This window comes from Homo sapiens, chromosome 10 (genome assembly GCF_000001405.40).
Source record: "Homo sapiens chromosome 10, GRCh38.p14 Primary Assembly".
Taxonomy (NCBI): Eukaryota; Metazoa; Chordata; class Mammalia; order Primates; family Hominidae; genus Homo; species Homo sapiens.
The window spans coordinates 9,421,718-9,998,433 of NC_000010.11; the positions used below are offsets into that span (position 1 = coordinate 9,421,718).

General features: G+C 36.0%; 3 long non-coding RNA genes and 1 pseudogene across 7 annotated transcripts, besides 3 other annotated features; all 4 read right to left on the reverse strand.

The window, feature by feature from the left end:
- Positions 1–21,563: 21,563 nt before the first annotated feature.
- On the reverse strand, positions 21,564–456,377 carry LINC02663 (long intergenic non-protein coding RNA 2663). 5 transcript variants are annotated; one of them, XR_930644.2, is made up of 10 exons: positions 456,031–456,377; positions 368,957–369,071; positions 364,455–364,548; positions 262,762–262,809; positions 195,255–195,364; positions 135,085–135,152; positions 111,342–111,482; positions 37,085–37,244; positions 34,705–34,815; positions 21,564–21,814 (listed from the first exon to the last, which is right to left on the reverse strand). It is a non-coding gene; the product is annotated as a long intergenic non-protein coding RNA 2663 (long non-coding RNA). The 5 variants fall into 5 exon arrangements; XR_930643.2 differs by lacking the exon at positions 135,085–135,152; XR_930645.3 differs by lacking the exons at positions 135,085–135,152; positions 456,031–456,377 and adding an exon at positions 441,925–442,144.
- Positions 114,203–114,272: an enhancer, noted in NCBI's record as "active region_2989". NCBI's record gives its function as "activates an Ori minimal core promoter by ATAC-STARR-seq in GM12878 lymphoblastoid cells {active_cell/tissue: GM12878}" and the evidence as "EXISTENCE:reporter gene assay evidence [ECO:0000049][PMID:35858748]".
- Positions 191,846–191,905: an enhancer, noted in NCBI's record as "active region_2990". NCBI's record gives its function as "activates an Ori minimal core promoter by ATAC-STARR-seq in GM12878 lymphoblastoid cells {active_cell/tissue: GM12878}" and the evidence as "EXISTENCE:reporter gene assay evidence [ECO:0000049][PMID:35858748]".
- On the reverse strand, positions 299,995–302,788 carry HSP90AB7P (heat shock protein 90 alpha family class B member 7, pseudogene; annotated as a pseudogene).
- On the reverse strand, positions 337,066–337,513 carry LOC124902542 (uncharacterized). Its single transcript, XR_007062366.1, has 2 exons — positions 337,362–337,513; positions 337,066–337,250 (listed from the first exon to the last, which is right to left on the reverse strand). It is a non-coding gene; the product is annotated as an uncharacterized LOC124902542 (long non-coding RNA).
- Positions 455,399–455,561: a silencer, noted in NCBI's record as "fragment chr10:9919079-9919241 (GRCh37/hg19 assembly coordinates)". NCBI's record gives its function as "represses an EF-1alpha promoter that drives an FKBP-Casp9 reporter gene in an ReSE screen in both phorbol 12-myristate 13-acetate-treated (for megakaryocytic differentiation) and untreated K562 erythroleukemia cells {active_cell/tissue: K562 | K562(+PMA)}" and the evidence as "EXISTENCE:reporter gene assay evidence [ECO:0000049][PMID:32094911]".
- A 48,631-nt stretch (positions 456,378–505,008) lies between the features above and the next one.
- LOC105376403 (uncharacterized) lies at positions 505,009–519,007 on the reverse strand. The gene is made up of 2 exons (XR_930647.1): positions 518,577–519,007; positions 505,009–505,801 (listed from the first exon to the last, which is right to left on the reverse strand). It is a non-coding gene; the product is annotated as an uncharacterized LOC105376403 (long non-coding RNA).
- Between the last annotated feature and the right edge of the window lie 57,709 nt (positions 519,008–576,716).

A 576,716-nucleotide genomic window follows, 5' to 3' on the forward strand; every position in this document is an offset into this window, starting at 1 on the left:
AAATGCAAAGGCAATGAATGAGATTAACAACACATTAAACAATGCAACAATGCAGGAGAAAAATTAATGTACTTCATGACAGCTTCACACAATTTTTAATACATTGCATTTTTGTTCCATTAACAATATTTTCTAATTTCTTTTATGACATCTTCTTTGACCCAGGGGTTATTTAATTTCCAAATGTTAGGACATTTTCTATCTGTTTTTCAATTACTAATATCTACTCTTATTTCCTTGTGGTCAAAAGATATACTTTGTCTTAAACGCTTTTTAATTTACTAAGACTTGCTCGATGGTCTAGAATACAGTTTAGATTAATGCATATTTCATGTGTAGTGGTAAAAATGTATACTCTGCTGTTTTAGGTAGAATGATTTGTAAATATCAATTAGGTCAAGTTGATTGAATATGTTACAGTTTATACAACTGCAATCTTTCTATCTCCTTATTCTATAAATTACTATAGAAGAGTGTTTAATTCTCCAACTACAATTGTGCATCTGTTTATTTTTCCTTTCTGGTGTGAGTTTTTGCTTCATTTATTTTGAAGCTCTCTTAATAGTTTAATAAATAATTAGGAATGTTCTTTTGATAAATTGATCAATTTGTCTAAATGTTCCATTGTATTCATAGTTATAGTCCTTGTTCATGCATATTACTTCTATCTCCTAAAGCCCCACACAATTTTATTAATTTTGCCTTAAAGATCTAATTATTTATTAAAGAGCTTCAAAAAATAAGAAAAATACATTTTACATTTTATAGTACATAAAACGTGTAAAATACATAAAATTTATGGTAAATAAATGTGTATAAAATACACATTTATAGAAGGTTGAGAGGACAGATAAATATCTGAGGAAATAAGAGCCAAACATTTTTCAAATATAATGAAAATTATAAACCTACAGACTTACCAGGCTCAATAAATCTTGAGCATAAGAAACTCCCCTAAATCATGACATGTCATAATCAAATACGAAAATACCAATGATAAAGAAAAAATCTTAAAAGCAGCCAAAAGAAATACACATATTGAGAGGAACTAAAATAAGAATGACAGCAGATTTCATGTCAAAATTTATTCAAAATAGGATATAATGAAATGGCTCCTTGAGTTATGAAAAATTGTCACTCTAGGTTTTCTTTAGTAAGAATATCTTTCAAAAATGAAAGACAAAAATGTTACCATACACATTAATAAGATAGGCTTCACAGATCTGCTATCACTTTTTTAAAATAAAAATATTATCAAATAAAAATAAAATATTATCAAATAGATATTTATAAATCTATCTATCAATAGATATACAGATAGATAGATAGATATAGATATGTGCCAAGACCAGCTTGGTCGGGGAGACCCTAACCCAGTGGCACTAGAGGAATTAAAGACACACACACAGAAATATAGAGGTGTGAAGTGGGAAATCAGGGGTCTCACAGCCTTCAGAGCTGAGAGCCTCAAACAGAGATTTACCCACATATTTATTAACAGCAAGCCAGTCATTAGCATTGTTTCTATAGATATTAGATTAACTAAAAGTATCCCTTATGGGAAACGAAGGGACGGGCCGAAATAAAGGGATGGGTTGGGCTAGTTATCTGCAGCAGGAGCATGTCCTTAAGGCACAGATCACTCATGCTATTGTTTGTGGTTTAAGAAAGCCTTTAAGTGGTTTTCCACCCTGGGTGGGCCAGGTGTTCCTTGCCCTCATTCCAGTAAACCCACAACCTTCCAGTGTGGGCGTTATGGCCGTCATGAACCTGTCACAGAGCTGCAGAGATTTTGTTTATGGCCAGTTTTGGGGCCAGTTTTTGGACAAATTTTGGGGGGCCTGTTCCCAACAGATATGAATCAGTTTTTTCCTGCAGCTGTTTAGTAAACAATTGTTCCATAGCATTAGCAATATACTTAATCCCTATTGGCAAGTACTAAGACAAGATTGAGGTCATAAAATATATACAAATATCTCACCTCTTCTGCAATTCCATCTTTGATTCTTTATATTGTTATTTAAATCCTTGTGCCTAGTTTCCTTAATTTCCTTTTTAGCAAAGGCATCACTACAATCACCTGCAGTTGCTGACTTCACCTTGATTTCCCTCTAAAGACTGTAAGCTTTGTGCCCCACTGTTTATCCACCTCCTTCACTGTGTTCTTCTGTCTGTGCCTCTTCAAAAGTTCAGGGATCTGGAGGACTACAATGATGGAGAAGACACTCTCTTTCTGCCTTCCAGCTACCTAGAACCCGATATTCCCTGTCAGAACTGCACTGAACCTGTTTCCACAACCTGAACAGATCTCTTCCCTAGGTTTGTCTGCTTGGGGTCAGAATACCTCAGTGTACACACTCCGAGGACCAAGAGATATTTAGAGTAAGGGTCTTTGTAGGAATGTGGAAATGACTCCATGAGTTGCAGGATGGAATGGTGGCTAGGATTCAGGTGGTCTGCATTGGCCATTAAATTCTGATAAGAAAGTCTGGGTATTATGTGGAATCCTGGCTTCCTGAATTCTTTGGAGGGAATATTTTTCAAGATAAGGGGATAATCCTTATTTCCATTAGTCTGATGTATAACTTTAAATACTTACACATACAGTTTGTGGGCCTCCATTTGTACGCTTGTTTTGAATGCCTCAAATGCTAGGGATAGGCCTGATGGAGAATGTGTCACATTCAGTCATCAGTAATGTTTAGCTTGGTGTTTATTGCACTATTAATGTTAAATATTTGCTGAATAAATGAAACAACTAATAAATAATATAGCTTTAAGACTGTCTCCCTGAAAGAGTTTGCAACCTAAGGAGAATGATAACATGTGGGTTGTGGAATTCAATTACAATGCATACTATAATACATGCTGTATGAAAGATGTTAAGTCCTTTCTGAAATTGAGGTCATTTAGCCAGTATTATCAGGATTCCCTTTTAATTATTTTTTAAAATATATTACTGAATATTTTATCTTTAAGTAGTGAAATCTTAAAAGTATTTTACATGGAAATTTAATTTAAATTCTAGGGAATTAGGTTTTACTGCCTTCTTAAATGCAGACTAACACTGTACACATATATTGTAACCTTTTCTTCAGAAATAGATTCCTCTTTAGTAACAGTCTTCATTGCTTTGTGAGTTGTATTTGGGTAATCTGAGCAGTTTTTGAGTTCTCCATAATTTACTTTGCTGACATAAATAATATCTTTTCTTGGATGCTGCTTCTAATTTTCTGTGACTGAGGAAGGCCAATAATAATTCTTCAACGATTAAAACAGAAAGGAGACAGTGGAGGAAACTTAGTCTAATCTCCCCAGCTTTTTAAAAAGCATCTGGGGACTAGCAGTGCTTGTGAATACCTACAGGTGTGTTTGTTTCCTGTTAGGATTCAGGCTCTCACCACAGATAGGGTTGGCAGAAAACTAAACCCTAGATGAATAGGATTTTGGCATATAACAGTGAAATTAATTTCAGGTAGGAAATGGATCTAAGTACTCTGCATTCTCACCCAAGAGCATCTAATATTTTAAATCAAAACCAAATCCAAAGTAAAAACAAAAACACAAAAAGCTAAGAATAATTCAGAGGTGTGTGTTTTAGAACATATCACATTCATGGAAACATTGAGTCACGGTAAGGCCAACAGATAAGAAGACGATTGCCATCAGAAGGTTTATTACTCACAGTTCCTAAGAGGAGAGAACATGCCACACCATGGGGGGCCACCTGGGGGAGCACCAGGGTGGGTCAGGAGGCAGAGGGAGCGGGGATGCTGCAGACAAGAACCTTTATTGTGTTTTCAGTGGGAAGAATCAGGTGAGGCAAGGTGAGCAGGTTCAGATTTGCTGGTTTGTTCTCCCAGGGTATAGGAGCAGTCCCTGGTTGTCTAGTGTCTGACCTGGAGGGAATAGAGCAAGGGATGGTGGTCTAGAGTGCAAGAGTCTAACAAAGGCAGTGGTTGGGGTATGGGCTCTGGTTGCTTGATATGTAAAGCACACCTGGGAGAAGGAGGCCACTTGTCCAGGGAGGGAGTTGCAGGGGGAGTGACAGGGGAGCAGTAGGACGAGGCAAAGTGGTATGGTTTGGTTCTGTGTTCCCACCTATGTCTCACCTTGAATTGTAATAATCCCCATGTGTCAAGGGCAGGGCCAGGTGGAGATAATTGAATCATGGTGGTGGTTTCCCCCATACTGTTCTTGTGGTAATGATTAAGTCTCATGAGATCTGATGGTTTTATAAGTAAGAGTCCCTCTGCACAAGCATTCTCTTGCCTGCCACCATGTAAAACGTGCCTTTGCTCCTCATTTGCTTTCTGCCATGATTGTGAGGCCTCCCCAGCCATGTGGAATGTCAGTGCGCTAAACTTCTTTCCTTTATAAATTACCCAGTCTTAGGTATATCTTTAATAACAGCATAAGAACACACTAATACACAAAGTGACACAGGTATACATTGTGGCATTGTCTGGAGCAAAATGTGTCCAGCACATGTAGGGCACATGTTGAAGCATCAAGTTTCCGGGAGCTAGAAACATGGTTAATACCGCATAGAAGAACATCTTGGGCTTGTGATGAGATTTGAAATGTGAAGGATGTGGAGGAAATGTTTTCATTGATCTATCTGGGATGACACCAAGAGCTTTTCCCACAGAGTTTACAACTAATTCAGAATCTGTCAGTTTAAGAGCAGAGTATTGAAATTTTTCTTTCTAAGATGTATTGTAGCTCATACACATCCAGGGTGAGTTGTCTTTTCTTAAATTTTTATCTTTCTTGCAAGTATGTTTTGTAGTTCTCACTATTTATCCCTACAATAACCAAATTAAAGACATTTTGATGTTACCTTCAAAATGTCTTTCTTTTGTTCTTAATCCTTGATAGATTTATTTAATAGACTCAAATAGCTAATTATTCATAATTCTATTTTATTTTTACCCTATACTTCCTTGTGCTTTGGTCAAGTGCAAATATAATATTCAATTTCCATTAGTATTTCGTTTTCAGATTGTCTTAGGGAATTTTGTAAGAAAAGATAGAAATCCCTAATTATTGAGACATCAGACATGCAACAATTTTAATGTATTATTTCATATTTGGACAAAAGGACTGTCTTTTATCTATGAAGGTATTAGATAATTTTGTAGTGTTCTCAAAATTTGAAAAATGATTATTTTAAAATTGTACTGTATTATTCTTTTATTTGTAAAAAGACAGAATTAAGATAAATTATACATTTTTGTGAGCAAGAAACCCTTATATGCAACAAAGAGGTGAATAGGTATATTCCTAAAATATACTTAGTAAAACCATGCTTATGATATCTGGAATATAGAAAACTTGAAAAGTCCACCTAATTATCTCAATAAAACATGTAAAATATTTAAATACCTAAATAAATGTTTTCCACAATTATGAGAGACTAATTTCAATTCATAATTTTATTATTAAATGTCTTTACAGAGTGTGCTAGACATCGGTGAATTTCAAAGAACAAAAATAACAAAAATCCAACAATATAATCAGGAACATTTCATAGATTTTACCCAATAAAATGTTTAAAAGTTAAAATGTTTTTATAACATTTTAATGTTTGAGATAGAGTTTCTATGTGGACAGAAATGAGCATCCTGAAAGAAAACAGAAATGTAGTACAGTTGTTTTTAAAAATGGCATCATTAGAGGGCACTATTGAATGCCTTGTAGGAATTGCAAACTTGAACATATAGCCAAGACCAAAAATTTTATGGCATAAAACTGTATCTTTAGCTATTCTTGATGACATAATATAAATAGATTTAGAAATTATAAACTTTTGTCATCAAACTAGAAAAGGAAAGAAGGAAGAGAGGGAAGGAGGGAAGGAGGAAAGTGTATGGGATGAATCACATTAACGTTAAAGTTGAGAAGCAGGAAAGGGAACAATAGAGGCCTTAATTTGAAAGCATAAAATTTAGGATTATCAAAATGCTGAAGGAACTGAACTAAAGCTAGAAGGAGAAAAAGCCAAAGGCACTTTATCTTTAATTTTAGATTATCAGTATTGTTTAAGTTAGATTTGGAATGTTTAAACCTTGATGAAACAACATCAAACGATCACATGAATGCCCAGATGCAGCATAGTCTTGTAAAGAAAACACCATAATATTCTTTAAAAAGTTTTGATTTACTTATTCAGTCAGGCAGCATTTATGTATTTACTTAGAACTACGCTGGGTACTGAGAAATTGTAAATTAAAGAGCTCTTGGTTCCAGTGTTTAAGACATATAGAGCCTTTTTGTTTGTTTGCTTGCTTTAGAGTATTAACTAAAACAACTATATAAAAGTATTATGATAGCCATTATAATTTTCTCTAGTGACTAAATACTTTGATAAAGAGTATAATCTTTAAAACTCTATAAGGTGATATTGTTAAGTAGAACTAGAAACTAGAAAGCTCCTGCAGGTATTTAGACAAATCACTACTTTATTTCTTCATACGAAAATCACGTAACTATAATCATTCATGGACATATTGAAAAAAATCTATAAAACAATGGAGATCATTAAGTACAGTTTTAGATAAAGCAAAAATGTGAATATTTCAGTATTTCTGTCACAGAGACATTCTGTACATGATACACCTTAAAAAATAACTTATGGACAAGTATTTCACTTCCTGATCTATCATGTATTTCTTGTGTAGGAATGGGCATAATTCTCAATATCCAAGTATTTTACATGCATATGCATTCTGATGTGCACTTTCCATGGATTGACGGTTTTTGTGTTTTGTTTTGCTTCCCCTACCCACCATCCTTTTGAGTTCTTCTGTTTTCATAAGTGTTAACTTTCTACTCCTCATTCTTTTATTTGCTTGGTTAGGTAAATTATTAAACTTTTGCCAGTGCCTAGTGAGGAGAATCTGTTGAACATATTTAGCTTAATTTTATCTATGGCAATAGCATAGATTTCATTTTTGCAGCTTAATAAATAATGTGAATTATAGGAATCTTCCTTTACACATACTGGATGCAACTACTGCTCTATAGGCACTTTTATGGGATCATTTGATTATGTCTCCTCAACAGGTCATGTTGCTATTCCAAAATTAAGTGGGGAGACTATGGGAGAGATTATGACGGAAGGTTCTTTTTTTCTTATGTTCAGAAAAATTGATTTTCCTTCTCTCTAACTGTATTTTTGTACCCATTAGTGATCCCCTCTTTATCACCCCCTTACCATCACCCTTCCCAGCCTCTGGCAACCATCATCCTACTCTCTATCTCCATCAGTTCAATTTTAATGATCTCATATTTGGTAGCACAATAGGGTGAATATACTTAACAATAATGTGTTGAAGATTTTAAAATAACTAAAAGAGTGAAATTTGAATGTTCAAAACACAAAGAAATGATAAGTGCTTGAGGTGAATATCTCAGCTACCCTGATTTGATCACTATACATGGTATGCTTGTATCAAAATATCACATATGCCCCATAAATATGCTAACTATTATGTATCCATAATAATAAAAAAAAAGAAATAAAACTTGATTTTCCAGTCAGATTGTTAGAAAGAACATAAATAGCCACAAAGTCTTTGTGGAAATAATGACAGCATATACCTGTACTGAAAATGTGTATTTTAAGAAAATACGCACATATTGGACTCAGGATAGACCTGCAGTGTAGTTTGGTGTATTAGTCTGTTCTCATGCTGCTAATAAAGCCATACCTGAGGCTGGGTAATTTATAAAGGAAAGAGGTTTAATGAACTCACAGTTCCATGTGGTTGAGGAGGCCTCACAATCATGGCAGAGGGCGAAGGAGGAGAAAAGTCACGTCTTACATGGTGGCAGGCATTAGATCGTGTGCAGGGGAACTGCCCTTTATAAAACCATCAGATCTTGTGTGATTTATTCACTATCATGAGAACAGTGTGGGGGAAACCATCCCCTTGATTCAATTATCTCCACCTGGCCCCACACTTGACATGTGGGGATTATTACAATTCAGGGTGAGATTTGGGTGGGGACACAGCTCTACCCTGAATTAACTGCATGGTCTAGAAACATTTGCTTGTGGTGCCCGAGACTGTTACATTATGGCATGATAGGATATGATCTCTGAGGCCCCTTGTAAACATTTTCTCTGCTTCCAAACACTTTTTGCACAATGGAAGATACAGTAGCCAAGATGTAAGAGCCCAGAAGGTCCATGTCTTAAATCAAGTAGCCACCATCAATTTAATTAACATTTATAAAGTGTTAATCATATGTCAGGAGTACTAACCTTTTACACTCACTGAGAGAATTGGGTAGAAAACTATTTCTGTGTGTGTGCGTGTGTGTGTGTGTATCTGAAAGTGTATAAATATAATTTTTAACTGATTTTCTTTTTGGATAGTAGGATTAAGGGTTATTTTTACTTTATTTGTACATTTTCTATATATTTTAGCTTCTCTACATTAAGCATATTTATCTTTATAATAAGAAAAACAACTTTTTAATATTTAAAAATAGACCATCAACGTAATTTCTTTCAGTAACATTAAGGTCATTAAAATAAAGTAAGTAAAGGACACACTGTCCAAAACAGAAATTTTGGTTTTGATTTAAAATTTTGGTTTCTATTAAGCCCTGAGATTTTAGGTCCAACTAATTTACGTGATTGGTATAACTGCTTTGGTAATGAGGGTTCTGGATTTTTAAGTTAAAGATGGTTCAAAGGTTAATTACTTCTTTATGTGTGTTGTCAATGGATAATTACTTTTCTTCTAAAGAAAGTCCTTAAGGCCAAAAGTCAGCCTTTATTTCTGCAGTGAATATGATTTTTTGTTATATAAGATCTGTAGAAAATAAGGTTAGTAAAGACTTATTTAATGAAGGTGTTTTTAAGCAAATGGATTACAGTTTCATTCACAGACAAGGCTACCTTGTTAGCATTTGATTAAATGCTTCAATAATCTTTCCATGGTAATGTTTTTCAAAGGAGGTAACTACTAATAGCAGCTGCACATTTATTGTTAATGTGTTGTTAAATTGATATAGAAAAGCAATATTGATGTAATAACTCTTATTCGTGCATTCTCTCTCAACAGTACATTTATAATAAATTAAGCTAGTTGACATTCAAAAAGCAAATAATCTAATATTAATTGTGAATTCTTTAATATGCCAAAACCAATTTTTGTTTAATTTTAAATAACATTTTCAATGTTTAATTCAAAATTACTTAAATTTTACCTTCCCACAAAAATGTTTATATTTATTCTCCTTATAAAAAATGTTAAATTCTCTAGTCTAGCTTTTTAAATGAGTACAATTAAAGCCTTCATCAGAAGAAATGAAATTTGCATAAACATACATGCCTTAATAGCCTTTAGTACTGAAACAGAAATTACTCTTTGTCTTGATGTACTGATAACTTGTAGCACAATTATTACATTGCTCTAATGTCCTTATAACTAGATGTTTGTTATTCATCTTTTGTTCAAGTTCATTTTGTTTGTGAACAATGCATTTTAGCACTATCCAATAATTTATTTCAAATTTGTGTTAATTATAGGAATTTAATTCTTACATACTTACTAATCTCCACAAAGTGGAACAGTAAATTTATTCAAATTAATGTGACTTAAAGTAAGCCTACTTAAATCTGCTAGAAACAAGTGTATAGATTTTTTTCAGTGTACATGCAATATTAACTTATTGATTTTATATAATCCTTATTGGATTCTATGTCCCTGGAATTGTGGTGAAGAAGAATAAGACATACTGAAAAGTACAGTGCTTGGTTATTTAAACAGAGAATCAATCTCTCTTTCTCTTTACATAGCCACAATTATAAAGAATTGCTTATTCTTGCTTATGAAAAAGCAATGAAGCTCACCATCCCTCTGACAAAATTGTCTCTGAAAATTAGTACCACGTATCCTTTAGTCATAGGAATAAGAGACACTGGACTATGAATTTTGTTTAAAAACAACCAATCTTCTATGCACCTCTTACTTAGTTTTACATAAATAACTCACTCAACCATTGAACTTGGTGGACTGTTACTAAGCAGAAAGTGTCAAGAACATATTGGAAATACACAGACAAGCAAATAGTGTCAGTCTTACACTTTATTTTTAAAATCTCCCACTTATCTCTAGACAATTGACAGAACAATTAAAACTTGTTATAAGGCCTCAAGATGTACGTATGCTTGTTCTTCTGATAGGATAAGAGTATCTGTGAGGTTACATTTTTCTCTGCAATAGGTCAAAACAATAACAATGACATAACACAGACAAAAATGTAAAGATACATTTACAGAAAAGGACACGTGTTTGCTTTGTTAAGAATTCAGGAATATGCTAAATTCTCATCAAAAGAAGCACTGATCTACATGAAGACAGTGTTTTTAGTGTGCGTCTTTGTATGAGAAAATGTGCAAGATATGGTAGGTGGAAGGATGTTCTACAAAACAACGTAGAATAAATCCACTCTGATTTTACAACAAACTTGTTACTTCTGCAGCTATTGACACTATCCCTTCTAAATGGTAGTGCAAATATAAAAATGAAAATTAGAAAAATCAAATAAGGGTCAAATTGTTTAATTATTTATCAGTGGGGCATGGAATTTCCTGACGGAACTTCCAGATTTTTGCAAATATTAAGAATTTCATTACACAAGTAAGATTTTTTGGGTTATAACCGCTGTAAAATATGTAGATGAAACTACCATATAAGCAGACATTTATGCTGTTTTCATTTTATCTACTATTATATATAATGCTACGATAAATATCTTTCTTTGTGCCTCCTTGCACACATGTATGAGTGTTTTTCTAGAATATATATCCTAAATTCCATCTTTAGGTCACAATATATATGTATTTGAAATTTTACATTATTCTGTCAAATTACCAATCAAAATAACCACAATTATTTCTTTTTACAGGCTGTCTATGAAAATTCTCATGTCCCTACTATCGTTACCAATACAAACTATTATTAGTAAGCTTTAAAATTTTGCTAATTTGATATGTGAAAAAAATGGTATATGATTTTGCTTTTCTCTTTTGATAATTCATAATTGTGACCTACTTTGAAAATGATGAGTATGTATTATTTTGGAATCATCAAAAATTATAATAATTAAATGACTGCCATTGACTGTGACAAATTAGGCAAATTTTATTTTTTTAATTCTAATAATGGTTTTACTATTTTAGATAACTTAATGGTTTAGTCTTTTATCTCATGAAATCAGATTCTTGACTATCTACAATGGTCTTTAAACGCATCCTGATTGAGCAAAATTAGATGTCTGACATTGACTTCTGGGTTTGGAGAATTGTTTCAGGATGCCTCAAAGCTCTTTAATATTTTAGAATTTCTCTATAAATTTATCAAAGGCCAGAGTTTAAAATAAACTAATAAACTAACTCATCTGTTTCCCCCAACAAAAAGGCAAACCGTAAATCTGAGATCTGTATATCAGAGTGCTTCAGTTGGCTTCAGAGTAGGTGTTCAGAGAAAATTTAGCATCACAACTTAGTCCAGATTCCATAGATTCAACCAGAGAAGTCGAATTGGTAGGATATATACATATCCTGATCAATATACACACACGCTCATGCACATATATATGTGTTTGTGCACATACACATATTAAGAGATTTATTACAAGAAACTGTCTTACACAGTTATTAGGAGCTGGATAAGCAAGACCAACTCCATAGAGATGGCCAGGAAGGAATGATCACTAGCAGCAGGAACTCCAGGGACATGAGTCAAAGAAAGCTGTTGTTCATAGACAAAATTTTTTCTTTCTCTTGAGTATTCCTAGCCTTGCTTTCAAGGCCTTCCAACTGATTAATTTAGGCCCAGTTTGACTTGTCAGCATATTCTTCTTTATACAAAACCAGCCAATTAGAAACTTTAATTACATTTGCAAATTCCCTTTTATTTCAGCACCTAAAGTTGGTTTGATTGTGGATCGTAGCCCAGCCAATTTGACACACCATGCCATGACCCCTTTCCTTTTGAACCTACAATTAACTTACAAATATGATTCTTTCTGGCTCAAACTGACCTATCCTTTAGGAACTATTGATTCTAAAATTCTATGGGTCAGTGGGACAGATAGTGGAGGGGAGGCCTTCATTCACCTTTCATTTAAACTGTGTTTCAAGGTCCTCATTAACATATTGAAAGTGAGTAATTATCCAGTTGATATTCTGCATGGAGAGTAAGAAGGCTCTAAGCACAATTATTTCAAAATTGAATATTATTAACTATTAACAGAGGTTGTTAATAAGCATATGAATTTGCAGGAAATTTTCCTTTCCGTACCAATGATAAGAATTCAATTTCTCAAGTAATATCTGAATGCTTTATGCTTTTTAATTGACAGATGGGAGAAATTTGGTGTATAAATCTGATGCGATTATGAAAGCTCATATTTGATATGGCATCAGATACATTTATTTTCCATATAAATGAGAAATTGCTATTTATATTTAGCAGTGGTTATGCTGGTTTTCCATCTTTGATCAGGAAGAAAGGGACCTATCATGGTCTAAGTTTTGTGACCTCATCAGGCAACTCTGGATGTTTAAAAACAACCTGATCCCTGAAGTCAGAGTGTGAGAGTTAGAGATGGGGGAAACATCTCATGGTGGATCTGACCATTTTGAATAATGTAATTTAGGTTTGGGGATTTTGCTCTTCCCCCCCAATTCCACACTCTTCTCAATTAGTGACTTTATAATTTGAAATCATTTTGAATTCACTGAGTACATCCATTCCCCACCACCTGCATTCTAGATAAATAGCCTCTGTGAAGATGATGATATGGTGTTATTGTAATAAATTTGAAATAGGCCTTGATGCAGAATTCTTCTTAGGGAAGGGGGGAAATAAACTATGACAAAATCCCAAATCACATATTGATTAGATATATTTTAAAATAAGTGACATATCGTCCTAATTCTCTAAAGCAGACCCTATCAGTTACTTCCAAATGATTTTGGAGGACTTTCCATTGTACCACATTGACTGTTCAATTAGATGCTTAACCACTGAATTAGAGGGTTTATTTTTTCTTTATAAACTTTAGCCCAGGGAACAAATACTTTTAAGGTCAAAATCATCGTGGCTATAATCATTTTGAAGCTTCAGTAGTTTCTGTGTTTGTATATAGGAAAGACCCAAAACAGTTAAAATATTGACTCTTCTTGTTGTCACCATTAGAGAAAGTTGTCCTTCCATGTATATGAGAGTGTGGGTTAAGTGCTTCATTTTTAATGAGTATGTCAATCCTTCTTTCAATTTGATTTTTGAAGTTTTTAGTTTTGCCGTTAATGGGAACATGGAGGGCCTGCAATTGATATACATACAGGCAATATAACTACCATTTGTATTCCTAATCAAATCTCCCTAAATGCTTGTTTTATGTGAAAAAAATTAATATTATTCCCTGAAAAGCAAACCAGCCATCCATTTTTTCTATATACTCTAGTGTAATCTGTGTTGCATTGACTCTTTTCTACACCACAATTCCAAGACCTGAATTCCTTGTGAAAGCTTCCTCTTGTGATTGGGGGAAAGGTTGGATCAGAAATAAAAAAATCAAGCATAGTCAACTATCTGATCAACATCCATGTAGCATCTGACACACATAGTCGTTCGGAAAGATGCCTAGCAGAAGAGAGACTGAAGTAGTAGGTATTTAGTAGATCTTCTGGCCGCCTGGGCAGATTCTTTGGATTTGCTTGTGTCCACAAAGCACCTCTCTCTCTCTACAGACACCAGGGCTTCCCAGTCACTATTACTGCCCCTGTAGCGTAGCACTGCTATGTTCTTCCCAGTTCTTTCATCTCTTCCCTGAGCTAAAGTCATGGGACTTCTCGGGTGCTAACATTGTGCCCTGATTTTTGCAACTAATGAAAATTATTTTTCTTCTTTATGTTACACTTTGCTACAGAGGTTCCAAAATGAGACTCTGCTCCAATGCATTACAGAATTATTCCTTATTACCTTTCCAATCTTCTCTCTAATCCTGTTTGCTACCAAGACATACAAGTTAAGAGAAGACGATTATTTCCACACCTCAAAAATGAGTATAGTGGTGGCTGGGGTGCACAATGGAAATATGTTCTATTCAGATTTCCCTCTCCCCATAGATAACTAAACTTTGGTCCGTAGACCAAAATTTTATGTTTTTTTTATGATTTTCCATTGTAAGAAGGTATAGTTTTAAAACTCTCTTTTTCATGCAAATAAGATTCCAGTGACCCTGCTCCCTTCATATTGTCAGATTTGTTTGACACTCACTCATGGACATAGTTTAGGTTCAAGCTATGTCCTAAACTATGCTTGATTTTATTCCTTGGTCAAGTGAGACCCCCAGAGAATTTACTTATTTGACCTTAGAAAATGAATGTTTCTCAATCATCAGCTCTTCTCCATGCATCCATCCACCTCATTTGTCCTTACAGAAAAATGGAACCTCAAAGTCAGAAATACAGAATTTGCTACTGTGCCTCTTTTAAAGTTGTGATTGAGATTTGTCTGACATCTCACTTATTATTTGCCCTCTTTAATAAAACCTGGTTATGCATGTAGGGCCATTTCTTTCTCTCATGCATCTGAATCAAAACAAACAGATAAATAAAACTTTACTTCTAAGAAAATTCAATTCTGTAACACTTACTGGAACAAATGACCTTTGTATCAGATTGGTGCAAAAGTAGTAGTGGTGTTTGCCTAAGAATTGATCATCTTCCTAAGAATTGATCATCTTCCTATCTTTGCTAGGAAAGTTGATATAGCATTTCTGGCTGATCTTTAGTTAATATGTAAAATCATTTTGCATAGTTTCTCTAAATTAACATACTAAATTCTACTGCCTCATGTTATTGTCTATGCCTATGCTCCACATCTTTTCTCTATCTTCTTTTCTCTTTTTATTCATTCCCATTGAATGTGTTGCATATATTTTTATAAATCATCTAAGATCATTTTGGAAAGTAGTGGAGTAGGATTAAATTTAATTTCATATACAAAATTACATAATGTTTTAATGTAAAGGGGACTAGACTGGCGAATCCCTGCAGCTTCATAGAAAGTGGATAGTGTGGTGACCTCAGATTCCTGCTAAAGACCTAGGGATCTTAGCAGAAGACATAACAATTTTATATCTGGAGTATGGGTCCAGGAATAAAATGTTATGCAGAAGAGTTAAAATGTATTTTATTTTCTGTGTTTGTTAGTGTTTTATTTTACACATAAAAGAGATTAACCATTGCTATTGAAGCAGCCTCGTTGTCTGAGGTATTGCCCAGAGCTCCTTGTCTCACAACCAAGAAAAATAAGGAGCGTGGACACTAAGGGTGAGGTTGGCGTGAAAGTTTCATAAGAGAAGGAGAAAAGTTCTCCACAGTGGAGAGGGGGACATGAAAGAGGATTTCCAACCATGAGGCTTAGTCCGGGGTTTTTATGGACTGGAAGGGGAGGAATGTGCTGACTGGTCTGCAGGCTGTTTTGGAGAAAGCAGCACTGAGAAAGAGGTATGATAGTGTAAAGAGCCAGTTGGAGGCGGAGGTGAAGGCTTGGCCTGGGATCAATCAGCAGCTGAAGAAAAAGCTTGGCTGGAACCTTCACTAGGGATGAATCAGGGGCTAAAGTGATGATTCACTCCATGTAAATGAAGACTTAGCCTGCAGCCAATTACAAAAAGGTAGACATATGTAAAACAGATGAAAAGTAAGAGACCAATAGGTGAAAAATAAGGAACTAAGGCATGCCAAGGAGAGATAAATGTGTCCAAAAAAGGGTGGAATTTGTTGATCAGGGTTCACAGAATAAGCATTTCCATTCAAGGACATGGGCTCTTTCTTATCTGGGACCTGCAGTTTGATTTTCAGGCTGTTCTTTGTTTGGAGGAGTTTTACCAATGATCCATCCCAACTGGCTTCCTGAGACTGGCTTCTTACTGTGTTCTCTCTTACTATGAACTCTTTTTTTCCAGAAAACATGTCTGTGTAAAGCTGGGTTTTTTAGTTTTTGTTTTGTTTGGTTGTGTTATTTTATATTTCAACTCAAACAATATATTGCAACAGATTAGATACAGGAATAGATTATCCTCTATTATGATATACATGAAAGATATTTGAAAAAACTGAAACAATTACAGTATTTATTAATATTTTCTGCTTAAAAAATTAAATTTTATAAAATACATTATGATAATTTACAATGGATTTATTATTATTGTACAAAGATAAAGATGTTTTAATTTTTTTGTTTTAATTTATAATGGAGTAAATATTGATAGACAAAGCTTCCATAAACAAAAGCTCCTTGGGTGTCTCAATATTTTTAAAGAGTATAAAAGGCCTTTCAGCAAAATGTAGGAACCGCTGTGTCATATATTATTGCTTTAAATGAGTCATTTATATATTCGTCCATTTGACATTTTAAAATTTTACCTGTGTACTCATCAACTACAGAGTTTGTGTCTCTTACATCTTAGTATCATACATAATGCCTATCATGGGGTATGTGTGTGTGTGTGTGTGTGTGTGTGTGTGTGTGTGTGTTTGTATTGTCATTGTATCAGGCATGTAAGTAGAAAATGTGTATTGAATTAAAATTATATCAAATTCATCCATACATCAAATATTAATTCAGTGCTCACAATGTGCTAGTTGATGTTCCAGGTATCCGACTTAAAGAAAAGAGATATAAAACTACTTAAAGAAAAGAGATATAAATTCTGGCATTAATGAAACATAATGTAGCAGCAATTTGGCCTTGTTTTCATTTTAAAAGGATTATGGACCTGAAGATACTTAAGAAAGTATCTTCAGAGGTATCTTCTCCATATCTTAAGAAAGCATTTAATAAGTGGAAAAGTTGTGAAATACAGAGAGAGAATTTGGTCCAATGGCTTTGTAATTGGTTAAATGAAGAGAGCTAGAAATTGATGAGTAGTCCATCTGCTTCACCCAGCATGAAGACATTTTAGAAGCAGATCTTGGGGCTCCTTCCTAAACTCATCTTATTTAACAATTATGATCATGTACAAGTCAGCAAAGAGCAGTGATTAATGAGGCTAGCCTCTGAAGAAAGGTATCCTGGGTGAAATTAAACTGTGCAACTTATAACCTTGGGCAAGTCACATTCCTTCTCTGTCCCTCAATTTCCTCATTTGTAATATGGGGTTAAGAATAGTATACACCTACCACAAAGGGTTGTTTTAAGGATTAAATGAATTATTATTTCTAGACATTACATAAGTGTATGTTCTACTAATTTACAGAAAGTAAATGGTTAGAAGCATATAAATATTTATTATTTATTTAGATATCTGGGAAATTATTATTTCTTAAAATGGCTGTATTAAAAGGATATGATAAGCCATTAAACCTGAAAAAAGTCTAGGTAATATAGGGGAAACAATATTGAGAGAAAGTCCTGTGCTGAAAGAAACTACTGCAATTATACTATGAGCTTTCTGCCAATTATTACAGGTAGTTTTCAAAATTTTAGATGACATAAAGCTAGGAGAGACAGCAAGTTGGGTAACAGAATCTAAAACAGTCTGTATAGTTTTGCATATTGGGTCAAATCTGGTAGGATTAAATTTAACATAGAAAAAAATGTAAGTCTTAAAACTTGGAATCCTAAAAGAAGCAATATATATTTCATAATGTAATTGATTGTAGGCTCTGTATAAGACAATTAATAAGTTACCAAAAAAAAAAAAAAACTTACAGGAATGTAGTGTCTTGATCAATTAAAATAATAGTACAACTTTACAGTGGTCAGTCAATCCCTATGCTAATTTCAGGAGACCATTGTACAAGTAGGGCAGAGTTCAGCAAAACAAGTATGAGACCGAGTTGATTTGAAACTCTTCCATTAGGAACTGAGGAGTAATAGAAATAGTAATTTACCTTAACTGCGTACCATTCAGTAATCTCAACATATCCACATGCTCTGACACTCAGCAGAGCACTCAGCTGCAATACTCAATTGGGTTGGAAGCCATAACCCCACATATCCCTGGCTTCTTCCTGACCTCTTCCCAATTCTATTTATTGGCTTAATCAAAGGCATTCCTAAGTCCCACCTTTTTCTTAATTATTTTTTGTTTACAGCATTTAGTTTCTGGGTTCTAATCATTCTGAGACTTTAACAGGATGTGTCCTCTGGAGCTCCTCCTTTCAACCAGGAGAAGTGGAATTTCATTCCTAGTGAACTCTAAAGTGTGACTCCATTTTCCCCAAGGTATAAATTTGGATAAGATAATAGTGGTAACCCCTGAAAGCAAACCTACAACTAAAGGTAGAAGAGTAATGGAGGAGGAAGAGTTTTGATTAAGAACAACTTCCTAAGATCTGAAAACACCTGAGATTAGAGTGAACCTTGTCGGAACAACTGACTTTCCCATTTCTACAGATATTTCAGAAGTTTGTTCTTTCACTTGTGGAATTCTTGAAGCAACAATTTAAAAATCATACAGTAAATTATACAGTCTTTTTTCTGAGCTATTTTCAAAACTTACGAATGTGTGATTTTACGGGAATTTTTAGAAAGAATTATATGCAACAGATCACGTTGGTTATAATTGTGAGGATCAGAAAATAGAGCTGAAGGTTTACATATAATACGACATGAATATGAGCTATATTTTGGTTGGTTAAGTAAAGTATGGAAAATTATCTTAACAATTCAAGGAAGAGACTGAGATTCACCCAGGTAACTGAAACAGTGCATTCTTTATATTAATGATCTAGATAAATGCTTCATTTTTCACTCATTTCTCTGTGTCAAAACATAACTTTATCTTTAACTTGGAATATTTTATATTTATTCATTTTGTTAGGTAGAAATTGATAACATAGTCTTCCAGAAGCAGGTTGTTAAAAGTAATGAAATTGCTTTTAATAAGACAATACATAAATTTAAAGTATCAAAGAGAAGTTAGTCTATTAATATATAAATATAATGTCATACAAAATTTTATTTTATGTATCATGACCATAAAATGAAATTTATTTTTTTCTCTTTTATCAGCTTAATTAAGAAGTCTCTAACCAAGCTAATATATTAAACAACATTAAGACTAAAATTAAGTAAAAATATTTGATGCCATATATGATTAAAACATGAATTATGCAGAACTACAAAATAAAAAAGCACTAGGAATGGGTTTCTTGAAGTATCTTTCATACCACCTGAAAAGGTTGGTTTTTCTAACATTAAATTTAGAAATGGATTGAACATGTTTTCATTTTATAATGTAATAGTTATTGAATTGTTAAAAAAGAAAAAAAAAAAAACAAAAAAAAACTTTTGGCCGGGTGCGGTAGCTCACACCTGTAATCTCAGCACTTTGGGAGGCTGAGGCAGGCAGATCACCAGGTCGAGAGATCAAGACCGTCCTGGCCAACATGGTGAAACCCCATCCCTACTAAAAATACAAAAATTAGCTAGGCATGGTGGCGGGCGCCTGTAGTCCCAGCTACTCAGGAGGCTGAGGCAGGAGAATCTCTTGAACCTGGGAGGCGGAGGTTGCAGTGAGCCGAGATCGCACCACTGCACTCCAGCCTGGCAAGAGAGTGAGTCTCTGTCACAAAAAAAACAAAAAAGCAAAAAAACTTTTGGCTAAAGTGTGTGAATGTTCACTTGCTCTCTCAGAAGTATAAAACAACAATTGATGCCAGGATATATTCTATGTGTCAGATTCATTCTGCTTTTAACGTTAGTATTGAGCTCACATAACATTATAATTTTTTTGGTATGTGCACATTTTAAGTCTTTAACTGTGATGACTTTAGAAGAAACATGAATAGAAGCCTTGCCTGTGACAGAGTCTAGAGAACAGCCATTATGTCTCTGTATACAGCATGCACACCTCTATTGAAAGCACTAGTATATGGCTAAACACTTTATTCTTCTCTGAATCTCCTCCTTGTTTGCAAAATAACAATCTGGCTATTATTAATCAATCTTTGTTGCTAATCAGATTTATATTTCAACCTATGCTATCAACCCTGTTCTGCCTAAAATGCAGCCCTACTCTTTTCTAGATACTGAAAGATAGTTTTTTCTTTGGTAGAGCTCAATAGCTTCAGTTCGTTTCTTCATTCAACATGTATCGACTGCCTACATTTTCTAATAAAGCCAAGCACTTTATTAGAAACTGAAGAGACTGTGATCACAGCAATGGCTAATTTTATATGTCAGCCTGACAGGGCTGTAGGGCCCAGGTTTGGTTCAGTATCATTATTATATATCATTATTCTGGGTGTTTCTGTGATGTTGGAGGAGATATGCATTTAAATCAGTAGACTTAGAGTAAAACACATTGCCCTCCATAATATGGATGGGCTTTTTCTAATCAGCTGAAGGCCTAACTAGAACAAAAGGCTGGTCTCCCCAAGGAAGAAGGAACCTTCCTACAGATGGCCATCAGACTTCATTCGCAACATTGGCTCTTCCTGGTTCTACAGCAGATGGCCTTTGGACTCAAACTGCAATTCTTTCTTTCTTATGTCTTCAGCCTGATGGCCTAACCTCATCAGATATTCGTCTTATAAGCTTGCACAAGTGTGTAAGCCAATCCCTTAAAATAAATCTGTTCATTTATATCTACAGGCACACACACACACACACAAACACACCCACACACAAAATTGGTTCCGTGTCTCTGGAGAACCCTGACTACTACAGGAACCAGAACATGGTCACATAACCCAAATCTTACTGGGTTGGAGAAGACTTCCTCAAGGGCACGGGCCTTGAAATGTGTTCCCAGACATTAAGGAGCTTACTAGTCAGCAGTAGTGACAAATACATTGGTCAATAAATGTAATGTAGAGTGGAAAAGTATAATAATGGATATATACATGTGGATAGAATGATGTATGAAAGTGTAGAAATCTACAGAGATTGGGAGTGATGTTGCTGAAGAGAAGCTGCTAAAGCTTTGTCTTAAAACCAAGTAAGACTTTAAGTCCATGGAGAAGCACTTAGTCCTTGTAAGAAAAGGTAGCATCCTAAAGCAGGGAAAACAGGATTGACAACACAGACTTGAAGATCAATTAATGATTGTTCTGCTAGAAAATTCAAGGTGGATGAGAAGCAAGTCATGAGTTAAAGGTAGTGGCCCATCAAGCCAGGAGCCCAGCTAAACAGCACACACTCTCTCAACCATACAATGTACCAGACAGGAAAACTCCATTTTAAAGCAATTGCCCTAGTATGCAATATTCCCTTCTTACTCAACTCTATTCTCATCACTTGAGGTCAGGGGTTCCAGACCAGCCTGGCCAACATGGAGAAACCCCATCTCTACTAAAAATTAGCTGGGCATGGTGGTGCAAGCCTGTAATCCCAGCTACATGAGAGGCAAAGGCAGGAGAATCGCTTAAACTCAGGAGGCAGAGGTTGCAATGAGCCGAGATTGCGCTACTGCACTCCAGCCTGGGTGAAAGAGCAAGACTCCAACTCAAAAATAAAATAAAATAAAATAAAATAAAATAAAATAAAAGGAATCTAGGCCCCTGCCTCCAGCTTCTTTATCATGGACACTCAGCTGTCTTTTCTCTGGTATTTGCCCATTCTTCATTACCCTCCACACATATCTTGACTGGTCCTAGTATGTCAAAGGCTATAGACAATCATGCATTGATTTTTATGTAGTCGACTTGCTTTTCTGGATACTGCTTATGTGTCGAGTCTTTTGTGATATAATTAAGAAGTTGCAGAGTAAACAAAGCAATGGTTCCCATCCTCCATGTCCATAACAGTATAGTGAATGTGAAAGCCTAAAAAAGAGACGAGGAAGCTTACAGTCATGATGATCAGAACTCGGTTTATTTCTATTTTGATCTATTATCAGAGATGATCTATAGACTAGAACTTTTTGCACTAATGGTAAAGCTAATTATATTCCACTAAATACAAGGAAATAATTCAGAATGAAATAATTAAAATCACTGCAACATAAAAATCAATAGCCTGCCAAACAGGGAAAAAATGCTGTTTAACAGAATTTCCATTTCTAAAGTAAATATTAGAGTTAGAGTCATAAGGTAAGATGATTTATTGTAAAATAACAGCAAGAATAAGTACACTTTGGAGCAATTCTGTAAGTAATGTCACAGAATCACCTTCATGAGCTAACTAATTAGCTCATTAAAGCATTCCATCTCACTGAGAAGCAGTTCTCCTTGAAGGCTGTCAGCTGTGTGATTGAGTGACATGCAAAATCTCTTGGCATTTTATGGATACGTGATCCTTGGCATTCAATAATAAAACTTCTCTTCTCTGTTTGTAGAAGAAGAGCATTCAATTTTCATGGAAATGTCAGATAGATTATATTGTTTTCTTCTATTTATTTTTATTGTTTTGGTCTGGGATATATTTGAAAGCCTGTCAATGGTGTCCTTTGCAGTTGCTTCAAGAGCCGTAAAACAATTGGTACAATTTGAAAATGCTGATTTATTGTTGATGCCAAAATATAGACATGTTTTTGAATAAGAAATCATGTGAGATTCATAAATTTCCAGTTGAAGATTAATCATTTCAACTTTTGAGTATTTTTCTTTTTATGTTAATTTCTCTAAACTTCTAATAAAATCTTAGAGGTAGATTCTTCATATATAGAAAAATGAAATAGGGTCTCTGAATACATTGTATAGCCTACATATTTGCATGTAATAGTTATTCCATAAATGCTTAATGAGAAATGGAAAAATTGTAGTAATTGCTTAATTAACATATTAATATTTTGAGAATTCCCTTTGCCTAAATTGCTGTCTGATGTCGTTCCAATAATTCTAAATGCATTCTCTGTGGAATTTTTTTTGAACTTCAAGCTCACTTTATTTCTACCTTATTTTCTCCAATATTGCACTATTTAACACTTGATCATGATTAATATTAACAAATATTTACCTATATGTCTTAATATTCATTTGAGTTCTAATATATGTAAGTGCAGCGAGGGTTAATATTACAGAAAGGAGGGAGGGAAGGTGAAAAAAAAGTAAAAGCAAAAAAAAAAAGAGTGAGAATGGTAAACATCTATTAAACTTCAGCTGAAATGAAAGGAGGCTCATCAATTATTTATCAAGTCATACATATATTCAACTGTAAATGTTTGTAAACCTACCAGATGCTAGAGTGTAGAGGAAGATACTGATGCATAAATACTATAGCAGGTGTTAGCAACATTTATAAGTATAGGATGCTATAGGAATATAGAGGAGAGTCACATAACCCAAGTCTATTGGGTTAAAGAAGACTTTCTCAAGGGCATGATGCCTTGAAATGTGTTAACCAGAGGAATATTCGTGAAGGGCTATGACAGAGATTGTTAATTGCATTCAACCTCTAGTTTCTCTTTTACATTTAGTAATGAACTCCTTGGCATTGCATCAACTTTATCAGGGCACATGGCCACCCAGATAAAGACTATGATTCCCAGCTAGAGGTTGCCTACATGGTTAAATGCAATATGAATAGAAATGATGTATTCACCATCTACGCCACTTCCTCAAACAGATGAAATGTGCATGTGATTGTGAACCAGCTTTGACTATAAGGTCAACCACATGTCCTAGGAAATGACAAAACAATAAACAAGGAATTCAAGAGGATCTGAAGGATAAGGTCTAAGTACAGGTGCTGTGGGAAAATAGAAGGAGACCATGGCCCAGTTTTGTTGGGGTATGGATTGCTTCTACATTCATCCATCAAGTTGTTCATAATATTTTCTTATTATCCTTTTAATGTCTGCAGGAACTGAGTGAAGTTCCTTCTTTAATTTCTGATATTGGTTATTTTTGTCTTCTATCTTCTCTATTGATCAGTCTGGCTACAAGCTTATCAATTTCATTTTTTAAAAATGAGATTTTGGTATGATTTATTAATTTTCTCTATTGTTTTTCTGTTTACAGTCATTGATTTCCATTTATCTTTATTTTCTTCCTTCTGCTCACTTTGGGCTTAATTTACTCTTCTTTCTCTATTATCTTAAGGGGTAAAATTAGATAACTGATTTGAAAACTTTTTTACTTAAAATGTAATCCTTTAATTCAATAAACTGCACTTTAGGGACACCTTTACTTTTGTCCCATAGATTTTGATAAGTTGAGATTCCATTTTTAAACAAAGTGTTTTCTAATGTTTTTGTGACTTCTTCTTCGACACATTTGTTATTTAGAAGTCCCTTGTTTGATTTATAAATATATGAAAAATTTTCCAAGGTCCTTCAATAACTAATTTCTAGTTTAAGTCCATTGTGATCAGAGAATATACTGTATAACTTTATTTCTTTTACATTAGCATGAGGATTATGTATTACAAGAATAGAGTGTAGCTTGGCAAGTGTTCTATGTATACTTAAAAACATATGTATTGTGCTGTTGTTGCATGGACTGTACCTTAAATATCAATAAGTAAAGATAGTTACTAGTGTTTTTCAGGTATTCTATATGCTTTTTGATCTTTTTTCTATTTTTTTAATGATTACAAGAAGAAAAGTGCTGAAATCCCCAACTATAATAATTACTCTATTTTTCTTTTCAGTTTTATCAGTTTTTAATTTAGGTATTTTAAAAGTTTGTAGTTTGGTGAATACACATTTAGGATTACGTCTTCTAGGTGAATTGATGCTTTATTTATCAAAAGATGTCCCTCTTTAGCCCCATTAATATCCCCTGTTTTAATGTATTTTGTCTGATATTAATTTAGCCATTCCAGGTATTTTACATTATTGTTTACATTATATATCTATTTAAATATTTTGTTTTTTTGTGTTATCTGTATCTTATATTTAATGTATGTTTCTTAAAGACAGCATAGAGTTTAGTCTTGCATTTCTGCCCCAAATCCAGTATGCCTGTTTTTTAATGAGGCTGTTTCAATTCTTTGTAGTTAATATAATTAGCAATATAATTGGATCTAAATCTACCATCTTGCTGCTTTCTATTTATTCCACCTGTTCTTTGTTCTTTTTCTCTCTGCCTATTTTTACAATATTACCTATTTTTTTAGTATTTTAATTCATCTTTATTGACTTAATTAGTTATAACTATAACCATAATTATTTTAGTAATTTATTTAGCATTTACAATATGTCTTTATCACAGTCTACTTATTATTAATAGTTATATCACTTAATGTCTCATATAGGAACCTTCCAAGGTGATCCTCCCAGTTCAGCCTTTCCATTCTTTGTATTACAATTTTTACACATTTTACTTTGATAAATATTTAGTGCTATTATAACTTGTTACTATTATGCCAAGTCAAGAGTCAGCTTGCTTATTTTCTGTAAAAGGCCAGATAGAAAAATATTTTTGGCTTTTTGAGCCATAATGTCTCTCTCACTACTCAACTTTTATGTTATGGGTGAACACAGCCACAGATAATAAGTGACTGGGTATGACTATATCCAAACAAACATTATTCATTAAAATAGTTAGGGGCTGCTTTACAGTCAGATGTAAGCAATCTTATTTATTGAAGCAAATCTGCTCTCCCCAAAATTTTCTCAAGTTTTCTTTTTTTTTGAAAAATATTTTTTGCCTTGATACTTGAAAGATACTTCTTCCCCACCGCCCAATATAGAATTATAAGCTGTCTGTTTTTTTTTTTCTTATTCAATAGTTTGAACTAGTTACTCATTTTTCTCTGGCTTGTGTATTTTCTAACAAGAGTATGGTATAATTCTTACATTTTTCTCTCTGTAAATAATTCTTCCTTCCTTCCTCCTCCTCTCTCTTCCTTTTTTTCCTTTCTGCCTGTCCCTTCCCCCTTCCCCTTCCTCTCTCTCCCTGTCTTTCTTTTCCTTTCAGTTCTTCAAGATTTTCTTTTTGTCTTTCAATTTTTAGGACTTTGGCAATAATATATATTTTTGTCTTTATCATGCTTTGGGCATTCTGAATTTTTTTAGATCCAGGAATTGAGGTATTTGCTTAATTTTGGAAAAATTTTGGCCATTATCTCTTCAATTGTTACTTCCATTATCCACCCACTCCCCAGCCTCTTCTTCTGCATCTATGATTATGTTCTCATTAGACCATTGGCTGTTGTCCCATCATTCTTGGTAGCTGTGGTTTTTTTCACCATATTTTTTGGTTTGTGTTTTTGTTTGACCTTTTTCTTCATGGTTTTGTCTAGCAGTATTGCTATATCTAAAGAAAAGCCTCTCAACTTTTCTGTCGTTTTTTTTTAAATCACCTGTTATTCCATTTGATACTTTCTTAGTTTTCATTTCTCTGCTGGAATTTCCTGCATTGTCCACCTTTTCCAACAGATATCATTTGCATGGTTGCCACTTTTCCTCTTTTTGTTCTACCAAAGGTAAAACCATTTTTGTGATCTGTTTATCCTGGAAGAGACTTGTTCCTTGTTGGAATTAATTTTTTCTGAATTACTTTAGACCTCAGCTAGCTTCAAGAAAAGTTATGATTTTGTAGATCACCTAGTTTTATTCTTGTAGTTAGTGTCAGAGTAATATTCTCTTGTATTTTTTCATATCCTATGTGGAGCCAAAGACCTTCTGAAGTGTTTGAATTATTTCTGAAGGATAGTCTTTCTTCCACATTTTATGTTCCTTCTTTTCAAAGAGCTTATTAAGATTTTTGTATCTCTTGGAATCTTTCTTGACTTTTGGTCTACTTTCTGTGAGATCTTCTTTAATTTGTCTTCTAACTATATTGCTGAATTATTTTTCAATTTCTGCAGTGTTATTTTAATTTTTAATGGCTTTACCCTGTTCTCTAAATTTTGTTTGTGTAGTTTACTTTTTTAGATGTTAATATTTTAATGTGATAAAACAATTTATTGTACTTATTTTGAAAATTTCCTCTGTGAATTGTCTTTGGTTTCTCTACATTCTCTTTTTATGCATGTTTTATTTTTTAAGTACTTTATCAAATTTACATTTCCATCTTTAAGAATGAGGCACTGAAATGCTGACAGAGAGCTCAGATGGTCAAGAACAGAAGGGGGTTGTGGGTGGTCTCACAGTTCATAATATAGCACTTCCACTTTCAACCATGGCTAGTGGTCAAAGTCCAGAGCCTCTGTTGTTAAACGGCTACATAGATTAAATATTTAGTCCTTTTTTGGGATGAACAGAATAGTGTTCTTGTTGACAGGGTAGGAAAAGAGATCTTACACACTAATTGTTTCTCCTAAAGTCTTCTAACTAATCCTTGCACTTTCAGCCCCAATCCACATTTTAGCCATCAATGGCAATTACATTCCAACTTGTGGGCCTCTGAGGTTCTTGGATACACATCAGCTTGCTTGATCTTTTGACTTAATCTCTTGGAGTCTGTTGTTGATTTCCCTTTCCTCACTCTTTCTAAGTCAGGTTCCAGTCATCCATTGAGTTCACAGTTTCCACCATCTTGTGGACATTTCTTGCTGTCATTTCTCATTCTCTTTGACTTTGTGGTTTAATGCATTTTTGAACGTTGTTTCACTGTGATAGAAGTGAATTTTTTGAGTGGAGGTAAAAGTATAGATGTTCAAAATGCAACGAAATTGGTCCTCCAGAGCTGGAATTCCAAAGCAAGGCAAGGGATCCCAGACTTTGTGTTCCTTCATCAGCTGGCCACTGCCCAAGTGTGGCCCTCTGGAAGAGGACACAACCTTGAATGAGGCAGTGCTCTAAGGCTGAGGGAGATTCCCAGTGAGCAGCATGCTAGGGCAGTCAATAGACCCTAATCCCCACAGGTGGGAGATAGGTGCATCATCCTCAAGAAAAATTGGGGTGTCATTGCTGATATCCATCACAGTGTTTATAGCTCCAGGCCCCGTGTCATCTGCATGTTTATTCTTACTCTTTTTCCATTGAAGATAGTACAAGAGGCCCCAATAAATCAAACAGTTTTTAATGCTTGCCAGAAAAGGAGACAGCTGCTTGCAAAATTCATGTATGCTTCCCTTTTAGGCTTAGATATACTGTATATACAACCAGTCCAACCACCAAAGATCAGCTTCCTTTGTCTTTGAACTGGGGCCAAAGAAGTTAAGAAGTTTCCCAATATAGGCCCTTTGTAGTCAGCCGCTTTCCCTAGAGCTTTGGCTGCAGGCAACTATTGGACTCCTTTATTCAATGTAATGTCATTTGCTTATTCCAGAATTTCAAATAAATGGAATCTTTCAATAATTCTTTATTTTGCTTGTTATCACTCAGCTTAATATTTTAAAGATTCATGCATGCTGTTGGGTATATGTGGAATTTATTTATTTTTTATTGCTGAAGAGGATTCTATTTTGTCGATATACTTGATATGGTTTGGCTGTGTCCCCACCCAAATCTCATCTTGAATTGTAGCTACCATAAATTTCTCATGTTATAGGAGGGACCTAGTGAGAGATAATTGAATCATGGGGGTGATTTTCCCCATACTGTTCTCATGGTAGTGAATAAGTGTCATGAGAGCTGATGGTTTTATAAAGGGAAACCCCTTTCATTTGGCTCTCACCCTTCCCTTGTATGCTGCTATGTGAGAAGTGCCTTTCACCTTCCACCATGATTGTGAGGCCTCCCCAGTCACATGGAACTGTGAAACCTCTTTCTTTTGTAAATTGCCCAGTCTTGGGTATGTCTTTATCAGCAGCATAAAAACGGATGAATACAATACTGCAACGTGCTTATCAATTGGGCTGAGGAAAAGCATTGAGTTCTTTCCAGTTTGGGGATGTTATGAATAAAGCTGTTATTACCAATGTTGCATGAGTTGTACATGGTCATTATTTACTACTCTTCTCAGTAAAATACCTTTGTGCTCCCTCACAGCCAGCTACTTTTTTTTTTTTTTTTTTTTTACCATCTCTTAAGAAATATCTAAGCATTTAGAAGAATGAGCTTTGCACTTCAGGCATGCACAGATGAGGGAAACATTTTACTGTAAGGATCTGGATGGTAAATATTTTAGGGGTTTCAGTCCACAGGGTATCAGTTGCAACAACTGAGCTCTGCTGTCACAGCACAAAAACAGGCACAGAAAATACATATACAACTGACTGTGTGGCTAGGGCCAAAAAAAAAGCTTATTTATATAAGCAGGAAATGGGCAGAATTTAATCCAGGAGCTACAGTTTGCTGTTCTTATTTAAAATTGCAAAATATTCCTTGACTTACAGTGCAATTATAATAGTGTTTTCATTTGTTAAGTATTCCCAGAATCATGAATTGGACAATAAATAGATGCTAGGAAATGAATGCTGGACACTACTGTGCAATGATAATTTCAGAGTGCAAAAATCCACTGTATCCATGCCAACTGAGAGAATGGGTTCCTCGAGTAAACATGTTTGTCTCCTCTCTTACCTAACTATGCCTCCTGTTCAAGTTGTTATTGTATACTGCAGCAGTGAAGGAATATTTCTAACTTTGACAAGGATACGACTCATGAACTTTTATGGCATTAAAACTCAGCTCCCTTCAATTTTAAGGACATAGCCCAAGAGATGTGGAGAAGCATTTCCCTGGGGTCTAAACATTGTTTTCTTCAAGAGCAGGTATTTGTGGTCACCTTTGTCCTCTGCCAGGACTGCTCAATGTGTGCCTAGAGACAGAGGAGGGCATGTCTTCTTTAATACATCTATTGTTTGGGTGTCTGTGTTATGCAGAGTTTTCTATAATGATGGGGCTCAGGGCAGAAGATTCCTGTTGCTTGGGTCTAAATGTAGTACTAATAAAATCAGAATCATCTTAAAGAACATAAATCAGGCCATTGTTCTTTGCTGCTGAATATCTCCCAGTAGATTTCCATTGCATTTAAAATGAAATCCACTCTCCTTTCCCTGGCACGCAGGCTAACCGTGTGCTGAAACTTGCTGGTTCTTGTAAATTAATCTGACCTCACTGTCTCCCAGCCCACCATCTTCTAGCCTGCTGGCTTTCCTCTTCTGTCTTGAAGAAATGGAGGAGGAAAAATAATCTTGGCTTTCTATGGGAGAAATATTTCTCCTCTTTTCATTTCTATATTTCAGGACATATGATAGTGTCTTGCAGACATAGGTTGTCAAATAGGTATTTTTAAGTGAAAGATATTTTACAAAAGCAAAGGAAGGAGGGAAGTTTTCCATGGTGATGATATAGTTTGAGCGTATTCTTGGTGGTGTGAAATTTATGTGAGGTTTTAAGGAATGACTTGCAAGGTTAAAATAATGAGATTTATAAGAAGGATATGTTATATTTTAAGGTAATTAGTGATGGTTTCATCAAAAAGATGGAAGAATCTATGATATTTACATGCTTGTGGATGTCTCAGAATTGTATGGTGTTTTGCAGTTTCCAAGTACTTTCACATATGAAATCTCATTTATGCGAGATCCCTGTTTTTCTAGCTTAATGCAGGCCAGGGATGCATAAAAACTTAATTAGAGACAGAAGGAAAATAATTTCTTTTTCCAAGGATCCATATGTGTGCAATGAAAGAACAAAAGGAAGTTTTGTTTTTAAGAATCATCCTAGACCTTGCATTTTTATTCATTTCTGACAATGGAAAAGTGGCTATAGCTGCCAACTCAACAGTCTTTCCAAGTAAGCCCTTGAGTAAGAAGCCAAATGTCTTGTCTGTGAAAAAAATATATATATATCAGCAGTTAGGCATCTGAATGCCACCTCCAGATAACAAGGAAATGAACATGTGTGCATTTGATTTAACACTTTAAAATGTGGTCTCTCACATTGCTCTCCCAAGACTCATCACCCTGTATTTTGAGAGTACCTCTGAGTACTAGGGTTCATGCCAATCTCACAACTAAATACATACAAGTGCACTTAATTGTGATTAAAAACAATCACTCAGTCCATGTAGATAACTAAAGTTTTTTTTTTCTTAGTAGTATATTTTCAATATTTCTAAACTGGCCAGGAGATCACTTTAAAATGAACCAGGCACAGCTTGCAAAATGCCATTACTACTCTCAGGACAAACTAATGAGCAAAGAAAATAGGAATTTCATTGGTTATGTGGGAAATCATTCTATACTATGCCAGGAAACATATTTATTTAGTATATGTACAGTGTATGAGCTTAATATAACCATTTGATTGAACAAACTATTTACCTAAGTCAACCTTACCATTTCCTCCCTCCACTTCTTAACAGTAGATTTCATCTAATCCTCATGCAAAAAAGTGGGTAATATCAACATTTATTAATAATTATTTTATTGGTTACAATGTTCTATACGTTCTTTGGTCTTTTGAAACTGTCTTTAGCTCTTACTCACTGTCATCCACAGGAATTGCACCACTAAGTTTTAGAAACTGTAGTTTTAACTGGAACATTTTTATTCCAACTTCCTATGGTCACCTGATAATATTAAAATTCTGTGACCTTAAAACTAGAAGGACTTCCAATAGCCATAATTAGATATTACATTAAATCATTATTAATCTCTGCATTCTCTATAAAATGTTTCATTTTCATACAATTGAAACATAGATTTTCCTTTCTGTAAATTACAGAATTTTCTACCTGTATCATGCACAGGTGATGCCTTATTATCTATGATCTATATCTGAGCATCTTTGTACCTGTCCCCCTTACACAGCTACACAAAATTGAAAACCTAGGCAACTTCTTATTAACTTTCTCCTCTGACCTGTTAACATCATCCCTTCTAATCTTAGCAGCACTGGTGGTGAATATGTTTTCATTCTTTCCTCCATTTTTACACAGTTTGTATGCAAATAATATTTATTATTAAATCAATAACTAACAATGTGTAACTACTTGTTGTGGGAAGTCAGGGACCCCTAACGGAGGGACCGGCTGAAGCCGTGGCAGAAGAATATAAATTGTGAAGATTTCATGGAAATGTATCAGTTCCCAAAATTAATACTTTTATAATTTCTTATGCCTGTCTTTACTGCAATCTCTGAATATAAATTGTGAAGATTTCATGGACAATTGTCACTTCCCTAATAATACTCTTATAATTTCTTATGTCTGTCTTTAATCTCTTAATCCCATTATCTTCATAAGCTGAGAATGTACGTCACCTCAGGAACACTATTGTACAAATTGATTGTAAAACATGTGTGTTTGAACAATATGAAATCAGTGCACCCTGAAAAAGAATAGAATAACAGCGATTTTCAGGGAACAAGGGAAGATAACCATAAGATCTGACTGCCTGTGGGGTCGGGCAGAATAGAGCCATATTTTTCTTCTTGCAGACAGCCTATAAATGGACATGTGAGTAGGAGAGATATCACTGAATTATTTTCCCAGCAAGGAATATGAATAATTAATACCCTAGGGAACTAATGCATTCCTAGGGGGAGGTCTATAAATGGCCGCTCTGGGAGTGTCTGCCTTATGTGATTGAGATAAGGACTGAAATATGCCCTGGTGTCCTGCAGTATCCTCAGGCTTACTAGGATTGAGATATTCCAGCCTGGTAAATTCTAGTCAGACCGGTTCTCTGCTCTTGAATCCTGTTTCCTGTTAAGATGTTTATCAAGACAATATGTGCACAGCAGCACATAGACCCTCATCAGTAATTCTAATTTTGGCTTTGCCTTGTGATCTTTATCACCCTTTGGAGCATGTGATCTTTGTGACTTGATCCCTGTTCATACAACCCCTCCCTTTTAAAATCCCTAATAAAAACTTGCTGGTTTTGTGGCTCAGGGTCATCATCACAGTCCTACCATTATGTGATGTCACCCCTGGAGGCCCAGCTGTAAAACTCCTCTCTTTGTACTCTTTCTGTTTATTTCTCAGGCTGGCCAACACTTATGGAAAATAGAAAGAATCTACATTGAAATATTGGGGGCTGGCTCCCCCGATAACTAGTGTCGGTTTTTCATATTCAATTCTAAGTTCTGAGAAGCAACGAACTACATCAATCTAATTATACCATGGTTGGCCCATTCTTACCACAGTTCTTGGTACGTACAAAGCAAGTTAGCTAAAAATATTGGTAACATTGTATTCTGGGAATCAATCTATGTATTTTGCCTCAGTTAATTCAGTTAATATTTAGAAAACACTTTTGAGACAGGCTTTTATTATCCTTATTTTATGACCTTAAAAGAATAAAGTGGGCCTGGTGCAGTGGCTCACGCCTATAATCCTAGCGCTTTGGGAGGCCAAGGTGGGTGGATCACCTGAGGTCAGGAGTTCGAGACCAGCCTGGTTAATATGGTGAAATCCCATCTCTACTAATAATACAAAAATTAGCCAGGCATGCTGTCAGGCACCTGTAATCCCATCTACTAGGCTGAGGCAGGAGAATTACTTAAACCTGGGAGGTGGAGTTTGTAGTGAGCTGAGATAGTGCCATTGCACTCCAGCCTGGGCGACAGAGAGAGACAGTCCCAAAAATAAAAAATAAAAAAATGTAGAAACTGAAGGAAAAATTAAGTAATTTGATCAAGACCTCAAAACTGTTTTGTGGAAGGTTCATGAGATATAATGTGTTCTTCATAAATACTGTAATGGACTAATAAATTGTGAAAAATTGCATAAGAAGGTGAAGATAGCTAATTTTGCAATAAATGTGTATAGCTTATAAGTATACATATGTATTCCTTGAACAATGAAGTCTTTCAAAATTAATAGATTACTTACGATGACAATTTGCTGTCTGTAGAATATTGATACGTTCTATTTAGTCTACAGGTAAGAATTTCACCTTCAACTCATCATCAAAATAGGTTAATATAAATAATATAAATTAAAAAACAAATGATTTTGCTCTCTGTATAAGAATCAGACTATGGCAGAGAGATAGTATTAACTGGTGACCCATAATTATAATTTGTACTTTGTAAAATTTTCCTGGAAATGGGAGAAAACTGATTGCCACCTCTAAAAATTCTCCTGCCCTATTATTGTGAATATTTGGAAGGCCTCTTTTTTCTTGGCTTTTTAGACACTCCAAGATCTAATTCAATTTCAAGATTCAATCCAAGATGTACAAAACAAAACAAAGAAATTCTGAATTTATATTGGAGCTATGAAATATTATGCAGAAGCCCTTGTTTCTGTACAGTGTAATAATCAATCAATTCCTTCCTAAAGCAGAGGCAACTAACTGCATTTTTCTTTGCAGAAATATGGCATCCTCAATCTGATATTAGAGATTCAGAAACTATAGTTCCATGAATTTGAGTGTCTCACCCAATGTCAATAACTCCTTAGATCAAGTCTGGATAACTAATGTCTTTCCCAATTGTATTTCATAATTTTATTGTCATTTTTTGTAGCTATTAATTTCAGTGATCCATCATTAATATAATTATATTTGAGAATGTAAAAATGTTATATCACTTTACCTGGAGAGCTCTTTAATTTCTTCCAGCTTAAATACTGCCAAAATAATAAATCGGGAATATGAAATACTATTTACTTAAATGGTCTCATGTATATTGTGCTGGGATACACAATATAAAAACATCGCTTGCAGCTGCCACTGAATACACAGGTGATCACATGAATTAGATCTTGGTAGAAACATTTGTTTGGAAGTGCTGTGTGTAGGAAGCTGAGAAGTCAAGGGGAAGAAAGTTCTGTTCTTTTTTGCTTTACTCCCAGACTGCTTCTGCCCTTAGCAGTGCCTCTGTTCATCAGCACCAGTGAGTTCACAAACCAGTTCTTTCAATAGAAAAATCATCAATCATAAAAACAAGCAAGAGCCCCTCAAATGCTTGTCACTGTCTTACCTTCTGCTATCGTGGGAGAGAACCGACTCCACTTAGAGATGCAATAATCAGCAACTTTCCTTTGTGGAGCAGATGGTGTTGACAGAGCTTGTTCACAATGGTTGGGTATCACTGCAAATTAAGAACAGAGTCCTTTCTATCTGTTATGCTGCTTTTTGTTTATTTGTTTGTTTGTTTTTTATTTTACCGTGAGTTCTCTATTATGTTGCAGGCATGAAACTGAACAGCAATTATAGTTCATTTGTGCTCACAGAATGCTATAATAGAATGCTAGTGTTCTAGATACGAAATTCCATGCTTTACAGAAAATAGACTTAAACTCTAGAATAGTGCCACTTTTTTACTGATTATATTCAAGGGCTCCGCTTTTCCAATAGGAGAGTTTTTTTTTCAGTTAACTGAGGCTTATTCTTTTAAAAATAATACTAAATCTACTCTTATTTTAAATAAAATATTCCTAAAGTATTACAACACTCCTGGAATTAACAAATGAAATGTATAATGTATTGTGAGTTGGGGTTTAAGTCATGAACAGGTAACATTTTACTAGTTTGAAAATCATGATGTCCTTTGGGGCTACACAGATGTATGAGCTGTTCCTGTCAATTCCTAATGTTCCTAGATTGGTATACATGTTTAGTTGTTTAATTTGCTTTTTTTTTAGTGTATCAATATGTAATTGACATACTACAAACTACATATATTTAAAGGGAACAATTCAATAAGTTTGACCCACCATATACTGTTGTGAAACCATCAGCATGATCATGAAAATGAAATCAATCACCCTGAACAGTTTCGTCATGCCCTCCTGCCTTTCTTTCTCAAACAACCACCCATCCCCAGACAACCAGTGATCCACTTTTCCCTACTATAGATGAGTTTGTAGTTCTTAAAAAAATATAGAAATTGAACCATGCAGCATGTATATGTTTTAGTCTGGCTTATTTAGCACAATTATTTCAAGATTCATCCACATTGTAGAGCATGTCTGCTATTTATGCATTTTAATTGCTGAGTATTCCATTGTATTAGCTTTGTGCAAAAATAATTGTGGTTTTTGATCATTTGTGTATGTCTTTTTGTGAACATAAGCTTTTATTTCTCTTGGGTAAATATGCAGAAATGGAATGAATATGATTGATATATTTGCGAGATATCATAAAACCATTTGATATTTTCTAAATATTTTTTCATATTCTACTTAATTTAGAGGCTGGCTACTAAAATTATTTGCTTTTACCATCATTGTATTTTGGCTTTAATATTTAAGTAGTGATTAGAATTTAAGTTGAACTGTAGGAATTTAAAATATTTGTAAATATCTCCTGCTATATTCAAGACAAATATGTGCAAAATTATCTTAATTTGTCAAAATTTTTATTTCAAATTACTTTGACTTAGAATCTACAAAATTTCCAATATATATTTTAAATACATTTTAAAATTTAAGGCATTTATTTTAGAATGATGAATTCAAAATCAACCTAGTTTAAATCTATAAACACATTTCATTTGAGAGAACTCAGTATGTGATCTTTAGGTGATGAAATTATAGATACCATTCTTACAATAGCTCTATGATTCTTTGTTTGCATAAAAGTAATTTCAAAAAGAAACTGACTCTAAGGGATATAAAGAAATACTAGTGAACTTTCCCCTAACAGTTCACAATCATTTTGAGGTATTGTTCTTAAATATATTAACAATAATTATTAGTTTGATCAAAAAATATCTCATAGTGGATCCACTGAGGATTCCTTAATATTCTTTACTTTTATGTAAAGCATTTGGCAAAATTTATTTGGATTATAATCAAGATTTAGAGTCTGAAGTTTTAAGCTGACAGAGACTCCAGAGTTCATTTAGTCTAGTCTCTTCATTTTACAAATGATTATGGTAAAGGGGCTCAAAATCAAATGATTAATTGGTAGCAGTTTGTTTTCACACATGGCACATGGTGTTTGGCATTGAAAACTTGTGTTCTGATCGCATATTCTCTTTGAACTCTGTTTTTCTCACATATAAAGTAGGTGATGGGGGGTATGTATGTTCATATCCCTTTTGGCTTTAAAATCTGTAAGACTCAAGAGAGTAAAGTACCTTATTATATTTTCTGGTCTTTGATGAATTTTCATATATGAGAATGATAATCCCTTTGTATAACTGTGAGATAACTTAATATTTTATAAATCCACCAGATATTTAATAGGTAGTTAAAATATGAAAGGCATTATGTTAGATACTAAGAACCATTTCACAGCATTCTGAAATCATATTGAATCAAATAACTTTTATAATATCATTAATATTATTTTTTTCAATTTAGCATCTGGACCTCTATCTGAATGAGCATTTACATAAAGCATGATATACAAACCTTAAAAATGTGGGGCTGCCCTTCTGAATCAACTGTGATATTTGTTCTTTCAGTTTCCCTGTTGCTCCTGTGGCTTTCCTTGAGTCATCTGCAGAGAATCTTTCCCTGGAATACATTGGATGCAGTTGTATCTTATGCATTGGTTTTATGACAAGGGGATCTGTGGTCAAAACAAGATAAGAAATTTCACCATGGAAAAGGAGGTGGGACAAGAGCTCTGTTCTCTTCATTGATTTCAAATCCTGTAAATATTTTATTAAATTATACCACTCTCAGGACAATCTTCGTATCTCACAGCTTTTGACAATGAGATAGATTTTTTAGCATGTATATTCTTTACATAATTCATTATATTTTGTAGGATTTTTAAGCCATGAAAGAAACTAAGTGAGTTAAAAATCTGTATGTAAAATAATTTTGCATAATATTCATTGGTGTGCAGAATCTCTGCTTTGGTGTTAAACCTACAACACCATTATAAAATAATACATCTTTTGAAACAGTCTCATCTAGCCTACTGAAGATAACTTTGCCTATAGAGTTGAAAAATTAATACATAAATGACCTTTAACACAAATAATGTTCAACTGATTCCACTTTCATGAACAATTCAGCTATTTATTCCACGGGACTTGTTCATGATTAAAGAAATTCAATTCTAATATCGGAACAGAAATCTTGTCACACAACTTCTACCCATTCTTTTCATGGGTTACACATATTCTCCCAAGTGATATCCTAATGGCACATGTAAAATATAGAAAACAGAGACTCTATAATTGTTATTGAGAGATGATTATTTAAATTTATGCCAAACATTTTAAATCTGAGAGTTACCAAGCCATTTATATTTTCATATGTTTCATCTGTATCTGAGATAACTCAAAACCAGTTATGAAAATATATGTCCTAAGGAACAGCCTCCAATAAGCATTTCTCTTCCACTCTGAGGTGATACAGAATGGTCCGAGAGAATGGTATTTTCCTTAAGAAAGAAATAGAAAAATGTTCTAACCATTAAGTGGTTTTTCATATTCTTTAATAACAAACAAAACAAAACAAATGATGCTCATTTTCGAAACAGAGTATAATACACATACAATAAGTCGAATAAAACTATAGCTACAGCTTAATGAATTATCCCAAAGTAGTCATTCATATAACCATCACCAAGATCAAGAAGAAAATACAGATTTTTGCCACCACTCCAAAGAATTCTTTCTATTGTCTCCTTCCCATCTCTATGCCCTGCTGTGAATAAAAGTAATCACTACCCTGGGTTAGCGCAGTGACACGGCTCATGCCTGTAATCCCAGCACTTTGGGAAGCTGAAGCAGGTGGATCACTTGAGGTCAGGAGTTTGAGACCACCCTGGGCAACATAGTGAAACCCCATCTCTACTAAAAATACAAAAATTTGCCGGGCATGGTGGCGGGCACCAGTAATCCTAGCTACTCAGGAGGCTGAGACAGGAGAATTACTTGAACCCAGGAGGCAGAGGTTACAGTGAGCCAAGATTGTGCAACTGCCCTCCAACCTAGGTGATGGAGCAAGACCCTGTCTCAAAAAAAATAAAGAAAAAAAAGTAACCACTAACCTGACTTTTATGGTAGCTACCTCATTGCTTTCTCTCTTCTCAAGGTTTTTAGTTTTACTATATACACATGTGTCTCTTCACACTACAATTTAATAATGTCTGTTTTATCTTTGTATAAATGGGACCATTCTGTGTATTATATTCTCTATTACTTCTTCCACTCAACATTATGTTTGTGGAACCAACCACATTTTTGGATGTAGCATATTTCATTCAGTCTTCAAATCTGTATATTATTATACTGCTGAATCAAGCATGATATATTTGACAGGGTACTAGGTTTGTTTCTCATTGTTAGCTGTTATGAGAGATGCATCATAAACATTCTTGTGTGTGTGCCCTTGGGGCACATGCCCATGTATTTCTTTTAGATATGACCCAGGAATAGAATTGATGATTATAAGCTAATGCAGATTTCATCATAGGTAGACAATGCCTAATCATTTTCCCAAGTTGATGCACATTAAGTATGCATGTTCTCATTTATGCACATTCTGGCTAAACACAACGCTTGTTTGTCTTATACTTAGACATCCTGTTGTGTATATAGTCATATATCATTCTGGAGTAAATTTGCAATTACATAATGCCTAATGAACATAAGCACCATTTTGTCTTTATTGGCCATTTTATTAGCCTCTTTTGCAAGGTATCCATTCTAATTTCAGTAAACTTCCTACGAGATTATTTTTCTGCATGTTATTGACTGGAAGCATCTCTTCATATTATGGACATGAGTATTTGTCAAGTATTTATAAGGCATATAAATAATTCCAGCAAAACTGTAACATGTTCTTAACATGTTCTTTTATTCCTTTAATAGTGTCTTACTAATTTTTAATTTCTCCAGATTTTCAATCTTTTCTTCTATGGTCAGTTCTTCTTGCATTCTATTTAATGTACCTTTCTACATCTCCTATGTTCTCTTCTAAAGTTCTGTTTTTATGCTTGCATGTCTAGATTTTTAACTCTAGAGTGAAAGTTCCTGTATGATGTGATACAGGAAATAATTTTGTTAATTTCTATTTGGGTGTCAATTTTCTATAGAATCACTGATTGAAAATACCACCCATTTTTGACTACTCTGCTTGGTGAATTTTGATTGTTTGTGAGTATGAGTTTTGGTGTCTTTATTCTTTCATTTTCAAATTTATATTTTATTCTTTATACCGTATCACAAACTCTCAATTAATATAGTATAGTTTTTTTAAAATCCTCATATTTTTTGTCTTAAATTCAAAAGTGTCTTGACCATTTTTGGCATGTTCTTCTTCTATATAAAGTTTAGATTGATCATGTCACTTTCCACAAAAACCTAATTGGAGTTTATTAAGATAACATTAAATAAATATGTAATTTGGAAATACTTAACTTTTTTTGAGACAGAATCTTGCCCTGTCACCCATGCTGAAGTATAGTGGAATGATCACCCAAGTACATTTTTTATAGAGACAGGGTCTCACATGTTGCTCAGGCTGGTCTTGAACTCATGGCCTCAAGTGATCCTCCCACCTCAGCCTCCCAAAGTGCTAGGATTACAGATGTGCACCACTGTGTCCAGCTAAATTGACATTTTATAATATTGAGTCTTCCAATCCACACACATGAAACATTCCTCTATTTTAATCTTTAATTTTTCTCAAAAAAGTTTTGTAATTATCTGCATAGATGTTTTGCCCATATTTGGTTACATTTATACATTGATATTTGACATTTCTGACTTAATTTTTAAATTTATTTCATTTTATTTTTACTCTGTTTTAACTGCTAATCTAGTAAATATGTAAAAATAGTGACCTTATATTCAGCGTAATTGCTACACTTATTAATTATAACTTATGTATTAATTTCTGAATTTTATGTTAATACAAAGATTTTTAATATTGCCTTCCTAATTCTTACAATTTGAATCAATGTCTAATAGCAGCGACTGAGACCTCTGGTTCAGTCTTGAGTAGCTGTAGTGTTAACGTTCTTTTTTGTCTTATTTTTTTTCTCAAAATGAGTTTTCAATATGTCCATCTCAATTATGCTGCTCGCAGAAAGCTTTTTACATTTAACTTTTATTAAGATTTATTAATAAAGTCCCACAGTTATCCTGGTTTGCAAAGAGTTTCTATTTTGATTGGATCTTGAATTTATCTTGGCCTCTATTGACTGGATCATATATTTTTATCACTTTTTCTGATGATGTAGTGGTTACTTCACCTGATTTTTTTTAAAAAATACTAAATCAAACATCTAAGGATTCCTCTAATAAAGTCTCTTTTGCTTAAATACACTAATATTTTTATAAATAAATAATTTATTTATTTTTAAATATTTTGTATTGGAGCTTTGCTTTTATTTTCATGAGGAGATTAGCCTGGGATTTTCCAGTTCATATGTCCTTTTCAGGCTTTGGTATTCCTGTTGTGTTGAATTCATAAATGAGTTGTGTGTGTGTGTATATATATATCTACCTACCTATTTATTTATCCATCCATCCATCTATCTATTTATATTTGGAGAGATGAGTGCAGTAGGCAGAATAATGGCTCCCTAATAGTGTCCATGCTCTAATCCTTGGAACCTCTGACTAATGTTACTTTGTAAGGAAAGGGTGACTTTGAAGATGTGATCAAGGTTGAGGACCATGAAATGAGAGAAGTCAGCCAAGATTATTCAGGTGAATTTAATATGACTACATAAATCCTCAAAAGTAAAGAACCTATACTAACCGCAAAGAGTAAGAAAGATGGGAGCACAGGTGGAAGGAGACACGTCTTTGCTGGTTTTAAAGATGGAAGAAAGTGACATCAGCCAGGCAATATGGGCAGGCTCTTACAGCTGAGAAGGGCAAGGAAGTATGTTCCTACCTAGGGCCTCAGGGAAGAAACTTAGCCCTGCTTGATTTTTAACTCATGAGGCATGCATCAGAATTCTGACCCACAGAACAGTAAGACAATACATTTATGCTGTTTAAAGACACTGAATTTGTGATAATTTTTATGGCAGCAATGGAAAACTAATACAATAGGCATTACTTTAAAAATATATATTAGCTAGGATTCACTAATGAGAATGGGTCTGAAATTTTCTTTGCAGAAAGTTCCATAATGATTTATTAAATTTACGTTATAGACACAGAATTCTTTAGATTTTCTGCTTCAATGGATGTGAATCTTGGAAATTTATATTTTTGTGATTCTTAGTGTATTTCATCCACATTTAAAAATTGATTGATACAAAGCTAATCGTAATGTATTCTTATGGTCTTCTACATTTCTATGGCATCTATTTATATCTTTACTTCATTGTTAATATTAAAGTCACTAAAGAAATTTCCAAAAATTTGTTTCACTTTTAATTTTTAAAATGATCCAAAACATATTTTAAAATTATTATTGTCAAGCTATAATTTATCTCAATGTTGGTAAGTATAACTTACCTACTTGCTATCTATCTGCTATAATACACATAATATGTTAATATAATAGCAAAGATTATGTGACTTCAACATTTTTAAACACAGTAACAAATTCTTAAAATATCTGATCTTCTCAATATAGACCAAAACACTATTTAATATTCACATATATTCATGGTAATGATCCTTAGCAAACAAGAACTAGAGGAAAAATGATTTGATCTGATGAGTGTACATAATTTGTAAAATGTTGAAAACATTCCTTTTAAGATTGAGAAGTAAACAAAGATATTCATGACCACCACTTTAATTCAATATTATACTGATGGTCCCAGCAAGAGAACTAACATAAGAAAATAAATAAATAAATAACATAGTAAGTGTAGTGAAATTAAAATGGGCATTATTCACAGATAATATAATTGTAAATATAAGACACTTCGAAATGACAAATAAATGTTGAGGAAATTTTGCAAGGTAGTTTGATACAGAAAAAAATCAATTTTAAAAAAACACTATATCAAATCAAATTAATTTTTAATAAAATTTAAGTGAAATTTGAAATATACCATTAAAACATTAACAAAAGGGGTTGGGGGAGAAAGGGACCAATAGGCAGAGCACAAAGGATTTTTTAGGGCAGTGGAACTAGTCTATATGACACTATGATGGGGTATACATGTAATGACATATTTGTCAAAACCCAGAGAATATACAATACCTAGAGTGAACCCTAATTTGAACCATGAACACTGGGTGATAATGATGTGTCAATGTACATTTATCAATTAAAACAAACGGGCCATTCTGCTGGGGGTATTTATAATGGAAGAGGCTATGCATGTGCTTAGGCAGCAAGGATATGGGAAATCTCTGTACCTCCATCTCAATTTTGCTGTAAAACTAGACCTGCTCTTAAAAATGAAAATATTAAAAATTAACATAAGTGCAAAATATCTACAAAGCAATTTAAAAAACATTATAATTTTTTTAAAAATCTAAATAAATAGAAAAATATATACTGTTTTCATGACTTTGAAGGCCTGGAATTGGTAAATAAGAATCAGACTAACATTGATATGTAATTTCAATATATTTCTATCATGTTTGGTCTATGTATATGTACAACAAATTTGAGTAGTGATGTAGAAAATATAATGAATAAAGAATCACTAAGCCATTCTTAAAGAAGACAACATGGGATATAGATATAAAGGCTTACCTAAAGCCATATAAAGATATTGCGGTTTTAATGCAAGGATAGAAAAATAGACAAATTTTTAAGGGGCTATTTACAGATGCATATATAAATGGATCATTGATTTATGAAGAAAAAGCACAGCAGATGTGAGGAAAGAATGGTTATTGCAGTAAATGGTGTTGCATGGCCATTTGGCAATCCATACAAGAACACTGTGAGAGAAAAAAATTCCTTTCGTTCATGCCATACACTAAGTCAATTTCAGATTAATTTTTCATTAAAGTGTGAAAGGTAATCATGAGCTTGAAAAGTTAATAAAAACAAAACTGAGGCCAGGCATGGTGGCTCATGCCTGTAATCCCAGCACTTTGGGAGGCTGAGGCGGGTGGATCACAAGGTCAGGAGATCAAGACCATCCTGGCTAACACGGTGAAAACCCGTCTCTACTAAAAATACAAAAAATTAGCCGGGTGTGGTGGCGGGCGCCTGTAGTCCCAGCTACTCGGGAGGCTGAGGCAGGAAAATGGTGTGAATCCGGGAAGTGGAGCTTGCAGTGAGCTGAGATCGCGCCACTGCACTCCAGGCTGGGCGACAGAGCGAGACTCCATCAATTAAAAAAAAAAAAAAAAGAAAGCAAAAGTGAGAGATGAAACATTATACTAGTATCAGACAAAGTAGACTTTAAGACAAAAAAGTGTCAATTCAGAAGTCATAAAATTATAAATATATATGCATGTAGCATTATATCCCCAAAATACATGAAGTAAAAACTGACAAATTTGATGGGAAAACTCATGCTGCTAAGGAAACATCTATAAAAACCCACATCTATCACTATACTTCAAGGTTAAAGACTAAAACATTTCCCCTAAGAAAGAACAAGATGAGAAAGAGGACAAGAGTGCCTGCTCTGACTACTTCTATTCAATATTGTACTGGAGGCTCTAGCAACTGGCAATTCAGCAAGAAAAAGAAATAAAGGGTACCCAGATTAGAAATGAAAAAGTTTACTTATCTCTATTTACAGATGACACAATTTTACATTCAGAAAGCCCTAAAGAATCCACATATAACAACTTAGAACTAAAAAACAAAGTTCAGCAAGGTTGCACAATACATGATTAAAAGGCAACTGTAAGCTATATTTCTCTATATTAGAATTCGCAATTATAAATTGAAGTTAATGAATTACTTTCATTTGCAATAGCATCAAAAAGAACTAAATACTTATGAATAACCTAACAAAATAATGCAAGACTTGTACTCCAAACATCTAAATGTTATAAAAAAAAAGATAACTGAAAGAAATTATAGGAGCCCATGATGGAATGGACTCCTATAATGGAGGGATGGATGGATGGAAAAAACATCCCATATTCATGAATTGAAAGATTTAATATTGTTAAGATGGTAATATTCCACAAATTGGTCTACAGATCATTTTCAATGTCACACTCACCAAAAATCTTAGCTACCCATTTTCTCACAAATTGACCAGCTGATCTAAAAACTTATATGAAGATTCAAGGAATCTAGAATAATCAAAAGAAACTCGATGTATAAGAATAGTCAGAAATTTCACACTTTATGATTTCAAAAGTTATAACAAAGAAGCAGTAATCAAGACAGTGTGGTACTGGCATAAGAATCAATATAAGAATCAATAAAATAGAATTGAGATTCCAGAAATAAACTCTTATATTTATTGCTAATTAATTTTTGACAAGTGTGCCAAAATAATCCAATAGGAAAATAAAAACCTTCTCAATAAATGATTATTAGACAATTGAATATTTATATGCAAAAGAATAAAGTTGGGCCCTTACCCACACCATATAGAACAATTAATTCAAAATGGATTAAAGACAATGTGAGAGCTAAAAATATAAAGTTTATAGAAGGAAATATAGGTCTAAGTCTTCATGACCTTGAATTAGGCAATTGTTTCTTTGACATGCAACAAAATAAAAAATAAATAAATTGTACTTCACAGATATTAAAAACTTCCATGTTTCAAAGACCACCATCAAGAAAAAGAAAAGAAAACCTACAGAAGAAAATATTTGTAAGTTACATATCTGAAAAAGTTTATATCCATAATATATAAAGAACTCTTATAGCTCAACAATAAAAGACAACCCAATAAAAATTGGCAAAGGATTTCAATTGATATTTCTCTATAGAAGATATGTAAATGGCAAATAAATACAAAAACAAATGTTACACATGATTAACACTAGGAACATGTAAATCCAAATCACAATGAGATACCACTTCACACCCATTAGAATGGCTCTAGTGAAAAATACAGACAACAACAAGTGTTGACAGATATATGGAGAAAATGGAACTCATATATTACTATGGGAATGAAAAATTGTGTGGCCCCTTGGGTAAATGGTTTTGCGGTTTCTCAAAAAGTTAAAACATAGCAGTACCACACGACACAGTATTTCACCTTCTATATATATCCCTGAGAGAAGTGATAATATTGGCCACACAAATGTTCTTAGCAGCATCATTCATAAATCCAAAGGTGAAAACAATCCAGATGCTCATCAATGGATAAATGGATAAATTAATAAACACAATTTGGCATATCCATAAAACTGAATATAATTCAACCACCAACAGAAATGAAGTAGTGATACATACTACAACATGGATGAAACTTGGAAACATTATGCTAAATGAAAGAATCAAAGCACAGAAATCCACATCTTGAATCCTTCCATTAATATTAGTTTCCCAGAATAGGCAAATCTATAGAGACAGAAAGTAGATAAGTGGTTTCCAGGGGTTGGGGTGGGGGTGGGAAGGAGGAAAGAAAGGAGAGTAACTGCTAATATGTATGAAATTTCTTTCTGAGGTGATGAAACATTCTAAAATAAGATAGTGGTAATGTTTTTAAAATCTTGTAAATATACTAAAACCAACTAAGTTTTACACTTTAAAAAATAAATTTTATGCTAAGTTAATTATATTTCAATTTTAAAATAAAAGTCTTTGGGATTTCACAGAGGGAAAGTTTTTGTTTGTTTATTAATAATGCATACAAAGCACTATTCAGACAGGTAAAGAACAGTGAAATGGACTAAATAAAGGTAAGAACGCCTGTTCATCAAACACTAAGTACACGTTCAGTGTGGTTAGCCTATTTATTTGAATTACAAATTAACTTAATATGTTCCAATTTTCTTTTATTTTAATATTCGGTTAAGCTATAAACTCATTGAGGTTGTTTATTTAATTTTGCTTTAGTTTTGCTTCCTCAAGTCTCTGTAAGAAATAATAATTGAAAGCTAAAATTTGTGAAATAATAATCATTTCATTAACAGTAGCTTATGTTTTTGAGCAATTCTTCTTTCCAAAGCTTTCTGAGCTTCTATGTCCATTTTAGACATGAGAGAAATGAAATCTAAAACTTAAAGTAGCTTTCCACATTCACAGAGTCTGTTAAGTGGCAGTCAAGATTTAAATCTCAGTTGTCTCATACTTCAGTCTGTTCTTTTAACTACTCTGCTAAAATTTGATGAGTTAGAATTGATTAGGATTCTGTACTCCTTATGGTAGAAAAATAAAATGAAAAAAGCTAAAATAGGAAAATTGATTTGTACCCTGATGGGATTTAATTTGACATGCTCTAAGCATTTGCATGATGGTAGACTTGACTGTTTATGTATATACATGTGTGAATGTGAATGGCTATAAATATAGAAGTAGAAGGCCTCTTTCTCCCTTTTGGTTTTGGTCATGTGGCTTTGCTCTAAAACCAGGTAAAACATTGGCAATATGCAGTATAGCTTAGTATTAGCAACTAGAAATCACTTGGTAAAAATGAGTGGATCAATGACAATATTCACACACTAAATATCTGTTTACAATTCACATGCAGTGTGTACTGACCACACATTGATTTTTCCTAATACATTTTGAACAAATATAAGTGAATTCCTATTTGAATATATACATATAAAATAAAATATGAAGGCCCTTGATAGCATACGAGGTGCAAATTTTTTTAAGTGGAGTATTTTATGTTTGAATATAGAACTAAAGTAGAAGTTTCAGGGTTAGTTTTTTAAAAAAGTAAAATTTTAACTGAAAGTCAGCCATTTTCTTTAAAAACATTTCAGTTTTTAAGAGATTCAATTGTTTTTGAATTAGCTGATGAAAAATGCCATGCAAATCGAAGTATCATTAGCACTGCAATTTTTGTTTACTCTCATTATTCTGCTTTAACTCTCATATTATATAATCCTGAATATGTTACTTAAATATAGGTGACCTTGTGGAAAATTCAGTATCAGGTTTTATATCAAGGGTTCAATGTTGTGGGTATTGCTTTTAGTAGAGAAATCAACTCCTGTGGAAAAATTTAAAAAAAAAAAAAAAAAGGATGAGTATTCTCAGTCATTCTTTGCCTTTCTCAAACTTCTTTCCCTAAGGCAAAGTGTGAACCACACTTTCAGCTCTAAGAGCTATTACTAATTCATAGTACTTCCATTTACTCTTTTAACCAAGGATTGATAGTAATGCTGCTAATGAAATGTCCTGACCAGCTGTGGCTCAATTACTTGACATCGCTTCTATTTACCTAGCCAGCTTCCGAAAGAACACCAAGAAATAGTCATCATTCCAGCAGTTACCCTTAGGACTCTATACTATATTTCTAAGTTAGGATGGCCAATGTGTCAGCATAGAGACCTGGTGATTTCATTTAATAAAGGAAATCAGCTTTAAATATGGGTGGACATTTTTTTCTGTTTGCACCAAGCTCTTAATGTTTCACAAGTGCTGTAGTGTGCTAGATACTTAATTATTCCAAATTTCAAGTTATTATCTATGAAGTATATAAGTCTGATTTATTATCTGCTTCCTACATTTTTATGAGGCTTGTTAGCAGAACTCCATTATATCTGACTGACTCCCTGATGTCAAGAAGCCATTCTTGTGAAAATATTTAACATAAAAATGAGCCAACAAATCATGGAAATGGCTCTGCTAAACAGGAAAAACAGGGTGAGATGTAAAATATTGTTTAGGACATAATTGCAAATATTATGTCAATTTTAAAGCAACTATGTAAACACCCTATAAAGGAGCTACTTATGATGAAAGCAATATTCTCCAGCTCCTTGGTATCTCATTTCCAGCTAATTTTTCCTTTCTTGGCTCCCACCAGCGTTTCGATGATGAGTTCATTGGATTAAGGACATTACATGGCCAGTTTAAGACCATGTGGTAATTCCAAAGAAAGATATGATATGACTCTGCCTAAAGTCCCCTTAAGCAAAAGAATTAAAGTCATGAAGAACGTCCCATCAACCACTTTTGATATAAGTTTCAACCATGGCTAGGTAAATGAGCATTCCTAGGATAAAAAGCCTTCAGAGTAGACTTCTTTATCATTTTTATTTTTCCTTTCATATTTCCTGAGATAATCCACCATTGTATTGCATAAGGTAGTGATAATAGTAATAATGATAGTACAATAAGAATAAGAGTAATGCTGACGTATTTTTTAAGATTCCAAAAGAATGGAGGAAATACATTCTGAATTAGCATAATATTCTTGCAGTTTTCTGAAAATGTATACATTAGAAAAGCAGTTTGGTGTCTCCTATGACTGTTTAACACAAACTTATCTATCCCTTTGTTTTTAATTAGCACGACTCATATTAGAGTCTTGGATAAGGGCCTAGATAATTTGTTCATAGTAGCTTTTAGGTTGCCATATGGGTAAAACTGAATAAGGGTGAAAATTCACAAGTGGATAATACAGGCAAACAGCTGCTCTCTTTCTCCACAACAGAATGGGGGCTATTTAAGGAGGGAATATTTTATGGTTAAAAAAAAAATCCTAGGGAAGGAAAAAAAATAAATTTTCTTGGACATTTAAATTTTAAATCTTCTTCAAAAAATATTTCTAGCTTAGTTTCAATGCACAAGTACTGCAAAATTCCCTTATTGAGAAAACCAAGTATGACCTTTTCAGAGCATCTACCTCTTTTTGTCTTCTCATAACACAATGCAAGAGCTTTAACTTTAATCCAATATTTGAGATACAATGAATGAGGGAACTAAAAGAGAAAACAGGGCACTGTATTTTAGGGTATGACTCACTTCTCAAATTTTCAAATATAGGTGTGAGTGTTTTTAAAAAAATTACCTCCTAGTTGAATGCAAATCTCAGAGAATGTACTATCACTCACCAACCACCGAGCTACAGATAGCAGGGCCACATGCAATCTCTTTTGAACTATTTTAAACTTAAAAGAAAGAATAAACCCTGTAGAATTATACCAGTGTTGACCTAGTTTTACATGCAGGCTATTCTATTTTGAAAATAGAAACTTTGATGTAAGAATGATAGTGTCATTCATACTATATACCTTCTGTGAGAGACCTTGGAGCAGAGGTTATGTGAAAGTTATGACCCAGTCATGGGCAAAACTAAAATGAAATGCATGTTAACTGTTAAAGCTAGGATTTAGCTGAACTTTCACTTGTGGGAAAAGCTTTTCAAATTGTCTGATGACAGGAATAGGGAACACAACCCCCTCTTCTTTTAATAGATACAGCATGGATGAAGCTAGGTTGCGTGTTCTCGAAGTGTTAGTAGATTCGTCAAGGGATGAACTTCTGACTTTGTGTCATTTAAGACAAAAAAATTATTTAAATAGATTTCTGTTCAATAAATATATTTCTTTGTTCATAAAATGTACATCATACATATTTTACTCACATTTAATTTTATCTTAGGGAAATATATATGTACCAATAATTTCCCCCAGATTACCAAACATTTTAATGCATGTAATAATGAACAACTAATAAAAAAAAGTCAATAGAAAATCAATGGTTAGTTATAAGGGATATAGTTTTAGACTGTAAAACATCAGATTGTTTTCAATGTGTAAAGCCAAGAGCTTAAATCTAGAATACATGTAGACAGATCACTTCCCAATTATTTGGGAGGGAGAAGGGTGGTGTGCTGAGAAATGCAAGGATAGACTGGATCTGTTAGTCTACGTTCCTTTAAGACACATTTTAACTTCACGAAATTAAAATGTGTGGTTATCTCTACATAAATTTCTCATCTTAGTGAGTTATGTTAATCAATGTTTTGAGAAAGCACTAATTACATAAAATAAACAACTATACTTTTTGTATCATTTGAAATTTAGTTACTACCCTGTTCACTGGGTACTTATTTTACATGACATTGTAGAATAGCATTGTGTACCCTACGGTTTTTCCTTCTAACATTTCTTTCCATCTCTTTCTTCCTTTGCAATAGGTTTCCAGATGCCATATGCTTAACTGATTGATCTTAATGTAGCCTGGTGATCACATTCTCTCTGGAGGTGATTGATTTACCATGGAATGTGGCCCTATCTGGCAATAAGTCATGAATGCTAAGAATGTGGCTGGTGCTGGAAAAGGTATCCTCACCAATTAAAAGAAAGAAGATAAGGCCTGTCTTTTTTTCTGCTCAGTATTAATATATCTGCATTTCCACCTAGAATTTTGGCAGCTATCTTTCAAACAGGAGGAAGTTAGCAAAAGGCAGTCAACAACACCGATCATGGACAATGTAAAATGAAAGAGATGTGGCTTCCTGTGATGGCACTGAACAATTGAATTAACCAGCCCTGTAGGCACTCTGCCTCAGCTCCTTTTAAGTATAAAAATAAGTCCTTCCACTATTGAAACAGTTTACATCTAGAATTTCTATTATTTCAAATTAAGGCATCATAAGTTATTAACAGTGATTTTAGCAGCCTAGCCATAAACACATTACAATGATTACTTCTGGATGATATCCAGATGGCAAATACACATATAAAAAGATACTCCATACCATATGTCATTAGGAAAATGCAAGTTTAAATAAGGAGACCCCAGTACACGCCCAACAGAATGGTCAAAATCCAGAACACTGACAACACCAACTGCTGGTGTGGATATGGAGCAACAGAAAATCTCATTCATTGCTGGTGGAAAGGCTAAATGATATTGCCACTTTGGAAGACAGGTCAGTGCTTTCCTATAAAACTAAACATATTTTGTCATACAGTTCAGCAACCATGCTCCTTGTAATTTACCCAAAAAGAGTTGAAAACTTTCATCTACACAAAAACCTGAAGACAGATATTTACAGCATCTTTCTTCATAATTGCCAAAACTTGGGAGCAACCCAGATGTTCTTTGGTTGGTGAATGGATAAATAAACTGTGGTCCACCCAGACAATGGATGGATCTCTCCCTTCAGCTGATAACGTTAATCCAATATTTGAGACATAATGAGTAAGAAAATAAAATGAGAAAATGGTGCACTATATATTTTAGGGTATAAGTTACACATCTTAAAATTTCAAACATAGATAGGAGAGCTTTAAAATTACTTCTAGATAGGAATGTAAATCTCAGAGAGTATACCAAAGAAATGGGCTATCAAGCCATCAGAAGACATGGAGAAAACTTAACAGAGCAATATGTATTCAATGGGTAAGATAATGTAACATGTATTCAATGGGTAAGATACTAAGCGAAAAAAAAGCCAGTTTGAAAAGACTGCACACTGTATGATTCCAACTGTATGATTTCATACTGTATGATTCCAACACTCTGGAAAGGCAAAACTATGGAGAGAGTAAAAAGATCAGTGGTTTCCAGGGGGTAGGGAAAGGACAGGATGAACAGTTGGAACAAAGGATGTTTAGGATCGTAAAACTAGTCTGTAAGACACTATAATGGTAGATACATATCATGATACATTTGGTCAAATTCATGGCATCTACACCAGCAATACTGAGTCCTAATGTAAACTATAGACTCTAGGTGAAAATGATGTGCCAATGCAGGTTTATCAGTTGTGCAAATGCGACACTCTGGTGAAGGATGTTGACAGTGGGACAGGCTGTGCATACATAGGGAAAGAAGCATAAGGGAAATCTCTGTAGCTTCTGCCCCATTTTTCTGTGAACTTCTCTAGAAATAAAGTTTATTAAAAGACGAATACAAACAGTCCTCCATTTTTATGGTTTATACATCTGTCAATTCAACGAACCATGATCGAAAATATTCCAGAAACAAAGAATTAACAGGTACGGACTTTTTTTTCTTGTCATTATTCCCTAAAAATACAGTATTACTATTTACATAGCATTTACCTTGTACTATAAGTAATCTAGAGATGATTTCCAATATATGCAAGGATGTGCATAGGATCTATGCAATACTACAATATTTTATATAAGAGATTTGAGTGTCTGTGGATTTTGGTATCTGTAGTCCTGGAACAAATCCCCTATGGACACCAAGGGATGGCTGTACTGTATAATTTCACTTATATGAGGTATTTATAGTAGTAACATTCATAGAGACAGAAAATAGTGCAAAAGTCACCAGGGGGTGAGGGGAGGGGAGAATTAGGAGTTTATTGTTAAATGGGAAAAGAGTTTCAGTTTTTCAAGATAAAACGAGATAGGGAAATGGTTGCACAATAATGTGAATATACTTAGCATTACTGAACTGTGCACCTAAAATGGTTAAGATAAATTTGATGTTATGTGTATTTTACTACAATTAGAAATTATATATATATATAATTGTATTTATTTACATATATTGTAATTATATATAATTGTGTATATATGTAATTTGAAACATTACTTCTGTTCAGTTTTCTTCTGCATTTTAGGGGTAAGTACTCTCAAGCATACTACTTGTAAAAGCTGTGATTTTTGAATGGTTATGCTGGTAAAATTCCAATTTTTCTTTTATGTTAATTTTTATCCATGCACCTGCAGGCAGGCATAACATGGCCCTATAAGTAAAATAGGCCAGTTCTTAAGTCAAGAGTTTCTTAGAAAATGACTAATATTGTAGATTTCAGATGACGTATTTCTGCATGTTGGAGAGAGATTCCCATGATACAGCATTGTAAAATTACTGACCCAAAAATAATAAAAATGCCTTATTTTATATAAGGTGTCACAACAGCATGGTACTTTCTAAAAGGCAGAATCATACCATATGAATCTTCCATGTCTCCAATGGGTGTTTAGGCAGTACACTACAATAAGATGATTGAGGAGCAACTACATATACTGTTTTGCAGAACCTAGGGAGGCCTAGAAATACCAGCAGACTGAGATTTGAGAAGGTTTCAAATTGCCTGTGGGTAACAAAAGGTGCCTCAAAAGAGGAGGAGAGAAATTTAGTCTTTCAGGGAACAAAGTGAAAACATTTGCTATCATAAAAAGAAGTTAATAGGATTAGATTTAATATTTCTTTAAATGTAAATTTCACTCAAATGGTTACTTTATCACCTAAGTGTATTTTAATATGTTAAGCCAATTACTTTTTCTGGGCATTCAAGAGACGGTTAAATGCCTTTAATCACAATATGTTGGAGACAATTAAATGATGGTATATTCCAGATAACTCAGCATGTGCTTGCACTCAGAATACGTAATTTAGAATATAAAACCAAAACAAACAAAAAAAGCCTGTTTTACTCATGGGAATTTGAATATATACCCTATATTTATAACCTTGTAGTATATATTTGGTTCCAGTTTGAGCTTGCAGGTTTAATGATGCCTTGTAAAAAATAAATAAATAAATAAAGAGAGAAAAGAAAAAAAAAAAAAAGGAATACATCCAAATAGGCTGAGTACAATGGTTTAGGAGAGATAATTGAAATATAATGCATTCTTACACCTATTTCAGCTTGCGCATTAGTTCTTGGTCTATATCTATCATTTCTCAATTTCTCTCTCTCTCTCTCTCTCTTTCGCTTTCTCTATCTGTCTCTCTTGGTTTCTCTCTTCTTTCCTTAAATTCCACCAAAAGAAGCAGTTATATTATAACGTTATTTTTCTCACGATGACATGGAAATTATTTTTCTGTGCTTATTTTGATAACAAGTCAAGATTTTTTATTCACAGATGTCAAAATATATAAAATACACATTGCACCATCTGGACAAGGCTGCACACTTGTAATACACTATTTTGGGAAATAGTATGTCAGTCCTCTACGTTCTAAAGTTTCCTCTGTTTAAAATAAACCCTTGCCTTTGAATTAAGTTATGATGAAAATCTAAAACACCTAGACATTCTCAAGGCCTAGGCCTAGGTAATTTAGCTAGCATGCCTAAGTCAAATCACTTCTACCTAGCATGTAAGATGTTATCATCTTACTTTAGGGTTTTGGCTTAAAAGGTTTTATTTCTACATCAAGCTCAATTGATTCTCTGTCCTAAATTTTTCTAAGGCAGATTGCATAGATTGCAATGATGTCAGTCAAAGCTGATTGGGGTTTTTCTCCTTTAAAAATACCTGGACAGGTTTTAATAGAATTTTTATGTAATGTACATCCTAACTAAACCTCTTGTAAAGCATCAAAAACAACTTGGAAATTGTAAGCTCTTTTATATGTCTGTTGAGCATCTATTATGTATCACTGCAAAGTTCCATGAATGAGAAATACTAAAATATGGGATATAATCTCTGATCTCAGGCTGGGGCATCAAACACACAGGTAAACAACTGATAAAATACAATATGGCCAGTCAGTAGAGCATGGGAGTTAAAAGTAATGTTTTGACCTTGGCAGTCTTGGATTTGAGTTGAAGTTCTGATACTTATCTAGTCACCTAACCTGAGTTTATTTACTTTTTTTTAAAAAAAGCGACAAATATTTGTTGTAATTAAGAAGATGATAGGTATAAAATACTTAACACAGTATCAGCCACAGTATAGAACTCTATGCCCACCTCGTTATTAATACTATAAGCAGTATTATGATAAAGGCATGCGCAAAAGGCTATGGGGGAAGAGAATAGGATGTTAATGTTTCCCAATTTGGAAATATTAAATTACTAGAACTTTGGATGCGAGCAGGGAAGACTCTTCAGAGGAGGTAAGAGTAAAACTTTTCAGGAAAGACTCTTCAGGGGAGGTAACAGTAAGACTTTTCAACACCCCTGTTGCTTTGCGACTTGAGCAGCTCTAGACATTGCTAATTGTTCTCATTTCTAAGTTACTGTTATATAACAAAATGTATATAACAATTATTATATAACAAAATGTATACAACAGTTTTTGTTATGTACAAAAAAAACCTCACAAGCCTAGAAGTAACCATTAATTGTCTTTACTGAGTTATGAATGAAAGTTTAACCCTTACTGGGTCTTGGAGTCGTTTTACTCCCAGAGGTTATTTCCATGCTATTTTATAAATATATATTTCCTAGTAACTAAATATGATTTTATACTTAGTTTAGAAAACTGTATTTAGAAGTGTACAAACTGGAAATAATTCTCTGGAATGTGATAGCCTTCAGCATCCCTTTCTCAGGCAAAGGCCTTTAAATACATTTCAAAGAACACAAAACTTACGTGGATTGGATAGATTTATGATTATGTGTAATCCTCCTCAGTGGAATTTCTGTGGCATTAACTTCTTTGATGTAACTATCATTTCCATCTCTATCTTTCTCTAAATATGACTGAATGTTTTAATGCAAGTTTAAAAGCTACATTTTTAGGATAGACTTCAAATGAGAGGTACAAAAAATTATATTAAAACAGATTATTTTTAGCAGAATAGAGATGTGATAAAAAGAATAATTGTCTTGAAAAGGGAAGTCTTTAAAAGCACACTTATTAGTTTCCTACTGTTCCTGTAACACATTACTGCAAATTTAGTGGTTTAAAACAAAAATAATGTATTTTCTCACATATCTGAAGGTCATAAGTCTAAAACCCGGATGTTGGTAGGTCTGCATTACTTCCGGGGGTCCTTGATTCTCAAGCTTCTAGAGGCTGACTGCATTTCTTTTTTTTTTTTTTGAGACGGAGTCTCGCTCTGTCGCCCAGGCTGGAGTGCAGTGGCGGGATCTCGGCTCACTGCAAGCTCCGCCTCCCGGGTTCACGCCATTCTCCTGCCTCAGCCTCCCAAGTAGCTGGGACTACAGGCGCCCGCCACTACGCCCGGCTAATTTTTTGTATTTTTAGTAGAGACGGGGTTTCACCGTTTTAGCCGGGATGGCCTCGATCTCCTGACCTCGTGATCTGCCCGCCTCGGCCTCCCAAAGTGCTGGGATTACAGGCGTGAGCCACCGCGCCCGGCCGACTGCATTTCTTAGGAGTCCTCGTCCTCCATCTTTAAAGCGAGCAGCAGCATCTTCTCTTTTCTCCTACCTCTGCTTAAGTCCTTACATCTCTCTCTCTTTGACGTTGACCTTCCTGCCACACTCTTATGAAGACCCTTGTGATTACAGCAGGCCCACTCAGATAATATAAGATTATCTTCCCATTTCAAGAACCTTAGTCACATTTGCAAAGTATAAGTTACAATATTCACATGTTCAGGGATTAGGATTTGGACATCTTTAGGGGACCATCATTCACCCAACCCCAAGGGGTTTGGAATTTGATGAATCAAGCCAACTGGCATGCTGCCTCCCTGAGGACCCTGGCAGGAAAGAGATGACCACTCACAAAGGGTTACTGAGGAAAACTCCAAAAAGGACTGTTTATAAAGTTGTAAGCAATGCATAGAGTAGGAATGTAGTAAGTCTAAAATTAGCAACAGCTAACCTTAAAGTACCAAGGCAGGTACCTGGTTTTAATATCTGGAGTCAATAGCTCTAGAAAGGGGTCCCCCTCAGGAAGTTGTAGTCATTACTAAAGAAACAGTTTCATAATCCAATTTTTTTTGAGTGTCTAATGCAAAGCATATGTATATAAGGGTGCTTGCACCAATACACATTGAAAAATATTTATTTTGTAAGTCAAGTATGAGTGCTCTATCTACACTATATTTCCTATACATATTTGCATATTTTATATATATAGAGAGAGAGTACATAGGCCTGCAGCAATTATTTACTTATTTATTGTCTAATTGATAATACCTTGTACATTGCTAACTGCAGCACCCTAGGGACTTAATATATTGCATTTTTATATTAGTGACTAAGAACAAGAACATTCAATACTAAGCTAGATCCAACAACAACAAAAAAAAGGTTAAAGATATTTGCATTTTCCAAATGGGGATATATAAAAGAGCCCATGAATATACTGCAGAGTTCAAAATAATTTCATAATATTTATCAGCTAAAATATATCTTGAACCAAGCCATTCTTCCCAGGGCAATCGTGAGAAAATTATTTTTTATTCATTTGAGAAAGTATTCTCAATAGGGCAAATGAAGAATGACATCTACCATTGACATCAAATGCTAAAGAAATGATCAGTAGAGAATTCTATAAAGACAGATCAGTTTCTCCTTTGAGTATATCCAACTGATTAAGCTTATAAATTCAAGTGAATATTACTTTTGTTTCTGGAATATATCTGAATTCCAAATTAAAAACTACATCTCAAAGGTAGTAGATATATATTAAATAACCTACTTTCCATCCAAAGACAGGATGGTACTCAACAAAATTTCATGTGTAATGGTACTCCAATTTTGTTCGATTCTTTTAAAGTATTCTTGGATCATTTTGTCACTGAAGATGTTTGCCAACAATAGAATATAGCAAAATCAGGAGACACTCAAAAGACAGTTATTAATCACTTAATACCAACAATAATGAGTTATAACACTTTTTGAATATTTGCATTTTACTACTGATGAGACATTTTACTGATGGTTTTTATGTAGGAAAGTAGTACACAGGAAGAACACAAGAATGAAAAGCCTATGTGTTTAGCTACAAAATGTGAATTGAGTGTCACAGTTCATTATCACATTGTCCTATTTGAATACAAAATGAAATTATCGCTCATATTTTCCCTCTTTACTAAAATTTCTAAACAAATTAAAAGTAGTTGTAATAAAATGGTATCATTTGATCATCCAAATATTTTTGTTAAAACAAATAATTAGAGAAGATAATTTAAAAATTATAAACTAAATAGAAACTATAAGACATCTATGTTATTTTTCTATATTCCATGCTGTCAATATTCATGTACTTTATATTTTCGTAATTGGAAACAATCTGATTTTAGCAGCAATACTTTATTCTCAAAGTGAAGTTTTATGTACACATATTTTTTATTAAGTAGCCTTAAATGCTAGCTAACAACTGTTCATAATTCTTATGGTACAAGGGAAGAATGGTAGAAAAACCACTCGTCCTTCTTTGTCAGTCATCTCTCCTTTGGTAGCTATATGTTTGGCCTTTGATATATAACTACAAAGTTTCTAACCTGTAAAGTTGAAAGAAAAATATTTTTCAAACTTATTATGAGGCTTATAAAAAAAGCAGATGCTGGGTGCAGTGGCTCACACCTGTAATCCCTACACTTTGGGAGGCTGAGGCAGGCGGATCACCTGAGGTAAGGAGTTTGAGACCAGCCTGGCCAACATGGAGAAACCTCGTCTCTACTAAAAATACAAAAATTAGCTGGGCTTGGTGGCATGTGCCTGTAATCCCTGCTACTTGAGGGGCTGAGGCAGGAGAATTGCTTGAACCCAGGAGGCAGAGGTTACAGTGAGCCGAGATCATGCCACTGCACTCCAGCCTGGGCGACAGAGTGAGACTCTGTCTCTAAACAAATAAATAATAAATAAAGCAGATAAAATGGCATGAGATTATCAAACATTACATGAATATTATTAAGACAGCGGTTTTGATACTATGATCAGAATGTCCCTAGATTTTCCATTAACAACTGAAGAACTACCTAAGGTTAAAGTGGGTGAGAAAGGGCAGATTTACTTGAACAGGTCAGCCATTATTTGTTTTGTATATTGGGCTGTTTTATAAAAAAGTGTTCAAAAACCCATTGATTTAAAATAATATCATTTTCTATTAGCAGGGCCTGGAATATGTTGATGAATTAATGCTATGAACTTGCAGTTTCTACAGTGATAACTTTTGTGATACATGTCTACGTTTCTATCGTGTAAAAGTCTAAACGTAGAATAGGGTCTTTTGCACATGGATGGTTCTACCCTGCTAATAATTCCAAGATGTCGGCTGTGGTTCATGTCATTCCCCACCATCAGAAGAGAAAAAGAAAAATCCAGGGCAAACACCTTTAAGAAGATGACTCTGGAATTGCACACATTATATTCACACATATTCCATTGGTCCAAACTTAGTCATATGACAGCACCTGGCTAAAAAGGGAGTCTGAGAAGTGTGGTTTGCACTAGTGGTGGCTATGTGCCTAGTTAAAACTCAAGGTTTCTTTTCTTAGAGAAAAACACAAGGCATTCATCTTCTTCAGGACACAAATTGGACTTACAAAGTTCTTTTTTTTTTCCCTGAGGAATCATGGCTCCTCTGTTGTATGCAAGAGGGTTGGGAAAAAGCATGGGGGTCATTAGAATAACTGCAGCTTGTGAGGGAATTCTACACCAAAGTTGATACAATTAAAGGTTGGGTATTAGAAAAAAAAAGAAATACGTATTTTTCCAATTGATAAGTAAAACAGTCTTGTTTTCATATGAACTGGAAATAAATCTGTGACTTGAATTTTGTCAAAATTGAAATATAAAATAGTTTAAGTATAATATTTTCTTTTCTGCAAAAAATAAAAATGAAACCAATATTACATTATTAATTAATATTACAAATTACAATGAAAAATGATAAATACTCATAATCTCATATTGTAGTTTGGTTTCAATTTACATAGCTGCAGGTAAGTATGCCATGGCAGTGCCTCAGGTAAAGATCGTAAAGCTTTTGAAAAACAATGTTAGTATGAGACATGGCACAGGAATACCTCATTTTATTGTGCTTTGCTTAGTTGAGCTTTACAGATATGGCATTTTTTACAAATAGAAGGTTTTTGATAACCATGCCTCAAGAAAGTCTGTCAGCACCATGCATTTAACAGTATTACTATTTTGTGTATCTGTGTCAAATATTCCAAACTTTTTCATTATTATTATATCTATTAAGGTAATTTTTGACAAGTGATCTTTGATGTAATTAGTGGAATTGTTTTGGGGCTTCATGAATGTGCCATATGAGACTGTGAACTTAATCCATGAATGTTGTGTGGGTTCTCACTGCTCCAATGACTGGATGCCCTCCATCTCTCTCCCTCTCCTGGGAACACCCTATTCTCTGAAACACAACCAGTTCATGACCCTGCAATGGTCTGTAAGTGTTCAAGTGAAAGGAAGAGTCGCACATTACTGACTTTAAATCCAAAGCCAGAAATGATTAAGCTCAATGAGGATGACATCTTGAAAGCTGAGACACACTGAAGGCTAGGCCTCTTGCTCCAGTTAGCCCCAAACAGTTACTGAAAAGAGGTCAGGAGGTCAAGATCACCCTGGCCAACATGGTGAAAGCCCATCTCTACTAAAAATACAAAAATTACCAGGGCGTGGTGGCGTGTACCTGTAATCCCAGCTACTCCAGAGGCTGAGGCACAAGAATTGCTTGAACCGGGAGGCAGAGGTTGTAGTAAGCTGAGACTGCCACTGCACTTCAGCCTGGGTGACAGAATGAGACCCCGCCTCAAAAAAAAAAAAAAGAAAAGTTCTTGGAGGAAATTAAATGTGCTACTCCAGTGAACATATGAATGGTTAAAAAACAAAAAGTAAAACAATCTTATTGTAGTTATAGAGAAAGTTTGAGTGGTCTAGATAGACAACCAAGCCAGCTGCAACAGTCCTTTAAGCCAAAGCTGAATTCATAGCAAAGCCTTCACTCAATTCTCTGAAGGCTGAGAGAGCTAAGGTAGCTGACAAAGAAAAGTGTGAAATGAGCAGTGCTTGGTTCGTGAGGTTGAGGGAAAGAAGCCATCTCTACAACATAAAAGTAGAAGTGAAGCAGCAAGCCCCGATGGAGAGGCTGCAGCAAATTATCCAGATGATCTAGCTAAGATAATTATTGTGGGTGGCTACAACCATACAACAGATTTTCAATGGAGACATAACAGCATTCTATTGGAAGAAGACGCCATCTAGGACTTTCACAGCTAGCAAGAAATTGATGCCTGTCTTCAAACTTTAATGGCTGACTCTCTCAATAAAGGGTCATACATTTGGCGACTTTAAAATGAAACCAATGCTCTTTTGTGATTCTGAAAATCCTAGGGCCCTTAAGAATTATGCTAAATATACTTTTCCTGTGCTCTATAAACAGAAAAACAAAGCATAAATTAAAACACATGTTTATAATATGGTTTACAAACCATTTTTAAGGCCACTGCTAAAATCTACTGCTCAGAAAAAAAAAAGCCTTCTTTTAAAATATACTGATCATTGGCTATGCACCTTGTCACTTAAGAGTTCCAATGGAAATGTATAAGAATATTAATGACATTTTCATGTCTGTTAAAACAATGTCCATTCTGCATCCCATGTATCAAGCAGTCATTTTGATTTTCAAGTCTTATTATTTAAGACATACATTTTGTAAGCCTACAGTACAGCTGCCATAGATAGTGATTCTCCTGATGCATGTGAGCAAAGTAAATCAAAAACATTCTGGAAAGGATTCGACACACTAGATGCCATTAAAAACATTAGTGATTCGTGAGAAGAGCTCAAAATATCAACATTAACAGGAGTTCGGAAGAAATGAATTCCAACCTTCATGTATGATTTTGAATGGTTCAAGATTTCAGTGGAAGACAGATTAGAGAAATGCAAGTCAAAACCACAATGAGATACCATCTCATGCCAGTCAGAATGGCAATTATTAAAAAGTCAAGAAACAACAGATGTTGGTGAGGTTGCAGAGAAATAGAAACACTTTTACACTGTTGATGGGAATGAAATTAGTTCAACCATTGTGGAAGATGGTGTGGCAATTCCTCAAAGATCTAGAACCAGAAATACCATTTGACTTGGCAATCCCATTACTGGGTATATGCCCAAAGGAATATAAATCATTCTATTACAAAGATATATGTGTGCATATGTTCATTACAGCACTATTCACAATAGCAAAAACATGGAATCAACCCAAATGCCCATCAACGATAGACTGGATAAAGAAAATGTGGTACATATATACCATGGAATACTATGCAGCCGTAAAAAGGAATGAGATCATGTCCTTTGCAAGGACATGGATGAAGCTGAAAGCCATTATCCTCAGCAAACTAATGCAGGAGCAGAAAACCAAACACTGCATGTTCTCACTTATAAGTGGAAGCTGAACAATGAGAACACATGGACACAGGGAGGGGAACAGCACACACTGGGGCCTGTTGGGGGCTGGGGTGGTGGGAGCGAGAGCATTAGGAAAAATAGCTAATGTGTGCTGGGCTTAATATCTAGGCGATGGGTTGATAGGTTGCAAATTACCATGGCATACCTTTATCTATGTAACAAACCTTCACATCCTGCATTTGTACCCCAGAACTTAAAATAAAAAAAAAATTAAAATTACAAAAAGATTTCAGTGGACAAGGTAATTGCAGATGTGGTAGAAATAGAAAGAGAACTAGAATTAGAAGTGGAGCCTGAATATGTGATTGAATTGCTGCAATCTTATAATCAAACTAGAATTAATGAGGAGCTGCTTCTTATGAATGAGCAAAGAATGTGATTTCTTGGTATGGCTTCTACTCCTGGTGAAGAGGCTGTGGACATTGTTGAAATGAAAATAATCAATTCAGAATATAATGCAAACTTAGTAGATAAAGCAGCATTAGGGTTTGAGAGGAGTGACTCCAATTTTGATATACATTTTATAGTGCTCAAAGAGCATCACGTACTACAAAGAAATCTTTAGTATAGGGAAGAGTCAATTGATGCAGGAAAATGTATTATTGTCTTATTTTAAGAAATTGCTGCAGTCACCAGAAGTTACCACCTTGATCACTCAGCCTCCATCAACATCAAGACAAGAACCTTCCCCAGCAAAAAAGACTACAACTCGCTAAAGGCTCAGATGATCATTAGCATTTTTTTAGCAATACAGTATTTCAAAAGTATGTATATTGTTTGTTAGACATAATGTTATTGCACACTTAATAGACTACAGTGTAATATAAACATATATTTTATATGCATTGGAAACCAAAAATTAGTGTTACTGGTTTTATTGCAATGTTCATTTTATTATGGTGGTCTGAAAATAAAGACACATTATCTCCGAGATGTGTCCGTATTAGTATTAGACATTACTGGAAAATGCCCAGTGGGTTAACACTCTAATGTTTCAGAAACTTGTTCAATGGGCTCTAATTCTTTTTTTTTATTATACTTTAAGTTTTAGGGTACATGTGCACAACGTGCAGGTTTGCTACATATATATACATGTGCCATGTTGGTGGGCTGCACCCATTAAGTCGTCATTTAACATTAGGTATATCTCCTAATGCTATCCCTCCCCCCTCCCCCCACCGCACCACAGGCCCTGGTGTGTGATGTTCCCCTTCCTGTGTCCATGTGTTCTCATTGTACAATTCCCACCTATGAGTGAGAACATGTGGTGTTTAGTTTTTTTGTCCTTGTGATACTTTGCTGAGAATGATGGTTTCCAGCTTCATCCATGTCCCTGCAAAGGACATGAACTCATCGTTTTTATGGCTGCATAGTATTCCATGGTGTATATGTGCCACATTTTCTTAATCCAGTCTATCATTGTTGGACATTTGGCTTGGTTCCAAGTCTTTGCTATTGTGAATAGTGCCGCAATAAACATATGTGTGCATGTGTCTTTATAGCAGCATGATTTATAATCCTTTGGGTATATACCCAGTAATGGGATGGTATTTCTAGTTCTAGATCCCTGAGGAATTGCCACACTGACTTCCACAATGGTTGAACTAGTTTACAGTCCCACCAACAGTGGAAAAGTGTTCCTATTTCTCCACATCCTCTCCAGCACCTGTTGTTTCCTGACTTTTTAACGATCGCCATTCTAACTGGTGTGAGATGGTATCTCATTGTGGTTTTGATTTGCATTTCTCTGATGGCCAATGATGATGAGCATTTTTTCATGTGTTTTTTGGCTGCATAAATGTCTTCTTTTCAGAAGTGTCTGTTCATATCCTTTGCCCACTTGTTGATGGGGTTGTTTGTTTTTTTCTTGTAAATTTGTTTGAGTTCATTGTAGATTCTGGATATCAGCCCTTTGTCAGATGAGTAGGTTGCGAAAATTTTCTCCCATGTTGTAGGTTTCCTGTTCACTCTGATCATAGTTTCTTTTGCTGTGCAGAAGCTCTTTAGTTTAATTAGATCCCATTTGTCAATTTTGGCTTTTGTTGCCACTGCTTTTGGTGTTTTAGACATGAAGTCCTTGCCCATGCCTATGTCCTGAATGGTAATGCCTAGGTTTTCTTCTAAGGTTTTTATGGTTTTAGGTCTAACATGTAAGTCTTTAATCCATCTTGAATTAATTTTTGTATAAGGTGTAAGGAAGGGATCCAGTTTCAGCTTTCTACATACGGCTAGCCAGTTTTCCCAGCACCATTTATTAAATAGGGAATCCTTTCCCCATTTCTTGTTTTTCTCAGGTTTGTCAAAGATCAGATAGTTGTAGATGTGTGGTATTATTTCTGAGGGCTCTGTTCTGTTCCATTGGTCTATATCTCTGTTTTGGTACCAGTACCATGCTGTTTTGATTACTGTAGCCTTGTAGTATAGTTTGAAGTCAGGTAGCGTGATGCCTCCAGCTTTGTTCTTTTGGCTGAAGATTGACTTGGCAATGCAGGCTGTTTTTGGGTTCCTTGTGAACTTTAAAGTAGCTTTTTCCAATTCTGTGAAGAAAGTCATTGGTAGCTTGATGGGGATGGCATTGAATCTGTAAATTACCTTGGGCAGTATGGCCATTTTCACGATATTGATTCTTGCTACCCATGAGCATAGAATGTTCTTCCATTTGTTTGTATCCTCTTTTATTTCATTGAGCAGTGGTTTGTAGTTCTCCTTGAAGAGGTCCTTCACATCCCTTGTAAGTTGGATTCCCAGGTATTTTATTCTCTTTGAAGCAATTGTGAACAGGAGTTCACTCATGATTTGGGTCCCTGTTTGAAAACCACATGATTATCTCAATAGATGCAGAAAAGGCCTTTGACCAAATTCAACAGCCCTTCATGCTAAAAACTCTCAATAAATTAGGTATCGATGGGACGTATCTCAAAATAATAAGAGCTATTTATGACAAACCCACAGCCAATATCATACGGAATGGGCAAAAACTGGAAGCATTCGCTTTGAAAACTGGCACAAGACAGGGGTGCCCTCTCTCACCACTCCTATTCAGCATAGTGTTGGAAGTTCTGGCCAGGGCAATCAGGCAGGAGAAAGAAATAAAGGGTATTCAATTAGGAAAAGAGGAAGTCAAATTGTCCCTGTTTGCAGATGACATGATTGTATATCTAGAAGTCCCCATCGTCTCAGCCCAAAATCTCCTTAAGCTGATAGGCAACTTCAGCAATGTCTCAGGATACAAAATAAATGTGCAAAAATCACAAGCATTCTTATACACCAATAACGAGCTCTAATTCTTAGGATTTGTTTTCTGGGCAGAAACTCCCAAAAAGCTTTAGTCTGTGTATTTTCTTGGTACACTAATATTCAAAATACACAAAATTGATAAAAACTAAATATCTTTAAATTTAGTGATCAGTTAATTTTTAAGTTTATTACCAATTTTTAATTCAATAAATTAAAAATTTATAAAATCCACATTTAAGCATTTAACCTATTAATTCCAACTGCTAAAATAGGTATTTTTCCCTTCTCAAGTAGTTTTAGGCTTATCAGACAAAGACTTCAAAGCAGCAATTACAAACATATTTAAAAATTATGTAAAGCAGGCCAAAAGACAAAGAAAAACAGAAAACCTCTAAAACTGAAGAGAAAAGCAACTCTTTACATATAGGTAAACTGCATTGTGAACACCATGTAGCTTCTCAGAGATACAATGGATGTTTGAAAGCAGTGGAGTATTATAGTCAAAGCATTGAAAGAAAACTACTTCAAGCAATAATTCTACACCCAACAAAACCATCTATCAAAAATGAAGGCAAAACAAAGACTTTCTAAGATGAACAAAGACTGATATTATTTGTTCTTAATCTGCCTTACTAGAAGTAGTAGGAAAAGTCCTTCTATATGAAAGAAAATAACATCAGTCAGTAATTCTAATTCAGTAAAAAGTACCAGAAAGGGTAATTATGCAGAAATTTTGAAAGACAGAATGAATATATATTTTTTCTTTTATCCTGACTGGTTTAAAAGACAATTGTATAAAGGAAGAATTATTATATAATACTATATTGTTGAGTTTATAATATACAGATATATATGAAACAGGAAAATTTTGAGAAAAAGAATAAGGTTAAATTGTATCAAAGTTTTTATGTTTTACTGGAACTAAGTTACTACTTATATATAACAGGATGATAAATTCAGTTGCTTATTATAATTACTAGAATAACCACTATGAAAATAACTCAAAATTGTCTAGTAAATAATCAGAAAGGAAAAAACATGGTACATTAAAAGAAGGCAGTAATGAAGGAAGAGAAAAGCAGAAAAAAATTTTTTTTTTTAGTTCAGGAGACATTTAGAAAGCAAATTGCAAAAGAGCAGATGTAAATCCACTCATATCAATTATTACATTTAATGGAAATGAATTAACCACTAAAAAACAGAGACAAGGCTACAGTAACCAAAACAGCATGGTATTGGTACCAAAACAGATATATAGACCAATGGAGCAGAACAGAGGCCTCAGAAATAATGCCACATATCTACAATCATCTGATCTTTGACAAACCTGACAAAAACAAGCAATGAGGAAAGGATTCGCTATTTAATAAATGGTGTTGGGAAAACTGGCTAGCCATATGCAGAAAACTAAAACTGGATTTTCGAAAAGTAAGGACAAAGGATTCAAAAAAGGATTTTTGAAAAGTAAGGACAAAGTTGAAGGATAAATATCATTTTTAAGACTCACTATAAAGCTATAATGCAAGAGTGATATAATAAAAAAGATACATATTGAAAAGTGAAACAGAAAGGAACGCCCAGAAATAAACTCCCAAGATACAGTCAACTGATTTTTGACAAAGGTAAAAAAAAAAATTCAATAATATTAGCATTGCTCAAATATTGGACATCCACGTAGAAACAAAAATAATAATATCACTGTTGTATACTTCACAATCATTACAAATTAAATCAAATGCATATCGTAGTCTTAAGTCTGAAATGTAAATAATAAAAGTTTTAGAATAAAACAGAAAAGAAAATTTGCCTAACTTTGGGCTAAGACTTATTAGATACAACCTAAAAGTACAATATCTTAAAAAATGGATAGAAGAAAATTTGTAAAATCAAAGACATTTGCTATCTAAAATACACTATCAAGGAAATGAAAAGACAAGTCACAGACTGGGAGAATATAAATGTACAAGTCACATTTCCTGCAAAGGTCTTGAATCCAGACTATAGAAATAATGCTTAAAGCTCAACAATAAGAAAATAATAACTATTGTGTACTGGGCTTAATACCTGGGTGATGAAATAATATGCACACCAAACTCCCATGACACGTGTGTACCTTTGTAACAAACCTTCTCATGTACCCAAACCTAAAAGTTAAAATAATAATAATAATAATTTTATAAAACACAAAATCAGTGAAACACAATAAAACAAAGAACAATAAAATAAGGTATGCCTGTTAAAAAAAGAAAGAAAAGAAATCAAATAGCCCTTAATTATAGGCAAAATATCTGAATAGACATTTAATGATATAATGTAAACAGATGTCAAATAAACACATTAAATATGCTCAATGCCATTTATTATTAGAGAAATGTAAATTATAATCACAATGACACATTGCTACATCAAAATTTAAATGTCTAAAATTCCAAAACACTGGCAATCCCAAATGCTGTTTAGGTAGTAGAATATTTGAAACTTTCATGCCTCCCTGGTGGAGATATGAAATAATATAGCTACTTTAGCAAACAATTTGGAAGTTTCTTATAAACACCTGCCATATGACTCAGCATCATGTTCCTAAGTATTAACCTTAGAGAATTGAAAATTCCTGTTCAAATGAAAATCTGTACACAAATATATTTAGCATTTTATTCATAATTGTCAACCATTACAAATAACCTAGATGTCATCTTCAACTGGAAAATAGAAAAACTACAGTAAATTCATACAATAGAATTCTATTCCATGATAAAAATGAACTATGGATTTAGGCAGCAACAATATGGATAAATTTTTAGTGTGTTTTGCTAAGTGAAAGAAGGTAGACTGAAATGGCTGCATAGTATCTAATTCCATATACAAGGAACTTTCAAAAAGGCAGAACTATAAGAAAATAATTGTTAAAGTGTTTAAGTGTTAGTTATATGGTATCTATCTATGTATCTATGTATCTGTCTACCTATTTTAGCAATGTAGAGTGAAATATAAAGTGTGATATCAGTAACAAAAAGGTTAAGAGGGGCAATATTAGAAGTATATTATTGTAAGATTCTTATACTCAGTAATATACTACATGACAGAAAACTGACAAAGTTGTGTACTATAAACCCTAAAGCAATCACTAAAATAACAAAGCACTAAAATACAGCTAAAAGCCAACTAAAGAAAATAATACATAACATTTGTTTAATTCAAAAGAAAGAAAAGGGTTTATAGAACACAAGTGGCAGATAGAAAACAGGAAAATAACAGATCTCAAGGTAATCAGGTAATTGCCAGAAAGCCTGTATGAGGATCTCCATAGAAAACAACTATTGAACTAGTTAAAATCACTGGACAAAGTTTTAAATTATCTGGAACCTGACCAAAGGGAATAAAGCAAATCAAGAAACATTTATTCAAGATAATCCTCTAAACCTTATTAAAGACGGTGGGGGGCTGTTGCATTTGAACTAAAGGCTTCCTCCATTCCTCCAACTCAGAGTTGCAGAAGTATATTCCAGAGGGACACAGTTCCAATCCCTCCTCCAGAGTCTGCTCTGTAATATAGTCTCTATGTATGGAAGTCAGGGGAGTTGGGGCTTCCAAACTTTCCTCGAGGTCTGAATTGTGTATGATGTATTCCAGTGGGACCAGAAGGCCTTTGGAACACATTGAGGAGGAATCCATGTTCAAGCACAAAGTCACAAACAACGAGGTCATAATGCAAGCAATCAGAGAATTCTAACAGCTCCAAGATTCTAGCAGAAGCAAACGAAGTGACAGAGTAACAAGAACACTGAACACAGAGATACATGGAAAGAGACAATTGAAGAGGACCTACTAAGTTCACACTCACCTCTAGTGTTCTGGAAGGCTGTGCACATGTGCTATACTGCAGTCACTTAAGAGCAACAAGAGAGGAAAAAAGAGAGGGTACCTGTGAGCTACTCATTCATAGCCAAACACAGGGAGGAACTGTAGACTCCATGAGATATAATGAAATATTTTTTCTTTACTATCAACCAATTTTTTAAAATAAAAGCATAACGCAATAACTTTAAAATGATATCATTGGGACTGTAACATATAGAAATATAATATATTGAACATGATAGCCAAAAGGAGGAGGAGAGTAATGAGAACATGGTGGGGCAAAAAGCCAATGCCATATGGAAAAAGATAATGAGAGCAGGAAATGGTAAATAAGAATATTGACATAAACATTATGTAAAATATTTTCTTCTTTCTTCTCTTAGCTTCTTTAAAAGCCATGAGATGATAAAAAGCAATAATTATAACACTACATCAGGATTGTAACATATATAGATATAATATATGTGCTAACAGTAGCACAAATATGGGTGGAGAGAATAGAACTATATTGGAGTAAAATTGTCACATTTCTCTAGAATAAAGGTCCCATAAATCTGAAGTAGATTCTTATGAGTTAATATGCATGTTGAAAACTCTACAGCTGTCACTAAAGCTAACTCAAAAAACAAAGTACGGTAGAAAATATCTACTTATTGCAAATGAGGGAAGTAAAGGCGCTACAGAGGAAAAAATGTGAATAAGACAGAAAACAAAGAGCAAAATGGCAGATATAAATACACCAATATTAATTATAACATGAAACATATAAGTAGATGAATAATCCAACAAAAGCCAGAGATCATCATACCAAAGTATAAAACAACACCAATAAGCTGTCTAAAAGGTAAACTCTTGAAATTTAAAGATTTAGGCCAGGCGCAATGGCTCATGCCTGTAATCCCAGCACTTTGGGATGCCAAGGCGGGCAGGTCTCCTGAGGTCAGGAGTTTGAGATCAGCCTGGCCAACATGGTGAAACTCCGTCTCTACTAAAAACATCAAAAAAAAAAAAAATTAGCCAGGCATGGCGGTGAGCACCTGTAATCCTAGCTACCTGGAAGGCTGAGGTGCGAGAATCACTTGAACCCAGGAGGCTGAAGTTGTAGTGAGCCGAGATTGCACCAGGGCACTCCAGGCTGGACAACAGAGCAAGACTCCATCTCAAACTAAAAAAAAAAAACCATTTAAATACGTTGAAAGTGAAAAGATGAGATGGAAGGATGTAAGCTTGATGCAAACAGAAAGCATAAGAGAGTGAGAGTAGCTACATTATTATCAGACAAAATAAGTTTTAAGACAGAAATGTTTCTAGAAACAAAGTGGGTCATTGTATAATTAAAGGATCAGTCCCTCTGAATAATATAACCATTGAAAACACGTATGTGATAAACAACATAGTCTCCAAAAAGATAGATCAAAATTGATAGTTGTTTTTAAAAAGGAGACTTTCAAAAATAACTGTTGGAGATTTCAGTAGCCTACTCTGAATGATGGAAAGACGTACTAGACTTAAGATAAACAAAGATATATAAGACTTGAACAACACTATAGACCTAAAACATACTTAAAGAACATTCCAACCAACACCATCAAATGCACATTCTTCTCAAGTGCACATGAAAGATTCCCCAGGTCCACCATGCCATAAAACTGAAATTGCACAAAATATATAATATTATCCTAGATAATATATTTTAAACAATTAAAACTAGAAATCGGCAAGCAAAGGGTTTGGGGGACATTTCCAAATACATGGAATTTGAAGAACATACTTCTAAATAGCCAAGGTGTCAAGAAAAAAATTACAGGAAATATTAGAAAATACTCTGGGGCCAGGTGCAGTGGCTCATGCCTGTAATCTCAGCAATTTGGGAAGCCAAGGTGGGCGGATCACTTGAGGTCAGGAGTTTCAGACCAGCCTGACCAACATGGTGAAACCCAGTCTCTAACAAAAATACAAAAATTAGCCAGGTGTGGTGGCACACACCTGTAATCCCAGCTACTTGGGAGGCTGAGGCAGGAGAATCGCTTGAACGAGGGAGGTGGAGACTGCAGTGAGCCAAGATCGCACCACTGCACTCCAGTCTGGGCAACAGAGCAAGACTCCTTTGGGATAAGTTAAAATAATGCATAACACCACAATTTATATGCATTTGAAAATTCTGTTGTTGGTTAGTTTCTTATAGTTGTCAATTAGTTTAAAATAGGTAACAACGTTGAAGTCTTCTATATCTGTGTCATTCTGTGTCTTCTGAGAATTATTTGTGAAGACAGAATTAATTGAATATTTATTGGGGAAAGTACATATAAAAGATAAAGGGGGAGGGACAGGAGAAGTTGAGGAGAGCTTTCAGAGGACAGTACAGCTCTCAGAATAAAGAGAGAGAGAAAAAAATAAAGAAGGGAGATTGGGTGGAGTGAGCCTCAGATCACCACACCGTTCTGAGAAAGCTCAGTCCAAGTTAATGGATAATTATTGAAAAGCGCTTGCCAATTAGAGACTTCCTCCGCTGGGCAAGAACAACCTTCTTTAGTACCCTGATCATGTCAGTCATTTACTACCGGCACCCTGGGAGAAGTGTGGCCATGACGCTAATCCAACAGTGGACCTGCAGAAGCAGCGGCTGGCGAGCATAAGTCAATGTTTTTCACACAGGTTCTCTTGAGTGGCACTCCATCTCCACTAGGATGCGATTACTGGTTTGTACTCTCCTTATTCTACCAGTTACTCAGAAAGAAGTGTTGAAACATACAGATAAAATTGCAGGGTTTTCAAAAATTTCTCCTATCGGGTTTGCTTCATATATTTTGAAGTTCTGTTATTGGGTGTACTTACAAGTGGAACTCGTATGTCTTCTTGATACATGGAAACACTTATAAGTTTGAAATGTCTTTCTTTATTCCTTGTCCTGCAGTTTTCTTTTCAGATATTAGTGCTTGATATCGTAGTGTTTACATGACATATCTGTTGCAATCCTTTTCTCCTTTATTCTATTTTATCTTTATATCTGTTTTTTTTTCCCCTAGGAGATGTATAATTTGGTCTTGCTTTATTATCCTGGTGGATAATTTCTGTCTTTTACTTGGGATGTTAGACAATTTCTATTCAAATCAATTATCAAAATGATTTGGCTTATGTCTACCATCTTGCTAATTATATTCCATTCATCCCATCTGTTCTTTATTTTTTTCACCTTTTCCTGCCTTCTTAGGGATTAATTATGTTATTCCATTTTACAACCACTATTGGCTTATTAGCTATACATCTAGGTTTATTATTTTATGGGATGCTCTCAGATACACAATATGCATTTTTTACATATTACAGCCTGCCTTCAATTGATATTATAATTTTTCACATGTAATATAAATATCTACAACTCTTTTCTTCATTTTCTTCCTCCAATCCTCTATGCTATTTTGGTCATTTATTTTATTTGTATGTCTATTTTAAGTTCATTATTTACTTTTGGTGTTTTGCATTAGAATGCTTATTAATTTTTAAAGAAAAATTTAAATCGCATTTCTGGTATCCATCATCCTTTTTGAAGTTCTAAGTTTCCACCTACCACCAGTTTCCTCTACTTTCAACAATTTCCATTTTAGTTTCTTATAATACATTAGTGTTGAACACAAATTATGTCAACTTTTGTTGATAAACATGTTGCATTTAGTCTTCAATTTTTAAATATATTTTCACTGCACTTACATTTTGAAGTTAACTTTTTAAAGAATTCTTGCCCTTTAAAGATTTAGTACAATTGTGCTGGCTTTCATTATTTCTATCAAAAAATCTTTGATTTACCTTATATGTTCTGTAATATAATGAGAGTTTTCCTCTAGGCTGTTTATAGGAAATTCTCTTAGTCACTATTGAGAGTTTATCTTGGGGTGTGTGTGTGTGTGTGTGTGCATGTATTTGCTTTGCTTTTCTGTGGGTGTTTCTGTTTGTTTTATTGTTGTGGTGGTGTATCTGTGTTGTGTCTGTGTGTGTGTGCATAAGTGCTTATTATGCCAGGAGTTTGTTGAACTTCTTAAACTGGTGAGCTTATATTTTTTATCAAATTTGATACATTTGTAGTCATTAATTTTTCAAATTTATTTTTCTCCTCTTGCACATCATTTTTCTCTTTTCTTGTACTTCAGTTACACATGTATACAACAAGTTGATACTCATTTTACTGAGGTTCTCTCTCTCTCTTTTTTTTTTCAGGTTTTCCCCCGCCATGCTTCATTGTCAATAGTTTCTGTTGGTGTTCTTCAGGTTCACTAATCTTCCTTCTAAATTATCTCGTCTTATATTAGCCTTATCCAGTGACCTTTCCAGTTTAGACATTGTGTTTTCTATCTCGAAAAGTTTTAAATTTTTTCATATCATGCGTTTCTTTCTTCTCATTTCCTCCAAATAACTGAACATAATATAATTACTGTTTTAACATTCTTTCATGCAAATTCTACCACTTCTGTTTCAAGGGACTGCGTTTCCATTTAGTGATTTTTCTCATGATTCTAGATCATATTTTTTCTCACCTTTTATCATGTCTAGTAATTTTTTTATTGGATGCTGTACATTGTAATTTTATGCTGTGGGGTCTTTGGATATTATTGTCAGCCTTATAGAATGTTTTCCTTTGTCTTGGTAAGTTCTTAAATAAATTGGAGCCCTGTTAGATCAATTTGAAACTTGCCTTCTATGCTTATTTTTGCAGGTCTACTGTGGTCTTTACTCTAGGGATAGTTCTGCCCTATTACTAAGAAATTGTTCTTTGTGGGATATCTACTGAATACTTTGAGCGAACAAAAAGAGCACTTCACTCTTGCTGGTGAGAAAACTAATGAGTCATAGCTTTGAGTTAGCTCTAGGGGACTTTCAGAAGTTCTGTCTTAAACCTCATGGAATTCTTTTTTAAACATCATGTATTTGTACATTTTTAATATTCTTTATACTTATGGAAACACCTAGTAGATTTATGAGATTCTTTTTCTGCATGATCTCTCCTCTACAGAATTTCACCTTGTACACTTCTGTCACTTCAGCATTCATGAATTCCAATTTCTGCGTCCTCAACGCAATGAAACTGCTGGGCCTTACATGGGACTGTCCATCCTTGTACTGTCGTTCATAATGTGCCTCCAGCAGAAGGGTGATTTTATGGCTTACCTTATTTGGTTCCCCTTTTTAAGGGATAATAATCTGTCCGGTCTATTTTTCAATGTCTGAAAAGGTTGTTTTATATAGTTGCTTGGGGTTTCTAGTTTTATAATGTGAGGGGCTAAAATTGGCCTCTGCTATTCTATCATGACTAGAAGAGAAATTCTGGTATTATTTTTAATAAGCAAATACTGGATTCAAATTAAATGTTCATGAATAGAGGACTGGTTTTAAATGACTGTGGTGCAGCCTACCTGTGAAATTACAGATATCACTTAAAAGAATACAATGGGGCATAAATGTATTTGTATTTTTTTCTACCCAATACATCTTCTTAAGTAAAAAAATCACTGTACATTAATATAACAGTAAAAATATTACTGCACATTAATACATAATACTATATAAACCACTATACATAGTTAACATATATTTAGATATATAAATATATGTATGTATATGTTTAACTACCTTTCTGAAAGAAGGTCCACAATTCCTGAGATGACTGTTGGGATTGGGTAAAAATGGCCTCGATGGTTATAAATAAGGAATTTCCAAGTTTTGTATTATATACATTGGTATTTTATAATATAAGCATTCCTATACTCCTTATAAAATGTAAAAAGTGAAGTAGATTATTTATTCGTTAGATTAACCTTGTTTGTGGATAAACTTAAGGACCATTTTGATATTATTACAATATGAAAGGTATGCCTGAAGCATAGTGCAATAATTATTTCTGTAGTTTATAATAGTACTGTATCATCATTATAGTACTAAAATCCCAAAATCTTAGCCATATACAAAACTTATTGTATATTTTTAAGATAACTTTTCATTAAATCTTGTTTCATTTTTCTTTTATTTCCGAATTGTTTTGTTTCCTAGCAGAGTACTACTCAGCATATATCAATGTTCACAAGTAATTGCTTCTGGGTGCTATAAACATTTCTATAGATTATGAATTTTTGAAGAAACATCTATGATTAAAGTTTATAACGGTACTTTAGTTCATTATCTTTAAGGCATTTACCATAAGTGTCTGATGGCACAGATAAAGGTGTCTACTTAGAGTTATTTCTGTTTTATGTATTAGGAATGTAAATCTGCAGAAGCCGAATGAGTTTCAAAGTATTATAACAAACTGTTGCATTTAAAGAGACATTTATGTTCTGGAGTGGAAAATGATTGCACTGATGTTTTTATCAAACACCCTGATAGTTTTATAAGGTAGTCTGACCAACCTATAAAGTACTGCCTTCAATCCATACAACTGATATTAGAGGGAGAATAGCCTCTTCTATATACTTAGCAATAAAAGGAAATGTTCAAGTTGTCTCTTTGTGAATTCTTCAATAACTTCAAACAATTCATGTGGTTTTATACAATCTTCCCAACCTTCCTATTTTTATTCTACAAAACTATGTTGTTGAAAATGCTTCAGGCAGAATATAGCCTAGAATATAACCCTTAGATAAAATGTATACATATACCTATGGTCACGTTCCTTGTAAAGAGAGCTATTTTACTCCATAAACCACCATTATAGAATATTATACCACTATAAGCAAAAACTCAAAATAATGAGAAGAGGTTAAAAATCTCTCTCTATTCATTCATTATTTTTTCATGCAGTTAAAAAAATGAAAAGACTCACTAAAAATTTACAAAGTATCATGCTAATAATTAGGTCCTGAGAGTACCAAGAGAGACATAAATATATAAACATGTAATTACAAGAGAATATTAAGTTATATAAAAATATACAGGAATGTAGAGAAGGGAAAAGTCACGTCTATCTAAATGAATCACAGGGACAAAATATACATGCCGAAGTGGGAACAATCAGTGGGAATGTGGCAGAACAAACTACATGTGGAAGAGAATGGTATTAGACACAACTAGGAAAAGAGTTGACTTTGTCTTGCATATGTGCAAATGATAATGATATACATCCACAAACATAAGTGCAACAGTTTAAGGAACTGTGGGACACCCTCTAAACCCATGCCAGCCTCTATCCTTACACATTCTTGCTGGGCTTTTTTCTCTGAGACAGGACAAAGAAAAGGACAGCCCTTGCAATAGTCATAGCCCAACACAGCTGCTTCCAGAAATCCCACTCATTCTTAATATCCAACTATACTTAGACTATTCTGATATTTGTTTGATATTCAATGATGAAAATAAACTCTTTCTCCACCGAGTTTGCACTTTATTTGTATCCATTACTTGGTAGGTAGCATATTCTGCTTTACATTACAATTATTTTCATTTCTATTTTATGTCTCATAAAAAAATACAGCTTTCCTCTTTCTTTCCTCTGTGATGGCTAAACCTGTCTTTTATGTAATATTAGTTTAAATATTTGTTTAATTTAATTTTATTCACTGACTCTTAGGATATAAGGTGATTTACTGCAATTCATTACAGACTTTCAATAAGTGAATTAAGGTAAGGATGGTTACATTAAACATCAAATAAGATAACGTACATTAGGTTACAAAATTAAAGCTCTAGATATTTTGGAAACATATCTACTACCTTTTTTTCCTTCAGAGTGAGCTCCTCCTCTATAATCCATATATATTCCTGGGTATCAGAAAATAATCTGTCATTTACCATGTTATTTTCTTAAATCATTGAATTACATGGGGACCTTTTGGAAGTCTTGTGTTTTTCTTTGATATCAATAGTCTACTATGATTTTTTTTTTATTAGCCGGATGTCAGTGAGTTAAGAGAAACATGATCAGTCCTGTCAGCAAGGAAGGAATATGATAAGTGTCTGCGGAGTTCTCATTCTAGAAATTCTCTGTCTCCACTGAAAACAATGGGGCTTCCCGAAATTTGACAAGACCCATTCTTCAAGTTATGAAAAAATAATCAAAAGATCAATGGGAGCACACCAGGCACCATTTTTCTGAATTGAATTGACATTTTACTGTCAATCAATCTTCTGCTTGGGGCACGAAGTTTCACCAAACTAGATAAACCACTGAGGCCCTCTTTGGAATCCATGTAGTACATGACGCTAGACTGATGAAGATGTGACTATAAGTTTCCAGAGATTACACTTATTTTCTAATGTTTCAAATACAAAATTTGACTGGGGTTTGCTATTCCCTGTATGAAATTGCTTTTTTGTCTGTCTACTTAGGGAGACTAATAGTGATGATGATATTCACATCAACAACAAAAACAAATCAAATTGTGTGTAAAATGCACACATCACTCTAAGTAAGATCCAAAACAAAAAAAAAAGTGCAAAATGAGATGTTGCATTAGCACGAGGTCAATGAAATAACCGCGGAGAGTCCGTGAGAAACATCAGCAGCCAATGGCCAATTCTATTTGAAGCTGCTTTATTGGTTGGGTACAGTGGCTCACACCTGCAATCCCAGCAATTTGGGAAGCCAAGGCAGGAGGATCGCTTGAGTCCAAGAGTTCAAGGTTGCAGTGAGCCGTGATTACGCCACTGCACTCCAGCCAGGGAGACACAGCGAGACCTTGTCTCAAAACAAGCGAACAAACAAAACCCAAACAAATAAGCAAAAAAAGAAGTTGCTTAATTGTAAGCCAAATTATAACAGAATTTCTCTGTTTATAACCTTAAAAAAAGGTGGGGAGAAATGTATAAATCACTGAAGAATAAATTTATTTCTCATAGCAAATACAGTTTATACTTCTCAATATTCATTATTAATTGTTCTCATTCTATCCCTGGAGATATAGCCTACTTTACCAAAAATCTAAGCTTATAGTTTTTTTAAAAAAATACAGTGAAATATATTATTGTAATTTTGGAAGAACTAAACACTTTTATGGTTTAAAATCCTATTCAGCTTTGATTATTATGATTACATTCTCTTCCACCATCAATTCTTTTGATATCTCAATTCTGAGGGCTATTTGGGTCATGTGTTAATATTCTTATATGCCTCCATAGCTCTTAGCATTGGATACTTATAAGTTATATAATAAAAGCTTCTTGATTACATCCAAAATATTAGTCCACTTGATGTTGTGGTGTAGGATAGAGTGAAAATAAACCATATCTGTGAGACATGAAAACAAAGTTCTTGCTCCACGTCATCTATCCATGGCTGTCTATGAGATCTTGAGAAAATTATTTTGTCTTCCCAGTCAAAGAAATGAATGAGAGAGCAGGGGGAGATTTCAAGGTATCTTTTATCTCTAAAATGTTATATTTCTTATCCTTCGATAATATCCAGATTTCTTAAAGACCTTAAAAATGTAGAAAGTTATTTATTGTCATGAAAACATTACTGACTTCTCTTGAGCTTCACGTACTATTGCAAAATCTGGATATCTGGATCCATCTCCAAGCCTTATAAAACAGAAACAGTAGATATCAGAGCAGGTATAGAACAATGATTTGTTAGGGTAAAGCTTCAAACCATGATATTATAGACATTCAGGAAATTTAGGCAGTGTGTGTGTGTGTGTGTGTCTGTGTGTCTGTGTGTCTGTGTTTAAAATGCATGGAGGTGCCATGTAGTAGCAACTGTGCATTCTGGGAGCTTTTTGGGTGGGCAGTAAAAGGGTTGATTGGGCTCCTCTTGTCACTCTTTTCAGAAGTTATTCTAAACTGTAACTTATTTTTAAATTACAACTTCTCCAACTCAGAATACCATATGCTGGGTTCCGGGATTTCTTTCTTCCTTTGTTCTATTTTCTTCTCTTGACAGCCTATTTTCTGTTTCTCTCCAAGGACTTATCCAGATTTGCTCCTTGTTTAAAAATTTTATTGCTTATTTTATATTCATTCAATTATTATATTTTTCTTAAAACTTAACACCAAAGAATGTTTAATCTTTGTTTCCTCCACCCCTCTGGTAGCACACCAAACCTGTGGCAGAGTTGAGTGAGAATTGTGTTATTGTTTTGATTTGGCCACATCTCTCTTTTGGATCAAGTTATAATTTCCCACTTTTTTACTTTGGAAAAAAAATCAAGTTCCCAAGAACAATTCTATGAGAGGAAAAATAAAAGCTTTCCTCAGCAAAACTTATAAGAAGAAAAAAAGATCCTTCAGATTTATCTAAAGAGAATATGTATCTATCCATATGTGACCAAGGTATATGAAAGTGTGTGTGTGTGTGTGCTTTGGCTGCAATACTCACACACATTTGTATGAATTCACTCTTCATGGTTTTTTCATGGAACAAGAGTTTAGAATGAAGGTTATAACATACATAGAAAGCAATAAAAGCAACAAAATTTTCTTCTATCATAAGCTTACAAGCTTGTAGAGTGGTCAAGATAAATATATGTGAAATGTTAAATAACTAGGTCATCGTTCTCAAATACATGGATTGGACATTCAGAGCAATCCAATTTTCTTATTCACTATGAAATATTTTTCTATGTAAAGAAATGTAAAGATATATCACTAGGTTAATAACTGCATAGTCTTCCATCATATGTGTGTATATATATATAATCATTTTAGCTTTTTGTTGCACATGAGCAATTGTAAAATACAGCTATGCATGACATAATGATGCTTCAATCAACAAAGTATGCGTAAAATTATAACACTATATTTTTCTGCACTTTTTCTATGTTTAGGTATGTATAGGTATACCAACACTTATCATTCCATTACAATGCCTGCAGTATTCAATACAGTCATGCTGAAGGTTTGTAGTCTGGAACTATAGGCTCTATCATGTAGCCTAGGTGTGTAATAGGCTCTGCTATCTAGGTTTGTGTAAGGAAACTGTGATGTTTGCACAATGATGAAATCATCTAACAATGCATTTCTCAGACTATGTCCCGCTGTTAAGCGACATATGACTGTATTTGCAATTACTAACAGCTCTGCAATTAACCTACATATACTAGAATCAGTGGCAGCAGGAACTATAGCAGACATTATCAGTGCTTTATCCGTATTCCTTGGAGACACACCATGTCTGGTCAGTCCAGCCAAACTTCCAACTGCCAACACTTGTGATTCTTTGCCTAAAAGTTCTCTCAGGCTTCGGGAGCCTGCTCTAAGTGTGCATTGAGCATTCTGGAAGTTCCAGGGCATATCATCCCTCCGAGTGATGACAGGTTTCATAGATGATAGCACTCCAGTCCTTCATGCCTTATATGAGTCAGTCAATCTGAAGCCAATATACTGCATATGACCAAGAATTCTGCAATGGGAATAAACTCCAGTTGTCCATAGTGGTAAATTGCTTGGTAACTTTATATATATATTTTTATTTTTATTATTGTTATTACCTTTTTAGAGGCAGGGTCTCCCTTTGTCACCCAGGCTGGAGAGCAATAGTGAAATCATAGCTCACTGCAACCTTAAACTCTTGGGCTCAAGCAATCTCCCCACCTGAACCTCCCCACTAGCTGGGGACCACTGATGTTCACCACCATGCCTGGCTAATTAAAAAAAAAAAAATTTAGAGATGGGATCTTGCCATGTTGCCCAGGCTGGTCTCAAACTTCTGGCCTCAAGTGATTCTCCCACCTTAGCCTCACAAAGTGCTAGGATTACAGGAGGTGTGAGCCACCACACCTGGCCTACTTGTTAACTTTTGTTTTTTGCTTTTTTGAGATAGAGTTTCACTCTTGTCGTCCAGGCTGGAGTGCAATGGTGGGATCTCTGCTCACCGAAACCTCTGCCTCCCGAGTTCAAGCAATTCTCCTGTCTCAGCCTCCCAAGTAGCTGGGATTACAGGCATGCGCCACCATGCCCAGTTAATTTTATATTTTTAGTAGAGACAGGATTTCACCATGTTGGTCAGGCTGGTCTCAAACTCCCGACCTCAGGTGATTCACACACCTTGGCCTCCCAAAGGGCTCGGATTACAGGCGTGAGCCACAGTAACTTGAACTTGGTAACTTTATTGGCCTCCTTTTCAATCTCACTTTACTTCGCTATCAATGGCTTTTTTTTTTTTTCTGGGATCACTTTACTAATGAACTATTTTAATTGTGTCTTGCCATCTACTTTTAATGGAATCCAGAAATGTCTATCATTGTAAACTCAGGCTAAATGTATGGACATCACGTCTTGTGTCATGTGTCTCTGACACAGACAGGCCACAGGGACACCTAATTACAAGAAGGAACTCCAAAAATTATTTTTGCAAACCTATCTTTTATCCCACAATTCTTTTTCTTAGTGTTACTTTTTTTTTTCTTTCTTGGAATCAATAGCAAAAATGCAGGATGGAAGAATGTTAGAGTTTTCAAGTCAATACTAGTTTCTAAACAGCATCAATTTGGATTATGTTTTCACTGTCAGCCTCAAATCTGAGAGGGAAGACCAGAAGCATGAGATAAATACACCACTCATCCCCTCATTTTATCACCTTTTCTTTAATTTTTTTAAAGAATTTTCTTCCCTTTCCGTTTTTTTTTTTTTGCTTATTCAAAAGTGCCTGTGCTTTCAGGAGCATCTCAAACAGCAATATTCCGTAGAAATATAATGTGAGCTACATATGGGATTTAAAATTTTCTAGCAGCTGCATTTTAAAAATAAAAAGGTAAAATTAATATTAACGTGTTTAATTTAACCCAACATAATCAAAGATTGTCATATTAACACACAATGTAAATATAGGTATTTACATTCTTTTTGATGTCATTCAAGCCTGCTGTTCATTTTTCACTTATAGTGCATCTCAATTTGGATTAGCTGTGGGTCAGATGCTTCATAGCTACTGTAGCTAATTGCTGCCCTATTGGACAGCACGGCTCTAGAACACTTCTGCGAAACTACCAGAACCTTCTTCATTATCTCTTACTGTGCTTATTTTTTTTCTAAGCATGTATTGTCTCCCAAGAGAATGATAGCAGCAATAAATATGATACCTCTCTATAGGAGGCTTATGAAGAATGCTCACATAAATTACCTAGGAGAGGTACCAGGCTTCACTCTCCTATTTTATTCTCCACTGAGCTGTACAATTAGTGGGTGTTCAAGAAACACTTGATGAAAAAATTAAGTGATGCATTTCAGCAGACAGACTGGTATGCATGGAGACGAGTGAGATGATCTAAACATGCCTTGCTGACAATAAGATAATAGCCCGCCTGAATAGGGCTGTAGAAAAGCACTTTTGATTTAACTAAAGGAATAAAGAGAAAAATAACTTATTTTTGTCTAGTGGTTTGCATTTCCTGTGCAGGATATATAGCTATAGATATAGATATAGATACAGATACAGATACAGATACAGATACAGATACAGATACAGATATAGATATAGACAGATATCAGAAACATAAAGAACACACCTGAATGTGGATTTCCATGAATGTCGGGGATTCACTGGGGGATCTCTTTGTATTTTCATATATTTTCCTTTGGACCAAGGAAAGGTAGATTATGAGGCTGAATGGGGGTTTTTATTGACATGGTGCCCTCTCCTATGACTCTGGATATGTGTATATATATATCCGTATATATACACACACACATACATATATATTTGGTGACACATATATATGTATACATATGCGTGTACACACACACATATATGTGTATATATGCGTATATACACACGCGTATATGTGTATATATGCGTATATACACACGCGTATATGTGTATATATGCGTATATACACACGAGTATATGTGTATATATGTATAGACAGAGAGAGAGAAGTTAAGAGCAATATATGTTTTTCTACATTCATAATTAAGGACACTGACTGAGTTTCAGGGAGTTAAAATGACTTATTCAAGATCCCAGAGCTGGTCAACAGTGGAGGCAAAACTAAGATCTGACTTCTGCCCTATTCTGCCCACCCTCTTGCACCCCTGTTTTAAAAACAAATAGTACATCACCATTACGCCTTTTTAAGGATGTTTCATATGGCCAGCAATTTAAAGTACATGGGTCATATTTTTTAATAGAGCAAAGTGAATGACATCAAGAATACACACAAACTCTCCATATATTTCCAATCAGTGGATCTAAGACCTATAAAATTGTTCTTTTTTGTATTAGTCTGAAACGTATGGAAAGGAAATTCTTTAGGGAAACATTAACATCCTTTGCTTCTATCATCTAGCACTTCCTCTAGAATTAAGCAAACAACAACACAAACACACTGGCGTGCGCGCGCACACACACACACACACACCACAAACAAAACCAATACATTGTCTGGCCTTACTTACTCATCTTAGTTAAAGAGCAGTGCTTGCTTAATTGCTATTCTGAAGCAAAAAATGTGGACGTTTCTGGTACTGTGATTACTTCAGCTGTAGTTCAAGAAGCACTGAAATTGTTACCCTGAATCTTCACGTCCACATTTTTGCATGTTGTAATTTTAGAGCCACTCAAATTCTCTAATGATCTGATAATGTAGTGTAGTTCACATGTAAATATCAGGTTGCCAGAGCAGAAACTCTACTGTTGAAAAATTATATACCAACAGAACAATTATAACATTTCTATGGAAGAAAGGCCCACATTTTATTTCTAAATTACCCTTGCAACATTTCTTAAATATTACTTGTTAAGTAAGCAATGCACATTATGATAACACACATGCATATATTCAAATAAACATTTACCAGTGGCATATCTCTGAACAAAAGTAAACCTTCAACAATTTGTTGTTGTCAAAGTTTGCTTCCTTATAATCTGGCATTAATTGAATCATGAATCTTTTAATGTACAAGCTGCTATAATTCATTGGTATCGGATTCATTTAAAATTGTCTTGCAAAAAAAGGAAGGAAATAAATTAGCAATAAATATAATCTATGTCTGTGTTCACTAATCAACTGCTATGGCTAGGTGTGAACTTTTACATAAGTTATTTCCTCCTAATTAGAAAAGGAGAGTGGAGAGAGAGAGAGAGAGAGAGAGAGAGAGAGAGAATTAGGAAGAAAAATAATTTCTAACATATAATTTGTCTATTGAAAAGCTGGTAACAGAGTACAAGTATAGCTTACTTTATTTTTATAGGATAATACCAGTAATGATATTCTTTACCTTTTATTTTATTTTTCTTGTCTCCCTCCTACTGTGGTATGTTTAGTTAGAAAATAAATTGGTTTAAAACTTCTGAACTTTGCATTAGAGTTATACTGAAGGCAACAACTCCAATGGGCAAACAGACGTGACTGTGCTTTGCCATTATCCTGTCATCAAAAAATAAAAACTCCACTCCTTTTTATTCATCATTCAGTCATGACAATGGGATTGTGGGAACGAGGCAGCTCCATTTACTGATCTTGCATGTAGCTGCTGCTGTCGTTGCAAACAAGGGAGAAGAGCGTGCTGATAAAGCCCTGCTGTTGTCTATGGGTAACATTCTTGTTCTACAGATGCCATAATGATGGTAGGATGTTCTTTATTTTAGTGGAATTAAATAACACTTTCTATGTCAAAGGGAAAAGGTGAAGTCATCCATGGGGTGAATCACCAAAATCCTAGAAAGAAGCGTGCCTCTCAGAGGAGAGGTGGCTTGCGGTGTGGGAATTGTCCTTAATTGACCTAGGCCGGGCGCGGTGGCTCATGCCTGTAATCCCAGCACTTTGGGAGGCAGAGGCAGGCAGATCATGAGGTCAGGAGTTCGAGACCAGCTTGACCAACATGGTGAAACCCCATCTCTACTAAAAATACAAAAAAATTAGTCAGGTGTGGTGGCGCACGCCTGTAACCCCAGCTACTCGGGAGGCTGAGGCAGGAGAATAACTTGAACCCAGGAGGTGGAGGTTACAGTGAGCTGAAATTGCACCACTGCCCTCCAGGATGGGCGACAGAGTGAGACTCCATCTCAAAAACAACAACAACAACAACAAAAAACAGTGACCTAAACATGAATGGAGTAATTCACAATTATTTTATTTTACAAATATTTACAAAGATATAGTGTGACAAGTAGTTCGTACTTGAACCTGGGCCTTAAAGAAAGCTGTTTTGGGGGCCAGTTGGGGTTTGTGATTTCAATCACAGCAGAAAAGCTCAGAGGAAGCAAACTGAAGGGAAAGGAATTCTGGGTCATGTGGCCCTGCCCCCCTGCCAGCCTGCAGTGTCCTCGCTCCCCTGCCAGCCTGCAGTGTCCTTGCCCCCTGCCAGCCTGCAATGTCCTCTTTATGCTAAACTCTTAGAGGCTTTGGCTGTGTTGCTGTTTTATAGGTAAGGCATATCTCTCATAAAAATAAATGGCAGACTGAAGGGACTGTTGGTGTTCATTTGAAAAGAACACAATATACTACCAAGTATTCTTGGGATAAGTGTAACTTCCCTGTGTTCATGATGTAATCTTCTAGAAAATTAGTTATCACGTGGTATTTGGTTTTCTGTCACTGCATTAGTTTGCTAAGGACAGTGGCCTCCAGCTCCATCCATGTCCCTGCAAAGGACACGTTCTCATTCCTTTTTATGGCTGCATAGTATTCCATGGTGTATATGCAACCACATTTTCTTTATCCAGTCTATCACCGGTGGGCATTTAGGTTGATTCCCTGTCTTTGCTATTGTGCATAGTGCTGCAGTGATCATATGCATGCATGTGTCTTTGTAATAGAATGATTTCTATTCCTTTGGGTATATACCCAGTAATGGGATTGCTGGGTCAAATGGTATTTCTTTCTTTAGGTCTCTGAAGAATCTCCACTCTTATAACTGGGAGGTAAATGATGAGAACACAGGGACACATAGAAGGGAACAACACACACTGGGGCCTATTGGAGGTTGGAGGCTGAGAGGAGGGAGAGGATCAGAAAAAATAACTAATGGGTACTAGGCTTAATACCTGGGTGATAAAATAATCTGTAAAACCAATACCCATGACACAGGTTTGCCTATGTAACAAACCTTCACCTGCACCCCTGAACTTAAAATAATGTTTTAAAAATTAGTGGTCATTAAAACAACTCTATATGTTGCTATAGAAATTCTCAGAAAAGAAACATTTAACCTTTGCATTTATTTTTGAGGAGTGGAGCAATGTATGCCTTCTCCCTATCTGATTATTTCCTCTTGGACGTATTTCTCATGATAGCTATAGAGCCAAACTAGCAGACGGATTTTCTTTAGAAAGGTTCCTATATGACAATCCCCTGTTCTGTGAAGCATTATCATTTCCACTTCCTACATAGCCTCCCAGTTGGGTTTGTTTTTATTCAGAGGCACCCGATCAGCTTTCTAGAGGTAGCATGTAAGTGATTTGGAATGTTTCTACCCTCATGTTTGTCCCTAAACTGACGGATTTCCCTCCTTTGGTTAATGGAAAATGGATCCAGAGTTCATGAGCTAATTTGAATTTTTCCTTTTTCCTTTCACATCCATGTTTTAAGTCTGTGGAGGAACTGAAGGCTCATGGCCAAATGTCAGCACTATTTCAGTGAATAAGAGTGTTTAGTGAAACTATTCCAAACAGCCTATTTCTTTGCCAACCCAATAAAGCATCAAAAAGGCCTCTGGTAGCTATAGCAACATAACCACAAGCTGCTCAATTTTCAACACTATTTTTTATATCCCATTCCCCCTCCATTTTGCAGAAAATCAGAAGCTAATGGGACGCAGCTGCCTTCACTTTGGTTTGCTTAGAAAGCTAAATTTAAATTGTGTCTTGCTTTATTCATTTAATTAATAGTGCATCAGGTTTCAACATACAAGCACAATGTATCTGAAGCCCTAAGATTCATGGAAAACACGCAACAGAAGAATTTTACTATAAGACATGCAGGCAAAAGATATCCAACTAGCACTTTGAATTAGTTCATTAAAAATCACTCACAAATAAAACACCTTAATGTATAACAGATGACGTGGCATTAGTTGAATAGTGATTAAGATCTAACTAGGCAGCAGTTAACAAGAGAAAATCACATTGATAAAACAGGTAGTTGGGCATGAAGATACTGAAATCAGCTGTCTGGTCTCATATTATAATTTGCTAACTGTAACTATTGTTCCTTATGTCAAAGTAACAGGTTAAATAGTGTTATATCTATCTATCTGTCTATCTATTATCTATCTATATCTATCTATCTATCTATCAAATCTCTCTGTATAGTAGCATTCCTCTTTAACTCTCAAATTCAGTGTGAAAGATCCATTTACTTTAGGAACCACTTTAGTACAGAAAATCTATAGAGTTCATAAATTCAAGATTTGGAGTTTTGAATATCTATTGCTTTTGATTTATGTGGCATTTATTATTAGCTGTATTTATCATCATCAAAAGGACTGTATCTAAGACACCTAACTCTGGCAAGAACTGTGCACCAAGTAAAAACTCATTTTCTCTAATCATACAATCATTCTTTTATGTTTCGTTTGCTCATCTACCTACTCAAATAGTTATTGAGCAGTTATTAGGTGTGCAGCTAGATATTGCAGATATGGGCATGCCATAAAATACAAGTTCTATATGTAGACATGTAAAAATAATTGAATAGAGTTTGATAGGTGTTACAAAATATGTTATGCAAAGTATATAATGCAGATGGACCATATTTTGAGAATACATATTTTGCGAATTATAGGGAAGGAAATGAGCAACTTCCCCTGTGAAGGAAAGGGCAGATGAGGAGACGTACTTTAGAGGTATTGATGTTGAAACTGCACCTGAAGCAAGAGTAACAGCTCTTTGGTTGTGCAGCAGTTGCAAAGTGACAGTGGCATAAAACATGTTAAAAGTGAGAAATTGCAGATTGTGTCTTTGGGGTTGTCCTAAACCCCCATTAATGTCAAAGGATGCCCTATTGTCTGAAAATCTGAAAGGGGTTTTGATCTGAAGAAATTTCCAGGAATTGGGTGCACATCTGTTCAGCAATCCTAATTTGAAAAAGAAACTAATAATTATGATGCATCCTGCATGTATCAGAACAACGCTAAACCCTTTAACAATAACTATGCCTTATCTCAACAGCATTATTTTTAGCTTCATTTGACTTGTAAGGAAGCTGAGATTCCTTACCTCAAACAAAAGGTTAGGGAAATTGTTCAAACTTTGCAAGGGGCAGAGACAGTGTTTACAATTGTTCAAACTTTGCAAGGGGCAGAGACAGGCATGTCTACCTGTCTTCAAAATGAATGCTCTCCAAACAATCATTCCAATGAAGCGGTGTCATTGCCTGGGACAAATACTTGAGGCTCGTTGTCTTATGCCAAGGAAATCGAGGATGCAGACACAAAAGAAGTGAGTTTTGGTGTGGAGGTTTAATAGGTGAGCGAAAAGCAAAAAGCTCTCTCTGCTACAGAGAGGGAGGGGATTCACATAGGGTCTTCTGGTTCCGTGGTGAAATGCACGGGGAGTTTTATAGACCAGCTTGAGGAGATGGTATCTGATTTACTTAGAGCCTAAAAGATTGGTCAGACCAGGTGTCATTTACGTAGCACACAAAGAGGCTGGCCATCTCACCCTAATCTTTTATCATGCAGATAGAGTCTCTACCTGGCCATTGTCATGGTGCCTGCCTTTTTATTGCACACATAGTGACAAAAAAAAGGGAAGAGGGAACCTCCATGTTGAATATACCTGGCTTCCAGGTGTCCCTTTTCTATTGTCACAGCTCTGGCATTTGCCTATGCAAGCTTCCAGCTTGCTTACCTATGTCTGCAGCTCAATTTTACAGCCTGCTATCTGTTAGAAAGGAAATGATTTGGGGGCTGCTTTTTATTAAAAAGAAACCTTATCGAGGACTCTCTTACCCTCACTATCAACCTAAATAATTTCTTTTTTAGCTCCTGTATCAACAAAGCCAATGTCCTAAAGATCAGAGCTTTAGACACAAAGGAAGGCCAATGAATAAGAAGAAATCAGTGGGAAAGGGATTAAGAATAGCAGTCCCACCTTGATGGCACTCTCAGGCAAGAGGCCCTCTCTTTCTGATGCTGTCAGGTAAGAAATATACAGAAAGGCCGTGAGACAAAGACCTCTCTATTGACAGGCTATTTGATAAGCTCAGGCTTAAAAAAAAAAATGTGTTTTTCTTTGTGGTTTTAACCTTGACCAAGTTAACCGATTCATTATATGTGGGTCCTGCAATGCACTGTGCCTTTGAACCCACTTCCGTTCAACATTCTAGTAACATTGTGGCAAAGGAACTGGTCCCCTAGCTCCTGTACCATCCTGTAATCATGGCTATTTTGGAACCATAGGGGCAGAAAGGAGGTGAGCCCTTTCCTCCTCATCATAAGAGTCACAGATGATACCCCTATAACAAAAACAGGTTAACAAGAGAAAAGCATAACAAATGTATTTGATCATAATTTTATGTGACATGAGAGCCTTTGGAATGAAGAGAACCAAGGATATAGACAAAACTGTCAATTTGTATGTTTAGGTTCAGTGAAGAAAGGACATCCATATCCATGTAGAAATGTGATTGAACTAAAGGGGTATGGATGATCTAATGCAGTAGACGGAAGGGAGTAACCCAGCAGGGACTGCCTGTCTAGATTCTTCTTGGCCTCTCTGAGCAGCATTCCTTCCTCCTGGGTATGGGGCAGGATCCCTCTGGAATAAGTCAAATAATTTCTTTATGGCCAGCTCTTAGGTAGAAATGCAGGGAAAGGTTCAAGTAATATTTCTGGGTTTTGTGGCTGGCTTCGGGAAGGAGGAATTCCAGTTACTACTAATATGATCCACCTTGGGGAAGAGAGATTCTAGTTTCTAGGGCATACAGGGAGTTTCAATATGATTTTCAGAACTTGGACACTTAGAGGAACATTTATACAAGCCCACTTGGTTTTAATCTTGAATCTGAAGTGGTGGATTAAGACACAGGAAGATTGCAAGGTTCAGACATCAGGCAGCCATTGCATGGAGTCTAGAAGAAGACAGATGTTGGAATCCAGGAACGTTTCCTGCCTGAGAGCCTGGAAAGGGGTCCTCTAATGTAGCCACCATTTGCAGGTATGAAAGGCAAGCAGCTGATTTGTATCAGTCAACAAGCAGAGGGGCCATAGCATGAGTTTGGGTTTTATGGATGGGATACCTGTTCTCAGAGGCAAAACAGAGAAAGAGCTAAGGACAACAAGACTGAGTTATTAGAAGGCCACCCCTAGCAGTATTGGCATAGTAAGCCAGTTTCCGAGATAGGCACTCAGGCTTCGGATAACAGAATAGGAATACAGTTAAGTGGCTTGAGGTAATGGGTGAAAATTAAGGTCTTATGAACAACAATTATGGTCTTAGGAAGAGACCAGATTCCAGGTGTGTAAGGCTCTGTATAAGCTGGCTCTAAGTCCAGGAATGCCTGCTAACAGTATGTGGTAGCAAGATACTTCAGAATACCATATATGTTTCTTTTTTCTGGCTACTGGGAGAACTGGCTTCCACTCAAGCCTCCTCGGTGGTATAGATAGCAGTGAGCCAAGTGTTCTGAGGTTCCTTTTACTTGGTAGATCCCTAACTCCGTGTAGAATCAGTTGATGACTGAAATTCAGGACTGGCTTCGTATAGGACTAAGAAAGCAGGGCCAGGCATGGTGGCTCATGCCTGTAATCCCAGCACATTGGAGGCCAAGGCAGGCGGATCACCTGAGGTCAGGAGTTCGAGATCAGCCTGGCCAACCTGGTAAAACCCGATCTCTATTAAAAATACAAAAATTAGCCAGCATGGTGGTGCGTGCCTGTAGTCCCACCTACTCAGGAGGCTGAGACATGAGAGTCACTTGAACCCAGGAGGAGGAGGTTGCAGTGAGATGAGATTGTGCCACTGCACTCCAGCCTGGGCGACAGAGCAAGACTCCATCTCAAAAAACAGAACAAAACAAAACAAAAAAAGAAAACAGTGGTGTGGGGCATGTCCACTGACTTAGATCTTTCTTCTGATCCATATCCTGAAAGCACTTAGTTGCTGGGTTAAGGATCAATTAAGTGAGGAGCCCTCACCCTGCCTGCCATGTCATTCTCACGGATGCTTGATCTTCATCGGGGCTTTGATATGAGGTCACTGGTAAGAAAACCAGTGCTACCTATATATTTCCTGCCTCAAGACAAAACTAGTCCTAGATTCTGGAAATTAGAAGGGCGGATCCAGTAGGTCTAATTTTCAAAGGTAAGAGGAATGCAGCAGTATGACACCAAACAGATTATAAAACCTTCATCAGGACAAAATAAATGCTTCTGACATTTTTATCGTGTTTTCTTCTCCAAGGTTATGACATCCTATGCTGCTGGGATTTTGTTTTGTTGGATCTTGTGTTTTTCTTTGTATTTTTCCCTTTGGTTTGAATGTTCATTGAAAATAAAACTTGCAACATTTTCAGCTCCATAAACCTTCCTTCTTAGATGTGTGTCTGGGAATAAAATGATTTATCTAAAGTTATTTGATTCTTTGGTCACACACATTGGCAACTTCCCATCAAGTAGTTTATATGTTGTTATGTGAAACAGAAGAGGCCCCGTGATACTCATATTTAGATACCTTTCAGCATTTGAAATTGATTTTGTCATGACTAAAATAATCTAATTATTTTGAGTGTCTTAAAAATAGAGTGCAGATTCGTGTATGATGCATATTTCAAAAATGATATTTGATGTCTTTTCTATCCTTTTTTTGAAAGGAGCATAGAGAGACTGGGGCATAGGGTCATTCAAATGGACTGATACCAGAAAAGGGGGAAAGATGTGGTTTCTTCAAGGAAGTGACTCCTCAGAGCATCCAGAAGAGAAAGACGAGAGAAGAAGGTCAGAATCAAAGAAATCAAATCTGTTATTAGGTCCAGCAGAAGAGCTCCTGACAACAGAATCTGATACCAAAAGATGAGAAACTGGGTTAATGGTGACCAGAGCAAGAAGCAAGAAACAGAAACAAGAATGAAATAAGAGTGTCCAGCATTCTCAGAGATTCCCTTTCATAGGTGAAACTTGCTTGGTGCTTGTATGCCTAATTTTAAAGCCAGGGAAGCCAGTTTTCTCACATTTATAATGTAAATGTGATAGTATTTTTGCCTTGTGATTAGATTTCAGGTAAGCATGAAAACGTAGTCATGAATTAGTGTCTTTCTTTTCTCCTTCCTAATAACATGACTTTCTCACTATTTGTTTTACTGAATTAAGTTTTCTAAACTTAGCAAAACCAAGAAACTTCTAGTTCAGATTTCACTTACATTTTCTTTTAATACAACCATCAGAGCAATTTCCAAGAAGCATAATCTGACTTAATGATATTATAATAGTTAGCAAAATATCTAGATATTAGGCACAGAAAACAGGCTCATTGAATAAACAAATGAACTTGCAACTATATCAGGTTTTAAGTGACTTAAACGGTAGTCAGAGATTTGGCTTCATTAGGCAGATACAGTGTTTATGTGCTACATAGCTCTTGCTTTTATTTGTAAGTCTGTTGAATCAACAAATGTGCTGAAGAAGAGAATAAATATATTGAAATAAATTAATGACTAGGGTCAAACCATTCCATCATTCAAAAGCACACAAAACTAAAATAGATGCAACACCTATTAGGTGCCCACTGTGTGTCAGTTTATGCCTGAATATGTGTGTTAACACTTATATCTCACAACCCTGAGGTAATTGTTATGATATTATTTTCATGTTATGGATGAGGAAATTAAAATGGTGACACAGAGCAGTGAGGCCACCTGCCTTACCAACTAGCACGTGGCAGGAGCAGGTTAGAGTTCCCGTTCCCACGTCTCCTCCCCTCTGTGATGCTGCAGATGTGGGCTGCCCCTGTCCGGAGTCTGTTTCAACCCAGAGCCGAACAGAAGCCAATCCCAGTGCCAGGATGCAGACCTCCAAAATGGCTTCCAGCTCTAGAAACACTAACGAACCATATAGAATTTGCTGAAGATTTAGAAGGCAAGGTGGAGGCGAGGCTTTGTTTTTTTATTTTTATTTTTTCCCTCACAGCAAATTACCTTGCAAACCTCCTTGGATGCCTTTCTTCATCCAAGGATCTGGCCACGTTGCTGAACTGATTGGAGCAAGAAGCTGAGTCATGGTTTTCCCTTCCCCTTTTGAGTTCCTGCCTCACGTCACTGACAAGTGCAGCTCCCAGATCCAATCCCGCTCCAAGCTCTCCCAATTTACCATTTTCTCACATGGGGGCATTGCACTCTATCCCAACTCCTCCAATCTTGCTTGGGCCCTCAAAATGGGCCTTTAGTTACTGGAAGCCACTGTCCTCTAAGGATGGTAATATGTTATTTTAAAGAAGAAAGAAGGAAGGAAGAGAGGGAGGGAGGGAGGGAGGAAAGAGGGAAGGAAGGAAGGAAGGAAGGAAGGAAGGAAGGAAGGAAGGAAGGGGAGTGGACGGGAGGGGAGGGGAGAGGGGAGGGAGGGAGGGAAGGAAGGGAGGAGGAAAGAAAGAAGGGAGGAGGAAAGAAAGGAAGGAGAAGGAGGAAAGGAAGAAATGAAGCAAGGAAGAAAGGAAGGTGAAAGCGAAAGAAAGGAAAGAGAGAAAGAAAAAGAGAGAGAATGAAAGAGGTTTTTTTTTTCTGATACTAATAAGTACTACTTATGCCAAATCAAACAATGCATAAAGGCCCTAAATTATTTCATATAAATTTGGGGGCTGGGGAGGTGATTGTAAAGAAACGAACACAAGGCATATTTTCTGCATTGTTAAAGTGAATGCCATTGGAAAGGCAGATATAAACCCCTTTTAAAAAGCGCTGAAGGAAGAAATTTCCCTGACACACCAGCAGGCCTCTGTGAGCTCATAGGGTTCTTCCTTAATTGGCTCGGCCAAGAAGCCACTTGCAAATGCAGAGCAGGGTCAGACAGACTCACGTTGGACCTTAGTCATTTTGCAGTGACTTGATCAGGGAAGGAAATCCTAGCATAACTAGCTCATTTCTGAGAGAGACACAGTGGTCCTAACTCCTTAAATGATTTTTGGAGCGTTCAGCAAGGCAAACAGGACGTAGGATTACACATTTCTAAACAGTCATCCTATTTGCTGTCACTGTGTGATGGCAGGACATCAAGCTGAATTTACTTTGGCTCAACCAAAGTATCAAAGGATTCCAGAGGAGGAGGCCAAGTAGGCCATGGCAATGGCTTCATTAGCAAGTTTAGGTAGCTGCTCATGTGTGATTGAATCCTGTCTCAGGATAGATATAGATTAAATATGAAATCAGGTCTACAGGCTTAGGTTAAAGCCAGCACCCTCGGAGTAACTACATGGGATATCAGAAGGGGGCAAAGCCAATGCCCATTTCTATACACAAAGCTGTTATAAGAAGGGAGACGGGGTCTGTTGAGACATTGCCTTACCTGCTATTTCAGTCAAGTCCTGCAAGGAGGCAGTGACCACAAAGTCATTTGTACAGGAGAGGTTTGACATGAAGAACTGTTAACTATTTAGAGGAATTACCAAATGGAAATAACAGAGAATGCCTAAGACTAGCCTACAGTTGAGAGAGAATGCCTGTTAAGGACTGAATTGTGTCTTCCCAGTAGGCATATGTTGAAGCCCCAGCCCCCTCAACGTGACTGTATTTGGAGACAGGACCTCTATGGAGGCCAGTAAGTTTACTTTTTATTTTATTATTATTTTATTTATTTCATTTTGCTGAGACAGAGTTTTGCTCTGTCGCCCAGGCTGGAATGCAATGGGGCGATCTCGCCTCACTGCAACCTCCCCCTCCTGGGTTCAAGTGATTCTCCTGCCTCAGTCTCCCAAGTAGCTGGGATGACAGGTGCCTGCCACCATGCCTGGCTAATTTTTTTTTTATTTTTAGTAGGCACGGGGTTTCACCACGTTGGCCAGGCTGGTCTCGAACTTCTGACCTCAGGTGATCCACCCACCTCAGCCTCCCAAAGTGCTGGGATTACAGGTGTAAGCCACTGTGCCCAGCCGAGGCCAGGAAGTTTCAATGGATTCATAAGGGAAGGGCCTTAATCCAGTATGACTGGTGTGCTATCCTTATAGGAAGAGGAGCTTAGGACACAGAACACATGCACAGGAGGAAGGCCCTGGGAGAACACAGAGAGAAGGAAGTCATCTGCAAGTCAGGGAGAAAGCTGTTCTCAGAAACTAAGTTTACTGGCACCTTGTTCATGGGCTTTTGGCCTCCAGAACCACGAGAAAATAAATGTATGTTGTTGAAGCCACCTTGTCTGTGGAATTTTGCTATGGCAGCTCAAGCCAACTAAGAGAGTTTCCATGGAAAGAATAAACAGGAAAAGCGAGCATCCCCCACCCCCATGACTGGGAACGCCCAGGAGAGAAGGTGTGCGGCCCACTGAACATGAAGGAGTTTGCTGGGTTGTTCTGGGTCACAGCTGGTACTTATTTGATGGCCAAGGCTGGTGGTGGTCAGAGAACAGCCAGTAACATTCACCAGGGGCCACTGGGAAGGGCGAATTACTGTTGCAATTCTTGGGAAATTGGCTGGGTCATCTGTACAACTTACTGGGAAGGCACCATGGGCATCCCCTGGGAAACCACCAATAGGGGCATCTGTGGAACGTGTGAAGCCACTAACAGTTCCACTGAAGCCACTAACAACAGTTCCACTGAAGTCACTAACAACAGTTCCACTGAAGCCACTAACAGTTCCACTGATGCCAAACGCAGAGAGCTCCACAGGCATCCTGTGCACCAGCTCAGCACCACAGAGCAAGGAGAAAGAAAAGCACGGGTAAACCAGAAGCCCCTTTCTCCTCAGTATCCTTCCAACACCCTCCATGGCATCCTGCCAGCTGTCAAGGGAGAAAGCTTCTGATATTGCCAGCAGACAATCAAGGGTGGATGAGGAGCCAAGGAGCAATACACTGATAACAGGCACACCTTCTGTAAATCTCATGAAAAGATCATTTTCTTACTTACATTCAGGTAGCATGTTCCAGATTCTGGACAGATTATTTTCATCATACACATAGATGCACCTGTTCCTTCAATGGACTGCCCTGACCCAGTGGGTGTGTCAGAATGTAAGCTCCACCATTCCCCAAATTAAGTAGATGATCTTCAGCTCTGCCCACAGCTATGCAGGAGGCTCCACACTAGATAATCCCAGGGGTATTTATTCTGTCTCTCAAGCTTCTGGAAAATTTTCTCAGCCTTGATCTACCCTCTACTCCACTAGAGATTTAATCTGGAAATTTATAACTGAAATATTTTCATAGTTTTTCAAGGCCCTAACATCGTTTTATATACATACATGTGTGCATGTGCATGCACACACACATACACCACTTTTAAATTTAGCTTCTCCTTTCCTGCTCAATAATCCAAATGATTTGGGACATAAGAAAAGCTCCAGCACAAAGCACCTCTGCTTTGTTTTTAATTTTAATTTTTATTTCAATAGTTTTTGGAATACAAGTGCTTTTTGGTTTCAGGGATAAGTTCTTCAGTGGGGATGTCTGAGATTTTAGTGCACTGGTCACCCGAGCAGTGTACATTATGCCCAATATGTAGTCTTTTATCCCTCATTCCCCTCCACATCTTCCCCCCAGAATCTCCAAAGTCCATTATATCATTCTTACGCTTTTTCATCCTCATAGCTTAGCTTCCACTTATAAGTCAAAACATATGATGTTTGCTTTTCCATTCGTGAGTTACTTCACTTAGAATAATACCTCCAGCTCCATCCAAGTTGCTGCAAAAGACATTATTTCATTCCTTTTTTTGGCTGAGTAGTATTCCATGGCATATATATTCCACATTTTCTTTAACCATTCATTGGTTGAAGGGCACTAAGGTTGGTTCCATATTTTTGCAATCTATAATGCCTGTTTAAATTTTCTTCCTTGGTGATTGTTCATAGGTATCGGTCACCAACCCATCTCAAGTTCTATCATTGCTGAAAGTCTGTCTTCGTAGATAACCTTCAGTTTATCTACCAGGTTATATATATTGGGGGCCTCAGAATGACATGTATCTCTTCTTTGACAATATCACTTAAGGCCATCCTTTCTTTCCAAACTTTTGATGACTATGTCAGAAATAAAATATTCTTAATAGTCATCTTACTCATAAAAGGAAGAAACCTTGGTTCCCATCACCATAAATGTCTCTTACCTCTTTGCCAGCATTCATGAAATGTAAACATAATTGATGTTTTTTTTTTTTTTTTTTGAGACGGAGTCTCGCTCTGTCGCCCAGGCCGGACTGCGGACTGCAGTGGCGCAATCTCGGCTCACTGCAAGCTCCGCTTCCCGGGTTCACGCCATTCTCCTGCCTCAGCCTCCCGAGTAGCTGGGACTACAGGCGCCCGCCACCGCGCCGGGCTAATTTTTTGTATTTTTAGTAGAGACGGGGTTTCACCTTGTTAGCCAGGATGGTCTCGATCTCCTGACCTCATGATCCACCCGCCTCGGCCTCCCAAAGTGCTGGGATTACAGGCGTGAGCCACCGCGCCCGGCCATAATTGATGTTTTAAGTTAATTATGTTAATTAACATGTTGTGAATGCAACTTTCCTTTTATATTTTTGTGGTTAATTTAGTCTTTGGTGGTTAAAAACACAGGCAAAACAGATAGATGGAACACATTAAATCATCCAGGCTGGAGTAAAGATGGCCGAATAGGAACAGCTCCAGTCTATAGCTACCAGCATGAGTGACGCAGAAGATGGGTGATTTCTACATTTCCACCTGAGGTACCAGGTTCATCTCACTAGGGAGTGCCAGACAGTGGGCGCAGGACAGTGGGTGCAGCACACCGTGCACAAGCCGAAGCAGGGCGAGGCATTGCCTCATTCAGGAAGCGCAAGGGGTCAGGGAGTTCCCTTTCCTAGTCAAAGAAAGGGGTGACAGACGGCACCTGGAAAATCGGGTCACTCCCACCCTAATACTGCGCTTTTCCGATGGGCTTAAAAAATGGCGCACCAGGAGATTATATCCCGCACGTGGCTCACAGGGTCCTACGCCAACGGAGTCTCGCTGATTGCTAGCACAGCAGTCTGAGATCAAACTGCAAGGCGGCAGCGAGGCTGGGGGAGGGGTGCCTGCCATTGCCCAGACTTGCTTAGGTAAAAAAAAGCAGCCAGGAAGCTTGAACTGGGTGGAGCCCACCACAGCTCAAGGAGGCCTGCCTGCCTCTGTAGGCTCCACCTCTGGGAGGAGGGCACAGACAAACAAAAAGACAGCAGTAACCTCTGCAGACTTAAATGTCCCTGTCTGACAGCTTTGAAGAGAGCAGTGGTTCTCCCAGCACACAGCTGGAGATCTGAGAACGGGCAGACTGCCTCCTCAAGTGGGTCCCTGACCCCTGACCCCCGAGCAGCCTAACTGGGAGGCACCCCCCAGTAGGGGCAAATTGACACCTCACACGGCCGGGTACTCCTCTGAGACAAAACTTCCAGAGGAACGATCAGACAGCAGCATTCGCGGTTCACGAAAATCTGCTCTTCTGCAGCCACCGCTGCTGGTACCCAGGCAAACAGGCTCTGGAGTGGACCTCTAGCAAACTCCAACAGACCTGCAGCTGACGGTCCTGTCTGTTAGAAGGAAAACTAACAAACAGAAAGGCCATCCACACCAAAAACCCATCTGTACATCACCATCATCAAAGACCAAAAGTAGATAAAACCACAAAGATGGGGAAAAAACACAGCAGAAAAACTGGAAACTCTAAAAAGCAGAGCACTTCTCCTCCTCCAAAGGAACGCAGCTCCTCACCAGCAACGAAACAAAGCTGGACAGAGAATGACTTTGACGAGTTGAGAGAAGAAGGTTTCAGACGATCAAACTACTCCGAGCTACAGGAGGAAATTCAAACCAAAGGCAAAGAAGTTGAAAACTTTGAAAAAAATTTAGACAAATGTACAACTCGAATAACCAATACAGAGAAGTGCTTAAAGGAGCTGATGGAGCTGAAAGCCAAGGCTCGAGAACTACGTGAAGAATGCAGAAGCGTCAGGAGCCGATGTGATCAACTGGAAGAAAGGGTATCAGTGATGGAAGATGAAATGAATGAAATGAAGCCAGAAGGGAAGTTTAGAGAAAAAAGAATAAAAAGAAAGGAACAAAGTCTCCAAGAAATATGGGACTATGTGAAAAGACCAAATCTACGTCTGATTGGTGTACCTGAAAGTGACGGGGAGAATGGAACCAAGTTGGAAAACACTCTGCAGGATATTATCCAGGAGAACTTCCCCAATCTAGCAAGGCAGGCCAACATTCAGATTCAGGAAATACAGAGAACGCCACAAAGATATTCCTCGAGAAGAGCAACTCCAACACACATAATTGTCAGATTCACCAAAGTTGAAATGAAGGAAAAAATGTTAAGGGCAGCCAGAGAGAAAGGTCGGGTTACTCACAAAGGGAAGCCCATCAGACTAACAGCTGATCTCTCGGCAGAAATTCTACAAGCCAGAAGAGAGTGGAGTCCAATATTCAACATTCTTAAAGAAAAGAATTTTCAACCCAGAATTTCATATCCAGCCAAACTAAGCTTCATAAGTGAAGGAGAAATAAAATACTTTACAGACAAGCAAATGCTGAGAGATTTTGTCACCACCAGGCCTGCCCTAAAAGAGCTCCTGCAGGAAGCACTAAACATGGAAAGGAACAACCGGTACCAGCCACTGCAAAATCATGACAAATGGTAAAGACCATTGAGGCTTGGAAGAAACTGCATCAACTAACGAGCAAAATAACCAGCTAACATCATAATGACAGGATCAAATTCACACATAACAATATTAATTTTAAATGTAAATGGACTAAATGCTCCAATTAAAAGACACAGACTGGCAAATTGGATAAAGAGTCAAGACCCATCAGTGTGCTGTATTCAGGAAACCCATCTCACGTGCAGAGACACAAATAGGCTCAAAATAAAAGGATGGAGGAAGATCTACCAAGCAAATGGAAAACAAAAAAAGGCAGGAGTTGCAATCCTAGTCTCTGATAAAACAGACTTTAAACCAACAAAGATCAAAAGAGACAAAGAAGGCCATTACATAATGGTAAAGGGATCAATTCAACAAGAAGAGCTAACTATCCTAAATATATATGCACCCAATACATGAGCACCCAGATTCATAAAGCAAGTCCTGAGTGACCTACCGAGAGACTTCGACTCCCACACAATAATAATGGGAGACTTTAACACCCCACTGTCAACATTAGACAGATCAACGAGACAGAAAGGTAACAAGAATACCCAGGAATTGAACTCAGCTCTGCACCAAGCGGACCTAATAGACATCTACAGAACTCTCCACTCCAAATCAACAGAATATACATTTTTTTCAGCACCACACCACACCTATTCCAAAATTGACCACATAGTTGGAAGTAAAGCTCTCCTCAGCAAATGTAAAAACTCAGAAATTCCAACAAACTGTCTCTCAGAACACAGTGCAATCAAACTACAACTCAGGATGAAGAAACTCACTCAAAACCGCTCAATTACATGGAAACTGAACAACCTGCTCCTGAATGACTACTGGGTACATAACGAAATGAAGGCAGAAATAAAGATGTTCTTTGAAATCAATGAGAACAAAGACGCAACACACCAGAATCTCTGGGACACATTCAAAGCAGTGTGTAGAGGGAAATTTATAGCACTAAATGCCCACAAGAGAAAGCAGGAAAGATCCAAAATTGACACCCTAACATCACAATTAAAAGAACTAGAAAAGCAATAGCAAACACATTCAAAAGCTAGCAGAAGGCAAGAAATAACTAAAATCAGAGCAGAACTGAAGGAAATAGAGATACAAAAAACCCTTCAAAAAATTAATGAATCCAGGAGCTGGTTTTTTGAAAGGATCAACAAAATTGATAGACTGCTAGCAAGACTAATGAAGAAAAGAGAGAAGAATCAAATAGACGCAATAAAAAATGATAAAGGGGATATCACCACCGATCCCACAGAAATACAAACTACCATCAGAGAATACTACAAACACCTCTACGCAAATAAACTAGAAAATCTAGAAGAAATGGATAAATTCCTGGACACATACACTCTCCCAAGACTAAACCAGGAAGAAGTTGAATCTCTGAATAGACCAATAACAGGAGCTGAAATTGTGGCAATAATCAATAGCTACCAACCAAAAAGAGTACAGAACCAGATGGATTCACAGCTGAATTCTACCAGAGGTACAAGGAGGAACTGGTACCATTCCTTCTGAAACTATTCCAATCAACAGAAAAAGAGGGAATCTTCCCTAACTCATTTTATGAGGCCAGCATCATCCTGATACCAAAGCCTTGTAGAGACACAACCAAAAAAGAGAATTTTAGACCAATAACCCTGATGAACATTGATGCAAAAATCCTCAATAAAATACTGGCAAACTGAATCCAGCAGCACATCAAAAAGCTTATCCACCATGATCAAGTGGGCTTCATCCCTGGGATGCAAGGCTGGTTCAATATACGCAAATCAATAAACGTAATCCAGCATATAAACAGAGCCAAAGACAAAAACCACATGATTATCTCAATAGATGCAGAAAAGGCCTTTGACAAAATTCAACAACCCTTCATGCTAAAAACTCTCAATAAATTAGGTATTGATGGGACGTATCTCAAAATAATAAGAGCTATCTATGACAAACCCACAGCCAATATCATGCTGAATGGACAAAAACTGGAAGCATTCCCTTTGAAAACTGGCACAAGACAGGGATGCCCTCTCTCACCACTCCTATTCAACATAGTGTTGGAAGTTCTGGCCAGGGAAATTAGGCAGGAGAAGGAAATAAAGGGCATTCAATTAGGAAAAGAGGAAGTCAAATTGTCCCTGTTTGCAGGTGACATGACTGTATATCTAGAAAACCCCATTGTCTCAGCCCAAAATCTCCTTAAGCTGATAAGCAACTTCAGCAAAGTCTCAGGATACAAAATCAATGTACAAAAATCACAAGCATTCTTATACACCAATAACAGACAAATAGAGAGCCAAATCATGAGTGAACTCCCATTCACAATTGCTTCAAAGAGAATAAAATACCTAGGAATCCAACTTACAAGGGACGTGAAGGACCTCTTCAAGGAGAACTACAAACCACTGCTCAATGAAATAAAAGAGGATACAAACAAATGGAAGAACATTCCATGCTCATGGGTAGGAGGAATCAATATTGTGAAAATGGCCATACTGCCCAAGGTAATTTATAGATTCAATGCCATCCCCATCAAGCTACCAATGACTTTTTTCACAGAATTGGAAAAAACTACTTTAAAGTTCATATGGCGCCAAGAAAAGAGCCCGCATCGCCAAGTCAATCCTAAGCCAAAAGAACAAAGCTGGAGGCATCACGCTACCTGACTTCAAACTATACTACAAGGCTACAGTAACCAAAACAGCATGGTACTGGTACCAAAACAGAGATATAGATCAATGAAACAGAACAGAGCCCTCAGAAATAACACCTCATATCTACAACTATCTGATCTTTGACAAACCTGAGAAAAACAAGAAATGGGGAAAGGATTCCCTGTTTAATAAATGGTGCTGGGAAAACTGGCTAGCCATATGTAGAAAGCTGAAACTGGATCCCTTCCTTACACCTTATACAAAAATTAATTCAAGATGTATTAAAGACTTAAACGTTAGACCTAAAATCATAAAAACCCTAGAAGAAAACCTAGGCATTACCATTCAGGACATAGGCATGGGCAAGGACTTCATGTCTAAAACACCAAAAGCAATGGCAACAAAAGCCAAAATTGACAAATGGGATCTAATTAAACTAAACAGTTTCTGCACAGCAAAAGAAACTACTATCAGAGTGAACAGGCAACCTACAAAATGGGAGAAAATTTTCGCAACCTACTCATCTGACAAAGGGCTAATATCCAGAATCTACAATGAACTCAAACAAATTTACAAGAAAAAAACAAACAACCCCATCAAAAAGTGGGCGAAGGACATGAACAGACACTTCTCAAAAGAAGGCATTTATGCAGCCAAAAAACACATGAAAAAATGCTCACCATCACTGGCCATCAGACAAATGCAAATCAAAACCACAATGAGATACCATCTCACACCAGTTAGAATGGCAATCATTAAAAAGTCAGGAAACAACAGGTGCTGGAGAGGATGTGGAGAAATAGGAACACTTTTACACTGTTGGTGGGACTGTAAACTAGTTCAACCATTGTGGAAGTCAGTGTGGCTTTTCCTCAGGGATCTGGAACTAGAAATACCATTTGACCCAGCCATCCCATTACTGGGTATATACCCAAAGGACTATAAATCATGGTGCTACAAAGACATATTCACACGTATGTTTATTGCGGCACTATTCACAATAGCAAAGACTTGGAACCAACCCAAATGTCCAACAATGATAGACTGGATTAAGAAAATGTGGCACATATACACCGTGGAATACTATGCAGCCATAAAAAATGATGAGTTCATGTCCTTTGTAGGGACATGGATGAAATTGGAAATCATCATTCTCAGTAAACTATCGCAAGAACAAAAAACCAAACACCGCATATTCTCACTCATAGGTGGGAATTGAACAATGAGATCACATGGACACAGGAAGGGGAACATCACACTCTGGGGACTGTTGTCGGGTTGGGGGAGTGGGGAGGGATAGCTTTAGGAGATATACCTAATGCTTAATGACGAGTTAATGGGTGCAGCACACCAGCATGGCACATGTATACATAGGTAACAAACCTGCACATTGTGCACATGTACCCTAAAACTTAAGGTATAATAATAATAAAATAAAATTACAAAAAAGAAAAAAGCCCTTTTATTAAAAGAAGGTATTTGACAATCAAAAAAAGATAAAATAAAATAAAATAAAAAATCATCCAAAGCATCCATTTCCTCTTATTAGCTAATGGCTTGCAGAAAAAAATAAGAGATTAATTTTTGAAGGGCATTTTTCAAGGGTGTCTTGGATCCTTTCATGGACATTTTATGGTTTTGTTTTATGGTTAAAGATGTAATACACTTGCGGTTAAAATTTCGAATATTTTTTTGTACGAAGTTTCTCCAAATGCTTGCATTTTGCCCTAAAGACTCAGCATGAAACAATGTCTGTTGTTGAAACTCCTTTGAATGTCTGAAAAACACCATTAGCATTGGCTCTCATCTACTCATCAAGCAGATGTGGATGCACACTGCACTCTCTTTGAGCTAGGTTCTTCCAAGGTCTTGTTAAAGCTGCATGAGGGCCATCTGAAGCCCAAAGGGGAAAAAGCCTGATGTGAAGCTTGGTACCATCTATAAATGGACAGAAAACAGAAGGTTTTGAAATTGCGCTAAAGAACAGGTTTATAAGTGAGGATGCTATTGCACTACTGCTGAGAAAGGAACATTTACCAGGTTGCCTTTGATGAGACCAGGATATTTGTAAAGCCACTTTTACTGCAAAAGCACCTGACCCAATAAAGAACTACAGTTCATAGTAAATACTCAGCCCCCATTCTGAGAGTGTCAGCATTTCTGTTGACTTAAAAATACACTTACCCTATGACCCATGACGCCTAGCTGGTAGCAGAAATCTACACAGTAAAGGCAGCATCCAAGGCAACAGTAATTGTAAAATATCATCTCTTGAACTCTCAAATAAAGTAGAAGACAAGAATACTTGTTCTGTTCAAATTAATGCTCTTGCTCTGGACTTTCTATTAAGGCTAAGCCTCTGAGCAGTGCTCTGCTATGTGTTTTGAACCTTGTTTTCCATTAGCAGCCATAAAAATAATTATTTAGAAACATCAAATATTTGCAATGCCTTGATCTGTCAAGCAACAGCATGAAATGTATCAATGGCTGTTGAATCTTTTCGAAGCACTTGGACAGAAGGTTGTTTTCCACTCTTGCTGTGTGTGTGTTAAATATAAATGAATTGTGGTTTATTTTCATTCATGCTGTTTATTTACATACATGTGCCCCATGCCAGCTACCTGATCAAGTGCTCCTGTATGAACCTGGATTCAGAGTCTACAAGTAAGGCTGGTCAGTATTAGGAAAACTGTCAAGTCAGTCATTCCAGTGTGAATGATACCTTTCTGAAATCCAGGTGTTTGCAGATAGTTAGCCAAGCTCTTCTGCTAGTTGATTTACTTTTTCCTGATACCCATAGATTTAGCAAAAATGTTTTTGCTGCAGTTAGGAAATGTTTACCCATATACTTGTGTCATCAAATTATGTAAATTTGAAACTTTGAAAAAATATCTTTGAAAGCATCATTAATTTCCTAGCTTGAGTGTAAGAGGAGATCTAGACCATTCTGAATGATTCTGGTTCAATAATGTAGAATGTTTATTTTTGCGTTGAGTTGGAGTTTAAAGAGTTATTTATTATTTATTTATTTATTTATTTTTTGAGATGGAATCGCACTCTGTCACCCAGGCTGGAGTGCAGTGGTGCAATCTCTGCTCACTGCAACCTTCACCTCCCAGGTTCAAGCAATTCTCCTGCCTCAGCCTCCTGAGTAGCTAGGATTACAGGTGTGTACAGCTAATTTTTTGTATTTTTTAATAGAGATGGGGTTTCACCATGTTAGCCAGGATGGTCTTGATCTCCTGACCTTGTGATCCACCTGTCTTGCCCTCCCAAAGTGCTGGGATTACAGGCGTGAGCCACCGCGCCCAGTCTATAGAGTTATTTTACTTTTCATATGTAATATACTGTTGAGAGTTCAAACATGAAGTTTAAATGGCACAGACTGATCAGTGTTACATAATAGAGTCCCCACTGCCTATTCTGTATGGTACAGATAGAAATAATTTCATATGTTTGGTGCAAAAAATGACAGTGAGGAAAAGTTATGTATCTTTGAAAAAATATTTTATCTGTATGGAATAGAGTCAATTTGAGTAAGAAAAAAATGATACGTCAAAGCACAAACACCTTTAGAAATTAATGATTTATGGATCTGGAAAAGACACAGCTAAAATTTCCCCTCTGTCATAAAGATTATGTTTATTACCAGGTGTAAATGATTTCTTTCTATTTTTGAGGTTCTGACATTTTTGATACATCTTATATTATAGCTGTTTATGAATGTCTGCTTATTTTGATGAGGCCTTTTTAAAGTATTAAGTTTCACTTATTCAGCCATTCAGCACATAATTTTTGAATGCCAACTTTATACACAGTGCTAGACATATGGCGGAAAATAAAGACGGTTAATTATGGCTCCTGCCCTTAGTACCTGTTTAAATCATTTTTTGGAGAGTACTTTTTGTTTACTCCCCTGAAAACGTAGCATAAATAGATACTGATAAACTCCAAAGGATAAAAATAATAAATGGACACACCTATTTTTATATAAATATTACTGTCTTAGTCCATTTGGGTTCCTATAACAAAATGCCCGAAACTGGGCAATGAATAAAGAACATAAATGTATTTCTTCACAGTTCGATAAACTGGAAATCCAAAATGAGGATGCCAGCAGGCTTAGTGTCTTGCGGGGGGGCTGCTCTCTGCTTCCAAGGTGGCACCTAGAAAGCCACCTTGGAAGGTGTCCTCCTAAGTTGGAAAGGACAGAGGGCAAATGGTGTCTTCCTAAGTTGGAAGGGACAGACAGCAAAAGGGGCTGAACTCACTCCTGCAAGTCCTTTCAAAAGGGCACTAATCCCACCTCTACTCACCTCCTAAAGGCCCCACCTCATAAAACTGTTGCGCTGGGGATTAAATTTCAACATGAATTTTGGAGGACGCACAAGCATTCAAGCCATAGCTATTACTCTCTGCATACCTCTCTCCACTCACCTCACCACTCCTGAGAAGTCTAGGGTTAGGGCCAGCACCTGTCCCATAAAGGTGCCCAGGTCTTCTCCCGAATCTGTTCTTATTACCCAACCTCTTTGACATTCGCATCATATTTGGGCATTTGATATTTGCTTTTATTATATTTATTGTGGGTGGCTGTTCACAAAGTAATTCTCTCTTTATTCTAATTTAATTCTACAAGTTCTCTTCATTGCATTATTAGAGATTCAGTTAAGATACACTTTCTCTGCCAGTTCATCTTGGTACCTAAACAGGTAGAGCAAACTACAGGTCATTCGGTTGGAAGAGAATGTATTAACCTGTGAACTTGAATAGCTTTTGTTTTTCTTACTGGGAAGGAAAGTCAAATATCCTTCATTATTATGTTCCATCTGCACCCATCTCTCTGCTTTGTTCCCAACAAAATTTGAAATTTTGACTTTATGTTCTAATTTACATTTCATAGTTCCAGAATTTTCTATATTTCTAACTTACTATATGTTTCTTACACTTTTCTTCAAATAAGTTTCAAAATGAGAAACTGATTGTGTAAATCTGCACTATTTGCATGTTATTTAACCACTGTGCCTCAGCTCTAACCATCTCTAATAGGAAATTATTTTGCATTCCTCTTTTATGGGGCAGTTTGTTTGTTTAAAGTTAATAAATTTAAAATTCTTAAAATATTATCTGATACATTCTAAGCATTTAAAATGTTAGTTACACTTTATTATCGTTACTAATTTTTAATTAAATACCCCTTTAAGGGATAAAACAACTCAAAAAGTAAAAGAAAATAACCCCACTAAAAACTGGGCAAAGGACATGAATGGATATTTATCAAAAGAAGAAATATAAGTGGCCAAAAAACACATGAAAAATGCACAGTATCAGTAATAATCAGACAAATGCAAATTAAAAGCACAATGAGATACTATCTCACATCAGTTAGAATGACTGTTATTAAAAAGTCAAAAGACAACAGATGTTGGTGGGGATGCGGAGAAAAGGGAAGGCTTACACATTGTTGTTGGGAATTTAAATTAGTTCAACCTCTATGGAAGACACTATGGAGATCTCTCAAAGGATAAAAAATAGAATTGCCATTTGACTCAGCAATTCCACGACTGGGTATTTACCCAAAGGAAAATAAATCACTATATAAAAAAGATGCCTGTTCTCATATGTTCATTGCATTACTGTTCACAATAGCAAAGTCATGGAACCAACCTAAGTGTCCATCAATAGTTGACTGGATAAAGAAACTGTGGTCTATATAAACCAAATAATACTATTCAGCCATGAAAAAGAATGAAGTCATGTCCTTTGCAGCATCATGAATGAAGCTGGAGGCCATTATTCTAAGTGAACTAACTCTGAAACAGAGAATTAAATAAGCAATGTTCTCACTTATAAGTGGGAGCTAAACAATGGATACAAAGAGACATAAAAATGGAAATAATAGACACTGGGGACTCCAAGAGAGTTAGGAAGTGGGTGAGGATTGAAAAATTACATATGGGATGCAATGTTCACAATTTGGGTAATAGGTATACTAGAAGCCCAATTCCAACCAGTACACAATATACCCACATAAGAAACATCCACCTGTACTCTCTGAATCCAAAATAAAATAAAATTGAAGAAAACATAAAACAGGATAATAAGTTTGTTAAATTGAAAAAAATACTAGTTCATAAATTAATAAGTTTAATAATGGTCTTTTCATTACTATTATATACTTTCTCTATTTTTACCTTATAAGTATAATGCTTTATTGATTCTTTCTCCAAATATTTATTTAACGGTTATTTTATACCAGTTACTTACTTTCTAGATGCTAGGTAAAAAGAAAAGAATAAATAAGGCCAGGTAAAATCGCTGGCTACGTGGAGCTTACATTCTTGATTTTGAATGATACAAGTATCTTTTTTCGGATAAAAAGAATGATTTTACTTGTTCAAAAATGATGTTTTAGCAAGAGCAAAGTAAATAACAAAAAACATGAAAGAAATACATTTTAAAGGTAAACAATGTCATCTGCCTTTTGGGTAAGACCCATGCAAACATGACCAGAGGTCACTCCCACTACGCATATTGCTTATTTTAAAAAAACAAACAAAAAACAAAAAACAAACAACAACAACAACAAAACAACCCTGGCTCATTTCACCTGCTGAATCTGTGGTTTTCAAACAGTTGTCTTACCAGCGACATCAACGTCATCTGGAAACTTGGTAGAAATGCAAATTCTAGGGCCCCACCACAGACCTGCTGAATTTGAAACACTGGTGATGGGACCCAGCAATCTGTGTTTACAAGAGCCCTTCAGGTGATTTGGATGAAGTAGCAGAAGGCACAGTCAGGGAAGTGAGGCAAGGTGGAGAAGCTCAGCTTACCAAAATGAAAATCAGCTGGCATGACTGATGCTCGCAATTACCATTTCTATATAGAGACGCAGTTTGCAAAGTCATACAATTTTATACTAGTCAATTTTTACAACAGTTGCTATGTTATTGTATTAGTCTGTTCTCACACTGCTATAAAGACATACTGGAGACTTGGTAATTTATAAAGGAAAGAGATTTAGTTGACTCACAGTTCCATATGGCGGGGGAGACCTCAGGAAACTTACAATCATGGTGGAGGGTGAGAGAGAAGCAAAGGCACGTCTTAATGGCAGCAGGTGAGAGAGAGTGTGAGAGAGCACAGGAAAAACTACCGTTTATTATATAAAACCATCGGATCTCATGAGAACTCACTCACTATCATGAGAACAGCATGGGGGAAACTGCCCCTATAATCCAATCACTTCCCACCAGGTTCCTCCCTTAACACCTGGGGATTACAATTCAAGATAAGATTTGGGTGGGGACTTAAGGCTAAACCATATCAGTTATGAAATATGTTTATTTTGAAGATGAGAAAAACTGAGAACTTTACATGTTAATTAAGTGGCAGAGTAAGGAAGGAACACAGGAATCCTGGCTGACTCTCACATTATTCTTTCCATTAAAACACATACTGTGGAAGGTTATTACCTATATGATCAAGCCTTCTAATGAGGTTTCCTTGCAAATCTCTAAGCTAACTGCAGTGGATTGAACATTTGTGTTTTCCCAAATTGATATGTTGAAATTCTAATACCCAAGGTGATGGTATTAAGAGGTGGAGCCTCTAAGAGGTCATTAAACCAGGCGGGTAGAATTCCCATGAATGGGATTAGTGCCCATATGGAAAGAACTCCAAGAGGTCTTACACCCTCTTTCTATCATGTGAGGATACAAGAAGACAGCCATCTGCAACCCAGAAGAAGGCCTTCATCACAGCCTGACCATGTGGGCAGCCTGATCTCAGACTTGCAGCCTCTAGAGCTGTGAGAAATAAGTTTCCGTTGTTTAGAAGCTACCCAGTTTACAGTACTTTGTTATATCAGCCAGAGCTAAGATACTAACTACAGTCTAAGCCCAAATATGATTTTCTTTTTTTTTCTCTTTGAAGAACTCTGAGATTCTAAAAAACAAACAAACAAACAAACAAACAAAAACCAAAAAAAACCAAGGAATTGAAAGTGAATCTAAAATTTAATTCAAAATATCACAGTAATGTGCAAAACATTTTCAAAAATCGCTGTGTCATGTTATAATTGGCATCACCCTTTCCTTAAGACAATTGTAACGTATAAGAAAAAAGTACATGGCATCCCCAGGAGGCTTATCTAGTAGATCAGGGCTCTTATTGGTACAACCCATGGAACATGGCATAAGCTTCATGGTTTTTTATGATCTAGGCTCAAAAGTCACATGAGGTCACTTCCGTCACATTCTATGGGTCACTTCTGGCATACTCTATTGGTTAAAACATTCCAAGCCTGTTTTGATTTAAAGGGAAAGAAAACTGTCTTTATGTCTTAATGGCAGGAGTACCAAAGCTTGTGTAGTGATGTCTTCACTGACCTCAAGCTGCCATAGTCCAACTTCTCAGCACAAATTATTTCCATTTCTCCCTTTTGCAAAACATACTTACTCCCCACTAAGATCCTCAAAGGTCTCATTCCATTCCAAGCTCAGGCCCAAGGTCCAAGATATTTTAATCTGCATCAGATCCAGGTGGGGCTCATCCCTTCTGGTTCAATTGCTCAGGTATGTCTTCTCTTGGTTTAAAGGCCTATTAACCAAAAAAACAAGTTATTTGCTTTCCATATACTCAACACAAAATGGAGGGCTAGGCAGGCTTTTGTACAACAGCAATACCTAATTCAATTCAAAGCGAGGAAACAGGCCATACATGGCAGTCCCTGGCCTGTAGCAATATTAAACCCAGCAGGACACTCATCAATTACCTCCGTTTAGGGCCCCATATTGCACCGAGGTTAGAACCCTGTGACTGCAGGGTCTGTATTCTAATCCTTTGTTTCACCTTCTGAGACATGCTTTCTCGTAAGAAATAACCCATGTTCACAGATGCAGTTTTTTCAGCCTGTCTCCTGCTCATAAAAATTTAGAGGTCTCAATATTCATTTCAGTTGGGCTATTCTCTGTCTCTTTTAATCTAACCTGGTAAAATTTCTAAAACTTTATAGGCTTCTTATGAAACAATTATCTACTCCATTAGAAGAAGCCACACCCACACATTTGTTTTGGGTATGTCCTTCTCTACCTTCACTATTTCTGATGCGTTTTAAGGACAATATCCTTCAGATTTTTAGAATCCCTATTGTTTACCGGTGAGGGCCTGCCCAGGCACAGCCATCATACATTTACAAGGCCCCTGGCTTCCTGAAAGTATCTTCATGCAACGGCCTTGGATCTTTGTAAAATCTGAATAAAGGCTTGTATAGTCATAGCCATGGATTAATTTTAATCTTTGCCCCAGACTGTTTCCAAGCTTTAAGTTCAGTTCGCTAACTGGAAAGACTGCCACGGACGCTTTACAATGTCCTGCAAATTCTATTAGAAAACTACAAAATGTGTTCTTTTCTTCGATGCTCTCCATTGGCACTGGTCATTGACAGTGAGCAGAAGCTAGATAGCATTTTCAGTATTCTGCCTGGAAGTCCCCTTAGCTAGACTCCAAGTCTATTCAGTACATTCAGTATTTTCCACATTACCAGAGGTGACAGTTTTAGTGTCTTGCTCAAAATTTCAGAGAAAGTAAATTTGCCCTGGAACTACAATGAAGATTACTCTGAGACCATCACCCCAGTGTCTGAGCCCCTCAGTGAACGCCAGCACTTGTTTTCTTGGCTATTTAATCAGGTGTCACTGTCAGGCGTCCTTAAAGATGGAAATTAGATAGTAGAGATTTAAGTAATCACTGCATTTCTAATTGGAATGAAGATGGTTTTTAACTTTTGCTTGAATCCAGAATCATAACATATATTGGCCCTTTTACTGGTTATCTGTGGTTAAGAAGGTATACCTCAGAATGGCTGTGGAATTTATCCTGCATGTGTATACCTTTGCACAAGCTGATTGTGGAACAGACCATTGCTCTTTGCCTTTGCTTTCCAGTTTAGTTACTTTGTTTTCTTTCTTTGTTTTCTTTTTTTTTTCTTTTTTTTTTTTTTTTGAGACAGAGTCTTGCTCTGTCATCCAGGCTGGAGTGTTGGCCAGGCTGGTCTCGATCTCCTGAGCTCAAGTGATCTGTCTGCCTCAGCAGTGGTGCCATCTCGGCTCAATGCAATCTGCGCCTCCCAGATTCAAGAGATTCTCATGCCTCAGCCTCCCAGGTAGCTGGGATTATAGGCACACACCAGCATGCCCAGCTAATTTTTCTATTTTTAGTAGATACAGGGTTTCACTATGTTGGCCAGGCTATTCTCAAAATCCTGAGCTCAAGGGATCCAGCTGCCTCAACCTTCCAAAGTGCTGGGATTACAGGCATGAGCCACTTCATCCAGCTCAGTTTAGTTTAAATTATAACTTAATTTTTTTTCTTTGCCTTGTGGTTTAGTTACAGTTATAACTACTATAGATTTAACGAACTTTTAATCTTTTTAAGGCATGCTGGAGTCTTATAAAAATACTTTTGGAAAAATTGCTTCTATATTTTAACTAACACAAACACCGTCGTGATATTCCTATAATCAGTCTCACATCACCTCCCTCAGGTTGTTGGCCTCATTTTAATTCTACTTTTAAACAAAAGGTATTTGATTTCTCTTCCTCTTGGCTACCCTTTGCATAACCCCTAATTTAAAACTGCCAGTTCCTTACATTCATCACTTAAAAAGAAATGCATTATCAGGTAAGAAACTCGCTCACTATAAAAGTGCAGAAACACTTTTTGCTTCATTTTTATTACTGTGGCATGTATGTCTGATTAGTGTCCAGTACTGGTTTTTATAAAGCTCCATGAGAAACAGCACATTTTAAAAAAATTATCCAAGATATTAAACAATATGGATAACACATTTCTTACTCTCCAAATGTAAGTGTGAATCTACTTTATCTGAAAGATGACAGACTATAATTTAGCAGGTTAGTAGGTGGTCATACAGTAGTAGCATGAATGGGGAGTCATTTTTAGGACACTCGTTTTTGCACAGAAACATGGTGCGGGCCTAGGACGAAATGCATACTTTGTAGGAAAATCAAGCATTGGAAAGTACAAATCTTTGTAGCAGCCTGTTAACCTGTTTGCTGACTTCATTCTTAAACCCTACCAATCCACTGATGTTGGTGTGATCCTTGTTATGCAAATCAGGTCATGTCATTTTCCTAGTAAAAATATGCTAATAGCTGCTCACTCTACTCAAGAGAAAGTCTTTAACTGCTTATTAGTACTCTTGAGATCTGTATCATCTACTGTCCATGCCCCTCTGCTGACACTTCTATTTTCAACTACCTGTTTTTACGCCCCACCACTTGTAACCCTGCCCATGAAAGCGAAAGTGACCTATTTTCAGTATTGTTCAAACAGCTGCATGTCTCCCTTTGGGCCTTTGCATATGCTATTCTTCTTGTCTGGATCCTTCCTCCAACCTACCCTACTTTCAATCATGTTCACGTAATTGGGAGGATTGCTTGAGCCCTGGAGGTAGAGGCGTTGGTGAGCTATGAATGCACCACTGCACTCCAGCCTGAGTGAGAGAGTGAGATACTGTCTCAAAAAAAAAAAAAAAAAAAAAAAAATCCTGTCATTACCTCACATCATATCTAAAACAACTCAAAATTGGTCAAAGATCTAAATGTAAATTTTCATGACCTTGAACCAGGCAATGATTTTTTAGCAATGAACATCAAAAGCACAAAAAACAATGAAAGAAAAATATTCAGGCATGACTTCATCAAAGTTTAAACTTTTTATCCTTCAAAAGACACAATCAGTAAAGTAAAAGGCCACACAGAATGGAACAAATGTACAAATCCTTTATTAGATAAGAGACTAGATTCCAGAACATATTGAGAACTTCTACAACTCAAGGATATAATTTACAAATAAAAATTTAAAAATGACCAAAGGACTTGAGTAGACATTTCTCCAAAGATGATATACAAGTAGCTAATACACAAAAGAAAAGATGATTAAAATTATGAGTTATTAGGAAATACACATCAAAACAGCATAATTGAAATTGTAAACCTGTGGAGAAACAGATCCCTTGATACCCGTCTTCCCAGCCCCTGTAAACCACCATTCTTTTCTCTGCTTCTATGAATTTGACAATTTTAAATACTTCATATAATCAAAGCATGCAATACAGTCCTTCTGTGATGGATTTATTTACTTAGGATAATGTCCTCCAGGTTGATCCATGTTGTAACAAATGGCAGTGTTTTCTTCTTTTCAAAGCATGAATACTATTCCATTACATGTCTGTATACATCATATTTTGTTTATTCATCTGTTAATGATATTTGGGTTGTTTCCATATTTTGGCTATTGTGAACAATGCTGCAATGAGCACAGAAGTACAGACATCTCTTGAAGATCCTAATGTTAATTCTTTGAATATATGCCCAGAGGTGGGATTCCCGGATCATATGGTAGTCCTGTTTTTAATTTTGAGGAACTTTCAGACTGTTTCCCATAATGGCTGAAACATTTTACATTCTTACCCACAGCATACAACAAGAGTTCCAATTTCTTGCTAATGCTTGTTATCTTTCAGTTTTCTTTTTCTTTTTTGATGACAGTCATCCTAACAGCTGTGAGGTAATACCTCATTTTTCATTCTTGTTTTAATTTACATTTCCATCATTATCAGTGATGTTAGCACTTTTCCATATGCCTGTTGGTCATTTGTGTATCTTCCTTGGAGAAATGTCCATTCAGGTCCTTTGCTGTTTTGTAATCGAATTAGTTTTGTATTCTTTTTTTTTTTTTCTAATGAGATTTAGGAGTTTCTTAAAAGAGTCGACTTAATGTTATGTGAATTATACTTCAATTGTTAAAAATTAAAAATTACTTCATAATCTTTTTTTTCTTATAAACAGGAGGTTGCTAGTGGGATTTAAAGGTCTCATGTAGAATAAATTTTAAAAATTAACTTCAGTAATAATGCTTTCCACTTTCTCTACTAAATTTACTTGACCCTTCTTTATTAAAAATTAAGTATTAAAAGTGTGTAGGGCCATAAGAAAAGAAAAATAGGAAGTGCCCTGAATAAAAGCACTCAGCTGAAGGGGCAACTGGGAGCTCAAACCCAAGCTACTGCCCATTTCCAAGCCACACACCCTTGAATTTGCCAAAAGTAAGAGGTGCTGCTTTATAATTTGCACAAAGGTGCTATGTGATCTAGCATTAAAATTGACATAAATCATGCAGGAGAAAGAGAGAAAGAGACAGATGCTGTTTTGATATCATTTTAATTTTCATTTTAATGCAAAGAGAAATATTATGTCAAACTTAATGGCAAATAAGAGCAGGAGACTCTCTAAATAATAATATGTATTCAGGAGTGGGCATTTCGATGGTAATAAATACGCCATAGTAAACTATGTGCATAGTGAGGGAGTTAAAGGAAGAGAAAGGCTTTTAACGAAAAAACAAGAAGGGTTACACAAGTGCTTCAAATCAATTATCCTTGGCTATAAATGTCAAGAACAAAGGTGACATCAGTCCAATGTTGGACAGGCAGTTCCTGGGCAGATGTCCTCATAGAATTATGCATATACACACACATATATGTACGTATGTATATATATGGACATATATGTATATATGTATACATATATACATAATGATATGTATATATGTATAATTCCTCATAGAATTATATATATATACACATAATACGTACATATGTATACATATATGTACATATATACACACACATCCTGTGCATGGTTGTGCATGGTTGTGGTTTCTGCAGAGTCTTCTGTGATAGTTCAAGTGTGAGAACCCACCCTTCATGGCCTTCCTCAGCTTCATTTGTTAGGGCTTCACACTAGTGACTCCATTTTGATTCTGACAACTTTTACATTTCCCCGTTTTGATCAAGTTCTTTCTCCAAAGCATTGTTGATCAATCAACTTTGAGTTAGCTTTTAATTGTCCCTTGTTACCAGGATGGACCTCTTTAAGTTTGTTGGCCAGTTCCACATGAGAGGAAGTAACTGGGAACTAGAAATGAGTGTCAAAACCCACTTATTACAGTTGAGCAAAAAGGAATATCTCCAGGAAGTGGCTCTTAGGCTAAGTGTACCTGGAGTCCCTTGTTATGTTCAATTTTTGTTTGTTCCATAGATACTGGCTATCACATCAAAGTGCTGGACCGGCCTTATTCTGTTAGGACTTCTACTTCTGCAGACGTACAAGGAAGAGGTTAAAAGTTTTGAAAAAGGAAATACAAAGTTAAATTAACAGTAATGTGTTTTTGAGTCATGAACCTAAGCTTAACTCCATACATTAAATGATCATGGGGAATTAGGTAAGACCTGTTGTAACCACGTGGCCTGTCTTCTTATTTTATGTATCTGGGTCTCAAATTCCCCAGAGGAATTTATCCAGGTACAGGATGTAGTGTTAGCAATAGCATAGATACTTTCTTATTTAACCAATACATAATATACAGAAATTATATCACTTAGTATCTCATGATTGGGTTGGATTAAAGCAAAGATTGTTCTAAAAAGGAACCAATAGTACCTCTGAAGAAAAAGATACGTTAGAGATGTTGCCAAAGTTATTCACCATGTAAGTAAAGTATTAAAGGATCCCCTAGGTCACGTAAAGATCTAGGTTTGGCATGATTCAACATTATGTCAAGATATCCTCAGAAGTTACTGATTATGAAATTTTAATTCCACCATTGTCTTTCCAAGTAAAAAATATAGGCATTAAGTGGGATAAGGGTAGAGTATTATAATATGAAGTCTTTTTTTCGTATCTTGGGAAAAGCTCTCTACAGTGTGAAAACGTCAGCTTCTTACCCTGACTTGCAGTTTGAATGTCTCTGGTAATAGCATCAGGCAATTTGGTGAACTTTCTGTGTGGCTCATGTATCAAGCATGACACTTGTGTCTTAAAATTCATCTAGTGTTACCTTAGAGGGCTTTAGGATCAGAGCAATTCTGCCTTTTAGTAGTTCCATGGAAGAAAGTTGGAATGGAGTTTCTCAGAAGAATTTAGGATCCAGTCCAGTCTACAGATTGATAACAGTAACTCAAAAGCAATGTAAAAGTCTACAATCCAATAGCAGGTGTACCATAGTGTTTCTTTAGTAACATAACTTTCTCTACACAGTCATCCCAATTTCTACCAAAGTTAACAGTAAGGCAAATTTGCTTGTAAAATAAGCTAAGTGTTATCAAATTTTGCCTGATCATTTATACAAGTGCAGAAAGAATAGTGATTTGACTACGTAGGAGTCTCAGGTTTAAAAACCTCTTGAGGCAGCAAAGCCAAACCAAGGCAGGCTTTAAATTTTGCCAGCAGGGCCTATGAGCAATTTAAATACGGCATTCCCATCAAAATCTAAGTGATACAGGAATGTTTTCAATTTTATCTTATTAAAAAAAAAGCAGACTCTTATCAAACTTATTCAAAAACTATATTGTCATAAATATAAGGATACTCATTGATAGTTTCCAAATTTTGAAGGGATTAAGTTGGGAGAAAAAGTAAATGTTTTTATGTTTGTTCACAAAAGCATACTTTCCCAAATTCTTGTAAACACTAGATAGTTTTTTTAATTTTATTTTTAATTTTACTTATTTAAGTCCTGGGATACATGTGCAGAATATGCAGGTTTGTTAAATAGGTATACAGGTGCCATGGTGGTTTGCTGCACCTATCAACCTGTCACCTAGGTTTTAAGCCCCACATGTATTAGGTATTTGTCCTAATGCTCTCCCTCCCCTTCCCCCCACCCCCAACAGGCCCCAGTGTGTGTTGTTTCCCTCCCTAAGTCCATGTGTTCTCATTGTTCAACTCCCACTTATGAGTGAGAACATATGGTGTTTGGTTTTCTGTTCCTGTGTTACTTTGTTGAGGATGATGGTTTCCAGTTTCATCCATGTTCCTGCAAAAGACATGAATTAATTCTTTTTATGGCTGCATAGTGTTCTATGGTATATATATGCTACATTTTCTTTATCCAGTATATCATTGATGGACATTTGGGTTGGTTCCAAGTCTTTGCTATTGTGAATAGTGCTGCAATAAACAGATGTGTGCATGTGTCTTTACAGCAGAGTGATTTATAATCCTTTGGGTATATACTCAGTGATGAGATTGCTGGGTCAAATGGTATTTCTGGTTCTATATCATTGAGGAATCACCACACTGTCTTTCACAATGGTTGAACTAATTTACACTGCCACCAACAGTGTAAAAGCATTCCTATTTCTCCACATCCTCTCCAGCATCTGTTGTTTCCTGACTTTCTAATAATCACCATTCTAACTGGAGTGATATGGTATCTCATTGTGGTTTTGATCTGCATTTCTCTAATGACCAATGGAACAGAACAGAGAACTCAGAAATAACACCACACATCTACAACCATCTGATCTTCAACAAACCTAACAAAAACAAGCAATGGGGAAAGGATTCCCTATTTAATAAATGGTGCTAGGAAAACTGGCTAGCCATATGCTGAAAACAGAAACTGGACCCCTTTCTTACAACTTATACAAAAATTAACTCAAGATGGATTAAAGACTTAAACGTAAAACCTAAAATCATAAAAACCCTAGAAGAAAACCTAGGCAATACCGTTCAGGACATAGGCGTGGGCAAAGACTTCATGACTAAAACACCAAGAGCAATAGCAACAAAAGCCAAAATTGACAAATGGGATCTAATTAAACTAAAGAGCTTCTGCACAGCAAAAGAAACTATCATCAGAGTGAACAGGCAACCTACAGAATGGGAGAAAATTTTTTCAATCTATCCATCTGACAAAGGTGTAATATCCGGAATCTACAAGGAACTTAAGCAAATTTACAAGAAAAAAAATAACCAATCAAAAAGTGGGTGAAGGATATGAACAGACACTTCTCAAAAGAAGACATTTATGTGGCCAACAAACATATGAAAAAAAGCTAATCACCACTGGTCATTAGAGAAATACGAGATTGTTTAAGAGAAACTTTTCTTAAATCTGAAAAACAAAAGCTTTAAGTAAAGAACCAACAATATTTCAAATTAAAACCATACAACCAATATTTTTATTAGTTATTCAATCTCATGTATTACATTTTCATTCTGCTTGATCTTGTTTAGTAGTTTCACAAATTCATCAGTAGCTTCATTAGCGTTCTGGAAAATTTTTATTTACTTCATCGATCTTAAAGTTATTAAAACCCTGTATTCAAGAGTACTTGTTAGACTTTTTCTCATGAATTTGATTACAGGTTTCTTTAGTGAGAAGTCAAAAGTGTTGATGACAAAGACTTATTAATAGAATAGCCATAGTTAAAATTCTGATGGACGTTCATTATAACTAGCAATTGACAAGGAAATTTGGTTATTTCCATGGCATACAATATTTTCATATGACCACCAAAATTATGACTAATGTTATTAGATTTCTTTGAAGTTATATAATTTTTAAAATACTTATTAATAGTATACCCAAGAATGTAACTGAAAGAAGATCCAGAATCACTTGTCATTTGACCACACTTCCCATACAGTTTAACACATCAAAGAAGCCTACTTATTTCATATCTCTATAAAATGAGAGGTACTTCCTTTGAAGTTCTCTGGACCCAACTAGAAAGTATCAAAGTTAATGCTGGTCGAAAAGACTTAATCTAGAACTTTAATACTAGAGAAGCTGCCACAGGTGTCAACAGTTTAAAACAACTGATTGAAACAGTATCACATGTCATTATGAAATAATTGTCATCACTTAATCAGAGTGATAATCAAAAGATTTCAAAAGCAATACAGAAAGTTACACAGAACATTTTTGAAACTCATTTTTCCTAAGTAATCAATAAAAACCAATAAATACAATTTGAAACACATGAAGTTACACTGATGAAACAGAACATATTTTTTCTTAAGCCAGTTACATAAAAGCTAAAGAAAAGCCCCTGCAGTGTGACTGCTTCTTCTTATGAAAAACGCACTGAGATAACTGGGAAGTTAAACCTGATGAAAATCTGCGTGAACTTAATCAGACATAGGAAGAGTGTATGTCCAAGGTTATGAGTATACACCACATAAAAGAGGAATGTGAACAAGAAAACTAGTAACTTGTGAAGCGGAATACGTGGCTCTTAGGAAAAGTACAGAAAGTTTTATGATTACATGGAACAATTCAGACATGTCAAGAAAAGCAAAGAGTACAGAATCAAGTGTACTGGAGAAATAAATATTCTCTACACTGTAAAGCTGCAGTTTAGAAGATGTTTGGAAATTTAAAGAAACAGATTCCAAAATTAATCAAAACCACTCACAAATTTTACTAAGATCAGATCAATACTTCAAGGAAATCTTCTTGTTCTAAGCTAAGGGGACAACATATTAGTTTTGTGTCAGTATATTTTTAATATTAAAGCTCAATGTTTAGAAAAATTTGTAATTCCCTTCTAATTATAGCCAACTTAATCACACACAAAATTTCTTTCAGAAATTCATTTTTCATAAACCTTTCGTGACTTACTTAGACCTTTAGTTTTGTCCTATACTGCTTCTTTTTTTGTTTTGTTTTGTTTTGTTTTTTTCAGACGGAGTCTTGCACTGCCGCCAGGCTGGAGTGCAGTGGTGCAATCTCGGCTCACTGCAATCACTGCCCCTAGGTTCAAGCAATTCTCCTGCCTCAGCCTCTCCAGTAGCTGGGATTACAGGCATGTGCCACCACCCTCAGCTAATTTTTGTATTTTTAGTAGAGACGGGGTTTCACCATGTTGGCCAGGATGGTCTGGATCTCCTGACCTCGTGATCCACCCACCTCGGTCTCCCAAAGTGCTGGGATTACAGGCGTGAGCCACTATGCCCTGCGTATACTTCCTTTTTCTTAAATAACCAGTCATTTTACGTGACGACAAAAAAATCTAGCAAATAAGATTATTTCTCATACAAAGGTATTCTCTTTTTTTGTTATACCTTTGTATACAGAATGAGATATATAGATATAAAAATTAGAATTTTTGACTCTTAGAAACCTTAATTTCTACTGAAAACTTTAGACATTTTAAATTGTCACATATCAGTATTCTGTAGATGAGAACAGTCTTATAATTTTTAGAGATATATTTCTGCATTCTATAATGTTTATATATATTCATGGACTCAAACACATTATCTTTCTATAAAAAATTAAGAAGCCAAGAAAAAATTTATATTTATTTTAAGCAATGTATGTTTTATTAGTTTATTTCATTTGTGAATAACTAATTTAATGAGTATCCATCATTAACATAACTTTAAGATTTCAAATGGCATTAAAAGTTTATTAATAAAAGTTTATCTTATTAACATTTACCTAGTTTATGTATTTAACAAAATTATACCTAGTTTAGTTATGAAAACTAAGATATTAAACAAAGCTAGTCATTATTTCAAGCTGTCTTTCGGTTAACCATTTTTAGAGCCTGTGAATATCAGGTATTCACTTAAGAAACAAAGTTAAACAGATGGGAATTTTGCTGATAACTCAGAAGACACAGCTGTTTTTAGTAAACCAACAATATAAATTTTTTTATAAAAGTGTTACACAAATATCATTTTGCTTTTAATAAAGCTGCATTTATAGTTTTATAATCTGTATGTCAAACTTTGACAGCTTAAAACATCAATCAGGGACAATTGTAATCATGGCTGACCAGTAAATCCAGGCAAAAATGTATGCTGACAATTCTGAGGGCATTTCTATTTTTATGTTATCAACAAATTTAAAACAAGCTAATTTATCAAAAATTAATTCACATAAACTAAAAGACATTTGGTGTAAGTACTAAATATTTTAACAATTAAATGTGTACCCATGTATTTAAGCCAATTTAAGTAGAATTTCTTAAGGGACCTCTGGTAAACTAAGTAGAGATTCTACCATGTAGACACAATGTACAACATATAGTCACATGCATAACAACACCTAAACACACACACACACACACACACACACACACACACACAGAGATAGCTTTTATTTTAAAGTTTTATCCAAAAGACATTAACAAATAGCAATATATATTTACCGGTTTATAAAATAACAGCTGAGTCCAAAAATTATATTTTTGACAAAATGAGACCTGTTCACACGGCTAATTTTATTTGCTCTGATAATAATCCTTTGAAGACTGTTGACCAAAATTTCAGGTAAATCAGTTTGATTGGAAAAACAAATTCTTTTCCTTTTTTTCCCCTTTTTTTCAGTTTTCAATTAGTTGAGGGGTTAAATTTTCAAATATTTACATTTTAGCTAGGACTGATTGAATTGCATAAAGAAACCAGTATCTCCAAGAAGGCTCAAATTTTTAGTAAGAAATCTTTCTTTTGTTTGCTAGTCCAGTTGTCTTAATTAGTCAGTGCAGGTGAGGAGGCATTTTAGAAAAGTGTTTTAAAGATTTTTTAAGGGTTTTTTTTTGGCTCCTGTATGGCAGACAAAGCAATTTTTTTTATGCCGGACAGAGTTATATTATTGTCTTGAGCTCAAGATTTTGACTTATTTGATCTGAAAGCCTAACTTTTATAAACATAGTAGTTATTTTCTTTTTAGAATATCAATCCTTCGGTTAACTGTTCTATCACCCTAAGCAGTTGGTAGTTAGGCAAACCTAAATTTACATTTCCAAAAGGGATGACTCAGGTGTTTAGGGTTTTGGTTGCCATGGAGCTGTTGTAATTTGTAAAGCCATTAATTTGAAAGCCCTTTAAGATATTTTTTTCCCCTATCTTGGCTGGAGTGATATAAGCAGTGAGTTTATCTTAATATCAGTAGAAAAGTCAGCAGATTCAAAGTAGGCAGGAAACAAATAGAGAGATAGAGGACTTCGAAGACTACATGTTAACCCTATAGTTGTAGTTTCTAATTCAAGTCAGAAAATCAAGCTTGAGGAGTTTGAATATTCCCCACGATGCTCTTTCATTTAAAAACATGCACAAGGAAAAGCCATGTCACTGGCTGGATTCCCAGAGGGCTTGACATGCTTCAGAATTTTGAGAGTCCCGGTCTATTTCTTGTTAATATCCCCAGAGCAAACAAAATCCTATAAATCTTGTCAGGGAATGTCAGGAGTTTGGAACAGCGTCTTAGACTGTGGTGACCCACCCTAGTGGGTTTTAATTAGCCATTCTGCACCCACAATTTAGAATGTTTATTTTTTGCTCTTGGAAGATTTTCATAAATGAGCAGGGAAAAAAAAAGTAAAAGACACGAATTATTTACAGGTATACATAATCAACTAAAAATAAAACCAAAATAAGTTTGCTCACAGAAATATTAAAACAGGTATGCAGACCAAACAAAAAAAATTAAATTACACATGCAGAAAGAGCTAAAAGTTAATTCACCGGAAAATACATGCCTCACAGACAGAATATAAATTCTGTAGAAGACACAGTACTCAAACCAAAAGGAAACTTTTTATACCAAAAAGCGTTGCTAATAAATACATAAACTAATGTTTATAGCCGCAAGAGGGATGCAAGGTCCTTTACTTAAGGCAATCTTATAACAGAAACAGATCCCAAATAAAGAGGCAAAATAGCTCACCAAAGGGAGGAGGAAGTCTGAGAATCTCAGAGGAGACTCATCAGAGAGAAAAGCTGAAGGGTGGAAGCAGAGCTCTTACAAGGACTCAATGTTTGTAGTACATTGGATTCCAAGGGTCACTAACATCCTAGGTGAGCTAGTTTGATCCCTCCTCTGAAAACTAAAATATATCAAACTTATAAATGAACAGAAAGAGAGACTCTCCAATAGAAAATGGTATTTATTCAGGAATGGGCATCACAATGGGAATACATGTGCCATAGTAAACTACGTGTGTATTCAGAAAAGTAAAGGAAAGTAAGAGGTGTCAAAGAAAAATGAGAAGAATTAATTGTTTTGAAACAATTATTCTTGGCTACAGGGATCAGTAATAAGGGTGGTGTCAACACAAGGTTGACCAGGCACTTGCTGGGCAGATGCCCTCACAGAAGTCACAGAAAAGTGTGTGTGTGCATTTGTGTGTGTGTGTGTGTGTGTGTGTGTGTGTGTATACACTTGTAATGTTGCAGTAGCCTTTGTGCAAGATGGCAATTTTCAGTCTTTTATAACGGTTCTTGTTATTAGGCATGCAAGCATAGACCCCTCCATTCATGACCTGCCTCAGCTCCATTTGTCAGGGATTGACACAGTAGTTCCAACTTGATTCTGACAACTTTCACAATTATAATTATGAAAATCTCAGAAAAGTGATTGTAAAAATACTTGAGCCAGGTATATGTACATCCTCTTAAAATGACTTATTTAGCACTAATAGAATTAATCACCTAATAGATCAGTAGCAACAACATCAAAAAAGAGAATCAAATAAATATATTCATAAATATCAAAGACAATCTGCTTTTGCGTGGCATATTTGCCACAACAGCCACTCTTGTATAAAACTTCATGGCAAATATATAGAAACATTCAATGTATAACAATGTATAAGTTATATGGACATGTGAAAGAAGGTGATAGGGCATTCCAGGAGCTAAAATATACTGCAAAATTTCAACTTAAAGTACAGTTTAGGTACAATATTTCATTAAATATGTCTGGCATTTTTACATAAGCTTTAGGCTAAGACCAACATTTTGCTACTTTAACTATACATAGTGACTTGCATCTTTACATAAATTGTGTTTAATAAACAGTAGTACTGTTACTGCAATTTTTTCATCTTCTGCACCTTATTTTTTAAACAAAATCAGGGCAAAATCTGAAAACAAATTATTCAACAATTTTGTCGTATGTCAGAAATTCACATAAAAAGATGTTAACTTAAAATCAAATTATTGGCTGCCTACCATTGGGGTAGACAAAAATGCCAACCATGACTTCTATAGAATCATCTTGGGTTATTAAAAATAATTCTAGGTGTCAATATATTATTTATAAAAGTGATTTTTTTCAACTGTTAAACCAAATATTACCTCTAAGTATTTTCTGATCAAGATAGAATGAAAAAAACTGCAATTTTGCATGGATACTTCTTAAGACAGTGAAGTAGGTACAAAATTTGTTTTACAATTATATACTGAGGAAAAATTAAGAGACCTATGGACTTCAAAATAGGTGATTTGATGTTGAAATTATGATGTAATATGCAGGGCAGAAAATTTAAAAGATGCATAAGGTTGTATTTTTTTAACTGAACATACCAAATATAAAAAGCCTTTTGAAAGTCTGTCATATATAGCTAGCAAAATCATGGCTACATATGGTGCCTGACAAACTTGCTGTAGGATATTTGCACAGAATATATGCTTCACAAAATGAAAGCACTGAATAGAAAAATCATTTTTGTAAAACACAGTTTTAGTTAATTATCAGCAAACTTAAGAGTTTCATACATTGTCACTTTCACCAGTCAATTTTGCATCAACAGGATATAATTGCTAAAAATCTATGTAAAAAAGTTTCCATGGTGTCCCCACATAACTCTAGAGCTGTCAGAGCATTTGATATTGAGTTGGGTGCTAACTGTAACGCAAGCCAAACACACAGTCTTGGCATGGTTGCTCTGGTTTCCATAGAGAACAAAAAAATACTGCTCTGGGAAAATATCTTCCCTGCTTTCCTTCAAATAGTATTGCCAAGCAAGGAATGTCACCAATCACCATTGTTTTGGCATTTAATAATAGTGACTAATACAATGAACGCTTTCTGAAACTAAGATGTTATTGGAAAAGAAATATATTTAGTACAGCAATATGAATAGCCTGTGGATACTCTTTCATCCTGTTTTCAGCATTTGAACACAGCCTTGTACCAGCAATGTGGACAGATATTCGAGTGTTTATTGAGGCTTGTGCTTAATGACTCAACAATCTAGAAACACAAATTCAGTGTTAGTGTACCTCTGGTCAAATGGCAGAAAACATTTCAATAATAACTAATGAAAAAAAACTCTTTAAGCTTTCACATGACTTGTATCAGAGGCAACTTAGAAGAATTGTTGAAAGTAACTGCCATAAAGAAATAATTCCATTAGAGATATAAGCATGAACAAAAACAGCACTACACTGATGTGTTACAATCAAACATGGAAACTTACTGGCACTCTTCCACAAGGCCTATAAATAATACTTTCCAAATGTTGTCCAATGCATACAGAACATAATTCTGCAGCATGTGTTTAGATAGTATCTGGAAAAATAATTTTTTTCTTCTAATAAGATAAGCAAAGACTACATTAAAATAAAAAAACACATTTCACTTTATTGTATTAATTCACAATTACTGTCACATGTATTTAATGTACCAATGTTCACTGTAAATCTTCTAGAAAAACATATAGTAAGTAGCACTTCCCAAGTATATTAACAATCAGTTTAGGAGACTAGTGTTCTACAAGCATATTTAAATATATGATGTTTTAATAAAACATCTATTTCTAAAAGTGATGAAAGTTTTATTTATTTTACAGAAGAATAAACCAACGCACAAAGACAATTATTCTATATATAAATGGAAAAGCTATGAAAATTTATTATAAACTTAAAATTTAAAGTTCTATCATCTTATAAGGAGTGAAAAATTCTCATTTGGGCATAGATATACACATCTTGAATATTACTAAATTTTAATTTTCCCTTTCCATAACCAAAAGAGAAAGAACTATGTGTAAGCAAGCAAATAAGAGCACTCAAGATGTAGACATAAAATCATAAAATCCGCAAATAAAAATGAGAAAAATCTACAAGAAAAGTATAAAGTGGAAACTTTAGCTGTCAAAAACAAATACTGTTAAGCAGAGTTTAACTACTTCTGATGTAATTTGAAGTCAATATGTTCTTTGGGATTTAAATTTGTTAGATAAGTTGAATGCCTTACGCAGGATTTCAGTGAATTCCCGAGGACTTAAAATTCCATGGTTATTTCTTGCTCTACTGCTTTGATACACCTTGCACCTATCTTCTGCCTGATGATTATGATTTGTACCACTTTCTGTGTTAATGTTGATGAGGAACATAGAGCATTTTGCTCAATAATGAAGAATTTGTTGCTCACACTAGACAACTGTATGTTTTATACAGTAGGTTTGAAGAGACAAAGAGAAGCTTCAGTATGATATCACTCAGCAAACCACTTACAATGGATTGTTAGGCATGTCCATTTTAAAGCTTCCTGGACCAGAACCACCACTACAAATATTCCATTTTTCTATCTCTGTGGGACATTTCTCCAACACATGTTTCATGTGACCTCATCCCCATTCAACTTTTCTGCTCAACTGTTAACTTCCAATGCAGAGTTGCTTCTTGAAAATCAAGAGCAGAGGGTCTGATTTATTAATGGGCTTTATTTTTTCAGAGCAGTTTCAGATTCACAGCAAAATTGAACAGAAGGCACAGATATTTTCCATATACCTCCTGCTCCAACACATGCATAGCCTTCTCCACTATTTACATCTCCCACCAGGTGGTACTTTTATTACAATTGGTAAAATCACATTAATATAATCATCTCAAATCCATAGTTTACATTAGGGCTTACTCATAGTGTTGTACATTCTGTGGGTTTGGACAAATATCATGACATGTATCTACCATTACAGTGGCATATGAAGTTGTTTCACTGCCTTAAAATATGTGCTCTTCCTATTTATCCTGCGCTCCCTGCCTAATCACGAGGGCCTCATTTTTATGAGTAGATGTATACTTAATATATGTTTCTAAATAAAGACAGTTTACCTCACATATGAATGCACTGGTAATATTACTAGAGTAAATTCTTAAGTAGATAACACTCTAAATATAACTATCATTAGATAAAACACTATATAAAACATATACCCATCGGGCTCCAAATATATAACAATCATATAGAAAATATAACTTAGAAGTCTTACAAATTTATATGTCTAGACAAGGTGGAATAACAAGGACCACACACCATCCTCCCACAAAACACAAGTAGAAACAGTAAAATAGATACAATGGCTTTCAGATATTGAACAACAAGCAGTGCAGGACTGTGATTTCTGAGAGAAAATAAACAAAGTAAAAAAAAGATCAGCGAACTTGAAGATTTTTAGGCTTAAACATTAAGCAAACAGATAAAAAGGCAAAGAAAAAAATTTCAGGGTAATATCAAACACTCTAACATATGTAAAAATAGATTCTCAGAAAGAGACAAGGGGGAGGGCACGAACAATTCTGAGGGAAAAATATGCAGAAATCTTCCAATATTGATGAAAATGACAAATTCATATTTCCAGGAACAACAAACACTAACATGTTATATACAACATACACAGATACAGACACAAACAGCATATACCAAAGCTCATCATAATTATTTTGCTTAAAGCCAGTAACTAAATGATAGCCTTGAACGTAATGAGAGCAAATAGTCACAATACGTACAGAGGGAAAATTGTAGGAAAAATTGTAAGCACAACTGCAGACTTCTAATCAAAAATTATGCATGCCAAAAGACAATGAATTCATAATTTTTAAGCACTAAAAGGAAAATAGACATATTGAGCTAGAATTCTTTATTTAGCAATAATTTACTTCTAAGCTGATGGTAAGGTTAAAAAAAAGACAACACAAAAGCTGAGAAAAGTTTGAGTAGCAAACCACAATGACTAGATATATTAATAGAATTTCTTCAAGTGTAAAGAAAATGATACCAGAAATAAACTTGAACCTAAACAAAGAGATAAAGAGAAGGAAAAATATATAATATATTTTTTGTTATATAAAATATAAAATATATTTTTCTTTTAAAAATTAAAAGCTAATTGACACTTCAAAGCAAATTATATGATATGTTTTGGCATGTAATATATACAGAAGTAAAATATATGACCAAAATAGTAGAAAGGGTCAGAGTGGAGTAATGAAAGTATTTTGTTACAGGTATTTTCTATTATACATAAAGTGAGATAATATTTAAAAGTCTAATGCTGTAAGTTGAAGCTGTCTAGCTAAATAACTAATATTAAACATGTAGCAGGATCATGAAACTACTTAGTTAATAAAAAAGAAGGCAGTAAAAGAGTAGAAAAACAGCAAAGAATAGATAGAAAAGTGGAAAAGAAATTGAAAAATGGTAAATTTAAATCTAATTATACTGTTTAAACATAAATTGCAAAAACAGTCTCATTAAGATGCAGAAATGGTCTGAATAAATTTTAAGAAATCAAGTCCCAACTAAATGCTTCCAACAAAAAACTCGGTTAGCTTAAAATTTAAATAAGCTAAAAGTGAAAGAGTGAGGTACATATACACATTAAGCCTAAGAAAGTTAGAATTGCTGGCCGGACATGGTGGCTCACACCTGTAATCCCAGCACTTTGGGAGGTCGAGGTGGGCGGATCACCTGAGTTCAGGAGTTCAAGACCAGCCTGGCCAACATGGTGAAACCCTGTCTCTACTAAAAATACAAAAAAAAAAAAAAATTAGCCAGGCGTGGTGGCAGGCACCTGTAATCCCAGGTACTTGGGAGGCTGAGGCAGGAGAATCACCTGAACCTGGGAGACAGACATTGCAGGGAGCCGAGATCACGCCATTGCACTCCAGCCTCAGCAACAAGAGCGAAACTCTGTTTCAAAAAAAAAAAAAAAAAGAAAACAAAGAAAAAGAAATACCAGAAAAGTAGATTTAAATGGAACAGTACTAGGATAAAGAGAGACATAAAAAATCAGTTCAGCAAGAACATATCACAATTGTAAACGTATATGCAACCAATAAGAGATCTTCAAAATAAATTAAAAACTGAAAAACCTGCAAGGAAATATAGGCAAATTCAAAATTACATGTACAATTTTAACACTGTCCAGTAATAGATAGAATAAGTAGACAAAAATAAATAAATAACAAGATTATGGAAGAATTGGAGAACACAAACAACTGGACTCCCTTGATATTTAGAGAAATACTTACCCAGCAGTAGTATAAAATATATTTTTATCTCAAGTGCACATGAAATGTTTACCGAGATAGAACATACAATTAGCATTGAAACACACATTAATATACGGTAAAAGATTAAATTCATACACATCAAAATCTGTCCAACAACATAATTCATTTAGAAATCGATACTAGAAAAATGGCTGGAAAGTGGCATATATTTGGAAGTTACAGACTACTTTTTAAAGTAGCATAGAGTCAAAAAAGAAATAACAAAAAATGAGAAAAAAATTCTAAATTAAGAAAAGTAAATATGAAAAACATCAAAATTTGTTGTATGTGGTTTCAGTTGTGCTTCTAAAAAATGTATAGCTTTAAATGCTTATCTAGACAGTCTCAAATAAATGCCCAAAGTCTTTACCTCAATAAACAAGAACAAAAGAAAAAATAAACCTAAATTAAATAGGAGGAAATTAAAAGCAGAAGCAATGAAATAGAAAACAAATAGAAAGGGGCTGGGTGCGGTGGCTCATGCCTGTAATCCCAGCACTTTGGGAGGCTGAGGCGGGCGGACTGCAAGGTCAGGAGATCGAGACCATCCTGGCTAACACGGTGAAACCCCGTCTCTACTAAAAAATACAAAAAATTAGCCGCGCGTGGTGGCAGTCGCCTGTAGTCCCAGCTACTTGGGAGGCTGAGGCAGGAGAATGGCGTGAACCCAAGAGGCAGAACTTGCAGTGAGCCGAGATCCTGCCACTGCACTCCAGCCTGGGCGACAGAGCCAGACTGCGTCTCAAAATAATGAAATGAAATGACATGACATGACATGACATGACATGACATGAAATGACATGAAATGACATGAAATGACATGAAATGAAATGAAATGAAATGAAATAAAATAAAATAAAATAAAATAAAATAAAATAAAAAATAGAAAGGAATATCAATGATACCTAAAGCTGGTTTATTGAAATAATCAGTAAATATGATAAACACGCAGTTAGAATTTTTAAAAATAGGGTGCAAATTACAAATATCAGGAAAAGGGGGCATTTTTACAGTTAATAAAGGAATATTAGAAAAAACTTTAAACCAGTATCTTCTGTAACAGGTGAAATGAGCAAATTTCCTTAAAGACAAAGTTTAATGTTTATGATTTGGATGACTCGATGTGGTTAATGTCTATTCTCTTCAACTGATATATAGATTCAACCCAATCCCAACCAAAATGACAGAGGGTTTTAATTTTTTAAATTAAAAAATTAATAATTTGGATAATATAATATAATCTGGACAATATAATAATCTGGATAATATAGTAATCTGGATAGCTGCATAGTTTTGAAAAAGAACAAAATGATAGGTCTCATGTTATCAAGCTAATATGATACAGGCAAAGGGACAGAGACACAGTTTGATAAAATGAAGTAGAAAGCCCAGAAATAGATCACACAAATGCACTCAGCTGATACTTGACAAAGCTGCAAAAGCACTTCAATGGTAAAAATACAGACTTCAACAACTATTGCTGGAACAATTAAACACTCATATTTAAAAATTGTCATTATTTTAATGCATAGATAACATGGTGCCACACTGGGGAAATCAAACATATCAGCTAAGCATAAGTAAAAGTAAAATTCATGGAAATATCCTAACATCCTACCTCCCATCACTTTTAACATTTTGATATATATTTCTCCAGATTTCCCGCAGGAAATATTGATTTATGGATGCATTTCTGTGTCTATAGATTTATCTGTGGGTATATGCATCTGTCTATTTATGGGTCTATATTTCTACCCATTCATCCACCCATTCTTTTCCCATTCATCCATCTATCATCCACCTAAGTATCTGTTAAAAGGAAAACTTTAGTGGAATTAAATGTAAGAGTTTAATTGAACAGAGTACAACTTGTGAATTGGGTGGCCTCCTGAGCCAGATTAGCCTCAGAGACTTCAGCACAGCATGTGGTGGAAGATTTATGGACAGAAAAACAAAAGTGATGTACAGAAAACGAAAGTGAGGCACAGAAACAACTGGATTGTTTGCAGCTTGGCTTTTGCCTCATTTGAAAAGAGCTTGAACAGCTGGCCACCTTTGATTGGCCAAAACTTGGTGACTGGCACAAGAATAGGCTACAGTCTGTTTACACCTCCATTTAGGTTACAGTTCACTATGTACAGAGAAATCTTTAGGCTGAACTTAAAATAGGTAAGGAGACAGCTTTAGGCTAAAGTTTATTGAATACGTCTATACACATTTTTATTGTATATTTACTATATAAAAATATTTCCAATATAGAAAGAATGTATCTCATTCCCTAAGAGTATCTCTTATTAACAGCAATATTTCTTTTCTTTTCTTTTCTTTTTTCTTTTCCTTTTCTTTTTAAGAGGGAGTCTCACTTTGTCACCCAGGCTGGAGTGCAATTGTGCGATCTTGGCTCACTGCAATCTCAGCCTCCAGGGTTCAAGCGATTCTCCTGCCTCAGCCTCCCGAAAAGCTGTGATTACAGGCATGCACCACCATGTCCGCTGATTTTTTTTCTTTTTTTTTTTGTATTTTTAGTAGAGACAGGGTTTCACCATGTTGGCCAGGCTTGTCTGGAACTCCTGACCTCAAGTGATCCACCTGCCTCGGCCTCCCAAAGTCCTGGGATTACAGGCCTGAGCCACCACACATGGCCCAGTGATACTTCTTTTTTAGAGTTTATATTATATTTTGAAAAACAGGTAGGTATACTTATATGCATGTATATCAAGTTGCAAGGCTGTAATATGTATATATTGAAAGTATATGTAATTTTATTTTTATATTTATAAAAGTGAAATGGCACTTCCCCTTTTTATTTTTCTCTAAGTTCTGACAATGGGTTGATCCCAATTTTCCTAAATGGTTTTTGCCTACTTGAAATCTATAGCATTAATTGATGATATTGCTTCTTTTTCCCTTAGAGCATGTGGTTTCACAGTGATTTTTGTGTGCTTTTTTTTTTTTCCGCACAAGAATTGCTTCTTCAGCTACATTGTAAGATTTTTGAGGACAGATAATTTTTATAGCCTAACAATTAGTAAAATACTTAGGAAAAATAATTGTAGGCTTTCAAGAATATTTATTTATTTTTGTTTATTTATTTATTTATTTTGAGAAATAAGTCTTGCTCTGTCACCCAGGCTGGAGTGCAGTGGCACAATCTCTGCTCACTGCAACCACCACCTCTCGGTTCAACTGTTTCTCCTCCCTCAGCCTCCTGAGTGGCTGGGATTACAGGCGCCCACCATGATGCTGGCTACTATTTTGTATTTTTAGTAGAGATGGGGTTTCACCATGTTGGCCAGGCTGGTCTCGAACTCCTGACCTCAGGGGATCCGCCTGCCTCGGCCTCCCAAAATGTTGGGATTACAGGTGTGAGCCACTGTACCCGGCCAAGAATATTTATTAATGGAAGTAAAAAAAAAAATTTTACATTTGGACTCATAAGAGTGTAAATACATTTTTCACAATTTAGTCATGAAGTCAGTGTGAACTAGAGGTGTGTTAAATGATAGGGTAGTTGGTGAATGGATGTATGACTGCTTGGGCTATCTTCCTGCTGTTTGTCCAGATTTCCAAATATACTTGCTTCAAATAAACTGAATGTTAGCTGGAGAAAATGGAAAATGTTTGCAAAAGTTTATACAGAGTTTAAGCACATAACATCAAGTCAACCAAAGTCAGTCATTTAACCTTTAGGAAATTTTTCCTTGTTCATCGGGTTAGCTTTTCCCAGCAAAGAGAATGTTTTACAAGAAATTATTTACCTTATCCCACAGAAAAATGAAATTAAGCAAACTCTGGAAGGAGACTGAAATAATGTGTATTTGTATTTTGGGGACATGCAGGGCGGTAGAATAAAATTCAGACAGTGCCTTCCTATTCTCTTCACTGCTTATTCCATTTCCACCTCTACAAAAACACGGTTTGTTTGTTTGTTTGTTTTGAGACACAGTCTCACTCTGTCACCCAGGCTGGAGTGCAGTGGCGCGATCTCGGCTCAGTGCAACCTCTGCCTCCCGGGTTCAAGCAAATCTCCTGCCTCAGCCTCCCTAGTAGCTGGGACTACAGGCGCCCACAACCACGCCTGGCTAATTTTTGTATTTTTAAGAAGAGACAGGGTTTCACCATGTTGGTCAGGCTGGTCTCAAACTCCTGACCTCGTGATCCGCCCGCCTCGGCCTCCCAAAGTGCTGGGATTACAGGTGTCAGCCACCGCACCTGGCCATGATTCTTTTTTAATGACACATGCATAATATGCTTACCATGAAAATTGTGTATAGTCCTTCCAATAAGGCTGTTGGGTATGGGTAAACTGCAAATTCAAGAGAAACTGGAAAGAAAAATGATTATAACATATTTATTGTAGGTGGCAAATTGTCCCATTTCAGTGGAGAGATCTCACTCCCCTACAGGGTTATTTAAATACAACCTCAAATTATAAAGATCCTTCAATTAATTATATTAATGTTCTATTCCTTAAAAACTGCCTGTTTGGAAACAGCAAAAAACCTCAAAAAAACAAACAAAAAACAATGAAAGAAAAAAATCATTTTGCGCTATTTGGGAGACTTAATATATTTTATTTTATCATCTCTATCTCTCATAATGATGTTATTTTTTGCAAACTAAACTAAAGAAACAGCCTGTAACACAAACAACTGTTTTAGTAGGAACATTTAATTGCCCTTCATTTTAGCAAATGTATTTTCAACAGTCTTGTGATTCAAAGATACAATTAGAATGTTTATCTTTATTTTTTTTTTCTTTTGGAAAAAGGTCATACTTCTGGCAGAGAGGAACTGTAATGACTTTTCTTTTTTTTTTCCTTCTGTATCTGTAGTATGTTTCATCTCCTACTGACATCTAATTGCAAATAAAATTCTCTTTGGGATGCATTACAGGCCAGAAAATTGGTTGGAATATGGATCTTCACTGGGATTTTGCTACATTAAAGAATAACCAATACTTTGTGTCTACATAAAAACACCTTCGGTATGAAAAATCTCATTGTAAAACACCACTTAAGAAAACAATACATGTTGTGGAAGGAATTTATGCAAGATGGTTAAGATGCTAATCTTTTAGCATCTCATTATTTTATTAATTTCTCATCTATGGTTTCTTTCATGAGATTTTTTTTTTCAAAGTAAAAAATGCAACAAATAAAAATGAGTTCCTACCTATATACTTACAGATTAAAAAGCTTCAGAAAAGAAGTAACATTCATACCACACAAAATAAATTTCTACACACAAATTGCATATAAATTGAAGAAGAAAACCAAAAATAATTTTTGGGAAGTTACTTCTAAACTACTTTTTACATTAGCAGCTGTTAGAAAAAAATCCTGATTGACTTTAAAGAAAACTACAAAGATTTTTTACAAAGAGAAAGGATTATAATAACCTCAGATTTTTGCAAAGGCATCAAGTCCAAGAATGTGAATTTATATCATGTTAAATCATTAAGCCAGTGGCTGAGAGGTTAAAGATATTTTTAGAAATACAAGGAAAAGATTTAACCTTTAACAGAATTTTTCAATAAAATAAGGTGAGTAATTAAAGAAAAAGAATGACAAGGGAAGCAGAACATATATATATATATATATATGTCATATCAAGCAATGCAGTATTTCAGATGGACAGATGAAGAAAGGAGCTTCAGAAGACAGGTTTTCAGAAGACAGTATTTAACTGAATATCAGGTAAACTGGAACATTTGGAGCAAAACAAACTTAACCTTATAAGTAGGTTGTAGCTAGTTCCATTTCAACAAAGGGGTAATGTTATGCTACTTAATAAATTGAGAACAAAGAAAAGAGCTAATATTACCATTTTGATTATATTGTACAATAAATCTGAAAAAAGTGAATACAATGTGTAAGTTTTAAAGGAAGAAACAAAATTATCATTCACATATGATATTATTGCCTATGTGAATATATAGCAGAATCATTTGGTAAAATTTTAGAATTAAGAAAAGAGCTTAAGAAGGTTGCTAGAAATATGATTAATATAAATATTAATTGCATTTCTATACAGCGTAACAAAGTATTAGAAGAAAATATTTTAGAAGTTTTTTATTTCATAAACCATATATTTGTGTGTAATTTGCAGTAGCAAATGTATGTTTGTTAAAATAAGTAGTCTTTCAAAATGTACATTATATGTAGTCAAACATAGGCTATATATGATGTATTATGTATTAGATATGTCATTTCATGTGTCATATTATATACAAGTGTCATATATATCCACAAAAAGATGGACAAGACTTATTTTGGTAAAATTTTAATAAATATCTTATTAAGATTAAGTATATTGACCTAAATAATGAAGAAATATGCCATATTCACAAGTATATTTTTAATATATCAATTCTTTACAAATTGAAAGAAGAGTCTATGCAACATTCACCCAGCTCTCAAATTTGAGTGGAGTCATTGTTGAACTTGTAAACTGATGTTTAAATGTATACAGAAGAACAACCATGAAGAAGCCAGGCACCTTTGAAGGGGGTAGACATCAAGAGTTATTTTAGCACAGGAATTAAAAAAAAAAAAAGAAAAAAAGACTAATGCAATAGAATGGAGAACTCACACTTAGATCTACACACATATGTAAGCAAATAAAAAATAATTGATAATTTAATAAATGGGACTGCAGCAATCAGTTTCTATTAAGGGAAGAATATGTAATTGAATTCTTACATTATAAAATGTTTCTAAATGGATGAAAAATTGAAGTATCAAAACCAAATTTAAAAACATTTGGAGAAAACACAGGTGAATATCTATTATGTGTCAGTAGGAAAGGATTTCTTAAACAGAACAAAAAAGTCCACGTTAAAAGAAATAAATGATAAATTTGATTCCATTAAAATTGAAGATACCTATTAAGCACAATAAATGATAAAGAACTTTTAAAAATTCACCTAAGGATATTTACTTAACATGTAAGTGATAAATAATTCGTATCTATAATATAAAGTATGCAATAATGAAGAATATAACATATATAATCTTAATATATAAATAAATTTATATATTCTATTCCCTCTATTTTCTCTTACAAAATATTGTTCATTGTTTTGAGACACTATTATCCACCTACTGCAATATCAAATTTGATGGTATTTTGGAAATCTCCATCACGCATTTTAGGATGCACCAATATAATATACCTTCTGTTACAGATCTCCAAAATCTTGCTATTTAATAGAAGCCTTGCCCAGAAGCCAGTTTCAGGCATTATGCACCTCTAACAAAGTAATTTCACTTAGATTCTGATCGCATGAACATAATAACTTCAAGACAATCAAGACAAGGTGCTGATCTTCTGTGGATGCCTCCCTGGGAGGTGAGTATTCTGAAGACTAAAGCCCACACTGGTGAAACTGATTTTGGTATGAGGTGAGGCAGGGCACACAGTGGATTCAGATCTTTAAAAGCAGACAGTGCAGAACTGGTATGACTTCAGTTTGGTAGAATTAGCTATCTAAATAAAATATTAATCTGAGTATATCTTTAAGGCAAGAAAAATTACATCACAATTGCATAAACTACACAGATCATTCCTCTGACTGGTTTGTCTGTTCGTTGTTTTGGTTTGTTTGGAATCAAGGATTCACTTTGACTGACAGTAAACTAAAAGGATAACCAGAATACTACCCCAAAAGTATCCTGAATGGGAAACAGGAATGTCCAGTAGAATTAATAATAAAAAACACCTATCATTATGAATTAGGCTCTCTGGATTCTCATTTCTCCACTAGTTACCTGTGATATTGGGAGGTCATTTGGGCAGCATTTAATTCGTAAATGAATGTCCATTGATCTTCCAAAAGTATTCTGAATTTTTATTTTTTATCGAATATAGCAAAATTTTGAAAAGAGACTGCAGCAAGATAAGAACCAAGCAGAAAGATGCAAACAGGAGGATACCGTAAAAACCTAGTTGAAAATGAGGGTAGAGATCAGGGCAAAGGCAACAGAGATAGTAAGAAATGGTCAGATTCAAGAGATTTTGGTCACAGTAGAGTTTTGTTGGAGTGAATGTGGCATACGAAAAGAAAGAGGAGTTTAAGGTAGCTTCAAATTATGGCCTGAGCACCTGGAAGGGATGGTGTTCTCATCAACTGAGGGGCAGCCTAGAGCAAGAGTGCTTGACAAGATCTGACTGTCTGCGTTAGAATCTTGGCTCTGAAATTGACTGGGATTTTGGACAAGTTAGTTAATTTTTGTGTATCTTGTTTCCCTTCTCTGTGAAAAGGAGTTGATTATATTATTACTGTATAAAGTTGTTTAATCCATAAATGAGAGAATTTATGTAAAGGATTTAGAACAGTGAGTGGTTCATAGTAAGCACTCAATAAACGATATTCTCTATGATTCTCCTGAAACTAGCCTGAGAACAAAGACCCTGCACAAGATCCCCTTGTAAACAAGGAGGCAGTGCTACCGTCAGAGAAGATGTCACAATCCATATGTTAAAGATCACTAAATTTTAGTAAAATCAAGCTGTTGACGTTTACTTCCTGCTTAATCAAATAGTTTGCTCAACCAACCTAGTAATTGGCTGCCATGAAATTTGCCTCCAAATGGACTGTGACTAATTGAAACAAAAATGGATGGTTCAGTAGCAAAGCTTAGTCTTAATCAGCGTGTCTAGTAGGATAACTCTGAGTTTTTATCCATGTGTTTGAAAACAAATTAAGTTGGAATGTTGTCAAGTCAGACAGAACTGGTTTCCATTTATGCTTCCATGCTTACTGACTGTATGACCTTCAGTTTCCTCAATTACAAATGAGGGTAACAGTGTAAATAATGTCATGGGATTATTTGGGGGATTAAATAAGACTGTAAACCCACTTAGCATAGTTCTATGGCTATCGTAGTTGTTCAGTAAATATTAATCGTTCTGATAGTGATGGTAAGAATTCTGATGCTGATAATTGAAAGCACGGTGAATAGTCATTCATGAACTGATAATCAAGAAAATTACAAGAAAGTCATTTTTATAACGTCTACTATTTACCTCTAGCAGCTTTTAAAAGTCTAATAAATGAAGCAAATTATCCATGAGTGTTTAATAGTGGAATGAGGTGCCACAACTCTCACATGGATAAAATATATTAGGTTTTTATTTGCTCCCCAAACAACATGCCTCCACTTTCCTTCCCTATTCTCTTTCCAAAAAGAATAACATATTCAGGTTTATGTGTATGTTAGCATCCTTTAGGACTCTTTAATCTCTTTTTGAAGCACTGTAGAAAGTAATGAGATCCCCAAAGAAAGCCTGAAGGGCCTCTAAATAACCAGAAAGGAATAGCTAATCTCTTACAGTCAAGCCTTGTAAAAAAGCAATTTGTTCATTAATGATAGAAATAAAGCATCTTCACTTGAGAATTAATCCTCATCTTCCATAAAACAAAATCACCTTCTGTATACATGTGAAGAGAAACAGACAGGACTGGAGTCAGTGGGGGTAAATCTTGCATAATACACTAGCCTTAATAGTGCTGCTAAAAAAAGAAAAAAGAAAAAAGAAAGACTGAAAATCTCATTAGCACCTTATCTCATGGAGCACTCAAAGGTAATCAGCAAAGGAGGGGGGTCTTGCAATGCAATTAGTGGCTGTTAAATTTAGAGAAAATTAGAGGGGCTATTCTCTACCCAGTTCCTAGTCAACGTTGAGTCACTGGGCTGAATTTTTTAAGGGCTGGTTCATTAAGAAACAATCACAGCAGGTGTAGTTTTCCATGTTAAGACAAGAGTCAGCATTCTTTATGCCTTCAGTCAACCCAGTGGGACATTAAGGCATGCTTCCCAGCACAGCACATTTATTTGAAATTTTTGTTTACCTCTGAACACCTGCAGGACTAGGTTCCTGACATATTAAATATGTGTATCACACTTTGTACTTGAATTATACTTTACACTTTTCTCACTTTAGATGCTGTATTTTTGCCACACATTACACTTATGAAGTGACATATAATCATTTCCTTGGGCTATTACTTACAGCACTCTAGTGGATGTATGTGAGTGCAGTATTACCTATTTTAAAGATGGAAACACTCACCTATCTGTCTGTCGATCTATCACCCATCTATGAGTTGATAAGTATCTTTTCAAAATTAAGTAGAACAATTTTATTTTCAAGACTCATTTGCTAAACCTATTGTATAAAGTTTTCTGAACTTACAAGGAGGCAAAGTTGTAAAATAAAGAAGATAATATATTAGGTGTGATTCCCTAAAAGCCTTTCATCTTTTTTCATTATCTCCCAGTCTCTTTATTTTAAGATACTATATATAAAGAAATTACTCACTCCCTCCCATTTTTGTCCTGAAATGTGGAGTCATGTAAACTAATTGCTTCAATCTGAAGACAAAACCTCAGTGATCTAAAACCTTGTATGTCTCTGGAATCATACAAGTCAAAATGTAACTACATATGTGTAAATGATTTGTAAACTGTAAATGAGAAACATAATTTTACATTTCATCTGTGGAGATTATTATTTATGACTAGCTATTTGGTTCCTAGAACAAAGTACAGCAGCTTTCCAGGTGTTTATTGGAAAGAAGTAAGGAGGTTCTTGGGAAGAGGCATAGACTATTTCAGATAATTAGCATAATTTGTTAAAACCATATTTGTTAATTCCGAGGATTAAAGCATGGGCTGGAAAAATACAATCGCAGTAACATCACAGTGACATCTGTACTAGTGAAGTTACAGAAAAAGGACTTTCTAGACTGAAGAGAACTAAGTTATACTGGGTCTTATAAAGTTTATAAAAATAACGCCCACTCAAAAAAAAAAGGAAATTGACCCTATAAAAAAATTACAAAACTTCTATAATTGATTAGATAGCTGCATAACAGTTGCAACTTTATATTATAAAAAAGTAATCACCTATGTTTTGAAGATTTAGGAGACACATATTGAATACATTTTCAAAGAACACAAACAAAACTAAAAATTCTTATAATAATGAGAAATAGACCCCGAAGATTTCTAGAGTAGCATGACATAAAGTGCTGTTAAATGGCAAACTGTCATTCCCAAAGGATTATCAAATATATGCTTCTGAGGCAACTGACTTTCCCATGTGGGGATAACAAAGGTAAGCTGGGGATAAAACATGGATGATAATGGAGTTAAGTCATCCCTTATACCATAGTAATATTTTAAAAAGCATTAAAACAAAAATATATCAATATTACAAGAAAATATCCACAGCTTGAAGTCTGTGCTCACAGGACATCTGAAACTCTAATAGATAACCTATGATCCTTCTGATTTGAGGAAAAGATGACAGACAGAATTGAAAGACACAATAGCCACTGGAGGGTAGGAGGAAGTAATGGCAGGGAAAGGCTAGAGATAGGGAACTCCAAATTCTGCATAGAAGTGTGCTCAAATCTATGGCTGGGCATGATTTCAGAATGTGCACTGAATGAATTCAAGGCAGCACAGGAAAAGACCAAACAACTTAACAAAAATTTGAGCTTATACCAAAAGAGAGAATTTGGAGTTTATTGCTGCATATGGTGTTAAGTAAAAATCTAATTTATTGTTTCTTTAATGACCATCCAGTTGCTTTCTGACCATGTACTAAAAATATTATGTTTACTTTTTTGACATGATATGCCACATAGATTATGTACTCTATGTACATCTATTTCTAGGGTTTCTATTCTATTCACTCGTAACCTGGCCACTTATGCTCTAGTTTTAATTATGAGACTTTACTGAATGGTTTGAAGGCTGATAAAGGGCTGTTGTCCTTTGGATTATTTCTCTTTCTCAGTGGTTTCCTTGTTCTTTTTGCAGATTTTTTTCCATATAAACTATGGTATCAGCATGTTTAGTTCCAAAGTAACAGGTTTGTTGGCATTTTTATTATGAAAGAAAGTGCTATATTAACTTAGGAAGAACTAACATTTTGAAGGTGTTGAGTCATGCTTGTTAGGATCAAGGGATGTCTATTCATTTGTTCAAATCTAACATTGTGTTGATCAGGAGTACTTTAAATTTTTCCTTATAAACACTTTGGACATTTCCTATTAACTTTATCCTTAAGTATTTGATTATCTTTGTTATTATAAATGGGGTTTTCTCTACCATTATGTCCAAAAACTAGTTATTGTTTATTACAAAAATGTATTGATTTCTATACATTATTTTTGTATCATGCTATATTCATTACTTATTTTGTTGGTTGAGTTAGTTCTAGCATTGTTTCCCTGTGGTTTTTCAGGTGTACTTGTACATCATCTGCAAGTATCTTTTTTCTTCTTCATTAACAATCATGACTCTAATTGTGGTCTCTTATTTAGTTCCACTGACTCATACCTCTAATAACTATGGAAATATTGGGCATCCCTTTCTCATTCCTTGTTTTAGAAGTACCTCTAGTTTCTTTTACTTTTGTTTCTGATGAAGTATAATGTTGGCTTTAGGACTAAGCATGTATATTGCATTGTGTTAAGAAAGCAGCCACGAATTCCTATATTCTTGAGTGCTTTTTTCCAGAATGAGAGTTATATTTTGCTAAAAGTATTTTCAGCATCTATGTAGATAGTTACAACTCGTTCCTTTAAAAAAATCTACTGAAACAATGTATCATAATAATGGATTTCCTGATAGCATACCAACTTTAAACCTTTAGAATAAATCCCACTTTCTCATAGTGTGTTATTAGTTTAATATAGTGGTGGATTTTGTTAATATTTTATTTAGTACATTTGCATCGATATTCAAAAATGAGATAAATCTATTGTTTTCTTTTTAATATTAGCCTTTTCAGATTTAGATAATAAGGTTATACTTGCTTCAAAAAATAAAATAGTAAAATTTTCTTTATTTTCAAAGCTCTGAAGTAATTTCAGGCTTATTGGGACATAGAAGATTGGAAAAACTTCTCTGTGAAACATCTGGGATTCATTTCATGTTAGGTTTCTCCAAAGATAAGAAACCAACAAGGTATGTGTGTGTGTTTTTATATATGAGTATAAATATATAAATAAATAGATGTATTTATATGTTTATAATGCATATAATATACATATAGAGTATATGTATACTTTACATACATATATAATTTTTATATGTACAGAAAGAGAGAAAAAGATAAAGGAAAAATTTATTACTTTAAATAATTGGCTTACACTAGCACGGAGATTGTCAAGTCTAAACATCTGCAGGGTAGACCAGCAGTCTGAATACCCAGGGAAGAGTTGATGTTGCAGTTCATCTGAATGACACCTGCCAGCAGAGTTCTCTCTTCCCAAGGGAGCTCAGTTTCTTTTCTGCTAAGGTGTTCAACTGATTGGATGAGATCTCCTCAATTTAGAAATGGGTCATCTGCTTTACTCCAAGTCTACTGTTTTAAATGTTAATCTTATCTAAAAAAACACATTCACAGAAATATATACCATAATGTATGACTAAATATCTGGATACCATGGTCTACCCAAGTTGATACACAAAATTAGGCATCACAGATTCTTTTTATAGAGTAGTTCCTTGGTTACTTGGAAATTGTGAGGTTCAAATACTCTATCTGTAGTTATGTCAATCTACATTTTAAAATGCAATTGTATAGAGGTTTGCAAAGTTTATTTTTTATTATAATTTGAACTTTTATTTTAGATTTGGGGGTACATGTGTAGGTTTGATATTGCGTGATGCTGAGGTTTTGGATGCGAATGATCCTATGACCAACTTAGTGAGTGCAGTACCCAACAGCTAGTTTTTCAAACTTTGGCCATCTCCCCAGTTAGTCGCCAATGTTTATTGATGCCATATTTATGTCTATAAATACCAGATATTGAGCCACCACTTATAAGTGAGAACACTTGGTATTTGGTTTTCTATTCTTGCATTAATTTGATTAAGATTATGGCCTCTAGCTGCATCCATGTTGCTGCTAAGGACATAATTTTATTCTTTTTTATGGCTGTGTAGTATTCTATCGTGTATATGTACCACATTTTCTTTACCCAATGCACTGTTGATGGCACCCTAGGTTGAATACATGTCTTTGCTATTGTGAATAGTGCTGCAATGAACACACACATGTATGTGTCTTTTTGGTACAGCAGTTTATTTTCTTTTGGATATATATGCAGTAATGGATTCACTGGGTTGAATCGTAGTTCTGTTTCAAGTTCTTTGAGAAATCTCCAAACTGCTTTCCACAGTGGATAAACTAATTTACATTCTCACCAGCAGTGTATGAGCGTTCCCTTTTTCCTGCAGTCTCGCCAGCATCTGTTGTTTTCAGAATTTTTAATAATAGCCATTCTGACTGGTGTGTGAGATGCTATCTCATTGTGGTGCTGATTTGCATTTCTCTAATGATTAGTGATGTTGAGCATTTTTTTTTATGTTTGTAGGCTGTTTGTATATTCTCTTTTGAGAAGTGTCTGTTCATGCCTTTTGCCTGCTTTTTAATATAGGTATTTGGTTTTTGTTTGTTGAATTAAGATTCTTGTAGATTCTCAATATTAGAGTGAAGAATCTGTAAGAAATTAGATATCGAATCTGTATCTTGCTTTGGGCAGTAGGGCCATTTTAATTATACTGATTCTTCCAATTCATGAGCATGTAATGTTTTTCTGTTTTTCCATGTGTCAACTATGATTTCTTTTAGCAGAGTTTTGTAGTTCTCCTTGCAGAGGTATTCAACTTCCTTGATTAGATGTATTCCTAGGTATTTCTTGGGCTACTTTAAATGGAACTGTGTTTTTGATTTGGCTCTCAGCTTTAACGGTGTTAACATATAGAAATTTTACTGATTTTTGTACATTGATTTTGTATCCTGAAACTTTACTGAAACTTTACTGAAGTCACTTGTCAGTTCCAGGAGGCTTCTGGTGGCATCTTTCTTGGCACAGAATGATAAAATCAGTGAAGAGAGATAGTTTGACTTCTTTTCTTTTTGGATGCCTTTTATTTCTTTCTCTTGCCTGATTGCTCTGGTAAGGGCCTCCAGTACTTTGCTGAACAGAAGCAGTAATAGGGGGTATCCTTGTCTTGTTCCAGTTCTCAAATGCAGCAAAAGCAGTATTAAGTAAAAGTTTATAGTGCTAAATGCCTACCTGAAAAAGTTAGAAACATCTCAAATTAACAACCTAACATCGCACCTAGAGGAACTAGTAAAACAAGGATGAACTAACCCCAAAACTAGCAGAAGAAAATAAATAACTAAAACCAGAGGGGAACTCTATAAATCTGAGACTAAAAACATTCATACAAAGAATCAACAAAACTAAAAGTTGGTTCTTTGAAAGGATAAATAAGTATCAATTAAACTACTCCCTACATTAACAAAGGAAAAAAGAGAGAAGATACAAGTAAGCACAATCAGAAAAGACAAAGGTGACATTATAACTAATCCCACAGAAATACAAAAGATTCTCAGAGACTATTATTATGGACACATCTATACACACAAACTAGAAAATGTAGAGGAAACAGAAGATAGATTCCTGGGAACACACAACCTCCTGAGATTGAAGCAGGAAGACACTGGGACCCTGAACAGACGAATCTTGAGTTCCAAAATTGAATCAGTAATAAAAAGAAAAGCCCCAGACCTGCTGGATTCACCAAATTCTACCAGAAGTGCAATGAGTAGCTAGTACCAATTCTACTGAAACTACAAAAAATTGAGGAGGTGGGTTCCTCCCTAGCTAATTTTACGAAGCCAGCATTGGCCTGAAACCAAAACCTGGCAAAGACACAACAGAGACAACAGCAGGGCAGTATCCCTAAGAAACACACGCACACAAATCCTCAATAAAATACCACCCAACCAAATTCAGCAGCATATAAAAAAGTTAATTCATCACAATCAATAGACTTCATTCCTAGGAGGTAAAGTTGGTTCAACATATGCAAATCAATAAATGGGATTCACGACATTAACAAAATTTACAGCAAAATCCATATGACTATCTCAATAGACATGGGAAGAACTCTTGATAAAATCCAGCATCCCTCATGATAAAAACATTCAACAAACTAGGCATTGAAGGAACATATCTCAAAGTAATAAGAGCATTCTGTGACAAACCCATAACCATCATCATATTGAACCAGCAAAAGCTAGAAGCATTTTCCTTGAGAACTGGAGCAAGAAAAAGATGCCCACTTTCACCACTCCTATGAAACATAGTACTGGAAGTCCTAGCCAGAGTAATCAGGCAAGAGAAAGAAATAAAAGGAATCCAAATAGGCAAAGAAGAAGTCAAATTATCTCTCTTTGCTGATAATATGATTTTATATCTAGAAAACCCTAAAGACTCAACAAGCGAGGCATCGAAGGATCATGCCACAAAGTAATAAGAGCCATCTATGACAAACCCACTGCCAACATTATGCTGAATGAACAAAAGCTGGAAGCGTTCCCTTGTTTGTTCTTCATAACGTATTTTAACTTCTATGTATGGCTTACTCAACAGTGGGCTTTTTCTATGTTCCTCCTTCCCTCTTTCTTTCCCCCATATTTTAGCTGCATCATATTTACATTGACTCACCATGTACTATTTATACATTAATTTTCCTCCATCATCTACCCTTTAATTTATCTTTAGGGCTATAATTACATATGTCCAAGTGTGCATCATAAATTCTTTTGCTTAAGAATTTCAAATGATCTCTTGTTTAGATAAAATCCACACTCAGATATTCCTCAAAAAAGGCATGTGGATAAGGAATCCCTAAGTTTTTGTATTTAAAACTGCTTTTCTATAACCTTGATATTTATCTGACAATTTAGCTAGAATTAAAATTCTTGGTCCACACTTCCTTTCATTGGGTTTTTGTTGTTGTTGTTAAATGCTACTCTACTGTTGCCTTTCTGTGCATATTATTTTTGAAAAGTCTGATTCCAGTATGTTTTCCTTTTTTTCTTTAGATACTATTTTGTTTTCTGTATTCTTTTAGAATTTAAGAGGTGTACTAGGCTATGTCTTGGATTTTATCATTGTGAATCAATTTTCTCAGGTACCAAATGGGTATTTTCAATATGTACATTCTTTATGTCTTCTTTTATACCTGGAAAGTATTATTTAATTATACAATTAAGTCTGTATCTTCTTCTTTAAATAATCTAATTACATGAATGTCATGAGTATTTTTTGGCCTAATTTTCATTTTAACCACTTTCTACCTATTTTTCTTATTTCTTTGTTTAATTTTCATGTTTGTAGTTATTTCACTATCTTATCAATATCTTTCTTATGGTTTTAAGTCTATTCTTTGCAAATCTTGTAATTTAGTCTTAGTTTTCTGAGATCATTTTGTCATATTCTTCCATTTCTTTTCTCTGTTTAATCTATAATATTTACTTCTTAGTTGTTAAAATATTTGATGCAAGGTGGTTTGCAGCATATCCAAATACCTTTTAAATTGCATTTAATTTAGAGTTTTGTCTTACAGCTTTTTCTGCATTATTTCGGCGTGGGGTTTGAAGGGAAATGGAGCAGCAGAGATGTGAGAAATCTTGTTTGCTAATTATTTTATGTTTACTTCGCATCAGATTATTATTTTTCTTTTGTTCATTTTCTAGATTTTGGGTGATTTATAAGATTCCTTGCTTATTGATTTCTTCTTCTTTTAGGAGTAAAGTCCAGTTTCCATTGTATTTTTATTATTTGGTGCTGGAACGAGGTGTTCAATGTCCACTGATATCTGGCTGTTCTTTGTTCTGGGTCTGTCTGGACCTACATTTTCCCCCTTGGCTCCATTCTCCTGCTTCACCGTACAGTTGGCAAAGGGGGCTTCCCCTTCGTAGGGGCTTTTGTCTTATAACTTCACATTTTCAAAAACAATCACATCAAATCACACATAATCAAAAGCCCTTCCCCTGTATCAGTGCTCTGATTTACAAGGACATATTTCCTAACAGGGTGGACTTCCCCTTTCTGCTGGTAATATTAGAGAAATTTGAGGCCAGATGCTAGCTGCCTGCTCTTCTCTTCCCTGTGGTTGTCCTTGGACAGCCTCTAGAGCCTTGCCATAAAGACTGGCAGGAAGTGTGTGAGCAGGTGCTTGCTGGGATTTTGTGATTTTTTTTAAATTTTTTATTAATAGTTATTTTGAACCTTTTTCATTTTCTGTCTGCTATTTATGCCAAGGGTACTGGTTTGGGGTAGAGTATCTATCCTTTTGTTAGTTTTGTTTTGGGTGTGTTTGGTGACACAGACAGGTAGCAGCCATTTTCTTCAGCTGTCCAGAGTCAGGAATATATGTGTAATAGCCTATTTTGTATTCTCTATAGACTTATTAATTGCAGTTTTGAGCCTATTTTTTTTTTGGTTGTGTGTGTGTGTGCATGTGTGTATGTTTGCTTCAAGGCTGACAATACAAACCTTTAACTTATCAGAGTTCATTTAGAGTCAGTACTGTTCCACTTCACATTTCATCCGTGATACCTTCTTCTTCCTACTTCACACTTTTTACAATACATTTGGCATTTCCCACTTCCAACTTTACATTCCATCACAAATATAATAAACAAACTATACCATGTTGACTTATCTCACCCCAGCATCATTGTTATTTTTATCATATATTTTATTTCTATGTATGTTATAAAATCCACTTTTCAATGTTATTACTTTGGCTTTCAATAGTCTGTTGTTTTTTAGAGAAACTTATAACTAGGAAAAATAATAACATATTTTCTTTTTATATTTACTTGTGCTCTTTGTGTTATCTAATGATACAACTTTCCATCTGTTATTATTTTCTTTCAGCCTGAAGAATATCTTTTAGCATTTCTTATAGTGTTTTTCTATTAGCTATTAATTTTCTCAGCATTTGCTCATTTCAAAATGTATTCTATTCATTCCTGTTTCCGAAAGTTATTATTGCTGACTATAGAATTGGGGACTTAAAATTTTCTTTTGTTTTATTTCATTTAGGCCTTTAACATTTCATTATGTTATCCTCTTTTCTCTATTGTCTACAATGAAAGGTCAGATATAATTTTTGACTTTGTTATCTCGTATGCACTCTGTCTTTATTCCTTTCCTGCTTTCAAGATTTTCTTTTTCTCTTTGGTTTCAGCAGGGTTTTGCACTGAAATTCTTCCACTAGGACTGGTCATAAACACCACACTGCATCTTTTCTCACCTATGTGGCTCTATGTGTATTTAAAGGGCTTTGACTTGCATGCATTTGAGTTTGTGCTTTGTTAGGAGATCTGTGAAAATCTCAAGCACTTCTTAAGCTTTTAGCCAGCTCAATCTCTGAATTCTGTCTCCCTGTGGAGCTTTGTGAGGGCTTGGATTTAGACTTTGATCGGGAAAATCTTGAGTTCAGTTTCTCATAGCAAGACCCTTACTCTTAAGGAAAGTCTTTCTGATGTCTCAGCTGGATGCCTACAGCGTGAAGGAGAGGTTAAGGTGGTCTCTTCACACTGGGTAGCCTGGAAATCCAAGGTCTCGGATAATCCTTGTCTTCTAGTGTCTCAATCCTATAACAGCTGGTTAGGCTTGGGTAATTTCACCTACATATGAGCAGCCTATCCGTCAGGCCAATGCTTAAGGTACCCCCTACAGGAGCTTTTGAGCACCCCAACCTATGCAGTTATGTCTGTCCCTCCATTCTGTGCCCCGCTCTGCAAAGTCCGACCACTTCAATTGCCCTAAATTCTGATCTCTGCCTCCTCAACATGTTTCAAACACTGTGCACTGCTTGGACTCCAGCTCGATGCCACAAAGTCAGGAAACTGTCCTAGGCAAAAAGCCAGGACAATTTGGAGACTCACCTTATGAGTTTTCTTTCCTTCAGGAATTACATTTCTACACTGTCAATTGTCTAGTCTCTGAAAACAATTGCTTTGTATTTCTCCAATTTTATGTTTGTTTACAATGGACAGGCTAGTGTGCTACCAGTTACTCTGCTATGACTGGTGGTAGAAGTCCCACATTTTACATTATATCAATGTATTTGCCAGGGTTCTCCAGAGAAACAGAACCAATAGGAGAGAGATATATATGGAAACGGATTTATTATGAGGAATTGGCTCATGCAGTTGTGGAGACTGAGAGGTGAGTCTGCTGCCTGCAAGCTGGAGACCCAGGAGAAAGCAGATGGTGTAGTTTCAGTCTGAGTCTGACGGCCCAGGAAACAGGAGCAATGATGTCCAAGGGCAGGGAGAGATGGATGTCCCAGCTCCAGAACAGACAGCAGATTCACCCTTCCTCTGCCCTTTTGTTCTATTTGGGCCTCTAGTGGATTACATGATGCCAGTTCCCACTGGGGAGGGTGATATTCTTTGCTGACTCTACTGATTCAAGTGCTAATCTCTTCTCAGAAACAAGCTTTCAGGGTCCTGCATGGTGGCTGATGTCTGTAATCATAGCACTTAGGGAGGCCAAGGTAGGCGGACCACTTGAGGTTGAAAGTTTGAGACCAGGCTGGCCAACATTGCAAAACCTGTCTCTACTTAAAATAAAAAAAAAATAATAAAAAAATTAGCCTGGGGTGAGGGGACACACCTGTAATCCTAGCTGCTCGGGAGGCTGAGGCAGGAGAATCCCTTGAACCTGGGAGGCAGAGGTTGCAGTGAGCTGAGATGGTGCCACTGCACTCCAGTCTGGGTGACAAAGTGAGGCTCCATCTCAAATACATAAATAAAAAAATAATAAAAGAAACACCCTCTCAGACACACCCAGAGATAATGCCTTCTTAGCTATTGGGGCATCCCTTAGCCAGTCAAGTTGGTGGACACAACTAACCAGTAAAATGGCCTACGTATTACATCAGTTTTGGAAACAGTGGTCTTTAGATCCATGGAACTTCTAAAGAACATTGTTAGCCAGAGTTTACAAGTCAAATATTATTTATGAATGCTAGCTGTATTTTATGTACTGTGCTAAGAATTAGAGATAAAGAGACAAAAGACGCAAAAACCAGGAATGGCTTATGATCTTATGTGGCTTATAGATATCCAGGGGTAATTGAAAATATATGGTTTAACATTTACAAGTGTGAAAACTGGAGGGAAGGAGGAACATATGACATTAAGGGAGGACATAATAAGAAGACCGAATTTATTTCTAGAGTGGTCAGCAATATTTGTGGAGGATACAAAAAAGTAGAAGATATAAGTAGGCGTCAGATGATCCAAGGCCAATTACACCATTGCTATCTCAAGTTTCATATTTTTCCACTCCCACCCCAGTTAGATTTCTTACTCCAAAGTGTTATTACGAGGATTAAATGTGTTTATTTAATGCCATATGGTGAACACTCAGTAAATCTGAGTTTTCCTCTTAATTCTTATTTTTAAAATATTGTTTCCTAGCAAAGGATCTGAAATCTTCCTTATTTTTTGAGGCTGTCTCATGCTAGAAGAGATGGCACCTTGTCAGGTATGAGCTTACCAGTCTGAAGCATGAGACACTTTCCATCTGCCTCTCTCTCTCTCTGATCTTCTGGAAATGTATTTATCCAAAGCAGAATGATGACATTTATTTCCTGATACATTGGCATGAATAAAATGCGGTTTCCACGAGTCAAATTTATTCCCCAGGAAGGTATATTTTTTTGTCTTTCACACACTCCATGGCTTCCCACCTAAGCTCCAATAGAACGAAAGCCTTCTTGTTTCCCTGCTTCCTGGGCCAACTTTTTCCAGACCATAATCCTCTTAATTCTTACATTTAACTTCAAATCTAGCCTCTATTTTTGGTAACAATCCTGATCCTGGTTAAAACTTATTTGTGTCTTTTAGATGAGCCCTGGTTTCTGTTAGTCTGTCCGTGATACTGGTTTATGGCTGATTTGCTGGGAAATGATGCCTGTCTTAGCAGATAGGTGTATCTGTCATTATTGCACTTTCTACCAAAGTGTGGACTTTGTCACACTGTATATATTTTTCACAAACCTGTTCTTCCCTAATGGGAGGACTCATTCTAAGATGAGACGCACCACACAGTAAGCTCCCTAGAATGAGAAGTAACAGGATTGATCCTATGTTCTAAGATTTTACGATTCCTTCAATTTCCTTTAATTCTAGAGCAGAAAGATTGTTTGAAGTACCTACCTCTTGGAGAACAATTTCTTTCCCCATACGCAAAAGTGGTAAGGAATGGCATGAAAAAGAGCCTGGTATTTATTTTTGCTTTAATGAAATTGCCAAATTTAACAGCATTATACATCAACTAGAATAAGCAGTCACTAGGTATCTATAATACTTTTCATACTGCTCAAAAAACAACAGTGGTTTCAGAGTTCGAGATTAGGGTTCCAGTCTAAAATTTGCAAGAAGTTATGCGGTTATTTTAGGTAAAACAAAAAAAAAACCCCAAAACTTTATCTCTTTGGATTTACTTTCATGTCTATAAATTTGAAGGAATAAGCTGAGAGGTCTGCTAAATCTAACACTGCCCAGAACTCCTTTAGAAAACCACAGTTCAAACAAGTTGAAGAAATAAAGAAAAATGTTCACTTAACTGCAAATAATAAACTGTCAACCAACTTTAGAAATGACTGAATCCCTTTCCTCATCTTACTCTCTCTTTCTTTCTCCCCTTCTTTAATGCACATCCTAGTCTGTGAGCTCTGCTTTTCAATATGCTGGTTTTTAAAGAGGGGCAACATTTTTCTATTTGATAACAAAGATGGTTTCATTGCCATTGGTTTCATTGGGTGGTTATAGATATCAATACCAGAAAAAAAATAGAACACACTTGTAATGGTAAATTTTATGTGTCAACATGGCTGAGCAACAATGTTCAGATATTTAGGCAAACATTATTCTAGATGTTTCTGTGAAGGTGGCTTTTTTGGATGAAATCAACATTCAAATTGGTGAACTTTGAATAAAGCATATTGTCCTTCATACTGTTGGAGGGCCTCATCCATTCATTTAAAAATCATGATAATAATAAAAAAAATGACTGTCCTGCCCTGAGCAAGAGGGAATTCTCAAGCAGACTGCCTTGGACTCCAGCTGGAACTCCTCTCTGAAACTCCACCCTGTGGGCCTTCCCCATTGGGTTTTAGGTTTCTACCCCTCCACAATCTGATGAATCAATTCCTTATAACAATTCTTTCTCTATATATAAGTAGGTATACACATCCTTTTGTGGGAAGTCAGGAAATTATTATGTATTCCCTGACTAATATAACTTTTTCCAAAGAGTCTGAGCAAATGGTTTCAGATTAATGATGACTGAGTTATCATAACTCTCTTGTTTCACAGCCTGAAAAAAGTGCTAGAGCCAGACAAGTAGAGGTCTCAAATTGACCATCACTAGGGCACCTATTATCCTTGATAACTGGGTAGGGATCAGCTGAATTGCAGGTACTGACAACATGGGTTCATCTAAAAGGTAATACATTCAGCCCTCCATATTCACGAGTTCCAAATCAATGGATTCAACCCACTGAAAATATTATAAATAAACGCATAACAACAATAGAACAATAAAAACTAATGCAAATACAAAACAATACAGTATAACAACTATGTAGAATTTACAATGTATTATTATAAGTAATCTAAATATGATTTAAAGTATACAGAAGGATATGCATAGGTTCTATGCAAGTACTATGCCATTTTACATAAAGAAAGTGTAAAAATTTTGGATTCCAAAATTCCATGTATTTTGGTATCTGCCAGGGATCCTGAAACCAATCCCCCATGGATACAAGGGGATGAATGTAAATACGGAGAGCAAATACCCACTATACTAAATTTACACTATTTTATGATTCTACTCCCTGATATTTTCCTTGTCTTATAAAACATATTTCTCTCTGCAATGATAAATGTAAGCAAAACTTTGCATCTAAAAATGCACATATTTGAATAATACAGTAGACAGAAATTCCATACCATGTTAGGATGTCTATGAACAGGAACACTTATCCAATCACGTGTTATAGAAACCAAGGAATAATAAATTTTATAAAGACTGAGTATGTATACAATGGAGGTGGAAACTGAATCAACAAAATGAGAAAAATTCCATTAAAAAATTATAGCAAGCATCAGTAAAACTGAGTGTTTTTCCTAGTTCTGATATATATGCTATAGCACCCTATGAAAGTCACTTTAATCATTTTTAGTGTCTTTATTTACAAATTAAGAAATACTATACTTACTCTTCCCACCTCTAGAGTTGTTACAGAGATTCAAGAATGCATGCGAAATCACTTTGACAACTATTAAATCCTATGCAAACATTAGCCTATATATATTTAAGAAAAAAGCTTTTACCTCCTGTATTACTATGAATCTAAGAAGACTCTCCTAAGGAAGGAGGTGAAGTTTTACAGCTGCAAATGATGAGCTAACTCATTGAGTCCAAGCTTATGTTGAAGGTCAAAGGCACTCCATAGTAGCACAGTTTTTCCTAAAATAATACTTGGGAATATCAATTAGCTGCCATGAAAATTTCCTCAAAGGGGTTGAAATGTGCCTACAAAAGACCTGGTAAATGAGTAATTGCATTTTGTTGCCATTACAAGTTATTGCACATGATAAAATCTTCTAAGTAGGTTTAACATTTCCAAATATTTCACTTAGGCACACACAGTATGTAGCAATTAGACAAGTAATTACTAGGATTTGGGAAAGGGACTCCATAGATGGGCAAATAAAGGAAAAAGTTGAATTCATTAAATTCAAGATGTAATATATAATATTCTCTAATAATAAATTATTCCTTCATATAATCCTTTATCTTTTAATGAATCACTCTTCCCTTGCTTACTCCTAAAGTTTTTCAAAGATGGTACTCACCAAAATACATTGTACTCCAACACATAGAACACAAAAAATAAATGCAATGTCCTTAATTTAACTAAAAATGCAACATACAAGCACTTTTGCTAATAATTACCTTATTTAACTAAATCATATGTGGTCATGTATCTTATATTTGGGAATTTAAAATATCAATATTGCTTTTGAGAAAAGAAAAGAAAAGTTAGCTAAAAAAAGAAAAAGAAATATGACTGAATAAAAATGTAGGCCTATAAAAAAGAAGTGAAAAGAAAAAAAGATGCATAACAAAACCATTTAAAGCTACATTTTAATGCTGTATATAAAGACATAAAAGTTGTAAATCTTTAAGTTATTCCATTTATTATATTTTGTTTTGTTTTTTAACCATCAGTATATACTACCTTGCCTCATCCTGAAGCAGCTTGAAAGTCATCCATCTTTGTCTTGTGGGATGAATGAATTTCAGTGAGTGGAAGAACCAACACTATTTTCAAATTTCATCTCAGCAAGTGTGAATATGCTGCAGCTGCATTTCCTTGTCATAATTAATTCCTGTTGGAAAACTTCATTACCAGGAGTTGGAAGGCTCATGTAGAAGGCTTGGCTTCCTGAGGCCAGATTTAGTCTGGAGCATGCACAGCTGTGAAATTCCAGGAAGTATGGAAGCTGTTCAGGAAATGATGGAGCAAACTTCTACAACACCAGAGAGAACAGTCTGGCAGTTCAACATAGGGGCTCGTAGTCTCCAAGCTGAGTTGTAAGCAGAACAGGAGGAAAAAAGTATATCTTTTTCTTTTGGCTTTGGCATTTCTTTGGATGCTCATTAACTCTCCTGTTTATGTCTTTGCCAGGTGGTAAGACCAGTACTACTTTGTTAGGTATGTGGATCTTGCAAATACCTCAAATGTTTTCCTCCATTCAGATTTCTAGCTGTATTTTTCTTTAATCAAACATAGGTGCTATTTTATAATAGTTTAGTTCATGATCCAAATGTACTTTGCTTTAGAAAGCAATGTGCTCTCAGAGGCAACATCCTAAAATTCCTAATCCTAAATGTCGATTTCATCTAATCAGAAATGAATATAAATCATAAAGGGATTCAATTAAAGAAACAATAAATAAAACTGTAGCATACCCATGGAAAATTGTAGTAATAATTTTTATTTCAAATATTCTTTACCCTGTTAAATAAAGGATGGGGTTTGGAAAGATGGCTATTGTAAGGGTCAACAGCTCTAGGTGGACAGGGCAAAGACATAACTCTTCATGCTCCATCTGGGTTGTGGTTTCTTTTAATGGCATGTCAGGTCACTTGGACTAAGACTCCAGCTCCAAACAATAAAACATTTTGTTCAAGCTCTTTTGAAAATTAACTAAATATCTATCTTATCCTTTCAGGCTGCTATGACAAAATAGCATAAACTGAATAGCTTATAAGCAACATAAATTCATTTCTCAAAGTTCTGGAGGCTGAGAAGTCCAAAATCAGTAAGCTGGCCGAGTCAGCACCTAGGAAAGTCCTACTTCCTCATATAGGTTGCCGTCTTGCTGGGTTCTCACATGGTAGAAGGAATGAGCTGGCTCTCTGTGTTCTCTTTTCTAAGGGCACTGCTATGGTCTCAATGATTGCCATTCATATGTGGAAATCCTAACCCCCAAAATTATGGTATTAGGAGGTGAGGCCTTTGGAAGTTAATTCGGTCATGAGAGATCCATCCTCACGGATGGGATTAATGACCTTATTAAAGAGCCCTGAGTAAATGTGTTCTCTTTTTCCACCACGTGAGAACACAGGTAGAAGGCTTCATCTTTGAGGCAAAATGTGAACTTTTATCAGATAGGAAATCTGCTGGCACCTGGATCTTGATCTTCCTGGCCTCTAGAACTGTAAGTAATAAATGTCTGTTGTTTATAAATACCCAGTCTAAGGTATTTATATATAACAGCTACAAGGGACTAAGGCAGTCATGAATCACCCCCCAAAGGCCCCATCTCTTAATACCATCAACTTGGCGGTTACGTTTCAACATATAAATTTTGTAGGAACACAAACATTGAGACCATAGCAATATCTAAATATTTATAAAAGTAAATTCCTTGGCCATTTTTTTGCATGAAATCTTGAAACCAAAAACATACAAGAATAATCAGATCACTGAATGTGCTGATGACCTGAGTGCTTTTCCAGTTCCTGACCTTGACATTTACACTTTAGTTTAATATTCACTGAGAAGAGAAAGGATTAACAACAGGTCTGTGACTCAACCCCTCTATGCTCCAGCATTCCCTAAGGAATGACTAACTTCAACGAGTCCTCCCCTAAGGATGTTCTTATATTTACCAGCAGAAAGATTTAAGGGAGGCATTATCTCTTAAAAAATGGTTTTTAGAAACACTCAGCCAATCTCTCCAAATTTCATTTTATAAATAAACTTTAAATTATGGGGCATTGGTGCTGCAGAATGAGTGTTAGTCACATAAATAGTGGTATCTTTGTAACTAATGGGAGATAAATTAAGAAGCCTTAAAAGGAAAAGAGCTTCCTTTGCGAACAATCTTTCACATGCGTTCTTGAAAACTTGTCTGTTAATCCAAAACTGAAATATGTTCTAGTGCAGGGAAAGGGGCTCCTAGAAATGTCAACAAAAAATAGGAAACAGATCAATAGAAATGGTAAATAAAAATATGAAAAAAGAGTTCCGTCTCATTGATAAGACACATAAATGTATTTAAAGATGTCGTGTACTCTACAGATGAGCAAATATTTCTTAAAAATGAGTGTCTGAGGTACATGTGTGGAAGAAAGGCAATTGTTTACGCAAATTCAGTGGAAATTTAACTTGATGAAAGCACTTTGGAAAAATGTTTAGAATCATCAAGTATGAATGAAGGTGTACCTGATTTATGACACAAGAATTCCAGTCACATGTACATAGTTTAGAACAATGCATTAACATATCACTAGGGCATATAGCATAATCCAGTCTGCCTACAATTGGCCCATTGGAGACACCTAAGTGTCCATAGCAATGTCTGGATAAATATGTGTGGGCCAGGTACAGTGGCTCATGCCTGTAATCTCAGTGTTTTGGGAGGCCGAAGTGGGCTGACTGCTTGAACTCAGGAATTTAAGACCAGCCTGGGCAACAAAGCGAGACTCCATCTCTACAAAAAAAATTAAAATTAGCCGGTCATATTGGTGAGCACCTGTGGTCCCAGCTTCTCAGAAGTCTGAGAGACTGGATTGCCTGAACCCAGGAGCTAGAGGCTGCAGTTAGCTATGATCACACCACTGTACTCCAGCCTGGGCGACACAGCAAGATCCCATCTCAGGAAAAAAAAAATGTCAAATAGTTGAACATAATTCAAAATAAAAATAAAAATTACAGTGACATATATTACCATAGATTACCTTACAAACAAAATTTAAATTAAAACCAATGTACAAAATAACATAGATATATATTCTAATTATGTAAAGTTCAAAAACAGGCAAAACTAAGCTATAATATTTAAAGAAGGTGACACAGTTGATAAAATAGGAATGAAAGGAAGGAAATTTGCAACATAAATGTCAGAAGACTGATTTCCTCAAGGAAGCAGAAAGTTGTGAGGGGTAAAAATGCATTGATGTTCTCTATCTCGCTTATTTCTTTATGCTTTTTTTCTATATGGTAATTACAGAGATTTTCCTGTAGTTCTTTGTATTAATTTTTTCTTATAAGTGTTATGTACATGTATGCTTTATACAGTATTTCAATGAAAAAAAAATAAAAACATGATTCCCACTTTTTAATTCCCTGAGAATATTGGTAAATATTTATTTTTAGATCCCACAGTTGATAAAACATAACACGGAAAACAGACAGATGTTCCCAAGCAGACCTAAAATGTTAGCCAAATATATTTATCAGAGACCAGCTATGTCCTTCCTTTAATTATCCTGGAATGGGAAATGAAGAAGAAGGGGGCAGAATTAAAATAAGGAATGAAAAGTGGATATAAGTTATTTCAGAGTTCATGTGTATGTGAGATGTATAATATACTCTGAGAAAATCGATTGACTTAGAATTTGAAAAATATAAAATATATGACATAATGCACATGAAAAAATGCACATGATAAATTGATAACACATAATGAATAAATTCCTTTGAAAGTATTAATCCATTTATGCTACACTATATTTTCTAGCAATACTTCCTGTTAATCTCAGATAAATGAAAACATAATAATATATAGCTATAAAATAGTGATCATCTCTATGTAAACAATACAAAATTAAAATTGTGTTAATTTTCTTGGGTTTTTAAAAGTTTTATCAGATACAATTTCTAAAATATGCAGTGCTATCTTGTTTATTCTGTAGTTCCCATTCATCATCAAATTATTTCATATTTATTTTTATCACAATGGTACTGTGATAAAACATTTGAAATTATATTCGTTTATATCTTGACTTCAATATTATAACTTCAATGTTATGACAAAGTTGAGACCCTTTGATTTTTTTTCTTTTGAGGTCTTAGACTTTTCTGAAAGAATCAGAAATATACTTGAGAGCTGAGGGAGATTATTTCAACTCAATAAAAGATAAATGTACCTATTTCACTGGGTTTACATAAAAAATAAAAGAAATAAGTGGGTCTGTTATAGAGTTTAATTTCTATAACTGAGAAGGAAACTGGAAGTTTATATAAGGGTCTTGCTGAGTGCAGTGTCTCATGCCTATAATCTCAGCAGTTTGGGAAGCCAATGTGGGTGGACTGCTTGAGTTCAGGAGTTTGAGAGCAGCCTAGGCATCATGGCGAAACCCCATCTCTACAAAAATACAAAAATTAGCCTGGCATGGAGGCACACGACTGTAGTCCCAGCTACCCAGGAGGCTGAGATGGGAGGATCACTTGAGCCTGGGAGGTGGAGGTTGCAGTGAACCGAGATTGCTCCATTGCACTCCAGCTTGGGTGATAGAGCCAGAATTTGTCTTAAGAAAAAAAAAAAAAAAAAGGACGAAAGAAAAATAAAGGAATATATAAGGGTCTTTTTGGTATTTTCTGCTTAGTGCTAGCTCCTTGGCTTTAGTTATTCTCAAACCCCAAATGTCAAATTGAATTACCATTAGGATTTCTCCAACTTGCAAGGTCTTGTCAAAGCTGCTCAGGAATCAGTTGTATGTAATCCAACTCACAGGGAAAGAATTTTGAATTTTGATTACAGCTATCAATGCGGTCCTATATTTCCCTTCTGTCTTATTGAAAGATTTTTCCTGACTTCTCCAAATACTGGGCATTTGATAGAGGGTTATTATCTGGAACTCCAAAAAAATTTTCCCTGGATACATCTTTGGGCTTAAACTTAATTTTTACTTTAGAATATTTTTATTTGGCATTGTCTCTACCTAGCTGAAGTGTTCTAAAGATCAATTTGTATTATTTCTCATATATTCGTAGGAAACACAAATTGTCATCTTTAAGTACTCACAGACACTAATATACTCCCATAAATATATTTTCTTAATATGACTAAACCCAAAATAGCTCACTACAACTATCATCAGTAATTAGGGGCTGTGGCTGGAATGTATAGATTTTACTCCAAAGCTACTCTATCTATTTAAAATTACCTAACACAGGTTGATATAATCAAAGAAATTTGTGAGCACAAACATATAGGTTTAGTCAATTCACATACTGCTATAGAATCCCCGTTTTAAAAATAACAGCAATACTAACTGGTGGGAGATGATATCTCATTGTGGTTTTGATTTGCATTTCTCTGATGGCCAGTGATGGTGAGCATTTTTTCATGTGTTTTTTGGCTGCATAAATGTCTTCTTTTGAGAAGTGTCTGTTCATGTCCTTTGCCCACTTTTTGATGGGGTTATTTGTTTTTTTCTTGTAAATTTGTTTGAGTTCATTGTAGATTCTGGATATTAGCCCTTTGTCAGATGAGTAGGTTGTGAAAATTTTCTCCCACTTTGTGGGTTGCCTGTTCACTCTGATGGTAGTTTCTTTTGCTGTGCAGAAGCTCTTTAGTTTAATGAGATCCCATTTGTCAATTTTGGCTTTTGTTGCCATTGCTTTTGGTGTTTTAGACATGAAGTCCTTGCGCATGCCTATGTCCTGAATGGTAATGCCTAGGTTTTCTTCTAGGGTTTTTATGGTTTTAGGTCTAACGTTCAAGTCTTTAATCCACCTTGAATTGATTTTTGTATAAGGTGTAAGGAAGGGATCCAGTTTCAGCTTTCTACATATGGCTAGCCAGTTTTCCCAGCACCATTTATTAAATAGGGAATCCTTTCCCCATTGCTTGTTTTTCTCAGGTTTGTCAAAGATCAGATAGTTGTAGATATGTGGCGTTATTTCCGAGGGCTCTGTTCTGTTCCATTGATCTATATCTCTGTTTTGGTACCAGTACCATGCTGTTTTGGTTACTGTAGCCTTGTAGTAAAGTTTGAAGTCAGGTAGTGTGATGCCTCCAGCTTTGTTCTTTTGGCTTAGGATTGACTTGGCGATGTGGGCTCTTTTTTGGTGCCATATGAACTTTAAAGTAGTTTTTTTTCCAATTCTGTGAAGAAAGGCATTGGTAGCTTGATGGGGATGGCATTGAATCTATAAATTACCTTGGGCAGTATGGCCATTTTCACGATATTGATTTTTCCTACCCATGAGCATGGAATGTTCTTCCATTGGTTTGTATCCTCTTTTATTTCATTGAGCAGTGGTTTGTAGTTCTCCTTGAAGAGGTCCTTCACGTCCCTTGTAAGTTGGATTCCTAGGTATTTTATTCTCTTTGAAGCAATTGTGAATGGGAGTTCACTCATGATTTGGCTCTCTGTTTGTCTGTTATTGGTGTATAAGAATGCTTGTGATTTTTGTACATTGATTTTGTATCCTGAGATTTTGCTGAAGTTGCTTATCAGCTTAAGGAGATTTTGGGCTGAGACAATGGGGTTTTCTAGATATACAATCATGTCGTCTGCAAACAGGGACAATTTGACTTCCTCTTTTCCTAATTGAATATCCTTTATTTCCTTCTCCTGCCTAATTTCCCTGGCCAGAACTTCCAACACTATGTTGAATAGGAGTGGTGAGAGAGGGCATACCTGTCTTGTGCCAGTTTTCAAAGGGAATGCTTCCAGTTTTTGTCCATTCAGTATGATATTGGCTGTGGGTTTGTCATAGATAGCTCTTATTATTTTGAGATACGTCCCATCAATACCTAATTTATTGAGAGTTTTTAGCATGAAGGGGTTGTTGAATTTTGTCAAAGGCCTTTTCTGCATCTATTGAGATAATCATGTGGTTTTTGTCTTTGGTTCTGTTTATATGCTGGATTACATTTATTGATTTGTGTATATTGAACCAGCCTTGCATCCCAGGGATGAAGCCCATTTGATCATGGTGGATAAGCTTTTTAGAATGGCAATCATTAAAAAGTCAGGAAACAACAGGTACTGGAGAGGATGTGGAGAAATAGGAACACTTTTACACTGTTGGTGGGACTGTATACTAGTTCAACCATTGTGGAAGTCAGTGTGGCGATTCCTCAGGGATCTAGAACTAGAAATACCATTTGACCCAGCAATCCCATTACTGGGTATATACCCAAAGGACTATAAATCATGCTGCTATAAAGACACATGCACACGTATGTTTATTGCGGCACTGTTCACAATAGCAAAGACTTGGAACCAACCCAAATGTCCAACAATGATAGACTGGATTAAAAAAATGTGCACATATACACCATGGAATACTATGCAGCCATAAAAAATGATGAGTTCATGTCCTTTGTAGGGACATGGATGAAATTGGAAATCATCATTCTCAGTAAACTATTGCAAGAACAAAAAACCAAACACCGCATATTCTCACTCATAGGTGGGAATTGAACAATGAGAACACATGGACACAGGAAGGGGAACATCACACTCTGGGGACTGTTGTGGGGTAGGGGGAGGGGGGAGGGATAGCACTGGGAGATATACCTAATGCTAGATGACGAGTTAGTGGGTGCAGAGCACCAGCATGGCACATGTATACATATGTAACTAACCTGCACATTGTGCACATGTACCCTAAAACTTAAAGTATAATAATAATAAAAAAAACAGCAATATACTTGGTATACCAACAGAACTTACATTTTTTCATTTTTGACTGCTGCATTGGTGCTCAAAGCTGGGTGGCATAGACATGGCTATCTATCTGGTAATATCACTTCTCACATATTTGGAGATATCTGAACAAGGAACGTCTAGACTTCATATCTCTAAATTTTTCATTCAAAATATTTCACGACTTTGGACAAAGAATTTTGATTACTTCATTTACACTTGAATATAAATGAGAATCAGGATTTTTTTCAATGAGAAGTTGATGAAGATGAGAGTATGAGAACTGCAGGTTCCAGCGACACTGTATTTTGCTGATACGCAAATGATAAAATAGTTCTTTTTTATTTCAGTTTGGCTAGCTTAAGTAGTCAAATTCTTACTAAGTATTCAATGATAACTTCTTCTTGCATCCTTTTTCTCAATAAAGTCAACATTTTTATTTATATACTATATAAAATATACTATATAAATATAATATACTATATAAAATATACTATATAAATATAATATACTATATAAAATATATAGTATATTACGGTTAATAAGTAAACCTCATCTCTTCAACTGAAAAACATGTGAAACGTTAATAAACTTTAAATTAGTCACTAAATTTCACTTCTGAAATAGCTGTTATCAGTTCCTACAATTATTCATGGTCTTATTGAGTCTCTGATAGGACCTGGGCCATACCATTTATTTTATATGGTGATATATTTCATATTTAATTAAACTAATTCTTGGGAATTGAATGACTTAAGATACACTGCACAATTTTACATTTGTCCCTTGGTGATAAGGCAATATTTTCCCAAGTTTTTTAAAGTTTTATTTGTAAAAACAAAGCACAAGAATTTCATATGGTTTTTCATACAAAGCTAAGAATTGGGCTAGTGGCAAGCTTTTTTTTCACTGCTACTTGAAAAACCCTTAAAATATTGAAATGTCTACAAAAGCAATAAAATGATCACAGGATTATATGGTGATATTTAATTTTTGTACAAGTTAAATATCACTGAGAATTAACTGTTAGAAGTTTATTCTGAAGTGACATTTTCCTGGAATACCAGACCTTTACAACATAATTAAAGGTTTTCTCATTGTAATAGTGCCATGTTGCTGATATGAAAGCTCTTTAAAATTGTGATTCTATTTTATGTTATTATACATATATAATAATATGTAAGCCATTTATTTTTGTTGTGTTCTTATGAAATCATTTTCCCATGAGTTTAGGTAGTAATATTGTCTTTCCTTGAATAGTATAAAAGAATTAGTAGGGGAAATGAGTGTTGGAAAGTATTTTGAGCAGCCAATCTGTATATTTGAAAATAAAAATGATCATTTCACTCATTCTTCAATGGGAAGTATAATCACTCACCATTACAGTATTTATAAGACAATATTTATCTCTACCGTAATAGGATGTATAGTATGAAAAAAAATAGTACTATTTTTCTCTTCTGTAGCAATAGCTTTGTTTCAACAGGCCTCCTCCTTCCCTAATTAGCTATTTCCACATATTTCTGTTGCCAGAAATTTCTTTATGAAGGTGTTAGTTTTGGATTAGTTGCAAGGTTTAAGACATGATAAAACGCCACAGAATTCATATCATGGTTGTAAAAGAAATACATCGAGACTCCAAAAGGAGAAGAAATTAGGATGAAGCAGGTGGATGCTTAAAATATGAGTTGCCTGAAAATGAGGTGTAGAAGAACAAAGAACACAAAGACCTACATCTCTCCTTTCACTATTTTAGATAATATCTGTAAATGTATTTTTCTATTTTTCCTTAGGTGTCATTATCAAGGAACAAAGAACTATGACTGGAAATGGATTTACTTCCCTCAGTATTATCACTGTTCATTGACACTGAGGCACATATTTATTTTTTCATTTAAAATTTCTGAAATAGGGATCTATTTTACATTTTATTATTATGTATTCTCAATATAATCTTACATTGGATGAATGTGATAAAAATGATAAATGTAATTCATTTTTCAGTGTCAAGCTAGTATAGTTTAGTTAAAATAGAAATAACTTTTAATCCAAGAGTATCTGCCAATACTGTACATTGAGCTTCCCGCTCAGCAAAGTAGAAAACAGAAGAATATATATAAACACCTCAAAGAGAAAGGTTAAAAAGAGTAAGATAGGATCATGAGATATTCCAAATGCAGCAAGGAGGTCTAACATATGTTTAATTGAAATCCTAGTAGGAGAAGAAAGAGAACAAGATTTATGAAATAGTTGACTAGAAGATGGCTAGCAATTTTCCAGAAATGATGAAAGACCCTAACTACAGATGAACAGGGTCCAATATATCTAAGACATGATGAATGAAAAAGATATCACCTAGAAAATCATATTAAAACACCAAAAACCCAGTGACAAACAGAAAATTGTAAAAGTCTTTGGAGAAACAGACATACTACTTTCTTTTTTAATTAATTAATTAATTTATTATGCTTTAAGTTCTGGGATACATGGGCAGAACGTGCAGGTTTGTTACATAGGTATACATGTGCCATGGTGGTTTGCTGCACCCATTAACCCATCATCTACACTAGGTATTTCTCCTAATGTTATCCCTCCCCTGGCCCCCCAACCCCTGACAGGCCACAAGGTGTGATGTTCCCCTCCCCGTGGCCAAGTGTTCTCATTGTTCAACTCCCACCTATGAGTGAGAATATGTGATGTTTGGTTTTCTATTCTTGTGTTAGTTTGCTGAGAATGATGGTTTCCAGCTTGATCCATGTCTCTGCAAAGGACATGAACTCATCCTTTTTTATGACTGCATAGTATTCCATGGTGTATATGTGCCATGTTTTCTTTATCCAGTCTATCATTGATGGGCATTTGGGTTGGTTCCAAGTCTTTGCTATTGTGAACAGTGCCGCAATAAACATATGTGCACATGTGTCTTTATAGTAGCATGATTTATAATCCTTTGGGTATATACCCAGTAATGGGATTGCTGGGTCAAATGGTATTTCTGGTTCTAGATCCTTGAGGAATTGCCACACTGTCTTCGACAATGGTTGAACTAATTTACACTCCTACCAATAGCCTAAAAGTATTCCTATTTCACCACATCCTCTCTAGCATCTGTTGTGTCCTGACTTTTTAATGATGGCCATTCTAACAGGCGTGAGATGGTATCTCATTGTGGTTTTGATTTGCATTTCTCTGATGACCAGTGATGATGAGCTTTTTTTCATATGTTTGTTGGCTGCATAAATGTCTTCTTTTGAGAAGTGCCTGTTCATATGCTTTGCCCAATTTTTGATGAGGTTGTTTAATTTTTTCTTGTAAATTTGTTTAAGTTCTTTGTAGATTCTCGATATTAGCCCTTAGTCAGATGGATAGATTGCAAAAATTGTATCCCATTCTGTAGGTTGCCTGTTCACTCTGAGATAGTTTCTTTTGCTGTGCAGAAGCTCTTTAGTTTAATTAGATCCATTTGTCAATTTTGGCTTTTGTTGCCATTACTTTTGGTGTTTTAGTCATGGAGTCTTTGCTCATGCCTATATCCTGAATGGTATTGCCTAGGTTTTCTTCTAGGGTCTTTTATGGTTTTAGGTTTCACATTTAAGTCTTTAATCCACTTTGATTTAATTTTTGTATAAGGTGTAAGGAAGGGCTCCAGTTTCAGTTTTCTGCATATGGCTAGCCAGTTTTCCCAACACCATTTATTAAATAGGGAAACCTTTCCCCATTGCTTGTTTTTGTCAGGTTTGTCAAAGATCAGATGGTTGTAGATGTGTGGTGTTATTTCTGAGGGCTCTGTTCTGTTCCATTGGTCTATATGCCTGTTTTGGTATCAGTACCATGCTGTTTTGGTTACTGTAGCCTTGTAGTAGTTTGAAGTCAGGTGGTGTGATGCCTCCAGCTTTGTTCTTTTTGCTTAGGATTGTCTTGGCTATACGGGCTCTTTTTTGGTTCCATATGAAATTTAAGGTAGTTTTTTTCTAATTTTGTGAAGAAAGTCAATTGTAGTTTGATTGGAATAGCATTGAATCTATAAATTACTTTGGGCAGTATGGCCATTTTCACAATATTGATTTTTCCTATCCATGAGCATGGAATGTTTTTCCATTTGTTTGTGTCCTCTCTTATTTCCTTGAGCAGTGATTTCTAGTTCTTATTTTAAAGTCCTGTCTGATAATCTCAGTGCTCAGATTTTTAGGAGTTAATTCATTTCCATTAAATGTAATAATTGATATGAGTGGATTTATATCTGCTCTTTGTTATTTTTTGTATTTTTAGTAGAGACCATGTTCAGCCATGTTGGCCATGCTGGTCTTGAACTCCTGACTTCAGGTGATCCACCTGCCTCAGCCTCCCAAAGTGCTGGGATTACAGGTGTGAGCCACTGCACCTACTGTATATGTGATATTCTAAATCCTTTGTTTTCACTTCAACTGTGTTCACAGGACTTTCACCAGGGGTAGGTTCTATGTCAGTAATTCTGTTTCCATTTATACAGTACAAACAGTAGATTAGCATAATTTTTAAGGGCCCTAGGATTTTCAGAATGGTAAATGAACACTGGCTTCCACCTAAGATAACAAGGGGCATTAACCCCTAATAAGACAGTCAGCCTGTCCTCTGAAGCATTTTAGCCAGGTATTGACTTCTCCTCTCTAGCTATGAAAGTCCTAGGTGGCACCTTTTTCCAATAGAAGGATGTTTCATCTACATTGAATATCTATTGTCAGTCCAGCCACCTTGTCTTAGCTAGATCTCCCAGATAGCTTGCTGCAGCTTCTGTGACAACACTTGCTCCTTCACCTTGCACTTTTATGTTATAGAGATGGCTTCTTTCCTTCATCCTCATGAATCAAACTTTGCCAGCTTCTAACTTACCTTCTCCAGCTTCCTCACCTCTCTCAGCCTTCATAGAATTGAAAAAAAGTCAGGACGTTGCTGTGGATTAGGCTTTGGTTTAAGGGAGTTCTGTGGCCGCTTTGTTCTTTTATCCAGACCACTCAAACTTTCTCCATGTCAGCAATAAGTCTGTTTTGCTCTCTTATCATTCATGTGTTCACAAGAACAGCACTTTTAATTTTCTTCAGAACTTGTTTTCATTCACAATTGGCTGTTGTCTGCAAGAAGCCTAGCTCTCGGCCTATCTCAGCTTTCAACGTGCCTTTCTTAGTGAGCTTAACCATTTCTAGTATTTGATTTAAAGTGAGAGACATGTGACTTTTCCTTTCCCTTTGACACTTCAAGACTGCTGTAGGGTTATTAATTTGCCTAATTTTAATATTGTTGTGTCTCAAGGAACAGGGAGGCCCCAGGAGAAAGAGAGAGAGAGAGAGAGAGATGGGGGAAAGGCTGATGGTGGAGCTATCAAAACACACACATTTATTGATTAAGTTCACTCTCTGTTATGGGCATTGTTTGTAGCACCCCAAAATAATGACAATAGTAACATCAAAGGTTGCTGATTACAGACCACCTTATTGGATATAAAATAATATCGAAAAAGTTTGAAATATGGTAAGAATTACCAAAATGGGACCAGCGATATGAAGTGAAAACATGCTGTTGAAAACATGGTGCTCACAGATGTGCTCAATGCAGGGTTCCTACAAATCTTCAGTTTGTAAAACATGCAACATCTATGAAGCACAACAAAGCAAAGTACAATAAAATGAGGTATGGCTGTATGTAGCTTACACGCACAGTAACAATGCATTTCTATTACTTTACTTCTAAAATAGACAGATTTACACACAGAGTCATTGGCACAGAGTCACTGGCACAGAGCCACTGTCAAAATGTTTATACCTCTTTTACAGAGAATTTATCAAATGGCAGAAAGAAAATCGGAGCTCCGAAAAATCCACCAAATGAACAGTCACACAAGTTGCCTGAGAAGAACATGCTCAGTTACTTTTTTGAAGTTTCATATCCCATAAATAATAACCCAGGAGGGTCAGATAGAGAGGATTAGGAATGTCATCTTAGTGAACAGTCATCCACATGAACACACAAAGCCAGTGGAAAGGGTGGTCCCCCTAATTAGCCTAATTAGGCTTAGGTATCCCCTCAAGCCTAATTTTCTGGGATAAACCCAATTTTATCATGACGTATATTAATATACTGTTGGGTTTTGTTAATTTACACATCTTTAGAATTTTTAAGTAGTCATATTTGAAGCTAACCTATATTTAGGTTATATTTAACCTATATTTTAATATTTACCTTATGTGGTTTTTTAATCTGTAAAAGTCTAATTCCCTTAGTTGGAAACACTTGTTCTCTTTTATTTTAAATTTTGAAAAATCTAAATACTATGAAGATATTATACTCTTTTGTTAACTATTATACTGCTCTACAAAATTATCTGGGCCTAAAATTTGTTTATGAGACACATTTTTATTTTTATTTTTATTCATTTTTCTTTAATCATTTCTAGTTTTTGATTTAAAGTGAGAGGCATGTGACTCTTCCTTTCCCTTGAACACACAGAGACTGTTGTAGGATTATTAATTTGGCTAATTTTAATATTATTGTGTCTCAGGGAATAGGGAGGCCCCAGGAGAGAGAGAGAGACAGAGAGAGAGAGACAGAGAGGATTGGGAAAGGCTGATGGTGAAGCTGTGAAAATACACACATTTATTAAGTTCACTGCCTGTTATGAGCATTGTTTGTGGTACCTCAAAATAATGACTACTCATTATAATCTATATAATGAGTTATATACATTTTCAATTATTGCTTATACAAATATTTTTATCCTTTCACCTAAGTTTCTAGAGAAGCTCTCACCTAAATATCCAGAGAAACAGACAAATCCAAAGTCACAGCTGAGATCTGCTTACCTGGGACAGATTTCATTGCACCCACGAATGGGTAGGAACACTAAGATGATAGTTTTGATGAATTACTGCAGGGCGACGGTTAACTGATAAGAAGGAGAAGCTCCTGGCAGGACAAGGTCATAGGAAGATTCCACACTTTCATAGGTTTTATTTTGAGAAACCCAACCAGGTTCTAATGGTAAAGATCCAAGAATGTTTATTTCATGGATCTTGCAGAAGAGGAGAAGAATAATCACTGTGGTTATGCCCCAGGCATTCTCCATAACAAAGACCTATTCTTCAGAGGAAAAGATATAGGAGAGCCTTATCCCAGTAAGTAAGGGTTAAGGGCTAACCCATTCCTGCCACAAAAGCTATAGCAATGAAATAACATTTGTGAATGTCATAACCAAGAGACAGACGGAATCATAGGAATACAGTATACTTTCCCTCCCTCACACCTGACCAACACATCACTAAGGCTTCAGTATGATCATAATGGATTACAGGTGAAAAAGCTGGAAGACAGTAACATAAAGACACAGAGGAAACTGAGGCCTCTGGCACCTAGAGCTCCACCAAACATCATACACAATCTAAATCCTAGAAATTAACATAAACTTTCACATTAAAGGACTGCTTACCTTCATTACAAAAACATGACACATCATGTCCAGTTTGTAACAAGAAATTACAGCACTTGCTAGAAACGAGAAGGAAAAATACAATCTAAATTAATAAAACAAACACCAGAATGAGACACAGGTAAGACACAGATATTGGAAATAGCAGAGAAGGAATTTAAAATAATTATGATTAATATAGTAAGGCTAACAGAAAAAGTAGACAACAAGGATGAACAATGGATAATGTGAATCGAGATAGAAACTTTAAGAATAAAAAGGAAATGCTAGAAATAAAAACACAGTGGTAGAAATGAAGACTGCCTTTGCTGTGCTCCTCTGCTGGTAGACTGTAGCTCCAGCAAACATACTAAAGGGGGAATCAATGACCTAAAATATATGCCAATAAACACTTCCCAAATTGAAATGCAACAGGATGAAAGAATTTTAAAAATCCAGGACACACCCAAGAACTGTGAAAAACTTCAGAATTTAAACATACGTGCACTGGAAATACCAGAGAAGAAATAGCGAGAAGAGGGCAGGAAGGAAGACTTAAAGTATTAACAGCCAACTATTTTCCAAAATTACAGACCCAAGGAACTCAGACAACATTAGGCACCAAGCAGAATTTAAAATAAATAACTAAAAAAACCTTCCCCCTCGCCCTGTTGTATTCAAACTACAGAAAACCAAAGACAAGGAGTAAATCTTAAAAGAAGCCCAGGGGAACATTATCTATAGAGGACAAAGAATATGTTGGACTTATTACCAGAAACCATGCAGTCAAGAAGAGAGCAAAGTGAAATATTAAATTGTTGTAAGAAAAAGAAAAGACAACAACATAGACTTCTGTATCCAGAAAATAATCATTTTTCAGAAGTCAAGGAATAATAAAGATATTATGTGACAAACAAAAAGTCAGGGGCTCTATTACCATCAGATCTTCCTTGAGGGAAATATTCAGATAATTATTTAATGGAGTTCTTCAAGCATTGAAAAATAATCAGAAAATAAGTCAGAAAATTAGTTTCTTAGTCCATTTCAGCTGCTATAACCAACTACCATAAGCTGTGTAGCTTACAAAAAACATTATTTCTCACACTTCTGAAGTCTGGGACATCCAAATTCAAGGTGCCCACCGATTTGGTGTCTGGTGAAAGCCTGCTTTCTATTTCATAGATGGCAATTTCTAGCTGTATCTTCACAAGGGGGAAGGAGGAAGGAGCCTCCTTGGCCTATTTTATAAGGGTAAAAACCCCATTCATGAGAGCGCTGCCGTCATGACCCGATTACCTTCCCAAAGTCCCCTCTGCCTAATACTATCACCTTGGAGGTTAGGATTTTAACATACAAATTTTGAGGGAACGTAAACATTTAGACCACACAGATTTATATAAATAAATAAATAGAAGACTGTTGGAGAAGAAATGAATGAGGAAAAAATAAAGTATTTTGTTTTCCTAAATCTTAATTCATCTGAACCCTTTTTTTAAAAAGTCATAATAACAACTATATATTGTGTGACTACTGCATCTGGAAAAGGGAAATTAGAGACAGCAATGTCATAATGGATGGGAATAACTGGGAATTCTCCATGAAAATGATGGAAACGTGAAACCTTATATCGTTACTTTAAAGTGGACTTAGATGACTTAACAATGTCTATTAGAACCTCATGGGCAAACACTAACAAATTTTTTAAAGGAACAATTGATATGCTATGAGAGGGGTTAAATTAGAGCATATGAGATATTCACTTAAAACCAGGGAAAGCAGAAAAGGAGGAAAAGAGAAAAACAGAGGACAAGTGTAATGATGTAACAAAAAGAAAACAGTTAAAGACATGAAAGATATTAAACCAAATATATCGATAAGAAGTTTTAATGTGAATGTTTAAATATACCAATTTAATGCCTGTAATCTCAGCACTTTGGGAGGCCAAGGCGGGTGGATCTCAAGGTCAGGAGACCGAGACCAGCCTGGCCAACATGGTGAAATCCCGTCTCTACTAAAAATACAAAAATTAGCTGGGTGTGGTGGCACGCGCCTGTAGTCCTAGCTGCTCGGGAGGCTGAGGCAGGAGAATCACTTGAACCTGGAAGGCAGAGGTTGCAGTGGGTTGAGATCGTGCTACTGAACTCCAGCCTGGTGACAGCGTGACTCCGTCTCAAAAAAAAAAAATATATATATATATATATCTTGGACTTGTGTGCTTACATTTCCCTAGAATGTGTCTTGTGCTAGCAATTATCTTTAGCACTCTGAACCCTTTCAATATGATGCTACTTATTTCTTTAGTTTCATATTTTTAAATATTTCTTATCTTCCCTTTTACTCTCTTTACTACTTCAAGCTCCCTGAATGAAACATTACTTTTACTTTACTTTATCATGTCTCTTAACTTGTCTCCCATTCTTTTTATCTTTTCATCTATTTCCGATGTCTTTTGTGAGAGTGTGTTTGATGTAGGTCACTACCTTATTTTTTGAGTATATGCACTCTTCTATTCAGTGCCTCCTATATGTTATTTATTTCATATATTTTGACATTTATACTTTTTATATCCATTTCACTTCTTTTTTCAGTTCAGTTCTGCTTAGTATTTGTAATAACTTTTATCTTTTTGATAAGATTTATCATGCTACTTTAGATTCTTTCTTTTTAAAAAATTTTTTGAGACAGCGTCTTGCTCTGTTGCCCAAGCTGGAGTGCAGTGGCACAATCATGGCTCACTGCAGCCTTGACCTCCTGAGTTCAAGCTATCCTTCCACCTCAGCTTCCTGAATAGCTGGAGCTACAGGTGTGGGCCACTATGCCTGGCTTGTTTTGTAACTTAAAGATGAGGTTCTCACTGCATTACCTAGGCAGGTGTTGAACTCCTGGCTTCAGGTCATCTTCCCACTAGGGCCTCCCAAAGTGTTGAGATTATAGGCATGAGCCATGGCACCCAGCTAGATTCCTGTTTTATTTTATGTATTCTGGTTACCCTGGCAGGGGCAACCCCACTTGTGATCTTTGCTTTATCGTGCATAAACCCTGCAGTTACACTGCACATTTTCTTTATAAACCTTTCTTCTCTTAGGCCCCCGAGCTGCCCTGGAAATCAATGTTTTCTCTTGGCTTTCAAGAATGGATGTGGTAGAAGGGAGTCTGACTCCAGGCTGAAAGAGTTAATTTCGGCCGGGCGCGGTGGCTCACGCCTGTAATCCCAGCACTTTGGGAGGCCGAGGCGGGCGGATCACAAGGTCAGGAGATCGAGACCATCCCGGCTAAAACGGTGAAACCCCGTCTCTACTAAAAATACAAAAAATTAGCCGGGCGTAGTGGCGGGCGCCTGTAGTCCCAGCTACTTGGGAGGCTGAGGCAGGAGAATGGCGTGAACCCGGGAGGCGGAGCTTGCAGTGAGCCGAGATCCCGCCACTGCACTCCAGCCTGGGCGACAGAGCGAGACTCCTTTTCAAAAAAAAAAAAAAAAAAAAAAAAAAAGAGTTAATTTCTATTCACCCACTCTTCAGGTTACCCCATCCTCTTTGATCAAAGAATGGCTTTTGGGACTCTTCCCAAGACACAAACGACTTTTTGATGTGGCTGTGAGACCTATTTTTGAAAAGAGCCTGCATGTCTGAAATGCCGAAGAAGGCAGGAGGGTACTGTCAGGGTCAGTCAATCCACCTGCCTGTGGCCATAAGCACTGCCCTCCTGCAGGCTGCGGATGGTGCGCCTCTGAGGTTGCTTTCATTTTTAGGTGGTGTTGTTGCCTCCCTTCTCCCTGGTGGCAAAGCAGCAGGCAATTATTTACTGAAGACAATGTGGAAGAGAGGCAGGGTATATACAGAATGTTCTTTCTCAGGCTATTTGGACCCAACCTGCTGACTCACAGTGTGTCACGTTTGTGTGTGTGTGTTAATCACTAAGCTTGGTGCCAGCTCTTCCACCCTTTATATACCACCCTTCTGTCTGAAACAGGAAGTCATCTTCCTATTTTTTTTTTTCTTTTGGTCCACCTGTTTATCACTCAAATCAATTTCTCTTCTTCCACCTGCTTAACTTTCTCTCAAATACATATTTTTAAATCACTGTTGGTGGATACAAGGATTATTGCAGCTGAGTGATTGGATGATCTTTTATTTTGCTCTTTCTTTTATGGACAGAAGCCAAACCACTGAAATGAATGATCAGAATAAAACTTAGAGCTTGTTACAATGTGCTTTGAAGAGCAAAGTCATGATAATTAGCTATCTGTGAGTCCTGAGAATTCTAGATTAATTGCAGGATTTTAAAACTTATTTTTAAGTTCCAACTGTCACTTTTATCAGTTCCAGCTATTTCAGTGGATACAGAGCTCACATTCAGATGGTGTGCTCATCAGCCTTCTATTGGTTTACATTAAATAGTTTGCTCTCACAGGCACCTCTCTTTAAAGCATTTTATAAATGCTAATTAATTGCCAGGCCCTCAGGAATTGTTCAACATCATCATTTTCATCATACACATTAGGAAACCAATATACAATGAGGTTCGAATGCTCAATGAAGACCTCATAGTAGTTGGTAGCAAAGGACAAAGTAGAAATCTCCCAGATTTTAATTTCTTAGCTCAAAATTTTAAAACCATTATCTAGTTCAGTAATTGAACAAGCATTGTGTGTCTTTTGTCACAGTATTCTTGGAAATTGGAGATGTTCATGCTTATTGACAGATATCTTGGCATCCTGGTTGCCACTGGGGTCTAACTAGGCTACCTAATCAAACACTTCATTTGAACGGAAATTCTCATATACAACAGCTGACTTGTTCTAAGGCTGGTCATCATGTTATTATCCTCCAGTTCCATCACCTTTGTCACCAGCCTTGCCTTTTATTGATTCTGAGACCAATTGCTATTCACATACATGACTGAAAGTCCTGTACCTGGGTGTAAGTATGACCTTTTTGGTAACCTGTGTATCTGAGCATGGTCTTAGGTCATGGAACAAACTGCTTCTGTCTGTTAGAGCCATTTGTCTAGTATCTCTAGGGGAAAGAAGAAGAACCATAGTTATTCTAAGCTAGGGCTGTGGAATATTCTGTTAAAGAAAAGCAAACACAATAAAAGTGCATTTCAGGGTTTTAGAACAATTTTTACTCAGAAATGATAGCATGAATATCATTTTAAAAAATCTTTCTCTGTCACTGTAACTGAAAACCTGCCTTAGTACTTTTATTTAACAACTTTTATATGTTTATTTTAGCAAGGAATTTTAAAAGAAACTAGCTATGTTTACTTTTGCTTTTGGCAATAGTTTCAAATGCTTTATTTTGTAAGGCCCTATTACCAATTCACACATTTCTGTAACTCATCATCATAACATTATTCCTAATAAAGCCAGAATAAATACTTATTAACACTCAAAGCAGTAATTGCTATAAATTTCACATGCATAATGGTTTTAGTCCACCAATGTAGGAAGATCGACTAATATAATAAGGAGAAAAGGGAGCAGAAAATTATAATGTGAAAATACTGAGAACAATAGATTAAAGGACACAGCACCAAATTAGGGGTGTTACAAATAGTCTCACAATGAAAGAATAAAGGATATTGTGATGTAAAATGTCTAGGAGAGAATGATGCATGGATACATTAGAAGCCCAGAAAGCTTTAAAAATACCAGGACTTGCTTTGTAAAATGTGTTAGCGTTTGTGTATGAATTGGTCTTCCAATGTTGTCTATTTCCTATAACAGAGTTTAGCAAACCTTAAATGATTGAGTTGAATAGGAAGAGACCGTTTGTGCCAAAAATGCTCATATACCTTCAAGACTCCAACTTATTTCATCATTCTGATGACAATCACATTATTATAACATTTTTTTCTTCCAGTATTCAATATAAATCAATGACACTTAGGACTAGTTATAGGGCTAAAGCAGTGGTTCTTTACCTTCACCTGTCCATTTCTCCATTACCCCATCAACAAGTACATCGACTGCACACCATGTAACGAGTGAGCTACTAAATCCCATGGAGAGAAAGAAAAATATGATCCCTTCACTGAAAATTTTTAAAGAGAAAAGACAAAATTTACATTAAAATAGCTAGTGATAAATACTGTTGACCCTTAAACAAAGCAGAGCTGAACTGCACGGATCCATTTCTGTGTGGATCTTCTTCCATCTCTGCCACCCCGGAGACAGCAAGACCAACCCTTCCTCTTCTTCCTCTTCCTCAGCCCACTCAATGTAAAAAAAGGATGAAGACCTTTAGAATGATCTGCTTCCACTTAATGAATAGTAAATATATTTTCCTTATAACTTTCTAAATAACATTTTCTTTAGTTTACGTTATTGTAACAGTACAGTATATAATACACGTAACATACAAAATATGTGTTAATCATATGTTTGTTATCTGTAAGGTCAATAGCAGGCTATTAGTAGTTACGTTTTTGAAAAGTCAAAAGTTACATGTGAATTTTCAGCTGTAAGGGGGCATTGGCACCTCTAATCCCTGCATTATTCAAGGGTCAATTGGACATCTTAAACTCTAAGATACTGATGAGACAAGAAAATAAAATTTGAGAATGAAAAATAATTCTAAACTCCTTTGTATTTTGAAATGTGATCTTACTTGGTAATAGGGTAATTGCAGGTGTAATTAGTTGAAGTGAGATTATGCTGGACTAAGGTAGACCTCTATTTCAATTTGCTGTCCTTATAAGAAGATGATCATGTGAAGACAAAACATTGGAATGAGGACTCTAGAAGCCAAGGAATGCCTGGGACTCACAGCTCTTAGGCAGAACCAACCCTGCTGAAAGGTTGATTTTGGGTTTCTAGCCTCCAGAGCTGTAAGACAGTAAATTTCTGTTGTCTTAAGCCACCCAGCTTGTGGTATTTTGTTAGGACAGCCCTCAGAAACTAATACAAAGAGTAAAACTATGTTTATTATTTATGAATAAAATCCTACAAAATCTACAAAAAAGGTTCTAGAAAACATTTAGACTAGTCAACTAGTAGAATACAATGTCAATAAATTGCATTTGTGTATACTTGCAATGAAAGATCAGAAACTGATGTTTAAAGATACCATTTACAATAGCATCCATAACTATTAAACACATAGAGATAAATTATCAAGCTATATATGTGATCTCTTCACTGACAACAAAACATTGCTGAGAGGTATTAATTAAATGATAAATTAATATAGAGATATGCCATGTTATGGATTGGGAGACCAAATATTAAAGCACCAAATCCATAGATTCAAAATCATCCCAATCAATTGCAATGAGCTTTTTTAAAAAAATAAATTGACAGCCTGATTCTAAACACATATTGAAAATTAAAAGACAGAAAAATATTTAAAAGAATGAAGAGGGAGGACTTAAACTATGTGATTTCAAGATTTTCTATAAAGTAACAATAAATACAACAGTGTGATATGAGAATAAGATAGATGAATAGATCAATGGAACAGAATAGAAAGTCCAGGAACAGACCCACCCATATATTTGATTTTCAACAAAAGTACCCAGGCAATTCAATGAGAAAAGAGTAATCCTTCAACAAATAATGCTGGGAAAACCGAATAATCATAGGCAGAAAAGTAATCAAGACTTATTACTTACCTAAAAACATATAATAATTATTTTCAAGATCCTATTTCTAAATATGAGAGCTAGAACTGTAAAACATCTAGAAAAATCATATGAGAAATTACTTGGAACATTGTATTAGGCATTGTACTTAGATGTATTTCTTTTAGAGAAAATGTGATAAAATTTACTTTATCAAATTTAAATTATTTTCTATTTTCAAAAGAAACTGCTAAGACAGTAAAAGACCCAAGCCATAGACAGAGAGAAATTATTCATGGAATATATACTGATAAAGAGACATGTTTCTAGATATATAACAGACTATTATATTTATGTATATTAATACTAGCATTGTCAAGAGACTTCAATAGACCCATCATCAAAGAAATAAATGAATGGCAAATATCATAGGGAAAACGTTCAACATCATTGGTCATAAGAAAAATGCAAATTTAAGCCACAGTGAGCCTCTACATACCTACTAGAACGACAAAAACTATAAAGGCTAACCACATCAAGCACTGGTGAGGACACAGTAGAGCTGTAACACTCAATCACTCCTAGGATGAACGCAAAATCATGCAACCACTTTGGAAGACAATTGGATGTTATCATAATGTTAAACATGCATTTATCATATGACACAGCCGCACAACTCCACAGATGAAAATGTTTATCTTTACAAAGACTCACACATGAATGTTCAATGGTACTTTGTAACAGCCTTAAACTAGAAAGTTTTCAAATGCCCACCAACTGAGGGGTGGCAAAAAAAAAAAAAAACATGGTATATGCATATAATGAAATATGAATATCCATGAAAAGGAAAGAACAACTCATCTACGCCACAATATAGATTAATCTTGAATATGCTAAGTAAAGAAGACGGTCATAAAACTCTACAAACTATTTGATTTCATTTAGATGAAATTCTTGAAAAGGCAAAACTGTAGTGAGTGACCACTGATCAGTGTTTGCTATGGTCTGGGAGTTGGGGGAGGTGATTGACAATAAAAGAGAGTTTGGGGGGGTGATATATACATTTTATATTGTGATTGTGCTGGGTGTTGGGAGAGTTTACAACTGTCAGAATTCATATGATGCACTTAAAATTAGTGAATTTTATAGCTCATAAATTAGACATTGATAGAACCCAGCAAAAAAAAAAAAAAAAAAAATAGAAAAGATTGTCCTTTACATTTTTGTTTTAAGTACATATTTATTTTTATAACATTTTATTTGGATTTTTATTTTTTCTTTAAGGTAGCCTCCTTATTGCATAAACATCTAGGCACAGAGCATTTGGTCAAATACCAAACAAAAAAGTGTATTGCTCTTATTAGAATCACATAGTATAGTAAATACCTATCATGTTACAGTATAAATACATTAAAATGTCAGGTAGTGATAAGTACTATAAAAAATAAAACTGTGTAAGATGATAGAGATTAGCCTCTCTGATCAGAGAAATCCTCTCTGAAAACCTATTTGTATAAAATCTTGAATGAATGGAGGGATAAGTTATGAGGCTACACAGGCTCTTGGACTAGCAAATGTGAAAGGTCTGTGTTAAGAAGTTGCTATGATCTGAATGTTTGTGTGCACCTAAAATTCATATGTTGAAATCAAATCACCAATGTCATGGTACTAGGAAGAGGGCCCTTTAAGAGGTAATTAGGTCATGAGGATGGAATCCTCATTAATGGACTAGTGCCCTTCTATGAAGAGGACACAGAGCTAGCTAATCCCTTCCCACCATGTGAGCACTCAGCAGGAAGTCATCATCTATGAACCAAGAAGCTGGCTTGCACCAGACACAGAATCTGCTGGTGCCTTGATCTTGGAATCCCCATCCTCTGGAACTGTAATAAATAAATTTATGTTGTTTATAAGCCATCCAGTTTATGCTGTTCTATTTAGCAGCCTAAACAGACTAAGGCAGATGTAGTTGACATGTTCAAGGGATATTAAAAAAGGTTGTATGGCTTGAGTAAAGTAAGGGAGGGCGGGTAGGGTTAAAACAAAAAGAACCTGGAGAGATGAGCAGGGATTATATTGCCTTAGTGAACTGGTTTTTTCTAAGTATGATGCGAAGCCATTGCATGTTTTGAAAAAAGAAGTAACAGGATCTACTTTAGCTGAGACCATATATGGAGTAAAAGATCTGCGAAAGCTAAGCACAGACATACAGAAGTCACTGAAGAGGCTACAGCACTAGTCAAAGGGAGAAATGATGTTGGTATTGCTAAAATGTTAGCAGTGGAGGTGGTGAGAAGTAGTAAGATTCAGGATCTATTTTGAAGGTAACACTAATAATTGCTGACGTACCAGATATGGTGGATTGTAAATCACAAAGAGACACCAAATATGGCTTCGTGATCTTTGACCCCAGAAGCAGACAGAAGCCAAGGGCATAGTTCATCAGCACATCTCTCCTTTTTCCTACATCTTCTAAGTCTCCTTCTCAAACATCTTTTCTCTTAGCCTAGTCCCAGGTTTTATATCCCTTCTATTCTAAAAGAAACGTCTTATAAGTGTGTGCCTGCCACAAAACTTGGCACTGTTCTCAATTTCACACGTAAATAAAACTTTCCCTTTTCCTTTTATTTAAACCACTCAGAAGAGTATTCTACATTCACGTGTTCCATGTTTGCTTGTTTTTCAATTTTCAAATTGAAGTGTACACTTCAATCCACTTATGTCTGATTCTACCTCTACTATTGCTGAATCACCCTAGCTAAATTGTTGGGAGGAAGTCCCAATAAATTTTAAGAGGCTTTTCAGTTTGAGTAGCAAAGTTTAGATAGGTTTTATTAAAAATAGCCCGGCCGGAAGTGGTGATTCACGGCTGTAATCCCAGCACTTTGGAAGGCCGAAGCGGGCAGATCACCCAAGGTAGGTGGATCACCCGAGGTCAGGATTTTGAGACCAGCCTGACCAACACGGAGAAACCCTGTCTCCACCAAAAATACAAAATTAGCCATGTGTAGTGGCGCACGCCTGTAACCACAGCTACTTGGGAGGCTGAGGCAGGAGAATCGCTTGAACCCGGGAGGCAGGGGTTGCGGTGAGCCGAAATTGCCCCATTGCACTACATACAGCCTGGGTAACAAAAGCGCAACTCCATCTCAAAAAAAAAAAAAAAAAAAAAAAAAAAAGCCCAAGAGAAGGAAAGTGCATACTCAACAAATTACATTAAGCTCCACTCAACTTCCTTCTCTTGTCTTCAACTTTTGATTCTTATGGTTTGTTTTGGTCTTATTTTCTGGACTTTGAATGTGGTGCTTCTACCGTTTAAGTGTAACATCTTGATTTCACTTGCACGTGTAATTGCATCTAAAAAAAATCCCGCTAGATCTCTCATTATAACCCTGACTTTGGTTTCACCCTTGCTGTGCCATGTGACTTGTGTGGGGGAAGGTGTAGGGGTGGGTCACAGCTCACAGTATTTGAGGAGATCACAGAAGCAAGTTTTCTGAAGAGATATATGAGGCTAACTTCTTTTCTCCTTCCCTATAACTCAGAAAGAATTGATTTCTCTTTCAGGTAAACAAAAGCTGAAGATACAGCTACGTAAATTGAGCCTCAACAGTTTTTAATGATGAGGTTCCACATTGTTGCTTCTAGCCAGGCATCAGACCTCTCATATCTACTACCAGTCCAAGCTATATGAATTAAGTGAATTGGAAGAAGTAACAATCATTTTCAATTCCAAGATAATTTCCCAGTCAGCATTTATTGATCAATAAATGTCATATTAAACTTTAATTCCTTTAGGGCAACTAATATAAGTTTTAACTATGTCATTTCTCTTTCACATTCATTTCAGTAGGCTTCTGAATATTTACTAAAGTTGATTATCATTCTTAACACAGTGTAAGCCACAGAAGGGAAAACAGAAAACGTAAGAGACTCCCCCTGCTTTACTGATATCCCCAAAGCCTTCCGTTTTTTGTCACGGTTTTCTGGAAAATTAAACTTTCAAAGTTTTACTTTGCTGGGGAAGTTTTTTGGTATCAGCAGCCCTTTTCATCTGTATAATTTTTTTCTGCTTATTTAAATTAAAAGCTTAAGGTGTTGGATTCGTTCAAATCTCCAGTTTGAACCCTTTCATATGTTTTATAGTCACAATTAAGTTTTAATTCATTGGTCTTAGGTCAAGGAGAATGAGAAAGACAAATGTATGACACTGAACTGTAATTCATTATGTAATTTAAAATACTGATACCATTCAGCAATTTTTTATATTCACTATTTAGGTTTGAAATTTTTGTTTTTGACAGTTGTGTTTCAGTTATCAGTGGGATATGCAAGTTGTCTCACATTGAAAATGGGTAATGATAGCTATACCAAGAAATATACAGCAAATGGTGACTGTAGCTGAGGATTTACAGGCAGGCTAAAAACAAGCCTGGATTCACAAGAGATAACGTCTGCAGATGAGTCTCCTTCCAACTCCTTATTCACTGAACACAAACTGAGTTCATTTAATACTTGCCTCTAGTTAATCTCTGCTACCAACGCTTTGAATAAAAGGCATCCTTTAGGTGTCTGGATGTTTGTTATTCGACATCTTAGTCATGCTAAAGGTGGAAATGGGCTCCCGATGACTGTGTATTGACTTTGTGGGTGTTTGCATTTGTGTGTGCATCATGTGTGTGCTTCATCCGGCCAAGGCTACCCCCTTGACCACTGGGGTGATTTATATATACCTTTTAAGAGACTGAAAAAAGTAGAAAATAACAAAAGTGTGATCAACTTGTTCTATCATAATTCAGTAACAACAATAGATAGCAAGATATGTTCATAATTATACTAATCTTCCCTGCCTTTCATGATTTCTCAGTCAGTGGCTTCCCTGGGTCATGGGACAGACTCTGGCCAATGGGATGAGTGGGCATGACATTTGCTACATCAAAGCAAAAGTTTTAAATGCTATTATTTAATCTGGAGGCTTATTCACTTCCGCTCTCAACTGTGAGAACAGCATGTTCCATGCAGTGGCAATTCCTCCTGCTTGGATTCTGAAATGCTAAAACATGTGGATCCCTGCCTGCAAACCCACAGGACCCAGGACAACTGCCCTCATAGAGCAGGAGCAAAAAATAAACATGTGTTAATTGTAAGCCCCTGAGAATTTGAGAATCATTTTCCTCTAGGTAGCCTAACCTAGAGGAAAACGACTACTAACAGAGTTGTCAGGGGAGCATAAGAGTCTCTAGACAGAGGAGCCTCTTGAGGAAATCCTGAGATTTAAGAAGGCATACATTTCTTTGGAATGTTATGTATGAAAGGAATGAAGAAGAGATAGGATTAATAAAAGAAGTAAAGAAATTTAGCATTTAGGTGTGCCTTGATTGTTTTATTTTTGTAACTAAGTTATTCTTTTATTTACGTTGGTGATAGCTCAAATATCAATTAATTTTCTAGAGTTCCCTACAACACTTGAATTACATATTCTCCTGTGGTTGAGATGATAATGCATTTTCACTTCCAAAAAGGTACTTTATCTGTTATATGTTAAACTTACATTCCTTAATTATACAATGTCACTTATTTTGTATTATGGAGAAGCAATGCTTTCAAATTCACACTGCCATGATGTTTTTCTAAACAGGACTTGCTTCTGTTCTGTTGTAATCTTAGATAAACAGATATAACTTAGAATAAGTAGAAAGTATACCTAACTTTGTTGCTTTCTTTTGAACTTTTTTGCTTTACCTATGTTACTGTTAGCTCAGGGGAAGAGGCAAATTCTCCAGTGGGAAAAAAAACTTAAAAAAGTTATTGATTTTTAACAAATAGAAAATATATATATTTGAAAGTTTTTAAAATACAGAATTGAATAGAGTTCAATGTAAGGAAACCTCCTCATATTTCCTTTATCCTTTCCAGTTCCCATTGCCTATGACTAACCATTGTGAATAATATTTGAAACAAGGTCATATTCCATACACTTTATTAAGACTATTTCTGGTTTTTTAACATTATGAATGTTGTTCAATGTTTCTACATACTACCCATTCCATTCTTTTATTCTACAACATGGATGATCAGTATCTTCTTTAAACATTTTCCAAATTTCAACAAGTTGAGCTGGTTCTTACAAATAAAGCTGTAATATGCATCTTGGTACATATTTTCTTGCATATTTATGAGATAGATTACTAAAAGTATACTTGAGTTAAAATGTATATACAGTCCTCCCAAATGGTTTATATAATATATAATTCTGTCATCACTGTTTGAGATTCTTTTACTCTATATCCTCACAAACACAAGCTTTTATAAATCTATAAAAATGTTATGCCAGTAGGTAAGCAATATGTAACATCTTATTTAGTTACTGTTCTTGGACTACTGCTGTGTCGTTCTGTTGATAAGATCTTTGTATTTCTTATTCTGTGTATTCTCTGTTCATATTTCTTGACCTCGCTGCTGAGATTTTGTTTGTTTATTTTTTAGAGACAGAGTCTTGCTATGTTGCCCAGGCTGGTCTTGAACTTCTGGCCTCAAGTGATCCTCCTGCCTCGGCCTTCTAAAGTGCTGGGATTACAGGCATGAGCCACTATGCCCAGCCTTTTGAGATTTTTGAATGTGGATTTTTTAATTTGTAAATCTCATTTTTATATTTGAGACAGCAGCCTTTTGAGTAACCATGACAATAGTCTTTTCCTCTAGTACAATTTTGTTTGAACAAAGTAATTTACAAAGATCATAGACCATATAGTTTACAAATAACATGTATGGTGTGTTTTCCCAATAACATTTGCACCACATTTAGGGGCCAACTTGAAAAGGAGACCATATCGCAGGAATGTTAAGAACCCTATCTTAGGAATCAGGCAAATGTATGACACATTTCAACTTTGACATACATTAGCTGTGTAACTTAAGTAAATTATCTAAACTTTCTGATGTTCAATTTACCAGTTTTTAAAATGGAAAGAATATCTCTTTAATTTAGGTTTTTGTGAAAAATATTTTAAGTAAGAAAATGAGGTGTTCTAATATGCATTCCATGTGGGTACAGATATTTGTTTCATAATACTCAACTTTCTATAATTTCTATCCCACTTAGGTACAATGCATATAGATAGACAGATAGATAGATAGATAGATAGATAGATAGATAGATAGATAGATACACATACACACACATATATATATAAAACTGCCACAAAAATCATTACACGTGTGTCTATGTATGTGTAGGTATATATGTATACACATACATATATACACATATGTATATACATACATAATTATATGTGTATATATACACGCATATATACATACATAATATACATATGCATATACATATACATATATATTTATATATAAATATAAGTTTAAATGTATACATTTCTGTGTAATCAAGTAATCTAGAACAAATTCCTTATCAGAGATCACATTGGAATCTTGATAAAACGGGACGGAATAGCTTGAAATTAACTTTAAGCTACAAATTAAAAAATATTTATATACAGTATAAAATAGTTTTACAAACTAGTTTGATCATGGTGCATAAACTTCCAAATTATTATAGCAAAAATTTAGTACACTTGCTTCAGCAAAATTTTAAAATATATTTTCCAGTGGGGAGATATTAATGTAACTTAGTAGCTTTTATCTAATATGCAAACCCTGTGGCTCTTTGGAATATTGTGTTAAGAATTCTGAAGTCCACAGAAAAGAGAGCAGGGAGTAAGTAATGATGCTGCAGGAAGTGTGGTTTGGCAGTCACTTTTTCACGCATTTGATACTACTGAACACAAAGAAAACAACTGTGAAATTTTATTTCACAGATCATTGTTTTAACTGTATTTTTTTCCCACACAAAATTGTAAGCCTTCCATAATTGCTTAGTTAGATTAGGGGTGGCCTCTGGGGTTGGTTGTTAGCTTTTTCCACTAACTGATACTTAGCTTTGTTTTAACAAAATGTCCTCCTCCTTAACTATGTTTCATTTCAAAAGTCAACCCAGCTTAATTTTATCCTACTAGTGAAATATTGACATAAATAGGGAATACACATAATTTCCAGGGAAAGGAAACTTGTCAAATATGTTAGTATATTATGTCTGCCTCCATGATCCCAGTTCTTTCTACTTAAGATAGTCATATGTGTAAAATGTAATTAAAATTGGAGTTAAGTGAATCAATCTTTTAAAAATGAACAAAAACAATAAAAGGCTAGTTTAAACAAAAAGTCACACCTCTGAAAATAGGGGCATCAAAAAATCTATATTCCTGGTGTTCTCTATATAATACTGAATTATTTAAGCTCTTTTCTAAGAGTGTATTCCAGAGGATGAAAAAGAAGTATCTGTGTTGTGGAACATAGAGGGAGCTGTTGGCAAAGGGATAGTAAAACAATCATAAAATATACAGTGAATTTTTTTATTAAAATAGATTTTTTTAAAACCTTACTTTCAAGGCATCAATTGATAGTTAAAATGTATAATAGAATTTGATTGAAGTTAATATTTTTGGAAGAAGATTGTGGTAGAAATTATCTTTAAAAAAAAAAAAAAGATTTTCATGAAAAACAGGCCTGTTACTATTCAGAACAAGAGTACCTTGGAGAGGATGGAGGCTAATGCATTACATTTTGTTATTTTCACTTTATATTGTGTCCACTAACATGACACTGGGATTTATTTAGAGTAGTATAACTTTGCTCTATTCCTTAGATTTAAGTTATTTGCCCACTGAGAAAAATGTAAGTTGTTCTAAGGCATTTAATGTTATAATATTTGAAAGTTACAAATTAATGGGTTAAGTGATATAATACAGGGACAACGTTTGGGAAGGCTGATATCATGGTGATTCATAGCAACATAATTGCCACAAAAATTATTGCACATATAAAACAAAAAAACATTTGGTTGATGACAAGTACTGAAGGCAAACAATATACTAAAGTAATTGAACATATAATCTGAATTTGCACCACTTGGTTACTGTGAATTAACCAACATCAACAGCAACATTTCCTAAGAATATACACCATCAATTAGCATTTGAATGTGAATGGAAAAACAGATTCACACGGTAGTAGAAATACAAAAGGAATACATTTTAAAATAGTTTTTAAACCACTGTTTACTAAAAGACCTATCCAAGGCACTCTGATAAATGTTTATTCAGTGCTTGTGACCAATGCAGCAAACTCATGTTAGGAGTATTGGTTTATCATGGCAGGTTGTCAACAGCTAGGATATCATTATAAATGATCTTGTCTTTTCTGTTATAATTCAACAGAACAACTAAGAAGTATAAATGAAACTGCTCGAGGAGATGGAATTCAAAAGCGGGTTTAGCCCTGGTTTTGAGACAGTACGAAAGTTTGAAGGCGCTATTATTTAATGCGTGTTTAGTTTACTTTGGCATTTAGTCCTCAGCATAACATACTCTGTTAGCTTCTCAACTGGAACAGCCCCTTGATGTGGGCCTTACCCCTTCACTCATTAATAGAAAGTGAGTCTCTTAAGCAGCAGCATTTTGTGACCTGTGTCCCCTCGGTCACCTCTAACAAAATGGTAGGAGGGTGGTTGTGCGTTCCTGGGAGATTTCTTGTCCTCATTTCCCAGTTTATTTTCAAATCCTGGTTCTAGAATTAACACATGATTATTACCATATTCTTACATGTATGATCAAAGGTGCAGGGATTTACATACCACAATACTAAGATTTTTATTGAATTCCTATGTGGTTGGAGAAAAAACTCATTGGCAGGTAATTTTTAAAATATTGCCTGATATTTGAAAGAATGCTATCAAATATGTTTCCAAGTTCATTTATTCTCTCTCTAATATGGCTCTACAAAACTTAAAAAAAAATTATATACAATTTTCTTCTCATCCTGTTGGAAAGCACTTAGATGCAAATGGTGAAGGTATCTAGAATGAAAACCATGTTTTTAATTGCCACTAAATTGCAGACACTCTGCTTGCTGTCATAGGAAATGGTTAAAACAATGAGAAATACATTTGTCAATAAAAGATCACTCTCATTTATTTTTGATGGAATGCAAAATGTTCTAACATTAAGGAGGGGGGCTTGGCACTATGTAACACAATTACATCTACATTTACCCTTTGAGTCAGCAATACAATTTACTTTGAAAATACACATTCACTAATACAAAACTATAGATGCACAAGGTTATTTATTGCAGCAGTTTTTTGAATAGCAGTATATAAAAAATTACCTCAGTGCTCAACCGTAAAAGATGGATTGAATAAATATTATAAATATATAGAGTAATAAGCAGCTTAAAGATTGAAGAATATCCTATGAACTGAACTGATAAGAATATAGTTTTAAAAAGCAAAGCAGCCTGAAAAACGTAGGTTTAAAAAAGAGAGAAAATAAGAACTTGACTTTTTTCTCAAAAAGAAACTTATGATATAAGCCAGTAACAATTGAAAATGGGTACGTGGGGAGTGGGGAAGCTGGCAATGGTGGAGATGAATGGATAGGAGAAAGTCTTCTCTAAGTAAACCAGTAAACCTGACTATGTTATATAATGTTGGCTTGTGAACTAGGTTGTAATTGTATACATTAAAAATAAAAGCAAAAGCAAAATAAACATGAAAATCCTAAATATGGATATAAACAAAAATGAAGGAAACTTGCTTTATATGAAATTGATAATATAATCCTTGGAAAACATATGTGATTTCTGAATATAGTGCTCCAATTGTACAAATTTAGAATTAGACATAGTCTAAAGAAAAACAAAACTGAATGAAATTTTGAATGTTACTTAATAGGTTTATTATGAATGGTAGTATTAACTTGCTGTAGTATTTATGTATGCTTTTGTATAAATTTTAGAATTGAGCACCTGTATAACTATATTTACTGTTTGGAGCCAGGATTTTTGCTGTGATTAAATTAGGAGTATGGAAATAATTGGGGAGAGGGGGAGAAAACTCTTTAGTACTAGATTGGATTTGGAGGTATCAGTTTAATCTTGTGATCTTATACAGTATTTCTTAGCTCTACTAAGTTAAGTTGTCTAGAAGCATAAGACTTCAATAACAGGCCGGGTGCGGTGGCTCACGCCTGTAATCCCAGCACTTTGGGAGGCCAAGGCAGGTGGATCATGGGGTCAGGAGATCGAGACCATCCTGGCTAACATGGTGAAACCCCATCTCTATTAAAAATACAAAAAATTAGCTGGGTGTGGTGGCGGGTGCCTGTAGTCCCAGATACTTGGGAGGCTGAGGCAGGAGAATGGCCAGAACCCGGGAGGCAGAGCTTGCAGTGAGCCGAGGTCGTGCCACTGCACTCCAGCCTGGGTGACAGAGTGAGACTCCGTCTCAAAAAAAAAAAAAGAAAAAAAAAGAAAAAAGAAAAAAAAAAAGACTTCAGTAACAATAGACACAATAATCATTGAGATCTTGATTTCTAAATAAATACAATTCTCTAGAAACTAGAGTGCCATGGACAAATGCCTAATACTAGGACTAGGTTAGAGAAAGTACAAGTTGAGCTTGAAACATCTTGTTGTACTATTAGGGAAAAGGAGGAGGAGGAGGAGGAAGAAGAAGAAGAAGAGGAGGAGGAAGAAGCAGAAGAGGAGGAGGAGGAAGAAGAAGAAGAGGAGGAGGAAGAAGCAGAAGAGGAGGAGGAAGAGGAGGAGGAAGAGGAGGAAGAAGAAGAGGAAGAGGAAGGAGAAGAAAGGGGAGAAAAAGAAAGTAAGTTAATTGGACATGTCAAAAGGAGATTTTCACTGGCCAAATGTAGACAATGAAAGCACTGAAAAAAAAATAACAGATTACAATAAACAAAATACAAAAGACTCCATGAGTCCCCAGAAATGCTCGAAACCATAAAGAAAAGGAAAAGAGCAAGGAAAAGGTAAAAAGAGAAAGCAAAATGGAGAGAGAGAGCAAAAAAACTACTAGCTAAAACATACAGAGTTAAATAAACCACCTTTTGCAACCACAAATATAGTAACTGATTATAGCAAGGTCTGTCAAAGATGTTGAACATTTTGAGTGAATGTTTCTTGGGGAACAGAATATTCACACCATCTCAAAGTATCACTCCATCAATGTCTTATAACGACAATGACAAAAGAGAACTCTTCATGTGAGAGTTCTGGCCATCACCATCTTAATAATTATCAGGACAAACTGATATGTCTTCTGATGTGAAACAATGGAAAATACACACAGTATCACCAATGTTGTAGTCGCCCCTAAAATGTTTAACCTAACCAATCATAAAGCAATCTACCAACCTGGATTATGAAATAGTGGAATAATGACTTCACAGATTCACAAATGCATTCATTTTACAGTTATGTGTTAAGTTTTCCCTATATACCCTGGTCTAGGTGTAGAGGTTTCAGAAATAGCACATGTCTTCTTAGAACTTATCACTTTACTTAAAATATTACTCAGGGTTACAGGTTGGTAGAAATATACTTTTTAAAATCATATAGTCAGAGAAGACTTTGCTGGTGAAATGATATTTGAGTAGAATTCAAAACGAAGTGTATGGAGCCATAGGCTCCAAGTTTGGCTTATTTGAGGAGCAGCAAATCAGTTAGCAGAAGACTTAAAAAGGAGAAAAGTCATAGAGAATAAATTGCCAGGAACCATTTCATGTAAAATAATCCATTTAAGTCATGGTAAGAAATTTAGATTTTATTCCAAAATTTGGATTTTATTCTAAGTATAAAAGAACATTATGGAAAGAAATGTGCCTCCCCACAAGAAATTCATATCATAGAAATAAAAATGATTTCTTGCTGTTTTTCAAATCGTATTTACTGAGAAGAGAATATAAGATGACGTTTATATATCTTAAAATATTTGTTTCATTATATTTATTCTAACTAGCTCAGGAATCAACTATTCAGCTCTCATGCAATTGGAGATTATTAGAGAACAATAAAAGGGTCTGGGAGACTTTTTACATGGGACCATTGTCTTGAAATACAACTAGATGGAAGGTAGGGTACATGAATATGTGAGTGCTTAATATAATATATTGTTTGTTACCGATCTCAAACTTCTGAGAGTTCCTCGTTGACTCATCTTGTCACTTACACTCATTGTTTCTGAAACTGTTAGAAATTTCAGCTGAGTCATTGTTTTCACTATCAGTCCAATTTTAAGAATTTTTTTTTAAATACAAATTATATCACAGTGGAGGAAGTGTATATGACAGCTTTGAATGAAATGTAATAAATAGCCACTCCACTTGCAGGAAGGAGGGTGGCAGGTCTTTCAAGGCCATATTTTACCAAGCATCTCATTTGCTAGTGCAGGCGATTTGGGAGATGCTGGCAGGGGAGGAATAGAAAAATCTCTGAAAATGCTTAATTTCATTTTCAATTTAAGTAGCCGGAGCCTACTCAAAGAAATAGTCCCTGGAGTGAAATTTTGCAGCTGAGAAATTCTTTCAAGTCTTTCCCATTCTGCTGCTAACGTTCCTTAAAGCAAGAAATAGGCCGTTTGGCTCCGTTCTTGTTTTAGTCGCATCTGAGAGAAGAAAATCCCTCTGATGCTCTGTCCTGTCTTTCCTAATATCTCTATCACAGTTTCTAAAGGTGCTTTCAAGACCAGATGGGCATGCTGGTCCATTTATGAGTTTTTCTCAGGGCTAATACTGCCCTCAGTCCTCCCGTGGCCTTTCCACTGAAGTCAGTGGGAACTACATGACTGGATCAAGGTGGGATATATGGCTCCATGCAAACACTGAAAATTTAAACTCTTTGAAAGAAAACAAGAAAAAGCCAGAGGGATGTGAAAAAAAAATGTGATGAAATGGCCTCAGACAAAAACTGGAAGCAAATCAGCAATACCACATACATTTGTTGGGATATCAGATTCTATTTTTGAAGAGATATTAAGAGCTAAGGTAATAAATGTAGTCACATTTGGAAATAAGAGTGTTATAAAGTCACAAATACCATTATGGACAAAATCAGAAGGTCCTTCAGGACATAAAACTTGAACGGATCTAACATTTAGATAAATGGTGATTTAGAGTGGTCAACATTGGACTTGTAGGATAGCGAGATATTATATTTTTAAAGCTCTCACCATTGCCTTCTCTTAGAGAATATAGTACATTTATACATATAGAGAGAACACAGTACAGAGAATATAGTACATTTGGAATTTTTTTCTGATCAGTTTGATAAATCAAATTCACAGTCCTGTGTCTTCCTTTTACCTTGTACAAGTGAATAAACTTTTTGAGCTAGTGAGTTACCTTCCTGAAAAGAGGGATAAGCATTTGCTGACTGGAAGGTATAATGTGAGTTTATCTTGATTGTTGTGATTGCTTTGGTAGCTTTCTGCAATTCTGGGGTGGAAGATATGTGTAAAGTACTCTTAATTATCTGGCTTGTATCTTTTCTAAATTAAGGTTGTTTCCACATTTATAAAGTATGAGTTCCACACAGAGTCTTAGAAGAGTAAAACCGCAATCATTTCAACAGTGCAAAGTTGTCAGGAAGAAAAATATGCTATAGAGTATGTCAACCATTATTGAATTTAGATTGTAGATGTACAATACTCTTAATTTTACTCTTCAGGACAAAGAGTTGATTACTAAGAAGGTAATAAACCAACAGGCAAACAAACATACTTAAAGATATCAAAAACCCAAACTTGCTGCTTTCAGCTCATTCTGTCATATAATTGAAGGGAAGTAGACAACATTTTCATGTAAGACTAGATAATAGGATGTTGGATTTTTTTCCCCATCACTGCTCCATCCAGTATAGAATTGTGTAGTTCATGCTCTCAGATTTTGTTCCCCTAACTAATTAATTCTTCATCAGATTCTCCTCGACTGAGAATACTACAGTCTCCAGTATCCCTGAGCCCTAGGGGGCATTAAAGTGACTCACAGACATAACCTCACCACCTGATCCACCCTTAACATTGCCCAAGGTAGTGTGGTTTTATAGCAATAAACAGGATTCCTCATCAAAAGCAGTTTCCCCACCACTGCATATTATGCCAGAAAATCGACATTATAATTCATTCCTTGCAGGCTGAGTTATTTCCTCTCTCCAAAGAATTCTCTAACAAAACGCAGACATGGCTGGGAGATTTATGCCTAAGGTTAATTTCTGAAAATCCACCAATAGTTTGGGAGATTGAGAGCAAGATCTGATAAGGATGGAACAAATAATAGGACTTGAGCCCATAAATGGGTTGCTAAGACTTAGGACAAAAGAGAGGGAAGTTGAAGGGAGAATGAGAAGATACCAGAGACATATTTAATCTACCTTATAAGACAAGACACTGTAGTGGAAAGAGGATGTAAACTAAAGAAGAAAACCCACATTTTGTTTCAAATAACTATATTAAAGCAGTATTTGTGAAAAGGCCTTCTTTCTCAGAAATCTCGTTCATGAGATTCTTGAAGAATCAGCTGGCACGCTGGCCTTTGATTTTAAGTTTTCATAATTGTGTGAAATAGATTTCTGTTATTTAAGCCACCATGTGAATATTTTTTTTTTCTGAGTAGTAAGTCTCAACTGTGGGCTTTAAATATTCAGTAACCCTTGCTATAAAAAAGATATGCCGTAATGCAGGCTTTGTTGTTCCATTTACAGAGCACAGGCAGCGTGGATTTGGCAAAATTCTTATGAGCTCTAGGAGTTTCAGAATGGTAAATAAGCATGGGCTTCAATTGAAAGTCACCAGCTGCAGGGGTTCCTAACAGGGGAGTCAGCCTGTCCCTTGTAGCTTTGAAGTCAGACATTGACTTCTTTCTAGCTATAAAAGTCCCAAGTGGCATCTTCTTCCAATACAAGGCCCTTTCACCTACATTGAAAATCTGTTGTTTAGAGTAGCCACCTTCATCAAAGATCTTAGCTTGATCTTCTGGATAGCTTGCTGCAGCGTCTCCATCAGCACTTGCTGCTTCATCTTGCCCTTTTATGTTACAGAGACAGCTTCTTTCCTTAAACCCCATGAACCAGCATCTGCTAGCTTCAAACTTTTCTCCTGCAGCTTTCTCACCTCTCTCACCCTTCACAGAATTAAAGAGAGTTAGAGTCTTGCTCTGGGTTAGGTTTTGGCTTAAAGGAAGGTTGAGGCTGGTTTGATCTTCTATCCAAAACTGTCTCTTTGCATTCACAACATGGCATAAAAGGCTTAGCTTTCTGCCTATCTCAGCTTTTGACATGACTTTCTCAAGAAAGTCATTTCTAGTTTTTGATTTGTAATGAGAGATATGCCACTCTTCCTTTCACTGAAATACTTAGGGGTCATTATAGGGTGATTAAATGGCCTAATTTCAAAACTGTCTCAGGTAATATGGAGGCCTGAGGGGACAGACAGAGTGGGAGAATGGCTGGCCGGTAGAGCAGTCAGAGCACAAACATTTAGTACATTCGCAGTCTTACATGGATATGGTTCATGACACTCCAAAACAACTACAATAGTAATATCAAAGGTCCTTGATCACAGAAATAATAATATAAAAATTATCATATAATAATATAACAATAATAATTTTGAAATATTGTGATACTTACCAAAATGTGACACAGAGACATGAAGTGAGTACCTGCTGTTGGAAAAATAACACCAACAGACTTCCTTGAGGGAGTTGTCACAAACCTTCAATTTGTAAAATCTGCAATATCTGCAAAGTAAAATAAAGCAAAGTGCTATAAAACGAGGTATGTGGGTATTGAAATTAAGCATAAGATTTTGTTAGGTAGAAACAATGTTGCGCCCTAATGAAAATAAAATGTTTTTGATTCCTCAGTGATCAGAGGGAAATATAGATCTACATAAAATTTGAACTCTTTCTATTAAGAGAAACTATAATCCAATATCCCTTATGAATATAGATGCAGAATACTCAACAAAATAATAGAACAACAATTCCAGCAATATATACAAAGGTCAATACACCATTATCAAATAGAATTTGTCCCTGGAATGTGAAGTTAGTTTAACATCTAAAAAGCAATCCATGTAATACGTCAATGTTAAATGGACTAAAGAACAAAAACCACATAATTATGTCAACATATGCATAAAACACATTTGAAAAAATCCAACACCCTTTCATGATAAAACTATGAACAAACAGGCAATAGAAGGAAACTTCTTGAGCCTGATATATGGCATGTAGGAAAAATTCACATGTAACACCATACTAAATGGGGTAACTGAGTTTCTCTTCCTCCAAGATAATAAACAAAAGCAGGATGTCTGTTTCACTTCTATTCAACATTTTTCTGGAGTCTATCCAGGGCATCATACAAGTTTTAAAAAAGAAAAATGTCCAGATTGAAAAGAAAGAAATAAAACTACCTCTACTTTCAGATGACATGATCTTGTACATAATAAAATGTAAGAAACCCTGTGGAAAACTATCAGAGTTATTAAGCAAGTTCAATAAGGTAGCTAGGCACATGTTCAATATTTTAAAAAAATAGACATATTTCTACATACTAGAAATGGACAATCCAAAAATGAACTTAAAAAATTTTAATTGTCAATATTATAAACACAAAATATTTATGAAGAAATTTAACAAACACGTGTAAGAGTTTTATAACAAAACTTACAATACATTATGGAAAGAAATTGAAGAAAACTTAAAAATGGACTGACATCTCATATTTATGGATCAGAAGATTTAATATTTCTAAAAAAGGGTGTACTCCACAAGTTGATCTATAGATCCAATATAATTATCAAAACCCAAGCTGCTTTTAAAAAATAGAATTTGGCAAGCAAATTCTAAAATGAATATGAAAATGCAAGGGAACAAGACTAACTGAGACAATCTTGGAAATCAGCAAAGCTAGATGATTTATACTTCCCAAGTTTAAAACTTCATACATATCCACAGTAATAAAAAAGGTGTGGTACTTACAAAAAGATAGACTTCTAATATAAATCAATGGAATAGAAATAAGATTCTAGAAATAAACTTTTAATTTATCATCAAATGACTTTTGGTAAGAATGCCAAGACAACTCCATTGGGAAAGTACTATCTATCAAACACATGGTGCTGTGACAAATGAATATCAAATGCAAAATAATGAAATTGGACCCTCCTGCATACCATATATAAAAATTAACTCAAAATAGATCATAGATCTACACATAAGAAGTAAAACTATAAAAATCTGATAAGAAAATGTGAAAGTAAATATTTTTGTCCTTGGAATAAGGAATATTTTCTTAGATATGATGCCAAAAGCACAAACAACAACAACAAATGAATACATTAGTATCCACTACATTGATGATCTACAATAATCAAAATTAGATGATCTACAATCATCAAAATTAGAAAACTTTGTACCCAAAGAATGTCATTAAGGGCCGGGCGCGGTGGCTCACGCCTGTAATCCCAGCACTTTGGGAGGCCGAGGCGGGTGGATCATGAGGTCAGGAGATCGAGACCATCCTGGCTAACAAGGTGAAACCCCGTCTCTACTAAAAATACAAAAAAAAATTAGCCGGGCGCGGTGGCGGGTGCCTGTAGTCCCAGCTACTCGGGAGGCTGAGGCAGGAGAATGGCGTGAACCCGGGAAGCGGAGCTTGCAGTGAGCCGAGATTGCGCCACTGCAGTCCGCAGTCCGGCCTGGGCGACAGAGTGAGACTCTGTCTCAAAAAAAAAAAAAAAAAAGAATGTCATTAAGAAAGCGAAAAGTTAACTCACCAAATAGGTAAAAATATTTGCAAATCATAGGTCTCATAAGAGATTCATACAGATTATGTAAAGATGTCTTAAATTCAATAGCAAAAGGTCACTCTGTTATACAATGACTAATTGATCTAAATAGATCTTCTTCCAAATAAGATATAAAAATTGTCAATAAACACATAGAAAGGTGCTCAGCCTCATTGGTCATTAGGAAAATGTATGCCAAAATCACAATAAGCTACTGCTTCATGCCTATTTTATTTTAAGATGGCTAAAATAAAAAAGATAGACAATAACAAATGTTGGCAAGGTTGTAAAGAAACTGGAACCCTGATATATTGTTAATGGGATTGTAAAATGGTACAACAGTTTTGGAAAACACAGTGGCAGTTCCTTCAAACGTTAAGCATAGAGTTACCTTATGAACCAGTTATTCCCTTCCTAGGTATATGTCCAAGAGAAGGAAATAAATACATATGTCTATATAACAATTTTAGGAATGTTCACAGCAGTGTCATTCACAAAAGTGAAAATATGGAAACAATTCAAATGCTTATCAACTGATAAACGATAAACAAAATGTGGTATATCCATACAATGGCATATTATTTGGCAATAAAAATCAGTGAAGTACTGATACAGTTTGGCTGTGTCCCCACCCAAATCTCACCTTGAATTGTAACAATTCCCATGTGTCAGGGGTTGGGCCAGGTAGAGATAATGGAATCATGATGGCAGTTTCCTCCATAGTGTTCTCATGGTAGTAAATAAGTCTCATGAGATCTGATGATTTTACAAAGTGAAGTTCCGCTGCACAAACTCTCTTGCCTGCCACCATGTAAGATGTGACTTTGCTCCTCTTTTGCCTTCTGCCATGATTGTGAGGCCTCCCCAGCCACGTGGGACTGTGAGTCAATTAAACCTCTTCCCTTTACAAATTACCCAGTCTTGGGTATGTCTATTAGCAGCCTGAGAACAGACTAATATACGTACTTATACATCAACATAAACAAACCTGAAGATATGCCAAGTGAAAGAAGACCACAGATTGTAAGATTCTATTTAGAGGAAATGTCTAGAATGGACAAATTCATGGAGATAGAAAACTAGATCAATGGTTTTTAGTACCTAAGGGGAGAAGGGAATGAACAGTGATTTTTAATGGGTATGAGGTTTCTTTAGGAAGAGATGAAAATATATTAAAATTAGATTGTGGAGATGATTGAACAACTCTGAATATACTAACAAAATGTTGAACTGTACACTTTGAAAGAGTGAATTTTATGGTATGAAAATTATACGTCAATACAGCTGTAATAAAAATTACCAAGAGACATTACTCCTGAAATAAAATGTCAGAAGTAGCAATTATTGCTAATGATTTTAGTCCTTATTTGGTGGTTTTGCAGCAAGCTCCTTCTTAAATAGCATTTCATTTAATCACAGCAACACCTTACAGACATGGGAACCCTTACAGGCTGAATTTCATCCACACCCTTCAAATTCATATGTTAAAGTCCTAATACCTAGTACCTCTGAATGTGACCAGATTTAGAGATAGGGTCATTAAAATGACAAAAACCACAATTACTTTTACACCAACCTAATGATGTAGGAGTTAAGAAGAATTTATTTAGGCAGATAGCAAGGGCATAGGAGTCCTCAGTAAGGTCTGCCGTTTAATGAAAAGCAGCCACCAAATCATTTTCTTTCCTAACGAAGAGCAGTCTGTAAAAGTGAGCTGCAGACACAGACAAGCAAGCTGGGAGCTTGCAGGGGTGAATGACAGCAGTTGTACCCACAGGAATATACTACATGGGACTAGGCATGTTCAAAATAGCTGCTCCATCTTCCCTTCTCTTTGCCAAATTGCGTGTAGAGTAAGGAGAAGAAAATATGGCGCTAGGCAGGCAAATACCCTATTTGCATAATAAGATTAGGGTGGGGTGACCAGCCTTCCCTGGTGGTATGTAAAAGTTACATCTGCTTGAACCAATCTGTGGACCCTATGTAAATCTGACACAGCCCCTTCAAGCCTGCCTATAAAGTCTAGCACGATCCACAAGAGGCCAGATTTTCCTTTTGGAAGCCTCTCTCTCTCTCTCTCTCTCTCTCTCTCTCTCTGTCTCTCTCTCTCTCTCTCGCAAGGGAGAGAGCTGTTCTCCTTTCTCTTTCTTTTGCCTATTAAACCTCCACTCCTAAACTCAGTCCTCCTCTTTGTCTGTCTCCTTAATCTTCTTGGCAAGAGACGACAGACCTTGGGTATTTACCCCAGACAACGAACGACACCGCTTCACTAACAGCATTATGATTCATAGCAGGATAAGAGAAAGAGCAAATACCAGTTTACGAGAAAAGAAGCTCAGATTTAAAGACTGCCTATGACAATAAACAACTTCCATGGCTATAAATGATGGGGAGAAAGATGACTAATTTTATATATTTCTTTTTAATCCTCCAACTTACTCTACCATAGACTGAGAATCTATGTCAAGACAGAGTCTGAGAGTTTAAGTCAAGTTACAAGACATTGAGCTTCTTACGATTGAGAGACTAAGTGTATTATTTGTCAGCAAAGACAAAGTGTGCAAGCAAATGCCAGATTTAGTTATATAGTCTGGAAAAGAATTTTGTTTTTTTTTTATGATTTGTGGGTGATCTTTGTGACCTGTGTGTATAGAAATTTTATAGTAGGTAATTCTCAAGTGTGATCCTGCAAAAGCTAACTTTATAAAGTCCTCAAAATATTCGTTCTGATTCTCTGCAGGAGAAAACATGGATCTTGAAGTTATCAAGGAGAATAAAACTTTGTCTTTTATATCTGCAAATTATTTGACTTTGAAACTCAGAATATACTGAAAATATATAAGAAAATGTTTATACTAAAAAGATAAATAGATGATAAATATCACTGATATATTATCATATAACCTATGTAATAAACTATATATTCTATATAATAAGGTATATTATACAGAATTTATAATTATGTAAGTAAATTATATGTAATATATAATTATAAGTAAGTTATACATAATTTATGTATATGTATAAAATTTGCTGATTGGAAAACCCTGTTGTGGGGGAAATTACTTGTTCCATTCCTGTCATTTATATATTTATATATTAGTTAAAGAGACAAGGAGGTTAGTATATATTTATTACGTTTTTAATAATTCCAATGCCTAATATGACATTTAATTCTAATAATAATACATATGTTACAATTAACCCCGTTTATAAATGGAGAAAATTGAGACTCATGAATATTAAGTGAATTGTCACATGGTACAGACATCAAGAGGTATGGGCTAAATTAAAACTCAGTCTTCTAATTCTTATGTCTATGTGTTTTTAAATATCTACTATATCACTTTCCAATTAAATATGCATAGCCTTGGAATATTCTAATAATAAATTTTAGGTGTGTCTACAATTGTCATGGTGACACAACTTTGTCAAGAGGACAGGGTGGCTCGAATTTCATCTCAGACTTTTCTCTGTTTGAAAGGAATGTTAGCACACAGCTCACAGGGTTTTTGAAGGCAAATATGGTGACACAGTGTGTGCCATCTGCTATGAACTCATCACAATTGAGTTTCTCTCTTCCCTTCCCCATAAGCTTTATATTCATCAACAGGAGTTGGTAGGTAGGAGGACTTTCTTCAGGATAAATTTAGGAATAAAAAATATCCAGTTAATTAGTGGGGTTTTGTTGTTTTTGTTTTTGTTGTTTCTTTTAAGACAGGGTCTCACTCTGTCACCCAGACTGGAGTACAGGGGCGCAATCATAGCTCACTGCAGCCTCAATCTTCTGGGCTCAATTCATCCTCCTGCCTCAGCCTCCCGAGTAGCTGGGACTACAGTCATGTACCACCACGCCTGGCTGATTTATTCATTTTGTGTAGAGATGAGGTCTTTCAATGTCATCCAGGCTGTTCTCTAACTCCTGGCCTGAAGCGATCCTCCCACCTGGGCCTCCCAAAGAGTTGCGATTACAGGTGTGCACCACCATGCCTGGCCCCAGTACATAGTTTCTAAAGAGAAAGATTTGGTTAGGTGGTCGGTAAGATCCTTTATGGATTAAATAACTATTCATTGTAAATGGTGGACTGTATTAGTCAGGGTTCTCCAGAGGGACAGAAATAATAGGATACATGTATATATGAAAGGGAGTTTATTAAGGAGAATTTATTACATAATCAATAGTGAAGTCCCATGATAGGCCGTCTGCAAGCTGAGAAAAACCGAAGCCAGTAGTGGCTTAGTCCACGTCCAGAAGCCTCAAAAGTAGGGAAGCCGACAGTGCAGCCTTCAGTCTGTGGCCAAAGGCCTGAGGGACCCTGGCACACCACTAGAGTAAGTCCTAGAGTTTAAAGGCCAAAGAATCTGGAGTCTGATGTTCAAGAGCAGGAAGCATCCAGTATAGGAGAAGATGAAAACTGGAAAACTCAGCAAGCCAGCTTCTTCTACCTTCTTCCACCCGCTTTTTCTAGTGGCGCTGGCAGCCCATTTGATGGTACCACCTACATTGAGGATGGGTCTTCCTCTTCCTGTCCACTGACTCAGATGTTAATTTCCTCTGACAATACCCTCACAAACACACCCAAAAACAATACTTTACATCCTTCAATCTAATCAAGTTGACACTCAATATTAACCATCTCATAGACATTCAATAAATATAAACTAATTTCATTGTGAAATTTGTGACTAATATCATAAACAGAGGCTAATCATTGAACGTTGTCCTCTGAGGGCAGTAAGTAAACCTATTATCCCCTTAGGGTCTAGCCAGAAAAACTAGAAACTTTCTTCCCCAAGGCAAGTCAAAGAAACCAGAACCCCTTTTCCCCAAAGCCAGCCATAAAACCTAAAAATATTACTCTTTCCCCACACCTTTCTGTATAAAAACTGGCCATAAAAACATTAGCTGATCAACCCTGTTTGACTATTGGTCATAAGATCCCCATTCCAAAGAGTGTCCTACTCCTACAAAATGAAAACAAATTCATACTCAAAGAGGCCCCCCAGAATACAGACAGACTAAAGTTGCTGGGTTTCCCTACTAAGTCTATCAACATTAGATTATACCCTCTTTATCCAATCATATCTCTACACAGCTACCCATATTTTCTTAAATCTAAGCATAGAAATAGACAATTTCCTCTGTATCTTTTGTCTTCATTTTGAAGGCTCCTGTGTCAAGTAAAACCATAATCAAATAAATGTATGTGCCTTTCTCCTATTCATCTGCCTCTCATGAGTGATTTTCAGGAAACCTTCAGAGAGTAAAGGGTAAGTTTTCCTTGGCCCCAACACAAGAAACGGTGGTGGAATATATCAATATCTATATGGAAAAACAAACAAATAGCTCAATCTTTATCTCATATCAGAAATTATTTTTAACTGGCTTAGAGCTCTAAACACAAGAGCCAAACCTATAAAACTTCTAGTTTAAAAACTAAAATAAAAAGTATAAACCATAAAAGAAAAATGAGTCATGTATCAGTAAAGAAAATCTGCTCTACAGAAAATGAAAATGCAGACTACAGAATGGAAGAACTTATCTGCAGAACATATTTATGATAAAAGACTATTTCCAAAATACTGGATATAAAGAATTTTTCACTCATGATAATTTGATTTAAAAAGCATAACATAAGATTTAAACTCTGACTTTACCACTTAGTAGGCATATAACCCGGAGGAACCTCCTGGACCCCTCAGTAAACTCTGAAAGATGTAAATAATAATAATAGAATCTAGTCATTGGATTGCTGTAGGTTAACACATACAAAGCATATATGCTGGGCATGTGTTAAGAAAATAAACACTATCTTTACATAAGAGGGGCTTCAGTATTTTCTGAAAGTTGTTGAGAAGAAAAAGTTTACATTGGCTTTAATACCAGGCATTAAATGTTTGAAGAGTTCTTGTGGGGAAGAGTCAATAGAATTGATATAAGTAGCATTGGTGGGCAAAACTAGTGGGAAATTAATGTGAAACATATTTTTGACTCAAGGTAAGTAGCACAATTTAGGACTAAGAGTTGCCCCTAATCAGAGTGGGTGGGCTTGTTAAGTGGTGAGCCACCTCTCCAGGAAGTTAGAGAATGGGGACATTCACACTGTGTTTAGCAGAGACCTGAGGACCCTGCACCTCTATGGAAGAGGTTGTGGGAAAGAGGAATTTTATGGTTGCTTTTCCCAGCCAGAGTAACTCAACTTTTTTTTCTATTTAGCATACTGTTTATAAGTAGAATTCTTTTTAAAGGAAGTGTCTGCTATTAAAATAAACATTTAAGCATCACTGCTACAGATGATATTACTGCACTCCAAGGAAGGTTAAACTAAATAACCTCTTAGATTACCTCCTAGTCTAAATTGCTGCATAGCTTGCCCCAGTTTTTCCCATAGGCAAGCATGCAACACAGTCAGCATAGAGTAAAAATATAGAGCTGAGAGAATGCACTTATTATGCAATATCTCTAAATGTGCCTTTCTTTAAGCTCACCTAGCACTTGTCAAGGAGAGGCAGTTTCTACCTTTTGCAGCTTTGAATTTCACCCTTACAGGAGATCCATATTGCTACATTTAGTCTTCCATTTTAGCTTTTGGAGACTTTATTCAATAACTCAACAGCTTATTGATGCACAGTTCTGTCATCTAAAAGCAAAAGTGAAAAACTCCAGGCAATTTTTCAAAGTGCTGCTCCATGTTAATGGGAGGATTTTGAAATGCCACAAGGGAAATCATTAGAAAGAAAAAGAAGGAACCAGATTAAGCCACCCTGGACACTTTTTACATTTTTAACAGAACCCTTTTAAAGTCTTTCCAAATTCTTAGAAAACAAGCACAATTATTTACAGACTCATTATCTTTAGTGCATTCATTTTTTCATGACTAAAGTACAATACGACTGCAGGGGTTTATGCACACACACTTTTACGGATTTGGAAAATGATATTGCAATCATGGATAATATAAAGTTTATAGTTGTATTTTTTTCTTTGATGACTCAATGGTTTATAAATGTGGATATTTAAGAAAAAAAAACACCACACCCCTCTAACCCATGATAAATGTGTTCCTATGTAAAAATAATACCTGCTTTGTGTTAATGTATATTATGGTAGAGTTTCTGAGACTACATAGTATTACAATAAGCTAAAAGTTTTTCCTCTGAACCACCCGACAATATGATTTTTGGATTTTAAGGATTGTATATACAAAGATTGCAGTTATCCAACCTTAGAGTATTTTAATAGCTTTGGAATAATTTTTCAAGCAGGTAACACTTTGTAACTCTAAATTTAGATTAAAATTATTTGTATGACAGGTTCATCATATTAAGCAACAATTCTCCAGATATTACAGGGCATTAAGAACTGATCAAAGCAGATAATTTGGCATAGTAAATCTTACTATTCCTTAACTTCAACCCATTTTATGGCAATCTGGTCCCAATATGAGCATGTCGAATAACCACAAATGAAGGCAAATATCACCTAACTTAGGAAAACATTTTTCCTCATTCTACTGCCTCCTGGTCAAGTTCCCTTATGTGGCTGACAATATTGGGTTAGTTTAAATTTCTTTCTAGTCAATGGCAGCTGCTAAAAATACAATCAATGACATATTTAATATCAAATCTTTAGCAAAGAGAATAACTACTTTTCCGCCATTAAGATTCTTCCTTACTGGTGATTCAATACAATTACAAATGGTGTGAAAAAGTACTAAAATTCCTAAGCCTTTAGCAGTCTCAGAGTAAATTTTTTTTTAAATTCACCATTCTGTGGATTATACATAGGTATATTCGAAATAGAGAATACTGTAGAACCATATCTCAGGTAATTGAGTGCTTAGACTTCATGAATTCCTTCAGTAGAATGCATCATTACTGTTTTTGAATACTGTATGTGTTATGCTAAAGCAATTCTTTCCACCTGGTTTGGTTTTAACTCCTTTGGATTTGAAATAATGAACTAGAGACCGGCATGACTGGTTTGAAACCTCCAAACACTTTGCACTTAGGCCCTAGGGAATACATTCTAGAACTTGAGGAATAAATTTACAATTAAGGAGATGGACGAAGTGAGGGAATGATACATGTAGGGTTGTATCAGCATTGGGGTTTTAGTTTCTTTTACTACATTTGCATGTTTTATAGATTTTTTATTGATATATTGATGCAAAACTATCTCAGAGTTTACTGGGTCTTAATCCCTGTGATGGACCCTAGAAGGGGGAAAACACATTAGTAAATTATGTCTGTGCTTTCATATATTATAGTATCACTTTGAGAAAAAGCATGTAATAGTATAGGATTATCTGTTTTGGATTCTTTGCCAAGCCTCTACTCCCCAGTACTTCAACTTCTTTGTTTTCTCTTTACATGTTCCTTTGAAATGAAGGAATTTTAAATCTGGGAAGTGCATTTGTAAATCAGTGGACTCCTCCACACACCATACATATGCTGAGGTCCTTTAATGCAACCAAGATTTACCAATCACTGATCTAGAAAGAGGAGGCTATAAAGATGAGCCAGTGAATGAATTATCTGGGACTCTAATTTCTTCCCACTTCTTGTCATAAATCATTCCATAGTTTGTTAGGATCTTTACCAGAGGTTGACTTGGAAGTGAAGAAACAACAACCAAACAAATAAATGAACAAAAATCATTGTTATTGTTACCCATACAATGGGTGGGTTCTGTTGCTTGGCGAGTATCAACCCAATAATCATAACTTAGGAGGATTTAGCAGGGGATTTTATTGTGACAGGTAAGGAGAACACCACAGATAGTTCCCAAACCCATGTCTCCCTCTGCTGGGAGCTGGGTCAAGCTTTATAAGCATAGGGTAATTAGGTGTGATTGGATTGGATCTTGCAATGACCTGATGTTGGGAGGAAGTATCCAACTGGACTCTGCCATGGCAGTGATGCCAGAGCTCAATCTGATTGGATATTGGATTCTACCATATGATCTCCCTTCTTAATTTAGTCCCTGCTCCTTGGTAGGGCACTGAAGTTCCCCTTGTGATTATACACCCAGTTCATTTGAGCATACTCAGGTTATCTGACCTGGGGGTCCATGACAACTAAAAAACAATGCACAACTTTGTTACATAAAAGCTGACCCAGATTGGTCTGGTGCTGTTACGTTATTTCACAGCAACTTGAGAAATAATGTAAATGACAATGACCAAAGTAGTTGAAACCAGAAGCCAAAATAAATGTTTGAGATTTCAACTATCATGGCTATTTCTATGCTTCAATCATACCTACCTTACCTATAAGAGCATTGTAGCACATATGAGCATGACTTATTTTCCCACTCCTGCACTATTGCATGTGACTTTCAAACTACAGAAGCACTAATGGCCTAGAGAATGATATTTTAGTGTTAGTGTGCACCTGTGCTAACAATTATTATCAAGTCCAATTGATAAAAAATACTCAGAACTGAAATGTCATCTGGACATCAGAAAAATAACTACAATGAAGTCAAAGATTTAATCAACTAAAATTCTTTCTAAATCATCTCCAGTGACTCATGGTTCCATCTGAATCTCCTATTCACATATTACCTACATCTTGGAGCTGTTATCTTCCCAGCTTCAGGGAGAAGCTCTCTTCTCTACTGCGGCTAAAGTCTCATTATCCTTAATACTAAAAGCAGAGAAAAGTAACCACCTTACACTTATTACTGATGCCATTAGTGTTATGGGAAGCTGGGTGGTTGTTACAATATTTTTCATCAGAGCTCATTTCTTTCTGTTCCCATCAAATATGCCTTTCTTAACCCAGAATAGCATAGTTCATTGAAGATAAAAACCATTAGGTACCTTTTACAATCTTCTCTACATTGTTTTCAAAATGCACTGGATTATTTGAAATGACTTGTCCAGTGTCAAACAAAAATAATTTGATCAAAGCTACCAAAGAGTTTTATTTCAGTGACTACATAAAAAACAATATATTCTATTCATATTTCTTCCTTTGAACAAAAGCTGGCTAATAAAACTCCTTGTTTATCATAGACATGGTACTTATTGGCAAAATAAGATTTTAGATAAAATGGGACAAAGAAATATTGGATGGCATGGGAGATGGGAGATTAGTAATAGTCCAGAAAAACATGATAAATTGACACCTAACTCTTAAAACATAACAGCCGACCTGATATTGGGATATCTTATTTGTCATGGGCCTGATAAGCCTTTCTTTTTTTCTTTTTTTTTTATCTTAACCATCCTGTGTTTAAATAAAACAGATCACTCTTATGGAAAGATGAGGTCTATTTTCTAGTCAGTGCAGTATAAAAAGGAGTTTCATGCAGTTTTTCATTTCATTCCCCTTCTGAGGTGAACTCAGTACAGGATATTTTCATGGGAATCAATCCAGTCTTTAATGACCATGACTATTGTTGATACAAACAGAAATGTATTTGTTCACAAAAAGGTTGGTTTCCATTAGCAGAACTAGGAAATAGAGAGTGTGTGTTGCATAAAGATCTTGCTTGCTCTAGCTGCAGGTTTTCTTTAGCTCTAGAGGTGCATCCTTTAATTTCCATTTTTCTATACAACAAAGTGTTGAATAATATGATTTACACATATTATTAAATTTAATATTGGATGTTTGTAATTGTTTTTAACTTATATAATAAAATCCTCACAAAAACCTTGTGGGCCTCCTAACAATCTCATTGGTTCACTTCACTGGACAAATGCCACATCCACAGATCTCTTCTAGGTAAGACTTCCCTACCTTGGGCTTCTACCAAGATTGCTGAGAGAAATTGCCTTTAATCTTCCTAGAGACACTGTTGTTTGAATGATAGCATCCCTCTACATCCCGCTGTTGTTTGAATGAGAGCAGACATAATATCTTTAAAGAGCCTTTTGTGTGACTGAATAGTACTCTGGAACACATAATTCACTTTCTCAGATCTTAACAAAATGTTTACAATCACACTCTTTGCTTTATCATTAGACTACATTTTTCTGGCAGTGCCCTAGCTTTGATCTTTAGTCAGAAGCCATTTCTTAATTTTAACTATCTGGATAGGCTGAACAGTTTTAAAACCAATGAGTCCACCTGGGATTCTTTCTATATAAAAGTCCTCTCAATTTATCTTTCTTCTCTCACATTTTACTATGAACAGCAAAAAGAACTCAGTTAGGGTGGGTGCAGTGGCTCATGCCTGTAATCCCAGCACTTTGAGAGGCCGAGAGGAGCAGATCACCTGAGGTCAGGAGTTCGAGACCAGCCTGGCCAACATGGGGAAACCCTGTCTCTACTAAAAATACAAAACTAGCTGGGTGCGGTGGTGGGTGCCTGTAATTCCAGCCACTCGGGAGGCTGAGGCAGGAGAATCACTTGAACCTGGGAGGCGGAGTTTGCAGTGAGCCAAGATCACGCCATTGCACTCCAACCTGGGCAAAAAGAGCGAAACTCTGTCTCAAAACAAACAAATAAACAAACAAACAAACGAACAAACAAAAAACCCAGTTAGCATCTTGAACATTTTACACTGAAATCATAGCTAGATCACCAGTTCATTAGGCACATATTCTGCTTTCCACATGATGGCCAACAACATTGTTCACAAGCTTTCTGCTACTATAGGAAAATAACCCCTTGCTGCTAATTTCCAATAAGATTTTTCTCTCTTCCCTTTAAACTCTCATCAATAACCTCACCAAAGTCCAATATTCTATAGTCTTTTCCAGATATTTAAAAGCTTTTACTAACATGCTCCTCAAAATTAATTGCCTGGATCCAAAGACCTTTCCATAGTTTAGAGTTTTATTATGGCAGCATCCACTTCCAAATATCAAAAACAAACAAACAAACCAAAAAAACCCCAGAAGCATTTATTTTTCTCACAGTTTCTGTGGGCTAGGAATCTTGATGTGTGTGCTTGGGTACCTCCAGCTTGAGTTCTCTAATGCCGCTATTGTTTATTTCTTAGCTGGGGCTATGGAGTCTTGCCTGGGGAGAATCCACCTCCAGGCTCACTCACATAATTGTTAAGAAAAAGAAACGATGTTCTTCTTGGTCTGTGGAACTAAGGGCATCTCTGATTTCTTGGCTACTGGCTGGAAGTCTCACTCAGTTCTTTACCAATTGGCCTCTTCACACAGCAGCTGGCTTCTCTCAGAATGAGCAATAGATAGTGAATATAAATGGATGGTGCCATGTTTTCCTTTTCTTTTTTTTCTGTCTTAGTTGTTGTTTGTTGTTGTTGTTGTTTGTTGTTGTTGTTGTTGTTGTTGATGGAGTCTTGCTCTGTTGCCAGGCTGGAATCCAGTGGCGCGATCTCGGCTCACTGCAACCTCTGCCTCCCAGGTGCAAACAATTCCCCTGCCTCAGCCTCTCAAGTAGGTGGGACTACAGTTGTGTGCCACCATGCCTGGCTAATTTTTTGTATTTTATTAGAGAAGGGGTTTCCCCATGTAGGCTTGGATGGTCTCGATCTCCTGACCTCATGATCCACCTGCCTTGGCCTCCCAAAGTGCTGGAATTATAGGCGTAAGCCACCCAGCACAGCTGCCATGTTATTTTTTTTTTTTTTAACCCAGTATCAGAAGTGCCATCCTATTGCTTATACCATGTTCTCTATTCTACATGCAAGTTGCTACATTAAGCACACACCGAAATGCATGGCATTATGCAAGAGCATGAATTCCAGGTCACAAGCTAAGTTGGGGCCATCTTGGAGGATGCTTTCCGCAATTATCATAGACTACTTTTGTCTGTTTCTGTTCCTGAATTCCATTTAAGTAAAAAAGCACATGTTCGTCATTATTTTGTGTCTGTTTTCTTTTTGTCAACATTAGTTTTTGTTTGTTTGTCTATTGTTTTTAGTTTATCCATGTCACTGTGTGCAATTGCTATTTACTATTTTTAACTGGTACCCAAACTTCCATTGTATTATTATAAAGAAGCTACTTATCCATTCTACCGTGAGTAGATATTTTAGAATTTTTTAAAAGTTTTCTTTCATTATAAATAATGTGAGAATGAATATTTTAGAATATGTTTATTTTAGAATGTGTTTAGAGGAAACAGACACTCATTTTTCTTGGGTAGATGCTTAGAATACAGAACTGGCATCGCATGTTTATTAGACAAGTTTATGTTCAGAATTATTAGGTACTGGCAAACAGATTTCTGAAATGCTTACACCAATTTGAAATTCCACCAAAATATGATATTTCCAGTTGGTCAATATTGTTGTCAGAATGTAATATATTGTTTTTCAAAATATAGCCTCTCCAATGGACATGTCTTCAGTCAACCAATTCATCCTGAGGCTTTATTAAATGCAGACAGGTAGGTGCTTGATTATGTAAATTGACAAAACATAAAAATATAAACAATTCATGGCTCATGAAGATTATATTCTTCTGGAGAAAGACAACACTTTTTTTAAATGAACAAAAACAAAAAAATAAATACTCATTGTCATATAATATGATAGGAGCAGATCAATGTTATGGAAGAGAAAGACTCGGGCAAATAAGAACAGGACTTCCAAAGAGGATGTGATTTTAACGCAGTGACATTTGAACAAAACTTGAAGATAGTTAGAATGAGTCAGGTGGACACTTGCAGGAACAAAGCTTTATGTGGGGGATGGTGCAGCCAGGGCAAATGCCCTAAGGCAGGAGCACACTTATCCTTCTTGAAGATGATCCGACAATCAGAGGGTACCCTGTAAGCACAGCAGAGTAGGCAGCGGAGGGAATAAGAGAGAGATTAGTGAAGTAATGAAGGGCAGGCACATCAGTTTGAGGACATTTCTTTTCCTCTGAATGAAATGGAGGTCATTTGATGATTGGAGCTAAGGAATTCACATAACCTCATTCACATGTAAAAGTCATACTCTATAAGTGATGTTGACAGAATTCACTTTATAGGCAATAACTTAAAGCCACAGTACTAGATGAGATAGGGTTAAGAAGATCATGTAAATGGGAAAGAACAGATGCGGGGGCATTACCACAGTCAGAAGTCTTTAGTGGAGGAGGAGTAGTAAGCATGTAAGTTTGCAAGATAAATCAATAAGAAGAAAAGAAATCCATGGAAGTGTAATTTCACTAAAGCCTAGAGAGGAAAATATGTCAATCACATATGGTCACCTTTGTCAAATACTGCTGAAAGAGAAATAGGATGAAGATTAAAATGAAATCTGTGTGTGTGTGTGTGGATGATTCAGGATACTGTAGATTTTGATAAGAGCCATTTCAATTAAACAGTGTGGTGAAAAACACTATTGAAGTCAACTGAAGAGGCAAGTGAAAGAAAACAGAGACTGAGGCATAGAGAATCATTTGAAGTGTGCTATTATGAAGAAGAGCGGGAAAACATCAATGTAAATCAAAGAGATAGAAGGACAAGGGTAGCTTAGTATTTTTTTAGGGTAGGTAATATTAAGAAATATTTGTACACCAATGGATTTAATCAAGTAAGAAAGAGAGAAATTAATAATACAGGAGAAAGAGGAAAATGTAAGGAAAAAGTCTGAAAAGATACACACATGCACAAAATTGAAATGAGTGGAGAGGAGAGCTGAAATTTAAACAAAAACATTTCTTTTACCATAGCATAAGTGAACACAAAGTGCACAGGTAGTATTGCACTTAGTCTGTAGTTGTTGGTATTTTCAGGTAAGATAATTCTTCTCTGCTGACTCTGTTTTCTCTAAGAAGTATGTAGAGAAGTCACTAGCTGTGAAGGATGGGGGATATAGTGTTTGCAAAGAGAGAAGTGTGAGATGGGCATCCTAGAGGGTGGAGAAGGGAACTTGCTAGTAATATAATTTTTTACGGTTGTGTGCCAAAGTGATATTTGTGTCAGAAAACTTGTCCACTTGAAATTTTTGTTCAGAGCTATTAACAATAGAAACAATATACTCTATAATATTTTTCTGCCATAGATTTCTGCTCATGCAAAGATAAGGTGCAGAGTTGAATTTAACCTGGGATAGAGTTTTGCCAGTGAATAAGAAGAGTGACACCAGTACGTTGAAGTGTTGTCGAAGGAGTGTTTTGAATGTTAAGTAATAGATTGTTGTCTATACAATAGAATGCAAGAAGAGTAATGGAGAGTGAAATAAATTTTTGTCTCCATGAAGATGGAGAAATGCTGGCGTGGGGGAAATGGAGTTAGTGAGCTAAAGGAAAGGAGATGGTAGATTGGGAGTGGATTATTTGAGACCATTGAATGGCTGAGTGGGGAATGGATGAAAAATCTAACATTGGACCCAAGGAGGGCAAGCAAATAGAAAACCAGAGTTTGGAGAGTTGATGACTTCATGAATTATGACAGGACTAATACTGGAAATAATGAGGTTATCAATTAATGAAGGAGTATTCCTGGAAAACTGATAGATGACAGCAACAATGAATGATAAGAAAAGTCAAGTCTGGCATTGGGGAAGTTAAAGGAGCTGGGTGTTTTAAAGAAGAAAAAGATCATTTGCAAGTGGCTTTGGGAAACCAAAAGGAAACATGTCTCATAGTGAAGTCCTGAGCCATGTGTCATGCTTGAGAAAACATGGGCAACGGCCAAGCAGGAGTGAACGTGGGGGAAAATGTTTAAAGAAGAGCTAATGAAGAATTAGGGATTTTCACAACACAGTGGAAGTCCTGAAATGGAGGTAAAGACGAGAAATTGAATCTGATTATAGAATATGCAGAAAAAATGTATGGGAATTAATTGTAATTTTCATGTGTTATCTGAGGGACCTGGACTCTGCCATTGATCAAGATTAGTAAGAATGAATACAATGATGGCAGAGGTCCTGGAAGCCCAAGCATCCAATAATTGAAAGCTACACATTGCCTGTCTCACCAGCAGCCAAGTACATGGTCACTCAGAGCACTGTACAACTGAAAGCATCTGAGAAGCTGCTTATGTCCCTGAGAGTATTAATTTATTTGGCTCATCCTGGGGTATCTTTGTCCCACCTATGACTATCATGGCTGTGATTGTCGTACCCCTTATCATAGATTTTTTTTTTGAGATGGAGTCTCACTCTGCTGCCCAGGCTGGAGTGCAGTCATGCCACCTTGGCTCACTGCAACCTCTGCCTCTTGGGTTCAAGCGATTCCCTTGCCTTAGCCTCCCAAGTAGTTGGAATTACAGGCATGCACCACCATGTCCCACTAATTTTTCTGTATTTTTAGTAGAGACATGCTTTCACTATGTTGGCCAGGCTGGTCTTGAACTACTGGGCTCCAGTGATCCGCCCGCCTCTGCCTCCCAAAGTGCTGGGATTACAGGCAGGAGCCACAGTGCCCGGCCAGATTTTTTTTTAATGCATTCCATTGTTTTGCTTGCTTGTTCTTCTTTTTTTGCCTTGTACTCTCTCCATTTCTAATTCTCTCTCCAGTGAATTTCTATCTAAGATCAAACCCAAACATCACCTCCTTGTATGACTGCTAACCAAGGCTTTCTTGGTGCTTATCCCTATTCTCAGAGTGAATTTTCCCATGTTCTGTAAGCGAAGCCTTTGTCCATTGTCCATATTACTTCTTCAACTTGTGTTGTGATTAGCTGCATATAAATGTTTATCACATTTATTATGACTTATTTTATTATTGCCTTGTTAAGCCTAGGCACTTAAACGGTACTTACATAGTACCTGTTTCATAAATTGTGTAAATGAATAAAGAATACAAGAAGTATCACTTAACTCTATAGTTTACAAAGTGCATACCACAATCTTCGTGACTCATTTTCTCCTTCTTCTCATTGCTTCTCTCCATCCCACTCATTCCTATGACTTAAGCTCCTGCAAAAGCAAAAAGTTCCTGGCACCCCTCCATATAAATATATCTTTAAATAATATAGATGTAGAATTCATTAGCTACTTGATTCTGAGTCTAACATAGATCTCTAAGTTTTCACAAATTTATTTTGTGTATCCATTGAATGCTGTAGAAGCAATAGTTTAGAATGGAATTAAGGTCTGGAGGAAAATAAATCAAAATATGGGCAAGAAATATAATTGGGAATACATGCTTCACTGGAAAGATACTGCAAATTTATTAATGTTTATTAAAAGTTTATCTACAGGCAAATCATCACTGTGACATCATTACACTTTAAAAGAGTTAATGGTTATGGACTAGTAAAAATGCAGTCTGAACAATTAAATTACAATGAAAATCTAATCTCAGACTTGCCTTTGTGACTCAAAATCTCCATATTTCCCCCCACTCGTTTTTTTCTGTACTCTTCCCAAGAGCAGAGGAAATAACTTACATTACTTGCAAGAGCTAAGCTTACATAACAAGATGCCTTATAGCCAAAAAGCCATCTGGTCAGCACCCTTCACAGTTAGTAATAATAACTGAATGGTCAGTGCCCAAAGATAAAGCAAAATTCAACATGAATACACTTACTCTGTGCAGGTGTTCAAGAAGAACATATGTCTATTGCACTGAGGAAATGCATTTAGAAGAAACTAGTTACGTACATTTAAAGAGAGGTGAAAATTACTTTAGAGAACCAACATTCTGTTCCATCTCCCTCTCACGTCTATGGTTTCCATATAAACTCTTCTGTGAGTTTATACTCTGTGGAATTCTGGCAGGCAGCAATCTCTCAAATTTTCTTTGTGAAAAGGTGTATAGCATAGGGAAGGAGAACAAGTAAAAACAACAGAATATGTTAATGAATTAACATATTGTTTTAAATTTCAAAGTATTAGCATTTTAAACTATGTTAAGTATATTTACAGAATGTGAACTATTAAAAGCCGATTATTTTTATTATGGTAATAAGGTGACCTTGCTGCCAAGAATCATCTATCTCTGATCTTGTAGTTTCCCCATCATATCTCCTCAACTCTCCCTATCAGCCATCATCATCATTCCGAACCCCACTGCCACATTTCTTTGCTTTCTTTTTTATGTAGTTGTATACATCTTCATGCTTTCCTACATGGTTTTGTTTTTAATTATTTTTAATTTTACACAGATTGTATTTGTTTGTATAAAATCTTTTAGATCCTATTTTTTTGTTAATATTATATTACTAAGATCTGTCCATTCTGGTTTTCATACTAGTATATGTGAACACACTACAGTTAATAAGCCCAATGTCTATTTTACAGATCTTGGGTTATTTATTTTTTTTCTTGCACAATAGCCCATGTTCAATATTTGTCAGTGTTTTTCCTGGATACATAAAAAGGGACTGAAATTAGTGGTGTCTAAAACACATGACTGCTCAACTAAATAAAAATGAAAGAAAGCTACAAAAGGACCAAAGGTGAAAACATCATTATCCAAATATTAAAATAACTACTACTGCATGCACCCAACTTCCATACAATTTCTGATTTAACAAGTAGCTTTCACTTCCTCTTCTAAAATTAAGATCTTGTTTAACTCCATGAAATATTTACTTGTCTAGAGGAAAAGGCAAAAATCTTTGAATCAGCTGAAGCTGGTTTAGAATCCTATTTTCTCATATGGGTAGAGTGATGGTCAGTCTTATTGGATAATGACTTGGCCTCTGGAGTCAGAATTGTTGGGTTTAAATCTCAATTTCAACATTTCCTAACTGGGGACTGTTAACAAGCGTCTTAACTGCTCTTAACACAGTTACTTTACCTGTGAAATGGAGATAGAAAATTGGGTTTGGTCCTCAAAAAAGAGTCACTACAATTTTTATTGGTAAAAAACAGTTTAATAGAAGGATTAGATAATGTAAAAATTAGACAAGGTTGGGTAGGGAAGATTTAGATAAGCAGGCAGTAGCTGGAGAACCAGAGAAACAGCCCCAAAGGACTTCAGCCTTATGAACAGAGCAGGTGAAAAAGTCAAAGCACACAAGAGTCTGAGATTCTGGAGCATCTGGCCCCAAGAAGTGTGAAGAGGGAGTTCACAGAAATCTGAGAACATGCAATGTCTGGCTGCCACAATTGCAAGATAGAAGTTCAGTAGGATTTGATATGCCAGAGCTTATAAAAATGTCTGAAACCAGACTGCGTTTGTCCACACTCTCTGCTAAGAATAATGGACTCTCTTCCTCTCCTCCTTCCAAGTCTTACTTTTCATGGGCTAACTCTAACTGAGAACCATTTAGAGACAAATATTCCGGGAAATACAGTTCTTGGCTTCTCTTCTATAATGCTAATAAGACCTCAGATGCAGAAGGCAATGTTGGTAAATCACAATTCATTACTTATAATATCTACCTTATAAAGCCAACAAGACTAAATAAAATAATTATATGATGGACTCAGAATAACAACTGGCTCAAATAATGTATTCAATGACATACCCATTAGGTCACAAACTCTATTATTTAGTTAAAGTTACTTTACATCTCTAAACTTTTTTTCTTTTGTCTTTCTCAATATACCATATGAATGGTGTGAAATTGTTATTTTTTGACAGGGAGTTCATGTCATGTTTATATTTTTGGACTTAGCTGGTATCTAGGACTTGACTGGTTACAGCAGGCACTTCACATGCTAGTTATCTTCCCTCTCTGAGTTAGCTTGTTTTCTGTTGCTATAACTGAATACCTGAGACTGGGTAATTTATAAAGAAAATAAATTTATTTTTTACAGTTCTGGAGGCTGGGAAGTCCAAAGTCGAGGGGCTACTTCTGAAGAGGATTGTTCTGCTGCTGGGAACTCCAGGCAGAGTCCTGAGGCAGCACAGGGCAGCACATGGTGAGGGGCCTGGAGTGCCAGCTCAGTCTCTCTTTCTCCTTCTACAAAGCCACTATGTCCCACCCTTGTGTCTTCATCTAATCCTAATCACCTCCCTATGACTCCCACCTCTCAAATACCATACACAGATTTCCTACTCTCCTAATACACTTACAATGGAGATGAAGTTTCAACTTGAGTTTTATCAGGGACAAACATTTACACCATAGCATCTCATTCCTCCAGGAACTATTTTCATTAATTAGCTACATGCATAAGCCATGGTACTGGGCAGGTGGGTATGAAAACAATATAAAACATAGTTATTACCATCCAAGAATTTACAACACAGAAAGGTTTTCTTTTTTTTTGGAAATGTGTTGTGCCTGTTACGCACCCAGTGCCATTCTGAGGAAAGCCAGCAGGTAATTAATTTAAGTGCCTCAGTTACAATACATTGTGTGATATGAAGAATACCATGTATATACAGGTCTGAATCTTAAATCTTCATTTTACAGAGAAACAAAAAGATGTCCAGAGAAGCAGTATACCATGGTGGTTCAAAGTTAAAACCTGGAGGCAGAATACTGAGGCAACATCCAGGTTTCTCACTTGTTAGTTACGTAATCATGGGTCATTTATTTATGCTACCTCTGACTCTGTGAGCTAAATGTATCAATAGCAACCACTCAGTAGCATTATAGTGCAAATTAAATTAAGTAATATATGTAAAAATCCTTAAAAAGCTCTGGCACATGATATTCTCCAAAAAGCTCTGTTATCGTTATTACTAATTTCCAGAATGAATGATTGGTACAAAAATAAGTAACCTTGTCACAGGTTACATAGACTATGCTACAAAATAGTTATATTCAATAAGGATGATCTATTTTGGAAGCTTTTAATGGTCATTTAGTCTGTCAAAGAATCCTGAATGTAAAGCAAAGAGAAAGATTTGAGCAGATGGTACAGTAAGATAAGTAACAAAAGTAAAGAGAAAGGGTAACAGAGACAAATAGATGAATGGCTGAGTTAGTAAAGTGAAATCATTCACCCTTCATGGTGGGAAGGGTGGCAGGATGGACAGCTCTGCAGAGCTTCTCTTGCATCACTGATCTTGCCACTGAGTGTTGAATGATAATGAACTCAACCAACAGTGAGGTCTAGCTGTGTAATTGATGAAATAATTTCCAATTGTTCCTTGCTCCTTATCATCTGTATGAGAATTTCCAATTATTAGTCATCAACTAAGTTCCTAACAACGTAATGTATATAAATGATATTAAAAGCAAAAAACACTGCACATTATATGAAGTACAATGAATAATAGAATAATATAGGAAAAGGGCAGATACAATATATGGAAATAGTTAGAATCGCAGATGCATATCATTATTATTCTTCTGCCAGTCCCTTCGTATCACCACCACTCCCTCAAAAATAGTTTCACCCAACATAGGTTCTGGGACTTTTCCAAGTGTAAAATTTGCCTGGTGGGTGCTATTTTCTGTGATAGTTGAATATGCTCAGGAAATGAACACTGTCACTAAATGTGCCACATGAAGGCAGAAGAAGAATGGACAAACAGAGCTTGAGAAAAAGAATGATGATATTTCATGTGTCCAGGACTTCTGTGATCTTATATTAATTACTGTTGAGCTGATATTAATTATTTGTCTTCATTATTTGTCTAGGCTCTCCATTCTTCAGATCTCAGTGATTATTACAAGATGTAATTGTAAATTATAATCAAGTAGACATAAACTATAATTATATAAATACAAACATAAAATAAACAAGTATTTCAGGGATAGCATCTATATTGGAAAAATAGTGAGGGAAGTGTGGAACTTGGATATCAGACTTAGAATATATTCTGAAGAGGAAACAAAGCCTGTCTTCTTAAACTGAGTTCTTTGAAAAACCAGAGATTTCATCAAGAGGAAAAAAATAACACACTAGAGCATAACATACAATTAATAAAGGTAATATTGTTTACAGCTTAAAGTATTTAGCATCCTTCAGGCAATAATGCACTCCTACAATTCATACATTAGATTTAAATTGCAGCCTAACCATTTAAGGTATATGGAGATTTACATAATTGCAAAGCTATGTTCAAATTATCTTTAAGAATATTTTGAGTTCTGAGAATTGTAAGTTCCTTCCTAACCGGCCACTTAATGCATTTTCTCTTCTCTGAGTGATTTTAAACGTCAAATTTAAGAAAGAATTATTTGCTTTTATGCTAGTATGCCATTTTTCCCATATATCTAATCAAAATCTCTCTTTAAGGCAAGTATATATAAAATGACATGTCACTATCTCCTCTGTGGTGATAAAGGAGAATTATTAGTACTTATGCAGAAGAAAATTAGAGTTAACCATTAACACAGCTGAGGTATGAGGAGTCAAGTTTCTGCTTTAATGCTTAATAGTTGTGTATGATATTACAGTGATAATTTATCAGAGATAACAAAGTTTTTTTTGTAACTATACCAGAATCAAGTGCCTTTTTCTATTGTTTATAAATTTTTTATACCACTTTAACCATTTTAAATACACAGTTTAGTGGCATTAACTATACTCACATTGTTGTGCAGTACTACCATCCTCCAGAACTTTTTCATATTCTCAAGCTGAAAGTCTCTACCTATTAATTAACTATGCATTCTACCCTCCCTCCAGCATTTCATTCATGAATAAAAACACAGAATATCTCATCATGTGCTTATTGACCATTTGTATATTTTCTTTGAAAAGATGCCTATGCAAGCTTGAGTGTTGTTTTAAGTGGAACATATATACAACTTTTGATTCCGAACCAAGTCTGTATATTTTATATAAGCAATAAGACTGTAATCATTTCAAAGAAACTTAAAGCTAATGAAACTATTTACCCAAAAGCTTAAGTATTTTTTTGTTTTTAAAAACTATACTTTTTTGGTTATTTTTATTTAAAATTACATTTGAAATAAAATATTTTGAAATAAAATTACATTTGAAATAAAATATTTTTAATTAAAGTTATTTTGATAAATATTTAGTGACATGGGAAAATAATCACTTATATTAATAAGAAAAGAACTCATATGTAACATATAAGATTCAAATTTTGTGAAAGAGCATTCAAAAAAATTATATGCTCTTAATGCACATAAATTAAAATTAAATCACAAAATAAATAACAAATCATTTTGAACTAAATAATAATGAAAATGGCAAGTGTTAAAATCATGCAATACAAATGAAGTTTAGGTAGAGGAAAATGTGTAGCTTTTACGGCATTTCTTCTGTAAAATAAAAATGAGCATTGTTTTACTTATCTCTTTTATTTATTAATTTCTACATAAGAAGCCACCTACAATTTAGTATCTTAGAAGTGTTTCAGCTTCATCTTAGGTTAGCTGGAAAGTGTTTCTATCTTTTCAACAGAAAGTGGTAGGTAATCTTCATAATCAATGCCTTTCCATCATAGAACTGCAATGCCAAAGCAACAAAATAATTCCCAATGTAACAAAAGATTCACCCTCAGTGACACACTGGATGCATGCACTTGCTTACCTGGGGCAGACACTGGACCCCAGAAAAGCTTGTGAGAAGAAATCAGTAAAATTTGAAAATTTGTAATGAATTGCTAAGGCCAAGGACCCACTTGAGTGTGGAACCTGGTGGAGTCAAAGACACTGGAGGAATGTGAACTCACAAATCATTCTACACAGAGCTCACAAGGCTTTCCTGAGAAAGACTGGCAGCAAGGTTGGCAAGGTTAGGGGAGGGGAGCAGCAGTAACTATAAGAAAGGCACAAAGCTCTGCTTGGGTCCAGATCCTCTCTCTCCCTTACACAGCAATGACTTCATCACCAGGAAAAGAGTAGCACCCTTTGCATCTGACAGAGCAATTTAAGACAGAACAAAACTCTAACATGGAAGGAGAAAGAAGACATCATTAGCCCAGACCATGAAAGATTCCCTTCCATTGAGCAAAGAAAAAGTTCAGTGGGAAGACTTTACCTCCAAGACCCAGGGACACAGCACCTATGAAGACTGAGGCTGAATCAGAAAAACAGAAAACCCTCCATCTCTACCATGAGGTTAGCAGGTTTTGAGTAGTAACTAACAACAGTATACTGTAGGGAGAGGATCAAGAAGATTGGTGGAGATCTTCTCTGAGGTGTAGAAATAAGAGGAAAACCTAACACAAGGGTGAAACAGATATTAAGAAAAGTCTTTTGTCAAAAGAGTCCCACCCTAAATGCAAGATAATGCTACAGGAACTGAGAATCATTGTTACCTATGGTGCAGGAGGGTAACTACACACAACAATCCCCAAACCCAGCTCAAAAACAGACCAAGTTAATTCAATAGCCCAAAAAAGGCCTATCAAAAATCAAAGCATGCTCAATCTCAGGTAGACATTATTTAAATCAGTCTCTACTGTCATATCCATCGTCAACAAAAAAAATTATGAGACCCACAATAAAGCAAGAAAAAATAAAAAAAAAAAACTTACGCTCAAGAGACAAAGTATTCAATGAAACTTGTTTTAGAGACGACTCAGATGTTGCAACTATCTGACAGGGATTTTTAAAATAGCTATGACTAAAATGCAAGAGTCTCTTGACTAAGAGGATAACAATACAGACGCACAGATGGAAAATTTCAGCAGAGAGATAGAAACGTAATTAAAAAATTCAATTGAAATGCTAAAATTAAAAACATGATTAAAAAATACATGTTTGATAAACTCCTGGACCCCTTAAGACAAGAATTAGTAAACTAAAATTAGGTCAATAGAAACCACCCACAAAAAAACAGAAAATAAAAGATTTCTGTAACTTTTTTAAAGAATAGAGCAAAAACAAGAGATGTGAACAACATCAAACCGTATAACATGTGCGTAACTGAAATCCCAAAGGAGAAGAGAGAATGGGACGAAAAAATTTGAAGGGATAGTGTCCAATAGTTTGTCAAAATTAATGAAAGATACTAAATCATATGTCAACAAAGTTCAGAGGACATGAGGCAGGCTAAGTAAAAACAAAGCACCCAAAACCCTTTTGACACACCATATTAAAAATGCTGATTATTAGAGAAAAAGTAAGTCTTGAGGTTAGCCAGACAAAAAAAGATACTTTATATATGAACAAAGGGAAGGTTTCAGCAGACTTATTATCAGCAACTATGCAAGTCATAAGACAATGGAGTAGTATCTTCAAAGCACACCCACATCCACATCCACACCCCCCTACACAAACACACGTGCACACACACACACACACACACACACCCCTAAAGTCTCTATGTGCAGATCCATAATCATCCAAAGAACAGAGAAAGCTCCATAAAGATTTTTGAGCCATTGTCTCAGCATAACTTTCTGCTCATCAATAATCTACCTAGAATATCATAGGCACTTTAGTATCCCTGATATCTGATTTCTCCATTCTCAACTAAGCAAGATGGTTAGGCTCTATCTGGGTTCTCTCGGCACTGCACTTCCAGAATAGACCTCAGGCAGAAAGATTTATGAAGCTGGAACTTCATTTGTCTCCCTTTTCTAAGATAGTAGTGCAGTCTAAAAGCCAATGTCTGAAAATGCTTGTTTTCTTTTTATTTTTTCCTAGGTTTCTACTTATTTACAGCAGGAGGGTAATTTCTTTTTTGTTTTGGGCTAGATTTAATTTCCTTTGATTTACTCACCCATGGCAGAGGGAGCTGTCTGTTGATCCTTTCACAATTTATCCTCATTATCAAAATTACTGTCATAATTTAAAATCAATTAAAATTAAAAATACACTGTTTTCTACTTTTATCTCATCTTTTTCTCTAATATACATGAGTAGTAGTATTGAAAATATGAGGTTTGGTTGCAAGCATGTGTAAGAAACTAATCTTTTTTGCTTCTCACAGTTAGGCAACCAAGGCTTCTCTACATAGGCAAAGAATGGTGATTTATTAGTCTCCAATATTTCAATGAGACAGAATATGACAATTATCTTTGGCTTTTCATTGTTCTGTGCATGTTTTACTCTAACCCTTTTTAATTTTTCTACCCTCATCACCTCATCCCATGTGGAGGACATCAGTCTCAGTCACTCATCCTGTAATCAGAGTTGTCCTCATAGACAAATTAATGAGAGGTTAAGTGGGATTTGGGAATTAATAGATCATAGCACACTGACCAGCTTGGGATATCTGGTAATCATTCAAAGGGAGATTTCTTATCAACTTATGTAATTATAGTATCTTCAATATTTAGAGATTCTAATGAGGCACTTAGGTTGATTTTTGATCGTATAACGGTTTGCAGTGGGAATAGCATACGATTGATGGCAGAGAGACATTGGTCCAACACCAGCTGACATTCCTTCATTCTTCAATTTTTTTTTTCATTTTTTACCAGACTATGCATGTTACATTAAAATCTCTGTCAATAAGCATCTTCATCTGATTGGAGTAATAATTCTATCATGACAATATATTCATATATTTATTTATTAGAAAAACACCTAATGTTTGGCCCATAATAGGCCAATAAATTAACTCAAGTCCTTTCACACCCTAAGCAGAAGGTTTATGTTGCCTTGATATAATTCATCCTTGGGATGAACTTTTGTTGAGCAAAAACTCATATATATTAAACAATAAGAAATTAAATAAAAATAACTACTAGGTAATCTAGTATGTCCAGCTGTATTGCGAGATTGTACACATGGCATGTTCTCTGTCCAGTTCGGATTTAAGTAACTCAGGTGAAGAAGCTCCCCATGGAGACCCATCCACAGTCTAACAGATCTCACTATTACGCAAGAGTTGCTAACATTCTGCCTTGGTTTCTCTTTGCTCTATTTTGTCTCATCACTCCTCATTAAAACAACAAGATACAAACTATAATAACAAGGAGAAGGCTGCCTGGTAGTTACTCACCTTACTATAGACATTTCCACATTGTCACTGGTTTCATTTTTATTTTGAACAAAACTTTAAAAGACCTTCAAATATTTCACCAATGGAAAATATAAAGGCTTCCAGTGGTTACTTGACCTCAAATTAATTTCTCTCTTCTTCTTTAATAAAACGAAAAGATTGTCTGAAGCATAACTCTTGGATGCTGACAAATATTATGAATGCTTAACTCAGATGCAGAAGCATTGATTTTCTTAGATCCAATAAAAGGTGATTCTTCATTTGTGATTTGGCAGATAATATACTGTAATTTTATAACCGCTCTGTGTGATCTACATCAGTCATACTATTCAGACTTATTTTGCCAAGCATTTACAAGGTGAAGGTCATTGCTGCCTCTAGGACACAAAGCCCTTGATTCATGGCTTAGAAACATCAAGGTTTTATTTATTGCAATTTATTGTTTGCTGCCTTTAGCCTATTCACAACAGCATCTTTAGTTTATTTTGAGGTTGGCATCTTGAATGATGGTTCTTATCAATAGACCAGCCTACTGTGAAATGTCACATGGAGCTATTGTCAGTTACCTAATTGCTTTAAACATATTTGCATATACACAACTTGATTTTCATCTCTTCTTGCAGAGGGATTATGCATTACAGAAAGAAGAAAAAGCAAAAAGAAAAAAAAAGGATTTGAAGGGTTTGTAACTCTGGTTTGCTTTTCATTAAGAATTCAATCTTTTCTCCATACAATGACTCCCATTGGAGCAATAAAAGGATTTACACCTTTAAGCCTTTTTGTAACACTTATTTTCCACAGCAGTAGTTCTATGCTTAATTGTCATGTACTTTAAGAACAACAAGCTTTCTCTATTATACGAGGCTGTATAATGCTAATTAGTTAATTTATGACAATAAGGTTTATAATGACATTTCAGTACCTTCCCTGTGCCAAGTGGCCAGTTAAAAGAATGGGTTATCAATTGATAACTAAATCATCAGTTGTTTTCAGCAAACCTTTTCCTCAAAGTTCACTTTCGAGATTACTTCTCAGAATGTCTTTCCCCAAAGTTCCACAGGGAATATTTCTGCAAGAAAGTCTTTCCCCAAAGTTCCACAGGGAACTTCCACTAATATTTAATCATTTCCTTTTCTGCTCAGGGTATATTTTGCTCTTGTTCCTGCAAGCTTTTTGAGAGCCAAAACTCTAATTCTGTGTTTCATCGATCTTCATATTCACAGCCTAAACACAACATCTACCACATGGCAGATGCTCAATAAAGTGAATGAACTTAAACTCCATATTAATAACACTAGCAAAATCCATATACCAAGAAAATCTCCAGGGAATTCAAATCATGTGGTTCCAATGAGACATTATTAAAATAAATACATTCCTTAATAAAACAAGAATTTCCATCATTCCAGGTTTCTTGCCTTTGTGTAATACCTTATGAAGTCTAAGATCAATCGTTTCCTTGTTTTTGCCCTCATATTTCAGGTTGCTCCATTTTCCTGCTCATTCTTGGATCTATTTTGTGAGGCTGGACTTATTGACTGGTTTGTTAATTTGTATGAATTTTAGCTTACTGATGTTTGGGATAAAGATTAATTCAGTATACATTTTAACTGTATTTTAAAATTCTAATGTCAGTGAGAGAGGTGAAGCATAATTGCTGCTAATATTGGACAGTATGACAAAAAAATAGCATAGAATTAAGCCATATACCATGTGTACTTAACTGAAATTGGATCCATGAATGGGTTTCAGATAATCCATAAATCGCTGAAATTGTGTTTAAAATTGGGTGGTATGGTTTTCAGCAGATTATCCAAAAATTTCAAGAACTACTGCCACAAATCAGATACTCATTGATATTTCCCTTATAAATTCCTCCACAGCTACCTGAGAACAATTTGATTATTTTCAATTTCCATATAATCTCTTGATTAGATCTGTTAAACAGAGGAGGCCAGGCAAAACATTTTTGTAGAAGTATTTGGTGTGCTGAATTTATTATAATCAAGTTAACAGATGCTTGGTCTGTCAGAAATGGGCTGGAATAGGAAAAGACCTATTATATAGATTTTTAAAAATAATACTTTTGTATATAGCATGAGAAAATGACAAGGGTGGCTATAGATACAGATACAGAGAAATATTCTGTTGTTTCCTGTGCCATTTGTAAAAAGACACACAGACACACAGACACACAGACACACACACACACACACACAGACACACACACACACACACACCCTGAAAATTGAAAATTTTGGCACCACTGTCTAAAGTCAATTGAGACTTTATATTCCAATAATCTAGATGTTTATTTCTATACCGATATTACACACTATCTTGAATGGTGTAGCTTTATAGCAAATCTTAAAATCCAACTTTTTTTTCTTTTGCAATATTATTTTGGATGATCTATATCCTCCACATTTTATATGCATATTAGATTCAGCATGATAATTTCCACAAAAAAAGCTGCTGACGTTTTGATCAAGGATTTATACATTGGATTTATATGTCTGTTTGGAGAGAATATTGTGAAAATATCATAGCCTGAAATGAGTGATCATAGTGTATCTCCAAATGTATTTAGAATCTTTGTAATATCTTACAACAATTCTTCAAAAATATTTTTTCTACAGGTCTTGCATCATATTTTGTTTTATGTTCACTGAAGTATTTTATGAAATTGAATGCTGTAAATAATGTTACATTTTAAAATATATTTCCAGTTATTTGTTGCTAATGTACAGAAAAAGAGTAAATTTTATATATTAATCTTGTCACCCTGTTAAATATTAGGTATAGAGTACATTTTGGGAGAAACCTTAAACATTTTTTGCAAACATTTTGCCTGTGAACAAAGACATGTTTACTTCTTTTTATCCAATATGCATTCTTATGATTTCCTTTTTTACTCTACTCTTCTTGTTAGGGCATCCAGTACCTAGTGAACAAAAGCTATGAGAGTGGACATCTGAGCCTTATGCCTGACCTTAAAAATGTTACTTGTCTTATTGTGCATTCCTTCAATCAGGTTTTAAAATTCCCATCTATTTCTAGTTTTCTGTAATTTTTATCATAAATAAATGCTGAATTTAGTCTGTTTATTTCCACCATAGAGATGATCACATGCCTTTTCTCCATTATGTTGTTAAAATGAAGAATTAATATATTGATTGATTTTCAAGTGTTAAACCAAATTTTTCATTGCTGTTGTAATCTCCACTTAAGTCTGTGATGTGGTTCAAGGCATGCTGCCCCCAAATATGGCACACTGGCATTTGAGAAAACAGCCAAAGCAGAAAAGTCTCTCTCACCTTCCCCTTACCCTTCTTTCTTAAAGCAGGTCATAAAACATAGAAAGAATTTTCTGACATTCTCTTGAAGTAGGTCGTAAGACCCTCATGGAGTGGTTTTCACTCTATATGCAGAAGAAAGGAACTCCTTATCTTTGAAGAGAATAATCTGAAGAAACAGACCTTGCCAAGTTCCCCCCAGTTTATCATCATAAATAAACTCTGTCCTCCCATCACCTTTCTCCATGACTTTCTACCCTTCATCTAACCTAAGCATAAAAATACACGAGTTTCACTGTTACTTGTGGTCTTCATTTCCTTATGGAGATTGCTCTGTCATGCAAAACTTCTATTAAATAAAATTATATACTTTTCTCCTGTTAACTTATCTTTGCTGTTGGTGCCTTACCCATGAAACTGGTGGTGGGTGAGAAATCTTTCCTGAATCATGATATATCAGCTTTTTTAGCATATGATTGATTACTATTTTCTCACATTTATTCAAAGAAATATACATCTTTGTTCACATGGAATATTGATCGGTAGGGCTTTTTAAAATTTTTCTATAATATCTGGTCTGGTACCATCTGAGGATACTGCTGATCTAATAAAATAAGTGCTCCCTCATCCTCTATTTTCCTTAAGTTTAAATTGAGTTCATAGTGTTTTTTCTTAACTGTTTGATATAATTTACCAGTAAAACCATCTATCTGGTCATGAAATTTCCTTTGTGAGCAGATTGTCAATTGCCAATACAATTTCTTTCCTACATATTTGACTATTCAGATTATCTGTTTCTTCAGTGAGTTTGTGTCTTTCAAGATATTTGTCCATTTTACTTATGTTTTAAATGGGTTGGCATAAAGTTGTTCATAAAATTTACTTTCCCTATTACCATACAATTTCCTACAGTAGCTGTCATGAGTCCCACTTTTATTACTTCTTAATTTATGTCTTTTATTCTGATCAATCTGACTAGAGTTTTACTAATTTCATTGATCTTTTTAAAGGCAAGCTTTTGATTCAGTCGCCTTTATTACTCATTTCTATTTCTTTGATTCCTACTTAATTTATTTTTTCTTTTTACAGTAGTTTAATTGTTCTTCTTTTCCCACCTTCTAACAATAATCACTGATTTAAACTTTTCTGATGTTTTTTAAATGAACTTTAAAAGTTAAAGATTTCTCTCTAATCAGTATTTTAACAAAATCCCATAAATTTGACAGGTTTTGCTTTTGTTTTCATTCAGTTCAAAATATTTTCTAGTTTTCCCTTTAACTCCTTCTTTAATCCATTAGTTATTTAGGAGTATGTTAGAAACATTTCTAATATCTTTATTATTCCATTTAAATTTATTTCTATTATGATATTAGAGCATAATATATATTATTTCAATAACTTCAAATGTATTGAGCTTTCTTCTATGGTAAAACTTATAGTCTAGCTTTGTGAATGTATCATTTATATTTATATTCTGTTTTGGTTAGGTGGAATCCTCTGTCAATGTCAGTTAGTTGGTGTGTTGTGTACTGGCTTTCATGTCTGCTGTATTATTACTGATTTCTATCTACTTTTCCTGTCACTTGCTGAGAGGGTAATATTAAAATTTCTAATACATATATATAACTATATATATCATACATATATGCTTTCTAATATATATATAGTAGAAATTTTGATATTCCCCTCTCAGCAAGTGACAGGAAAAGTAGATAGAAATCAGTAAGAATACAGCAGACATGAAAGCCAGTGTACAACACACCAACGAACTATATATAGTGTATGAAAACTATATATAATGTTCGATATGTAGTGTATATATATATATATACACACATACACTCTGTATATATATACATATATACATATGTGTGTGTATATATATATAGACTCTCATATCTATATATGTATATAGATATGAGAGAGAGAGAATCATTATTTTCTTTGTGAATAAATTTCATAAGAGATTAGTACTTATATCCTAAGGTTATGAGAGTTAGAAATAGGATAACGTATACAAAGCAATTTAAACACTGTCTGGTAACCCAGCACTAAAGGTAATAACGATAAATACCATCTTTATTATTTACATCACCTCTTTCTCAAGCTGCCCATTTACTCTAGAACATTACAAAATTAAAATCATGTATAATATTGGTTTGATAAGACATGTATACGGAAACAAAAATTTAACAATACCATTATTATTGCACAGAGACTTTTCAAGGAGCTGAGACTCAGACATTAAAAAAAGTTGAATTCAATAGAGTAAATACAGACTAGTATAAGATGAATTTTATGGCTGGGAACAAATAATACAAGTGAATCAAGATAGATTATGTAAATGCAATGACAGGAGGATATGTCATCATTTGCTCCAGCTAAACCCAAATAAATAAACACACACATAAATGCATAATAACTTCATGCATTTTATACAAGGACAGACACCAGGCAGCCAGAAATTTGTAAAGCCAGAATCCAAAAGATGAACACAATGTATGAAGTTATCTCTCTGTAAGTGTCTTTCAAAATTTTATACACAAGGAGCTCTCAGGATTTTTCTTGTTTTTACTGCTCTATGGTGCAGATGTTTCTACCATAGGCCTTAAAATCACTGATTACCACTTTAGAGAGCACCATTATCATAAAACCTCACTCAAAGTCGGATAGGGATGTTTTGCATATTGTCTAATCTCTTACGTGTCTCATACCACTCTAATTACTTGAATATTCTTGGCAAGAATATTCAACCTTCTACATCAGTAACTTCTCAACACTTTATAACATTTTTAACACTCTAGGAGATATTCCCACTACATTAAATTCTTCTTTTAACTAAACCAAGACTAATTAATTTTATGATATATTTTATAGTATATAACCACAAATAATTTGATGTAATTTTATGGTATATTACATAAGCATATATAGTAATTCTGGATTATCTAAGCTTTCCATTTATAATTATTCAGTGGCTGTTAAAAAGAAGAAAAGAGGCCAGGCGTGGTGGCTCGTGCCTGTAATCCCAGTACGTTGGGAGGCCAAGGCAGGTGGATCACGAGGTCAGGAATTCGAGACCAGCCTGACCATCATGGTGAAACACCGTCTCTACTAAAAATACAAAACTTGGCCAGATGTGGTGGTGTGTGCCTGTAATCTCAGCTACTCAGGAGGCTGAGGCAGGAGAATCACTTGAACCTGGGGGGGGGAGGTTGCAGTGAGCCAAGATCGCACCACTGCACTCTAGCCTGGGCGACAAAGCAAGACTCAGTCTCAAAAAAAAAAAAAAAAAGAGGAAAATAAATTATGCTATTTTTCAAGTCATTGAACATATATTTTATTATTTGCTTATCAGTGACATATACTTGATACTAAAAATGAAATGCAATAAGATTTGGCCATTTAGAATTCTACTTTTATCTTATCTGAGTGGCAGTATATTTTAAGTTACACCACAAGAGCTATTGTTTGATTACTCGATTATATTCTCTGCCTTCTTGGTCTGTTGATCATTTGTGTTACTAATTTAGTATGTGTGCTTTTGAGGAGATCCCTAGCTTTGAGCAGCTAAGTGTACTTGGTACTCTATGTGGAGAGTTCCTTTTTGCTAAACAAGCATATGAGACACCAACAAACAACAGGAAATTATTCCTGAGTTTATCTAGGAGAAAACCAAACATAATCTGAACAAAGGGAATATAGAAAATTCAGAGAAGTTAGTTTATACTTCAGCAAATGGCTTACATATCTGTATGACAGGAACATGCCTCTTTATCGATAAGATAAAATGACATATCATCTTAAAGAAACAAATGTAAAAGTCATTCCAAATTTTGTTATTTGTCATTCACCTAGTAGGAATAGATGGAATTGCTATTAAATTAGAGAAAGCACAGATTGGCCCTAATATTAAATGGTCTTAAAGTAAAAAGCTAAATGCATATTAAAATGAAAGATGGCAGAAGTGGAATTTACTTCTATAATGTAAAGAAAATGGAACAAACAAAAACAAAAGTTTCCACAAGTGGAAAAAAGGTAAAAGTAAAGTAAAAAGTGTAAGGATTTCTAAAGCAACATCAGTATAATCTAGACAGGTGGGATCCAGTCATGAGAATAAGAAACAAAAACACACCAACTAATTGGCGGGTAAGTAAATTTGCTTTTGTTCGTGATTTTTAGAAGAAATAATAAGAATGAATTAACAAAAGGATCTTGGGGGTTTTTTTGTTGTTTTTTGATACAGAGTCTCCCTCCTTCACCCAGCCTGGAGTTCAGTGATGCAGTCTCACTCCACTGCACCTTCCACCTCCTGGGTTCAAGAGATTCTTGTGCCTCAGCCTCCTGAGTAGCTGGAATAACAGACCTGTGACACTGTGCCTGGCTAAACTTTGTATTTTTAGTAGAGACAGGGTTTTGCCATATTGGCCAGGCTGGTCGCAAACTCCTGGCCTCAAGTGATCTGCCCACCTAGGCCTCCCAAAGTGCTGGGATTACAGGTGTGAGCCACCTTGCCTGGCCAGATCTTGGGTTTTTAAAGATCATGTAATCCAATTGTGTGCAAGAATAGCTATTGAAATCCTTGGGTTACATCTTTTTAGTGTTTGTGCGTATGTGTTCATACTATAACATTTTCTGTGAGCTTTGAGAACTCGGATGTGCTTTATATAGTTTGGCTGTGTCCCCACCCAAATCTCATCTGGATTTGTAGCTCCCATAATCCCCGCATGTCATGGGAGGGACCTGGTGGGTGGTATCTGAATCATAGGGGCAGCCTTTTTCCATGCTGTTGTTGTGTTCTCATGAAAATGATTAAGTCTCACGAGATCTGATGGTTTCATAAAGGGGAGTTCCCCTGCACACACTCTCTGGCCTGCCTCCATGTAAGATGTGCCTTTGCTCCTCCTTCGCCTTCCGCCATGATTGTGAGGCTTCTCCAGCCATGTGGAACTATGAGTCCATTAAACCTCTTTTTCTTTTTAAATTACCAGTCTCGGGTATTTCTTCATAGCAGTATAAAAATGGAGTAATACAGTACTTCTTAGAGGTCTACTGGCTCATCTCTTCTGAGAAGAATTTGATGAAGAATAGAGCCACTGAGCACAGACACAGAGCACCAAAGTTGTAAAGGTTCAAATGCAGTAGCTCAGTGGCAGTGGCAGGAGAATAACAAATTCCAGGGGAGTCCTGTGTGACATTTTTAGATTGCACAGATTTGTATTCAGAATGTTATATCTTGGTTATCATCCAGGTAAAGCCATTGTTTATAATAAAACAGGAAGACAAGGAACATCTGAGCCCTGAACTATGAACCTTACTCCTTATCAGTGGGGCAGGAGTCTAAGAAATCTGCTTCTGCAGCAATTGTAGATGGGATGGGCCATGCAGGTCTTCTGGCTTTGAAGGGACTGGGTTGCTACATAAGCTGCAAGAATATGATCACGGGTGTAAGGATCAAGGATAATGTCCTGCTGTTAAAACTGGATTAGACGGGGGAGATCTGGCTACCAACTGAAGGTCCAATATGTCATTTTGGGCCATAGTTTCTAGGTCAGGAAAAGTTCTAACATGCTGCTGCTGAATTCCCTTTGGTTAGCTACCTCTTCCACGTGACTAGAATTAGTTCTGAGAAGGAAGTACTGAGACGTACTAGGAAAGAAAATAATATAAATGAGCAGACCTGGCTGGGTAATTTTCTGTCCTGTGGGGTGTGGCAAACAAACTGCTAACAAGAGGTGAGAATACAGGGAATACATTACAGCATCACAGGACTTACTCCTCTCCTTTCCTTTTGTAGGTAGCCTTTACATTAAAAATGAAAGTGTGTTTAGAAGAACTCTGTATTAGGGTTCCCTAGAGGGACAGAACTAATAGGAGATATATATATTTATATAAATATACAGAAAATATATATTAAATATACATTTATTTATATATATAAATATGTATTAAATATACATTTATTTATATATAAATGTGTATTAAATATACATTTATTTATATATAAATGTGTATTAAATATGCATTTATTTATATATAAATGTGTATTAAATATGCATTTATTTATATATAAATGTATATTAAATATGCATTTATTTATATATAAATGTATATTAAATATGCATTTATTTAAATATATAAATATATATTAAATGTGCATTTATTTACCTATAAATATATATTAAATATGCATTTATTTATAACTATATATTAATATACATTTATTTATATGTAAATATATATTAAGTATACATTTATTTATATGTAAATATATATTAAGTATACATTTATTTATTTATATGTAAATATGTATTAAGTATACATTTATTTATATGTAAATATGTATTAAGTATACATTTATTTATATGTAAATATGTATTAAGTATACATTTATTTATATGTAAATATGTATTAAGCATACATTTATTTATATGTAAATATATATTAAGTATATTATGTATAAATATATATTTTTAAAAAACACATACATTTTAGCATATGGAACCAGAAGATTAAAAGTAATCCACATAAGAAATGCCATTTTTACCAGGTTTCACTATAGGTAAACATTTTCAGAGCCTATAATAATTGCCAGGTACCCCAAATTGCAAAACCACTAGAAAAATATCAGTTCATATTCTAGAATTCGCAATAGACTTAAAGGTCGGTAGGCCATTTTATCATCATAAAATTGAAGGAATTGTAAAATTAAACCAAACCAAAGCTACTGGGAAGTAACAGAATATTTTCAATGATAAAATGACGCAGTTTTATTGGACTGAAAAATAAAGAAAAATAGTAAGTATGTATGGGCTTTCCATTGGATATTTTCTCTTTGAAGAGTTAATAGAAAACTGGGCTAGAAAGGATTCATGACTTTCACCAGTATCCTTGGCCTTTCTTGATCCTCTACATTAGGACCATCAGGAAGTTATAGCAGAGTATTATAGGAGAATATTGAGCTATAACATTTAGTCACTGACAACCTGTGCCATAAAGTTTCCACCAGAGAAATGTGCTTAATGTGGCACGCAGGTGTCCTTGTTTGATGCTTAGTTCTTCTTCTAAAAGATGTCATCTTTCATCTTTTACTACTTTAGAGCAAACTTTCAGATACATTTGCATGCAATATATATAAACCAAAGGATCATATTTATATTAAATTATAGAAGTTTGAAATTTAATAAATTCAGCTCATTTTTTTTTTTTTCATTCTAGAGACCTGGTAGGCAGTAGCACTGGTCTCTTTCTTCTCTGGGGTACCTTTTGGATGCTTTTGAATAATATAATGTCCATTAGATCACTTACAATATGAATTACAAAACTTGGACTTGTTATACCTTTTGGGGGGAAGTTAAAACAATAAAGATGTTTCATTAAATCTTGTTAAACAATGATCTCACAGCCAACTCAATAGTTCTGGAGTGAAGAGAAAGGCATAGAAACCAAATTTTCTCCTTTTCCTCACTGCTCTTTAGGGTCACCCACCATGTCTGGGGTGTTCATGCAGTGATATGACTGATGGGCTCTCCTGAGATGGTATGTGCTGGAGTTAAGAAAGGTAATACTTATCTGATGATTAGACTCCTGTGAGCAAGCATTTCTCATTTATTGTGTAATTTTTAGAGATGAGATTCACAGCAAGGGGAGGAATAGACTAAGTCCCTAAATGTGATTTCAAGAGTCTGAGTGTGAACAAATGACAGAGCTGTGTAAAGCTACTGAGTTTTGCAAAGTCCTTTTCACAGGAAATTTTTGCAAGACATCTTTTTTTCCTCCTGCCACCACCCCCCTTTCCCATTAATGTGTGAATTTGTCAAAGTGAAATCTTACCCTTCTCTTTATGGAATATAGATAGATAGATAGATAGATAGATAGATAGATAGATAGATAGATAGATACTCTTCCTATGGTGAAATCTCTTTCTGTAGAGAAAATCCTTACTGATTGCTTTCTTTGCTCTCCAGGGATAAACATTCTCTCACGTAATTTAAGGTATTATTTTAAAATAGAGTGTTAAAATACCTCTCCCTCATTTTCATTTATCTTATTCAAGATATCAACCACTTCCTGACCCACTCCTGCCTTGCTTCTAAAAGGATCTGTCAGTGTTTGTGGAAATCTGCATTGTTACCTCATATAATGTTACATGTGCATGTGTGTCATCTCAAAAACACTTTTTTGGTAGTATTCATGTTATTTCCTATGTAGTCTCCTAGTGGCTTAAGCATACATTGCTGTTTCTATTTTATTAGTACTCCTATTCTTGAGTCCTTCTCATTGGAATATTCTATACTATAATTTACAGGATGATTCTCAGTTTCTTTTTTTTTCTTCTCTACTCTTTTTAGCCACTTAGTCCTTCTTCAGATAAAGGGACCAACAGTTGCTCACACTCGACTATTCATTTCTCTATTACTTTTTCCACTGTCTACCCTTTTTCTGTTTATTTTTTAAATTTCCTCCATGAACAATAAATCTTACACAAGTATTATCCTGTGTAAACTGTTTCCTATAAGAAATACTTTCTGCTAACTTTCTATAAATTCTAGAAGCTTATTTGGTCTGAGAACTCTCGTACTCTGATGACTTATTGACTCTGTTCCAAAACTAAATTTAAGTCCACGGCTGAACTAAGACTATTGCATTTAGCCTTAACAAGGTTGTAAGAAAGCAATTGCTCCTACTGTGCTGGAGTCAGAAGCCAGCCATACTGCATTGGACAAAGGGGTGAGTGAAGCTGAGCAAGTGGAAGCAGTTAAAAATAGTTTGGAAAGAGATATGGAGTAGGAGTGTGTGTGTGTTAAGAAAAAAATCTTTAAATCTTGTTGGAGAAAAATCAGTATAGAAGAAAAGATTAAAAATATAAAAGAGAGTTGGAGTTTTCCATTTCTGGCTCAGATGCAGAAAAATGAAAAAAAAATATTGCTCCCATTCTAACAAAAATAAAAAGTAGGATAAACTATAAAATCACAACTTTCAGACAGCTGAGGTCACAGGACAACTAAGTAGCTTGAAGCCCAAGGAAGAGGAGCTCCTCATTCCCCATGGATAAATAACATGTGCAGAATGTCTTAGCTGTAGAAAAACATGGGAAGACCATGTCATAGGCATGAGGGCCAGAACATAACATATGAATTCATAGCAAAATGATGAGTATCTGTTGACATGGGAAAATAGAACCCCCGGAAGTCTCAGGCACAAGGGGAACATGTACCCGCCTGCAGGCATATTTCCATGAACCCCCACCGGGTGCTCATGAGAAAGATTGGCAGAACAAAGATTGGAGAGAGGCTTTCTTGTTGGTATAAATATGGAAAAGGAGAAAGGCATAAACATCTACCCTCCTGCAGGGATTATTCTCTCAAAAAACTTAAGGCTCTGAGAGAAGAGCAGCAAACATAGCCTTGAGGTCCTAGCCATTTCTGAAGGAGCAACAGAATCTTCTGAAACTGGGAAAGATTCAAAGAGGCAGAAAAAAAGTGTGGGTACTAGGATCTTCTATGAACACTCTTAGAGGTCTCCTATCTCTGGATGAGAAGCAGGAAGAAACTTGGCACACAGAGAAAGAGGAGAAATGATGAGAAAAATTCACAGCATGGCACACACAGCTGGCCTGAGACTAAGTCTGGACCAGGGATGTGGAGAGCCCACCTTGTGCCATGCAACATCAACCTTGGAACACTGAATAATAAGCAACTGTGCTGTACTGTGGGGAGAAGAGCAAGAGCTTGCTCCCTTCTGTGGCACTGATGTAAGGGGTGGCTCAAACCTTAGAGCAGAGCACACTGGACACACCCTCAGCACTGCAGTCCCTCACCCAGTCTCAATCATTCTTGGAGTAATTTGAAACCAGCAGTGCAAAGAATGTGGCCATAGATCAATTCTAGATGAGGTGGATTTGATCCCCAACACTAACTGCCAATTGCAGGTGGAAGTACTTTTTACCTCAGTTTCCTTTGCTGTACATAAGATATTTGGCTTGAGTAAAGCATTATGAGACACTCAGCAGCACAGATACAAAATTTAGAAAAAAAGAAATTCATCATGACACATGGCAATATAGAGAATAGATTCACAGATCACCAAATGTTGAAACTATTAAATAGGAAATGTAAACAGATTAAAATGTTGAAGGCTCCATTTTAAAAGATGGAAAATGTGTACAAAAAGGGGAGGGATATCAGTAGAGAGATGGAAACTAAGAAAGGTTCCAATGAAGAAACAGTTTTCAGCAACCTAAATGAAATGAACAAATCCCTTGAAAGACACAAAATATCACATGAAAAGAAGTAGAACCTGGATAGTCCTATGTCTTTTAATGAAACTGAATTCCTTGTAAAAACCCTCTGACATATTCAGGTCCAGATGGCTTCTCTGACAAATTCTACCAAATATATAAATAAGAATTAATCCCGATTCTATACAAATTCCAACTACATAGAAGAAAGGAAGGAACCCTTTCTAACTCATTTTACAATGTTAAAGACAGTGGTTTCATTTTAGACAAATATTCATGAGTCTTAATTTGAAGAATTAAAAATGTCTTCAACATAGCAAAACAAGCCGGAAAAAAAATAGTCGTTTTGACAGGTATTATCATGGACATATTGTTATAAATTTCAGGGGTTAGTTTTATCAAACTCTATACAGTCAGTCAATGTCACGTGCTAAGAATAAGGTGAACACAGTAGTTTGAAAGAATACGGTCTTTCTAACCCAGTGGAGACAACGAGTTCCATAAACATGCCAGGATTCGTGGATAATGTTGAAGTGAAATTGGGTGGCTGTAAACCAATAATGCCGCTTCTCCTTTGCATTTTCACTGGTTCTCAGGTATTTTGTTTCTGCACTCAACCTCACATGCTTGTGGGCCAATTTGGACACAAATCTCCAGAGCAAGCCCAGGCACTCTCTCATTAATGACTTTAATCCGAACCCCAAAATATTTCATCAAAGCAAGTTCATGAACTTAAGGGGTTAGCTTTTTAGCAGCTGTTGAACCCTGGACAACATTCTTTCTTTTTTGAGCTTCCATTTCCTCATCCCTAACAGGGGAACAGTTTCTTCGTAAATGTTATGAGAAGGCCAGGGCACAATGGATCACACCTGTAATCTCAGTGCTTTGGGAGGTCGAGGTAGGGAGATTTCCAGACCATCCTGAGCAATGCGGAGAAACCCCGTCTCGAGAAAAAAATACAAAAAATTAGCCAGGCATGGTGGCATACACTTATAGTCCCAGCTACTTGGGATACTGAGGATGAAGGATCACTTGAGCCTGGGAGGTCTAAGCTGCAGTAAGCTGTGATCATATCACTACACCCAGCCTTGGGAGGCCGAGATGGGTGGATCACCTGAGGTCTGGAGTTTGAGACCAGCCTGACCAACATGGAGAAACCCCGTCTCTATCAAAAATACAAAATTAGGCAGGCGTGGTGGCGCATGCCTGTAATCACAGCCACTTGGGAGGCTGAGGCAGGAGAATCACTTGAACCAGGGAGGCGGAAGTTGTGGTGAGCCGAGATCGCGCCATCGCACTCCAGCCTGGGCAACAAGAGCTAAACTCCATCTCAAAAAATAAAATAAAATAAAATTAAATTAAATTAAATTAAATTAAAAAGTTATGAGAAGATGTCACACACACACACACACACACACACACACATATTTAGTCATGTGTCATTTAATGATGGGGTTTTGTTCTGAGAAATGCCTTGTGAGGCAATTTTGTCATTGGGCAAACACCATATAGTATACTCACACTAACCTAGATGGTAGAGCCTAATACACTCCTAGACTATATGGTAGAGCCTTGTGTACCTAGACTAGAAATGTGTACAGCATGTGACTCTGCTGAATGCTGTAGGCAACTGTAACATAATGGTATTTGTGTATCTAAACATAAAAAGGAACAGTAAAAACATGATATAAAAGATAAAAATTGTATACCTGTATAGGGCATTTACCGTGAATGGAGCATGTCAGATTAGAAGCTGCCCTGGAGGAGTCATATATGTGGTTCATTGTTGACCAGAGTGCCATTATGCCATGCATGACTACATATATACATGAATATATATATCTACACACACGTATACACAGGTGTGTGTGTGTGTGTGTGTGTGTGTGTAATCTCCCTCTCAACACTTCATTTAGCTCCATGCCTCTGTACAACTTGGGCTACACAGTACACAGAGACAAATGAGGCTTTGACAATCATGCATTTACAGAATCAATTTTCTCGTGTTTAAAAATATGAACAGACCGTATTTTTAAGATAGGTTTTAGATTACCAGAAAACTGAACAGAAAGTAAGTAGAGTTTCCCATATACCCTCTCATCCTGTTCCTACACACCTAGTATCTCCTATTTATTAATATCTTGCATTGGTGTGGTACGTTTGTTACAATTGATAAGCCAATACTGACACATTATTTTTAACTAAAGTTCATAGCTCTAATTAGCATTACCTCTTCATGTTGTACCATTCTATGGGCTTTGGCAAGTGCCCAATGTCATGTATTCGCCGTTATAATACCATACACAATACTTTCTAACCTTAAGAATCTTCCAGGTTCCACTTATTCATCCTCCCTGGCCCCTGCTGGAAGCCCTGACAGCCTCCAATCTTTTTACTGTCTATTCGAGTATAATTTTGCCTTTTCTGGAATGTCTTATGGTCGGAATCATGTAGTATGTAGTCTTTCCACATTGGCTTCTTTCATTTAGTGATATGCATTTCAGGTTCCTTTATGTCTTTCGTTGTGACTCGGTAGCTCATTTCCTTTTGTCACTGAAAGATATTTCATTCTACATATGCACTACAATTGGTTTATTCATTCACCTATTGAAAAATATCTTGGTTGCTTCCAAATTTGTAATAATGAAGAAACTCATAAGGTTTTTTTTCGATATAAGTTTTCAATTCATTTGGGTAATCACAAGGGAGTATGACTATAGCCTTGTATGGTAACATGACACTGAGCTTTGTATGAAGCTGCCCTACTGGCTTCCAAAGTGGCTGTTCCCTTTTGCATTCCCACCAGCAATAAATGGCAGTTCCCGTTGCTCTATATGGGTGCCAGCATTTTGTGTTTTAAGTATTTTGGATTTTAGCCTTTCCTGTGGGTGTGTAGTGGTATCTCATTGTTTTAATGTGCAATTCCATAATCACATACGATCTTGAACATCTTTTCATAGCATATTTGCTGTCTGTATATCTTTAAAAATTTCTTTTATCAGAATTTTATAGTTTTTTTCACATCAACTTGTATGTATTTTGTTATAGATACATACCTAAGTATTTTGATATTTTTCCAGAGATAATGTAAGTGGATTGTATTTTTAAAATTCCAACTATTCATCTCTAGTACATAGAAAATCAGTTGACTTTTGTGTGTTAACCTTGTATCCTGCAACCTCGCTATATTTGCTTATTAGTTACAGGAGTTTTATTTGTTGAGTCTTTGAGACATTCTACATAGAAAATCATGTCATGTCACTGGAGAATAAAGTTTTATTCTTTCTTTCCCAATCTGCATACATTTTATTTCCCTTTCTTGTCCTATTGCATTAGCTAGGATGCCTAGTAAGAAGTTATATTACCGTGGTGACAGGAGACATCATTTCCTTGCTCCTGATCTTAAGGGGAAATCTACTTTCTCACGATTCAGTATGCTGTTTGCTGTAGGTTTATGTAGATGTTCTTTATCAGGTTGAGCAAGTTCCTCTGTATTCCAAGTTTGCTGAAAGGTTTTATTATAAATTGGCATTGCATTTTGTCAATTTTTTTTGTATCTATCAATATGATCACTTCATTTTTCTTCTTTTGTTTTAGCCTGTTGATGTGATGGGTTACTTAATTGTGTTTTGAATGTTGAACCAGCCTTGCATACATTGGATAAATCACACTTGGTTGTGGTAATTAATTCCTTTTATAAATTGTTAGATAAAATCACTAATATTTTGTTGAAGATTTTTGCAGGTATATCTGTCAGAGATACTGGTCTTTCACTTCTTTTCCTTGTAATTTTTTTTTCTGATTTTGCTATTAAGGTAGTGCTATCACCATCAAATAAGTTAGAAAGTTTTCTTTGGTTTCTCTTTTTTGGAGATTACTGAGCATTGGTATTCTTTCTTTCTTATATATTCGGGAAAATTCAGTAGGGAAGCCATCTGGCCCTGATGTTTTCTTTGTTGGAAGACTATTTAATTATTCATCAGTTTCTTTGATAGATAAAGGCCGATTCAACTTATCTACTTCTACTTGTGTGAGTTTTAGTAGGTATTTCCTTTCAGGAAATTGGTCAGTTTCTTCTAAGGTATGAAATTTATGAGTACAAAGTTATTCATAATATTCCCTTACTATCATTTTAATATCTATGGAATCAATATTTACCATCTCTTTTTGATTGTGATGTTAGCAAGTTGTATTTTCTCTTTTGTTCTTGTTAGGCTGACTAGAAGTTTATTAATTTTTTGGTCTTTTCAAATAATTAGCTTTTGGTTTCGTCAATTTCTCTATTAATTTTCTGTTTTCGCTGCTATTGATTTCTGCTCTAATTTTTATTCATTTTGTTCTGCTTACTTTTGATTAAATTTGTTTTCTTCTTCTTCTAGTTGCCTAAATTAGAAGCTTATTTTATTGATTTTAGGTCTCTTTTATTTTCTAAAATATTCATTCAATGCTACAAATTTCCCTCTAATCACTGTTTTTGCTGCATCATACAAATTTTAATGACTTGCATTTTTGTATTTATTTAATCAAAATACGTTTAATTTTGATTGAATTTTTTGATTCATGTCTTATTAGAAGTATGTTGTTTAATCTCCATATATTTTAAAATTTACCAACTATCTCTCTGTTACTGGTTAATACTTTAATTCAGTGTGGTCCGTGAGAATACTTGGTATGATTTCAATTATTTTGAAATTTGTTAAGATATGCTTTATGGTTTAGAATGTGGACTAACTTGGTGAATGATCCATGTGATATTGAGAAGAAAATGGTTTGTGCTGCTGTTGAAAGAAATGTTCCATAAATGTCAATTAGATCCAAATGATTGATGGTACTATTCAGTTCAACCATATCCTTACTGGCTTTCTGCCTGCTGGGTATGTTATTTATTCATAGAGAGTTGTTGAGGTTTCCAACTGTAACTGTGGAATTGTCTACTCCATCTTGTAATTGCATCAGTTTTTGCCTTACATCTTCTGGCACTCTTGTTAGGCATACACAAATTAATTCTTGCTATGTATTCTTGGGAAACCAACCTTTGTCATTATGTAATGCAACTTTTTGTTCCTGATAATTTTTCTTGCTCTGAATTTGTTTAGTTTAAAATTAATACAGCTACTTTAGCTTTGTTTTGAGAAGTGTTAGCCTGGTATATCTTTCTATATCTTAATTTCCCTGTATCTTCATATTTGAAGTAGGTTTTTTGTAGACAACATAGAATTGAATCTTTTTTCTTTTTTGTTAATCCACTCAGTCTTTGACTCTTAATTTGATGCATCTAATCCGCTTGCACTTAAAGTTATTATTGATATAGTTAGATCAATATTTACCATATGTGTTACCGTTTTCTACTCACTGCCCTTGTTCTGTGTTCCCTTTTTTGTCTTCCAGTCTTTTTTTTGCCTTCTGTGGCTGTAAATAAGAATTTCCTATTATTCAATTTTTTCTCTTCTCTTAGCATATCAGTTATATTTCTTTTAAAAAACTTTTTAGAGGTTGTCCTAAAGTCTTCAATGTACATTTACAACTACTCTAAATCCACTTTCAAATAGCACTACACTGTTTTGTGAGTAGTGCAAGTGCCTCCTAACAGAGTATTCCCAATTATTTCCTCCTACTCCTCACTGTATTATGGTCCTTCATTTCACTGATCCACAAACTATAATGACCCAATACATTGTTATTACTTTGAAAAAAATTGTATCTGTTAGATCAATTAAGAATAGAAAAGTAGAGATTTTATTTTACCTTTATTCCTTCTCTAATGCTCTTTCTTTGTATAGATCCAAATTTTTGACCTATATAATTTCCCTTCTTTCTGAAGAACGCCTAATATTTCTTGCAAGGCAGGTGTACTCAATTCTTGTTTGAGAAAACATTTTTCTCTCCTTTGCTTGAGAAGGATAATTTTGCTGTATATAGAATGTTAGGTGGGTGATTTTTTCCTTGGAGTGTTTTAAGTATTTCATGACATTTTCTTCTTGGAAGGTTCTGTAGGGTTTCTTAAGAGAAGTCTATTGCAATTCTTATCCTTTGTGTTTTTATTCCCTCCGACGTCTTTCAAGATTGTTCTGCCTTTGATTTTCTGCAGTTTGCAGTTTAATATGTATATGGAATCAGTAGTTATGGTCTCTTTTTCATTCTGATATTAGCAATTTTAATTTCTGTATTTAAAAATCTAGGTGTAGATTTTTTGGTATTTATCCTGCTTAGTGTCTGAGTTTCCTGGATCTGTGGTTTGGTGTCTCATTAATTTAAGCAAATTATCAGCCATTATTATTTTAAATATTTTGTTTCTCCTTCTGATATTCCCATTAGAGGCAGACTACATCTTTTATGATGCCCCTCAGTTCTTGGATATTGTGTTCCATACTTTTTATTCTTTTACAGCTTTGCATTTCAGTTTGGGAAGTTTCTGTTGACATAACTATAAGCTCATTAAGTCTTTCCTTGGTCCTGCCGAATCTACTGATGAGCCCATTAAAGGCATGTTTTATTTTTGTTATAGTGTTTTTGATGTCTAGCATTTCCTTTTGATTCTTAGAGTTTCTGTCTCCTGGCTTAATTGCCCATCTGTTCCTGAATGTTTTTCCATTAGACTCCTTAGCATATTAATTATAGCTATTTTAAATGACCATTCCGATAATTCTGAAACCACTACCATATCTGAGTCTGGTTCTGATATTACTTTGATTTTTCAAACTATGTTTTTGCCTCTTCACATGTTTTTAAATTTCTTGTTGAAAGCCAGACATGATGTATCAGGTAAAAGAATAGGAGAAAAATAGGCCTTTCATTGGAGGTTTTATGTTTGTCTGGCTAGGGTTGATATGCTGCTTATTGTTTGCTGTAGTTGTATGTCAGAGGATAAAATTTCTTCTAATATCCTTGGTTTTGTCTCCTCTGTTATCTCTGGGTTTTCTTAGAGGCTCCTTCTTAAGTAGTGTCTGAGGCGTGCAGTTCTGTAAAGCCTTGTTATTATTCAGGAGCCCCGCTGATGTGGTGGGAAGGTGTGGGCAGTGGGAAGTGCTGTGTAATCCTATGATTAGAGCTCTGTCATTCAGGGTGGCTGTGCCCTTCTGGCTGTGACCTTCACAAGTGCTTCTCAGGTATTTCTTCTCTTAGGTGAAGCAGGAAGTCTAGTGTGAGCAGAAGTCGGGTACCTCAGTTTCCCCCTTATCTACAGTTTCTCTTTCTGCAGTTTCAGTTGCCCATGGTCAACTGAGGTCAGAAAACAGCTGTGTAGAGTACAATAAGATATTTTGAGACACAGAGAGAAAGACCATATTTCCATAACTTATACTAGAGTATACTGTTATAATTATATTTTGTTATTATTATTAATCTTCTACTGTCCTTGATTTATAAATTACACTTTATCATAGGTATGTATGATAGGAAAACACATAGTATATATAGGGTTTGATACTATCCCTGGTTTTAGGCATGTAGTAGGGGTCTTGGAAGCTATTCCCAGTGAATAAGGGGAACTATAGTATTTTTCTTCCCTCAGAGAAGCCAGGTTCTGGTAAAACCCAAATGAGCTAGGCTCTGGCATAATTGCTTCTTTTGAGGGCAGTCCTTTCTTAAGGAGAACAAAATGTTCCAGGCATATTTCAAAATAGTTTTTTCTCCTCTGACTGCCTGAAATAAAAGAGGATTTTTATTTGGTCTTCACCCTGAGAATCTGGTGGGGCTCTTGGTGGTAAAACTCAGGAAAGCATAAAGACACTCCTAAGATTGTCCTCTTCTTTGGAGGTTTTAACTCAAACCCATCGAGTCTCAGCCTCTGGTAATTTGTCAGTTACAGTCACAGTACTCCTGTCAGTTCAGCCGCTGGCTTCTGCTCCTTTTAAGCTGTGGCTCTTGAATTTCCCTGTCTTGCCACTTTTAGTGGCCGTAGTTTGCCATGGGATCTTAATTTCCTGATGGATCTAAGAAGAGTTGTTGATTTTCAGGATTTGATTGGTCTTTTTGGTGCTGTGAGAATGTGAGTGATGATTCAAAGCTCTTTACATGCTGCACCAGAAACTGGTGGTTGAGAACTGAAATTTTAGAGCTAAAGGGGAACAATAGATTATAACAATCTCATTTTAAGAATGAGAAAACTTGAATGCTGATTAGATAAATAACATTCCAAATCCTAACTTTAGTAAATTCCTATGATAATTTAATGTGATCAGTCCTCTCTCATTTCTAAATGGCTGCTGTACCAGCTCCTCCTTTATCTTCCCCACCAATCTTTAGGAATAAATTTTATTCAAAATGGCACAATGAGATATCAGTGTATTATAGATGCATGTAAAGTTGAGAGATTAATGAGAGATGCTCCATTTGAGGGTGGAAAAAAATGTTAAAATTTCAATTCTGATTTATTTCAATTTCATTTTCTTTATATTCTGAGTGTTCACTTTATTATATATGACTTGAAAATAAATAAACATGTACACGGGGGGCATACTTAGAAATATTTACTGGTGAGAAATGCAAAGCGAAGAATTTGGAAACCACTGTAAATGATTCTTAAGTTACTGCTAAGAGCAAAGAGCATCTGAATGTGTAATTATCAACACATCCCCAGGGATTCATGTGATTGCTTGCTCTCTCATTTAAATACATACATCTACAGACACAGTACTTGTGCAGATGTGAATTGAGTGCATCCTGTCCATTATCTCACATACTACCTCAAGGACTTTTTTTCGTGGTTATTCTCACTATATTGATACCTCTTATTTGCAAGTTCTTCTGTGTCTCAATATCTTAGAAAGGTGTCAATTCCTAAGAGTTTCACTGGCGTGATAACGAGATTGTATGCGAGATAGGGGAAGGGGGTAAGTAACAGCTCAAAAACTGTTTGGATTTATTTGAGTATAAATGCATTGTTTCATTTTTACTGAACTTTTTTCTTCATTTTCCTGCTAATATCCCAAAGGTGTCCTTGGTCCTATTTGTGATAATTTATTTAAAGTCTTCAGATTGCACAAATTGAAATGAAGTTAAAGATTAATAGAAAAACAAGGCATTGGTGTTTCTGACATAATGATAATAAATATTTTTGGCAGATTTTCTACTATGGATTCTCTTGTGTATTTGACCATGGGACGTTAAATGAATATTGCTAAAATGGCTGTACCTGCATAAGAATATATTTTAGAATGAATAAGGATCTTATAATTTATGTTACTCAATCTCTTCATTTTTAGGTAATAAACTTAGGTCCATAAAGGTTAAGTGATTGGCAAGGTTTAATTCCTAGGTAGTGGCAGAACCAGAAGATAACCTAGGTGTGATGATTAATTTTATGAGTCAACATGACTGGGCCATGAGTTGCCCAGATATTTCGGCACAGATTATTCTGGGTGCTTTTATGAGGGTGTCCGGATGACAGTAATGTTTAAATTGGCAGGCTGAGTAAAGCAGATTGCTCCCTCTAATGTAGGTGAGTCTCACCCATTAAGCAGAACATCTGAGTAAAACATAAAGGCTGACATCCCCAAAGAGGGGATTCTTCTTTTCTGATGGCCTTTAGAATGAGACGTTGGATCTTCCTGGGTCTCAAGCCTGCAGGCTTTGGATTGGAACTATACCACTGGTTCCTCTAGGTCTCCAGGTTGCTGACTTACCCTGAAGATCTTAGGTCTTATCAACTTCCATAATCACACAAGCCAATCTCTTAGAATAAATCTCCTTATATTATCCTATTGCTGCTGTTTCTCTGGCTATCCTTGACTAATATACTAGGTATTACACTACAGAAGGGACTATTTATCCTTTTCCACCCTGTGTTACTCTTTAAAATTTAGTATTGGCTATGTGAGAAGAGTCACACTGTGTATATACTCAAGAAACCACAAGTCCTGTAGGCCATGTGCCCTAGGGGTCCTATAGCAGGAATGGGAAGAGGTGAGGTAGTATGCTACAGGGAATAAGATTCATTTTACCTTTATGATTGGCCTGAAAGAAAATGCAGGGTCTTTCTTTAGCAAACTAAGCTCTCAACTGCATCCTAAATCTTCAGACTGCCTGTCAGGACTCTAGTCATTGTGTTAGTTCATATTCTCTGATTCATTCTGGGGATAGGAGAATGTGATGAGGACTTTATTCTCAATAAAATAGATCTTGGTTTGCCTTTGTAAACATTAATCACAATATTTGGATTCTATATTTCTGGGCATGTTTCATACTGTGCATAATATATACACACATATATAATATACCTTATAAAACACACACATAGCTATATATTTATACTTATATATAAAATATATAAAATACACATGTGTAATAAAGATTTCGGAAGGCTATATTTTACTGATTCCCTACACATATTTGAAGATAATATTTTCGAGACCTACGTGAGACTACAATAATAGTGTTTAATATAATACAAGTAAAATGATAGTATACATGTAAGAACATAATATCAATATCATCCATTTTATCCTCTTATAAAAATAGTACTTAACACTTATGACCAATTAAAAATTTAATTTTGTATATATTTTGAGGTCTATGTTTTGAAGGATGTATGAACACAAATTCAGATCTTTATATTAATAAGCTATGTTGCATTTAGATCTTTCTGTGTCCTTGATAGTAATTTTCTTTTTTTTTGAGACGGAGTCTTGCTCTGTTGCTCAGGCTGGAGTGCAATGACACACTCTTGGCTCACTACAACCTCCACCTCCCAGGCTCAAGAGATTCTCCTGCCTCAGCCTCCTGGGATTACAGACATGTGTCACCATGCCCAGCTAATTTTTGTATTTTTAGTAGTGATCAGGTTTCACCATGTTGCATGGGCTGGTCTTGAACTCCTGACCTCAGGTGATCCACCCTCCTTGGCCTCCCAGAGTGCTGGGATTACAGGCATGGGCCACCGTGCCTGGCCGACAGTAATTTTAAAATAAAAACTATTATAATACTGACAAGTGCATTCATCGCAATAAAATAAACTTTATTAATTAAAGATAATGATTATAGGCTGGGTACGGTGGCTCATGCCTGTAATTCCAGCATTTTGGGAGGCCAAAGTGAGCAGATCACTTGAGGTCAGGAGTTCAAGACTAGCCTGGACAAAATGGTAAAACTCCATCTCTACTAAAAATACAAAAATTAGATGGGTGTGGTGGTGCACACCTGTAATCCCAGCTACTCAGGAGGTTGAAGCAGGAGAATCCTTGAAACCTGGGAGGCAGAAGTTGCAGTGAGCTGAGATCACGCCACTGCACTCCACCCTGGGTGACAGAGTGAAACATGGTCTCAAAAAATAATAATAATAATAATAAATTAAAAAAACAAATATCATGATTGTAGGATAAACTGTTGTTAAGCACTTTATGATTTATTTCACAAGCAGCTATAAAAGGAACAATGGAGAGGATATCAGATTTCTCTACGCTATTGTATGACATGGGTCAAAGTATACTTTAGTTGCTTTCACATTAGAGATTTGGTAGTCCAAACTTCATTTCAATTACAAAGACATTAAAATGCACTCAAATCTATTTTGATCTTCATTTGTATTCAAATGTCCATTACAAAGACTGAGGTAGAGAACTGTGGTCAAGACATTTCAAACCAGAGTTCTGTAGGAAGAGTAGAGGTGGAGTTAATACATTAAGTCAAGAAATCTGATAGGTTAATGAGAAATAAAGTCTACCCATTTTCTGCATTAACAGAGGTAAACTGGAAAATTTGGCCTTTTCTTCATATTTAATTAGCAATCTCTTATGAATCTAATTCCTATTGCATTCCACAGCTAACCAAGTGGAGTGAATAAGAGTATCTGTGAATAAGCGTCAAATAAGCATCTAGTGGTGGGGGAGGCTGGGCGGGGGAGTAGGGTTTGAGAGCTGAGCTCTGGTGACGCAGCAGTTTACTCCTCAGCAGGGCAGAGTTTTGCTCAGGTTTAAGAGCCAGTTCAAAGTGTTATTAAAAAAAGGAATAAGGTATAGTTACCATAGCAACTGACACACCACATGACATTGATATTTTCCCTCCTGAGAAGAAAGCCCATTGTTAAAGCAACTGTCACACAAACAAAATTCTCCCTGATAAAGTTACTAAAGTTTTAAACTGCTTCCTCAAGGGGAAAAAATTGAATTTTAACAGATACATACATTTAAAATTATCAGGGGACCAACAAAAAAATTCAGAAATATTGTATTATTACATGCAAAATAATCCAAGCTTTTCTAATTGTCATACACATCATTAGGTGACCTCTCATGAAATGCAGTAATTTACTAGATGTTATGTATGCTTATGTCAGAGAAGAGTGGATAGATAACTCTTTCTCAATAAAGTAATCAAACTTCGGCCCATATTCTTCAACAGATGACTGACTGATTTACTTGAAAATCTTCAAATTATGTGACATTTAATTCTGCCTTGAAGACTTATTTATTTTCTTTCTAAATGCTTTTATGTTATGACCTTTGGGCATCTCGTTATTAGTGAAGTGTCTCATTTATCAAAACCTTCCTCAAGAAAATAGTTTTCAATTTGACTTGATAGAAGGATATCAATAATTCAAAATTGAATCAAAATCATTTATAAATCCTTGTGTTGACTTCCATTGCTCCAGGAATATTTTTCAAAATATTACGGCAATAATAGAAAATATCAGAAGAGATTGTTAGAGAAGAGATGAGAAGAAGACCACGGAATGGGAACCTTCAATATTAAGGTGGTCACAGATAAGCAAAGATGCCAGCCAAGAAGAGGCAGTGGGAACAACCAGGGAGATGGGAGAAAGACAAAATGAATAGCAGGCTTTTGGAATCCAAGTGAAGACTGTTCTTCAAAAGGTGAGTGGTTCACTGTGTCCTGTTCTGCTGAAAGGACTGAGCATTGTGCATTGCCATCAGCAAGAGAGAAGTCAACAGCCCCAGTGACTGACGAGGGCAAAATCCTGACTGTAGTTGTTAGTTTAAGAGAGAATGAGAGGGGAAAAAAATTGGAGAGCAATTGTGCAGACATTTTCAAGCTTTTCTGCAAAAGGATAAAAAATGGAACAGAGTTGGTGGATCCAAGAGAGGGCTTTTAAAAACTGAGAGACATAAAAGCATATTTTTATACTATAGGGAATGATTGATGGGATGGGGTGTAGTTACAAACTGAGCGACTAGTTTCAGAGAGATGATGAAAAATTCGTCTACGACGAAATGCCAAAAGGCAGAGAAAACGAATGCTGGAAGTGAGTGTATGTGCCAGTGGAAGTCCATGGGTCTATGGAAGTTTTTCTCCATTTGTTGTATTTTCTCCTTGAAATAAGAAATTAAGTTACTATCTAAAAGTGAGCTGTTGGGAGGATGCAATGGAGGTCTGGAATAGAGCAAGATGTGAAACTATTAAGGAAATTTAAAATTATTTCCAGGTAGCCTTAAGAACTCATGAAGGTATGTGTTGTGAATTTCAAACACACATGGTTTTGTGTGCATGTGTGTGTGTGTGTGCATTTTGCTCTAGTCATTTTCAGCTAAATGGTAGCAGGTGTGGAGTAGGCAAAGTTAGATTTAACAAAGGCTTTGATTTTTCTAGGTTAGTGCAATGAAGTTAGAGAAGGATGCAGAAGTCATTGAAATGAAGGAAGTAATTATAACGGTTAACTATGGAATCTAAGCTGTTTAAAGCGAGAGAAAACTCATCTTTCCCTTCTACAAAGTGAAGGACAGTGAAAGCTGGAAGGATCAATAGAATGAAGGTCCCAGTGAAGAAAACTTTACAATTTTGGGACCAGAGAGAATGAGCTGGAAACACAGAAAATCACAGAGTGAGACACACGGATCTGAGAATATGGAGGGATCGCAGTAAATGGTATGACATAAGATCTAGGTTAAAACCTGATACACTTTACTGAAGCATGGAATATGCTTACACAGAGTGTAACTAAATATTCAAAATGTTGCTAAATGATGCCAATGATTTTGTTTATTGTATTTTCTGATAGTTACTCATCAAACACTGGACATGACATATAGGAGAATTTGAATAGATATTGGTTGAATAAATGGATGAATGGGCAGGTGGATGGATGGATGACTGGATAAAAATGTTGCTGTACACCTAATTAACAGAAAAATGCATCATAAATTAAAATTCTACATCGCTGAATGATGCTAAGAATCCTTGTGTGGTGCATCTGACTTTGAAATATCATTAACATGCACCAATGGTACAAGAACTCATCCCATCCTGGATTTTTTCATCTCAACTTCTCTACTTGTGTGCACTACTGAGACATAAGTATCAGTATCTCCCTTCTCAGAAGCTCAGTTGATGGACTCTTAATTTTGTTTTGCTACAGAAATACTCTAGAGTCAGGACAGATGTAAGGTCAGATGTACTTAGGAGTAAATCTTAAGTCACAGATGAACACTAAGAATAAATAAATAACATTCAAATTTAGTCTATCATTTATGGAATCTAACAGCCAGTATCTCTTTCTGTAGTTGTTACCCAAACTAGAGAAAACAATAAAAAGAAAGTATAAAAGATAATTAATTTATCATCCATATACTAACAGTGTGTCTCAAAAATGAAAAGGATATTTTAGCAATTTGACCATGTAATGTGGTTAATACATATTGGAACAAGCCATAGTCAGTTCAAATGCAAGTGTGATGAGACAGTACAAAATAGGAAGAAAACTTAGTCTGTAGGATAAAAATGTCCTTATCAGGCTGTATGTCAAGTAGTGATGTAGCTTCTCCACCTCAACCCACCTCCAGTCTAATGGTATGTAAGGTAACTAGATCAAGCTTCTAGTTCCTCTAACCCAGTGGCATCCTTGCTCCATGGAGGCTACAATGATTACCAAGTCTATTCAGAACTTTAAGGGCCTAAGGAGGCAAAGGAAGCAAGTCCACTCACTGGCATTCTTATTTGGCCTAAATATTTGTCTTTTTTGGCTTGTTAGTTTATTGACTGAATGCAATCTTATCATCCTCAAATGTCTTCCAAACTTGAGCAATTCTTTGTATTCTCAAGTATATCAGGCATAGTTTAATGTTGCAGGCCTGATATAGAAAAAATATATTGTAAAGAAAATAATGAAATGATAGATTGTGAAATCAAAACAGAATAACTTGAGAAGCTCAAAATGGGCTCCTTTATAAATGGAATTTCTTTCCAAAACTTCTAGTTTCTCTGATACAATATTGTGACTGGTATGCACTGGTATAATGTACTTTGAATATATATTTAAAAATATTTTTGGATCCCTGAAAACTTTGCCATATTGTCTTCTAGCTGAAAAAGCTGCTGTGAAGAGGTCTGAGGTTTGAGGGACATTTGCCCTCTTGTAAATAGCTTAATGCCTGATTTTTTTTTCTGTAATATGCCATTTTAAGCAGCAAATGTAGAATCTTTACTTCAGAAAAATTATGTTCTCATATTCTACTTTGAACAGCATTTATTGTCATTTATTGGCTTCTCTACCTGAAAGACACCAATAATCCCTAATTATTTTCAATACCGAATAGCTTTAGATTTCATTAATATATTTATCCTTTCCCTTTACATTTTCTCAGCATTTTTTCCTATCATTTTAAGCAAAAACTATTAATGAGAACAATTTAACATTGTTCTCCAGAGAAATTATTTTGGTTCTTTATCTACATCATTAGATCAGTAATTTCTCTTTTTATATCATATATCCATTTTATTTTTTGAAATTTTGTTATTGAATTAATTTTTAGTAAGATGCTAAAGTAGGGAATAAAACAAATACAGAAAATTTCTTCCTGTTCATTGAGTTATGTTTTCCCTTAGGTAGGGCCCTTTGTCTATTATATATCTCCTCCTTCCCTCCCTCCCCTTTTCTTTCTTTCTCTTCTTCCTTCCTTTTCTCCTTCTCTCTCTGTTTTTATTTCTTACTGAATTCTTCCCTGTACTTTATTTATACAAAAACATAATTTATTTTCATCTTGCTCATGCTTGGGGATTTCTTTCCAAAACTTCTATTTGCTCTGATACAATACTGTGACATTTTAAATGTTAATATTTACAACTCTATCTGAGACTTGCTTGTTTTCCTCTCTGAGCGACAGCTTAACGGTAATTATTTGTGTTTTATCTACACAGCTCTTAGGAGAAGGCCCATATAATTGCTAAAGTGGTATAATTTTTGTTGCTGTTGTTGGAATATTTGCTTCTGTTCTTACTTGGTAAATAGTCAAATTTTCTTTACCAAGATTCACTTTACATAATTGGAGGGCATATATGATTTCATGGAGGGATATCTTCCAAGTTTCTGTTTCATTCGAAATGTGTTGGGCAGCCCTGAAATCCGTTGTGTGACAGAATTCCTGCTTTATTTTTCTTTTCTTCATTTATCCCAACCTTATTCCCAATACTCATTCCCTTACTACTCAGTTGAAAAAAGAAAAAGAAAGGATGCCGAGACAGTTTAAGTTGTTCCAAATTTGGAAATACTTTTATTTCTTCAAAATTTTTCCCAGGAAATATAAAAATGGTTCACAATCAATTCTTACCAGAATATTCCATTTCTTTCCTTGTTTTGTTTGTTTCTTAATTGGTTGGTTGATTTAATTGGCTTTTTGTATTTTTCTTGTTTGTTATTGTTGTTATTGTGATTTATCATGTTTTTCATTCGTCATTGTGGAAAAGAGGTTCTATGACACGGCTTCAGTCGGCCATTTTAACCTGAACATTTCTCTTTATCTCAGCTTGAAATGCACCTCAAAAAAGGAAACCTTATATTGCATAAACCCAGTAAAATTTCTTAGCCTACTCTTCAAGGCAAGCTGATATTTTATATGAAATATTTCAACAGGATTATAGCTAAGGGTGACTTTTTTATATAACAGTAAGCAAAGGAAATAACTTTTTCCATTATTTTTCTCTTGTGGTAATTTCAATATCTCATTTCATTGCATTATAGTTGCCCTTGCAGAGGAGTTTTTATTGTGTTTTGTTTAAATAAAAAAAATTACGTAACTCAGTTATCTCTTCAAGAGTGCAATTTTCAGGATTTGCTTTACAGCCTCACAGACTAATTTTTTTGTTTGATATTATTTTCATTCAAATCTAAGAAATGGGAATTAAAACTCAGACAGAGATATGAGGACTTCTAGATTTCTTCTGCACAAACCAATCAGAGAAAGTAAAACATAATTCTCCTTACTTTTAAAAGGATTTTTTAAAGTGGCCCCTATGTGCAAGGATTATTCTCCTTTCATTTTCCTGTTGAAATTTATTAAAACTATTTTGAACAAAGCTCTTGATATTTTACTATAGGACACATCCCTACATTAATTCTAAGGAAACAGGAAAAAGGCTCTAACAGCTGTTCCCCTTCTTTACCTCAATCTCAGCTCAGTAGGATATTCTGTTGCTTTTCTTTCTACAGTGCACATGATAAAGAGTTTCAGGGTGATTTTAGAAAACCTAACAGCATCTGGAGGTGTCAGTGTTCTTGGTAGCAATTTGGTTTGAAAGGGAATATATACTGAGATTTGAACCCACTCAAACTTCAGGTAATCCAAGGTTAGAATTAAGTACAATTTTGTTCAGTACAAAGCTCTGGGTAATGAGAGAACAGCAATTTACTTTTCCAATTCACTAAAAGAAATTTTCAAGAAACTTTAAAAGGAAGGGTCAGGTAAGCTTTTAAAACTCAAATGGTTAATCCAAAGTAACTCTTGAACTCTTCAGTTTAGCTAGACTGCAAAAACTGGACCACGTCCTTAAATATAGAAATAATAGACCAAAAGAAGTCAAGAAAAGAGCCTACTGGTCTCAAGGAGTAGACAACTGATGACAAAGTAAGAAAAAAGTTCACTACAGAAGATGTGAAATGGCTACCTTTATAAGGCATACTTAGAACTTTTCAGAATAAACGCTTTTAAAAATATTTTAAATAATTTAAAAAGTATATATCAGGCTGGGCACGGTGGCTCACACCTGTAATCCCTGCACTTTGGGAGGCCAAGGCGGGCGGATCACGAGGTCAGGAGATCGAGACCATCCTGGCTAACACGGTGAAACCCCGTCTCTACTAAAAATACAAAAAATTAGCCGGGCGTGGTGGTGGGTGCCTGTAGTGTCAGCTACTCGGGAGGCTGAGGCAGGAGACTGGTGTGAACCCGGGAGGCAGAGCTTGCATTGAGCTGAGATTGCATCACTGCACTTCAGCCTGGGAGACAGAGCGAGACTCCGTCTCAAAAAAAAAAAAAAAAAAGTATATATCAAATTTGTTTCTGATTCCAAGGAAAGGTTCTGAAAAAAATATTTGAAAACTCACAAATGGCCTGCCACAGGGAATAATTCCCACGGTATACGTGTCACTGAATTGGTCCCCATGATTGACCTGCCAGTTCCTGTAGCCACAAAACTCTGAACTTGTGGACAGATCTATGGCAAAGCAGTGATGTTTTTCTATCCTAGCGTCAATACATTTAGGTTAAATATCAAGCAACTGTGCATTTTTAATGGATTAAGTCATTCCTGAGGTTATGGTAAGCAATGCGTAAAAAAAGTAGTTATTTCATTATTCACAATTGGCAAATGATGAATACTTCAAAGGAAAGTTTAGTTGGAGTCATTGTATATATAGTATTGATTTTGAATAATAATTCCAAAGAGTGCAGATGACATGAAAATGTGCAAAGTATATCGCACAAGGCAAATGAGGAGAGAATGGATAAACGTGAAAATGAGAACAGGGAGCACTGATCCAAAAATTGCATTTGAAGTCTGTGTGATGTAAATAGCAAGGCTGCTGTCTTTACATGTTCTGCAGCAGAGAGATGTCACATCTAATTCCCTATTCAAAGTGGCTTCAGTTCACCCAGCAACATTATCAGTAATTACAAGGAGAAAGAATCACTCACATTATGAAAACCCAGGCTCTGGCAAAAAGGCCTCTGTTAGGATCCAACCTGGTTCGTCCTGATGAAGGACCTGTTCCAGAACAAGAAGGGCTCCTTGTGTTTGAATCAGGTCTTTCCTCTCTTGCTGCTATGCGATGGAGAGTGTTCTGCCTAATGCAAATTCACCAGGGTAGCCCAAGAATTAGCAAGAATTCTACATTTATATTGGAACAATCTCTCCAATTGTGCTTTTGAAAAAGCACTACTCATATAGATTCTTGTTGCTTCTAATTTATTCATTTCATTTCTTCAGATATTGTGGGTTAAAAATGTCCCAAATGAAACTGTTACTGACACGTAGATAATTTTTCACTTTGTTAAGCAGAATTCTGCTTTTTAGTGCCTGGTTATAGACTAAACACAACTCAATAGTAAGTGCAACTCAACAGATCCGCAGACCCAGTGGGTTTCCTATTACCCTTTGCTTTTCCAGTATGACAAAACCTCGAAGACTGTAGGTTATTTCACCAAGTTTCAAAATTGTGCAAATGCTGCTTCTAGTAACATTTCTCAAGCTCATTTTGCTGCCTTTTGTCTCCCCAAACAGAGCCTCAACTGCTGCACACATATCATAGCACACAAAACTCTTCTGTCTGTGCAATCAGTAGCAGATAGATACTCTAGACTTAGAAGTCTCCAAGAAAAAGACATGTCATTCACTTCTATGTCACCAGCTTCTGGATTAGGATCTGTGTTGCAGTAGGTATCCTCCCCATCCCCCAACACATACATACTCAACAGAAGAAAACAAAAACCCAAAACTAATAATGTATTGAATGAGTTAATGAAGACATGGAAGAGGAGGAAATGAGACTAATTCAGGAAGTCGGGAAAGACATTCTTGAGAGGGTGAAGCTTGAACTAAGATCTGAAAGAAAGTAGGATTTAACTGGGTGAAGGAAAATGAGGAAAAAAACAAAAGATTTTTCCTGTCCATTAAATTAAGACCCCAAAATCCTATTGACAACCTCATAGGGTTTAAGATAGAGCCACTCATAATAGTAGAATGAACTGGGTCATGGTGCCTCCATGCTAACCTGTGGCTGAGGCTACTGACCTTCAGCCCTCCATTCATGAGTACCGGGTCTCTCTTCTTACAACATCACTTTTGTATACTCAATTTCTGATACAGATAGGGTTCTTTCTTCTGCCCTGGAAAAGCCCTGTTGTAACACCACACTTGTCTCTGTGTTACTATCATGAAGTCCTGTTCCATCAAAGTTTCTTCAGCAATCTCAACTTGATTCCCTTTTGTTTTAACCATTTTCTTCATCTCGATGGTAGTTTCCTATGGATATATTCTGTTATTTGCAGGAAGAACTGCAGATATAACTAGGTACCTACTTCTATATATTTTCCCATTTTCAGTCATACAACTGATACAAGTGATATTCCATCACTCTTCTCTGATTACTGGTTTCTTCACTAAACTGTTTTCTGCATTTCCTGGTGAACAATTTTATTGCTCGAACAAAATGCAGAAATTTCTTTTTGTGAAGGCTTTGCCTGGCCTGTTTGGTGGGGCTTGGGTTATTTGATAGGCTGTGGATCCTGAACACATATTCTTCCTCCATGGGTAAGACCAGAGTTTGCAGGAACACCTTGCTTTTTCTGCCCTCTTGCTAAGAATAAGCTACCATTGCCTTTGAGCAGCCGCCATACACAATAACCATCACCAAAGACTGCAGGGCACCATACATTCACATCCACTCCTGGAGTTTTGGGAGGATGGAGGTTCTGCTAAAATGGCACACTCATGTGGAAATATAATCCCACAGATAAAGAATAAAAGAGGTAGAAGGAAGAACAGGTCAGCATGTTTCTTTGACTAGGGAAACTTAAATTCCTAACTTCAGAGACCAGGCTAGCCCAAGATTCATTTCTGGACCTCTTTTACAATGGAAATTCTTCATAACAAGAAAAACTAAAAATCCGATATTTACTATTCAAAAGTGGCCCCTTTTATATTTATTGTGATTATATTAATATTTATGTTTACTTCAATATATTCAATATATACACATGTATTAAGTGTTTAGAGTGTCGGGGTTAACACACATTTATAAAATGATACATTATCTGAATTCAGAGAATTTACAATCTACATAAGGAGATATAAATCAAATAATTGCACACACATATGAAATTTCAATATGTAATTATGACTGTGTATAAACAGTAGCTTGGTGAGAGAAGAGATAATGATTAACTCAGGAAGAGAGAAAGTAAGTCTTGAGAAAAGGAAGCTGGAACTGAGATCTGAAGGAAAATGAAAATTAACTAAGTGACAAGATATGTTTTGCAGTGTCACCACCCAATTCTCATCTTGAACTGTAGCTCCCACAATTCCCATGTGTAATGGAAGGGATCTGGTGGGAGGTAATTGAATCATGGATCTTTCCCATGCTGGTCTTGTGATAGTGAATAAGTCTCAAGATCTCTGATGGTTTTATAAAGAGGAGTTCCCCTGCACAAGTTCTCTCTCTTTGCCTGCCGCCATCCATGTACGACATGACTTGCTCCTCCTTGCCTTCCATCATGATTGTGAGGCCTGCCCAGCCATGTGGAAGTGTGAGTCCATTAATCCTCTTTCCTTTATAAATTACCTGGTCTTGGGTATGTCTTTATTAGTGGCATGAGAACAGACTAATACAGTAAATTGGTACTGGTAGAGTGGGTACCAATTTACTGCTGCTGTAAAGATACCCAAAAATGTGGAGGTGACTTTGGAACTGGGTAACAGGCAAAGGCTGGACCAGTTTGGACAGCTCAGGAGAATATAAGAAAATGTGGGAAAGTTTGGAACTTCCTAGAGACTTGTTGAATGGCTTTGACCAAAATGTTGATAATGATATGGACAATGAAATCCAGGCTGAGGTGGTCTCAGATAGAGATGAGCAACTTGTTGGTAACTGAAGTAAAGGTGACTGTTGCTGTGTTTTAGAAAGAGACTGGTGGCATTTTCCCCTGCCCTAGAAACCTGTGGAACTTTGAACTTGAGGGAAATGATTTAGGGTATCTGGTAGAAGAAATTTCTAAGCAAAAAAGCATTCAAAAATGATTTGGGTGCTGTTAAAAGCATTCAGTTTTAAAAGGGAAACAGAAAATAAAAGTTCAGAAATTTGCAGCCTGATGATGTGATAGAAAAAAAAAACAAAACACACACCTATTTTCCGAGAAGAATTCAAGCTGACTGCAGAAATTTGCATAAGGAGGAGCCAACTGTTAATCACCAAGACAAAGGAGAAAATGTCTCCAGGGCATGTCACAGGGCTTCACAGCAGCCCCTCCCATCACAGGCCAGGAGGCCTAGGAGAAATAAATGGTTTCACAGGCTGGGCCTAGGGCCCCCCTGCTCCGTACAGCCTGGGGACTTGGTGGCCTGCATCCCAGCCACTTCAGCCACAGCTAAAAAGAGCTAAGGTATAGCTCAGGCTGTTGCTTCAGAGGGTGTGAGCCCCAAGCCTTGGCAACTTCCACATAGTGTTGAGACTGCGGGTGCACAGAAGTCAAGAACTGAGGTTTGGGAACCTCTGCCTAGATTTCAGAGAATGTATGGAAATGCCTAGATGCTCAGGCAGAAGTTTGCTGTAGGGGTGGGGTCCTCATGGAGAACCTCTGCTAGGGCAGTACTGAAAGGAAATGTGGAGTTGGAGCCCCGGCACAGAGTCCCTACTAGGGCACCACCTAGTGGAGCTATGAGAAGAGGGCCTCCATCTTCCAAACCCCAGAATGGTAGATCCACCAACTGCTTCCACTGTGCACCTAGAAAAGCTGCAGACATTCAATGCCAGCCTGTGAAAGCAGCTGGGAGGGAGGCTATACCCTTCAAAACCACAGGGGTAGAGATGCCCAAGGCCATAGGAGCCCATCTCTTGCATCAGTGTGACCTGGATATGAAACATGGAGTCAAAGAATATCACTTTGGAGCTTTGAGATTTGACTGTCCCACTGGATTTCAGACTCTCATAGGACCTTCAGCCCCTTCATTTTGGCCAATTTCCCCTATTTGAAAAGGGTATATTTATCCAATGCCTGTACTTCCATTGTATCTAGGTAGTAACTAGCTTGATTTTGATTTTACAGGCTCATAGGTGGACATGACTTGCCTTGTCTCAGATGAAACTTTGGACTGTGGACTTTTGAGCTAATGTGGAAATTAGTTAAGACTTTGGGGGACTGTTGGGAAGGCATGATTGGTTTTGAAATGTGATGACATCAGATTTGGGAGGGACTGGGGCAGAATGGTATGGTTTGACTGTGTCCCTACCCAAATCTCATCTTTAATTGTACCTCCCACAATTCGCACATGTCAAGGGAGGGACCCAGTGGGAGGTAATTGAATCATGGAGGCGGGACTTTCCCATGCTCTTCTCATGAGAGTGAATAAGCCTCACAAGATCTGATGGTTGTAAAAAGAGGTGTTCCCCTGCGCAAGTTCTCTCTCTTTGCCTGCCACCATCCATGTAAGATATGACTTGCTCCTCCTTGCCTTCTGCCATGATTGTGAAGCCTCCCCAGCCATGTGGAACTGTGAGTCCATTAAACCTCTTTCCTTTATAAATTACACAGTCTTGGGTATGTCTTTATCAGCAGCATGAGAACAGCCTAATACATGACGGAAAGATGGAAGAGCATTCAAAGACAGTAGCATGTAGAAAAGCCCTTTGACATCACTGAAAATTGTAATGGAAGGCAGTAATTCCTGGAGAATAAACTGTCACATAAAACACAGTACTAAATAAAGCCACAGCAGAAATAGAAATATGCATGCAGGGCCTGGCTGTCCCTGTTTAGAAACTTTATCTTAATCCTACAATCACTGGAAGGACGTTAAAGGGATTTTAAGCCTGTGGTTTCCCTCATGGAAAGATACATTGGCTGCTCCCTGTAGAGTGAGTTAATACTTCCCTATATGGCAACATGGTGGACTAGATATTGTAAATATCCTCTGAAGTATGCATAACATTAAAACATAGCTAAATTTACAGAAAGAAATACAAACTCCAGGTTTTAAAAAAGTGACAAGGGGAAATGAAAATCAGTGTAACAAGCTCACACTGATGATCCACCTTCCTAGAAAGATTTACTGTTCTGTGTAACCTATAGGTTTAATTTTAATGACTTATTGGGAGAGAGAGATAGGAGAGTAATTCTCATGTCTTTGTATGATTCAAATAAGAAAATTAAAAGTAACTAGAAAATATGTAAAGAAATAATGAAATGCTCCTTATCAGGTTGTTCTAAACTTCAGATTTTTTTATCTTTTAGCTAACCTCTTACTAAAATCAAATGGTTAAGTTATATAAAATAAACACACACACACACACTCTGACACTCACATTCACTCACACACACACACAAATATATATTCCTTAGAAATTTACCAAGGATTCACATTGTGAGTGTGCAAGGTTCTGAAAAGAAAGGAGACTCTTTGATGGATGCCCAACATCCCAGGCTAATTCTTCCCTGAAGGCATTTGGTGATTCTTAAGCAGTGCCTAGGGAGCAGCTAAGCACCGTTTATGAGGCAGCATTTCTCACCTCCTCACACTAACTCCAGCTCCATCTTACAGAAGCTGTATTCCAGGAAAGAATGGCTCCCTTTCTTCTCTCAGCCTACACTCATAAGGTGAAGCTCTACCCCAGGAGTGGAAAGCAGAGAACGCTGGACCACAATTACCCTTGCCTCAGCTTACTTAAAGAATGGAGGCCCCACGTCATGAATGGTGAGCCATGAAGCCCAGAGGCTACAGCACCCTGCTTGTAAGGCACAGATGTCATTCTGAGAGAAGATATTATCTGAAATATCCAATTTTCAACAAAAATTATGAAACATGCAATGAAATGAAAAAGTGTAACTTACACAGTGAAATAAAGAATGATAAGCAATAGGAACGGCCTTTGAGCAGCTATTATAAATATGTTAAAAGAACTAAATAAGCCACATTTAAAGAAGTAAAGAAGATATAATGACAATGTCTCCTCAAATAAAGAATATTAATAAAGAGATAGTTTTCTTTTTAAAAAAAGGGAAATATATAGAACCTCAGAGAAGTATGAGACACCACTAAGTGCATATACATGTAATGGGAATACCAGAAGTACAGAAGTGAGAGAAAGTAGAACAAAAATTATTCAAATACATAACGGATAAGAAAATTAATATACAAATTATTTATTAAAATAATTAAATATTAATTAATTTTAAAATTATTAAAATAAATTTGTATATTAATTATGCATTATTTATTTATTGACTTAAGAAACTCAACTAATTAACTGTAAGCAGAATAAATCCAAAGATACTCACACACAGATATATCCTGATAAAAATGTTGAAGGCCAATGATAAGAAAATCTGAAAAAGAGCAGGAGAAAAATGACTTATGAAAAAGTCAATCCCAGTAAGATTGGTCAATTTCTTATAAGAAACTATGAAGGACAAAATGCAGTGGGATGATATCTTTAAAGGGCTTTAGGAAGAAGGAGTAGAGTGGGGAAGAATTGTCACCTCAGCCCAGAATCTCATATAGCAAATTCTCATTAAAAAGTGAAAAAATAACAGAGATTTCATTGCTATCAAACTAACTTTATAATAAATACTAAATGAAGTTCTTCAGGCTGAACAAGTGATCCTAGAAAGTAATTTGCCTTTGAGCAGCTATTATAAATATGTTAAATATTTAAATGTTAAATAAATATATATTTATACACACATACATGCACACATACACAGACATACACACACATACAGAGAGTGCTGGCAACAGTAATTGTGTAGGTAATTTAAAACACTGTTAGCTACATATTTCTTACCCTTTCTTCTCTTAACTGATTTAAAAAGCAATTATATAACATGATATGTATATCACTGTGCTGCTGGGCCTATAATCTATAGCTATTTAATACATTTGCCAATAACAGAACAAAGGAGTTGGGTACGAGCAAAGTTGTATTTGAGTAAAGAAATGACATGATATAACTAGAATTCACAGGAACAAATACACAGAACTGGTAACATTTTTCTAATATAAACTCTATAAATATATACTTTCTCTCCTTTCTTCTCTCAACATCTTTAAAAAACCTATAATTATCTAAAGTAAAACTACAATGATGTACTCTATTTATAATATATAGATGTAGCATGCATAAAAATAGCACAGAAAATGCTAAAAAAAAATAGAAATAACGCTCATAGGCCTCACTGGAATTAAGTTGGTGTAACTCTGAAGTAGATATTGATAAGAAACTAGAATAAGTCCTAAGAGAAGGAACCTTAGAAAAAGAAAACTTTAAAAAATATAGTGCACAAATTGTTTATAAATTAAAATGTTATTTACACTTAATGCAAAAAAACCAGTAATGCAGTCAGAGGAACATAAAAAGACATGTAATATGTAAAAAAAAAACAGAATAAAATGACAGATATAAATCCAAATCTATCAATAATAACACTATATTAGATTATAAGATTCTAGATTATGTAGATTAGATTATAATTATCTCTAAAATAGATAATTCTGTGAAAATGTCAACAAAATTCATAAAACTTTAGCTAGATTGTCCAATAAAGATGGATAAAAGGCTCAGCTACTAGAATTAGAGATGACAGAAAAAATGTAACTGCTGACCATGCAAAAATATAAATGATCATAGGAGAATACAATGGACATGAAATGAAATAAAAGATGAAAATTATAGAAATAAAAACTACTAACTCAAAATGAAATAGAAAATCTGAACACAAAGAAAGATTGAACAGTAATTTTTAAAACTTTCACAATGAAAAATTCAGGCCCAGATCACCTCACTGGTAAATTGTACAACATATTTAAAAAATAGATTCAGAGGTGACTGGGTGTGGTGGCTCATGCCAGTAATCCTCGCACTATGGAGGCTGAGGAGGGTGGATCGCTTGAGGTCCAGAGTTCAAGACCAGCTTGGCCAATACGGTGAAACCCCGTCTCTACTGAAAATACAAAAATTAGCTGGATGTGATGGCACATGCCTGTAATCCCAGCTACTTGGGAAGCTGAGGCATGAGAATCGCTTGAATCCAGGAGGTGGAGGCTACAGTCAGCAGACACTGAACCACTGCACTCCAGCCTGAGCAACAGAGCAAGACACTGTATTTAAAAAAACAAACAAACAAAAAAAACTCAAAAAATAGATTCGGGAGTACTGTGCAGTTTTTTTACATGGACATACTGCATAATCGTGGGGTTTGGGCTCCAACCCAAATACTGAACATCATATCCACGTTGTACCCAATAGGTAATTTTTCAACCCTTACCCCTCTTCTACTCTCTCCCTTTTCGGAGTCCCCAGTGTCTATTATTTTTCTCTGAATGTTCAAAATTTTATGAAATATTTAAGGAATAATTAATACCAATTCTTCAAAAACTCTTCTAAAAACTAGAAGAGGAAATACTTCCCAATTTATTCTATAAGGCCAGTACTTCCTGGCACCAAAACCAGTACACCCTTGTTTTTCCTTCTCCTTACAAGAAAAGGAAACCACAGAGCAGTATTTCATTTGAATATAGGTAGGAAAATCCTCAACAAGAGTCTAGTAAACTAAATGCAAAAATATATATAAGATGAATTACACATGATGAGCAACTGAGATTTCTTCCACGATCACAAGGTTGGTTTAATAACCAAAATCAATTAACATAATAAACCATATCAATAGAATTAGAGACAAAAACTACATGATTATCCATCTTGATATATGCAGAAAAAGCACCTTGAAAAATCCAATATCCTTATGATTAAAAATAATCTCAACAAATTAAATATAAAATGGATTTTTTTTTAAATTTTAAACTCCATCTACAACAAATCCACGTGGAACTTCATACTTGGTGGTGAAAGACTTAAGGCTTTGCCCCTAAATCAGGCACGAGACAAGGATGTATGCCCTTGTCATTTATTTTCAATATTTTACTGGAGGTATTAGCCAGGACTATTGGAAAAGAAAAATAAATAAAATTCACCCAACTTGGAAAAATTAAAACTAAAAGTATCTCCATTTGCAGAGAACATGATATTTTATACAGAAAATCTTAAGGAATCCACTACTATACACTAATATTATATGGTGATAATTTAGCAAGGTTGCAGGGCACAAGGCCAATATACAAAATAATCAAAAGTATTTCCATATACTAGCAATGAATAATCTGAAAATGATAGTAAGAAAATAATTTCATTTACAATAACATCAAAAACTTAAATATTTAGGAAAAGATGTAATAAAAGAAGCAGAAACTTGTACTCTGAAAACTATGAAACACCACAGAAAGAAATTAATGACATCCAGACAAACCTGAATATAAATAAAATGAATTATTTTATATGATATACTGAATACAATACACTGAATTGACACAAGAAAATAGATCTGTAATCGTTAAACTATTTGCATCTATAATTGAACATATTCCAATGACAAATGGTCTAGAAATTTTAAAGGTGAGTTCAGTTAAACATCTCAACATTAGAAAAAATATAAGGCCAATCTCATGAAAAATAAAAATGGGAGTCTTCCATAAAACATGTTGTGATACTAATATAGGTTTTATTCCATGAGCAGAAAGGAACATTTTAAGTCAATTTCAATTATGAGGTTAAATATTAATATCAATTGTAGCAAAACTAAAAATTAGCCAATACAAAGCAGTTAATATAGAGAAAACATGTAATTAAATCTGGTCTATCAAAGTGATTTATTAATTGGTTTCCATTGGAAAATATTTACATGTTATTCACCACCATATAAACACATAAAATAATGTTTAACCTCAAGAATAATTAGAGAATTTTAAGCCAGTGATACACCTTCATAAGCAAGAGTTAGTAAGACTGAAAACTAACAAATTTAAGTTATGAAAAAATGAGAACCCATATACTTACAGTGGAAGTATAAATTAGTACAACCTCAATAATCTTTTAGTTAAATATGGTTTAAAGATATGCATATTTTGTGGCCCAAGCAATTTTTCCCCTAAATCTATGCTACCAGAGAAACTCCTGCAAACCAATACTAGAGATGTGTTTAAGGGATGTTATTAGTAGCTTCAACTATAATAGCAAAAGAGTGAAACAAACTAGGTGTTCACCAACTAGGGGAATAAATTAATAAACTGTGATATATAGAAATACTTTAATAATGTACAGTAATCATTATAACATACAGCAATCACAAACTAGAAAGATACATGTTTTTCCAGTTACTATGGTTTCAGAACATATTTCTATAATACTTAGTGATGTAAAACAACCATTTATCATGCTCTTGGTTTTAATGTGTCAGAATTTAAACAAAGCATGGGGGATATGGTTGATCTCTTCTCTACTTCGTCTGATGCCTTAGTTGGAAGACTAGAGGGCTGGGGACCATTATCATCCACAGGCATGCTCACTTACAAGGCCACCAAGGCTGGCTGTCAGCTGATACCTCGGTTACTCTCCATTAGGCCTCTTCATGTAGTCTTGTCACACCACCTACTTTGGTTTCCTCATTTCGCAGTGGCTGGTTTCCCTTAAGCAACCATCCCAATATTGAGGGCAGAATGATTTACTTCAGAAATCACAAAGCATCATTTCTGCTGTACTCTTTTAGTAAGAGCAATCCAAAGTTCCCCACCCAGATTCAGGAGGAGGGGACCCCCAGACATCTCTCAAGAGGAGTATCAAAGTCACATGGTAAGAAGAGCACATAAGATGGAAAAGACAGTCACAGCCATTTAGGAAAACAAAATCTGCCAAACATCTTAATTGGCACAAAAACAATTTTGAGTGGAAAAAGTAATTTACAGCACAGTATAATTCCACTTATGTAGAGGGTTTAAATATATGCATATATACATATGTATGCATATATTTAAACATGCCCACATATATTTAAAGGAAAAAAGGAATGCAATAAAAATGATCAACAAGAAATCAAAGAAGATATTATCTTTGGGAATGTGGGAGGGAGAAATATGCAATTGCGAAGGAATATACAAGAAACCCATCATAATATGCAAATGTTTCATTTCTTAAGTTAGGTTTCATGGGCATTCATTATAGCATATTATTATATGTGGGGGATAAACTCCAAAGGAATTTGAATTTAGTTAGCTATGAGGTATTATGGAAAGGGAAATGCCAAGGATGCATTCTAGGCGTAGCACTTAGAGAGGTGATTACACAGTAATGTCCTGCACACACAAAAAAGATACAGATATTCAATTGGAGGAAAAGAAAAATGCCCATAGCAAATATTGAGGTAGACATAGATAGAAGAACAGAGAGACATATACAGACACAGACATTGGCGTAGTTCATCAACTAAAGCCCTTGGATCAGTCTTTACAGGCAATATGATCCTACAAAGAAATCACCAAATTTCTGGAAGTTATCCTGAGATTTAAAATGCTTGTAGTTCAATAATATCATGTGATCATCAAGGTGACACTGCAAAATTTCTGCTCTGATGAGTGTTCGAAGAAATAGAAAGGGCTGATCATTGCTTCAAAAGTGTTTATATTGATAACATGGCTAGTTATTTATGTGTGTCTGTCTGATTTGTAAACAGGTTTCCCCTGACAAAAATATCTTTTCCAGCATTAAGCATGTTGCTGGAAATTTCACCTCCAGAGATTATTTCCATTGGGTACGGCTCCTGAAATTCACTCTCAAAAGTCTTTCTTTGAAGATGCAGAGGTGGAACAACACTTAAATGGGACGATTCTTTATCCACATCAGTGTCACAATGGTAGACACTCAAGAGTAAGGTCACAGAGAAATAGTCTTCAACAGGAAAAAACTGAGAATACAAAGACCAGAACAAAACCAAAGGGTACAGATTTCTGACAGAGGAACAGATAAAGATCAAGGCATTTTTCTTTCACAATTTTTCTAAAGGAACATGTGCTTAGCAATCTTATCACAGGGTCAACATATATGGCTACAGATATTTAAACATGGCCAGCCCAAATATCTAAATTGAGTTTAGCAGCATGGGAGACGCGATTTCTTAAAAATATTTAGTACTGTGGAAATACGTGATACAGAGCTTTTTGGAAACCTATTTCAAGTCATACATACACAGTTAGAAAAGTGCCCATGGAATCTATACAAAGTTACATGAACAACTGCGTTGCTTTAGAAAAGGGGGAAAATGAGTTCAGAATCTATTATGTAGGTCATATATCAGTATTAATTGGTTTCAATGGGGTTTGTGTTAAAAAATAGAATCCATCTTCTTTAGAAAATAAAGATATTTCTTCTGTTTACATGTAAACTAGGACAGATTCCTTTATTGCGGATATAAAAACTAGGCTAAAAAAAGGCTACTCAAAAGAGGACATCTCCAAGTCTTCTTTCATTTCTTTTTTATTTAACCTGATGAAAAGAAAAAGAGAAGAAAAATATCATGGCTATAGGTGAGCAATAAAATAGCCATGAAGATACTATCTTCTTACTATCACAGGTTCACGGGTTTTGATAGAGGTATCCCCTTTATAATAATGGTTGCCTTTTGAAACGTATCTTAGTGTGAAAATCTTTAGTCACTAACGTGTGTCTCCTGGGGGGCGGGGCATGGGAACAAAACTTGAAAAAGATCACTTCCACATAAAGAGAACTATAAGTTGGCCAAGTAAACATGAATTAGATGTACAAAAATTACCAATTTCATAGCAAGACACTAAATATTTCTGTCAAAAGTTGTGGGGTGTTGCTGACTATAATTAAGCTTTAGCTTTACAGTAGTTTCACTTTCAAAAAAGACTATATGTATATAATATACTTAGTGTATAACTTTTGCCTTTTACACAGGCTTTTCTAAGAAAGAATAAAATACTGGCTGGAAAACCTTTCTTCAGTTATTTCTTGGTAGATTAATCTTCTCCTCAAAGTCCCAATAATAATTGTAATGCCTAATCCCTGAGAACAAGTCACTTCAGGTGGGAAATGGAAGCAGCTTGGGAATTCTTCGACAAGAAGAACCAGATTTAGATAAAAAAAATTCACTGTAGTCAAGGCCAGGGTGAAAATTCACAAAGCAAGTAACCTCTTATACACCCAGTCCTAAGTACAGACATCCATATGTGTATGTATGGCCCTCCTCCAGCCCTGTGCAGGGGGGTCTTTGGCCAATGCAACACTACCATCTCCCTTATAAGGTCTCTTCTGTGTGGCACAGGAAAAGCCAGCAGCTATATTTTCTTGAATTCTTTTCCTGGGATAGTTTGTCAATGAGAGGAAAATGTATACATTAGTAAGATGGAAAAGAAGCAGAAACTATCATTCTCAGGAGGCTGTTGCAGACAGATGTGTGCAGACTGAGATTCCCGACAGCATGACCATGCACTCGTGGAAGCCACTTGCTAACTGCTGCAGACTGAGGCGGTTAGTGAGAACTTCTAGGGTTTGTTTCTGTTTTGTTGTTGTTGTCGATGTTGTTTTTTAAGAATTGTAACAACTTCCCAGCATGCTTTTGCGAACTGTTTCAGTGTTTGCAGCTGAATTCCTGGTTGGTGGATCCCTTGCCCTGCAGCACTGGCTTCCACAACCTGTAGAGGCAGCTTCCTTGACTTCTGCTCCTTCAACACTTCCCAAATCATTTCAGTCTCTAATTCTGTGTTTACTCTTTTACACTCAAAATACAGTGAATGCCTTCTCTCTTCTTGACAGAACAATTACTTCTACAAGCCCTAGCGAGGATGAATTAAATCTTTCAAGGGTCCTACTCAATCCATGGTAAGATCCAACTAGTTCTCAATACCTACGCACCCCAGGATGAGTATCAGTCAAGAACTTGTAATCGAGTGTGTCTAATATCCCTCGGCACCAAACACGCCAGTTTATATTCTCCAGAGTATCACTAGGATTCAATCCTGAAACCGATTTTCTGACTTTCAATGAGATATAATAATGATATTGGGAGACAGAAAGAAGGGGAAGGCTAAGATTTCCCTGAAAGTAGTTTCTAGAAGTAGCAGCAGTCATAGCAACTGAGGATGCCTGTAAGTAGTGTAGAGCCCAGAAGCATTAATGGCAGGTATGGCAGCACAATGTGAGTAGAAACTTCCTTTTTTTTTTTTTTTGAGACGGAGTCTCGCTTTGTCGCACAAGCTGGAGTGCAGTGGTGTGATCTCAGCTCACTGCAACCTCCACCTCCCAGGTTCAAGCGATTCTCCTGCCTCAGCCTCCCAAGTAGCTGAGACTACTGGAGCACAAAGCCACACCCAACTAATTTTTGTCTTTTAGTAGAGATGGGGTTTCGCCATGTCAGGCTGGTCTCGAACTCCTGGCCTCAGGTGATCCACCCACCTCGGCCTCCCAAAGGGCTGAGATTACAGGCGTGAGCCACCGCACCTGGCCCAGACTTCTAATTTTCTAGTATAGGGCCACCAGTGTCAGTCCAACAGCAGGACCATAATGTGAATAGTGGCAGTACTATCACAGGCTCACGGGTTCCAGGGACAGCAGCAGCTTCCTGACTTGGGCATAACAACTGCCTTCTCTTCTTTACTCCTCAAACTCCCCTCTGTTCACTGTTTCTTTTTCAATTTTCCCAACATCTTTGCAGAACTCAGTTTAGACTGCCCACTCAAAACATGATAAACTCTATCTTCCACTACCTTCCCAGTATCGAATTTTTTTAAGGTTTTGTTTTTCACAGACTTGTTTCCCCCCCGCCACCGCCACCCTTTGGTTCTTTTATAATTGTAAATTAAATTTGTTCAAGCAGTTATACAAAATTATCTGTTGAAAATATATGTGTCCAAACCTGTGCTAGGCACTGATGGAAAATCAACATGGAAAGTGCACTCCTGGTTTTCACAGAACAAGGATTGGGAAAGATACAGACACAACCTGGAAGCACAGCATCTACAAGGCTTTCGCTCAGACTTTAGAGAAGAGACTTCACAGCTGACCTAGGAACACATCAGAAAGGACTTATTTTCAACTGCATTTGAAAGTGTAAGGTAGAATCCCCACTTTCCAATCACCACAATTTAGTTTTATTGACACAGCAAATAAAACCCTTGCCTGGAGGTTAAAGGTATAAATGAAAACATCTTCTCTTGAATACAGGTGGGAACTGTGAATTCATTCTAGCCAATAGAAAATGGCAGCCGGGTGTGGTGGCTCATGCCTGGAATTCCAGTACTTTGGGAGGCCGATGTGGGCGGATCACCTGAGGTCAGGAGTTCAAGACCAGTCTGGCCAACAAGGTGAAACCCTGTCTCTACTAAAAATACAAAAATTAGCTGGGTGTGCTGGTAGGTGCCTGTAATCCCAGCTACTCAGGAGGCTGAGGCAGGAGAATCGCTTGAACTGGGAGGCAGAGGTTGCAGTGAGCCGAGATCGCACCACTGCACTGCAGCCTGGGTGACAGAGCGAGACCTGGTCTCAAAAAAAAAAAAAAAGAAAAAGAAAAAAGAAAACAGAAAATGGCAAAGATGATGTGATACCACTCTCATGATTAAGTTATGTTATATAAGCCTCCACCTTATTAGCAGGCTTACTTTACTGTCTCTTTATTTGTTATTGTCTTTGAAGAGGCAACCTAGCTTGAATCCTACCTATATAAGGAAATGAATTCTGCTAATAGCTGGAGTAAGCTTGGAAACAGAATTTTCCCTGATTGAGCCTCAGGTCTAGCTGGCATCTTGACTGCAGCCTTAAAGAGAAACCAGTTAGATTTTCTTGGATTTATGACCTTGAAGAAACTATGAGATAACGAGTACAATGTTTTAGGCTGCAAAGTTTGTGATATTTTGTTTTGCAGCAACAGATAACTAATACACTGACAAAAACTACGAATAGAAAAAATCCATCCCCCCTTTCTTCTGAAAATCCATATTTTGTCAGGAAGAACCTAATAAAAAAGCAGCTGACATGATGGTCTCAGAAATGCACTTTTCAAACTCTTAGTACAAACATCACAGAACAGAGGGTAGAAAAGTAGACTTGAGGCTTAGAATAAGAAAAACAAGCACAGTCTATCTTTAGCTACTCAGCATCTGCATACATTCTTCTACCTATATCTGAATTCTGAACAATTAAAATAACATTCTGCTTCCAACTCTGAGATACAACAAACACATTATCATAACACCCCCTATTCACACCTCTCTGGAATCCACAAGTCACATTTCCACGTGAATAATCTATAAGCTGAAGACTAAAGACAAAATGATAAAGTTATTACAACCAATGCTTCATATAAACTGAAAGGAGAAAGGAGAAGTTTAAAAAAAGAGAGAGAGACAAATATTAGTGTAAACATAAGAAGGCAACGTGTATGTCTGCCAGACACTGAACTTCTGTAACTGGTCACAAGGGTATAGTTGATTTTAATTTACTTCTTACAGACCCCATTCATTTTAACTTTACTCTTAGACCCTTGGTCACACATCTGCTGGCAGAAGAAGCTCTTTACATGGAGAGAACCTAACTTTATTCCTGAAAGGTCTGAGTCCTCAGGTGTTCCACCTTTATTGGGTTACTCTGTTGGGGTTTTCTTTACATTAATTTTTTACTTTTGTACATGGAAAAGTTAAGAGACACAAAGAAAAATCCTTCAGTTTTGAACGTAATCTTTGTTGTGTAAATGGTAGACCAGAAAATATCTCTTTGGATACTGGGACCAATCACGTCTCCAAGCACAGTAAAACCCTTCTTTGTTATTTCCATTGCATGATGAGCCCAAATAGCAAGTCACATTCTCAACTTGTAATTCATTGGAAACATTCCTATGTCCCTGTGATGGAAGAATTTCTCCCCTGAGCAAAAACAACCTTAAACTTATGCCTAAATTTTAGAGATAAAAACAAGAATTCCACAGTTCAGCTACTGCCATTGTGAGAGAAGTAACTCTCACACTCACCTGTTGGTTTCTGCATCTGAGTATACTGGCGGTGGGAGAATCAGCATCACTTACTGCTCTTTAGTTCAGAGCATATCTACATCTTGTAGACTAATGTACCAAACTTGAAGGGAATTGTTTTCCAAATGGTATCTGTGACTGGATCTTCACTATGTCATGTAAACATGCTACCATGCCAGCTACTTCTGGGTGATGGGTATAATATGAATGAATTCTATGGGTGTGAGCCTTTTGATACATTATTACTGTGAAATAAGTGACTCAATCTAAAATGATGTTGCATGAGCTAACATGATGACTGAAGCACCCAAAATATCCAGACACAGGAGGTGCTGACAGAGCATTGTGAACAAGAAAAATAAGCCTTATCCAAAATACGAATTTACTCTAATGAGGACACATTGATGAGCACTCTCATAGGACACAAATATCTTCAAACTATAGGCTCAATCCATGAGGTCTATCCACATGAGTCTTACCCAGCCCTGCTTGTTAAATCTCTTCCATACCAGTCCCTCATCATCTGGCTCACCAGTCGTACTGCCCATGAATTAGCATGCATCCATACCACTGGCCATCTCTCTGTCCAGACAGTGAAAAACCAAATGCATTGCTTAAAATACTACCTACTCAGAAGACAATCAGTGAGTATCCTCAATGGGGCTAATATCATTTATAAACCATGCCTGAGATTTCCCTTCCTTCATCACATACTCATAGGGAATTTTGTGTGGTCACAGGTGTGTGCTTAGGGGAAAAGGCAATGATACAAGAGTAGGTGCCATAGAAATCTAAGCCAATTGCTCATGCAAATGATTTTTTGTCAGGGACCCACCAGGTCAGGGACCTACGCTGGCAGATGCCACTTCAACTCCATACTGTTTTGCTGCTGCACACACCCAACCTTATGGCTTGGAGGATTAGGGAAGACACAGTTCATGATGGGCAGCTCAGGTCTCACAGTCATTAGATGTAGCAGAATAATGGACCCTACCCCTCCAATATACCCACTTCCTAATCCAAAGATCCTGTGAATATGTGGTTTATAGCAAACGGGAATTAAGTTTGCAGATGGAATTAAGGTTATCAATTAACCTTGATACAGGATGGTTATCCTGGATTATTCAAGTGGACTAAATGTCATCAAAAGGGTCCTTAAAAGTAGACAGGGGAGATGTGATTAGGGAAAAATGTTCAGAGAGATGCAAGACCACAAGCCAAGGAATACTGAGGGAACTCTAGATGACGGAAAAGGCAGGAAAGAGATTCTCCCCTCTAGCCTCCAGAAATGAACGCAGCCCTGCTAACACCTTGATTTTAGGTCCATGAGATCCTTCTCAGATGTCTGACCTTCAGAACTGTAGAATAATAAACCTGTGTTGTTTTAAGCCACCAACTTTGTGGTGATTCATTACGGCAGAAATGGATAACTAATAGACTTCATATTCTATGACCGAGCATCATCTACCAGGGCCTGGTTCTAAGCCAGAAGATGTATCTTAAAATGAAAATAATTACTTTCAGATGAATCAGGAAGCTGTCCATCAGACCTACACATTTCTGCTTTTATAGATAAAGTAACACTTTACTAGTTTACTCATCTATTTTATTATTAGATCAGCTTTCTGGAGACAAAAACATTTTGTCTGGCATTTGAACCCTGTTGATTATGACAGGAATTATACCCATTTTGTTTCTGGTGAATCACATCTGGTCTTTGCCACTCTAGGATGCTACCAGTTCAACTGAAAACAGGAAGCCTGTGTTAATTCCGTCAACTCTAACATTATCCACAGCATGTAGAGGAAAATCACCAAAGACTTTCTCAAAGATGCTAGTGATCTCTTCACTAAGTTATGTATCAATTTATTGGTACTTTAGTCAAGAGTGTCCTCCTGACCCTCAACAAGGGATGCAGGGCAAACAAGATTAGTCCACTCCAAGATTTGTATCCCCCCCTAAAACTATGTATTCTATCTTTTACATCAGGGAAGATGTTTGCTTCTAAACATCATTAAGTACAAAACATTTAAAGTATTAAAAATTAAAAATAAATTACATGCAGTTGAATCCAGGTTTCAGGCAATCAACTATGGAAACTCTTCAGATAAGTCCTGACTCCTTGAATCAACACATTAGATTCATGGTAAATGCCTTGACAACTTTTGCATAATCTAATATTAAAATCCATCTATTTTTGCCTAACACTTGAATTGATTATCATATATATTTCTCAGTTTTAAGATAATATAAATGAGCAAATATTGCAATTATTTTGGCAAACAAGCCGTCTCTTCCTGGGTTGCACGTTGCACTAATCCTCTTGGAGAATGTTTGGATCTTACTTGAAGTGGATCTAGAGGCAATGGAAGTGATGGAGGTGGTTCCTGAGGTGACCAGGCCTTCCCTTGAAATGCTGCTAACTTGGAGAGATGACTATAAAATGTTCATGGAAGCCTTTCTCCTCAGCCAGAAAAGGAGAGGTTACTTTGGCTGGCAAGGGATGCTTAGGGAGATTTGGGGATTAAAGTGCAGGAAGATGTAGTTATCCCACTCCTGACTTTTTGTAGTCATTACTTCTATCATGATGGTCAAATCAAGTGGCTAATTGGCTTTTCAAAACTCTACCTGTCCTTCATCCCAAGAAAACATATATGATAATGTATATATCTGTGGTACTAATGGACAGCGCTAATACAGTTATCCCATTTTTCCCACCAGCAAAAGTGTCATTATTAGATCAAAATAATCCAGAGTCCCATGTCTGAAGATCTGTCTTCTAGGACTTCATCTCATAGAAATGAATATATAAAGTCAGGAAACAAAAGCACAGGTAGTATTTCAATGAGCATATTTAATGCAGAGTTAGTTTCGGTGCTCTAGATAAGAGAGGACACTGTCCTATACTAGGGTACTGGCAGTGAAGAGATGAAGTAAGTCATTTTTGAAATCTAAGAGACGGTACCTTATAAGAGGGAGGTATGTGGAGAAAGAAATATATTGCAAATAATGAACAAGTTTCTGGGTTAAGAAGTTTGTGTATGACAGGAGTTCAGATTTCTAGATCAAGTAGTCAGGGGTATGGAAAGCAGATTATCCTTGGGGAAAGAAGAGATGATAACACATCCAAATACATACCCAAGAAAAACGTAGAATGGAAACTGAAAGGAAGTCAGAAATGGAAAAATAAATGGACTCATGGATATGAGTCCCCAAATAGACTCATAAATTATACGATAAGATAAACATAGTTGTTTTCTAAAAATTAAACTATAATATGAATTAATATCCCATAGTATAGATACATAGTCTCAAAAACCTCTTTGATTATTAAGCCTTACTATTCATTTGAATCCTTCAATGATTACTATTATATATATTAGAAAAAAATAATTATCAAGCAGAAAAATAATTGGTAAGTGCTTGTAAGAAAATAATTGGTAAGGGAATTTAGAAAACAATGACAAAGCTGGAGGTAAACACTCCAGGTATCTATCTAACCACTACACAAACAACAGAGTATTGACCCATAACCTTCAAGTGTTATATATTGTATATCAAGTCTATCCATGTTATACATGTAAGCACTTTACCCATTTTAGTTATCTAAATAGCTCTCATTGTTTTGGTTTATTTCCAATCAACTTTATATTTTTTATTGTTGTTTCCATGAATGCACAACTATGTCAAGAAAGTGACTCGTCATGCAAAGAAATACATCATTGCTTGTATTTCTTAATTACACTTAATACTATTCATTAATACAGTGATTATGGCTAATATGAGCCAGTTATATGACATAAATATCATCTCTTTGGGCTGTCAAGAGGAGAATTTTAATGCTTAATACTGATGGATGGATCCTACACCCAGGTAAATTCGTATTTTGGGGTAGCCACTTGAGGGTCAGCCAGCAATCTCTCTATGGGGAATACTCTGACCTCACCACAAGTAATTCTTTCAAAAGTTAATAGAAATTGAAATGGTAGATAAGTTTCCCCTTAATATGAATACATTGTAAAAAAAAAAAAAAAGGACTAGTGATGAGAAAACACATAGAAGTAAAAAATACCAGTTATTTATATACAGAGATGCTACTGGCTCAGACTGGCAATTTTCCACACACTACTAAGTATACTTGCTATGTCTATTAGTATTCCCATTATTGTTAACAGTTGGTGCCAACGTAATGCATTATGAAAATTTATTTTAACGCAAAACATAAGAGGATATCTCTAATAGCATTTTTCTTCATCTCTGGGGCACAGTATATTACATCAAGAGGGTATGTCAAATCTGAATGCGCCTAAGCCACAGAATTTGAAGTTAAACTTCAGTTCACCTTTAAAACATATCTTCCACCTACGTGGCTTAAAACATGGCAATAGTTAGCAAGCACCCTTGGCTCCATCCTCCCACCTACACTAGAGAAAAACTATTTTGCACACAGAGGTCAGAGTGACCTGGTAAATGTTACCTGGCAATTGCTGGGCATTTAGGAAAGAAGAAGAAAGTCACAGAAAATGACCCAGGCACAGTCCCTTTGCCTGTCAAACAAGGAAAGACAAGGATTAAAAATAAAACCTACATCATATAAGGTTAAGAACTCCTGTTGTGCTAAGAGCTTTTGAAGCCAGAAAATACCAGAGGCTTGAGTTTATCTGGGATAAAAATGAAAGTTCTGACCCGACATCATTAGTGCCTCACTCCACTTTTGACCGCAGCTCCCACAGGTTCTTGAAAGCAGCTTAACCAGGGTTAGAAGGGCAAGCCCAGGGCAGAAAAAATGACACTCATCCATTTAAACATAATTTAATTCTCTGAAGGCTTTTAAAATAGGTTCTTAGAATCAACATCCTTGAGCACTCCGATTGAATGCAGCTATTTTGGGAAATAAAATTGCTGTTATTGATATTTTCTGCATGAATTCAAGGAGGCAAAAACCAAGTGAGGTGCCTTTTGGCCCTTCTACTCTGTAGTCTCAAATCAAAGCACGGATGAAGTGGAATCTAATATATTTTGTGTTAATGTGCTTCAAGATATGCTAACATCCACTTTGTGTTATAATAATCTGGTATAGTGTATCTACTTCTACTCTAATAAATGGACTCAAGTTTAGACTGACCTCTAAAAAACATCTCCATTATCAGTACCTCAGCTCTTCCTCTTCTTCAGAGCATGTTAGAAAGTTACAAGAGTTACATGAAGTACCTGAGCAGCTAAGTTCAAAGTGTATCCTGAATCCACAACAAATCCTGGGGAATCCTAATCTATCCCTGTTTCTTTGTAGACCTCATAAAATGGCACCATCATAGTCCCTCTTATAAACCCCAAGTATTAGTATCTGAGATAAACTATTCTTAGGCACAAAGCAGTATGTGTTTAGCCAGCTATCACCTAGAACAGATGAATGCTTTGAGGATCTTGAACTTTGGGAATGTACATTTCCATGGAATGGGGAATTGAAGGTCTAATAAAGAAAAGTTTGATAAACTTAGTGAAATAAATGAAGAGAAGCTCTGTAATTCCATAGGTCAGAGGATAAGTAAAAACAAAAACCCATCACTACAGTGGGGCATAGCTGTGAAAAAAATGAGGTGTGCTCTCCACCTCACATTGAAGATAGGCCCCAGATATTTTCATATTTATTTTCATTGAGATAAAATTCATAAATCCTAAGTGTAAAATTCAATGAGTTTTAGCAAATATATACATGTGCTATCATATCAATCAAGATAGAAAACATTGTCATTACTACAGAAAGTTTTTCTTCATGTGGCTTCAATTAGAAAGGTGTCAACACTTTAAACAACGAAAGTTCTGATTTCTATCATCATAGTTTTATCAGCTGTACAATTAATATAAATTTCTTTTACTGTATATAGAGTTTGTGTCTGACTTCTTTTGCAGAGTACTGTTTTTTTTTAGAGCCATCCTTGTTGTTGGTGTGTCAGTATTTGTTTCTTTTTTATTGCCAAATAACATTTTATTATATAAATATTCCATTGCTTATCTATTTCTTTGGTATCAAGAACTGGAATGATCTGAGAACCTACCCTTCATGTCAGCTGACAAATTAGGCTGCCACAGTTTTTAAAATGCTGACAGAAGACAAATAAAGGACTTTTATTACTCATGGAAGAACAGGCAGCATAAGTATCACATTTGCATGAGTTTCTCTTCTCCCATCTCCAAGTCCCATGGGTATGATCCCAGGTGCATTCTTGCACACACAAAGAATTTGGGTCTCAGATGAAGAACCCCAAGTTTAGGAATCCCTGATCTTTAACAGGGGTTGCTAGCAAACCTGCTCAACTTTTGCCTTCTAGACATGTTATCTTCAAAACTTCAATCAGGTAATAAATCTGCCCTCTGCCTGCCAGGGGAAACACTATTCTCTGCCGAGGGTATTGTCTATATAAATATCCTCGAAAAGACAGTGCAGAACAAAAGCCAATTCAAAACATACAGAACTCCATGGAGAGCTCTCTCTTAACACCTGGTGATGGACGTTTCCTAGCATTCCATATAAATTAAGTTACAATGTTTTCTAGTCTTCTAGCTCCAACTCATTCATTAAAGTCCAAAATCAATGGAAGAGCTAACAAAACGCAAGATATATATTCCTTTATCAACTCAACAATTATTTTGGTTCCAGTTTGGAACTAGTATGTTATTTCCTTAACATGTTCCATGAATCAATCATGCCGTGTGTGACTAAAAACAGTTTGACTTTTCCTGTAAAATTTTTATGCGCTTTTTTTTCCTTGTTTATTACACTAGCAAGGGACTATATTGAACAGATGGGTTTAGAACTGATTCTTCGTTATTTTGTTCCCAGTCTTAGGGTAAAAGTGTTCAGTATTTCACCATGTGTGATGTCAGCTGCACATTTTTTCATACATGCACTTTATCAGTGGATAAACTTTCCACTTTATCAGTTTTATCAGTGGATAAACTTTTCCACTTCATCAGTTTTATCAGTGGAAAACGTTCCTTCTATTACTAGTTTGCTTCATACTTTTATGATACATGTTAAATAGATGTTAAATTTTATCAAATACACTTTCTGCATCAATTAAGACCATCGCATATTTTTCTCCTTTTTTCTATTAATGACAGTGATTAAATTTTGATATTAAACTTTCTTCTATTTCTAAAATAAATCACATATAAGCATATATATGATCTATTGTTTCTACTGCTGGATTTTATTGTTGTTACTTCATTTGGAATTTTTGCAGATCATTTCTTGAATGTTATTTGTCTTTAATTTTCCTTTCTTAAAATATGTGTGTCAGATTTGTCACCAGAATAACATTGTCCTCTTAAAATGTACTGAAAAGTGTTCCCTCTTCCTTTATTTTCTGAAATAGTTTAAGAGTACAGTAATGCTGTGTTTATTTATTTCTTAAATATTGGATACCATTTGCAAACTTATGTGGACCTAAAGCTTTCTTTGCAAAGAGGCATTTAATTAAAATTTAAAGTGTTCCCTCTTCCTTTATTTTCTGAAATAGTTTAAGAGTACAGTAATGCTGTGTTTATTTATTTCTTAAATATTGGATACCATTTGCAAACTTATTTGGACCTAAAGCTTTCTTTGCAAAGAGGCATTTAATTAAAATTTAATTATTTTAATAGATATAGGGTTTTTAATATTCTACTTTTTCTTGTGTCAGTTTTGGAAAGTTGTTTGTTTCAAAGGATCTGATCCATTTCATCAAAGTTTTCAAATTTATTTGTATAGAGTTGTTAATAATATTTATTATCTTTTCAGTTCTTTATAATCTGTTTTGTCCATCCTCTATCATTCCTGGTTTTAATAATTTATGATTGCCACTTATTGTCTTCATCAGATTTGCTGGGTATTTATCACTTTCATTAACCTTTTTTTAGGAATGGTGGCTTCCTTAATTTTCTCTATAGTGTATTTCCTTGTTTATCTTTAATGATTTATTTAGTTCAACATGCTTTTCTTTTTCTAGCTCCTAAAAGTGGAAACTTATATCCTTGATTTAAAGTCATTATTCTTTTATAATATAAACATTTAAAGCCATACATTTATTTCTATGCCCTATTTTGGCTGCATAATATGACTTTTGATAAGTTTGATAAGTTTGTTATTATTTAGTTTAAAATGTTTCCTAGCATTCCATATAAATTAAGTTACAATGTTTTCTAGTCTTCTAGCTCCACCTCATTCATTAAAGTCCAAAATCAATGGAACAGCTAACAAAAGGCAAGACATATATTCCTTTATCAACTCAACAATTATTTTTCTTCTGTCTCACTTAACTCTATCTTTCTTGATGTTCCTTTAATATGCCAGGAAAGATTTTACTTCAAGAATTTTGCTCTTGCCTGCAATATAATTTGCATTGCTATGGGCTCCCTTCCTTCAAGATATTGCTCTAATATCTCCCTCTCAGTGAGGCTCACCACTGACCATGCCATTTAAAATTTCAGTGCCATGGCTGGGCCCATGTTTGTTTTTCACCAATACATTTCACTGTTTTAATTTTCTCTATAACCCTTATTTCTTCTACTATTACATATAGTATATTTATTTTTGTTGCTTATTGACTGTCTTCACCCTGAACCGCCTTTACTAGAATGTAAGTCTCCTCAGAATAAGGATGTTTGTTTATATTTTTCTTCAGGCAGCATATCATCAATGCCTAGAATAGACTCTGGCACATTATAGGGACTGAATAAATATTTTAGAATAAATAACAATGTTCAGTTACAAACTGCTCAATGTACTGTAGGCAGATGAGTGATTTATAAGGTTAGTGTCAAGTGACAGAAGAAAAACTGAAATTGCATCACTGAAAGATGCACCTGGATTATGAGATACATGTGATCATATTTGATTTTGAATTGTGTTTAGAAGAAAAGCATTTTAGGCAGAGAGAATCATATAATCACACCTATGAAGATATGATATGAAGATATATTTTGAGAAATTTGTTTGTTATTATTAGATATAAGGTGAGTCAGTTCCTAGCAATGCATAATGCTAAAGAGGTAGATTTTAACAATAGCTCTTGAAGTCCCATGTCCTCTAAAAAGAAGATTGGAACTATCTTAAAATATTGCCAACAACGTGAATGAAACAAAATTCAAACATAGATATATGTTAGTGATATTAAGGATCTGTAAAACTATTGCCAACAATGTGAATGAAACAAAATTCAAACATGGATATATTTTAGTGATACTAAGGATCTGTAAAAACAAGTGATTATTTTAAAAGTAGTCAGATAAAAAGACTAGTTACTTCAATAGAATATTAACTGGAAAGACAGTTGACTTCTCAGTGGTACAAGACCACTGGATGATACAAGACCACTTGTATTCATTTGCTGAAGAATAATAATTGCCAATTTAATGTTCTAAACTCAGTGAAATTATAATCTAACATTGAAGGAAAATAAGTTCTTTAAAAAAAGGTTTGTCACAAATCAGTAAATATCAGGAAAAAAGAAATCATTAGAAATTACTGACATTAAAAACATAATAACAGAATATTATAAAAATCTTTATGACCATATATCTGAGAATTTAAACAAAATGGAAAATGTTAGGAAAATCATAGGTTATCAAAACTAAGAAATACAGAATATCTTAACAGTTATCTAATCATTAAATAATTAAATCAGCAGCCACAATTTTTTTAATAAAGAAAACTACAAGCCCAAATTGATTTCTACCAAATCAAATGGAAGAAGAAGGAAGAGGAGAAGGAAGGGGAACAGGAAGAGGAGAGGAGGAGAAGGAAAGTTTTATAACCTAGATAATAAAACCTGGCAAAAAACAGAAATGAGAAAAGAACATTATATATTAATACCCTTAAACAATTATATGGAAGTTCTTAAACTTTGAATTTAAGAAATCTACCATTCACATTAGCATACAAAAATGAAGAACTTAGGCATAAATCTAACAAAAGAATCTAATAATTTTTAAAAATTGTAACAATTGAGAAAAATAAGAACAAAATAAAAACTTATATATTGTATTCATGGGTTAAAAAGTTGATACTGTAAAAGTGGTAATTCCTCCTAAATTGTTCAATAGGTGCAATGTTATCTCAGTAAAAATGCCTACTTTTGGGCCGGGCGCGGTGGCTCACGCCTGTAATCCCAGCACTTTGGGAGGCCGAGGCGGGCGGATCACGAGGTCAGGAGATCGAGACCATCCCGGCTAAAACGGTGAAACCCCGTCTCTACTAAAAATACAAAAAATTAGCCGGGCGTAGTGGCGGGCGCCTGTAGTCCCAGCTACTTGGGAGGCTGAGGCAGGAGAATGGCGTGAACCCGGGAGGCGGAGCTTGCAGTGAGCCGAGATCCCGCCACTGCACTCCAGCCTGGGCGACAGAGCGAGACTCCGTCTCAAAAAAAAAAAAAAAAAAAAAAAAAAAAAATGCCTACTTTTGTTTGTGGTATCTGCAGATTGATTTAAACTTTATGAAGATTTGCAAAGGCCTAAGAGTGGCCACTTTTTATGAAGAATATGGTAAGAAAACTTGCTTTTCTAAATCTCTTTAAAGCTATCATCATAAACAAAACTTTGTATTGTTCCAGGGATAGACAAAAAGAAATTAATGGGAAGCTCAGAAACAGACCTATATAAATACTTGACATATGACAGAGCAGATTAGTGAGGAAATGATGGATTTTTTCAATAATTGATGCTGGGACAATTAAATGCCCATACCGAAAAAAAAAAAAATGGAAATGAAATTGAATCCTCTGTCAAAGATTTAAAATATTTCAAAATAAGCTAAACATTCAAAAAAAATATAGAAGATATTCACAATCTCAATCTAGAGAAAGGTTTTCTAAAAAGTCACAAAAGCACAGGAAAAGTAAATGTAACTCAATTTAATTACATTAAAATTAAATAATCATATTTAAAAGATACCTAAGAGTGAAAGAAAACATAAAAGTAGGTAAATATATTTGTAATGCATATAACTAACAAATGACTAGTGTTAATAATATATAAAAGTCCTAGACCACTACATGGGAAACAGGAAACATAATTTGTAAAATGAGAAGACATTTGAACAAGCCTGTGACAAAAAGAAAATTCAATTACCATTAGCATTGCAAAGAGTTTTTAGTTATCACTAAAATGCAAATTTTAGAAACCTCTTATGCAGAAGAATGGGCTGAGTGTAAAAATAAATAAACATAAAAAACCTCAGTAAGAGACAATTAAATAAATGAAAGAATGATATAAATTAATTAAACACAAATACATGCATACACACAATCACAGTACCAAGCTTTCTGAAGATTCTGAAATGCTTAGAAATATCCAATACCGACTATGGTGTATCTCCTTCACTTTAACCTTCTTTTGCTTTTCTCAATTAAGTTGTTAAATTTTCTATTTAATGTCTTACACAACTTTTGTTAGATTTGTGCCTAAGTAATTTATGTTTGCATGGTAATGCAAATGGTATATCTGCTTATATATTTAGAACAATAATAGTAAAATTATAAATGTACATTTGCTATGATCCAACAATTTTACTTCTGGGTATGTACCGTAAGAAGTACTTGGACATGTGAACACATGTACAACACATTCAATGCAACAATTGCTGGAAACAACCCTAATATACAATAGCGATAAAGTAGCTAAATGTAGTATATGTATACATGGAATCCTATTCGTCTATGAAAATGAATTAAATATATCTAAAAGTAGCAAAAGAAATACGTTCTAAAAATATATTACTGAGTCCAAAGAAGTAAGTCAAAAAAATAATTTCTCCATTTATACAGATAGAGTTCGAAAATAGGCAATATTGAATTATATTATTTAAGGATATATGCAGAGGTTTAAAAACTCTCGAAAAATAAAGGAAGGGGTCCCAAAAATCAATATAGTATTTGTCTCTAGTAGAGAGACAAGAAATGTAGACTAAGAGGGCCACAGGAGAGGGTATTTGGGGCCTTGGGTTGTACCACTTCTTGCTCTGACTGGTGGTTACGTGAGTATCTGCTTTATAAGTCTTATTTAAACTATATATACATGTCTGAATATATGATATATATGATACATCTTACAGTGAAAAATTCTCAGCATGAGGTAGCTAATAGCATACATATATATCATCAAGTTTTATAACTGAGGTGCCTTTGCATTATGCTTTACAAAGTGTTGTTCTGAAAACACCTTATGAAATTTAAATGCAGACACGATGATGATAAAGTTGTGCAGTAGCTGACCTAGCTCTCTTTTTAACCCCCTTTTCTATCCCTTTAGATATGAAACCTATGATTAAATATAACAGAATAATGGGCTGTGTGACACACACAGGAAACAAACATCTCTATGAGCTCTATTTCATTTCCTCTTTTTAGCAAAATGATTATTTAGTGTGAAAATTAAACAAGTGCTGGAGGGTGATAAACCTGAAAGTTCTGGGTATATAAAACTCACATTTTCTCAGTCTTGGATTGCTTTATCGGGGGTGTGTTTAACGTTCCTGCTTGAAAAAAATGAGTGGATAGAAGGCTGTGTTATTCTCAGAAGGGTCCATCAATATTATATAGAGACAGGTGGGACCCACTAATAAGATTGAAGACAGTTAACTACAACTAAAATCATCTCAATCCTCCTCACATAAATCCTGAACATTTCATTTTTTTACTTTTTCTATTTTTGTTTGTTTGTTTGTTTGAGACAGAGTCTCGCTCTGTCGCCCAGGCTGGAGTGCAGTGGCTTGATCTCCGCTCACTGCAAGCTCCGCCTCCCAGGTTCGGGTCATTCTCCTGCCTCAGCCTCCTGAGTAGCTGAGATCACAGGCACCCGCTACCACACCCGGCTAGTTTTTTGTATTTTTAGTAGAGACTGGGTTTCACCGTGTTAGCCAGGATGGTCTCGATCTCCTGACCTCATGATCCGCCCACCTCAGCCTCCCAAAGTGCTGGGATTACAGGTGTGAGCCACTGCGCCCAGCTCATTTTTTTACTTTTTCTAAGCAATCACAATTTAGAGGTGATGTTCGTTTTTTTCTCTCTTTCTTTTTCTTTTTCTTTTCTTTCTTTTTATTTGACAGAGTCTCACTCTGTCACACAGGCTGGAGTGCAGTGGCGCATTTCCATTCACTACAACCTCTGCCTCCTGGGTTCAAGCGATTCTCCTGCCTCAGCCTCTGGAGTAGCTGGGATTACAGGTGCACTCCATCATGCCTGGCTAATTTTTGTATTTTCAGTAGAGATGGGGTTTCACCATGTTGGTCAGGCTGGTCTCGAACTCCTGACCTCAGGTGATCTGCCTGCCTTGGCCTCCCAAAGTGCTAGGATTATAGGCATGAGCCACCGTGCCTGATGGCAAGAGATGATGTTCTTAATTGGTTCTATGCCTCTTATTTCATCTATCACTTCCTATTTCATCCTCAGTCACTGAATTTGCTGACAATGAGTGGATCGATCTGCTTTCTATTCACGTTCTTAATTCTCAGAACCAATCTAAAACTGCTAATTATTAGTATGGTGGTATAGTCTATGCATTATGTATTTTGTATTTATGTACAGTATACTATATGATATACTATGATAAATAATATATCCACCTACTTATGTTTAAGTGGTTTAGAGACTGGGGACATGATAAAGAGGACATGCAAGCCTTTGCCTTCCCTAGAATCAGACAAAAAAACATAGGCAGATTAACTTAAAAGAATATACCAACTAGTAATGATTCAATCAAAAATATAAAACTTGGTAATACAATAAAGAAGTCTGTAGAGTCACCTTAGTTTTAAGGAATTAATATTTAGGCTTGTATTTTAAATAAATATTAAATATGCAAATTATGAACATATCTGAGGGAACAGCTGGTGTTAAAGTTCTAAAAGTAGGAATGATTTTATCATGTTCAAGACACTAGAAGAGCAGAGTGGCTGAAGTTAGCAAATAAGGGAGAGGATGAAAAGAAATGAGGACAGAGGAATAGGCAACAGCCAAAAAATAGAAGCCTTGTTGTTGAAACCATATTAGGAAGTGGTTAAGCCTGGAAAATGGAATTTAGTTGTTGAGTTGAACGAAACAGTAGAGGAACTCCAAATAGCAAAGCTTTCTGTTGATTTTTTTCCTACTAGTCCTTAGCCTGTGAAGATGATCTGTGTGGTTTCCCTTAATTTTCTGGGCTCAGACAACCTGACTTAGTTTGTTTGGTGTATTTAGAGTGGAACTGCATGCTCCCTGCACTAGATTCGACAGTCAGTAAATGTGAGACTCATGCATACTAGTGATTACCCTTGAAAATCTCTTAAATCTTTCATAACATAGAATATGCATGGTTGTCCTATCAATAAACTTGTACATTAAGCACTATGTATCAAAAGCCTGAGAACCACTGTCATAGCGAACCTAAAGGAAGGACCAAAGGAAGCTCTATATGCAGATGTTGAACATTCAGAATTTTCAGTCTTTGACAGAATCACCAAATCCCTGAAGCAGAGTGAATATTTCTCATCCTGTCTGCAAGTTTAATACCATTCACATGGATTAAATATGTGAATTAAAGAAAATAGAGGAGTCACCTCTCAAGCTAGGTTTAGGTTCTAAAGAGTGAAATTGGAATGCATAGGTGACATTACACTGTTCTAACCCCCAGGCCTAATCCTCTGTTTCCAACTACCATGTTGTAAACTGACTTCAACTCCTGACATTCTTAATAACTTTATTTCCGACACTACACTCAACTCTGTGGCTTCAACTAGATCTTCTGTTACTTCATCACTGATGGCCTCTCTCACTTACATCTCTAACCATTACCTTTTTATGATTACTTGCCCTTAGCTTTCAAATCAGTCCTCAGAACCTGTTGCTCCGAAGTCTACTTCAGGTTTTCTGGCTTTCTCTTTACCTCCAGTTTCAAAATAAGAGCCATCTCTTCTTTGCTTTCACTTTTCAGCTTTTTCTAATACAAGCTGATTTCTACAGTATTACTAATCTGAAGCCTAAATTCCAGTGTTATGAGTGATTTATGAACTTCCGATTACACAGACCTATTATCAAGCCTTCTCCTATATGATCTCTTGAAAGCCTTCTATACTGTTGACTTGTGCTTTCTTTTTAAAATTGCATGCTTTGCTTTCAGGACACTATTAACTTTACCTCCCTCCTCACTGATCGCTTTTTAATTGTTTGTCTCTTTCATATACTCACCCCTTTGATGTGGATAGTCTCAGGCACACTCAGCCCACTTGCTTCCTAATTATTTCTGCTCTTACTTTTACAATCCCATCCACAAATATCTTCAATGTAATCTCTAGTCAAATAACAGTAAAATTTGTATCTTCAACATTGAGAACTTATAAAACCAAATGAAATGCACATTGGATAGTTCTTAATAAATATTTTATAATTCAATATTTAATACAAATATTAAAATTACTGTAAATGACTTCAAAGACCATGTATAAAATTGTTTGTGATCTTTCCCTCAAAACCTATCATCCTACATTCTCTATATAAGGTAATGCTACTATCATCTGACTATTTACTCAAGCAAAACATTACAAGAACAGCATCAATCACTCCTTCTCCTTTAGCCCTCTGTCAAACAGAATAGCAATCTTCAATTTGTCTGTTTCCATACAAACACAAAGAGTCTCATTCTCTTATTCCTACTCCTACTTGTTATAATTTATATTTAACTCCTGGCTTATTGCAATATAGTTTTCCCCTTCTTTCATATTTCTAAATGTATAGTGTCTGTTCAAAGTTGTTTTTTTCTAAAAATAACATAAATTTGGAAGTTATATTACCCTGCTCAAAAAAATGTTAGTAATGGTTCTCCACTACCCATAGAATAATATGTCAAATATTTCAGTCATTTTGCAGTCAGAATGCAGTTTTTATTCCAATGATTTTTCCTATAATTCCTATGGCAAATCATAGGCTGTAGCCACTCAGGCATGCACACTGGTCCTCCAGAATTTTAAACATAATCAGGTATAAAAGGGGGGTAGATTATCTCTTACTGTTAGAATTCTGATGGTCCATAGTTCATGACTTAGAATACATACTTCAATTGTTTTGAAGTTTTATTCTAATAGAGTTCAGACTACTTTTAGTGATTTATGCTTACATATTGCTCAAATAGTCATTCTTGGAAATAATGAAGGGGATTAGAGAAAATTTACCAAATACACATGGACAGGGAAAAGGGGGATGGGAGAGAATTTAAAAGGCAATATAATAGTATTTTTTAAAAAGTGGAACATTTGCTATGTGGGCAACCTATTAAAAGTGAATCTTTTTATCAAATAAAAAATTATCTTTGTGAAAACATTATGACGTTTATTTCTAAAACTCTTATTCCATTTATCAGCATTTCTTTAAGAATCACATTTCTTTTCATTCATCATCACTATAAGCTTATGTTTTTCAATACTTATTCCTGAACTTTTCAAATACTCTCACACCAGGTTACAAGATCTTCTAAATAAACCACTAGGATTTAATTTCAATTGAAGCCTCAATGATGATGATAACAACATTTTTATAAAACTCTGAGGCATTGAACTCTGCTTCTGATATTGCTGCTCTTAAATTTTACTGAGCCAGTTTCACTTCTAGTGTCTAAGGAGAGAGCTAGGCATTTTTAGATGCTACATTAACATTTTAAGGCTACCTTACTTAATAGCACCATAATGAACAAAAAGCATTTACTGAGCTTGTAGACAACTTAGCCTATTCCCTCAGTATAGGATCCTTCCCATGAAAACCTGCTGCAACTGGTTTTATAACCAACAATGGCATCTTACTAATTCCAATTCTAATTACTACAGTTCATGCTGTAAACTGCAAAGTAGACTACAATATACATTCTAATACATTTCCTTTATCACCAATAAGCATTAAAAATAACTATCTCACAGTTCTTGTTCATTTAGATACATGCTATATACTAGTTTTATTGCATTCCAGATCATTTTGATTATTTCCAGAACTTTTCTCTGAGACATACTAGAAACAACTCTAGTATTTGTTTGAGAAGGTGAAAAGGGATTGCTGCTGTTACTTTTTATTCTGCCAGAAATATACTACCTAATGACTCAATAGCAATTTATAAATCAAAGTGACTGTTTTGCGTGCTAAGAAATTTGCTGATAGCCCTATGAACATTCCTCCTATGTTATGAGTCACCTTTCTCTTGCTGTTTTCAAAATTCTCTCTGACTTTTGACAATTTGATTATAATATGTTTCAAGGTACTCTTCTTCAGATCGCTGTGTTTAGGTTCTTTGAGCTTCATGGAGCTGGATATCCATACTCCTCCCACTATTTGGAAAGTTTTTAGCCACTATTTCTTTCTGTTCCTTTCTCTCTTCTCTTGGGACTTCCATAACATATACTTGTTTGTTTGATGGTTCTCAGAGGTCTCAAATGCTTTCTTCACTGTTTTTCATTATTCTTTCTTTCAGTTTCTTTAACTGGCTGATTTCAATTGACCTGTCTTCAAGTTTGCTTACTTTTTCTTCTACATAATTGAGTCTGCTGTTGAAGCTCTCTATTGAATTTTTAGTCCTGTCCTGGTATTCTCCAGTTCCAGGATTTTAGTTTGGTTCATTTTTATGGTTTCTATTTTTAATTAAACTACTCATTTTGTTCATGAATTGTTTTTCTGATTTTGCTTAGCTGTCTATGTTCTCCTACATCTCATTGAGCTTCCTTAAGATGATTATTTTATATTTTTTATCAGGCAACTCATAGATCTCCATTCTTTTGGGGTAGGTTATTGGAGCTTTATTAGTTTCCTTTGGTGTTGTTATATTTGCTTGATTCCCCATGATTTGAATATCCTGCCATTTGTGTCTATATATTTGAAAGAGCAGACATCTCTTCCAGTCTCTATATAAGACAGGTAAAGATCGACACTCAATCCCCCTAGACAACAGGAATTTCTCTGGAATTGCAGTAAAGTGATGTTGGAGCTGGGTCACGTGGTTGCTTCTGGGTTCACAGTATGTCTTCAGTTACTAGAGGCTTGGGAAGTGTGGATCCTGCCTCATACCTGGACATGATGGGACTGCCTCCAGTATTCTGGTCAGTAGTAGTGGCACTGGGACAAGGGTCCACTTCAGGATGCTCAAACAGTTGATCTGTTACCAGCTCTAAGGGCAAGTATAGCTCCCACTGTATCCTGGGAGGACTTCTGCCAGGTCTCTCTGCAGACCACTGGAAGGACAGAACTATCACTGGACCACTGCTGACAGGGATTGAGGGAACCAATGACAAGGCTGCATCAAGATCTGCAATCAGAATGAGGTTGGTGAGCCTGGTATCCAGGGCAAAGGCAGGGATGTCTTTTCCCAGGTTCCTGAGTGAATGGTGCTAATGGAAGGACAAAAGCCAAAGGAGACTGTAGCCAAATCCATAGGGAGATAGGGCTGTTTCTGGGTCTGTAGCTGTGACTACATGTAGTGAGTGTGCCATCTGCATGGGAACCTGCCTTCTCAAAATAGCCCTCCTTGGTCACAGGCTCCACCTGGGTTTCACTGCCTCCTGCCTAGAACTCAAAGTTCCCACAAAGGCACTTTTCTTTCCAGATGGCTGCCAAATTGTTGTGGGGGATATAAGTGGGGTTTTTCTTATTCTACCATCTTGCTGACATCACTTCATAGTTTTGTTTAATAGTCAATGTTAGATGTCACAATGTAAATTACATCCTAGGTAGATCCTACAGTGTTACTGAATATATATGTATATATAATATTCAGAATATATATATATATACTGAATATATATATGTATATATAATATTCAGAATATATATATATATACTCAGTGTTACTGAATATATATATATATATTTCTGAAGATGCTTAGCTCTTCATTTGCCATAATCTAAAGTGTTCTTTCCTATTGCTCTTCCCCAGATTTTTTGTGGGTAAAGCCAGACACTGTTTAAAAATTTGGGATAGAAACTAAAAACCAATCTGGTTTTCAACTGTGTGCCAAGAGAAAATAATAGAAGGTGGAATTTTTCCCAATCCAATATGTTGATAGACTACCCCCAAAATGGCTAGGGCAGGTCGAGTGGGTGCCGGGCAAACAGTACTGTAAACAAAGATCCTCTAGTGTCTTTGTGTCACAGTGTATGAAAAGATCTCAATTTTTTTAAGGACTAGCAGTAAAATTATTTAACATAATCTCATGTCTATTTGTATACTAGAAGAATGACTCCCTAATGATTAGAATTTTAGATTCTGTCACAGGACAGCAGAGATATCATTCACCACTCTGGAATATTTTGTCAAATATTTTAATCAAATATCACAGCAGAGAATAAAGACACACTCATCCCTTCTTAGTTTTTATGCTGTAAGAGTTGTATTTTGAATAGTGAGGACACCTCGCTCCTTATAATTGAATTAAATATTTATTATGAGTTTACTACCTCCAACAATTTCAAAATAAAGAGTTTATTCTAAGGTCAATTTGCAAAATACACAAAATCTCTAAGAAACAAAAATCATCTAAGTTACTGAAACCTAGAAATGCACTGTTAATATCATCTTTTGTCTAGATGTAACTTAAATCAAACTATACACACACATACACATACGCACACACATAAACTCATACGTATGCATATATATGTGTATATATACACCTTTCTCACTTGAAATTATGTTACAAAAAAGCATGACATTTGAATATATACACACAATACATTTTTAAAATTTGAGATTAATTTAACAATGTGAAAAAATAATATGTATGTAACATAGGATGAATTTTAATTTTAATATTGACCCCAGGAATCCAAGATGGGTAGTAGTTAGTTTCTTTTTCCTTTTTTAAATGGTGCTCTATTACATGATTATACCGCTATTTGGATACATATTCTTGTGCTGACAGTCAGTTGCTTAGCAGTTTATGATAAAATTAAATATATATCTACCCCATGACCATGGAATTACACTTCAATACATTCATTTAAGAGGAATTAAAATATGTGTCCATAAAATAACTACATAGGGATGTTGATAGCAGCTTCATTTATAACTGTATCAAAATTAATTACTGATTCCTGGGTGAAATTACCTTTTTAAAAAAACAAGATTTTCATTTAGATCCCACTTATAAGCGAGAACATGCAGTATTTGGTTTTCTGTTCCTGCATTAGTTTGCTAAGGATAACGGCCTCCAGCTCCATCCATGTCCCTGCAAAGGACATGATCTTATTTCTTTTTTGTGGCTGCATAATATTCTATGATGTCTATGTACCACATTTTGTTTATCCAGTCTATCACTGATGGGTATTTAGGTTGATCCCATGTCTTCACTATTGTGTATAGCGCTGCAATGAACATACACACGCATGTGTCTTTATAACAGAACGATTTATATTCCTTTGGGTATATACCCAGTAATGGGATTGGTGGGTTGAATGGTACTTCTGTCTTTAGGCCTCTGAGGAATTGACACACTGTCTTCCACAACGGTTGAATTAATTTGCACTCCTACCAACCATGTATAAGTGTTTTTTTTTTCTTGACAACCTTGCCAGCATGTGTTATATTTAAGTTTTTAAATATAGCATTTTAATAATAGCCATTCTGATGGCTGTGTGATGGTATCTCATAGAGGGGAACAACACACACTGGGGCCTACTGGAGAGTGGAGGGTGGGAGGTGGGAGAGGATCAAGAAAAATAATTAATTGGGTACTAGACTTAATACCTGGGTGATGAAATAGTCTATACAACAAACACCCATGACACATGTTTACCTCTGCAACAAACCTGCACATGTACCCATGAAGTCAAAATGAAAGTTAAAACTAATTTAAATAAAATAAAAAACAAGATTAAACAATGTATTATAAAATAATAATTTGCTGTATTTTATTTCAGAACTTTCTGAATTCTCCTGAATCTTCACTTGAGATTTTCCAAAGTAATATTGATCACCTTTATTACAGTGTAGCACTTTCAGTTTGTCTTAACATTGGCACAATCTTTCATTCAATCATGGTTTGTCTTACCAAACAAATTAATGGAGCTATAATATGGTTCTTTTATTGCTATGTTTAATAATACTATAATACAATTTCTTGTTCATAAATATTTTTCTATATTTCTGAATTATTTTAAGATAAATCCACAAATACAGAATTTATATGAAAAGATAAAGGGATGTTTTATTGAAAATACATTGGTAAATATTACCTAATTATTCATGGAAGGCCTTCATCAAATTATTCCCAAACCAGTAGTGTATGTACATTATATCTCTTCCACCCCAATAATATTCTGACTATTAAGTAGACTTGTTAAACACTTCTACTTTCATCAACAAAGATAATCTGTGGTTGAAATGTTAAATTCCTTTTTGTTAATCATGTTATTTAATATGTTATATAAATGTTAAATATATGTTCATGTGTTCATACTCTTTGCATAGGTTTGCTTGGTTTTAACATTTCCAAGTGGAATCATAATGACATCTAAATATAGATATAGTATTTCTGTGAACTCTCTATTTTACACAGCATTATGTTTTAAGATTTTTCTATATTGATTTAGTTGGGTGTCACCCATTTCTATTATAAATTATATATATACACACACAGACTTTCTCTTTCTCACACACACACCCCAATATTGATTTATTAGTTCGATTATCAATGATGTGGAGACGTATCCCAGTTTCTCCTATTTTAAATAATTCTACTTTGAATTTTCAATTCCATATCTCCTACTGCTCACATACAAGAGTTTCTCATTAGATGAGCTTCTCATTTCACTCTCTTTTCAGGGACTTTTTATGAAAAAATCTTTCATGTAGTTGAATTTTTAACAAACTTGTATTTGCAGTTTGCATTTTGTGCTTTGTTTAAGGATTTCTCCTGTGATTCCATTTCTGGTTAAGATGTGTGCTCATGCCATTATAACCTAGGTTAACTAAAAATTATGTTTGTAAGGGCACTGTAGAAATGTGGTTATAAAGAAATCTAAATGAAACAATTTATAAAAAGGGGTGGAATTTTCAAGATCAGATCTATTTAAGTTCAAGATTTACTCCAAGGCTACACTAAGAAACACATTGTGATATTGCTAAAATTTCAGACAAATAGATCAACAGAACAGAAATATTAATAGATAAGTCACAAATAGACCATGGACATGGTCTTAGATTATTGCCAAAGGTACTACAATTTAATAAGTCAATGGAAGGACTTTTCAATAAAAAGTGCTGGAAAGTCTATACATATGTATTTTTTAAAAAATCTTTGAATCTTATTTTACTATCCACAAATATTAATTAGAAATGAATCGTAGACCTAAATATGAAGGTAAAACTGTGAAGGTTTTTGAAGAAAATGCAGGATAATTTCTTTATGACCGTGGAAAAAGCAAATATTTTATGGGAAAGACTGAACACGTAATAAGCATAAAAGAAAAAATATTAAAACATATTTCATCAAAATTAAAATGTTCTGCTTATCTATTGCCAATATGATGGAAGTAAAAAGGCAAACAACGGATTGGGAAAGGTATTTTCAATGCATCTATGGGCAGCAAAGGATTTCTGTCTAGACTATTTAAAGTTCTATTAAGAAATCAATTGGAAAGAACAGATAAATCAGTATGGCTGGACTAAAGAATTAAACAATTATTTCACAAAATTAGATATTCAAATATTTAATATATAAAAATATTGTTGTCATTAAAAGAAGAATAAAATATGACTACACACTCATCGGAATTTAAATTAAAAAGAAAGAAAATGACAAGCGTTGGCAAAGATGAGGTTTAATGGAAATTTCATACATGACTAGAATGTGAGTAAATGATAGAGCCAGCTTTGATAACTCTTTAGCTGATTCTAATATCATTAACCAAGCAAATCCTATTACCTACCAATATGAATCTCAGATATATGTCTAAAAAATTGAGTGTATGCATTTTAAGATGTACACACATCTTTATTTAGAATAGCTACAAAATGAAGTGGCCCATATTTGTATGTAATAGACAATGTAATAGTCAAAGACAAAATTTGAATATTCAAACAATTTTTAAAAAGCTATATGGTATTAAAATAATGAACTACTGATATATATCATGACAATGATGAAAACACAAAATGTTAAGAGGACACACATCATTTAATATCATTCATAAATGAACAAGAAAGTATTTGTAACACATATAACAGATAAAGAATCATTCACCAGAATTCAATGATTGCTACAAATAAATGAGCAAAAAACAAAACAAATTAGTAGAAAAATAAAGGACAAATACTTCATGAAGAGATATTTTATGAAGAAGAAATGCTATTAACCAGCATGCAACTGAGATTTAATTACTATGGCTATTAGAAAAAATATAAAATAAAACATACTATTTCACACCCATTCGGTTAGCAAAATTAAAATTTCTTTATGCAGTAAAGTTAAAGATATGCACATAATAAGAGCCAGCAATTTCACTTCTAGGTGTATATGGTAATGGCACTTTTGCAAATGTGCAGACAAGGTACTTTTAAGGAGGCTCAGTTCACATATTTACAATGGCAAAATTTAGGTAACAGTCTATGTTTCAACTATGAAAGGATAAATAAAATATAAAATTTGATATGAAGATAGAATTTATTTGCATTACAAAAAGTAGAGTTCACTAACTATATATAGATATAGATCTATCTTAACAAAGACAGATTTGGAAAACAAAATACTCTATGAAAAAAATCAAGCTATAGAGTTATGACTAGACTATTATTAACAAAAAAAGTATGTAAATTTAAAAAGCACATAAGGTTTTTGAGGTAATGTGGAGGGCATCATGCTTAAAATACATGAAAGTTGAATTTCTACTTTACTTATATTTTCTCTAAGTAAAAAATGACGTAATTCCTGTACAACTAAACATTAACTACCATCAATTCTGAAAAGCAAGTACAAGGTTGTTTATATGTTGTTTTTTGTACTTTTCTGCATTTACGTTTTGTTCAAAGTAAAAGAAAAACTTTTAATTTTATTAGAAGTACAGTATATTAATTTCCTAATTGCATTCAAATAAAATTTAGTTTGCATAATATTGAACTTTCCAGACAACTGACAACATGCCACTCTACAGGGGAATATATAAGCACCAATTCAGGTGCTTATAAAAACTGTTTATTCCCAAAGAAGTCAAGAGGAAACAGAAAAAGGAATGTAAAAATGTGGCTCAAATAGAAAGACAGTGTTACAACCAAATACATCAGTAAACATATTAAGTATAAATGAGCTAAATGGTCCACATATTAAGTATAAATGAGCTAAATGGTCCACTTAAAGGGCTAACAATTTTGGATTGAAAACAGCAGTAATGACATCATCAATAATCACTATACGTTTACAAGGCATAAAATCAGAGAAAGATTGGAGTAAAGAAAAGTAACAAAGATATAACTGGCAAATTCTAACTAAAATAGGTAAGCAGTAAATAAATACATAAAAAGCTGCTGTAGTGGTAAAATACTAGGCATAGCTGATTTCAAGGCAAGAAAAATTTCTTGAGAAAAAGAAATAATCGTTTTTTTGATAAGAGATCAATCTACCAAGGAAATACTGTCATAATACAGACCTTCAAAATATTTTTAGCACAGAATTTCTCTTCCAAATAAATGGGGGTAATCTGGGCCAGGCTTATTCCACTTGAAACAATGAACAAACAAAAAATACAAAATACAACGTTTTTCAAGACACAAGACATCAAACAATGAAGAACAGAAATCTCTGAAAGACGTAAATGACATAAGATCTATAATTTCCCTAGCTTGATGCCTTGAGAGAGTTTCCAGGCCATAGTACAATGAAGAGCAATTTAGGCAGAACCCAGCAGACACCATGAGTAGAGGAAATAAATCTGGAAATCCAGGTGTACTCTCGTAATTAAAATAATGTCCCGCCAAAGAAGTTCCTGTCCTAATCCTTGGAACCTGTGAATATTTTACCGTACATGACAAAAGGAACTTTATAAATCTGATTAAAGTAAAGAACCTTCAGATAGAGATTACCTGGATTAGGTGGGTGAGCCCCATTTAATCCCATCAGTCCTTAAAAATGAAGAACCTTTTTCTTCTGGGGATCAAGAAAGAGAGTGGGAGAGATGGGAGCATGAGAAGGTCATGATCTGCCATTATTGTGAAGATGGAAGAAGGGGGCCATGAAGCATAGAATGTGGGCTGAAAAAGGCAAGGAAATTAGTTTTCCCCAGAGTCTCCAGAAAGGAATGCAGCCCTGTTGGCATCGTGATTTTAGAGCAGTGAAGCCCATGTTACACGTCTGACCCATGGAAATGTAAGACAATACATTGTCTTGTTTAAAGGCATGTAAAATAATAAATTTTGTCATTTTTTTAATGTCAGCAGTAGAAAACTAATAGAGATACCAGCACAGCTAGGGTTTGCAGGGCAGGCTACTAAAACAGAAGATGGTTCCCAGAGAGACAACTGTGAAGAGTATTCAGCTGTATATATTACATATATTCATCGTATATATGTAAAGCAACGGCCCAAATCAAGGGCAGAATTAAAGACAAAGATGTCCAGAGTTCGCAAAGAACCAGAAATAGTGTCTGTTCCCACCAGTCAGACAAAAATTTTATGATTCACTGGCCACTGGAGAGAATGTTTGAAGGTTTTTTGCTTCAGTAGGTGAGTGTAATTAGACCTTCAATTAACATTGCTCTGATACTATCTATAAAACAGTTTAAGCAAAGACTAAAAAAATCAAACATTTCCTAGTGTCCTAACTACATATCAGAACAAAGACAAAGGGTAATTCCAGAAATACAATAATACCCAGCACCACATTTTAAAGTAACAAGGTAAAACTCATAATGACTGTTAGGCTTCTATTCAATCAAAATTCGCTGGCATTTGCAGAAGCTGGAAAACGTGACCAATAATGAAGAGATCAATCAATCAGAACTAACTAGGAACTAATATAGATGTTACACTTAGCAGACATCCAGGCATTAAGTAGTTAACAACTATATCATTGTGTTCAAAATTTCAGTAGGAACATGGCCGATATGAGAAAGACTACAGTCCAAAACGTCTATAGTTGAATGCTACAATTTCAGAGATGAAAAAATACATTGTATGGTATTAATTGTAGATTATATGTTGAAGAAGAAAACATTAGTGAGCTTGTATACCTAGCAATATAAACTACCTGAAATAAAACAAAAAGAAAAGAGGGTAAGAAAAATGAACAGAGCATCGGTGAGCACTGCGTAGTTACAAGGGGCTTTAACATCAGTGTAGTTTAAGTTCCTCAAAAAAGAGGAGAGGACAACAGAAAAAAAAAAGAACCTTATTGAAGAAATAATGGCTTGGGCATTTTCAAATTTGGTGAGAACAGTAAACCCAAAGATACAAAACATTTAATAAGTTTCATGCACTAGAAGCATGGAGAAAACTACACCAAGGTACATCATAATCAAATTACTCAAAAACAATAATAAAATCGCAAGAGCAGTCAGAAAGATAACACTTACTATTTTTTGTCATAAGGATGACAGTATGTTTCCTACCAGAAACAATGTAAGTGAAAAGGTAATGGAATTATGTTGTTATTTTATTAATATTATTTTATTTTTTATTAAACAACATCAACTTTATTTTCCATACCTTTATTTCAGAACAACAAAAATACACAACATCCAATGTTGTTGTCAAAGCAGAGAGAGACTAGGGCTTCAGGCCCTTGTTTCCTGCATTAGACATAAGGACAGGAGGGAAAAACCACCAGACATCAGCAGAGGGAGCCAGGTGGGATGGGCCACTCAAAGCTGTGAAGGGAGCCATGGGGACGTTATAAAGAGGGCACAAGGCTTCCAAGTATAAATTCCTAATCTACTTCCTTTATGCGAGACATATCCGCATCACGCTCAGGAGGTGGGAACCTCATCAGGAATGGCAGCACTGGATTCCTCTGCTGCCACTTTGTCTTCATTGAAACCTGGACCCACCCTGATCTTGCAGTGGATGCCACTGGTGTGGGTCTGGGGATCCTTGAGGGAGATGCTAGAAGACAGCAGTGTGGTTTCAAACAGCAGCACCACCAGGTCCTTGACAGCCTGGCTGTGCTTGTCTGCCTCAGCCTTCTAAAGCAGTGTCTCCACAATGGGGTGGTTGAGGTTGATCTCCAAGAGCTTTTTGGCCGTCATGTAGCCCACCATAGAGCTATCCCGAAGTGCCTGAGCTTTCATGATCCACCCCATGTTGGCTTCCAGCTGTAGGTGCTGGTCACAATGTAGCAGTTTGAAGACACAAGCCTATTGGAGATAGCCACTTTCTAAAACCTCCTAAGGTTTATTTCATGACCTTGCAGAGGTTCTCAAACTTCACTTTGCTTTCCTCCATTTTTTCTCCTCCTCATCCTCAGGTAGCTTCAGACTCTCCTTGGTAACTGAGACCAGGCTCTTCCCATCAAACTCCTTGAGCTGCTGCATGCAGTGGGCTTGGTCATGTACACCTCCTCAAAGCCCTGCTTCCATCCTCGCTCCAGAAAGCAGAGTTGGCAGCCTGCTCTCTGCTCTCATCAGTGATGTCATAGGTGGACTTCTGTGTCTTCTTCATGTGAGAGACATAATCTGATGGAAATTTCATCTAATTTCCAGACTGGAAGGCATGAAAACACAGCAGCTCAAACAGACATAGCTGGTTAGTGGAGTCCTCATGGGCTCTAAGCTTTAGGTTTTTAGAGAATGCCTCATAGAATTTCTTCTAGTTGTCTTTGTCTTCTGCCAGCACAGAGAAGAGCTCAAGATACTTTTTTCTTTCTTTTTTTTTTTGTTTTTTTTTATTTGTTTTGTTTTTGAAGAGGAGTCTCTGTTGCCCAGGCTGGAGTGCAGTGGCCTGATCTCAGCTCACTGCAACCTTTGCCTCCTGGGTTCAAGTGATTCTCCTGACTCAGCCTCCCAAGTAGCTGGAATTACAGGTATGCACCACCATGCCTGGCTAATTTTTGTATTTTCAGTTGAGATGGCATTTCACCATGTTGACCTGGCTGGTCTCGATCTCCTGGCCTCAAGTGATCCACCCACCTTGGCCTGAGTTTACAGGAGTGAGCCACCGTGCCTGGCCTCAAGGCATTTCTTAACAATGTTTTTGCAAATGACTTTCAAGATTTTTCTGTGCTGGAGCACTTCTTGGGAGATGATCCAGGGCAGAGCTTCAAAATCAACAATACTACACATCAAGTTGAGATATTGTGGTATCAACTCCTCACAGCTGTCCATGGTGAACTCACAATCGATACAGACTTTGACGTTGTTCTTTTTCTTCTTCTTATCAAAGAGGTCAAAGGGAGCCCCTGAGAAGCGATGAACAGCAATGCCCTGAATTCCAATTGACCTTCTACAGAGAAGCGCTTGAATGCCAAGTGGACTTCCTAGTCATTAGTGAGGCTTTTGTAGAATTCTCCATACTCTTCCTGGGTAATGTCATCAGAGTTTCTGGTGCAGATAGGCTTGGTCTCATTTAGTTCTTCCTGAAGGATATATTTCTCCTTGATCTTCATGGTTTTCTTTTTCTTATCCTTACTACTGTCATTCTCCTCATCTGAACCCATATCTTCAATCCTGAGCTTTTCCTCCTCACCTTTATCTTCCTCTTCTTTCTCCCCTTTCTCTTTCTCTGTCTCACTGTCACTGATTTTCTTCTTTCATTCATTCCTTCTCCAAATAAAGAGTGATGGGATAGCGTATGAACTGAGATTGCTTCTTCACTACTTCTTTGACCTGCCTCTGTTCTAAGTACTGTCTAGTCTTCTTTAAGGTGGAGGATCACTTTGGTACCCCAGCCAATGGGCTCACTGTGGTCAGCACCTACAGTGAAGGAATGCCCCGCAGAAGAGTGACTCCCAGGAAAGCTGTTCATCATTGCTGTGCTTTGAGATCACAACCACTTTCTTTGCACAATAAAAGCCAGGTAGGCACAATAAAAGCCAAAACCAAATTGCCCAATCATGGATATGCGTGCACCAGCCTGAAGAGCCTCCATAAATGCTTTAGTACCAGACTTGGCAATGGTTCCCAAATTATTTATTAAATCAGCCTTGGACATACCAATGCCTGTGCCCAGCAAGTCAGGATGTGTTCCTGAGGGTTGGGGATGATGTCAATATTTAGCTCTTTACCACTGTCTAACTTGGAAGGCTCTCATAGTAAATCTTGTTCAAGGCATCAGATGCACTAGAAATCTCTTCCAAAGGAAAATCTCCTTGTTGAAATAGAAGGTATTGATGATGAGAGACATGGGTTCGGCAATTAATGCCTGAAAAGTGCAAATCTCTACCTCCTCCTCTTCATCAGGCATGATAAAAGGAAAAGGATTATAAGTAACGGAGAGCAAGGGCACTGCATGCCCGAGATGCACGCAGCACCAAGGCTGCATGAGGAACACTACTGGAACAACATATTTAAAATACTAAGAGAAAAAAACAGCATCTTAGAATGTTAAACTCAGTGAATATATCTTTCAAAAGTAAAGGCAAAAATAAACACTTACTTTAGATGCCAACCATGAAAGAATTCACCAGCAGACCCACACGAGAAAAAATGTTGGAAGTATGCCTTTAGGCAGATAGGAAATGATGTAAGATGAAGAGATGGGTCTACACAAGAGTCAGTAGCAGAAATGGTAACTACATGGGTAATTATACGAGATAATATTCTTATTTTAAGGCTCTTGGAAAGATAATAAGCCAATAATGATTTAAAGTGAGGTTTATGACATATGTATAGGTAAATATATAATAATATCATAAGATCAGGAGAGAAGAAAAAGAAGTATACAATTGTAATTTCTTATACTATACTAGAAGTAGTATAATATCTCTTGAAAGAATACTATAAGTTAAACATGAATACCAACAATCCTAAAGCATCACTAAAACCACAAGAAAGAGCAAGCGCTAATAAGTCGCAAAGAAGATAAAATGGAATAATAAAGAGTATTGAATTACTTCAAAAGCAATTACAAAAAGAGAAAAAGGGAAAGCAATCAAATAAAAAAACAGATGGGAGAAATAGAAAACAAAATCTAGATGTTAAACCTACACATATCAGCAATTATAGTAGCTAAAAACAGTTTAAGCATCCCAATTAAAAGGCAGAGATAACCAAGTTGGATTTAAAAAAGTAAGATACTACTACACGCTGCCTGGAAGAAACATACCATAAATTTTAAAAATAGACCAAAAGGTGGCAAAACGGAAAAATATACCATGCTAATCCTGAAGAAAAGAGAGCTGGAGTGGATGTGTTTTTATCTGACAAATAGATTTCAGAGAAATCAAACAAATTCAAATAAAGAAACCTGATAAAGTTTTCTCATGAAAATGGATGCAATTACATTTATTGATTTGTGTATATTGAACCAGCCTTGCATCCCAGGGATGAAGCCCACTTGATCATGGTGGATAAGCTTTTTGATGTGCTGCTGGATTCAGTTTGCCAGTATTTTATTGAGGATTTTTGCATCAATGTTCATCAAGGATATTGGTCTAAAATTCTCTTTTTTGGTTGTGTCTCTGCCCAGCTTTGGTATCAGGATGATGCTGGCCTCATAAAATGAGTTAGGGAGGATTCCCTCTTTTTCTATTGATTGGAATAGTTTCAGAAGGAATGGTACCAGTTCCTCCTTGTACCTCTGGTAGAATTCGGCTGTGAATCCATCTGGTCCTGGACTCTTTTTGGTTGGTAAGCTATTGATTATTGCCACAATTTCAGAGCCTGTTATTGGTCTATTCAGAGAGTCAACTTCTTCCTGGTTTAGTCTAGGGAGGGTGTATGTGTCGAGGAATTTATCCATTTCTTCTAGATTTTCTAGTTTATTTGTGTAGAAGTGTTTGTAGTATTCTCTGATGATAAATATTTTTTATTGCATCTATTTGATTCTTCTCTCTTTTCTTCTTTAGTAGTCTTGCTAGCAGTCTATCAATTTTGTTGATCCTTTCAAAAAACCAGCTCCTGGATTCATTAATTTTTTGAAGGGTTTTTTGTGTCTCTATTTCCTTCAGTTCTGCTTTGATTTTAGTTATTTCTTGCCTTCTGCTAGCTTTTGAATGTGTTTGCTCTTGCTTTTCTAGTTCTTTTAATTGTGATGTTAGGGTGTCAATTTTTGATCTTTCCTGCTTTCTCTTGTGGGCATGTAGTCCTATAATTTCCCTCTACACACTGCTTTGAATGTGTCCCAGAGATTCCGGTATGTTGTGTCTTTGTTCTTGTTGGTTTCAAAGAACATCTTTATTTCTGCCTTCATTTCGTTATGTACCCAGTAGTCATTCAGGAGCAGGTTGTTCAGTTTCCACGTAGTTGAACGGTTTTGAGTGAGTTTCTTAATCCTGAGTTCTAGTTTGATTGCACTGATTTTAATCAAAATTTGAGCAAATACAAACATCTTTTTGAACGGTAATTCATCATGACCAAGTTTTTTTTTCCCCAAATATGCAAAGTTGGTTTATCATTTGAAGATTAATGTATTTGCAATATGAACAACCTAATAAAGAAAAAAATCATCATCTCGACAGGTGCAAAGAAAACCAAAACCATTTGATAAAATCCAATGTCCATTTGTATTAAAAATAAAGCTATCAGTCAATTAGGGAGAAAAATGAACTTCTTTAATCTGAGAGTGCACATCTACAAAAAAATCTACAGTTAACATTATACTTAACTGGGGAATTTTCCATCACAGTTAGGAAAGTTTTCCCCACTCTCATGTTATAAAAGAAATCATCCATGTTTAATTCCAGAACTTCTATAGTATTATTTTCTATACTTAAGCTTACATTGTGGAATCTATATTAGAGTATACAATAAAATATCATTCTAATTTCATCTTTTTTTAAATAGCTATAAAGACATCATTTATTAAACAGTTCATGTTTTTCCCACTAATTTCACATGCCACCATAGTTATACACTAAATTTCCATATGCACTTGGGTTTATCGCTGTATTTTTTATTCTGTTACCCTGGATTATCTGGCTATTTGTGTATCAGTACCAAAATATTTCAATCATATGTTTATGTTTTTATAATTGGTGGTGCAATGTACACACTACTGTTTGTTTTCAGTATTTTCCTCAATATTCTTACTTTTTGTTATATATATGTAAGAACTTTAAAACTAAGAAGTTGATATTTTGAGTAATATTTTGATTTTAGTAAAAAATGCCTATCACTTATTCGCATTTATGTCTGTGTGTGAATTGATTGTTTTCATTTTTTGCTTAGTTAAAAGACATTGTGAATATCATGTATCCTAGGGACATCCATGATAAAATGAAAGAAAAAAAGTTACTTATGATTTAAGACATCATCACTATACATGTGGGTCAATTTGAATCAGACTATTTAGATGAAAATTCAGGTGCTTGTCTTTGAAATTTGACGACACAGATTCTTTCAGATCTGAAGAGGCGTATCTGTTTTAAATAACCCAAATCATTTTTGCACTGAGATGAACTAGTGATTAATGAAATACAAGTCTACAGAGTTGTGCAAATTCTGGTTGATATCTCTCTTTCTCTCTCTCTCTCTATGTATATATATATACACACACATATATAATTAGTCCCACTTTATTCTTTCATAAAATATTTCTGAAATATTTCTAGTTTGGGATTATTTCACAGGAAAATTATGAATAAATTGTTATGTTCATCGCTGCATTTAATTCCATATTATTCTGGGAAATATCAAATGAATGATTTTATTCCTTAACAAAGAGTGTTGATTGGACCGGAGTTTTGGGTCATTAACTCCATGATAAGTTTGTATTATTCCCAGAAGTATTCTCAGTCTGAATTTAAACTTCAGAATCACTCTTTAACATCAAGGAACACATTACTTTGTTCTAAATAATAACATTTTCTTTAAAAATATAATGGCTTTAAAATACTAAAAATAGTAAGGTAATTGCTTCTTCCTATTTTATGTTACTTCTTAAAGCTTACAATAAATATTATCAAGGTTTAGCTGGACAATTTCAAGAGTACGCATTGGTTTTTTGTTTCTCTCTGATTGATAACAGAGGTAAAGCAAAATACTCTGATTACAATGACCAGATTTTAATGAGCAATTGTCTATTAACAGTTCCCCCTCACTGTTTAAAGACAGACAAAAACTTCACAAAACATGATGTGCAGTGAATATTTATTTAAAAAATATAATGGAAACTTAGTTAAATCAACTTCTACCATAGCAAATTTATATTAGTTGTATTCTGTCTCAAGACCATTTAATAATTCCTTTCTAAAAGATTTTAGAAAGGGATAATATTGCTTTATTCTTTTTTTTAAAAAAATTACTATTTAGAGAAGTTTTAGGTTCACAGCAAAACTGAGAAGAAAATAGAGTTTCCACATACCCCCTGCCCTCCCCCGACACACAACCTCCCCCTCTATCAATATTCCCCACCAAAGAGGTTCATTTGTTATAACAGATGACCTATATTAACACATCATCTCCCAAACACCACTGTTTACATAAGGGTTTACAGTTGTTATTATAAATTACATGGTTTTTCACAAATATATAATGACAGATATCTACCATAGTATCATATGAAATTATTTTGCTGCCCTAAAAATTCTTGTGCTCTGACTATTCATCCCTTCCTCTATGGTGTACACATATACCATGAAGTACTATGCAGCCATAAAAAAGAACGAGATAATGTCCTTTGCAGAAACATCGATGGAGCTGGAGGCCATTATCCTAAGCAAACTAACACAGGAAAAGAAAACAAAATGCCACATGTTCTCCCTTATAAGTCGGAGCTAAACACTGAGTACAGGTGGACACAAACAGAGGAATAGTAGACACTGGGGCCTATTGAGGGTGGAAGGTAGGAGGAGGGTGAGGATCAAAAAACTACCTATTGAGAACTGTGCTTATTACCTGGTGATGAAGTTATCTGTACACCAAATCCCTGCGATATGCAGTTTACCTATATAACAAACCTGTACGTGTACCCTCAAACCTAGAATAAAAGTTGAAAAAAAAAAAGTTCCATGGCAAATAATCCCAGTGATAGATGTCATATTACAAGGCCAATAGGGGGAAATAAAAGACAAGATTCTGACACTGCAGCAAGACTGCAGGCCTAACTCTCTTTTTAAGGAATAGAAGAACTATAGCAAATAATTAGTTTTCAGATCTTTCAAAGATTACTATTATTGTTGCTTACATACACACTGGTTTTGACAATCTGGCAGGTCCTTATTCATTAAACACATAGCTGTACATGAGTCAGACTTGAATCTTTAATATAGTAAATGAAATAGATCTGGTATCATAATCCTAAAATTTTGAAAGGTAAGAATATTTTTGAAAATGGCAAAAATTAATATCTTTGTTAATTATCTTTCCATTTCTATTATCTCAAAACATCATAACCACCCAAAATGCATGGAAACATATATTTTTAGAAAATACTAAGAGATTTTTTGATAGACCAGTTGACTCCTGGAAAAAATGTAATAAAGCTGTCTTTGTTCTTTGGAAACTATGCATCTTAAGACAGACAGTTTTAATACAGAAAAAGGGTACGTGTGTGATTCAGAGCAAAATCTATCAAACAGAACAATAGCAGATATCAGTGACTAGAATATTAGAATCAGATACACTTTATGCCAAAAAAGGTAATAAATTACTTGTTACTTTAGTAAATGTTTCTGATACAATTAAAGCGTATTTTACTTCAGACGGTCATATCTTAAAGCATAAATATTTTTCCATTTGGAAAGTATTTCACAAGCAAGGGAAAAAGCAAAGCAGATTCCCAAGTAACTCCAGACTTCCTAAAGAATATAGAAAATAAAAGAAAATTAGTGTGTTTTATTCCATCCTGGAGGAGAACTTGATACACAGAACAAAAGCATTTTTTTTTTTTTACCAGTTGTAGGTGTTGCCTACCCTCGTATCTGATTGTTGTTTACAAACTAAAAGAAAATCTATGTTCAACTCATTTAAAGACCTGCTGCTGAAGGAGACCTACACACTGCTAACTTGATACAAAGTTAATTAACGTACATTATAAATATTGACAAATATGTACAGAATTGTTTTAAAGTTGAGAAAAATTAATGGCATGAAGGAAAAGACAAACAGAAAAACCAGCTGAACCTGAGAGAATGTATATATTGAAAACTTGAATATTTACAGTTTTCTTATGTAAAAATTTAAATTTTTCCTCTAAAAATATAAATAAATGTATATGTCAAAGTTAAAATAAAGATTGTTCTAAAAACATTTGAATAAAATCCAGAAGGAGAAGGCAGAAAATACTGAAGAGAACAAATAGTAAAACATGACATATAAGAACATTTGCCTAGTTAAAAATTTTTGTCTTTAGAATAAAAGGATAACTTAAGACACATTAAGTGTTAAGTAAGATAATTTCAGAAAAAAAGAAACTAAGGACAGATTACTCGATGCTCTTTATGAAAAGGCATATACAGATGCTTTTGTTCTGTGGATCAAGTTCTCCAAGACAGAATAAAACTATATGTACAGTTTTTTTATCTACCTATCTATCTGTCTGTCTGTCTGTCTACCTACCTACCTATCATCTATCTTTCAAGAATGAATAAATTCCAAATGCTCAGATATAAAAATAAAGTTTACAACAGAAGAAATGAGAATCATGTAGTAATCAGATTTTTCACTTTGTAATACGGAATGATTTTTTCATGGCAAGTTTTTCTGTAACAATAATTATATACCCAACAAAATTATAATTTAAATTTGAAGGAAAATAACGTCTTGCTCTAATATTAAAGGATTTAGAAAGATTCCCATTCATACATATTTTCTCAAGAAATTTAGATAATATTGTAATGCAGAGAAAAACAGCAAAAAGAATCCAAAGGCATAATGATGAGAACAAATAAACAGACTATTAAAAAGATAAATTACTAGCTCACAACAGTGGTAATATTGATAAAGTTCAATGCAATTTTTTTAAATAATTTATTTTAAAACTATAAGAATTTTGTAAAAAATATTTACCTATTAATATTATTTTAGATAACTTCCTCAAAACTCAAGATCTAGGACAAAAAATATGTAAACACATACTATGACCTTCAATTACAAAAACTATGAAAATTAATATATTTTAATATCATACAAATACAGCACATTTTATTTAGCCTTTCTCAAGTTAGTAATGTTATTAGCTAATACACATGCAAAAATTACTATACACCAATCTTTGTGACTCTCAATTTGGGACAAATTTTAAGAAGTAAAAAATCCTAAATCAAAAATTATGAAAATTATTAAAACTTTTCAGATATAGCATTAAATTGATTTTGCTAATATATGAAACAATCTATACATTTCCTATCATACTTAACAGCTACCATTTCTCATGCCATCTCTAACACACCAAAGGAGTAAAACAGTATCTTATTTAATTTCCTTTTCTCTTGTTACTATTAAGCTTGTTAAAAATGCATTTATTGTACTTCCTATTCTGGTCAAAAAGAGGTAGACACATTTCTCTCTATTTGTCCCACTAAGTACAGGGAGAAACTCTAGACATAATTCATAAAACAAGCACAGGCAGTTTCTGAAGGCTGGAAAAAGGAAGGCAAACTGGTTAGGGGCCTTGGGACTCAAGAAACAATCTGACGGCTAGTTCTCTCGACTTTCTTTTTCTTTTGCATTGTGTCTATCTATATAGAAATGGAAGAGACCCTCAGTGTGGAATCACCAATGGTCATCGAGAAAAAAACTCTCAAGAGATGCTTGTTTTCTCTAGCCAGTGAGCTGGAAAACAGGTAGCTGAGTGGACAAAAACCTTTTGACAATCTTTGTTCTACTTCAGTCAAAGATTACCATGGGGGAAAGAAACCCATGCAGCCACCACTACCCCCATTGTCCTCATGGGTGTGGTGTTGGTGTCACTGGACGCTAAGTAGGAAGTTCCCACTCCCACTGCTGGCTAACAGCAGTGCTTCTCCTGTTCTTTCCAATTGGGGAGTGTGGGGAGCAGGCAGCTGGAGAACGGGGTTCACAAAAATCTCAAAACGCTCAAATACGTTTTGGAAGACTTCCTATTGAATGTTCTATTACTAACAGAAAATCAAACCACCCTGCACTATTTCTGTTTTGGATATTTTGTTGATGAGTGTGCAAACTGAATGTTGTGAATTACTAGGATTTCACATCATGACTAGCACTTCGAAAAAGAAAGAAAACAGGAGGTTTCATCATGGAGGTAAAAATGGAAGAAACAATTGTTTCCATATTTGATGCCTCTTTCTGTGGTGTTCTCATTCCATTGTCAGATCCTAAGAGCCCAGAAAGGTCACTGAGCAGAGTGAAAGGACATTGTGCTGTCCTTTGCTTTTTCTTTGTTGGCAATGCGGGTTTCATTATAAAAGTAACATTCCTTATCTAGTTCAGTTTCTGACCACTCTTGACCATGCAGCCATGGCTCAGGGGACAGTAGTCAAGTTCACCAACACTTACAGCATCCTCTTTGTAGCAGTCTTGAAATATAATATTTTGGGTGACTCTGAGAAGTTCAGAAGCAGGGCAAAGAGGATCCAGGAAGAAGCAAGCATAAACTGCCTCACTTGACGATCTTTATCTGTCAAAAAAAAATGAGCCCAGAAGCTCTTCAAAAATGACAGTAGCAAACCTAACTTTTCCAGTTTCAGAAATTACCATCAGATTGTGCAGTGCCTGGGCCGAGACTGATGTGACACCCTGAACCATTCTGCTGTCTTCCTTTGCCTTTCTTTAGCCAACAGCGATGGATCTGCTATTTATACAGAACAGTGTGGCTGGAATAAAATATTTCTGACTGCTTCTTGAAATCTCAACATTTCTGCCATTAATAAGAAGAGTCATTAAAGATAATCCTTACGTGATGAGTCAGGAATGGTTAACAGCTGCCGAATTACTTCCAATTCTGAAACTTCTTTTAAAATGTAACATTTTGTTACCTGATGGCAACTGGATACAGTCAGGATACCAGCATTTACTTGTGGGGGAGAGAAGAGAGGATGGAGAGAGAATGAAGGAATTATGAATATATGTGATGGGTAATATATATAATGTATAATAGTTTCTGTGCCTTTTCCCCTTTAGAGGAAGAAGAGTGGCAGAATAACCATCTGTCTGCTTTTAAGCAAACCCTCCTTATATTTAAAGGCAGCTATTTATTTTTTTTAACCCATTCTAAGGTTGTAATAAAAATCAGAGAGTGGGAGGACTAGATCTTCAGCAAGAAATGAGACAATGTGTTCATAATATTCGTGAATATCTATGACATCTGTACTTTTCTAGTATTATATGATGAAGTCAGACAGACCTGGCTCCAGATTCCAGCTCAAATAATACTATGTGATCTTAGTACATTAAATAACTTACCTAAATTCAGTTTCCTCATCAATAAAGTGGTTGTAATAATAACATGTAGCTCACAGTGTTGTTGTAGGATTAAGTGCAATAATGTGTATGAGACAATTAGCCCAGTTGCTGATACATTGTAGACTTTAACAGATATTACTTGTAAATAATAGTAAATTATGTAACATTATTAGGTTAGTACAAAGTAAAAAATGATTTATAAAGTCAACAATCTAGCATACAATAACCATGTGAGGGCATATACTATTCTCTTTAAGAAATATGTGTTTAATGGCTTTTCCTAAGGATACATGAAATTTGCTCCATCAAATTCATAACAAACAGACAAATAGTGTGTTCTAGATACTATGTCAATCTGACTCTCTGTTTTTGTCCGAACTGTTACTAGCTGCATGACCTCAGGCAAGCCACCTGAATTCCTTGAAACAGGTTTCTCACCTGTACATTAACTATCCTGCTTACCTTGCCTACTTTGGAACTGTGCAAAGAATGCCAGGCATTCACATTGTTATTGCTGTTATGCAGGTCAACAGTAAAGACATAGCCCTAATCATGTCTTCTGGGTTTGTTAACCTCTGCTCTGCTGGTCACCTTTCATCAGAAAGAAATTAAGTAAAGCACTGGAGATAATTCTTCTTGGGTCCTATCTGACTTGCTCTGAACTTCTCACATTCATCTAAAATATTATGGTCCAAGGCTGCTACAAAGAGGATGTTCTAAGTGTGGGTGATCCTAGTAGCTCAAACAGAAACGAAACCCTAATCTCTAACAGAGAAAAAGCAAGAAACAGCAGTAACACCTCTCGCTCTGCTCAGGTGACCCATCCGTTATCCTAGGATCTAACTGAAATCAGTCAGACTGCAATCAGTCAAACGGAGGCATTACAAAACTCTTGCTCCATTTCTTTCTCTCTCTCTCTCTCCCTCTCTCTCTCTTTCTTTCTTTTTGACAGGTCTCACTCCTTCCCAGGCTTGAGTGCAGTGATGTAATGATAGCTCACTGCAACCTCAACCTCAAGTGATCCTCTCACCTCACAGCCTCTCGAGTAGCTGAGACTACAAGTTCATGCTGCCACTCCTGCCTAATATTTTTTTTAATTTTTTTGTAGAAAGAGTCTCACTATGTTGCCCAGGTTGGTCTCAAATGCTTCAGCTCAAGTGATCCTCCTGCCTTGGCCTCCCAAATTACTGGGATTACAGGCAAACCTACTGGCATTTAAATCATCTGTTATTCCCTTTATGATGAAAGTTCCCATTCCCTCTCTCTTTCCAAGTACTGTACTAGTAACAATATGAAATTCTAATAATTCAAAACACACTAGGTGTGCATACTCAGCAACAAAATATCCAGAACAAAAATAATGCTGATTAGAATGCCATTCCCTTGTTTCTTCTTAGTAACATAACACTCAGTGGGAAGTTTTTTTTTTATCATAATCTCCACTCTTCTAAAGATGTGGACTAGGGTTACAGTTTATTCTAGCCATTCTGACAGTCTGACTCAAGTGGGGTTTTAAATGATGGTCAGTCATTGGTAAATATCTATTCACAGTGAAAATAATTAATTAATGCTCAATAATTCATTACTTATTGTTCAGGCCATCTGTTTTGGCTAAAGCATCTCTTCAGTTGATTTTGCTCTAAGCATCTGATGTAACCCGATTTTATAAAGACAATTGCCTTATGTTTATTTGTTATAACTCGATTAAACATGTTGTCCCACTTATGTCACTCTAGTGCTCTAGGCTAGGGTGCCGATTAGCATTCCCATTCTGTAGAAGGAAACTGAGGCACTTGGGAAAAGAATAAATAAGTGAGATTTGAAAAGAAATGAATGAGAGAAATACAGATAAAATTGAGATGTCTTTTTTTTTTTTTTTTTTTGGGATGGAGTCCAGCTCTGTCGCCAGGCTGGAGTGCAGTGCCGCCATCTCGGCTCACTGCAACCTCCGACTCCCAGGTTCAAGCAACTCTCCTGCTTCAGCCTCCTGAGTAGCTGGGATTACAGGTGCGTGCCACCATGCCCAGCTAATTTTTGTATTTTTAGTAAAGACGGGGTTTCACTATGTTGGCCAGGATTGTCTTGATCTCTTGATCTTGTGATCCACACACCTCCGCCTCCCAAAGTGCTGGGATTAGAGGCATAAGCCACTGCACCCAGCAAATTTGAGATTCCTTGATGTTCACCAATATTGCAAAAAGTGTTGATTTAATAAAATATGTGTTAAGACTAATAATTATTGAATGCTTCTTACTGCCTAAAAATCAGGTCATAACAAGAAGGCAGTAAAAAGGTACTCCAAATACAAGATTTTTTTTTATAATACATATTACATAGAATTGTCTTTTCTTACTAACCACAAGTTACCACCGCACAAGGTTTTCCATTGCTTCATGCTGTGAGTGTTATAGGTTAGAAGTTTAAAAAAAAAGTGTTAATTAACCTCAGTGTTATCACTTCTGTTATTTAGAGAAGCTGATGATTTTTACTAGCGAGAGTCTGGCCTAAAAATACAGGTGTCTTCATTAACACAGGCTGAGAACACATCCAGTTATCATATTGTTACTTTCCTTCTGAAGGCACAATTTTTATTTTTATTTTCTACTTTATTTCTCTTGCATGTCTCTTAAATATAACAGTTCCCATAACTGTTCATATTTGACATGTATGAAAGATACATCTGAAGAGCTTTACAAACCCCATATTCATGCAAGCCTTCCTGTTATAATTTCTATAAGGTTATAAAATCTAGCAGTGTAGCTCTGTAATTCATCTGATATTCATTGATAGTGGGCAAGTAGCTAAGTTATTCCAAAAAGTGATGGAAGACACTTGCCACCTAAGTGACTTGCTCCCTGCTCCATCCTACAGCATATTCTATTCACATGTATGCTTCCCCAAAATCACAAACTGTTGAACAATGGATTCTCCATGGATCACTGATGATATTCACTGTAATGTTAAATATATTAACCTCCAAGGCCTACCACGTAACAAATGTACCTACAACAGATTACCATCTTAAGAAAAACATACTTTATATCACAATCAGTAACATATGATGTGGTTGTAACAGGGCATTTATCGTAACAATTAGTACATCACATTTATTTATTTTATGTTTTTATTTATATATTTATTTATTTATTCATGTATTTTTTTCTTTTCTGAGACAGAGTCTCACTCTGTCACCCAGGCTGGAGTGCAGTGGCACGACCTCAGCAACCTGCTCCCTCCACCTCCCGGGTTCAAGTGATTCTCCTGCCTCAGCCTCCTGAGTAATTGGGACGATAAGTGCATGCCACCATACCGAGCTAATTTTTGTACTTTTTTTTTTCAGTAGAGAGGGGGTTTCACCATCTTGGCCAGACTGGTCTCAAACTCCTGACCTCAAGAGATCTGCCCACCTCAGCCTCCCAAAGTGCTGGGATTACAGGTGTGAGCCACCATGCCCAGCCTATTAATTTAAATCCTTGTGTTGTAAAAATAATATGACCATTAGTATATAATATGATAGTTTAGTTTGAGATTGATGGCTGTTTATCAATGTAGTGGTTTTATCATGAACACAGACAATAACTGTATTAGAAGATGGCTATATTTTCTCCTGCTTTGTATAGCAACAGATACTTTCTTCGATTAATATTTCATTTGAATTCCAACCATGCATTAAGCCTAGCAATTAATGCCAATTTATGAAAAAGGCACAGTCCCAGCTTTCAAGCAACAAATAATCCGGGATATTTTGACAAACTCCTGATCTCAGTTAAAACCATATTTCTTCTCTTGTCAAGCACAGATAATAAAAATACTAAATTCTACCTTTCTTTAAAATCAGCTGATTCTAAGTATACCTTTTCCCTGTGGACCATATCAAGGTATTTGATGGCTAAGTTTGTGTCTAAAATCTATGAAATGTTATGTTAGACAATTACACAAAATAAGATTATGATAACAAAATAAAAAGTATTCTGAATTATTTTGTTCCTTATAATCTAATACACACACAAAAAAGTAAAATTAAGTCATATGCTCGTGCCGGACAGCAATGCTAAATGACCTTAGTTCTTCTTAATGCTAGAAATTCTTTGGTATATTAATAGTAATTTCTTACACTATATACAAAATGCTTGGTTATTTATCATTCTCTCTTAGAAAATTGAGGACAAAAACAAAAAAACTTACATATTATCATAACCTAGAGAAGTGCTGGCAATGTTTCAGATACTAATACATTTTCATAGAAAAATTAAAAAATAAATTTTTATTTCATTTGACCTCTCTTCAACTTTGATAGTTGACCATCCACTCTTAAAAGCAACTATTTCCTTGGCTTAATGATAACATAATTTCCTAATTTCTTTGTCGTTTGCCTTGGGTAGCACTTCTGTCCTTCCCAACTTTTAAATATGATTTCAGACTTCTTCCAGATACTCTTTACTATCTCTCCTTGGGAAATTAAATTCTCTCTCACAGCAAATTTTTGACTATATTGTTTGATGATCCCAAATTCAGACCACTCTATTAATCTAACCATTTAATTAGTAGCTTCATTGGCTATACTCAAGTGCTTTGAAAGCAAACAAACACATTCAAAACAATATACTTTCCTCACCGAAACAACTGTGCTCCTGTGTCCTTAATATAATTGTTTTAGTCTGCTTTCTGTCACTGTAACAGAGTACCACAAACCGAATAATGTACAAAGAAAATAAATTTATTTCTTATAGTTCTGGAGGCTGAGAAGTCCAGCATCAAGGGCCTGCATCTGGTGAGGGCTTTCTTGCTGGAATATAACATACATGGTGGAGGGCCTCACATGGTAAGAGGGAAAGAGTATGCCAGCTCAGGTCTCTCTCCTTTTTCTTATAAAGCCACTAGTCCCATCACGAGGCCATAACCTGATGACTTTATCTAATCATAATTACCTCCCAAAGGCCCCACCTCCAAATACTATCAACATATTAATTTTGGGATTAAGTTTCTAACACGTGAAATTTTGGAGACTTATTCAAACCTCCTATTTTTTTTTTAACTTTCAACCTACAACACTCACAGCATGGAGCAGTGGAAAACCTTGTGTGGTATTACCTTTAGGTTAGTAAAAGACAATTCTATTTAACATATATTGTGAAAAAAAACACATGTGGAGTATCTTCTTGTCTTCTTCTTATGGCCTAATTTTTACCTTATTTTAAACATACATAAAGTTGTATAAGCCAGAAACCAGGTGGTATCTTAAAAGAGGTCTATAGTTCACATCCATTTCTGTTTAATGTCATCAAGTTCTATTGATTCTCTCTCTTAAATAGGGCTTAATCTGCTCACCTTCCATGCATATATAACCAGCTCCAAATCCAAACTCCATCATTTCTCCTGTGGACCACTACAATGGACTTTAAATAAATCTACTAAAATATAACATTCATCTTGCAGCAAGAACACTAAACATATCCAGAATATTTAAAATATAGTATAGCATAGATATATACCAATCAGAAATAAGGCCAGCCATAAATTACTGGTACAACTGTACTAGAATATACCAACACTGGCTATGATCATATAATTCAAGTCTCTATATAATCTTGCATTTATGGAATAAGTCCATAGTTACAGAAAATTTTGGTGTAAGCGTTTTCTCAGAATTATTATTCTGATAGGCAAAATGATTGGGACCAGAAGGAGAATTACAATTGATATCTATCATACTTATTTGTTAACATGTGTAGTCTAGGGTCCCCCAATACTCATTTCACATATGGCAGAGACTCCCTCAGTCTTGTTAAGCACTGTAATTTCATTTCCTATAGTGGTACCCGATACTTAGTAAAGCCAAGTAAATAATGAATTACTAAATCAATGGCTGACTGAATGAATAAATACATGATTATATGGAGGAAGGTTAAAGTTTAATACAATTAAAATCAACAGTATCAACAAATCAATAATCTCGCTCTTAGCTATCATTTTATTCTCATCTCCCACCAATTTTCCTGTATTTCAGTGTCTTAAACTTGTTCACTTTCTACTAAACTCAATGGCTTTACAAGCACTGTTTCTTCTAAATAAATTATAACTTCCTCCTTATTTGACTGGCTAACCCCTAATCACTTCTGCATCTCAGTTTAAATGGCCCTTTATGTTCTTAACTCAATTCAGTTCCTTTATTTCCCTATACCTTACCTTTTGCATATTTATCACAATTATATTCAAATACTTTTTTGTGTAATTGCTTTAATAGCTATTACCTATCAGGCAGTAAGCCCTGTTTACCTATCAGACAGTAAGCATGTTTACCTCAGCCACAAGACAGTGCCTTGCAATAAGAGGGTCTCAATAAGCATTTATTGAAAAAAATACATTAATTTAAATGTAAATTAACATTTTCAAAATAAGTTAGTATCATTTCTATACTGACAATGTCTCATAGAAATTAAAACATTTTATAAATCTACATTTTTTAGGTTTTCCATTTTGGGCAAAAATTAGAAAGGAAAATTATTGCAGGAATTTTTCTAGTATAGAGAACATTAGGTATTTGTTAACATATCTGTGTGTGTGTGTGTGTGTGTGTGTGTGTGTAAATTAACTGAATATATTATTAGTCTGGTAAGAAAATGAGGGAGATCTTTGGAGGTCAGATATTATAAAAATGCATATATCCATGAAAGAACACAAGCACTGAAGTTTTGTTTTCAAGGAGGCGACAAATAATCTTTACATGTGCATGAGATAGGAGAAAATCCCTGGAACCTCATGCAAGGTGGGAATAAACCAGAGAATCACACACAGACCCAAAATAACTGAAAAGCAACAATTTTAATAGGAGAACTAGGAAAAAGCTGTCTCTGGATGCAGAAATTTGGGGAATGTTTAACTGACTTTTCTTCAGAAAGAAGAAAAAACTTTCGGATTTCTATGAGGGCTATGGCTAATATTTATACTACTACATGTGCTAAAAATCTCTATTACAAAAATTTCAATTGACTTTGTCTGAATTGGTAGTAATCCATGAACTTGACAAATATATGGACCATGGAATTGGCAAATACAAATTTCCTGGGAAATATCATGTGAATCTAGAGCACAAACACACAATTCCAAAGAGTCTAAGTTCAGATTTTTAAAAATCTGTATGTAGCAAATAAGGAAACAATTCATTATGAACAGGAATGAGCTGAAACTAAATACCATAGTAAATGGTGTGCTACAACCAAAGTTATTAGAAGTAATACATACAATATATAACATAAGCATATTTTAGCATATTTCCTTAAATAAATAAAAACATGGATGTACTACAGGAGAAGAAGATAATATAAAGTTAGGAATCATATTTGAAAAAAACAACTAAAACTATTACAAATTGAAATATTATTACTGAAATTTAAAAACAAATCAATGGATTAATTAACCAGATGAACCCCCACTGGGAGAAGTAATAGGTGGGCTAAAATACAGGACTGAGAAAATTAGAGAGAAGTCAAGAGAGAGAAAAAAAATAGAAAAATATAGAAATTTTGGCTATCAAACTTAGTTATAGTTTCAGAGATGACAGGCTTGTATCAAAATAAACATCCCATATATAACAATTATAAAATGTAGTAGAAATAGAAAATTACAAAAAATTATAAAAATAACTGGAGGCTGCTCTGCCTATTGAGTAGCCATTCTTTTATTCCTTTTCTTTAGTATTGAACTTGATTTCACACACACACACACACACACACACGCACACAGACACACACACGAAACCTGAAAGGTGACCATAACTATGCAAAAGTGAAAGGAAAATTGGCCTCTTAAACAAGAATGGCATTGTTCTATAATTTTTCCACTGAGGCCACTTCTGGTCTGCACTTCTCAAGGTGTTACCTCCAGCAAAGAGTTGGAGTCCTTTTTCTAAATTTAAATATCAAAAGAACAGAGATCAGAATTACTAGAGACATCTGAAATTGAGGGAGAAAATCTTGAGAAGAATCCCCATAGGGAAACCTCTAAAACTGGCAAACAAACCACTCTCAAATCCTTGGGTGTTTCCTAAACTTTACAAGTATTGCGGTAATCCAAGTAGGAGAGCAATAACCAAAAAAAATGACAAAACTCAGCACCTATAAAACTGCTGTTTACCACAAAAGACAGAAATTTGAGTTAGTTAGAGGGGTAAGTAAACACCTTGAACTTTCAGATAGAATTCCTAAAAGGCCTTGTTTTAGGAGTAAGTCTATGTCTTTGGAATAAGGTAAAAGTGATCTGACATAATGGAATGTAAATCCAAACTTCGAGAAATGATCAACCTGTAATTTAAATGTCCACAAGAAGCAAAATGGTAGCTTTGAGAAGATAAAAATGGAATCCCACCCAAATCTCATCATGAATTGTAGTTCCCATAATCCCCACATGTAGTGGGAGGAACCTAGTGGGAGGTAATTGAATCATGGGAGTGATTTCCCCCATACTATAATAGTAATAACGAATAAGTTCTCACAAGAGCTGATGGTTTTAAAAGTGGCTTCCCCCTTCACTCAGCTCTCAATCTTCTCCTTCCTGCCTCCCCTTCCACCATTATTGTAAGTTTCCTGAGGCCTCCCCAACCAAGCTGAACTGTGAGTAAATTAAACCTCTTTCATTTATAAGTTACTCAGTCGTGGGTATGTCTTTATTAGCAGTGTGAGGACAGACTAATGCAATATTTAACCACGTATCATATACAAGGTCAAGTATATCAATCAGAAATAGCTGAATAAAGATGCAAACAATAGAAATATAACACAAGATAAAGAGAACAAGTAGTCAATAGAAACAGACCAAAAGATGATAGTAATGTTGAAAATAAGAAATGAAAACTAAAACATGAAAAGATAATCAAAATGAGTTAAATTTCTCAGCAGAGATTCAAATATTTAAAAAATAAAAATTATAGATGTGAAAAATACGGTATTTGATATGACAGTATTAACAGCAGATGGAGAAGAAAAAAATCTAAGATAAACACAAGTTTTACAATCTGAATAACAGAAGTGGAACAGGAACTTAAACTCTAATACAATAACAGAATATCAAATGCTCTAACATCAATTTAATTTGAGTCTCAGAAGAAGAATAAAGAAACAAGGGAACATAAAATAGTATTTGAAGCAATAATGGCTTAATGTATTCATGCAACATCAACTTGCAGATCTCAAAAGTTCAGCAAACCAACAAAAGATAATATCATTAAAATCACATGTAATATCATTAAAATCACACGTACCTATATAGCTTACAATAAAGTTCAAGAAAAACCTTTAAAGCAACCAGAATGTTAGGGTAGGAAAAACACATTTTATATAGAGAGAAATAATGGTACAAATTAAAGCTTCCTTTTCCTCACAGACATTGGATGCCATACAACAATAGGTAAAATCTCAAAGTATTGAAGAAAAAAAATTACAACTGTTATCCAAGAAATTTATCCAGGAAATAATAAAAGATACCTTTTACAAGTGGAAATGTAACTAAATGTTTTAAAATAATTTAAAAATAATTTTTTTAATTTTTTAAAATTTTCTAAAATTATTTTTTAGAATTATTTTATTTTAATTATTATCCTTTAAGTTCTAGGGTACATGTGCACAACGTGCAGGTTTGTTACATATGCATGCATGTGCCATGTTGGTGTGCTGCACCCATTAACTCATCATTTACATTACGTATATCTCCTAATGCTATCGTTGCCCCCTACCCCCACCCCATGACAAGCCCCAGTGTATGATGTTCCCCTTCCTGTGTCCAAGAATAATTTTAATAAAAAATGGATAAGATGGTACAGAGTTCCCACATACCCTGTCACCTAGTTTTCCCTATTATTAACATTTTATATATTATGGTCCATATAAAATCCACTGCGGTACATATAATACAACTAATGATGCAATGTTGATAGATTATTACTAAAGTCCACACATTACCCAGATTTTTAAAGTATTTACCTACCAAGAGCCAATCAAGGATACCAGATTATATTTAGTTGCCATGTCTCCTTAGACATTATTTTCTTGGCTGTGACACTTTCTCGGAATTTTGTTTTTAATGATAGACAATTTTAAGGAGTATTGATCAGTTGTTGTAGGATGCCCCCTGTTGAAATTTGTCTAGTGTTTTCTCTCACATGTTTCTCAGTTTTGAGAAAGAGGAATGAAGAGGTAAAGAGCCATTTTTAATCACATCATAGAGTTACACTCTTTAAACATAGTTTATTACTGTTGAAATTGACTGTAGCAACCTGACAGAGATCCTTTTTATCAAGTTTTGGTTTCCTGCTTGCCAGCTGCTCTCTTTGTCAGGAAGTCACTATGTAGTACAGCTCTCACTAAAGGAATGGGGAAGCAGGCTGCCCCTCCTTGAGTGTATATGCCTACATAAATTAGTTGGAATTCTGATGTTGTGAGACTTGTGTCTTCTTCATTTGTTTCTAAGCTTATTTACATGAGCATGGACTGAGGGATATTTATTTTATAGCTTGTGTTATAATCTAATACTATTTCATGTTTTGCTGAAACTATTTTGGCTTTGGCTAATGGGAGCTCTTCAGTTGGTCCCTATGTCTCTTTCACATAGCCTTATCAATGTGGAGTTTTTATTCGTTTGTTGTGAACACTTCCAGTTACTTAGTTGTTCAATTCAAGTATAGGAGTATAAGAGTAGAGCAGTATCAGAACTATTAACCTGTATTCTCATGGAAAACTTTACCGACTAGAATGCAGTCTTTATATACAGTTTATTTTGCCATTAGTTTTATAAGCTCAATTAATTATTTTTACTATAACTTTTATTTTAGGTTCAGGGGTCCATGTACAGGTTTTTTATCTAGGTAAATTGTGTGTCATGGGGATTTGGTGTATAGATTAATAAGTTATCCAGGTAATAAGTGTAATAATTTCTTAGTAACATAAGGTCAGCACTTTTTCCCCCACCCCCTTCAGTGAGATGGCTTCATACATTAGTAATAAAGTTAGATTCTCTTACCACAGCCTGTGCTCTTTTCAGGGATACCTGACCTCGTAATTTTTTTTTAATTTTACGGTTTACATACAACAATGTACATATTTGTCCTGTAATATTCTACGGGTTGAGACAATTGCAGTGTCATTTATCCACCATTGCCATATCATAAGGAATAGTGTCACTTTCCTAAAAGTTTCCTATAATTCACCTATACAACTCTCTCCCACTCATCCCCCAAAACCTGTGGAAGATGCTGAACTTTTTACTGTCTGTATAGTTTTACCTGTTTTACAATGTCATAAAAATGAAATCTTACAGTATGTAGACTTTTAACACTGTCTTCTTTAACCCAAGCAATTTGCATTTAAGGTACAGTCATGTTTTTTCCCAGCTTGATAGCTCACTTCTTTTGATCACTGAATAATATTCCCTTGTTTAAATATACCACAGTTTACCTATTCACCTTCTGAAAGACATCCTCGTTGTTTGTAGGTTTAGTTATTATAAATAAAACTATAATTTATGGTAATAAACCATCAGGTGAGATTCTTGGGTGGACATAATTTATCAACTCAGTTGAGTCCAATTACGGAATCATGTGGTATATTAGTTTATTCTCATGCTGCTATGAAGAAATACCTGAGACTGGGTAATTTATAAAGGAAAGACGCTTAATTGACTCACAGTCACACCTGGCTGGGGAGGCCTTAGGAAACTTACAATCATGGCAGAAGGCAAAGGAGAAGCAGGCACCTTCTTCATGGGAGGGCAGGACAAAGTGAGTGCAAACAGTGGAAATGCCAGATGCTAATAAAACCATCAGATCTTGTGAGACACACTCATTATCACAAGAACAGCTTTGGGGAAATTGCCCCCATAATCCAATTAATGCCATCTGGTCCCACCCTTGACACATGGGGATTATTACAATTCAAAGTGAGATATGGGTGAGGACACAGAGGAAAACCATATCATATGGTAAGGCTATGGGCTATGTTTGTTTTGGAAGAAAATGTTAACTCTTTCACAGTGACTGTGTCACTTTGCATTTCCACCAGCAATGAGTAAGGTTTCCCTCTTCTCATCACTCCCCACCATTTAGTTTTGTCAATGTTTTGGATTTTAGCCGTTCTAACAGGTGTGTAGTGATGTTTTAGTTTTTAAATTTGCAATTCACTAATGACATAGGATATGGTGCATCCTTTCATATGGTTATTAGTGATCTATCTTATTTGTTGGGATATCTGTTCATATCTTTTGCTTGTTTTTTAATTAGATTGTTCATTTTTAATTGTTTAGTTCTAATAGTTCTTTATACACTTTGAACACAAATCCTATATCATATTTATTTTGTAAATATTTTCTTCCAGTCTGTGGCTTATCTTTTGGTTATCTTAACGGTGACTCTTACATAAAAGTTTTTAATTTTAATTAAGTCCCACTAGTCAATTTATTTCTTAGTGACACACATTTGTATAATGTTCTTAATTCTGTGACATCTATTGAAGGGTTATCAAGTATAAACTATTTCATGGTAACTCTTTCTCTGATAAAACTTTATTTATTATCTAGAAATTACTGTTTGATTTTTAACTGTTTATCCAAAATGAAGGTATCTTTAAATAAAATCTCACAATATCAAAATATCTCAAAAAAAGTAAATGTAGGCCAGGCATGGTGGCTCACAACTAAAATCCCAGCACATTGGGAGACCAACGTGGGTGGATCACTTGAGCCAGGAGTTCGAGACCAGCCTGGTCAACAGGGTGAAACCCTATCTCTACTAAAAACACAAAAATTACCCAGCAAAGTGGCATACGTTTGTAATTCTAGCAACTTGAGAAGCTGGGGCATGAGAATCCCTTCAGCCTGGGAGGCAGAGGTTGCAGTGAGCCAAGGTTGTGCCGCCACACTCCAGCATGGGTAACAGAGCAAGACTCGGCCTCAAAAATAACAAAAATAAAAATAAAAATAAATAAAAATAGTATTTTTCTTGTCCACTAATTATACAGTAAGAGTGCCTTTAATTTCTACTAATATATTTTATATTTTTATAAATAAGAAGCTCACAATATTATGGATTTAAAGTGGAATATTATTGGAAAAGTTGAAATCTTGTTTAGAAATGAAGCATTACCTCCAGACCAGAGCTCCTGAATTCAGAAAATAAAAGTCCAAAGATCGAGTTAGATACCTCTGTGTGTGTTAAGATATAGAAAAAGTACAAAACGTGATGATAGAAACACATTTGCAAAGAAAAAAAAAGGAAATACTATAAATAACTGATTAAATTCTCAAGAAATGTTATGTGATATCTTAATAAAATTTTCCCACATACAGAGACATTTGAGACATCTGTAGAGATCCTTTGAGGGGAAAACTGAGTAATTGCTTAACTCAGGAAAATAAATTTAGTATGTGAATACTGATTTACTAACTCAATGAACCTCTGCAGGTTATCTTGCAGTGTTAAGGGTAACTGAATATAGGGCAAACTTTAAATCTACAGATAGTGCATGGAAGGCAAAATCTGAATCCAAATGAACAAAAATGGTATGAATATAAATAGCAAAGTAGAGCAGAGTTCATATTTAACTATGTGCTAAAAAAAGGAGGATATGGCATGTTCCCAACACAAAGAAAGGATAAATGTTTGAGATGATGAATATGTTAATTATCCTGATCTGACCACTATCATTATATGTATCAAAACATCAGTATGCACCCCATAAACATGTACAATGATTATATGTCGATTAAATATAATAAAATAAAAAATACAAAAAAAGGAAAAAAGATATGGAATAGTAATGGTATGGGGGCGGTGTTTACAGATTTTGAATACAATTGGTCATAAACATATAAATCAGAATTAAATGCAAGTTGTTTCACATGGAAAACAGGTTTTCACATCTTTTTTATTACAGATGAAATGATATGAAATACCATGTATTTCTTTCATACTTGTATTTTTACTCCTAAGTTACTCTTGCAATCTAAAATTTTAAAACTAACCATCATACTCTGTAAGAGATATATATTAAACAATTTCAGGAATCAATATAGCAGTTCATTGAACTGAATGGTTAATTTTGGTAAACTATTATTTTTCTATCAAACCCATGTCATTACAATGTGGAAGATGTCTATATGAATGGTGGATGAGGGCTGGACTTCTAACATACATGGGTTTGACATGATATTTCCCCAGAGATACCTTTTGGTAACTGATTTTCATTTGGAGGTTTTAAGGACAAAGTGAGACTAGATTTATGATACTGTGCTATGTTTTACTTTAAATAATTACTCATATAATTTATGATTGCTGCTGTTAAGGGATCATTAAAATGATGGCAGAATTTTTAAGTGTGTTAATAGTTGTATAGCAAATGATTGAACTGGCTGAGTATTGATCTATGTCAGTTGTTAAAATAGTCCTAAATACCAAGATGATAATGAAGTAGAATAGTTTCATTTAATTTTCATTTCTATAGGCATTACCAGAGGCTGAAGTGTTTTTCCTCTCATTTTAGCATCTTTTATATACTCATTAAAATAGCAAAAATGACATTTTAAACCAATAAAAACAGTGTCACAGTTGAACTGAAATTGGTGAAATGTTATCATTGATTTATGAAAAAAAGATAGTTGTATCAAATTTTCCAAAGGTTGTTTTCAGTCTTTAAATAAATTCTACTTGTAGGGATCATGTTGTGTAGTAGACAAGACATTCTCTTATTTCCCATAAATAAAACTCTATGGTAGGATAAATTACTGAATTGATAGGTTATAGTAATCACTGTATCTCTCTGATAAAAACATAAGAAAATTCTTATAGGAAAAATAATGAATACATTATCTTTTCCTCCTTTTACATTCAGAGGAACTTTACTAATATAAAAATCCAAGTGGCAAATGTGGAGCGAGGATATTTCTACAAAGTAGATTAGCCACAACTCTTTTGCCTCCATCCTAAATTGGTAAATTAATACCTGTAATAATTCTAAACTGTGAGACCTCAGAGAGGATTAATGAAGCTACAAAGATAACAGTTTATAAGGGACAATTCCAAACACAGATTCCCATCAAGAAGAGTTCCCAGGGAATAATTTCACGGTTTCTCTAAAGAAGCTACAGAACTAGAGACCATCGGCAACATTCTTAAACTTAAATTAAATTGGTAAGAAAAGAAAAATACTAAAAGAAAATTTGGCATTATGTATGAAGTGATTTATTACATATTACATATGTATGAAGTGATTTATACATATGTATGAAGTGATTTATTACATATTACATATGTAGAGAAAGAGTCCTCAAATGAGTCCTCAAATGATATATACTCCAAACAAGTGTGGGTTTTACTCACTTAAATTAGTTTAGCTCATTGACACCATAAAAATACTGGGTTAAAAAGGTGATAACAGTGAAGACAGAGATTTCTAAGACAAGGATACTCAAAAATAGATCTCAGAAAGGTCTATAAAACAGTTTTATTTTTAGTTTGGTTGAAAAAATGTTGTATCAAGACTATCAATTTTCTTGTGTTTGACTTACGTATCCCAATAAAACTAAGAGTTATTTTCTTTGTTCTGTGCTCCTCTACCATAAAATGTCACCTCTAGATAGATATTCATTTATCTTCTTTACCCAATACAGTGTTAGTTTTTGTTTGTTGTTTGAAGCTTAATTATTAAAAGTCTTCTATTTTATCATCAAGAAACTTAATTATTAAAAGTCTTCTATTTTATCATCAAAGCTGTTTTATTTTAACGGGTTAAAAAAAAAATACCCACAGCTTAGCTAGACTTAGGTTGTTGTCCTGGTTCAAGAGAGCAGAGGGAACCAGTAAGACATTTAATGGGAAGATCCTAGAATGGCTGAATTATGCACATGTCAAGAAGATGCAAGGGACACTGACAAAGAAAACTTGAGAACTGACTTGAACTTTGAATTCATTACTCATCCCAAATAGTCTGGGTGGCAGAAGTTGAAAGTATTACAGGATTAAGATATTTGAGCATTATTTCTGCCAAAACTATTGGGTGACTACAAAAATTCAGACAAAGGTAAGATACTTAGGTACACAGAGTTAGAAATAAAAATAATCAGAAAAATTCACCAGAGACATCAGTGAATGCATATCACGAAGAAGACAGAATTTAAAGTAAAGCTCATGTTACTAAACAAAACAAGAACAAAACCCAAAAATTTCAGAGAAAGGAAAACACAAAATTCAGAGTTCCTACAAGATATGATTTTAAATATTCAGTTATCTAGAAACTACAAGACATGCAAAGAAATGAGAGCATGGCCCACACTCAGCTAAACAATAGTCAATAGAAATTGACTTTGAATGAACCCAGATGTTGAGTTTTGCAAATTACCACTTAACATCAAAGAAAATTAATTTGAAGAAATAATAGCTAAATACTTTTCAAATTTTATGAAAAACATTCATTGGAAAATCCAGGATTCTCACATATCAAGTACTATTGGCTTCCAGTTTGCTAAGGCCAGCATGACTTTCCTAAAAGCTTAATGTTGGAGCATTATATTCATGAAGTTACTCATGCTATCATTCTACCTCTATAGAAAATGATAATAACCTATAAATAGAGTTGCTTTAAGCTTCAGTAGTATGTCAAGATTAAATTATCACAAGAGAGGAAATGTGGCGGGGGGTGGGGGAGTGGTGGAATGAAACAAATAAGAGGACTTAACTTCACCCCAGGACTGCAAATCTCTGAAATGATTCAATATTTACAAAAAAACTTTTTTGACGTTATTTAATTGCATGCTAAAAGAAATCAATCAACACCCTTCAGAGAAATATAAACAGAATCTAGAGTCTTTATAACATTATATACCCAATGTCTAGGATACTATTCAAAGTATCTTGACACATGGGAACACAGGATAATGTGACCCATTTGAAAAGGAAAATACACTCAATAGAAAATGACACTGAAATGACACATGTGTTGGAATTAGAAGTTAAATATTTAAACATAGTTATTTTAATAAAAAAGAAATTATAAAAATAATAAAATATAAATTTTAAAACTAAAAATACAATAACAGAAATAATTGCAGCCTCAGAAAGAGAGAAAGAAATGAGATAGAAAACATATTTGAAGGATTAATGATCAGAAATGTCCCCAACCTAGGGAAAGATTTAAATTTTCATATTCAGAAAGTTCAGCAAATCCCAGGTAGAATAAATACAAAGAAAACTCTGCCTCAGCACATCATAATCAAACTGCTAGAAATCTAAAACTAGTACCAGAGGAAAATACTTTATATACAGGAAAACAATGATTTGAATATCTGTAGACTTTTTAATAATTAATTCCAGACGATACTGAAATAACACCTTAAAAGTCCTGAATGAATGAAAACTGATAAGTAACCTAAAATTCTGTGTTCAGCAAAAATACTTAAGGATTAAGAAAAACTAAATCTATTTTCCAATGAAGGAACACTAAGCATATGCTTCAACTGAAGACTTGAACTAAAATAATTAGTAAAGGAAATTCTTCAGTCTGAAGGAACATCATCCAGTTAAAAATGTTATCTGGGAAGAAATGAAGAAACTCAGAAATAGCAAAAGCTGAGTATATATAAAAGGATATTTTTCAACTAGATTCTACAATATACAAATTACTACTTCAAGCAAAAATTAAAATAATATAATCTTACATTTAATTATATATAGATATGTGTCAAGATAAAGCCAGATATAAATGACAATGATAGCACAAATGGACTATATAAATGTTTTTTATATTTTAAAGTTATTTTGTAGCTCTAAAAAAACCCTGTAAGTTTAAGAATATATAGTTAATCACTAAAACAACTATTAAAATATTTTAAATAAGAGAGAGAAATTTAAAAATACAATTCAGAAAATGTTTACATAGAAGTTTTGCATGGAACAAAAATGGAACAAAAGCAACAGCAAGACAGAAAAAAACAGAGGGAGATGCAGAAGATGGTAGAGCTCAAGTAACTATATAAGCAATTACATTAAACGTTAATGTATTAAGAACTCCAATTAAAATTTAGAAATTGTCTGATAGAATAAACAAGAACCCACAATCTACTATTTTCAAAGATAACCTCTAAATGTTGAATTAAATATACACTGAAAGATAACGAATGAACAAAGTAACATCATGCAAAGAGGAAGTGTAATAAGACGGGTGGTTATATTAATATTATATAAAAGAGACTTTAAAAGAAAGTACATTAGCATCGATACAGAGGAGTATTTCACACTGATAAAAGGGTCAATTTATCATGAATATATAATAATAATAAATATATGTAAGCCTAACAAAAATACATGAATAAAAACTGAGAAACATAATTTCATGATTATAATGGATATAGTATCACCACTCTCTCAGTAATTAATAAAACAAAAATCATCAGTATAAACATAAATGCTCTGAATGATACTGTCAGCCACCTTTAACCGACATTTTTAGAACACTACAACCAATACCTTCAGAATACAATATATTCAAGCCTACATGCTACTTTCAGGAAGACAGTTTATAAAACAAGTCAATACATTTAAAAATACTGAACCTATACAAACTATTAATAAGTTAAGCCACACATTTTTATATAATCTATTGTTCAAAGATGAATACAGGAAAATTAGAAAATATACAAAACAGAATCATAATAAAATATTACCAAACTTTTAAATGAGAAATTAAATGACATACATTTATGTACTCTAGAGATTAAGGAAGCAATCACTGACCCAAACAAAAAAGATAAAATCATAAATTTTTAGACCAAAAAAACACATTTTGTATGCCACAGAAAGCAACAACTTTAGAAACAGTAAATTATGCACTACCAAATTAAAAACACTTCTCATCAAAGGACACTATTAAAATTAATAGGCAAGTCACAGGCTAAAAGAAAATACTGGCAAAAATACATTTGACAAGAAACTCACATAGATGATATATAAAGTTATCCTATAATCAAATAATAAAAAATGACAAACCAAATATAAAAGAGAACAAAACACTGAGTAGGTGCTTCATAAGAAAAAGATATATTAATACAAATAAGCATGGATATGAAGTAGTCAACATCATTAGTTTTCAGGGAAATACAAATTTAAAACCACAAAATGATTCCAATATTCATCTACCAAATGGCCAAAAAATTTTTAAAAAGATGTATAATGCCAAATATTGGGAAGGATATAAAGCAAGAAGAATTTTAATACATTGTTGAGGGGAATGTAAAATGATACAACCACTTTGAAATTAGTTCTGACAGTTTTTTTTAATCAAAACATAACCTTCACTGTGACCCAGTAATTCCAATCCTAGGGCTTTACCCAGGAATGGTAAAAACCTATGTCCACAAAAGGAGTTTTTAAATAATATTTACATCAGCTTTATTCATAACTCCCAAAATTTGTCAACAGTAGTAGATACTATACAGTATTACAGTCATACAATAGATCTCTACTCAGTCATAAAAATTAACCAACTGTTGATACACCTAGCAACATTAACAAGCTTCAAAGCTATATACTGTATGATTCAATTGATATGAAATTCTAAAACTGGCAAAACAAATCTAAAAATATGAGAACAGTTGCTTTTGGAGGTTGATATCTGAGATAGATTGGGAAGAGGTATGAGGAAACTGAGATTATAATAATGTTCTATTTCTTGATAAAGATTTGTGTATTCAGGTATATGCATTTTTTAAAATGCAGTGACTATACACCTAAGATTTGTGTATTTCATTATACGTAAGTTGCATATTAAAAGAAGAGCTCTAAAATGTCTTCTAGTTAATTATATTCATGCTTCCATATTTAGGGAGATGTAGACAGATGTCTGAAATTTACATTGAAATGACTTAAAAATTCAAGACGGAATGATGGGTGGATAAAATAATGAATTAGTATTTTGATATGTTATAAAATGTGTACAGCAAAATGTTAATGGTAAAACATAGCTGTCATATATATGAGTGTTCATATTAATATACTGTCATGTTTTGTCAGTATTTTTAGAAATTGTATTAATAAAATATTAAAAATAATTTAAAACTGCCTTGTTTGATGACAGTATCTATAAACTACCAAGATGAAATGCTTTTCCGAGTTTTTGGAGGCCATGGCCCAAAATCACACACTGTAATCCTATTGAATGCCTCTCCACAGGTGTATTTAATCTTCGAACTTCTTCACGTGTCAGTTTGTGAGAATAAGTTGGATCCTGGCTTTCCCACCATAATATAATGCCTTCATTCTGATGTAGGACTATGAAAGACACTTTTGTGTTTCACTTTTTCATTTGTGTCATATTGAAAAATATTTTAGTCAACATGATGCAAAAGATAATACAGCAGCTAGAGTCAGACAATAATGAACTCAAATGTGAGTTAAAGTTTATCTTACTATCGAACTAGGAGATCAAGGGTAAGAAAATTTCTTAAATTCTCATTCTCATTCTGTGTGTGTGTGTGTGTGTGTGTGTGTGTGTGTGCATGTGTGTATGTTTAAGATTTAGACTGAATGCAAGAATGCTTTTCTTACAGAATAGTTGTAAAAATTAAATGTGATAAAATATAGTAGCACCTTGTTTAACACCTAGTATATGGCAAGTATTCAACACATTTTATTGCCTTTCCTTCATTATTTCATAATGTAAATAATACTTATTTACATTTTCAGACAATAGGCGTAATTTTCTTATGTGCTATAATACTCATATTTTTTAATATGTCTACTACTATTAATGTTGTGGGCAAACAATTATGTATTTAGAATGGATCCTCACAACATAAGGGTATCCTGTCCCTTATTCAGTCAAAGAATAACAAAGAAATTATACCTTAATGAGACATTTTCATCAACATGGCAATACCAGTACCAAACCCCCATGGAGAATGCTATCATCAAATTCCAGAATAGCTTTGAGGAAACAGAATGTAGAAATGAAATGTGATAGAAACTCTATTAATAGCCTCATCATTACATTATTAATATGATGTATTTATCAGACTAAGGCAGATCTCCAGAGATTACAGCATTGTTTAAGAAAAATAAGAATCTATTATGTACTTAAATGAATCTTTTATTTTTTTCATAGAACTCTAGATTTAGATTACACTGCCTAACCCTTTTAGCCTGGTAACGTGAGTAACATAATTAGGTACAAAGCACTCAGCGTGGAAGTAACGGTGGAGAGGCATAGGAATCTTCTCAACCCTGGGGAGTGTTGTCGTCAGGAGTTAGATGAAGCCTGCCCTTCTTTCTGACTAAGGATAATTAATCTATGCCCATCTCTCTTCGAACATGCACCAGAACCTGCAGATGAATATGCCCTGTCTGGTTTGTCACCTGTATGCATGAGGCCACATTTCTCCAACTCACTTGATTGTGGCTCATCTATGATGGACACTTCTGCACACACTGCCACATTCCCTCGCTTTTCTTTCCCCAGAGCTGAGAAATGCTGCTCAGCCATGTTCAGGCAGAGTGTGGAGGGATGGAAAAAGACGTCACTCATGTGGTGTGTAATGAGACCACGGAACCCCATGGTCATACCCCTCATGTCCCTGCTTCAGGGTGAAGTGGGTCCCCTGGTCTGTTCTATGTTGTGTGGGATCCCATGATTGTGGGTCAATCCTTCCTCACTTCCCTAGAGAGTGAAACTGGCTGAGGCTCTGCTGGCAGGAAATGCAAATCCATAGCTGAATAGATAGAATAGTTATCAGTCACTGTGAGGATGAACCTTACAATAGAGTTGGCTTGCCTCCACATGGCTGGTTGGTTTTCTCAAGGAGCAGTGCTATGTCAAGTGCTCAGCTTTTCTGTCTGCTGCCCAAAACAGGTAGGATGTCCAAGTGCAGCGGTAGTTAGACAGCTCTTGGTAAGTGAGAATCCATGCTGATGGGCCCGTGAATAGCTTTCTTCTCTGCTGTTGTGGCCACTCCTTCAGGTGTCCAGAGTTTCAATTCCAGGGTGGCCAATGATGAGGACTATGTAATGTTAACCAGTCAAGCATTTTCTCTACTTGGTGTTCAGTGCCTCTTTCATGGTGAACCCTCCTGGGTGGACATTAGCATGAGATACATTTCCATACCTTTATCCAAGTCCTTCTTGTTTAATATCCTACTCCCCTTCCCATAGGCCCCCTAATCAGCTGGTGAGGATGCTGGCCAGGGGCAAGGAATCTATGTATAACCTCAAGCCATTTCTTCCAAATAAAGCTGATGACTTATACACTGCTAGAAGCCTTACTCATTGGTAAGTTTTTCCCCCTTTACTATTGTTCAAGATCACCCTAAATGTGGCTTCAGTGCAGCCACTGCTCATGTTTGTGCTTTCACTCAGGTACTGACTTAACCCATGCATCCATAAGCCAAGCTCAAGCTTTCTCCCCTTCTTCAGGGTGGTTGTATGACAGCTCTGCGCATCACTACGTGTAACACTGGGAAGGGGCGCTGGTACAACTGTGGTGGATGCCAAGGTCATCTGTGCTCCCTGCTCATGCATCTTACTCATGTGCTCTAGTCCTCATCAGATTTACTATCCAATGTATGTTCTCCATCTCATAATGGAGATTTGCTGGAGCCAATTAACTTTGTAGCTTTATATGTCCAAGGAATCCAATTCATCATGTACAATTAAGAATGCATACTCATTTGTTGCCTCTTGGTAAAGTGTCTCTATCAGGGCATGGTAACAAACTAACAGCTGTCTCTCAAATGGTGTATAATCGCCCACTATAATTAGTTTAGGTCTTAGTAGTAACTTAGCCTTACTTCAGAACATTGGGGACCACCATTATAATTCCCCTAAAGGGGCTTTCCATAAACTCTACACATCATCTTTCAACACTACTGGCATCTCCAATACACAGTGTCTGCAAGATTATATGGTCCAAAGGGTAGGTCTGGTTCCACTACCACCTGGGTCTGCTGCAGAGCCATTCCCTGCTCCCAGCTCTATAAAGCTGGCTGTCTTTCAGGTTACTGAACGTATGGATGAGAGCCATACTCCTAAGTACAGAATAAGATGCCTTCAGAAGCTAAAGAGGACTACCTCTTAGGTAAGCTTTGTACTTGTTTTTAATGATAGAAAACACAAAATGCTACAGCTTCTCTCTTACTTTGGAGGGTATATATATTCTGACAAGCCCCTGATCACTGGACTGCTAAAAACTTTACTGAAGTGGCAGGTCCCTGAATCTTTACAACATCTATTTTCCACCTGCTATAGACATGTATCTTATCAAGGCCTCAAAGGTAGTAGCCATCTCTTTCTTATTCTGCCTGATTGTTACCTGGTGTAATGCCTACTTGACATAGCTGAATTTCCGCCCTGTCCTAACTCTGCTGATCTTTAAGGAGCAGGGTGCTTGCAATAAAAATTCCCCTTTATAACCAGACAAGCTAGGTCCTGTTTGAATGAAGACAGCCAACCAAAGGACTACAAAAAGACCTCAGGCTTCATTATCATCTCATTTCTATGCTAAATGACACTCCCACCAGTGCCATGACAGTTGACAATTGCCAGAAAAAGCCATTAAAAGGCAAAAAGGAAGGCAGCACTCTGGCTCTTGGAAGTTCACCACACATTTCTGGAGAAAATATGAATATTCCTCCCCTCACTTTTAATGTCCAAACCCTTCGTTAGAGAAACCCTATCTCCCCGCACCCATCGAAAAGCTGATTTGTGAGTCATGCTCTTGCTTCTCAATTCCATTGCCATCAAATAAAACCTGCACTGCTTGACACTCGCTTTTGGTTTAATGTATTGGCTTCATGACACCAAACGGGGAAAGGCCCCATCTTTTGGGGGACCAGCTTTGTCAGTAACATGATCAGCATGACGTCATAGATGTAATGAGTTAATATGTTTTGTGGAATGGCCAGCTGGTCAAGATTTCTTTGTGCAATATTATGACAAGGAAAAGGAGAGCTAACTTAGCCCTATGGAAAACTGTAAATAAACATTGTTGACAATTCCACATGAATGAAAATAGTTTCTTCTCCCCTTTTTAAATAGAAGAGAGAAGAATATATTTACCAAATCAATGCCCTCATGCCATGTTATTGAAGGTCTTATTAATTTGCTCTAGACACACACAGAAACTGTAACGAAAGCTACTGCTCAATTCAGGTTGCAGTAGTCTACTGGCATTCCCTAAGATCCATCCGGTTTCTTCAGGAGCCGTACCAGAGTATTTAAATGGAGAAAAGTTAAGAACCGTCAGCACTGTGTCATTTAGGTTTTTTTTGGTTTTTTTGGTTTGGTTTTGTTTTTTTGTTTTGTTTTGTTTTGTTTTGACCAAATCTTGCTCTGTCGCCCAGATTGGAGCACAGTGGTACAATTTTGGCTTACTGCAACCTCCACCTCCCGGGTTCAAGTGATTCTCGTGCTTCAGCCCCTTGAGGTAGCTGAGATTACAGATACACGCCACCACACCCAGCTTATTTTTTGTATTTTTAGTAGAAACAGGGTTTTGCCATGTTGCCCAGGGTGGTCTCAAACTCCTGGGATCAAGCGATCCACCTGCCTCAGCCTCTCAAACTGCTGGGATTACAGATGTGAGCCACCACGCCTGGCCCATTTAGATCTTTAATGGTGGTAATAATAGTCATGCTCCTGGGATGCAATATTATTAACGACTTACTACCTTGGACTAGGAAGGAGGGTCAGTCCCAGAGGTTTGACATGGCCCTCCCTACTAGGGTAGGACCCAATGTGGGGGTTACTCCAACTGTCTAGTGTATTAGTCCTTGTTATCCACTTGGCCAATGGGGAAATGGCCGATAAATGGGATTGTGAGCCCAGTGGATGTGTAGAGGAGAGAACTTGCCTATGGCTGTCAGTGAGTCCAGCCTGTGACGGCCTCTGCTACCTTCAGCCCTGGCCTGCATAGAACAGCCACTGAAATTTTAGTGATTCTGGTAGCCTTTTTCACCAGCTGGTGAATGGTGTGTCTAATGGTTTTAGTGAATAGCGTGTCATAATACTTAACCTCTGGCAGATCTTCTGTCCTCACCTAATGTGTCCATTCCAGAGTACCCACTTTCCTCATCCTCTTTCTACCTTTCTCTACCTTTCTTCATGACAATTTAGGAAATGACAATTCCTCAAGAAAGGGCTTTTACATTTTCTCCAGGTTTCTAAGGGTCACCCTGCAGGGAGTTTGCCCCATATGCTGCAATCCTTGCCAAGGTATTAAACTGTGTTCTGAGAAAGTGAATCCAAGTCCATAAATTTTTGCTTAGCCAGTTTTTATTCCAGTCCCCATTATCAAGCACCCACCAAAGTTCCCCAGGTCCTGCCAATAGGTACTAGCGAGTCCCCGCACCATCTCCTTCAGCATGTAGTCGCTTTCTTCCTTCATCATGCCCGGCACATCTTTAGTGACTTTATGCTGGAAGGTAGCCCAAGCTGCGGACCTGGAAGCCAGAACAGTGGTGGATTGTATTAGCACTAGGGCTGCCATAACAAAATACTGAAGATTGGGTGGCTTACCAAAAAAAAAAAAAAAAAAAAAATCATTTTCTCACAGTTCTGGAGGCTGGAAGTCCAAGATCAAGGTGTTGGCCGGTTTGTTCCTCCTGATACTTCTCTCCTTGGTGGGCGGATGGCCGTCCTCGTTCTTAGCATCCTTGCAGGGCCTTTCCTCTTTGCATGTGCATTGCTGGTGTTGCTCTCTCTTCTCACAAGGCCACTAGTCCTGTTGGATTAGGGACCCCCCCATTATGACCCCATCCTATCTCCTATTACAGTCACACTGGGGGGTAGGGCTTCAACACTGAATTCTAGGGAGAAACAATTCAGTCTATAACAGGTCTAGGGAGGGCCAATGGCCTTCTGAGGAAGACATTTGCTTTATCAATCCACAGGTTGAAGTGCTAGCTCCTATTAAGAAGACGTGGGCCACATCTGCAGAATCAAAATCCCCAGGAACATCCATTTAGATGGGCCTGTTTCATTTTCGGGGCTTCATATTTTTCGAGTCAGTGCCTGACTTTAGCATAACAGATCTGCCTTACCTAATGACTCAGGAGGGCTACTGCTCCTCCTCTTTAATACCCTGTCTGCTTCCACATAAGGACCTATGGGCCTCATTCTAAACTTAACAAGCCCATTTGACTTTCACATTAGCCTCCATTTGGTAAAAGCTTTTCAGTTTCTCTTTATTCCTCTGCAGGGCCAATATTATTTGGGTGTAAACTCACAGTTTTGCTCTTCTTATGAACATGACTTTCCCCCATACCTTTCAAGTGCCTGCATCATTCAGCCTGAGTCATTTCACCTACAAGGGCACTTCCCTGTTTTCTCAGGTTACTCTTCATGAAATCTTTTTTTTTCTTTTTTTTGAGATGGAGTCTTGCTCTGTCGTCCAGGCTGGAGTGCAGTGGCACGATCTCGGCCCACTGCAACCTCTGCCTCCCAGGTTCAAGCAATTATCCTGCCTCAGTCTCCGCACTGGCTGGGATTACAGGCACACACCACCACGCCCGGCTAAGTTTTTTATTTTCGGTAGACGAAGTTTCACTATATTGGCCAGGCTGATCTCGAACTCCTGACCTTGTGATCTGCCCTCCTCAGCCTCCCAAAGTGCTGGGATTACTGGCTTGAGCCACTGCATTTGGCCATGAAATCTTTAGCAACCACACTCCCATCTTATTTAAGAAACTATCTGTGGCAATTAGAATATTTAAAATGATGTTATCCTTGATACCTTAGCAGCAAGTGAACAAATTCCCAAGGACCATCTCAATGTCTGCCTTGTTTAGACTATTCTTTAGATCACCTCTGTTAATTCACGTCCTTCAAGAAGTATACACCAAGAAGAACATCTGTTATAGTACATTTGTCCAATATTAGTACATTTTCACTGTTATAAAAGAATACCTGAGGTTGGGTAATTTATAAAGAAAAGAGGTTTATTGGGACTACGGTTCTGCAAGCTGTACAATCAAGGCATCAGCATCTGCTTAGCTTCTGATGAGGGCCTCAGCAAACTTCAAATCATGATGTAAGATGAAGGGGGACCCAGCATTTCACATAGGTATAGTGGGAGCAAGGGGCAGAGGGATGCCACACTCTTTTAAACAATCATATCTTGCATGAACTCACAGCAACAACTCACTCGTTACCACGAGGAGGGCACCAAGCCATTTATGAAAAATCCACCCCCATAAGCCAAACACTTTCCACTAGGCCCCATCTCCAATACTGGGGATCACATTTCAACATGAGGTCTGGAGAGGAAACACATCCAAACCATTAGATGTACAGAGGATTTAATGGGAGAAACTCACTTGAAGGCAAAGGGGACAGGGCCTGAGTCAGCAGGAAGGTCCTCCAGCATGTAATGCTGTGGAAGACTGAGCAGGAAGAGCCTCACACTGCAGCAGAGCTCGAGACAAGTTGGGGTCAGGGTGATTAGGGATCCCCAAGCCAAAGGATGCTCTCTTAAGGCATCCTGTATCCCGTAGAAATGGGCCAGCACCAGGACATACACCACGATTAGCCCTCATCCCTGAGAAGCCTACACAGGGAAAACATGTTTTTCTAAATGGTGGTGGATCTCTAGGTCTGTCAGTGACGTGGGCACCCCAGCTCGGTCTCTTGAAAGAGATTAGAACCATGCATTTTCACGGCTACCATGATATCGCTTACAGATGATTCATGATACAAGAAATTTAAAAAAGCAAAGATTTAAACAAATTGGAACAAAGGGAAATTGGGGTGAGCATCATAAGATGAAACTGAACATAAGATTAGTAGGCAAATATATGTCATAAAATCCTGTGGATCAAAAACATTGCTTTGAGACTTGAATATTTGATAAAAAGAAGAAAATATCATTTATAAATAATTAGTTTGGCCAACAAAAAATAAATGTTAGTGGTTCAAAGGAATTAATCTATTCCTAAAACTGAGGGATGAGATATTATCCAAAATGAACAACATGTGCTATAACCATATTTTCAAAAGAGCTGGCTATGGAGTGACAAGTTACACTTGCCAGATACCAGGAAGTCACACTTCTGTTAAGTAGTAGCATACAGGTAGCATAGTTTTTATAGTATGATTTCACCAAATGTTAGGACTTAAAGTATCTAAAGAAATGGATTATCCTACAAATTGTCTTCCATGAACATTATTGAGAAATACTGTGCAGCTTTTTGTGTTTTTTTGTTTGTTTGTTTTGTGTTGTTTTGTTTTTTTGGTTTTTTTTTTTTTTTTTTTTTTTTGAGAAGGAGTCTCGCTCTGCCGCCCAGGCTGGAGTGCGGTAGCACAATCTCTGCTCACTGCAACTTCTGCCTCCTGAGTTCAAGTGATTCTCCTCTTGTAGTTTTCATTACAGCTGAAGTACAGTAGTCCACGCTGTCAATTAACAGAATATATGCCTGACTTTACCAACAGCAAAGTAAAGGTCAAAAACATGCCTGAGATACTCCTCCAACCTTGGAGGAGTTGTTGAATTAGTTTGGGCAAGCAGAACCAAAACTCGTTCAGAAAGGAATGCAAAGTTCACACCAACAAACTGACCAACGGGCAACTGAGGCCTCCATGTTTTCTCCCCTTGGGGCAAGATTGCAATGATTTTAACTTTAACTGTGTTCAAGTGCTACTAAATTCGTACTCGAATGAAGTGCCTAGAGAACATGTAACTTCCCATAATGCACTGTCCAGGTTTAATCCTTTAAAATAAACAGGTCATAAAAAGAACGCCCAGGTAATTGAATGGATTGATTCGTTCTGTGGAGTTAACTCTACGATGAAGGACACTCACCAAAAAATTATTTTGACCTTGGAATACTTCTTTTTAAATAATTATTTCTAACAGTAATTATATAGAAGTGCCAGTGATCTCTTCAAGCTACCCCTAAATTCTGATAATAAAACCATATCATCTAACTGCTGTACAAGTGAGTGCTTGGATTGATTCTGTTTTCTAAGGGGACAGAGAAGGATACTTAGCTCGTTTAAAAGTGGTTTCAAATCATTAAGTAAGTGTATAAAAACAAGTTAGTGGAGAAACACATCTCTCTTTATTCCAAATGAAGATTATTATCCAGTACCCTAGAAAATAATTCCTTCTGACCTTGATTCTCGTGGTATCACTGAGGCACTATTTATTTAGCACTGAAAGCCAGAAGTTAAACTCACAATGAATTTTTCAACCAAAACCATGATAAAATTATGAACAGAGACCTGCCATTGACTGTATGCCTACTGTGTAGCAGGAACTGTGTTGGCCACACATGGCATCTCTTTCTCAACAATACCATGAGATAATTAATCTGGCACCTATTGTATAAAAGAGAAACTGGAAGTATAAGTAATGTCTTTCCCTGCTCTTGTTCCCAATGTGATACCGCAGGAAAGTGAAAGACCCAGGGGTCCAATTATATCTGGGTCAAAACTCCTGTTCTTTATTTTTAATCCACTCCTATTGCTTCCATTCCAAGCCTTCATAAATATGAGGGCATTTTTGGGCAAATACATCATTTTGCTTAACCGCATGACTAAATGTTCCTAACTATGTGTCATTGTCTCTGCCGACCTCAAAATATGTTATGGCATTTCTTAATTCCCCATAGATTGCCCCATTTTGCAATAATTTCATTATCATGATGACATCAGCTTTTGCCCTTCTTTCTAAAGTTACTACAGTCTTTTCGGGCCAGAAGAATGCCAAGCCATCAAATAGAATATTTTTATCTCAAGACATTATATAGGTCATATTGATAAGGATGTCCATCTCAATCAATATCAGCTGTGGCCTGCTGCTTTCCAAAATAAGCCAACTTCTGTGAAATCTCTCTTACTCACCACTCTCTGTCGAACTGCCAGTAGCAGATGTTTTCATCACTCTAAGTTAAACTACATTTTTTTCTTCCTGTAAAATAGTTTAAATGACTCTGATATTCAAACAATGCGAAAGCATTTCTCATCAGTCATACTCATGGTATATAACTAGAATCTCCGGACCCTCTACCTTGACATACTGTTTTTCTTGCAACAGACATGATTCAAGAGGTTAAAATGTGCACAGTGAGAGACAGACTACGCCTTACCAGCCAGTATTGTTTGTGTGACATCTGCAAGTTTTTCTCATTCTATTTGGAGCTCAGAAGAATCTGGAAAGATCACTATGTCTGCATGGTCTTTACACTTGCCTAATAGTAGCAACTTGTTATGCTAGTGAACTTATTAAATGTATATTTTTATTGATAATTTATTTTATGATTTTTTTCATGATTCATAACATTTGTGCCTATTAATATAATATTTGGGTTTATCATATGCATATGCACTCATTAATCTGTTTGATTTCCTGTGTTATGTGTTTGATGATGTCTAAGCCTGTGGGATTTGCTCTTCCCCACAAAGAGAAAGGTATAACTTCAGGATTCCATTCTTTATTTTGGTTTATTCCCTAACCGCTAATAGTCAAGTGCAAGTACTTGAAAGTTGCAACTTTCAAACTGCTTTGAACATTAGTGGGCTTCCAATACATATGGAATATGCATAGTGAAAAATATTCCAAATAGTAATTATATGAATGCCTCACGTGTAGGCATTTTATATGTTATATATAAGCAAACATTCATTTCTTACAGCAATGATAAATTATGTAAATATATGAATGTATGTAAGTTATATAAGATATAAATACCATGCTACCTCTAAAAATGAAGAAAATTAAGCTCAGATAAATTAAATAACTTGCCTAGAGACACAAATCCAATATATTTCAAATCCAGGAATACAGCCCAAGACTGTTTTACTCTAAAGCTTCAAGATAAATTGGAGGACAATAATAGTCTTCAAAATAATGTCTGCACAGAGGGTTACAGCAAGGATTAAAATAGAAAAGGCATATAAAACTTTATTCAAAATAAAATAATAGTATTCATTTTATATGAATATTTATGACTGTCACTATAAGCTTCTTAATAATTTTGCAATTGTAGAGATAAGATATGTAGAAAATAATTATTTTATAACATAAAACATATTAGCTTTACAAAACACAATGTGTCACCTGAGTTGAAAGAAGGAAGGGAACATATATGATTGGGGAAAATTATGCGTGAAGTAACCTTGGAGGTGGGTTTTGAGTAGATAAAATTTCAAAAGGCATGGATACAGAGCATATACAGACTTTCCAGAAAGTAAGGGAAATCAATTAATTATGTTTCCCATTGGCTAATTTCAATAATTTATAGGATATTTCAATTCCCCTTTGCCCTCTAGCATGTTTCATCTAAATAAGTGCTCTTTAACACTGCTGCTTATTAAAAATCTTAACAAAGAAAAGAATTCCAATTTATTATGTATGTAGAAAAGACAGAAATGACAACAACCCCCAAGGCAACATTTCCAACGCTGGAGAAAAATATAGAGAACATATGCTTTCTCTCCAGGATGGGTGTGATCTAACATCTAAAACACTTTTAACAAGTTTTTGGATCACAGCTAGCTTCACGTACCCCTTGTTTTCCCATCTGAGCATGTGTAGGGAAGGGGCTAAAGAATTAGGTTACATCTCAGATTTTCATCATAGTGTGATAGATTTACAGCAATCACAAAGCCCCAGTTTAGGGTCAGGGCTCTGACTTTTTATTGTGCTCTAGGTACACGTCTCCTTTGGTCAGTAGGAAATGAATCAGTCTCTCACTGTTCCTCTCTTCCCATAGATCAGAAGTGTGGGGTTAACGTTAATTGGATTAATTTCCCTGAAGACTTAGAATCGACTACCCTACCTTACCTGAAGTGCCATATTTAACAGAGCTGATCATATTTCAAGATGGAATACTCTATTGAGAAATGCAGTCCATGTGAGAGTTGTAAGTTGCAAGTAAGAGAAATGGAGAACATGGGAAAGGCAATGGGAAGACATGAAAAGTTTTTGAGCCAGGGGAATTCCTAATTAAAACGTTGCAATAGGAAGATTAACCTGGCACCACAGTTTAATTATCCTTGTAACACAGAGGATCAGGAGGTGGTGGGTTGCACAGCAGTATGAATACCCCTGGGAAAGACTGCCAACAGGATTTAGGCTAGTCACAGTGGGGCAGGAAGAAGCACATGATGCTACGCACCTAGCTTTCCCTTTCCTTTCCCTTCCCCTTTTATGGAGTAAGACCTCCCCAGGCTATGCCCAGTATTTCACTTACTCCCTGAGCAGCAAATCTATCCACCTACTATTTTTGGTCTGCAACTCACTCCCCTGCAAACTCTTAACATTAGCTTGGTATGACCATTTGTGTTTTTCATTTCTGTACCAAGCTATAGACATGTAGATCACTATCATGACAAATGTACACTCTTTACCTTCAACTGGACCCACTTATAGAGAACTTATGTTCAGTGTTATGAGCTCCCTTTCTCAAACTCCACACTGACGGTTTCTTCTGCAACCATTCTCTCCTATACCATTTTTCCATTATCTCCCACATTACCATTAGCCAATGACCCTAGATTTACTTAATAGAGGAAGTAGCTACCATCTGTCAAAGCTTCATTCATTTTTGTATCCTGACTACAAATGAATTCTTACCACAGTGGTCTCTTTCTTCTTGTAACTAAAAAATAAAACAATTCTCTTTCCTCCTTCCAAGCAAATATTTCGAATAGGACTAGCCTTTGGCTAAGGATTTGAGTAAAGTTCTTTCATGTGGTCCAAAATGTACAGGCAAAACTTTTTATTAAGAGAAATATGGCTCAGTACAGGGAGTCATTCTTCTGCTGGGCACCCAAGTGGCCCAATTATAAAAGCTGCAGGGGCAGAGAGGAAATGAGAAAAGAACAAACACTTTGATGCAAAATACTGTACTCCATTGGAAAGCAGTTGCCTTGTAAAATATTAAAACATTGAGGAGTTAGAAAAAGCTGTCTCTTCTAATGAGTTTGGGCATTATTATCACTGAGAAACTTTATCCACAATGAAGAAAACTCTGTGGCATGTGTGTGTGCGTGTGTGTGTGTTTGTGTGTGTGTGTGATTCACAGGTCCCAACAATCAGAAAGGAAGAGAGAAATTTCTATAACATACGCCATGAGAAGGGACCATATCAAGCTCACACCCACACACAATTGATATTGAGATGCACAGTATCCACATACCACCTTCCCTTCACATCTGTTTTTCCATAAATGGTTCTTCCAGATTTGGAGTGTCAAAAGTAACAACTCCTATACTCACCGCATGAATGACGCACATGTAAGGTCACTTAGCTTGAATACCAGAGACACAGAGAAGGGTCTTTCTTGAGGATGATATTAATCCCTATGATGATGGGGAGAAGTTTGTTAAAAGGTGACTCTATGGATGGTGTCCCACCTGGTAATGATGAGTGAACAAGTATTTCTGAGAGGAGAGATGCAGATGGAGGATGTGTTAGGGACTAGGGTATGCCCACCAGAGGGCTCTCTGTAAAGACACTGAATTTCCAATGCATGGCTTCTGAAGACAGGAAAAGTCATGCTAATGATAGTTTTAAGAATCTGTTTTCCTTTTCCCATACTGTAATTTATCCAACAAATGTTGTATTTTCATACAGCCTTTTGTGGTGCAGATGTGAAGAATCAGTGCAAAGGCTGCTTGTCTCACATTTGCCTCTTGGTTCGCTTCTTGGCAGGGGCTCCATCCTATCAAGTTGGGAATTTCAGGCCACGAACAGCAGTAAGGTGAGCAATGTGACCTGATGGAGGTGGGAATACTTGGGGGGAGATGGAAGGGGCTACAGTAGTGAAAGTTTAGAAGAAATAATAAGTTCCAAATGTTTACTATTCCCTAGCAGAAGGTAAGCCAGGGGCATGGAGTGGGACTCTATGTCTGCACTCAAGCTTTTATTCCTCACATAAGGGACACGTTTCCCCACAGTCCAGGCCACGTCACCTCTTGCCAGTGTCCTCATTGTACTTTATTACTTCATAAAAACCACCATATATTGAGCGGCCAAGGCAGTGGATCACGAGGTCAGGAGTTCGAGACCAGCCTGGCGAACATGACAAAACCCTGTCTCTACTAAAAATACAAAAATTGGCCAGGCCCACGTGGTGGCAGGGGCCTGTAATCCCAGCTACCTGGGAGGCTGAGGTAGGAGAATCGCTTGACCCAGGAGGCAGAGGTTGCAGTGAGCCGAGATTGCGCCACTGCACTCCAGCCTGGGCAACAGAGCAAGACTGTGTCAAAAAAAAAAACAAAAAACAAACAACAACAACAACAAAAAAAAAACATATATTTTCCTTTCATTTCTTTTTATTTTACATGTGAACAATTGCACTTCTATTCAATTAAAAATTATTAAAAAACAATAAGTTTTAAAAAGGAGCTGTAGTTTCTTTTCTGCTCTCACAATTTCTATAAGAATTGCCTGTACCAGTCAGTCTCCAAAAAGAAAGGGAAAGAATGGGGAGAATCACAATCAACTGAGCAGGTATTTTTTTTCTTTTCAAATATACCCCCATATTGAGGGGCCATAAAAGATAGAGTGTGTGTGTGTGTGTGTGTGTGTGCAAATGTAGGTGTCTTTGCACATATAGGTGTGCATTCAAGTAAATTGTATCAGGTCAGGGATTTGATCCAGGTTGAAAAGATCAGTCATTTCTACCAGCACTTCAAATCCATTTATTCTCCAGCCCATCACAGTCAAATCTTTTTTTTTTTTTTGAGACGGAGTCTCGCTCCGTCGCCCAGGCTGGATGGAGTGCAGTGGCGCCATCTAGGCTCACTGCAAGCTCTGCCTCCTGGGTTCACACCATTCTCCTGCCTCAGCCTCCCAAGTAGCTGGAACTACAGGCGCCCGCCACCATGCCCGGCTAATTTTTTTGTATTTTTAGTAGAGACGGGGTTTCACCATATTAGCCAGGATGGTCTCGATCTCCTGACTTCGTGATCCACCCACCTCGGCTTCCCAAAGTGCTGGGATTACAGGCTTGAGCCACCACGCCCGGCCCAAACTTTTAATTTTTGTCTTAAATTACCCTTGCTAAGATCAACCACAACCTTTGATAACCACAATAACTGGTCTCTTCTCAATCTTTATTTTGGTTGAGGCTCCTATGTTGACCATCTCTCCCTTTGACTTCTCATGGATGGGGTACATGACAATCACAGCAGTGTCATTATTTGGATGACAGGATTTGAAGTCAGCCAGGCCTGGGTTGAAAGCTCGGCTCACTTCTTCACAATGTAATATTGAGCACATAGCATGAACTTTAGGACTCCATTGATAAATTTATTTGATAAAACCAATTTTATATGGGGTATCATAAAGGTTAAATAAGAAAACACACACATATCATCATCACACACACATACATATAAAGTAGGTTATACTTCGCTATAATTAGTAAGATTCCTAAATCTCAATGGCTCTACACAACCACGTTAATTTTCTATCTGTGCTACTTGTCTAATGCCCATCAGATGAGGAACTTTGCTCTGCATGGTCATTCAAAACCCATGGTGACGTTGTCCTTCCATCTTGTGGCTATACCCCTTGGGACACTTGGCTTTCTCAAAGGCAGGAGCAAGGAAAGACAGGGTAGAATAGCAAATGGTCTGTTAACTACTTCAGCCCTAAAGTGACACATATTACTTCTGAATGTGCAGCAGTAGTATTCAGTCACACTGTCCCACTTAATTGTTAGGAGGCTAAGAAATTCTATGAAGCAGGTAGAATATTTGGTGAACAGCACTGTTTTTGCCTCAGGGTCCCCTTGTGATCATCAATTTTGGCTCCTCTCCCTTTTAAGTAAAACACATTGGAGATCCTCAACTTCTCCCAGGGATGACAAGCCAAAGTCATATGTACATGCTGAAAGGAAAGTTTGGGATCTCTGGGGTAAAATCTAAAGTCTAAGTTTCACTTATTTTGCTGAGGATCACTAAATTTTTAAACAAAAGAAAAATAAAAGGAATATCTGCACTCTCCACCATATACAGATAATGGTGGAACAGGGGTAATACTCCAGTGTAAAAAGAAGAGATGCACAGAAGTCACTGAATTGTAGCAAATTCTGAAAGAATGCCGGGTAGATATTTTGAAGCTATCTTAAAGGAAATGGGGCATGTTCCTTGATTAGGCTCCAATTCTGGTTTCTGAAGGGACTTTCATTTTCCATTATTCTTCATGGCTCTTGCAGCATTCATAGGGTGAGTATTTTTTGGCCTCTGTCTCCTTGATAACAATTGAGATATTCACGGGGGATTTCCTTCCCTCTGGACTGTGCCTAATTACAATATGAGAAAGACTGGCAGCCCAAATATACTTTTAAACTTGAGTATTGCATTTTGGTGTATACTTTGTTCTATTTGTTCTATGTGTATAGATCCTCAAATACACACACACACACACACACACACACATATATAAATATACTATATAAACTAATAAATGATATATACATGATAATATCTGAGATATATATATATATATATATACACATGTAAATATAACAGTACAACTCTCTCAAAAACATAATAACAACTTCATTTTCTCACCAAGGTGGAGTAAAAGGAATTGAATTTACATCTTCACCTGAAACAATTAAAAACTCAGACATGGCCGGGTGCGGTGGCTCACGACTGTAATCCCAGCACTTTTGGAGGCTGAGACGGGTGGATCACGAGGTCAAGAGATCAATACCATCCTGGCCTACACGGTGAAACCCCATCTCTACTAAAAATACAAAAATTAGCTGGACGTGGTGGTGCACACCTGTAGTCCTAGCTACCCAGGAGGCTGAGGCAGAAGAATCCCTTGAATCCGGGAGGCGGAGGCTGCAGTGAGCCGAGATCACACCACTGCACTCCAGCCTGGCAACAGAGTGAGACTCTGTCCCAAAAAAAAGAAAAAACTCAGACACTTTTTAATACTTTGGCCATCAGGCAATGAAGATAGTAATTCCTGAGATAATGGAAATGAGTGATTTAAGCCCTACGCTTCCCCTTATTTACACATAGAGACAGGTTCTTGGCCTCAGCTCTGGAAGAGGAAACCCAGTCAGATATGACGCCCTCTCAGAGTGGAGCAGACAAAGATGGGAGTCCAGGGATTTCAGGGTAGCACAAGATTGAAGGGCAGGATTCTGTGGAGAGAATTCTGGATAGTCACAGAGGTAAACCTCACGTCTTCAGCTGTGTACTGAAACCTTGAGTTCAGGAAAAGATGCAATTGAAATGATTTAAGGAATAATCACAGTGCTCATAGAGGGCCAGAACTAGTTTCTGTTCCCACCAGCTGAGATAGAAAGCCTCATAATTAATGGGGCATAGGTGGAGTACTCAGCAAGTCAGGAAAATTTTCCAGATAACCACAGTTCAGGACAAATCTTAAGAATATTTACAGAAATACAAAAATATCCAATACTCAATAAGAAAAGTCTTTATCTGTCATCAAATTCAAAATGTTCAGGCAAGCAAAAATACAATTATAATGACGATAAAAATCAATAAATCAAAATTTAACACTGAAATAAAGTATTGTTAAAGGATTGTTATAAATGTATTTCTATGTTAAAGATGTTAGAGAAAAGATTGGGATATAAAAAAATAAAGTTTCTAAAGATGTGAAAACTGTAATGCCTAATATGAAAAATATACTGGATGAGATTAAAGACAAATTAGACATCACAGGGAAAAAAAATACTGAATTTAAAGTGAGAGTGATAAAAACTATTAAAATGAAACACAGCAAAAAATAAAAGAAAATGAACAGAGCATCTCAGAGCTGTGCAGAAATTTCAAGCACCATAATATATATGTAATTTGAATCTCAAAACAAAAAGATAGATGGGGATATAGAAAACTACTTGATAAGCCAAAGATCCAAAGTTTGGCAAATCCCAAAAACAAGAAATATTAAGAAAATTACATCAAGGCACTTCCAAATCAAGTTTCTTAAAAATGGAAATAAAGAAGAAAAAAAGCATCTATGAAAGAAAAATTAAGAGTATATTTAAAGCAAAAGATTTTCCATTGGAAACAATGTATGACAGAGGAGAGTGAAGCAAAATCTTTAAGTTGTTAAATGAAATTATTGTGAACCTAGAACTGTAGTATACACCAAATGGAACATCTTTCAAAGAAGGATGAAATAAAGATGTTTTCAGACATGCGTAAGCTAAAAGTTTTAATATTATCCTGCCTGCACTACAAGAAATGTTAACAGACATACAGCTAAACAAAATTAGGAAAACAATACATTAACAAAATTAGAAGTTCAACAAAGAGGTAAAAACAGTTAAAAAAAAAAAGGGACTGGAGAATACATAACTAATATAAAAAATTACTAGAGGGATTCACAAGCAGATTTAATCAAGAAGAGAGAATTGAGAGACTAGAAGGCAGATCATGAGAAATAATCCAGTCAACAAAAAAGAAAAAAGAAAAAGAAAAGGGTGAAGAAAATCTAAGAGTCTTATAGGATGCAATCAAGGTAACCAATATGTGCACTATAAAGTTCCCAAAAGGAGAACAGAGAGAGAAAAGAACAGATAGCCCATTTAAAAAAATAACAGCCCCAAACTTCCCAAATCTAGAGAGGACAACTGACATGTAATTTCATGAAGCATGAATGTCTCCAAATAGTTAAGTGTAAAGATATCTGCATAGGGGCATAGTATAGTCAAATTGTCAAAAGTCAAAAACAAAGAGGAAAGTTGGAAAGTGGAAAAAAATAAAAGCAACTCCTCACATGAGCCCTGCATAAGACTGTCAGTGGATTTCTCAGAAGAAACCCTGCAGGCCAAGAAAGACTGGGATGAACACTCTTCCCCAGACAAACAATAATTAAAGAAGTTCATCACCACTAGACCTATGTTAAAGGAAAAGCTAAAGGGAGTTTTTCAACTTGAAATAAAAGGACACTAATTAGCAACATGAAAACCTATGAAATGATAAAACTCACTGGCAAAAGCTAAGTATTATATATGACTAAATACAGAATACTTTGTTTATTAATTTATTTTATTTTATCTTTGTAGACACAGGGTCTCACTCTGTTGCCCAGGCTAGAGTGTAGTGATGTGACCATAGCTCACTGCAGCCTTGAACGTCTGGGCTCAAGCAACCCTGCTGCTTCAGCCTCCTCAGTAGCTGGAACTATAGGCTGCAACATCATCATCATGTTCGGCTATTTTTTTATTTTCACTTTTGTAGGATAGAGTCTCTGTATGTTGCCCAAGCTGGTCTCCAACTTCTGGTCTCAAGCAATCTTTCCACCTTGGCCTCTCAAAGTGCTGGGATTGCTGGTGTGAGACACAGTGTTCAATCTCAAAACCAGAATAGTTTAATATTGTAGTAATGGTGCATAAAATATTTTCAATTCTAGTATAAAATTTAAAAGACAAACATTTTAAAAACTAAAATGGTTTATAAATGGACACACAATGTAAAAGGTAACAACAATAACAAAGTATAGAGGGAGAAATAAAAGTGTAGAGATTTTGTATATGATTAAAGTTGCTATCAGCTTAAAATAGACTATTATAACTAGATGATATTTTATGTCAGCTCTCTGGTTAATACAAATAAAAAACCTGTAATAGAGAGACAGCATATGAGGAAAGAGAAATCAAAGTATATCCCTCCAAAAATAATCACATAATCACAAAACAAGACAGCAAGAGAGGAATAAAGCCAATGAAGGAACTACAAGAAAGTCAGAAAATAATTAACAAAATGAAATTTACTTTAAATGTTAATGAATTAAATTTCCTAATTAAAATACATAGAGAGTAGCTGAGTGGATTTTTAAAAACCAACTATATGCTGCCTACAAGACTCACTTTAATTTTAAGAACACATCTACTGAAAGCAAAGGGATGAAAAACTGTTCCATGCAAATGGTAACGAAGAGAGAGCCAAAGTGGCTATTCTTATATCAGACAAAATAGATCAGTCAAAAACTGTCATAAAAGGCAAAAATGTTACTATATATTGATAAAAATGTCAAACAAAAGGATATAGCAGTTATAAATATATATGTAGCCAATATTGTAGCACCTAAACATGTAAAGCAAATATTAACAGATCTGAAGGGAGAAATAGAGAGCAATATAATAACATTAGGAAACTTTAAAATTCTAGTTTCAATAATAGATAAATCATCGAGACAGAAAATCCTAAGAAAACAGTGGACTTGAACAATGCTACAGAACAAATGGACTGAACATTTCATCCAACAGCAGTAGACTACAAATTCTTCAGAAGCACACACAGAACATTCTCCAGCATAGATCATGTTAGGCTACAAAACAAGTCTTAAAAAAATAGGAAACTTGGATTTACAGCAAATATATTTTCTGACCCATGGTATAAAGCTAGAAATCAATAGATAACTGACTGTATAAGGCAAAAATAACAACAATGTATTACAAGATTTATAACACACATAGAAATAAAATGCTTAACAAGAGTAGTACAAAGGTGAGCAAATTAGAGTTGGATGTCTTAATACATTTGCTGTAATATTCTCATATGTAAAATAGTAAAAGCACTTAAATGTTAACTGTGATAAATTTAAGTTGTATACTAAAGCCCTACAGCCACCATGGTAGGGTGTGGGTGTGGAGTTAACAAAAAATTGTAGCTAACTGACCAACAAATAAGCTAAGAAAATCATTTTTAAAAATTAGCTAATCCAAAATATAGAAGAAAAAAGGGAAAACTGAACAAGAACAGGTTATATAGATAAAAAACATCAAAATTCCAGATTCAAATCTAACCATATCAATAATCATATTAAACAAAAATTGTCTGAATACCTCAATTAAATGGCAGTCATTGTCAAATTGGCTAAAACAGCAAGACCCAATAAAATGTTGCCTATAGAAAACCAACTTAAATGTAAAGACACAAATAGAATGAAAGTAAAAAGAATTTAAAAAGAGAACTATAATGTTGACATTAATTTAAAAAAATAATCTGGAGTAACTTCATTAATATGGGACAAAGTAGATTTCAGAGTAAAGAATATTGCCAGAAATAAAGGGGCCATATCAAAATGATAAAGGGATTAATTCATTAAGATGATATAATAATTCTAAATCATTCTACACCTAATGAAAAAGCCATAAATCACTTGAAACAAACAGTGACAGAACTGAAAAAATAACTAAAATCCACAATTATAACATGATATCTTGACACCATCCCCTTAATAATTGATTGAGTATACAGAAAATCAATAAGAAAATAAATGACTGGAACCATACTATGACCTAACTGATGTTTACAAAATACCCCACCCAGCAGCAGTAGAAATGATTACTTTTCAGGTATGTACAAGACATTTACCTAGACAAATCTTATTCTGAATAATAAAACAAGTCTCAAAAGTTTAAAAAGACTGAATTTATAAAAGAATACTTTCTGACCACAGTGGAACTATATAAGAAAAATATCTGGAATGTCCCTAAATATTCAGAAAATGAATCGTAAATGTCTAAATAACCTGTGAGCCAAAAAAAAGATATAAATAAGGAAATTATAAATTACGTAAATCAGTACAAAATTGTAAACACAATATACCAAACCTTGTTGTATGCAACGAACAGTACTTAGAATATTTATATCACAAAATGCCTATACAGTAAAGAAGAAAGAGTTCAAATTAATAGCCTAATCTTCTCCCATAAGAAACAAACAAGTAAACAAACAAAAATAAATCATTAAAAACAACAAAGCAGAAAAAAGGAAATAATAATGAGCACAGCAAAAATTATGAAAAATCAATGAAACAAAAATTGGTTAAGTGGTATACGTTAAGGAAACTAAAAAATCTCTAGACATGCTAATGCATCAAAAAAAAAAGAATAGGCACAATTTTCAATTTACTGAGTGAAAACGTGACATTACTATAGATCCTACAGATTTCAAAGGCTGGAGAAATATACTGAACAGATTTATGCTATTAAGTTTCTTCAATTTAGATGGTATGAACAAAGTCCTTGAAAGATGTCAACTACCAATGCATGTATATATAAAGTATATATGTATATATAATACACATACATGTATTTATACATCTATGCATATATGATCATACATATTCATGTGTGTGTGTAAATATAACCTGAATAGCTTCATATCTATTGAAAAATTGAATATGTAATTTATAATTTTCTGGTGGTAACAATATTCTGGGACCACCAGAATATTATCTTCAAGGTAAATTTAACCAACCTTGAAGGATTAACACCAGTTATATTCAAACTATTCCATAGCATTTAAGACAAAGGAATATTTCTCAGCACATTCAATAATATTTAAATAATTATCATATTAGATGGGTACAGTGGATCATGTCTGTAATTCCAGCACTTTGGGAGGACGAGGCAGGCAGATTACTTGAGGCCAGAAGTTTGAGACCAGCCTGGCAACATGATGAAACCCAGCCTCTATACAAAAAATTAGCCAAGCATGGTGGCGCATGGCTGTACTCCCAGCTACTCAGGAAGCTGAGGTGAGAGAATCGCCAGAACCCAGGAGGCAGAGGTTGCAATGAGCGGTGATCATACCACTGCACTCCAGCCTGGGGGACACAGTGAGACCCTGTCTCAAAAAAAAAAAAAAAAAAATCTTCATTATCATATTGAAATCAATTGAGAACATTACAAAAAAAAAGTACAGATCAATACCCCTCACAAACACACACACACACACACACACACACACACACACACGTCTTAACAAAATTTTGGGAAATTGAAAAAAATATATGAATAAGGCGATTTAAACATCTAAGTAGTGTTTATCCCAGGAATTCATGGTTTGTTTAACATTAGAAAATAAATAATGTATCATATGAGCAGAATAAAAAGAAAAAATAGCCAGATCATATCAATATATGCAGAAAAGAAATTGACAATATCTAACATCTATTTCTAATATTTAAAACAAACAAACAACATCTCTTAGTAAACTAAGATCATGTAGAATTTCCTTAAATTGGTACAGGACTATAATGAAAAACTCTTTAGCTAACATCATACTTAATTTTAAAAAGTCCCTAAAATAACGAATAAAGTAAGGATGTCCATGCTCACCATTTCTATTAAACAATGTTCTGGAAGCTTCAGCTACTGCAACAAGGCAATATAAATAAATATCCAGAAAGGAACTATATTTTATTTTTATTCACAGACAACAAAATTGTTTCTATAGAAAACGCTAGAGAATTCACCAGTAACACTACTACAACTAAAAAGAGTGAGTTTCACAAGTTTGCAAAATAGAAACAACAGTAACATACAAGAATAAATTGTATTTCTATATAGTGACAATGAACAATTGGAATCTGAAACTTAGATAACATTTCCAATAGCATGAAAATATGAAATACTTATGGATAATTCTGATGCACAGGACCTTTATATTGAAAACTAGACAATATTTCCAAGAGAAACTATAGCATATATAAATAAATGAAAAATGTAACACATTCATTGACTGAATAGCTCAATAATGTTAAGATGTTATTTCTCCATAAATTCATCTTCCTATAGAGTACTTTGTAGAAATTGAGAAAGTGATCTTAAAATTTATATGGAAATTCAAAAAGCAAAGAGTCAAAATAATTTTGAAAAAGATGAACTGTTTGAGGACTGAAACTAACTAGAGATTTGTAAAGCTACAGGAATTTTGAAAAAAAGTGGTATTGGCATAAATATAGAGAAATATACCAATAGGACAGAATAGGGAATGAAGAAAGAGATATGTACTTATAATTTCCCTTGATTTTTGTCAACGTTACAATAGTAATTCATGCTACTTTTAGGTATTTACCTAAAGTAAGTAAAAGCATATTCCCTTATATAGACTGGTACATGAATGTTCACAGTAGCTTTATTTGTAATCCTCAAGTCCTAGTAACAGCCTCAACAACAGGCTAATACAGTTTCTGTAACACAGTAGTTGGTGTGTTGGGCCATCCCTCATCCCCCTTCAGTACCAGGACACTCATTTCAGTTCCCTAAGCTGTGGCCTGCTGAAGGCTCACAGCTGAATCCACACCCAGTAACTTCCCTAGGATTTGGCTAAAGGTAGTTGCCTAGTCCTGGCATCAGCCTACATTTAAAATCTGGCTGATAAAAGAGGGCAAACGGTGAGCACCTTCGCCTCAACTTTGGACAATCCTGACAGCCCCCTAAAGTCCAGGACTTCCCACAAAAGCAGCTGAAGCCTAGGTTGTGAATGCCTCTTATTCTCCATCTGCCCAATCCTTTCTTCCATCCTTCATATTTTGTTTCTAAGAGGATTTTCCCAAATAAATCTCCCACATGCAAATATATCTCAGGCTCTGTTGAAAACATGGCTCTCAGCCACCATGCATCAAGAATTAATGGTGCGCACTTCACTGCCTCAGCTCAAGATGATGTGTAATCATTTCTGCGCAAAGCCCACAGGACTAGTCTCCCAGCTCTGACTAACAGCAAGTAAGATAGGGAATGTGAGAAATAAATGAAACGTTCAGTAACCCTCTGTTTACCCTTCACTTCCTTGTGTCTAGGGATAACGTCTAATTCCCTGTTGTATCCCTAGTACTTAGTGAAATGTCTGCCATTCGCCAGTATTCAGTATATGTTCCCATTGACTAACAAATGAAGAATTTTAAGAACTGTTTACCTATTGAATTTAGTACAAAAAAGTTTCCAAAATGATAGTGAAGTTACATTACACGTTTATGTAATTGAAAAAATGGTGTGAAAAAAAGAATTTATTTTTAAAGAAAATATGAGGAATCTTCATTTTAAATCTGTAGAATTGAGACACTGGAAGGCTAACTGGATAGAAATAGTGCAGTATATGTTAGGAGAGAGATCAGGAATTGAGGTTAAATTACCAAAAGAGGTGATAATTGCAATGATGATGGGTGTATACAACTGCCAAAGTTACAGAACTTACAAAAGCTGCCAGTTTAAATATATTGTTAAGTGAAGCAGATGCTTGTTCTCACTATTGGTACTAAAATGTGTTAACTATTCAAAAATAAAATGTAATTCATCTCTATTAAAAATGATGAAGTACCCTTGAGGATAGCTTCATCAGATACATAATATTTATGAAGAAAATGATTTATCTTTAACATTCCCTGATTACCATCACTTGACTGGGCTCACTCCCTCACTAGGCATGTAAAGTACTCATTCTTTATACCAAAGCTAATTTGTGCTTGTTTTCATATTGCTTGGTAAAATGTTTTAAAACCATGCCTGTATGTATGCTATCTACCCGCAGATAATTTGGAGTTTCTAAGATGCTATTTTCTATTTTTCTTACTTTCCTTCAATTTAGTTTTGTTTAAAATTTATACTGGGCTTACTTAATGCCAGGCACTGTTCTAAGCACTTGGCAAATGTTTTCTCACTTAATTTTTATAATAATCTTAAGAGATGTGTACTATTATTTTCTCTTCCTGATTAAAAGATGAGGAAACTGAGGCATGGAGTGATTAATTTGCCCAAGACCACAGATCAAGTGATGAAGCTGAATTCAGGCACAAGCAGTCTCACCCCAAGCTCATGTCCATAAATACCATTCCTTGTATCCTTTCTATGTTTGGGCGGTCAACTACATGACCAGCCCTGATGAATCTAAAGGAGCCTAAGGATGCCAAGAAGAGCTAGTCATACTCTACCCTTGAGGATCCACAGGCTTACACCATCCCACAATTCACTGCAGTGTTCTCTACCCAAAAGAGAACCAAAGTAGCCTAAAACTGTCCTTTAGCTCCTTGTAACAAACCCATTAATCTCACAGAAAGAGTATTGCATTGGTATATACATAATGAGCAACATTAGCTAATACCCTGCTTTCTCATCAAATTATATCATAACAATGTCTACTTCTTTGAATTTTATTTTTGAAATAATTTTAGATTGACAAAAACATTGAAAAAATACACTGGGGGTTCCCATATACCCCTTCACCCAGTGTCCCATAATTATAAAATCTTGTATCCCATAGTACAAATAGCAACATATATAAATGAATGTTGATTGGTATGATATGATTAACTAAACTATGGACTTTATTAATATTTCATAAATTTTTCCACTCATAGATTTACTGCTGTTGTTCTAGGTTCCAATCCAAGATCTGGAATTGCCCTTCTTTGCTAGTCTCTTTAATCTCTTCCAATCTGTAAAAAAATCCAGTCTTTAGTTTTCTTTTATGAACTCAACACTTTTGAAGAGTACTGGCCAGTTAATTTGACATACATCTTTAATTAGGGTTTGTTTGATGTTTTATTATGAAGGTTGAATATTCATTATCAACAAGAGTACCACAGAAGCAATGTACCTGTCTCAGTGCATCATATTAGACTGTAGATGTCAATATGTCTTATTACTGGAGAACTGTGATAATCAAATGAAGGTGACTTTGCCTTAGTTTCTTGATTGAAAATATATTACTTTTTCATTTTTAATGAGTGATTTGAGACTATGCAAGTATCCTGTTTCTCTTCAAATTTTTGCTTACTAATTTGCATCCCTTGGAGGCTCCTACCCAAAACAATTACTACCCCAGGGTTCTAGTGGTGATTTTCTTTCTTTCTCTTCCTTCTTCATTTATTTGTTGAAATTCTTCATAAGAAAGAGCTGTGTATTATTCACCAGTTATTTATTCATTTGATTTATTTATTTCAGTACAGAATTTTAGATATTTATTTTCTTTGGAGGTTATAGTCCATTATTACTACTACTACAGTTTTGTGGTCCAAAATGTTCCAATTTTTAAAACTGACAACTCTGTTGGTTTTTTTCCTTGACCTTTTGACAAGCCACCCATCTTTTTTTGGAGCATATCCTTACTTTCTGGTACCACAAGATGCTCCAGGCCCATCTGCTATTTTTTTCTGCCCCACTTCTGGAATATACCACTTCTTCAAGATTGCTTTTATTGGTATTTGAGGCTTAGAAACAGAGATCTTGGAATATGCTATACTGAATGCTGCAGAGTGTCATTATTTCTAGGCTCTCTTAGCTGATAAAGTTTAGGAAATAGATGTCTGTATAGTAATTCGGGCTTACATATACACCCATATGTATTTCCTATCTGCCTATTTATCTACCCATCTATCTTCTATTTTCCATCCATCATCTATCTATCTATCTAATCTATGAATCTACTTATTAAAAATAAATCAAGATAATTCTGATACCTCCAATTCAAATCAAACATCAAGGGTTAATTCTAGCCTTTTCAAGGATGTTGGAGCTTCCTCCAACAGCAAGAATTTTGGCTGTAATTGCTACAATATATTTATTTAGTTGTTCTACCCTAGGGCCTGCTAGTTTTAGAATTGCTAACTCATACACCTGTGAACTATTTTCTAACTTGAATAGAAAATTTATGTATTGTACATTTTGACTTTAGTCTTAAATCACCCAATCAAAATCCTATTTTCCAGTGTTAAGTACGTTCTTTTATTTCCCTATATACCTCTTCATTGTATTATTCTCATTAATACAGTTAGTTCATTTGGTTTGGTTTGTGTTCCATTTTCTGAATATAGTAAAATCACCTTTGGGATACATAATTCTACTGGTTTCAACAAGTGCACAGAGTGGTGTATCTACTATCACAGTCATGATATAGAAGAGCTGGATCAACCCAGTAAATTCTCTTGTGCTGTCCCTTTATACTCAATTATACCCCCCATTCACTCCAATTTGTGAATATCACTGATGCTTCTTATCGTTTTCCATCCTATAGTTTTGCCTTTTCCAAAATGTCATATAAATTGAATCATACAGAATATAGACCTTGTTTATATCTTCTTTCACTTAGAAATATGCATTTATTACTCATGATATTTTACATAAATCAATACTTTGTTCTCCTTTATTGCTCAGTAGGATTCCATCGCATGCATGCACGCATAGTTTGTCTATCCATTCACTGGGTGAAGGCTATCATGATTGTTTCCAATTTGTGGTAAACATAAACGAAGCTGTTATAAGCATTCAGAACTCTCAAAGTGCACAGCTAAGAGACAGCCTGATAAATGAATAATTTTGTTGCAAGAATTTGCTGAACTAAAAACTCAATATTGGCAAAGGAGGAAACAATATCAGAGAGGTTCATTGATACCTAAAGCTACAGTTAGAAAGAGAGAACTGGGATTGGAATTGACAGTGTCTTTGAGACACTGGCTATGCAGTAGCTATACAGGTCATGTGAGTGGCTATACAAGCCAACCTAGGCTCAAAATGTGCAGTGATAGGGACTATTGCCTGTGATCACAAATTTTCGCATCTTTTATTTTCTTCAGTTCCAGCAGGTTCCCAGCTGCATTCCTGTTGCTAAGTGAGTCACTCTGAATATCTGAGGTTCAGTGCATTAACGTGGAGCACAGTGTTTGTTTTGAAAGTCATTCATGAAATAATAACCAATGTTCACCAGCACAATAAGTTCTATGAGCATCTAAAAAGCAGAAGTCTGCTTAATTAATGTGTGTTTCCCCAGGTATATATGAATTGAGAAAATTGTATTGTATCTGAGTCAATAAACACATTAAGCAGCAGCAATTATTGGAATGAGAACATTAAGAACAATGCAGTCTTAGATCCAAAGTTAGATGAGCCCATCAGAGTTCCAACTATTCACAAATGAGAAAAATTGAAAAAGCTCATGCTGCTATGTATATGTCACAAATAATTTGCAAATGCATTATTTTAGAAATCTTACCTGACTATGGTTTTCCTGAAAACCCTATTTCACAAACTTGTGTTAGAATAGGACTTGAGATGCATTTAGAAGAAGTATAGTTTCTTTGGCTTTGTTTGAGGTAGAATAGAAAGAAACACCAGGATATGACATTTAGAAATGGCCTATCTTCAGATGTAAAGAACTATTTGGGTTAATTTTTTAATTGATAATTTGATGAGATTTAGGGATATTGGCAGTGAAGGGATAATTGCAAGACATTAAAATTGTGGAGAAACAAGCTTCTGAAATACTTAAAACTGAAATGAATAGTCCTGCAATAATTTCCCCCTCTGATACAGAGTAAAGAGATAATCAGTAGTCTGTGTTTTTCTTTCTCCTCACCTGCCTCTCAAAATATCACAGGTTTTCTCATCACAATTGTATTTCACAGGAATGGTGTGAAGATAAGTGAGTTACCATTTGTAAAACACTTTCATGTCAGAGGTGCTACACTTAAAGATAGTGAGAAAGTAGAAAGAAAATAGGTGACAACTTGTTGAAAAATCTGTCATTGTCCATTTATGGATAACTTCAGGGTGGCTCATGGTAAAATCTTCACCCAAAGGTATGTGAATCTATTTGCACAAAGTAGCATGCTGAGTATTGTACAAAGCACACTAAACATCTTTTAAGTCACTTTGAAAATGGCAACAGTCTCAGGGAGGAACATACAGAAGGCTATGCTGCTATGTTGATACATCTAAGACAACTGAGAGAAAAAAATATGCAGGGTAAAATAAACTTCCCATTACAAAAGCAACAAAGAAAAACACAAGTTAAACTTTCCTACATGTACTGCAAATTTAATGGGTCTAATGCAGTTTTTGCTTGTTCTCTAGGGTTCATATCTTCAGTAATTACTGCACTCAACCATTCAGTCTTCCAAGTTAGAATGAATGACTAAGCCATGATTCGTTTTTCTTGCTTTGATCTATCAGCCACTAAATCCTGACATGTTCCCCTCTAAGTCTTCATAAGAGATACTGCTATACTCTTTTACAATTTCTAACAACTCTATAACTATTTTCTAACTGGCATCTTTGCCTTTAACTTATTTAATCCTCTGTATTAGTCCAGGTTCTCCAGAGAAAGAGAACTAATAGAATACAAATGCACATAAAAGGTATAATGTGAGGAGCTGGCTTGCATGGTCATGGAGGCTGAAAAGTCTGCTATCAGGAGGACCAGGAAAGCCAGAAGTGTCATTCAGTCTGAGTGTGAGAGCCTGAGAACCAGGGGAGCCCATGATGTAAATCCCAGCTGAAGAACCAGAGAAGAAAAGATAAGATGTCCTATGGGTGTCAATGTGTGTGTGGCAGGTCTCTTGAAGACAGCATACTATTGGGCCTTAATTTTTTATCCAGAGTGCTGCTCTGTGCCTTTTAAATGGGGTCATTTAGTTCATTTACATTAAAGGTTAGTATTGATATGTGTGGATTTGTTCTGGGTGACAAAGTAATCTGTACAGCAAATCCCCATGGACTTGAGTTTACCTATAAAACAAACCTGCACATGTACCCTTCAACCTAAAATAAAAGTTAAAATAAAAAGATGAGATGTCCCAGCTCAAGCAGTGATGCAGGAAAAAAAACACACATTTTCCTTTATGCCACCTTTTGTTTTCTTTAGATTTTTAACAGATGAGATGATGCCTGACCACGCAGGGGAGGGCCGTCTATCTCATGGAGTTTACCAACATAAATGTTATTCTTGTCCAGAGACACTCTCACAGATGCACCAACAGGCAAGGTTTAATCTGGGTTCCCCGTGTCCCACTCACCATTGACACACCATTAACTATCACACTCACCAACTCTACAACTCAGTCTAATAACTGTTACCAGAATTGTACTGGCCCACACATGTGTGCACTTGCACACTGTTAAAAGAAAAACTTTAGCCAAACTAAATTTAAAAGAGGGTAATTGAGAAAAGAATGATTCATGAATCAGACAGCCTCCAGAACCAGAGTAGGCTCAGAGACTCCAGTGCAGCCACATGGTGGAAGAAAATTTATGGACAGAAAAAGGAAAGTGATATACAGAAAACAGAAGTGAGGTACAGCCAATCTGGCTGTTTGCCTTATTTGAACATGGTTTGAAAAGTTGCGAACTTTTCATTGGCAAAAACTCAGTGATTGGCACAAGAATAGGCTACAGTCTGTTTACAAGTCCATTTAGGTTATAGTCACAATGTACACAGAAACCTTTACACCAAACTTAATATATGTGAGGAGGCAGCTTTAGGCTAAAATTGATTTAACACACACCATTCCTGATGCCCACAAAATGACTCTGCTGATGCTTTTTCCCAATATAATCGAATTTGGGAACACTAGTCTTGCAGTCTAACATGTTTGATCTTCCTCACTTGTCTCTGAAACTTGATCTCTTACCTCTCTCCTACTGTGAGCTAAGTTCTATCGATAATGAGGAATTTGCAGTTCCCAAATACGTCATGCTTTACTGACATTATGATCTTTGAGCTGCCTTTTCTTCTGTCTGTAATACTATGTTCCTATTTCCTCAAATGGAAAAAAATCCTCATCTTCGTTGGGTTAGGACATTATCTTTTTTGCAAAGTTTCTCAGGACTCAGATTTCCCTCTTTTTTTCTGCATCTTTCTTTGCTATTTTACTTATTGCACTGTATTGCAGTTACCCATTTATCTATGTGTGTAAGTATGTGCTTATGTTTTTCTTTTCCCACCTTGCCCGCTGTGAACTCTTTAAAGGAATGGAAGTGTATCTCATTTCTGTACCCCTGGAGCCCATCACAGGTCCTGGCACATAATTTATGTTCAATAAATATTTAAGAAAGGATGAAAGAGAAGGAAGAAGTACAAGGAAAGGAGTGGGGAAAATCAAGGAAGGGAGGTAAGGAAGGCAGGGGAAGTATTTCCTTTATAACTATGACACTTGAAACTCAAATATATTTTCCCTAGGAAACACTATTATGGTAGCCCCAAATGGGAATTAGATCACAACAAAATTTACTTTACCAATTTGTTTAGTGCATACCTGATGTGTAATTTGCATGAAGAAATGTAACACATGAAAGCAGCCCTTCCTTATAAAAAGGAAACTGTATGATGACATGCAAGGCGCAAGATCTGGATTCATCATTGATTGGAAATTTGAGATTGGTAAGATGCTGTAAACAGCCTTGAGATAAATTATTAGGATAGTACACACAAGACGTTTCATTTTCACTAGAAACCATATTTCCTATTTATTGTAACATTTAATCATGTATTTTGTTGTTACATTTGGAAATAAGTTTTGCCTAACATGATAGATTGATGAACCAAATCACGGAGCTATCCTCTAAGGCTTTGTCGGTTTATAAGACAGAATACACTTCTCGAATCTGAAGCATATAAAACATAAATAAATATGTGCATTTTGAAACGCATTTTGTTTCCCTTATCATGAGTGATACTGGTTCCCTAATAGAGGATTCTATTTAAAATACACAGAATATGGAATTAAAGGACCTTAATGTTGATAATTATAACCAGTATTTGAACACGATTTTCAGTAACTATGTCCTTTTGGGGTCTTGGGATATCTTTAGGCAACAATCTAGCATACAAAGTATATGATTTTTAAATTAATATTATTGTATTTCTCACAATAAAAGATAGTGCTTGAAATTCTTCTAGCCGGTTCCAAAAGTAATTCTGGACTAAGATTATATAGAAAAAAGAGAAAGTCCTTCTCCCATGTCACAGTTTATAGAATTCTGGGTGAAGATTATATAGAAGAAAGAGAAAAAGTCCTTCTCCCATGTCACAGGTTATAGTACTTCAGTGTCAACTCCTGCCATCACTTTTACTTTCAAGAATTTAAGAGCCTAGCTAGCTGACTAAAGCAATCTTTACATTATTTAGTGAAATTTGCTCACATGATTAAGGAGGCTGAGAAGTCCCACAATCAGCTGCCTGCAAGCTGAAAAGACAGGAAACCTGGCGATATCAATTCAGTCTGAATCCAAGGGCCTGAAAAGCAGAGAAGCCAATGGTGTGAGTCTCAGTCCAAAGACAAGAAATGACTAATTCCAGCTCAAGCAGTCAGACAGGAAGCAAAAAGGGTGAGTTCCTCCTTCTTCCACTTCTTGTTCTATTCAGGCCCTCAACTGATGGATAATGTTATTGGTGTTACTGAGTGCACCAATTCAAATGCCATTGTCATCCAGAAACACCCTCACAGGCATATCCTGAAATGATGTTTAGTCAAATGTCTGGGCAGTCCATGATCTAGTCACATTGACACATAAAATTAACCATCACAGCTATGAAGCCTCCATATAAAGTAACTTTAGTGTCTTTCCCATGTCCATTACAAAAAACAGTAAAAAGTATAAAAATTATAGGTAAAATTTGCACACCTCTTTCAGGAATACTGAAAGGAACATACTTATAAAAGTGAATAGCAAGTATTATGGTGAATCACTCAGGAATTGAGGTGACTCACAGAGGAGACTCCTCGATACTCCTTTGTCCAGTTATGATGATAAATTGACTATAGCAGCAGCCATGGCCAGAGAAAGCTTTGGTGATGATAGTGGCTCATTCCACTAGGCAAGCCACATAGACCAACAGAGCGGGCAGCTGAGGGTGACGAGAATTTAAAATAAGCAGGAGAGTAAGGGAGGAGATAAGTGTTGGCTTGTAAGCTGCAAGCAATAAGAACTACAGTTTATCCAACTAACATTCCTCTTTTTAAGTTGCCCAGGAAGAGAGGCCAGACATAATCTTGGGGGAGCTGTTCTCAGATGGGGTGAATATCCCAAACAAGTAGAATCCAATGTGCAGGAGGTAAACTGCAGGAGGTGCTTTGGTGGCCTCCAGGAGACCAGCCATCTTTAGAACTGAGACACTCCTGTCACCTCTCAGCCTGACTCCTCCTTAGGAGCTGTCCTCAACTGAAGGATGCTTTCTCACACAGGTTCCTCACCTTCTCTGAAAGCAACCCCCATTTAGTGAGTGGTTAATCAATGTGGTGATCCAAAGTCCAGCCCCCTAACCTCAATTTGGGAAATATTTGAAGGCTTAGTTCAGCTCATGTGTCAGTGGGAGAACGGTTTGAGCCCTTGTTGAGACTCTGTGGAAATACAAGTTCTCCCTCTGCTTACCCTGTTTGCTTCACCTTCCAATAAGCCACCTGCACACACGTCTTTAACTTGGATTCCATTTCCTGGGGATGGGGAGTTTGACCTACACAGGGAAGTAGAACTGTTACTGACTGCCACGTGCACAATGATGAAGGAAGCATTCTGTATGTTCTCATCACTGACAAAACTAGGGAAGTAATATTGGCAAGAGCAACATTCACTACAAATTTTGGTGCTTTATAGTAAGGTCCAACCTCCTCATTTTGCCTAAGAGAAAACAGAAACCCAGAAGAGGAAAACACTTTTTAAGCTCACCAACTAAATCAGAGAAAAAAACTAGAACCAAAGAACCAGTTTATTTGACATTGGAAAAATTATCTCTGTACTTTTTCCCTTGAGTAGCAGTTCTTAAATCCAACTCTGCATCAGAATCATAGACCAGACTTTTTGTTTAGTTTTGTTTTTATGGTTTTGTTTTAATAAAGATTCCCAGACCCACCCCAAACTTTCTAAATCAGAATCTTTCGTGGGAACTTCCATTAAAATCTATATTTTTAAAAGCTGCACAAACAATTCTGATGATCAGATCACTTTGGAAAATGTGACTTAGGGAGTCTATACAAAGGAGTAGTACTAGTCTGCTCAGGCTGCCATAAAAGAGTATCATAAATGGGGTGGCTGAAACAACAGAAATTCAGTGCCTCACAGTTCTGAAGGCTGAAGTCCTAGATCAAGGTGTTAGCATGGTTGGTTGTCCTTGAGGGCTGTGAGGAAGGATCGGTTCCATGCCTTTTCCCTGGCCTCTGGTGGTCTGCATGTATATCTGGGTCCAAATTTCCCCTTTTTATAAGGATAGTGATTATATTTTATTAGAGGCTCCCTCTAGTCCATGAAGTATACTTTCATCTTAACTAATTACATCTGCAACCACCCTGTTTCCAAATGAGATTACATTCTAAGGTATTGTAGGTTAGGATTCAACATATGAATTTTGGGGACACAATTCAACCTATTTCAGGAGCCTATAATGTATAATTATTGTCCAATTTGATCTTTAAAAAAAAAAAGAAAGAAACGGGAAAAAACCTAAGTAGGTAAGCTGAGGAAGAGGGAACTGTGGAGAAAAGGATTTTCTTGACTGCACTTGGCCTCTGCTTTGAAGCTGTAGCATATCAGTATTAGGATATGGGTAGGAAGGCTGTGCTCTGTCTTACATTTGCTGGTTTTAGTTCTGCCTTCTCACAACTTAGCAGGTGCACTTCACTCCTCTTCATTATTGTGTCCCTCTCCATTGTTATGGTCAATGCCATCAAATAGGTCCTCATTGTTAAATTAGGCTCCCAAAGGCAAAGATCTTTTTACTTGGATCACTTATATTATGCTAACAACTTTAACATTCTTTAATTTTGCAATGTAATTATTATTTTTATTATTATTTTGCTTTCCATTTGAGCTTTCCACAACTAACATAAGCTAGCATTTACTGATGGTCCAGTATTTAAAAGGTGCTGCACCAAATAGTACAAAAATATGATATAATATTTAATCTTTATCTAATTGCAATGATTTTACTAACTAAAGCAAAGGCTTAGGACCAATAAATAAGTGTTCAGTCACAGAATTGATATAAGTGATTATTAAGGTCACACACCAGTACTTTAAATAGCTCTTGGATTTTTTTTTTCTCTCCTAGTTTTCTAGACTGTTGTTTTGAATGTCACATCAGATAAGATAAATTTTCATTGCCTCCTGGATATGGTCTAATAAAAGGGTATGGTATCATTTTTGGAACATAATCAATACACTGACATTTTCCAAGAGTGATGTTTCATAGAGATTTAAGACCTAAATAAACAAACAAAACCTAACATGTGGTAGCACCTCTATAATTTAAGAATACTTTTTCTAAAGTCTCCCCGAAGAGTTAATTTTAATTAGTGGCATACTAGAAAGTTAAGGACTATTGAAAACCTTTCTAAGACTTGTGTGAAAGAAAGACTGTGGCTTATTTTCTCAGTCCTTGGAGACAAATAGCCAAATTTGTTTTAAAAAAGGTTAAACTAAAGGAGAATTTAAAAAACAAGTTTTGTTTGTTCTATTAATAGTAAGTTCCTTATGGAAATTTTGCATTCTTCAAACAGACAGAAGTCAGATTGACAAACATCACTGTAGACTTCCTAAAAAATACATTTTCAACATTTTATTTTAACATTGCAATAAATCTTTCCCATCCTGCTGATGAAAGGTAAAGCAATCTCTTTTGGGATTTGTCTGTTGGGTCTTCAACTTGAACAGTTCAGCTTGCCTATTGACTCTCAGTGCAGAGCTTGTTTTGTTACCTAATTCTTCAGAATTAGGGTGAGAGGTAAGAATTAGTGGTGAGAGGTAAGAAGTCAAGCCTAATTATGTTTTCCAACAGCCAGAGTCACCCACCTCCTGGGACCCCTTCTTAAATGGAACTTAGGGGTAGGAGGAATAACAAGGTTCAGGAACCAATACAACCACCATTCAGTTTCTAATTTTATCACCATCCCATCCCTTCTCAACACATTCCTATTCTTCATCCGTAAAAATCCAGTGCATGGAATCCTATGATCAAAGGCAAAAAAAGATAATGAAACTAAGTAGTACATTTTGTTCTCATTCTTTACTTGGCAAGACAACTTGATGTATGCTTGTATCAGAGGATGCAAAGTAAACTTCCTTCACCTACTCAGGTTTTTGGGGGAGAGAGACGTTTTTGTCACTGCACAGTACAATTGTTGGGCTTCTGTTTCACATTTACAAATTTCCCCAGGGTGTGAATCCCCAGGGGTGTCAGAGGAGCTGACACGCTTGTCTGCAGAATCAGTTGGCTTTTAAGTAATTTCACCTGGTGCCTTGAAAAATCCTTCCAGAAGTCGTCTGTATCCATTTAGTGAGTTCTGCTCATGGTTATTCGGTGTGGATGCAGATTATGCAGGAAACTGAAGTAGTAGGTGACGAACTGTATATTCCCATCACATGTAGATATGTGACATAAGCTAAGAAGTATTTAGGGAAAACTGACAAAATTGAAGGACTACATAAGCGTTTAAGCTCTAATCGAGCAGCCAATGATATTACGAGAATGGAAGCTGACAGAGCAACTTTTCTGGCAGGAAATTTCACAGCTTCCTTTAAATTTATTCCAGAAATTATAGGACCCTTCTCCCTCAGCCAAGATTACACTAGGGACCCAAAGAAGCCTTGCTTCTTCACCAGTCTCATCTCCTGGGAGCTCTCAGATCACAGAATTACAGGGTGACACTTACTAGACCAAGGGTCTTCTGGCTGTTGGGCTGTGGACTTGGCATCTTCATCAATGGTAGCAAAGGCTTTCTGGGTCTGGCTTGTGGATATCCCTGTGAGCTAGACAACTGAACATTTCTACAAAAAATAAAGAAGAGAGTAGTATGTTAATATCTTTGAATGAAACTCTCACAAGCACTGCTGAAATGGAAGTCAAAGTTATACTAAAGTCACTGTGTATAGAAACCATATCACCAGGAGAAGCAGGTTGGGAATTTGTGGGCAAAAAGTAAACAGACAGGAAAGCTCCTGCTTTCCAGAGCCTTCTCTGAATAAGTAGGTAGCTGTACTATTCCTTTGGCAAATAGGTGAATTAACTAAGTAAAAATCAATCAATCAAATGACTAATACAATGAGGTAAATTACTGTTATTCTTTAAAAATGATATAAAAGAATATTCCATGTAACTAAAACATATTTTTATTCTGCACTAAATTTATCTTTATAGATAAATGTAACTGTAACTTACATGTTTTTATTCTGCACTGAATTTATCTTTATTTCTTGTATTGACTTTTTCTTCAGTTTATTATATAGATCAAATATCCTCTCTGGGCCCAGCCACTTTTTAGTATCTTATTGATATCCCTTACTGACACACAGAAGTGATAAAGGTAGTTTGAAAATAAAAAGCCCACCTTGTGTCTCTTTTTTGTTTTTTTTGAGATGGGCTCACTCTGTCATCCAGACTGGAGTGCAATGGTACAATCACGGCTCACTGCAACCTCTGCCTCCCAGGTTCGAATGATTCTTGTGCCCCAGCTTCCAAGTAGCTGTGATTACAGGCGTGTGCCACCATGCCCAGTTACTTTTTGTATTTTTATTAGAGATGGGGTTTCATCACATTGGCCAGGCTGGTCTCGAACTCCTGACCTCAAGTGATCCGCCCACCTCATCCTCCCAAAGTACTGGGATTACAGGCATGAGCCACCATGCCCAGCACCAGTTTGTATCTTAAGCAAGGTCTTCAATCCTGTTAGTCAATATTCTCTCCCCCAAGTTGGAAAAAGAAATACATAGAAAACTGGGTTTATGGCTCTGAATTTTGGTAGGATAGCAATGAGAGTGCATATTCTCTTTTGAATCCACACTGGTTACAATAACTTCTGAAAACATTCAGACATTAAACAGGGAAAAGGCAACCTGGTTTTTCACCCTTAGCACTTTAGATGCAGAATTCAGTATCTCTGAAGTCAAGTAACATTTTTCCATGATTCCCTGTGGTCTTAAATGTTTGAGACAGTCTTTTGATAACCAGAGGCAAAACCCAAGGAATCTAAGCAGGGCAGAGCTGCCCCACAATACTGACAGTAGCGGCACTGATTTTCCAGGAACACTTCCATACCATATTACAGCTTTAATATTGGGAGGCCTCCTTGAGTGGTTATTTTATTTCACTTAAACATTCAAATATGCTGGTCACTTCCATTCAATTTTATGTAGCTATTGGCTAGACATTTACTAAATATCACAAATGGGATAGGAACTGTGATAGGTGTCTGAGAAGCTGAGATAAAAGGTTCAGTTCTGTTTTCAAAAACCTCAGAATCTAGAGGAGAAAGGAAAATAACCTAACGATTAGAAAATGACAAGTGCTATAGTGAAGTTACTACAGGGTGCTTAACAGAGGCACACCTACCCCATACTGAGGAGGAGGATTGATGAAAGACTTAGCCATGACTAAGCCTTGGAGCATGCACAGGAAGTAGTCTTGAGAAGAAGGAATATAAGCATTCCAGTCACAGAGATCAACAAGAAAAAGGTGGAGACACGTGTAGAGTTTTGTATATTGGGAATCTGCAAGTGTATTTATATAATTAAACGATATGGAATGGAGGCATGGATGGAGCAGCAAATAATCCTGGAGAAATGGGCAAGGATCAGATGATGGTCAGATAACTTCAAGGTCAAGAAACTCATAGTTTAGTGTAGGTGATGGGGAACTAAGAATATTTTTTATAAAGACAGTGAAATTATATTGACAGACGTGCATTTTAAGTGACTCAAGCTATGGCAGTGGGCGAAAGAATCTTGATGGACAAGACAGTTTTGAGGACAATGGGGAGTTGATGAGCTAAAGAAGTTACTGTGTAAGTTTAGCAGAGAGGACAATCATATGTGAGAAAGAATTGAGGGAACATTTCCTGGTATCTTTCACTAAGATACTTAAGGAAGAGAGGAGGTAAGACAGGTTTAAGATGGTGAATCTCTTGAGAAGATTGTAATTTCTGCATCAGACATGTTAAACTGGAGATGCTACTTTAGTAGAGGTTTCCAGTAGATTAAAAAAATCCTATTCTCAGTGGAGATATCAGAGTAGGATTTTGATTAAATTAAGTGATTAGAAGAAGAAACTGAGAACAATGTCAGAGACATAAGAGGAAATCAGGGAGGTTTTGGGGTCCTTGGAAGATGTGGTCAGCTATAACTAATGCATAATTGAAGCAAGAGAATTAGTCAGATGAAAGAGGAGGGCTGGTCATACTCTTCAACTCTCATTTCATAAAACAAATTGCCAAAAAACAATAGGAAGTATATAATTAAAAGGAAAATGTGACCACAGATCACAAAGTTTTGAGAACTTTTTGGTGATATAAGTAATTGGAATAATATCAATAAATGATTAAAAGTAATCACATCCCACGTATATCACAATGTCCAATTGGAGATTTTCATGAGACTTTGATAAGCTAATTCAAAGATTAAATTGAAGACAAAAATTAAAGTAACCAAGAAATACTGGAAAATAATAGTAGTATAGACAAACAGGACCTACCAGTTATCAAAATTACCAAGATAAATTATTAAGATATAAAATTAATGCAGTATTAATACAGACATAGACAAGTCGTTAGAACAAAAGAATGGAGAGTCTAAAAACAGACCTATGAAATATGCTCATTTTTATAACAAAGATAGTACTAAAATCATTAAGCAATTATAAACAATTCAATAAAGGGCTTAGGACATTGTCTTTCCATTAGGAGAAAAATAATAGAACCCTGATTAGCAATACATGCACACACACACACACATATTCATGTATATATATGCATATACTTATATATAATGAAAAGTAATGTCCTTATAGCAGAACAAACTATAAAGTAATATTTTATGACCTTCAGAAGCAAGTTACATAGTGTTAATATCATAAAAGCATTGACAGATTATATAAAATTTTTTAAAAACATGTTCAACACAATATACCATTAAAATTATTTAAAATCAACATAATGGCAGAGAAATTTGAAATACATAAAGGATTAAATTCCTTTAAGCCAAAAATCTCCTAGAAACCAATATGATAGGCAAACCATGCTATAATATATTAACAAAGATTATAAAGGAGAAAGCAACAGTATCACATGGCCAGTGAATATATGGAAAAGTGATTGACTTCACTGATAATCAGTGAAATAAGATATTTTGCACAATGAGATAGTCAATACCAAAGAAATGTAGCCCAGATGTAAGATTCCAGATGTGAATTCTCATTTACTGTTACTGTTTTGTTTTTTTGGGTTTTTTTGTTTTTTTGGTTTTTTTTGAGACGGAGCCTCGCTCTGTCACCCAGGCTGGAGTGCAGTGGCAGGATCTCGGCTAACTGCAAGCTCCGCCTCCCGGGTTCATACCATTCTCCTGCCTCAGCCTCTGAATAGCTGGGACTACAGGCACCCACCACCATGCCCAGCTAATTTTTGTATTTTTTTTAGTAGAGACAGGGTTTCACCATGTTAGCCAGGATGGTCTCGATCTCCTGATCTTGTGAGCCGCCCGCCTCAGCCTCCCAAAGTTCTGGGATTACAGGTGTGAGCCTCCGCACCCAGCCTCTCATTTACTGTTGATGAGAAAAGATGAATGATTTTGGTAATGACTTGGAAATATTTATAAATTTTTAAGTGCATTTGCCTATGACTCATCACCCCGATTAAGAATAGTCATTGAAATATTGTTTAAAACCAAAAGTGTTAATACCATAAACGTTCATCATCAGCAAAGAGGCTACATATATACATCATGGGGCATCCACAGCATAGCCATTAAATAGAATGAAGTAGGCCCACCCACACTGATGTGCCACCAGGGAAAGACCTATGGGATATATTAAGTGATTAAAGAGCAAGGAATGAAAAGCAGTTTAATCCACCTATATCACGTATATACACATATAAATGCATAGCAAAAGGAATAGGAAGATACACACTCAGCGACTGGCAGTTTTTAACTGGGAGATGGCAAGAAAATGAAGGGAGAACAACCCTGAATTATGCAGCATTTATGTAATTTTTTACATATCACCATATAAAAACATCAATTATATTTGGCAAACTGATCATTGGATTTTAGTTTCGTTCTCAGAAGCTCACTTGTGGTAGTTTGAAGAATGCAGAAGCAACTAATTGGAGAAAATGAATGGAGACACTCTCTCAAGAAGTTGATCTCTAAAGGCAATAGTGACCAACAAGGACAGCAATTAGTAGATAGCATTGCTTTTTTAAAGCAAATCATTATAAGTTTGATGTGTGTTTGTTTAGCTTGGGTTTTAAGCTGAAAATGTAAGTATTCAATAAATGTTTATTATTACATACTGTGACTTAAACAATGCAAAAATTTTTCTTATTAAAACAAATGAAAACCAAGCATCGGAAAATAGAACTGCAGAAGTGAGATGAGGGGGTGGTGTCCTTTCTCATTCCACTGCATCCAGCTCCCCAGAACAACAGATTTCTACACAAAGTAACTTTAACGCCTGACTTTTAAATGTCTCATGTTTTTCTGACAGGCATTATCAACCTTTGCTTTTAATTTTTTTTTTAATGGAGTCTCTCTCTGTCACCCAGGCTGGAGTGCAGTGGCATGATTTTGGCTCACTGCAACATTGCAACCCCCGCCTCCCAGGTTCAAGTGATTCTCCTGCCTCAGCCTCCTGAGTAGCTGGAATTACAGGTGAATGCCACCACACCCGGCTAATTTTTGTATTTTTAGTAGAGACGGGGTGTCACCATGTTGTTCAGGCTGGTCTCGAACTCCTGACCTCATGATCCGCCCACCTCGGACTCCCAAAGTGCTGGGATTACAGGTGTGAGCCACCGCACCCGGCCGCTTTTAATTCTTACAGTAGTTAAAATGTCTGTATCTCAACTTCCTTTTCTCTGAGATTAAACATTTTAACAGCAATGATTTCCCCATGAAGAGTGGGAAGGATGGCCTAGTATAAAAGATGTTACTCTATTGAATGAACAGTTCCTGGAATCCCCTGAGATAAACATGTTGAGAAGTATATTATGTTTATGAAATTCTCTCTAGATCCCTGATTACGCTCTTCCCTGCCCACAGGTGTTTCTTGATATTTGATGTGAGCATTCAGAAGAAAAAGTAATTAAATAATTAGACTACATAAAATTAAACTTATTTGGAAGAAGAGTAATCTAGTTTGGGCTGAATTTTTTGTTTTCTTTTTTTGTTTTAATCCGGTTACTGGGAGACAAAACTGTTGTGGAATATAAACCAAAAGATAAGCCCATATTTTCAAATGAACAAAATTAGAATTCAAATACCAACTGTAGAGAGATATGAATGAGCCAAAGATTTGTATTTTGAGTTGAGGACTTAATATCATTAGTTTGTGAATATGTTTTCCGATCTATTATGCATTGTTTATGACTTCAATACTTGTTAGGGGCATATGTTATTCAAAGGCACTAACTGATAACAACGTAATAGACTGAAGGTAACTAGGTACATTTTCTCTTTCTATCCATTGAGATTTCTTTTTGCCACATGAAGTAGCAGAGATATTAACCACAGATATATAGGTAATGGACTATGCAGAATAGTATGGCCATGTTTTCCCTGTTATTCTCTATGGCATATTTTACTAATCTACATTTGTTCAGCTTTTACTGTTTGCAGGGCTGGGAAAGTCAAAGCTCCACACTTAGAAGTGAAAACAGTAATGCTGATTTTTTTCTCCCCTTGGGAATAACCCTCTGGCCTCCAGGCAGTTCTTTTAAAAATAGCTTCTGTCTGCCTTGTGTCATTATTATCACATATACAATCCCCACCCTGACTGTCCAGAACTGAAATCCGTCTTCTGTATTCAAGAGCAGTTCATCTGTGCACGAGTTGCTTTTATGTAAGTCACTGTGGCATATGTCAGCTTGAGTTGTTGGTGTTTCCATAAAGTATTTGCTTTGCATCCCTATTACATAGGATGAAAAAGCGGGTAATAAAAAGTATCACTGTGCTGCACTATCTTACCTCTACGTAGAACCTATCATCCTAGGTGCTTTTGCCAGCCAAAATAAAAACCAGAAGGAAGGGAATTTTATTCACCTGTGACATATGAATCTCTCATGCAGTCTTTCTATCTATTGTGTTTAAGATGATCCATTGTTTGGTCAAGGAAAATAAAGAGTAGCATCTGAAAACATGGGCTTTCTACTAAAAAGGAAGAAATGGTTACATAAAAGTGGACATGTGTAAAAGAAGCCAATACACTTTCTGGAATAGCACAATAAGGCATACACACACATATTCACACACATATAAAATATATATAACATAGATACATATATACACATTCATATTCACACACATATAAAATATATATAACATATATACACATATACACACATATTTACACACATATAAAATATGACATATAGACATACATATACACACATATTCACACACATATAAAAATATGTGTAACATGTATACATATATACCTATATTCACACACATATTCACACACATATAAAAATATATATAACATATCTACACATATATTCACACACATAAAAATATATATAACATATATACACATATATACACACACATGCATAATTTCTTAATATGTTATTGTTTCTGTGAGCCTATAGATTTTTTTTTCCCCCAAAGCAATACTGACTCTAGAACAGAAACAGAAAATGAAGTTCACTTCTTTTCTAACAAATTTATATAAGGAAGATGAAAAGCATTTTAAATTATATATAAAGATATAGTCAATTGTTTAAACTATTATAAATTTGACTTCTTGGGTCACAGTGGTTTTTAGCCAATAAAATTAAATCAGAAACTTAATAAAAAAGACTAAAGAACTTAATTTTTTCTTTAAGTGTTGGATCTAAACAAACTATAAAAAGGTCCTTAATGATTCTTGAAGCAGCAAGGTTTACATTATCTGTGTTCCCTGTAACTCACAAAATGATTGTGGTTACAGGGGCTGTGATTTTTTTCTAAGCCAGTAGCTTCCCTATTGCCAGCAGGACACACACCATGCCATTGAAGAAAGTAAATGATGTCAACAAAAGTCTTGAGTTGCGCTTTAGATTCATGGAGTACTGGGTACCTTGACGGCATCATTATTTCACTAAAAACTCTCTTTCTTAGATTGAGGATCATTCATGGCCATGATGAGAACTTCTACCATTGTCATTCATCGATTTATTCCCTCGTGATGTTATTTTTCATCGAGTGTCTGCAAGCCATGTCCTAGCTAAGTCAAAGTGAAGGAAAAGGACATTGCAAAAGTAAAGAATAATAATAGCAGCGTACAGCAGACAAAAGAAAGCCAGGCCATGATGCCCAACTTATGTGGAGGGAAGAGCAAATCTTTTCATCACACTGTATTGCCTCTCAGACAACTTCTTCAATATCTTAGGATGTTTTTCAAGCAAGAGGACCAGAATTCTAGATTTCTTTTACCGTTTCAGTCTATCTTGGACTTTAATGTTCCATTTTTGTGTTCATTTTATTCATTCTGGTTTCATCGTTCTATTTTGAGCTGGTCTCCCCCTTCTTTTTATTATTAATATACAAATTTTTTTGGACCCTACTTTGTGTCAATGGTAGAGACACAATGCAGAAAGACAGTCCCTACATACAAGTTATTTCTAGTTTAATAGAGGAGGCAGGTATGAATCACATACAGTTGCCTCTTGAATAAAGCAGGGATTCAGGGTGCTGACTCCAATGCAGTTGAAAATCTGCAAATAAATTTTGACTCCCCAGAAGTTAACTACTAATGATCTACTTGACTGAAAGCCTTTTTTTTTTTTTTTTTGAGACAGAGTCTCGCTCTGTCACCCAGGCTCGAGTGCAATGGCGCAATCTCGGCTCACTGCAACTTCCACCTCCCAGGTTCAAGCAATTCTCTTGCCACATCCTCCAGAGGAGCTGTGATTACAGGTGCACACCACCACACCCACCTAATTTTTTTGTATTTTTAGTAGAGACAGGGTTTCATCATGTTGACCAGGCTGGTCTCAAACTCCTGACCACAGGTGATCCGCCCGCCTCGGCCTCCCAAAGTGCTGAGATTACAGGCGTGAGCCACCACACCCAGCCTGAAAGTCTTAAAGAAAACATAAACAGTTAATTCACACATATGTTGTATGTTATATGTGTTACATACTGTATTCTTACAAGAAAGCTAGGGAAAAGAAAATGTTAATAAAATCATAAGGAAAATAAATATATTTAATATTAAATGGAGGTGGATCATCATAAAGTTCTTCATCCTCATCATCTTTATACTGAGTAGGCTGAGAAGGAGGAAGAGGAGGGGTTGTCTTTGTGGTGGCAGAGACAGAAGAGATGGAGAAGGCAGAAGAGAGATACAAGGATTAGGCACATTTGGAGTGACTTTTATTGAAAAATATCCATGTATAAGTGGACCCATGAAGTTCAAACCTGTATTGTTCAAGGGTCAACTATACTTATAAAAATTTATAATTACAAACTACTATAAGTCGTATGAGGAAAAGTCACAAAGCAACAAGATTAAATATCAGAAGTAACTCATTCTAGGTGAAGCAAGTAATTTTTCTTTCTTTTTTTTTTTTTTTTTTTTGAGAACGAGTCTTGCTCTGTCACCCAGGCTGGAGTGCAGTGGCGCGATCTTGGCTCACTGCAACCTTCACCTCCCGCGCTCAAGCGATTCTCATGCCTCGGCCTCCCAAGTAGCTGCGAGTACAGGTGTGAGCTACCATGCCCAGATAATTTTTGTCTTTTTAGTAAAGACGGGGTCTCACCATGTTGGCCAGGCTGCTCTCAAACTCCTGACCTCAAGTGATCCGCCCGCCTCAGCCTCCCAAAGTGCTGGGAGGACAGGCCTGAGCCACCAAGCCTGGCCGCAAGTGACTTTTAAGTTGAGATTTAACCATTTAGAGTTGACTAGAAAATGAGGAGGAGAAAACATTATGGGTAAAGAGAACATTTTTGCTAAGGCTCAAACTTTAGGGGCAGTATGTTGCATTCAGGAAATAAAGAAAGCCAGTGAAGCTGGAGACCAGATAGGAAAGATCAGGGAAAAAGTTGATGCTTAAAAGTTAGGCAGGAGTTAGAGCAAATAGGGCATTGAGTCCATGAATGAATTTGGTCTTTTTTCTAGGAGGGATGAAAAGGTTATTAAGCATGAATGGATTTGTTATTTCCTAACTTTACCCTTTGCCTGTTTGAGTAACGAATCTATTACTTCCTCAAATTCATTCATGCTCTGCACCTGAATTAATAAAACCATTTCTCCTTTCTTTTGGGTTGTGAGTGTCACATCAATCTGTTTTTAGGTATACTAATAACTTGTCTTATGGCTTTTCTTTGCTGGGAGGTTTTTGTTTACTGATTCAATCTCATTTGCTATTGGTCTGTTTAGATTTTCTGTTTCTTCATGATTCAGTCTTGGTAGGTTGTATGTTTCCAGGAATTTATCAATTTCTTCTAAGCTATCCAATTTGTTGGCATATAATTGTTCATAATAGTCTCTTGTTAACCTTTTATCTAAAAAAATCTCTGAGGCATCTCCTCTTTCATTTCATTTTATTTACTTAAGTGTTTTCTTATTTTTTTTCTTAAAAAAGGTTTGTTGAGTGTGTTTATCTTTACAAAAAAACAACTCTTAGGTTTTCTTAATTTTTCTTATTTTTATTCCCTATTTATTTCTGCTTCAATTTTTATTATTTCCTTCCTTGTGCTAACTTTGGGTTTAGTTTGTTCTTATGTTTCTTGTTCCTTGTGGTTTAAAATTAGGTTCCTCATTTGAGATCTGTCTTCTTTTTTGATGTATGTATTTACCACTATAAACTTCCCTCTTAGAACTTCTTTGCAGCACCTCGTAAGTTTTTTACATGTTGTGTCTCTATTTTTATTTGCTTTGAGGGTTTTTAAAATCTTTTTTATTTCTTCTTTGACTGGTTGTTCCATCATGCGTTGTTTAATTTCCACTTATCTGTGAATTTTCCAATTTTCTTTCTGTAACTGACTTCTAGTTTCATAAAATTATAGGAAAAGATACTTGATATCATTTCCATCATTTTAAGTTAATTGACACTTGCTTTGTCGTCCAACGTATGATCTATCCTGCAGAATGCTCCTTATGCATTTGAGAAGAACCTGTATTCTGCTGCTGTTTGATGGAATGTCCCATATATGTCTGTTAGATCTATTTGGTATATAGTGTTATTCAAGTCTGTGGTTTTCTTATTGATTTTCTGTCTGGATGATCTATCCACTGTTGAAAGTGGGGTACTGAAATCCCCAGCTGTTAATATATTGCTGTCAATTTCCTCCTTCAGATCTGTTAATATTTGCTTTTTATATCTAGGTGATCTGATGATGGATGCACATATATTTACAACTGTTATATCCTCTTAAAGAATTGACTCATTTATCATTCTATAATGATCTTCCTTGTCGCTTGTGACAGTTTTTAACTTAAAGTCCATTTTGTCTAAGTAGAGCCACTACTGATCTCTTTTGTATTCTATTGGCATGGAATATCTTTATCCATTCCTTCACTTTCAGCCTATGAATATCCTTAAACTAAAGTGAATCTCCTATAGATGGGCATCATATTGTTGGATCTTGTTTTGTTTTGTTTACCCATTTGGCCAGTCTATGCCTTTTGATAGGAGAATTCAGTCCACTTACATTTAAAGAGATTGTCGATAGGTAAAATGTACTATAGCCATTTTCTTGATTGTTTCCTGATGTTGTTTGGTCCTTTGTTCCTTTCCTCTTCTCTTCATGTCTTTCTTAGTGATTTGATGATTTTTACTTTTGTAGTAGTATTCTTTGATTGCTTTCCCTTTATCTTTTGCATATCTAGTAGAAGCCTGGAGCTTCTCTTGGGGTAGTAAGTTAGGGCAATCATTAAGCTCACCCTATTTAGTTCCCCTTTCTTAACGATCACCACCCAGCATCTTCTGATGTCCAATGTCTGAAAATCACAATTTAATATATTTTGTCTGGTATTTTAGCTGTTTCATGTCAGATGATAAATTATCTAGACCCTCTTTCTCTAACTTGGCCAGAAGTGGAAGTCATCTTTATTGCTGTTTCTAAGTGTTACTATTAACATATGCAAACCTATCTATTTCTGATACATTAAAAAATCTTGATTTTTTTATGATTGCTTGATCCCCCAAACTGGGATCTTACTTAAAATCCATCAAATCAAAATCAAATTTCTAAGAATAACAGGTTAAAATCAGGGTTTTTATGAAGATGTTGGTTATATACTTTTTATGACTTACATCGATATCAATATTAAAGTTGTTTGCACAAATTAAGAACAGAAGAATGAATACTAAAAATCCATCTAACTTATTTATCTTCATTAATACAGAAAATCTTGCATAAAATTTCTAAGTGTTAGGTAGTAATGCTCCAGACATAAGACTTTCATTACTTTGACTTTTCCTCAGTATTACGTCTGGGCTTTACTGAAGTGAACTGATTTGGTTTCTTTTAATTCAGTGTATAATAACTTTGTCTACTTGGTCAAATAATCTATCCTTCCCCATACTCAATATCATAATATCTATCACAATTTCATTTAAGGGTTTAAAACAAAGCTTACAGGCCACATTAATTCACAGAGCATCATGAAAGAATATCTTAAGGAAAACTAAAAAGAAAAAAAAAAAGGAGTACCTACTGCCTACTTCCAAGCATTATGCTTGGAGTACTGGCACACTGAATATATTTGGGCAACCAACAACTTTCCTGAAACATGTTGCTCGCATAAGATCTAAAAATATTCTGGTGACAAGTTCAAGTCATTTTATCCCCAAATCTATATTATTGAAAGTATTGATGTCCTCATTACTTCATTTAAACAATGTGGAACTTAGCAATAAATTAGAAGGCATGTATAGTCATTTTTATAGCGTTTCTCAAAAAGCATTACGAGTTTCAAGTATATTTTCTTTCAAATAATCTTGAGAACTATTGGGTCATATCATCACCTTGAATTGCTGTACAGTCTGCAGTGTCTCCTACCCATCTAAGTGATGATTTATTTCAAGTTTTACTCCATCTGAAGCCAAGATTCAAATGTATAATTCAGTTCAGCAAATGTATATTGAACAAATATTTGCTTAGTGCTTGGAATATAGAAATTAATAAGTCCAGTCTCTATTACTGAAGAACCTACTTTCAAAAAGTTGAGACAGGTACAGAAGCAGATAATGTCAGTGTAATATATTTTTTCCTATGAGAGAGGTAAGCAAATGGTGTTCCAGGAGCCCAGAGATAAGGCTGTATGTAAGTTATATTATAAATGGCAAGTAGAAAAGTATTTGATGAAGAGGATGTAGGTGCTTGAGATTTGATGTCTGTTAAAGCACACTTCTTAATGAGAATGTAGGATTATCCAAACATTACATTAAAAAAAAAACATAGTATTATAGCAGTTTGGTTTCACAGCATGTACAGGGCAAGTTAAGAAGTAGCATTAGATTCTCAGGAGAGATAGATAAGGGCTTTGCAATACTGCTATGTTGTAGAAGAAAAAGATCTAAAATTTTAGCATATGTTATCAAGAAACTGACCTGTCAAGGAGAATTCCCCAAGCACATAGTAATATGCAGACTGGAACTCTCAGCTGAACAAGGTTGTAGAGTTAAGTTGGTTATCTGGAATTCACAGAGTAAAATCTGTTGATTTTGTGGCTTATAGATAACAAGAAATGGTTTTAAGAGAGAATCAATTGGAATAGAAAAGACTGATGTGCAAACTGATTATGGGATGAAACATTTGGGCTGTTCACATTTTTTATAGTTAAGGGATAAATAACACAGAAACATAATTTTAAACTAATATATTTACAACTAAAAAAGGACACCTGGGTAGACACAGACTTCTTTCCTCAAACCTTATACATACGTAAAAATGTAAAACTCTTAAGGACTTCTAAGTGGGAGTTAAATACAAGCAAATACTACTCCTCTCATTTTGTCTCAAACCTAAAAAGGATAACTCCATGAATATTGTTAATTATTAAATCAAATATAAAACATAAGTCATGAAGGCTAAAATCAATGATACATTAAAATTTAAAAGTAGTTAAGTCACATAAAATACAGGAAAAAAATACAGAATTTTCAGGGAAATAAATACAAAAATAGTGAACACATTAAAAAATGGTAAAAATAATTCTAAAGAACACTCACAGCCAACAGATTCGTGACCAGAAACGCGCAATTATTATCATTAATTTCTTTTTCTGTATAGATTTTTATGAGAATAGTCTACGTTTCTAAATAAAAACTATATTTGACAAAACAAACTTGTCTCACTAAGAGCAATACATTACAAATCAACACAGGTGTATTCTTTCCTTTACATACACTTCATACAATTAAACATAAAAGCATCAGTTGTGTGCTCTGAATACTTCTGTACATTAAAATTTTGAAAAATACAATAGAAGAATTTAAAATAGCCTGTATCATAAGAGCTGATAATATTTTTGAGAAAACATTAATATCCACATTTTTATAAAGTATAACAATAAGTGAATGTCCCATGAGAAAATGCACTTATTGTGGAAAACCATCAGAAGGAAGGAGATAAGGGTTTTATTCAAATGACAAGAAAATCTGACTGACCCAGAGCAGAATAAAGACCACAGGAAGATTAGGGAAAACATACTGGAATTCTAGTCTACGTCTGTTGCCTAAGGAATCAAGACTGGGGCCATTTGCATGCATTGGACTGAGAGAGATTTTCTTACTTTTTTTTTTTTTATTACCAAGAATGCTGCTCCAGTTCTCATTGGATGCTACACAGATGAATGATGTCAGTCTAGAAAAATAAGATCAGTGTGGCCAGGACAGATGAAGATGGCTTCCGGAAAAAAACAAAAACAAAAACAAAAACAAAAAAACACAGTGCACATTCTGACTTAATTCGCGATAACTTTCTGTAAAGTAAGTCATCTTGCAAAATTCTGTATGATGAATATTTACTATTTAAAAGAATTCTGTGGTACAGTCTGTCAAAAAGTAAAAACTAACACTAAATGATGATTAAGGTTAATAATAATAGCTTTGTTATTTAGTTGACAGAAAGGGAAATATATCATCGCTTTTAAGAAATATTACTTTATGTCCCTACTTTTAATTACTTGGAAAAAAGATGATATGAAAAGTAGAGTAAGCTAAACTTTATCTTAAAAACCTTATCTAAAAATAACAGACTTTGTACTCTCTTTTATTAGCACAAAAATACAATATTTTACTAAAGGAAATCAGAAGGTCAAGAACTGGGCAATTCTGGCCAGAGTTTTTCTTTGATGAACGTGGCTGCAGTTTTTAAAAATGGAAACCTGTTAAAGCAGATACAAATTTCTGAAGTATTAATGACTGCCCTAAACATTAGGGGATCCTCCACATGCTAAATAAATACTGCAGTGCCAAAGATAACCCCATATCTAAGTTAACAAGCACATGAGGAACCAGAATTCTGTTCTACACCAAGTTGGCTACAGCACAGGGAACTTGAAAGAAAAGATGTTAACCCTCCTTTATTTTGAGCAGCTTTGGTGTCTCTCTCTAAATTAAAAATGTCTATAATGTACATTATCATATGTCACATAACATCTTATAAAAACTAACATACATAAAGAAAAATACATGAGGTATAGGAAAACTACTGACTTCTTCATTATTGGTTGTTGGCTTAAGTCACTGATAATTTCTTCACTTGATTTTAACCAAAAGGCTAAGAAGCAACGTGGCCATTGATAATTTCTTGGATGTCTTTTTAAAAATGTTCTTCCATTTGTGGAACTCAATATCCCTGCAAAGCTAAACCACAGTCACACATTAATGCTTGATCTGTTTTCTCCAGTATACCAGCAGACTCTGAACTCTGGGACCAGAGCATCCCTATGGTGTATAATAACCGAGAACAGGTCATTCATGTGTCGAACTGAGGGAGACAGGTCATAGAAAATACACTTAGGTTTAAAATAGAAATTCTCACTTTGTGCTTTTTAGGGTTTAATTGCTGCTAAGATGATGCTATCAATTGTATTTTTAGGTACTATCCTCTAGCATGGCACAAGATATATAGGTTTTAATATCAGTAATACTTTGAAGTGAAGTCATCATCATCATCTCCTTTGCCCTCGCCCAAGATGTTCATGGAATTCTAAAGCACATTTTTGCAGTTAGCCTCAGAGTGACCCTGCAAGGGACGCAGCTATGGACATCCAGAGGAAGGCCATAAAACAAAGGGGGATGCCAGTTATGAAGACCTGATGTTATTTTTCTTTTGCCCTAGAAGCTCCAAAAGTAAAATTTGGCTCAGAAAGATAGACAGTTTTCATTGTAAAATTTGTTAGGATTCAATCTTCATCAAAATATCTTCCTTTAATCAGTAATAAAAAAATTAAGAACTTTAAAAGTCCAATCAACATGGGAAAGACACAGAGATACATTTCAACTTGCCCTGCTCTCAGGAAGAGCATAGTATATTAATACATTATATACAACTGGGGGAAATGGAACTCATCTACATTCTTAATAGTTTTCTCTTGTATTTCTGTTCTTAAATGGTAAATCAGTGGCACAGAAAATATTAATATATAGGGATTTATAGTTACAGTACACCAAAACTGGAATTTAACGGATGGTTTCATTGGAGAGGGAAAAGCTGAACTGACCTTGAAAAAACAGATGCACTATTTCATCGAAGAGGAGGGTAAAGTGCATTTCAGGATGAGGAATAGCTGTAAGCTCCTGGTGCTCCTGAATTTCTCTCAGTTCCTTCTCATTTTTTAACCCAAATGACCTTTGCTTGATGACACTTTGGCCATCTTGTAAATCTCAATGTAATCGAATCTACTATTCAATAATTCTAATTTGGAGGGAAGAAAAAGTTTCAGTAAAATAAGCCTTAGTGTGGTTTCCATTGTAGATCTGCAAACAACCAAATGACAACTTCACCTAAACTAGAGGAACACAGACATGAAAAAGATATCTGCCCATCAAAAATAAGAACTAAGATCTACTTTCATTGGGGTTCCCTTAGAAGTAGATCCTGATAGACATTCAAGGACAAGGAGTCTGTTTGGAAGGTGAAAGAACACAGAGACAGGAGAGTGGAGAAGTGAGCCAAAAAAAGGAAAAGTTACCAATAAAGTGTGTATTTTCAAGTGAGTTACCATTGCAGGCTACAGGAACTTCATCTTAAAGAAGGAACTCTGGAAGCCAGTGTTACATATGTGCCTTATAAGTAACAAACACAAGCAAAGGGTCTAGATATTTGTATATGAACTTGTTAGTCATTGGTTGAGGGCTGCTCCTGGAACACAGATGAGTGATGGGTTGACAGTGTCCACTACAGTCTACCCCTTGCACTGCTTAGATTCACTCATGCACCAAAAGCACTCCACAGTCATTAATTTTTCAAGGTGGTGGTTGGATATAATTCAATTTTAAAAATTGAAACAAAGAGGGTCATAAAAACAGGGGAGCCACTGGGATAAGTTAGAGTCTCATATTGCTGGAATGAGGACAGTTGGGCCTCAGTATCCACAGGTGCTGCATCCAAGGATTCAACCAAGTGGGAATGTGTTATTTTTTTGAAAAAAGAAAGCAAATAAGAATGCAATTTCAAAAATACAAATAAAAAGCCCATACAGCATAACAACTATTAACATAGCGTTTACACTGGATTAAATAATGCAAGTAACCTAGAGATTATTTAAAGTACATAGGACGATTGCGTAGGTTATATGCCAATACTATGTCATTTTACGAGAGTTGTGCATCTGTAAATTTGGGCATCTGCAAAGAGTCCTGGAAGAATTTTCCTGAAGATACTGAGAGATGACTATATTCATCATCTGTCTACTCTGTGACATATTCTAAACTCTTCATCACAGAACAGCATTTCTAATAACCTGGTCTACTCACTCAAAGACTGTGGTTTCTGCAGTTGCTGATTTCTAGTTATCAGCAGGCATGGGACCCTCCAGTGAATCCTCTGGGGTCCAGACATCCTCCTTTCAGTCCGATAATGTAGCGGTATCCTTATCTCCTAACAATAATCAGGGTCAATCGTCCCTTCCGATAGAGTAAACTCCTTTGATTGCAGACTAATCTTCTGGCCCAAGAAATGCAAAGTGACTGGTTGATAAGCATGAACTTTGCTATAGTGGAACCCTTGTGTCTTCTGAAAGAAAAACAACCTCTTGGGAAGCAGAAACTAGTTGCATGCATGAAAGTAGGTCACTGGATATGATGGTAAATGGGGACAATTCTACCTATATTTCTTAGTTTCTAGGCCTATGTATTCTATCTACTGGGTATAAAACACAAAACAGCTGTTGTTTAAAGTATACATGGCATTTTGAATGTCAGCATCCAAATCCCACAAGGAATCTCCCTAAGGCAGAGTTTTATTTGTGCCTTTAAAAAGTCTAACATTTTCTCGGAAATCAGTTTCCATATGATGCTGTATATGTTAGGACCAATAAGTCCCATGGTCAAATGTCCCTTGTTTCATCTTCTTCATGTAAGGTGATGATCCCATGATAACAAATGGGTGCTGACCCTATGATAACAAATCAGACACTTTTAGCCCTCTTTGAAAGATGCCAGTCCAGGTACTGTGGGCAAATAAGAAAATCTATAATCTCAGAATATGTGTTACTTTAAGTAATAATCCCTTTGTCTTCAGGGAAGATAAAGTCCAATGTACCTTTTGGCAAAGTGGGTGATTGCTCTCCTAAAGAGACTATATTAAGAAAACGAATAGTTTCAGTCTGTGCTGCAGACAAGTTAGATATTCAGTAAATTCAATAGCTGGATCAGCCATAATGAGGACTCAGGTGTTTAGATGTTTGCATACCCTCCATCTTTGACCCCTTGCATATTCTATTCCTGGGCCTGTGTGCAAGTACTATGACAGCTGGGAACAGATACCACTCAATACTTTCCCTGCAGTGAATCTCTCTGATAGGTATTAATATAAGAGACAAAGATCCACTCATTCATGAATCACGTTCAGGTTTTTCCATCCTCCATCTCTTCTGGGCCACTCATATGCATAATTTTCTTGTGTCCTCCAAATCTCCTCTGAGACAATCTAAAAAATAGCATTGTGACCATAGGATGCAATACTGCTGGGCATGCTCAACTTGTGGAACTGACAAACAATTCATGATAGGCATCTCTGGTTGCTTAGTCATTTGATGGCCTTTCATAGGCTGTCTCTGCAAGGCCCTACAGTAGCATATTTCACAGTGGTTTTCTAAAGCCGAAGAACTGTCTTATGCAGAAGTCACAACTTAGCTCTAGAATCTCAGAGATCTGCTCTGTCACTGTCCTATTGGTATTTCTCAAAAATTCCACACAGTTCCCTTATCTCCTCTAGCAATACTGGATATATCACTTTCTAGATCCTAAACAGCAAGGCCGTTTCTACTGTGGACTGAATTCCCTTAACTATTTTTCCCCCAGTAGCTTTCTGGGTATGTGATGTTCTCCTATCCTGAAAGAGCCTAATAAGCACTGTGTCTTTTTTTAGTGGTAGGATTTTAATGATGAAATAGAATTTCCTTCACCTGGGAGGCAATATCTCAGTATGTCCCAGAACAGCTGGCCCTTAAAACCTTTATCAATAAGGCAGATATTTCACTGGTCATTTACTGGGTCCTTGGCACTAATGGACCTAATCAGGTTACTTAAAGAATCCATTACTTCCTTCTCATAGGTATAATTAACATCATAGCATCAACATGGCAATGTTCTCAGATGAGTGCAATGTTCTCAGAATATCCAAATAATCAAGCTCCCTTCACATTGTAGTGCGTCAGAAAGAAACACAGTAATTTCTCTGAAATTCAATCACCTTGAGGCACTACTATGAATGAATGCTCCTGTCTGTTCAAAGTAAGACTTGATCCTTTTGCATGAAAGGTATTGAAAAGAATACCCCATAGAGGGTTCCATAAGCTGCATTGATCTGTTCCAACAAAGATTCAAAATTCAACACAATAGCTAAGATTGAGACTATCATTTGTTGAGTCATCTCTAAATAATATCCTGAATATATGTTATTTCATCTGGGTGCATGTATACACATAGAATAAATTTCCATAACTGGGATCACTGGGATCAAAGGGCGTTGAGAAAATCACATATTCTGCCAAATTGATTTCTGTAGCTGTTGTATAGTTTTATATTCCCAGCAGTTATGTAGTAAGGGATGTGTATTCTCAGAGCCCCATTACCATTAGATGGTCAAACTTTTAAGAATTATGCCAATCAGACAAGTAAAAAATACCACTTAGTGAAGTTTTATTGTGCATTTCTCCAATTAGGATTGAAATTTAGTATGTTTTCTATATTTAAGGGCTACTTCTCTTTTACTATTATTACTATTAACTGTTTTTTGTGTCTTTTGTCCTTATTTCCATTGGATGATTAGTCTTTTACCTACCAAATTATAGAAACTTTTTACATATTAGTGCAATTTTTGATTCTATAAATTGCAGAATTTTACTAATTTTTTAAGTCTGTTCAGGGTGATTTTTTAATTTATAACTTTATTTTTAATTATGCAGTAAAATTTATTAATCTTTGCATTATAAAGTGTTATATTAATTGTATATTCTATTATCTACTGAAAACTTCTATTGTTTGAAGGTTTTTTTCAGTAATTTTTCTTGGATTTTCAGCATGGTCATATGGTTTTAAATCAAGAATGAGAGTTCAATTTTATCAAATGATTTTAACTTTTTTGAAGATGAACATTTTTTTCAGTAAATAATTATAACAAATTTTATTATATATTTTCTAAAACCAAACCATCCCAACATTCTTGGGAGGAAAATACTTCTGATTTCATGTTACATTCATCTTTGTTTTTTATTTGCTGGTTTTAAGAGACAGCGTCTTGCTCTATCAGCCAGGCTGGAATGCAGTGGGGTGATCATAGCTCACTGCAGCCTTGAACTCCTGGCTCAAGCAGTCCCCCTGCCTCAGCCTTCTGAATAGCTGGGATTACAGGCATGCACCAACACACCTGGTTGTTTTTTTAATTTTTTGTAGAGATGACATCTTGTTATGTTGCTTAAGTTGGTCTCCAACTCCTGGCCTCCAGTGATCCTCCTGCCTCAGCCTGCCAAAGTGCTGTGCCTTTGAGCCACTGTGTCTGGCTAAATTGCTATATTAATCTTTAAATGTGCTTCAAGTTTCGGGATTCTAATCTTCTATTTGGGATTTTAAAATTATTATTCATAGGGGAGATAAATTTCATTGAAATTATCTTCTTTTTAAAGGTTTGAATTTTCTTTCCATCTATGAGCTTGACTATTCTACACTCCTCCTGTGAGTAGGATCATGTAGTATTAGTATTAGTCCTTCTGTGACTTGCTTATTTCACTTGCATACTGGCCTCCAGGTTCATTCATATTATTGCAAGTGGTAGGATTTCTTTCTTTTTTAATGAATGGCTATCATATATATATATATATATACACACAAACATACACACGCACATATATACATATACATATAGTTTTTTTTTTAATGATGACAAGCATTGGAGAGGATGTAGATAAATTGGAACCCTTTACCCTTTACGCTACTGGTGAGGATGTACAACAGTGTAGCCACTGTGGAAAGCAGTCTCAAGGTTCCTCAAAACATTAAAAATAGAACTACCACATGATCTGCAATTCCACATATGGAAAAATGTCCAAAAGAATTGAAATCAGGATTTGGAAGATTCACCAGCACTCCCTTGTGCATTATTCACAACTGCAGCATTATTCACAACAGCCAAAACGGAACCGATCCAAATGTCTGTCAACGACGGAGTAAAGAAAATGTGGTCTATGTACATGTCATTTTTCTTTCTATATGCTCTACAATAAAGGTTTGAAAACTGTGGCCATTGGGCTGGATCCAGAGTGTGGGCTGTTTTTGTAAGAGCCTCAGGATGAGAATTATTTTTACATTGTTAAAAAATTGTAAGTAAAAAAACAAATAAAAGAAAAATCTGTGATAGACACCACTATGTGGGCTGCAATGCCTATATTATTTATTATCTCACTTATCACAGCGAAAAACTTGCAAACTCTTGCTCTCAAAAGCTAAATATCATTAAAATTATCTTCCTTTTAAAGGTTTGATATATTTTTCCTGAAAAACTATTTTATTCTGGTGCTTTTTCAAGGAGATCCAGGTAACTTTCTGTGAACTTTATCATTTATTTTATGGAAATTGTTTTCAGTAAGCTATTTGAGTGAACAAATTGTATTTTTCTAGAAAATTATCCATGTCATCTAGATTTTTAAATTTTTTGGATAGAATTTTTCAAACTCTCCTCTCGATGTCTTTCAATATTTCCTCTTTAAATGTTTAGGTCCCAGTTTTCCTGGTTTGTAAATTTTTATCACTCCGTTTGTAAGTTAGGCAAATTTTTATCTATTCTGTTTATACCAATTACAGTTTGATAGAAAAGCAAATTCACTAAGAATGATGGGGAATATTACATCTCGCTTAGGGAATCAGACTTACGAATTCCTGGGAACATGTCGGGATCAATAGAAAGCTGATTGTTCAGCATCTGTAGGAATCATAATATTGCTCTGAGATAGCAGTGCTGGTGGCAGGAAGGAAAAGTAGAGATGCATTTGTGGAAAGTAACAAACATAAGTGTACATGGAACTCATGAAACCTGGTCAGAACCCCCAAGGACAACTGAAACCCTCATCTGTTTCCTACCACCTCCAAATTCAAGAGATGCAGGTACCCAGCAAAAGAAGCTGTTTCCTTAGCCACAAAGCTACACGCGCACCTGTCCCAGGACTCAGGGAGTATAAAGGGGATGAGATGCAGGTGTTAGAGGAGCTGCAGACCTGGCTGTGGCCCCAGGCTAAGGTGAGCAACAGACAAATCCCAACATATGTGGATTTCATAATGCCTTCAAAGCAAAATGGCTGCTGCTTCATTTCCCCCTTGTACTTCTCACACAAATTTTTCTTGCCACCACCCTAAATCAGAACCACAAGGTAAAAAGAAACCTGGAAAATGTAACTTTAGCCTAGTCAAACTGACCCGGTACAAAGATACAGTAGTATATCCCTGTCAAAATGTCAAGTATCTATTCACTCTTCATTTAACAATCCCTAACTTCATAAGATGTTAGTAAAATCGTGATTTTGCATAATATGGTTCAATAACCCTTCATACAAATGCAAACACACTAACCTCTCCCCAAAATGATCTACAAACTCCCAAGGCTAACTTTATCCACCTTTGAGAGATTTCTCTTGTATTAAGAGTCACATTCTCCCTTTGGTTTCCTGCAACATAAATCCTGAGACATAAGGTTATTAGGTGGTAGGGAAATAGAATATTGAAAAATAAAAAATAATTTGATTAAATGTACTCATGTTTTATATCAAAATAAGAAAAGTAATAGATCTAATTATTATAGTCCTCATTTCTGAAATTGATCACGAAGTCATAGCTGGTATTTAATACTTCCACTGTCCATTCATATTCTCTTTACCTCTTGGAAGCAAACAAGAGGCTGAGGTGCCTTTCCTGGTAAAGTGTTTAAAATATTCATTCCTGGCCAGGCATGGTGGCTTACTCCTGTAATCCCAGCACTTTGGGAGGCCGAGGCAGGCAGATCACAAGGTCAGGAGTTTGAGACCAGCCTGACCAACATGGTGAAACCCCGTCTCTACTATAAATACAAAAACTAGCCAGGCATGGTGACACACGCCTATAATTTCAGCTACTTGGGAGGCTGAGGCAGGAGAATCGCTTGAACCCGGGAGGCAGAGGTTGCAGTGAGCCGAGATTGTGCCATTACACTCCAGCCTGGGCGACAGAGTGAGACTCTGTCTCGGAAAAAAAAAAAATCTTCATTCCTGAAGGCTCTGTATAGTTGCAGTCCTTCTTGCATTGGATTATTATACTTTTTCATTAACTTTTATCATACCACATGGAAGTGTCAAGTTGTGCCCCAGGGAATCTTTTGCATTTGAGACGTACTGTTTCTCACCTCTGTTATGTCTTAGCAATCCAATTTCTTCCTTATAGTCAGGATCAATCCACCCAGTGATTAAAGTAATCCTCCTTTCTCCTTGTGGTTTTACTGGCATGAGGATTCCAATGCAGGCAGGTTCCACATTTCATATCCCACTGCTTCCAGTTACATGGAACGATGTGCCCCTTGGTAATGTCCTTCCTTCCTTGTGAATTAAGACTTTTATGCCATATGAACATATATTTGTAGAGATGGGAAACAACAAAAATGTATTAATGACTTATGTGGAGGAACGGAGGAGACACTTCCATTAGCATGTCTTGATTTCCCAGACATATGAACTTGTTCCAGATCTGTAAGATGTTGTCACCAAGATAGCACTACAGATGTGTCCTCAAAAGGTCATTGCATCATCCTATCAGGGCAGTTATTTCAGGATGATGAAGTAGCCTAGTGAGACCAGTAAATTCCACAAGCATCAGCTCATTGCAGGACTTAATTTTCTTTAACAATAAAATTTTTTTAAAGTCAATGCTATGAGCAGTATTATGATGGTGAATAAGGCATTTTACAAGATTATGGATGATGGAAATAATCTTGCCTGGGAACTCCAAGTTTAGAGCATGTTCATAGCTCCACCCCACAGAGAAATGTCTTCAATTCAACTCTGACCTTTTCTTGTGTCTGTTCTGAGTCATGGTTTCATTTCTAAGGTTTTTATTTCTTTATATATTTAAACACTACAATTCCATTTATTTTCTGTTATCCAGAAAACTTTCAGAATAGCAGTTTCATTGATGTACTTTCATTCATTCTTATCCATATTTTAAATGCACTTTCTTTATATACATTGTTTCTATCATCATAACTAAATTTGTTTATTGTGGACAAAAATAGCATGTTCTTGTCAACCTTCTTGAACTAGATGTGTATATATCCTTTTAGTAATATGGAAGCAAAAGCAGTTTGGAGCCTTCCTATATCACTTGAAAATTATGTATTTAGAATTAGGTTGAAATGTTAAGAACAGATGCACTTGAAAGATTTACTAGGTACAGATTCCAAAAGTTTCTTTACACATAATAGAAGTATGTGAAATCCAGAACCCAGTTTTACAGACTTTGACCATTTTCAAACACATTTTAATTCCGTAATTTTTCTGATATTCTCCCTTTCAGATTTATGCATTAAATTATTTCCCCTTACAGATGTATGCAATACATATGTACACACACATCACACACACACACACACATAACCAATTTAATTCTGTAATTTTTCTGATATTCTCTCCTTCAGATTTATGCACTAAATTAATGAAGTATTTCCCCTTACAGATGTATGCAATACGTATATATCACACACACACATACATACATACACATATACTCCTGCATATATATGTATGTACATATGTACGTGTGTGTGTGTGTGTGTGTGTGTGTGTGTGGTATAATTACTAGGACCCTGCTTATTTCAGGCTTGATAATAAGAAATCCACTTGCCCTGGCAGAAAATGTCACCCACACCCACACCATCTACTTTCTGAAATTTAATATATCCATTTATTCCATATACTTTTCATTCATTCAGAAAACTTTGGGAAACAGTGTATGTATGACAAAGCATAAGAAATTATATAAAATTTTAGAGTTGGTAGAAAAGAAAATGTTAGTTCTGGCTAAGAACTCAGTGATAAGAATTAACCATGTTCTTGACTTATAGCTCACTTATGCTATGTGTGCTTAGAAACACTGAATATCATAAAAACTCAATCAACTGTGTGAAAATGACCGTTTATTCACAGTTAAGTGTTTTAAAGAGAATTGGTCATTTTTATGCTAGTGTCATCTAGATTCCCTCCCCATAGATCCACTCCAACTTCCCCACTGTTGCTACACTCTCAAATCATGATCAAGTGAACATTTATCTTAAGCACCAACAAAAGAATAAACAAACAAATTTCAAACAGTTCTATCAAGCTTCAACTCTGTGGTAACATCATACCACACCTCTGGAATCATTTTAATTCTTAACAGTTATTTCTTGGTATAATATTTACATTCTGGCATTAAAGCAGAAGGTATCGTTCTATTTTCTTTGTCTTTCCAAATTTTATTTTAGGTTCAGGGACTACATGGGTAGCTTTGTTACAGGTGTAAATTGTGTGCTGTGGGAGTTTGGTGTACCTATTATTTCATCACCCAAGTAATAAGCATATTACCCAAAAGGTAGTTTGTCAATCCTCATCCTTCTTCCACCCTCCAACTTCAAGTAGGCCATGGTGTCTATTGTTCCCTTCTTTGTGTCCATATATATTTGAAAATTAGCTCCCACTTGTGAGGACATGAGGTATTTGATTTTCTGTTCCTGCAATAATTTGCTTAGGATAATGGCCTCCAGCTACATCCATGTTACTGCAAAGGCATGATCTCATTCTTTTCATGGCTGCATAGTATTCCATGGTGTATATGTAAATTTTCTTTATTCAGCCCCCTTTTGATGGGCATTTAGGTTGATTCCATGTCTTTGCTATTGTGAATAGTGTTGTGATAATCATATGCGTGCATGTGTCTTTATGGGAAAACAATTAATATTCTTCTGGGTATATACCCAGTAATGGAATTGCTGGATCAAATGGTAGTTCTGTTTGAAGTTATTTGAAGAATCTCCAAACTGCTTTCCTCAATGGATGAACTAATTTACATTCCCACCAGCACTGTATAAAGTGTTCCTTTTTCTTCACAACCTCGCCAGCAACTGTTATTTTTTGACCTAATAGCCATTCTGACTAGTGTGAGACGGTATATCATTGTGATTTTGATTCGAATTTCTCTAATGACTAGTGATGTTGAGCATTTTTTCATATGCTTGTTGGCCACATGTCTGTCTTCTTTTGAGAAGTGTCTGTTCATGTCTTTTTCCCATTTCTTAATGAGGCTTTTTGAGGTTTGCTTGATGATTTGTTGAACTTGCTTATCAGTTCTGGATATTAGACCTTTGTCAGATGCATAATTTGCAAATATTTTCTCCCATTTTGTAGGTTGTCTGTTTACTCTGTTGATAGTTTCTTTTGCTGTGCAGGTCTTTAGCTTAATTAGGTCCCATTTGTCAATTTTTGGTTTTGTTGCAATTGCTTTTGGAATCTTCATCATGAAATCTTTGCCAAGATCTAGGTCCAGAATGGCATTTCCTAAGTTTGCCTCTAGAGTTTTTATATTTTTATGTTTTATGTTTAAGTCTGTAATCCATCTTGAGTTGATTTTTGTATATGGGGTAAGGAAGGGTCTATTTTCAATCTCCTGCATATCGCTAGCCTGTTATCCCAGCATCATTTATTGAATAGGGAGTCCTTTCCCCATTGCTTGTTATCGTCAATTTGTTAAAGATCAGAAAAAAAGGTTGTAGGTGTGGGGATTTATTTATGAGCTCCCTGCTCTGTCCCATTGCTCTGTGTGTCTATTTTTCTACCACCACTATGCTGTTTTGGTTACTCTAGCCTTGTCGCATAATTTGAAGTCAGGTAGTATGATGCCTCCAGCTTTATTCTTTTTGCTTAGGATTGCTTTGGCAATTCAGGCTATTCAGACTATTTTTTGGATCCATATGAATTTCAGATTAATTTTTTTCTAATTCTGTGAAAAACGGCATTGGTAGTTTGATAAGAATAGCATTGATTCTGTACATTGCTTTTGGCATATGTCTGTATGGACAGAAAATGTGAATTTCTCTCTTCCTATTTTGAAGCCTTTTGTCTTTCTCTTGCCTGATTACTCTGGCTAGGACTTCCAGTACTATGTTGAATAGGAGTGGTGAGGGTGAGCATCTTTGTCTTTTTCCAGTTCTTAAGGGGAATGTTTCCAGTTTTTCTCGTTCAATATAATGTTGGCTATGAGTTTGTCATAGGTGACTCTTATTATTTTGAGGTATGTTCCTTTGATGGCTAGTTTGTTGAGGACTTTTAACATGAAGGGATATTAAATTTATCAAAAATTTATTCAGTATCTATTGAAATGATAATATGTTTTTTTTAGTTCTGTTTATGTCAAGAATCATATTTATTGGTTTGCATATGCTTTGAACCAACTTTGCATGCCAGGAATAAAGCCTACTTGATCATGGTGGATTACCTTTTAGATGTGCTGCTGAACTCTATTTGGTTGTATTTTGTTCAGGATTTTTGTGTATAGGTTCATCATGGATACTGGCCTGAAGTTTTCTTTTTTTGTTCTTTCTCTGCCAGGATTTGGTATCAGAATGATGCTGGGATTATAGAATGAGTTAGGGGCGAGTCCCTCCTCATAAGTTCCTTAGAATAGTTTCAGCAGAATTGGTTCCAGCTCTTCTCTATATGTCTGGTAGAATTCACCTGTGAATCTGTCTGATCCAGGCCTTTTTCCGGTTGGTGGCTTTCTTATTACCAATTCAACTTCAGAACTCATTATTGGTCCATTCGGGTATTCAGTTTCTTCCTGGTTCAATCTTGGTAGGTTGTATGTTTCCAGGAATTTATCATTTCTTCTAGGGCTTCTAGTTTGTGTGCATAGAAGTATTTATAATAGTCTCTGAGGGTTTTTGTATTTCTGTGGCATCAGTAGTAATGTCACCTTTGCCATTTCTGATTGTGTGTATTTGTATCTTCTCTTTCTTTTTTCTATTAGTCTAGCTAGCCATCTATTAGTCTTATTTATTCTTTCAAATAACCAATTTTTGGTTTCATTGATCTTTTTAATGGATTTTCATATCTCAACTTCATTGAATTTTGGCTATTTCTGGCAGAGGGCAAGATAGCCAACTAGATACAGCCAAGTGGAACAGCTCCTACTGAGGAATCAAAATGACTGCCGTGCTTCCTAACAGATCTTCAGAGTGAAGACACAGAAGCTGGCTAATGGGGGAGGAAGCCTAGAACCCTGCACAAGGCTATCATGTACTGGAACTCATTCCTGATCCCCAATGACTCCAGGGTAATGGGTGAGTTGAACTGGCATGGAGCAACCTGCTCTTGCCAAGGGACCTCAGAAATCCCGGCAGGAGGCGACCCCTTAACCACCAAGAACACTCAATTTGGCAGGGAGAGCTGCTTAGAGAAGTGGTAGGGGACATCACATCAGCTGATGCAGAGCCCAGAGGGTTTGGTGCAGAAGCATCTGTAGTGGAACATGGACAGGGTTACCCATCTCCCTAGGCTTGACTTGCTCCAATAGGAGGCTTTAGCCCTAGGGGAACTGTTGGACCTGAACTCTTCAGGGTGGCCTTGCCCATCAGATGGGGACAGTCCAACCTGAGCATCCCTTGGTCTCCTGGCCAATTCCGTAGCCCCAGCCTGGCCGTGTCTGCTTGCATGGCAGCGTCAGGTGCCCCATCCTTTTTAGCACCAGGGACCAGGTTCATGGAAGACAATTTTTCTGTGAACTGGGGATGGCGGGGAACGGTTTTATGATGGAACTGCAATGGAACCGTTCCACCTTGGATCATCAGGCATTAGATTCTCATAAGGGGCATGCGACCTAGATCCTGCATGCACAGCTCACAATAGGATTCACTCTCCTGGGATAATCTAATGCCACCAATGATCTGAAAGAAGGTGGAGCTCAGGCAGTCATGCTCTCTTGCCTGCTGCTCACCTCCTGTTGTGCGGCCCCAGACCAGCACCAGTCCAGGGCCTGGGGTTTAGTGGCTCCTTCTCTAGGGGACTGCATCACAGCTCCTGCACCATTGGACCATGCCTGACTGATGGAGAGCTCCAGTGGGGCAGCCCCCATGGCCATACACTAATTGCCCACTCCCTCCACAAACTGCCCCTAGGCACACCACGTTAGCAGCATATCTGTGTACGAGCAGGCTTTGCCTTCCTTGCCCTGTCAGCATGCTTGTGTGGGTGCACCTTGCCCTGACACTGCTACAGTGGGAGTGCACTTTGCCCCTCCTCCCTCCGCCAAACTGCCATGCAGTCAGAGCCTTGGTGGGCACAGAGCCAAGCAGCCCAACTCCCATCAGCATCCCACCCTTCTGCCAACTCTGTCATGGGAATGAAGTCAGGCACAGAGAACTGCAGACCTTCCCCTGCCCTGAGAGACAAACCCTGCCTGCAGTGCAGAGAGTGTACATAGACTTGTACCCACCAGCAACCTGCCCCCATGCTAACAACACCATCAGTGCAAACATGTGCATGGTTGCCAGTTGGGGCCCTCATACCCTGAGCAGTGCTGCCCCTGCCACTGTGGTGAACACCCACACAGAAGCAGGCACCATGGCACCCACCAGCACCCTGCTGCAGCCAATAAGTATGGACACCACCAAGCTCCTGCTGCTGCTGACACATGCAAACCAGGATGGATCCCGCTGCCAACTCACTATGAAAGATTTGGCTGATGCCACCCATGGAAGTGTAGTGACTGGCAATCTGGGAGCCCCTCAGCTCCCTCAGTGCAGTGGATTCCTAACCTTGAGGTGCCAGAGAACAAAGTCAGGGCTCAATACGAGTCCCCAAGAGTTAAAGCACGCAGTTCAGGAGTTAGGAGCTGAGTACTGGCCCCTGAAAATCTTCTAGAAACAAAGCCAGTTGGCTGAATCCACCTTATACCACAATCAAGGTCATCAAATAGGATAAAAGAAAAAAAAAAATCCAAAGGTCAGCAACTTCAAAGACTGAAGAAACATTATCCCACAAAGAAGAGGAAGAGACAGCTTATGAACTCTGACAATTCCAGAAGCCGGCCTTTGTATCCTCCAAATGACTGTCCTTCCTCTCCAGCAATGGTTCTGAAAGAGGGTGAGATGGCTGCACTGACAGAAATTGGATTCTGAATGCGGATAGGAATGAAGATGACTGAGATGCAGGAGTATGATGATACCCAATCCAAGGAAGTTAAAAATCACAATAAAATGATATAGGAACTGCCAGACAGGAGATGAGCTTCCCGGCTACATCTAGTCAACTATCTTGGCTGTAATCCTAGCATCTTTCTTTATGCATGGCATGACTTTACAGAAATGTGAAGAAGTGCAATGGTCTTATACAGAGATTATAGGACTTACAGGATTGTGTATTCTTTATCTCTTCACACTAGCTTTCATTGAGCTAGGTAAGTTATGCAGCTGAGTAGTAAGTCATTCAGTTCAAATAAACAACTCTCACAATCTTAGCCTTTCCTCATATGCCACCCTCTGCCCCAACTGTACCTGACTTATGGGGTTGTAATAGCTGCCAAGGTAAAGGAAGAACAAGCCTAGTGCCATGTTTTCTCTTTCAATGGGTTAATGTTGAATTAATCTCTGGGAACAATTCTTGCCTGTTTTCAACAATCCCTTTTCTAATTCCCCTTGTTTAGGTATAATGAGGTAGGCTATCAGGAAATCGGTTTTAACATAAGAAATGATTTAAATCAAAATTTAATAATCACATTTTTATCTCTAGTTTAGAACTTACTAGATCAGTCTTAGGACTGAACAGAGAAAATTGAGTTGAGATTAGAAAGTGATAAAAAATTTTCCTTTTTTTCAATATATATTTTCATTTTATCCAGAAGTTAAGTTATATGTCTATAAATTTAATGAACAATTTTGATTATGTAAAAACATTTAGATACCAAAATGTTTATTGTAGAGTTCTGTATAAGAGTTAGAAATGTTTAAAATATGCAGCCCATGTAAAATGTATGTACGATATTGATTAATAGAAGTGTGTCTATTTACTTTTGGCTCCAGTGTTGCAATTGGTTAGTACGTGGTACTTATAAGAAGTGTGTCTATTTACAGGAAAAAAAAATCTTTTCTACAATATTACTAATATGGAATAATAAAAATAGTTTGTATACATTATGATCCCATTTATTGTAAAACTATAAACATACATGCACAGAGATGCAACTATATTTACTTATTTATAATCTGCAAGGATAAGCTACAAATTATTTAATTGGTTTTTATTACACGGGTTGAACTACAGCATAATTATCTCTTTTTTCATCTGTAATTATACTACTAATAATGATCTTTTTAAACTTTTTGATATTTTGCATAAGGGCCCAAGATTCAAATGACAAAATCTGACATGCTTAGTGTCAGAACAGCTTTATTGAAGCTACAAAATTTTATAAATATATCTCTTTAATTTATAATATGGCATAAAAGATATTTGCTATACCTGAAACAAGGTGTCGTAGTCATTAAGTGAGTTCACACATATCCTAGGTCCATGGAAGGTTTGTACTAGACCACCTATTTAAAGTTGGGTATGGACATGCAGTTTTCTTTGGCCCAGAGAATAAAAGTTGTAAGATGTAGAAGAAAAGGAACCATTTTTAGATTCAGAGCTTTTCTTTCCCTTGACAGAGAAACTGACAACATTTCAAATAGTACAGTTTCTATCAGCCTGGGTCCCTAATGGAGCAAAGAGCCTCCTGTTGATTTTTACTGGTTATGTAGCATGAGCAAAAATTAAACCTGTATTATTAGAACCCACTAATAAATTTGAGGGTTGATTATTACAAGAGCTCATACTGACAAATACATCATGTAACTAGATTCCTGCTGGAGATTTATATGCTAAGGGTGAAACAACATGTTTAAAAGTAAGGAAGACCTTTTTTTTCTTTTCTTTTCTTTTCTTTTTTTATTTTTACTTTTTTTGAGACAGAGTTTAGTTTTGCTCTTGTTGCCCAGGCTGGAGTGCAATGATGCCATCTCAGCTCACCGCAACCTCCACCTCCCGGTTCAAGAGATTCTCCTGCCTCAGCCTCCCGAGTACCAAGTAGCTGGGATTACAAGCATGTGCCACCACACCTGGCTAATTTTGTATTTTTAGTAGAGATGGGATTTCTCCATGTTGGTCAGGATGGTCTTGAACTCCCAACCTCAGGTGATCCGCCTGCCTCAGCCTCCCAAAGTGCTGGGATTACAGGTGTGAGCCACCGCACCAGGCCAAAGAACAGAAGACTTTAAGAAACTGTAATATTCTATATTAAAATTAATAATGATAATAAATAATGTTTGTATATGTACAATATTGAGGCACAGTACTAAAAAGATTCTATATTAAAATTAATTATAATAAATAATATCTGTATACTTACAATATTGAGGCACAGTACTAAAACTTTTATATGTAGGTAAATAATTTTATTCATACACAATTATTTTATCAGCTTTGTTACTGAGAAAACTTAGACTTACAGATATTAAGAAATTTGACCAGAGGAACATCCCATAAGTGTAACTCAAGCTACCTAAAAAAATTTTCAACACCATAAAACTAATAGGAACAAATGTTACTATTTAGTTAAATACCAATTCTATGCCATCTGCTGAACATGATGTTTTGTATATTATATGATTTGCCCCTCCCAACACATATCTAAAGTAGGGGTAATCATCTTTCTAGGGAAGAAACTGAGATTTAGAGAAGTGAACTAACTCAAGTGATAAAGAGCAGGTCAAAGTTCAAACCTCAGGTTCAACTCTAAATAAAGGGCAGGTCAAAGTTCAAACCTCAGGTTCAACTCTAAAGCCCATGCAGTTTGCACAATATTATGCTAAGTTTTGTATAAACACTTACCTTTACATGATCTGCAGCTGGTGGAAAAACAGGTTTTATAGCAAATTTAATAATGCCAATAAGCAGAGAAGGAATGTATTTTTAACCATCTGTACCTAAAATAAGTTTAGCTGCATTCACTGGATTACTCAGTGAAATATTTAGGAGCTAGTATTTCTTGACTCATTAAGGGAAAAAAAAAGATACTATGACATCAGACTTATTCAAAATAGCAATGTCGTGTTACTTTTCTTCCTTTTATCATCAATTACTACAAAACTTGTACTTACTCATATTCATTCATATATAGTTCTCCCAAATTCATGACATATTTGAGGAATTGTATTAACATTCTCCTTCCTTCTAAAACTGAGAAATGTATGACTTTTGGTGTTTAATAATGTAACCTATTCCTGTGCAGAAAAGATCAGTTTTATTTTAATAATTAATATATACTTTATTTAAGTCATACATTCAGAAGTCTTATTTTTCTTTAAAAATTTTAATTCTGGTTACAAATCTTGCTGTTTATTTACTAGAAAATTCTAACACTTTAAAGAGACCATTTATTAAATTCAGTTCCATTAAAAACCTTAATTATATGCCATTAAAAATTAAATCTCATTTACCAATTAAATATTGTCACTTTCATTTTAAAGAAGTGTTCCAATGATCTGAGTGATAAAACTTCCCAAATACTTAGTAATTCTTTTAGCCTTGTAAAATTAAACATATAAGTATAGAAACCAAGTTCTATTACATGTTCAATAGTGTATTTTAACTTAATAAGATTTTTACTTAAAATCATAAAACTAGAGCAATTATTTTCTAAACAAGTTTAAATTGGAATCAAAGGCTCCCCATAATACTAGCAAGCTGAAGTCTCTTAAACATTACAAGTAAATAAAATACAAAATGAGCACTTAGTTTTATATTAAAGTATGAATTAAAGAATGTTTAATTCTCCTGAATACTTGTAGACTGAACTTTAAATCTTGGGGTTAATGGATGTTTAATTTCTATGAGGACAATTTCCTCTTGCCTAATGGGGATTACTTATTAAACAATTTTTTTTATACTGACTGTGACTAGATTCCTTTCATCCAACTTACTAGAACATGTTAAACTGCCATTAATGAAGCGGTTTCGTTGTCTGGGGAAATACCTGAGGTTTGTCATCTGGCACCAAGATTAAGGACACGGACACACATGGGTAGGTTAATGACTGCAAAGTTTAACTGGCAGAAGAGAAAGGAGAATAGCTCTCTCCTTTGTGAGAAAGAGGAGCTTCCAAAAGCAAAATATGGCCTGTGGTGGAGAGCACCAGATTTTATAGGCAGTCTTGAGGAGGCAATGTCTGAGTTACGTAGGGCCCACAGATTGGTTGGAACAGGTGTGACATTTACATAGCACAGGGAAGGCTGGCTGCCCCACCCTCATCTTATTATGCAAATGGACTTTCCACTTGGCCAGCTCCGTTCTTGTCTGCTTCTTACTGCACACATGGCTGGCAAAGAGAAGGGAACATGGGGTCGCCATTTAAACATGCCTAGTCCCAGGCAGCCTTTTCCTATTGGCACAACTGCCAACAGTGCCCCCTGCAAGCTTCCAGCTTTCTTGTCTATGTTTGCAGCTCAATTTTACAGGCTGCTCTTTATAAGAAAAGAAAATAATTTGGGGGCTGCTTTTCATTAAAAGGAAAAGCTTGCAGAGGACTCCTGTACCCTCACTATCTGCCTAAATGATTTCTTCTTAACTCCTATATCATTACTCTCTATAACAGGAACTTTACAGCTCAAAAAGATTACTCTGGGGCATTCTGAAACTCTCATAGGCCATGTTCCTGGTCTAGGCATGGAATTTGTAAACTACTTGGCCTACAATAGCCCTTGCATTTAATGAAACTATCTTTGACAGAGGAGAAAGGAAAAAACCTGATCAGGAGGGCAGTTAGGGTGGGTCCTTGGTTGAAACCTTTAGAACAAAGAACAGCCTGCAGGCACAGATAAGGGAACTTGCACAAGGGGGCTTGCCTAAGACATGCCCAAGGCTGTACTGATAAGAAAAGCTACATAGGCAACTTGCTCAGATACGCCCACATGGGGAAATTCCATTCCCTGACACGTGAATGGTAAAGGGAACAAAGCTATTATGGAGTAACTCAAGCTAAGGGCCTGCATGTGCATTAGAAGGACAAGGTGGAGCTACCAGAAACTTAGGCCTTATGCAAATGAGATGCCCAGCCCTCAGTGGTTTCCTATAAACGCTTTTGCATTCAACTGTAAAAATGGCAACCCTCTTCCAGTTCTCCTCTCCACAGCGGACAGCTTTCTTCTTTAGCTTATTAAACTTTCACTCCACCCTCACCCTTCGTGTTAACACTCCTTAACTTTCTTGGTCATAAGACAAATAACTCTGGATTACTACGTCAGGCAACGAGAAACTGCGACATGGTGGTGCATTGGCAAGACTGTAACACCTTGGCTCTCAAAATATTTACATATTTAATATTTGGAGTTAGTGAAATTCTGTATGTTTTCCATATTCTTTATGTCTGACAGAATATCACACTACAGATATTAAGTGCTATCTAAAGGATTCTGAAAAATCCCAAAACTATGTGGATCTTAACAACTTTTATGGTTGTATTTCTAGGTAAATCCTCTAACTCTGATAAGTTAATACTTAAACACAATGTCAAGAGGTATTACTATTTATTGGCTTTCACCTAAGATGTAGAAAGTTAGAAAGACTATTACTTCCAATATAACAAGAAAAAAACAAAGATAATTTAGAAAATCATACATTTTCCAGAAAATAAAGACCCCAGGTCACATGGCAGCCAACTATCCTGAAATCTCAGGAAAAGTAGGTATTAGCAAGGGGAAATGAAATTTGGACACTAAATCACCTTTTGTAGAGCAGGAGAGAAATGTGCAGCTGTCGTAGAAACTGCTAAGCAGAATTCAGGTGAAGTGGTGAATGAATTGTTAATGTCTGGCATTAAAGTATGGAACACCTGGAAGCTGTAGACATAAGGGTAATTTATATCCATTTACAGGTTCTTTTTCTCCACAGAACTCACCAAGTGGTGCTGAGAAAAAGTGGTTGTATAAAATTGGACACAAAAGAAATCCTTGCCTGGTGGTGCAGGCTTCAAGAAAGGGAGAAAAGACCACAGTGGAAAAAGCTTAAGCCCACAGCCATTTCTGTATCTCCTATGAAACAAGAGTCTTCATTCACTCCAAAAATGGCAGAAAATCCTCTGACTTATGGAGCAAAGGTAAAAGTTGACTGTGGCTTCAGGAAGGGAAAAGAAAACAGACACACTATCACTGGAGGAGATGCAAACAATCTTCATTTGCTTAGACCAGTAGAAGTCTCCAATGGTTGGGAGAATTACAGTATCACTGAAAAAGTCGCAAAAAAATAAACAGCACAGAGAACGGAAGAATGGCAGAAACTATCAAATGGTCTGAAACACAGGTAATTGAGATCCAGTAAGAAGAAAGAGAATGAAGCAAAAAAATATGTGAAGAGATTACAATGAATAATTTTCAGAAACTAATAATGACATAAAATCCTAGGCCCAAAAGTTCAAAAAAACCACAGCAGGATAAATACACACACACACACACACACACACACCTGGACACATGATATTCAAACTGCTGAAAACCAAAATTAAAGAGGAAATCTTGAAGGCGGTTAAAAAAAAAGAAACGTACAAATAAACAAATAACAAAAAATAATTATAGCAAACTTATCAGAAACTATGAGAGCCAAAGGTTAAATGCTGAAAGAAAAACATCTGTTAATCTAGAATGTTATATTTAGTAAAAATATCTTTCAAACACTGGAGAAATAGAGACATTTCTAGGCAAACGAAAAGTGATAGAATTCATTAACAGTAGAACCACAGTACAAGTAATGTTAAAAGAAGTTCTTATGGAAGAAAGAGTACATGAAATAGACATTTGCATCTACACTAAGAAATAACTAAATCTGAAAATTGTTAAAATGAAGGTAAATATGACACATTTTTACTTATTGTAATTCTTTTCAAAAATAATTGACCTGGCCAGGTGCAGTGGCTCAGGCCTGTAATCCCAGCACTTTGGGAGGCTGAGATGGGTGGACCACCTGAGGTCAGGAGTTCAAGACCAGCTTGGCCAATATGGTGAAACCGGTCTCTACTACAAAACATAAAAATTAGCTGGGTGTGGTGGTGTGCACCTGTAATCCCAGCTACTCGGGAGGCTGAGGCAGAAGAATTGCTTGAACCTGGGAGGCAGAGGTTGCAGTGAGCTGAGATCACACCACTGCACTACAACCTGGGCAACAGAATGAGACTCCGTTTCAACAAAATAAATAATTGACCTGTCTAAAGCAAAAATAGTAGCAATATACCAATGTGTTGTTGATTAGTAGCATGTGAGAATGACAACAATGTCACAAAAGATATAAAGGAAAAACTGAGGTTAAATGGTTCTAAGGGTTTTAAACTGCATCTGAGGCAGTATAATAGTATTTAAAGGCAAACTGTGATTAATTAAAGGTGTCTATTAAAATCCTACCAAGGGCCATAAATGGATTTTCGGGAGTGATGCAACTCTTTTCTATTTTTATGATGGTCATGCTCACATTATTTTGTTTTTGTAAAATTTATATAACTGTACACGTTAAAAATAATATATTTTGCTGTACCTCAATAATAATAAAATAATACCTCAATAAACATAAATAACAATAAATAATACCTCAATAAACATAAATAACAATAAATAGTACCTCAATAAACGTATAAAAATTAAAATCAAGAGGGACTTTTTTTATTCTAACTCTCACAAAGATATGGTGGGGTTGAACATCATTGGAGGGCAAAAAACCACTTTGATAAGATTTACGTTCTTGTATGTTAGAGATTTTAGGTAACAAAACATCCTAACTGGAACTGTGTAGTCCAATATCCCAACTCTTTGTCAGATAAGTTTAAAATTCAAAGGCAGTTGATGGAGGGTGACAGAAAACACAGGAAATCTTCGATGTCATAGGACAGATATTTTTAAGGCTCAGGAACAAAGGTTTATATAATAAACTTTTCTTAAAATATATAATTTTAATACATCTATGGGCTTGAAAAAGCGTAATAGTAAAATAAACGTGCAGTTGGACTTGATTCTTAAAAGTATGATTCTTTTACTTTCTCCGTAATTTCTTTTTCCTAATTCCGTTTTAGATATTGCCAGAAGCCTGCTCTCAAAGAAGCATACAGGAGTGTGGAGAATCTGAAAGGAGTGGGGTGGGGTAGAAAAAAGAAGGTAATGGAAAGGCATGGTTCTTAATCGTACTCTGACTCCTCTTAGAAGCAAAACGCTTTATTGGAGAGCTGCTATGGGAACTCTGTGTTTAATTTCCTGACATTTCTGAGAATCAAATCTAACAGGCGCAGTTCGATTAACATAGTTTAGTGAGGATGTTGTTTTTCTGGTCTCTTCTGACATGTACGAGAGGCCAGGCTAATACTAAAATCTGAGCAGGTCTTTTGTTAAAACAAATATTCTAAGCCAATCTTCCTGTCAAGGGAACAAATCCCCGTACAGATCACTGCTTAGACTTCCTTCCACTTTCTTCAGCAGCTGGACATCGTACCTCACCTTGGCTGGTGCCTAAATACAGTCTCGGGGGAGAAAAGATGTTTTTTTGTGGTGGTGGTTTTGTTTTTCAGGATTGTACCCCCAGTACCTAGCATAGTGTCTGGCACAAAGCACACGTTAAATATAAGTCTGTAAAGGAGGAAAGAAATACACAGATGAATTGAGTAATGACTACTTTCAGTTGTAGTATGTGAGACTAATATTTAGAGGTGGTTACCAAGGATGTAGTCACCCTTCCCAACATCCCTCATGGTTGGCTCTAAGTCTTTGGGGGTCTCTGTGAAACACTTCAAGGAGACAGAGGCACTGATCCTAAATAATATAGTAAGTGCTATAATCAGTCTGAATGTCTCGGGTTTCAAACAATCATATGTTAATTGTCGTAAACTGTTTTGAATAAAATATTTATTTCTAAATGGAAACATATAAACACATCTTCGCTGTCTCTCAAAGGGGAAACGAGAGATGATCTTGGTTTTTGAATCAGGTAGACCTAAATTCTAGTCCTAATACTACTACCTGTTAGCAAGACTGTGAGCAAGTTATTTATCCTCTCTGTTCCTTAGTTTTACTTATCTACAAAATGGAGCTGATAAAACCTTCTTTACAAGATTATTAAAAAGATTAGAGATAAATGATTTACAGTACTTGGAACAAAAAACTTACCAACTTTAAATTGGAACGCATTGCATAGATCTTACTCTTTCCAGCAATAGAGGGTTTGTGCTCTAAATACACTCCTTGTGTGTAAAGAGTAGATCTACCTGTCTGCCTTAACATTTTGTTCCCTGAAGTCAATGGTGGTCATGACCTGATGTTTCTGTTCAGATACAGAAATATATGTAATGACTCTTGTCAGAAAGAATGAGAACAAAGAAAGCGAGAACATGCATTCCCCCTGTGAAGGTATCAGCCTGCCACAGTACAGCTGGGATTTTATTACCCTTTTTTATAGCCTCAGCATGAAGAGCTACAAAAAAATAATTGGCCATATAATTACCAAGTTTTATTTTTAAAAATCTTTTCAAAACCTCAATGACATCAGGAGTCATTGAGGTGTTGGAAAAAAAAAAGTGTTTTTTTTTTTTTGGCCAGTTTTCCCTTTCTGGTTTTCATAATGCTTATACTTATCTGGGAGCATGAGGTGAAATGCATTCTTTTACTTTTATTTTTTTTCTTTTTGAGGTGGAGTTTCGCTCTTGTTGCCCAGGCTGGAGTGCAATGGCGTGATCTCAGCTCACCGCAACCTCCGCCTCCCAGTTCAAGCGATTCTCCCGCCTCAGCCTCCCAAGTAGCTGGGATTACATGTGCCCACCACCACACCCGGCTTTTTTTTTTATATATATATTTTTAGTAGAGATGGGGTTTCTCCATGTTGGTCAGGCTGTTCTTGAACTCCCGATCTCAGGTGATCCACCAGCCTTGGCCTCCCAAAGTGCTGGGATTACAGGCGTGAGCCAACACGCCTGACCTGCCAAATGTATTCTTAAGATGCCTTTCATAATGTGTCAATGATATTTATTCTATCCATACAATATATATATGGGCCATGTTTTTACATTTTCTTTAAAAAGAGTGATATATTTCTTTAAAAACAGCGATATATAAAGTATTTAACCTGATTTTCCTTTTACTTTACTAAGAACTTTGCTAATAAGTAGATAGAAATTTTAGTTTTGAAAGTGTTCTGTACTTTTTATATATCGTTTTTGATAACATATGGTGAAGATAGAAAGGAGTATGAAAGAAGATGGGATGTGGCGATCTGTCATTCTTTTAATATCTTCCTGTTGATCTGGGACCATGGAATATACACCAGTATGTCCAAGGATGATCGTCCTATCTGGCTTAAAGTCAATTAATTTTAATCCAGATTAGTTTAACAATATTGATAAGGATCCAGACAAATTCTATCCAATAGGATGAATGTTTTGTAATAGCAGAAAGATTTTATATCTTTACATTCTCCAATGAAGTCATCACAAACAACAGATGACTATTGATAATTTTTCAATATGGCTAGTGTGAATGAATTTTTAAATTTCAATTAATTTAGATTTAGTTACATGTGGTTTCCTATAACACAGCAAAGATCTAGATTAAACCCTATTTCAATGTTATCTCATATGAAACCAATGAGTATCCCAAGAGATGTTTTCCACTGAGCTTTATTAGGTACTCAACTATAGAAAATAGGAGGACATAGGCATGGGCAAGGACTTCATGTCTAAAACACCAAAAGCAATGGCAACAAAAGCCAAAATTGACAAATGGGATCTAATTAAACTAAAGAGCTTCTGCACAGCAAAAGAAACTACCATCAGAGTGAACAGGCAACCTACAGAATGGGAGAAAATTTTCGCAACCTACTCATCTGACACAGGGCTAATATCCAGAATCTACAATGAACTCAAACAAATTTACAAGAAAAAAACAAACAACCCCATCAAAAAGTGGGCAAAGGATATGAACAGACACTTCTCAAAAGAAGACATTTATGCAGCCAAAAAACACATGAAAAAATGCTCATCATCACTGGTCATCAGAGAAATGCAAATCAAAACCACAATGAGATACCATCTCACACCAGTTAGAATGGCGATCATTAAAAAGTCAGGAAACAACAGGTGCTGGAGAGGATGTGGAGAAATAGGAACACTTTTCCACTGTTGGTGGGACTGTAAACTAGTTCAACCATTGTGGAAGTCAGTGTGGTGATTCCTCAGGGATCTAGAACTAGAAATACCATTTGACCCAGCCATCCCATTACTGGGTATATACCCAAAGGACTATAAATCATGCTGCTATAAAGACACATGCACACGTATGTTTATTGTGGCACTATTCACAATAGCAAAGACTTGGAACCAACCCAAATGTCCAACAATGATAGACTGGATTAAGAAAATGTGGCACATATACACCATGGAATACTATGCAGCCATAAAAAATGATGAGTTCATGTCCTTTGTAGGGACATGGATGAAATTGGAAATCATCATTCTCAGTAAACTATCACAAGAACAAAAAACCAAACACCGCATCTTCTCACTCATAGGTGGGAATTGAACAAGGAGAACACGTGGACACAGGAAGGGGAACATCACACTCTGGGGACTGTTGTGGGGTGGGGGGAGGGGGGAGGGATAGCATTAGGAGATATACCTAATGCTAAATGACAAGTTAATGGGTGCAGCACACCAGCATGGCGCACGTATACATATGTAACTAACCTGCACATTGTGCACATGTACCCTAAAACTTAAAGTATAATAATAATAAAATAAAAAATAAAAAAAAAAGAAAATAGGAAAAGAGGTAGCAATGTAGTTTCTTTCTATACCATTGAGAAAATAAAGCCATTGTTAATAAAATCACATACTGAACGGACATTTATTCCTTACCTACTTGATGTCAGATATTGTGCAAGAATCTCTGGAACCACACATAAATATCAGACATAAATCCTGCCCTAAGAAGCATATGGGCTAGTGAAGAAGTGGACACAAACAAGGGAGAGTAATAAATATTGTAGCAAAACCACACACTCACTGCTACTGGAATGTAGAGATGAAAATTTTAATTTTGCGTAAAATTGATATGAAGTGGTATTATATTAGGTGAGGAAAGCTTATGACTAGAATATTCAGGAAAACATAAGGTACCTACGTTTTACTCCTTAGCTGGCTATATCACGTTCTAAGACATGTTATTACCACATTTTACAATGAGTCTCAGCCATTCAAAAACTACATACATATATGGACTTCAAAGATGAAGAACAAAGTTAGCATTAATTTTGGTAAAAATTTTAATTCAGTGGTTTATGCATTAGGGGTACTTTTTCCTACCAGCAAGGCAATATCTTATTCTTATTAAACACACAATAAATGTTTTAAAAGAAATTAATGTGTGGCTGGGTGCGGTGGCTCAAGCCTGTAATCCTGGCACTTTGGGAAGCCAAGGCAGGAGGATCACTTGAGGTCAGGAGTTCGAGACCAGTCTGGCCAACATGGCGAAACCTCATCACTACTGAAAATACAAAAATTAGCCAGGTGTGGTCGTACACGCCTGTGGTCCCAGCTACTTGGGAGGCTGAGGCAAGAGAATAGCTTGAACCTGGGAGGCAGAGGTTGCAGTGAGCTGAGATGGTGCCATTGCACTCCAGTCTGGACGACAGAGCAAGTACTCCATCTCAAAAACAAAAAAAAAAAAAAAAGAGAGAGATAAATTAATGTAGAAAGATAGGCATTTAAATACCTATACAATTTGGCAAACTAAAAAAATCTGTAACTATGGCAATACCTATGTTTTTTCCACTTTATTGAGTTATATTTATATACCATAAAACCCACTCATTGTCAGGGTATAGTGCAATGCTTTGTAGTAAATTTATAGACTTGTGAAACCATCTTCAAAATCCAGTTTTAAAACGTGTCCATCCCCCCAAGTACTTTCTTCCAGCCTACTGGCAGTTCACTCAACCTCCCCCAGATTAAACAACCGCGGATTCTGGCCTCTACACATTTGTCCTCTCGGAGCTGTCCATCTAAACGGAACTTTCGGACTGCTTGGGAATTCTATCTTCTTGTCTTACTAACTCTCCCTTAGTTAATTCAGAAAATTTGAAATCACTAACAACCCTTACAAGAACATGCAAGAAAGGCACTAACTGCAGGAAAGAGCCTTGAATTAGGAGCAGGATGACTTTATCTGCTCTTCATGCTGAGTGGGGGCAGTGAACTTGATTTCATAGTGTGTCCTTTTTACCTGTGTGTATAGTGACTAATTGCTGCAGACAGCTAGCTGCTGTTCAGGGCACACTGCCGGGATGTTGCATGCGCAAACAAATGCCTGTGTATTTGAAATGCTGTCCTCCTCTCTTCTGTCAGTAGCCTTAGAAACCTCTTCATGCTGAGTCAATAAGTGGGGACCAGGAGAAAAGGGTGGGAAACAATAGTTTCCTGGAGTTTGTGCATTGTCCTCTGCATGTACTTCATGCCAGGAAGTGCTTTCTCTGATAGAGTCTTTTTAAAAAGCATTGATTACTCACACTCCCATACATGCACAAGTACACATAAAAAGTCAAGTGCCACTTAGGTAAGAATAGGGACTTAAAGTTCGCTTGGGATTAATTTTTCTTCTCTTCTTTCCTTCCCTGCCCTGCTAAATAAAAGCATGTGAGATATGTCAAAACAGTGTGTCCTACTGTGAGTTTCTTTGTATTATTGTTTTAAATCTTTCTTGGGAATGAGAAAGTCATGATTTGTGATTTGTGATTTAGTTCCGTTCTGATTAATGAGGATTTAAGCTGCAGTTTCTGCTATTATGAATTAAATGTCACAGTTCATTAGAGTAGAGCCAGTTCAGGCCATTCCAAGTTTATATCTGTGTTTCCAACATTAAATATTTTCCTCAGGATTTATTAACTTGGCATCAAGATGTCCCAAGTGTGTCTTTTTTCAATTAAAGAAGAAAATAACAGAGTATAACTTTTCCAGTTCCATTAATGTTCAAGAAGACAGGTGTAAGCTAGAGAAGCAAAACAATTTCTAATGATTGTAGAAATAACTTGAGATAATAGATGTTAGGAATTAACAGACATAAACCAGCTTTTACTTATGCTTATAAGTATAGGATATGTAGATTAATTCTTTCCACCCCTTAAGCCAGATGCTATTTTTTTGGAGACAGACACATGCTGTTTTTAAATGTGTTTGTGAGACTTTGTACTTGGGCTTTACTCAATGTGTCAGTTTTATATTTATGCTGGAAATGTTCATTGTTTATCTTCTTTGTATTAAGTGTCAACTCTTTATGAAATGAGGTTGCCATATATCTCTGAAGAAAAATGTAAATATATATACTATAAAATAATTTTTAAATGTTTGATTATATAGTTAGGTGATAATTTATAACTGCATATTTTTATGTACTCTTAAAATTTTATATATGGGAAGAAAACTCTCAACATTTTTAACCTGGCTGCCTCATGCAAGGTGATTAATATATGAACTAAATAATTAAGAATATGGGCTGGGTTCAGTAGCTTAGGATAATAATCCAAGTTCTTTGGAGGCTGAGGCGGGAAGATTGCTTGAGGCTGGGAGTTTACCAGCCTGGGCAAAATAGCAAGAACCTGCCTCTACAAAAGACTTTAAAAATTAGCCAGGCATGGTGGTGCACACCTGTACTCCTAGGAACTTGGGAGGCGGAGGCAGGAGAATTGTTTGAGCCCAGGAGATTAAAGCTGCAGTGAGCTCTAATTGTGCCACTGCACTTCAGCCTAGGTGACAGAGCAAAACTCTGTATCAAAAAAAAAAAAAAAAAGAGAATAGAATATGTTGAGCATAAAATTTCAGAGCTTTGACTTGTAGCTATTTCTTAAAATTATATAAATATTTTCATATATTATACTGCATTATATTATCACGATAATACATTACTCACTTAATATTTGGCTTTCTGATAAAATAGGAATTTGATATAAGTACAGAGAAATATAAAATATTTAATGACCTAGAAGCAAAAATAAAAATGCAATAATCTGATTTTTAGAACATAATTAGTATAATCATGAGTCACTTAACCACAGGGATACATTCTCAGAAATGCATCATTAGGCAATTTTTTTGTTATATGAACATCACAGAGTATACTCGAATAAACCTAGATAGTAGAGGCTAATGCCCACCTAGGTTATATGGTAGAGCCTATTGCTCGTAGTCTACAAACCTGTATGGAATTTAACTCTATTATACTCTAGGCAATTATAACAAAATGATAAGCATTTGTGTATCTAAACATATATAGACATAAAAAGGTACAACAAAAATATGGCATTATAATCTTATGGGACCACCATTGTATATGTCGTCTGTCATCGACCAAAACATCATTACGTGGCACATGATGGTATATCCACAAAGACATTATCTAGGAGAACTTGATAATCTACCAATTCCTGTAACTCTGTGCTCTTGTTTAGACTATCTCTTCCAAAGTTTTTTACATTTATTTTCTTGGACACCTCATGTCATTTTTCTCTTCTAAACTCTTCTATAAGACTTTCATCTCAAAGCTTTTATCTACCTCATCTAAGTCCTCTATTCTGGTAAATGCAATAGGCAACTCTCAAGCCTTCTTTTATTCTTATTGTGTTTCTCACGACTGACTACTCCCTGGTATCTGAAACACTTTGTTCGCTGTTTCCAGACCAACACCATCTCCTTTTATTTTTCAATACTGTGGCCATTTCTCCTGAAGAATTCTGTATGATTTGCCTATTTCTGGTCACTACCTTCCTGATCTACACATATTAGTGGGCCTCAGGGCTCAATTCTCAAACTGTCTCTGCTTTATCTTTTTTTGTTTTTTTTTTCCTTCCCAGTTGCTAATTGTATGAAGACATACATCGTTTGTACAAGCGTTTGTTAAAAATGTGTGCGTCACTGCAGATTTAACTAGTTATGTTGTGATGAGCTCATATTGGGGTAGGATGGGCCTCTAATACAATATGACTAATGCCCTTAAAAAATTGAAATTAAGACACAAACACAGGAGAACACTTTGTGAAGACACATGCAGATGGAGGCAATGCTTCTGTGAGCTAGGGAACCCCAAAGATGGCCAGAAAACCATCAGAAGTCAGGGGAGAGATATAAAGCATTTCTTCCTCTTAACCCTCAGAAACAAACAACCTTGCCACACCTTGATTGCAGACTTCTAGCCTCCAGAATTATGAGAGACAATACATTTCTGTTGGTTAAGCCAGTTAGTTTGTGGTACTGACATACCTCGTGTTATTATGCTTCACTTTATTGCACTTTGCAGACAATTTTGTATAAATGAAAGGTTCGTGGAAATCCTGCATCAAGCAAGTCTACTGGCATCATTTTTCCAACAGCGTGTGCTTACACCATGTCTGAATGTCATATTTTGATAATTCTCACAATATTTCAAACTTTTTCATTATTATTGTATCTGTAATGGTGTTCTGTGATTAGCGATCTTTGTCGTTACTATTGTAATCGGGGCCACCACACTCATCTCATATTAGACAACAAATTAATCAATAAATGTATGTTTTCCATATGCTCCAGGGACCTGCCATTCTGCCACCTCTCCTCCTCTCCTCAGGCCTGTATATTCTTCAAGATACAGCAATACTGAAGTTAGGCCAACTAATAACCCTATAATGTCCTCTAAACGTTCAACTTAAAGGAATAGACTCATGTATCTCATTTTAAATCAAAAGCTAGAAATAATTAATCTTAGTGAGGAAGGAATGTCAAAAGCTGAGGCTGAAAAGTACACCTCTTTCATCAAAAAGTTAGCCAAGCTGTGAATGTGAAGAATAGGTTCTTGAAGAAAATTAAAAGTGCTACTCCAGTGAATACACAAATGACAAAAAAAAATTGAAATAGGCTTATTGCTGATATAGAGAAAATGTGAGTGGTCTGGAAAGAAGATTGAACCAGTAACAACACTCTCTTAAGTCAAAACCTGATCTAGAACAGGCCCTACCTCTCCTCAATTCTATGAAGTCTGAGAGAGGTGAGGAAACTGCAGAAGAAAAGTCAAAAGCTAGCTGAGATTGGTTCATGACCTTGAAGGAAAGAAACAATCTCCATAACATAAAAGTGCAAGGTGAAGGAGGATGTGATGATGGAGAAACTGGAGCAAGTTATCCAGAAGATCTAGGTAGGATCACTGATGCAAATGGCTACATTAAACAACAGATTTTTATTAAACGTAGTTGAAACAGCCGTATATTAGAAGATGCCGTTTGTTTGGGACTTTCAGAGCTAGAGAGGAAGTCAATGCCTGGCTTCAGAGCTTCAAAGGACAGGCTGACACTCTTGTTAGGAGAGAATACAGTGGCTAAGTTTAAATTAAAACCAACGATCATTTATTATTCAGAAAATTCTAGAGCTTTTAAGAACTTGCTAAATCTATTCTGCCTGTGGTCTGTAAATGGAACAACAAGGCCTGAGTGACAGCACATCTGTTTATGGCATGGCTTAGTGAATATTTTAAGCCCACAGTTGAGAGCAACTGCTCAGAAAAATATATTCCTTTCAAAATACTATTGCTCATTGATAATGCACCTGGTCACCCAAGAGCTCTGATGAAGATGCACAAAAAGATTAATGATGTTTTCATGCCTGCTAACACAACATCCATCCTACAGCCCATGGATTAAGGAGTAATTTTGACGTTCAAGTTATTTAACAAATGCACTTTGTAAGGTTATAACTGCCATAGATAGTGATCCCACTCATGGTTCTGTGCAAAGTAAGCTGAAAACCTGTGGAAAGGATTCACTATTCTAGATGCCATTAAGAACATTTGTGATTCATGGTAGGTCAAAATATCAACATATACAAATGGCCAACAAACATATGAAAAAATGCTCAACATCACTAATGATCAGGGAAATGCAAATCAAAACCACAATGCAATACCACCTTACTCCTGCAAAAATGGCCACAATAAAAAAAAATAGATGTTGACATGGGTGTGGCAAAAAGGGAACACTTTTACACTGCTGGTGGGAATGTAAACTAGTACAACCACTATGGAAAACAGTGTGCAGATTCCTTAAAGAACTAAAAGTAGAACTATCATTTGATCCAGCAATCCCACTACTGGGTATCTACCCAGAGGAAAAGAAGTCATTATGTGAAAAAGACACTTATATAAAAAGATATAAAGTTGTTTACAGCAGCGCAATTCGCAATTGCAAAAATATGGAACCAGCCCAAGTGCCCATCAGTCAATGAGGGGATAAAGAAATTGTGATAAGGAAATTGTGATACATATACACACATACATACATGTATACATACACAGGCACCATGGAATACTACTTGGCCATGAAAAGGAATGAAATAATGGCATTCGCAGCAACCTAGATGGAATTGGAGACCATCATACTAAGTGAAGTAACTCAAGAATGGGAAACCAAACATCCTATGTTCTCACTCATGAGTGGGAGCTAAGCTATGAGGACACAAAGGCATAAGAATGATACAATGGACTTTGGAGACTCAGGGGAAAGGGCAAGAGTGGGGTGAGGGATCAAAGACTACACATTGGGTACAGTGTATACTTCTTGGGTGATGGGTGTGCCAAAATCACAGAAATCACCAATAAATAACTTATTCATGTAACCAAACACCATCTGTTCCCCCAAAACCTATTGAAGTTTAAAAAAAAAAGAAGAAGAAAATATAAAAATAAATAGATTTTTAACAATTTTTAAAAAGGAGTATAAAAGAAGTGGGTTCCAACCCTCATGAATACTTTGAGGGGTACAAGATTTCTGTGGAGGAAGCAACTATAGATATAATAGAAAGGGCAAGAGAACTAGAATTAGAAAAGGAGCCTGAAGAGGACACTGAATGGCTGCAATCTTAAGATCAAACTTGTGATGTTCACCTTCCTGTGTCCATGTGATCTCATTGTTCAATTCCCACCTATGAGTGAGAAGATGCTGTGTTTGGTTTTTTGTCCTTGCGATAGTTTGCTGAGAATGATGGTTTCCAGTTTCATCCACATCCCTACAAAGGACATGAACTCATCATTTTTTATGGCTGCATAGTATTCCATGGTGTATATGTGTCACATTTTCTTAATCCAGTCTATCATTGTTGGACATTTAGGTTGGTTCCAAGTCTTTGTTATTATGAATAGTGCTGCTATAAACATATGTGTGCATGTGTCTTTATAGCAGCATGATTTATAATCCTTTGGGTATATACCCAGTAATGGGATGGCTGGGTCAAATGGTATTTCTAGTTCTAAATCCCTGAGGAATCGCCACACTGACTTCCACAATGGTTGAACTAGTTGACAGTCCCACCAACAGTGGAAAAGTGTTCCTATTTCTCCACATCCTCTCCAGCACCTGTTGTTTCCTGACTTTTTAATGATCGCCATTCTAACTGGTGTGAGATGGTATCTCATTGTGGTTTTGATTTGCATTTCTCTGATGACCAGTGATGATGAGCATTTTTTCATGTGTTTTTTGGCTGCATAAATGTCTTCTTTTGAGAAGTGTCTGTTCATATCCTTTGCCCACTTTTTGATGGGGTTGTTTGTTTTTTTTCTTGTAAATTTGTTTGAGTTCATTGTAGATTCTGGATATTAGCCCTGTGTCAGATGAGTAGGTTGCGAAAATTTTCTCCCATTCTGTAGGTTGCCTGTTCACTCTGATGGTAGTTTCTTTTGCTGTGCAGAAGCTCTTTAGTTTAATTAGATCCCATTTGTCAATTTTGGCTTTTGTTGCCATTGCTTTTGGTGTTTTAGACATGAAGTCCTTGCCCATGCCTATGTCCTGAATGGGACTGTTGTGGGTTGGGGGGAGGGAGGGATAGCATTAGGAGATATACCTAATGCTAAATGACGAGTTAATGGGTGCAGCACACCAACATGGCACATGTATACATATGTAACAAACCTGCACGTTGTGCACATGTACCCTAAAACTTAAAGTATGATAATAATAAAATGTAAAAAAAAGAAGACATTTATGCAGCCAAAAAAAAAAGAAAAGAAAGGAAAAGAAAATATATATACCATGGAATACTATTCAGCCATAAAAAGGAAAAAAATAATGGCATTCACAGCAACCTGGATGGAACTGGAGACCAAAATTCTAAGTGAAGTAACTCAGGAACGGAAAACTAAGCATCGTATGTTCTCACTCATATGTGGGAGCTAAGCTATAAGACACAAAGCCATAAGAATACTACATTGGACTTTGGGGACTCGGGAGGAAGGATGGAAGGGGGACGAGGGATAAAAGACTACACATTGGGTACAGTGTACACTGCTCAGGTGATGGATGCACGAAAATCTCAGAAATCACCACTAAAGAACTTATTAATGTAACCAAATACCACCTGTTCCCCAAAAACCTATTGAAATAAAAAAATTAAAAATAACGAAAAAAGAAAGAAAAAAAGATCAAACTTGTATGAATGAGGAGTTGCTTTTTTATGGATAAGCAAAGAAAGTCATTTTTCAAGATGGAAACTACTCCTGGTGACGATGTTGCGTACACTTTTGAAATGTTAACAAATGATTCTGAATATTTCATAAAATAGCTGATAAAGCAGTAGTAAGGTTTGAGAGGATTGACTCCAATTGAAAGAAGTTCTAATGTGGGTAAAATGCTATCAAGCAGCATATCATGCTACAGAGAAATCTTTCGTGCAAGGAAGAGTTGATCAATGTGGCAAATTTCATTGTTGACTTATTTTAAGAAACTGCCACTGCCATTCTAACCTTTAGCAACCACAAACCTGATCAACAGCCATCAACCTCTAGGCCATACACTCTCCCCTGGCTAAAAGATTAGGACTTGCTGAGGGTGCAGATAAACATTAGCATTTTGTAATCAACAAAGTATATTTAATTAAGGTATATACATATTGATTTTAGAAATAATGCCATTGTACACTTAATAGACTACAGTATGGTACAAACATAATTTTTATATGCACTGGGAAACCAAAAAATTCGTGTGACTCTCTTTATCATGATGGTCTAGAGCCAAATTTGCAGTATCTTTGAGGTATTTCTGTACTTTAGTTGGGCAGCTTCAGGAAAGAAATATAGATTTGACCTGACATGACAGCCCCAAGATGATACATTTAGCACCACCCGCCCGCTGAAATGCAGCCTAGTATATGTAACCGTCCACTCAAATTCCTAATTAGCATTAAAACTTGATCTGATTCCTCCCTCCCCACCGCAATTCTGCTTCTCCCAGGTTATTAGCACCTTAGTAAAGGATACCTAGGTTAGGCTAAGGTAAGAACCCTCAGGTTCATGCTTGCCCTGAGTGCTCATATCCAAAACCACAGGCTTTTCTGGCTGTAACTCCCAAAAATATTCTCACCTCAATCCCTTCTCACAGTTCCACCGCTGTCATCGCCTCTGCCACTACAACTCAACACCATTCTAGTCCACATGCCATTTCCTTCACTTGGACAACTGGAAACACAGACAGAATACTGTCTTCCACTGTTTGCCCCTATGATTGATTTTCCACAGAGCAACTGTAGTTATCTTTTAAAAATTTAAGACTTTTTTTCTTTCTCAGCACAAAACCCATCAATGTTTTTTCATTAAACTGTATAGCAAAGCTTGTAATATACTAAAGCAGTGATTTTCACCTGGGGGTATTTTTGATCCCACTTCTTCCCTAGCCACCTAGAAACATTTTACAACGTCTGGAGACACTTTTTGATGTCACGATATGAGATGGGGGAGCAGCGGGCATCTAGTGAGTAGAGGCCAAGAATATAGATAAACATCTTACATGGCACAAAAACACCCAAAATGTCAACAGTTCTGAGGCTGGGAAACCCTGTGCTACATGGTCTTGCTCCTCTCTGACTCACAGCCCTTCACCTTCTCCTGGACTCAGTCCTCCCTAGCTGTGTTTTCATTCACTCTTGCTCAAACATGTCATACACAGACCTGCTGCAGGTCTTTTGCTCTTAGTGCCCCGCTGCTGCAACTCTTAGATTTCACAGACGTCATCCTTCATTTCATTCAATTTCTGTTAAAAGTCATCACTTCTAAAAGGCCTCCTTGACTTCTCCATCTAAAATAGCACCTCCATGATAGCCTATAACTTATTCTGCTTTAGTTTCATCCATTGTTATCCAATATTTTCCTTTAAGGGCAGTTGATCCTTGAACAAACACGAGTTTGAACTGCATGGGTCCACTTCTACATGGATTTTCTTTTATCTCTGCCATTCCTGAGACAGTAAGACAAACCCCTTCTCTTCCTCCTCCTCCTAACCTACTCAACATGAGGATGACTAGGATGAAGACCTTTACGATGGTTTACTCCCAGTTAATAAGTAGAAATATATTTTCTCTCATTATTTTCTTTCTTTTGGTTTTGTTTGGCTCTTTTTTGTTTTGTTTTGTTTTGTTTTGTTTGAGATGGAGTCTCACTCTGTTGCCCAGTCTGGAGTGCAGTGGCGTGATCTCTGCTGACTGTAACCTCTGCCTCCTGGTTTCAAGCAGTTCTCCTGCCTCAGCCTCCCAAGTAGCTGGGACTACAGGTACACACCACCATGCCTGGCTAATCTTTGTATTTTTAGTAGAGACGGGGTTTCATCATGTTGACCAGGCTGGTCTTGAACTCCTGACCTTAGGTGATCCGCCTGCCTTGGCCTCCCAAAGTGCTGGGATTATAGGCATGAGCCCCCGTGACTGGCCCCTTACGATTTTCTTAATAACATTTTCTTTAGCTTACTTTATTGTAAGAATATAGTATATAATGCATATAACATATAAAATATGTGTTAACTGTTTATTGGTAAGGCTTTCAATCAATAGTAGGCTATTAGTAGTTGTGTTTTGAGGAATCAAAAGTTATATGCAGATATTCAACCACACAGGGGTGAGCTCCCCTAATCCCTGCATTGTTCAAGGGTCAGTTGTATTTACGTCAACCAACACTATCACTACTACCACTCCAACTGGAGTATAACATCTTTAATTAACAGCAGGGATTTTTTTTGTTTTTGCTTGCCACTCTACTCTCAGCCCCTGGAACACACACACACACACACACACACACACACACACACACACACACATATTCAAAGTCTTCATGAAATGAATGAATGAATGAATTAATTAATTAATATGTTAACTAGTTAATCTTCCATGGCCAGAAACCAACAGAAAACTCAGTTTGGTGAATGAGAGTCTTTGTCAATTTATAAATTGCAGCAGAAGTCAAATAAGACAACCACAATTTTGTAATTGGTAAGATGCCACTTAATTCCCCTGCATCAAAATGCATAGCCTCAGACAATTATATGTTTAGAGAACTTTCCAACTAATCTCACTCATAAAAGTCACTCGATGAGGCCAGGGTATTGTTAAATATAGTGAACTCCAAGTTTCTCTTCAAAGAATCAGTATGTCAGTATGTTCAGCTCTCTTATTCTTTGATTCTCCATTTTAAAGTTTACCTTCCTGGTTCTTTCTCCCACTTGCTTCTAGTTTCAGTAAACAACTTTTCCACTGGTCCTGATCAGTAGTTCACATCTGTTCCCCTTGATCACCTGCTCCATCCTGACACATCCTGGTCACCTGCTTTGACCTGAGTCACCTTTGGTCACCTGCTCTGACCTAAGTCACCTTTAGTTACCTGTTCCTAACCGTCCTTCCCGCCAAACTACTCACCCTGCCACTCTAGCTCAAAACCTTCCCTCATTAAAATAGCCAATCAGAATTAGCTTAGACTGTGTGGTCCAACCCTAGCCAATAGGGGAATGACACAGCAGTAGGGGCTACCTGCATCAGGAATAAGAACTCCTGCCACTCTGCATCCAGGTGTGCTCTCACCATTGTTCCATCTGCGATAAGCACCCTTTCTGCAGAAAGTAAAAATTGCCTTGCTGAGAGAATTAAATTTATGTTCAAGTGCTATTACTATTACATCTGAGAACAAGCATTTTTAATTTTTAACAGTATCCTAGATCACCCTAATCATTTAGTCTCTCATCTCTATAAAACTATGTTCCATCCCTTTTCTGGCTCATTATCCACCTCTTAGGTAGTGACACCTCCCATGGTACCTTCTGTCACTGATGGCCAGTGATTAGAGAGACTGAAAATGCCCTAACCTCTTCTTTGAATGTCCCCTTCACTTTCTCCAGTACTTTCCCATAGCACTTTCTAGTAGTGAATGTATTCTTTCTCCTACACACCTGCTATGTCAGACCTGGAGAGGAGTTGACTTCCTCTATCCTTTTGGCTCTTTCCTGCCTTCCTTCTCCTGATAATGCCAGTATGAAATTTATGTCATTGTATTATACTACCTACTATGCCACTTTGTTACAATGCTTTTCCAGCCCATATAAAATGCCCTCTTCTTTAAAGACTGTACCTCCTTGTACACTCTCCTTCTTTCTGAAATTCCTTTCTAATTTTTGAAACTTTCTATTGTTATGTAGATCATCCTTCCAATCACCCTGTTTGTCAGCTCTTTAACCTACTGACCTTCAATAATCTTGTTTTCCATCTCAACCAGGCCACTCATTGTCATGGTTATATGTTGTCCTTGTAATTGTAAAAATGTGCTTATTTTTTTACAACCTTCAAGAATTCTACTCTCCAAACATCCATGTGTGTCCTCACTTCAACTCTCTCCTCCCAATGACTCTGGCAAACAAACAAACTTGGAGTTATTTTTCATTCCTTTCCTTCTCTTACATTCTACAACACATCTCCAGCAAATCCTGCCAGCAGCATGCTAAAGTTATGTTCAAGATCCACTGTTCACAATCTTCACTCTAGTCAAATTGCTCCAAATCACCATAATCTCCCACATGGTCTCCCTGCATTTGGCATGTTAGGTCTATTCTCAACAAGGAGCAAAACCAATGTGATTACAACTCAGTCAGGTGAGGTCACTTTTCTGCTCAAAATATTCCAATTCCACTGTCTTAGGAAGTTTGGGTTGCTATAATCAAACACCACAGATTGGGTGGCTTATGCAACAGTAATTTGTTTGTGTCTGGGAAGTCTCAGATCAAGGTGTTGGCAGATTCTGTGATGGAAGAGGACTCTTCCAGGCTTGCAGAGGCTGCCTTCTCCCTGTATCCTCACATGGTGGGGAGGAAGAGGTCTCTGGTGTCTTCCTCTTCTTCTAAGAGCACTAAGCTCATCATGAAGTCCCACCCTCACGACCACATCTAAACCTAAATATCTCCCAAAGTTTTCACCTCCAAATAATACCACATTGGAGATTAGGGTTTCAACATGAATTTGGGAGGTATATGAACATTCAGTCCATAGTAGCCATATCATATCACACAGAGCAAAAGCCAAAGTCATAACCAAAATGTACAAGACTTCAGATTAACTAACCTCTCTGATATCTTCCTCTATCAGTCACTGCATTGTGCTTTGTTTTTCAGTTAGTCTATTCCCCAGTGAAGTGGCCTCATTGTCTGGGGTGATACCTGAGATTCGTTGTCTCATGGCCATGGAAAACTAGGATGTGTACACACAAAGAATGAGGTTGAGAGTGGAAGTTTAATAGGCAACAGAAAGAGAATAGCCCTCTCTCTGCTGCAGAGAGAGGGGTCCTGAATGGGCTTCCGGTCCCGCAGTGAAATGCAGGGGGTTTTACAGTGAGCTTGAGAAGGCGGTATGTGATTTACATAGGGGGCAAAATATTGGTTGGACCAGGTATTCCATTTGCATACGGCATGAACAACTGGTAGGACTAGATGGGCCATTTGCATAGGGTGTGAATTTCTGGTGCCCCCTGCCCCTCTCCTCCTGTTATTTTTTTCTTATGCAGATGGGTTATCTGCCTGGCTGGTGTCACACTGCCCATTCTTTTACTGTGCACATGACAACAGCAAAAGGGAAGATGGAGCCTCCATGTTAGACATGCCTGGGCCCCAGGTAGCCCTTTTCTATTGGCACAGCTGCCAGCATTCCCCTGTGCAAGCTTCCAGCTTGCTTATCTATGCAGCTTGATTTTTCAGGCTGCTCTTTATTAGAAAAGAAATGATTCTGGAGGACTGCTTTTTGGTAGAAGGGAAGCCTTGCCAAGGACTCTTTTACCCTCACTATCTGCCTAAATAATTTCTTTCTAGCTCCTGTATCACCAGCTCTGTCATAAACACCACAGCCACACTCCCACCCCAAGGCCTTTATACTGGTGTTCTTGCTACCTCTTCCTAGAAAATTCCTCCCTGACATGTCCACAAGGCTCACACTGTCATCTCTCTGATGCTTTAGGACTTTGCTCCAGTAACAGCTTCTCAGTGAGGCTTTCCCCAATTTACAATTTAAATCTGAAACCTTCCCTTCAACACCCCTTAAACTTTTCTCTACTTTATTTCATAGTTAAATTTCCCAACATTTAATTATATTTTACTCATGTGTTTCTTCATTTATTTACTTTCTTTTTCACTAAAAAGTAAATGTCACAAGGACAGGACTTTCTGTGTTCTTTGCACCCTTCTCTATTGCTAGCAGCTAGAAACATGCCTGAAATGCAGTAGACACTCAGGGATGAATGAGGAATGGATGATGTTCTTTAATGTTTGTCATAGGATTTACTTTTATACTCCATACTCTATTTTAATAAACCATTTCATGGTTTTTATAAACACCATTATAAAAAAATCATTTAATTTGCACTGAAATACTCCAATTTTTTAATGTGAATGAGAAAAAAATTACCTCTATTGTCATTTTTAACAAGGAAATAATGGATAAGTAGTTTTATATTATGTACCTAAGCAAAGACATAGAAATGGGACTATATAGGGTGAATATTTAGAGTACATTCATGGGTTAATAGTGAAATAAGTCTTATTGGATAAACAAAGTATGTTCAGGTTAGTGCCAGAAGCTAAAAAGAGGAGTATATGTTGTATTCAGAATTGTGGTAGCTTTGAATATGTGTCAAAATGATAGGACTCATTTTGGAAATATATTTATTAACTTGACTTTCAATGTGTAACAAGACCTGACCAAGGTATCATAGTTCATTTATTTGATTTTAGTTCACTAGAAAATATTTATTTATGGTTAGTTTAACAGAAACCTGTTGACAGTCATAATTGTCAATGAAAAAATTTTTCATTGACTAAGAGATATAAATAACATTAAGACTTAAATAATGTCCTAAGAGTTTTCCTCAGGGATGACTGGTTGTTTTCAAAATAATAACAATAATTATTATACCATTGATTTCTCTTAGTCAATAGTGTAAAACAAATGGTGACCTTTTCTTCATTTAACAGCTCAAAATAATTGGCTGTATATTAAAAGAATCTGACTGGAAATATGGCTTTCTATTAATCTTATTTATAATATCTGTTTTAGAACTTCAAAGCAATCATTTAAGGGTCAAAACATATTTGAAAAGCAATGGTAATTTTAAAATCAGGCAAGGACCTGGCATTCCTTTTCTTTATGTGTTTATAAGCTAAAACTAGAGCTTAATCCATCTTTGGTCTTGCATGTATCAATGGAATTTATCAGAACAATGAGATATTACAATGTAAGAATGTGATTGATGTAATGACTTTACCTTCTATGCTTGTGGAATTACTTTTTGAAATTATTTCTAAATGCACAGCTCAACAAACTATCACTAAACAAATATGTTTGAAAACTGCACCCACATCAAGGAATAGAATCTCAGAAGTCCTTCACACCCTTTCCTTTTTACCTAACATTCCCTATGTAAAGATGACTACCATGTTAATCACTTGATTTTACAGCCTTGCCAAGTGAGCTTGCATGTTAAAACACTATACTCTAGTTTTGCCTGTTTCAGGCTTCACAGAAATTAAATTATATAGAATGTATTCAATTTAGATTTTTGTCTCAATATTGTATTCATGAAAATTATTCTTGCTGTTGGAAAATGTGTTCATTTTACAAGTTGTGTAGTATTCTATTATAGAGTGCTTTTAAGCTTCTGCTTACATCATATTTGTTATTATCTTAATGGTCAAAGCAAGTTGCATGATCAACATAGATTCATGACATGGAAAATGGGCTTCACTTCTTGATGAGAGTTGCTGCAAAGTACTGTGGTCATTTTTGCAAACCACCACATTATTGTATGTATATACTGCTAATTTGATAATATTTGCTTAGGATTTTTGAGTATAGGTTTTTATAGGAGGTAGAGATATAGACTTCTATTACTTTATGAGTTGGGGAATGTTCCTGGTTTTCTGCAAGAAGCACAACTTATTTACTCTTTTACCAATAATAAACATTTGGATTTGTATCAGTCATGATTGGCTGGGTTACACCAAAGTAACAAAATTCCCCAAGTCTCAGTGGTCTAAACCAATAAATGCTTGTCCACTGCAGGTTGGCCAGTGACTCACCCTCATGATGGCATCCTTGCTCCAAGGTTATTTGGGCAGAGCAGCTGTCTGGAATGTTGACTGGTAGCCAGTGGTAGGGAAGAATGGGGATGAAGCTGGCAAAGCATGTGCTAGCTATTAAAGTTGCTACATGGAAAAGACATGTCATTTCTAATCGCATTCCACTGACCAAAAAATGCCACGTGGCCTTGCATGACTTCAAAGAACAATGGAAGTAAAATCTTCCAGAAAAGAGGTCAACTGGATTTTGGAGAAAAGTAATGTAGTCTAGCAGAGACTGTCCTTCATTTCTCCAAATACTTGGTTTGTTCAGGTTCACATAACCAGAACATAATCATCTTCATGCTAAGGGAGAAAATTCAAAAGTTCCAAAAAGTTCCTATTTTGAATTCAAAGTCCACGGTGTCTCCTAATGTGAGTTAATCTCTGTGTCAGGTTAGGATGTGATTCTGCTTAATCCAAGAACTAAAAACTTCTGTGGAACATAAATATAAATAAGATACTACTAATAAATTCTCTCTTTGTATAAGGGAAGAACAGAACATACATATCAGCCATTAGTCCATAACAATTATTAGATTTTCCTAGGCAGGTACTGAAATTGTCCCTATATTCAGAATGGGTAATATCCTTTGAATAGACTCTGATTCTGGTCTCTGGTTTTGGATTTTTTTCTCTATAATCTTACTTGGGCCTTGTATCCTCCCTGCTGGAGGCCCTTAATTTTTTATCATTGTCTTTGGCTTTATCTGAATAGACCTTTGTAGAAAATGCCTTGTTTTCTCTGTGGCTTTCTTAGCTAACTTTCTGCTTATTTGAGCTTGGGGAAATTCCAAAAGTTGCTTCAAGTTTTAAATAACTACATATGCTTTAAGCTGGGAATTTCTTTAGCAATATGATTGTCTCAATAATCTTCTATATTTGATTCCAGTCAACTCCACACGTTAATAGCTACATAGTCCTTTTTTAGGCATATTTCTTAGATTTGTCATCATTTGTTTTGTTTTTGTTTTTTAATCCCTAGGTGTCTCTCTATTTTAGACACACACCTCTCAACTCTATTTTAGATAGTCACCCAGATTCCCATTTGGTAGGCATCTCTTTAATCTCTTTTTCCTAAGATATTTTTATAAATTTAAGAAATGAGTTCTCAGTGTTTTATTAATCTAATCAGTGGTTGTGATGCTTGTTTGAATTGACTCTTGCCAACAGAATAAGTCTAATACAGGTTCAGTTAAAACTCCTTTGCATCTCTGAGATGAAACCAACTTGGTTATGATATAATTTCAGAAAGATAGCAATAGTGGCTTAAAACGAAAGTCATTTATTTAGGCCATGATTTTCTGAGTAGCTCTGATCTGGGATTGGTTTGACTGATCTGAGCTAGGCTATTTTGTGTCTCTGCAGGCAATTTTCAGTTTGGCTGGGGTCTCAAGGTCCTTGCATAACCTTCTATATCTGGCAGTTGGCAGGCTGACAACGGGAGCAATAGAGGTGACTTGGCTATGTGTGGCTTATCATACAGTAGCAAATACAGGTTTGTCCACAAAACAGCAGTACTTCAAGAGTAGCAAGCTCCAACATTTGAGAGTGCTTTTAAGCTTCTGCTTATATCGTATTTGTTATTGTTGCAAGTTGCATGATCAACATAGATTCATGACATGGAAAATGGGTTTCACCTCTTGACAAGAGCTGCTGCAAAGTACTGTGGTCATTTTTGCAAACCACCACATTATTGTATTTATATATTGCTAGATAAATTTGATAATATTTGCTTAGAATTTTTGAGTGAGATTTTTATATGAGATAGAGACAAACTTGTATTACTTTATGAGTTGGGGAATGTTCCTGGTTTTCTGCCATCTAAAATACAGTCTCCAACTTCTAATAGTTCTACATATGATTTTTCAATGTTACAATCAGTTTAACAGGAAGTAACCCCATCAAAAGTCAAGAAGCATGTATACTTTGTGTAATAACAGCATTATTTCTTCCTTATACATTTGAATATATTCGCAGTTTACTTTTAGTTTTTGTTTGCATGATATGTCCTTTTCTATCTTCTTATATTCGAATTTATGTATTCTTTATGTTTAGATGTGTAACTTGCAAATACCACAAAGTTAGCTTTAAAAGCAATCATCCTGATGGTCTTTATCTTTCATATCTTATCACATACTTATATGATAAATAAAAGGGACATTTATCCCCTTTACTTATCATATAGTAACCAGAATGTAGTGCTTTCTCTTTTCCTATTTGATCTTGATTTGTCTCATAAGTTGTATGTTATTTTTTCTCTTGCTTCTGGTCTTCTATATAATTAGGCATTTTTATTTCCCTTTTCTTTCCTCTACTTACTTGGAAATTATACATTTTAAACATATTAGTGGCTACCTAAAAAAATACAATGTCCATTTGTCACTTATCAGAATCTAAATTTAATCTGTCATTTATCCTATCACTGGAAAATGTAAAAATTTAAAACACTTTAACTCCATTTACTACCATCCTATTCCCCACTTTGATTTTACACTACTGTATTCCTGTGTTTTAATTGTGTATTTAAAATACAAAAAATAGTGATACGTTAGTTAAATTCACTTAGATGTATGAAGATATGTAGCATTTTTGTTGCTCTTTCTTCCTTCTAGTATCTCTGAAATGTCACATTATCTTTTTATACTTTAAACCCTCACCTTTTGCATTATGTTTACTGAATGTCTGCTGCTTATGAGCTCTTCATTTTTTGTCTAAAATTTTCTATTTCATCTTTATTCTTTCAGAAATTATTACTGAGAATTATTCTTTGGAAGTTATTTGCTTTATTTCCATTGTCTATGCCTTTCATTATTTCTGTTGAGAAGTCAGCTGTTAACCAAACTTGTTGCTCATTTGAAAGTAATCTATCTTTCTTAGGCTGCTTTTAAGATAGTTTCTCTGTCTATACCTCTGGGCAATTTCTATGATATACTTCCTTGTAAACTTTGTTCTGTCTTCCTCTCTTCCTTCCTAACATTCTTACTTCCATCTTTCCTTCCTTTTGTAAACATATTTTAACTCATATAATATCTTTAATTTGTAATATAGTGTATTTCATCAGTTGTGGAAAGTTGATAGTGCCGATCTTGGTAAATATTACTTTTATAATTTCCCCTTATCTTATTGTAGAACTCAAATGATACAAATGTTAGAGCTTCTCACAATATTCTCTTTATCACCAATTCTACATGTTTTTACCATTTTATCTCTTTATGTTCTATTCTGATTATTTTTTCTAAACTATCTTTTAATTTCTTATTTTCTCTTTGACATTTTCTAATGTTACTATCTAACCACTGATACTTCATTTAGTTACTCATTTTCAGTACCACACTTACAATTTTGTCATTTTTAAAATAATTTTTATCTTTCCTATGGAAATAAAAAGATCTTAGTATCATTTTGACCACAGTAGAATAATCATTTAAAGTCTGAGTCTCTATACCTAGAAATCTGGAAGATTTATTTCTATTTTCTATTAGTTTTGCCATTTTTTGCTCATGTTGTTGGTCTTCTTGGGTGCCTGGTTATAGCATATAAAGTGTCAGATATTAAAAACTGTATTTAGCAAAAACTTGAATACTGGAATGATGTTTTTCATCTTATGCCAGTAAGCAAATACATTGGCTACTTTCAGGTAGCTGGTAACTAAAAAAATTTAGGTAACTTCAGATGTCATTTAGAGAACAAAATGAGTCACAGCAAAACTACACTGACCTCAGTGTGTTACATTTTAAATGAAACTTGTAATCAGCTCAGCGATCCAGATATTCTTAAACCCCTATGAGAGTGGAAGTGATTGAGGTTATCCAATATTTTACCCTCATCCCTAAACGGAAGTGGGATTAATGACTATACATCTTGGTTCTGTGCACTGCTTCCAATTTCTGTTGCTCTTAAAAACATGTTAAAAAAAGAAAGGAAAAAAAAAAAACATTCACATTCGCTGTGGGAGTTGAGTGTGATGCCTGTACAAGATTGCATTCTCCCTGCTGGAAAGATATTTGCTGTTCCATTGGTTCTCTGTGAGGTTCATTTAACACTGTGTAGCAAATCTCTTTATGTCCAAAAAAAAGATATGCCAGCCCTAGGCATATTACTTCAATAGAATGATTTATAACACTTTAGGATCTGCAACTTAATGGAGTAAAACTTTTCTCACAATACCCTTAACTGAGAACCAAGTCTACATCAAAATGGTTTTCGTAAACCTCACACATTAACAAGCTTCATTACTTCAGAAATTTGATTTAGGATACTCACAGAAGCAAACAGTAGACCACAAGCTGCACTCAGCACTGCACTACTCACTAAAATGAAGAGCAGTGTTTTACTGAGGGATGTCCTTGTTACCAAAGACCCATTTATTTACTGAGTGTCAATTTGAGAGAATTATAAGCACTCAGAGAGTCATGTCCATTTTGTCCATTGGGTGTCTCCATCAGCTGGTACATAGCAGATTTTCAACAAATTTCAATGACTGGCAGGAATGCCTTCCTACTATCTTCTATCTATCAGCCAGTAGAACAGACGTCCCAACTCACACAGAAGGGTGTCCATCTGATTTTTAGAGGCCTCCAGGAAAGGCATGCCACCACCACCCCTCAGAAACCTTTTCCATATCTCCCGGAGTCCAGCTGGGTCCCCGAATGCAGTCTGTTCACCAGCTGCTACTGCTTCCCACTTATCTGGCCAGAAATGCACTGGCTATTTTCCATTTCAGCAGGCTCACTCCTTAATCATTTCTAGAACAGCAAAGGGGGTGTTGGAAATATCCTCCCTAATCTCTCTTGCAATATTTAAATGTATCTAATTTCAAAACACTGAAAAGGTTAAAAAAAATCCATAAAACAACTCTTAAATAAATTCCATCTGATGGCTTGAAAGAATCTTTTCACAATGAATTCGTAAGAAGGTGAAAATAGAATTCTCATTTAATTTTTGCTAGTATGTCCAGATTTCACAATAGGATGAGCTTATTTTTGGCTCCAGATTTACATGATTGTTCTCCTCAGCATTTTCTTTCTTCTATTTAGGCAAAGGAAGTTTGTGGCTTGCATATTAGAATTGAAATATTTACAATTAATTTAAGTTGATGTAATAAATTTTAGTTCATTTAAGTTCTTATAATTATTGCCTTGTTGTAGAAAACCTGAGATCCTCTGTCTATGAAATTTTGAAAGGCAACTCTAGGGATTTTCAGAAATAAATAATATATACGACATCTCAAAAGAAGTGTTAAAGCTCACTAGTTTTATCAACATCTTTGGTTTTTAGTTTTTTGGGTTTTGTTTTTTTTTTTTTTTAACAATAAACGCTCCATGTAAGTGTAGGATCTCTATTTTGTTCATTGACGTATCCCAATCCCTAAAAGAATGCTGGGCACATAGTTAATGCTCAATACATACAGAAATGTGATTCTGTTTTTCCATTTATTTCTCAAAAGTGATTGATTGGAAGTAGGCCTTCACAAGATGGTGACCAGGCTCAGGAAGCTGTTTCCTAAATTTAATTTTATATATATCACAAAATCATAAAACAGTCTTCAAAGTTATTCTGCCAGTAGCATAAGGACTTCCTGGATGTGGGAATGCAGCTAAGTCCTGTGAAGCACTGAACTCTCAGAGGCAATCGGCCTTTGCATTGTTCACTCATTCCTCAGTGAATACCCTCTTCTCTTAGATAATAGCTCTTGATAGGAAAAGCCTACATTTTCATAACTGGTATGTTGAACACATAACCCAGCAAATTTGATAAATGCAATTTTATTGCTTATTTCTCTCACTACTTTGTAAAAAATTTAAATTAAGTCAACAATGTCTTTTTTTTTTTTTTTTTTAGTATTTATTGATCATTCTTGGGTGTTTCTCGGAGAGGGGGATTTGGCAGGGTCATAGGACAATAGTGGAGGGAAGGTCAGCAGATAAACATGTGAACAAAGGTCTCTGGTTTTCCTAGGCAGAGGGTCCTGCCGACTTCCGCAGTGTTTGTGTCCCTGGGTAGTTGAGATTAGGGAGTGGTGATGACTCTTAAGGAGCACGCTGCCTTCAAGCATCTGTTTAACAAAGCACAACTTGCACTGCCCTTAATCCATTTAACCCTTCGTGGACACAGCACATGTTTCAGAGAGCACGGGGTTGGGGCTAAGGTTATAGATTAACAGCATCCCAAGGCAGAAGAATTTTTCCTAGTACAGAACAAAATGGAGTCTCCTATGTCTACTTCTTTCTACACAGACACAGTAACAATCTGATCTCTCTTTCTTTTCCCCACATTTCCCCCTTTTCTATTCGACAAAACCGCCATCATCATCACGGCCCGTTCTCAATGAGCTGTTGGGTACACCCCCCAGACGGGGTGGCGGCCAGGCAGAGGGGCTCCCCACCTCCCAGTCGGGGCTGCCGGGCAGAGGGGCCCCCCACCTCCCAGAAGGGGTGGCGGTCGGGCAGAGGGGCTCCCCACTTCCCAGACCGGGCGGCCGGGCAGAGGCACCCCCCACCTCCCAGACGGGGTGGCGGCCGGGCAGGGGCTGCCCCCCACCTCCCGGACAGGGCGGCTGGCCGGGCGGGGGCTGCCCCCCACCTCCCGGACAGGGCTGCTGGCCGGGTAAGTCAACAATTTCTTTTGCTCTGAATGTAAGATTGGGTAAAATCCCTAGTTTTTCTTTTTACTATTAAATAATAGATATCATATAGCAATTTTATATCACAAAATATCAGAAAATGTAGCATGATCTACTAATGAGAATGAGACCAGTTAGTGCATTCACATGCATTTCAGTCTTCATTCAACGCTCATACTTCTTCCTCTGTCCCAGTGCCACATTCAGATGCAAACAAGAGAGACCCCTGCCTGGATACAGGGCCTCGCATACCGAAAATCATACGACCTCATGCATTTATTAAAGAATGTATGTGTGCCTCTGTCATGGAGTCTGTCACTCAGTGCTGGCAAAGCTTGATCCATAGCCCTAAACATCCACTCTTGTGATTAATACCATTCAGGCCACGGTGAAGTAGTTTTCCAAATGCCAGGACAATTTAAGAGTTGTATCATTACTGATGTCAGAGATGAACACTACCTGGGATTGCAGGGAATGTTTACACAATAGAAATGCTTGAGTCGCCAGGAGCGGTGGCTCACGCCTGTAATCCCAGCCCTTTAGGAGGCTGAGGCAGGTGTATTATCTGAGGTCAGAAATTCGAGACCAGTATGGCCAACATGGTGAAACCCTGTCTCTATTAAAAATATAAAAAAAGTAGCCAGGCTTGGTGGCGTGCGCCTGTAATCCCAGCTACTCGGGAGGCTGAGGCAAGGGAATTGCTTGATCCAGGGAGGTGGAGGTTGCAGTGCACCACTGCACTCCAGCCTGGGCGACACAGCGAGACTCCGTCTCAAAAAAAAAAAAAAAAAAAAAAAAAGAACAGAAAAGAAAAGAAAAGAAAAAAGCTTGAGTCAACTAATACCATAGATTAGAAACATCTTCCTAGAAGCATTTGATAGACAAGGTTTCTTCTACTCGCAAATACTATTCTTTTGTTGGCCATAAATCTGTTATTAACATATTTACAGGAGATTATATTTGGGTCACTTATCCCTTCTACTCCAAGGCCACCCTGAGATCTGAAAATGGGAAAGAAAGAAATTTCAGGCCAACCGCTTAACCCCTTCTTTTCCAGTAAGAGAAAATACAATTAATTTGTCAAATATTTTCTCTCAAGAAACTATTAACATACTTGATTTTTTTACATAATGAGGTGTTGCTTTCCAGTAGTGCCAAATTTCTATTTTCTTGCCTTCCTTCACATTCCAGTCAATGCCGGTAGAAGTATTCATTAATTTAAATGGCATTTACAAAAGCCAGTTATGCATAGTGAATGAGGACTGTTTTGTAGTAATAAACAGTTCAGAATAGTCTTAAATGTTCAACTGATTGATGGATAGATGATAAAGAAATGAAGAGATAAAAATGGATCTAGCATTTGTGAAATGTAATGCCAACCCTTCACAATATTGTATACCTCTGGATATTTGAGAATAAAAACATAATTTATATTATATCTTAAAATATTTTATAAATTTTCCACTATAATGACAATATATTATATTAGGCCCATTACAGTATTTAACATAACATATTATCATAATTTCATTCTTATTTAAATATTGTTTTAATAATTTTATTACCTTAAAGTTGCTACAGTCAGCCAAGTGAAGCTTCCCTAAATTGAAGTAATAATTTAAACACACAAAAAATCTGTCCATTATAATTCCAGAAAGGTTGTCTAATTTGACATTCCTATGAATACATTGTTTTATGTAATATATATATATATATATATTTTTTTTTTTTTTTTGCAAGGGAGTCTTGCTGTCACCCAGACTGGAGTGCAGCGGCACAATCTCAGCTCACTGCAACCTCCACCTCCTGGGTTCAAGCAATTCTCCTGCCTCAGCCTCCTGAGTAGCTGGGACTACAGGTGCCCACCACCACACCCTGCTAATTTTTTTTTTGTATTTTTAGGAAAGGTGCGGATTCACTCTGTTGGCCAGGCTGGTCTTGACCTCAAGTTATCCGCCCACGTTGACCTCCCAACGTGCTGGGATTACAGGCATGAGCCATTGCACCTGGCCCGTGATAAATCTTAAATATGGCAAAAAAAATTAACAATTTTACCAAAATAGAGGAAATAACTTATATAAAAATAGATAATATGTAGATAGTGTTTTTATTTTTAATTATTCATCCTAACATTGCTAGCCCAGCTTCTGAGCACCCAATCATGAATAATGGTAGTTAATTCTATCTTCTTTGATCTTGTGCCATCTTCCAGATAAAATCACAGATTTAAACACATTTGTTAAGTATAATCATCATACAGAATTTGTCAAAGTAGAAGAAGAAAACATTTTATTTCACAGTTAACTTGACGTATAGTAACTTTTAAATATTTTGGCCTATGTAACTGCGGTTTTTGCCTTTTAAAAGTAATTGTATTATATGCAGAACACACATATATGTATGTGTGTTGATGCATATGTGTGTATATATATAATTATGTATTTGTGTGTGTGTGTGTGTGTGTGTGTGTGTCTAATGAAATCTATTGTAAGGAATTTGTTCATGTGATTATGGAGGCTGAGAAGTCTCATAGTCTGCTATCACATATGGAAACCCAGAAAGTCAGTGATGTAATTCAGTTCAAGTCTGAAGGCCTAAGAACCAGAAACCATGGATGGTGTAAGTCTCAGCTCAAGCAGTCATGCAAACAGTGAATTCAACCTTCATCTGCTCCTTTTGGTAACTGGTATCTATCATATTGGTGCTATCATAATACTCAGACACAACTGGATTTTAAAATCCTATTACACCTGTTAAAAAGTTAATTATTGAATTCATTTGACACTTTATTCTAATGTTAATGTACAATATATAGAGTCATACAGTGATAATGCTAGAAAAGCCCTTTGAAAATAATTAGGTTTCTTAGCAAGCATTGCCTATCAGCAGAACCCAGGGAGCATTACAAAAATACTTATGAGCAGGCCCCAATCCTAGAGACTCTGACCCTAAAGCTCAGAGGGGGACCTACACATGCAGCCTTTTTCATGGTTTTTGCTTGTTTGATAGTGTAGTTATTTCTCATCTGGCAAAAGTCACACAAGTAGGAAAATATTCTGCCAAAAACAGTGTTAGAAGAAATCAGTAAATTAAAAGAGCAGGACAGAAATTCCCCATGTTGCTTTAAGATAGGAAAACAAGCATGTGCTGAAGAAATACAGTAATTCTTGAGTCTATAAAGAAGTCATTGAGTACTAAGGCTGTCAGCATTTGCAGTCTCACCAGATGAGTAATCCTCCTGGCTTGTGGCTCACAGGACAAATTAGCTGTTACAATCTACTAATAAAGTAATACCTGAATGCTAATTTAGAGAATTTGATTTGCAGTTAGGTGTCAGTCATTTTTCTTTTCTCATAATAGTAATATCATAGGTGAAGACAATGTACATACCTGCATTACTAGAGGGACATGAAAGGGACCCATAATGGAGCAAACACTGAAGTTCTTAAAATGAATACATTCTTACAGTAAAGCGTATGTGCTCTCTTCCCAACATTCTCAGTAAAACAGCAATTTTTCTCAGAGAATTAAAAGAACTATGCTCAATATCTTACAGAACAACCCACATTCTTGAGCTCATTTCCAGATATACCAATTGTCTGTCTGACAGCCCAAAATCCTAGAGATGTCCCTAGCCTGTTTGGCAAACTTTATTTTTAATGAAAGCTGACAGATTTCATTTATAAATGGTCTTAATGATAAAATGTAGCAAACTTCAAACTAGTTAATATTAATATTAACTTTCAGATATTTACAGATGAAAAATTAATATCAGTCAGCCCTGATTTCTATTGTTCACAAATTAATGATTGGTGTCCATTCAGTCTGCTTAGGCAGACACTTTTATAATCGTGGAAACTCCAAGTTGGAGATAACTTTAGAGTCCATCTCTCCAGCCTCCTACTCAATGCTGTAAATGTGACAGACACGTTCCCCAAAACCTTCTGTTCCGCAAAAGCACACATTAAAATAGTATTGGGGTACAAAGCGGCTAGAGAGACTGTTCAAACCCAAACAAGGCAGAGGCTGCTGAGTAATGGAAACAGGGAAAAATCTACAAAGATCAGGAAGACAAAGGCAGAAGAACACGAAGCCAATGGTATGAAGGGAAGGCCAGGGGGAAACAGTTGACCTGGACAGCGCTGCACTTCTCTGTGGCCTATAGGTTCACTGTCTCAGGTGTGCTTTGCACTGCTTGGAGGCAACACCAATTAACATCCTTGGAAAAATCACATGTGAGTCATTCAATTTTTATATGTAATGACACCTTCCCCCTGAAATTAAGGGGGAATTGAGCATGTACTGTCCTAACTTGTATTAAACATATTATAGGCAATGAGGTTACATAGAGAGCCCTATAGCATCCCTTACAAGTACTCTTCAGCCTCTGCTTAAACATTTCACAACTGTTTTCATGAGCCCTTGCCAAAGATGAACAACTCTAGCTATCAGAGCTCTTTTGAGTCAAAATGTTTCCCTCATGACTGTTGGTTTCAAGTGCATCCTCTGCAGTAGCACAAAATACACCATCCTTTTCCCTTGAGAAAGGTTTGATTATTTGAGTAGAACTTCTTTCTCACATGTGTTAACTTCTGTGTGTGTGTGTGTATGTGTGTGTGTCTGTATCTTTTGAATGTGTTTCATAGCTTTAGGTTGGAGAGAAAGCAGTGTTGAATGAAATTACTACCTAGTCTGTTACAGTTTATCTAAAACTGTGATTAGGATAACTTCTTGCTTAAGTCTACACTAAAATTTGTCTCACAAATCTCTCAAACAATAAAAAAGGAAACTCCTTAAACTGTTGCTTAGTGATTCTTAAACTCAAAATGACTGAGGCGTGTGATATGCCACTCTCTTGAGGTAAGCACCTGACACTTCATCTACTTTCTGAGTCGGGGGGTGCTCCCCAACCCAGTCATCCTGTGCAGATCTTTGGCAAATTCCTGAATTTGCCAAAAGTTACTTCCATTTGGTTCTCTCCATTTTCCTACATATATTTAATCTCTCCCTTGATGAAATCACCCACTTTCAACTGAGGAAAATAGCCCAAGACATTCATTCACTCCACAGATATTTCTTGAACACCTACTATGTATCAGGACTGTTCTAGGCACTGGAGATAGAGAACAGAACAAAATGGAAGAAGAAAAGAAAAGAAAGCAAAACATAAATGCTGCCCTCATGGAGGTTACATTCTAGTGAAGGAAGTTAAAAATCAATAAATAAGGAAATGAAAGGATAGGGGCATTTCATCAAATGTAAAATCCTATTGGCTATTAGATGCATCACAGTTTTATGCATCTTATGAACAATTAAACTGCAATATTCTATAGACTGTAAGGCACATCTCAATTTCAGAGCTGTTCACATGTGAAAAAGTATAGCTTAAAATGAATGAAATACATTACAATGGATTAAAAATGCAGTCAAGGACTTTCATGAGTTTGCAATTTTAAATAAGATGATGAGTCCCAAAGCTCAGTTACCTTCTGCAACTTTCTCCTTCATACTGGACATTGCAGCCTAAAGATCACGAGGGCATCCAAATTCAACATATCCCAAACCTGCTGCCATTAAAGACCTGATGGCTTCACTGGGGATCATATAGCTTTTTCCTCCCTCTTCATTAATCAGAAAGTCCTGTCCATTTTAACCCTAAAATGTTTCCAATCTCCTCCATCTCTCCTAATCAGTGTCCCTGGTTTATGACTTCACTATCTCATATTGACTCTTATTACATTCTACTACCTGGACTCCTTGGTTGCATTATTTTCTCCCCTCTAGAATCTATATTCCATAATGCTATAATACGTATCTCTTTGTAATTCAGGTCTAATCAAGTCACACTTATTTTTTTAAAAAGAACGCTCATATGCTATTTCTTGTTTCAATAAGAAAGTTCCATTTCCTTAGCACAGCAAGTATGAATCCTCACGATAGAACTTCAACCTATGGCTTGAGCTCACCTCAGCAGCTTCTATTCCTCTTCCCTCTCAACAGGATGCCTCAGCTGGGCCAAATTATTGGCTTTTGTCCAAAATGACATTTACTTTCCTACCTTTAATCTGTTCATGCTGTTGTCCTTAACTCAAATCACTTCCCTGTCACCTCCCCCCACAACCTCATGAATGTTTTCCTCACAATTTCTTTCACCTACCAAATCACCTCAGATCATCTGCTCTCTGTCTACTCCTAGGACCTTTATCATACTGATGTTCACCACAATTGATTATACTTTCCTGTCTCCTTCATTAGATTGCACATTCTTTGAGGGTTTCTATTTTTTTGTGTGTTTTGGAATCAAAACCTCAGATTCTGAATCTTGATTCCAATTATCTGCAAATTATATGACCTAAAACTTCTTAATCTCTCTGAACCACAGTTTTCTTATCTGTAGAAATGGTAGAGAAATGAGGATAAAATTTGAAAACAAGGGGAAATTGGCCAATCACAGAGAGTATGAGGGTTCTTTATTTTAATAAAAGTAATTTCCAAATGGGCTTTTTAACCCACGGATGTTTGATGTGTAGAGGCAGAAGAGAGAGTGAAGGGAAAAGGTTAGGTGTACCCTGTGTAGTAACATTTCTATGTCTTTCATCAAAGACATGTTATCTAATCTAAGTACTTTTGTAGACTTTTAACTTTTTAACCTAGCAAAATAGAAGAAAAGTTTTTTAATAAAAAAAGAAAATATAAAAATAATATGAATGCATTCAATTTTTGACTCAAAGTAAAAAAGATATATCAAATTTAATCAAGGCAAAAATTAAAAACAAAGCTATAAATAACTTAATCACTAGATAATTCATAGATTGATCACATCAGTGGAAAAAATATACTATTTGCCAACATTTTTGTATATAATTATTAATAGTATATAATTAATTAATAGTATATAATTACCAATGGTATATTATATTAATTATACACTATTATATATTTATGTTTGCTTTTAGCATTACTACTGATAAATTATGATACTCGCACTTTTTTTACAGTTTGGTTTAATTGTATAATCTAGTCCTTCACAGGCTATTTACTCATCGGCACTATATTAAAATCAGATATAAGTGACATGGATTTGTTTTTTCTTCAGGATACTAAAATGGTGTGCTGGCCTTATCAGCAAGGACAACAGTATCATGACTGTCATGTCCCTTATCATGACATCATGCCTTCTCAACTGTGTTTCCTAAAAATAAGCTGTTGAAATAGAACATAACAGTTTCACCAATTTTATGGATAATTTTTAGTCATAGTTATTTTTAAATTTGCTTTAGATTTTAAATCAACGTAATATATACATCTGGTTTTAAACAAATAAAATATCAAGTTTTATACTGCAAGCAAATAGCTTAATCCCCCATAAGAAACCTCTGCTATATCTGTTTTAAGACTCTCTGAGATTGATTACCTTCCCATCTATAAATAAATGTCTATATGTACTATTTGTGTTCGTTAGTAATTACATGTGACTGCTAAGAACCAAACAGTAATTTAAACAACCTAGAAACATGGGCCGGACACAATGGCTTATTCCTGTAATCCCAGCACTTCAGGAGGCCAAGGCAGGCAGATCACTTGAGGCCAAGTGTTTGAGACTAGCCTTTCCAACATGGTGAAACCCCATGTTTACTAAAAATTCAAAAACCAGCCGGCGTGATAGCACATGCCTGTAATCCCAGCTTGTTGGGAGGCTGAGGCACAAGAATTGCTTGACCCAGGAAGCAGAGGTTGCATTGAGCTGAGATTGCACCACTGCACTCCAGCCTGGGCAACAGGACAAGAGTCTGTCTCAACAAAAGCTCCCAAAACCGAAAAAAACTAGTAGCATCTATACTCACTGTTAGGAGCTGACGTGTGTCTCCGCAAAATTTACATGCTGAAATCCTCATTCCCAGGACCTGAGAATGTGACTGTACTTGGAGATAAGGTGAGGTGACGAAGGTAAAGTGAGGTATGACTGGTGTCCTTTTGAGAAGAGATTAGGACATGGAGAGGGACACCAGAGCTGCGCACGCACAGAGGAAAGACCATGTGAAGCGGCAACAGGAGGGTGGCCACCTGCAAGCCAAGGAGAGAGGCTTCATACAAACCCAACCCTGCTGCCCCCTTGGTCTTAGACTCCCAGCCTCCAGAACTGTCAGTCAATAAATTTCTGTTGTTTAAGCCAACCAGTCTGTGGTACTTTGTTGGCCATCCTAGCAAAGGAACATACCACACACATTATTTCCCACTCACATAACTTGCATTCCGGAAGCTGGTATAGTAGTTTGGGGCTAGTCTCGTGGCTTGAGACAAAGCTCTTTCATCTTTCCTGCTTTCGCTGTCTCTACTAATTGATTTTCATGTTCAAGATGAACTTTTCATCTCAAGGTCTCAAGGTAGCTATTGAAGCTGTAGCCAGCAAAGCACATTCCAGGCAGGAAAAAAGCAGAAACTTGATAACTTGATAACTGTTATAAAGCCTTCCTATAGATCTTTTTCCAATTTGAAAGCTCATTCTTTCTCTCATGTATGTCCACTGTATTCAAGTTACAGTATGAGATTTGAAAAGGGGTGTAGTTTAGTATATTCTATCTAGACGTCTAATAAACATTAAATAATTATAACATTTATTCCCATAACCTTACAAATTATGAAATACAGCTATAAGATATGACAATAGGCCTAGAGACGGGTTTTTCAAGTGCAAAGGGAAAGCCCTCGTGGCATTCCCTTCAAAATTGACATTGCTAATGCTCAAGACCTTTTGGGAAACTCTTTAAAGAGAAGTCTCTTCCTTTTATAGATCCAACCAAAGGTCTTGCAGTGCCCCCAAGAGCTCAATTTTTCTCCTTTTCTGCTATGATATCTTTCAACAAGTCATTCTTCACAAAGATATTCAAAAGCTATTCTGGTACAGCAGCTCCAAAAGGGTGGATAATTTCTACCCTTTATTTCAGAATTACAAAAATCTGGTCTGTGTTAACTATGCCAGTGTCTCAGAGTGCAGTTGTCTCTCACCATAATATCTGAAATATTCCATAAGGATAATGGGTGTGAATAAATAAAGGGGGGAAAAAATCTAAGATTTCCTCCAAAAAAGAAAATATTGCAAAAAGAGCAAAAAAAAGTACAAAATCTGATTTACTACATATTACATGGGGGAAATCATTAAAATATACATTCTCTTAGTTTACCAAAATTGGTTTAATATTCCACATAACAATAGAATCATAAAATAACTTAAAAATATTTACTGAAAGTATTATATAATATATCCAAGATATGTTCCCTCGAAGGTATTACATATTATTGAAATTATTTAATTCTTATACATACTAATTCTATATTTTCAAGTAATTTTAAACCATATTTATAAAAGTTTCTGAGTTTTTTCCTATGTAAAGACATATTTGTCTCTTTCTCTTTCTCTCTCTCTCTCTTTCTCCTTCAGGATGGAAAACAGACCATATGAGAGACATATTTTGAATCTAATATAAAACTAATGATCTAATAACTTTTAAATTATTTGATGAATTTTTCATATATTTCTTTATGAAGAGTAATAAACATAATTAAGAATTTTGTTTACTGTCTGTTTTTATAAGTAAAATGTGTTTATTTTTTCTACCACAAAAGAACTGAATATTGCCAACATTTTAGATTACCACTAAAATATAAGAGAAATTAAATTATTCACTAAATTTGAACTCAAACTTCTGGCTAATAGGACGATGTGCATTACATATGTGTATGCCTGTCTATACAAATGGTGTGACCATTTATATAATGAAAATAAGAAAACTTGCAACAATAAAATATTATAATTTGTAGTCAAATGTTTGCAAGATGGTCAGCTATGGAGATAGGTATTTTAATATTTTTTTATTGACTAGAATCCTACTTAAAAGTATCAGATTTTTATGTCAATATATACCTGCATAGCATTTGCAAGGAACTGGTCATCTAATAAAACTTCACCACCAACAATACAGTCAGCCTCCATATTCATGGGTTCTACATCCATCAACTCCACCAACTGAGCATCAAAAATATTTGGAAAAAATAGGTAACTGTGTCTGCACATAAACATGTACAAACTTTTTCTTGTCATTACTGCTTAAACAATACAGTATAACAACTATTGACATAGCATTTACATTGTATTGAGTACTATTAGTAATCTAGAGATGATTTAACATATACAAGATGATAAGCACAGACTACACATAAATACTATGCCATTTAAAATAAGAGATTTAAGCACGTGTGGATTTTTATATCCAAGAGGTCAATGTAAAAGTGGACCCCCACAGCTCAAACCTGTGTTGCTCAAATGTCAACTGTATAAAGATTTCAGTCTATCAGGTATCTCTGCTTTCACATTAAAGCTATCCATATATTCATATATTGTTTTATTTTAAAATATCTGTTGTAAACCCATCATTTTTCAGCCCTAGGGCTAGGTTCCTAGAATGCAATGACCAATAAGACTCTTCTCATAGAGGTTGGAATTTATTGCATGAGATGACTATAAAAAAAAAAACAGATTTTTTTGTAATATGTGAGCTTTGTATCATAATAGAAAGGAATCTGGTTCTTTGAGATTACAGAAGACACTAACCTAGTCTAGGGATCAAGCAAGGCTTCTCCAATAAAATACCACCACCTGAGTTCTGAGGTATGAGCAACTGTTAAATAGGAAAAGAGAACTAACAGGGAGAACATTCTAGATAGAGGTAATGACAAGTATAAAGAGCCCAGGGAAGGAGGGAGCATAGTGAATTTGAGAAAGTTCTGAAAGGGTGCCATCATAGCTGGATGCAAGGAAGCACGGGAGGAAAGAGACAGATTAAGAAGACAAGGAGGAGCAAAGCCACACAGGACCTTGTAACTGAGATGAGAATTTTGTTCTATCCTCAGAGCAAAGAGAAGCCATTGCACAACATGAGTCACATTTGTGTTTCAAAAGGAACAGAAAACAGTAAGGAAACTTTTGTTGTAGTCTAGTGACAGCTGATTATAGCTTTGGATATAGTGGTGGCTGTGAAGACGGAAAAAAATTGAAGAGACGGTCCACCTATTCTATGTGCTTGGACATTTTTCTAAAAAAGTCAATTGACTGTCATGTGTGGCTCACTTCTGGGCTCTGTTTTCTATTCCACTGGTCAATTTTTATGCCACTGCTGCCATATTTAGTTGCTACAGCTTTGTAGTATATTTTGAAATCAGGGAATATGATGCCTCCAGCTTTGTTTTTTTTTTGCTCATGACTTCATTAGCTATTTGGGGTCTTTTGTAGTTCTATATAAATTTTAGGATTTTCTTTCTAGTTCTATTATATGACATTGGAATTTTGATAAGGATGCACTGAATCTGTAGGTCTCTTTGGGTACAATGGAATTTTTAACAATCTTAATTCTTTCAATCCATGAACATGAATTATCTTTCTACTTAGCTGTGTTTTTCAATTTCGGTGTCCAGGTATTTCACCTCCTTGGGTAAATTTATTCCTAAGTTGTATTTGTAGCTGTTGTAAATGGGATTAATATCTTTACTTCTTTTGTATAGTTTGATACTGTACAAAAACTACAAATGTGTGTGTTGATTCTGTAGCCTGCAACTTTACTGTATTTAATTATTAGTTCTAATAGTTTTTTGTGATCTCTTAGGGTTTTCTATAAATAAGAACATGCCATTAGCAAACTGACAGTTGCACTTCCTCCTCTCTTACATAAATGCCTTTTATTTATTTCTCTTGCCTAATTACTCTGGCAAGGACTTCTAATACTATATTGGATAAAAGTGGCAGGACTGGGCATCCTTGTCTTGTTTTAGATCTCAGAGGGAAGGCTTTCAATTTTTTGCCATTGAGCATAATGTTAGCTGTATTACACTAATAACTTTATCTACCTTCATCCATCTTGAAATGTAAAAAATCTATTTGTGCAAAGAACCATTTACGCCTGGGGTATATTAACATCCTGTAAATTAGTGTTCTGAAGGCTACACTTAAGAAACGATGGCCTAAGGGAATAAAGGGCTATAAATCAGATATGCCACCATGCAGATCATCTGAAAAATAACGTAAGATTTTTTAACGTGTCTAGCGTCACAAATTTTCTCACTAGATGATATGCAAATATTTCTCTAAATTACTCTTCAATTTTATTTCTGGCCTAATACTTCAGTTACAATTACAGAGACAATGCAAAACCACTCAAAATTTAGGGATATTGCTCGTCTGGTATAAGTCTCCACATGTTACACTTCTTGTCACCTTTCTTCCTTTTTTCCACATTCTGCTTTGGCCTTAATGATTCCTGCGTGAAACGAGAGAAGTGGAGGTAATTCCACTTGAAAATAAATATGCTGCCTTATCTTATCCTGGATACTTATGTAGTTTACAGGTATAATTATTCTTCTACACAAAAAGATCACTCCTCTCCTCCTCATAAATGAAGGCAATAGATTTTACTTGCAAGAGTCACAAGATCACCCTTCTCCTAACTTCCTAACATCCTGTCGACCAGCAAAAATTTTTTTGCCATTTCATTTCCTTGTACTAAAGCTAATCATAGTGGTTTGTCCTGTTTCATGTTTAAATTGTTATCTTCTAAAGTCATCAATTATTTTTTAACAAAACAACAAAAAGTCGGTATTCTCACCTTTTTATACACTGTAATCAATGCTGTTAGAGACACATGAAATTTGCAGAATTCCAAACACAATGTTGCCTTTTTATTGGCAAAATGCAATTACACAACTAATTGGCTGTTATATTGCAGTGTGATACATGCTTGGCCCACACATCTCCTCCTGCTGGCAATGCAGGAGTTGGTCTACTTCTGCACCCCCTTTCAATATGTTTAATTATTTAAGCCAAGAGAATGGTCACTCAGTGGATGTGCTTGGCAACTCTGAACCACAGATGCTGGGCTCTCACGTTTATCTTTTTTCCAACAAGAGCAATATGGAAACAAGTGCCTAATTTCTTGGCTACAAACACATCAAGCTTCTCACTAGGCCCAGTTGCTGTATTTTGTGGCAGCCACAAATTTACGTTTGTGCTAAATGGCTGATTATCACTTCTGATTATTTTTGATGATGGGCTTCTTGTGGATTGATTTTAATTGGAAAGATTTATTTTGTTGACTAATCCTAGTGCTTTATCCATTTTATACTCTAGTTTATTATTTATTGTATATGTGCCGCTTAATTTTTGCCATGCTTCAGAAGTAATGAATTAAATACAAAGTAGAGAAAATGTGTAACATAACAAAATGGGCATCTGTTATTAATTTACTTCAAAATTAATGTACTCCTCTAAACTTCCATACTTTTTGGTGTGAAGGGCAGACACTGTCTTTTACATGAGAGATCATCTAGGCTAGTTTTAAAAAGAAAGGATGCAGAAACACATTATTACCAAAAATACCTGATGGCCATAGCTGAACCTCATGTTAGAATAAACCAATTATAAAAATCCGAAATGTTAACCCAAGAAAAGAGTAACTAATCTGGAGCTTTTCACATGTGGGCTGTGATGGAGTCAGTGCACCAGCTACAGAAAGTGGTGCAGACACACGCACTAGAGGAGGAAGTGACATGGGGGAGTATCAGATCATATTTTTATGAGAGGCCACCCAAGCTTGAAGGGGCTTGCATACCATCCTGAGGAATTTGGACTTTATTCTGATTGCATAAGCAGTAAAAACCCCTGAAAGTTGTGGTAAAAAAAAGTTTTTAAGATAACTTTTTTGTTTTAAAAAATAACATTGACAGTATGGGGGACAGATGGGTTTTAAGGTGACATAAGCAGGAGACACTCCAGTGGTGAAATAATTTCAGTAGGACAAGATAGAGCTAATAAGGGCTTCAGTTAAGACAACGGTAGTGAAAGAGATGATAATTAGCTGCGTTTCCAAAAATATTTCAAGAGAAAAATATGGATTACTGAGGACAGCTCGCTGAATGCTTTTCATGACAGTCTTTTCCTCCCAACTCCATGCTAGAACAGCTTGAAGAACAGAAACTTAATGTTAGACCAAGAAATAAGTGAGAGCATTTCTAAGGCCTTAAATTCCTGAAAGGAGAGAACAGGAAAAACCTTCCAATTCTGGAAGCCTGTTAGAGAACAAGGGAGGCAGCTTGAGCTTGCTGGCACCCGTGGTCTCAGAGGAAGAGTGCCCTGCCAGTCTCCACAAGATAAGTCTGCCCTCCCCACCACGGCCCACCCCACACCCCCACTCCTTTAACCAGAGAGGCTTGGGACCTGGGAACCAAAACTGGAAGGGAGAGTTCAATTCTCACAACCTTTTTTCAGTTGAGTTACTAGAAAAAGATGGAAATAATATTAATTTTGGTGGCTTTGGCTTGATCCCAAAAGCCAACATTAGCTTTGCTCCGTAAATAATTCTTGAAGCACATGGAAAATAAAAACACAACTATAAATCATTCAACAATTAATGAAAAACCTAAACCACATCAAATTATATGCTATAGAAAGAAAGATGTATAAAAAAGAACTTTAAAGCCAGACATTATTTTATTTAAAAAGAAAGACTGATAAGGAATTATGTATGTAACATGAGAACAAAATTATTATGTAAAGATAAACAAAAGAAGAAACAGAAAATTAGGAAAGTGTTTTCAGATGAAATAGAAAAGAATAAAGATGTAGTCCAAAATAAGTAAAACAAATCCTAGCTTTTTAGCAAAAAAAAAAAAAAAAAAATCTCTTCACAAGCCTGATAGAGCAAAAAGAAAAATCCAAATAAACAGCTTTAGGAATATAGATATGTAAATCCAGAAAGTGTTCCAAGTATCAGAAAAGAATATTCCATGCAATTTGATGGCATTAAGTTTGAAAATCCAGAAGAAATGCTAAATTTTATTGAAAAATGTTATTTGCAAATTTGACCCAAAAATGTCAGAAAATCTAATAAGGCAGTGATGGTGGAAATTGGAAAATTTTCTTTAAATATCTAACAAAAATAGAGAGGTCCAGCATTAAGTTTTGCAGGTTATTTCTATTACAAGTTAAATAACATTAATCTATCTATGTCTTTTCAACTACTGGAAGATATCAAAATATAGTAGGTTCCAAACTCATTTTTAAAAATTTTCACGTCTCAATTCCAGCTATTTTAAATATATATATTTATAAGTGAAATTATAAATAAAATATTTCTCATAAGATTTTAACAAATCAAGTTTAATACGATATATCAATATACCATGACCGAGTAGAGTTTTCTAGAAATGAAAGATGTTTCTAAGTTATGATTTTAGTTGTAGTTTATTAAATTATTATATCAAAATATAAAGAATATGTTACACAAAATATAAAACTTAGCTACCATTCTCTTATGTTTTCCAAGTAAAATAAGAAGAGAATGGCTATTTCTCTATATGACAATGGCTTTTTTAAAATGTGTAAATCACCATATAAAATAGCACATACTTGACTATTTCTGTTCAAATTAGTAATGAGAAAGAGAAGACCTAGAAATCACAAGATATATAATTAAAAACTAACAAGCTTTCACCTTTTAGAATTCTAAGACATTTTGAAAAAGTATCTACATACATAATAAATATGTAAAAGTCTATACACTTTCTGTAGCAGCAAGAAGCACTTTGAAATGTAAATGGAAAAAAAGAACTTAGCTCCATAAGATCAAAACCAAAAATAAAAAAGAAATAAAAGAAAAGAAAGGTATAAGGTCTGATATGAAGATAATCACCACACTTTAATAAAGAATGAAAAAAGGCTGAGTAATTACAGAGGAACATCATCTTTCCGAAAAGAACAGATTTCATTAAAAATGCCAATCCTAAACAAATTAACAATTTCAGTCAGAAACTCAAATTGTGATTTAACTGAACAGAATGATTTTAAAGTTTACATGTTAGACTATAAGTGAGAATTTTACAGAATAATTTGAAAAAAATGAATGACGGTGTCAGATAATTCTATTTATTTTACAATACATTTTTGGTTTTGTGGCTAAACAAATATGACAGCATTCCAACTCATTTTTCAAAACTTTCATGTTCCTAAATTCTAGCCATATCAAATATATACAAAAAGTAATTTCATTAATATAAATATGAAACTTCTAAATAAAATTTGAACAAATCAAGTTTACTAAATACAACAACATATCATGACCAAATGGAGTTTTCTAGAAGTGGAGGATGTTTTGACATTAAGAAACAGGTAGTTACAAGCCATGAAACACAACTCTGGCAAACAGAAATGGAAAAATAATTCATTAATGATATCAGGTGGTACCTATCTCGGGGAAGGCAATAGAATGGGTTTGGAGGTATATATGCAAACAGGATCAGCTTCCAAACCATATGAACATGGGTTCTAAGAAGAAGCCACGGCTACAGTAACTGCAACAGACACACCACAGGCAAAACTGAAAGAGGAGGACAGGAATTTGTGAGTAGGCCTGCAGTGACCTGGACTGGCATAGCAAAAGGCTATATAATAGAAATAAAAATAATCCAGAAATATATAAACCCTGGAGAGGCACTGAAACCTTTGAATAATTTTAGTCCCAAAAATAGAATTAAGTTGATACAGGATAACCAACATCCCCCAATGCCTGCCAGAAGCATAAATATGCGTCTATATCTCCAGAGAAATACATCATTCTAGGACCAAAAATCTTTCTTCAGTTACACGCTCTATCTAGCACCCAATCAAAACTAAGAATGCATGTGAAAAAAAGACATTGTGACAGAAAGCAAGAAAAAACTCATGGGCACTAAAAACAGTTACCCGAAAAGATTATACTTTGAAAGAACTATATATAACATATATTCAAGAAAATAAGGCATAGGATTAACACTTCTAGCAGAGACCTAGAAAAGAAAAAAAATAACTGAAAGGGAATTTAAAGAACAAAATTACCAATATCAAGAGTTGAAGCGTAGATTTAGTAACACTTAGAAATAACTAAATTAGTTAATAAAAGATAAGTTAAAATATCTAAAAATAAAGCACAGAGAAACTTATGGAGGGAAAACAAAGAAGTATCAGAGATACAGCAACAGAGAATATCTAACGACTGATAATTTGAATTCCCAAAGAAAGAGGGAGAATGAGGAGAAACAATGTATTAAGAAATTATGTTGTTAACTTCTCCAAAACTGAAAAAAGGTATCAAGCCACAGATTCAGGAAGTGTATATATATAGCAAACAAAATTTTAAAAATTCTATATATGCATATTTAAATTTCTGAGAACTAGACAGAGTGACCATCTCAGAGCAGCCAGGAATATGAAGACACATCACCTTCAAAGAGTGACACAAACACTGATAACTAATCTCTCAAATGAAAAGATGGGAGTCAAAAGACAACAGAACAATAACCCTGAAATAAAATTACTGTCAAATAAGGAGTCCATACCATGAAAAAGATATCCAAAAGTAAATTAGGGTAAAATAAAGAAATATTTAGACAAACCAAAACTGTGAGAATTTTCCGCCAGTAAACCTTTACTGAAGAGGATTCTACAGAGAGAAAGAAATGATCCCAGATGGATGTTCACAGATATGAGAAAAAAATAAAGAGCAACAACAAAATGCATAGGTAGGTGAACTGAAATGAATATTGAGCATAGCAAGCAATAATAGTAATGAGGTTTTCAAATGTTAAATATACAAATTGAAATGTGAAATAAAAATAGTAATTTCTAAGAGTATGAAAGGTAGAGTTAAAGTGTTCTAATATTCTTGCATTACCTGGCAAAAGGTGAAAGAATGTTTATATTAAACTTTGACAAGTCAAAGATGAATAGTTGTTATTTTAGGGTAATCACTAAACAAATACTAAAATATGCGTACCAACCAAACATGAGGGAAAAATGAATATTAAAAGAAATACACAGTTGATTAACAGGGAGAAAAGAGAAGAGAAAACAGGTAGGACAAATACAAATAAAACAGTGCTATTGGAGATTCAAACCCAAATATATCAGGACTTACATAGCTCTCAATGAAGGACTGCAATAATGAAAAGGTAAAGATTCTTAGGCTGGATAAAAAAAAAAAATCAAAACCCATCATACATGTTTTAGAAGTAAAACAGCTATAATTAACAGCAGAGACCAAGTAAATCATGAAAAAAATGATAGATATTGGTATAAGTATATTAATACCAGACAAACTAGATTCAAGGTAGAAATCATTACTCCAGAGAAAGAGATATTTCATAAACATTAATGTTTTGTCAACAAGTTGTAAGTCTAGATATTCATATACCTAGCAATATGGCATAAAATATAAAGCAAAGATTAATACCTAGGAGACTCGGACTAATTCAATATGATAATGAGGGGTTTTAATACACTCCTCTCTGTACAGACAGGACAGACAAAATAAATCAGACATGATATAGAATCCTTAAGCAACAGCGAACAAGTTTGACCCACTGGAAAATGTAGAGCACTACATCCATCTTCTATAGAATACAAGTTCTATTCCAGTGTACATAAAACATTTTTAAAGTAATTGACTATATAGTAGATCACAAAGCTAAGGGCAGCAAATTTCAAATGATTAAAAATATTTAGAGTACGTCTTCTAGGTATAGTACAATTAAGACAGAATTTAACCACAAAAAGATCCCTTTAAAATGCACCCCCATATTTGGAAACAGAAAAACAAATATCAAATTTCTGAATTACCCATGGTTCAGGAAGAAATAAAAATCAAAAAATGTTTTCAAATGAATATAATTGATGTTAATAAAAAGCTTTTGTGTGCAACTAAAGCTTTGCTGTGAGGGAAATATACAACCTTAAATGTCTGTATTAAGAAAGAAAGAATGCTGTTATTATCTATCCAACACTCTTAAATTAGGAAGGTACAGATGAATGACAAATTTAAAATTAAATTGTGGAGGAAATAAAATACAAAAATCGAAAATGAATAAAATATAAAGCACACACAATAAAGATGAGCAAAGTTTAAAATGGTTTACAGAAATGCCTGATAACATTTATAATTCTCTAAGAAGTTGATTAGATGGTGAGAAATTACCAAAAAAAGGAAATTTAAAAAGGCGTCACTAGGATGAGACAGAAATTTAAACAATTATAAATGGATATGAAGAACACACGATACCAATAAACTTGAAAATTATTTCAAATCATAAAACTTCTAGAAAACACGACTTACTAAAACTGGCAAAAGTAATTAGGAAACCTAAACACTGTTGTATTAATATTAAATACATTAGCCCTCTAACTACAACATTTCATAAAAGAAAACTTCAGCGTTTTAGTGATGGTTCTCGAGAGACAGGACCACTAGGATAGACAGAAGGATGAGACAGGATTGTTAAGAAGTGGCTCACTGGCTTCTGTATGCCGAGAAATATCAGCATAAGCAGAGAAAACTCAGCATTGCCACTCTGCTAACTGGATATTCAAGGGAGCGGGTTCAGGCCAGGTCCAAGGCCTCAGGCAACCTCTAAGCCAACAGTATGGCTCTCATCTCCAGGCCTCAGGCCCTAGGGCCCAGGGCCGCGGTGCCCAGTCCCTAAGATCAAAGGCAGAAGGAACTGGAACTCTGGGGTTCAAGAGCTGGAGAAGTATAACCTGGCACCAGGAGAGTGGGAATTCACCCTCTTCTGCCTTGTCCTTCCATCTAGGCCACAGCTGATTGGATGGCACCTGCCCACATGGAAGGTGGATGTTCCCTAACTCTGTCAGCCAATTGGAAGGTGCCCGCCCATATTGAGGGCAGATTTTCCACTCACTCTGTGCACAGATTGGTTGGGGCTTGCCCACACTGACAGCAGATCTTCCCTAATTAAGTCCCGGGACTTAATGCCAATCTACTCTGGAAACAGGCTCTCAGACACACCTGGGGCAGCCCACGCATTCTAATCAAATATCAAACGACCTGGGTTTCTTTTTCGGTAAAAGAGAAACCCACCAATAATAGTACTTTACTAGCTATCTGAGTGTCTCCTAATTCACTCGAGTTTACACTCCAAGTCAACCATCACTATCAGTCTGTGGTATAAAAATATAAAGACAGATGAGAAAAGGAAGGTAAAATTTAATCCTAATATTGAATATGGATTTAAATATCCTTTAAAAATTACCAAATTAAAGCAGTAAGTATAACAACACATATAATCAACAGATTTATCAAAGAATGGGAAGTTTCATGTTCATTGTAATTGCAACATAATTCACCACATTTACAGGTTAAGGAGGAATCATAATTTTATTATCTCAACTGCTGAAAAGGCCTTTGATAACATTCAATATCAGTTATTGATTTAAAAAAACAACTAAAATTAAGACTAAATTTCTTCACTTGGATCTAGAAAAAAACCTAGAGGGGTTGTATAAGCAACCATTCTTTCCAACATTTAGTGATCACTGTAGCCACTGCAGTAAGTCAAGAAAGAGAAACCAAAGTTATGGAGGTTTGAAAGTATATTAAAATACTCATATCTGCAGATTGATATATTGTATCAAAAATAATCAGTAGGCCACTTATTAAAAATAATGCTAGTTTAGCAGTTTTGCTAAATACCAAGGTAGTACAAAAATCACTTGTATTTCATATTTCAGAAATATATAGGCTATGAAAAATTTTAAAGATATTTATCATTGCATCCAAAAAATCAAATATGTAAGATAAAATACAATGAAATATATAGAAGACTTAGACAACAATTTATATTACAATTTACACAACATTATTGAGGGTAATCAAAGAAGACCTAAATCAATAATAGTACATATCATATTTAAATATTGGAGAACTCAATAATGCAAGACATGCCCATTTTTCCCAAATCAATATACATTTTGAACGTGATTTCAATCAAAATCCAAGTGTGTATGTTGACATACGTGTGTAAATCTATGAAATAATCCTAAAAAAGATGGAAAAGCCAAAAATGTAGGGGGAAAGGCGTAAATATCAAAATTTGTTTTAAAGTTAAACTTATTAAAATCGTATATTTTAAAAAATATACAAATACACCTATAAAATAAAAGACCAGATCCAAGCATACATAAACCATTTAATTTTTGATCAAGAAGGTGCCACTGAACAAGTCTTTTAATAAATGAGGTTGGTCCGTTGAGGGGGAAAAATGGACCTTAATTCTTACATCACACCATATACAGAAATTAATTACAAGTGATTTCTAGATCTAAATCTGAGGCAAAATAACAAAACTTCTAGAATTAGAATACAGAAAATATCCAGTAGGAAAATAATTGCTAAATAAGGTACAAAATGCAATAGTCATAAAAATATTTAGAAATTGAACAACAAAAAGCCAGAATGTCCGTTTATCAAATGGTACCACTAAAAAAGTAAACAAAGGCCGGGCGCGGTGGCTCACGCCTGTTATCCCAGCATTATGGGAGGCCGAGGCGGGTGGATCACCTGAGGTCAGGAGTTCTAGACCAGCCTGGCCAATATGGCGAAACACCGTCTCTACTAAAAATACAAAAATTAGCCAGGCGTGGTGGCGGGTGCCTGTAGTTCCAGCTACTCGGGAGGCTGAGGTAGGAGAATGGCTTGAACCCGGGAGGTGGAAGTTGCAGTGAGCTGAAATCGCGCCACTGCTCTCCAGCCTGGGCGACAGAGTGAGACTTCGTCTCAATAATAATAATAATAATAATAATAATAATAAGCTGCAGAATGGAAGACGATAGAGTAAGTCCTCACTTATGTACTAGGTTCTTGGCAACTGCAACTTTAAGTGAAACTAGGTATAAAGAAACTATTTGCCCATAGGCTAGTTGATATCAACAAGAGTTAAGTTCCTACAGCATATTTCTGGTTGCAAAAACATCACCAAACTTCTAAATAAAGACCCGAAACACTTCTGGTATTAAACACTGGAACAAATATGAGCTATTCGTATATTAAAGAAAGATTTTAAAAATCAAGCAAGATATTTACCCATTTGTTCTAGTTTGGGATCGCGAGCAGCCCGAGCCGGTCCTGGCAGCTCAAGGTGCCAGGTGGCACCCAGTCCTGAACAGGACACCGTTCCATCACAGGGAGCACTCACCCACACACCTGTTACAGGTAGTTAGGCAATGAGCGGGGCAGGAGAGGGCTCTCTCCCACCCGCTAGGAATGTCAGGTGACATCGTTCAGCAATTATCGCATTGCCTCTCTAAAAATGATAATTGGGCAGCCAGGGAGAGAAAATCTCCTCAAGGTCCACACCTGCTAACATTACAAACGTTCATTGAATGCAGGCGCCAGAGAGAGGCAACTTCCTCAGCCCGCCTGTTAAGAGACAAAAAAAAAAAAAAAAAAAAAAAAAAAATGGCGAAGTATCAGCTTCCGGGGACACATTCCATCGGAATAGGGGAGAAAAGCCTCAGATGGGCGTCTGGGTAAGTGCCCTAAAAACAATGCGCATGCTCAGTTCCCAAGGGTGAGGTGGGCACAGCGCATGCGGAAAGCCCATCTTAAAGGGAGAGTCTTGGGAAAGAGGCGAGCCTATAAAGTCTCAGGAGCAAGGTTGAAGGCCCCATCTTTCTCTCTTTTCTCTCCACCTTCAAGCGCCCACTTGGATCCCTTCCAAGCGGTCTTTCCTTTCCTTCCTGTTCTAAAGGCTTTTTAGTAAACTTCCACTCTTACTCTGAAACTTGCCTCATTCACTCTGATTTATGCCCCTCATTCCAATTCTTTCTTCTGAGGAGGCAAGGACTGAAGTTGCTATGGACGCATATCAGTAATGGGGTAACTCGGATCTCTGTCACCACTGACACACCCACACTCACTCAGACTGGGACTGTTCAGTCTCGCCAGTTCACTTAATGTGCACATCTCTGGGAGGTGGGGGATACCAGAGTGCCTGGAGAAAACCCGTGGCGGCGTGGGAGAGCGTTCTAACTCCACATTGTGGCCCCAGCCGCATCAACATTGTAACAAAACGACATGGAATGAAACAACATTAATTCAAGGACCTGCTGTATTTGCGACACATGTAATTGACAGTGTTCTTATCCAGAATAATCCTAGTATTTTTAAATCTTATCAATCTATAACAAATACCATTTAGTGCTTTTATTTCTTTCAAATTTTTATTTATGTATTTATGTATTTATGTATTTATTTATTTATTTATTTTTGCCTGCCATGGTATGAGTTAGTCCAAATTTCCTAATACTTCATTTTAAAAAACAGATATGTATTTAATATCTTTATAATCTCTGCTGTATCTGTCACATGACTGTACACAATGGCAAATCTAAACAAACTGAGTTTTATTGTATGTAATTCATTTCTCATTAAAACGGGAGGAAAACATCAATAGCTAAGTAGTAGGTCTGTATAATTAAACACAAATTTTAAGGAGAAAATAGGTTTTTTTGGCAATACAATTAACCAGTACGAATAAGCAAAACAATAAATGTGCAATATATAATTTCATCATTAAAATAAGACTAGTTTAAATAAAATAATGCATAATTTTTAACTAAAGAAGATGAAAATCATAATGTTGATTCTCAATCTACAGTACTGTGTAATTTCAGTGAAAGTCCAATAAATTTGCTACGGAATTTTTCAAGTGCATTGTAGATACACTGTATACATATACTTCTATTTTTTGTCTATATTGATGTTTTGACATCTTATAAGACCTTTCTGGCTGGGGAGACAATGTCCCTCCCAGGGCTATTCAATATTTCGAGATAGGAAGGGCTCAGGGAGGAATACACCTTTGGTCTACAAACTAACCAATCCAGAGCTATCTATACGTCCTCTATCTGGCCCCTACACCCCAGGAGGCAATGTTCCTCGCCTTAATCATCCCAGGGCCAGGGACCGGACAACTAGGGATCACCCCTATTGATTAGAGCGTGCTGAAATTGATCAAACTGGCCAATCCTAAATGGTTTACACTGCCCTGCCTTGCCTGTCCAGTGGAAACTCCAATAAAGATTTTGGCTTTAACCTTCCCTGGGCTCCTGTCTTCTGCCTCCTGACAATCCTGGAGTTTTTCCATGTGGCTGCAACATGCCTCCTGTCTCTAGGAACTGTGAGTATAATAAACTGTTTTCCTGAGCCTCTCATCTGTCTCTTCTTGTGGCCACACCTGATTGGCCATCTTATAAAAAAAATAGAAAATATCAAGAACTTTATATTTAAAAACTACATGGAAATATAAATAAGAATATCCAAAACAATTTTTTTTTTTGAGACAGTGTCTCGCTCTGTCGCCCAGGCTGGAGTGAAGTGGTGCGATCTCCGCTCACTGCAACCTCCGCCTCCGCCTCCCGGGTTCAAGCGATTCTCCTGCCTCAGCCCAAAACAATTTTTAAAAAGAATAACAAATGAGCAACTTTTCCTGCTACACTGTAACCATGAAGCCATTAAAATTGAGGAACATTCTATCTATCTATCTATCTATCTATCTATCTATCTATCTATCTATCTATCTATCTATCCCTCTATTTATCTGTCCATGTATCTACATAACTATTCATCTATCTGTATATCTGTCTATCCGTTCGTCCATCTATCTACCTATCTGCCCAGCTATCTACCTAATTCTACGTCTATCTATCTATCTGTATATCTGTCTTTCTGTTCGTCCATCTATCTACCTATCTGCCCATCTATCTACCTAATTCTACATTTATCTATCTGTCTATCTGTCTATCTATACATCTATCTTTCTGTTATCTATCTACCTATCTTTCTATTTATCTGTCTGTCTGTCTGCCTATCAGTCTGTCTGATTATCTATTTGTCTGTCTGTCCATCTATCTACCTATCTGCCCGTCTATCTAATTATACATCTTTCTGTCTGTCTGTCTATCTATATGTCTATCTGTCTGTTAGCTATCTACCTATCTTTCTATTTATCTATATGTCTGCCTGCCTATCAATCTGTCTTTCTACCTATCTTTCTGTTTATCTGTCTGTCTGCCTGTCAATCTGTCTATTTATCTGTCTCTGTGTGTGTGTGTCTGTCTGTGTCTGCCTATCTGTCTAACTGTCCATCTGTCTATGTATCTATGTATGTATGTATGTATCTATCTTTCTATCTCTATTTATCTATCTATGTATCTATGTATCTATCTTTTGGTCTGTCTGTCTATCTGCCTATCTGTGTGTCTGTCTATCTATCTATGTATCTATCTGTCTGTCTGTCTCTCTACCTATCTATCCGTCTGTCTGTCCATTTATTTATCTGCCTGTCCATGTCTGTCTGTCTGCATACCTATCTATCTGTCTATCTGGCTATCATCTATCTGATCTCCTTGATGATATTATGGATATTCACCAGATTTTATAAACATTCTGTGGGAAAAACATATTATAAAACAATTGTAACTAAAACAATTTGGTATTAGGACACAAATATAGTAATTGACCAATGGAACTGAGTAGAGTCTACAACATAGACCAACATGTTTTATGTGTGTTCAGTGTATGTGAGATAATTTAGTGTGTGATAGAAATAGCATTTTCAAGTCACTGGTGATAGGACAGATAACTGAATTAATGGCGTTAGCCTAAGTGGCTGTTCTTTTGGAAAAATAAAACAAAGTTAAATTATTATTTTAAAATACTCTAAAATATTCTATTAATATTTTAAAGCATATTTTTAAAAACATGCTTCAGAAAAATCTTTAAAACTATTAAAATTGTGTTAACAAAAGAATGTTTACAAACCTGGAAGGCAGCTATGCTCACCACCAATGTTTAAAAACTTGGGATAGGAAAAACCCATAAGAGATAATAAAAATGTAAAAATCATAACAAATATTTGACATGATCAGACAATTCAGAGAAAATAAAAGAAAAATAACCATAAATACCATATGGTCAACCTTTTAGTAATCAAGAAAGTACAAATCAAAACAATGAGATGAGAGTTATACCAAATTTTAAAAATCAAATAATATCAACTGTAAGTGAGAATGTACATAAGTGGATTATCTCATGTTACTGTGAATTTGGGATTATCTATTAAATGTTAAGTGTCATAATTCCATAGTCCAAGAAGTCTACTTTGAGGTATCTACCCTAGAAGAATTGTTCATGAATACAGAGATATGTCCAAGAAAATTCATTGACTGTTACAATAGTGGAAACATGAAAACAACTTCAATGAGACCATCACTGAAAGAACAATTTAATAAACTACAGAATACACATATTGTAGGTTACTATGCAGCTATAAAAATACCTGGAGGTCTCCAAACATATTCTTATGTTTAAAACATAAATCAAGTACAATATTATATCCATATTTTTGAAATCCACAAATATAATACCTTTTTACATTCATATATGTTTGTCATTATACGTACGATTTATCTAAGGACATATACAAAGCTAACATCATTGATAACCTCTGAGAGGAGACTAGAATGTATTACTGTTGTTACAAAAGGCTCTGCAAGGCAATAAATTCATATATTATTTTAATGAATAAAGAATTCCTAAAATGTAACACTACATCCTGCTTTATTTTATAGCTAGGGGAGGAGCTCTCTCCTCTCTCTCTCTCTCTCTCTCTCATTATGCCATGTCAATAGTTTTCCTCTAATTACTATTACACATAAATAGTTTCTCTGGATGTGTGAGTGGCACTGTAGATCCACTCTCTTTCTGTGCGCTTTATTCTGAATGATTTGTGTTCTGCCTTCTGTGGTCTGTAATATCTCCATGTAAAATCTGAGTATGTTGTGATTCTGCTGATACAACGGGAGGGGAGATTTTACATATCATGTATTTTGCTAGAAGAGTTAACTCCCTGATTGAAATCTAGTAAAAAATAGTTAGGCCAAAACCCCACCTTGTAAAAGTATTATACGTCCTTTTTAGGATGTATAAGCAGTGGGGCATGGTGGATAAGAACATGGCTTTGTAAAATAAGTCACTTCATTTTCAAAGTAAAGGAGTAAAGTACGTATGTTCATCTCAATAGATGCAACTAATAATAATACAAGTTGGGAGTTAAGGGACATTTCTTAATCTTGTAAAGCATATCCCTAAAAAAAACCCACAGCCTATGTACTTTAAATGGTACATGAAGGGTTTCATTTAATATAAAAAAGAGACTAGTACTTCTATTCAATCTTTTACTTGAAGCCTCAGCAAATGTAATAAGGCAAGAAAAATAAATACATGTGTAAGAATTTGAAAAGAAATAAAGCAACTATTATTTGAATATAATATTGTATATTTGAAAAACTCCAAATTATATACAGAAAATGTTAGAATTAATAGCAGTTCTTAGAAAATGGTTGGTGTAAGATTAATACACACACACACACATATACGCACACATATAAATAAGATATTTTCTGTAAAACAGCAGCTACAGAAAATACATCTTAAATTACTTTTATATATAATTTGAGATGTCAGATAATATTAGTCTCCTACAGGAAGAATTTTTGTTTCCTTCTGCCAGGACCAAGGCTGGATTTTTTTCTATGTTGGCAAAACAATGCTGAGTACAGCCTGGAGAGTCTTTTAAGTCCAGATATGGAGTGGGGATTGTATTCTAGGATTTGTGCATTGAGAGGGTGGAAAACTCTAACCAAGCTCTTTCAGCACATGTTATCCACCAAGTAGGTTAACCTTGTAGATATCTCCTGAGATAAACATATGTCCTGTTGTGAAAAACTGCAAATCTTGGTTGCATGTAAGGTGAATGAAGCATACTATTCAGAGAAGAGCCATATTCAGGTCATACAGGTTCCTATCTCCTAACAACTCTTGACTCTGACATCTGCCCCATTGCATCAAGTCATTAACAAGAAAGGGCTGAGACACTTAACTGCTTTTCCTGGACTACGTACTCCTAGGACTGAAACCTCTCAGTATCACCTGTTCAGGCTCTTTTATAAATTCCTGCCTAGGAATCTGTCACTATTTTGTTGGGCCATGAACACTATAGAGTGGTTTTTATTTTCTATTCCCTCCAGGTTTTTGTTGTTGTTTCTTATCGCAAGAGAGTTACTTGTACTACTACATAATAATCCTTTATCAAGAACCTGGAAATGCCTTGGATATCTTTCCAAATCCTGGTGTATAAGTAGTCATGGCCTCTCTTTCCATACCTAATACTATTTACTCATCCCTTTCTTCTTTTTCCTTATCAATCTCAACAGAGGCTTATCTATCATATTAGTCTTCATAAAATACCAACCGTTTACTCTGGTGATCAGTGCTAGTGTAGGTTTGTTTTCTATTCTTTAATTTCTGTTCTTATGTTTATTTTCTCCCCCTTTCCACTTCTTTGAATTTATTCTGTTGAAAATACTAATTTTGCAGCTAATTCATTTTGAGCTATCATTAACACTCACTATACATAGTGATAGGAATCCTTTTCTGTCTTTACTTCACAAATTTAATCTAAACTATTTTTATTATTAATAAAGATGAAAGTATTTTAAAATTCATATGATAATGTCTCCTACCACAAGTTGTTTATTTGTGTATTCCAAATTCTCAACTTATGATTTTTTTAAATGTTACATTTGGTACTAATTTTTACTTAATTGCAATATGGTCATTGCATACCCATTTTTAATAATTTATTGACTTGTTCTATGTAAACGGTCATTTGAAAAAATATCCATCTGTGCTTGAGAAGAACACAGGCACACATCAGAGATGTGGGTTCAGTTTCTGACTACCTCAATAAAGAAAATATACAATGTTTTTTCATTTCCTACTGCATATCAAAGTTATGTTTACACTATATTCTAGTCCATGAAATGTGCAATAGCATTATGTCCAAAAAACAAAATACATAACTGAATTTAAAAATGCGTTATGGCTGAAAAATGCTAAAAGTCATCTGAGCCTTCAGTGAGTCGTAACCTTTTTGCTGCTGGAGTCGTGACTGGTCAAGGTGGTGATTACTGAAGATTGAGGTGGCTGTGTCAATTTCTTAAAATAAGACAGCAATGAATTTTGCTGCATTAACTGGCTTTTCTTCTTCAATAATTTCTCTGTAGCATGAGATGGTGCTCTATAGCATTTTACCCACAGTAGAACCTCTTTCAAATTGAGAGTTAATCCTCTCAAACCCTGGGGCTGCTTTATCAACTAAGTTTATGGAATATTCAAAATCGTTTGCTGTCATTTCAACAATGTGCACAGCGTCTTCGCCAGGCACGGGCTCCATCTTAAGAAATGACTTTCTTTGCTCATCCATAAAAAGTAGCTCCTCAGCTGCTCAAGTTTTATTCTGGGATTACAGCAATTGAGTCACATCTTCAGGCTCCACTTCAAATTCTAGTTCTCCTGCTATTTCTGATACTTTATTTACTTCCTCCATTGAAGTATTGAGCCTGTCAAAATCATACATGAGGGTTGGCATCCACTTTGTTCAAACTCCTCTTAATGTTGGTGTTTTGACCTCCTCCCATGAATCATGAATGTGTTTAATGGCATCTAGAAGGGTGAATCCTTTCCAGAAGATTTTTAATTTACTTTGTCCAAATACATCAGAAGAAGTGCTGTCTATGGCAGCTATGGCCTTACAAAATATATTTCTTACATAATAAGACTTGAAAGTCAAAATGACCCCTTGATCCAAGGACTCCATGGTTAGCAGACATGAAAACAATATTTATCTCTTTGCATATTTCCATCAGAGCTCTTGAATGACCAGGTGCATTGTCAATAAATAGTAATATTTTGAATGGAATATTTTTGTCAACCGTCAGCTTAAAATATTCAGTAAACCATGATTTAAACAGTTGTGCTGTCATCTATTTATAGAGCACAGGTAGAGTAAATTTAGCATAATTCTTAAGGGCCATAAAATTTTCAGAAGGGTAAATGAGCATTGGTTTCAACTTAAAGTCATGAGCTGCATTAGCCCCTAATAAAAAGTTAGCTTGTTCTTTGAAACTTTGAAGCCAGGCTTGGGCTTTCCCTCTCTAGCTACAAAAGTCCTAGGTGACATCTTCTAACAACAGAAGGCTCTTTTGTCTAAACTGAGTAGAATCTGCCGTTTGGTGTAACCACCTTCAATTACCTTAGCTAGATCTTCTGTGTAACTTGCTGCAGCTTCTCCATCAGCACTCGCTGCTTCACCTTGCACTTTTATGTTATAGAGATGGCTTTAAAAAAACTCATAAATCAACCTCTTCTAACTTCCCATTTTTATTCTGCAACTTCCTCATCTCTATCAGCCTTCATAGAATTGAAGAGAGTTAGAGTATTGCTCTGGATGAGGCTTTGATTTAAGGAAATGCTGTGGCTGGTTTGGTCTTCTATCCAGATCACTCAAACTTTCTCCGTATCAGCAATAAGCCTATTTCACTTTGTTATCATTCATGTGTTCAGGAGAGCAGCACTTTCAATTTTCTTCAACAACTTTTCCTTTGCATTCATAACTTGGCTAAATGTTTGGTGCAAGAGGTGTAGCTTTCAGCCTATCTCAGGTTACTTACTTCTCAGTATACTTACTTCTTTCTAGCTTTTTTATTTAAAATGAGTAATGTATAACTCTGCTTCACTTGAACACTTAGAGGCCACTGTAGGGTTATTAATTGGCCTAATTTCTTTTTTTATATGTGGAAAAAGATCAAATTTATTATTTTTTTTAATTTTACTTTAAGTTCTGGAGTACATGTGCAGAACATGCAGGTTTGTTACATAGGTATACACGTGCCATGGTGATTTGCTGCACCCATCAACCTGTCATCTACATTAGGTATTTCTCCCAAAGCCACCCCTCCCCTAGCCCCCAACCCCGCTAACTGGCCTAATTTCAATATTAGTATGCTTCAGGAAATAGGGAGGCCCAAGGAGAGGGTGAGAGATGGAGGAATTTTAGGTCATTGGGGGCAGTCAGAACACACACAATATTAATTAAGATTACTGCTCATGTGGGTGCAATTCATGGAGGCCCAAAATAATTACAATAGTAACATGAAGGACCACTGATCACAGATCATCATAGCAGATATAATAGTAATGAAAGAGTTTGAATACTGTGAGAATCACCAGAATTTTACACAAACTGAGCACACACTACTGGAAAAATGGTGCTGATAGAATTGCTTAGTGCAGGATTGCTACAAACCTTCAACTTGTGAAAAAAGCAGTATCTGCAAAGCACAGTAAAGTGACATGCAACAAACTGATGTATGCAAGTATATATAATTTCATAGAGACTTATAAATATGTGCATATGGTCACTCGTGTTAGTTATGGTGTTCAAATAAATCCTCTACAGCTTCACTAACTCTTTGTTTGCTTTACTTACAAATAATTATTCAAAGAATGTTGAAACCTCCCACCATGATGATGCTTTTGTCCATTTTTTCTTATATTTATATCAGTTTTGCTTTATTTATTTTTAAAATATTTTAGATGCATGAAACTTGCAATAGTTCATATGGTCAACATGAGCTTTTGTCCCTAATAATGGATTTTGTAGTTAAATTTAATTTTTGTTTCATGGTAGTATCATTATGTCAGCTTGCTTTAGGTTGGTGTTACTGTAGTTTTGTTTTGTTTGTTTTGGTCTTTTAAATTGAATCCTTACATGTTCTTATATTTTAGTTCTGTTTTTTTTTAAACAACATATCGTTGGGTTTTGTTCTTGTTTTATTTCACTAATTTTATTTTATTTTTCTTTCCCATGCTGTTGTTTTGTTTGCATTTTAGAACCTTAGAGAGCTCCACTTCTTCCTCCCAGCTCTGCAATGCAATAATGCGTGTGTTTTATTTATGCTCCAGTTGCAACCAGTCTTCCACCTGCTCCTCAAAAACGTTTTGTTTTGCTTTGTTTTCATATTACATGTGCCTCTCTGGGGAGGATGCTTTCTATCCACAATCTCCCATCCCCTTAGACTGAGGTTATGTAGGGTTAGTTTCCTGGCCATTGATGTTTGTTTTCACGTATTGAAACCACATAATCATATTCCCCACCTATGCAGTGCAAGGCATAAGGCAAAACCAAACATTCTACTTAGAGATGATGTCATTAGGTGTCTAAGAAATTTTCTTATCCTGTCTATATAACATACTCCTGTCTCTAATTAGCACAATACATCTTGACATTAGTAAGCTTCTTAAGTACCAAGATAGTTTCTTGTTAGTGGGGTGCCTTCTTTTTGTGCTGTTGCAGAACATGTCTTTTTTCTGTAATGTATTATTATAGTTCAGAGGAGATTAATCACATATATATTAAAATATATATGTAATTTTATATTATGTACATTATCTAAAGATTTTATATCCTCCATGAAATTTTGTTTAAAATGACACAATACTCCATAGAGTTATATATAGAAATATATAAAGACATATTTAAATTCCTCTCCAGACTTCGACAAAGGGTTGCAAGCAAATTTATTTACAGTGAAATGACAATCCAATTCACATATGCGCTATCACCATATTTTAGATTTTGGGAAAAACAATCTCATTAGAAAATATGTTCCTCATTGTTCTATTCTAGCTGAACTAGGATTTCCAAAAAGGAAACAGCAAAGGAAGTCACTTCAAGCAGTAAAATAAGCAGAGTTTAAGATCGGGAATAAATAATTCATGCAAAAAGAAATGCAAGATTTCCATTTTATCTTGCTTCTACATATATTGGAAAGGTTCAATCCAGATCTGATGTACTAATGCAAGCTTAAACCTTTTATCACCTGATATATTTTTTAGTTCTCTTACTAATCCACATAAAATTACTAAATTTGGCACTCTGGATATTTATGATTTTAAACAGACTCTAACTAAAAGCACAATCCTGTTAAGATAGAATGTGTTATGTACAAGTTATCCTTCTCCACCAGTATATAATTTTAGAAACAGTGGATTTTCCAGGAACCCCTTTTCACCCATGAATAGGTCTTTGAATGGAATTTTACCATATTGGGACCCTATAACAATTTGTTTTAGGAAAGTATCAAGAAACAAGGCCTAATCTCTGTAGAAATCTTTTGAGGCTAATGATAAGATTCCCGCTAGGATGGGCCAGACTATAAACCATGCTGTGATTTCATATATTTTCATATGTGACCTTATATTGTTATTTTTGTAAAGAAAAATGAGTGTAGGCTTATTTTAGAAATGTCTATTAATTTTCTGAAGAGAGAGACAATATCAAAAAGATCAACGTATCTACCTCTGTGAAAAAAACCCTGTATTTTGTCCTTCAAGAAGAATTTGCTCTTCATTGGATATATCAAAGGCAAGTCAAAATAAAATAAGCAATTAAATGAAACATCAGAGAAGCAAACACAAACCAAGATATTTATTCTTCCACACATATCCACCTATGCCGGGCTTTTTATTCCCTTAACATCTGTTCAGCACAAGAAATATGGCTACATTTCCTTAACATCAGACAACCCATGACAGTGGTACAATGGGACCAACCAATGGTTCTCTGGCATAGGCTTACAGCTAACGTTCAAACATACCCTATGATGACGGTGCAAAAGACAACAGTACAAGACAAATCACACAAATAGTGAAGCACATCGAAAGAGTTTAACTGTCATGTTATGAAAGTTATAAAATAGTTTCTTCTTGCTGTTATAAAGGCACTCATGGCTAACCAATAGAAAAAGAAAAATACAGAAAATTATCAGAGGAAGATAATCATTTCTATACTCAACAGCGATCTATGTTAAAACTTGGTTGTAATTCTTTCCAGATTTTTCACTCTTCCTATTTTTCATTGTATGTACATTACCCCTGGGCCACAAAATCCATTGTCAATGGTCAAGCCAGAGGTAGAAGTCCTTTAGTATTTCCAAAATTTACGATACTAAATTACTAAATTCAATTCACCTTTCATTCGCGTAGAGTGCATCTTTAGGTGTTTTTTCCAAAATCAACACTCAAACTCCGTATTTTAGCATACATAGCACTCTGGAGCCAGAAAGCCTGTATTTAGTGCCAGTTCCTTCATGCATTAGCAGGGTGGCCTTGGTTCTTTAACTTTTCTTGGAATTGAACTCATTGATTAAATTAGTATAAAAATAATACTTACATGTAGTATTAAACAAGTCAATGCTACATGTGAACGTTTTAGAACAGAGACTAATGAATACTGAGCTCTAAGTACTGTTTTCGTTTTTGCGTTAGGATGATTATAGCTCTCGTTTTATTACTTTTAGTTAGTTTTAAGCATGCATGTGTAAAAGCCTCTGATCATGACCCATTTCTCTGCCATTGAAACTGAACTGGCTGGGCACAGTGGCTCACACCTGTAATCCCAACACTTTGAGAGGCCGAGGTGGGTGGATCTCAAGGTCAGCCATTCCAGACCAGTCTGGCCACCATAATGAAACCCTGTCTCTACTAAAAATACAAAAATTAGCTGGGTGTGGTGGCATGTGCCTGTAGTCCCAGCTACTCGGGAGGCTGAGGTGGGAGAATCACTTGAACATGGGAGGCAGAGGTTGCAGTGAGCTAATATCACACCATTGCACTCCAGCCTGGGTGACAAAGTGAGACTCCGTCTCAAAAAAAAAAAAAAAAAGAAAAGAAAAGAAAAGAAAGAAAGTGAACCTGCTCCATAGTATACCTTCATACTTTATATTTCATAGATGACATTTGAGGAAGCTTAATTTATAGTTTTCAATTTTTTAGGAATAACAGATTATCTGTTTTTAGTGTTTAAATAATTTGTATATACATATACATATATATTTATTTATTTAATCCCTAGGTGTACAGTTCTTTATCCCTGTTATTCAACATTTCACCAGTATGCATGGATAGATGTATCTTTTATTTTTTCATCTTTTTTTGCCAAATTCACAAAAGGTTGTCTTTACATATTAATCTTTTTCAACCTAAAAAAGTTTTCTTTAATTATTTAATTGATAATTGATTTTCTCAATTGATTTTTAATATTTTTCATTCCAAGAGTTTCATAGAAACTGTGCAATTCCTGGACTGAGTGTTTCCTCTCTCCTTTTTCTCTCACAGTGTTATATCCCTGTAGTATTTGTTTACCATCTTCAGTACTCTATCCTCAAGTTTGTTTTCCTATGTCACAGATTTGTTTGTCCACCGTATCAATGAATTTTTTTAATGCCACCAAGGTAATTTTTAGGTTTTCTATTGTATGTCAAAATACCTTATCACCACATTTTATCTTAGATATGAGAAGGAAAGATATTAATTCAGGAAGCTGCCCCTGAAAGACAGCACCTAGGCCAAGCCTTGGGCTCACCTAACAAACACCCTCCACTGCCAGTGGGTTCTCACCATGTGTCCAGAGGACTCAAGAGGCAAGACGGTCCAAACTCCTTTCCATCTCACGTAGGAAATGGTGCATTTTTTCCCTTCTCTCTTTCTTTCTTTAAGTGCCTCGGGCTACATCTATACTTGATGGAAAGAACTGCACATTACTCAAAGATTGTAAACTTAGAACTGGAAAACCACCTCATCTCCTTTTTAGAGGAAATGGGTGAATCTTAGGAAGATAAAAGTATTTGTTTCTATGGAATATGAAGGAAGAAATATATGTGTTAAAAGGGAGCCAGGATCATTGGGCTATGGGAGATGTTTGCATATGAGTCAACAGGAATCCATTTGCTGGGCTTTGCTAATAGGTGGTTTTCATTTAGAAAGCCCACCCAACCCCAACCTCAGTCAATATGATTGTGGTGAACCTAAGGAAAGTAAGTCACTCAAGCTTGGTGAATTAGATTCCCCTAGCCCCTAGGCCACAGTGATTGGTTCACAGCTGCATACATTATCATTTCAGAGATTAAAAGTCATCATGAGAATTTTGCTGAACTCTCTGAAACAGTGGCAAATTGCATCTCTGTATGGATGGGAAGCTAACAAGTGAAACTAAGGACTACTGCTGCCGTCTTGCTAGATCATGGAGACTGAATTTGAAATTACCATGGAAGAAAGAGTTCTGAATGCCTCATTTAAGCCATGAATTCAATTGTATTTGAACCTACCCTAACCCAAGTGTACTCAGCACATGAAACAATCAATCTTCTATTTCTTCAGCCAGTCCTGATTATATTGGCTCTCTTTTACATGAAGAATCTTAAAAAAAGTGCTCAGCTTAGGCTTTGACAAGAAAAATATAAACATAGAAATGAATAAAAGTATAAATATTTTTCAGATTGAGAGTGATAAGGAAAAGTGCCCCTCCATCTTTTGTAGAAGTCCCTTATTTGCGGTTACTCTAGCATATATTATCCTTGAATGTTCCACATCCCCCCACACTGCTTAAGCATTTTATGCGTTTTATGTGGGGCTACAAATAGCAATAGGCTCTGGCAAGAACAGAAGTCAAAGGAACATTAGTGTGTGAATAGCAAATAACAGAGGCATAACCAGTGGAGAAGGCTTGTGGACAAGCATGTATATATTGACTGTTACAGCCAAGAGGCCTTCTGGGAAATATACCTTGGTTGTGAGGGAGATCTGGCTAAAATATTCTTCACCCCATTGACACTAATCTAGATTATTTGTACACTAATACACACGATCACCTTTTTTGGTCTTTTCTCTATTCTCTGCTCCTTTTTAGAAAAAGGCTTACATTAATCAAAGTTCTGTCAAACCCCTAAAATCAGATTGGTTATTATTTTAGGTTTTACTTCAGTAAAAGTTAATATAAATATAGAGCTTATATAATTTTCTTTTTTAATTTAAATAATAAAAATAATACATTGGTGAACCAAAGGGGAAAAAATGTATTTATATTAGCTGGGACTGCCATAACAAAATACCATAGAATGAGTGGTTTAAACAGAAATTTATTTCTTATAGTTCTGGAGGCTGGGAAGCACAAGATCAAAGTGCCAATCATTTGGGCTCCTGAGGAGGGCTCTCTTCCTGGCTTGCAGATGGTGGCCTTCTTGCTCTGTCCTCACATGGTCTTTCCTTGGTATGTGTGAGTGGAAACAAAGAATAAAAAGCTCTCTGGTGTCTCTTCTTTTAAGGGCACTAATCCCATCATGAGTGCCCCATCCTCAGGACTTCAACTAATCCTAATCGCCTCAATTTTCCCATCTTCAAATACCACCGTATTAGGGGTTAGGACTTCAACATATACATTTGAAGGAAACACAGACATTCAATCCATAACAGCATTAAAATCATGTTTGATGAAAGACCCCAGACTTCTTTTAATGCTGAAGCAGAGGCAGAGATTCACAGATATGTTTGCTTAACCCACTCAGATAATGATCTTCCAGATCATCGTGAGATAATTCTCCAAATTACTGTAGGTATTTGAGTGATTCTAATGTTTAACTGTGAAACAATTGTTTTTTGAAACTGTGCCCAAGCTACTGGGTTCCCAGTCCCATTTTTTCAAATACTGTTTTTAGCTGTTTGCAGCCCTTCAATCCATAGACTTTCAGAGAATATATCTTGCCAGTAGTGTATTTGTCTAAGTATACTCAGCTACACAGGGCAGAAGTGTCAATCATGGAAGAGGAAACTGCTGAGATAATTTTTCCCAAAACTTTTCAAATATTTATTCCATGATTGGTTCACATATTATGCACCTATAACTTCAAAAATCCCCGAATATGTTTCATTTAGACATTCTTTGCGTTTGGATTTTTGAAGAACTGTTTGAAGTCCAGGATAAGAGAGAGTTTGAGAATTTTATCAGCTTTTAAAATATGCTCTTTCTCTCTCAAAAAAAATTTGCAAATGTTTTATGATGTACATGTACTATTTTACCCCTTGAACAACCAACCTGAACCATGCTGTCTCCCAAAGCTAATAAAGAGAATGTTGGAATCCTGAGGGCCAGTGATGAGAGAGGGGAAGAAGGCACAGTTCTCATTATACTATCCTCTGACTTACATTCCTTTCTCTTTAAAATAACTTAGCATCTGCTAGTGTGCAGACATAAACTAATTTTCAATAGAGTACACTGAGGAAAAACACATAATATTTTTCTCTCATAGCAGGATCAGATTGGCCTAAAGATAACAAATTTGCTTTTATGTAAATATTTTACAAAACCTTTTAACTTACACTCAATGGGCATTGAAAAAGTCCCTGACGCTTTTTTTTTTTTCATCTTTTGGCATTTAAAAAGTTTGAAATTGCATGAAATATATTTTTCTTTCTGTTTGTAAAAGCACATGTTCAGAAAGCATATTTCCTAATCAACATATGGACTACATCTTTTCTGATTAAGGGTAATAGAAATTTCCAAGTTCAAGTCATGCATGTTGAATCAAGAATGCTCGAGAAAAACCCTGAGAAATTCAGATTTTAAAAGGGCTTCTGCCTAATGTACCCATTCATTGCAAAATCGAACTTCATAGAAATTATTTTAATTGTATAAATTTGGCTAGACTTCCATGTAAACAGTTAAAGAGAAAAAGGTAAATTGGACATTTTCAAAGAAAAAAACTGCAAGATTTGATATTAATTAAATTTATATAAAATATATTTGCATAAGATAAAAAGTAAATATATTTTATATAAAAACTAATTGATGTAAAATATGAAAAGTATCAATCCATTGCATTTCTACAAGGGTACCTTTAAAAATATTATCGAAATTACTTCTCACATCAATACTCAATTTATAAGACTATTTTAAATTAGGATGAGAATAAACTTCACTCTAACATGCAGAGATAAATATTATATGGAATTATATTATATTTAAAGACCATCCCCCAAATATCCTGTTTGGGCAAAATGTTTTTGTGTGGTTTTAGAAATTTTCAACATAATGTAATTTCAAAATAATAAATTTTTAATCAAAAGGTTGATGGTCATCAACATACCATCAGATGAAATTTAATGTAAATGTCATGAGTAGCCTGAAATCTATCCATGTTCAAGGACAACATATCAAAAGATTCTTGAAATAATTTGATAAATGTGAACTTCTATTTGAGTGAAGATAGTCATTCTTATTCCAGGTCAGCCTTAGTCCTTGGTTACATACTTAGAAGAGATTATTCATAGAAGTTGAATCCAAATAACATCAACAAATGCCAGTTAAAAACTGAAAAATTCATATACTCCAAGAAGTCCTACCCACTAAACCCCAAATAAGACTTTTTCCTGTAATGGAATAGACTAGATCTATTGGTTATTTACCTATTGGGTTTTAGTTTAGTTTTCACTTTGACTTTTTAATAATGACTTTAAATAACAATGCCATTAATAAATTTCATGGTCTGCCACCCCCCACATAAGTACTTGGGTTCTTGCCTATCGATAAGAGTATTTATCAAGACAGTGAAAAAAATACTGTATTTTCTCTAACATACATATCTGTGTGAGAAGGTTAGTTGTTCCAACTTTCAGAATGTCATTCCTTCCAAGGACTCTGGGTTGAATAAGTGCATGTTTATGTGTGCATTTGTGAACATATGTGCACATGCCTATGTATGTCTACAAAAAACACACACACATAAACATATGTAAATGTATACATGGGTATCAATGTATACATACATATATGTATCTATATGTAGGTGTAATACACACTGTCAATTCTGGTCCTCTGGGAAACCTTTGCCTTGGTGGAATTGGCAATGCAAGAAATTCTTCGGGGTAAATAAACATCTATAAATAATAAAGGGAAGAAAAAGCAGGATTGGGCAAGAGAACCTTCACTCTGCAATGCTAGTGTGACATCAGAACAAAGAGAGGGAAGGACAGAGTGGAGAGGGTAAAATAATCTCAGACTATGTTGCAGTTCTGAGGATTTGTCAGCCAGGCTGATGGTGAGACCCAGAGTAAAGATGGCAAGAGTTCTGCATGGCTGAATCTACTATTCCTTCCATGCCCAGTCCCTGTGGGGATTGAGGCTTTGGCCCTAACCCTGTGGTGGTTTCTACAGGTGCAGCTGCTGGATGCTATCGCTAAGTACCCCCTTGCAGCTGGTCCTCTCCTGAAAGGACATTTGAGTCCTGCAAGCTCAAGGCTGCCATGCACATGCATATGTAAATGGACATATTTTAGGTTAGTCATTGCTCCGTCTTTCTGAAGTGAAGATTGATTATTTATGACTCTCCCAATTTTTTAATTTCTTCCCTGGGATTCTGAAATGATTACATGGATTTTCAAAGAGTGCTATACATTTTGAAGGGAGACACTAGGTATAGCTATAAATACCTCACATTCTTCAGCAATGTGTATAGAATAGAGATTGTTTTATTTAGTATATTGACCTATTTCCAAGTTGGCTGATAGTTACAACATTTCTTTTTCCAAATAGGGGGATTATTTTTGGAATCCTGTTTTATATGGCTGAATGTTGCTTGTATTCCACTGACCACCAGAAACACAAAGGTGCACTCTTGGGGGCCTGTGGTCAGAAAGGCTTAGATCACAGTTACAGATTTCAAAAATCCAAGTGACTTATTTGCAATTCAAATCTTCTCTCTAATTCTCTAGCTCCAAAGAGAGAGAAAGAGGGTATGGTGCAGAACCAGCATATAAATTTGTCTAGTGTGAGATCTAAGATATGCACAGCCCCTGTGGGATAGCTTTACATGAAGAGGCAGAAGGGAGCAGTATAAAAATTGTCTTTGTTATGGACTAAATCTTAGTGCTCCCCTCCACCAATGAATTCATATGCTGAAGCCCCAGTTCCCAATATTCTGGTATTTGAAGGTGGGACGTTTGCTAGGTAATTAGGTCTAAATGATTTCATGAGGGTGGGGCCCCCATGATGAGATTAGGGTCCTGATAGGAAGAGAAAGACACTGGATGGCCTGGCGGGGTGGCTCACACCTGTAATCCCAGCACTTTGGGAGGCTGAGCCTGGTGGATCATTTGAGGTCAAGAGCTCAAAACCAGCCTGGCCAACATGGTGAAACCCCGTCTCTACTAAAAATACAAAAATTAGCCGGGCATGGTGGTGGCTGCCTGTAATCCCAGCTACTCAGGAGGCTGAGGCAGGAAATTGCTTGAGGCCAGGAGGCGGAGGTCGCAGTGAGCAGAGATAGTGCCACTGCACTCCAGCCTGGGTGACAGAGCGAGACTCCGTCTCAAAAAAAAAAAAAAAAAAAGACACTGGAGCTGGCCTGCTGTCCACAAGATGAGGACACACTGAAAACGGCAGCTTTCTGCAAGCTACGAAGAGAACCCTCTCCAGAAACCAAATCAGTGGGCACCTTGATCATGGATTTCCAGCTTCCAGAACTGTGAAAAATCAGTATTTTTTATTAAGCCACCCAATCTATGTTATTTTCTTAAGGTAGCCCCAGCTGACTAATACCTTCCCCGCACCCCTGGCCCCATATGATAAAACAAGGGAGGGAATGAGAAATCAATCATTTCTGTTTGTGAGTGACTCACATCATCTCCTGCAGAAATGGAGATACATAAGTTTCCTAAGTCTGATACCCTGCCAGGAGTGGGAAAAAGCCCAGAGCAGAAAAATGTCATAGAACCCCAAGGCTTTGTAGACCAGTAACACCACCCGAATCTATAGCAATAGAAGATGGATAGACAATTTACCATCTAATTTACAAGGGAACAAAATTTACTTCTTACAGTTCTGGAGCCTGAGAAGTCCAAGGTCTAGAGGCATCTGTGCTAAGAGCCTTCTTGCTGGTAGGGACTCCCTGGACATCCCAAGGAAGCACAGGGTATCACACAGCAAGGGGGCTGAACATGCTGGTGTACTGGCTCAGGTCTCTCTTCTTTATATGAAGACAACAGTCCCACTCCCGTGATAACCCATTAATCCCCTGATTGACAAATAGATTAATCCATTCATGAGACAAAGCCCTCCTGACCCAATCACCTCTTAAAGGCTCTCCATACTGCCATATTGGGGATTCAATTTCCCCACGAGTTTTGGAGGGGACAAATATTCAAACCACAGCATGTAGCAAGCAGGCGCAGCATTGTTGAAATTCACTCAAGGCGGGGAACTTGGGGACTGCATTGGTCAACAGTGCTGAAAGCCCTGGCAATATGCATTGAGACTTCTCACCCAGTCTACTGAAAAAAAGGGGAGCCTGGCTATAATCCAAAGTTCCAGCAAGTGTAACTGGAGTGGGGAAAGTTTGCTGAGTTCATGGTTTTCTTGCCTACTTTGTGTTATTCACACATTTGCCATCATGCTTCCCCTGGCTGGTATCACACTTGTTTAAAACTCGAACTTCCCTGAACATGCACCATTGAGATTCCTTTTCCTGCCAAATTAACTGCAGAATTTCTCCTTAAATGTTATCAAAACCCCTGAAGTGAAAGATTAAATAATCATTCGGTAGATATTGTTAAAGACAAAGGGGGTCTTTAGGCATAAAGAAATTTTTTTACAGACTCTTTATGGGTTTAAATATTTTTTATATGTTTAAAGCTAAATATATTCTTAAAAAAATTAAAAGATGATGATACTTGGAGCTATGAGACCATCTTGTTTGTTTGTTTGTTTGTTTGTTTGTTTGTTTGTTTTTGAGACAAAGTCTCACTCTGTCTCCAGGCTGGAGTGCAGTGGCATGAGCTTGGTTCACTGCAACCTCTGCCTCCTGGATTCAAGTGATTCTCCTGCCTCAGACTCTTGAGTAGCTGGGATTACAGGTGTGCGCCACCACACCCAGCTAATTTTTGTATTTTTAGTAGAGACAGGGTTTCACCATGTTGGCCAGGATGGTCTTGATCTCATGACCTGGTGATCCACCCGCCTCGGCCTCCCAAAGTGCTGGGATTACAGGTGTGAGCCACCGTGACTGACCAAGACCATCTTTTTTATTTTGAATTGCAAAACTACAAAAACACAAATAAGTGATGACAGTTCATTACATGTTCAAAAGATAGAGCTCACAATTGTTAAAATTTCTTCTTTCTTCTGAAAATCAATATATTGACTGATGTTATTTCATACTGAAGAGAAAAGGATATTTATAAAACATCGTACAACAGTGTTTCAGGAACTTCAGAAAAAATAAAATAAAAATGAAAATTCCCAGCCTTGTTGTATGGTACTAAGAAATCTGAATCATTCCGATAAGCATCTGAATATCAAGTGCTTATTCCCACTGAACTTGTTGCAATTCACCACTCTCTTCTGCATGTGCGATGCAATGTGATTGTGCCTAGGGTGGATTTCTTTGAGCACTGAATAATTTCTTTGCACTCTAGTCTTCAGTGCTGATTAGTTCTTTCTACTTCGACTTGTTCATACAAAGGATGCCTTGACATAAAGAAAGCCTAGAAACACATAACAAAAAAAAAAAAAAGAAAAAAAGAAAAAAAAAAAAGAATTATGCAGTTAAAATAAAATTCCAGAGATTTTCATTATCACACCCTGTCTATACATAAACCCATATATAGTCCCAGGGAAGGGCTGATATATTTAACTATGTGAGTAAGATCTTTTTAATTAAAGTGAATGTAGCCTTTTGGTCTACAAAATAAACAATCTTACAATAGGAAAAATGCAATCTGTCGAGACATATTTGAGTTATTTTGCAGTAATTGGCTTGGCAACAGCTTCAGTCACAGATTTCTGTTTCACAGATTGCCCCCAAATGAATAAAGGTTTGCTTTGAAATGTAATTAATATTACGTTCAACTGTAAGACATTCTCAGGTTGTCAAAGGAATTTGAAGGAGGTAGCTACAAAAAGTGAACAAAATAAAAGTGAAACTGAAAAGTAAATTAAGTCAAATTAACATACACAAAGTAAACTGGACCAATACCAAATGCCCACGGCATGAACCACATTTTACCTTCAGTTCAATCTCCTCTCAATGTTGAAATTATGCAGGTGGCTAAGTAATTCACAAGGTATATGTTTATTGACAATGATTGCCTCATTTTATCATTTAATCATGAATGAGTGTGGGGAATGAAAATGCTATTCTATCCTCCCCTGACATGAAACAGATCTGCAACAGGGCTGCACTCTGGAAGTTCGGATCTCTGAATTCAATACTCATTAACCAGTATCACTTTCTTCACATTAATAATCAGTCACCTGCTTATAGTAGGTCATTAAATAAATAAATATTGAGTTATATGGGTGAAGTGCATCAATATTACATTAGTTTTTTTTACTTTTTATGTAGTTTTTATGTTTTTATTACAATGTATTTCCATCTTTTCTGCAAGTCCAACTGTTCTTTTTTTTTTTGGAGATGGAGTCTTGCTCTGTCACCCAGGCTGGAGCTCAGTGGCACGATCTCAGCTCACTGCAGCCTCCACCTCCTGGGTTCAAGCAATTTTCCTGCCTCAGCCTCCCGAGTAGCTGGGATTACAGGTGCACACCACCACAACCAGCTAAGTTTTGTATTTTTTAGTAGAGGTGGGGTTTCACCATGTTGACCAGGCTGGGATCGAACTCCTGACCTCAGGTGATCTGCCCACCTTGGCATCCCCAAGTGCTGGGATTACAGGCGTGAGCCACCACCCCGGGCCTGCAAGTCCAACTATTCTATTTCGGTAGGAGATATGGGCCCATAGGAAATACTGAGAACAAACAGAGAACATACTCACAGTTGGTTCCCCTCAATGGTGTCAAAACTACTCACTATATTTAAAACATCCAGGTCCATGATATCCCAGCAATCAAATATAAGTAGTATTAATTGCATACACTAGAGGAATCTTAAATGTATTTTCTCTCTCTTTTATTAGGAAATCAGTAAAGACATTTGTATTTATTAGTCCTTAAAGAGTTGACTATGGTAGTTAATATAAATTTAGAAAAAAAGTTATAATTTACAAATGAGAAAGTAGGGTTTATTAAAGAATAAACAATGATTTTTTTTTTTTTGCATCTGTCTTACCTGGCATTAGAGATGCAGTTTCTTGTAAGCCTTACAATATCTCTTAAAAATATAAAATTGCTTCACAAATCAACAGAAGGTTGGTGATTTTGCAGATGGGCATTTGTGTTGAATAATTATTTTACTCTATGTTCAAATATTCAGATTTTTTCTTATTCATGATTAACCTTGTCTTTTGGTGATGTTTATTGTTATTATTATGTGAACTTCAATTAGCTTCAACCTGTGATACTTGGAAAATTTGATAATCAACACAAAGAAGTTTGGGAAAGAAATTTTGAGGGGAAAGAAAAGGGAAAAGATTGGAAATGTGGCTTACTGTATATTCTAAATCTGGCTGAAAGACCAGCTTTTGAACAAGCTGTTATTTTCCACATGGGAGTAGCATTGCTACAGTAAAATGCCAGATTTCATCCATCATAATGTCATGGCTCATATTAAAATGTCTTCAGGGACCTAAGGGAGGGATGGGCAAAAGACATCAAATCAATTTTCAGGCAATTGCTATGGTTTTCAGAAACTAAGCCCTATGTGATAGTGTTATGACTACACAAAGGGAGGTTATAAATAAGGTCCATACATCAAGGGAGGAAGTAATTTAGAAAAAGAAAGCTGATTTGACTTTTGTGTGAGTCTGAACATATGGTTAGGGCACAGCTGGGTTATCATTCTATACATTCTTACAAGAGAAAAGAACCAAATCAACACTTTGGAGAAATGAACCTATCACCACAGTCTTGAACCTGAAACCCTCAAAACCATCTATCGTTCTTCATCAGTTGAGAAGGACTCAAGGTTATTTTGCATTTGTTTAAGGTAGTATTTAATCACAAGAAAATCCAGTCAAGTGTCATTATTTGATGACCTTGGTAGCTTCGAACTAATCTTTATATGAAGGTGTCTTTTCCATAGAACAGGAATTGGCTCAATTAAGAGAGATCTGTGATGTAGTCAGACTTTCATACGTGAAATTCCTTCTTCTTGATTGAGCAGTTCATTGTTAAATCTATAAGCTCTAAAGTGCTACAGCCTATATTTGCCACAGCTGCCTCTACTCTATAAAGAGCCAGTCTGTCTTCCAAGAAGTTAATCATCATGAAATGAGTCTTGGGTGTAAAAATTAGGAAGGGTAAGTGGGGAAGAACCTTGTGAAATTTCTGTGCATTTATTTGACTGGAGAAAAGAAGTTAATGATGTGACATGATCTTACCAGCAGAATAAAAATTAAAATCTAAATATTTGTTATATTTCCATATTCTATTGAGAGACTTTAATTATGGCAATATATAAGATAACTGTATATTCCTTATAAACTATAGAGTCACAACAAATCAGCATAGAGCATAAAATTACTTCCACCACTGTAATTAATATATTTACATTTCTTGCCATTTAATTTGAAGAAATATGTCTCTATAGCGGTACTAATCTTCACATGTTCTGTTCCTCAAATCATTATGTGTTGGAAGAAACTGTGTTTCAGTTTCCTGACCATCAAAGTACATTAGTGAACATTCCTACCCTAACTGAAGGGAAATCATATTTTAGAGGGTATATAACACCACATTAAACTATGGAAAACAAGGAATAAAAACATGATATGCTTTTAAAAACTATAACATGTGCAGAGATGGTTAATAAGGAGCTTAATTTTGGGGAGCAGCCAAACTACACAGATTAAGAAAATGAACTGTGTCAAAATTTTGCAATAAGCAGCTCAGTTGCAAATAGCTGTAATACTCAGCTACGCTAGGAAACAAAAGATATTTCTTTAGACTTTTTAGTTAGGCTGTATTCACATCCAAATCAGGAACTAGGAATCACAGACTCTGAGATGTCAAAATTAATCAAGGAAGTCCAAATAGTTTTGAGTCAATATAGATGTCTAGATTAATTGAGTATAAACAAGTTTCTATTATTTATCACAAAAATGAATGTTTGATGCACCATTAACACTAAAGTAGTTTTTGCTTTGTTTAATTATGGAGTCATTTGTGATTCTTTTTTTTATTTTAGTAGATTGATGCAATATAATTTTAGTCTTGTGCTCAACAGAATAGATTTATTTGAAATGCATTTTTGTGTATATATTTAGTAGCAAATGCAGTACACTGAGTTAAGTACACTTGAGCCCAGTTATTAATTTATGAAGAAGAGGGTTGGGAAAGAACAGAGCTATTTTACAGAAACTCTTGATAAAATCCTCTGGAAGAAAATCAACCAAGGATCCAACTATTTGGTTTACCATTTTATTAATATATCTATTCTAGGTTTTCTATGGGCAGCAGGAAACCTGTGAACTGCTGGAGTTACCACCATTTTACGCATTAACTTTCGGTGCAAGATACTATAACAAGTGCTGAGGCAACCAATAAGAATAATGAGTATTATTATTATTAATTATTACTGCTAAAGTTTATTGAGTATCCCAAGCACTGTGCAGCCCACATTCAGTGAATATTTGTAACAACACTTTGAGTTAGTAACTATGATTATCTCCATTTCACAGAAGGGGAAAGTACGATTTTGAGAGCTTAAAGGACATGGCTCAATTTTACGAAAGTAGTAAGTGTGAGAGTGAATCCAGGATTCTTTGACTCTGAAATGGCTGGCAGTCCCAGCTCCTAAAGAGCCATAGCTAATGAGATCAGGGTTATAAAAGGAATATATAACTCAAATTGGAACATCTTGGAAGTCATAGAGAAAAAAATTGAACAATTGAAGGCTAATCATGACCTTGTGAGGAAGTTCCCATTACACTGTTACTGACATATCTTTGAGAAAACCCCACAGATCTTTCTAAGTTTCTATTTGATATGTGGAAATGTTTCTTCCATCCCTTCGTCATTGAAAAGAATGTTGACTCTTCGGCTAAAATCTCATTGAATGCCTTTCTTATTTATTTATGTATTTGTTTTGAGGTGGAGTTTTTCTCTTGTTGCCCAAGCTGGAGTGCAGTGGCGAGATCTCAGCTCACTGCAACCTCCACCTCCTCCTAGGTTCAAGTGATTCTCCTGCCTCCACCTCCCAAGTAGCTGGGATTAGAGGTGCCTGCCACCATGCCTGGCTAATTTTTTCTAATTTTTAGTAGAGAGGGAGTTACATCATGTTGTCCAGACTGGTCTCGAACTCCAGACCTCAGGTGATTCACCCACCTTGGCCTCCCAAAGTGCTGAGATTACAGGCGTGAGCCACCACCCCAGGCCTGCAAGTCCAACTATTCTATTTCAGTAGGAGATATGTGCCCATAGGAAATACTGAGAACAAATAGAGAACATAATCACAGTTTGTTCTCCTCAATGGTGTCAAATTACCCACTATAATTAAAACATCCAGGTCCATGATATCCCAGCAATCAAATACAAGTAGTATTAATAGCATACACTAGAGGAATCTTAGATGTATTTTCTCTCCCTTTTGATTCAGAAATCAGTATTAAGTGTCTTGGGGAGAAAGGTGTTTTATCTCTAAGAAAGGAGCAGTTTTACTCACTCTACTGAAGGTCTCTTACAAACTTTGATATGTTTTACAATTTAAACTTTTTAAGCTACCGAGAAGCATGAAAAAAAATATATATATGTATATATCTCACTTCCGTTTTTGCTAGGAAACTCAAAGAGTCTATTTTATTTTATATAGATGACCCTTTCCAGGAGTAGGATTATCCTAATGAGTGGTAAGTTACACATGGCTTAAAACTGGGGGATGATAGTCTCTCTTAGCTTCTTGGTTGATGTCTTCAAGGCTGACATTGGCAGGTTAAATTTACAGTTATTTTACAGTTAAAGTTACAGAAATGCAATTACATTTGGAAATCTCATTAGGGTTTGCATTTCATAATCACCACCTTCCTCTCCCCTTCAGAATCACACAAAGTCATTTTATTCTCCTTGGCTTGATGGCTCCACTGTCTTTGGTTCTCTCTGGCAGTACCTGCACCTTGGCCCCGCCCTTGGCAGCAGTCAGCTCTTACCCTTTGTTCTTTTAGGCAAGGTTATTTCAGTTCATCTTTGACTGCTGTGTGCCACTCTCTGCAGGCTCCTTCCCATCTAATTTTCCATTTGTTTCCTCTTCAAAGGCTTCTTCATTTTCACTGTTCCAGACTAGATTTGTCTGTTTGGAAAGATTTATTCTCCCCATCCCATTATTCTTATTATAATTTAGCATGCAAGACAGAGTGCAGCACTGGTACTTTTATAGTAGAACTCTTAAAGGCATGCACATGGATAAAAAAATGAGCAAACACACTTTAAAAATATGCAGGATTTCAGTCGTTTTAATTCTGAGCAGACAACTTTGATCCCGGCAACCCTTGGGATCAGAGAATTTTTTTATAGTGAGAATGGTTTCTTAATCCATTTACTTTCTACTCCTTCTAATGTTCCATCCCATATAATTCCTCTATTTTCATTGACCAAACCCTTTACTGCCACCTCATTCTTTTCAGTATCTGTAGTTGAAAGTATACAAATTTAGCTTGGATGAATGTTGAAGAATATGTTCAAAAAAAAACTTTAGAGATAGTTTTTCAAGAGTACATTATATGCCATGCACAAAATTGTAAGTTCCTACTAGAATATAAGCTCTGAGAGGGCAAAGATTTTTGTCTGATTTATTCACCTCTCTACTCTCAATTCATGGAATCTTGCCTCCCACATAGTAGTTGTGCAATAGAAAGTTCTATATTTATTTTTTGTTTTATTTTATTTTTTTGAGACAGTCTCTCTCTGTTGTCCAGGATGGAGTGCAGTGGTACAATCTCAGCTCACTACAACCTCTGCCTCCCAGGTTCAAGCAATTCTTGTGTCTCAGCCACCTGAGTAGCTGGGATTACAGGCATGTGCCATCACACCTGGCTAATTTTTGTATTTTTAGTAGAGATGGGATTTCACCATGTGGCCAGGCTGGTCTTGAACTCATGGCCTCAATTGATCCACCCACCTCCACATCCCAAAGTGCTGGGATTACAGGCATGAGCCACTGTGCCCGGCCAGAAATTTGTAAATGAATGAATCATTTTTCTTAATCACCTGCCTAACTGAAACCAAAGTATTGCACACATGAGTTTCAGTTTATTATGTCTCTCAAAATACCCCTAAGTAACTACTGCTTTATTTTAGGGGTAATAGAAATTAAACTAGTTATTTTCTGTGTATTATCTGTTTTCTATATTTAATTTATAGTCATATTAATAATGAACTGCAAATAAGGAACACTGAGCACATAGCACTTTTTCTTGGAGTTTGGTTAAATAGTAATTTATGTATATAAATGTAATAAATTTCATAACTTGATGTGTAAAATGTGCATACATACCATGGTTATTTACACACAAGGAAAGTGAGTGTGTTCACTTATTCCCTACCTTGCCTATGGCTGAGTGTGGAGGATAAAGAAATCTAATCAGGGAGACCACCTCTTCTTTACTATTCATAGCATTGACACATTCCTGTTATTTTAGAGCCCTCAAAAATGTACATACATACTTTTGCATTCACTGAATGGAAGTCAGTGGAGACTGGGAAGGAACATAGTCTTCATTACATGAAATTTTACATTCTTAGCAAAATTTTCAAAAGATATTCAGATACACTTGTTCTGTGAAGAATGAGAAAGTGAGCTAACAAGGAAGACAGAAGAAGACTGCATGGCAGTGGAGCAAGAGCAGTGGGCTGGAGGACCTCCCTGCAGGGTTGTGAGACTGCTCTAGTGGCCCCTCATTTACGACAAGTAGAGGACTTGGGGAGACCACAGGATTTCCTGAATTGCCTGAGTGTTACCAATGGAGATAATACCATTAACCCTGTCTATGCAAAAATCTGGCTCTTATAATTAGCCCTTCATTCTGAACTTGGAGGAGTTCATATGCTTAATAAACTTCATCTCCACAACACTGGTCTCCACTGGCGCAGCAAAACCTTGCTTAGGGGACCTTCAGGAAGGGTTTTATGACTCAATTCTACACTAAAAATTTGCCAGAATCCTGCAGGATGGGACTGAAAAAGCATGAAATCTTTCAAATATATGGAATTAATTTCTTATGAAATTTTCTGTTGTCAATATGTTGAGAATTTTTCCTTTTTAACAGTGTACAGTAAGTCTCTAAAAGAGTCAATGGTAACTATGTTTGGTAAGAAGGTGTATTTATTTATTTATTTGTTCTTTTGGAGGTGTATTTATTTTTACACTATGTGTGTCTTTTTTGAAAAGGCTCAACTAAAATGGTGGCTTAGGTTGAATAATATTTAAGAAAGTGGAAGTGAATTATATTAGGAAAAAAAAAATGCCCCTTTGTAATGAAAACAAATCCTCCTGACCTACTTATTTAAATTTAAATCCAAGACCCATTTATTAGTCTAGTGGTTCTCAACCCTGCTGCATGGAGCTCTTTAAAATTACTTATCTGCAGACCTCACCCCAGGCAAACTAAATTAGAATCTTAAGGTGTGGAGCCCATGTCACAGCATTTTTTAAAAAGCTCCTTGATGGTTCTAATGGGCAGCTTGGTTTGAAAACAATTGATCAGGCGTTTTCTAATCCATAACTTTCAAAGAAATAGTATTCCAGAAGTTTGTCTGTTGAGCAGTTGTTTACATTTGGGAATACATTTTTTCAAATGAACAATGTTATACATGGTGTTTAATTCCCCAGGCCTTTCCATAAAAGCTTAATTAAGCTCAATGTATCTGAAGCTTAGTACTCTGCTAATGGAATTATAGAACTTAATCACCATGTATAACAATGTTTCTGCAAAAGCAGACTCAGAATTCTAATGGGGAAGGGGAAGAATAGAAAAAGTACCACTGCCTACAGCCCAGCCAGAAATTGCTGCTCTCCTGTTCCCTCTATTGTCCCCGTGCCACCACCACCACACACGTGACTCTCCTCATAGTCATCTAGGGGGTTTGAGGGTCCCAAATAGCGTGCTCCTGATGCCTCTGCTTTTCCCTCACCAAGTAAAAATTAACCTGCCAGCTTTCATTCCACTGCTGCAACTATTGCTACTGGACAGGAGTCCCTTCCTTCTCTGGATGCAGACATAGCACCTAATTCCCTTGATGTGTACGGGGGATGGGTGGTGGGGGAGTTGTTTGTTTGTTTTCTACTCTAATCTTCCTTCTTGCTTTTTTTTTTTTTTTTTTTTTTTGAGACAGAGTCTCGCTCTGTCACCCAGGCTGGCTTGCAATGGTGTGATCTTGGCTCACTGCAACCTCCACCTCCCGGGTTCAAGTGATTCTCCTGTCTCAGCCTGCTGAGTAGCTGGGATTACAGGCACATGCCACCATGCCTGGATAATTTTTTGTATTTTAGTAGAGACTGGGTTTCACTGTGTTGCCCAGGCTGGTCTTGAACTCCTGAACTCAGGCGAAAATCTGCCCACCTCAGCCTCCCAAAGTACTAGGATTACAGGCATCAGCCACCGTGCCTGGCCCTTCTTGCCTTTTTTAAGTGATAGAGTTGTTTCCCACTAGCAATGCAAATCAGACAATGGATACAAATAATCATTTTTTCCTGTGCTCATTCCTCCCCATGAATTTTTTTCACTTCTGCCCTATAAGCACAAAGTCCATATGACTTATCTTCCAAAACAGGCCACTTTTAAAAAGTTAAAGTAGGGGCTAAATACTTGCTCTGGGACAATGGAAGTAAACCAGAACAACCCTCAGTGAAAAAGAATTTTTGTTCTCCCTAAAAATGGGCTTAGGACACACAAAGGATTGAGATAAGATTCATTAGCATTTTATTATACATTCTAAATGCTGGCAAGGGAATGTCAGCAAAAGCTTTCAAATAAAGAGGAGGAAGGTTGTAGAGGGGGTGGTATTTCTCTATTAGTCCATTCTCCCATTGCTGTGAAGAAAGACCTGAAACTGATGAATTTAGAAAGAAAAGAGATTTACATGGCTCATGGTTCTGGAGGCTTTACAGGAAGCATGGTGCTGACATCTGCTTGGCTTCTGGAGAGGCTTCAGGAAGCTTCCAATTATGGCAGAAGGCCAGCAGGGAGCAGCTGGCTCACATGGTGGGAGCAGGAGCCGGAGAGAGTGAGGGGGAAGGTGCCACACACTTTTAAACTACCAGATCTCCAAAGAACTCACTCACTATCACAGAGATAGTACCAAGGGGCATGGGGCTAAACTATATATGAGAAATTCACTTGCCATTATCCAGTCACCTTCTACCAGGTTCTACCTCCAACATTGAGGATTGCATTTCAATATGAGATTTGGGTGGGGACACACATCCAAATTACTAGTTACTATTATCAGTGATCTCTATACTGAGGGTAAAGAGGGAAAATAAAATAGGGAATAATCTCTTTATGTATTTTTCCCCTTGCCACCCAAGTCACCATACAGGCCCCACAGCCCTGGGTTGTACTGTCATTCTATCATGAGATGGAGTGGATAGGGAGGTTCAAGGGGACAGGGTGAGGAGTGGAGAAGATCTTACCTAAGGGTAGTGTGTTAGTGGAAACAAAATGCAGAAGAAAACATCCAGAGGAGTTATGAGACATGAAAAGAGAATTTTTATAGTCATGGAGCCGCTGAGAAATATTGTGGCTATCTTAGGGGAGGAGGGCATTCTTTTGTAGAGAATAAAACTGGGCGAGACCAATCAAATCGAGACCTGTTGATACAACCTGAATGTTCAGAAGTGAATACATAGAGTCTTGGAAAATTGAGAATTTTTTTATATTATTACCACTGTTCTTCATTCAAAAATACTAACATTTATTTAGCTGGGTTTCTGTTTCTTATTAACCAGATGTCTTCCCGTGTCCCCTCTTTCCTATTGTATGCATATGGTTGGCATCTAGTTAGTCCAGCCGCACTAACAGTATCTGGTGTCTCCAATTCGACTGGCAGAGAGTCCATCCCTACTTATGTGGACATCCGCTGGAGGACATTTCTATCCCTTTCTATGTAGCAAAGATGGGAAAAGGGAGCAAGGGAAATCAGTGTGTGAAATGTCAACCTCGTGGCATATTGATTTTTTGGATTTATTTATTTGTACCTCTGGGAATCTCACTCATATGACACTTGGCACAATTACTCATTCAACCTTATGTACTGGGATTTTGAATGTCTTCTGTTTTTGAGCCGCCTGGCAATATGTCCAATATGATTGATCTTGTCATTATTTTCTTTCACTTTGAATTTATGATCTAATGATCAATTTTGTGGCCGGTGAACATTTGAAATTGAGCTGATTCACTCTTCTTTTTTTCGGCCCCATTTTCCTCACGATACTCCCACTAAGACCTATGACAACAAAATCACATCTTTGGCCCGTGTAAAAAATTAATTATTAATATTAGAAATGACTATATTCTGTTATTTAATATGATTACACATAATCTGTCTTTAAAATTAAAAAAATATAATATTATGTTAATTTTATTAGATTTCTAATAAAAATATGTCAAATGACTACAAACATCTGAATTGGTAGAATGCATAAAAATAATTTCAAAATAATATTCAACTATTAAAAATAGCTATTAAGTAGTTATTATCTGATAGACACTTTAAACTTTTTGTAAATGTTTTATTTAATCTTCATGATTGATGGGGTTCAGGACATGAGGTTTGGATAATAATACTAAAATACACAACCTCAAACTCCATAATCCTAAATGTTGAAATCCCAAAGGATCAAAATCCCTAAAGTCTAAAATCCCTAACATCTAAAATCTCAAAAATCACAAGCACAGAATAGTTGCATCATGTTATGTGGAACTATTCCTTTGGTATTGCCTTTATTTATATAAATTAAGTATGGTTTAAAAAGATGCCTCTGGGTGCCAAGTTGACAAGGTGTAGACTTATGGACTTAATTTGAGGTGCCAACTTGACTGGATTAAGAAATGCCTAGAAACCTCATAAAACATCATTTAGGGTATCTGTGAGGGTGTGTATTAGTCAGAGTTCTCTAGAGGGACAGAACTAATAGGGTATCTGTATATATGAAAGGGAGTTTATTAAGGAGAATTGACTCACACAATCACAAGGTAACATCCCACCATAGGCTGTTTGCAAGTTGAGGAACAAGGAAGCCAGTGGCAGATCAGTCCAAGTCCCAAATCCTCAAAAGAAGGGAAGCCAACAGTGCAGCCTTCAGTTTGTGGCCAAAAGCCTGAGAGCCCCTGACAAACTACTGGTGTAAGGCCAAGAATCCAAAAGCTGAAGAACTTGGAGTCTGATGTTCGAGGGAGGAAGCATCCAGCATGGGAGAAAAATTAAGCCTGGAAGTCTGCTCTTCCATCTTCTCCTGCCTGCTTTATTCTAGCCTCACTGGCAGCTGATTAGATGGTGCCCACCTAGATTGAGGGTGGGTCTGCCTCTCCCAGTCCACTGACTCAAATGTTAATCTCATTTGGCAGCACCCTTACAGATACACCCAGGTAGGATACTTTGCATCCTTCAATCCAATCAAGTTGACACTCAATATTAACCATCACAGGGTGTTTCCAAGGGAGATCAGTGCATGAGTCCAAGTGGATTAAATGGGAAAGTATCCCCTCAATGTTGTTGGGTACCATCCTACTGGCTTGTGGCTGGGAGAGAACAAATACAGAAGGTGAACTTGTCTCTCTCTGAGAGGTGGGACAGACATTTCTTCTGCTAACTTGGACATCAGAACTCCAGGCTCACCACCCTTTGAACTCTAGGACTTGCACCAGGGGCCCACAGGGTCCTGCAGCTTTTGGCATCCCAGGGTCTCCAGCTTGTGGATGGCCTGTGGTGGGACTTCTCAGCCACTGTAATTTCATGAGCCAACTCCTTTAATAAATCCTCTCTCATATTTTTGTACACATAGTGATACAGGAGCTGGAAAGAAATTATTTGGGTAGCTCGTCAGGGTAAGAGAGTCCTTGGTAAGGTTTCCCTACTAACAAAAGCAGCACCCAAATAATTTCTTTTCTAACAAACAGCAGCCTGTAAAGTCAAGCTGCAGACATAGAAAAGCAAGCTGGAAGCTTGCATGGGTGAATGCCAGCAGCTAAGCCAATAGGAAGAGGCTACCTGGGCGCCAGGCATGTTCGAGGAGGCTTTATCTTCCCTTTTCTTTGTCAACCACAAAGAAACAGGCAACATGGTGCAGGCCAGGTAGAGAGTCTATTTGCATAATAAAAGATTAGGGTGGAGTGGCCAGCTTCTTCGAGCCCTATGTAAATGGAACACCTGGTTCGACGGATCTTTTGGGCCCCGTAAATCAGGCACCGCCTCCTCAAGCTCTTCTATAAAACCCCCTGCAATTCACCAGGGAACTGGAAGACCCACTAGAGAGCCCCTCTCTAGTGAGGGGCTCTAGTGAGGAGAGAGAGCCTGTCTCTTTTCTCTTGCCTATTAAATCTCCACTCTTTTTTTTCTTTTTGAGATGTAGTCTTGCACTGTCTCCCTGCCTGGTGTTGCAGCAGGGTGATCTTGGCTCACTGCAACTTCCGCCTCCTGGATTCAAGTGACTTTCCTGCCTCAGCCTCCTGAGTAGCTAGGATTACAGGCTCCTGCCACCACGCCCAGCTAATTTTTTGTATTTTTAGTAGAGACAGGGTTTCACTATGTTGGCCAGGCTGGTCTCAAACTCCTGACCTCATGATCCACCCACCTCAGCCTCCCAAAGTGCTGGGATTACAGGCGTGAGCCACTGCGCCCGGCCAAACCTCCAGTCTTAAACTCACTTCTTGTGTGTCTGTGTCCTCGATTTCCTTGGTGTGAGATGTCAAAGCTCAGTTATTTACCCCAGACAATGACACCACTTCAATAGCTTATTGGTTCTATCTTCCTAGAGATACTTGACTAAACTGGTATTGGGGAAATGTAATAGCATTCTTTCTTACTGTATTTCTTACAGCACAATGGAAGAGATCTGTGAAATTATTCTCCTGTAAGAAGGCTGTGATAAGTTAAGTGTACAAGGCTAGTTAATGGTGAGAAATAAAAGTTTAAAAATTAGTTATACCTGGTGCTGTGAAAACAGAATATCTCTTCATTGTGATGGCCTAGCAATAATCATACATTGAAATGGACAGCATATGCTTACAAAATTTGTAGATTGCAACCACTCTCCAAATACAAGTGCCTTGGGTGTTTTGAAGATCGTGGGAAGAGGAGAAAATACAGGTGAAAAACATAAGAAATCTCTCCTGCCAAATTATTTCATCACATACAACTTCTGACCCTCCACACACGGCACCATGTTTGCCTTCAAAAAACGCCTCCTCCAGAGAATAAAAATAATTAGACAAACTCAGTGATCTTCTGAACCAAAGACACTTGCTGATATTGAGGTTTCTTCAGGATTGCAAAACACGTTAAAGGGTGAACTCTTCTTGAGGAATTTGACTACCAAAGAAGATAAACTTCTTGTATTTACCACTAAAGCTAATGTTAAAAAACTAGCACATGCTGTCCGGGCACGGCGACTCACGCCTATTATCACAGCACTTTGGGAGGCCGAAGTGGACAGATTACCTGAGGTTAGGAGTTCGAGACCAGCCTGGACAATATGGTGCAACCCTGTCTCTATTAAAAATATAAAAAAAAAAAAAAAAAAAAAGCTGGGCATGGTGGCGGGTGCCTGTAATCCCAGCTACTCAGGAGGCTGAGGCAGGAGAATCACTTGAACCTGGGAGGCGAAGGCTGCAGTGAGTAGAGATCATGCCATTACACTCCAGCCTGGGTGACAGAGCAAGACTCCATCTCAAAAACAACAATGACAACAACAAAACAAAAACAAAAACAAAACTAGCATATGTTTCACTTTGCCTAATGGATTGGCACTTTCAAAACTATCCCCACTGTTTCTTCTCAACTATGTACAATTCATGACCTTAATGGATCAAAAAATCTTATAAATCTCCCCTCCTTTATGTATTAATGACTGGAAAAAGTGAAGCACTTTTTAAAAGCTTATTTGAAGGTTTGGTGGACTTTGCAGAAGAAAAATGGATTTTAATTGAACCTCTAAACCATAGTGATAGATTTGGAATCAAGTGAGATCAAGGCTTCACAAAGTGACTTTCAAGCTGTTACCAATAAAGTTTGCTTTTTCCATTCAACCCAATGCATTTAGTGGAAAATTCAGATGAGTGGATAGGCCACACTATACAGTAACAATGAAAACTTCAGTTTAAAAATGTGTCATTTGCCTGCTTTGGCATTGCTCTCAGCTGATGAAATTCCAGAAGTTTTAGTAAATTAGAAACAAATTTACCTGAAGAAGCTAGAAAAGTTACTGACTGGTTCAGAAATAACTATGTGCATGTCAGGATAAGAAGACATGATTATTTCTGCCAAATTTGTGGCCTCTATGTGAGTGCATGAAAAATGGATTTCCATGTGCCCAAATAGCATGAAAACATGGCAGAAAAAATGGTAACATGTAATAGGGAATGCTCACGTCCGTGTATCTCAAATTACAGAATTTCAGAATGAGCTGTGCCGTATAGAAAATGATGTGAACATATCCTCTGAGAAGAGCCATGCCCTAAAATTTAAAAAAGGAGATATTCATCATGATGCAAGAATTCAAATTTTATTAATGATCATCCAAGTCAGTCAGTACCTCTGTGCAATTAGTCATAGGCTAATCCCTGTAATACACTTATTCATATGTAACATTTTCTTTTTTCTTTTCTTTTTTCAGTGTTTTTAACAGTATTTTAATTGTCAGCATGAATTTTTACTCTGCATTTTATCTTCCTATCTTGTGTATTTCATGTCTGCATCATTTCTATTACTGGAGACACCAATTGTGTAGAGACTTTTAGGGAGTTCTAATTCGTTTTATGCATTTTTTTGCAAGTCTGACTCCATAAAAGTGCATTATCACAATGTTTACTTTGGGTGTAAGCGTTGTGCATGTATCTAAAAATGTTGAAACTTCCTCAATAAATACAGAGGTGTCCTTTTTGTACATCAGCATTTGTGAAAAATAAGATTTCTCAAGATCTCAACTTTTTGGATGACTGCATATGTGATGGTGATCTATCATGCTTTTTGATTGATCTCATCAAAAAACAGGTTGTTCCTCATGGTATTTTAGATCACCGCAGTTATAAAGTTGGGTGCACCCAACTACCAGCCATAGTGACATGTATTTATACATTTTCCTTTTTGGCCTATTTCTTTATGGATATGGTTAATCTGTTCATAACTGATATACTCATGTGACTGTCATTAGATCTGAGTGTTTATACATGCAAAAACTAGGTATGTTATTATCACCTCTTCTACTGTGCAAAGGGGCCTGTGTTTTTGTATGTTTCTCAAATAAATCTCCCTATAAAAGTACAAATATGTATGTTTTGAAGAATTTTGTATTATTCTTCCCAGAATTATATTTTCAGGATTTTGATCTTTCAGGATTTCAACCTTTGAGATTACAGCTCTAGTATTGCATCTTTGGGGATTATAATTGTCTCCTGTTCAAAAGTTCTATAGAATTGGTGAATATGGGAGGGTAAAAGAAGACCAGAGTAGCTGGAAATGAAAGAGGGAGAGCATGGGACTGGGACTGCACTTAGTAGGCTACGAATCAATAATTTCTCTTTAGCTAAGTGCAATCAAAAATCACTGTAGTAATTAAGGAGGGGCTGATTTAATGACATCTGTACAAACGAGTTGGAGATAAGGTGGAGCGGAAATAGTGAGGACATTTAAGAATCTATGATTGCAGTTCAGGTGAGACTTGTGGTTACGTAGACAAGGGAGAGGACAATGCTGGGAAGAGATGGACTCATTTGACAGACTGTCAGAAGAGAAAATAGATAGGACTTGTGCTACATTATTATTAGAGGTAAGGGTGATATTAAAAATGGCATCAATTATTGTGTCTTGCATAAGTTAATAGATAGCAGTTCCATTTAGAGATAGGAATCTTTGAAAGGGCACCAGGTCACAACCAGGTTGAAGTGGGTGATTCCATGAGTAATAATGTGTCTCATTTTAGATGTGTTGAGTTTGAGTTTGATTTGCTTTTTAAATAATCAAAGTACCACAGCCGCATTGTTGGACATATGATCTAAGCTTAAACAGAAGTTCTGAAATGAAGTTTATATCTATAAATATCATCTGTATATAGATAGAAATTAAAACTAATGATATAAAAGGTAACACTGCAAGATGGGAAATGAAATCAGAAAATGAGAGAGCCCAGTACTGTGGCTGGGAGCATGCAAGCATTTTACGTGGGTGGTGAAGGCAAAGCTTGACAGAGGTATAGAGAAAGAGTGCTCAAAATAGTAGGAGACAAGGACAGGAACATGTTGGTTTAGATAACCAACATAAGTAAGTGATTTTCAAGAGACAGTTCATAGTGTCAGTTGCTACTATGAAATCAGGTAAGATGAGGACCGAAGGTGACCTACCTGTTGAATAAGGTGGTATAAGTCAGGTAGAAGAAAGACTGAGACATCTGAAGAATAACCTGATATCTTTTATTCATAAACTTCTATAATTTGCTTTTCCATTTTACAATAAACTTGTGAAGATACTTCCATGTTGTTAAATACTTTTCTAGCAGAGTTCTACCATAGTTTATTAAATGCATTTCATATTGCTGGCCATTCCAACTTTTTTGCTACTATAAACAATCTTATAATGACCACCCCTGCAGCTATGTCTTTATGAATATGATTATGTCCCTGAGGCACATTTCTAGAAGTGTAATTGCTAGGTTAAAAGTTTTTCAATTTTTTTCTAAATATAGGGTTATATAATCACTGGAATGTTATTGCCAAATCAGTGCATGTCTAAGTTTGCACAGTCTACTAATGTTTCTTCCCTGAGGAACTAAGTAAGCCTAAGTGATTACCCACGTTTATTATCGTTTAGCCCATATACGCCTCTGAGATTGGTTTTAGTTGAACAACTGTATAAATCTTTAATCTCTGAAAACGATAAATTGCTAATATTTAGTTAGTACTTACTATGCATCACACATTCTTTTAAGAAAGTACATGAGGCCAGGTGCTGTGGCTCATGCCTGTAATCCCTACACTTTGGGAGGCCGAGGTGATCACCTGAGGTCAGGAGTTCAAGACCAGCCTGAGAAACCCTGTCTCTACTAAAAATACAAAAATTAGTCAGGCATGGTGGCAGGCACCTGTAATCCCAGCTACTCAGGAGGCTGATACAGGAGAATCGCCTGAACCCGGGAGGCAGAGGTTGCAGTGAGCCAAGATTGCGCCATTGCCCTCCAGCCTGGGTGACAAGAGCAAGACTCCACCTTAAAAAAAAAACAACATAATAGATAGATCATAATTTAATTCTGTTAAGAATCCTCTCTTTTCCTTTCATTATTTTTCTTTTGATATTAAATAAAGATAGAGTTAGACTGTTTTTGCTCAGTAGGTTGGGTAAATTCTCATGTTCAACTTCAAGCAAAGGTTCTAGCAGATATAAGCTCAAGTAATGGGGGCATCCTATGAGAATGGACTATGAAATGAATCAGTAGAAGGGAGTGTGTTTGTTCTATGGATCCCACAATCATATGACAAATGTACATATATCACCAGGTCATGGTAATACCCAAATATCAGGGGAAAGTTCATATAAAAATTTTTGCCAGTGTTTTTCCATATAAAATTCTTTCTGCTGTTCAAAATTATTGGAAAATGGAGATTGCAATTTCCACTATGAATGAGGAAGAGAAGAGGAGAAAGAGAAGGCAAAGAGGAGAAAGAAGAGAAGGAGGAGGAGACAAAGAAATTGAGGAAGGGGACTTGTTTTACTCTAAGTACATTAATTATAAAGAAAAATAAAATAAAATGGGTAAGGGATACAGCAACATTTTTTTCCAACAAGGAAAGATAGTTCAGAGTACGATAATTTCTTCTAAAGAATGTGTTTATTATCCCTGATGGAGGCCAAAGTTGAAAAGCAAGCAGATGGCTTTCAATTCTACACAGGATCCACACCTCTCCACATTGGTAGTTACAGTATTTAGGGAGAGGGTCTTTAGTGAATAAAGTAAATGAGATACTTGGATGGCATGGAGATACAGACTAATAGTTTTTTGCCAAGCACTTGAAAAACAGAAGATGTTTTAAATATATCCTGTCTAAAATAGAAATCAAAAAATTGTTTTAAATACCACCATAATAAATTAGACTCTAAAGTCTTTATGATAATTATAGCAAAAAGCTTCTGAGGTTAGTTGCTACAAGATATATCTAGTTGATTAGTAGTAAGGAGCAGTGCTTCAGGGCATGCATCTCATTGTGGTATTATCAAAACTGTCTCAACCACACATTCACATCTCTCTTCTTCTCAGGTTTCCAAGTCGGAAACGGAGTCCTGAATTTTGAAAAACTGCATAATTTGTTTTCTTAGCATCATGCAAGAACATGTTACTTTATTTGCTCTATATTTCTTTATTGATTATTTGTTTGGGTTCAGTGTGCTTTCCATAGTTGTTTTCCTTTATTGGAATTTCCGTGACACGTAGGAATCATCATATTTATGGGAATTTGAGGATGTCTGTCTCTTTGTTTTAATTTCTCTTTAAATTTTTTTTATTTCCAGAGTTTGAAGGGGAACGGGTGATGTTTGATTGCATGGAAAAGTGCTTTAGTGGTGATTTCTGAGATTTTGGCGCACCCATCACCTGAGCAGTGTACACTGTATCCAATGCATAGTAAATAGTGATAAATACAGGAAAATCCTACTTGGGAAGTCTTCTTTTTTCTATTTGTTTCTTTCTTAAATTTTTGTTTTAATAGTTTTGGGGGAACACTGATGTTTGATTGCATGGAAAAGTGCATCAGTGGTGATTTCTGCAATTTTGATGCACCCATCACCTGAGCAGCGTACGCTGAAACCATTGTGTAGTAAACAGTAAATGGTAAATACAGGAAACCACTACTTGGGGACCTCTTTGACTTGTCTGTAAAATGGAGGAATTTGATTATATTTTATCTAAGTTCCCTTCCAGCTTGAAAATAATACGATACTTATTGCTTTTTCTTTCTACCCTTTAAAAAAAAACTATTGCTTTTATTCACTTATGATATAAAAGTGTGGTGTATAGTTCCCAATCTAGAGTTTCAGCTTGTTCAGGCTCCATTTAGAGGTATTAAGGCCTGACTGATTTGCAATGTAATGGTATTCCAGGTATAACTCATTCAATCAATAACAGAAATTGAAAGGCAGTTTCTGAATCTTATATGTATATATGCACGTATATACTTCACACACTAATACTAACATTATGATGAAATGTGTGATTACTACACTTGTCCCATAACTCAAAATTGGCCTAATCACAATTTACATTACTTATTTATGTTGATACAGTTCTAAAGATATTTGACCTATATTTTGCATTTCCTTCAAAGGACAAATTCACTGAGGTTTATATTGCCATTCTCAGTATCAAATAAAAATAAATTGCTTGCCTTTCATCTGTACATTCATCTTGTGAACATTTGCAAGCAGAGAGACTTCCTTATATAGTGAATAGGGTTGGTTTTCTTCCTAATAACATTCTGTGAAACTGAATTTGGTTGCATAATTTCAAATACAGCAGAAATAAGATGAATCTTATCTTTCCTATTCTGAGAGAAGTAAAATTGTTAATCCTCTGTGCAACAGAGTTAAATGGAAATATTCAGACTGGGAGAAACTGTAATTCCAGTGGCTGGAAATACATTCATTCTGATTTCCTTCCTGGCTATGCTACTGACATTTTAAGTGACCTGAAGTAAATCATACATATGCATAATTTCCCTTTAGTAAGTGAATATTACTACTGAACCTCACAGAACTTTGTATAAGTTGTTAATTGTTGAGAGCCAAGTACATGAAGGCTGCTATAGAATTTTATTTGTCTTATAATCAGTTTTTAAAAAATCAGGAATTAGAAACAGACTATTTCACAGTACTGTTTTGTATAAACCATGGTTTTTCCTTACTGTTTCTTTCCTGCCACCTCAAGATTCTGCTCTATGGACCGTCTTAGAGCAAGACATTAGCAGTGAAAATGTTGTGAAAAATATAAGGTACACAATAAGTAAAAAACCTTAATATCATCCATTTCTAAATATGGTATAATTATAAAACAAAAGTTTATTATGGTTTCTAGAAATGAAATTAGTAATCTCGGGAGGGGTTCTCCGTCAAAGAAAGCTTCTAGTCACAATTTCTTCTTCAGAAAAAGCATGCTGTTGGAGATAACGGGAGGCATCACTTTTACAATAAATTTCTAGCCTTAAGTGTTCAACTTTGGTAAATCATAAAGGCTTTAGGACATGGCTTCACCAACTATTTAAGCTCAAATTCAAGGGCACTGGAATTTGTTTTTCCAAGTCAAGTCAGATGCACAAATAAGGAGAACATGAGAGGCCACAGAGGCAGTAGATATCCCAGTGATATGGTTTGGCTGTGTCCCCACCCAAATCTCATCTTGGGTTGTAGCTCCCATAATTCCCACGTATTGTGGGAGGGACCCAATGGGAGATAATTGAATCATGGGGGGCGGTTTCCCCCATACTGTTCTCATGGTAGTCAATAAGTTTTACAAGATCCCATAGTTTTAATTGGGAGTTTCCCTGCACAAGCTATCTTGCCTGCCACCATGTAAGACATGCCTTTGGTCTTCCTTTGCCTTCTGCCATGATTGTGAGGCCTCCCCAGCCATGTGGAACTGTGAGTCCATTAAACCTCTTTCCTTTATAAATTACACAGTCTTGAGGTGAGAACAGACTAGCACACCCAGTAACAGTCCCCTTGTCTGCATGTGTAATCTGTAGAATGGTGTCACTGTGTCATCTCTAGAAGAATAGTGACATTGAAGGCCTGTGTGTGGGCACTGTACTGGGTTTTCACCAAGTCCTGCACCTTCAGGAAAAAGCCCTTTTGTTACAAAATGAAACGGCTTATTTTTCTGTCCATATCCTATTAACCTCTCAGGAGTGCTTGATGTTTTTTTTTTTTTTTTTTGTCCCCTGGTCATGAAGCGCCAATTTCCTTGGCTTTTCTGACAACACAGTCTCCTGATTTTGCTCCTAACTCTACGACTGCTCCTTCTCAGGCCTTTTATCCTCTTTCTCCATGGATTATTTCTCTACAACCTCACACCCAAGGAATATACTAATATGCTGCTAACCCCAAAGACTAGGCAGCCAGTCCATTCCATTTATCCAGGCTTAGATCCACCCTACCAGCTGCCCATCCACTCTGATATCCTGCAGCCACCTCAAACTCAAGGTGTTCATTAATCTGGCCAAATTGCTCCTTTCTCCTGCCCTTCATCAATCATGAATTTATTCTTGCATTCAGTATCCAAGTGAACAGCCTCCCTTACCGCCTCACAACACAGGTGCCCTCCTTCTCCTTTACCTCTTACCAATTCTACCAGTAGATCACAGACCACTGTCAACCCTTCCTCCTAAGTTTATCTGTAAAGCAGATCAAAGACAGAGCTCTGGAGCTCTTAGAACTTCCTGGTTTTAAATCCCAGCTTTTTGCCTTTTTGGAACTCCTGAGTTTGAGCTGATCTTCTCCTTAAACTTGCATTTCCTCATTTTTTACATAATAAAATAGTACTTATATTTATAGAATTTTGTATGTGTAACAAGACCCTACACGGAAAGCATTGAGTGTAGCACATACATGTGAGCTATTCTTATGACTAATTCCTGTTCTCCATCCTACCCCAGTCCTTCCCTCCATCTCCAGGCTTTTCTCATGGAGTCACTGTAACAGCTTTCCCATTGATCTCCTGTCTTGAGTCTCCTCCGAGATCCAACCTGTCCTCTCACTGCAGTCAAAGTGGTCCTTTCAAAAATGGAAAGATACTGTGCTCCTCCAAGCTTCCTACCCTTCAGTAACTTCTTTTTGGTTTTCAGATCCATGCAGCTCCTTACCATGGTGCACCAGACCCTTCAGCTCCTGGATCTTGCCTACCATTCCAGGTTCAACTCAGGTCACCTCCATTTTATTCTGCCTGCCTCTGCTGTACTGAAATTTCTGCTTCTAGAATTTGCCATGCTTTTTCTTCCCAAACATGCTATGTCAGGAACATTCTCTTTTCTTTCCTACTTACCCAGGCAAATCCTACACGTCCTTCCCCTTAGTTCTTTTTCCCTATTTTAATTAGGTGTCCTGCTGCATGTTCTCATAGTACCAGCATTTATTACAGCACTTATCTTGTGGTTATGGATTTTTTTTAAAACAATCTCTCTCTTGAGACTGTTCTGTTCAGCTTCTATCTCCTGTGACTAACCAATGTCTTACACGAAGCAGCATTCTCTTATGCAGAATAAATGGCCTCCAGGGGTAATACAACATGTTTTCAGGCTTGTTCCCTCCATGAGGCTTCCAAGATAGATTTTCCAAAGCTGGTCTCCCCAGAGACATACGTGGACGGGCTTCTAGGAATGTATGACCCTTATGCCCCTGTGATTTAAACATTATTTTTGTTATACTTATCCTCTTTGTTATTTATGCCATTTTTCTCTTTTGCCAGTGAGGAAACTAAGGGGAAGACAAAAAGTTGAGTGACTTTGAATCATTCATCTAAGTAGAAGACAGATGCCTTGCCTCTAGTTCATTAGCGAGGAGAGGAAAAACAAAAAGAAGCTTTAATACAGTAGGTACTAAGAACACCTCTGTCTTGAGCAGATTTAGACCTGCGTGGCTTATTTGGGTTTAGGGGTGGTGAAAGAAAGCAGCATTGACACCCACAGGGTCCTGTACTGAGAGTGGGAACAATGTTGCCAAAGGCAACAGCCTTTGCAAGTGACGAGGGAGGAAAGAGAAAACAGATCAGTGTCTTTAGCAATAACAACACATGTATAGCACAGCGCCGAGACAAGTGAGTCAGAAACACAAGTGTTTAAGAGGCGTATTCCTCAAGAGAATCCTTTTATATGCTTTAAATAATTCTTAAGTGTGAAATGCAAGTTATGCTTGAGCTGCATGTTAGGTATTTTTTCCCTAAAAACCCTCAGACTCCGTTTGAGGACAAACTCTGCATTTCTTATTACTTAACTAGAAGAGAATATTTTAGATATTCTTCAGCTCCGTTAAACATCAGCACTGACTAAAAAAGTGTATGCCTAGGTGGGTGTTGATCAATGGTGCTAAGAACACTTTGTGTGGGATTTTATGCTAATTACCCTTTATACCCTAACCCATGTCAATTTTAACAATCTAAATTAGCATTTTCTCCTAGGACTCAAGAATGTGAGAATTGTGAAATTGGCTCAGTAAGCTGAGTTAGCAGTGAGAAAATTGAGATGTTCTATATTTCCATATTAACATCTGCTGCTTGTTCAAAGCGTGATCCTTCCAAAATGATGAAGATATTGAAAGAAAAATGAACGGGGATAGGAGCGTTACTATACACTTTATATTTTTTAAAAAGTGCAATATTTGACATTGTCATCAACAGTTCCAGCTAATAATGCCTGGAATAATGGAGTTTTAGTACACAATGTTTGAGAAATTGAACATATTATTGTTGACAAATATTTTAGCTTCTCTGCTATTTGTGGCACTTACATAACAGAACAAACTGTCAAAGACAATCGGTTATGAAAAATATCAGGTTAAATCACAATAATAATTAACTTTTATTTTGTTTGTTTTTGAAATAGCTTAAGTAAGTAGCACAGGCATTTTCAGATGATGCTTTATAAAATAAAATACCAAAGTCAAACTCTTCAGGAGCAAGATTTATAGTAACCTTCTATCCCATAAACTAGAATGTGGACTTGGACATTTAAAAATCGGAAGCATATAAGCGTTAGTCGTAAACTGCATGGAGAAGTCTCTTTCCCCATTATCTTAATGGTCTCATCTAGATTTGTAAACTATCCAGTTTCTTGTTGTTATAACCTGAAGGACCTAAGATATATACAACAGTGTTAAGAGGACATGGTATTAGAAGCAAAACTGCTCAGCTTCAGAGGAGGATTCAGCTGCTACTAAGCCAAGGTCCAGCCAAGTGGTGGCTTGGCTGTGCAGATATTGTGGTGACACCTGAACCACATAATAAACAGTTCTCAGGTCACAGTTAATATAATATATGTATCCAAAATTATCTGAGTTGTTCCCTATATCCAAAACGTGTTCACTGCTGACAGGTTTTGAAATCTGGATTCAAGTTAATTTGGATTATTAGTTAGTTGTTCTAGTTTCCCCAGCATTCTGGGGATTACTCTAGTGGGGAGCAAGTCCTCTCTATCTCCCCAGTTTCCAGTGGTAGAAACAAATTTAGAGAGAATGGCTGCCTCACTAGAAACTGATCTAAGAGCTGTGCAAGAGACTGCAGAGAGGTTTGTGTGGGCTACTTTCTGCTCCTTGGAGTTTCCTGGAGGACCCACTGACTCAATGAGGAGTGGAAGGCCAGGCCCTGTGCATGAGGGTGGGTGACACTTTGGGCAGTGTTCAGGTGGGCTACACTCTGACATTCCCTCATTTTCCCTTGTCAACAAAATCACTTGCTGCTTCCCTCCTCTCCTAGGAATGTCCTTCCCGGTTGAAACTTCCTCTATTCTTTAAAATCACTTTCTTATTTCCCAGCAATATGTTCATAGCCCTGTGGATTTTACCACCATACAGTTACAATAGAAGTAATTTAGAGCATACCAAAACTTAATTCAAGACCAATTTTGAAGACTAAATGTGAGTGTGGCAGAGGGGAAAACAGCTAGAGTATTTTAGGAGCATCTCCATCTGTAATGATCATACTTGAGCATCACAAAATGTATTTAACACAGGCAACAGGTCCATTAGAGAAGATGGACCATTTTCACCCATCCCACAAACATGCATACTGCATTTAATTTTACTCCCAAAGGACAGCAGTCTTTTCAAACCAGAATAATCTGGATTCAAATCTAGTTTCTGCCACTTAATAGTTTCAAGAGCTGGAGCAGTTACTTAGTCCCTTTGGGTTTCACTCTCATCATCTGTAAAGCGGGCATAATGTTGTGAAGATTATGTCAAAGGTTGGGAATAATAATGAGAGACTCTGAAAACGCCTAGCCCCTGCCTGATGCAAGGGAGGTGCCCTGTGAGTTTGTTCTGTCCTGTGAGTTCCTTCTTTCACTGCCACGCTGACCTTTCCTTCCAGCCACAATTCTCAGCCCCTCCAACCAAATCTTTATGTTGCTCCTTATGGCTTCTTTATACTCCTCTTTTACTATACTGTGTCCATTTTTTAGCCACCTTATCTGCTCTGTGGGCTTCAACAAGGCTATTATGCCAATAATATGGTTTGGCTTTGTGGCCCCACAGAAATCTCACCTTGAATTGTAATAATCCTCAGGTGTCAAGGGTGGTGACAGGTGGAGATAATTGAATCATAGGAGCTGCTTCCTCCATACTGTTCTCGTGGTAGAGAATAAGTCTCACGAGAGCTGATGGTTTTATAAATGAGATTTCCTCTCGCAAGTTCTCTTGCTGGCCGCTGTGTGAGGTGTGCTTTTGCTTCTCCTTTGCCTTCCACCATGATTGTGAGGCCTCTCCAGCCATGTGGAACTGTGAGTCCATTAAACCTCTTTCCTTCATAAATTACCCAGTCTTGGGTATGTCTTTATTAGTGTGAGAACAGACTAATACAGCCAATGAGTTATAAATTGTATCTCTGGACCACATATTTTCCAATCAGTCTTGTCTTCTCTTTTCTTTTTTCTCTTCTCTTCTCATTTTATTTTATTTTTGAGACTGGTCTCACTCTGTCTTCCAGGCTGGAAAGCAGTGGTGAGATCATGGCTTACTGCAGCCTTGACCTCCCCAAGCTCAGGTTACCCTCCCACTTCAGCTTCCTGAGTGGCTGGGACTACAGGCATGTGCCACCATGCCAGGCTAATTTTTGTATTTTTTGTGGAGACAGGGTCTTGCTATATTGCTCAGGCTGGTTTCAAGTCCTTCATTTCTCTGAAGCCTCCTGGACATTGTACTAGATTTCCTTCAGGCATCCCCAACCCAAATATTTTAATATAAATGGTGTTTAATTCTGTCTTGATTTCCCATATAAAGAGACAAATCCCATTAATCACACCTCCTGAATGTCACTTGAATCCGTATTTCCTTCTTGACTGCCATTGCCATTGTCCTAATCCAGATGCCTCAGCCCTTCTGATTCCCTACAACAGCCTTCTAAAAGGCCTCCCTGATTCGAAGACTCACACGCTTGCGCACCCCACGCCATCTTGAGAATCCCATTCCAATCAGACTTACCTTTCTGTAAGGCAATCATAGCCCTATTACTCTTCTGGCTTAATTCATTAAAAAAGAAATCTTCATTAATTGGGATAGAATTCGATCTCCACTGCATGGCATCGAGGTTCCTTCACACTCACTCTCTGTTCTGCACCTTTAGCTCATTCTTTTTCCTTGGCCTGAAACATGCATTCTCCCCTGCTCAGCCTTTTGAATTCCTGTCTGTATTCAAAGACTCCACTCAGGTCCTTGAAACAGCTATTCTTGATCCTCCTGAGGTAGTATTGTGCTCCCTGGAATTTTGTACGTGCCATGATCACAGCATTTAGCCATTTGAAAGAGATTGGATGTAAACAAATCGTTGCAATCAATCTGATGAGAGCACTCTGAAAGCAATATTTGCTTCTGACTCATTTTACTTTCCCAGAACCTGTCACATAGTAGGGATTGGTGTTTGAATGAATGGAGGAATGAATGAATGAATGAATGAATGGAGGAATGAATGAATGAATGAATGAATGAATGAATGAATTCAGTTCCTTTCTATCCCGATCTTGGCAAACTAAATTGCATGTGCTCTCTTTCTACTTTTACTTATATGTTCAGGGGCTGCTAGGTATTCCAATAGTAATGAATTTGGCCCCTGTCCATTCTTTTATTAAAATAAAGCAGGCTTCCTGCCAAACCTGACTTTAATCTTAAAAATCTCTGTCTTCAGAATAAACTCTTGCCCTCTGTCCTAGCCAGAAAAACTTCAATCATCTTGCTTTTATTTTGAGGAAGAATTGCTCAATCATTTTTTATATATGAAGATTTCCAAACCCCCAGGAACTTATTAAAAATTAGATCATAGATTTAAAGGGGATTTGATAACAAAATCATTCCCTAATAAATATCAAAATATTACTTAATGCAGTTGTCCTAATTAGGCATCAAAAATTAAGTTTTTGTTAGATACACAACAGATTGATACCTGTACTGTGCTTAATGGTCTGAAAAGTGCAGTGGAATGACCAAATTTCTTAGTATGCCACATACATTTAATGAAGAAAAGTTGCACATCTCTGAACTACATTTTTTCATCATTTTTGTCTAATTTAAACTATATTCAGAACTGTACAAATGTTGCCATCATTTCTTTCATTGAAGCATTTACACATCTGCAGTTGAAGTTATTTCTTGCAAACTTGATCTTTATTAAATAGATCTGATTTATGTTCTGCAGGCTTAAGAAAGGTCAAATTAATTTCATCATCGTTTCACTTTCCACTGGCATCTGTTGTGCAGCATGGTACTGCTGTTATAAATAAGGCTTCCTCCTAAGGAACAACATGGTGTCTTAAATTATATCCAGTGCCACAAATGATTCCAACTCCAGTTCTAATCAGGCTCCATGGCTCTGGCATGTCACACAGGGCTCTTTTGAAATTTGTTCTAATATGTCGTATATTTCAAAGAATTGTGCATCAGAAGTTGACTTACAAGAGAAAAAAAACTAAAAAACAGCACAAAAATCATATATTACTCAGGACAAAGAAGAAATTGCAAGAATAAACTGGCTTTGAATATATGCATGAACATATGTTTAAGACTCATAGTTTTGTAGACTCTATCATTTTCAGTTGCCTGTATCTGCCTACTGTAACCCATCCGTTTTGCCCCAAATCAGTAAGAGCTCTTGCAAGCAAATAAAATGTCAAAATACTTTTCTTGGTGTGGTATGGCTGATATAAATATGAAGATCCTCAAACTTGAAGTACAAACGAAATCACCTCAAACTGTGTATCAAACTTTAAAAAGTTGTCCATCAACAAACTGCCAAAAAGAAAAAGGAGAATTAGCTTGACTTAATTCTGGAATTAGTTTTTCTATTGCAGATTTATTATTTTTGCATTATATTTTCCTACTGGTTATTTTATTAATGTAGATAAATTATTAATTTGGCCTTATTATTTTGAAGCAATTTCATCATCTTACAAAACTTTTATACTTTCTAATTCCTTTTTTAGGAGATTGCCTTGCATGTTTTCAGCATCAAGACATCCTTTGAACATGATGGCAAATTTGTCTATTTTTCTTCCAAACTTTTTAAATTCAATGCCCGAAATCACCAGAAATTATAGTGTAAAATACCAATCTTTGGTTCTAGCTCCCAAGTGTAAATAAAATGATATCAGTAAATATACTGAATACTTATTGCACTTGATAACTTTTTAAGGAATCACCTTAAGATAAACTACCCCTATTTTAATATGTAAATCTTCTTAAAATTAAGAATGGGTCTGGGCACAGTGGCTCACACTTGTAATCACAATGTTTGGGAGGCCAAGGTGGGAGGCCCCCTTGAGGCCTAGCTTGAGGCTAGGAGTTCACAGACCAGCCTGGGCAACATAGCAAGACCCCATCTTTACAAAAACATAAAACAATTAACTGGGCAAGGTGGCCTACACCTATAGTCCTAGCTACTCAGAAGGGTGGGGTAGGAGAAGCACTTGAGCCTGGGAGTTTGAGGCTGCAGTGAGTTATGATTGGGCCACTGCAGTCTAGCTTGGGTGACGGAGCAAGAAACTGTTTCTTAAAAAAAAAAAAGAATGATTTATGAATTTTAACAAGTGCCGTTCAACAGTTATTGTAACAGTATATTATTTTTCCTTTGACCAAAGACAATAGTGAATTATAGCTGTGTAAACTTATAAAATCAATAATGGGAGAGACAGGAGTCTGTATAGGGCAGAAGAGCTCCACAAAAGAGGGCTATCTTCCACCTGGAAAATCATAGTGATTATATAGGAAGGCCTTCTCTGAATAATTAATTGGATGCAATTTCTTGATCAGCAATTGAATTCCTCGTTTCATAAGTATCATAAGGTTAACTGCAAAATGGGCAGAAATGTTGGTGATTCATGGAATAAGTCCCAAGATGTGCTTGCCTAACCAAAGAATAACCAGAAGTAGACAAAGAAGTGGCAAAATCAAATGGGCAAATAACATACATTTGTTGGAGCACTAAGTAAGCATAAAGGTAACTTTCTACAACCATTAGAATACTGATGTCACTGCCGCCACCATCCCCCTTCACACAGGGACCACCTAGCAACATGGCTTTTAAAAAAGACTCATGAGAGAATTCATATTCATCATGAATTACTTCAACTGGAATGAAAGGGAAAATTATCGACTTTATGATTGGAAATTAACTGCAACATTAGCTAATTTGCCTGGACATGCTCCCAGCTACCCCGATTATTTCTCAAGTGGAGTAGAGGGAGACAAAAATAAAGGGAAAAAATCATGAATGCTTTGTACAATAAAAGTTGTGTTGACATGACATGTAGAACTCAGCGAGGATGTGTACATGACACCAGAAAGTATCCAGACTGCCAATATACACCATTTATGTACCATTGTAACTATACAATGAGCAGGAATTATGAGAATGAAATTAATTTCTGGAACATTGTGTTGACTCTTGAGGCAGGAATTGGAACGTAACCAGAAAAAAAGGCTCTTTAAGAATATGATGTGGCTTAAGAGTTGAATTAGTTTCCTAGAAAGAAACTTTGTCAAACTATTAGGTACTTTTAGCCATTCCCAATTATTTTCATGCCCAAGAAAAGCCACTATAAACCAGACAAGGTAATTTTCACTGCCACTTGGCCAAAGCCTCATATAATTTGCTGCAACTGCCTAAGCCTCCATTTCCTCCTAATAATGGGGCCTTAATCCTGCCCTTTGCAGGGACAGCGGAAGTTATTTATGATCCCTAAAGCACCACTTCAAAGACGATTCTAGAGAAATAAAAAACGTCGAAAAAGCACTTGCACACCACTTACCAGACCATGCGGGACTTCTTTACCAAACTGCACAAGATTCTGCAGCTTTGGGATAAGAGGATTTTTCAATCCATTTTTCGGTTCAACTTTGTCAGAAATGTACTTTTCTATTTATGCACATATTTAAACTGTCTAACATCATGCATCTGAAAAATGACAAAAATGTGGACAAACTTGGGAGGTAAATGAAGAATAATAGCATGGGTGTAACTTGGGAATCCCAATGCTAATAATGAATAAGATGTTGCCAGAAAATGCACGAGGAAATGATCGGAATCTCAGTCCACAAACTCAAGTCTTTTTTAAAAAAAGACATTACTTTTGTTATTTACTTTAAATAAAGCTAATATGACTCTGACAACATATCATACCATTTTCCAAGGACATCTTTTCTTAGATACTATTGTGGCTTACTCTCCCTATAAAAAGTCAGGCTGTAGGAAGCCAATATGGAGCCCATATATGGGGAAATGGATGAAATTTCCAGTTCACCATGCTTTCTGCCGACATTCATATTTTTTATTTTTTCAACAAATCATTTTAGAACCCATTAGCATATAGCATAGAACTTTAGATTGCAAATTTTCCTAGACAGTGAATCTAACTTCTGGCACCAAATAACTGGTTAACTTTAAGAGAGTCACTCAATTTCTCTTTTCTCAGTTTTAGTTCGGATGGCCCAAATGGCACATCATGAAACTTTATAAACAGCAATTGTGGTACACTGATGTCTTGTCAAGTGGAACACAGACTGGATTTCCTGGGACAGCTAGAAAAAAGCTCCCTGAAGATGCTAAGTTAGAGATGGACGCTGCATAAGGAGAGAGATGAAAGGCAAACCGTCTCAGACAGAGGGGAGAGAACATGACACAGCCTGAATGAAAAACAGGGATGCAAATAGGATGAGAGTGAGAGGGCCCCAGGGCGAGTGTGGAGAAGCAGGCGGGGATAGAAGTGAGAAGTTTTAAAATGGGGGTGACTTTGAACTGATTTAAATTAAGCAATAACATAGGCCGGACACAGTGGCTCACACCTGTAATCCCAGTACTTCAGGAGGCTGAGGTGGGAGGATCACTTGAGGCCAAGAGTTCAAGGCCACCCTGGGCAACACAGTGAGATCCCATCACCATACAAAATAAAAATACATTAGTGGACGTGGGAATGTGTGCCTGTGGTCCCAGCTACTCAGGGGCTGAGTCAGGAGGATGGTTTGAGTCCAGATGTTTGAGGCTATAGTGAGCTATGATTGTGCTACTGTACTCCAGCCTGGGTGACAGAGCAAGATCCTGTCTCTTAAAAACAAACAAAAACAAACAAAAAATCAGTCATATGTATTACATAGAAAAGACTGAAGGAAGGCCAGCATGGGAGAAGATAAGAAGCTACAGTAGAGGGCCGGGCGCGGTGGCTCACGCCTGTAATCCCAGCACTTTGGGAGGCCGAGGCGGGCGGATCACGAGGTCAGGAGATCGAGACCATCCCGGCTAAAACGGTGAAACCCCGTCTCTACTAAAAATACAAAAAATTAGCCGGGCGTAGTGGCGGGCGCCTGTAGTCCCAGCTACTTGGGAGGCTGAGGCAGGAGAATGGCGTGAACCCGGGAGGCGGAGCTTGCAGTGAGCCGAGATCCCGCCACTGCACTCCAGCCTGGGCGACAGAGCGAGACTCCTTTTCAAAAAAAAAAAAAAAAAAAAAAAAAAAAAAAAAAAAAGAAGCTACAGTAGAGAAGATAGAGAGTGGTTTGTCCAGGGCAGAAGAAGTGAAGATGGCAAAAGTGAACGGAAATGCATTGGACAGGGCAACAAGACAGGGCCACTTTCCAGGTGATTGGAGAGTGGCCAGTGTTGGCCTGAGGGGGGGAGTCCAGAATGACTCCTAGATTTTCATCATTGTTACTGAGCAGGTGGCAAAATTGGGAATACCAGGGGAAACATTTCTTTTGGAGGACAGGGAGCTGTTAAGAAAGCAAGTGTTCCATTGACAAAGCATCTTCATTGTCTATGCCCACAATGTAACCTTGGAGCTTGGTGTGCTCTTCTGAGGACTAGAACCCTGGAGAGCCTGGGGGTCCTGGGATTCCCTCTCTTTAGAGGATCTCAGAGTGGTTCTTCATTTCAGCCTTGTCAAGGAGTGAGGTCAGGTTTGCTAGACCTCACAGGTTAAGACCCACAGACCTCTCCCTATGTGAACAGGAGGCAGCTTCTTTCTTCTTCATACTTTGCTCAATTGTTTCTGTCTCCTTCCTCTACCTTACATGGCTCAAAGGGATTTTTGCAAAACAAAATCCAGGAAGTATTAGAGTAAATTTCTGCATTGGGCCCTGCTTCTTATCTCCTCCAAGCTATGGAGAAACTGTTTGACAGCACTGTTACCTCTTTACTTGGGAGAAAGGAAATAAGAAACATATGACTTATTTGTGAAAGGCCCATATGTGCATAGCAACCCACAAATGCTAAAGGAGCTGAGAAACCAATGAAGGAGGCAGACTAATCTAGTGTGTTGGTATTGGGTGATTTATGAAGAGAACTTACAGACAGAAGCATGGTCTTGGGTAGCTGTAAGACAGGTAGATTTCTGCACTGTTCCTTCCTACACTCAGGGCTTATCTACTGTAGGGAAAGGGTTTACGTGCTCCAGCAAGACAATGAAAGGCAACCTTCCAGAACAGGTAAGAATGCTATATGCATCATTGTCTATAATTTATGCAACAACATCAGTGTTACTCTGATCCATGTTCTTACCCTAGGGACAGTAAATAAAGTAGGAATCAGGAGGCATTCATGGGACTGGCGCTCATCAGAGGTTAACATGGTAGATTAGCACCCAAGATGAAGTTGCTTTTGTCTCCACAATGGCAAAAGTAAACATAGATTAATATCCAAAAATATTCAGCTCTGTTGAATATGAAAAGAAAGCATCTTTCATCTCCTGAACCCCTTTCTCTGTTAAATAATACCCCTTAGGGGATTTTACTCACAATTTGCCATCAGCTTTGGGCCTATGACACTTTATTTTCCCACTGAGGGCCCCTTAAAATATTTATTCATTCAATAATTCCAAGCTTACTATTGACTACCCACTCAATAGTAAGCTTGAATGTATTGGGATACTGTCTATCTATAATCCCTGTGTCCTGTGCTAAAGCCTTTATACATCCTCACATTTGATCTTCAACACCACCCTCATCTCCAGCCTTCACCTGTGATTAAAGAAACTCAGGAATTTAAATCAGCCATTCAAAATTATTAAATCAGATGTTCATAATTAAAATTATTGGGTTAGGCAGTGTACTTCCTGCATCACCCCCATTCTTATAATCGAGAGAAAGAAAATATTCAAATAGTGAGTGGCATAAGGGAAAGATACTTGGCATGAGTAGAGCATATCATCGAAGGATTTGTGCCTGTGTGAGATGTCAGGAGGGCTTCCCGGAGGAAGTGGCATATGTATTTTGCTAGTGGAAATCTTGACGATAAAGAGCTATTGACACACAAATATGAACAACGAAAACAATGGGATTTAAAGGAACTTGAATTTTACTCCACTTTTGTAGTCACCCTTAAATAATTCAAATAATTATACTATCATCAGGTGGCAGTCTAATTAAGTAGAACTGTGGCTTTATTCATAGGGCATGTGCCTTTGAACAGCTGGTTTAAATTTCCTGAGTTCCTTTACTTAGAGGTGGAGAGTGGAGATGAAGGTGAAGCTAGAAAATTAAATGGGATGATATAGAAAGGTTTTCAGCACAGGTCATAGGGATTATAGATACACAGTAAGTGGTAGTTCTCTTTCATCCTTCCCCACTTTGTAAACCTAGTTTTTTTTTTTTTTTTTTTTTTTTGAGACTGATTCTTGCTCTGTCACCCAGGCCAGAGTGCAGTGGTGTGATCTCTGCTCACTGAAACCTCCACCTCCTGGGTTCGAGCGATTCTCCTGCCTCAGCCTCCCGAGTAGCTGGGATTACAGGCAGCTGCCACTATGCCCAGCTAATTTTTATATTTTTAGTAGAGATGGGGTTTCACCGTGTTGGCCAGGCTGGTCTCAAACTCCTGACCTCAGGTGATCCACCCACCTCGGCCTCCCAAAGTGGTGGGATTACAGGCGTGAGCCATCGCGCCGGGCCAACCTAGTTCTCTATTTACTCTCTTGCAATCAACATGTACTAAACTCCTGCAAGACATTAATATCCATGAAGGCAGGATCTGTGTTTTCATTTCAGATTCATCAGCAGGGAGTTGTTGCTGGATTATGCACATCTGTTTAATAAATGTACTTGCATGGTTGGTTATTTATTCGCTTTAATAGACCAGGGGCAATTACCGCAACTGACCATGATGTGAAAAAACACATTTAAAAAAAGAGTATAACACTGATTCTTATTTCTAAGACACAGAAGATGGCAACAAATTGAAAGCTGACACGCGAAAAATGCCCAGGGTTTGACAAAACCTGTGGAAGTATGGTGACACACACCTAAATTGCCATATTTGTGTTTTTTGAAATCTTAGGCATATTTTATCTTGAGCTTGATTTAAACTGCTTCTTGACATAGTTACTGCTTCTATGATGTAATATGAGTCAGGCAGAATGACATTTCTGGGACTACTTTGTTTTCCACATTTAATTGATTTTTTTTTTTTTTTTTTTTTTTTTTTGGTTAGAGACTGAGTCTTGCTCTGTCGCCCAGGCTAGAAGGCAGTGGCGTGATCTCGACTCACTGCAACCTCCGCTTCCCAGGTTCTAGCAAGTCTCCTGCCTCAGCCTCCAGAATTGATTTTTTTTTTAATTTTAATTTCAATTTTTTTCTGAGACAGAGTCTCGCTCTGTCTCCCAGGCTGGAGTGCAATGGTGCAATCTCAGCTCACTGCAATCTCCACCTCCCGGTTTCAAGCAATTCTCCTGCCTCAGCCTCCTGAGTAGCTGGGATTACAGGCATGTGCCACCACACCCAGCTGATTTTGTATTTTTAGTAGAGACGGTGTTTCACCATCTTGGCCATGCTGGTCTCGAACTCCTGATCTCAGGTGATCCGCCAACCTTGGCCTCCCAAAGTGCTGGGATTACAGGCTTTAGCCACTGTGCCCGGCCACAATTAATTGATTTTTAAACATTCTCAGAAAACAAGACTCTTTTGAAATATCTCTATAAATGCTGCTGGCGACATTACGCTGTGTCCACTTTAGTGTTTGGTTGAACTTGTTTCTAGCCTTCCAAATCAGGTCCAATAAAAACATATTGGAGGAGAGAAATGGAATATCCCAACCAATGTTTACCATCCAGATCACTTTCAAAGAACAGCTCACGCTAGATAAATGTAAGACAAAACATTGTGCAGCCCCAACTGTTAAAATGATGGAAAACAAATCTCAAGGCATTAAAGGTGGCAGCTCAGAGGATGTCTTTAACCAGATACGTGTAACTTTATAAGTTTTGTGTAAAGTGTATTTGCTTATTTTCATAGATATGTGTTTTTAACTAGATTTTTATCCTTGTAGATTAGTCAAATGTTTCCTAAAATCGAACTGAAGCTTTCAATGCAGTGATCTGAGGCTCTTTTATGTTATTTTTCCTCGTGAGAAGATGGAGAAGAATTTGTCAGCATTCTCCATATACTGCTCCTCCAAACGAATGTGAAATCTCCATTCCTTTGGTTAAATACAGTTTAGGGATTCCATTTTGTATCTTTTCTTTAAAATGTTGTGGCTGTGCATGGTGGCTCATGCCTGTAATCCCAGCGCATTGAGAGACCAAAGCAGGAGCATGACTTAAGGCCAAGAGTTTGAGTCCAGCCTAGGCAACATAGCAAGACCCCATCTTTCTAAAAAAAAAAAAAAAAAAAAAATTAGCCAGGCATGGGGGTGCACACCTGTACTCCTAGCTACTTGGGAGGCACAGGTGGGAAGATCCTTTAAGCCCAGGAGTTGGAGGCTGCAGTGAGCCATGATGACCACTGCACTCTAGCCTGGCAGACATAGGGAGACTCTGTCTCAAAAAAATAATAAATTGAGGCCAGGCGCAGTGGCTCACGCCTGTAATCTCAGCACTTTGGGAGGCTGAGGTGGGCAGATCACAAGGTCAGGAGTTCGAGACCATTCTGGCTAACACGGTGAAACCCCGTCTCTACTAAAAATATAAAAAATTAGCTGGGCATGGTGGCATGTGCCTGTAATCCCCACCTACTCGGGAGGCTGAGGCAGGAGAATCTCTTGAACCTGGGAGCCCGAGGTTGCAGTGAGCCGAGATCGCACCACTGCACTCCAGCCTGGGCGGCAGAGAGAGACTCTGTCCCAAAATAATAATAATAATAATAATAAAGTAAAATGTGGAGGTTAAAACAAGGCAGACTATTTGAATGACATCTAGCCAATTCATAGTCATGTGAGAATGGATGTCCAGCCCTCTGGATCTACAGTTCCCAAGCACCTGCAAGCCTTGTATCATATCACTGCTCTGCCCAGTTATCTCCACAGGGAGTGTGTGCTTCCCAGGAAGTACACTAAGTAATTCATTTGGATGTGGGAAAATAAAAAGTAAAGTTCTTTTTAAAGAACATTTTAGCTGGGTACAGTAGCTCACACCTGTAATCCCAGCACTTTGGGAGGCGGAGGCAGGCGGATTACCAGGTAAGCAGATCCAGACCATCTTGGTCAACACGGTGAAACCATCTCTACTAAAAATACAAAAAATTAGCCGGGCGTGGTGGTGGGTGCCTGTAGTCCCAGCTACTAGGGAGGCTGAGGCAGGAGAATTGCTTGAACCCGGGAGGCTGAGGTTGCAGTGAACCGAGATCGCACCACAGCACTCTAGCCTGGGCAACAGAGCAAAACTCCATCTCAAAAAAGAAAAAAAAAAGACATTTTAAAATTAAGAAATAATTTTGTATCTATAGAAATGCGCTCATATTTAGTGTACAGTTTGATGAATTTTGACAAAAGTGTACACTTGTGTTACCCACACACCTCCCAAAGCACTGATTGTTTCTGTCATTCTAGAAAGCTCCCTTTTGCCCATTTCCAGCCAAATATACCCTTCCCCAGGCAGCCACTTTCTAACTTGTATTGCCCTAGATTTGTTTGGTCTGGATTCAAGCCTCAAATAAGGGGTATCATAGCCTCAGTGCTCTGTGTATCTTGCAGTTAATTTTTTTCACACAGCACAAATCTTTTGAGATCCATCCATCGCTGTTGTCGGAGATATCAAATGTTGCTCTTCCTGTTGCTGGATAGTATTCCACAATACATCACAACTTGATAATACATCTGTTATTGCCGTACTTGTGTTTAAGTCTACCATTTTGTTTGGTTTCAGTTTGTTCTGCTATTTGTTCCTGTGTTATCTCTTTCCTCACTTGTCATAGATGAAGTTTTACTGTTTGTTTTAATATTTTACTTTATGTACTCTTTTGAATTTTTAAAAATTTTGAAATAATTATAGATTCATGGGAAGTTGCAAAAGTAGTAAATGGATTCCCTGTAACAGTAACCTCGCTCCTCCCAATAAGAACATCTTTATGTAACTAGAATATGATATCAGATCCACAATGTCAACATTGGTACAATCCGCAGATCTTATCTGGATCTTACCAGTTTTATATGCACTTTGTGTGTGCACACGTGTGTGTGTGTAGTCTTCTGCAACTTTAGCACATGTGTACGTTCATGTAACCCATCACATTCAATAGAGAAATTGCTCCATTACCACAAAGATCCTCCATGATATCTGTTTACAACCAGACGTGTCTCCTTTTCCCCACATACCCAAGCCCTGACCATCACTACTGTGTCCTACATCTCAATAATTTTGCCCTTTCAAGAATGTTATATAAATTAAGTCGTTCAGTGGGTAATCTTTTGGGATTAGCTTTTTAAATTCAGAACAATTTCTTTATGATTCATTCAAATTTTTGTATTATTGCTAGCCAATTTTTTTTTTTTTAAATTTTTGAGTGATATTCTATTGCATGGATGTACCACAATTGTTTAAACTATTCACTCTTTGAAGGTCTTTGGACAGTTTTTAGCTTTTGGCTAATAGGCCACTTGTATATAGACATAAGTTTTATTTCTCTGTAATAAATGCCTAGGAGTGAAATTGTTGGGTTTCATGGAATGTATATGTGTAGTTAATTTTTTTAAAAAAACTGCTAAACTATTTTCCAAAGTAGCTGAGCCATTTTACATTCCTACCAGCAATGTATAAGAAATTAGATTTTTCATAGCTTTACTAGCATTTGGTAATGTAACTTAAAAAAATTTTTTTAGCTGTTCCAATAGTTGTGATACCTCATCGTGGTCTTAATTTGCATTTATCTAATGGCTAATTATGTTGAAGATATTTTCATGTGCTGAATTTACATTTAAATATCCTCTTTGGTAAAATGTCTGTTCATTTCACCTATTTTCTAATTGGACCTTTTAAATAATATCTTACTGTTGCATTTTGAAAGTTCTTTTATATATTTTAAGTATAAGTTATTTGTCAGATATGCAGTTAGCAAATGCTTAATTCTGTAGTTTGTAGTCTTTTTATTCTCATAACACACTATGTTCTAGAACTAAAGTTTTATTTTTGATTACATGTAGCTAATTGATTTAATTTATGCCTCATGGTTTTGGTGTCGTATTTAAGAACTCTTTACCAAACCTTAGGTCCCAAATATTTTCTCCTGTGTTTTCTTCTAAAGGTTTGATATTTTTAATGCTTTACATTTAAACATATAATCTATTTTGAGTTAATTTTTGTACAAGGTGGGAAGCTTAGATCCAGGCTTCCTTCCTCTGGCCCCCATGGATGTCCAGTTGTTCCAATACCATTTTTGGAAAACATTGTCCTCCTTCCACAAAATTGCTTGTGCACATTTGACAAATGTCAGTTGATTGATCATATCTGTGTCAGTCTGTTTATGGATTCTCTATTCTATTTCATTGCTCTATGGGTCTATCAGTTCCCCAGTACTACAATGTTTTGATTAATGTAACTATATACTAAGTTTTGACATCTGGTCAATTAATTCCTCTCACTTTCTTCTTTTTCCAAAATTGTTATAGTTATTCTAATTAGTAATTCTAATTACTAATCTAATTATTCTAATAACTAATTCTAATTAGTTCTAAATTTTTTCAAATAAGCTTGCCTATATCTAAAAAACAGCTTTACTGGAAATACAATAGGAATTGTATTAAACCAGTACGTAAGTATGGAATAGAATTGACGTATTATGTTGAGTTTTTTAATCCATGTATGTGTTATACCTCTTCAATTTTAAAAATAGAGACAGGGTCTCACTATGTTGGCCAGGTTGGCCTCAAACACCTACTTTCAAGCAATTATCCAATCTTGACCTTCCAAAGTGTTGGGATTACAGGTGTGAACTACTGTACCCAGCTCCATTTTTTTATGTTCTTTTATTTCTCCCACCATGTTTTGTAGTATTCAGCATACAGATTTTGTACATGTTTTGCTAGATTTATACCTAAACAGACATTTTTTAATATTTTCAAAGAACAGTTTTGTGTCTTAGTAATTTTCTCTGTTTTTCTGTTTTCTATGTCACTGATTTATACTCTAATATTTGTCATTTCTTTGTTTCTTCATGCTTTGTGTTTATTTTGCTCTTATTTTCTAGTTTCTAAAGATGGAAGCTTAGATTCATTTCTTAGAACATTTCTGTAATATAAGCATTTAATGCAATAAATTTCCCTTTCATTACTGCATTAGCTGCATCCCACAAATTTTTGTTATATTTTTATTTTTATTTAGTTCTATTTTATTTTGTTCTGTTTCATTTCCTTCGAGACTTCTTTTTGACCTATGAATTAGTTTCTAGTTTATAGCTATTAAGAACAAAGATACTATAAACATTAATCTACATCCACATGCAAATAAAAATGAGTCTATACACAAACTTTACACCTTTCACAAACTTCTTAAATCTGCGGTTTTATATATGTTGCCAAATTTGGAAACTTTTTAGCATTATATCTTTAAATGCTTTTTCAGTCCTATACACCCCTTTTCCTCTCCTGTAACTTTGACAATATTCGTATTAGATTTTTTGTTATTGTCCAACAGATCTTTGTGGTTCCATTCATATCTTTTCAGTTTATTTTATGTTGTTCACATTGTTAATTTTATTTTTTTAATTAAAAAACCCCACTGATTCTTTTGCTATATTCATTTGCTATTGAACCCATTCTGTTCGGATATTGTATTTTTCAGTTCCAAAAATTCCATTTGGTTCTTATTTATATCTTCAGTTTCTTTGCTGAGAGGTTTTCTTTTTCTTTCCTTTATTTTAAGCCTGTTCCTCATTGCTCCTTGAGGCATTTTTTAGATGGCTGCTTTAAAGTTTTTGACAGACAATTCCAACATACGTGTTTTCTCTGTGTTGGCATCTGTTGTTAATCTTTTCTCATTCAAGTTGAGGTTGTCCTGGTTCTTGGTATAATGAGTAATTTTCAAATGTATATGGGATATTTTACATAGTATGTTGTGAGACTTTGGATGATCTTTCTTTCTTTCTTTCTTTTCTTTCTTTCTTTCCTTCTTTCCTTCCTTCTTTCTTTCTCTTTCCTGTTTAAGTGAAGTGTGCAGAGGCAGATTGGGGTAGATGTTTACCTCTGTTGACATCAATGTGTCAACAGCTTCCCACTGCCTCACTGGGCCAGGTGGGGGCAGAAACCCAGCTCTCCAATGGGTGACATCCACACAGGAGGCAGGGGGGAAGTAACCTGTCCACTGGCACCACCTCCTACCTGCTCATTCAGCCTTGCTGTTGCTGTGTGACAGTGCGACTTCCACTCCTTCTGAGTGAGCTGTGAGTAGCACCACCTCCTCTTGTTGTCTCATTCTGCTCCTTTGCTGCCAAGTGTGGGGAAAAGCTCCATTTCCCTCTTTTTTCGCCAACACCAGTGGAGGTGGATGGAAGCAAAGTGCTGACTCTCACAGCCTCACTCTGCTCATTTTACTTCATTATTGTTGCATTAAGGTAAAAGTTCAGCCCCTATTGGTCCCTCCACTGACACCCCGCGATGAGGGGAAGCAGACAGCCACCCAGCATTACGTTGTACCACCTTGCATGGCTTTATTCTGCCCCATTGCTGCTGCCAGGTGGGGACCAAAGCTCAGCTCTCCACTGGGCTGAGTCAACACCAAGGAAGGGTCAAGGGAGGAGTTACTTGTAGCACCTCATTGCTCCTGGGAGAGAGGAGAAGTTCAGCTCCTCCTTAGATCCCATTGACAACGTCACAATGCAGGAGATGATATCACCAAATTGGTGTTCTATTTCTTCTACATCAACCTTGTACCAGTCCCTTCACTCCAGGAATCAAGGTTTTCCTGGGGCTTTGACACTTATTTCCAGTCACCTGCTGGGGGTTCTAGATTACAGGTTTTCCCAGTGCACCATGTGGTACACATGGTGTCATTTCTAACGTCCTGAAATTCCTAGCCAGGTTGATTTTTTTCCGTCCACATTTCAATGTTCCTGTGTTTGTTTCCTGTAGTATGGCCAGAGTTTTTCAGTTATGACAGAGAGAAATAGCTTGCAATGAGTCTACCCCTACTTAGACAGAACTGGAAATCCCTCTATCCACTTTCCCATTAAGCCTTACTTGTTATTTTGTAGTGGTTGCTCTAGAGAGTATAATATGATCTTTAACTTATCACATTCTATCTTCAAACAATATTCTGCTTCTTAATTAAAAATGTAAAAATCTAACAACAGTATGCTTCTAATTACCAGTCTCCCAAACATTGTACTCTTATGAGCATATATACTTTTTCTAAGAATAATTTATCCAACATATTTTACTGTTTTTTTTTTTACTTTAGTCAGTAGCCTTTTTAACGATTTAAAGATAAATATATAGACATAGAGAAATGTTTTAAATTCTTCATCCCCTTTGTCCAACATATTTACTTTATCATGTGTGTGGGTTTAAGAACCATCAGGTCTGTGTTTGGGTTCACCAGAGAAACAAAACCAATAGAATATATAAGGATATGAAAGAGATTTATGATGAGATTGGCTCATGCAATTTTTGGAGGCCAAGGAAACTCATCTGCATCGTTGGCCATCTGCAAGCTGGAGTACCAATAAAGCTGGTGTGGTCATTCTGTCTGAGTTCAAAGGCCTCAGAACCAGGGAAGCTGATGGTATAACTTCCAGTCCACTACCTTATTGCTAGCATTTTTATCTTATGTACGTATGATTGTATTTCATATCATAAATGAAGATTCTTGTTATTCATATTATATCTATTTAACTTCCCTCTTTCTATTGGTTAAGAAATCAGCTCTCTAATTTACCAATATAGCAATGGTACTTAATGTGATCTGCTGTTAATGAATACTTAGAATACAACCCAATTATAGCTATATAATTTAATGTCATTTAACCACTTGATGCACCCAGTGTCATTTCTATTTATTTAGTTAATCAATACACTGAAAGGCACTCAGTATTGTATTAGATTTTTCCAGGGGCCTTTATGTGTCTCTGGTTCAGACTTAATGTATGAAAAAATGTTTTTAGAATTGATCAGCTTACAACTTCTGCAGAGGTCAAGATTTTCCAACCCCATCCTCCTCCTTGCTTAGCACATTTATAAATCAAATGTAACACATCGTAAGAAGAGGACCTGGGGTATGGGAATGTAGGTAAAGATTGTTTGGTGGCTGGGTAAAAACAAGACACCATCTTTTTTTTCCTTTCAATCTCGATAAACTGTAAGTTTCTAGGGCCTAGGAACTTAGAACCTGGCCCACCATAGGTATTTAAGGAATGCCTAGAAATCTAGAATGAATGTTAATTGAATGGATACATTTATCAGTGAGATTATTAATAAAGAACCCAAGAGGCCAGGCATGGTGGCTCACGCCTGTAATCCCAGCACTTGGGGAGGCTGAGGCCGGCAGATCACCTGAGGTCAGGAGTTCGAGACCAGCCTGACAAACATGGAGAAACCCCATCTCTACTAAAAATACAAAAAATTAGCTGGGCGTGGTGGCACATGGCTGTAATTCCAGCTACTCGGGAGGCTGAGGCAGGAGAATCGCTTGAGGTTGTGGTGAGCTGAGATCGCGCCATTGCACACCAGCCTGGGCAATAAGAGCAAAACTCTGTCTCAAAAAAAACAAAAACAAAAACAAAAACAAAAACCAAGAGAGGAGAAAAGAATGGTATCTGAGGTCAAGTTCCCCATTTCCCCAAAGCAGACCCTGAGAGGTGGCTGCATCTGCAAGTGACTTATTAAGGAAGTGCTCTTAGGGAAACTCATAAGGGAGCGGGAGAAACAGGTCAGGAGAAGAAAAGAGTCCAGCCAGGGTGAGATTTCAGCAAAGTCCCAGTCTCAGCCTGGCTGCAGGGAGACCTGGAGCGTAAGTCATGCTGTGGGATTTTTTTTCCGATTGGAGGCAAGGGTACTGGGCATTCAGACTCTAACTCCTGTACCTGTGCACTCCAAGGGGTAGGGACTGGGGATGTAAACTCCAGTGTGGCCAGATCTTTGGGTGGAGGCTAGGTGCTTTCTGTAGCTCAAGGGAAGGACACCTAACAGTTTCAGGTGTAGGCAATTTGAAACTAAGGCACAAGGATACCAGAAAGAAGCTTATTGAATAAGTAAGTGATTCTGAAAGACCTGAGCAGAATGTGGATTATATCTACTACCAGTGGCAATAGTTACTTGATAACAAAAAAGAAACAGATTAGATACTGTAGGTAGCCCAGTGTGGACAATAGACAGGACAGGGAGGTGTTTTGACAGAGTGAAGGTAGGGAAAGAAAGGTCTTTGTGAAGAATTAGTGTACACTGATATACCAGTTATGCACTTGGTAACAGTAACGAAGGACTCATCAGTATATACTAAATATGGACTTTGTTATTTTTTAAAAATATGTAATATAGGTAGGCAATATACAATATATATAATGTAATATGCAACATGTATATATATATGTCTGTATATATAACAGAATATGCTCTCTCTCTATATATTGTTTTAAGAGATAGGGTCTCACTCTGTCACCCAGGCTGGAGTACCTTGTCACACTCATAGCTTACTGCAGCCTTGAACTCCTGGGCTCAAGCGATCTCCCCACCTCAGCCTCCCAAGCAGCTGGGACTACAGGTGCTCACTACCATGCCTGGCTAATATTGTATACTCTTATTCTTATAACTATTAGTAAAAGTAACCAAAACATATATATTTATCTCATTGACTACAAGAGAAAGTAAAATTGCTTTTGGCCAAACCAGTAAATTCTCTGTAAACTCGGAAGGTTTTTAAGATGCAAAAACATTCATGAATAGATTCTACTCCACTCAGTTCCCAGTCAGGTTCATCGTAGACTTCTGGTGTCTTCTTGGTGATGAGCTAACGCAATTAGATGCCCAAAGCCTGTCTTTTCCTTCTTAATAGGCTTCTGGGTTTGCCTACAGCTTTCTTAGCTGGAGAAGACTGCAATTCGCTTGACAGCCATGGGTTATTTATAGAAAACTGGCTTAGGAGCTGCAACCTATATAAAACTGGGCTCTTTTATTTCCTGTATGAAGATGTGTTTGCTGAAAATCTATATGTGTTTGAATTGTAAGGTGGAAGTTGACATACTGCTTCCCTTTTTATCAGGTTAATATTCCATGTTCACAAAATTGTAAGACAAGTTTTAACCCTCAAAGTTAGCCCTCCCACAAGAAGTTATAATTACTATTTTTGACTTTGCCCTGTCACCTTTATTCTTCATCTCTTCTCTCACGTAGTTCTTTTCCCTCTGGAAGGCTGGTTTTTATTCCACCTTTTCTTAAGTAAAGAATTGGCTTTAGTTCTAAATCAAGTGATTGTCTAAGTATGGCTGACGCATGCCTGACCAATTTCCTGATCAGGTGCATTAGCTAAACTGCTGTAATTTATAAAGTTAAGGATTAGTACCACTGCACATCAGCTTCTTTCAGTCTTTGTATTATTTAAAGATACAGTTCAAATTGTGTGTCTCAGAACTTAAAAATTTAAACTCTATAAAATAAAGAGGTTCTTTGAAATCACAGGTTGAAATTTTTTTTTGATTTTTTTAAAATTTTTAGGTTGATCATAGTCATTGAAGTAAAACTTTTTTGTGTGTGTGATTACTTTCAAAACGTTAGTTATTCTAAAATCAGGTAATTTTCTCTCACCTTCCTTGTCTCAAAATGTGCCTAACATTCATTAGAAATGTCTTCCTTGTTTAAGTAGAGTACTGGCATATTTCTGCTTTTTAGATCCCAAATCTATTTTGGACTATTCAATAGGTGTAAAGTCATTCTGCTCTCAATTATAGACCTTAAAAGCATGCACATTTGAATACCCTCTCTAGGCCTAAGGTCCTCATTAGTAATTGAGGATAATAACATGACTTACCCATGGATTTGTGGGGATTAGTGAAACAATGGCAGTGAAAATGCTTCCCCCATGAGAATTAGTATTATTTCAGTCACATTAATCTTTAAATGCAAACAAAATTTGAATACTACTCTTGCCACCATGACCTAGAAAAATATTGAATATTCATTATTAGATATTTGTGGCAAATATCATTTACTATATCTTCCCAACTGCCAATGACTTATTGATGGCCTTTATTCAAAAGCAACCGAGCCTCTGACAGCTATGTTTAAATCTCAAGATCTGCATCACCCTCTGTGACATCAGATTTTCTTCCCCTAGGAGCTGAAATGAGTGATCACCACTTAGTCTCTGTGGTCCCTTGAATGGTGAATATGAAGTCTCTTAATTGTTGGGTACACATGTATGTGAAGCATTGACAAATCTGAGTCGCAAAGAGAGATCAATAAGGTAGAAAATGAGGGGTAAGCGAAAACAAGAAATGCAGAGAATATTTCTGTAGTCTGTATTACAAATGGCTTTGCTGATCCCTACCTCTGGATCTCTTCGTGCCTCCTGGATGCCCAGAAACTAAGTACTATGCTTTATATAAACACTCCCACCCCACCCACAGCCCTCCTCCTCCTCCTCCTCCTCTTTCTTCTTCCTCATAATTTTTTTTTTTTGGCCAAAGCTAATTTATGTCCCTTTGCATTACTTGAAAACTTCCAACCACAAAGAATTTATGATAGGTATTTCTTGATTAACCAAGAGATATTTGAATATTTGCAAGTAAATTTTGGAATGAGAGGAATCAGATTCATATTTATATTTTGCTCACACTAATTTCATGGATCTACTTTGTGTGGATCATTTTTGCAAATTTTGATTAACAGTATTAGCAACACTTAAAAGGTCTATATTACCATCTGTATTTTACAATGAGGAAACCAAAGCTCAAAGAGATTGAATTCCTTTTGAATGTCACATCCATGATATATGTGATTCAAATCCTAGTGTCTTCCAAAAAAATGGGCTTGTCAGAAAAAAAGAAAAAAAAATCCTAGTACCTAGACTTTTTCCACTTAATTATCCTGCAATCCCCCTGAAGGGCTCAATGGAACCAGAACAAAGATTTTATGAACAGTCTTCTTAATTTCATATATATGGGGGTGCTTGTCATTCAAAGCAAGTGGTGATCACACCATTTATGTTCACAGGATTATAGAACACAGAACTCTAGGTATTTCACATTAAATCCGTGGCTGGCAACATTCTGAAGCTACCAAACTTCCCCTTCTCTTCTTTTTTGTTTCAAATCCTTCGTGATGGTGGCTGCCTTACTTGGGTGACTCAGTGAGGCGGATCTTCTACCTAGCTCATGGTGGCCAAAGTACACGGTGCCTCTGATACAACGAGGTCCAACCTGGGCCATATATGTATTTATTTATTGCTATTTCATAGCATTATCAGGATAATCAATCAATCCACTTTCATTCATTTTGATTATGTTTTGTAGATGTCAAGAGTCAATAAGAAAGCAATGTATAGAGCTTTCCGGTAAATCTTTCGACTCATTATGTTTTCTGGTCAACCCTACTGAGGAAATGAAACACATGCCCAGCTGCTAATCAAGCTGCAATGTTCTCAATGTAACAACGGTTTCAACAAGACTGGTGGAATTAGATCAGATCAAACTGCAATCCTCCAAATGACTAATTTACTTTATTTTGAAATATCGCTACTTCTTCGCCAATTTCAATCCTAGCTCCACTGTAATCTTTACACTCCGAGAACAAACATTATTGCAATATCAAATTTCTGAATTCTACTTGCTTCTTGACAGCATCTAAACCCTCATAAGGCCCCTTTCCCTAGACCTTCATCAGAATCATCTAGCACAAATCTAAACCCTCCCTTCCCATAAGGATTGCCCTTCCTGTAAGGATTGCCCTTCCCACCTTTCTCTTCCTGAGATTTCCCAAAACTCCACTGAAGCATATTCTCCACGCTGCAGCAGCCAAAGAAGAGTAACTTTTAACTTTACGTGGCTACAAGTATGTTCCTAGTGCTCTTCGGTTGATGGGCTTCAATACGACAAAGACATACTTAACACTTCTTATTCCTTTGAGCCTGATGTCTATATGTTTACATCTGGAGTTCTTGTTTTCTTCATGGTAAATTCCAGATCTCCTTGAGTGAGTAAGGTGCTTACTTATTTTTTATTTATTTATTTATTTTTTAGATGGAGTCTCACTCTGTCGCCCAGGCTGGAGTGCAGTGGCGCCATCTTGGCTCACTGCAAGCTCCGCCCCCCCGGGTTCACGCCATTCTCCTGCCTCAGCCTCCCGAGTAGCTGAGACTACAGGCGCCCGCCGCCACGCCCGGCTAATATTTTTGTATTTTTAGTAGAGATGGGGTTTCACTGTGTTAGCCAGGATGGTCTCGATCTCCTGACCTCATAATCCGCCCGCCTCGACATCCCAAAGTGCTGGGATTACAGGGATGAGCCACCGCGCCAGGCCAGTGCTTACTTCTTAAAGCCCAAATTTATGCACATTTTAGTGAATATTGATAGTCTATGCCCTAGTTACTACCTCATTGATGGTAGGCACCCCTTCTTTTACTCCTGACGTTTCTTGGTGGAAGCGATTCTGCCAGTGAAGAAATGGGAAAGGAGGAATGCAGGTACTTAGGCAGGAATCCACCAACCATGAAGTTGTTGCCCCTAGCAATTTGCTTTGTCCTGTTTCAGAAACTCACACATCCTATGCAAGGCACCTCCAGCTGGTTATATGAGAGGGAGTTTTATTTTAGTTATTGTCTTTTTAATCTCTCCTGTACCAGCTTCATACCCCTTTACTTCCTTTATGTATTTATTTATTTATTTATTCCTTCATTCTGTGAAACCCAAAGAGCTGCTCTCAATTCCCACTAGAGACTTTAATAGCACTCAGGTTTTTCTGCAAAGGCCCTCCACCCGGTTGAGGTTCCCAGAGTGACGCTCTGGTGGGAATGTTCTTCTGCTACAGCCACACTAAGCTTTACAGGGGTAGCACGTGAAAAATTATACACAGAATTATATATTGAAGACTTTATTTTAAAAGCCCCTTCTGTAATTTCTTTTTTCATTTATAATTTTTCCACGTTATTTTAACTTAAAATGCAGCCAACTTTAATTGATATAAGTTCATCCTTATTGATGTTTGGGGTTTCTTCTCATTTCAGCATACTTTCTCTTGGGGCAAGTTTTTGTTTTTTTAATTCCCACAGAATTTCTTGAAATATACACCTGTGTTCTTTACAATATTTTATGACTCAATGCAATATTTTATGACTTTGTGTTATTTTTAGTATGAATAAAATGTACGTTAAATGTTGGAATTTTTTAGTTTTTTTTTCTCCTATGAGCTTGTATTTTGATGTTTTAATCATCACAAACTTTGCAAAATCTAAACATCTGAGGGAAGGGGTAAAGAAAAGAAAAAGAAAAACCTTGTACTAAAACAAAACCACATGGCAACAGGATTTGGTTTCCTTGTGTTGGGGAAGAGGGATCCTACATTTAAAACTTTGATATGTTGATAGGCACAAAATGATCCCATGTTGTCTATTCAGACAAGAGATAGCAAAGCATTAATTGATGGGCTAGTAGCTTGGATTCATTCATTTCATATTGTCTTAATCTTGACTATTTTTGTAATCTGTTAAAGCACAGAATAATTCTGTTATTGTGCAATTTAATGTTATAACCACCTGCCGGGTATAGATTATGTTTGAAAGCACACCCTAAAGTAATTTGAAGAATTGTAAAGTAATAAAGTAATTTGAAGTATAACCCAGGGTCATTATTATAGTTCATTTGGATATTTACTTTGAGGAACTATTGCTATTTCTAGGGCTGAATTTGCACAGATGCACCAGTATGGGAATGAGGGGAGGATATGAGAAAAAAATTGAGACTATTTCCAAGTGGCTTTGGAATTGGAGTTTGTGAGCTCCCAAGAGTGAGTAACACCCTTCAGTCTAGTTGTCTGGGTCTGGGAGGAACTGTTCAATTTGGCCAGGGTGTTGTAAGAAGTAAACTGAGACTTGTCCAGCATTCAAAATTACCGTATTTCATAAATTCTAAAATGCCATCCTTTTGTGATTTTTTTTTTTTTTTTTTTTTGCTACAGAATCTCACTCTGTCACCCAGACTGGAGTGCAGTGGCAAGATCTCAGCTCACTGCAACCTCCGCCTCCTGGCTTCAAGCGATTATCCTGCCTCAGCCTCCCAAGTAGCTGGGATTACAAGCATGTACCACTACACCCAGATAAGTTTTTTTGTATTTTTAGTAGAAACTGGACTTCACCTTATTGGCCAGGCTGGTCTCGAACACTTGACCCCAAGTGATTCACCTACCTTAGCCTCCCAAAGTGTTGGGATTACAGGCATGAGCCACTGTGCCCAGACTAAAATGCCATCCATTTTAAAACAAACTGTTGTTTTATTCAAAACTAAGAAAATAATTTGCTGCTAGACTGTGGAACACATCTTTATTACCACTTATAATCTTTTTATGCTTAGTCAAAGAGCTATTTGATGTAGACATAAGTTTTTAAAAATTATTATTGTATATTATTCTTTTGTATATATTAAATGAAAAATATATGGAAAGTACGTTAGTTAATGTGTTCTTAAAATATCTTCACATTCAAAATTTCTCTCTTTTAAATCAAGTTGGGACCCAAAGGCATCAATATCAGGGGTCCTCCCCCTGTGCCCCTGAAAAATAATCCCCTGTTCCATCAAGGTTCTCGCTGCAATATTTCTGCAATGAGTCCACACTGTCATCTCTTATTTCAAGACTAGTTAAAATGCTAGTTAAAATGGCACTTTTTTATCTTGGCAGAATGTATTGACAATAACACGTATTTCCTGACTACTATCTAGGGAACAGAGACTGTATAAGTCCTGATTTAATAAATGTTATATATTTCTAATTCATTATTTTCCTCTTTATTTTTATCATCTTGAGGAGTTTGGAGAATGAAATAACTTCTTAAGAAACATCTTAAACAAGTCAGTTCAAGACTATCTCTGGTGAGAACTAAATTATTTACTACTTTAATTTTCATAAGCTTTCTCACCATTAGTTTTATCTACAGGTAGTATGTTTTGGTTGACCAAAAACTTCAAGTATGTAGTTTTCCTTTATGCACATTTGATTTCCAAATTCTTTGTTTCTTTGTGGAAGAGAGTAAAATAATCCCTGAACTCGGCCATTCTGCTAAGAACTTGGAATGCCTTGTTTTGACTTCCTCTACTGGACTCTGTTTTAGTGTTCAGAGTTAAATTTCCTTTAAAGAATGCGCTCAGATCCCAGTGGTTTTCCCAGTGAGTTTCTGATATGTCAAACTTACTTTCTCACTTAACATTAAGGAATACACAGGCTAATTGTTAAGAATTACAGATAACCCAGGAATTTACAAATACTATAAGTCATATATACAGAATGAATCATACTTACCCTTTAGAACTGCATGACTTATCACCCAATGTATTTTTGTTTAATTTTTATTTTTATTTTAAGTTCTGGGGTACATATGCAGGATGCGCAGGTTTGTTACACAGGTAAATGTGTCCCATGGTGGTTTGCTGCACCTGTCAACGCATCACCTAAGTATTAAGCCCGGCATGCATTAGCTATTTTTCCTAATGCTCTCCCTCCCCCAACCCTACCCACCAACAGGCCCCAGTGTGTATTGTTCCCCTCCCTGTGTTCATGTGTTCTCATTGTTCAGCTCCCACTTATAAATGGAAAATACAGTGTTTGGTTTTCTGTTCCTGCATTAGTTTGCTGAAGATAATGGCTTCCAGCTCTATCCATGTCCCTCCAAAAGACATGATGTCATTCCTTTTTATGGCTGCATAGTATTCTACGGTATATATGTGCCACATTTTCTTTATCCATTCTATTATTGATGGGCATTGGGTTGATTCCATGTCTTTGCTATTATGAATAGTGTTGCAGTGAACATATGTGTGCATGTATTTTTGTAATAGAATGATTTATATTCCTTTGGGTAGATACCCAGTAATGAGATTGCTGTGCCAAATAGTACTTCTGGTTCTAGATCTTTGGGGAATCACCACAGTGTCTTCCACAATGGTTGAACTAATTTACCTTCCCATCAACAGTGTAAAAGTGTTCCTAAGGAAATATTACATTATTTTTTAAAGGTACATTTTAGAGTCAATGAAAGATGTTGTTAGCTCTCCTTCCTGGTATCTGTGCTATAAGATAAGTGGTTCCAAGAAAGAAGTTTCAGACTAATTCTCCCACAAGTACATATATTTATTAACATGGCGAGGCAAGGAAATACAAGTGAAATGAAATCCCTGTTAGGCACCCTGGAGATTAGAATCCCAACCTAGGCCTCCATTTCAAAGGGAAAGGAAAATGAATCACTTCCATCATTATACACTATTCAGACCACGATGGTAATGCCTGCAACATTTCCATCCAATCCACATATCTTTAACATCACTACATTTCAACAATAATTAAAAAAAAAACTATTTCTAACTGCCATCATGCTAATTAAAATACCACTGCTGTGAATGTGTATATCCAATTAGAGTATACATGTTAATTAAATTCCATTAGCTTATAATTTAAGCACAAATTGCATACTATGTAGGAGAATTTTTAAAGAAAATTACAGATACTACAAAATATTTATAATTAGATCAGTGTGTTTCCTTCAGCAAAATGGAGATGCATGACTAGTGGAAATGCCAGTTTCAAGAACCTTGTTTTCTATTTTACTAGCTACCAGCAAATGTTGAGCAAAATGTTTAAAAATGCTTCTCTTTGACTTCTTCTTAAAACTGCAGTGAATATTTTAGAAGAATAAATTGTTCTTCTTTCCTTTGGACAAAAGAGTTATTTCTAGCACTGATAAATACTGCTTAAGAAGCCTAATATTATGAATGGCTTAGGAAGATCTAAAATAAAAAATTGAAGTTATGGAGGTAAAATGTTTGACTTATAAGATCATATTTATCATTTTTTGTAATCCTGCAGGGTCATTTCATTTTAGTAACATCAACCGCAGGACTCTTGAACATGAGCCATACATGATAAACCACAGGAAGTACTGAGAGGCAATGGTCTGTGTCATGAAACTTTCCTCCAAGGAGCTAAAACCTCCAAAAGCTTCTAACTGGATAAGCACAGATAGCAAAAGACCTAATAGAGAACCACTCTGTCCCTCCAATATATAATATGTGCTCTATTAGGGCCTTTGCTATCTGTGCTTATCCACTTAGAAGCTGCTGGAGGCTTTAGCTCCTTGGAGGAAAATTTCATGCCACAGAAATGTTATAAATATATAAAAAATGCTGTTCTCCTTTTGCCATTTGGAAACAGGAACTTTAAGCTTACAAATCATGAGCACGAAATGTTTGCCCAGATAATCTCACTTTATATCTATTAAAATGTTCTTAGGAGTCATACGTATTTTTGACAATTGTTAAGTGATAGTTTTTATTTCCTGGAATTGTTAAAAGCAGCAGAGTAACCTAGGCCTAGAGAATCCTTCTCTCAATATTAAAGATGGTATAAGTTTACAGATTTCTGGAAAATAGTCTTATAAGCCATCGCTTATAGAAGTTTACTTCTGAAAAATAAGCAAATGCCTTCATTTACAAGAAAACAGGCATATTCTTGCATTTGCTTGCCAGGTAAGCTCCTGAGCAAAACTATCTGTTGTTTTAATTACCAAGACACCAAAGTTTATTCATACATTCCCAGCCCGCAAAGTGCTACATCCCACTTTATTATGATTTCTTGGTCAACTCTTCTAGCTATCCTAGAAACTGTGTTACTCTCTCATTATTCCCAGCCCTTCTTCTAATTGTTTTCTACTGTCTACACCACTTTTTCTTAAAATGTGATGTATGTTAAAAACTGAATTCCTGTACGCCTTCTTTATACAAATGATTCAAAATTGCCCTAATTTTCACTTCATAACAAGCTCTCCTAATGATTTTTCTTCCTGTTAAAACTGGACAGCTGTTGTAGAGCCCACTTTCAATCCATCAGCTTCTCTACTTTCTACCTCCAAATTATGCCCTCATCTCATTCCTTCCTCTTCTACTCTTTCTCATCGGGAAGACTCAAATAGGCATTTAATCTGTTTTCATGTCCTAGATTCATTTTTGGCTTATCTCGTTCATTCATCTAATTGTGGTTCTTAAATTGTGGTTCTCATCCATTCATTAAATTGTGGTCCATTCATCAAAATGTGGGGTCATTTTGCCCCCAAAGGATATCTGACAACATCTGCATATGGGTTTGGTTGTCACAACTAAGGAACACACAGCTACTACTGGCGTTTAGTGAGTGGAAGTCAGGGATGCTGCTACGTTTCCTACAATGCCCAGGACAGCACCACAAAGAACCCTCTTGCCTAAAGTGCCAGTAGTGCCATGGTGCTGGGGTGAAGTCTTCTTGCCACACTGAGGCACTTCCATCACCTGACCCTGCCTGAATCTGCAATACCAGTTTTTCCAAACTGTCTGTCATGGTGTCCTATTTACCTTCCTTGTAAAACTTTTTGCTTAGTATCATAAAAAAAAAAGTGTTTCATGATCTTTCTTCCCCTCGAGAACATAAGCATTTGATGCCTAACACCTAGGATAGTAATTTATACATTGTAGCTTTTTATTAAATTTTAATTAGATTAAGTAGGCCATACTTGCTTGTATATTATGTGTGTTTGTCTATGTGGGTAATTCAAAAGAAGCAATATATATAAAAGTGATTCTAACATTAAATTAATAGCTATACAAATATCAATCATAATCCTCTAGAGGACATGAAAAAATGCTTGAAAAATAAAAAAAAAGAATTTCTTTGTATTTAATTGAATTCTATTGGTTATGTTTCCTAATGACTCAAAATGAACTACTATAGGTCATAAATATATGGTTTATTATTTTGTTCATTTAAGCATATTTCACTTACAATGGTAATTAAAAACTATACTGCAAACTATTTTAGATCATTTTCAACAAACTAAATTAGACTTGCCACATGTCTGGCCTGGGAATTGGAATTACAGAAAAATAGAAAATTGAGTTATAAAGTACCTTTCTGTCCCAAACCTTTGGGTGCACAAAAATCAGGTATTATTTTCAGTTTTAAGTGATATGTCTGAGTCCGTGAATATTTACACATCTGGTCCAGGTTCACGGTGATAATACCTTTCTAGGACAGAATTTAAACCTAAAACCCTCATTCCATTATTGCAGATTATCAAGGCAAAAAAGTCTTGTTTTAAAAATGAGTAAGTTCATAATGTACTCCTCTTCTTAACTTTTTTTTCCCTTTGACTTGTATCATGGTACAGTAAAAAGAGCAGGTTTTAGCCAGAGAAAACCCTAGATTTGAAAGTCAGTGACCTAGGGCAGAGCAGGGATCAGTAAACATTTCATAAAGAGCCAAAAATACGTATTTTTGCTTTGCCAAGTGTATGTTCTCTGTTGCCAACGCTGAGTTCCGCTGTGGTAGAGAGAAAGCAGTCATAAACGATATGGAAATGAACTGACTTCTCTGTTTTCCAATACCACTTTATTTACTAATAAGGTGGGCAAATTTGGACCCTAGAGCATTGTTTGCTGACCCCTGACAGAAAGAAAACTACTGTACCTCCTCACATAAAATGGAGGTGAGAGAGTTCATTTCATAGGTTTGAAGTAACTCAGACTAACCAAGGTAATGTAACATACTTATGAGAGTATGTAGCCTGCTCGAGACATTACATGCAGCTATCATTATGATGGAGGCAAGTGAATTAATGTTTAAACTCATTCACACAATATTCTCTATGGAGCAAAATGCAATGTTAGGCAAGAGCATGAAAGAGAGCTAATTATTTAACTAACAAAAGACTGAGATTATGAAGGAGCTCTAGCCTTAATGATATTCATGTCGAAAGTTTTCTATTCTAAGCTCTATTTCTCGAAGATTTAGTAGTAGTATTTTTTCTATAAGCGCAGAAAATTTGAAATGATTCTTTCAAGAAAATACAACAAACAGCCATTGGATTCTCTAAATCTAGGTAAGCTTCATCACTACAAAACAGAAAAGAAGTCTAAGTTTATATTATAAATTGTTCTCACTGCTAGTAATTACTGACTGCTTCTTTAATGGCTCATAATGAATTCCATGCATTTTTCTAAGAATTATTTTGTTCCCAGAGTTATGTGGATTAATTTATGTATATTTAATTTAAAAATTAGCATCACTTTGGGGATTTGTGTCCCCTTAACAGTTCATGAATAAATCAGCTACCTTAAGCTCTTTGAAAAATGCATAAGTATATAAAATATCCTTTAGCACATTTAATTTGAAAACAAAGAGGAATGAATAATTGAACTTTTGTTGACTTCAGTTAGCCAAAATTTAAAAAGAAAATGAAATGCAGTTGTGAACAGGCTGTATATCTGGTGTTTTGTTCTATACTTTATTTAGAAATATTGTTCAGTGTGACTGTGCGTCTAACCCAACTTAAAATTTAAAATATTTCACATTACCTCTTTTACACTAAATCAATGGATGCTTTTCAAAATAGAGAGCATATTCAGTTGAAAAATAAAAGAATCCACCCATTTTAAAGCTTCCTACTTTGTGAATTAAATTATATGCCCCACATCTAAATGCTACACGCTTCCCTAATTATATGAGGTTGTCTGTCTTCAAAAGGCCTTTACAATCTTCCGCTAATTCAGTCAAATTATATTGATTGGTAGATGTGTCAGAGTTTCTTTTCTTGGTTTAAGGATATGAGATTGCTTTTTCAAGAAATGTAATCTTTTATTAGAGTTTATGTCCAGCCAGGTGGGGTGGCTCATGTCTGTAATCCCAGCACTTTGGGACGCCAAGGCTGGCAGAGCACCTAAGGTCAGGAGTTTGAGACCAGCCTGGCAAACATGGTGAAACCCCATCTCTACTAAAATTACAAACAAATTTAGCCAGGTGTTGTGGCACGTGCCTGTAATCCCAGCAACTTGGGAGACTGAGCAGGAGAATTGCTTGAACCCAGGAGGCAGAGGTTGCAGTGAGCCGGGATCGGGCCACTGCACTCCAGCCTGGGCAACAAGAGTGAGACTTGGTCTCAAAAAGAAAAAAAAAAAAAGAGTTTATGTTCATTAGCATGAGAAAATATGGATAGACAGATGGGTAGATGAATAGAAGGGTAGGTAGATGTAGATATAGATTTATATATGTACATCTATATGTATAAAATAACATAATAAAAGAATGTCCATGGATTTGACTGTACTGATTTTTCCAAAATCTTTTGTATGTACAGTTAGTTAAAATTTTATATTAATGATTTTGAGATTAAGAGCTGGCTCCCATGAACACCAATTAATTTAACACATTCTGTTCTATGGGACTAACCTGTGCCACCAGAATCACTTGGGTATCTTAACATTACATTGCTAGGAAAACAAGGATAGACCAGCAGAAAGCCTAGATAACCAATATCGCACTAAACTAAAAACAAACAAAAAATCCTCAAAACTGTGGGTGGTGTGACATTGGTTTTGTGCCTGTGTAATTGGTCTACTTGATATCCTGTCCTGACATTTCTTTTTTTTTTTTTTTTTTTTTTTGAGACGGAGTCTCGCTCTGTCGCCCAGGCTGGACTGCGGACTGCAGTGGCGCAGTCTCGGCTCACTGCAAGCTCCGCTTCCCGGGTTCACGCCATTCTCCTGCCTCAGCCTCCCGAGTAGCTGGGACTACAGGTGCCCGCCACCGCGCCCGGCTAATTTTTTGTATTTTTAGTAGAGACGGGGTTTCACCTTGTTAGCCAGGATGGTCTCGATCTCCTGACCTCATGATCCACCCGCCTCGGCCTCCCAAAGTGCTGGGATTACAGGCATGAGCCACTGCACCCGGCCGACATTTCTTTATTTCCCACGTTATACATTTGAAACTACTTGTAATTAGAGCAACTCCATTCTATTTTGTATTTATTATGTCCAGTTGAATAAGGGAGAATAGAAGGAGCTCCAGGCATCTCATAACTTTCCCACACCATCCTTATAATTCCTCTCTGAGTATCTGGTTCACACTTGTGGACTCCTGTGAGCTCCATGAAGCAATTTCTATCCTTAGAGTTGCATCAACATAAGCAAAGAGAGTTTTAGGAAAGTATCTTACCAGAGATGGCTTCAAGTTCATAGAATCAAAGAATGTTGCTTAAAGGCTTTAACTAAATAAATAAACAAATAAGCATATGATGTCAAATATTAAATTTTTTAATGCCTAAGGAATAATATATCTTATTTAATAGTCAGAGATCATGTCCCCTACAAAATCCATTTTGCCTTCCCCAAGTAAATTATGTGCATGTAAGTGATTGATTGTCTTAAGGAAGTAAATTTTATTCAAGTAGAGGGTCTTCTTTGATTTCCATTCATATAAAGAGATAAAAGCTCAACATTACTAATGCATATAGAATAAGACCTTTACAAAACTAAGTTTACACATTATATTCAGCACTTCTGCAATTTCAGCCCTCCAGAAGTTAAGAGGACTTTGTTAAGACTCAATAATTGTTGATACTTTCCTTGCCGGGAAGTCCTAGAAGGCCTCATTTGCATAGTTCAACCCTGTGTCAATGGAGAACTAAGGAGAGTGATTCATCCAAAGAAATTCTACAAAAACTTAAGTGAAGTACTCTAATTATTTGCTCAATTGCCTCTTTCATTCAAAGCTTACTTTTAATAACTTCTTCCAATGGTCCCACAGAATTTTTCTTTGAAGAAGTTTCATAAACTTTGATTGTAAGGTTCCATTAAAGCCCGTGAAATGTTTTGGGGTTGTTCTGTTTTCTTGTTTTTTTTTTTTTTTTTTTGGTGGAGGTGTCTTATTATTTATTTATTTTTTATGTCTTTATACTTTTATGTCTACTCAGCCATAACTTATGGATTTCTGTTGCAGCTATATATTACTAGTAGAACAAATCACTCCAATATTGAGTAGTTCAGCAGTCTGAGATCAAACTGCAAGGTGGCAGCAAGGCTGGGAGAGGGGCGCCTGCCATTGCCCAGGCTTGCTTAGGTAAACAAAGCAGCCGGGAAGCTCGAACTGGATGGAGCCCACCACAGCTCAAGGAGGCCTGCCTGCCTCTTTAGGCTGCACCTCTGGGGGCAGGGCACAGACAAACAAAAAGACAGCAGTAACCTCTGCAGACTTAAATGTCCCTGTCTGACAGCTTTGAGGAGAGCAGTGGTTCTCCCAGCATGCAAATGGAGATCTGAGAACGGGCAGACTGCCTCGTCAAGTGGGTCCCTGACCCCTGACCCCCGAGCAGCCTAACTGGGAGGCACCCCCGAGTAGGGGCAGACTGACACCTCACATGGCCGGGTACTCCTCTGAGACAAAACTTCCAGAGGAACGATCAGACAGCAGCAATTGCGGATCATGAAAATCCGCGGTTATGCAGACACTGCTGCTGATACCCAGGTAAACAGGGTCTGGAGTGGACCTCTAGCAAACTCCAACAGACCTGCAGCTGAGGGTCCTGTCTGTTAGAAGGAAAACTAACAAACAGAAAGGCCATCCACACCAAAAACCCATCTGTACATTGCCATCATCAAAGACCAAAAGTAGATAAAACCACAAAGATGGGGAACAAACAGAGCAGAAAAACTGGAAACTCTAAAAAGCAGAGTGCCTCTTCTCCTCCAAAGGAACGCAGTTCCTCACTAGCAACAGAACAAAGCTGGATGGAGAATGACTTTGACGAGTTGAGAGAAGAAGGCTTCAGACGATCAAACTACTCCGAGCTACAGGAGGAAATTCAAACCAAAGGCAAAGAAGTTGAAAACTTTGAAAAAAATTTAGAAGAATGTATAACTAGAATAACCAATACAGAGAAGTGCTTGAAGGAGCTGCTGGAGCTGAAAGCCAAGGCTCGAGAACTACGTGAAGAATGCAGAAGCCTCAGGAGCCGATGCGATCAACTGGAAGAAAGGGTATCAGTGATGGAAGATGAAATGAATGAAATGAAGTGAGAAGGAAAGTTTAGAGACAAAAGAATAAAAAGAAACGAACAGAGAGAAAAAAGAATAAAAAGAAACGAACAAAGCCTCCAAGAAATATGGGACTATGTGAAAAGACCAAATCTGCGTCTGATTGGTGTACATGAAAGTGACGGGGAGAATGGAACCAAGTTGGAAAACACTATGCAGGATATTATCCAGGAGAACTTCCCCAATGTAGCAAGGCAGGCCAACATTCCGATTCAGGAAATACAGAGAACACCACAAAGATACTCCTTGAGAAGAGCAACTCCAAGACACATAATTGTCAGATTCACCAAAGTTGAAATGAGGAAAAAATGTTAAGGGCAGCCAGAGAGAAAGGTCGGGTTACCCACAAAGGGAAGCCCATCAGACTAACAGCAGATCTCTCGGCAGAAACTCTACAAGCCAGAAGAGAGTGGGGGCCAATATTCAACATTCTTAAAGAAAAGAATTTTCAACCCAGAATTTCATATCCAGCCAAACTAAGCTTCATAATTGAAGAAGAAATAAAATACTTTACAGACAAGCAAATGCTGAGAGATTTTGTCACCACCAGGCCTGCCCTAAAAGAGCTCCTGAAGGAAGCACTAAACATGGAAAGGAACAACCGGTACCAGCTGCTGCAAAATCATGCCAAAATGTAAAGACCATCGAGACTAGGAAGAAACTGCATCAACTAGTGAGCAAAATAACCACCTAACATCATAATGACAGGATCAAATTCACACATAACAATATTAACTTTAAATGTAAATGGACTAAATGCTCCAATTAAAAGACACAGACTGGCAAATTGGATAAAGAGTCAAGACCCATCAGTGTGCTGTATTCAGGAAACCCATCTCACATGCAGAGACACACATAGGCTCAAAATAAGAGGATGGAGGAAGATCTACCAAGCAAATGGAAAGCAAAAAAAGGCAGGGGTTGCAATCCTAGTCTCTGATAAAACAGACTTTAAACCAACAAAGATCAAAAGAGACAAAGAAGGCCATTACATAATGGTAAAGGGATCAATTCAACAAGAAGAGCTAACTATCCTAAACATATATGCACCCAACACAGGAGCACCCAGATTTATAAAGCAAGTCCTGAGTGACCTACAAAGAGACTTAGACTCCTACACAATAATAATGGGAGACTTTAACACCCCACTGTCAACATTAGACAGATCAATGAGACAGTAAGTTAACAAGGGTACCCAGGAATTGAACTCAGCTCTGCACCAAGCGGACCTAATAGACATCTACAGAACTCTCCGCCCCAAATCAACAGAATATACATTTTTTTCAGCACCACACCACACCTATTCCAAAATTGACCACATAGTTGGAAGTAAAGCTCTCCTCAGCAAATGTAAAAGAACAGAAATTATAACAAACTGTCTCTCAGACCACAGTGCAATCAAACTAGAACTCAGGATGAAGAAACTCACTCAAAACCGCTCAACTACCTGGAAACTGAACAACCTGCTCCTGAATGACTACTGGGTACATAACGAAATGAAGGCAGAAATAAAGATGTTCTTTGAAATCAACAAGAACAAAGACACAACATACCAGAATCTCTGGGACACATTCAAAGCAGTGTGTAGAGGGAAATTTATAGCACTAAATGCCCACAAGAGAAAGCAGGAAAGATCCAAAATTGACACCCTAACATCACAATTAAAAGAACTAGAAAAGCAATAGCAAACACATTCAAAAGCTAGCAGAAGGCAAGAAATAACTAAAATCAGAGCAGAACTGAAGGAAATAGAGACAAAAAAAAACCCTTCAAAAAATTAATGAATCCAGGAGCTGGTTTTTTGAAAGGATCAACAAAATAGATAGATCGCTAGCAAGACTAATAAAGAAAAAAAGAGAGAAGAATCAAATAGATGCAATAAAAAGTGATAAAGGGGATATCACCACCGATCCCACAGAAATACAAACTACCATCAGAGAATACTACAAACACCTCTATGCAAATAAACTAGAAAATCTAGAAGAAATGGATAAATTCCTCGACACATACACTCTCCCAAGACTAAACCAAGAAGAAGTTGAATCTCTGAATAGACCAATAACAGGAGCTGAAATTGTGGCAATAATCAATAGCTTACCAACCAAAAAGAGTCCAGGACCAGATGGATTCCCAGCTGAATTCTACCAGAGGTACAAGGAGGAGCTGGTACCATTCCTTCTGAAACTATTCCAATCAATAGAAAAAGAGGGAATCCTCCCTAACTCATTTTATGAGTCCAGCATCATCCTGATACCAAAGCTTGGCAGAGACACAACCAAAAAAGAGAATTTTAGACCAATATCCTTGATGAACATTGATACAAAAATCCTCAATAAAATACTGGCAAACCGAATCCAGCAGCACATCAAAAAGCTTATCCACCATGATCAAGTGGGCTTCATCCCTGGGATGCAAGGCTGGTTCAATATACACAAATCAATAAATGTAATCCAGCATATAAACAGAACCAAAGACAAAAACCACATGATTATCTCAATAGATGCAGAAAAAGCCTTTGACAAAATTCAACAACCCTTCATGCTAAAAACTCTCAATAAATTAGGTATTGATGGGACGTATCTCAAAATAATAAGAGCAATCTATGACAAACTCACAGCCAATATTATACTGAATGGGCAAAAACTGGAAGCATTCCCTTTGAAAACCGGCGTAAGACAGGGATGCCCTCTCTCACTACTCCTATTCAATATAGTGTTGGAAGTTCTGGCCAGGGCAATTAGTCAGGAGAAGGAAATAAAGGGCATTCAATTAGGAAAAGAGGAAGTCAAATTGTCCCTGTTTGCAGACGACATTGTTTGTATATCTAGAAAACCCCATTGTCTCAGCCCAAAATCTCATTAAGCTGGTAAGCAACTTCAGCAAAGTCTCAGGATACAAAATCAATGTACAAAAATCACAAGCATTCTTATACACCAATAACAGACAGAGAGCCAAATCATGAGTGAACTCCCATTCACAATTGCTTCAAAGAGAATAAAATACTTAGGAATCCAACTTACAAGGGACGTGAAGGACCTCTTCAAGGAGAACTACAAACCACTGCTCAATGAAATAAAAGAGGATACAAACAAATGGAAGAACATTCCATGCTCAGGGGAAGGAAGAATCAATATCGTGAAAATGGCCATACTGCCCAAGGTAATTTATAGATTGAATGCCATCCCCATCAGGCTACCAATGACTTCACAGAATTGGAAAAAACTACTTTAAAGTTCATATGGAACCAAAAAAGGGCCTGCATCGCCAAGTCAATCCTAAGCCAAAAGAACAAAGCTGGAGGCATCATGCTACCTGACTTCAAACTATACTACAAGTCTACAGTAACCAAAACAGCATGGTACTGGTACCAAAACAGAGATATAGATCAATGAAACAGAACAGAGCCCTCAGAAATAACTCCGCATATCTACAACTATCTGATCTTTGACAAACCTGAGAAAAACAAGCAATGGGGAAAGGATCCCCTATTTAATAAACGGTGCTGGGAAAACTGGCTAGCCATATGTAGAAAGCTGAAACTGGATCCTTTCCTTAAACCTTATACAAAAATTAATTCAAGATGGATTAAAGACTTAAACGTTAGACCTAAAACCATAAAAACCCTAGAAGAAAACCTAGGCATTACCATTCAGGACATAGGCATGGGCAAGGACTTCGTGTCTAAAACACCAAAAGCAAGTGCAACAAAAGCCAAAATTGACAAATGGGATCCAATTAAACTAAAGAGCTTCTGCACAGCAGAAGAAACTACCATCAGAGTGAACAGGCAACCTACAACATGGGAGGAAATTTTCGCAACCTACTCTTCTGACAAAGGGCTAATATCCAGAATCTACAATGAACTCAAACAAATTTACAAGGAAAAAAACAAACAACCCCATCAAAAAGTGGGCAAAGGATATGAACAGGCACTTCTCAAAAGAAGACATTTATGCAGCCAAAAGACACATGAAAAAATGCTCATCATCACTGGCCATCAGAGAAATGCAAATCAAAACCACAATGAGATACCATCTCACACCAGTTAGAATGGCGATCATTAAAAAGTCAGGAAACAACAGGTGCTGGAGAGGATGTGGAGAAATAGGAACACTTTTCCACTGTTGGTGGGACTGTAAACTAGTTCAACCATTGTGGAAGTCAGTGTGGCGATTCCTCAGGGATCTAGAACTGGAAATACCATTTGACCCAGCCATCCCATTACTGGGTATATACCCAAAGGACTATAGATCATGCTGCTATAAAGACACATGCACACGTATGTTTATTGTGGCACTATTCATAATAGCAAAGACTTGGAACCAACCCAAATGTCCAAAAATGATAGACTGGATTAAGAAAATGTGGCACATATACACCATGGAATACTATGCAGCCTTAAAAAATGATGAGTTCATGTCCTTTGTAGGGACATGGATGAAATTGGAAATCATCATTCTCAGTAAACTATTGCAAGGACAAAAAACCAAACACAGCATCTTCTCACTCATAGGTGGGAATTGACAATGAGAACACATGGACACAGGAAGGGGAACATCACACTCTGGGGACTGTTGTGGGGTGGGGGGAGGGGGGAGGGATAGCATTAGGAGATATACCTAATGCTAAATGATGAGTTAATGGGTGCAGCACACCAGCATGTCACATGTATACATATGTAACTAACCTGCACATTGTGCACATGTACCCTAAAACTTAAAGTATAATAATAATAATAAAAAATAAATAAATAATAAAATAAAATAATCATTATTTACTGTAGACACAATGTGATTCTACTCAAGGCAGCTTCAGCCAAGGCTGGAGGGTCTGTTACCAGCTTGATTCGCTCACATAGCCGGTGAGAAGGCACTGAACTCACTGGGGCTGAGGGCTGGGGGACTCTGTTCTACCAGACATGAGACTCTCCATGTGGCCTGGGCTTCCTCCTCTTGTGTGGGTTTGAAGAACAAGTGTCCTAAGACACACACAGCCAGGCAGAAATGTGTGTTTCCTTTTCTGATGTAGTCTACAAAGTCACACTGTGACGTAGTCTCTGCATGTCTTAGTGGAGGCACAAACATCTATCCAGGTTAAAGAGGAAGAGGCTTAGAATCCACTCTTGATGGAGGAGTGGCGGGCATCTGGAAGAGCTTGTAGGATAGCAGATACTGGTATAACTTTTTTTTTTGGAAATAGAAAGCAATCTGCCACACTTTCTGTGTTATCATTAAGGTAATTGTTATCCATTAGAGCAATTCAGTTGTTTTATGGAAGTTGCCTCTAACTCTCACTCTCTGAACAGCTCTGGGCCTTCCTTTCTTCACCTCTGGCTAACTAAAATGGCTTTTAAACACCTTTTACTCACTTAATCAGAGATGTGGTACTTACAGTGTTTGCCTGAATTTATCCTATATTCTAAAGACATTCTGGGTCAGGACCCCATGCTGCTGCTTCTGCTCAAGGGGGTGGGGAAAGTTAACTGTAGGCGCATGCTTTGTAAAGAGAAGAAAAAATGTATTTCTCCTGAATCTCTCTTCTCTTATAGTCTCAAAATATACCAGCGGCTTGAATATTGCACTCAGTTCAGTGGATTCAATGTCTATTATGACAATGCCAAGCTACTATAAGAGTTTAAGAATCTTGAGGGTAGGACTTTGTGTTGTGTTTCATCCCTTAGTTTCTGTCACCAGGAGAGAAGAGCTGGGGAGAATCATTGCTTACTAGGATACATGCATTTTCCTATCAGGATATGAATGACCATGACATTAGACAAAGCAGACTTCAAATTCTTAATTCATTCAAGCAAACTGACTGATACTATGAAAATAGCAAAGGATATTTACAAAATGAGCACACTACACCCAGCTGTACAGGCAATGGAATATCTGTCTAAAATGATTAGCTCAGTTTCATCTCTCGACTGGGGATGTATGCCAGTTCTCCGCTGGCTTGATCTGCCTTCTTCAGGCAAAGCAACTTCCTAATTCCGGGTAGGGATTTCTTCCGTGAGGGCTATGTACCTTCAGGGCACCACTATGTTTGAGGCAAGAGTCTTCATGAGATGAAGATGTTGTCAGGAGAGTTAAACAAATAAATACATAAGGATTTTATAAGGGAGCTATAGTTAGACAGATTGACAGATTGTTGAAGTACAATTAAGGCAGTAGCCCCCAAATGACAAAAAGTTTAAAGGTCATCTACCATAAAATTTTACTCACCCCCATTCAAGACTTTATTTTGAGTTACTCAGGAAGTCTTTCTTATGATAGTTTCAACTAACTCCCCAAGATAATTCTTTCTAAACACACACAAAAAATTTAGTAAATTGTTGACATTTTGGGAATGTAATTTGAATTTTCTTTGTAAAGAAAAAGGCATACTTTATTTAAATATATTACAATTTTTTTATTCTGGCCTCTAGGTATGACATATAGATGCAGTATAAAGAACACCAGTCAAGGAATACTTGCACATGCATTGTGTCTAGCTGAGTAAATAGAACGTTGTCAATATTGTTGGAAATTCCCAGAGGGCATCTCTTGGCTTTCATCCCAGTCTTGCCTCTCTGGAAGTAATTACCATCGTAATTTTGTGCTAATAATTCTCTATAAAAATTAATTGGATCACTTTTTTGTTTAGTTTTGCTCATTTGTGACCTAGACAATAATGGAATCACACAATATAGATTCTTCTGTGACTTTTGTCTTTTTTACTTTTAATATAAAGTATATAATCATAATGTTATTTCTGTTGTTGTGTAGTTTTCCTTTGCATGATTTTTAATTATGCTACTAGTGGCATCTGGGTTGTTTTCAGCATTTTCGTCTTATAGATAATGTGATTATGTCCTATGTGGAATATGTCTCTTGATGAAAATGAACAAAGACCTCTCTAGGTTCATCACCTAATAGTTGAATTACTTGTTAAAGAATAGATACCTGGCCGGGCACGGTGGCTCACGCCTGTAATCCCAGCACTTTGGGAGGCCGAGATGGGCGGATCATGAGGTCAGGAGATCGAGACCATCCTGGCTAACATGGTGAAACCCCGTCTCTATTAAAAATACAAAAATTAGCCGGGCATGGTGGCGCGCGCCTGTAGTCCCAGCTACATGGGAGGCTGAGGCAGGAGAATGGCGTGAACCCGGGAGGCGGAGCTTGCAGTGAGTCGAGATCGCACCACTGCACTCCAGCCTGGGCGACAGAGCGAAACTCCGTCTCAAAAAAAAAAAAAAAAGAATAGATACCTATTCAAACTTACTTAGTAATAGATGTCTTTTGAAAGAGGTTGTATAATTAACACTCCTAACAGCAGGGTCTATGTGTTCCCACTGATTCACATTCTACCCAACACTTATTATTATGAAATTTTTATTTTTGCTAATCTGGTGTGCAATTTGAACACCCATGATTATTAATCAAGTTAACATTTTTTTCATGTTGTTCCCTTTTCCTCTCCTGTAAAAAGCCCATTCAAGTTCCTTACTGATTTTTGTACTTGATTGTTCTTTTTGTAATTGTTCATTGCTGAGGTTCTTTTAATTTTCTTAATAATGCTCTCTTCCAAGTGTATAATTAGTACTTTTCACCTCGATTATAGTGATGAATGATACTTAATATAAAGACACAGTCTTAAATTTTCTTCAAAGAGAAGTTTTTTCTTTTTTATTTAAACCCTTAATCTATTAGTAAGTGATTTGAGGTAGAGATTCAATATTGTTTTTCCATATAGAAAACCAATGTTTCAATATTTATTAAAAATTTATGATTTCCTCTTTTACATAAAATGTAGATTTTGCCAAATATTATGTATGATAAATTTGTGGGTCTGTTTCAGAGCTCTCTATTTGGTTCCATTAGTCTTGTTTAACTATATTACATATGAGACTATCTCAATAACTTGAACTTTATTATTACTCATAATATTTGAAACAATATCCCTCAGCTTGTTCTTTTTTCAGAGGGTCTTAGCTATTATTAGGACTTTGCATTTCCGTATAAATTTTAGAATCAACTTAGTAAGTTCCATAAAAAAACTGTGATGATATTTACATTGAAATTGTATTGAATCTTTATGTGATTTTGGGAAGACTGACAGGGAGGAAATACTGAACCTTACTATTTATCAAGATGTTATGATTCTCCATTCATGGAATTTTAACATTTCTAAAAGTTGTTTGGCTTTGTTTTATAAACTCATTTATACGTAGATCACTTAAATGCAAATTACTTTCCAGGTAATGATCTAATATCCAATAGCATTGCCAAACTCTCTTCTTGATTCTAATTGTCTTATAGAATCTTTGAATTCCATAAAATATAGATTACATACAGAATTTTATGTAAACATTCACATCATCTGAAAATACAGTTGACCTTCAAACATCATGGGGTTTAGGGGAGACAGCCTTCTGTGTAGTTGGACATCTACATGTAACTTTTTGTTTTTGTTTTTTTTTGAGACAGAGTCTGCTCTGTCGCCCAGGCTGGAGTGCAGTGGCACAATCTCAGCTCCCTACAACCTCCGTCTCCCAGGTTCAAGTGATTATCCTGCCTCAGCCTCCCAAGTAGCTGGAATTACAGGCGCCACCACCGTGCCCCGCTAATTTTCGTATTTTTAGTGGAGATGAGGTTTCACCATGTTGGCCAGGCTGGCCTTGAACTCCTGACCTCAAGTGATCTGCCTGCCTCGGCCTCCCAAAGTGCTGGGATTACAGGCATGAGCCACTATACTTGGCCTACATGTAACTTTTGACTCCCCCAAAACTTAACTACTAATGGCCTACAGTTAGCCAGAAGCCTATTGAAAATGTAAGTAGTTGATTGGTACACATTTTGTCTATGAATTCCATACTCCATTCTTACAATAAAGTAAGCTAGAGGAAAAAAATGTCATCAAGAAAATCATAAGAAATAGAAAATGTATTTAGTATTCATTAAGTCGAAGTGGATCATCATATAATCTTCATCTTTATCTTTATCTTCATGTTTAGTAGACTGAGGAGGTGGAGGAAAAGGAGGGGTTAGACTTGCTGTCTCAGGGGTGACAGAAGTGGAAAAAGTCTTTGTAAAATAGACCCATGCAATTCAAACCTGTGTTGTTCAAGGGTCAATTGTACATTTTTTCTACTCATTACACACTTTGTCTCTCTTGGCCTTGACTATGGTGGCTGACTAGGAGGAGCTCCAATACAATTCTGAGTAGTCAATAGTGATGACAGTTATCCTGATATTATTTCTTATTTTAAATGAGTTCGAAACACTACACTATTTACTCTACTATTTCATGGGGATCTTTTTTTGAATACCTTTTATTGAGTTAAGGAAATTGCCATCTATTCTTAGCTAAGACTTGCGTTTTTCCCTTGAATTGGTAAGTTTTATTGATTTTGCTGGTATAGATTTGTTTGCTTTTTGAAAGGCTCACGTGTTACTTAGCTTTAATCTTTTAATGTGGTGAATTACATTGATAAATGTTTCAATATTGAATCACCTTTCGTTGATAGAATAAATCCAGCTTACTCAGATGGAACTTCTAAATTGAATTTTTGGATTGTTTGCTTATATTTTTCTATTTTTATATTGGCGAGTTTAGCATATAATTTTATTTTGGTATCAAACCAATTTGTTATCAAATGTTCTAACATCATAAATAGGGTTAAGGAGGACTTCCTTTTTTAAAAAATTAACATTTGAATTATCAGAATTTCTATTACTTTATTTTATTGTTATTGTTTTTATCATTGTAATGTTTTGGTAGGACTCCTTTATGGCAAATATTTAATGGCGGATTCAATTTTTCTAATTATTGTAGAACAAATTGGTTATCATTTTGGTTAACTGGGAACATAGGTCTATTATATTTTCTCTAAGAATGTCACCTAATTTTTGAATGATGCTCATTCTTCTGTTATTACACAGCAAAAGGTACACTCAAATCTGCACACCCTATATAGACATTTGTAGGAAAAAGAATAATTGTACACACATAGACACATATACTTGATATAAATACATACAGATATATTTATTTTTATAGATATTTAAGGAATAACAACAAAGCCATATTCTGACAGATTCAAAGGCACAGTACATTATCCTTCCTACTATCCCTTCCTCTTTTCTCCTTCTTCGATGTTCCCGATTTTTTCCTGATAATCTCCTTGTTCCACAGCTATAAGGCTGGTCAATAGACACTCCACCTTACTTTACCATTTACCTTATGCTTAATCATTGTTTATTATGAGAGCCACTGTCATTCCCATTTCAGGATTCTGGGTATCTGCATTATGCAAGCACCTCCATTTCATTTTTATTTTAGTTAAAAAATCTATTAGTTTGTTATACAATTTGAAAACATATTTCTATTCAGTTATTTTTAGCGATAATCAGTCTGTCTAGATTTTAGTACAATATATTTTGTTAAGAAATAGTCATTTACTCAGAATTTCCTGTATCCATTTATCTATTTTTATGCAGTTAAAGATGCGATGTATATTTATATTTTATTCAATTGAAGAAACTAGGTACTTGCATAATCATCATTTGTAAATGAGGTGACTACATATTGAAAACATTTTAAATCAGGTGAAAAATATTTAAGAAGAATATCTTGATTCAAGACAAATATACCTGTACAAAGGCAGCAGCTCACTACTTAAAAGCCATAACTTATTATAAAATATAGTAGAGAAAAAGTAACTCACAGAACGGAAGCAAGGAAAGCATGAATAGGAAAAAATAAGAAAAATTCACAGATTTAAAGAATAATAAATTGTGGTAAAAACTTAAGGAATCTGTATATAATAACCTTTACTTTACTAGCAAATCTTTTGGACAAAAATGCTAAGTAAAAGTAGAAATAAATTTACATTCTTATAACATAAACCAACATAAAATCATTCAAGATTAATTTTAAAATTAAATTTTAAAAATGATAAAGTGTAGATAAATATGCTGTAAATTATCTGATACATAATTTGATTTTAGTCTTTCTTATAAAACAAATAAAATGTTTACAATAAAAAACTATTACACAATTTTGAAAGTACAAATAAAAACATATTAAACAACTACAAAGAGACAAAAGGAGAAATATTCAAAATATGCATAAAAGAATTGTTCAATTTTCCAAATATAAAAATATACCTTGTATACATTAAGAAAAAGATAAGTCTGCAATAGAAACTTGATGCAATACGTGAACACACAGTTCAAAATTTATCCACAAATGTTCAGTAAAAATGAAAACAAGTTAAAATAATTAATTAAAAAAGAAGTGCAAACTTGAAAAATGATTTTCCCTTTCAAACAGGTAGCAAATTTTAAAATTAATTTTTACAGGAGCTGGCATTCTGATGGTAGAAAAATTAAATTATTAAGTACATACTTCTGACAGCACGGAAAAAACCTCCTCCCATACAAAGGTAAACTCAAAATTATTAGAGTGCTAATTTTTTGGAAAAGCAAGTATTATTCTAATAAAATTGGAATCTGAATTAAATACTAGAAAAATATATAAAACTATATTTTGTACATTATATTATATACATAGAAAACACAAATGATTTAAGAAAAAAACTAGAAATAATAAGAAATTTAGGTAACTAGGTAGTTAATAAATATTACAGCTTCTCTTATTCATAGAATAAGTTACCAAATATTGATACAAAAATCACAATAAAATGTTTACAAAAAGTTTGAATTATTTAGAAACAATTTTTTTTTTTTTTTTTTAGTGAGACGGAGTGTCGCTCTGTCGCCCCGGCTGGAGTGCAGTGGTGTGATCTCGGCTCACTGCAACCTCCGCCTCCTGGGTTCAATCAATTCTCCTGCCTCAGCCACCAGAGTAGCTGGGATTACAGGCGTGTGCTACTAAGCCTGGCTAATTTTTGTATTTTAGTAGAGGCAGGATTTCACCATATTGGCCAGGCTGGTCTGGAACTCCTGACCTCAAGTGATCCGCCCGTCTCAGCCTCTCAAAGTGCTGGGATTACAGGCGTGAGCCACCGCACCGGGCCTAGAAACAATTTTTAAATGACGTAATGATATAAAATATCTTACTGGAATATATGAAATGGTATCTAAACAAATGAAAGGCACATCATATTTTTGAATATTTGGATGAAAAGGCAATACAACAACAACATTTCCCAAATTATTATTTAAATTTTATATAATTCTAATACATGTCTTCGGTGGACTTTTTTTTTTCTTTTTCTTTTTCTTTTTTCTTTTTTTTGAGACAGAGCTTTGCTCTTGTTGCCCAGGCTGGAGTGCAATGGCGGGATCTCGGCTCATCGCAAACTCCGCCTCCCAAGTTCAGGCGATTCTCTGCCTCAGCCTCCTGAGTAGCTGGGATTACAGGCATCCACCACCACACCAGGTAATTTTTTGTATTTTTAGTAGAGACAGGGTTTGGCCGTGTTGGCCAGGCTGGTCTAGAACTCCTGAACTCAGGCGATCCATCCACCTCGGCCTCCCAGAGTGTTGGGATTACAGGCGTGACCCACCATGTCAAGCCCTTGGTGGGATTTTTTATGTAATTAAGAGTATATTTAATATTTTATGAAATATATTTATGTGCCCAATCCAACCCAATCCAAATAAATCTAGTCAGGAAGAACAAAGAAAAAGATTTTAAAAAACAACAGTGAGTATATGTTGGGGAAAATTAACCTTATTAGATACAAGAAGAAAACTGCTAATAAAATAAAATAATGTTTAAACAGTAACTTAAATAATGAAAAATAGTAGAAATGTCAGAAATATACTCACTAACAATATGATTTTAATGTAAGGTACAGGTGATAGAATAATGCAGTTGGAATAAGATGAATAACTTAATAAATAGTGCCGGGATATCTGGATATCCATAAGATGTAATTTCCAAATACATTAAATTCCTAAACACAAATACTAAAAAAAACAAATGTTTACAGTTTATAGAACTATAAGTACTGCCTAGGAGCAAGTGATATTTCTCACAAAGATAGGGAATCAAAATCCCATAAAGAAATAATAAATATACTTGTTCTAATTTCACAGTAAAGATCTAAGAAAAATCCCCTTGTGCTCCCAGCAGTGGGAAGGAAAAGTAACAATTTCCCGATACCCCAGATCATTCTCCACATCACAGCCTGTTCTTTTAGGGGAAGGACTTCACCAAAGCCTTATCTCCATGGGCAAGTGGCAATTGGCCAACTCCAGTTGTTCTAGCCTTTCTACCTCACCTAAGGGAAAGTGACAGAGGCTAAGAAACAGATCTGAGTGTCATAGCCCAGTGACACAGGCCCACTAAAAAAAAAAAATTATAGATTACTTCCCTTCTCTGAGAAGGGAAGGGCTACAGTATAATAACTACAGATTACAACTAAAAGAGCTGCAAGAAACAAATTCAATTTAAAAAGAATTTCTTATGAAAACCCCAAGACAGAGGGGGAAAATGTAAGGACACAAGAGGAAACTGATGTCTCTGGCATCTATGGCTACAGAAAACATTTAAACAGAACTCAGTTCCTATACACACTAAAATAAAACCTCACACTAACGGCCCATTTACCTCAGTTTCTATTACCTGATACGTTACGTTTGGCTTACAACAAAAAAAAATCACAAGACATGCTAACACATAAAACAGTCTTAAAAGAAAAAGTAAGCATTAGAATTAGACTAATATATGATGCAGACTGTGGAACTATAAGGTAGGAAAGTTTAAATAACTATGCTCAATACTTTAAGGGCTCTAATAAAAAAAAGTACAACATGCTAGAATAGATGGGTAATATAAGTAAAAATGTAAGTGTGCAAAGGAACAGAAAGAAATACTATAAATAAAACACTTAATAGAAATGAAGAGTGCTTTTGATATATACGTCAGTAGATGGGACACAGCTGAGGCAACAATTAGAAAACTTGAAGATACAGCAATAAAAATTTCACAAACTGAAATACAAAGAGAAAAATAAATAAGAAAAAATGAAGTGGACTAATCAATAATGGTGGGATAATTACAAAATATTTACCTACAAACAACTGACTTTTAGCAAGGTTGACAAAAACATACACTGGAAAAAGAAAACTATTCAATAAATGATGCCAGGAAAATTGCACAGCTATACACAGAAGAATGAAACTGCACCGATATCTCTCACCATATAAAAAATGAACTAAACATGGATTAAAGATCTAAATGTAAGACATGAAATTATAAAAATTCTAGAAGAAAACGTAGGGAAAACTCTTCTGAATTTTGGCCTAGGCAAATAATTTATGACTAAGTCCTCAAAAACAAACACAACAAAAGCAAAAATAGATAAATGGGACTTAAACTAAAAAGCTTTTGCACAGCAAAACTATCCACAGAATAAACAGACAGCCTGTAGAATGGGAGAAAATATTTGCAAAATATGCATCTAAGAAAGGGCTAGTATCGAGAATCTATAAGGAACTCAAACAACTCAACAAGAAAAACACAAACTACTCCTTTAAAAAGTGGGCAAAGACATGAACACACATTTTTCAAAAATAGACATATACTCAGCCTACAAACATGAAAAAATGCTCCACATCAGGGAATCATCTGATAAATGAATACTAAAAACACAATGGGATACCATCTTTCAACAGTTGGAATGGCTTTTATGAAAAACTCAAAAAGCTATGCACATAAAAAGAATACTTACACACTGCTAGTGGGAATGTAAATTAGTACAACCTCTATGGAAAAGCGTATGGAGACTTCTCAGAGAACTAACAATAGAACTACCATTCAATCTAGCAATCTCACTACTGGGTATCTACTCCCACCAAAAAATAAATCATTATGTACAAAAACAAAAACAAAACTCTGCACTTGTATATTTATCACTGCACTATTAACAATTAGCAAAGTCATGGAATCAACTGACTTAAGTGTTCATCAACAGATGATTGGATAAAGAAAATGTGGTTATATAATACCATGAAATACCACACAGTCTTTAAAAAGAATGAAATAATGTTTTTCCAGCAACATGGATGGTGCTGAAGGCCATTATTCTAAGTGAAATAATTCAGACACAGAAAGTCATATACCAAATGTTCTCACTTATAAGTGGGAGCTGAACAAGTGGTATGCATGAGCATACAGAGGGGACTAATTGGCATTGGAGAATCCTAAAAGTAGGAAGGTGAGAAAGGGATGTTTGCTGAAAAATTACCTATTACATACAATATTCACTATTGCCGCAATTCACACACTGAAAGCACAAAATTCAAACATATGCAAACATAAAATGCAATTATAAAATGAAAAAGAGCAGGAGCCTCTATTTCTTCATATCAGATAAAACAAACTGTAAACCAACAACGATCAGAAAGGAGAAAGAAGGGACTTACACAATGATGAAGGGTTTAATTAAATAAGATGACTGAGCTATTCATAATATATACACACACAACATTAGAGCACCTAGATTCATAAAACAAGTCCTTCTTGATCTACAAAAAGACTTAAACAGCCACACAACAATAATGGGAGACTTTAACACCCCACTAACAATGTTAGACAAAACATCAAGGCAAAAAACAAAAATTCTGGACTTAAACTTGAAACTCAACCGGTTGGACCTAATAGAATACTCCACCCAATAACCGCAGAATATACATTCTTCTCATCTGCACATGGAACATATTTTAAGATTGACCACATGCTCACTCATACAGCAAATCTTAATGAATTCAAAAAAATTAAAATTCCAAGTATACTTTCAGACCACAGTGCATTAAAAATAGAAATCAACATCAAGAAAATATCTCAAAACTCAAAAATACATGGAAATTAAATAAATTGCTCCTTAATAACAGCTGGGTGAACAACAAAATATGGGCAGGTATGAAAAAATTTGTATTAATAAAAACAGAGAAACAACTTACCACAATATTTGAATGTAGCCAAAGCAGTGTAGAGAGGAAAGTTTATAGCACCAAATTATAGCCTTCATAAACAACTTTAAAAGATCTCAAATAAACCATCTCACCTCGCACCTAGAGGAACTTAAAAAAAAGAAAATTTAGCAGAAGAGAAGAAATAACTAAAATTAGAGAAGAACTGAATGGAATTGAGTGCAAAAATCCATACAAAACATCAATGAAGGCAAGAGAGATTATTCAAAATAATAAATAAGATTGATATATTGCTAGCTAGATTAACAAAGAAAAAAATGAGAAGATCCAAATAAGTACAACCAGAAGTAATGAAGATGACATTACAATTGATCCTACAAAGACACAAACATACCCAGAGGCAATTATGAACAACTCTATGCATACAAATTAGAAAATCTAGGTGAAATTGATAAATTCTTGAAAACGCACAACCTCCCAAGATTGAACCAGGAAGAAAGTGAAAACTTGAACAGACCAATAACAGGTTTTGAGATTGAATCAGTAATAAATAACCTACCAAACAACAACAACAAAGAAGCCCAGGACCAGATGGATTCACAGCTGAATTATATCAGACATACAAAGAAGAACTGGTACCAATCCTACTGAAATTATTCCAAGAAATTGAGGAGGAGGGGCTTCTCCAGAACTAATTCTACAAAGCCAGTATTAGCCTAATACCAAAAACCGGCAGAGACATAAAGAAAAAAGAAAACTTCAGGCCAATATCCCTGTTGAACGTAGATGCAAAAACCCTCAATAAAATACTAGCAAACTGAATCTAGCAACACACCAAAAAGATAACACATTACAATTAAGTAGGTTTATTCCTGGGATGCAGGGCTGGTTCTATATACACAAATCAATAAATGTAATTCACCACATGAACAGAATTAAATGCAAAACCCCTATGATCATCTCAATAGATGCAGTAAATGCTTCTGAAAAAAATCTAACATCCCTTCGTAATAAAAACCCTCAGCAGACTAAGCATCAAAGCAATATGCTTTAAAATAATCATAGCCATCTAAGACAAAGCCATAGCCAATATCACACTGTTTAAGCAAAAGCTAGAATTATGCCCCTTGTGAAATGCAGCAAAACAAGGATACCTACTCTCATTACTCCTATTCAACATAGTATTGGAAGTCCTAGCCAGAAAAATAGTGCAAGAGAAAGAAAGAAAGTGCATCCAAATAGAAAAAGAAGGAATCAAATTATCTCTCTTCATTGCTGGTGTAATTCTATACTCAGAAAACCTTAAAGATTCCACCAAAAAGCGGCTAGAATTGATAAACTATTTCAGTAAAGTTTCAGGTTGCAACATAAATGTACAAAAATCAGCAGCATTTCTATACACCAATAACCCTCAAGCTAAGTCAAATCAAGAACATAATCCCATTCACAATCACCAAAAAACAAAATATCTAAGAATATAGCTAAGCAAGGAGGTGAAGGATTTCTACAAGTAGAACTAAAAAACACTGCAAAAGGAAATTAGAGATGACACAAATAAATGGAAAAACATTCCATGCTCAGGAGTTGGAAGAATCAATATCGTTAAAATGGCCATTCTGCCCAAAGCAATTTACAGATTCAAGACTGTTTCTATCAGACTACAAATGTCATTTTTCACAGAATTAAAAGAAAACTCTTCTAAAATTCACACAGACCCAAAAAAGTGCCCAAATAGCCAAAGCAATAACAAATAAAAAGAACAAGTCCAGAGGGATCACACTACCCCACTTCAAACTGTACTATAAGGCTACAGTAAAAAAGCAGCATGTTACTGGTACAAAAACAGGCACATAGATCAATGGAACAAACCAGAAATAAAACTGCACACCTATAATCATCTGATCTTCTACAAAGCTGACAAAAACAAGCAATGGGGAAAGGACTCCCTATTCAATAAATGGTGCTGGGATAATTGGCTAGTCACATACAGAAGAATGAAACCGAACCCCTACATTTCACCGTATACAAAAATTAACTAAAGATAGATTAAATATTTAAATGTAAGACCTCTAACTATAAAAATTATAGAAGAAAACCTAGGGAGTACACTTCTTGACATCTGCCTTCTTGACATCTGCCTTGGCAAATAGCTTTTGGCCCCCATAAGCAATTGCAACAAAAACAAAAATTGACCAATGAGGCTGAATTTAACTAAAGAGATTCTGCACAGCAAAAGAATCTATCAACAGAATAAACAGAAAACCTACAGAATGGAAGAAAATATTTGCAAACAATGCATCTGATGAAGGTCCAGAATCTATAAGGAACCTAAGCTAATCAACACACAAAAAACAAATAACCCCTTTAAAAAATGGGCAAAGGACATGAACAGACATTTCTCAAAAGAAGAGATACATGTGGCCAACAAACACATGAAAAAATGCACATCATCACTAATCACCAGAGAAATGCAAATCAAAGCCACAGTGAAATACCATCTCATACCAGTCAGAATGACTATTATTAAAAAGCAGATGCTGGCAAGGCTGTGGAGAAAGGGCAACACTTACACACTCTTAGTGGAAATGTAAATTAGTTTGGCCACTGTGGATAGCAGTTTAAAGATTTCTCAAAGAATCTAAAACAGACCTACCAATCAACCCAGCAATCTCATTACAGCAAACAAATCATTCTACTGAAAAGACACTTGTGCTCATATATTCATTGCAGCACTGTTCACAAGAGCAGAGACATGGGATCAACTTAGATGTCATCAACAGTGAATTGGATAAAGAAAATGTGGTACATATACACCATGGAGTACTACACAGTCATGAAAAAAGAACAAAATCATGTTCTTTGCAGCAATATGGATGCAACTGGAGACTATAATCCTAAATGATTTAACACAGAAACAGAAACAGAAAACCAAATACTGCATGTCTTTTCTTGTAAGTAGAAGCTAAGCTTTAGGTATACATGGACATAAAGATGGGAACAATAGACACTGGAGAAGGAGGAAGGGAGAGAGAGGGGTCTGGGTTGAAAACTATTTATTGGGTACTATGCTCACTACCTGGGTAATGGGATGTCTACCCCAAACCTCAGCAAAGTGCAATATAACCATGTAACAAACCTGCACATGTACCCTTGTGTCTAAAATAAAAGTTGAAATTATAAAAAAATCACAGGATCCTATCAATAGATATAGAAAAAGTATTTCACAAAATCCAACATCAATTCATGTTAAAACTCTCAGTAAACTACGATTAGAAATTTCCTCAACCTGATAAAGAACCACTACAAAAAATCTACAGCTAAAATCAACCTTAACTAGATGGTTTCCTACAAGATTCAGAACAAAGCAAGGATGTCTACTCTCCCTGCTGCTATTTAATACTATAACTTAAAATCCTAGATAGTGCAATAAAATAAGATGAGGAAATAAAAGTATACAGATTTGGAAGGAATAAATAACTTTTTCCTTTGTTCACAGCTGTCTATGTAGAAAATCCAAAAGGATCAACAAAATTAATCCTGGACCTAACAAACAATTACTGCAAAATGGCAGGATACAATGGTAATATACAAAGTCTAATTGTTTTCCTATGTACCAACATGCAGAAAAGGGTTAACTCAGCAGGCCTGGGTTTCTCAAATTGGGCACTTTCCGATTAAAGGACTGTCTTTGTGACTGGCAATTGGCTGTATCATGAAAGATGAGCTCTGAGCCCTTGAAATAGTCTGCTTGATAAGAGTGTTTTTCTGTGCCTGAGACCTGGGGCCATGATATGCCCGTTTGATCAGATAACATATGCTAAAATTGTAAATGCCAGTTTTTGCATGGTTGAGGCCTTGAACCACATAGTAGCAAACTGATCAGATAGTTTATGCTAACAGATGTGATTTATGGTGAAGCATGTTTTTGCTCAAGGGAGCTGGAGTAGTTGAGGTTCCTCATGCAGGTACTGCATGCCTGCATGACTCATCCCCAATAAAACACTGGACACCAAACTTCAGGTAACCTTCTTTGGTTGGCAACACTTTGAACATATCACATATTGTTACGGGGAAAATTAAGAGTACCTGTGAGATGCCATTAGGAGAACAATCCTGGAAGCTTGTGCCTAGTTTATCATAAATTGGGTCTTATATGCCTAGTTCCTTTGCTAATTATAATCTCTTTTTGCTGTAATAAATTATGACCATCATTATAATGGCTTTTCTGAGTCCCACGAGTCCTTCTAACAATTAATCTTGAATGTGGTCATGGGGATTCCCAATCCAACCAGCAATTAATAATTAGAATATAAAATTTAAGGCCAGGCGTGGTGGCTCACACCTGTAATCCCAGCACTTTGGGAGGCCGAGGCGGGTGGATCACGAGGTCAAGAGATCGAGACCATCCTGGTAAACATGGTGAAACCCCATCTCTACTAAAAATACAAAAATTAGATGGATGTGGTGGTGCACGCCTGTAGTCCTAGCTACTCGGGAGGCTGAGGCAGGAGAATTGCTTGAACCCAGGCAAAGGTTGCAGTGAGCCAAGATCCTGCCACTGCACTCCAGCCTGGTGACAGAGCAAGGCTCTGTCTCAAACAAAAAAAAATTTAAAACAAAATACCATTTGTATTTGCACCAAAAATACTTAGGTGTAAATCTAATCATATGTAGAAGATCTATATGCAGAAAACCATTAAACTCTTATTAAAGAAATCAAAGAAGATATTAATAAATATTTCAAGAGATATCTTGTGTTTCAATAGGACAATTTTATACTATTTCGATTCCATTTTTTTCCAACTTAATCTATAGATTCAGTGCAATCCAAAACAAAATTTCAGTAGGCTAATTTGTAGATATTTATAAATTAATTCTGAAGTTTATATGCAAAGGCAAAATACCCAGAATAGCCAACACAGTACTTAAGAAGAACAGCAGTTAGAAAAAATGATGCTATTCAGCTTCAAGACATAATATAAAGCTAAATAATCAAGACAATAAAATCAAGACAGCCTAATATTGATGAAAGAGTAGACATAGAGTTCAATGAACTGAGTAAACAGCCGAGAAATAAACCCACAAAAATATAGTCAACTGGTCCCTGACAAAGGAGCAAAGCCTATACAATAGAGAAACATACCCTTTAAAAAATGTATGCTGGAACAATTAGACATTCATGTAAATGAATCTAAACACAAAACTTACACATTTCTCAAAAATTAACTAAAATGGAACATAGACCCAAATGCAAATTGTAACACTATAACATTTTGAGAGGACAGTTTAGGAGAAAATCTAGACAACATTGAATTTGATGATGCGTTTTTAGACACAACACCAAAAGCTTAGTCAATGAAAGACAAGCTTGGTAAATAGCACTTTATTAAAATCTAGTAAAAGATACTCTTAAGAAAATGAACACACAAGCCACAGATTAGGAGAAAATATTTGTAAAGGACATATATGATGAAGGACCTAGGAGAAAATATTTACAAAGGACATACATGTTGAAGACCCTATATCCACGTTGAACAAAGACATCTTAAAACTCAACAATAACAAACCAACCCAGTTAAAAGAAGGGCTTTTAAAATTGGACCCAATTAAAAAAGAACTGAATAGGCACCTTACCAAACAAGATAAAACAGATGGCAAGAAAGCATATAAAAAGATGCTCAATATCATTTGTTTTTAGGGAATTCCATGTTAAAACAATAATGAGGTACTCTTACATAACTGTTAGATTGTCCAAAAATAAATTGACAATACCATATGCTGATGATCATGTGGAGAGGCAGAAACTCTTTCACTGCTTGTTGTAATGAACAATGATACAGCCCCTTTGGATGATTGGTTGACTGTTTTTTAACATTCCGCAATCATGCACATATATGTACCCAATTAAACTGAAAACGTGTGTACACACAAAAACCTGCACATGAGTATTTCCAGCAGCTTTATTCATAATCATCAAATGTGGAAGCAAACAAAATATCTTTGAATACATAAGTGGAGAAACAAAAGGTGGCACATTGATGCAATGGTATATCATTCAGCATCAACAGAAAATGGGTTGTTAAGCCATGAAAAACATCGAAGAACCTTAAGTGCATATTGTTAAATGAAATAATCCCATCTGAAAGGGTTACTTACTATTCAGTTTCAATTATATGACATTCTGGAAGGTCATATAATTGAAATTGACATTCTGGAATGACATTCTGGAATAGGCTGAACTACAGGGACGGAGAATTGAGTGTTAGGATTAAGACTTTTCTTTCAACATGTTTTGGTTTCTATTTGTGAAATAACCATGTCTAATGTGTTGGAGTTAAATGGATTTTTAAACATGCTGGAGATGCTTCTCATTTTCCAGATGAAGCAGGAAATGGCTCTCTACAGACATTTTAATAACATGTCAATATTTCTGATCACATGTGTATTCCAACAGACAGAGGTCTTTGGAAACTATTGAACTATAGGGAGATAAGAGAATAAAAATCTTCTTTATAGATCCTGGATAATATTTAACACTATATTATTGAATTATTTTAGTACAAGCAGTATAATGTGGCATGGTGTAATAACTGTCATCAAATCCTCTGTAGAATAAAAGGCATCAACAGAACATTTCTGAAAGAAAATGCATCCTGGAATCTGCAAGAGCATAAAATATCCAGGCAATAGTTAAATTACAGCTGATTGGCCATTTAAACATGTCTCCAAGAATGATTTCATTTCCTATCGTCTCATTAAATAAGGCGACATAAATTTTTATTGAGATTTTACTTTATAGAGATTATATCAATAACGTTCCGTATGACTTTCATTAGAATTTTTCATTTCTGAGACTTTAAACAAGAGATGTCAAAAGCAATAAAACAAATGCCAGCTTCAATATTTGGCCTAGGTTCACCATATTAAAAGTGTTATAACCCAACCGTTTTATCTTCAATAATATATAGTAATGATTTCTTTTAACATCTTATCCTGCAAAGGTAGAAGAAACCAAAATGTCTCTAAACTGTATTTGTATAGCCCTAAACATCACTGAAGAAAAGCATTATTCATCTTTGTAATACAGCTTTATGGCACCAATTTAGCTGAAAGAATGTATACGTGTATATCTTTTATGGCATTTTCACTTCAGAGAATTAGATATGACTTGTTTATGTAATGCTGAGTAAAAAAGAATTTTTTTTTTTTCTGGTAGAGAAACTTGCTATTATAGGAAGGCATGGATCTTGACTGTAACAGGAGTCACATCCCAGAAAAGGCAATATTGGGTTCGGAAATATATGGGGAACGCGAGTGAAATGTGGGACCAATTTCAAAGTCACATGATGAGAAAAGAGGAAATATAGGAGTATTCTATTAGACCACCAAATGCTCTTCCAGCTACACAACAAATACTCTGAGATGGGGCCAATCGCTAGTGATTTTCCCACACTTTTCTGTCCTTACCTTTATGTTTTATTACAGCAATAAAAAAAACCTGCCTTCTCTGTATGTTAGGCAAGAACTGCAGGGGATGATACTAAGAACTTGCTTCTGCCTCAGTGGATTCTGATGCTTTCGTTTTGGATTTACACTTTTTTTACGGTAACTGAAAGCAACAAGAGTTTTAGTATTGCTTCTGTGGAAACCTTGCCACTATGTTTTACTTTTTTATGTTTCTTTATTTTATTCTGTACCGCATTAACCCATTTTTTCCTTTTTATTCCATGTGGCTGTTAGGTAAGACTTTGCCAAAGGAAAGGGACAATTACATGCCCCTTCTTAACTGAGCCTTGGACCTTCACTCTGTATTGCCCTCAGCAGAACTCTAGACAGCAAGCCTTCTTTATTTATCATTGCTGTTTTAATTCCCCAGGCCCTTATGATGGAGTACTGTCTTTCTCAGAATGTTAATAGGAACCAAGTGAAAATGATTCCAGTGTCAAAGCAATTCTGGAAATATTTGAAAAGTTATAAAAGGAGTATTTTTAAATTGCAGATATCCTAAGCAAATTTTATATTTTAATATACTAATGTACCATGAGATTTTCCTAGTGGGAGACATGGCAAGCAGGGTTTCCATATATGATCATGGGATCAAGTATTTATTCCATGGATAAAAGAACAGAGACTTACTAATGAAAAGCCAGGAAAATGGATGTATCTCTCTCATGTATTCGTCCCTTCATTCATTCTATAGACACTCATTGAGCTTTCTTACTATATGCCAGGTATAAGCATGATAGCTGGGAACACAACAGTGAACAAGACAGGTCAGATGTCTCTTTGTCAGTTGCATTATAATGGAAGGTGAGAAAAAAATTGATACACCAGCCTCTTTTTAAAAAATGTTTATTTTAGGTTCAGTAGTACAAGTGCAAGTTTGTTATACAGGTAACTTGTGCATCACAGAGATTTTGTGTATAGATTATTTTATTACCCAGGTTATAAACTAGTACTCAATGGGTACATTTTAAATCCTAACTCCCCTCCCAGCCTCTACCCTTAAGTAGGCCCTGGTGTTGTTGCCTTCTTTGTGTCCATGTGTACTCAAAGTTTAGCTCCCTTTATATAAGAAGTGAGAACATGAAGTATTTGCTCTTCTGTTCCTGTTAGTTCACTGAGAATAATAGCCTCCAGTTCCATCCATGTTGCTTCAAAGGACGTGATCTCATTCTTTTTCATGGCTGTGTAGTATTCCATGATATATATGTAGTACATTTTCTTATCCAGTCTCCCTTTGACGGCCATTTTTGTTGATGTCATGGCTTTGCTATTGTGAATAGCTCTGTTATGAACATACACATGCATGTGTCTTTATGGTAGAACAAGCTAATTTTTTAACTTGTTAATTAAACTTTTAAAAATTCCTTTCAAATTATTATTTTAAGACAACTTTGCATAACCTAAGATAATGACGATTTTTTTCTATAGTACCTTGTAGAAGATCCATTGTTCTATCTCTCACGTTTAGATGGCAATCCACTTGGAATCAATTTTTGTGTATAACATGAGGCATAGGCCAAGATTCAATTTTCCATGTGGATATTCGATGAACAAATGTTGAGTGGGCCTTCGTTTCTCCACAGCTGTATCTATATTATATGGTTTGGCTCTGTGTCCCCACCCAAATCTCATCTTGTATCTCCCACAATTCCCGTGTGTTGTGGGGGGGGGACCTGGTGGGAGATAATTGAAACATGGGGGCAGGTCTTTCCTATGCTGTTCTCATCATAGTGAATAACTCTCATGAAATCCTGTGGTTTTAAAAACAGGAGTTTCCCTGCACAAGCTCTCTCTTTGCCTGCTGCCATCCATATAAGATGTGACTTGCTCCTGCTGGCCTTCTGCCATGATTGTGAGGCCTCCCCAGCCATGTGGAACTGTAAGTCCATTAAACCTCTTTTTCTTCCCAGTCTCAGGTATGTCTTTATTAGCAGCGTGAAAAGGGACTAATACATTATATACATTAGTCTCTTTATGGACTATCTGTTTTATTGGTCTATTTATTTATGTTTACTTTTCTGTACCTTTATAATAAGTTATTTTGCTACTGTACAATAAAGCTTTTTATCTTCCACTTTTCATCTTCTTCAAGGCTATCTTGGCCATTCTTAGTCTTTGAGTTTGGTTGGGATTATGTGTACTATACAGATCAACCTGAGAATTGAGGGTTTTATAATATTAAGTCATTCAATCCATGACAAATCCTTCAATTTATTTAGAAATGTCAAAATTATTCTTAATAGAGCTTGGTAGTTTTTTTATGGGAAGATTTTACATAATTTTGGATTAGATGCATTTATAGATATTTGGTGTGTATATATAGACATTTGATATTTTGATGCCATTCTAAATGGCACCATTTTTAAATTATCTTCTCTTTGTTGCTAATACATAGAAGAAAACTTTTTGTTCGTTACATTATTGCTGAATTCACTTGTTAAGGTTGTATCTGAAAAATCTTTTGGATTTTCTCTGTGTACTGTATAATATAATGTACAAATAATGAAAAACTACATTTGAATGTTTTCTTTTTCCTTCATATTATTTTTTGACTTTTATTTATAATTTTTGCTCTGTTTAACCAGATAGAACTTCCAGTTTAATTGAATGGGAGAGGCAGCTCCTACTGTCTCTATTTTATTTAGTTCTGTCATTTAAAACATTTTATATATTCATATTACTTTACTAGGGCTGCTATGTCAAAATACCACTAACTGGGTGGCTTGAACAACAGAAATTTGTTTTCTCAAAGTTTAAGAGGCTATAAGTCACAGATCAAGTTGTCTGCAGGCTTGCTTTCTCCTGAGGCCCTTTTTCTTGACTTTCAGGCTGCTGTGTCCTCATATGAAATTTTCTGGATGTGTATCCCTGACATCTCTTCCTGTGCTTTTAAGGACACCAGTTCTATTAGATTAGGGTCACCCTAATGTCTTCATTTTATTTAGTTACTTCCTTAAAGACCCCATCTCCACATATAGTCATATTGGGGGTTAGAGGTTCAATATATGAATTTTGAAGGGACACAATTTAGTTCATAACAAATTTATGTATTTTAAGCTATACATAGAAATGTATTTTTAAGCTATGTATAGAAATTTAGAATTGTTACATTGTACTGGAGTGACTCTTGTCATTATTAAATAGCCTCTTATCTCTAGCAATGCATTTTGTTTAAATGATATTAGTATACAGTAATATCAACTTTCCCTTGGTCAGTATTCCATGTCACTTATTTTTATCCTTTTACTTTCAATTTTTCTGTAGTACTTAAGTGTTTGTGTCTTCTAAGCAACGTACAGTTTCTTTTTTATAGAGACTGACAATATTTTTCTTTTAATTACTTTATTTAAAGTGTATCCTTTCAATCAGTATTTAGGGTACTGCTTATTTTTAATGTAATGTAGATATATTTTAGTTTACATATACCATTTTATTTCGTATTTCTTTTTCTTTTTCTTTTTCTTTGTCTGATATCCTCGGTATGTTTTGAACTCCATTTTTTTTTAGTTCACAATACTCAAGATCTGGCTTAAAATTTGGCTCAGCTTCATAGCTTATTGGCTTTGGCTTTCCATTCGTTGACTTCACCACTCTGTTGTTCACTTCTCCAAAACTCAGCTTCTCTTTTTAACTTTTCAGCCTCTTCTATGCTGCATCTGAATCAGCAAATGCCTTGAGATGGAGAGCCATGCCAAATACCAAGGTCATTTGTATACTTTATTTATCTTCAAGATCATGGCCCTTCAATTCTCACTGCCTTTTAATTATTTAATGCCTTAAACTTATTTTACTAATATTATATCCAGATTTTAGTTTTTCTTGGTGGGAAGCTTAGTCTAATAAAGGCTAATCCCTATAGCTGGAAGTTGCTCTGGCTTACTTTTTTTTTTTTTTTTTTTTTTGAGATGGAGTCTCCCTCTGTCGCCCAGGCTGGAGTGCAGTGGTGCGATCTCGGCTCACTGCAAGCTCCACCTCCCGGGTTCACACCATTCTCTGCCTCAGCCTCCCGAGTAGCTGGGACTACAGGCACCTGCCACCACGCCTGGCTAATTTTTTTTTTTTTTTTTTTTGTATTTTTAGTAGAGACGGGGTTTCACAGTGTTAGCCAGGATGGTCTCGATCTCCTGACCTTGTGATCTACCCGCCTTGGCCTCCCAAAGTGCTGGGATTACAGGCGTGAGCCACCTCGCCCAGAACTGGCTTATGTTTTACAAGAATCACAGTGACTACTGTGTTGAGAATAAAATAGGATCAACAGTACAAGCTGAGGCCCCTACCAGGAAGCTATTTTAGTAATCAAGATGAGAAATGATGGTGACACGGACATATTTAGTAGCAAAGTACTTGGGGAGAAGTGGTTCAACCTTTGAATATATTTTAAATGAAGACGTCTTTTGGGGTCTCCAAGACCACCCTCATATTCAAATCGTTGACTAGAAGAATTGACAGGATTCAGTATCAGTCATAGTCATAGTTACAGTTTATTGTAGCTAAAGAATCTGTGGCAAAATCACCAAGGAAAAGGCACATGTAGCCAAGTCCAGGAGAAGCCAGGCCAAGCTCCCAAGTGTTTGCCCCTATGGCTGTCACATGTTTAATTCTCTCAGCAACAAAATGTTACAACACATGTGATGTGTTGCCAACCAGGGAAACTCACTTGAGCCTCACTGCCAGGGTTTTTAATTGGGGGCCACCCACATAGGTGCACCGCACCTGCATGCCTGACTTCAGCTCTTCAGAACAAAAGTAGGTTATTCGCCATAAATCACATTCTTAGGACAAACTTATTTGGTCATGCTGGTACAGTATGGCCTGAATTCTCAAGCATCCAAAAACAATCTTAGCAGACAAAGTATTCCAAGGGCTCAGAGGTTATATTCCAAGAGCAAGGACTAGTCCTGAAGACAAGCCTTTCTTTGGAATGTGCAGGATTTGAACAACCCCCCTGTAAGGAGCTAACGCTTTCTGGCACAGGGGAAGTTGCCAAAATTTTCTGTTGGCTTGGCCTGAGGAGCTCGGAGCAATAAACTAAAATAGGAACATTGTGAAAAAGTACATTTAGAAGGAACATTCGGTTCTCACGGTGAGATGCGTTGAATTTGAAGGGTCTATTAAACATCCAGAAGGAGGTGTTCATCATGCAGACAGAAGTACAAGTCTGAAGTTGGTGTAGAGTTTTAAACAAAAGATACAATTTTGAGATGATGATCATATAACCATCAGAGTCCATTTATTCACTGAAAGACTGAATATAGATAACAAAGGGAAGAAGACCAAAGACTAGATCCTAATCTATACCAATATTGGAGGTCAGGAATAGGAAGGGGAATTAGGAAAGGAGATAGCGATGTCCTGCAGAACCAGTTTATCTTTTCACTGATTTTTCTCTGTTAGTTAAAGGCCACCCCAGGGGGAAATGAATCTCAGGTACCTCTGATTGTGTGCACGTAACTAACGTGATTCCATTAGGATAATGGCAATTATCAAAGGCAGTCAGAGTTAAGGGCTCTTAAAATTAACAGCACACAAAAGCCTGAGAAGAGGCATAGTGAAACAATGAATGGGATCTTGAAGAGCAAAGAACTAGTCATGCCCATTACATAATATATGTAAAAATTACAAACCATAAAAACAAAAGTTACTTATAAACCCACCATATAATTTTAAAACTAAGTCGTTATTCTTGCTGAAACTACTGGTCCATTTTTACTGAAACTACTGGTGTATTTTCTTCTGGTTCCTTATCTCTCCTTAAGGCAGCCACTTTTCTAAATATTTTATTTAACATTTTTTAGCTATTTGAAAAAGCAGGACGGGTGCAGTAGCTCATGCCCATAATCCCAGCACTTTGGGAGGCCAAGGCAGCAGATCACCTGAGGTCAGGAGTTCGAGACCAGCCTGACCAACATGGAGAAACCGCATCTCTACTAAAAATAAAAAATTAGCTGGGCGTGGTGGCACATGGCTGTAATCCCAGCTACTCAGGAGGCTGAGGCAGGATAATTGATTGAACCTGAGAGGCAGAGGTTGCCGTGAGCCAAGATTGCACCATTGCACTCCAGCCTGGGCAATAAGAGCATGAATCTCAGTCTAAAAAAAAAAAAAGTTACTAAACATTACACAACTTAAAATATGTATGATTTGATTTTGCTTCTTTTGTTTTATAAAACTAGTATCTTGCCATTTTAGTCTTCTGAGTTTAGCTTTTTCCATTCAACATTATCGTTTCTAAGATTCACCCATGTTATTCCATGTATAAATGTATCCTCATTCATTCTGTCTGCCATATAAAATTGTATCAGTTTTTAAATATTTTTTATTGCAATGTACATTTTGACTCTTCCTAGGTTTTGGCTGTTTTGAATAGAATTGCTATGTATATTCTTGTATGCATCTTCTTGTACACATGTGAAACAATTTAGCTAAAGTGTACTTTCAGAAGCGGTGTTTTTTAAAGTATGATATATACATGCTGGTCTTGATGGGTCATTGCTTACATAGAGATCTGTCTATTCATGTAGCAAAACTAAGCTTTTTATATTACAGAGAATGTATATGTTTTAATACCTATTTGTATTATACCTCATTATTTCTCTTCTCTTTCAGTGATTTCCTGGCTACTAGTACTTGCTTTTTCTCTCAAAGACCTACATAATTAACTTTATAATAAGTGATTTCTCCCATAAAATATTAGGAAACTTTCTTAAATGACTATCAGTATATGGGCACTGACGTACTTACCTGTGGGAGTGTAACAAACTATAAGAAATTCGTTTTGCGTTTACCGTTTTACCCAGAAAACCCACGTCTAGAAGTTTACCTGAAGATACATCTTTACAAATACAAAACAACGTATTCAACATTATTTATAAAAGCAAAATATTAGAGAGAGACAATGGTTGAATAAATGATGGCATATACTAACAATGAAATATTACAAATGTAAAAAGAGAGAGACTGAGACAATAAAATATGTCCATGAATTGATAACTGAAAAAGAACTAGTACACACATTATATAAGGAATGCCCATTGTTGTGTATAAAACAGGAAAATATTGAAAAATGCATGATTGCTTATATTTGTAAAATCAAACAGATAGACAAAATCAGGAACTACTGAGAAATCATTAATTAGTAAAAATGGTTACCTATGGCAGATAGTTGAAAAAGGAATGGAGGAATAGGAATGTGAGTGGTACTTCTATCAATTTACATTTTCACATAGCTTTAAATTTTGAACCATGTAAATATTTACATATTCAAAAATATATAAAACAGTAACTCAAAATAATAGTGTAAAAAACTACTTTGATCAAAAGCCTGAAAAAGGAATCATAATAGTTTGGTATTAATGAATTATAACACAGGAGTTCATAGTGATAGGCTTGAAAGAAAATGAAGAGAAATGCCAGTTAATAAACATAGACTGAATGATAGACTTAGAAAATATCATTGTGCAATCACCAATATAATATTTGATTCAGATAATTAATGGATGCTAATAGCATTGGATGAGAATTTGTTGGGTAAGAGGACATTATTCAACATTCACAAGGTGTCCATCCATAAATAATAGCTCATTAACTAGAAAAGAAAGAGGTATTTTTACAATTATAAAATCTGAAAATAATTATTTTACCATTTATTCGTGGTGTTTACTATTGTCAATAATGGGAAAAATTGGCAATACGTGCCTCCTGATATGGTGCACCAGGAAGTATATGACACCTGTGTAGTAGTATTGACAGTACGTAAATCTGAGAAGAGTTCAGAGGAAATAATCCAACAAATTCAAAGGCATTCTTAAGACACGGTCTTTGAACTCTACATAAATGTCAGTGTCATGAAAAAGCAGTAGAGCTTTTCTAGATTTAAGAGAAAAACCCTCCCACAATGTAAAGTGTGATCCTTTCTGTATCTCAGATTGAAACAATAAACAAACACTTTTGGGCAGCTGAAGCAATTTGAATATAGATGGCATAATTAGAAAATATTGGATCATTGTCATGTTTCTTGGTTGTGATCGTTGTATTGTGGTTATGTAGAAGCTATCCTAATTCTTAGGAAATGCAGACCAAACTACTGATGAGCAAAATATCATGACGTCTGCAGCTTACATTCTAATTATTCAATAATCCAATCTACAGATTCTAGAAACAGAGATAGCATCTTTACACAAAGTGACTAATGAATTAACATAGACATCCATTCCATTTCAGATTAAGATAATGTGGCCTTCTATGCCCACTGCAGAGAAATGTGTGGGTATTTTAGCCTGTATATTAGTTGTAATAAAAAGATTGTTTCTTACATAAAATGGATAATTTTATCTTTCATCATTTTCTGCTTTGTTCAACAGTTCAATAATATAAATAATTTAAAAAGCTATCTTTTGTTATTTTTATATTATCTTCTTACAGCCAGTGGAGTGAATGCTATGCACAAATGTAGATGTGGACCCTCCTGGGGCCTTTTTCATGCATCCACCGAGTTTTACATCATTCTTTCCTTGTTCATCTTTCACCCCACACCCCACACCCCACACGTTCAATCTACCAGAAGATCCTCATATCAAACTTACCCCAAGAGTTGTTTTCTCCATATCAGTTAACTTCAAGACAACCTTTGCAGTGTATAGGTCAAAAGCCTTGGACTTCTGTCTTTCTTTCAAACACATCAGTTATACCCTCAAAAAATGTCTAGAATCTAATCATCTTTACCACCTCTATGGTTACTGCTCTGATCTGAGACATCAACATCTCTTGCCTCAAGTACTACAAGAGCCTATTGTAATAAGGAGCCTATTTATTCTTCCTGCTGCTACCACTGCCCCATCACCCATAGCTTATTCTCAACCCAGCACCCAGAGTTATTATTTTAAATGGTAATTCAGATGGACACTTCTCCTCTTAGAAGCCTCCAATGGCAATTCATCACATTCAGAACAAAAGCCAAAATTCTCCAGTCTCCTGCAAAGCCCTGAAAGTGTATCCTTTATTGCCTCTCTGGGCCCTCTTTCAAAGTTCCATCCTATCATCTTTCATTTTTCTCTGAACATCCTGCTTTCCTTACCTTTCCAAAAAACATGCCTAGCACATTTTTGCTTTAGGGCCTCATGATTGATTTTCTCTCTATCTGGCATGCTCTTGCTCTGGTATCTACATGGCTCAGTGTTTCACTTCCCCTCACATCCTTGCAATTCTCTGCTCAAAAGTCACTTTCTTGGCTGCTTTATTAAAAATCGTAAGACTCCCAGGATACCTTACATTCCACCCCTTTCTGCTTTATTTTCCTTCATGATAACAATCTCCTTTTAATATATGGTATAATTTTGAATCTGTTTTTAACTGTCTGTCTCCCCTTCATTATAATGAAAGCTCCATGTGGGTAGGGAGTTTGATCGATTTCTTCACAGCTATATATATATTCCTTGTGCTTAGAGCGGTGCTAGCACATTAATAGGCAGTGAAAGCAAATATTTAGAAAATAAGTGAATGCAAATGCATCAAAATGTAGAAATGTATTGTCTGCCAAATATTTATGCTGGGATTCCACATGAACCACATACTTCATGCATAGGAATAATCTTAAAGCTAGACTATCAACTATAGCTCTGTAATAAAAACAATATTGGTCTGTAGAATATGCTAGAAGTTAGGCAATATATTTTATTTTATTGTCTTACTTTCCTGTTATTGTTGTTAGAAATTAGTGTGTACTTGAACAAGAATTTTGATGATAATCAGAAAACCAAAAGACAGAAGGAAAGAGGATATTTTTTGAGACCATAATTGACCATTAGAAATTCATATTGTTGGCGATAAAATCGTAGAAAAAATAATAAGGCAAATAAAGTGATACCAATAGTATGCCTAAATGGTTTAATAGAGGATTTTGCAAATCATTAAGGAAACTGTGCTATTATTGATTCAAAATACATATACTGAGCACCTACTCTGTGTCACTTGCTGTTCTAGATGCTTCTGGTACAGGGGGAAAAACAAACAGAACAAGATAAGTTACATTTTTGTTGAAGGCTTTTATTCCAGTGCTGATGCACAACATAGTGAACAAGATCCACTGTTCTTGAAATAAATCATCTGTATTACCCATTGGAAAGAACTGCGTGTCACAAAATCATCAACTCTGTTTTTTTTGCCCCTATTTGAAGCGACACTACGAAGTATTTTTAAACCAAAACTATAGGTATGTGTACCTCCCAGGTGCATACAGATAAACTTCCCACTTGGAGAAATGACGCAGGCTGGTGAGCCATCAGTGGATAAAATTATGTAAACTCATCTTCCATAGACCAGTTATGATGATTTTAAAATAACCTCACTTAAAACCATTCCCCAAGAGTTAACAACAGTCTATCTGTCTCGGAGAAACTTGAAAAGTAACAAGCAATTCATCGTTCTTGGCTGAGGGGGTCGCCAAGCAGACAATCACGGAGGCTTAAGGCCGTGCATTCCAGTCTAGTTAGAAGGGTTCCATCAGCCAGACCCTGTCAGCACGCGGCGCCAGGTGTTGAAAATGTGACTGCAGTGAGGTTTCCCTGACAGCACGGGAGAGAAAGAATGCTTTTCGCTGAAATTTCAAAGGTTAGAAAATGGATTTTGAAGTCAAAGGCATGGTGCGGGTAAAATTTTCTTTTATTTGACTCTCTTGCTGAATGAGTCAACACATATCGGAGTCATACAACCATAAGGGACACCTTACCCTTCAGAAAGAGGACAAATCAGATGCTTTTAAGAAAAAGCGTAACAGTCATCTTTGGTAGCATTTGACAACATATATATATATATTAAAAAAATGAGTGTTTGCATTTTACCATCTACTTGTAAAAGGAAGAAAGCCATGTTCCTTCGAGGTAGGGTTTGTCCTAGTTGATACAGGTCTGTGTCAATTTCCTCTTTCTGTTTCTAACAAAAGGAAAAAGCTTTCAATTCTATGCAATGAAATCTCAGTTATATTTTTTTCTTGTGGAAAAAAAAGAAGATCATATTATTCATGCTTCAAAAATAAATGATTGCTGCTACATTTTTCTGCTAGTTCCTCGTATTTTGAGAGCAATACAAAAACATAACCTATTGGTTGAGCCACTGAGTTTGCTTTCTTTATGAGATGGTATTTTGTAGATGAAGAAAATCTTTCTGAGGGTATTATGAAAAAAGTAGATTCTTATCTTTTGATACTCCTATCATTCTATCATGAAACTCCTTGATGATTCTGCACCTTTATAGCTAAATGCTTTACTAAAGGCAGACAGAGAATGCTTGGTAGGAGAAAAGGACTTGAAGAAATTAGAATTGAAATGCTATTTTGATGCATGCTAATGCAAGTCTGTGTGCATGACTGTATTAGGTTGTTCAAGTTCAATTGTACAAACCATTATGTCCATGAAACATATTTCCAAAGACAGCTATATTTGAAGAGAAAAATTACCAATGGTCACACGAGTAAAAAGGGCAAATAGATACTAATTTTATTTTATACCTTTTAAATAAGCAGATTGCTTCTGCCATGAATACAGAGTTTAATTAATAGAAGTACTCATTTCCTAACCAATAGAGAGAATACTTATATATTCTTCTATATATCTCCATTGCCTGCTTTATGAAACTTTGATTCAAGTTCTAGTATTTAATAGCTATGAAATATTTTAATATGAGTTTGGGTCTCTATTCATAAGTGAAGAGTTGTTTCTATAACATGCAATTCTGCCAAAAAAAAAAAAAAACAGAAAAGAAGATAATACAATTTTATCTCCCTTTTATTTCCAAGAAAGTATTCCAACAGAGACCAATTTTAATGCAGTTAAATTGAAAGCCATGTCTTTTCTGGTGCTGCTCTGCTGTGAGAAACACCATCGAATTTATGTTGGCATCCTCATATCATATTTGCATAATCTCTATTTAAATGTGCGCCTCAAGCATTGTCAATGGGCTAAATGTGTGTTGCAGAAAGCCAAGAACCGATAGTCATTATATGATACATTTCTGACATGAACATTAGGTCCCATGTTTCTCTGTTTGGCAAGTATGAATGTTTACTTTGGGGGTTGGAGAAAATATAAGGTGCTCTGGGCTTTCTACATATCCTTTCATTCAGTAGCAAGACTCATTGAAAGCAAAGTGGAGGAGAGAACTGAAGGACTGGAAGGTGGTTCCACCCAAGACCAGGTCCAAGGAAGCCAGTCCCCAGGTACTGTGCTAGACTCTGTAAGAGTAACATAAGTGATTCAGTTTTTGGTCATTTCAAATTTTTACATATTTCTTGCATTTTTCTGAGAGTACTGTTTTTTTTTTTTTTTTTTTTTTTTTTTGAGACAGAGTCTCGCTCTGTCACCCAGGCTGGAGTGCAATGGCACAATCTTGGCTCACTGCAACCTCTGCCTCCCGGGTTCAAGCGATTCTTCTGCCTCAGCCTCCCAAGAAGCTGGGAATACAGGTGCCTGCCACCACACCAGACTAATTTTTTTGTATTTTCAGTAGAGACGGGGTTTAACCATATTGGCCAGGCTGGTCTCGAACTCCTGACCTTGTGATCTGCCCACCTCGGCCTCCCAAAGTGCTGGAATTACAGGCGTGAGCCACTGCGCTCAGCCCTGTTTATGTATTTTTTATTCTACTTAATGCTATTCTTCTGGCTTAGAACTTCCTTTTTTCCATTTATCTAATGGAATAACACCTTTGCTATGTTATCCCTCTTCCTAAAACAATATTTGAAGTACTGTATGTCCTGAATTAATACCTACTAGGATCCCAGGAACAAATAAAGTTCTGAGCATCTCGATATCATAAGTTCATCAATATTAATTTTTACTATGTAAAACAGTGAACCCTGTTATTTCCACATGCCAACAATCCCAACAGTCAGAATTGTAAATTATCAAGAAAAGTAATAAAAAGACCATTCTGGTTACTGAAAATTCTTAGTCCTTGACTCCTAGTTTGTTTTCTTTTTCTTTTCTTTCTTTTTTTTTTGTGATGGAGTTTTCTCTTGTCGCCCAGCCAGAGGGCAATGGTGGGATCTCGGCTCACTGAGACCTCTGCCTCCCAGTTCAAGTAATTCTCCTGCATCAGCCTCCTGAGTAGCTGGGATTACAGGCACCCGCCACCATGCCTGGCTAATTTTTGTTTTTTTTTTTTAGTAGAGACGAGGTTTCACCATGTTGGCCAGGCTGGTCTCGAACTGCTGACCTCAGGTGATCCACCCACCTTGGCCTCCGAAAGTGCCGGGATTATAGGCGTGAGCCACCGCACCAGGCCCCTAGCTTGTATTTCAAATGGATGTGGCATAGCATTGTATAGTCAGCTGTATTGTGGTAGGTCTCCCTTTTACATTCTCATAATAGCTTGGACTTAATTACATGTTGCCTGTACCTGGATGCATTCCTTACAGAAATGCTGAGTGACTATGATGTGCCAGGCATGTAATAGGCAGCATAAAATATTGAACATGAGTCAGACTGTCCAGTTCAAATTCTATTTCCAACACATTCTGCCTATATGACTTTGTGCCATCTATATGACTTTATAAGTCATCTGTGTGCCTTTACTAAATCTCTTTGTTTCTCAGTGTTTTCATCTTTAAATGGAAATAATAAGGATACCTGTGTCAGCGGGTTTTGTGATGAACAAAGGGAATTAGAAGGAATCTACACTGTTTGGGTAAGTAGCAGGCACTCCACCAAGGTTTGCTTTGTTTGTTTGTTTCTAGAACAGTGGTTCTCAAACCATAAGAGGAACTTTTTATAAAATACCAATGTCCAAGTCCAACATCTAGACATCCTGACTTAAATGGTCTGAGTTAGGGCTTGGGCATTGTTATATTTTAAAAGTTCCCTTTAAAAATATAAATACTTACAGTAAAAAATGTATGTATATATATATTTATTTTATTTTTAGCTTACTAAATAGTTCTTTGTAGGCCAGGCATGGTAGCCCAAGCCTGTAATCCCAGAACTTTAGGAGGCCAAGGTGGGCAGATCACTTGAGGTCAGGAGTACAAGACAAGCCTGGCCAACGTGGTGAAACCCCATCTCTACAAAAATACAAAAATTAGCCAGGCATGGTGGTGGGTGTCTGTAATCCCAGCTAATCAGGAGGCTGAGGAGGGAGAATCGCTTGAACCTGGCAGGTGGGGGTTGCAGTGACCCAAGATCACACCACACCACTGCATTCCAGCTGGGGCTACAGAGCGAGACTCCATCTCAAAAAAAAAAAAAAAAAGGTAAATAAGTAGTTTTAGAAAACTTAAACAAATACATTTGTAGAATAGAACTTCACAGTGATGGTGTAGTAAGTACTTACAAGAACCATATTCCAATCTATTTTTTTTTTTTTTTTTTTGAGATGGAGTCTCACTCTGTCGCTCAGGCTGGAGTGCAGTGGTGCGATCTCAGCTCACTGCAAGCTCCGCCTCCCGGGTTCGGGCCATTCTCCTGCCTCAACCTCCCATGTAGCTGGGACTACAGGTGCCCACCACCACGCCTGGCTAATTTTTTGTATATTTAGTAGAGACGGGATTTCACCATGTTAGCCAAGATGGTCTCGATCTCCTGACCTCGTGATCCACCCGCCTCAGCTTCCCAAAGTGCTGGGATTACAGGCGTGAGCCACCGCGCCTGGCCCCAATCTATTTTTATACCCAAGAAATATGTAAACTTCCAACTGCAGCCTGAAATAATAAAAAAGAAGAAGTCAGCATATTTCAGATTGAGAAAAAATATGTAATTTTAAAAATATATATATTCTAGATAGATAATATATAAGTATATATTCTATATAATTTTAATATAAAATTGTATGCCAAAGTTAATTCTAAATGGTACCTATAAGCCACCATTCTAGACATTAAGAATACAAAGTAAGCTTATAAAATTGCTGCCCTCATGGAGATTCCAAAAACATAAGAAATGTAAAATTGGAGTCCACATATTATTCAATTTTATCCCCAGAAAGTGTCACATTTTCTATCACCTAAATGCTTAAAAATATTTTTCAAATGAATGAATGAATAAATGAATCATCTAGGAGAGACTTCTGATTCCAGCTACTCTCCTGCATACTGTGATTTCTGGCTCTCTTTAGCAACTGCAATACTTAGTTATGCTAAATAGATTTAATGACATGACTTTTGACTATATTAAATCCAATTGCTCTTTATTAGTAGATATCAGCATTTTGTAATAAGCCATCATGTAGCACCTCATGGCTGCTGTTACCCTGCTAGGCATTTTACAAAAGAAAACCATGAGCACATTCCATTTATTGGGGAAAATATTGCCTTTGTGACAGTATTCATGGAAAAATGCCTGTGCAAAAAACCTGTTATGGTAAATGTAAACATAAAACAAGAAAAGGCATTCTAAAAGAATGATCTATTACACTGTATTTGGTATATGTCCACACTGATTTAAGGTGTGTCATCTTAAATGTTCTAGTCAATGTGATAGAAGGTTTCTGGAAAAGCTTTTTGCTTTTCTGACAGATGCAAGAGAAATGTAATCATGTTGTCCCTATTCCCTATTCTGAGCTTGAACGCCAATGTGATTCCTGGAGATGCAGCAGCCACCTTGCAGCCACAAGGCAACCAACATGAAAACAAAAAGCCAACACACAAGGTATCAAAGACTTCCAACCTTAAAGGCATTGTTGAAATGCTACATCAAGGCTGGCAGCCAACTGACCACACAATTTTTTATATCAAGAAAAATAAGGCCTCTTACTTGAATTACTAACTGATTAGTCATTCAATCAGTTACTGATTGTAACTGTTTGATTCAATCAGCATTTATAACTGATAGGTGCCCATAATGACTAGGCCATGGTTACCCACATCACAAATAGTTGAGTGCAATCAATGTAGATTCAAAATGGCAGCTGAAGAAGGGATTCTGTTGACTTAGTTGAAGAAGTTGTAGGAAATGGAAACTCACTGGAATTGGATGGCCAATCTTTTTGAACATAAAGTCATAAAACTTGCTAAAATTTGAGTAAACCATTGATATGGTTTGGCTCTGTGTCCCCTCCCA